Consider the following 576,716-nt stretch of genomic DNA (forward strand, 5'->3'; position numbering starts at 1 on the left):
ATAACGTATGGAAAGATTGACTCTGGGAAGGACTGAGTAACCATGCACTCTCTTTCTGAATCAAAGGCTCCAGAAAGTGCAACAGACATCTTCAGAAGACTGAGTGATATCTAAAACAGATGTGGTTTTGTGAGCAGTGATGGCCTATAGCCTAAGGCCAGCTTATTTTAATACAGTGAATTAATGTTTTCCTTCCCTAAACCGACGTTAGACAGGGAGCTTAAAGATGCAAATCTGGGCTGTCTTCGTTTTTAAAAAACTTTAAAAATAAAAGTAGAAATAGGCCATTCGGCCCCTCACGCTTGTTCTGCCTTTCAACAAGGTCACAGCTGATCTCCACCTCGACACCATGGGGTGGCACAGTGGCGCAGCTGGTAGTGCCGCTGTCTCACAGCACTAGAGACCCAGGTTCGATCCCAACCTCGGGTGCTGTCGACTTGGATGTTGACAAGTTCCGTGAACATTTATCCAGGTCAGTGAAGATTTTCCATTACACTCCTATATGGAAAGGCTTAAGGGTGTCACTCACTGGAGAATACCCAGTCTCTGGTCTTGTTAAGTTTCTGGTCATAGAGTCATAGATCTATACAGCACAGAAACAGGCCCTTCGGCCCAACTCATCCATGCCGACCAAAATGCCTACCTGAGCTAGTCCCATTTGCCCGTGTTTGGCCCATATCCCTCCAAACCTTTCCTATTCATGTACCTGTCCAAATGTTTTTTAAATGTTGCAGTTGTCCCCACCTCTACCACTTCCTCTGGCAGCTCGTTCCACACCCACCACCCTCTGTGTGAAAAACAGAGTCTCCTTTAAATCTCTCCCCTCTCACCTTAAACCCATGCCCTCCAGTTTTAGATTCTCTTGCCCTGGGAAAAAGACTGCACCATCCACCTTATCCAAGCCCCTCATGGTTTTATAAACCTCTGTAAGGTCACCCCTCAGCATCCCTCACTCCAGGGGAAAAGGAAACAGCCTATCCTATTTCTCCTTCTAACTCAAGCCCTCTTGTCCTGGTAACATCCTCGTGAATCTTTTCTGCACCCTTACCAGCAACATCGTCCTTCCTCTAGCTCGGCGACCGAAACTGCACATAATATTCCAAGCGTGGTCTCACCAGTGTTTTGTACAGTTGTAACATGACATCTCAACTCTTGTACTCAATGCCATAGAGCACAGAACAGTACAACACAACAGATGTTGTGCCAAATTAATTAAAACTAGTAATTAAACGCCTAACTAAACAAGTCCCTTCTGCCTACACAAGGTCCATCTCCCTCCATTCTCTGCACATGCCTCTCTAAGAGCCTCTTAAACACCCCTGTCGTATCTGCCTCCGCCAGGCACGTTCCAGGCACCTGCCACTCTCTGTGTAAAAAACTTGTCCTGCACATCTCCTTTGAACTTACCCCCTCTCACCTTAAATGTATGTCCTCTAGTATTAGATATCTTGACCCTGGGAAAAAGATTCTGGTTGTCTACCCTATCTGTGTCTAAGGATTAAGAGTTAAGATGGTGGTGTGGAGATGTTTGGGAAGATTTCTTTCACTCACTCTTTGGACATGGGGCATTTACTATCCATCTTTGATCCACTAGATTGTCTACTCTATCTAGGCCTCCTAATCTATCAGGTCTCCCCTCAGCCTCCGCCACTCCCAAGAAAACAACCCAAGTTTGTCCAACCTCTCCTTATAGCATGTGCACTCTAATCCAGGCAGCATCCTGGCGAACCTCTTCTGCACTGTCTCCAAAGCCTCCACATCCTTTCTGTAATGGGAAGACCATGATCAACGGTGATCCCTTCAGCATATTCATCATGACAGACCTGTCAATTGTCCAATGGAGCTCCCTCAAGTCTCTCTTCTTGGATTTACCTGCTGGAATCTAATCAAGGTCTTAGGTAGTTTACATATAGAATAATTAACTCACTCCTGAGTTACAAACTGGAAGGTAATCAAGAAGTTTGGGTAAAAACCTCTAGAACCAATAGAACCATAGAACCATAGAACAATACAGCACAGAAAACAGGCTATTCGACCCTTCTAGTCTGTGCCGAAACGTTATTCCGCTAGTCCCACTTCCCTGCACCCAGTCCATAACCCTCCAGACCTCTCCCATCCATATAACTATCCAATTTATTCTTAAAGCTTAAGAGTGAGCCTGCATTTACCACGTCAGATGGCAGCTCGTTCCACACTCCCACCACTCTCTGAGTGAAGAAGTTCCCCCTAATGTTCCCCCGAAACCTTTCCCCTTTCACCCTAAAGCCATGTCCTCTCGTACTTATCTCTCCTACTCTAGGTGGAAAGAGCCTACTCGCATTAACTCTGTCTATACCCCTCATAATTTTGGAAATCTCTATCAAATCTCCCCTCATTCTTCTACGCTCCAAGGAATAAAGTCCTAACCTGTTCAATCTTTCCCTGTAACAGCTCCCGAAGACCCGGCAACATTCTAGTAAATCTCCTCTGCACTCTTTCAATCTTACTGATGTCCTTCCTATAGTTAGGTGACCAGAACTGCACACAATAAAGAATAAACAGCTAAACAGTAAAGAATAAACAGCTTTTCACATTGTAATATTTTGATTCAATTTCTCAGTTGAGTTAACCCAGAGCCTCCTGCTAGTGAACTTTCTGTTCATTTCATAGAACGTTTCAAAGTCCTAGGTTGTTTTTGCTTAATAGAGAGAGGCATTGCCAGCGTCATACAATCCAGGTCACTGACGCACAGAGAAATTGGTTGTGAGCTAATTGCAATATCTTTTATCAGAAAAGGTTATTGAGCCTTGAGCAGTCAGTTACTTGAGGGTGAATGGGGCCATAAAAAGATACCAAGAGCTGCAGATGTCAGGAAAGGTGTCACCTCTGTAACGGGCAGTAACTGGGGTCATGCAGGCAGCAAAGCAACAGATCTCCAAAAGTGGAGACAGAAAGAGGGAAAAGATCTTATGAGGATAGGTTGAGTGAGCTCGGGCTTTTCTCTTTGGAGAGAAGGAGGATGAGAGGTGATGATAGAGGTGTACAAGATGATAAGAGGCATAGATCGAGTGGACAGTCAGAGACTTTTTCCCAGGGTGAAAATGGCTAGCACAAGGGGGCATAATTTTAAGGTGATTGGAGGAAGGTATAAGGGGGATGTCAGGGGTAAGTTTTTTACACAGAGAGTGGTGGGTGCGTTGAACGCACTGCCGGCAGAGGTTGTGAGGGCAGGTACATTAGGGACTTTTAAGAGACTCTTAGATAGACACATCAATGATAGAGAAATGGAGGGCTATGTGGGAGGGAAGGGTTAGATAGATCTCAGGGCAGGATAAAATGTCAGCACAACAGTGTGGGCCGAAGGGCCTGTACTGTGCTGTAATGTTCTATGTTCTCTGTTCTAACGCAAAAACAAAACAGAACAAACCAAAATAAAATGCAGCTTTTATGCTGGAGCTGTATCTTTTTATACATCAAGGTGATCTGGAATGTGCTAGCTAAAAGGATGATGGAAACAGATCTGAGAGAAATCTTGTATAGGCCAGGCTCAGTAACGTTAACTGTGAAACTAACAGATCAGTGTTAAAGCCCACTTGGTGCTTTCATGACACAGCCAATCCACACGTGACTCCAGACCCACCAATGGGGTTGACTCCTAACCACCTCCTCAGATCAGGACCAATTATGGATGGACGATAAATGCTGGTGTAGCGTGAATGAATAAGATCTATAAGATTGAAAAGAGACAGCTTTCTAGGCATCAAGGAAAAAGCAGGGAGGTGGCACTGGTCAAGTAGCTCTTTCAAAGTGACACAGGAATGGTGTGCTGATCAACCTCGTGTGTTACAATCTTCAATGGTTTCTGTAGCAACATCTGTCACCTGGTTGGTCAAGGGCAACTCTCGCCTGCAGTTTCCCTTCCAAGCTGCACACCATCCCCATTTGGAAATGTACTGCTGTTCCTTTGGACCTCTCTTTCTCCCTGACAACAGCTTTCCAGCAGTCAGCTCACCTTTCCAAGGGTCATTAAGGATGGGCGAGTAATGTTGGCGCGGCCAGCAATGTACACAACCCGTGAAGGAATTATAAAAAGCCTCTGAGATTTGCAGTTAGCAGCCAGATCACATTGTGCTTGGTTATCTCTCTAATATCAGCACTTAAAGCATTTAGCTGCAGTTTTGGCAAACACCTTTGCTCAACCGTATCATTAAACCAGCAGATTGACGCAGTCATTGGGTGATATGCTGAGCTGGCAACATAATGTAGGCTATACACAACCATGCAATAAATTTATGGGAGCTTCATGAGCAGAGCAATGAAAATCTAGTACTAACTGGAATCTTGAGAGAGTCATATTTATTGCCATTTGATACTTTGTTCTTGAGGTTCAATTCCTCCTTGCAGATGCTTTGTTATGAAGCAGAGTAGGTTAAGGAGAGATTTAATAGAGGCACTTGAAAAGCAAAAGGGATGTTGATAGAGCAGGGGACACACGTTTAAGGGGAATGGCAAAAGGAAGGAGAAGTCATGATCTGGGGCTCAGTGCCCCTAGGGTGATGAAAGCAGTCAACTGGGGCTTTCAAAAGGGAAGTGCAGGGAATCAGAATCAGATTCATTATCACTGACATATGATGTGAAATTCGTTGTTGTGTAGCAAGACATAAAAATTTATAAATTACAGAAATAAATGAAAAGCGCAAAACAAAAAGAAATAACAAGGTAGGGTTCATGGACCGTTCAGAAATCTGATGACAGAGGGGAAGAAGCTGTTCCTGAATCGCTGAGTGTGGGTCTTCAGGCTCCTGTACCTCCTCCCCGATGGCAGTAACGAGAAGAGGGCATGTCCCAGGTGGTGAGGGTCCTTAGTGACGGATGCCGCCTTCTTGAGGCACCGCCTCTTGAAGATGTCCTCGATGGTGGGGAGGGTTGTGCCCGTGATGGAGCTGGCTGAGTCTACAACCCTCTGCAGCCTCTTGAGATCCCGTGCATTGAAGCCTTCAGACCAGGTGGTGATTTACAGGAAAGTAGTTCACAGGGCTGCAGGGAAAGAGGGGTGCACGGACAAAAGAATGGATGGCCTCTCTCTGTAGACACACGAGACTGCAGGTGATGGAATCTAGAGCAAACAACAAACTGCTGGAGGAACTCAGCGGGTCAGGCAGCATCTGTGGAGGGAAAGGGATGGTCGACGTTTCGGGTCGAGACCCTGCATCAGGACTGAGAGTGTAGAGGGGTGACAGTCAGTATAAAGTGGTGAGAGGGACGTGTGGGGAAGGGGCTGGCAGGGTAAAGGTAGAACCAGGTGATGGAGAGATGGAGCCGGGTGGGGAAGGATGGAGGTAGAGACAGAGGCTGGAAGGTGATGTGGAGACACAGGGGGCTGTAGATACTGGAATCTGACAGGTAAGCAGGGTGATGTGGAATCATTTAAGGGAGGGGCAGTGGCAGATGGAATCCGATGGAGAGGATAGCAGATACAGTCGGGTAAGAATGTGGGTGGTGGGAGGATTGACCAAGGCAGGGGAAGGGAATGAAGCTGGGTAACAGGAGGCTGGTGGAGAGGGGCGAGGGGTGTGAGAGAAGCTGAGTGGATCAGATGGAGACAGAACCGACGACGGAAGGTGTGGGTTACCGAAACTGGAAACCCCATCGGGCTGTAGACCACACAGGCAGAATATGAGGGGCTATTCTTCTGGCTTGCGTTTGGCCTCAGCCTGGCAGTGGAGGAGGCACTGCAGGGATCTAGAACACACTGCAGGGATGGGCAGTGGGAACAGATCCAGTCGGGACTTTGAAAGGGAACTGACACGTTTCTCATTTTCCCCTAAGACAGAGAAGGAGGTCGTTTGGTCCACCAATCTTTGTTTCCCAGACGACTGTTCTGAAAGACATTTGGATAAGTACATGGATAGGTGGAGTTTATCGACTGCGTCTGGTGCTCTCGATGTGGCCTCCTCTACATTGGCGAGGCCAAGTACAGACCGGGCGACCCGTTTTGGGAAACACCTGCGTTCCCTCCGTCTGGGAGGTTTAGCGTCACATTGTTTCTCTTACCTTTAAATGACCTTTCCTTACCTTTTAAGAACATAATGAATATGAACAGGAATAGGTCATTCAGCTTCTAGAGCCTGCTCTGCTGTTCAATAAACTCATGGCATCCACTGTCCTGCCTGTTCCCCATACCCTTGGCTCCCTTGTAGACCAAGAATATGTCCTGACCTTGAATATTTCCAGTGGCTCCCGTTCCACAGCTCTCTCAAGTGGCAAACTCCAAAGACTCACAAGGCTCCGAGAGAATAAATTCTAGACGAAGGATCTCAACACGAAGCATCAACTGCCCTTTTCCCCCCACAGATGCAGCCTTACCTGCTGAGCTCGTCCAGCGGATTGTTTTTTGAATAAATTCCTCTCTCATTTCCACCTGAAATTGGTGATCCCCTTATTCTGAAACTATGCCCCCAGTTCTAAATTCCTCCACAAGGAAAACATCTTCCTGTGCAGCCACCCTCAGGGACTTACCACTTCCAATGAGATCACTATTTCAAACTTCAGTGAATGTGGGCCAAATCCTTTCCTCAAAAGTCAACACCTTCAGCCCAGTGGGTCAAGCAGCATCTGGGAATGCAAAATCTGTGTCAGCATTTTAGATCGAGATACCTTACGTCTTTTGCCTCCACAGATGCTGATTGACCCACTGAGTTTTTCCAGTGTTCTGTATTTTTATTCTAGATTCCGAATGTCATTGGGATACAAGAGGAAACCAGAGCACCCAGGAGAAACCCCTGAGTGCAAACCCTGCACAGACAGCACCCGAGGTCAGGATCAAACCCGAGTCCCTGGAGCCAGCAGCACTACCTGCCGCATCACTCTGATAACCTTCCTGTGAATCATGCTGGAACATTTCTGCTTTAGAAGGATGTATTTGTATTTGTTATAAATTAGCAAAGATGAGAGAAAATTCTTGATGTTCCTCAGGTGTGGAAGCAAAAGTATAGAGACTGCAGATGCTGGAATCTGGAGCAAAAAAAATGAGCTGCCCGAGGAACTCAGCGGGTCGGGCAGCATCTGTGGAGGGAAATGGACAGTCGACGTTGCGGGTCAAGACCCTTCATCTGGACTGGAAAGATAGAGGGGAGAGAGCCGGTGTAAAGAGGTGGGGGGAAGAGGTGGAGCAAGAGCCGGCAGGTGATGGGTGGATCCAGGTGAGGAGGAGTTGATTGGCAGTGGAGGAGGGAAGTGTGGAGATGGCGACGGAGACTGGGAGGTGATATGTGGAGGCAACAAAGGGCTGCAGATAATCAAATCTGATTGGAAAGGAAGCATTGAAATTTGTAAGCATAAATAACCAAGGAAAATAAGAGTTCTGTTTGAACAGGAACATAGAATCAAATCAACCATTTTGATCTTAAGCATACACTGGAAAGGTAAAGAAACGAAACAAATCGAATTGTAAATAATGAGGGATATACGTACATGTAAGTAATATAGGGAACAAAGGACAGATTTTTCTCCTTGACTGTTGTTTACAACTTGTTTTGGGAGATAAAGGATCGTGTGAGGACTTTTATCTTCACTTTGTTGGTGCAGTAAGTGCTGCAGATGGATAATTCATTAAGTATCTTTCAGGATAGTGATTGGTTATAACCAGTGCAAAGTGCAATGTATTTATGTTCATAATTGACTCTTTAAGGCACTGGGAAGATACCATAATACTGTCACTGCAAAATCCTCTAAATCTACAAGTAAGACCTGTGCAGCAATGTCAACGTCCTCCCCCAGGTCAACAACCCCAGGACTGAGGTTCTGGTTACACTTAGTTATCTATGTTGGACAGGGCACCTTGTTTGCAGTCCTGATACCTGACCCCTGAAACAGACACTCCAAGCTTTGTCACAGGAGGAGATTACTTGACAGAAAGAAGAAAATATTCAAGGATGTATTCAAAACTCCTCTGAGAAATGCAGCAATCTCACTGAACTATAGGAACCTCTGGCACATGATCAGTCAAAGTCAATCAACACAGGCACACCTCAAGGATGAGTGCTTAGCCCACTGCTCTACTCTCTCTACACCTATGACTGTGTGACCAAGCACAGCTCAAATGCCATCTACAAATTTGCCGATGACACTACTGTTGTCGGTAGAATCTGAGATGGCGAAGAGGAGGCATACAGGAGTGAGATAGATCGGCTGGTTAAGTGGTGTCGCAACAACCTCGCATTCAACGTCATCAAGACCAAGGAATCAATTGTGGACTTCAGGAAGGGGAAGTTGGAGAACACACGCCAGTCCTCGTTGAGGTGAAAGTCCTCAAAAGGGTGAGCAGCTTCAAGTTCCTGGGCGTCAACATCTCAGAGGATCTATCCTGGGCCCAACACATTGTGCAATCATGAAGAAGCCACACCAGGGCTCTACTTTGTTAGGAGTTTGAGGATATTTGGTATGTCACCTGTCACAAACCAGCAACAAAAGAAACACACTGTGCATGATTCAGTGTTAAAAACCATTTTATTAATCACTACTTATGATAATACGTAAAATAAAAGTAAAAATGTTAGTATGTTAGAATTCAAAAATGTTAAACCTCGAACGTTAACCCCAAAACTAAACTCGTCGTGTGTGTGTGTGACAAAGTCCCAAACTCCAAGTTCCGGAATGGTTCTTAAAGTTCAGTTCCGCAAGCCATAAGGTGAAACATGAGCAAGGGCTTCTTCAACAACCACCGTTGTCTGAAGATAAGATGTAGATGTAGAAAAACATAGAGAGAGTACATACGAAATCCAAATGTTCCACGATGGAACCCAAACGACACTTCAGTGTTTACTCGGTAGTGACTTCCTCACCCCAAAAAGCATCCGAACCGTGGTCGTCCACACACAAATACCTGTTTCCTTCTACAGGTCAGCAACAAAGTGAACTCCACCGGATTACTTCCAACTTCCATACATGGATTTCAGTGGCAAACACAGTTATTGTTTCTCATCCATCGATAGAGAAAACAAGCAGGCTGGTGTCTCTCTCCCTTCTCTCTCTCTCCTTCTTCTTCTTCTGACTTCTTCAACAACGTCATTACGTCCTTTATCTTCTATTGACGTAAGCACGCCCCACACACACATACACACACACTCTCTATCTTAAAGGGACTTTCACTGAGTCCGTAACACACCAAGTATTCATACAAGTTTCTATAGATGTACGGTGGAGAGCATTCTGACTGGTTGCATCGCCACCTGGTATGGAGGCTCCAATCCACAGGATCGCAAGGGGCTGCAGAGGGTTGTAGACTCAGCCAGCTCCATCATGGGCACAACCCCCCCCCCCCCCCCCCCCCCCACCATCGAGGACATCTTCAAGAGGCGGTGCCTCAAGAAGGCGGCATCCATCACTAAGGACCCTCACCACCCGGGACATGCCCTATTCTCGTTACTACCATTGGCGAGGAGGTACAGGACCCTGAAGACCCACACTTAGCGATTCAGGAAGAGCTTCTTCCCCTCTGTCATCAGATTTCTGAACAGTCTAAGAACCCATGAACACTACCTCGTTATTACTTTTTTATCACACTATTTATTTATTTTTGTAACTTATAGTAATTTTATCTCTTTGCACTGTACTGCTGCCACAAAACAACAAATTTCATGTCATATAAGTCAGTGATAATAAATCTTATTATGATTCTAATGCTGATTCTGAAGGGGGCATTCCCCATAGTACTAAGGACCTTGAGTCTATGCATTTAGATGACAGTCCTGTGTAAACAGTGGAAGGAGCATACCCTCTCCCAAAGTACTCACCAGGTCCATCCTAATTGCCTCACCTGTGGAAGAATCCATGATTCTCACTTTGGTCTCATCAGTCACCTCAGAACCCGCATAACCAAAGTGAAAGCAAAATATCCTCGACCTGAGGAACTGCCTAAGAAGAAGGAACGTGCAATACCTTGGATCCGACTTGTTCACTCTCAACTCTTCCTTTCGTGTGATATGAAATATCTCAGAAGTACAAGGGCGGCAAAGTCATGGGGAACACTACTGCCTGGAAGTTGTCCTCCAAGCCACATACCATCCCTAATTGGAAATATATCACTGTTCCTTTACTGTCATTGGTTCAAAATCCTGGAACTCCCTCCCCAACAGCAGTAAGGGCTGCAGCAGTTCACGAAGACAGCTCACGGCTCCACCTTCTCAAGCCCAAGCCCCTTGAATGAATAAAACAAAAATTCTGATGTACAGTCGGTCGATCCACTCGATGACCTCTATTGATACCAATTGGAGGAAAATTATATCTATTATGGAGTCAAAGAGCAATACAGCATGGATACAGTCCCTTCGGCCCAACCAGTCCATGCCGACCACGGTGCCCACCCAGCTGGTCCCAATTTCCTGCATTTGGCCCATATCTCTCCAAACCCCACACCTCCATGTACCTATCCAAGTGTTTCTTAAATGATACTGTTGTACCTGCATCAACCACTTCCTCTGGCAGCTCGTTCCATATACTCACCACCCTCTGCGTGAAAAAGTTGCCCCTCAGGTCCCTTTTAAATCTTTCCCCTCTCACCCTAAATCTATGGCCCCTAGTTTTGGACTCCCGTACCCTGGAGAAAAGACCATTACTGTCCACCTTATCTATGCCTTTCATAATTTTAAACATTTCTATAAGGTTGCCCCTTATTCTCCTACGTATTGGCTGAGATTTCATACCTAACAGCCAGAGGAAGTAGCTCACTTGGATTAAATGGTAAACTGAGAGCATGCCAGCCCTTTCCCTCTCAGGTACATATAAAAAATACATTTGTATTATTCTGAAGAGCAAGAGAGCTCTCCCAATGGTCCAAGCCATTATTTAACACCAACGTCATGTAGTCATTATCATATTGATATTTGTGGGAGATTGCTGTGCACAACTTGGCTGTAAAATGCTTTGGGACATCCCAGGGCCGTGAACAACACAATAGAAATACAAACCTTTCATGCTCTTCTATTTATTTTATTGGTACACTTTGCAACACACTACTAGAGAAAAAGTGGAAACTTTGCAGGTTGAGCCTCCAAAATATACAATTTTCTTATATTTCAACCTAGAAAACAAATGTATTTTCTTTCAAGAAATCTGTTACTAAAAAAGTAGTACCTATATGCTTAAATTTGTCAAGTCCCCCTACTCTCAGCCCTCCACCCCTTCCTTCCACTCCATGGGTCTAAGGCTCACTCAATAAAAATTCTTAAATTCTACTCAGCAGTCCAATTTGAAGTGGTTTAGATTGGAAAATGTGTATAAACTCCAATAAAATCACCTCAATAACTTTCCTTTCACAAAACAAATAATTGATAACAAAACTGGCTTCAGATGCCACGCACAAGCATGGCGCCTGCGAGGCATTTAACCCCCCCCCCCCAGCTCTATAATTTTTATGCAAAGTGATATTTTAAGAAAATTAATATGCATTGAAAAATTCCAAATTTCATCATTTATTTCCATATTTTCATGTTTTCTTATTTCACATTTCCTTCTTATTTTTAATTGATTTTGCCTTGCCCCTCATAAAGATGGCGGGCTGCAGCATCACCCTCGGTATCCAAGGTGGTTGCCACGGGTAACGGAGCCAGGGAGCGAGCCAATGAGGGCGTGGCTTATTGGGGGGTGCGCTGCCTGTGAAGGGGACATGTCTGACTCAGGCAGGGCTTGGGAGCTGAATATTCATCAATTTAAGGCTGACTCCTTGCAATATCCCCAGGCTGCTCAGTGCATTAAGGTGAGTATGCATCTTGGAATAAAACTCATATTCTTGCTTTATGCATTTTGAACATTTTATTGTCCAAATTTAAAATGTTAGTGGGGGAGGGGAATCCATTGAGGATGTGCTCACCTTGTCAGCTCCAATTGCAACAGACTCATGTATTTATTAATCTTGTGCATGCACCTTCCTTCATGCATGCACCTTCCTTCATGCATGCACCTTCCTTCTAAAGGACTGTGCTGCTTGGCCATTCTTCTGGTTGAGATGTTAAACCAGAGTGGATGTAAAAGATCCCAGCTATTGTGACTCTGGGAGACTATTTGGAAGAAGAGCAGGATGCGGTTCAGTGGCTTGACATAAGCGTCATTGACAGCACCTCGTCTTACCTGTGACCTGCATTGCCTAGAAGGTCGAGGGTAGCAGGTGAATGGCATTTAGACAAATGGAGGTGCAAGAGATTGCAGATGCTGGAATCTGGAGCGAAAAACAAGATGTGACTGTCCTTTTCTCTCCATAGATGCTGCCTGACCCTCTGACTTCCTCCAGCATCTTGCTTTTTTTTTGCTCTTAGATAGGGAAGGTATAGAAAGGTGCTGTCCCAATGTGGGCAAATGGGATTAGTGTAGCTGGGCATAAATGTCAGCATGGATATGGTGGGCTGAAGGGCCTGTTTCTGTGCTGTATGCCTCTGAATACCACCTCTCCCTGGCTGAAGTGGGGATTTTCTCATAGCTGCAGGAACACTGTGATGAAGTTTGAACAAATATCTCTTCACTCATCATGGTGTTGTTATGGCCCGGCTTCAGTCGATGGATCTAATGTTAGCATTAGATATTTCTTTAAATGCATTCCCTCTAATACTAACTAAAGGTGAGAGGGGGAAAGCTCAAAGGAGATGTGCAGGGTAGGTTTTTTTACATAGCGAGTGGTGAGTGTCTGGAATTTACTGCCAGGACTGGTGGTGGAGGCAGGTACAATGGGGGCGTTTTAAGAGGCTCTCTGATAGGTGCATGTGCAGGCAGAAGGGATTAGGTGTCATTAGCTTAATTACGCACAACATTGTGGGCCAAAGGACCTGTTCCTGTGCTGTACTGTTTTGTGTTCTAATGTCCTTCAAGGGAAGATATTTGCCATTGTTGCTTAGTCTGGCCTAGATGTGACTCTAAACCTGCAGCAATTTAAGAAACATTTGGTTCTTAAATGTCCTCTGAAAAGCCCTTCTGTTGTATTGTAAGTTCCATGTCGTAAGGGAAAAAAATCTGAAGCCTGGATTGTGAGAATAAATATTTGTTTAAAGTGTTTGTTCACTAACTTTAATGATAAATGGCTTTTGATATGAACAATGTTGTAGAATTATAACTTGGGAATTGGTATCAGAAGGAAAGACCTTCCTTAATTGACCCTTGGAAGATGCAGCCCCCTTCTTGAACCACAGTATGTGGCAGGTACAGTGACAGTGATGCGTAGGTAGTTTTGGGATTTTGATCCACTAATGATAAAGGAATGGCTGATAAATTTCCAAGTCAGGATGGTGCTTGGTTGGAGGTGATGGTGTTCCCATTTACCTTGTACCCTTGTCTTTCAGGACGTGAACACTGTCAAAGAAAGCTTTAGCAAGTCGCTGCAGTGCATCCTGTTTTGAAATGGAGATCCTTTACATCCACACTTGTGAATAATTTAATGTGGAGCAAGGTTTTATTTACATACTCTCTCGGTTAGCACCCTCTCCACCTTGCCTCAGCAGTGCAGTTCAGATTATTTCTCTTTTTGTTCAAAGTGAATGTGGTTTAAGCAAGTTGGACTAGCAAGTTAGCTGTGGCCTTGCTAGTCCAATCCTTTGTGTGTGTACACACATCCAACAGACAAATTTGGATGACATATCCACACATTAAGGAGAGTAGCTTTCCACATGAGGGGGCCTGTGATGATTCTTGAGGGACATCAGATCACAGTACATAGCCCTATGCAGTAACTATACAAAGCATGGACTGCCTAGTCTCAGAGACTTCTACACAGTGGTTGAGTTCCATGATGCACATGTCTGAATGACCCTCAATGATCTGTGGTGATGTATTGATGAGTTGGTCAGCAGGTGCTATAGAGACTGCTTCAGAGTGTTCATAAATGACATTGGCTTGCTCAAGATAAGCAAGCATGGCGATGAACCCGTTGTCCTACCTTGTACTCCTGGTTGTGTATGTGAACTCAGAATTCAGGTTCCAACCTTGTAGACAGTGAGCCTCAAATACAACAACAACGGATCATGTGGGTGGACGATTGACTGGAAACATTAACACTGTTTCTCCATAGATGCTGCCTGACTTGCTGAGTTTTTTTTTCTTTTTTTGTTCCAGATCATGGAGTTCATTATGGAAAATGAAATGATTTATTCTGATTGATTCGTTTGATATTGTTGGGCATATGCCATGGTGGCTGTGTAGCATTTGGAATGTCCCAAGGCTATAAGGTGTTCCATGAATAATTGTTTCTGAGAGCCTTTTACTCAGTGTTGTGGATAAAAGCTCCCTCGAGTGACTGATAGATGGAACTGCAGTATTTAATTAAATTGTGTAATGTCCAACAATGTCCAGTGAGATTCTAAATTCTCTCTAGTGAAACCGTGTACTGTCACTCCTCTGTCCCATTGTGAGATTTGTAGATCTTCCCCATCCCATTGAGAGATCCTTGACTGACTTTGGTCTTGAATGTATCTTTTTGTTTTCTCCTTCTCTGTCTTACACACTGACTATTTATACCGCCGACTTTCAGTATATAACCAATACTGGTTATGTTGCTGAACTAGTAATCCAGAGTTTTATTAAAATCCTGCAGTGATAGTATGAGAAAAGAAACTGGAACTTGACCAACCTTCTGAAGCTGATGGGTCATTGCAAAAATCCAGCTGCATTCTAACAACAATTAATCTGTGTTCTGTAAAACTCCAATAACCTGGCACCTGATTGTTTTGAAATCTGATAATCTGGCTAGCTCAATGCAGAATGTGAACCAGGGGTTGAGAGTGCAAGTAGGGTGTGCACCCAGAGCTGGTGTGGGGAGTGGTCTGGTCAATGGGCCATGTGTGTTACTGGAGCCAGGGTTGTGATCTGGAAGACCAGGGATCAGGAACGTGAGTAGGTTTGTGGCTGGAGATGGAATCTGGGGTGTTGGTATCTTTCCCACTCCCCTTATACTCATTGGGTACACTGGAAAATTTCTTGTACTACTGTGCAACATATAAAACAGTGAAATAAAAGTATTTGGCTATTAATGGAATAACATCCAATGGTCTTGGAAATCTCCTGCTCCAGCTCCAATGTCCCAAGGATTCCAGATCATCAGAGTTTTACTATGGCACCTTAACTCTGGTAAAGCATCCTTAGATGTCACATGGGAATGAAATCAGACAGAGGTTGATACCAGGCCACAGATGCACACAATGGGACTGGTGTCCAAAAGCAGGTAGTCAGAGAAATTAGAACTTAAGCAAAGGAAAAGATGGATCAGGTGCACTTATTGTGTTGAAGAGATGACAAAGAATTTGGATTGGGGAGGTGACAAAGAATTTGCATTTCGAACCCAGGAAGTGAAAGGTAAAGGAAATGGAAGATCCTCAAAGGCAAAGTTAGAGAACTGCAGAGACCTGAGCTGCCTGTCTGGAGGAGGTTCCAAAGCTGGGAAGCTAACATCGTGGGTCTATGCTCTGGAATGATCTGTATGCCACACATAAAGTGCCCAGGGCAAATAATAGTTGGCAGTAAGTGTTGGCCTTGCCAATGAATTAATTAAAAAGAAACAACAAGATAGCTTGGTAATCTGAAGAGTGAATGGTTTTGTTTAGACTCTCCACACAGTCCTCAAACAACGTGGCCAGGTGTAGCACCAATACTACTGATCCAGCTCACGTTCTTGATATGGCAGGCTCAATGTTTTCTTCCTGAGTCATACCTTTACATGATTCTCTGGGAGCAGAAATGACCACAGATCAGATGTGGAACTTGGGCTCAATTACTCACTGGAACCACTGTTGTGTTTTGAGCAGATCAGAGCATGACGCTGATCAAAGGAAGCTTTACGTATTCCAGTGGTGAGGAGTATCATGGCGAGTGGAAGGAAGGTAACTCATTCTCTCTACGGTCTGTTACTCTGTGGCTTGCAAAGGGTGACTGAGGCTGCTTATCTCATTGAATGACTTCCTGTTGTCTGTGCTGGGCTCCCATCAACCAAGACACCTCTTTATAGCACATACTTTCAGGCCAATGAGTGTCCTGAGGTTCTACAGAGGTAAAAGGGACAGAGCAACAGTGAAGGCTAGAGGGGGGACTGAAACTATAATGGTCGGGCCTAGTGGAGTTCAGTGTTCTGTCTTAGGGTGGTGAGGAGCCAAGGAGGTAGGAACTTACGGCTGCACAGGTATCCAGAAACGCAAAGGCAATGCAGTGGGCTCTTAGACTAGGGAAAAAAAAACTAATGGAGGCCATGTAGATGATGACAGTGACTTTTATCTGTATGATACCTTTTGGGATGTCCCAAAGGCAATTTAAATGTTGTCATAATATGGGAATCATGAGAACCAATTTGCACACAGCAGGCACTGTAAACAATAATGCAATAATGCCAGATGATCTGTTTGTACTGTAGGATAGGGGATAAATATTGAGGGTATCTGGGACAACTCCCCTATTCTTCTTTGAAATAAGAATTTGCATTCATCTGAGGATGGAATGGGGCCTTTGTTTAACATCTCTGCCTCCTAGCGCCAGTGACCCTGGTTCAGTTCTCTCCACGGAAGCTATCTCTGTGGAGTTTGCACGTTCTTCCTGTGATCAAATGGGTTTCTTCCAGTTTCCTAGACGTCCCAAAGGCATGCAGGTTGGTAGGTTAATTGGCCGCTGTAAATTGCCCCTAGTGAGTAGATTAATGGTAGAATCTGTAGAGAATTGATGAGAATGTAGGGCGAGTAAAATAAGGGGATTGATATGGGATTAGTGTAAATGGGTGGTTGATGGTTGGCCTGGACTTGGTGAAGCGATGGGTCTATTTCGATGTTGTATCTCTCTATGACCATCTCTTCTGAGAATGTAACTTTCCCTTGGGTGCTGCACTGGGAGGGTCAGCCTAGATTTGGTGCTCAGCAGTATGGAATGGGGTTGAACTCCCAATGTTCTGACTCAGCAGTGAGAGTGCAACTACTGAGTCACCAGTGGAATGCAATAGGTAGGAACAGTAACCCAGTGTGTAAAGTACAATAGACGTTATGTAACAGTCCACGTAATTAATGGCATGCCTGAGTGTGATAGCTTTCTGAAGGAAGCAGTTTGAGACCCTCTGAGTGAGGACTGACGAGCTGTGTGATTTCTGCTGGGACCTGTCTGAGGTGGTGAATTTTGGTTTTGCCAGGGGCAATGTTAGTTGGCACTTTTAATGTGGTTATACACCCTAAACCACTTAATGGGAGTGTTTTGATATAAATTTGACACTAAATGAGGTATTGGTTCAGGTGACTAGAAGCTTAGAAAGAGAATCATTGCAGAGAGAGGGGGTAATTCTTTCAGGAGGGCAAGTTCCAGGGATTAGGTCCCGGGCAACTACAGGCATGGTCACTGACAATGGGGAGATAAAAAATCGAGCTTTCACAAGTGACCAGAATTAGAAGATCTTGGAAGGTTGTAGAAGGGGATTTTTTTATTTTACAGGATTAGGGAGAGAAGATGGAGGAACTTGAAACCAAGGCTGAGATTTTTAAAATTGGAATATATCTGTATCAGAGCATACTATGGGTACAATAACAGGGGTTAAGTTACTGGACTAGTATACAGAGGAATTAAACTCAAAACTTAGTATTGGTAAAGGTGACTATGGAAGTACCAGATTGCTGTCAAAATCCATCTGGCCCACTAATCTCCTTCAGGAAAGGAAATCTGCCACCCTTGGCAGACCTGATTAATATGTGACCCCAGACCTACCAAAGGCTTGACTGCTCTCTGAGCTGAGTTGGGAATGAATAATCTGAGTGGGTCACTGGGACTACAAGGCAGAGATACTAAACGAAGGCCCCAATCCATCCTCGGATGCATGTAAATCCTTATTGTGTTATTTCAAAGAAGAATAGGTGAGTTGTCCCAGATACCCTCAATATTTATCCCTTGTCCTACATTATAAACAGATCATCTGGGCATTATTGCATTGCTTCCTGCTGCAACATGGCAGTACAGTTCCAGAAACCCAGGTTAGATCCTGTCCTGGAGTAATACAGCATGGAAACAGGCCCTTCGGCCCAACTCATCCATGCCGACCATGGTGCCCACCGAGCTGCTCCCATTTGCCTGCATTTGGCCCATGTGCCTCTGAGCCCCTCCTATCCATGTACTCATCCAGTCTGTAACACAAAAATGGGATTAATGTAGAATTGGCGTAAATGGGTGAGGACTTGATGGGCTGAAGGGCCTATTACCATGCTGTATCTCACTGACTTCAAATGTGCCATTCTCTGTGCCATGTGTTCAGCAAGCTGAGTGGTGCAACATCGTTCCTGTAGGTCTCCGTATAGGGGAGATGGAGTTTAAAGAATGTACTGCAGCTGGCCCTATACTGTTGGGTGGGATCCCAATCAAGTGGACTGCTTTGTCCCAGATGGTGCTGAGCTTTGAACTGTTGGAGCTGCACTGTTCCTTCCCATTATACTCCTGACCTGAAGTTCTGGTGCAGGACTGGGGGCTGGAGGTAGGAAATTCCTGGGCTCATGGTGTCTCACCCAGTGTTTTGCCATTCTGGTGTGCTTTCTGAAAAGTCATTCTCACCATGACCTTTTTCCTCTATTGTGCCAGGCCGACGACAGGGGATCGGGCAGCTGAGGTTTGCAGACGGCAGCAGCTACGTTGGTCAGTTTGAAAATGGCCTGTTCAGTGGCCGTGGGACACTGACCTTCTCGGATGGCTCAAGGTAAGCAGAGAGTCTGAGCTGCCTGTGTTCCCCACCCACTGCCAGTCCTGCTCCTTTGTGCATCAGGCCTTGGGCAGAAGAGTTGAGCAAAGCCTTTTACTTGCTGACCTCTGACAGAAACGAAAGGGATATCTTGCATTTTTAGGATCTCGGGGTGTACCAAAGCCAATGAAGTTTGGTCACTGCTGTAAATCAATCAAGACAAGAGCTAATATGAATACAACAAGTTCCCTCAAATAGCAATGTGACTTTACTGGATCTTCTCCCTTAGCCAATGTTGTTTGAAGGATAAGTACTGGCTGGAACATTGAGGAAAAATCCCTTGCCCTTCTCAATAGCAGCCATGGGATCTTGCATGGGACAGAGAGAGCCTCGCTTTAATACCTTCTCAGAAAGGTGGGTTAAAATCTAGTGTACACTTCTATATTTATCCTCCCCATAATCATTGGCTACTTGTTCAGTTAGAGATACAGATCTCTGCAACGTTTATGGAGTGATTGTGGTGAGCAGTAAAGATACATTTGAGGGGAAGCTAGACGGGTGCATGAGAGAAGGGTTAGATGGGAGGGGCTCGTGAGCAGAATAATCAAATGCATTTGTTTAAGATGCAATATAAAATGTGCAGATGCTCTGAAGAAACTAAATTTGACATTAAGCCAAAGAAATATTAATACTGGTCGAAGAGGTAGGTTTTAACAAGCATCTTTAGAGGTTTACAAAAATTTAGGGTCTAGACATCTGATGACACAACCACTATTTGAGTATAAACGCATCATGGCTTTGTTGGGTTAACTGGCCTCCTTCTGTGCTGTGATTTCTATGGATTGGGTGAAGGTTGGTGAGTTAGGGGAAGTGTGTGTGAGAGGATGACTGAAGCAAAAATAGCTGACAGTGAAGGGGCACTGATAGAAGTGCTCTCTACCTTGCACACTAAAACTTTGCGGCTTCCATCTCTCTTCAGGTACGAGGGGGAGTTTGTCCAGGGGAAATTTCAAGGAGTTGGGGTTTTCACTCGATGTGATGGGATGAAGTTTGAAGGAGAGTTCAAAAATGGACGTGTGGAAGGATATGGTAAGGGGTAATGTACTTGCATGATCCTGGGTATTCTAAGAAAAGTTTTCATCAGGACTCCGTCTAGCCTAAACTTAGCTAAAGGCAGGCTCTCCCAGCCCAGTCTGACTTCTGTCTTGATCCATTGGAGCCTCGGATGAGTCCAATTCAGCCTATTGCCATTTATTTTTTTTGTAAGCAAGGTCTTGTGGTGTACTGTGATGAACAACTGAATTTTCTGAGAAATGTGTGGTGTTGCCTGTTGACCTTTGTGTGTGCGCAGCAGTGGTGGTGTAGAGGAGTCCTCATCAGTGGAGAATGGGAAACTATAAACTTGATTTGATGGTTGGTTTGCAAAAAGAAAATATTCAAACCATCCTGGAAGCTCAGTTAGCGATGGATTCAAGAGAGGATGAGACTCCAGGTTGGTTGGGCAATTTCTCATGTGCTTCTTGATAACCCTGTAAGACAAGACTCTCGCAGCCAGGATCATGTTGAATAGTGGGGCAGGCTTCAGGGGCCTATTCCTGTTAAGTTCTTGTGCTCTTCTGATATTATGCCCTTTCTTAAGCAAGGTCTTTATTCCTTGGAACATGAGAGAATGAGGGGTGACCTTATAGAAATTTTTTAAAAATGAGGGTCAGATAAGGTGGATGGTAACAGTCTTTTCTCCAGGGTAGGGGAGTCTAAAATTGAGGGGGCATAGATTTAGGGTGAGAGGGGAAAGATCTAAAAGGGACCTGAGGGGCAACTTTTTTTATTCAGAGGGTGGTGGGTATATGGAATGAGCTGCCAGTGTTTGAGGCAGGTACAACAGTATCACATAAGTACATGGAGGGGCTTGAAGGGATTTGGGCCGAACGCAGGAAATTGGGACTAGCTGGATGGGCACTGTGGTCGGCATGAACTCGTTGGGATGAAGGGCCTGTATTGCTCTATGACTCTTTAAGAATCGAAGAGGGAGAACAGATGTTTAGGATAGGGGGGCAAACCCTTGAGATCAAACCAAGCTACTCAGTAGAGAAGTTACTTGCCACTTCTGTGTTGTAAAGGATGGTGAAATGATGGAATTCTCTCTCAAAGCTCATGATGAAGGAATTAACATTGAGGATAGAGGGCTGGCTGGCTAACGGGAAACAAAGTAGGCGTGAATAGGTCTCTTTCTGGTTGACGAGATGTGCCACAGAGATAGACGGGTAAGAAGCAATGTGGTCACAGTCAGATCTTGTTCGCTAGTGAAGTAGGCTCATGGGGCTGGGTGGGCCACTGCTCTAATTTTTGTTTGTAAAAAGTAATATAAATGTTTGTTAATTCTAAATCTGAGATCAGCAGCTTTTTGTTAGCTGAGTTATTAAGGTGTTGGGAATGAATACTGATCACACATGATCATTAGAATGACGGCAGGTTCAAGGCACCGAATGACCTTGTTAAACTGCAAGGTTTTAACCATTAAACCTCGCACCTGTATCTCTGGTCTTAAGTTGGGTGTTTATCTTTTTCTCCCAGGGCTGCTAATGTTCCCTGACGGGTCTCACGGTCACCCAAGAAATGAGGGCATCTTTGAGAACAACAGGTTGTCCAAACGGGAGAAGTGTCAAGCTGTGATTCAGAGAGCGCAGGCAAGTGCAAAAAGTGCACGAGGTCTCTCCCTTTAACTGCTTCTCCACGTGTAATATCTGTTTTATGCTTGCCCTGTCTATGTGGGAGAAAGTAGCAAGACTGGGTTTGAGTTGTGAGTTGTTGAATTCAATCTTGTGGTGATGCTGTGCTCTTTTTTTTTCTTTTTTTCTCCCCCTCTTTCCCATCTTCCCAAACTCGACCGCTAACAGCCCTACCAACCCTGATTAGGATTTGGTGGGCAGCACAAGGCTGTCCGCAGCCGGGAATGGGCAGGGCAGCGTTTGCGTGTGATGACCTCGATTAATTTTGAGCTGCTGTTCTGGGGAAGGTGCCAAGTGAAGACCACACCTTCCTTCCAGTCAGTCGGCAGGTCTGTGTTAGGGTGGTTTGGGGACACAGGTAGGACACGGACCTGAGCACAGTAAATGGTGACAGCCCAGAACTGGAGGGCTGGTGGGTGCGGATCCGGGGTGAGATTTGGCAAAAGGAATATCTCTCTTAAATTCTCCGTGTATTCTGTGCCCATGCTGTATCCAGTACCTGAGCCAATTCACACAAGCCTCTGTCAACTTGACTGAGTTGAACACTGTGCCTGCCTGCTCTGTGGCTTGATCGAATTCCTACCTTCCCCAGAACAAAATTTGAATAAAGTGTGCTCAAAAACATGGCAGGTTTTGATGCCAAAGTCAGTAAGCAGAGGAAACGAGGAGGATTTATTTATACAGCATGTTGTGATTTGGAATTCTCTGTCTGAAAGGCTCAAAGCAGATTAAATAGTGCAATTGGATAAATATTTGAGACTTAAAAGCATCTGCAGAGAAAATGGTGGGTTGAAAAGTATTTACAGGGGTACACGTAAAGAATGGGACTACGACTAGCTCCATTATTCTTGCAGAGAGTAGCACAGACATGACCAAGTTGGGGCCTCCGTACCGAGACCTTTCAGCGATTTCTGTGATGACTCTTTGAAAGGTCCAGTACACCAACCCCTTGCTGCTAACACAGCAGCAGTGTCCTACTGCTCCACTTCGATGGGTTGTATAGATACGTGCAATGTAAGCTTGGGGAAACGGGAAATTGGGGAATAATAGAAATTTGCAGCAGATCTTGGACCTTGTAGGTTATAGCAAATTTATGTTAATCTAAGTATGTTTTGAGTTTAATAAGGGTTTCTGTCACTTATCACCCTTTCGTGCAGTGAATTTTCTATATACACCACACTAAGTAGAAGAATTTCTCCCCAGCTCTCCTCTGTTCCTCCTGCCAATGCCTATAACACTATTCCCCTGTTATTGATCTCCCCACTCTATCAAGGCTTCACAGAATTTTATACACCTTAGCTCAAAACTACCCTTTATCTGCACTGTTCCAGTGAAAGATTGGTGCTTGTGGTTCAGCGTTCTTATTTAAGATTTATCCATTAAACAACTGCCCTCTAAGCAAATCTTTCCAGTGTCTGTCTTCACAAATACCAAACAGGATAATCTGGGCAATAAGGAATGTCAATCAGAGTTCTGGGCTTGGTAGGAAATGTATCCTGGGATTGGTCACCCTTTCAGACCAACTAATAGCTGTTCTGGCATTGACCACTCTTTCCACCTCCCCACCAAGACCCTTTATTTGTAAAGTCATTCAGTTTAATTCTGCACACTTCTGAACTTGCCCTTCGTAACCCCAAATTTCTTCCTGGCGTTTCTAAGCATATCCTACCCATATCTCATTCAGTAACATCTCCTTTGAGGTTTTGGCTTCGTGTGTCTTGCTTTCCCAGGCTCCATCGCCTTTATTTCCCATGTCCAACCTCCCACCCCACCTATCCATAACTTAATAGTTATTTACACAGCCCAGTGCACCTAATCCAGTAGCTGCTTTCTGATCCACCCCACTCTGAAATCTCTGCTGGGAAGTGGGCAAGGATTCCGAGCACAGCACTCCTGGCACAGAGATTCTTCCTCCAATCTGTTTCTCTCCACAGCATCACTACCTGCAGCCCAGCAGAACCGGCCCCTTCCCCTTCCCCACCCCTCTCCATTGTAAAGTTGCCCTTTTGGTTATTTGTTTTACCAGCCATCATGTATTATCTCAGCATTGGAACGATTACCAAGACTTCAATGTCTATTTGGTACATCTGGCTGAGAGTTGGACCCAGCTTGGTGTAAAATCAAAGGTTAGTCTTGCTGTGATCAAGTGTTGCCGTAGGAGTATGTTTTTGATTTGTTGCAGTATTTGAGCAATGCCACAAAGCTTCTGGCTTTTGAGTGAGGCTAAGTATTTCCATTAAAACATGCAGTATTGACAAATAAGAATCATGCTGGCCATTTACCCAGAGGTCAGTAGCCACAGGGAATCACACTGGCTGTTTACGCTACCCCCCCCCCCCCCCCCCACCCCTCCCCTGATGGGGGATACCGGCTGTTCCCGGGTAACGACCGGTTCCCTTTTTGCAGACAGCCATAATCAATTTGTGTATTTTCCAGCACGGACAAAATGGATTTATGGCTGTCTGCAAAAAAGATCACTCGATTATGGTAATCACACCTCCACAGTATTGTAACGAATACCATGAAAAACACAAGACTGATAAAGAACAATTACTAAAAGTGCAGAGAGAGAGGAAACTAGTTCTGCTGTTCATAGGAATGAATGTATGTATCTAGGTCAGACTTGAATTTAATATTATGGGAGCTCATTCAGATGTAGTGGGTGTCCATAAGTTGGGTGTTCGTAACCTGGGAACATCCTGTATTGAGAATCGAGCTGGCAGTTTACCTCCCAGAGATCCATTGAGAATTCACCCGCTCAGGACCCCAGAAGGCATTCAGTTAAAAGGCAAACCTGACAAAACTGGACAGGAGGCCTTCAGTATTGTGTTCTGATAAGACTCCAGCCTGAAACACTAGCTGATGTTTTGCTTTCAGAGGCTGGTTGACTGTATTTCCTGTGTCTGTATGTAATGTAACTGGTCAGCCTTGTCAATAATTTTTCTAAAAATCGCCTTAATTACCAGTAAACCATCACTTGGGCTGCAGGAAGCTGTGCTTTGTGGAGTGATATATCTCCCACGTCATGGGATATTTCTGTAAAGGAGAAGACTTGGGGAGTCTCTTGGTTCGATTTGCACTGTTCTGGATGCTCATAATCTGCACTGCCCCCTCCACACCACTCCCCTCTCCAGCCCATTCACACTCCCATGTTTCATGTGGAGAAAGAATTTGAAACTTAGCTTGCGTTTATTGTCTTTTTGACCTGAGGAGGCAAATTAAGATCAACCACATTTGGTGGGTCTGGATTGCGCTTCAAGCCAGACCTGGTAAAGACAGCACATATCCTTCCCTAATGCCACCAATAAAGCAAATTGGTCTTCACAGCAGTCCAGTAGTTCTGCGGCCATTACAGAGACCAGCTTTTGTTTCCAGATTTATTTAATCACTTAAGAGTTAAACTCAGCAGCTCCTGCGGTGAGATTCAAACTATTGCCTCCTTATCAATAGTTCGGGCCTCTGTAAACTAGTCTACCCAATAACTCATCAATCCTGCTGCAAAAAAAACTCTTCCATTGGAGTGTGGAGCAAGCCTAGGAGTGGCCGTGATTTGAAGGAGAGGAGAATATCCATGGCAATTTAATTTTAAAAGGGATTTGGTTGCCTTAACTATTGGACTACCAACTGGTACTTTGTTTTGCTGGGTGGGGATATGTGCAAGTGAGAGACAAAATTCAGAAAGCACCTTCTCACGAATGTAAATCAGCCAGCGGCAGCTTCTTGAAGCAGGCTTCTTTTAAATGTGAATCTGATAAACTTTGAAATGAGCACAGCGCTTAATTTCAAGTAAGTTTGTTTTTGCTGCTGCTGTGTTTTGTGCCTTTTTTTGTTTTGCCTTTCGATGCAGTGAAGTGTAAAATCTGGGACTGAATGTGTTAGATTAGCTAAATTTCTCCCAGAAAATTTATTTGCAGATGATACGTGAGTGATTTGCAACATAATTTGTGGTGAATGCAGTGTAGGTAGAGTGGACTGGGTAACTTTGGACCTTGGATTCCCAAAGGTCTACACTGGGATTTCTTCACCTCTCCTCTGGGTCTGTTGTTAGCTCATTAGTAGAGATTGATTGGTCTGTTTGGTCAAAAGCTCCACTATTATTGTATCGTGGGGCTATCAAAATGATAGAAGGTACCATTGTAGTAGCCCTAAGAATGACCTATTAATGTAACAGAAAATGGAGCCAGTCAATGGTTATATGATGTTCAGATGACCATCCAAACCTTACTGGCAGAATGTGACTTGAACTCCTTCTGTCCTTTTGTTGACAACATTGGCTGTATGTCTGTTCTTTATTTCTCTTGGCAGATCTTCTGAGCTTGATCCATGCTCTTGTGTTGAATTTGCTGGCCCCAGCTGGTCCAGTCTTGGGGTTCCGCAATTTGTCTCGGTACCTTATTAAATTGGGTAGTTTTTAACCCTTTGTCATTATCCAGTATCCTTTCCACCAGATTTGACTGACTCTCACCACATTCCAATAACCTGACTTTTAATTTTCTTTCCATTTTCATGTGCTCAGTATCTCGCACTTTCCTCGCTCAGTCTTTCACATTCTTTCTCGTACAGACTCTCGCGCTCGCTCTCTCTCCATTTTCATTTTGTGCCCATAACTTCTCACCCCCAACAAGCTAAGTATCTTGTCCTTCCTTCACCTCACAACTTTCTCAGAATTGGGGAAACTTCCCAGTGATTGTGTTGCTGCCATTAATCTGTAACAACCAGCTTGAAATTTTTTTTTTGATATTGTTCTAAAAGGGCTGGATTCCTTTTAATGTTTGAAATTGCTGCTTCAACCCTGGTGTTCCAATGTGATGTAAAACAAGCAGGGAGATTCATTAACCATGACTGTCAAAACTAAATCCAAACTAACTGTCAGTCAAGGTGAAACATGGTGCTTTCTTATTACTTGACTATTTATTTATACACCTTCAGTATCTGTGAAGAGTTGTGAATTTTATTGCACATTTAACTAAAGGGACAATTAAATCATGGAAATGTATTAATGTCACATTCTTACATGGGCTGCCTTTTTTAATAAGTCTTATTTTTCAAGTGCGATTAAATATTTGTTGTGATTACAAACTGGTGTGTTCAAATGATGCAATAAATGTGGGCTCTATTAATGACTATTTTCCTTCTTTTGCCAATCTTTTCCGCATGTGAACTTTGTCCTTCAATAGGTGAGAGATGCTGATTTATTTGAGTTTTTACAATTGGATGAAGCCACCAAAGGTATTGTTGCTAATTTTTTGCTTTCTGCTTCTACACTGCCATCAAACAATTCATGGACATGGACAGTGTGGGTTGGTTTAAAGCCCCCTTCACACTCCCCCTCTAACCCGCTTGAACCTTCAAGGATGCTTGTGATTAAGTGCCACTTCCTGAATCCTTAAACTTTGAGATTGCTGAACGCACTCTGTATTGTAAACAGTCTGACTAGAAACTAGATTTGAGCTGGTTGGTGGCAATGACACATCTAAAGATGATGCTCTGCTCCTTTCCTCTGCATTCCCTCCACCAGAAGTACCAGGTGTTCAAAGATATGCAGAAGCTGTTCACTCAGTCCCAGAGCACATATGATACTGAAGGACTATCACAAAAGCAAAACGTACATCAAAGACCAAATAACCTTACCACCACAAGGATACTAGATGCAACTTTAATCTGAATTCTGCTACATTAACTTTGTCAAGATTAAATACTTCTGAGCAGTAGTACACTGAGATTTTGTCAGGCGAGTTCCACTCCAGTACGATAACTGCAGTTTTGCACCTTATTTCCCCCAAGTCAAACCCAGCAAGTTACCCCAGTGCAGCCTTGGCTGAAATAACTCCCGCACAATGTTGTTTAGTCTTTGTTTGACTTCAGCAATGATACAGCAAGTTTCTTATAAGCAATTGGAAATGAACTTGCTTGACACTCCTGACCAACTTGGGTAGTAAGACCACCATCAATAAACAGCAACTGTTAACAAAATGGCCTTTAAACAAGCACAGAAGACTGAAGATAACATTTAAAAATATTCCTTCCCTTTAATATTTTTTCCAGTTGCCTTATTTCAACACAAAGTAAATCAGAAAAATATTTTCAGTGCATCTGTAAGTGGAGGGGGAGAGAAGGATTTAGGAGAATTTTTATTTGTAAAGGATTGTTGGACTGCAGAACACCTAACCATAAATGCTTGGCAGAATCCATATGGTAGGTGGGAATATTTGATAAATATTTGACACAATTTCAAATGGGCTGCAGAATGAGAGAATGTTTAACGCTTAGAGTGGGTGGGGGGGGGGAGAAGTTTTTATCTATAGGGGGCAGGAATGTAGAATTAGGTCTTTACTTTGTATCACGGCAGCAGTAATGCAGCTGGTGGAGCCCCTGCTTCACAGCACCAGAGACCCGCAATCCATCCTGATCATGGGTCCTGTCTTGGAGTTTGCATGTTCTCCCTGTGACCGTGGGGGTTTCCTCTCACATCCCAAGATTAGTAGGTTAAATCGGCTGCTGTAAATTGACTTGAGTGTGCAGGTGACCTTTTATTCCAGGCACCCCAGCCAGGGGAAACATCATCCCTACACTACTCTATCAAGCTCCTTAGAAATGATGCATGTTTCTGATGAGGTCACTTCCCCGCATACCCCTTTGTAAGTAGACATGCTGTATTGTTTAAATGTCCCAACATCCTTAAGGTAACACCCTCCTCCCGATTCCCAGAAATCAATCCAGTCAACCTAACCATTACTTTTCTATCTAGAGAGCATTTAAAATAGCTCAGACAGTGGGAGTCTGAGGCAGCAGAATAGCTACATTTAAGGGGAAGCTAGATCAATGTTTGAGGAGGACAGGGAAGGTAATAGAAAGCATAATCTCTGCCAGCGATGGGCTGAATGGCCTGTCTCCATGCTGGAATTAAGATGCAATTAAACCAACTGCAACGTGGTCATTTCTCCTCCAATTTGCAAAGTTCAGGGTTGGTGGGAGGAGTGGTTAGGGGCTCGAGGGGAAATGAAGTGCACTTGATTAAGGAATTAGTCCCATTCTTCTCAAGCTAGAAGCGTAATTCTTCCTAAATCTCACGACCTAAGATTGTCGAGGGTCACTGTGGGCAAGGTTACAGCCAGCCGTTGGACGTGAAGTCGCCACGTAACTCCTTCCTCTCTGCTTCCGTCAAGGGTAGTAACGGAGCACGACAGGATCCTCCATGATACCCAAACCATTCCAGCGCTTCCTTCAGGCCTGCAAGGCCAAACTTGCGTGTAATCTACGAGAAATAAGAATGTCTGGTGAGTTGCGTCTCACACCTCGGTAGTGGAATGTCATCTGAAGTCATTGGACTTATTTTTAATGTCTTTTATATCCATTCTTGGGAGGGAAAGGACAGAAATTATTGCACCCATCAGTTTCCTAGAGTCATAGCATGGAAACAGGCCCTTCGGCCCAACTGGTCCATGCTGACCAACATGCCCCATCCAAGCTGGTCCCATTGGCCAACGTTTGGCCCATATCCATCTGAACCTTTCCTATACATGTACCTGTCCAAGTGTCTTTTAAATGTTTTGGTACCTGCCTTAACCACTTCCTCTGGCAGCTCATTTCATGTACATACCACTCTGTGTGTGGGGAGGGGAAATAAAATTGCCCAAGTTCCTTTTAAATCTCTCCCCTCTCACTTTAAACTTATGCCCTCTAGTTCTTGATTTCCCCAGCTCTGGGGGTGGGGGAGGGGGGGAGACTGAGTGCATTCACCCTATCTATGTCCCTCAGGATTTCATACACCTCTGTAAGGTCACCCCTCATCTCCTACACTCCAAGGAATAAAGTCCTAGCCTGTCCAACCTCTCCCCATAACTCAGTCCCCCAAGTCCTGGCAACATTCTCGTAAATCTTCTCTGACATCTTTCCTATAACAAGATGATAAAAACCATATGCAATATTCCAGATGTGGCCTCACCAACGTTCCTTAGTTCCCACTCAGCTGGTGTCATTGACCTGGTTGCTACATATCACGGGTTGGGAAGTGCTGTCAAAGCGTTAGCAAGTTTCTGTCAACGTCACACTGCGGCCACAGTATTGCCAGTAGTGGAGGAAGTGAATGCTTTGTGGTGGTGGCTGACATGTCAGCCAAAGGGAGTGTTTTGTTCTGGAGCTGCTTCTGGTTGCTGGACGTAGGTTCATCCAGGTAAGTGCCTGCTCCTGACGTGCCTGGTGGACGGCAGGAAGGTGTTAGGGTGTCAGGAGGTGATACCTGGCCTCTGCTGACATCGAGATTGTACGTCTGAGCTGATCTTTCCAGTCAGTGAACAGCACTCACTGTTACGCTGCAGTAGATGTTACGCCATCAAGTTCCCACAAGCCACAGTATGATAATGATTGGAGGTTTTGCTTTACTGATGTCAGAGGAGGGATAACTTAACTGGCCAGTAAGAAGAGTTCCCTTGTTTTTTTGTTGAAAGGTACTTCAAGGTCGTTCACACTTTCCTGTGTGAGGGTGGGTTTAATTTGTGCCATGAATTGCAACACCCGCCACATTCTCTCAGTTCTGCACTGAAGAGACGGCTGTTTTCGTTGTGGTAAGGTTTCCGCAGTGAGACAAGAGCCTGCAGTCTTCTGACGCAGAAGAGATTACTGCAGAATGAACCATAAATGGTGTCTAATTTGAAAACACTGGGATGGAAGACTAGTTCGTACTCACTGCTGCATTCGGCTCAATCAGCCGGTAGTGAAGTTCCAGAGCATCTGCCCACTGTCCACCCAGGCACAGCTTTCCCAGGTTGCACAGTGGCTGTCCGAGCACGTTAGCCAATGCACACACACCACCCACAGCACCTGCACAGATGACAAGAAGTTAGAGGTTGGAGAACAAAACTGCATTTGTATAGTGCCGTTCACAACCACAGCACAGCAGGTAGCAGTCAATTGCAGCCAGAATTTTGACTTGCACACCAGTGATGTACAGGACCCCCGCCCCAGCTTACGAACACCTGACGTGTACAGCCCCTACGCACGATCGAGCATTTGGGAGACCGGTGGGACAGATTCCCAACACAGCCATCTTCTGCTGTGTGGGAATTTGATTCATGTTACAAACAGTTCACAGGAATGGAAATGGGCAGTTGATGTTTCAGGTGGAGACCCTTTCGTCTGCACTGAAAGATAGAGGGGAGATGGCCGGCAGCACAGTGAAGGGAAGGGGTTCACCTCTTTACACTGGCTATCTCCCCTTTACTCTTTTAGTTCAGACCTGAAACGTTGACTGTCCATTTCCTACCAACGGATGCTGCCTGAAATACTGAATCAAACCCTAGTCTCCCCTCTCAAGTGAATACAAAATAGGGCAGGGAAGTTTACCCCAGTCTCCCAGTCAACATTTGTCCACCAATTCAACATCAGTTAGGCATAAACAAAGTATCTTTTCATTTAAGACATCTTTATTAGTCACATGTACATCGAAACACTGTGAAATACATCTTTTGCGTAGTGTTCTGGGGGCAGCCCGCAAGTGTCGCCACGCTGCCGGCACCAACACAGCATGCCCGCAACTTCCTAACATGTACGTCTTTGGAATGTGGGAGGAAACCGGAGCACCCGGAGGAAACCCACGCAGACACGGAGAGAATGTACAAACTCCTTACAGGCAGCGGCAGGAATTGACCCCGAGTCGCGGGCGCTGTAATAGTGTTACGCTAACTGCTACACTACTGTGCCTGCCTACACACAGGTTGAATCTCTCTCTAAGTCCAGCATCCTTGGGACTTGACCGGTGCTGGATCACAGAAATTCCCCCGATCATCTTCCTCCAAGCAGGAGAACTGTTCTTTTTAAGTACAGATATTCTCCAGGTCACACGTAGCAGTTCCGAGAATTGTCCCTAACCCAAAAGTTTCCATAAGTTGGAAACACTGTCAGCTGAGATCACAAAAGTTACACTGGTAGGTTAATTAGTTACAGATTTGCACAGATCTTAGTTACTTTTAGATCTTAGTTAGAATTACTTAATTAGCACAGGTCTGTTCTACAGATACAGAAGATGTCTGACCATGGGAGCTGCCAGACCAGAGAGTTCCAACCTGCATTGCCATTGATGGGAGCAAGAGATCAGCTGCAAACCCCAGAGGCACAAAAGTCCAGAGCATGCTCACTTGTGCTGAGTTGACTCTCCATGGAGTCATGTTAGCCTTTAGCACAACCCCAGTCCAATAAAAAATACTCAACTGAACACATCTGCTAAGCTGTGGAGTGACCTATGGTAACTGTCTCAATTATTGGTCTCCACAGTCTGAAACTTATTCCTCAGCCTGAATCACTTTCTGGTCATCTCTCTCACTGGTCTTTGTGGGATCTTGCTATGCATACCTTGGCTCCTGCATTTCTTACATTAAACAGTGACCACAATTGCAACTGTACTATGGACAGCATTGGAGGTGAAAGGCGCTACAGAAATGCAAGTCTTTCCTTCCCCCTGAGGGAAAACCAAACGAGCTGTTTTGTAAAAGGAGCAACACACATTAAATTGGTTTATTATTATCACATGTACTGAGGTACAGGAAAAAGCTTTTGTGACTTTTCAGTAGTACATTGAGGTAGTACAAGGGAAAACAATAACAGAATGCAGAAATAAAGTGTTACAGTTACAGGGAAAGTGCAGTGCAGGCAGACAATAAGATGCAAGGTCATAATGAGGTAGATTGTGAGGTCAAGAATCCATTCAATAGTCTTCTCACAGCAGGATAGAAGCTGTCCTTGAGCCCGGTGGTACGTGCTTTCAGGCTTTTGTATCTTCTGCCTGATGGGAGGGGGGAGAAGAGGGAATGTCCGGGGTGGGTGGGGTCTTTGCTTACGTTGGCTGCTTTACCGAGGCAGCGGGAAGTGTCGACAGAGTCCATGGAGAGTCGGTATCTGTACAAACTGTCTGCTGGAGGAACTCAGTGGGTCGAGCAGCAGCTGTGGGGAGGGGAGAAATTGTTGGTGTTTCAGGTCGAAACCCTGCATCAGGATGGAAAGTGGAGGGGGCGGGAGGTTGGTGAGAAAAAGGCCAGAGGTGATTGGTGGACTGAGGTGGGGGGGGGGGCTATTCAAGGATGACGGGCAGATCGAGCCAGGTAGGGGAGAGTGAGGGGTGGAGTTGGAAGGCATAAAGACCCACTACACTGGTCTTCGTTTCCAACACATTTAACCACTTTTGGAATAAATTAGATTTGATGTGGTTCTCGCAAAAAGCTCACTCCAGAATTACAGCAGGCACAACAGGCTTCATCACCAAGTGAACCTTCACCTGTGATCTTCCAGTGCCCCTCCCCCACTTACCCACTGAGTAGGAGGGAAGGAGGTATCCCGCTGATCCAGCCAACACTTGGAAATTCTGCTTCCTGGTTCTGTGTACAATCAGTGCGATTCTTGTAATCTGAAGAAAGGGGAGTTAACAGATTGCCAGTCACTCAACGAGCTTCAGTGGATGAACAGCATGCAGTAACAAAGTTTTTCACTGTACCTCAGTACATGTGACAATAATAAACCAATTTACCAATTCAGATGTTCTTCATTACTCTGCCCCCTCTCTCTCTGTAGGTTCGATGGTGCTGATTTGCCAGCAGCCCATCCCCAGACAACAGCCCTCCATCCAACCAACAGAAGTCGTCGAGGATCACCTTTGGATCACACGTGCAGACAGCGGGTGTGATTCGGAGAGAGGGAAGGGTGTGATGGGAGTTTGGCGCGGGGGGGGGCAAAATTGGAGCAGCAACTACGACATGGGTGGTTAGTGATCAAAGGACACAGAGTTAGGGACAGGACTTAAAGAAGGACAGACAAGAAGTTTGAAGAAGATTTCCTCCTCTCTTCGACAGGAGTTCTGTGAGACCCTCTCTCACTGCTCCCCCGTGATCTCTGCTGCTCCCCAACTCTTTGCTCGTACTCCACTCCTTCCCTCCACCTCTCTATTACCAACCACCTCCCCTCTGTCTTTCAGTCCAGATGAAGGGTCTTGACCTGAAACATCGACTAGCTGTGCCCCTCCACAGACGCTGCCTGACCCGCTGAGTTCCTCCAGCATATTGTATGTTGGAGCAAACAAGAGTCTACTAGCTAATTGCTGACTCCATTGTGTGTGCCTGACACCAGGCTCCTGAAACACACCCCATTCTCAGCTCTGTCACAGCAGGAGATTACTGGATGGATGGAGGAAGCTAGTTAGGAATATTTTTTAAAGCTTACTTGAAAAGGTGTAACATCCCCACCGACTCATGGGAATCCCCGGCCCATGACTGCTTAGGACGGGGAAAGAGCATTTAAGATGGTATTGAAAACCTGGCATCCGTGCATCAGGAGCACCAGAAGCCCAGTGTAAACAATGGACCTGCTCCCAAACTTTCATCCACCAAACACTCTCTGCTCCACCTGTAGCAGAGTCTGCAGGTTCCGCACTGGCCTCATCAGCCCACTCAGAACCAAGCAGATCGTAAATGAAAACAGAAAATGCTGGTAACACTCAGCAAGTCAGAGAGCATCTGTGGAGAGAGAAACCGTTAATGCTTCAGGTCTGAAACCATCAGAACTGAGAGAGAACTCAGTCTAGGTGTAGGGGAGGGCAATGAGTGGGACAGAGGGAATTTGTTGTAGCTTTTACCAGTAGTGTAGCGGTTAGCGTAACACTATTACAGCGCCAGCGACCTGGGTTCAATTCCCGCCGCTGTCTGCAAGGAGTTTGTCTGCATGGGTTTCCTCCGGGTGCTCCGGTTTCCTCCCACATTCCAAAGACGTACAGGTTAGGAAGCTGTGGGCATGCTATGTTGGCGCCGGAAGTGTGGCGACACTTGCGGGCTGCCCCCAGAACACTCTACGCAGAAGGTGCATTTCACTGTGTGTTTTGATGTACATGTGACTAATAAAGATATCTTTTACACCATTGGTACCCCAAGGTTTAGTGAGTTTGCTCATAGAGGTTGATGCCAATGAAATGGTGATGAAGGATAAGCCACAGCATTAAAGCTAGAGCCAGGCTACTTAAGGCCAATCCCAGGAACTACTCTTCAGACATAATGTAGTGGAAATCTATATTCCCCTGCCCAAGTAGCCATGGAGATTGGTGGGCTGCAGGTGTGAGAAGTTCAGTTAAGAATTTCAAGTGTGAGTGTGAGGTTTTACTCCTCCATAGTCAAAGTCGAGTTTATTGTCATCTGCACAAGTCCATGTGTGCACAGGTGCAATGAAAAACTTACTTGCAGCAGCATCACAGGCACAGAGCATCAGATAAGCAGCATTCACAAGAAAAACATAAATTATGCAAGAGAGGGAAACAAAGGACTGCTGACGCTGGAATCTAGATGAAAAACACTCGGATGCTGGAGGAACTCAGCAGGTCAGGCAGCATCCGTGGAGAAAAGCAGGCGGTCAACGTTTCGGGTCAGGACCCTTCTTCAGGACTGAAGATAGGAAAAGGGGAAGCCCAATATATAGGAGGGAAAAGCAGAGCAGTGATAGGTGGACAAAAGAGGGGAGACGGGGTGGGCACAGGGTAGTGATAGGTAGATTCAGGTGAGAGACAGGGATAGGCTGGTGCGGGGGAGGAGGGGAGAGCAGATCCACTGGTCGATGGGTCACAGGTAAGGAGAGAAAGGAAAAAAAGATTGAAAAAAAGGGGCTAGGAATGGGAAGAAGAGAAGAAGCGTGGTGGGGGGGAGGGGTTTGTGGGGAGTGGGGTGGGAATTACCTAAAGTAGGAGAATTCAGCAAGAAAGAACACAATTAGAACAAAATGGATGGGGAAGTGGAGGGATGGTAAGTTTGCAGATGACACAAAGGTTGGGGGTGTTGTGGGTAGTTTGGAGGGCTGTCAGAGGTTACAGAGGGACATAGATAGGATGCAGAGTTGGGCTGAGAAGTGGCAGATGCAGTTCAACCCAGATAAGTGTGAAGTGGTTCATTTTGGTGGGTCAAATGTGATGGCAGAGTATAGTATTAATGGTAGGACTCTTGGCAGTGTGGAGGATCAGAGGGATCTTGGGGTCCAAGTCCATAGGACGCTCAAAGCAGCTGCACAGGTTGACTCTGTGGTTAAGAAGGCATATGGTGTATTGTCCTTCATCAATCAGGGAATTGAATTTAGGAGCCGAGAGGTATTGTTGCAGCTATATAGGACCCTGGTCAGACCCCACTTGGAGTACTGTGCTCAGTTCTGGTCGCCTCACTACAGGAAGGATGTGGAAGCCATAGAGAGGAGATTTACAAGGATGCTGCCTGGATTGGGGAGCATGCCTTATGAAAGCAGGTTGAGGGAACTCAGCCTTTTCTCCTTGGAGCGACGGAGGATGAGGGGGGACCTGATAGAGGTGTATAAGATGATGAGAGGCATTGATCGGGTAGATAGTCAGAGGCTTTTTCCCAGGGCTGAAATGATTGCCACAAGAGGACATAGGTTTAAGATGCTGGGGAGTAGGTATAGAGGAGATGTCAGGGGTAAGTTTTTTACTCAGAGAGTGGCGAGTGTGTGGAATGGGCTGCCGGCAGCGGTGGTGGAGGCAGATACGATAGGGTCTTTTAAGAGACTTCTGAATAGGTACATGGAGCTGAGAAAAATAGAGGGCTATGGGTCTCCAAGGTAGGGACATGTTCGGCACAGCTTTGTGGGCCGAACGGCCTGAATTGTGCTGTAGGTTTTCTATGTTTCAAAAAAGCTCCTTTGTATTGCAAAGTTGTCAAAGTGGTCCCTGTGTTGCTATACTGAGGTAGTGATCAGGGTTGTGCCGGTTGGTTCAGGAACCGAATGGTTGAAGGGAAGTAGCTGTTCCTGAACCTGGAGGTGTGGGACTTCAGGCTGCTGTACCTCCTGCCCGATGGTAGCTGTGAGAAGATGGCACGGCCCGGATAGTGGGGATATTTGACGATGGATGTTGCCTTCTAGAGGCAGTGCCTCCTGTAGATACTCCTGATGGTGGGGAGGGGTGTGCCCGTGATGCAGTGGATGGAGTGCACTACTCTCTGCAGCTTCTTATGTTCCTGCTGCAACCAGTCAGGATACTTTCAACAGTATATCCGCAGCAGCGTACTGTGTACATAGGGCAGCGTACTGTGTACATAGAGCAGTGTACTGTGTACATAGGGCAGTGTACTGTGGGTTAAGGCAAATAGAAGGAAATAAGATCTAAATCAGGTATAGAGAGTTAGGCTCGAATAGTTCTGAGGCTTAGAGTCAGAGTCAGAGGGATACAGCATGGAATCAGGCCCTTCAGCCCACTGCAGTGCTGAGCAATCACTCATTTATACTCATCCTACCTTAATTCCTTTGTTTTGCCAACATCAAAGCAGCAGAGGCAGCAGAGAGACGATTGCCACTTACATCATTCCCACTGTCCTTTAGCCCAATGATGTTGGGATGGTGGGAGAGTGCCACAATGGCATCCACTGGCAACTCCAAAGCCGTGTTGCCTGGGACACTGTATAACACGACGGGTACGGGCGAGGAATCTGCCACCTGCATTTCAATTAATAGGATCAGGAGTGATTGATCAGAGTCCCTCATTCCCAAACCATAAGACCCACATCAGCACTGAGATGTCTTGTGTTTGCAACTCCCACACCAGCAACTGTAGAGGGCAATGCACAGCAGGCACACCCTGACCTTGACACACCTTACTTCCTCAGGAGGCTAAAGAAATTCAGCATTGACCCTCACCAATTTTTGTAGATACACCCTAGAAAGCATCCTATCCGGATGCATCACGGCTCGGTATGGCAACTGCTCTGCCCGGGACCGCAAGAAACTGCAGGGAGTTGTGAACACAGCCCAGCACATCACGGAAACCAGCCTCCCCTCCATGGACTCTGTCTACACTTTTCGCTGCCTCGATAAAGCAGCCAACATAATCAAAGCCCCCACCCACCCCGGACATTCTCTCTCTTCCCATCTCCCATCGGGCAGAAGATACAAAAGCTTGAAAGCACGTACCGCCAGGCTCAAGGACAGCTTCTATTCCACTGTTATAAGACCATTGAACAGTTTCCTAGTATGATAAGATGGACTCTTGACCTCACATCTACCTTGTCATGGCTTTGCACCTTATTGTCTGCCTGCATTGCACTTTCTCTGTGACTGTGACACTTTATTCTGCATTCTGTTATTGCTTTTCCTCAATGTACTGATGTGATGAAACGATCTGCATGGATGGCATGCAAAACAAAGTTTTTCGCTGTACCACATGTGACAATAATAAACCAATTTAGCAGAGGCAGCTCTCCTCCCCTTCCATGCCCCAACCCCAGGAGAGGCCACTCCCCCAACTCCAGCCGCCCTCTGCTCCTGCCAACAGTCCAAGGAAGGGGAATTAGCCAACGAGATGAGCAATCAGCTGAGCACCACTCTCCTGCCCCCTGCGCCTCGACAAACAGCCGTTACCCGTGTGTAATGGTGAATGAAGGTAGCACTGTTCATCCGACCCCGGTAGAAACACGGAGTGATGACCAGCACCGCATTCGCCCCTGTGTCTGCCATCATCTGCGTCATCGTAACCGTGGCTTCCGTGGCTGTGGGGGGAAAGAAAAGTAAGGCAGGCCTTAGCTGGAGCAACAGGCTCATGTCTATTGACCCCGGACAGAGGCCACAGTTCCTTCATGGTTGTTATAAGAAGAACCAGGTGAACAACTCACTCAGAACCTCCCAAAGCAGGGGGTCTGATGGTTACTCCTTGATCATAGGAGCATGACTGACCCTTATTCTGTGACAGCACAAGAGTAACCATCAGTTACTCTGGGCCATTCTGCTTTAAGCTTTCAGGTCCTGATGGGGGTAGAGCACCTGGTAATATCACGCTCGACAGGAAGGATGTTTCCCTGGCTAAGGAGGCTAGAATCAGGGGATGTTCTCGGAATAAGGGGTGGTCCATATAGGGCCGAGAGGAGGAGATAATTCTTCAGGCAGAGGGTGGCGAATCTGTGGAATTCTCAACCCCAGAGCCCAGGTAAGGTCTCTTTATTAGTCACATGTACATCGAAACACACAGTGAAATGCATCCTTTTGCGTAGAGTGTTCTGGGGGCAGCCTGCAAGTGTTGCCACGTTTCTGGCACTAACGTAGCATGCCCCCAACTTCCTAACCCGTACGTCTTTGGAATGTGGGAAGAAACCGGAGCACCCGGAGGAAACCCACGCAGGCACGGGGAGAACGTACAAACTCCTTACAGACAGCGGCCGCTACACTACTGTGCCTGCCCTTAGAAAATCAGCCATGTTCTTGGTGAATGGTAGAACATACTCAAACGCCAAACAGCCTCTTCTTGCTCCCAGATGATATGTTAAGCTGAGCATTATTCTCGGACAGCAAAGGAGTGCGTCTTGTCCCTCCCTCCCTCTCTCTCTCTCTCACCGTTCACGACCAGGGGTGTGAGGTGCGGTTTAGGATGAGATGTTAGACAGACACCTGCTCTCCTGGGTGAAGGGTCCCATGGCAGTATTTTAAAACAGGGTAGGGGAGTTGTGGGAGTTACCCTGGTACCTTGGGCCAATACTTATCCCTCAACCAACATCATCAAGGTGGAATATCTGTTCCTTATCACAGTGTTGCTATCGGAAGCTAGCTTTGTGCTAGTTCCCATGGTTTCCACGTTATAATAGTGACTACACTTCATTGGAGCAGGAGCTGGCCACTCTGAGATCTTTAGCTGGCCCGTCCCTTTCAGACACTCACCCACATTGGATGCACCTCACTGCATCTCCCTTATTGTCCACCCAATGGGCTACTCACATTCACATCCAGATCCAGCCACCAGAAGCATCTCCTGAGGGAGGACCTGCCTCACCCTGCGGACAGTCTCAACACGCTCCTCGGTGCTCAGGTAGACGAACTCCCCATTGGAGCCCTGCACAACCAACCCTGCAAACGGAAAGGACTTGCACTTACTTAATGCCGCACGTAGTTACAGTCTAGATCTCTCCGCCTAACAGACAATCAGGACCTTCCGAACAAATTGGAGGGAGGATATGTTTCCAGGTCGTGTGGAAGGAGTGGAGGAACAGGATTGATGGGATTTTTCCAGACATTAGTGAACTGGATGAAGGAACTGTGGCCAAGTTTGCAGACGATACCAAGATGGAGGGGCAGGTAGTGTCGCGGAGGCAGGGAGTCTGCAGAAGGACTTGGGCAGGTTAGGAGAGTGGGCAAAGAGGTGGCAGACTGAATACAGCATAGGGAAGTGTGGGGTTACGCACTTTTGCAGGAAGAATAAAAGTGTGGACTATTTTCTAAATGGGGAGAGAATTCTGCAAAGGGACTTGGGAGTCCTAGTTCAGAATTCCCTGAAAGTTAACTTGCAGGTTGAGTCGGTAGTAAGGAAGGCAAATGCAATGTTAGCATTCATTTCGAGAGGACTAGAATATAAAAGCACGGACGTACTGCTGAGGCTTTATAAGGTGTTGGTCAGACTGCATTTGGAACATTGTGAGCAATTTTGGGCCCCGTATCTAAGGAAAGATGTGCTGGCCCCGGAGAGGGTCCAGAGGAGGTTCACAAGAACGAACCCAGGAATGAAAGGCTTAACGTATGAGAAGTATTTGCTGTCTCTGGGCCTGTACTCAATGGAGTTCAGAGGGATGAGGGGGGATCTCATTGAAACCTACCGAATACTGAAAGGCCTGGATAGAGTGGATGTGGAGAGGATGTTTCCATCAGTGGGAGAGTCCAGGATCCCGGGGCACAGCCTCAGAATAAAGGGAGGAATTTCTTCAGCCAGAGGGTGGTGAATCTGTGGAATTCGTTGCCACAGACGGCTGTGGAGGCCAAGTCATTGGGTGCATTTACTGATAGGTTCTTGATCGGTAAGGGGGGTTAAGGGTTACGGGGAGGAGGGAGGAAAATGGGGTTGAGAGAGAGAGAAAAAAGTCAGCCGCGATTGAATGGCGGAGCAGGCTTGATGGGCTGAATGGCCTAATTCTACTCCTGTATCTTATAGATTGTTCTACTAGGAGCCAGCACAGACTCGGGCTGAATGGCCTTCTGTTTTCCCCCCACCCCCACCTCTGCCCCCAACAATTCGTCGAATCTCTCCCATGTACAGCAAAGTGGTGTTGAGCAGATAATCTGCGTTCCAGTGCTGTTGACGAACACTGGGAGAAATCCCCCACTGTTTTTTCCGAAAGAGCTGTTCCATCCACCTGGGATGCAGATGGAGGCCTGTTTTAGTACGTCCGGAGAATGACAACACCCCGGCAGTGATAGTTCCCTCGGCATTGCATCGGAGAATTGGCCTGGACCTTTCGTATTCAAGACTCACGAGCAGGACTTGAACCCACAACCTTCTGTCTCAGCTGCTCACTGAACCACAGCCCGTCATAAAACCGTGGTCAGGCCACAGCTGGAGGACTGCGTGCAGTTCTGGTCGCCACACGGATGTGATACCGCTGGAGATGGTGCAGAGGAGATTCCCAGCACATTGCCTGGATCGGAGTACTTCAGTTATAAGGAGAGACTGGATAGGCTGGGTTTGTTTTCCCTGGAGCACAGAGTGGTGACCTGATGGAGGTGTATAGAATTGAGGGGGGGGTAGATCGGATAGACAGTAAAATCTTTTTCCCATCATGGAAGTCTCTAAATCGAGCGGACATTGGTTTAAGGTAAGAGGTAGGAGGGTTAGAAGGGATCTGAGGGGGATTTTTTCCACAAAGAATGTGTTAGGAATCTGGAACCCCTGGCACGAGGAGGTGGGAGAGACAGAGGTTGTTAAGAAGCATCCAGACAGGAATTGCCAAGGCACAGAAGGCTAGGGACCTAATGTGGGTAGATGGGATCAGTGTTGATAGGTCCTCGAGCCCGGTGGTACGTGTTCTCAGGCTTTTGTATCTTCTGCCCAATGGGAGAGGGGAGAAGAGAGAATGTCCGGGGTGGGAGGGGCACTGATTACATTGGCTGCTTTCCCGTTCTTACAGATGTTTTCGACTGTGTCGGAAAATACACAAAAAGTCACTCGATATGGTAATTGCACCTCCACAGAACTGTAACGAATGGCATCAAAAGTACATAAGAAATGATAAGAAAGAACAATTACTAGAAGTGGAGAGAGAGGGGAAATCTTCGTAGGTATGAACACGTGTACATCAGACATTTTAATTAAATTAAATTATGGGAGCTTGTTTGTATCTACAGGGGTCCAGAGGTCGGGTGTTTATAACCCGCAGAGGTTCTTGTATTTTCAGTGTTTGAACCATAGAACAGTGCAGCAAAATACAGGCCCTTCGGCCCACAATGTTGTGCTGACCTTTAAACCTCACCTAAGACTATCTAACCCCTTCCTCCCACATATCCCTCTATTTTAAATTCCTCCATATGCTTATCTAGAATCTCTTGAATTTGACCAATGTATCTGCCTCCACCACCGCATTCCATGCACCAACCACTCCCTGGGTAAAAAACCTTCCTCTGATATCTCCCTTGAACTTCCCACCCGTTACTTTAAAGCCATGCCCTCTTGTATTGAGCATTGGTGCCCTGGGAAAGAGGCGCTGGCTGTCCACTCTATCTATTCCTCTCAATATTTTGTACACCTCTATCATGTCTCCCCTCATCCTCCTTCTCTCCAAAGAGTAAAGCGAGCTCCCTTAGTCTCTCCTCATAATCCATACTCTCTAAACCAGGCAGCATCCTGGTAAATCTCCTCTGCAACCTTTCCAACGCTTCCACATCCTTCCTATAATGAGGCGACCAGAACTGGACACAGTACTCCAAGTGTGGTCTAACCAGAGTTTTGTAGAGCTGCATCATTACCTTGCGGCTCCTAAACTCGATCCCATGACTTATGAAAGCCAACATCCCATACACTTTCTTAACTACCCTATCCACCTGCGAGGCAACTTTCAGTGATCTGTGGATATGAACCCCCAGATCCCTCTGCTCCTCCACACTGCCCAGAATCCTGCCATTCACTTTGTATTCTGCTGGTTTTATTTCAGATTTTCCGCCTATGCAGTTTTTTGCTTCTCACTGTGACACTGATATCAACATCAGTTTGTGTTGAATTGTAGAATTGTTACAGTATAGAGGAGGCCATTTGGCCCATTATATCTGTGCCAGCTCTCTACCAGATGAAGGTGTTGTTCCTTTAACATATTAAAACGGCCCGAGGCATTTGCTGAGACCATTATCAGGAGACAAAAAGGGAGATATCAGCACAGGTGACAACACTGAGCCTAAGAGAAAGGTTTAAGAGACATCTTGAAAGACAGTGATGCAGAGAAGTCCAGGGAGGGAATTCCAGAGCTTAGGCAGAGCCCTGGCAGATGAACAAGTTGGCAGGTGAGCAGGTCTCCGAGAGTCCTGGACTTGAGCTGGTCATTGAGAAAGGGAGGAACAGAGCAACAAATTTCACGTCATCTAAGTCAGTGATAATAATCTGATTCTGATTCTGAGATGAGCCCTTTGGGACGACTTGAGTGGTAATTTAAGATCACGCCAGAAATTCTATCCCTCTAGCCCCAAGGACATTGTATGTCACACTGTTTATATTAAGCAAGTCCACTGATGGGAAGATCACTCTCGCCGTAAAAGAGACTTAGTGACAAATTAGCCAACAAGGGGTAGGTCAGGAAGGAAGGTTCATCCAGTCCAGGGTACAGGGGACGTGTGTGTAAACACTTATGGAGAAAGCAAAACCAAGGGCTATGGAGCCAGTGACCTACCAATCCATTAATGTGTAACAGGCAGGGGTCGGGACATGGCAGTACGTGGAGACCGTCACATTTCCATCTCTGGCCAGTCACATTGAGTGTAGCCCAGGGCACCACAGTTAGCGTTCTTGGGATCTTTCGACAAAAACCCACAGCCATCCTGTGACCTTAGCTGGACAGGGCGGTCATGGGTGTTCGCAGAATGGTTCTAGCAGAGAGGCCATTTGGCCCATCGAGTCTGTAATAGCTGTATTCAAGAGCAATTCCCTGTAAATTCTTCTCTTCCTGATAATTATCCAGCTCCCAACTGAATGCAACAAATAGAACATAGAACAGTACAGCACAGGAACAGGTCCTTCGGCCCATAGTGTTGTGCCGAACTAATTAAACTAGTAATTAAATGCCCAACTAAACTAATCCCTTCTGCCTACACAATGTTCACATCCCTCCATTTTCTGCACATTCATGTGCCTATCTAAGACCCTCAAATGCCTCTATCATATCTGCCTCCACCACCACCCCGGGCAGCACATTCCAGCTACCCACCACTCTCTGTGTAAAAAAACTTGCCCCGCACATCTCCTTTGAATTTACCCCCTCTCACCTTAAATGCACACCCCCTCATATTAGGATCTGTCTCCACCCTTTCCCCAGGCAGTGTAGTAGAGGATCCAACCACTCACTGGATAAAGGTCTTTCCCTTACGTGACGTCTGGTTCTATGGTCTATCTCTTCTGGTCACCCAGCTGTAGGAAGGACGTCATTAAGCTGGAAAGGGTGCAGAAAAGATTCACCAGGATGTTGCCGGGACTGGAGGGGTTGAGCTATAAGGAGAGGCTGGATGGGCTGGGACTGTTTTCCCTAGAGCGTAGGAGGTTGAGGGGTGACCTTACAGAGGGTTGTAGAATCGTGAGGGGCATGGATAAAGTGAACAGTCATGGTCTTTTTCCCAGGGTAGGGGAGTCCAAAACTAGAGGGCGTAGGTCTAAGGTGAGAGGGGAAAGATTTAAAGAGGACCTGAGGCGAAATTCTTCACACAGAGGGTGGTGGGTGTATGGAACGAGCCACCAGAGGAACTGGTAGAGGCGGGTACAATTACAGTGTTTAAAAGTCATTTGGACTGGTATGCGGATAGGAAAGGTTTAGAAGGATATGGGCCAAGATCAGGTAAATGGGACTAGCTCAGGTAGGCACCTTGGTCAGCATGGACGAGTTGGGCCGAAGGGCCTGTTTCTGTGCTGTATGACCCTGTGACTCTATCATCTCCCCATCCAGCCTACCTCTACCCTTGGAATAACAGATCCCCGCACAAGCTCTCTGTCCCAAGGAGCTCAGTGCCAGCGTCTCCAGTCCCTCCACACAACCAACCTCCTTCACCTCTGGTATCATTCACCTGCACCTTCTCTGGGTGTCTTTCTGGGCACACCCCACACTCAAGTAGCTTGCTGGCACTCCTTTTGGGCCCACACACAAGAGAACCCACCGGAAGGGCTGTGGGAGAAAGGTCGGGGAGTGAGACCAGCTGGAACTCTCTTTCAAAGACCCAATGGGCCGTGATACTGCAGGGGGCATAGCCCTCGAGGAGAATAAATACACAGTGCTGGAGCACGGTACTGGGGAAGTCCGATGATCCGGCATCTGATTGTTCGGAAATCCTGATAATCCGGTGCCTGGTTCTCTCATTAATGCAGAATGTGAGCCAGGGTTCCAGGCCGCAAGCAGATAGTGCATCATGAGCCACAGATCTGGGGTGGGGCTGGGATATGACCCAGAAAACCACATTTCAGGTCGAGACCCTTCATCTGGACTGGAAGATAGAGGGGAGGTAGTCAGTGTAAAGAGGTGGGGGGAAGGGGCGGAGCAAGAGCTGGCAGGTGATGGGTGGATCCAGGTGAGGGGGGGGGGGAATAGGCAGATGGAGGAGGGGAGGGTGGGAACAGCGACAGAGGCCGGGAGGTGACAGAGGGGCTGCAGATGGTGGGATCTGATCGGAGAGGAAGGTGGAGCCTGAAACCAAATAAGGGAGGTGGGGAGGGCAGGTGGGAACAGTGGGGCGGAGGGGACCCAGTGGGAGGGGTGTGTGGGTGATGGGGTGGGTGGAGGAGGGGAAAGGAACAGGGTGATGGGGGGCTGGGGGTGGGTGCAGGAGGGACTGGGGAGATCAGGAGGAGAGGGAAAAGGGACAGAGGGGGATGAAAAACACTCGGATGCTGGAGGAACTCAGCAGGCCAGGCAGCATCCGTGGAGAAAAGCAGGCGGTCAACGTTTCGGGTCAGGACCCTTCTTCAGGACTGAAGATAGGAAAAGGGGAAGCCCCAATATATAGGAGGGAAAAGCAGAGCAGTGATAGGTGGACAGGAGGCAGGGTGGGCACAGGGTGGTGATAGGTAGATGCAGGTAAGAGATAGTGACAGGCAGGTGCGGGAGAGGGGGGCTGGTGGGATGAAATGTGAGGACAAGGGGGACCCTATCCCCGTTGGGTCTGGGAGTGGTGGGGGTGAGAGTGGAGGTGCGGGAAATGGCAGAGATACGGGAGCAGGTTACCGGAAGTTGGAGAATTCAGTGCTCATGCCGTTGGGTTATAGACTGTCCAGGCAGGATATGAGACGCCCCATCCCTTTTCATCACCTCTTTACACTGACTGTCTCCCCTCTATCTTTCAGTCTAGATGAAAGGTCTTGAATTCAAACGTCAACTGTCCATTTCCCCCCACAGACGCTGCTCAACCCGCTCAGTTCCTCCAGCAGATTGTGTGTTGCTCCAGATTCTGGCATCTGCTGTTGTCTCGGTCCTGCATCTACCCAGTGCTCCTGACGATCGGGCCATGAGCTTGGGGCTTAGGCAGCTGAAGGCAGAGCCACCGAGAAGATGAACAAGAGACCAAACCGGGAGGGGAGCAGAGGTCTGAGAGGGTTCCAGGACTGGCTGCAGAGACAGGGCAGCGGGAGCAGAGTGCACACGAGTCAGCAGTGAGGGTTGGGCTGAGGGCAGGAGAGGTTTGAAGGATCTCCCATTGACAGTGGGTGGAAGATGTTCCCCAAGCCCTCAACCTCACCATCAGGGTGGGGGCAGGGTCCAAAAACCAGGGAACATGGGATTTAAACTGATTGGTAGAAGTTTTAGGGAGGAGATGGGGGGGTGGGGGAGGGAATCTTTCACAGAGAGCAGTGGGGTAATTGGTTTATTATTGTGACGTGTACCAGACACAGTGAAAAGCTTTTGTTTGCGTGCCATCCAGACAGATCATTCCGTACATAAGTACATCAAGGTAGTACAAAGGGAAAACAGAATCAGAATAAAGTGTTACAGTTACAGAGGAAGTGCAGTGCAGGCAGACAAATAAAATGCAAGAGCCACAACGAGGTAGATTGGGAGTTTATCTTTATCGTATAAGTGGTCCATTCAAGAGTCTTATAGAAGCTGTCCTTGAGCCTGGTGGTACGTGCTTTCAGGCTTTTGTATCTTCTGCCCAATGGGAGACAGAAGAAGAGAGAATGTCCGGGGTGGGTGGGGTGTTTGATTATGTCGGCTGCTTTCCTGAGGCAGCGGGAAGTGTAGACAGAGTCAATGGAGGGGAGGCTGGTTTCCGTCATGGACTGGGCTGTGTCTACAACCCTCTGCAGTTTCTTGCGGTTTTGGGCAGAGCAGTTGCCATACCAAGCCGCAATATATCCACCCTAAGTGGGAGTTGGAGGCAGGAAATCTCTCCACATTTAATCAGCGCCTGGGTGTACTTGCAGAGCTGGGATGTAGGGTAAGTCTGGGGAACCAGCACAGATAGGATGGACCGAATGGTTTTCTGCATCAAAGAGCATTCTGATTCTGCAAGACTGGTACTGACACGGCACGTGTCCAATCCCAAATCCACCACTACCAAGTATGTGGCAATTAGTGAGTTTTGGTCACCCTGTTATAGGAAAGACGTGGTTAAACTGGAAAGAGCAACAGAGAAGATTTACGAGGATGTTGCCAGGATTAGAGGGTCTGAGTTATAGGGAGAAGTTGGCCAGGCTGGGTCTTTATTCCTTGGAACGTAGGAGAATGAGGGGCAACCTTATAGAGGTGTTTAAAATTATGAGATGCAGAGATAAGGTGGACGGTAACAGTCTTTTCCCCAGGGTAGGGGAGTCCAAAACTAGGGGGCGTAGATTTAGGGTGAGAGGGGAAGGATTTAAAAGGGACCTGAGGGGCAAGAGGGTGGTGAGTGTGTGGAACGAGCTGCCAGAGGGAGTGGGTGAGGCAGGTACAACAGTATCATTTAAAGAAGCACTTGGATGGGTACTTGGCGGGGCTTGGAGGGATATGGGCTGAACGCAGGAAATTGGGACTAGCTGTGTGGGCATAGTGGTCGGCATGGACTGGTTGGGCCGAAGGGCCTGTATCCCTGCTGCATTTCTCTGTGACTCTTGACTACAAATATTGGCTAAGCACAAGTTACCTCTGAAGGGGACCTTGCTCCACTTGTGAACGTTGCTCTCCAGTTGCTGGTAGTCCACCTCTCCCCTCTGGTTGAAGGGGGTGATGATCGGGGGGTAAATGCCAGCCAGGTCCAGCGTAGAGCCAGAGACCCCACTCAGACCCCTCGCCAACACCCACCGCCCCAAACATCTCCAGAGAGAACGTTTGCTCACAAACATTGCCCCAACTCCTCTCCCTCAACCAGCCTCGTCTCCCTTTCGCTGGCCCGGAGTCCCTCCCCCCCTCGCGAATCATTTTCACGAGTTTAACTTTTAAAAAGTTTGGCGAATGTTTGGGACGAAGTTTGGGCGGCGCAATTGCGCCGTCCGGTGGGCTGCGGGGGAAGCGCCGCCTCACACTGCAGGTGGAGAGAGGAGCATCACGACGCTGTGACGTGACTCTGGGAGATGTTACACTGCGTTTCTGTAGCTTTGGAGGCTGAGGAAGCGCCGGGTGTTGAACGAGTGAGTTGCCCTGGTGGAGAACTGGAGCAGACTCAATGGACCGATTGGCCTCTCTTCTGTGCTGCAATCTTTCTATGACAAAACTCATTCAGTGGCACTGTTTATTGGCATTCCCAATGCATTGAATCCAGAACAATTACTCTAAACCACTCAAACACCAACTCTAACCCATCTCAACCCCTAACTTTAACCAATTTGATTTACCAATAGCCTTAACCAGCACTAACTTTATTAACAGCCCCTTACCACTAGACTTAACCAACCCTAACTTTAACCACAACCCTTTATCACTATATTCAACCATACCTCTTGCAATAAAGGCCAACATTACCTTAACCAGCTGTAAACTGGTCCTCAAACCGTTAACCACATTCCTAAACACTAATCCTAAACACAGATCCTAACTACAAACCCTAACGAATGTCTGTTTAACCATAGCCAAAGCCCCAGCCTTGTCACATCCTTTATCACCAACCCCAGCACTAACCCCGAGCATACCGTTGACTACTAACCCACTAGCACCACCTGTCACTGTTACTGGAGGGCAGGGTGTGGGGTTCGGAGACACTGTGAGGTTAACTGCCAGTGGGTGTGATTGTATACAGGGAGGACATGTTGTTGGAATGGCTGGGCAGGTCGGGCAGCGTCTGTGGTGAGGGAGACAAAGTTGATGTCTCAGGTCGACAGGCTTTCCTCAGCACTGCTGAGCTGCCATCTGATGATAGGAAACGGACCAGGAACATAAAATCTGCTCCCCTCTCGCCAGCCCCTGGTCTCAGTGGTTTCAGCAACTTTCTGTTTAGATTTCAGATCTCCTACATCTGCAGTATTTTGCTTTTGGAGGACATACAGAGTCATAGAGAGATACAGCATGGAATCAGACCCTTCAGCCCATCAAGTCAATGCCGGCCATCAACCACCCATTTACACCAATCCTACACCATTTTATTCTCCCCACAGTCTCAACAACTCCCCCCAGATTCTACCCCTCACCCACACTCGAGGGGTAACTTACAATGGCCATTCAAAGACCCCTCCCATCGGGCAGAAGATACAAAAGCCTGAAAGCACATACCACCAGGCTCAGGGACAGCTTCTATCCCGCTGTTATAAGACTCTTGAACAGTTCCCTAGTACGATAAGGTGGACTCTTGACCTCACAATCTACCCCATCGTGGCCCTTGCACCTTATTGTCTGCCTGCACTGCACTTTCTCTGTAACTGTAACACTTTATTCTGCATTCTGTAAGGTCAGGCAGCATCTGCGGAGGGAAGTAAACAGTCGACGTTTTGGGTCGAGACCCTTCATCAGGACTGGAAAGGAAGAGGGCAGAAGCCAGACTAAGAAGGTGGGGGAGGGGGAGGAGCGCACGCAGGCAGGTGACAGGTGAGTCTAGGTGAGAAGGGGAAGGTAGGTAGGTAGGGGGGGGGAGGGGGGAGGTGACAGGTGAAAGAGGCAAAGGGCTGATGAAGAAGGAATCCAGTAGCGGTGGACATTAGACAATGGAATAAAGGAGAATAGGAGGGAGGTACTGGGCAGGTCATGAGCGCAGGGCAGGGGAAAGGGAAGAGGTGAGGGGAATGAGGGAAAACCATAGGAAGGGGAGAGAAGGGGGAGTAAAAGGGGAGGGGTTACCGGGAATGAGAGAAATCGATTCAGTCAGGTTGGAGACGACCAAGGCGGAATATAAGGTGTTGTTCCTCCAACCTGCGTCTGGCCTCAATGTGGCAGCAGAGGAGGCCGTGGATGGACATGTCAGTGTGGGAGTGGGATGTGGGATTGAAGTGGGCGGCCACCGGGAGATCCCGGCTGTTGCGGCAGATGGAGTGAAGGTGCTCGATGAAGTGATCGCCCAATCTGCGTCGGGTCTCACCGACGTACAGGGGGCTGCACCGGGAGCGATTTAGAAGTACCAACCATGCATTTCCCTTTTAAAAACGTGTAGGTTGGAACATGTGCAGCGATTGAGAGCATGTGCAAGACTAGACAATAAAGCAGCCGTGGTACCATTCTATTGAGCAGCAAGGCGTGTGTTTAATCATCAATGGAGACGGAGTGTACACTGTGGAATAAGGACTTGTAGACTCGGGACAGGGTCAGACCTTTAGCAATGAGAGAAGAAATGTCTTCACTACGAGGATTGTTAATGAACAGGATTCTGAGGATGATCAGATGTTGAACGTATTCAGAGCTGAAATGGATCCATTTTGGGCTGCAGCGATATGAATGGAACCAGGTCTCCATTGAGGTAGAGAATCAGTCATAGCAACTCCCTGTGTGCTCACGTCCTCAAGGAAGCTTGAACCAAATTTATGCAACCTCTCTTCACAATTTAATCCATTAAATCATGATAGTATTTTGGTGGATTGACTTTTTATGCACCACTATGTCCTAATGTTAACTCTCAGAAGCCTCACTTGCTCGTTGCAACCATTTGTTCCCCACTGCTGTATAATTATGGAGTCATACAGCATGGAAGCAGGCCCTTCGGCCCATCCAGTGCATGTCGACCATCAACCACCCATTTACACCGACCCCATTTTATTCTCCCCACATTCCCATCAACTTCCCTCCCCCCCAGATTCTACCCCTTACCCTACACACCAGGGGCAATTTACAGTGATCAATTAACCTACCAACTTACATGTCTTGGGGATGTGGGAGGAAACCGGAGCCCCCGGGAGAAACCCACTCAGTCCACAGGGAGAACGTGCAAACTCCACACAGACAGTGCCGGAGGTCGGGATTGAAACCGGGTCCCTGGAGATGTGAGGCAGCGGCTCTACCCACCGCGCCACTGTGTCCCTTGTGCAAATTTCTTTATTACTCTTAAAAGCATTAATTTGTTTCTGTGTCCTCTTAATGCCACACCCCAACAACCTCTCCCGATCTCACAAACCCAGTCAGCAGTGGCTAAACATTTTACAAGGGGCTTCTGTGTTTGGCAGAGTTCAACGCAAATGTAACATGATATGTGAGCTTCGCTCATTGGTGGAAACAAGATTCAGTATACAGTCCAAGTTTTCTGGCTAAGCTGTTCCAGGAACATTCTGCTAGCAAATGTTAGTTCGCGTGAGCAAGGGCGTCTTTAGTTTCAAGTTGCCACTGCTGTACCAGGTCAATCGGAGTCTTCCCCTCCTGAATAAAAGAAACACAGATATCGGTAAGCCTGAGAGACATGTCCACTGGAACACAGGGACAGTAGGAGGCCACTCGGCCCCTCAAAGACATTCCATCATTCAATGCTATGGCTAGTCTGTAGCCTGCATCCACCCATTTTTTCCCCCATTTCCTTCAATACCTCTGGTTAACCAGGGGTACAGTAGCATAGCAGTTATATGATTGTTTTAGAGCTTCAGACCATTAATCCAGAGACGTGAGGTGGAATCCAGCCATGGTAGCTGTGGAATACAAATTGGGAATATAAAGGAAAAGATATTGTCAGTAAATGTTGACCATGAAACTACTGGATTGCCACAGAAATGCAGTTTTATTTCTGCACACTGATCTCCAGCATGGCTCCTGATCGATAGCTCTCTGGAAATGATTCCAGACCCACTAATGTGGTTGACTTTAAACAATCTCCGAAGCTCTGGGGCAACTAGAATAGAACTAAACTAGACTTCTGGACCCAACACATTGAAGAAGGCATGCCAGCAGCTCTACTTCGTTAGGAGTTTGAGGGGATTTAGATAGAGAGATATAGATATTTATTTATTAGTCACATCGAAACACTCAGTGAAATGCATCTTTTTGCATTACTGAGAACGTGCTGGGGGCAGCCCGCAGGTGTCGCCACACTTCCGGCGCCAACATAGCATGCCCACAACTTCCTAACCAGTACGTCTTTGGAATGTGGGAGGAAACCCATGCAGACACACGGAGAGAATGTACAAACTCCTTACAGACAGCAGTGGGAACGTCACCGAAGACTCTTGCAAATTTCGACAGACGTATGGTGGAGAGCATTCTGACTGGTTGCATCACTGCCTGGTATGCAGTCTCCAATGCACAGGACTGCAAGAGGCTGCAGAGGGTTGTAGACTCAGCCAGCTCCATTACGGGCACAACCCTCCCCACCATCGAGGACATCTTCAAGCGGCGATGCCTCAAGAAGGCGGCATCCATCAATAAGGACCCTCACCATCCAGGACATGCCCTCTTCTCGTTACTACCATCGGGGAGGAGGTACAGGAGCCTGAAGACCCACACTCAATGATTCAGGAACAGCTTCTTCCCCTCCGCCATCAGATTTCTGAACGGTCCATGAACCCATGAACACTACCTCGTTATTCCTTTTCTTTGTACTATTTAATTATTTTGTAATTTACAGTAATTTTTAATGTCTTTGCACTGTACTGCTGCCGCAGAACAAATTTCACATCATATAAGCCAGTGATGATAAACCTGATTCTGATTCTGATTCTGAACGAGGGAGGCACAATAAATGCTGCTTTGTCAGTGACAAGCAATCCCCACTAATGAATTAATAGTAAAAATAAAAGTTCCCCTTTTCAGGAAGAAGTTCCAGATCTCAATGTGTAATAATGATTCCTGCTTCACTGAGAGCTCTTGTCTTTAATGTGTCGACAGTGTCCCCATTGTTCGATGTCCCAACAAGTAGAAATAGGTTTGTTCCATCGGCTTGGCAAACGAGTCTGAAATCATCTCTTCCCCTTCGCTCTCCTCATGACTTAGACCAGGGATTGTTCTGATGAACCAACTCTGCCCTTGTCTTGGCTTCACCAGATGTTTCCTGGTCAACTCTTTAAAGTGTAGCCAGGTAGGAAAATGTGCACCGATCTTCATCGAGCAACATTGCACGCTCTGACCTCTGAGTGAAACCTCCATTGGACCTTTCATACATCCCACCAGGTCCACCTCATGCCCCGCAGGTTGTTGGCAGGTGAGACCACCACCTGGCAGAACTGATGCTTCACCACTCCTCATACCAACTCCCGGGACCCTAAGGTTTAGGGGAGGCCGAGGAATGGGCAAGACTTACTTCATTGGCAGTGGTGGGACCATTCGCCAAAAACTGTTGTGGCCAACGTGTCCTCTCTTGGTTCCCACAGTCCACTGAGTGAAATGAAACCTCTCTGAGCCTGTTTTAGCTGGTCTCAGAACTATGGAAACTCAATCCTCCCTTTCCCGTGACATAGCTCGATGTCGGCAAACCCTTTTCCTCTGATTTACACCGACATCTCCGGAGTTCTCAGGGATTCTCCAGTGCATCACGGACACCAGCCTCCCCTCCTTGGACTCTGTCTATACCTCTCACTGCTTTGGTGAAGCAGCCAGCATAATCAAAGACCCCACCCACCCAGGTCATTCTCTCTTCTCCCCTGTCCATCAGACAGAAGATACAGGAGCCTGAGGGCACGTACCACCAGGCTCAAGGACAGCTTCTATCCCACACTGATAAGACTATTGAATGGTTCCCTTATATGATGAGATGGACTCTTGACCTCACGATCTACTTTGTTGAGACCTTGCACCTTATTGTCTACCTGCGCTGCACTTCGTCTGTAGCTGTGACACTTTGTACTGTTATTGTTTTTACCTGTACTACCTCAATGCACTCTGTATTAACTCAATGTAACTGCACTGTGTAATGAATTGACCTGTACGATCGGTATGCAAGACAAGTTTTTCACTGTACCTCGGTACAAGTGACAATAATAAACCAATACCAATACCACTATGTCCATCACTGGGCTCTGAAACTTCTCAGAAATACTTACCATGTTCTTGGTCCTCAAGTCGGCCCCTTGCAAAATGAGCAGTTTGGTTATCTTGTAGCGGCTAAGTCGGACAGCGTCATGCAGTGCAGTGTCCCCCTCCTGCAGGACGGAGCACAAACATCAGTCAGAACCTTCTGCCTCACCTCCTTCCATTCCAGAGCTGGGCTCTTTGTTGCACCTTTACCTCCAGCTGTCGGTGAGCCCTGCTCTGCACACTTCACCCACCGGCTCCCCATCCCGGTCTCTACAGGTTGTTGGCAATGGAAGAGACACGGTTTTTGGATCTCACTGCCACGTGGGGAGGTTGAAGCAGATTTTAAATCACTGCTACCTGTGTTCAGTGAAGGACAGAGGTGGCAAGGCACAGAAAGGAGGGCAGTGTTGGTGGTGGCTAGAGCAAGGCATTAGTTCCAGGTGGGTCAAATCATCTGTTTCTGTGGAATTCTCTGAAACCTCTGATCTATCTTTCATTCTCTCTGTGTGGTTCCCCCTCCGATGAATGATGGTTTCCCTTCTGCTTCTCACTTCCAAAGGTGGTCTCAAATAGAACACAAAGCTCTACATAGAACACAGAACAGTACAGCACAGGAACAGGCCCTTCGGCCCACCATGTCTGGGCTGACCATGATGCCAATTTAAACTAATTTCATCTGCCTGCACATGGTCCACGTCCTTCTGTTCCCAGCCTGTTCTCATGCTGGTCTAAATGCCTCTTAAATGCCTCTATCGTATCTTCTACCACCACCCCTGGCAGCCCGTTCCAGGCACCCACTGCTCTCTGTGTAAAAAAATTGCCCCGCACATCTCCTTTAAACTTTCCCTTCTCATCTTAAAGCTGTACCCTCTAATATTTGACATTTCTACGCTGCGAAAAAGACCCCACCTACCCTATCTACCTCTCTCATAATTTTATAAACTCAGCCTCCGACGCTCCAGAGAAAACAGCCCAAGTTTGTCCAACCTCTCCTTATAGCTCATATACTCCAATCCAGGCAACATCCTGGTGAACTTCCACATCCTTCCTGTAATGGGGCAACCAGAACTGCACACAATACTCCCAATGTGGCCAAACCAAAGTTTTATACAGCTGCAACATGACTTCCTGACTCTTATACTCAATGCCCCGATTGATGAAGGCAAGCGTGCCGTACGCCTTCTTCACCGCCCTATCCACTTGTGTTGCCACGTTCAGGGAGCTATGAACTTGCACCTCAAGATCCCTCTGTACATCTATACTCCTAATAGTCCTGCCATTTACTGTGTACTTTCCTCTTTCATTTGGCCTCCCAAAACGTATCACCTCACACTCAGAAACATGGAAAACCTGCAGCGCATACAGGCCCTTCAGCCCACAAAGTTGTGCCGAACATGTCCCTACCTTAGAGATTACTAGGCTTACCCATAGCCCTCTATTTTTCTAAGCTGCATGTACCTACCCAAACGTCTCTTAAAAGACCCTATCGTATCCGCCTCCACCACTGTTGCCGGCAGCCCATTCCACACACTCACCACTCTCTGAGTAAAAAACTTACCCCTGACATCTCCTCTGTACCTACTCCCCAGCGCCTTAAACCTGTGTCCTCTTGTGGCAACCATTTCAGCCCTGGGGAAAAGCCTCTGACTATCTACCCGATCAATGCCTCTCATCACCTTATACACCTCTATCAGGTCCCCCCTCATCCTCCATCGCTCCAAGGAGAAAAGGCCGAGTTCCCTCAGATGAAACTCCATCCGCCACTTCTCTGCCCAAATTTCCAACTGCTCAAATTTCCAACCTTCCTCACTATCCACAACTCTGCCAACTGTCATCAGCTGCAAACTTACTAATCAGACCACCTACATTTTCATCCAAATCATTAATATAGATATTACAAACAACAGAGGTCCCAGCACTGATCCCTGTGGAACACCACTGGTCACAGACGTCCAGTTAGAAAAACAACCTCTGGCACTTCTCTGACCAAGCCAATTTTGGCCCCAATTGACCAGATCACCGTGGATCGCATGGGACTCCTTTCTCTTTCCAGAGGCACTTTCACCTTCTACTGCTTCATCTTGTTGGGGAAAACCCTTTTCCAAAGAGCCAATGGGAGTGCAGTCATGAGTGAGGTTATTCCCAGCGTCAATGGGTGTTGGGAAACTCTTGGTCAATGGTCGTGGTGACATCACATGGGCAATAGGATTGGAGCCATCATTTGCAGTGGTCATTGGGTCAATGGGAGAGGGATAATCACAGGGTCAATTGGTCATCAGAGGGTCAGCGTGAGCGTATGGATCACTGGATGCTGATCGGAAGTTAGGGACCGACTCGTTGAGCTGCTGGGACTGGTGGACTGTATTACTTCAAAAGCTGAGGTCACCCAATGGCTGCCCTTGCATTGTGGCTCAGATGCTCAGCGCCTTGACCAGCTGATCTTCAGGAGACGCGGCTGGAGGTCTGGGGGGGGGGGTGGTTCTAGGCCAGGTTCAGTGTGGAGAGCAAGCACTGACCAGTGCCAGAGCAGACATCTCTGAAGCTCCCTCTGTCTGAGGGTGGATTGTGAGGCTGCAGCATGTGGAGAGAAGGTTCACTTTACCCGGTCCTTGGCGTTGATATCGATGCCACAGACGATGAGATACTCCACACACTCGACGTGGCCAGTCCGCGTAGCAACGTGTAGCGGAGTACTGAGCAGCTGTAATCCAAGGAATTCCCAATTAAATCGTAGGCACCAAACGAACATCCCACAAGTTTCATCCTCACCAATCCCTACTACAATCATATGGCCGGAGACCATTAGGGCCATTGCGCCTGTGCTAGCTTTTTGGGAAGAGCGATCCATTGGTCCCACTCTCCCCACCCTCCCCCACCTTCCCCACGTCCACTGCTGTTCTTTATCTTTTTGAAGCTTGCTGTTACCTCCTTCCTTTGACCTTACACGTTCCAGGTCCCAAAGCTTCACTGCGTTAGAAGCTCAAAGTCAAAGCCAAAGTCGAGTTTATTGTCATCTGCACAAGTCCATGTGTGCACAGGTGCAATGAAAAACTTACTCACAGGCACATAGCATTAGAGGCACAACATTCACAAGAAAAACATAACTTAAACATAAATTATACATAATTTTTACAAGGAAGAACACAATTAGAACAAAACACATGTAACTGTATGGATAGGAAAGGGCCAAAAGCGGGCAAATGTCTGTCTATGTGTGTCGGGGGGGGGGGGGAGGTGGTCTGTGTCCATCTTGCTGTGCCTCAGGTTCACATCACTACCCTGTGCCCCTCTCCTCTTGCCCCCTTCGTACCTCACCGTCTGTCCGCCTCAGGCTGAGTAACTCCATGACTCAGTGCCCTGGCCCTGGGTCCAAAGACTTACGGCTCTCTGTGTTGAGAAATCTCCCCTCAGCTCGGTGCTGAATCCTGAGCCTCTTGGTCTGGCTCTCCATCGAGAAGCAACAACCTCTCGTCATCCACACTAACAAGCTCAGTACCCTGAGATTACCCCTCACTCTTCTGAAGGCAGATCAAACATCTTCAATCTCGCCTCAGAACTCAAACACCTCTTCGCAGGAATTAATCAAGTAAATTCATTTTGGAGACTCCAAAGCAAGTATACAAAAACACACTCAGACTTTTAGCACATTTAGTTCCAGGCATGCACAGACACACATACACACAGCCACACACACACTCACACACCACACACACATGCACACACACACATACACACGCACACACTCTCTCACACACACTCTCACACACACTCTCACACACACTCTCACACCCACATAGACACACACACATTCACACACTCACACACTCTGTCTCACACACACTCACACACACTATCATACACACACTCACGCACACACACACTCTCACACTCACATAGACACAGACACTCACTCTCACACTCACACACACACAGATACATTCACACTCTCTCTCTTGCTCTCTCTCTCACACACACACACACACACACACACACACACACACACACACACACACACACACACACACAACAACAACAACAAAGGACAGGATCCTGACAGAATGTACACACCTCCTTACCCGACAGTGTCACCCCCAGTAGTGACTGACCACCATAGTGCTGACCTTGGACCTGAAGAACCACCCGTACCCCACTGCCCCGGTCCGTTAGAGACCCGCCAACTCTCACCTTGTCATGGACGTTCACCGAGGCCCCTTTTTCACGCAGAATCTTCAGCACCTCCAGTCTCCCTCCTCGACAGGCCCAGTGAACAGCCGTGCAGTCGAGCTGGAAGGAGAGGTAGGAAGTCAGGAGACCGCTCTGGCACCACTTGGTGGGCTAGCCCCTGGGTGGGAACTAGCCCATCAGCATTGTTGGGTGAAAGCAAAATACTGCAGATGTTGCAAGTCTGAAATAAAAAATGAAACTGCTTGGAACACTCAGCAGGTCAGGCAGCATCTGTGGGGAGAGGAACAGAGTGAACGTTTCAGGTCTGGGACCCTTTGTCAGAACCCACGGCCCCGGACCTGAAACGTTCACTGTTTCTCCCTGAGTATTCCCAGCAATTTCTGTTCTTATTGCATTGTTGTGTGTGTGTGTGTGTGTGTGTGTGTGTGTGTGTGTGTGTGTGTGTGTTGTGTGTGTGTGTGTGCGTGAGTGTGTGTGTGTGTGTGTGAGTGTGTGTGTGTGTGTTGTGTGTGTGTGAGTGTGTGTGTGTGTGTGAGTGTGTGTGTGTGTTGTGTGTGTGTGTGCGTTGTGTGTGTGTGAGTGTGTGGTGTGTGTGTTTCTGTTTGTGTGTATGTGTGTGTTGTGTGTGTGTGTTGTGTGTGTGTGAGTGTGTGTGTGTGAGTGTGTGTGTTGTGTGTGTGTGAGTGTGTGTGTGAGTGTGTGTGTGTGTGAGTGTGTGTGAGTGTGTGTGTGTTGTGTGTGTGAGTGTGTGTGTGTGTGTGTGTGTGAGAGTGTGTGTGTGCGCGTGTGTGTGTGGGGTTGGATCACTATTGAGTCAAGTTTTATAACAGTAACAAGAGACAAAGGGGAAGAGGCCACCCAGAAGAGGATGGGTGGAATTGTCCATCTATTACCCCACCAATGAGATCACTGGGAGCTGGAGTGGGGACAGAATTCTCCTCAGTGCAGAGAACATGCTGTAGAGATGATCAAACCCGTACTAAGTGTCGTAAAGTGATCGGTGAAAGAGCCAGAGGGGACGGGAAGAGAATGGCTGCTTCTGCACTGTGATTCGGAGCACACTGCCTAAAGTGTGGTGGAACAGATGCAATGGGACTGTCCCTGCCCTGGGAGTGTGTGATGGGACGGTGTAGAGGGAGCTTCACTCTGTATCTAACCCGTGCCGTCCCTGCCCTGGGAGTGTGTGATGGGACGGTGTAGAGGGAGCTTCACTCTGTATCTAACCCGTGCCGTCCCTGCCCTGGGAGTGTGTGACGGGACGGTGTAGAGGGAGCTTCACTCTGTATCTAACTGTCCCTGCCCTGGGAGTGTGTGATGGGACGGTGTAGAGGGAGCTTCACTCTGTATCTAACCCGTGCCGTCCCTGCCCTGGGAGTGTGTGACGGGACGGTGTAGAGGGAGCTTCACTCTGTATCTAACTGTCCCTGCCCTGGGAGTGTGTGACGGGACGGTGTAGAGGGAGCTTCACTCTGTATCTAACTGTCCCTGCCCTGGGAGTGTGTGATGGGACGGTGTAGAGGGAGCTTCACTCTGTATCTAACCCGTGCCGTCCCTGCCCTGGGAGTGTGTGACGGGACGGTGTAGAGGGAGCTTCACTCTGTATCTAACTGTCCCTGCCCTGGGAGTGTGTGACAGGACGGTGTAGAGGGAGCTTCACTCTGTATCTAACCCGTGCGGCCCCTGCCCTGGGAGTGTGTGACGGGACAGTGTAGAGGGAGCTTCACTCTGTATCTAACCCGTGCCGTCCCTGCCCTGGGAGTGTGTGACGGGACGGTGTAGAGGGAGTCATGGAATGTCACACTCACCCTGTCCCTGAAGTCAACTGTTGCTCCTCCTTCCAGAAGTTTGATGACTATATCAGTGTGACCTTCTAGTGAGGCCCTATGCAGAGCAGTCCGCTTAAACTGAAGAGAAAATTACACATTATGAGTATACAGTTAGTTAGAGATGCCACACAGCATTGGGGCAATGCATACAACACCTCAGTGTGTAGAGCAGCAGATACTCGACCAACACTGATGGAGCCCGTACCCAGCCAGACCCTGGTCTCAGTAACAATCGTTTTTCAGGTATGTAGCTTTTCATTTCCTCTCCCATGGGATGTGGATTCACTGGCAACGCCAGCATTTATTGCCCATCCCTCATCACCCCTGAGCTGAGGACACTGTTGAACATCAACCCCAGTGGTGGGTCAGGAGTCACATGTGGACCAGACTGGGTAAGGACTGCAGATCGGCGAGGCAGGAAGATGTTTACAACCATCCAGTAGTCGATCAATTACTCAGTTTGCCTTTGGTTTTAAAGTCCAGATTTAGTTAATTATTTGAATTATGGTGGATCTTGAACTCACGTTTAGAATCGATGGTCAAAAACTCTCTCTTCACACTCTCTCTCTCCCTCACTCCCTCCCTCTCTCTCTCTCTCCCTCATACACCTTCTATCTCTTCTCTGTAGGGGTTTCAGGGAGTCAGCCCACCCCACCAATGAGGGGCAGTTGGGGGTTGCTGGTGGGACCTGCTCCAGAGGAGGGGGAATTCAGGCTGTGATGGGGCGGATCCTCCTGCGATCAGCAGAGGTTCACCAGGAGGCTGCATGGATTAGGGGGCATGAGCTACAAGGAGAGGTTGGACAAACTTAGATTGTTTTCTCTGGAGCGTCAGAGGCTGAGGGGAGACCTGAGAGAGGTACAGGAACCTGAAGACCCACAATCAATGATTCACAAATAGCTCCTTCCCCTCCATCAACAGTCCATGAACCCATGAACCCTACCTTGTTATTCCTATTTATTTTTTGTAATTTATAGATTTTATGCCTTGCACTGTTACTACTGCCACAAAACAACAGATTTCACATCATACGTCAGTGATAATAAACCTGATTTTGAGATTATAAGATTATGAGAGGCATAGATAGGGTAGGCAGTCAGAATTTTCTTCCCAGGGTAGAAATGTCAAATACTTGAGGACATGCATTTAAGGTGAGAGGGGGAAAGTTTAATGGAGATGTGCGGGCAAATTTTTTACACAGAGAGAGGTGGGTGCCTGGAACGGGCTGCCAGGGGTGGGCGTGGAGGCAGATACGATAGAGGGGTTTAAGAGGCTGTTAGACAGACACATGAACATTCAGGGAATGGAGAGATATGGATCATGTGCAGGTAGAAAGGATTTAGTTTAATTTGGCATCGTGTTCAGCACAGACATTGTGGGCCGAAGGGCCTGTTCCTGTGCTGTACTGTTCTGTGTTCTATGGTCTGGGAGTGAGGGGGGAGTGAAGCAGCCCCCTATCTGGGCCACCACTGCTGAGTGACTCCCTCACTCCCGGCCCTCAGTGAGGAGGGAGGGGCAGCTGCGTAAGTTAACCACCACACCAGCGCACTCTTCAGAGCGACGCACTGGGCGTGGGGCAGGAGTCACGTGTGGCCCTGCGTCTGGTGCGTGGGACGGGCCCCACTGCTCCACACCGCCACCGAGGCACCCGTGATGATAACCCGGCGGGCCAGCTCGAACGGAACACATCGCTGGCTCACTTGCACCCTGCTCCTCGGTGGGATCTTGCTGTGCCCCAGGGAAGGGGTGAATCGAAACAGGAATGGGATGGGCCGGCGAGTAGGGAGAGCGCCCCCACTCACCTCATCACAGGCGTTGGCGTCTCCACCGTCTGCCAGGTATCTCTCGATGGTTTTGACCTTGCCCTGAACCGCAGAGGTCAGGAACATGGAGACTTCCACTGGACCTTCCTGCAGACACAGAATGATTCTCACCAGGTGCAGCATGACACTGGGACCCCCCTCAAAGTCTTCCTTCCGGATCCTCTACAAATAAAGAACCAGAGTGGCGCAGCAGGTAGAGCCGCTGCCTCACAGCTCCAGAGACCCGGGTTCAATCCTGACCTCGGGCACTGTCTGTGTGGAGTTTGCACGTTCTACCCATGACCGCGTGGGTTCCCCCTGGGTGCTCCGGTTTCCTCCCACATCCCAGAGAATTGCGAGTCGAGGGGTTAATTTGCCACCGTAAATTGTCCCCTAGTGTGTGGGTGAGGGGTAGAACCTGGGGGAGATGGTGGAAATGTGGGGAGAATACAGTGGGGTTAGTGTAGCTGGGTACACAGGAGACGCAAGAGACTGGAATCTGGTGCAACACACAAAACACTGGAGGAACTCAGCGGCTTCTGTGGAGGGAAATGGACAGTGGACGTTTCGGGTCGAGACCCTTCATCTGGACCAGATCCGAAAATGTCCACTCAAAGTGTTCACTGTCAACTTCCCTCCATAGATGCTGCAGCATTCCCTCCAGTGTTTCCGTGTAAATGGGTGGTGTATAGTCAGCATGAGCTGCGTGGGCTGATCCAATGACTCTATTAGGTGGATAGAACATTGGAAAAGCCAACTTGCCTGTTCCCATTTTCCCTCCTTACTTGCATTGGGATTGGGATTGGGATTGTGCCAAGGCTAGGGACCAACACCCACCCAGATCCAGTGCCAGAACTCCCGTCAGCCCATTGCGCTCCGTTGGTCTTGGAAGTGTCAATTAATAATGCTCAGCTCTCTGGACTGAAAGATGGGCTCAGGACCTGATGACGTTGATTTGAATCCCACCCTAGTCTTTAATTCTTTGAGATTCTGTTGTCCTTAAATAAAATGTGATTAGTTTGGGAGGACAAGATAGGAAATGAGGTGGGTTTCTTGGAGGTACACACTGTCTGGACTTAACACTGCAGAGAGTATTCAGCATCCTGATCCATATTGGATTCTCCATCCAATCCTTCCTCCACTGACCTTGGCTTCATCCACTGCAGCTGCAGTGGGCATATTGGGCATTGGGCATATCTCTTACACGATACACTTACAATCTCCTCTGTCTCCTTCTCTGGTTCGGGAGGTGGAACCTTTTTCCTCTCTCTTCTTTTCTTTCGAAGTTCTATTAGATTTTGGATTCCGCCCAGACTGATTATTTCTTGACGCAGATCCCTCGAAGTCTTTCTCACTCTTTCTTCACCCTGAGGCGTCAAACATAAAGGTGAGAGTACACTTGGTTATCAGTTCTGTTTGTTGTTTATGCCTGAGGTTGAAGTATGTGTGGGGCTTATTACGGATGGGAAGGGGTGTGACAGGGGGCACAGAGAGAGAGAGGGGGAGAGAGGGAGAGAGGGAGGGAGAGAGTGGGAGAGAGAGAGAGAGTGGGAGAGAGGGAGGGGGAGAGAGAGGGAGAGGGAGGGAAGGAGTGAGAGAGTGAGAGAGAGGAGAGAGTGGGAGAGAGAGGGGGAGAGAGAGAGAGGGAGAGAGAGGGAGAGGGAGGGAGGGAGGGAGTGAGAGAGAGAGTGGGAGAGAGAGGGAGAAGGAGAGGGAGGGAGAGAGTGAGAGGGAGAGAGAGAGTGGGAGAGAGGGGAGAGGGAGTGTGGGAGAGAGGGGTGGAGAGAGGGAGAGAGGGAGGGAGTGAGAGAGAGTGTGCGAGAGAGAGGAGAGAGAGAGTGGGAGAGAGAGGGAGGAGAGGGAGGGAGAGAGTGAGAGGGAAAGAGAGAGTGGGAGAGAGGGGAGAGGGAGTGTGGGAGAGAGGGGTGAAGAGAGGGAGAGAGGGAGGGGGAGAAAGAGAGGGAGAGAGGGAGGGAGGGGGAGAGTGTGGGAGAGAGAGAGAAGGAGAGGGAGAGAGAGAGTGGGAGAGAGGGGAGAGAGAGTGGGAGAGAGGGGAGAGGGAGTGTGGGAGAGAGGGGTGAAGAGAGAGGGAGAGAGGGAGGGAGAGAGAGAGGGAGAGTGACAGAGAGAGAAAAAGGACAGAGAGAGAGTGGGAGGGAGAGCAATCTGGGAGAGGGAGACAAAGAGTGAGAGACAGACCCTCCCTGTACCGCACCTTCCGACTCCCTCCCTGTCACATACAGACTCTCTCTCTCTCCCTCACACACGCCCCACACGTTAACACGTGCTTTCCCTTCCTCATACACTCTTTCTCCCTCACGTTCTGTCTCTCCCTCATGCCCTCATGCCCCCCTCCCTCCCCTTCACACTTTCTCCCTCTCTCCCTCACACTCACTCTCTTTCCCTCTTTCTTCATGTACACTCTCCCTCACCTTACTGCTCTCCATCCCCCTCACTCTGTTTCTCCCTCTCTCTCCCTCTCCTCTCTCACCCTCTCACCCTCTCTCTCTTTCTCTCCCTCTTTCTCTGTCTGTCTGTCTCTCTCTTTCCTCATACACTTTTTCTTCCTCCCCTCTGTGGACTCCGTCCACACTTCCCGCTGCCTCGGCAAAGCAGCCGGCATAATCAAGGACCCCTCCCACCCCAGACATTCTCCCTTCTCCCCCCTCTCATCAGGCAGTCGATACAAAAGCCTGAAAACACAGACCACTAGTCTCAAGGACAGTTTCTATCCCGCTGTCATCAGACTCGTGAACAAATAGAAGACAGAACATAGAACAGTACAGCACAATACAGGCCCTTCGGCCCACAATGTTGTGCCGACCTTTAAACCACACCTAAGTCTATCTAACCCCATCCTCCCACATATCCCTCTATTTTAAATTCCTCCATATGCTTATCTAACAATCTCTTGAATTTGACCAATGTACCTGCCTCCACCACTACCCCAGGCAGCGCATTCCATGCCCCAACCACTCTCTGGGTAAAAAACCTTCCTCTGATGTCTCCCTTGAACTTCCCACCCATTACTTTAAAGCCATGCCCTCTTGTATTGAGCATTGGCGCCCTGGGAAAGAGGCGTTGGCTGTCCACTCTATCTATTCCTCTTAATATTTTGTACACCTCTATCATGTCTCCCCTCATCCTCCTCCTCTCCAATGAGTAAAGCCCTAGCTCCCTTAGTCTCTCCTCATAATCCATTCTCTCCAAACCTGGCAGCATCCTGGTAAATCTCCTCTGCACCCTTTCCAATGCTTCCACATCCTATAATGAGGTGACTAGAACTGGACACAGTACTCCAAGTGTGGTCTAACCAGAGTTTTATAGAGCTGCATCTCTCTTTGGCCCAACCACTCCATGCCGACCAAGATGCCGTCCCATTTGCCAGCATTTGGGCTATATCCCTCTGAACCTTTCCTATCCATGCACCCGTCCAAGTGTCTGTTAAATGTTGTTAATGTGCCTGCTTCAATCCAGCAAGCATGAAAGACCACTGATGTATTTTCAAGTCAGGATGGTGTGTGACTTGGAAGGGAACCTGCAGGTGGTGGTGTTCCCCTGCACATGCTGCCGATACGATAAAGATGAACTCTTGATCTCCCAATCTACCTCGTCGTGGCTCTAGCACCTTATTGTCTGCCTGCACTGCACTTTCTCTGTAACCGTAACACTATGTTCTGCATTCTGTTCTGTTTTCTTTTGTACTACTTCAATGTACTTACGGAATGATCTGTCTGATGGTATTGGTATTGGTTTATTATTGTCACTTGTACCGAGGTACAGTGAAAAGCTTGTCTTACAAACCGATCATACAGGTCAATTCATTACACAGCGCAGTTACATTGAGTTAGTACAGAGTGCATTGATGTAGTACAGGTAAAAATGGTAACAGTAAAGTGTCACAGCCACAGAGAAAGTGCAGTGCAATAAGATGCAAGGTCACAACAAGGTAGATTGTGAAGTCAGAGTCCATCTCATTGTATAAGGGAACCGTTCAATAGTCTTATCACAGTGGGGTAGAAGCTGTCCTTAAGTCTGGTGGTACGTGCCCTCAGGCTCCTGTATCTTCTACCTGATGGAAGAGGAGAGAAGAGAGAATGATCCGGGTGGGTGGGGTCTTTGATTATGTTGGCTGCTTCACCAAGACAAGGAGGGGAGGCTGGTGTCCGTGATGCACTGGGCTGTGTCCACAACTCTCTGCAGTTTCTGGCGGTCCTGGGCAGAGCAGTTGCCATACCAAGCCATGATGCATCCAGATAGGATGCTTTCTGTGGTGCATTGGTAAAAGTTGGTGAGAGTCAAAGGGGACAAACCCAATTTCTTTAGCCTCCTGAGGAAGTAGAAGTGCTGGTGAGCTTTCTTGGCCGTGGCATCTACGTGATCTGACCAGGACAGGCTGTTGGTGATGTTCAGTCCCAGGAAGTTGAAGCTCTCAACCCTCTCGACCTCAGCACCATTGATGTAGACAGGTGCATGTACACCGCCCCCTTTCCTGAAGTCAATGACCAGCTCTTTTGTTGACATTGAGGGAAAGGTTGTTGTCATTGCAAACACAAGCTTTTGACTGTACTCGTGACAATAATAAACCATTTACCAATAACCAATAAATAGGAGATGGGCTTGCTCTGAGATCTAGCATAGACTCAAAGAATCAAGTGGTGTCACAACAACAAGCTTGCACTCAACGTCAGCAAGACCAAGGAATTAACTGTGGGCTTCAGGAAGGGGAAGTCAGGAGAACACACACCAGTCCTCACTGAGGGGTCAGCGGTGGAAAGGGTGAACAGCTTCAAGTTCCTGGGTGTCAACATCGTGGAGGATCTATCCTGGGCCCAACACATTGATACAAACACGAAGAAGGCATGCCAGCGGTTCTACTTCGTTAGAGAGTTTGAGAAGATTCAGTACATCACCAAAGATTCTTACAAACTTCTACAGATGTACGGTGGAGAGCATTCTGACTGGTTGCATCACCGCCTGGTACGGAGGCTCCAATGTGCAGGATCACGAGAGGCTGCAGAGGGTTGTAGACTCAGCCAGCTCCATCATGGGTACAACCCCCCCCCCCCCCCCCCACCATTGAGGACGTCTTCAAGAGACGGTGCGTCAAGAAAAGGACCCTCACCGTCTGGAACATGCCCTCTTCTCATTACTACCATCGGGGAGGTGGTACAGGAGCCTGAGGACACACACTCAATGATTCAGAAACAGCTTCTTCCCCTCTGCCATCAGGTTTCTGAATGGTCCATGAATCCATGAACACTACCTCGTTATTGCTTTTTATTGGGCTATTTATATATTTTTGTAACTTAAAGTAATTTTATTCCTTTGCTCTGTACTGCTGCCACAAAACAACTTTCACATCATCAAATCGGTGATAATAAACCTGATTCTGATTCTGGTTCTGAGTTTCCTTGTATAACGTGGGAGGTGTGACATTGGGCTGTGGGACATAGAGGTGCTAGACTGAACCAGGCCAACAGCTGCAAACATTACAGGCAGTGCGACTGAAAGCAAAGGTCAGTGGATAAATCTCTGCGACTTACAGCAGCTGTTGAACAAAGCTCACACCGTTATTAAAGCAACAGAACACCCTGCTCTGTGGAGCAGAGGGCATTATGCCATGAACTGATTGCAGTTGTTAGTGTTACCAGCTGATCTCCTGTGACATTCACACTGTGAAGGTGAGGCTAATATTGACTTTGGAGCTGAGTTATTGCTGGAGCCCACACCAGTTGGATCAGGGCCTATTGGCTGGTTGTGACAATTATTTCCCAAATACATTCATCAGACACGATCAGGTGACTTCTCCCTGGTGATGCAGCGAAATATGACCCACATGGTAGCCCTCTACAGCACTTCCTCTTCCTCTGCCTCTTAGTGTCATACAGCACAGAAACAGGCCCTTCAGCCCAACTCATCCATGCCAACCAAATGCCCAACTGAGCCAGTTCCATTTGCCTGCAGCTTGGCCCATATCCCTCTAAACCTTTCCCATCCGTGTACTTGTCCAAGTTCTTCTCCCTCCTTCTCCCCTCAGGCACTCCCTCAGCACTGAGGATGACTTGCTTCCACTTCAGTTCCATGGGATCTGAGCTGGCTGATGAGGCCATTGCTGGATCCGCAAACTCTCCTGTAAGCGGGGCAGGAGGTAGTCAATGGAACGGAGGGGTGGGTAGTTTGGGAGGGGGTCCGCTCCTTCTGCTGTTTACGCAGGGCTTCTGTGTGCTCCAGACACAGAGACTGCAACCTCTCAATCCCATCCCAAATACTCCTTCTGCACCTTCACAAGATCACAAGACAAAGGAGCAGAAGTAGGCCATTCGGCCCATCGAGTCTGCTCCATCACTTCACCATGAGCTAAACTATTCTCCCACCAAGCCCCAACTCCCGGCCTTTTCCCCATATCCCTTCATACCCTGTCTAATTAGATACCTATCAATCTCCTCCTTAAACACCCCCAGTGATCGGATCTCCACAGCTGTATGTGGCGACAACTTCCATAAATCCACGACTCTCTGAGTGGTCATGGGCCAGGATTTCAAGGAAAATTTGGGCACATTCTTGATGTTTTCGTCAGTGATGGAGCTTGGAATAGAGTGAGTGTTTCACGAGTCTGGTGTCAGACATGTGAATGACGCTGTGATGTGACTCGGACCTCAGTGCCGAGGCTGTTGACCTGGGAGAGGGCACTGATGCCGGTTCTCTTGTCCTTCCAGTCGATCTGACAGAGACGGTATTGGCGGTGCCAGGAGGTGCCCGCAGTGGGTAGTCTGGGTGGAAATGGTCACCTCGGAACCCACAGAACCAGAGGAGAAGCAGGTCACCGATCCCAAGGGACTGCTTAGGTAAAGGAAAACAGTCACATGCCTCAGCCTGTGGTGACACTGTGCAATATAATTCACTGTAGTGATAGTGTCACATGACTCACTACAGTGACACAATGTCACATGACTCACTACAGTGACAGTGTCACATGACTCACTCTGGTGACAGTGTCACATGGCCCATTCCAGTGACAGTCACATGACTCATTCCAGTGACAGTGTCACATGACTCACTACAGTGACACCATGACACATGACTCACAATAGTGACAGGGTCACATGACTCACCACAGTGGTGCAGTGTCACATGACTCACCATAGTGACAGGGTCACATAACACTACAGTGGCACAGTGTCACATGACACTATAGTGACAGGGTCACATGATTCACTACAGTGACGCAGGGTCACATGACTCACTATAGTGACAGGATCACATGACTCACTACAGTGTCACACGATTCACTTTTCCGTCGACGGTGCACACTGCAGCCACTGTGTGCCGGTGGTGGAGGGAGGGGTGTCTGGGCTGTGGGCTGCCTTATCATGTTGAGGTTTCGGAGGGACAGGGCTGACGTGTGGAGAATTCCGTCACACTGCGGAATTGTGGATGGGGGAGAGGGCTGGTGAGGCAGGAGCTGGGGGGAGGAGTGACAGACTGATCACATGAGTCATCGTGTTGAATTTGCTTTATGACCCTCATTCCCCAGGGCATGCCTTGGAGCTGTGCCCGAGCAACTGTTACCTTCACCGCCAGGACTCTGCTGCCTTTAGCTGCCTCCCGATACTTCTCCTTTTCCAGATCAGCCGTGTCCATTTCAGTGATCGCCACCTTACAGCCCCGGGATTTCTGCTGAGAACGTGGAGATAAGCAGAGTTTTATCAGCATGTGGAAACATCGACTGCAGTATCCCTCCTCTCTCTCTCATAGAGTCATAGAGAGGTACAGCACAGAAACAGTCCATTCGGCCCATTGCATCCATGCTCTGGGTCAATCAGACTGATGAGATGGTCATGGAGACACAAGAGACACAAGCACGTGCTGGAATCTGGAGCAACACACATGAAGAGTCTTCACCTAAAATGTGGACTGCCCATTTCCCTCCGCAGATACCGCCAGACCCGCTGAGTTCCTCCAGCAGATTGTGTGTTGATGGGAGGGTCAACTAACACAAAGCAGCCTGAAGGATCTGGGTGTCTCTGTTCATGATTCATAAAAGGCTAGTAAGCAGGGCCAATAAGTAATTAGGAAAGGTGAAAGGATGAGACTGTTTACTGCAAGGGAAATGGAATACTACAAGGGGACATTATATATCAGGCATTGCTACGACCATGTCTGGAGCACTCTGTACGTATTCATCCTAAGTGTCGCCACCTTCACCCTCCCCCTACCTGCCTCCACCTACCATCCACCTGCCTCGGTCTCCCAACTCCACCCTCCCACTCGCCTACCTGCCCATCATCCTTCACCCTCCTCGGTCCACCAATCACCTACTGGCCCCTGTCTCACCCCTCCCCCTCTTATACCGACCACCTCCCCTCTCCACTCTCAGTCCTGATGCAGGTCTCGACCCGAAACGTCGACGATTCCTCTCCCTCCCACAGAAGCTGCTCGACCCGCTGAGTTCCTCCAGCAGTTTGTTCGTTGCTCCAGATTCCAACGTCTGCAGTCTCTGGTGTCTCCACAGTATTGCTCTCCTCATCAAAGGCCGTCAATGAGTTGGGAACGGTTCACGGAAGGTTTACTAGATTAATAGGAATGTACTGGCTGTCTTACGGATGGAGAGGCTGAGCTTGTATGTGCTGGTGTTCAGGAGAGGGAGAGGGCGCTTAATTAAAACAGACAAGAAAGTCCTGACAGGAATGTGGAGAGGAAGATTCCTCTTTTGGGATAATCTAGAACAGAGAGGGTCAATGTTTAAAAATAACGGGTTCCTCATGTAAAGCTGAGATGGTGCTTTTTGTCTCTCTCAGGCTGTTGTCAGAATTTGGAACTCTCTTCCTCAAAGAGTCCGAATATTTTAATAGGGCAGCACAGAGGTGCAACAAGTAGGCCGCTGCCTCACAGCCCCAGAGACCCTGGTTCGATCCTGACCTCGGGCACTGTCTGCGTGCAGTTTGCACGTTCTCCCTGTGACCGCGTAGGTTTCCCCCTGGTGCTCCGGTTTCCTCCCACATCCCAAAGACGTGGTGGTAGGTGAATTGGCCGCTGTAAATTACCCCTTAGTAAGTGGCAAAAAGCAGCAAAGGGGAGTTGATGGGTGTGTGTGAGAGACAATAGGTTGCAGAGCTACAGGGGGGATGAAGAGAGGGGAATGGGGTTGGTGTGGCCCTGATAGGCTGAATGGCCTCTTTCCGTGTGGTAACAACAGAGATTCGTGATAAGCAGCAGTGTGAAAGGTTACTGGTGGAAGGTAGCAGTGTAGTCCTGGGGTAGAATCATATCAGCCATGATCTCATTGAATGGTGGAGCAGGTTTGAGGGGCTGAATGGCCTTCTCCGGTCCGAATTCGTTTGTTGCTCTGGTGAACTGGTGAAAGCATCGCTGCACTGGCTGGTTATTGATGTTGGACATTCCAAATCTGAGGAAGAGGGTGTCAGAAAGGAGAGTTTTTTTTCCCTTAAATTGGTAATTGGTTTATTATTGTCACATGTACCGAGGTACAGTGAAAAACTTTGTTTTGCCTGCCATCCAGACAGATCATTTCATTATGTCAGTGCATTGAGGCAGTACAAGGGAAAACAATAACAGAATGCAGAATAAAGTGTTACAGTTACAGAGAAAGTGCAGTGCAGGCAGACAATAAGGTGCAAGGGCCATGACGAGGTAGACTGTGAGGTCAAGAGTCCATCTCATCGTACTACTGAGTTTCTCCAGCAGACTGTTTGTTGTTCCAGATTTCAGCATCTGCAGTCTCTGGTGTCTCCTTGCATTTATGGGATCTTGCTGCGTATGTCAATTGCTTTGTTCCTACATTATAACTGTGACTAAATTCGAAAAGGTACTTAATTGAGCTTGTGAGATATCCTGAGGCAGTAGAAGGTGATACTTAAATGTCTTTTTTTTAAATCAAGAGGTTAATCCTAAAATGTTCCTGTCAAGAAAATTCAACAGGAACAACCTAGAAAAACTTCTCCACAGACGCTGCCTGACCTGCTGAGTGTTTCCAGCATTCTCTGTTTTCATTCCAGATTTCCAGCTTCTACAGTTTTTTTTTGCTTTACAACCCAGGGTTTAATTCCCTCCTGCTGAAAGTGTTTGTGTAACACTCCCCTCTGGAAATGGTTAATATTTAAATGTTTTCACGTAGAGAATAAAAACTACAATGGTTAAGTACGGACTCTGTCTACACTTCTCACTGCCTCGGTAAAGCAGCCAGCATAATCAAAGACCCCCACCCACCCCGGACATTCTCTCTTCTCCCCCCTCCCATCAGGCAGAAGGTACCAAAGCCTGAAAGCACGCACCACCAGGCTCAAGGACAGCTTCTATCCTGCTGTTATAAGACTATTGTGGGGGGAAGGAATGGTGGACGTTTCAGTTCAAAACCCTGCTTAAGGACCAAAACATTGACAATTCTTCTCCCCCCTCAGATACTGCTCAACCCGCTGAGTTCCTCCAGCACTTAGCTTGTTTTCCCAGAAACACAAACCACATAATGATCAGATGATTACAAACCCTTTAATTGAAGGATAAGTATTAACTAAACTGGAAAAATTTGTGAGGAAAGATTCGGTCAGTTTGGAACAGAGGAGGCTTGATTGCAGAGGAGGTGTACAGAATTAGGAGGGGACTAATTAGAACGAATAGGCAGGTCCTGATTCCCTAAGCTGAGGTGTCACTAACCCGGAGATTTATAGCAGGATGTGAGGGGACGTAAGGAAGGATTTTTCTCACCCAGAGGGTGGTGGGGACTGGAACTCAGTCCCTGAAGGAGTGGGAGAGGGAGAAACCCTCCCCACAGTTAAACGGTCCTGGGGTCTGGACTTGTAGAGCTGTTACAGACACAGTGTGGGCAGGTGGGTTTAGACTGGGTAACTCTTTTTTGACCAGCACAGTTACAATGTGCTGAATGGCTCCTTCTGTGTCATAAAACCTTCAATGATTCTCCTGAGAGTATTTCTCTGCTGTTCTTCAAAGTGGGGGCAGCTGAAGGAGCAGAAACGGTCTTAGGTTTAACATCTCAACCATAAGGTGCAGGCAGCACACCATTCCCCCAGTACTGCACACAAGAATCTCGTGCCCCCGGGCCCGCAGTGAGACTTGAACCCACAGCTTTCTGGCAACAATTAAACATCAATCCACAGGTGACATTTGGACAGATCCATGAACTCAGCATAATCTATTGCCCCAGCGACGTAAAGCTCTTAATTTGCAGCTCATAAAACAGGTGCGGGCCATGCCATCTTCTCGCAGCTACCATTGGGCAGGAGGTACAGAAGCCTGAAGTCCCACACCACCAGGTTCAGGAACAGCTACTTCCCTTCAACCATTCGGTTCCTGAACCAACCGGCACAACCCTAATCACTGCAGTTTAGCAACACTATGACCACTTTGATCACTTTGCACTAAAATGGACTTTTTATTTCTTCTAATTGTGTTCTTTCTTGTAAAAATTGTGTTTTATTTCTGTTTAATTTATGTTTTTCTTGTGAATGCTGCTTATCTGATGCTTTGTGCCTGTGATGCTGCTGCAAGTAAGTTTTTCATTGCATCTGTGCACACATGTACATGGAAAATAGAACATAGAACACTACAGCACAGAATGTGTACTTCAGCCCACAATGTTGTGCTGACTTTTATCCTGCCCTAATATCTATCTAACCCTTCCCTCCCAAATGTTAACCCTTCCCTCCCATTTCTCTATCATTGATGTGTCTATCTAAGAGTCCCTTAAAATATCCCTAATGTATCTGCCCTCACAACCTCTGCCAGCAGAGCGTTCGATGCACCCACCACTCTCTGTGTAAAAAACTTACCCCTGACATCCCCCTTATACCTTCCTCCAATCGCCTTAAAATTATGTCCCTCGTGTTAGCCATTTTCACCCTGGGAAAAGGTCTCTGACTGTCCACTCGATCTATGCCTCTTATCATCTTGTGCACCTCTATCAAGCCACCTCTCATCCTCCTTCTCTCTAAAGAGAAAAGCCCTAGCTCGCTCAACCTATCCTCATAAGACATGATCTCCAATCCAGGCAGCATCCTGGTAAATCTCCTCCACACCCTCTCTAAAGCTTCCATGTCCTTCCTATAATGAGGTGACCAGAACTGAAAACAATATTCCAAGTGTGGTCTAACCAAAGTTCTATAGAGCTGCAACATCACCTCGCAGCCCTTGAACTCAATAGCCCAACTAATGAAGGCCAACACACCACACGCCTTCTTAACAACCCTTCCGACCTGTGTGGCAACCTTGAGGGATCTATGGACGCAGACCCCAAGATCTCCCTGTTCCTCCACACTGCTAAGAATCCTGCCATTAACCTTGTAAAATAAACTCGACTTTGACTTTGACTTTGAATTATCCCAAATTCGACACCCAGGAATGGAAACGGTTAGGACCTGCCCCAGAATTAGGTGGCTCTCAATCACATTGCACCTTGAATATCTCTTCAATTCTCCCTTAAATGCTCTCTTATTAAGTCAAGTCGAATCAAGTCCAGTTAGTGCAGCGAGGTACAGGTACAATGAAAAACTTGCTTGCAGTGGCATCACAGGCACGTAGCTACAGACAACACACAGAACATAAGTTATACACAAATTATACCAGTGAAGACAAAAAAATTCCAATTACCCAATTCCTCAGGTCTGTATATTCCCCACCCTCCATTTAATGTCTGAAGCTGCCAAGTTCTTTCCCGAGGATTCTCCAGGTGCTGGATGCTGGTGTACAAGATGATAAGAGGCATAGGTCGAGTGGACAGTCAGAGACTTTTTCCCAGGGCGACAATGGCTAACACGAGGGGACATAATTTTAAGGTGATTGGAGGAAGGTATAAGGGGGATGTCAGGGGTGAGTTTTTTACACAGAGAGTGGTGGGTGCGTGGAACGCACTGCCGGCGGGGGGGGGGGGCAGATACTTTAGGGACATTTAAGAGACTCTTAGATAGCCACATGAATGATAGAGAAATGGGGGCTATGTGGGAGGGAAGGGTTAGATAGACCTTAGAGCAGGATAAAATGTTGGCACAACATTGTGGGCCGAAGGGCCTGTACTGTGCTGTAGTGTTCTATGTTCTATGTTCTATGTTCTATGGAACTCCCGTCAATCCCAGACATAGTTTGGAAATGAGTTTGCCAGTCGCTTGAAGGACCTTGATTACTTGGCTAACAACTAACGCTGCATTTTCTCTAACATGAGCACCTGGGAGCTGTGCTTCCACAGGCTTGGGGAAGGACTACTGATCAAAGGCGGAAAAAAAACGGGATGGATTTGGGAGGAAAAAGGCGCGGAACGGCGGATTCCCACTTTTACCAGGTTTCCTCTACCCTTTCGGCCAAAGTTAGGGGATCGCCAGTTGCAATTTCACTTCCTGTCCGTGGAACTAATTGTGGAATGTTCTTCCCATGTGCTGTTAGGAACATGTTGGGAGAATCCTGGAATGGGTTGGCTGTCTTCTGAAGGAAGGATGGACAGACTGGGCTTGTGTCACTGGAGATTCTGAGAGGGACTGCACTGTAATATACAAGATCCCAAGAGTTTGTGACAGGGTGGATGAGGTGAGAATTTTTCCTCTTGTGGGAGAGTCTAGAATGAGGGGTCACTGTAAAAATAAGGGGTTGCATCTTTATGTCTCGCACTGTACTGCTGCCACAAAACAACAAATTTCATGACATATCATAGAATCATAGAACAGTACAGCACAATACAGGCCCTTCGGCCCACCATGTTGTGCCGACCTTTAAACCTCGCCTAAGACCATCTAACCCCTTCCTCCCACATATCCCTCTATTTTAAATTCCTCCATATGCTTATCTAGCAACCTCTGGAATCTGACCAATGTACCTGCCTCCACCACAACCCCAGGCAGCGCATTCCATGCCCCAACCACTCTCTGGGTAAAAAACCTTCCTCTGATGTCTCCCTTGAACTTCCCACCCATTACTTTAAAGCCATGCCCTTTTGTATTGAGCACTGGTGCCCTGGGAAAGAGGCGATAGCTGTCCACTATCTATTCCTCTATTCCTAATATGTCAGCGACAATAAACCTGATTCTGATTCTGACTCAGAGATGTGGTGACGATTTTCTCTCACAGGGTGGTATTCCGAACTCTTCTCCTCAAAGAGCAATAAAAGCAGAGTCTTTAAAGCAGAGCTCAATACATTAGAGCGGGGTTGAAAGGTCACCGAGGGTAGACAGGGAGGCAGAGATGAGGTTATAACCCAGTCAATTTATTTAACGGTGGGACAGCATGAATGCAGTGGACAGAAGTCATTCAGCTCATCGAGCCTGTCCTCTGTCTGTGGAGGGGGATATCCAATTAGATTCAGTACCATAGAACCATAGAACACTACAGCACTGAAAACAGGCCATTCAGCCCTTCTAGTCTGTGCCAAAACTTTATTCCGCTAATCCCATTGACCTGCACTGTCCATAACCCTCCAGACCTCTCCCGTCCATGTATCTATCCAATTTATTCTTAAAACTTAAGAGTGAGCCCGCATTTACCACGTCAGATGGTCACCCTTCCCCATTACCGTCCAGATGTTTTCCTGCTCGCACGGCTTTCCAGCTGTTTCGGATGCACGTTGAACAATACCTGCTCAGCTCTCTCTAGGCTCTCCTTCCGCTCCACCTGGTCGATCAGCGAGCTGATTTCCACGTCCCCTTCCATGGCTCTTGTTGCCTCGGTCAGAGAGCTGGGGCGGCCGGGTGCTGTGCGCGGGGACAGATCTCCTCTGTGCTGGGCTGCTTTATAGCTGTTGCCTGGGTTGGAGTGTGGAGGAAGGAGGGGCAGGGCTGGGGGGAGCGTGCAGGAGGTGGGGGCGGCGAGGGAGGGGACTCTCCCTGGCCGGTCACACTGACAGACAGGTGGGCTCTGAGAATGGACAATGCCCAGGATGGGATCTGGCACCGACTCCGGTTGGGATTGGGGTTGGAGGGGGAGGGGAGGGTAGCACTACTTTAGCAACCAGCGCAGATGTGCAGGGAATGCAAAGACTTTGAGGTCATTGAACAAGCTGGCTGCCACAGCGAGGTAGTGCGGTCGTGCTCTGAAGGGACACAGAGTCCTTGTAAATCATGGAATAAACCCAGACAGGGAGATGACACTAAGGCAGAGGTATGTGGACTGCGGGTGACTGATGTTCAGGGATCGGAGTGGGAGCAGGAATGTGGAGATTATACTCTAATTTGTGCAGCTCACATCATGTTAAAGAGTCAGCTCTAAACTCTTCACAGCTGCCTGCCAAGGCCTGGAAAGTAATCCTTTATCTTTCCGGGAGATGCAGGGAAAGTCCGCCTTGGGTCAAACGACGAAGGGAATCCAGCAACACACATGATGCTGGAGGTACTCAGCGAGTCGGGCAGCACCTGTGGAGGGAAATGGACAGTCGACGTTTCGGGTCGAGACCCTTCATCAGGGCTGAAAGAGTAGGGCGGAGATGGTCAGTGTAAGGAGGTGCAGCAAGAGCTGGCAGGTGATGGGTGGATCCAGGTGAGGAGGGGTGGTAGGCAGATGGAGGAGGGGAGAGTGGGAACAGTGACAGAGGCCGGGAGGTGACGGGTGGAGGTGACACAGGGCTGCAGATGGTGGGATCTGATAGGAGAGGAAGGTGGGGAGGGCAGAGAGTTGTGGATACAGCTCAGCACATTGCGAGAACCAGCCTCCCCTCCATGGGCTGCCTCAGAAAAGCAGCCAGAATAATCAAAGACCCCACCCGCCCCAGACATTCTCTCTTCTCCCCCCTCCCATAGTATCAACGTGTCTAGGGAGAGGCTGGACAAAGAGGAGGCTATGCCGAGAGATTGAGGTGGGGAAAGATGGGGTGAGTCTAGAGTGGAGGCACTAACACCCCAACATGAACTGGTTGGGCCAAATGGGCTGTTTCTGTGCTGTACATCCCATGTAATTTGCCCATAGTAAAGTGTCCGGAGTGTGGGGGGTAGAATCTGGGGGGAGTTGATGGGAAGGTGGGGATCAGTGTACGTGGGTGTTGATGGTTGGTGTGGACTCAGTGGGCGAAAGGGCATCTTTCTGTGCTGTATGACGACGACTTTTGTTTTGCTGACATTGAGGGAAAGGTTGTCGGTATTTGGAATTGGTTTATTATTGTCACTTGTACCGAGGTACAGTGAAAAACTTGTCTTGCATACCGTTCATACAGATCAATTCATTACACAGTGCATTGAGTTAGTACAGGGTAAAACAATAACAGAATACAGAGTAAAGTGTCACAGCTACAGGGAAGTGCATTGCAGGTAGATAATAAGGTGCAAGGTCACAACAAAGTAGATTGTGAGGTCAAGAGTCCATCTCGTCATATAAGGGAACCGTTCAATAGTCTTATCACAGTGGGGTAGAAGCTGTCCTTGAGCCTGGTGGTACGTGCCCTCAGGCTCCTGTATCTTCTGCCTGATTGGAGAGGAGAGGAGAGAGAATGACCCGGGTGGGTGGGGTCTTTGACTATGCTGGCTGCTTCACCAAGACAGCGAGAGGTATAGACAGAGTCCATGGAGGGGAGGCTGACACCATGTTGTCATGACACCATGTCACTAAGCTCTCTATCTCCTTCCTGTACTCCGACTCATCGTTATTTGAGATACAGCTCACTACAGTGGTATCATCTGCAAACTTGTAGGTGGAGTTAGAGCAGAATCTGTCCACACAGTTGTGAGTGTATAGGGAGTAGAGTCGGGGCTGAGGGTGCAGCCTTGTGGGGCACCAGTGTTGAGGATAATCGTGCTGGAGGTATTGCTGCCTATCCTCACTGACTGCGGTCTGTTGGTCAGAAGTCAGGGATCTAGTTACAAAGGGAAGTGTTGAATCCCGGGTCCAGGAGTTTGGAGGTGAGTTTGTTCGGAATTGATACCTTTGCTGGGGAATGGAGACACTTGAATCACTGGATGGGTGTAGGTGAGGAATTGGTAGGAAATGGTAGAGAACTGATTTACAGGGTGGAAGCAGAAACACATTACAGTACGTTTCTTGTGTTTGTTTGGCAAATATTAGTGTGAAATTCTTACACAGAAGCTGTGTTTCTAAAGGAGACACCAGAGATGGCAGATGCCAGAATCTGGAGCAACACACAATCTGCTGCAAGAACTCAGCAGGTTGAGCAGCGTCTGTGGGGGGAAGGAATTGTCGAAACCCTGCATCGGGATCGAGTGGAGGGAGGAGATGGCCGGAATAACGAGGAGAGGGGGAGTGTTGAGACAGGAGTCCAAGGTGATTGGAGGACTGAGGAGGGGTGTGAGATCACAGACTAAAGCACAGATCGCCACCACAGTTTGACCCAATTACGGCTAATTCTAAAGGAATTCTGGAACAGGGAGATCTGAGGGGAGTATGTGCATGACAAGACCAGGAAAATGCCGGAAACACTCGGCAGGACAGGCAGTGTCTTTGGAGAGAGAAGCAGAGTTAGTGATTCAGGTCAAAGACCCTTCATCAGAACTGGGAAAGAGAGAAAACATTTCTTCACTTGTCTGTCTCTCTCTCCACGGATGCTGTCTGACCCGTTGGGCGTTCCTAGCATTCTCTGTCTTTATTTCAGGTTTGCAGCATCTGCAGTTTTTGATTTTCATTTGTGGTGTTTGGTGCAGAGATTGATGAGCGGTTTGAGAAAATGCTTAAAGAAGCAGACAGAATCCCGGCTTCATCAACAGAGGCAGAGAGAACAAGAACGGGGAAGTCCTGGTGAACACTGTTTCTGACACAGTTGGATTATTGTATCCTGGTCCAGATGCCAGACTTTAGAAAAGATGTGAAGGGCTTAGATCAGGTGCAGAAGAGATCTACATGAATGAATCCAGGGATGAGTGACATTTGTTATATGGATAGACCAGAGAAGCTGGGGTTGTGCTTCACCAAGGATGTTGCGAGGGATCTGATAGACAAACGACTGGGTCTAGAGTAGATAGAGAGGAGCAACATACAAAACGCTTGAGGACCTTAGCGGGTCAGGCAGCATCTATGGACGGAAGTGGACAGTCAACATTTTGGGTCAAGACCCTTCATCTGGACTCGACTCGAAATGTCGACTGTCCACAGATGCTTCCTGACCCGCTGAGTCCCTCCAGCTTTTTGTGTGTTGCTCCAGATCCCAGCGTCTGCCGTCTCTGGTGTGTCTCAAGATAGAGCGGAACGGTTCCCATTGGCGGAGAGGGCAAGAACCAGGGGCATGGCAGGAAGTTGGAGAAAGAACCGGAAGGTGAAAAACAGGGTCAGGCTTGGGGTAGCAGTGGAGGCAGATTCAACTGTAGGGTTCAAAAGGGAGCTGGATAACTATCTGAAAGGGAAGAGTTTGCAAAGGGGGGGGAGAAAACAGGGGAATGAGACGAGTTTGATTTGGACAAGTTGGTTTAGGATGTACCAGAACGGTGCAGCAAACAATGCTGGAGGAACGGGCAAAGAGCTGGAGGAACTCAGCAGGTCAGGTGGCATCGATGGAGGGGAGTGGACGGTTGACATTGCGGGACACCCCGCAGGTCGAGCAGCATCTGTGGGAGGAAAGAAACTGTCGACGTTTCGGGGGTCGAAACCCTGCTGCGTTGACAATTTCTTCCACACCCCCCCCACCCCACAGACGCCGCTCGACCTGAGTTCCTCCGGCAGATTGTGTGTCGCTCCAGATTCCAGGGTCTGCAGTCTCTGGTGCCTCCATTGTACCGGAGTGGTATCAGGGGTGCAGATTTCAGTTGGGCTGACGTCCACACCGTAACTTTACCGATGCACCATAGAAAGCATCCTATATGGATGTATCATAGCTTGGTACGGCAACTGCTCTGCCCAGGACCGCAAGAAACTGCAGAGAGTTGTGGACACAGCCCAGTGCATCACGGACACCAGCCTCCCCTCCTTGGACTCTGTCTTTACCTCTCGTTATCTTGGTGAAGCAGCCAGCATAATAAAAGACCCCACCCACCCCGGGTCATTCTCTCTTCTCCCCTCTCCCATCGGGTAGAAGATACAGGAGCCTGAGGGCACGTACCACCAGACTTAAGGACAGCTTCTACCCCACTGTGATAAGACTATTGAACGGTTCCTTTATACAATGAGATGGACTCTGACCTCACGATCTACCTTGTTGTGACCTTGCACCTTATTTCACTGCACTTCCTCTGTAGCTGTGACACTTTACTCTGTACTGTTATTATTACCTGTACTACATCAATGCACTCTGTACTGACTCAATGTAACTGCACTGTGTAATGAATTGACCTGTACGATCGGTGTGCAAGACAAGTTTTTCACTGTACCTCGGTACAAGTGACAATAATAAACCAATACCAAATAAATCATTAGTTTGGGTTGCATTTTGGGTCGTGTATTTTTGTAAATAAATCATGAGTTTGAGTTGCATTTTGGGTCATGTATTTTTGTAAATAAATCATGAGTTTGAGTTGCATTTTGGGTCGTGTATTTTTGTAAATAAATCAACAGTTTGGGTCGCATTTTGGGTCGTGTATTTTTGTAAATAAATCATTAGTTTGAGTTGCATTTTGAAACACAGCAATCTCCAGCCAACAGTAATGACAACGATGCAAACTCCTGCAGTGAGGAAATCCCATCATTTTGGATAGATATTGGTCGAGGGGCCAACACTGGGCAGGGCAGGGCAGGGCAGGGCAGGGCAGGGCTGGGCAGAGCTGGGCAGGGCAGGGCTGGGCAGGGCTGGGCAGGGCAGGGCAGGGCAGGGCAGGGCTGGGCTGGGCAGAGCTGGGCAGGGCAGGGCTGGGCAGGGCAGGGCTGGGCTGGTCAGGGCGGGGCGGGGCTGGGCGGGGCGGGGCTGGGCAGGGCAGGGCTGGGCAGGGCAGGGCTGGGCTGGGCTGGGCAGGGCAGGGCAGGGCAGGGCAGGGCTGGGCTGGGCAGAGCTGGGCTGGGCAGAGCTGGGCAGGGCAGGGCAGGGCTGGGCTGGGCAGGGCAGGGCTGGGCAGGGCAGGGCTGGGCTGAACAGTGCAGGGCAGGGCTGGGCAGGGCATTGGGGGGGAAAGTCACTGAGCGCTGCCTCTGCCCCGCCTTCAATCGACCTTGCTGCAAGTGAGCAGCAGCTGGGTCCTCCCGGCCAGCAGGGAGGCGCCGTGGCGCAGGCCGGCCGGGAGGGAGGGGAGGTGGGGAGACGCGCCGCTCTTGGCTTGGCGGACGGTCCCCATGATGGCGGCGCCCTGGGCTTCGCGGAGCGGGCTTCAGCAGGGTGGGGGAAATGATCGCGTTTACCGACCGGGGCGGCAGAGAGAGAGGCGCCGGGGGATGCAACCGGCTCAATGCAGCCCCGCCGGGGGGTGGCGGCGGCCAGAGGGCAGCAGCGAAGCGCTGATGTTGCAATTGGGGGGGGGGAGCTGCAGCCCTGTCCCGGGAGGGGTAGGAGCAGGGGGCCGGACGGGGACCTGCCGCTCCGGCCACCCTCTGCAACCGGTTAGTGCCGCAAAAACCGAGTTTGCAACTTTAATGCAACATTTGCCACTGCGTGCATTCTCTGTTCGAAGATTTCCACCTGTTTTGAGCCAGCAGTGGGTCTTTCTTTCCTGTTGCGAAGTTGGTGGCTTGTTACGTGCGGGGGTAGTTTTGGAAAGGAGGGATTTCTCCACACGTTGGTAAATTGGCCACATGTACCGAGGAACAGTGAGACACTTGTCTGGCCTGCTGTTGTGCATTACAACAGTTCATTGAGGTAGTACAGGGGAAGACAATGTAGAATAAAGTGTTGCACTTACAGAGAAAGTGCACTGCTTGTCACTTGTACCGAGGTCCAGTGAAAAACTTGCCTTGCATACCGATCGTACAGGTCAATTCATTACACAGTGCAGTTACATTGAGTTAGTACAGAGTGCATTGATGTAGTACAGGTTAAAAACAATAACAGTACAGAGTAAAGTGTCACATCTACAGAGAAAGTGCAGTGCAATAAGGTGCAAGGTCACAACAAGGTAGATAGTGAAGTCAGAGTCCATCTCATCGTATAAGGGAACCATTCAATAGTCTTATCACAGTGGGGTAGAAGCTGTCCTTAACCCTGGTGGTACGTGCCCTCAGGCTCCTGTACCTTCTACCCGATGGAAGAGGAGAGAAGAGAGAATGTCCCGGGTGGGTGGGGTCTTTGATTATGCTGGCTGCTTCACCAAGACAGCGAGAGGTAAAGACAGAGTCCGAGGAGGGGAGGCTGGTGTCCGTGATGCGCTGGGCTGTGTCTCCTTCTCCCCTCCTTATTCACAGACCTTTCCTCTCATCCTTTCCCCAACCCCTCTCCATTCTTTTATTGTTTGGATGCAAGGTTGCCAACCTGAAACATTAATTCTATTTCTCCATAGATGCTGCCTGACTTGTGGAATATCCCCACGGTTACTGGGCTTTGTTTCAGAATCCCAGCATCTGTGGTGGTTTGCTTTTGTCTGGGACAAGGTGGATAAGAGGTTGGTTTGCGTATTCTGCCCTTGGTTGAACCGATGCCTGACCAGATGGAAGTTGATGGGCACCCGTTGGCACCAGTGAATGAGATCAGTATCGTCTGTGAGGCAGCAGAAGCTGCAAGTTCCCGTGATGGAAGCGACTCCTCATCCGATCCGGCAGTGGCACAAGGCGAGGAGGGTCAGGGAGTCGCCACAGTGGACAGTCAGATGGAGGCCAACCCTTCGCGTGAAGACAACCAGGCTCCAGAATCTGGGCCAGACGCTGCCCACGCCACCTGTTCCTCCCTGCCACATGTTTCGGAGGGAACAGCTTCTGGGAGTGGTCAGATCACTGGAGCACCAGTAGCTGCCACCGCTCAAAGACTGGAAGTGGCAAAAGGTAAAGATAGTGGACAGAATTCCGAGCTAAATTCTGTGAGACATGCTGGGATACATGTATGTGAGACATCTCTGGCAACCAGCTATATGTGTGCAGTTCATTAAGATGGCAGGACAGGTTGAGAAATAGGTTAAAGGAGCAAATGGGATCCTGCTGTGTACAAACAGAGAGAACAGAGCAAGAAAGTTCTGGTCGCCTCATTACAGGAACGCTGTGAAGGCTTTGGAGAAGGCGCAGAAAAGGTTCACCAGGATGCTGCCTGGATTAGAGGGTGTGAGCTATAAGGAGAGGTTGGGCAAACTAGGGTTGTGTTCTCTGGAGTGTCAGAGGCTGAGGTTTATAAAATCATGAGAGACATAGATAGGGTAGACAGAGTCTTTTTGCCAGGGTAGAAATGTCAAATATTAGAGGGTATAGCTTTAAGGTGAGAGGGGGGGGAGGTTTAAAGGAGATGTGTGGGGCAGGTTTGTTACACAGAGAGTGGTGGGTGCCTGGAAGGTGCTGCCAGGGGTGGTGGAGGAGGCAGGTACGATAGAGGTGTTTAAGAAGCTTTTAGATAGACACATGAATATGGAGGGATATGGATCATGTGCAGGCAGAAGGGATTAGTTTAATTTGTCAGCATGATAGGCACAGACATTGTGAGCCGAAGGGCCTGTTCAATGGAAGTTACGATGAAGCTTTATAAAACACTGGTTTGGCCACAGTTGGAGTGTTGGGTCCCAGTCTGGGCTTCACACTTCGGGAAACGCATGAATGGGAGTGAGTGTGGTGGGTGCCTGGAATGTGCTGCCGGGGGTGGAGGCAGATACGATAGGAGCATTTATGAGGCTTTTAGATAGGTTCATGGATGTGCAGAGAATGGAGGGATGTGGACCTTGTGTAGGCAGAAGGGACTAGTTTAATTAAGCATTTAATTACTAGTTTAATTAGTTTGGCTCAACATTGGGCTGTCGGGCCTGTTCCTGTGCTGTGCTGTTCTGTGTTTTAGAGAGAGGGTGCAGAGGAGATTTATCAAAGGTACGTTATTGGCTGTAAGTCCATAAGGGGCGACCTGAAGTTATGAAAGGTGCCAAAGGTCATTTCTAAAGTTATATTTCTGTGTTCCCTCTATGTTCCTGGAAGAGCAGGTGAAGTGGATGACTTCCTGATGCTGGTTTAACCTTGAGAGTACCTTGGGGTAATGGCAAAGGGACCTTGTACAGTGGAGGAGATGCCAGCGTCGTTGGGTGTGAGTTTCTCCTGTGGAGGTTGGGACCACATCGCTGGGGTCTGCTTGCAGAGACTGTGTGGGACCTACTGATGAGGTCTGTCCTCTCTCCCTGCCCACAGAGAGCTGGGACCTCCTGGAAACAGCGCAGGTACTGAGTGAGATCGCCGCGCCTCTCTTGCCAAAGAGCAGCCCGCTAGAAGCTGACAGGCAGGTGGAACCCTTCGCCGAGGTGTCTGACCCTCACGTCCTGGTCTTGTCGACAGTGCAGCAGGAGCACACGGAGCTTCAGGTGCCCGAGGAGGTGATACTGGAGCTGCCCAACGGCATCAAGATGTACGGAAAGGACCTTGCGGGCATCACCGAGCTCCTGCATCCCACCCAGGTACGGGGGAAGTGTGGGCTGGGTGGAATGTCCCATCCATGGTGCCCAATGAGCAGGTCTTTCCCAATCCCAACTCATGTTGACAATTGCTTAAAGGTCTGCAGGATGTTTGCCAGTGAGCTGAAGGAACTACACATAGCTAGTTCAGAGAGGTGGGTTTTCAGAATCAGGTTTATTATCACTGACACGTCGTGAAATTTGTTGTTTTGCGGCAGCAGTACAGTGCAAGACATAAAATTACAAAATAAATAAATAGTGCAAAAGGGGAATAACAAGGTAGCGTTCAGAAATCTGATGGCGGAGGGGGAGAAGCTGTTCCTGAATCATTGAGTGTGGGTCTTCAGGCTCCTGTACCTCCTCCCCGATGGTAGTAAGGAGAAGAGGGCATGTCCCGGGTGGTGAGGGTCCTTAGTGATGGGCACCGCCTTCTTGAGGCACCGCCTCTTCAGGATGTCCTCGATGGTGGGGAGGGTTGTGCCCGTGATGGAGCTGGCTGAGTCTACAACCCTCTGCAGCCTCTTGTGATCCTGCACATTGGAGCCTCCAGACCAGGCTGTGATGTAACCAGTCAGAATGTTCTCCACTGTACATCTGTAGAAATTTGTAAGTCTTTGGTGACATACCAAATCTCCTCAAACTCCTAATGAAGTAGAGCTGCTGGGGTGCCTTCTTCATGATTGCATCAGTGTTGGGCCCAGGATAGATCCTCTGAGATGTTGATGCCCAGGAACTTGAAGCTGCTCACCCTTTCCACTGCTGACCCCTCAGTGAGGACTGGTGTGTGTTCTCCCGACTTCCCCTCCCTGAAGTCCACAGTCAGTTCCTTGGTCTTGCTGATGTTGAGTGTGAGGTTGTTGTTGCGACACCACTCAACCAGCCGATCTATCTCACTCCTGTACACCACCTCGTCGCCACCTGAGATTCTGCCAACAACAGTAGTGTCATTGGCGAATTTATAGATGGCCTTTGAGCTGTGCTTAGCCACACAGTCATGAGTGTAGAGAGAGTAGAGCAGTGGGCTAAGCACACATCCTTGAGGTGCGCCTGTGTTGCTTGACAGTGAGGAGGAGATGTTATCACCGATCCGCACTGACTGTGGTCTCCCGATAAGGAAGTCGCGGATCCAGTTGCAGAGGGAGGTACAGAGGCCCAGGTTTTGAAGCTTGTTGATTAGTACTGAGGGGATGATGGTGTTGAACGCTGAGCTTTAATCAATAAACAGCAGCCTGACGTATATTTTGCTGTTGTCTAGGTGCTCCAACACCAAGTGCAGAGCCAGTGAGATTGCGTCCCCTGTTGACCTGTTGTGTTTTAAACAGGAGGGAGTGAAGAGGCAGGTTTAGGGAAGGACTCGCAAACTGTGGGTCTGGGATAAGGAGGGGCCTGGGTCATCGTCATCGAGCAGAGAGACCTACCCCGCATATCTCCTTTGCACTTACCTACTCTCACCTTAAATGCATGCCCTCTCAGACATTTCATTGAGTAATACAGCATGGTAAGAGGCCCTTCGGCCCAACTGGTCCATTCCGGCCACAGCATCCTCCCTACTAGTCCCAGTTGCCCGCGTTTGGCCCATAGCCCTCCAAGTCCCTCCCCTCCATGTATCTATCCAAATGCCTCTTAAATGTTGCAGTTGTACCCACCCTGACCACTTCTTCTGGCAGCTCACTCCAGGTACTCACTACCCTCTGTGCAAAGAAGTTACCTCTCAGGTCTCTTTCAAATCTCTCCGCTGTTGTATCTGTGCCCTCTGGCTATGGACTCCCCAGCCCTAGGGAAGAGATTCTGACTGCCTACCCTATCTATGCCTCTCATAATTTTATAAACCTGTCAGGTCTCCCCTCAGCCTCTGCTCCAAGTTTGCCCAACCTCTCCTTATAGCACATGCCCTCTAATCCAGGCAGCATCCTGGTAAACCTCTTCTGTACCTTCTCCAAAGCCTCCGCATCCTTCCTGCAATGGGGCGACCAGAATTGAACCCAATACCCCAGATGTGGCCTAACTAGAATTTTACAAAGTTGCAACGTAACTTCCTGACTCTTGAACTCAGTGCAATACGCAAATAGCAGCTCCCATCTTCAGAAAGGAGCAGAGTCAACCCTTGTTCAGAAGGATGGTGGAGTTCCTGTCCAAGCAGTTACCAGCGGGTGTGAGGAGCGATTGTTCCTGGGATATCAGTCTTGGATCAACTGAATCTTCATTATCACCTTCTGGTTATTCAAAATCCGAGTCAAAGTTGAGTTTATTGTCATCTGCACAGGTGCAATGAAAAACTTACTTGCAGCAGCATCACAGGCACAGAGCATCAGATGAGCAACATTCACAAGAAAAACATAAACATAAATTATACGCAAGTTTTATGAGAGAGAACACAATTAGAACAAAAAAAAATGTCCATTTTAATGCAAAGTGATCAAAGTGGTCACAGTGTTGCTAAACTGTAGTGATTAGGGTTGTGCCGGTTGGTTCAAGAACCGAATGGTTGAAGGAAAGTAGCTGTTCCTGAACCTGGTGGTGTGGGACTTCAGGCTTCTGTACCTCCTGCCTGATGGGAGCTGTGAGAAGATGGCACGGCCTGGATGGTGGGGATCTTTGATGATGGATGTTGCCTTCTTGAGGCAGTGCCTCCTGTAGATACTCCTGATGGTGCGGAGGGATGTGCCTGTGATGTATTCGGCTGAGTCCACTACTCTCTGCAGCTTCTTACATTCCTGCACATTCAAATTGCTGTACCAGACCATAATGCAAACAATCAGGACACTTCAAAAGTACACCTCTAGAAGTATGTTAGAGAGTCCAGTGACCAACTAAACCTACTTAACCTCCTAACAAAGTAAAGATGCTAGTGCACCTTTCTTGTGATTGCATCTGTTTGCTGGGATTGCATTTATTCAGCTGGGCAGAGGCAATCCTGTGGCAGAATCTAAAGGATCATCTGTCAAAAATATAATTCATAGATTATATAATTGTCCTGCTCTGGGAGTGTGTGATGGGACAGTGTAGAGGGAGCTTCACTCTGTATCTAACCCGTGCTGTCCCTGCCCTGGGAGTGTGTGATGGGACGGTGTAGGGGGAGCTTCACTCTGTATCTAACCCGTGCTTTCCCTGCCCTGGGAGCGTGTGATGGGATGGTGTAGAGGGAGCTTCACTCTGTGGATAATCTGAGCATTTGGGAAATGTTGTACACCCTCGGATAGTGACGTTCCTCATCTTGGCGAAAGTCAGTTTACAGTGCTGAGCGATGACTTTATTTTGGGAGTGTGACCTTTCACTCCCCAGGTCCTGCTGCAGACCGGTCCTCGGAAGTTCACCTTGGCCACGGCTGACGCACTGCTCTCGGCAGGGTCTCTCGTCTTCGCCGTATCCCAGGAAACGAGCCAGGAGGAGCCTCTGGTGAAGCAACCAGGTGAGTCTGCCCCGTCACCGTCGCTGCCAACACCCGGCTGAGCCTGCGGACCTCCTCGGCCACGATTCCTGGAATGTGTTTCTTTAAACAGATCCGGAAGTGGAAGGGAAGTTGTACAGGTGCTACCTCTGCAGTTTGACCTTCAATCGTCGTGGCAACTATGTCCGACATAAGAAGATCCACATGGTCAACACTGAGGTTGGTAGATTTTCAGACCTTCCCATCACCAAAGCCATCTGTACCTGTCCTGTAAGGTACAACATAGAACAGGCCCTTCGGCCCACCACGTCTGTGCCGATCATGATGCCAAATTCAACTAATCCCATCTGCCGGCACGTGATCCATATCTCCCTCCGTTCCCTGGCTGTTCATGTGTCTGTTTAAATGCTCCTTAAACGCCACAGTCGTGTCTTCCACCCCCACCCCTGGCAGCCCGTTCCAGGCACCCACCGCGCTCTGCGTAAAAAAAAAACACTTACTCCGCACATCTCCTTTAAACTTTCCCCCTCTCAGCTTAAAGCTATGTCTTCCAGTATTTGACATTTCTACCCTGGGAAAAAGACTGTCTCTCATAATTTTATAAACCTCTATCAGGTCTCCCCTCAGCCTCCGACACTTCAGAGAAAACCCAAGTTTGTCCAACCTCTCCTTATAGCTCATGCTCTTTAATCCAGGCAGCATCCTGGTGAACCTCTTCTGCACCCTCTCCAAAGCCTCCACATCCTTCCTGTAATGGGGCGACCAGAACTGCACACAATACTCCAAATGTGGCCTATCCAAAGTTTTTATACAGCTGCAACATGCCTTCCTGACTCTTATACGCAATGCCCTGGTTGAAGAAGGTAAGCATGCCGTAGACCTTCTTTACCACCCTATGTACTTGTCTTGCCACATGCATGGAGGTATGGACTTGGACCCCAAGATGCCTCTGCACATTAATTCTCTTCAGGGTCCTGCCATTTACTGTACACTTTCCCCTTACATTTGATCTTCCAAAGTTCAACGCTTCACAGTTGCCTGGATTAGAGTCCGTCTGTTATTTCTCCGCCCATATCTGCAACTGATCGGCGTCCTGCTGTATCCTTGGTGGAGCTATGGATAGAGAAGGTTGCCAATTATTTACGTTGTTCGCAAGCTTACTTTTCAGCCCATCTACATTTTCGTCCGAGTCATTTTTGTAGATCACCTGTGTCTCCGTAACTTCATGTCCGACTTCTGATCTCCAACCCTGACCCCTTGTATTATCTTCAGTGTTGTCCATAAATGGCCTTGCCTTCAGCTCCCTGGGCCCCAAGCTCTGGAGTTTCCTCCTTAAACCTCTCCACCACTCTCTCCTTTAATCACAGAACCACAGTCTAGTGTAAATGGGTGCTCGACGGTTGACACAGAGTGCTGTTGACTCTGACCTGGGTTATGGGATTAATCGCCATAACCTTTTTTTTCGGCTGTAATGGACTCAAAGGCCAGATGGACCCTCTTTGACTGAACTTTCCTTCTAAGAATAATCCTTTTCCTCCTGAATAAGGAAAGTAACCAGTCAGGAGGTAATCCAGTGACCCAGATAGGTTTTAGTGAGGATCTGGTAATTTTTGTGATCATTGTTACTGATGCTGGCTTTAATTTCAGATTTATTTAATTAGTCATTGAGTCATAAAATCTTAGAGAGATTCAGCATGGGAAAAGGCGAGCTTGCACTGACCATCAACCACCCATGTACACCAATCCAACATTAATTTCATATTTACTCTCCCCACATTGCCATCAACTCCAGATCCTACCCCTCACCTGCACATTAGGGACAATATACAGCGGCCAATTAACCTACCAACCTGCAAACTGCTGGAAGAATTCAGCAGGTCGAGCAGCATCAGAAACCCTGCATCGGGACCCGAAATGTCGACAGTTCCTCCCCCCCCACACACACCCAGATGCTGCTCGACCTGCTGAGTTCCTCCAGCAGATGGTTTGTGGCTGCAGATTCCAGCATCTGCAGTCTCTGGCCTCTCCAACCCACCAACCCGCACGTCTTTTGGATGTGGGAGGAAACCGGAGCGGTTGGGGGGTGAACCCACGTGGTCACAGGGAGAACGTGCGAACTCCACACAGGTGGAGGTCGGAATCGAACCTGGTCGCTGGAGCTGTGAGACAGTGGTTTTACCTGCTGCACCACTGTGCTGTCCTTAGATTAATCAAAGTCAACTCTTTCCCAGCAGCGATGGAGGGATTTGATCTCATGTCTCTGGATCAATGGACCAGATCCTTGGTAGCTGGTTCACTTACTCATATCCTGATCAGGCACCGATGACCACAGACATTTCATTGTCTGTAGCACTGGGTGACTGGGACCAGTGGGGACAGACTGTGGTCTGGGAGAGTCTGCTGTTGTGTTGAGCATCCTTTATTGCTAGTGAAGGTGTTCAAGAGGCTTTTAGACACATGAATATGCAGGGAATGGAGGGAAGGCAGAAGGGATAAGTCCGAAGACGTACGGGTTAGGAAGTTGTGGGCGTGCTATGTTGGCGCCGGAAGCGTGGCGACACTTGCGGGCTGCCCCCAGAACACTCTACGCAAAAAGATGCATTTCACTGTGTGTTTCGATGTACATGTGACTAATAAAGATATCTTAATTACATAGATTAGGGCATAGGTGGGGTGAATATACTCAGTCTTTTTCCCAGGGGTGGGGAAATCAAGAACTAGAGGTCGTAGGTTGAAGGTGAGAGGGGAGAGATTTAATAAGCTCCTCCCATTACCCTCTTCTGACCCCAATTCTTGCCCCAGTTCCAACCCCTGCTGGGTCTTCACCGTCCCCCTGACCCATCCTCTCTTCTCTCCTCTTCCATCGGGTAGAAGATACAGGAGCCTGAGGGCACGTACCACCAGACTTAAGGACAGCTTCTACCCCACTGTGATAAGACTATTGAACGGTTCCCTTGTACGATGAGATGGACTCTGACCTCACGATCTACCTTGGTGTGACCTTGCACCTTATTGCACTGCACTTTCTCTGTCACTGTGACACTTTACTCTGTACTGTTATTGTTTTTACCTGCACTACATCAATGCACTCTGTACTGACTCAATGTAACTGCACTGTGTAATGAATTGACCTGTACGATCGGTGTGTAAGACAAGTTTTTCACTGTACCTCGGTACAGGTGACAATAATAAACCAATACCAATGCCTTCTCCTCTCTGATGCTGAGCAGTCAGTCCCCAGCAGAGGCCTCACCTTTGTGCCCGCTCCTCAACAAGTTCGGTACCAGCCATGACGTGGAGCTCTTCTTCCGGTGCCTCCACCTCCATACCTACTGCTTTGGCAAGGAGTCCTCACCCCCCCCTCTGATGAGCCCTTCTCACGTCCCCAACACTCCCCTTCCTCTTGGACACCCACTTTGGGCCTTTTACCCTCCCTCAACCTTATCATCACCAGTCGCCGCTGTGACATCAACCACAACTCTTGTGTCTCCAGGATTTAATAGGGACCTGAGGGGCAACTTCGTCCATCCAGAGGGTGGTGAGTATATGGAACGAGCTGCCAGAGGAAGTGGTTGAGGCAGGTACATTAACAACATTTAAAAGGCACTTGGACAGGTCCATGGATAGGAAAGGTTTAGAGGGATATGGGCCAAATGGGACTAGCTTGGATGGGCATCTTGGTCGGCATGGACCAGATGGGCCGAAGGGCCTGTTTCTGTGCTGTGTGACTCTCTGACTCTAGTTTGGTATGTGCTCGGCACAGCGTGGGCTGAAGGGCCTGTTTCCGTGCCGTTCTATTCTGTTCTAATGCTGTCTCCTCACCTTTCCCCCACATTTCTGGTGCAGGATGACACCAGGTACAAGTGCCCCCAGTGTGACCGCCAGTTCATTCAGCACTGTGACCTGCGGAGACATGCGCACGTCCACACGGGAACGCAGCCCCACAAGTGTGACCTGTGCGGCAAGGCCTTCCTCAGGGCAAGGTAAGGGGACGGTTCACGCCTACCATCTCATTTCGTCGGTCACCCAGCCCCTCCCCCAACCTCCATTCCATCCAGCAGTTTGCCTCTTAAGTTGTACTCTGCTTTGTATTTTCAGTGACCTGGTGGTTCACAAGCGATTTCACACCAAGGATCGCCCTTTTCAGTGCAGCCAGTGCCAGAAATCCTTCTTCCAGTCCGGTGAGTAAAACCAGGGCCCCCTCATCTGACTAGATCCCAGCCTGTAACCCACTCCTGGGGATCTGTTATCCTGTATATAAACCCCTGAACCCCTGGATTAGATCCCAGCCTGTAACCCACTCCTGGCTAACTGTCCTGATGTTTGTTTGGGACTATCAGTGTTCCAAAGTCATGAAGCATTTCCATAAATATAAATCTACTGCCTGAAATCAACTTTACGTAATACAAACAGTACTTCAGTGTGACTCAGAAGAGAATATCCAGTTATTTTAATGTGAAGAATGCCTGTTATGTTAAAGAGTCACAAGCCTTGTTTCAGCCTTGACTTTAGTAATGTGACACGTGTGCTGCTTGTGAACATCACTGTGCTCTGAGCTGGCATCATCCAAAATGCATTGACACAACTACCAAACTCTGCTGAAAGTTTTGAGCTTGTGGACCGCACACAATATTAGGATCAGATCTGGTGTGACTCCTTTCAATTGAATATCCTCCGAATTATTGGTGGAATGGGCTGAAATGTGCCAGTGTGTCAGACTTCCTGTTGGGGACTAGGTGATCACCGTTCTTTCCTGTGCTTGAGATTTGCGAGGACGCTGACGGGACTGGGAAATTTTAGCTTTGAGGAAAGATTGGTGAAGCCGCCGTTGTTTTCCTTGGAGCAGAGGACCCTGTGCGGCAACGAAGTTGAAGTGTAGAGAATTATGAGGGCCTAGATAGTAAATAGAAATGACCTAATTGGACTGGTTTATTATTGTCACATATACCGAGATACAATGAAAAGCTTTTGTCTTGTATGTCAGCCAGACACATCATTCCATACATAAGTACATCGAGGTAATATAAAGAAAAATAGAATGCAGAGTATAGTGTTACAGTTTCAGAGAAAGTGCAGTGCAGGTAGACGATAAGGTGCAAGGGCTACGGTGAGGTAGATTGGAGATCGAGTTCATCTTTTATCATATGAGAGGTCCATTGAAGAGTCTGCTAACAGCGGGATAGAAGCCTTCCTTGGGCCTAGTGGTAAGTCTTTCAAACTTTTGTATCTTTTGCCCGATGGGAGAGGGGAGAAGGGAGTGGAGAGGTCAAAAACCATTGAATTGTGGATTTAAAGTAACTGGTAGAAGATTTTGAAGGGGGAATGATTTAAAAACTTTTTCCTCTAGAGAGTGTTGAGGTCTGGAACCCACTGCCTGAAGGCTTGGGAGAGGCAGAAACCCTCCCCACAGTTAAACATGACTGGGATGTAGACTCCTGACCGGCAGGCTGACAGACCCAATGTGTTAGGTGGGGGTAGACTGGGGAGTTCTAATGGTTGGTATTGGTTTATTATTGTCACTTGTATCGAAGTACAGTGAAAAACTTGTCTTGCAAACCGATTGTACAGGTCAATTCATTACACAGTGCAGTTACATTGGGTTAGTACAGAGTGTATTGATGTAGAACAGGTAAAAACAATAACAGGACAGAGTAAAGTGTCACAGCTACAGAGAGAGTGCAGTGCAATAAGGTACAAGGTCACAACAAGGTAAATCGTGAGGTCGTAGTCCATCTCATTGTATAAGGGAACCGTTCAATAGTCTTATCACAGTGGGGTAGAAGCTGTCCTTAAGCCTGGTGGTACGTGCCCTCAGGCTCCTGTATCTTCTACCCGATGGAAGAGGAGAGAAGAGAGAATGTCCTGGGTGGGTGGGGTTTTTGATTATGCTGGCTGCTTTGCCAAGACAGCGAGAGGTAAAGACAAGAGTCCAAGGAGGGGAGGCTGGTGTCTGTGATGCGCTGGGCTGTGTCCACAACTCTCTGCAGTTTCCTGCAGTCCTGGGCAGAGCAGTTGCTGTACCAAGCTGTGATACATCCAGATAGGATGCTTTCTATGGAATGGAACCTCATACAAAGGAAGATGCTTGTGGCTGTTGGAGGTCAAACATCCAAGCCCTGGTGTTCCTCTGGTCAGTGTCCAAGTTCCAACCACCTTCAGCTGCCTCATCAGTGACCTTCCTGCCATAAGGTCAGAATTGGGGATGTCCACTGATGATTGAACAATGTTCAATTCCAGTTCAGGGCTACATTCCCAGTGTAGGAAGGTGGGGATAGGCTGGGAGCTCCTTTTAAACTATCGCAGAAACAATGGACCGAATGGTGGTGTCCAGTGTCGTGGATGTTCATGATTCTCTTCCTTATGATCTTCTGAATGTTACTTGGCACCTTGTCAGCCCATGCCTTAATGTTGTGCTGGTCTTGCTACACACAGACACAGGGGGTTGCTTCATTTGCTGAGGAGCTGTGAATGGAGTTGAACAGTGGACATTCCCAATTCTGACCTTATGATCGCAGGAAGGTCACTGATGAGGCAGCTGAAGGTGGTTGGAACTTGGACACTGACCAGAGGAACTCCAGGGCTCGGATGATTGACCTCCAACAGCCACAACCATCTCCCTTTGTATGAGGTTCCATTCCAATCATTGGAACTCCCCAGTCTACCCCCACTTTCCACACTGGATCTGGAGGCCTGCCGGTCAAAAGTCCACATCCCAGTCATGTTTAACTATGGGGAGGGTGTCTGCCACTCCCACCCCCTCAGGCAGTGAGATCCAGACCCACCTCCCTCTGGGCAAAAACATTTCTATTCGTTTCCCCATTCTAGTCCTTCTACCAGTTACTTTACATCCATGACTCCTGGTTTTTGACCTCTCTGCTGGGGATAATTAGGTCATGTCTATTTACTGTCTAAGCCCTCAGTTTGAAGCCCACTGACCAGTTTTACCAGGGCACCAATGCCAGATTCTAGTCTCTGTTTTATCTTCACTGAATTCCTCCCCTAGAAAATGCCAAATCTTGTTGTCCTCTTCTCGTTACTACCATCGGGGAGGAGGTACAGGAGCCTGAAGACCCACACTCCATGATTCAGGAACAGCTTCTTCCCCTCCGCCATCAGATTTCTAAACAGTCCATGAACACTACCCCATTATTCCTTTTTTGCACTATTGATTTATTTTGTAATTTATAGTAATTTTATGTCTTTTGTGCCGCACAGCTGCTGCAAAACAACCAATTTCACAACATGAAGTCAGTGATAATAAATCTGATTCTGATCTAAGCTCCTGCAGGTGCCTCAAGCGATCTCCCTGGTGAGGCTGCAGCTTGTGCCTGATTTTACACAGTTCTTCCACACTATTTATGTGTGTTATGGAACAGAGGGACCTCGGAGTACAAGTGCAAAGTTCACTGAAAGCGGCGTCACAGGTAGACAGGGTGGTGAAGAAGGCATTTGGCACGCTGGCCTTCAGTCAGGGCACTGAGTATGGGAGTTGGGACATTATATTGCAGTTGTACAAGATGTTGGTGAGGCTGCACTTGGGAGTATTGTGTATAGTTTTGGTCACCCTGTTATAGGAAGGATGTTATTAAACTGGAAGTACTGCAGAAGAGATTTACCAGGATGTTTCCTGGACCTGAGTTATAAGGAAAGGTTGCATAGACGAGGACTTTATTCCCTGGAGTGTAGATCCTTTATTCCAAGCAGTGATTTACTCCACAGGTGACCTAAGGCGGCACATGAGAAACATCCACATGACCAATGCCCGGATGTTGAGCTGTGGCCACTGTAAGAAGAAGTACACTAAGGAGGCAACGCTGCTCCATCACATCCAGACCGTGCACCAGGACATCTTGTTACAGACCTTGAAGGAACAGGGGCAACACAGCAGGTATGCTGCCAAAAATGGAGGCAATGTAAACCCTGTCCATTCCACACCTTCAGTCACCCTTAGAGTGACTGGCTCACCCACCCAGAGCTAAGTGCATGGTTGCCCTGCCAGGTAATCTCTTTTATGTGAAGGATGGGATGCTGAGAACTCCCCTGCTCTTTGGAAGTAGGGTTTGCAGGCTCCAGCAAGAGCAGGAGTTTAATGTCTTAAGGATGGTCCCTCTCTCAGTGCAGCTGGGAGTGTTGTCCTCCATTTTATGGTGAAGTAGGACTTGAACCCACAGTCTGACACAGAGGGCGAGTTCCCTGCTGCTGAGTCATGGCTGCTGGTCTTAAAACGTGCAGAGGGTAATCTCATTTTTGACAACCCTTTATGTAATTTTGTGCTGCTGTTGATTGCTGTGTCTATCACTCTTGACTGCAGTGAGATTATGGTGTCGGAGGCCGGAAGTGTAGCCGAGGAGGAGAGGTCATTGAGCACCTACAGGCTGGAACACACAGGGACGGGCTCTATAATCCCAGGTATGGATGAGTGTTGCGGATTTGCCGGGCTGATGCCGCTTGGGTGGCTGGGTTCACTGGCAATCTGCGTAAGTGAGTACGATCCCAGGTTTGATTCCCCTGGATGCTCCTAGTAAGCAGGTTTAATTGGGCTTGGCATAGAAGATGGCACAGGACCTTCTGTGGATGCTGAAACATCTTCCATCCCCTCCAATCATTCCCCAATTTGGATCTGTCATGTTGGGGGCTTTTAGTGCCTTAATCTAGAAGTTGATTCTTCCCCAAACCCTTCTTGCTGGGGAGGACACATTGGCAGTGGCTCGACACTCAGCACTAATGCCTCACTGGTCAAGCGACCTGGGTTCAATCACAACCTCTGGTGCTCTTTGCGGAGTTTGCCTGTTCTCCCTCTGGGTTTCTCCTGGGTGCTCCTAAGGACATGCAGGTTGGTAGGTTAATTGGCCACTGTAAATTGCCCCTGGCGTACAGGTGTGGTCAAATCCAAGTGGAGTTGATGGGAATGGGTTGGATTAGTAAAAATGGGTTCTGATGATTGGAATGGATGCAGTGTGCATTATTAATGCAAGCTCAGTGTAGGCATATGTTTACATCCTGTAACATTGCCCGTTGTGTAGGGAAAGGAAGAACAAATCATTGATCACGTTAGAAATCATGGAGACGCGAGATTCTGCAGATGTCATGAAACTCTTCAGAGCCAATAACGTATTTGAAGTATGCTAGCATTGCTGTGAATGCAGTGTAGCATTCAGAGTAAATAACTTCTGTTCTGTGGGGGAATGAATTGGGTATCATCCATTCAATGCTAAGCATTGCCTCTTTTCCACAGCACCGCTGATTGATCCAGCTGCATGTGAGGAGACTGCTTTGGAGAAGGCACATGGCTCACAGTACAGTGAGCTCCATCCTTCTGTCTCAGGTCAACACTTGGAAACTACAATCCCAGACAGTACAAGAGAACAAACACAAGCTCTCCTTGGCTGCAGTGGCTCAGGCCCAAGCCTTGTGTTGATAGATATGCATCCTACAGCAACCACGCAGGAGAGACCACATCACCCAGACTGTCCAACAGTGAAATGAAGCAACCTGGCTGTTATTTTCATTTTGCCAGAACACGGTCCATTTTCAAAAAAAAGGCTTAACAAGATATTCCAAAGATGAGATACTGTTTAAATTTGCAGTTGTAGTAAAAGCACCTGGAAAGTATGACCCAGGAAAGCTAGTCTTTAAATTATACCAATGCTGCCACAGAAATATTTCCAGGGCTAGTGCGGCATTGTCACATAATACAGCTACACCTGTATATTCCACTGGAGGAGGAGCCCAAGCTGATGGATGATTTAATTTAAAATCTCTGCCTCTGAGTTTTCCTTACTCAGCACCAGTTTACTGTTGCTGATGTTGTGCATCCCTCCTGCTCTTTAATGCTCAGGTCCTGGGGAAAGGTTTTACTTTGTATTTTACTTGTAGTTTAGGAAGTGAGGCAGCTTTAATGAGCATGACTGTGCCACAGCCAGATTTATTTTCTAGTTTAGTGGTGGTGGTGGTGGTCAAAGGAATAAATAGGGGCTAGGCAATTGGTGTGAATGTTTTACCTTGCCTCAGGGTCATGCTTGGAGGAATCTTAAAGCCCAGGGAGTGATCTTACTTTAACTTCAGCACAGCATGGAGGTGCTTTTGTTTTAAATTCAAGCTATCAGTCCAGATATGTACACCATTCCCTTGGATGGAGGACTTGAACTGGTTCTGCCATTTACTTAATCTAAAATAATGCAGACCAGAACTATCAGAATATGGGTTGTGCACCTGAAGATAAATGTTAAACAGGGGATGTGTCTGGCTCTCCATCCACCTCCTACTGGGAATGACAGTATAAAACTTTGAGAGATTAGTAGTACATGGATAGCTCACTGCTACTAGTTACACAAGTGACAAATAAAACATCTGTTCTCCCTGGTGCCGCTGTGTACATAGCCCACAGCTGGTAAGAGCAGGAAGATGTCACTATAGCACAGACTCAAGCATTTAGATTCGACAGGGTGAAAATACTAATGCAGAGGTGAAGAATGGTGCAGTCACTGACATTATGTAGCACAACAGTAGGAGACAAAGCTATGCTGAAACATGTTCAAGAAATCTCATTCTTTCTATAAAATGGGTTCACTGCTGAAGACTCTTCCCAGTGTGACACCTGATGATGTTGGAGTGTAGGCAATGTTTCTCACCAACACCTAAGAGAGGGGAGGGGAGTAAGCTCCCAGGAATCTCTTGCATCCTAAGGGACAGATAGGGTCTTGTTTCAACATCTTAGCCAAATAGCCAGCTGTCAAACAACAAGGATGGAAGACCTGAAGACAGAAGCTTGCAAAGTCTGTGAAGATTGTTGTCACAGTACTTTCTCCCTGTCTCTCGATTTAGTCATCCAAATCCTCCCATGTTCCAGTGGGATTGTTTATTTAGCTAACATATTGGTTATAGTACTTTGGCAATTGGTGTGACTACCAGTGACTGATCTACAACCTGCGCTCCAATTTGCTGCCCCCAGGTTACTCAACCAATGTTTCAAACCCTTGACCTCTACCACCAGGGGGAACAAGCCCACAGGTTCCGCCTCAGTCCTTGTTAGTCTCTAAATCCTGGAACACGCAGCTGAAAGTAGGAATTTCACCAGAAGGGCTCCAGGGTAAGCACAGATGTGGGCAAGTAATACTGACAGCACTGGCTGTGCTCATGACTACATGTGAACAAGAGCTACCCTGCCCACTTGCAATGATTTACTGTGTTTAGATGTCAAATGCCACATGCAGGCTTGGTTGTGCTTTCACCAGCCTTATATACTCTCACCAGCAGGAGTCCCCATCTTACACTCAGGACCAAGCAACTTGGATCATCCAGATACCAACCCCAACCACTGAACATTTCCGTCAAGTGTAAGACACACCATGCGAGATTTGCAATTGTTATGATTCAGGCTTTAGGATAAGCATTAAAAAAAACACACTTGCAAATCACTGTAACCATTTTATAAATGTACATATTATAAAGAGCTTGTACAGATATAGAATTACTTTGATTAGGAGGAAAAATAAACTTGTATTCTGAAAACAATTCTGCTCCAAGAAGCTAAATATACACAAACGTCATCCAATATTTTACACACATCACATAATCAGACTCACAGAAGACCGAAATGCAGAATTCTGTATTGTGTAAACAGCACAAGTCACTGGGAGATGCTCCACCAGTCTTTAACAGAATTAAATGCAATTTTTATAACAGTTGCCATATTTTGTTTGGGGTGGTGTACAATGGCATTTCACTGCTCCAGGATTCAGCATTGAACTTTTAGACTGCCCAAGCCTCTCCCTCTGTCTCTGAGGAATCTTGAGTTGTAGGATCTCATTTAGATTAAATAGAAAGAGTTTTTGCTTCTGTTCCCTTCACCTAAAAAGGCAGATGTGCTCAGTTGAGTCATAACTGGATACCCTTTACCATGTCAGATTTGGGGGTGTGGGGGGGGGGGTGTGGGGGGAGATATATAATTAATGTCTGGCAGTGAAGCAACGTTCTCTCAAACTATGACCAAGTCTGCAAGATAACCTCTGGTTAAGTGCATTAATTCAGGAGCTGGTCCCAGCAGTTGTTGGACAGCTGCTAGAATATTTGCTTTGATATACTATAATCACTGTGTGTTCAATCTGCAGATATACGAGGAAGTGGGCAAAATGTTGGGAATAGAGGGGTTAAAATCAACCTGGTGTCATTTCTCAGAATGCACTAGACCATTCCTCACACCCATGTTAGTAGTGGGTAGCATGTGACCTGGAAGTGACCCAATACACATTTTTAATCAACACAAAATATTAAGTATAATGCACAAATATATACATTAAATTTATGACAGAAAGGGGAGAGAAACTGGTGTGGCCCGAGACACAGTTTTGGGGCTACTGTTTCCAATTTATTGTAATCATTTAGATTTCTGCACATTTTGAATTTGCTTTGATGACAGAACTAATGTTTCACCTTCAATCTAATCCCCACAGACACTTCGACCTGCTGAAGTGGTCAACTTCTGTTTGTTTCAAATTTGCAGTGCCTGCAGAATTTTTGTTTTAATTAAGACAGAGACACAAGAGACTGCAGACACTGGAATCTGGAGCAACATACAATCTGCTGGAGGATCTCAGCAGGTTGAGCAGCATCTGTGGGGAGGGAGAGAAAGGAATTGCTGACATCTTGGGTTGAAATCCTGCATCAGGACTGAGTGCGGAGGGGGAAGATAGCCGGCGTAAAAAGAGAAGGGGGAGGGGTGAGAGATGCCAGTAGGTGGTTGGTGGATCAAGAAGGGGGTGAAGGATGATGGACAGAAGGAGCCAGGTAGAAGAGGGATAGAGGTGGTGTTGGCAAACAGAGGCAGGTGGGTGATAAATGGAGGCAGGTTTAAAAAAAATGGCACCAGGTTGGGGGGGGGGGGGAAGGTTAGGGTGGAGACAGAGGCTGGAGGGTGATGAGCTGGAACACGAGGGTGCCACTGCTGGAATCTGATCAATAAGGAATGTGATAATGGGAATCATTAGGGGAGAGCTGAGGGGCAAATGGATCTAGATTGGGGGGGGGGGGGGGGGGGGGGATGGGAAGAATTAAATCCAGTGGGTAAAATGTGTAGGGAGGTGGATGGAACCTGGAAGGGAAGGGGGTATGCAAATAGATAACGGGGGGCTGTATGGGGAAAGGGAACAAAATGGGGAAGACTGCAGGTGGACTGGAACAGGAGGGGAGGGGTGGAAAAATATTAAGGGCGGGTTACTTGAAATTGGGAAATTTAAAGTTCATACCAGTTTTTTTTTTATTATTAGCTATACAAGTAGGTCAGATTTACCGGTGTACTGTCAGCAAGACAATCCAATGTGTGAAGTGGATCAGCAAACTTCTGAGAGCTGACCTCAGGGAATGTGAAGTTGAGAAACTTGGGACTTCAACTATCTCAAGGAAGGAGCCAGGTGCCAGACAGGAGCATGCTTGTAATAAGCAAAGACTTCAAAAAGATGAAATTCATCAAGATTGATCTTAAAACCAGGATGAGAATGTTGAAAGGAAAAGTAATTGCAATAAGAACTGCACATGTTGGAACTTCAAAACAAAATAAACCTGATGAGTTCTGGCATTGTTTTTGGAAATGGACACCTCTTTCCCGTGTGGATAGGCAAGATTTTCTCTCTCTCCACCCCCCCCCCCCCCCCCCCCCCCCCCAAGTTATTTCCTTTTGAAGATGGGGGGAAAAAATACAGGATGTGGTACTTGTAAAGACAAGCAACCTTCAAGTACCTTGAACAAATAAGCCTGCTCAGAGAAGGGTCTGGATAGAGTTGTCAACACGTTTACATCCTGGACTGACAGCCAGTACTGTTGAGCCAGGTTCTTACACTGACAAACATATTTTGCAGCAGGATTCCCTCAAAGACCCAAATGGAAAGGTCAATGCTAATTGCAGCACTCCTCACCGCTCTCCCAGTTGTGACAGGTGGTCAGGTGTTGGCTGGAAATTGAGCCTCAGTGCCAGTGGTGAGGTCTTCCACAATGTACCACTGCAGGCCACCATGCAAGCCCAGAGACACAGCCATTCTGCCAGAATTGGAGCTCTCAGAAGATGGCAAGAATGCACAACTGATCAGTCAGCACGTGGAAAAAATAAAACCATAATGTTTCTGGTTTTAAACGCCATCAGGATTGAAAAATAAGGACTGAACAAATCGAAGGAATAGATAGTGGACAGCCAGCGCCTCTTTCCCAGGGCACCAATGCTCAATACAAGAGGGCATGGCTTTAAAGTAATGGGTGGGAAGTTCAAGGGAGATATCAGAGGGAGGTTTTTTTTTACCCAGAGAGTGGTTGGGGCATGGAATGCACTGCCTGGGGTGGTGGTGGAGGCAGGTACATTGGTCAAATTCAAGAGATTGCTAGATAGGCATACAGAGGAATATAAAATAGAGGGATATGGGGGAGCTAGAGGTTAGATAGTCTTAGGTGAGATTTCAAGGTCAGCACAACATTGTGGGCTGAAGGGCCTGTATTATGCTGTACTGTTCTATGGAAAAGGAACAACAAGGACAAGAGGGAATTCCTTTATCAGGTTCTTTGGATCATTGGCATCACCAAACCTCTTCAACAGATCCTCTCCCTACCTTCCATCCATTCAGTCCGATGCACAAAAGGTAGATTTCAGTTACAGCCCAAGAGTCAGTTGGCGGCAGTCCTAGACATGAAGCACAAGCAACTCCATAATCCATTTCTTACTCATCCACTAGCTTCTCACATTTGAACCTTGCAGGTGCAGGGGTTTAGAAAGGACTGGGGTCTGACCTGCAACTTATCCCAAACAACAGTTCCATTAGTATCTGCAGGCTTGTATGCAGATTGAAAAGGAAACCTTGGTTAAAAGGTTGGTATGCGAGCACGTGGAGATAGGAAGCTTGGATGTTCATGTCTCGGAGGTCTTTGCATGCTTCAGTTTCCACACCCAAATAGGAATCAGTCTGTGGTAGTTTGGTTACATTATTTCAACATATTAGACAAAAAAAAAACTTGAATCTTGCTGAGTTTGCACCGGTATGGTACTTCTAAAGAAAAATGGAAGCACAGTTCTATTTGAAACTGATTGGTGTAATTAATGCATGAAACAAGGAAATTTTTGGTGCTTAGCTAGGCCCTTGCATGCCTGCAGCATAAACAAACTTGATTAACCACTGCACAAGTAAAGCCAATTTAAAACAGTTGTAGTACACTTTGTCTATAAAGCCTCAATATGCTACTACAGAGCAGCCTTTAAAAGGTCTCCACTGCAAGTACCCTGATCAAAAGGACCACAGTGAAATGGATGGCAAATCAGCCAGAATTATTGCCCTTTTTTTTTGTAAGAGGGGTGGAGCAAAAGTCAAAGCAGGAAAGGGGCAGGGGACGGGGTGGGAACTTGAGTGATAGGGGTGCAAGAAAGAAGTGTGGGGGTGGGACGGGGAAAAAACAAGGCGGCAAGGAGACGAAGAGGAGGAAAGTGGTAGAGGAGAGCAAGAGAAATCACCTTCATTTACATCAAAAGTATTCATCAGCTGGCCAGAGTAAAAAGGTATATTAAATACGACTCCTATTTTTGGCCTCCACTGCAGCTAACTGATGAACAAAGCAACCAAAGTAGACCACTGTACATATTCCAATGCACTCCAACTCCAGCTTTCCCCTCACGTCCACCATGTGCAGAGCCCTTAAGTTCTTCTTGTACAAGATAATATAGTCATGTTTCTTGCATATGGATTTATTTTTTTTAACCTAATAATTAAATAGCAGCTACCTCGTTGACTATAACCTGTACCACAAAGTCCTTCTGGATTTTTGTTTCCTGCAGTCGCATCTTGTCAGTGAGCAGTCTTCCTGAGAAGAACCAGCGCTGCTGAGAGGGTTCAATGCCTTCCTCTGTGTGCAGCTGCCGCTTTAGCTGCCCGATCGTGTCCGCCATGCTGGTATTCAGTTTGACGTCCTTCCCAGTGGACAGGCGCACCTTGAGCTGGAACTCTCGCTTGGTGTGAGCCGGGGGATCGGGTACATCAGTCGCCTCCTCGTCGCACTTCTCCGTGATGAGGTTTAGAGGCGGTGCCAGGCAGTAAACGGGAAGCTGATATCTGTTGCCAAGCTCATCGTAACATTCTGTTAAAGAACCTGAAGTGGGATTATAGGAAATAAGTATTTTCAGTGAGGTGGCTTCACATTCAACTCCAACTTTCCACTCAGTGTACACCAGGCTCGAAGCAAAATTCCCACTCTGGCCCATTTATTCAGTCTCAATAACTCTCACTTGCACTGACGTTTTTATTAGCAGTGTTGCTGTCACCAGGCCTTTAAAATTCATTAGCTCTGACAGTTGATAGTGAGCATAATGGGTAATAGGATATGTTTCTTAAGCATGCCACTGGTTTTGAATAACAGCGTTCCTGTCAAAGGACTTTTCCCTATCTTACTTCAGGCAAGCCATACTGCCCCCATCCCCACTTTCTTGGTTACTGCCTGCCCACAGGTGACACACTCCCTCCTATGAATACATTCACTTTTCAGCAGATAGTTCCCCTGCCCAAATTTTTCTTCTGTTGAGTTTTGACTATGAAGTTGGTTGTTTTATTCACTGTCTAACAGGCACTGGAATTGACATGGACAGAGGTTGATTTGAATTGGTCAGTGATCCTTCAGCAGCCTTGGCTTATTATTTTGCTTCTAGGCCAAAAGCCGATAAAGACCAAATAAGACCCCCTCCATTTGCCTGGTTGGTAAAGCTTTAATGTGACACTGGATAGAATGTTTATTCACCAAGTTATCTCAGCAAGTTCAAACAAGGTTTATGCAAATACCATTTTAAAAATAATAAACATCACAACTTTGAATAGTTGAGGCAACCAGCACCATTCATTTTACTTTAAAATTAGAGGTGGACCATTCAGGGATGCTAGATTGATATCCATTTGCCCAGCAAGTCAGACCAATTCCATCTCCTTCACATCACTGTATCAGCTCACTATTCTTGAAACTGTCATCTGCGTCTGTTGTCTCCAGCCTCGACTATTCTAGTGATCCTGACCAACCCGTCAGCTTCCATTCAACTCTGCTGCCTTTATCCCAACTTGCACCAAGGTTTGGGGACACAAGAGACTGCAATAGGAAAGATGCCATTAAGCTGGAAAGAGTGCAGAGGAGATTTACGAGGATGTTGCTGGGACTCAAGGGGCTGAGTTATGGAGAGAGGTTGGGCAGGTTGGGACATTTCCCCCCCCCCCCCCCCCCCCCCCCCCCCCCCACCATTGGAGCATTGGAGAATGAGGGGGTGATCTTATGGAGGTGTACAAAATCATGAAGGGCATAGAAAGGGTGAATGCGCAGTTTCCTGGGGTTGGGGAATCAAAAACTAGAGGGCATAGGTTAAAGGAGAGAGGGTAGAAATTTAATAGGAACCTGAGGGGCAACTTTTCCACCCAGAGAGTGGTCAGTATATGGAATGAGCTGCCAGAGGAAGTGTTAAGGCAGGTACATTAGCAACATTTTAAAAAAAGGTACTTGGACAGGGACATGAATAGGGAAGGTTTAGAGGGATATGGGCCATCATAGGCAAATGGGACTAGCTTAGATGGGTTGGCATGGAGCAGTTGGGCTGAAGGGCCTGTTTCTGTGCTATGCAACTATGAGATGCTGGAGGAACTCAGCAGGTCAGTTAGCATCTATGGGAGGGAATTGGAAACGTTGATTGTCCATTTCCCTCCATAGATGCTGCCTGACCCACTGAGTTCCTCCAGCATCTCGTGTGTTGCACCAAGATTTGCTCGTCTATAACTCAGGTTTGTTAACCAATGTTGGCTCCAGATCTAAAAATTATTCTAGTTCCAAGTTCCACTCTTGCCTTGCCCATGCCTTTTCTGTACCTCCTTCTGCATCCTGATTCACTTTAATATTTAATTATGCAGCCAGATGTCAAATTCTGGTTGCCAATGCTCCTGTGAAATCTGTTTTACTCACCCACAACTAGATGTACGTACGTCAAGATGGATGCAAGAAAGTCCTTCAGACCATATAAAGAAAGGAGTCTCCCCCAGCATTCTAGCCAACATTAGCCCCTCAACTAACATCACTGAAACGGATCTATTGTATTTTCACTTTCTGTTCATATTGCAGTGTGGTGGGCCAATTAGCTACCACAATAGTTTATAGAAAATGCATGGGCAAGGCAAGAGTGGAACTTGGAACTAGAATAATTTTTAGATCAAAAGTTTACAAAAGTTTGAGAAAACATCACACAAACAGCAAATTCTTTCTTAGCATTTGAAGGTGGTTTTGGGAGAAACTCTGGGAGGATATGCCACAACAGATTACATTTGCAGAAGCCCAATGCAAGTAGCTGTTAATCAAAATTAAATTCATACCAAAGAACCAAATTAATCCATATTACCAAATCACCAAACAGCATGTGCTCTGCAGACTACAGCATTATTTAATCTCAACTCTGAATAAAAGCTGGCAATGCTGGTCACGTAAACCCAGAGCAAGGCTAAAAACCAATATACTACCTTGATCTTCCTTGTGTAAAATAGTCATATAAATATAAACTTACATTTTCTAAATGGGAGCACTGTTAAGCCACATGCATGTTATTGTATAATGTTTGTTCTTGGGTACATTAATGATGACCTGAGTATTCCTGGTCATTTGTGTAAGCCATGGCTCCACATACCAACTGGTAGTGGTGGTCCAACTCTGGATTTTTCCCACCTATACCCATCCAGTTCTATGGCAAAGGCAGCAATGACTGCAAGGGACTTGAGTAAAGTGGTCCTCAAGGGTTCAGAGGCTATACCACTTACAGCTTGGCACCAGTGAAATGATGTTGGACATTAGTGCTGGAGTGTCACCCTAGATTACTTGGTTTTGGTATTGGTTTATTATTGTCACTTGTACCAAGGTACAGTGAAAAACTTGTCTTGCAAACTGATCGTACAGGTCAATTCATTACACAGTGCAGTTACATTGAGTCAGTACAGAGTGCATTGATGTAGTGCAGGTAAAAACAATAACAGGACAGAGTAAAGTGTCACAGCTACAGAGAAAGTGCAGTGCAATAAGGTGCAAGGTCACAACAAGGTAGATCGTGAGGTCATAGTCCATCTCATCGTATAAGGGAACCGTTCAATACTTCCAAAGTTATGAGGCTCAAAATGCAACCCAGTTTTGGTGGATCAACATCTTCAAGCTAAGTGTTCTGCTGCGAGCTTTTCCGATGTTGGACTGCTTAGAGGCATAGGATTTCCAAAACCAGAGAGTTCTTTTGGTAATGGATGATTAAGAATGACCAAATGATGAGGGGAGACAGAGTGGGAGTGGATACTCTTGACAGGACAAGAATAAATTCTGGTCTGACTAAAGATACATTCTGAAGATGCGTGGGAGTAGAATTTGAGTTTTGTGACCAATGAATCATTGTGGCATTCCCCCATCCTGTTTGCTTGACATACTATTTTAACCTCATATGTTATTTATAACCATAGAACAATACAGCACAATACAGGCCCTTTGGACCATCATGTTGTGCCAACCTTAAACCACGCCTAAGACTACCTAACCCCTTCCTCCCACATATCCCCTTATTTTAAATTCCTCCATTTGCTTATCTAACAATGTCTTGAACTTGACCAATGTATATGCCTCCACCACTACCCCAGACAGTGCATTCCATGCCCCAACCACTCTCCGGGTGAAAAACCTCCCTCTGATATCTCCCTTGAACTTCCCACCCATTACTTTAAAGCCATGCCCTCTTGTACTGAGCATTGGTGCCCTGGGAAAGAGGCACTGGCTATCTATTCCTCTTATATTTTGTATACCTCTATCAAGTCTCCTCTCATCCTCCTTCTCTCCAAAGAGTAAAGCCCTAGCTCCCTTAGCCTCTCCTCATAATCCATGTTCTCCAATCCAGGCAGCATCCTGGTAAATCTCCTCTGCACCCTTTCCAACGCTTCCACATCCTTCCTATAATGAGGCAACTAGAACTGGACACAGTACTCCAAGTGTGGTCTAACCAGAGTTTTGTAGAGCTGCATCATTACCTTGCGGCTCTTAAACTCTATCCCACGACTTATTAAAGCCAACATCCATAAGCTTTAACTACCCTATCCACCTGTGAGGCAACTTTCAGGGATCTGTGGATATGAACCCCCAGATCCCTCTGCTCCTCCACACTACCCAGAATCCTGCCATTAACCTTGTACTCCACCTTGGAGTTTGTCCTTCCAAAGTGTACCACCTCACTTCTCCAGAATGAACTCGATCTGCCACTTCTCAGCCCAGCTCTGCATCCTATCAATATCCCTCTGCAAGCTTTGACAGTCCTTCACACTAGCCACAACACCACCAACCTTTGTGTTATCTGCGAACTTGCTAACCCACTCTTCTACCCCCAATATGTACCCCCAACAGTATGTTTTACTGAAATTACGAATGGCTTTGCATTCCTAGAAATGTCACTCTCAAGAGAACAGTTCTGCCTTGGCCAATGTGGAGATACTGCTCACACTTGACCTCGTAGCTAGCCTTGTAGTCATTTACCAACGAACCTTCCTGAATGTGATTCAGTGGAAACCAAAGAGTACATCAGGTGGTGTGTGAATTTGGTTAGTCAATTAGTGGCAGAAATGGCAACCCCTTTACGCTTTATGGAGTTTCTCCTTCCTTGCCCCAGTCACTAAACTCCAAAATCTAACAAGCAAAAACAGAAGAAATGCCATAGTGAGCCATTGCATTAAGCCTGGTGTAAAAATCCAAATTGTACACTCAGTTGCATTTTCTACCAAAGTATTCCAGTCTCTTTACGATGAGACACATTCCCCGACTCTTTCCCCGCAAGCCTACGTCACTCATTTTTTTTTTTACTTTGCAAGCTATTACCAAAAAATTCCAACAGTTTAAGAAATTCCATACCTCAAGGGATTCCAACAGTGGTACTATTAAAAAGGAATTATCTCCAGACTTTCCCCCTGCTTCTGCATCTGGGTACCTGGCAATTAATTGCAACATCTTGAAGCCAAGTCCGACTCACTTTCATACAAAGATTCCTCCAATAATGGTATTGGGGTTGTAGGGGGATTGGAGGGCTTCTGAGGAAGTAACAGTTTTTTAAAAAAAAAATAATGTGAGAATCATGAGATTAGAGGCTGGTGCAGGAAAACAACTGGTGTAAAGATTAACCAGCACATGAGCCATTGCCCTAGGCCCATTTTCATTTCTACGAACAGGAGAAGAAAATAGAACCAAGAGCACGAGATACTAGATTAGACCTAGTACGTTTACTAGACTGCTAAATTAATATAGGACTCAGGCCTCTCACAGACCACAAATAAAATAATCTCCAGCACTGTGGACAACATTTCTGAGGTGACGCAGACAATCTCCAGTTTGAAGTCCTTTGTTTGTCACATTAAGAACAAAATTTACAGCAATTTGGGAACAGTCATGAGGAGGGTCAAAGTTTCTCTGCCTTGCAAGCATTGGAACAGGAGAAAACAAAACAGATGGCACACCAACACTAGGCAGTAATTACAGTATGACAAAGCTAAATGGGCAGGTTCCATTACAAGTGTGTGTATATGGATGCAGAATGAAAAACAACAGGAAGCACATTAAGATTAGACTATTATATTACATACAAAAACAAGAATCAGGAGCATAGCTGCACCACTCAGCCCCTCTGCCATTTAACAAGATCAGAGCCGATCTGACTGCAACCTCGTCTCCACATTCCTGTGGCCGTGTCAACTTTTCATGGCTTGCTTATTAAGTATCTATCGACCTCCGCTTAAGAATATTAAAAGCCTGCTTCTACCACCCTTTGAGAAAGAGTTCCAAAGACTCTATACCCTCAGATCCTGATGCTATTGTTAACTCTTCACTTTGTATACCTTGAAGAAACTAATTAACCTCAGCCTAATGTGAAACTTGTGTAAACCATTAAGTTGATAAGATCTCTCATACTTAGTTAAGGCTTAGCCAATTGTCTGTTCTTAAAGCAGCCATTTCCTCACTAGGGATTGTGCAAGATCCTGCCACTACACAGGGCCTTGTACTGATCCACTTGTATCATATTTGTCACAAGTCCCTACCTGGCTCAGAGCAAGTTTTGCCTATAGTACAGATTACATTACAGAAAACTACACAAAACACTTGCACAAAACACTGCCTCAAATATCATAAAATAAAATCAGAAGGAAAAGGAGTACAGAAATTTAACATGATGCCAGCAGGCTAAAGATACACCCCAACTCAATAAATCCATTAGTGCAAAAGCTCTCAACAGCTTTGAGCAATAAACTAATCAGCTGATCAATAAAATGGACATTCCTGGGAAATCACCCCCAAAACACATTACTAAGTTTTTAAAAAAAAATTGAACTTAAAAACAAAACGGGAAATAAAGATCGTTTTGCAAATGCATAAAGTACAGAAATGAAGTTAAACATACAAAGATTAGGAAGGAAAGTGGTCTGACAGGAACCCCACCAGTCTGCACACTCAAATGTAATTTAAATAGATCAGCTGTGTGCCTTTTATCTATTTCAGAACTTGAAGCACCAAAGCGTTGGCTCCCAGTGGCAAGCTCAGAGAATGTGACATTGGATGGTAATTAGCCAGACTGGTTTTTGTCTTAAGCAGTCTACTCAGTCATCTGCAATGTGATTGCAAATTACTTTGTCACTAATGCCCAGTTTGGGTTTTGCCAGGACCACACCGCCCCAGACCTTTTCATAGCCTTGGTCCAAACGTGGACCCAAGAGCTCAACTCCAGGGGTGAGACGAGAGTGATGTACTTAACATCGAGGCAGCAACTGAATGAGTATGGTATCAAGGCACACTGGTAGAACTGAAATCAACAAAGGGAAAACCCTTCAGTGGGCATCAAACCTTTCTATAAAGAGAGATGATTGGGGTTGGAAGTGGTCAGTAATCTCAGCCCCTGGTCATTGCTGCAGGAGTTCCTCAGGGCAGTATCCTAGGCCCAATCACCTTCAGCTGCTTTAATGACTTTCTTTCCTTTGAAAGGTCTGAACTGGGGGACATTCAATTCTATTGACAGCTCCTCAAGCAAATGAAACAACCCTTGCTTCTGTGCAGTGAAAACCAACAACATTCACAGACCATTAAGTGGCAAGTAACATTTTCATCACTGCAGCGTCAGGTAATGGCCATCTCCAATAAGAGTCCAACTACCCTCGATCTTCACCACTGCAGAGTCTCCCCATCTTTAATATCCTGGGATTTGCCATTGACTGGAAATTCAAAGGGTCCAGTCATGAAATTACAGTGGGAAAAATAGCAGGGAAGAGGCTAGATATCCTCCAGCCAGTAATCTCTTGACACCCTTTCCACCATTGACAAAGCACAAGTCAGGAGTGCCATTCCACGCATGGGTGAGAGCACCTCCAACAACAAGCAGCTTGATGGCATCCAGGACAAAAGCAGCCTGCTTCATTGGCATCTCAACCACCTCCCTGAACATTCACTCCCTCCGTCACTGAAACAGAGGCAGCAGTGTATAAACTGTATTGCAGTTACTCATCCAGGCTACTCAGACAGCAACCAAGTCCAAGATTTGTACCGAAGGACAAGGGCAGTAGCACACCCCCAGCTACATGTTTTAATATACCAATATACAAAAAGACAGAAAAGTCAAAATGTTTTATTTTGAAGGTAGTGAGCTCTGGAACTCTCCTCCTCAAAGGGCAGTGGAAGCCCAGCCTTTCAAAATTTTAAGACAAAAGTAGATAGATACATGATAATGAAGGGGGCTGAGAGTTTCCCATGGGATATACCAGAATGGAGATTTGAGGCCAAACTCAGATCAGCCCTGATCTTATTAAATAGTGGAGCAGGCTTGAAGGTCAGAGTGGTCTACTTCTGTGCCTTAATTGCATGTTTATGCTTCACCAAATCACTAGCAAATCCACAGTAAATAACAAGTACGCTTTTCTCTCCCAAGTATGGATAATTAAAAGTCAAGGAGGAAGCTGGCATTCACAGTGGAAGGTCTATGTCAAGATAACTACCTGGTGCCACTTAGCACTTAGTTCCCAAAAGCTGTACGTTTCGTCAGGAATATAGAACCCACGTATATTTTCTCATAAGCAGTCCCTCAGTCAAAGATGCCTTGCTCCCACTCCAGTTCTGTGATAATGAGATGACTCTAAAAGCCACAACAGGTCCTGCAGACTGCCACAGAATGTGCTTGATGGGGTGAACTGGTGATAGTTTGGGAGCTGGTGCATATTTTTTTTTGATAAGCTATTCATGCTGGGCTCCTTGACAAATGGACTTGTGGTTGTTAATGTCATTCTGAATGCTCCTCCAGTTTGAGCAGCCATGAACCAGGGGTTCCCACAACTCAGTTTCACCCCCCACCCCCAGAGGCTTTGTGAATATCTTTGAATCGCTCCCTCTGTCCACTGGCAAATCTCTTACCATGGAGTTCAATATGCAAACACGACCAGGACCCATATCAGGGGATAACTGCGTGCTAAAAATAAAGTGCAAGGCATTCCCAATCCGAGTTTGGGAAAGTTCTGGTGTTCACTTAAGACATATGCCTCAATGTGTTCAACATCAATACTGCACTTGCCAGTGTGAATTGTTTTATACATCATTGTGACAAAGCACATCATAGAACAGTACAGCACAATACAGGCCCTTCGGCCCACAATGTTGTGCTGACCTTTAAACCTTGCCTAAGACTATCTAACCCCTACCTCCCACATATCCCTCTATTTTAAATTCCTCCATACGCCTATCTAGTAATCTCTTGAAATTGAACAATGTACCTGCCTCCACCACTGCCCCAGGCAGCGCATTCCATGCCCCAACCACTCTCTGGGTAAAAAACCTCCCTCTGATATCTCCCTTGAACTTCCCACCCATTACTTTAAAGCCATGCCCTCTTGTATTGAGCATAAGTGCCCTGGGAAAGAGGCACTGGCTGTCTACTCTATCTATTCCTCTTAATATTTTGTACACCTCTCTATCTGTAGAATCAGTAATACAGGAGGCAGGATAAAGAACAAGAAAATAGCAGCAGTAGACCACCAGGCTTAAGACTGCTCCACCATTCAATATGATTACACTGGTCTCAACTCTTCTTCTCATGATGCCAGGGTTGCGTAGGATAGGAGTCAGTGTGTTGAACGATTCTTTGGTAAAATTACTCAAGAGTGGCCTTCTCTTATTATCAAGGAACAACACACAAAGGAGCTGCAGGAACTCAGTGGGTCAGGCAGCATCTATGGAGGGACAGTCGCCATTTCGGGTTGGGACCCTTCGTAAGGACTGCTATCTATTATCAAAGAATCCTGGTTGGGAAGTGTTACATTGAAAGCCAAGGTTAATCACCAATGTGAAGCAGAAACAGGAGAATAACTTTTTTTTTGATTAATGACCTCAGAACGAAGTGTAGAAGCAAGATCCTTGCTCCTTATCTAATGTTACTAACGCTGAGCATATTTCTGGAAGCTTCAAATTATCTCATGCACTCCTGTCCTGTCAAACTTCTCTACCTCTCTGTAATCTCTTTACAATGTACTCACGAAAATAATGGAAAAGGCAGCATTTGTTTTTAAAGCGATCTTGTTATTATTTGTCCTCTGGCCCAAAAACTCAAGGGAAATCCTGAAAGGATAATATCCTTATCTCAATTTACTTGCTGTCCCTAGATATGAGAACAAAGAAACAGGGAAAAAACAGATGTTTGCAAAATTAACATGCCAAAAGAACTAAATTTTGAATTCTGTTGTCACTTAGGTACACAGCTAGTTAAATTGTAGAGATATGTGCAAAGCAGCTGTTAACAATTTCTTCTTGCTTGATAAAACTTGCAAGACTAAAGAGAAAAAAAGAGGTGATTTAACTGCTGTTTACTTTGTGGCCTGGATGCATACTGCAACTTCAGCAGGAATGCACTCAAATTTCTCAAGTGAGGAAAGCATTACAGACTAGGATTGACAATTATAATAACCAGCTTTATGTTAAAGCTTGTGTTTTACACTAATCTACAAAAGCAATGACAAAAGCTAGGAATCACCCGTTTCTTAATTCCAGCAGACACCAAAATATTCTGAAGCAGATGTCAAGCAACATGGTTGGATGAACTGCTTGCAAAATATTACTAAATACTTGTAGGACCCACTTTCCAACACACAATTCTTCACTCACACATTTTCTTGTCCAGATCAGAGCTAAATACTTGAATTTTACCTATTCCACACAGTGCTCATGCACAAAGTAGTACATTAGGACACCCACTCCATGTTATGGACAAGGGGTTTCATTACCCTATTTGCATAGGTAAATAATGCCAAGCCAGAATTCAAGCCAAAATTCAGTGCATTCCAGAGGACAGTCAACAAATCAGCCTCTGACAGCAATGGGCAAGATATGTCGAGTGTCAAAACTAGACTGAGCCTGCAAATAAACAAGGCTATTGATATGACAGCCGTGGATACATCTGAAATCTATTCCTTGGGATACATGGAGTCGATGGGCAAGTGGGACAGGAAACACCTTGTGGAATTTTGGAACTACTACATAGAATGCAGAGCAGAGAGACATGCGTTGATCAGCCTGTGTTGGAAACAGTTCAGAGAGCAATACCTGGACTGTCTCATTAAAAAAAGATTGGACAGCAAAGGCTCTGATTTGCCAGAGACGGATCTTAATAAAAGCAAGACCCAATCTTGACAAGTGGATGTGGAGAGTACATTTCCAGAATCCGGGGGAGGGGGTCACTGTTTAAAAATAAGATGTCACCCGTAGAAGAGACAGTTGAGGAGCAATTTCCCGCCACCCCCCACAGGGGTCATTAGCCTTTGCAACTCTTCCTCAAAGAGTGGTGGAAACCAGTCTTTAAATATTTTTTAAGGTAGAGATAATTGGATTCTTTATAAACAAGGGGGTGGGAGGTTACTACGGGTGGACAGGAATGCAGAGCTGTGGTAACAAGTAAATTAGTTGTGATTTTCTTCAATGGAAGATTAAGGGGCTACGTGACCTCTTCGATTCTCATACGCAGCTTAATGCTGTGTTTATGGTCCACGTAAGCCACCTCTCGCTCCAACCATCTACATAGCCTTATATTATTTCCCCTTAAGAACTTGCGAGGTGATGTTTCAGTGGTGGGAGAATTGGAACAGATTTTGACTGAGGGAGCAGCTAGGACAGCAGACAAAAAGAAATTCAATATTGGCAAGAACTCGGGAAGCTTCCTGACAATTCTGGGGGTTTCACTGGATATGGTGCAGATAATGGATCTGAAATCAGGCTGCACAGTTCACTGGTGTGCTTACCATGTGGCAAGATGATGCTGGCACCGTCTACAATAGCCTGGGCCAGTTCGAGATCATTGCATTCAATGGCATAGGCAGCTGCCTTAAGGGCATCCCAGATTTCTTTGCGACCCTCGAAAGCAGGTGCTGTATCCCAAAATTCGTCCCTCTTGCTCCTCAGCTGGCCATCGGTCATGGGATAATCACTCTTCCATTTTGGTCTCTCCTTTTTCAGAGGCTCATTACGACCTGAAAAGAAGAAACATTCTAAATCAGCAATAAAAAAAGCATGGGGCAAACTCAGTGGCAAGAAAAATACTTCATTCAAGTTTCTATGAAAAACAGTGTCAGGTCACTCACATTAAATCTTGGTAACCAAGTAAAACCAAGTCTTCCATTCTAGGAACAATAATCTTTTGTGTATTCAATATGGTCACTAACCAGTTCACACTAAGTTACGTCTTTGAAGCAGGACAGACTTGTATATTTAGCATTGTTTTGGAAAGATCATAAAACATAGGAGCAGAAGTAGGCCATTCGATTATGGCTGATTTATTCTTCCCTCTCAGCCCCATTATCCTGCCTTCTCCAAGGGTGATAACACATGTATATTGAATGGCTACTTCCCTGGATGTCCAAGAGACATCCATTTGTGTAAAAGGTGAATTGATCTCCAAAGCATTAGGCAGGAAACAGATAAACTTGGAGCAAGAGCCGGCTAACTGAACATCTGCCATTCAACAAAATCACAACTGATTCTCTCGTAACCTCAGCTCTGCATCCTCGCCTACTTGCTGTATCCTTTCACTCTTTTGCTTATAAGAATCCATCTATCCCTGCCTCTCTTCCTCAAACAGCAGCAAGAGTTCCAAAGATGTGGGAGAGAAAACAAAAAAAATCAGCCTCATCTATCTTAATTTAGCAATTCCTTATTTTTAAGCCAGTGACACCTGGTTCCATCTGCTTTTGATATCCACCGTCAAGAACCTTCAGAATAATTTGCATTTCAATCAAATCCTCTGCCAATTTTTCAAATCCTCTGCCAATTTTCCAAACCCAAAAGAATCTAGCTCGTCCAACATCTACTTTTCTTCAAAAGTCAATCCACCCATTTCAGCTATTAGCTAAGTAAACCTTCTCTGAACTATCTCCAATGCATTAATATTCTTCCTTAAATAAGACCAAGACTGATACTCCATGTACTAAGCCCCAATATAACTAATGTATAACCTGTTATTGTACACAATTCCCTTTGCAATAAATGATAACATTCTTTTACCTTTCTTAATTTCTTGTAAAAGACTTGCTGTGCCTGCACATTTGTCATGGTCAAGGATACCCAGATTTCTATGTTTCCAGACTCTGCAATCTCTCATGGTTTAGATGCAATATTTTACCTCAGTTTCACATTTTCCCTCATTATACTTCTCTGTACAGATATCTGTCTACTCACTAAACCCATCTAAATCTTTTTATACTCATGTCCTCTTCACAACTTATTTTCTTATTTTGGTTTCATTGCAAATTTAGTGACTAGATGTTCAATGCCTTCATTCACATTATTTATGGAAATGAAAAGTTGAGGATCCAGCGCCGAGCTCAGCAGCACACTGCATGTTAAATTGGTTTATTATTGTCACATATACTGAGGTACAGTGAAAAACGTTTTGTATGCTATCCACACAGATCATTTCATCACATCAGTGCATCAAGGTAGTACAAGGGAAAACAATAACAGAATGCAGAATAAAGTGTTACAGTTACAGAGAAAGTGCAGTACAGGTAGACAATAAGGTGCAAGGCCATGATGAGGTAGACTGTGAGGTCAAGAGTCCTGCTTCGTACCAGGGGACCCTTCAATAGTCTTTTAACAATGGGATAGAAGCTGTCCTTGTGCCCGATGATACGTGCTTTCAGGCTTTTGTATCTTCTGTCCAATGGGAGGGGGGAGAAGAGAGAATGTCTGGGGTAGGTGGGGTCTTTGATCATGTTGGCTGCTTTACTGAGGAGTGAGAAGTGCAGACAAAGTTTATGGAGGGGAGGCTGGTTTCTGTGATGTGCTCAACTCTCTGCAGTTTCTTGCAGTCTTGGGCAGAACAGTTGCCACACCAAGCTGTGATGCATCTGGATAGGATGCTTTCTATGGTGCATCTATAAAAATTGGCGAGGGTCCACAGGGACATGCTGAATTTCTTTAGTGTCCTGAGGAAGTAGAGGTGCTGGTGAGCTTTTCTTTAGAAACCAGAAAAAGACCCTTTGAAGCCTGTTTGTTACCAGCCAAACTTGATTGCAAGGCAATATGTTATCTCCTATACCATGTGCTTTTTTCTGCAATGACCTTGGGTAGCACCTTATCAAATTCCATCTGGAAATCTAAACATGGATGGAAATACTAAAAAAAAATTGAAATTTCAGGCAGGCAAGCAGGGTGCAGCTGCTGATTTGGGGAAGTGTGCCAACATACTTGTGTCATGCTGAAATATCTACAGCCAGGTTGACTTAGAACAATGTGTTGAAATGGTCATTAAGGAAGGTAAATAAGCAGATCAAGAAACCTTTGAAAACCTATGCTCATTGAAAAGTGGCCAGTATATTAATACACATGAATGGAGTGTGCTGTGCAAGACCTTCAGAGCTGAGAGCACAGTGTTGCTGCAACAGAAGAGCAGCTGCAATGTCATTACTACTTAGTCAAGAATCCTATTTAAGGCACTGCCCTATTTTGTGGCCTTCAGGCATTTTTGAAATGATTGTTGGGAGGCTTGCCAGGGAACTCCCTAGTTCTATGAAGGAGACATCTGATCCTTACAACTGAAACATAAATCTGAGTGATCATCTTGCAAGAGTGGACTGTGGGTGACAAAACAAACGGCCTGGAACAAAGTGACTTGTGAAAAGCTTACAAACATCTCATCTTCCAGCTTGGCACACTGCAGCACTCAGGACTTAACACTGGACCCAGAAGTTTCATTTAACCAGCCTTTCCGGTATGTAGCAGATGTGCCCGTTTCTGATTAAAGGTCATCAAATGAAGCCGTGACCACCCCTCTCTAAATAGATGCCCGCTAACCTGCAGAGATCATTTTTACTTCTGCTGTAGCAGGGTGGAAAACAATGATAGACAGTGGGGGAAGGTGGGCAGGCTAGATAGCAAGATGTTCAGAATATGCAAAAGGACAGAAGGCTGTTGTGATGCAACTAACTTGCATTCTCTCTTGCTGGAATCAGAATCAGGTTTATTATCACTGACACATGTCGTGAAATTTATTGTTTTGTGGCAGCAGTACAGCGCAAGACAAAGACATAAAAATTACTATGTTACATAAATAGTGCAAAAGAGGAATAACAAGGTCTGGGTCTTCAGGCTCCTGTACCTCCTCCCTGATGGTAGTAATGTGAAGAGGGCGTGTCCTGGGTGATGAGGGTCCTCAATGACAGATGTCACCTTCTTGAGGCACTGCCTTCTTGAATATGTCCTCAATGGTGGGGAGGGTTGTGCCCGTGATGAAGCTAAGTCTACAGCCCTCACATCATTGCCATGAATAGGAGGTGATAAATTGGTGGCTTTTTAAGTGATGAAGAGGGGGAAAGAGGGTGGAAATCACAGAAATTTGACCAGATGGCAAACTTCAAGCAGCATTTAAAAATCACCCAGTGAAACAGTGCCCTCATACACAGCTTTCTAAAGCACTGACTGAAATTCAACTCTCCTCCAGCTTCTCTTCTGATCCTACAACAGCAATCTTGAGTCCTGACATGCTGATCTATTGTTGATATGCTCCCTCAAAATGAATTCTACAATTTTGAATAGATCTCTGCATTATGGACTTTTATTGATAAACTTTCAAACAGATAGAAGTGCCTTTAAGTCTGTGCTTATCAAACTCCTTGATCTTTCTAAAATCCAAACAGGTCACTTTGATGCATTTTTTTTCCTAGAGAAAAGTGCACTAGCCTGTTCAGTCAATGCTGATGGTCATTAAACTCTCATATTTACATTGCAACTTTTGCATTGTCACTGTATCCTTTTTAAATGTGGATGTCAAAGATGCCTACAATAACAAATGATTCTAATCACTTCAATCCTTTAACTTGCGGCAGACCACAAGAAATTGCGGAGTAGTGGACACAGCTCAGTCCACCATGAAAACTTGAATCACTTAGTTTTATCCATCTAGAAATAAACCACAAGTGGCTATTTACTTTCAAAATGACCTTGTGTTGCTACTTTGTGATGCATTTCTGCATTGCCAGATCTTTGTAATTGATCCAGACTATTATCCAAGTACGCAACCTCGTTCTTTCAATCAAGATGAAACACTCCGCACTAAGCTACATTGAAATTTGCCAGTTCAAAGGCTATTCTGAATCTTATGTATTTTCTATTTTGTCAGAATCCACATTTGGTTTGACTCTACCTCATTTTTTAAACCTGAAAATTGATTCCAAATTTGTTGAAGAGCAAAATACATCAACTGTGCTGCATCATCCTGACCTATTCTTCAACATTCCAAGAAGTCAGTTGGTCAATCTCTCCTTTTGATACACATGCTATATTTTTGCTTTCAAGAGTAAGTATCTTTCTTTTGGATAAAATATTACCTTTTTGCCCCTATCTATTGTTGGAAGCTTTTGTCACATTTATAAGCAGAAAGGAATACATATGCAATTCTGAACTCTAAAATCAGCTGCTATTATGAACAAGTTGCGCGTTCAGGTATCTTTGCATAAATGCATGTACCAGTGACATAGAACCATAGAACAATACAGGCCCTTTGGCCCACCATGTTGTGCCGACCTTTAAACCACACCTAAGACGATCTAATCCCTTCCTCCCACATATCCCACTATTTTAAATTCCTCCATATGCTTATCTAATTAATCTCTTGAACTTGACCAATGTACCTGCCTCCACCACTACCCCAGGCAGCGCATTCCATGCTCCAACCACTCTCTGGGTGAAAAACCTCCCTTGAACTTCCCACCCGTTACTTTAAAGCCATGCCCTCTTGTATTGAGCATTGGTGCCCTGGGAAAGAGGCGCTGGCTGTCCACTCTATCTATTCCTCTTAATATTTTGTATACCTCTATCATGTCTCCCCTCATCCTCCTTCTCTCCAAAGAGTAAAGCCCTAGCTCCCTTAGTCTCTCCTCATAATCCATACTCTCCAAACCAGGCAGCATCCTGGTAAATCTCCTCTGCACCCTTTCCAACGCTTCCACATCCTTCCTATAATGAGGCGACCAGAACTGGACACAGTACTCCAAGTGTGGTCTAACCAGAGTTTTGTAGAGCTGCATCATTACCTCGTGGCTCTTAAACTCAATCCCATGACTTATGAAAACTAACATCCCATAAGCTTTCTTAACTACCTTATCCACCTGTGAGGCAACTTTCACATCCTCATGTTAATTTCTACTTGTCCAAAGGTTGTACAGCAGTGAGGAGCAGCAGTCAGTAACATCACCACCAGATTGTCCTGGTCCAATCATGTCGACACCATGGACAAGAAAGCACACCAGCACCTCTACTTCCTCAGAAGGCCAAGGAAATTCAGCATGTCCCTGTTGACCCTCAAATTTTAACAGAAGCACCTTATCCAGAAAGCATCCTATCTGGATGCACTACAGCTTGGTTTGGCAACTGCTCTGCCCAAGATCACAAGAAATTGCAGAGAGTTGTGGACATAGCTCGGGCCATCTCCCCTCCATGGACTGTCTACACTTCTCATTGGCTCAGAAAAGCAGCCATCATAATCAAGGACCCCTCCCACCCCAGGCATTCTCTTCTCTCCCTTCCATCAGAAAGATACAAAAGCCTTAAAGCATGCACCACCAGGCTCAAGGACAGCTTCTATCTCACTGTTTTAAGACTTCTGAACGAACCTCTTATACGATAAAGATGGACTCCTGACTTCACAATCTACCTCGTCTTTGCCTTGCACCTTGTCTGCCTGCACAACACTTTCTCTGTAACTGTAACACTATATTCTGTAACTGCTTTTCCCTTGTATGACCTCAATGTACTTTATTATGCCATCCATACAGATCATTTCAAAACACAAGTTTTTCCAACAAATCTCAGTACGTGACATTAGTAAACCATTTACCAGGTGATACATTTACACCCAAGACTTATTAAATGTGTTCCCTGTTACTGGTCAGAAGTATAGCAAGACCCGTTTCCAAGCGCATTGCCTAGGCTCCCATTTTACAATATACCTTGAGGTTCCTACTGGTATTGGTTTACTCTTGTCACTTATACCGAGGTACAGTGAAAAACTTGCCTTGCATACCCTTTGTACAGATCAATTCATTACACAGTGCATTGAGGTAGCACAGGGTAAAAACAATAACAGAATACAGAGTAAAGTGTCACAGCTACAGGAAAGTGCACTGCAGGTAGATTGAGAGGTCAAGAGTCCATCTCATCGTACAGGGGAACCATTCAATAGTCTTATCAGTGGGATAGCAGCTGTCCTCGAGCCTGGTGGTATGTGCCCTCAGGCTCCTGTATCTTCTCTTATGAAACCTGTAATAGTGTAAGAACATGACTGTTAAAGTTATCAGACCAAATGCTGCCCAAGTTGAAATGTGCCCAGCTGTAAGTAAATATTTGCAGGAAAAATGAGAGCAAGAGCTTGTGTGCGTCAGGGAAAGTCAGGAAAAGCATTAGTGAAGTACCATTTAAAAAAAGATTCTAAATAAACTGGTGTAAATAGACTTTCAATAAAACTCATTGATATATAAATAAAAAGCAGAAAATACAAAACAACATTTTATTGCTGGCTTGCATGGAAGCTATGACAAATTTCTTAGGCATTCAGCATTATACTGGCAGTAAACATAATTTTGGGTGTGTTCAGTGTACATATACACATGAATTGACATTCAGAACTACCAGGACTATGTTGGTATGAGAAACCAAAGCTTCTGATATAGATTATCCTCAATTTATTTAGTCATTAAATAGCTTTCCAACTCAATGTATCCCTTTCCTAAATAAAAATCTTTATACTATTTTGCACACTTAACCAACCCAAGTTTCTCAATAACCAAAAATAAATTTAGCCAAAGGAGTTCATTACATTCCCATCCTGCTTCAGGTAATGCCATGCTTTCTGGCCATGAAATGAGAATCAGCCTCCACCACATTTCTGCTGCTGTAACCAGTTCAAAGCCAAGAAACAATAATCACTACATGGACTTCTTTCACTCTGGAGAACCAAACCTGCGACATACCCTTCAAGAAATCAAGGCACCAATCCATGACCAGTTCAGCTAATCCAATAAATTGAAAGATTAAAAAGCCTACACTAATTTACAGCATCTAACAATTGAATGGACTAATCATCAATAAATTGAAATTTAACTGCACTACAAAACACTACTGAAGAAAACAATTGAGAGTAAATCTTGGATAATCTGCTATCTGATTCTTTGGAAGTTAATGATTTTGCATCTAGCTCACCAAATGACATACGCTGTACTCCACTCAGTGGAGTTCTGGTTCTCCTGCTTCCGTTCCACTCATTAGGGCACAGTTCTCGTGCTCCCTCTCCAACTCACCGGGTTCTTGAGAGAAATTATAATACTGTGCAACATCTAAAAAAAAGTGAATCCAAAGTGTGTTGGCACCAATCAAGTCCTGTTACTGTAAATTCTGCATAGATGTAGTGTATACCAAGTCAAAAAGCAAGCGTATCTTTTTACCAAAGCAAAAGCAGTGGGAAATTATCCAAACTAGATTAGACAATGAGAAGCCTCTGAGCATGCAATCGAACAATTATGGTGGATTTGCCCAACTAGCTAAAAATAGTACCAGAAACTTTAAAACCCTGTTAGATGTAAAACTAGTCTATACAATTAATATATTGAGGATACTGATAAAAATTAAGAGGACATACAAATGGATAGAAATAATCATGTGGTAGAAATTGCAATGTGATGTACTTTGGCTGGAAAAACGAGAGACAACACATTATCGGGTACAATCCTAAAGGGGATGCAAGAATGGAGAGATCTTGGGTCTTTGTAGCTGGCAGGGTTGGTTGAGAAGGTGATTATGCACATAGGATTCTAGCCTTCATAGAGGTGGAGTACAAAATTGAGAAAGGGATGATAAAACACCAGCTTAACCATTTTTGCAGTAGTGCATGCAATTCTGGTCACCCCATTTTGAGGATGTGAAGGCCTTGGAGAGTGTGCAGAGACATCAATGAATGATTACAACACACAAGATGCCATTTGGCCCATTGTTTCTGTGACAGCTCTTTACCAGAACAGCTCTTTACCAGAACAGCTCTCCACACTCCAGGCCCTTCTCAGTAGCCTCACAAAATTTTTCTTACTAGGTATTTATCAAAATTCTGTCTTGAACGCCACAGTGAAACTAACCTCCACTATAACTACAAGCAATGCATTCTAGATTCAACCCACATGCTGCTTATACCATCACTTCCATTTTATACCAGTGACCTCTAATTCTTGACCTAGCTGAAACAGCCCCCCACTATCCACTGCCTAGACCCCTCATTGTTTTATATACTTTATCAGGTCTTCCCTTGGGCTCTTTTCCCAAACAGCACAGTCTCAGCCTCTCCAATCTTGTCTTGGTAACTGCAGTCCCTCATCTCAGGAATCATTCTTGTAAGTCTCCACAGACCCTCCACATCCTTACTGTGAAGCATCCAGAACTGAATACTTCAGTCAATGGCAAGCAGCTGTTTTATAGGTTCCGTGCAACATCCTTGCAACAACAGAAGGACCTGGGGGTATGGACGTGAAAGTCATTGAAAGTGGCAGGATAGGTTGAAAAAGCAGGTAATAAGGGATACAAAATTCTGAACTTCAATAGAGGTATAGAACTCTATGGTCCCAAATTTTGTATCCCTCACTTTCAATGACTTGCATGCCCATACCCCCACATCCTTCTGTTGCTGCACCTTTTTTAGCTACTGGCTCTAAAGGCTACCGTCTCTCTTCGTGCTTATTACCAAAATGCATCACCTCATGTCTCTGCAATAAACTTCATCTGCCAGCATATTTATATCCTGCTGCAATTTATCACCACCCTTTTCGCAGTTCATAATATTGCCAAGTTCTGTGTCATCCTCAAATTTAGAAACTGTGGCTTGTACCTGCAAAGGCCCTCAAAACTGATCCCTGGAGAACTTGATTATACTCTTTCATCCAGTCTGAAAAATAACCATTCACCATAACCCTGTTGCCTGTTGGCCAACTTTGTAACCATTCTTACAAAGTCCCTTTTAAGCCATGAGTTGAACTTGTTGAAGCACAGGCAAGTCCATGTACACCAGATAGTTGCATTACACCCATCAACTCCATCATCTCAAAGTTCTATTCAATTGTTTAAACACAATGCGCCTTCAAATCTGTGCTGCCTTAATTAATCCATTTTCCTCCAGGTAACGATTAATCCTGTCCTGGATCAATGTTTCTAATAATTCTTCTACCATCAAGGTTAAACTGACTGGCCTGTATTTGCTCAGGCTTTTCATTATTCCCCTTTCGAACAAGAAGAATGTTTGCCAGTCTCCAGGCCTCTGGGACCGCTAGATATGTAAAGAGCACTAAAAGATGATCAGCACCTCTGCAGTTTTGACCCAAAATTCTCTCAAAATTCTAGAATGTATCAGAAACGTGGAAAAACTACAGCACAATTCAGGCCCTTCAGCCCACAAAGCTGTGCCGAACATGTCCCTACCCTAGAAATTACTAGGCTTACCCACAGCCCTCTATTTTTCTCAGCTCCATGAACCTATCCAACAGTCTCTTAAAAGACCCTATTGTATCCGCCTCCACCACCATTGCCGGCAGCCCATTCCACGCACTCACCACTGAGTAAAAAACTTACCCCACTTACCTACTTTAAGTTCATCCATCCTTTTTAAGTATCACCATGCTATCAATTTTTAAAATATCTAATGACTCAACCATCTCCTCCACTATTCCTTTGGAAGCATCCTCTTCCCTGGCGAGGAAGGATTCAAAGCAGTCAATTAATACCTGCCTTCGGCAAAAAAGTGCAGGTATTCATTTTTGTCATTAAAAGACACTACTCCATGTACTATCCTTTTACTATTTGTATGCTTATAGAATACTTTGACTCCCACTTGTATTGAGAGCTAATCTTTTCTCACAAATTCTTTATCTCACTTATTTTAGTTTTTAATTCCCTCCATTTCTTTTGTAATCATCCTGGTTCTTGTTGGCACTTACAACTCTACATTTGACAATAAGCAGCCTCTATGCTATATTTTCCATCATCCAGGGAGTTCTGGATTTGCTTTTATTCCTTTTGTGCTTCGTGGAAATGTGCCTCAACTGTAATTGAACCATCTCTTCCTTACAGGCAGCCCACTGTCTGCTACAGTTTTGCTAGTTTTCTTCCAAATAATTTTTACTTTGGATTGCTCGTCCTCCTTTTCTATAGATCACCTAAGTCTTCTCTAAATGTTTCCCTACTGATAATTGGCACATTTGATCCACCTCACTCTCCAGAAGCAGATTCAGTAATGCCTCCCTGTTGGACCAGAAACATACTGCTTCAGTAAATTATTCTGCACAGATTTTAGATACTTTTCACCCTACGCTACTCCAATGTAAACTGAGATAGAAATAAAAAGTTCCCCACTGTAACCACCCTATAGCTTGAGCACTACTCTCATCTCCATGAATATTTCTCCTTTATGTCCCTCCCACTTGTTAGTGATCTACAAAACACACCTGGCAATGTGTTTTTTCTACTGTTCTTTTAAGCTTTAACCAAACAGATTCTGTTTGACTCCTCCGCACCACTATTGCGTAAGAACACAAGAAAAAAAGGGAAGCCATTTAACATGATCATGGCTGATCTGTCACAGGCTTCAACTCCTTTTGTGCCAGTTCCCCACAGCCCTTAATTCCCTGATTGTTCAGAAAACTTATTTCCTCTTTAAATACCTCCAGTGATCTAGCTGCCACCATCCTCCAGAATTCCAGAGATTCACCACCCTCTGCATGAGGAAATCCCTTGGCACCTCAGTTTTAAGTGACCATGTCCTCTCATTCAAAACTCTTTCACAAGTAAAAATGTCTCAATATCTACCCTCTCATGCCCCCTTAGGATTATGTTCCATTGAAATAGCCTCTCATTTTTCTGAACTCCAAAGAACACATCTAGCTTCTTTAGTCATTAGTGACAGGTCAACCCTTCCATCCCAGAGATCTCTTGTGGATTGCTGGTACTTATCTGGATGTATCACGGCTTGGTAAGGCAACTGCTCTGCCCAAGACCGCAAGAAGCTGCAGAGAGTTGTGGATGCAGCCCAGTGCATCACAGACACCAGCCTCCCCTCTTTGGACTTTGTCTTTACCTCTCGTTGTCTTGGTGAAGCAGCCAGCATAATCAAAGACCCCACCAACCCAGGACATTCTCCTCTCTCCTCTTCCATCAGGTAGAAGATACAGGAACCTGAGGGCACGTACCACCAGACTTAAGGACAGCTTCTACCCCACTGTGATAAGACTATTGAACAGTTCTCTTATACAATGAGATGGACTCTGATCTCACGATCTACCTTGTTGTGCCTTTGCACCTTATTGTACTGTACTTTCTCTGTAGCTGTGACACTTTACTCTGTACTGTTACTGTTTTTACCTGTACTACATCAATGCACTCTGTACTAACTCAATGTAACTGCACTGTGTAATGAATTGACCTGTATGATTGGTTTGTAAGACAAGCTTTTCACTGTACCTCGGTACAAGTGACAATAATAAACCAAAACCAATAGCCTGAGGGCACACACCACCAGCCTTAAGGACAGCTTCTATCCCACTGATAAAACTGTTGAACTGTTCCCTTATACGATGAGGTGGTCTACCTTGTTATGACCTTGCACCTTATTGTCTACCTGCAATACACTTCCCTGTAGTTGTGACACTTTACTCTGTATTCTGTATTGTTTTACCCTGTACTACCTCAATGCACTGTGTAATGAATTGACCTGTATGATCGGTATGCAAGACAAGTTTTTCCACTGTACCTCAGTACAAGTGACAATAATAAACCAATACAACCTTCCTTAAATAATGTTCATAATTGGCTCATCAACACCCAGTATATTTGAAACAATACTTCCCCATTTCTAAATTCAAACCCCTTTGCAATAAAGGCTAATACTTCCTTTCTTGCACATTTGCATTTCATGCACAGGAACAAGTTGATCCGTCGGCACTTCACATACTTGCAATCTCTATTTAAAATGACAGACAGCCCTTTAATCCTTTTGACAAAAATTTGTAATGTCTCACTTTCACTGGGGAGCATTTTTTCCCTACCTATTATTGGGCCATCAAACTTTGGTATTTTACACTCTGCCCATTCCTCCAAGTCATCATGACCAACCATTCTGGTAGTATTTTCCTTCTCAAATACCTTCCCACTCAAACTCATTTACTTGCTGAATATCCTCTCAGCCAAAACAATCCCAAATCCTCAGGAATATAAAGGCCTTTCCCTAGCCAAGTATTCATCTGCTTTATCTTACCATTTCCATACTAATAATCTTATGTGGCACCAATCACCACCCAGATATACTACCTAGAATAGTTCTAGAGAGCACATATTAACAGGGTTGGAGATTACTCTTTAGAGCAGGAAAAGTTGAAAGATGCAAGAGATGTTCAAAATAATGAAGGCTCTGGACAGAGTCAGAGAGCAATTGTGGAGGGGTTGAGAACCAGAAGTTATAACTGACAAATGAGCCAAAAGATAAAATGAATTTTTAAAAAAAATATAACCTAGCACGGTAGTGTAGTGGTTAGCGTAACACGATTACAGCGCCAGCCATCTGGGTTCAATTCTGCCGCCACCTGTAGGGAGTTTGTATGTTCTCTCCGTATCTGTGTGGGTTTCCTCCGTGCTCCGGTTTCCTTCCATATTCCAAAGATGTACTGGTTAGGAGATGTGGGCATGCTTTGTTGGTGCCAGAAGCATGACAACACTTGTGGGCTGCCCCCAGCACATTCTCAGTAACTCAAAAAGACGCATTTCACTGTGTTTCAACGTACATGTGACTAATAAATATCTTATATAGTTAACATCTAGAAGGCCTTGCCTAACAAAGCTTTTAAAATGTTCAGTACATTGGAAAAAATGCAGAGCTATAGGGATAGGGCTGGTGATTTTATTGCTCACTCTCAGCAAAAGTTTGCATGGATTCCTTGCTTTGGAGACAAAACTAAATGAAACTACTCTAAGCATGGACTCCATTCTGGGATAGAATTAAATAATCAACACCCTTTAATTTTTCAGACATTTGGACCAGGCAAGTCAGCTGGCAACTCAGCCAGTGAATTAATGAGGAAAACAGATTCTAAGAAAGTGACCACATCACACAAGTACTTCCAATTGGCTATCAACCACTGTAGCAAAGACAGACAAATTATGGCAGCAAAATGAACCTTAAGTTTTATGAGCAAGACTGAACAGTTTGTGTGTTTCACCAAGGACAGAAACTAAATCATGGAAGTTGGTGATTTAAAATTGAAACTAAGCTATGGTTGCCTTTAAGAAAAGATCTTTTCACTGTTGAAGGAAGATCTAAAGAACAAATTACTAAACTGTTTCTAGTTGTAGAACAAGACAGCACAGTTCAGGCCCTTCAGCCCATGATGTTGTGTCAATATTTTATCCTGCTCCAAGATCTATTTAACCCTTCCCTCCCACATAGCCCTCCATTTTTTTAAAAAATCATTCACGTGGCAAGAGTCTCTTAAATGTCCCCAATGTATCAGCCTCCCACAACCTCTGCCAGCAGTGCGTTTCACACACCCACCACTCTGTAAAAGAAAACTTTCCTTTGACATTCCGCCTATACCTTCCTCCAATCACCTTAAAATTATGCCCCCTCATGTTAGCCATTTTCGCCCTGGGAAAAAGTCTCTGACTGTCCACTCAATCTATGCCTCTTATCTTGTACACCTCTATCAAGTCACCGCTCATCCTCTTCCTCTCCAAAGAGAGGAGCCCTAGCTCACTCAACCTATCCTCATAAGACATGCTCTCCAATCCAGGCAGCATCCTGGTAAATCTCCTCTGCACCCTCTCTAAAGCTTCCACATCCTTCCTATAATGAGGCGACCAGAAATGAACACAATACTCCAAGTGTGGTCTAACCAGAGTTCTGTAGAGCTGCAACATTACCTCGCAGCTCTTGAACTCGATACCCCAACTAATGAAGGCAACACACCATTCATCTTCTTAACAACCCTATCAACCTCTGGAGCAACCTTGAGGGATCTATGGACGTGAACCCCAAGATCCCTCTGTTCCTCCATACTGCTGAGTCCTGCCATTAACCTTGTATTGTGCCTTCAAATTTGATCTTCCAAAGTGTATCACTTCACTTTTCTGGGTTGAACTCCACCTGCCACTTCTCAGCCCAGGTCTGCATACTATCAATGTCCTGCTGTCACCTACAGTAACCTTCTACACTATCCACACCACCACCAACCTTCATGTTATCTGCAAACTTACTAACCTACCCTTCCACATCCTCATCCAAGTCATTTTATAAAAATCAAAGAGCAGGGGTCCCAGAACAGATCCCTTCAGAACATCACTGGTCACAGATCTCAAGGCAGAATATGCTGCATTTACAACCATCCTGTCTTCTATGGGCAAGCCAATTAAATCCACACAGCCAACCTTCCCTGGATCTCATGCCTCCCGACTTTCTGAATGAGCCTTCCATGAACCACCTTATCAAACCCCTTACTAAAATCCATGTACACCACATCCACTGCTCTACCTTCAATGAGCTTTGTCACATCCTCAAATTCAATTAGGGTCATGGCATGATCTGCCCCTCACAAAGCCATGCTGACTGTCCCTAATCAGCTTATGCTTCTCCAAATGCCCATAAATCCTTTCTCTAAGGATCTTCTCCAGTAATTTGCCCACCACTGAACAGAGACTCACAAGCCTGTAATTCCCTGGGTTATCCCTACTCCCTTTCTTGAAGAGGAACAACATTTGCCACCCTCCAATCAAGTGGCACTCCTCCTGTGGCCAGTGAGGACGCAAAGATCATCACCAAAGGCGCAGCAATCTCTTCCTCACTTCTCGTAATAAATAACCTTAGATATATCCCGTCCGGCCCCGGTGACTTAATGTTTTTCAGAAGTTCCAGCACATCCTTTCTCCTCACATCAACATGCTCAAATGTATCAGCCTGTTGTATGCCATCCTCACAAACATCAAGGTCTCTCTCACTGGTGAATAATGAAGCAAAGTACAGGAAGTCCGACTTACGAACGTCCGTACTTACGAACCGACCTTCGTGGTCCCCGGGCCAAGTGCGCATGTGCAGCTGCGATCCCCAGGCCAAGTGCGCATGCGTGGATACTGTTCCGAGTTACACACACCAAAAAAAAAATCAGGTTACGAACAGTCTCAAAAACGGAACTCGTTCGTAACCCGGGGACTTCCTGTATTCATTTAAATAAAACATTTGTTATTAAGTAACTGAAACAGAATATAGGATTTAGCGTTCAAGATAGGAAATATGAGAATCTAACCCAGATTCACACGTGGGTCTATTTAGTATACTGACTGCTCTCCTTACTATATGCATGGTCATGGGGGAAAGTGTTTACTGGCTACACTACAACACCTATCAGGATCAAAAAAAATAAACAAATGGTGAGAGAAAGGGCAGGGAAGTGGAAATGTGGTGCACAGGCACAATGCTTTTATTATTTGGTTTCTAATGCAAATACATACACGTGGTCAGTGCAGTCCATAGAAGCCGAAAAGGAACCTGATTTTTTCAAATTACATTTTGCAGAGGAACACACAAAATGCTGGAAAACTCAGCGGGTCAGGCAGCATCTATGGAGGGAAATAAACAACCGATGTTTCAGGACTGTCCTGATGAAGGGTCTCAACCCGGAATATCTTTATCTGTACACTGTCGGTTCCCCAGATCTCCCAATACTTATAATTATGGACACTATCAAGAGTTCTTTCATTCCATTTCCTGTATGAACAGATAAAAACTACCATAGTAATTGGCAGCTTTTAACACTGTCTGCATTTCACAAGGTGAACAAAGTCATTTCCGCTTCTGCAATAATGACTTAAAGTGGCTAAATGATCAGTGTGTCTGGATTAGATTATAGAAGCCACAGGAGTATATTTAGTGCCCACAAAGGAATTTAAAACCTTGCTCTGTATTTCCATTCTATCAGCAGTTTCTTAAGATGATGGGGGGGGGGGGGGGGGGTCAGACTTTGCAGAGAAGGAAGCTGCCAGATTAATGTGTGGGGGTGTTAACTGCAAGCAGAGAAACTTGGGAGAAATGCAGGAAATATGCTCAAAGCTGGACAGTTGCTTTTGCTGGTTTTGACATTTGTTGTCTGAACTCATGAGTACAACTAGTTAGATAAGATTTCTTTAATAGTCACATGTACATCGAAACACAGTGAAATGCATCTTTTGCGTAGAGTGTTCTGGGGGGCAGCCCACAAGTGTCGCCACACTTCCGGCGCCAACATAGCATGCCCACAACTTCCTAACCCGTACGTCTTTGGAATGTGGGAGGAAACCAGAGCACCCGGAGGAAACCCACACAGACACGGGGAGAATGTACAAACTCCTTACAGAGAGCAGCTGGAATTGAACCCAGGTCACTGGCGCTGTAATAGCATTACGTTAACCACTACACTACCGTGCCTGAACAAGGTGGTGGAAAAATGTTGACTGCTTGCTGAACATTCAAACAAGCTGAGACAGGCTCCATGTCCCCTCAAACCTGCTCTGCCGATCAATATATATTCGATGATTCAGCAGCTACAAAATCACAATTCCCGGAGAACAATTTCCTTCCCATAGTTGGCTTAAATGTGCAATCCTTATTCTGACATTGCACTCCCTAAACCCCCTATAAGGGACCATCCTTTCAACCTCTGCCCTTTAAAACCCCTTTGGAATCTCATGTCAATAAGATCACCTTTTATTCTTCTCAACTATAATTAGTAAAGGCCAGACCTCCTCAACCATTCATAAGGCAACACCTTCGCTCCCACAAAACAATTTAGTGAATCTTTCCCGAACTTGTTCCAATACAGGATTTCCCCTCCTTGAACAAGGAGACAAACTATACACAGGAATGGTCTCACCAACAATTTGTACAGCTGCAGTAAAACTCTTCTATTTCCAATAAAGGCCAACGCTCCATTTGTTTTAATCTATGTTCAGTGTGGGGAAGTTGAAAACTGGAAGACAGATTTAAGGTGAGAGGGGAAAGATTTAGAAACCTGAGGGGCAAGATTTCCACCCCTACCTACAACAAAGAGGGTGGTGGGTGTATGAAACAATGGGTACCAGAATGGGTACAATTACAACATTTAAAAAAAACGTTCAGACAGGTACATCGATAGGGAAGGTTGAGATTGATATGGGCCAAATGCAGGCAAATGGGACTAGCTCAGGGGCACGTCATGGTCGGCATGGACAAGTTGGGCCGAAGGGCCTGCTTCCGTGCTGTACAACTATGAACCAGCCCACAAGATTTTCTTGCACAGCAACATCACACTTCCTCTCCACGTAAATATTCTACTTTTGTATTCTTTCTACCAAAGTTGGAAACTTTCCTTCCCCCACACCAACCCCCCCCACCCCAAAATCATACTTACTCCATGTACCAAATCTATTTAACAAACACACACTACTTTTATCTACAATTTTTCAGACTCAATGCCCTCCTCACATTTACTTCTCAGCTATCTTTGAATCTTCAGCAAGTTTGTCTACAATACACTTGGTTCCTTCATGCACGTCATTAAGAAAAAGTTTAAAGACAAAATGACAAAAATGACCAAGTACCAGTCACAATTCCCTCAAAAATGAAACTCAAAGCTGACTATTTTAGCAAAATGATCCAAGTAACAACTTTTGGGAAAAGGTAAAAGACCAGCGTAGCGGTTAGCGTAACGCTTTTACAGCGCCAGCGATCGGGGTTCGATTCCCGTCACTGCCTGTAAGGAGTTTGTACGTTCTCCCGTGCCTGCGTGGGTTTCCTCCAGGTGCTCCGGTTTCCTCCCACATTCCAAAGACGTACGGGTAGGTTAATTTGGGTTTAAAATGGGTGGCGCGGACTCGTTGGGCCGGAAGGTCCTGTTACCACGCTGTAAATAAAATTTTAAAATTTAATAAATTGTCCATATATGGCCCCACTAACATTTCTCCTGGTCATCTTTCTTTCTTCTGCTGAATCAGTTTGATTTGTCTCGCTCAGTAGCACTCTTTGGCATTAGAAACTTTGTTAAATTAACATTCTAGATAAAATCTTACATCCTATTAGAATTTTGAAAGCTTACCTCAAAAAAAACTTCAACTTCCTCAAACTTTTCATGGATTACAAGTTAGTGCTCATCTCTCAATTCTGAATGTTTACTATCAGTCAAATCTGTTGCAGCATTGGACAAAATGAAAAGTAAATTCAGAAAGTGAGGCAAGGTTAGAAGCCAAAGAAAGAATGCAGACACTCTTCTTCATGATTTCTGAAGTCCATAAATTCTTGAGTCAGAGCCAGCACTAGCAAGAGAATATCATGTTTACACAAGCAGTTCCATTATGAAGGTGGACCCATTTTACTTTTTGAAAAGAAAAGCAAAAACCCATCAAGATTTGTAATATATTAATGACATTAACAGTTCCTACAACTTTTTGGAGCGTCTTGGTTTAAATATTAACAAGAGCTCAAATTTTCTTGCTTTGTCCTGTATAGCCCAGGTTTAGATGTAGTTAATATTCTCTGATAGCAACACAATGCATCAAAAATCCCATTTTGATTCAATCATTGTCACTATCTTCCCTTTAACGAAAACATCTGCCTTTTCCACCACCACACAATTGTCACTTTGTTGCCGTTTCTGGTAACTTTTCAAGTGTGCACTCACAACTAACTCAGGTGGCTTAACTCAAAATAACTGGATTGTACCAAATTCCTCAACCAGGTTGTCAACTCTAACTTAAGAAACTTTGGAGAGGATACATTGATGCTATAGGGTTGTACATGTAAATGACTGCTCATCTGGTTATCACTCCCCTACAAAACTAATAATTATGTGCCCACGTATAATAGCACAACAGAAACTTAATGGATGCAACTATTCCCCCCTTTTAGAGATTTCAGAAAGCTCTACATAAATTTCTTTTAGCATTTTTTCTACTTTCACTTATCTGAGGAACTAAATTTCAAAAAGATACACCTCTCTCCTCATTTACACAATCATCCAATGTCGCCGTGGCTATCCCTCGAGGTAGAGGATGATGGACTTCGTTCCATTGATCTATTTATGGGCTCAAGTGGCTTACGAGTCCAATCTTGGCTAGAAGTAGCCCACAGAGCGAAGATGCCTGTGCGTGTATTTGTTTAACGTGTACTTAATGTTGCACTACAAAAAGCACAGGATGCTTCACAAAATCAATCAACTGATTCCAATGGCATGGAAACCATGACTATTGGAGCTGATGGATTTGTGGCAGCCTTCATAGCCACTGAGTTCGAAGTAACTTCGTCCGTCTGTTCCACTATTGAGGTCCTGGTTGGATTGTTCTTTGTCAGGGAGCTCACCATCGAACTTACCGCCATGCGTGACCCTACCAGGAGCATAGCTCCAGATGGCATCGCTCTCAGGATCTCAGGACCACACAAGCTTCTCCACCACGACAAGGTGACAATGCATGGAGATGTACATCCAATGTACACCTCCAACAACAGAACCGAAGTTCAAAACCCGAAGCTGGTCTCAATACTTGAGACTGAGGCCACCAAACTTATATAAAAGTCATTTTGATCATCTTTTCCCTGATGTCCTTCCTCACTTGACCTCCATAAGGAAGTCCCAAGACATTCTTCTCTGCACTAAAATGTTCAACCTCAGGACAACATTTTTACTGGGCTGACATATGGAAGAAAAACTCAAAAGCACACACCACTGATAAAAATAGTACAAAGTACATATTTAGCATTAGCAGTATTTTAATTTCAATGCACATACTCAATAAAACTAGTGAAGGTTAAACAAAACTTGAATAAACTGGTTTAACAAGTCTTTAAACTAGTTACTTTTATGGTTCAAGATATGCAGATATCAAAGCAGAAAGTTCTTAAGACTTGCATTTACAGGTTATTGATGCAATGATCTAATCCAGCTAAATTAATCAGTTGTACTCTCCACTTGTTTTGGCTTCAGGTTTCAAAGTATTAAAACATAGACCATTATAACAGCCATGTGGAGGGAAGGGTGAGGAAAAGAATTGCATTGTACAGGAAGTCCCCGGGTTACGAACGAGTTCCGTTTTTGAGACTGTTCGTAACCCAATTTTGTCTGTAACTCAGAACAGTGTCCGTGCATGCGCACTTGGCCCGGGGTTGGGCCAAATAAGGTGTACCGCCGCCGTGGTAGGATCGGGGGCTGAGTCCGCTTACGAACCAAAGGTCGTTAAGACCACGAAGATCTGTTCGTATGTACGGCATTCGTAAGTCGGGGACTTCCTGTACTTGTCAGAGCAAATGGCATTAACTAGCTGAGACATCACAACTATTCAGACTAGGCTCTTCTCAAGAGATGTGGGCTGGGAATTTCCATTGATTCATAAACATTTCTCCAAACAAAGGAAGTATTTTGCAGAAAAACCTGCACAGTGAATATTCAAAGTGATACAGACAGTGAATAAGGATCAAAGAGTACATAATGGGACCACACCCATCAGCTGAAAAGCTTGTTAGAAGACTGAAATCTGGGAAGCTTTCCATCTGAGATTTTATTCACGATATTTTATACACTACATGTAAAATTTTCACAAAATATTTAGGAATAAGTACACCCTTTGGTTACTTTCCTCCAATTGAACAATTAATTAGCAACAATTTTAATAGAGTACGAGCAGCAGCAAGGACATAGGGCACAAATTAGCTGTCAAAAAACTGTCAGGCTGCCGTTTATTGATTACAGCTCAGCGTTCAACACCATCATCCCCTCAGTACTAATCAACAAGCTACAAAACCTGGGCCTCTGTATCTCCCTCTGCAACTGGATCCTTAACTTCCTTATTGGGCAACTACAGTCAGTATGGATTGGTAATAACATCTCTTCCTCCTTGACAATCAACACAGGCGCACATTAAGGATGCGTGCTTAGCCCACTGCTCTACTCTCTCTACACTCATGACTGTGTGGCTAAGCACAGCTCAAATGCCATCTATAAATTCACAGATGACATCACTGTTACAGGAGTGAGATAGGCTGGTTGAGTGGTGTTGCAACAACCTTGCACTCAATGTCAGCAAGACCAAGGGATTAACTGATTGTGGACTTCAGGAAGGGGAAATTGGGAGAACACACACCAGTCCTCATTGAGGGGTCAGTGGTGGAAAGGGTGAGCCGCTTCAAGTTCTCAGAGGATCTATCTTGGGCCCAACACAATGATGTAAACACAAAGGCAGCATGCCAGTGGCTCTACTTAATTCAGAGGTTGAGATTTAGTCTGTTGCCAAAGACACTTGCAAATTTTTGCAGAAGTACAGTGGAGAGTATTCTGACTGGTTGCATCATCACCTGACATGGAGGATCCCTCAAGAAGGTGGCATCCATCATTATGGACCCTCACCATCCAGGACATGCCCTCTTCACGTTACTACCATCGGGGAGGAGGTACAAGAGCCTGAAAACCCACAATCAATGTTTTAGAAACAGCTTCTCTTCTGCCATCAGATTTCTGAACAATCCATGACTACCACCTCGTTATTCCTCTTTTACACTAGTTTTGTAACAGTATTTTTTTAATGTCTTGCACTGTATTGCTGCCGCAAAACGACAAATTGTGATAATAAACCCGATTCTGATCTGTGCAAGAATGTAGAACAATCAGGCCATTTTAACCATTACAGCAGCAATCAGTGCCAGCTGTCTTCTACTCTTAAGTTGTGATCAAGGATACTTTGAGTTCTTCGATTAGCAACATAATCCTAGCAGTCTGCAACTCATGTTATTGATCAAGCTGTAGTAAGGATGCAAAGTAATCGTACATCTCAAACTTCAACCTCCGCTAGATTTAGAACATAATGAGAGCAGCCTCAAGCAGCAAACCATGGGTAACTGCTATAATAAGAACTTTTCAGGTTGAAGACACTTCATCAGAATGTCTGTGTGCAATCATTGTTTGTGAGAGCAAAGTCAATTTGCTCAGGAAAAAAAACAGGAAACTGAGTTTAAGACAAACTACAGAAAATTCTTATATAAGTGAGGCAAATACGATAGAAAACATGGAATGAAAGATAGTATGCACAAAATCATGGGAATCATTACATGCCAACTCCAGCATTCTCCATAGATCTTGAAGATATAGCAAAAGGAATGTTTGCAGGGAGCAAGGATTGGGAGCTTGTATTACTTCATAATTAAAACATTAAAAAAAATTATACATTTATAATTTGCACCCCAAAACAGAAAAAAAAACACTGGCCATGTCTTTAACTGGCTCAGTCACAATGAATTTTGAACCAGAGGTGAGAATAGTTAATATTAATTAATACTTCTCAATAAATTATCAGTTTGAACACCAAGACTCAGCACTAGAGGCAGATGACTGAAGTTCATCTTGGATTTTCTCCAAATTATTTCCAATTTAAAGAAACTATGATTCAGAAGAGCTGCTCAAAAGATAACAAAATAAACTTAACATTTTTTCTAGGAATTATGTACAATTTGGGTGAACTGGAGCTAGGTTGAAATCAAACTATTCTCTTGAAAGAGGATGGAAGATAATCTAACACCTTGCCTGGCCCAGACAATCCACTAAAGCTGCTACAAATCAGTCTCATCTGCACTTTAATTTCTGATGAGCTGTTTTGCAAGTGCTTTTTTTTTTAAGTAATCTTCAATCTGAAACCAAACACCAAGAAACACAAATACTTCAGATAAATATAAATTTTGTTGCTGTAAGGTTATAAAGGTGCACATATCTACAATTCACAGATGAACAGAAAAGATTGTGATGCTATTCCAACAGAGGTTTTATGTTGCACTTGCACTAGTTGGTGAGGCCACACTTGGAGTACTGCGTACAGTTTTGGTCACCCTGTCATAGGAAAGAAGTGGTTAAACTGGAACGAGTGCAGAAAAGATTTACCAGGATATTGTCAGCACTAGAGGGCCTGTTATAGGGAGAGGTTGGCCAGGATAGGGCTTTATTCCTTCAAGTGTAGGAGAATGAAGGGTGACCCGAAAGAGGTTTATAAAATCATGGGGGGCATAGATAATGTGGATGGTAGCAGTCTTTTCCCCCAGGGTAGGCAAGTCCAAAACTAGGGGGCATAGGTTTAGGGTGAGAGGGGATTTAAAAAGAGAACTGAGGGGCAACTTTTTCCACACAGGGAATGGTGAGCATATGGAACAAGCTGCCAGAGGAAGTGGTTGAGGCAGGTACAATAGTAACATTTAAGCAGCACTTGTATCAGTACGTACAGGGGCGGGGCTTAGAGGGATATGGGCCGAATGCAGGAAATTGGGACACATGGGTGGGCACCATGGTCAGCACAGACTTGTTGGGCCAAAGGGTCTGTATCCATGCTCTATTGCTCTGAGGTCTAAAGTGAGGATTTCTGTAATCAAGGGGATCAATACTTACACTTCAACTGAGGTAACAACAGATCGTCACACAATGCTCTGTGGATGACTATGTACAAATAGGCTGCAGTGTTTTCATTACAACGACCACACTGCAAGAGTACTCCACTCTCTCTGAAGTGCTTTGGGATGTTCTGAAAGGAATCTGAAAAAGGTACAATATAGATGCACTCGTTCTTTCAAGAAAATAGTTGACATTCCCACTTGAACAGTAGTTATTGGTCATGGGGTTATTTCCAGACAAACAGGAAATTCAATCTCAATATATGTCAGTTGTTTCAAAGTACACAAGTCAGAGCCCATAATGTGTTACACCTACTTTGCTGCCAAATTTTCCTTATGTTGATACCGAAACCACATGAGAACAAAAGGCAGGCTTACAAAATATATAAAGGTCACTTTCATGAAAGCGATTTATAGCACAGTGATTTAACACTTCAGTGACCTGGAGATGTACTAAAAATGGGAAATCAGGGATTATTAGCATTGCCCAAATTCATGTTATGCCAACTATGAAATTTTAGTATCAAATATTTCAAACCTAAATCTTATGTTCAAGCATTTATGGGAAACCTAAAGAGACAACTTGAATTCTTGCCACTTTCCATGATACCGTATTGTTCCTAGGAGACCTTCCCCGCCCCCCAAGTGGCCACTCCCAGCCTTCCACTATGGAAAGCAAAAATTCACCCTTATTGCACTGCACTTTGTGACCTTGCACCTTATTGCACTGCACTTTCTCTGTAGCTGTGACACTTTACTCTGTACTGTTATTGTTTTTACCTGTACTACATCAATGCACTCTGTACTAACTTAATGTAACTGCACTGTGTAATCAAATTGACCTGTACGATAGGTATGCAAGACAAGTTTTTCCACTGTACCTTGGTACAAATGACAATAAACCAATACCTGGAGACATTGCTGGCAATACCAGCACTAATTGTTCATCCTTAATTGTCTCAGAACTGAGGTAGCTCAGAGTCAATCACAGAGTAACATACGCCAGATTGGACTAAGGCAGATTCTTTACCTTCTGAAGGGTATTTATGACAATCCAGTAATTATGAGACATGCTATAATTGCACATTTCTGAATTTAGATTCCCCAAACTGTACAGTGGGATTTCAACTTCTCTCTGAATCAATTATCCCAAACCTTGGCTGTCGTTTCTGTAACCTAAACACTTTGCTACCAAACCCTTTTCTTCACCAACTGGCTGTTAAGTCATAAATCAGAAAACTACTGGTTGATAATGCAGTCCTTTAAGTTTCTGGCAAATGTGTCATTCAACTGGTTGTCTCCAAACTACTTAATCAACTATGCTTCAAGCTGTGCAGATTAATGAACTACTTCTGAACTGAGCAGTTAAATGGAAACATCTGTCTTTTAGAGCAGTACTGGATCTAGTTTTCATTAATGAAGTCTTGGAACAGACACATTATATTTCATTGATGTAATACATCAACTTGGAAAACTTATTAGCTACAAAATACTCAGGTTAACTGTAATTTAGCAATCTTGTTTTTCCATTGTTTGTAAAACTGAAGCTGGAACAAAATGAAACCATTAAAATGATTTCCTAGCACTTCAAGATCAATAATTAAATTTCTTAGTTTGAATGCGAAATCAAGACACAGAAGGAAGCTATTCAGCCAGTGACAAAGATAACTGTCCAGCACCACGTCGACTACTAAAGATTATGGGGCTCTTCAACTGCATGCCCAAGCACTACTAAAATGTAGTGAGGGTTTCTGTCTCTTACCTTTCCTGGCAAAGAGTTCCAGGCACTTACCATGCAGTTGGTGGAAAGAAACCAGATGCAGGACATTAGGTGAAGGAAAATGACTATTTTGCTGAAATGATTCTGAAAGCAGAATTATAGCCAGTCTTTATCACTGTGTCCATCAAATGGACAGAGTTCCGTGCATTTACTCTTCCAAAGGCAAGGAGTGTCGATTTGAAATCACAGTACAGTTTCACAGTTTGCAGAATCAGCCACAAACCTGTCACAATAGCCCATGACTGTTGATGTTTGACTGAAAGTTGATGCAAGTTACTAACGAGAGTTCAAGTGACTAAAATAATTTAATTTCCAAAAAGCTTTAAAAGCACTCCAGAACTAAACCAAAAATAAAAGTTGAAGTAAACTACTCGTTACTGGCATTTTGGTTAATTTCTCAAACCAGCAAATCCTATACCTAGCTCCACATCTCAATGGCTAAATTAATTTGGTTACCAACTTAATCTCTGTACCTACCAGCAATTGAATTTAGACTTTCCTGAAGAACAATTAAAACAGAGTTTGTGATACTCACCAAGTCAAGCAGTATCTTTGGAGAGGGAAACGGTTAGCTTTTCAGGTCATTGATAGATTCTGCCTGACCTGTTGAGCACCACTCATTTTTTGTTCTTATTTCAGATTCAAGCATCTGCAGGTTTTTGCTTTTGAACATCGGGGAATATTCTCTGTCCAAACAGAGGAAATTTTGGAGAGAGAACATTCATCAGGACTTGATTTGGTTCAAGATACTGGTGGTGAAATAGCACTTTGAAATCACTACTTGAACTGGTAGCCTAACCTATTGCTTGATACGCAATACATATAATGACTCCATCAACCTCATTGCCAAGTCACATTTAAACAGCTGATTGACTAAAAGAACAGCTTGATCGATATGCAATTTCTACTATAGCACATTAAAAACTCATCTCAGTACAGCCAGGAGCATGGGTTATTTTCTTCAGCTGTGTAACAATCACTTGGATAAAGCTAGACAGATGAGATCATAAGGAAAAGCTTTGCTGGTAAGCCAAATATTATGTACAACCCTACAAGCTACAATAGCTTAAAGCATCATCTTTTCCTTCTCAAACGTTCCAGAGAAATAAAGGATCAAAAGAACCCAATTGGTAAATTTGGCTTGAAATTAGTTTAAATCAGCCGCTTCTCTGCCAATTATTTTGCTTATGATAATAACAAAATTCTCTTCAGATACACAAACTTTTCACTCATAAGGGTAGTCCAAAGCAATTCATGCAGAAATAGGAATTTACTTTGAAGTATACTTTGTTGTCTGCTCAAAACTGCCAGTCAAATGAAGAGCAAGAGGTCACAAATGATAAAATGTCATGGAGAAGAACAGGAAATGATCCAGAGGGCTAGATAATGCTAGCCTTAACACTGCTTCTCCAGATATCAAGTAGTATAGGTTTGTTATTCTTTTAACAAATCCCTGGTTAGATTGCACTTTGAGTACTGCAAGCAGTTCCTGAAATTCACCTTAGGAATAATATATTGGCCTTTGAGGGAGCACAGCATAGCCTTCCCAAAATAACACCTGTACACCAAGAAATTTCAGAATTATAGATTTCTTTACAGCACAGGAGTCTGTTTGACCTATACCGCCCATAGCAGTTCAATGGAAAAAGCAGTCCACTAGCTTTGCTTTCTCATCTCTCCACAGCCCTGTGAATTCTTCCTTTCAAATCGTTATGTAGCTCCATTTTGAAAGGTACAATTGAATCTGCTTCTACTATACATAACAGTATTTTTCAGATCCAAACCACACTGCACAAAATAATTTATTCCCCATCACTTTTGTTTTGTTTGCCAATCATCTTCATTGCAGGTCCCATTATTTTTGACCCCTCATGTGGTGAGACCAGTTTCTCGATATCAACACTTATCTCGGGAGAGCAACTCCAGCTTTACAAAAAAAAAACAAAGTGCTGGAAATGAGGCGCTGAACACACCAGTTGCTGCAAATCTGAAACAGAAGAGAATGGTGTCCAGACATGGTTTGTGGAGAGAGAAAACCAATTTGATGTCATAGGTGGATGATCTTACGTTAGAACTGGCCAGTGTTGGCAAGAGCAGGAGAGACTGATTATCTGAAATCAATGAAGTCAATATCAAATCCAGATGACTGTAACATGCCTAGACAGAAGGCAAGATGTGCTCCTCAGGCTTTTACATTGTGTTTCGTCGTAATAGTGTAGGAGGACAGACAGGTCAGACTAGTAGTGGGATGGAGAATTAGTGTTAGGTGACTGGAAGCCCAGAAGTCACCCTTACAACACTTTGTTCTTCTGTTACATCTGTAAGTACTCAGGTCAGGCAGCAACCGTGGAGAGAGAAAGTCAAAAATTTCCAATTCTGATGAATGATCAATGACGTGAAATGTTAAGAAAACAACTGTCTTAAGCTCCAACGACCAGCTTCTCTGGCTTATCCATAAAGTTCCTCATTCCTGAAATAGTTTCAGCAAAGTCTCTTTTGTACCGTCTCCAAAGTGTTTACATCTTTCCTAACATGTGGCATCCAATTCTTCACTTGTGACAGGGCCAGCATTTAATGAAGGTTCATCGTGACTTCCTTGGTCTATTTATAAAGTCCAGGACCCTGACTCAGGATACAGGGTAGTTATTTCAGACTGAGATGAAGAAAACCTCTTCGCTCACTTGTGGTGAATCTTTGGAATTCTCTACCCCAGAGACTGTGGGGGCTCAGTCACGGAGTTCATTCAATAGAAAGTGATAGATTTCTCAACATTAAGAGAATCCAAGGTTACGGGGATAGGACAAGAAAATAACAGGTAGAAGATCAGCTCTGATCTTAATGAATGCCTAAGCAGAGTATGATCAAAGGGCCAGATGGCCTACGCATCCTAATTCTTGTATTCTTAACCACCCTCTCCCAAACAACTACAGTGTAATCAGTGTTGACCTTAATAGTGGGAAATTATTTTTCCAATTGAAGGCATGGGATTTTCCCCTTCCAACAGGCAGTTGAGGATCTTGGGGTCTCACGTGAAAAGGCAGTAGCTCCAATTAGGTACAAACCCTTAGTAGGGTATAGAAATGTTACCTGAGATTTCACTCTCAAATCTTGGCGTGTTGCTTCAACTTATATGACCTCCTGTCTCAGTTGAGTTTGTTACCATTGAGCTAAAGAGTTTTTGTAGCCAAATGGACTGCACTAATTATCATCCTGGGAATGACAACTGGCAAGTCTTGCATTCAAAGCAAAAATTATTTGTAAAAGAATGCATCAAACTCTAGGCAATGTACTATGCTGTAGCACAAATCAGAGGGCAAGAAAGCTCAAAGCACTGGGAAAATTGATTTAATCTACTGAAACAAAGAACATGTAGACATACGTCACTTTAAGTAGTACCTGCAAACTTGTTCAAATGCTCAACTTAAAATGTTCTCCCCTCTTCCCACCCCCCACCAAAAGGAGGAAAATGACCATGCAAATGTTTGTTAAAGGTTGATTGTCCAATTTTTTGTGATAAACTGTTCATTACATTTTGTCTCCTTTTCCTGACCTCACCAACTACCACACAGATTTTATATCGACACTTGAAAGATAAATCCAGAAATGTGATGGGGAGGAATATGTACAAGATGAATTCTTATTTTACCTATTATCAAAACTATTCTCAGGTTGATATCAAGCCCGTTGATGGCAGGTAGTATAATCACTGCAAATAAAAATCCCCCACACAGCACACTTTTCACTGATTGGCTGGGATGAGTGGAGACAAACCCTAAATATTCCATATTGAAGAAACAGCTCATTTAAAACAAAATCAAAATCATTCTCCCCACCCCCCAAGTTATTCCTCTGGTATTTTCCACATTCATTTAGTGACCTGAACATAAAAGGGTTGGTGGATGTTGGTTGCACAGAAGGTACAAGTTTGATTATTTTCCTGGTTCAAATTTTACAGTCAAATTCTGGGTACAATAGCGCAGTCACACACCATGATTTTACATGAAAAATATTTGCACCATTTTATTACAATTTATGGGATTTTGTTTCACAAGGATAACCGGTTTCACTCATCTCTAGTTTTTGCAATGAATGAAACATGCACAACAATAACGTTGAATAGAAACTACAACCATTGGACCATAGGGTGCCCCACTGACTCATGCAGTTGGCAGAGTGAATCCAGGCTCTTTTATGATTTTGCTTTGTCCGCCCACCTGCCTGCCTGTCCCCATACATCTGCCCCCGTCCGTATCTGTCTGTGTTGGGGGGGGGGGGGGGGGGGGGGGAGAGAAGAAGAGGGGTAAAGAGACATATTGCCCATTTCCCTTCAGGAAATTTATGGTCCTTTATGGCCCATTCTGCCCATTTCTCATTCATGCTGACATACAACCACCTTCAGTTTCAACCTACTTCTCTCACTGTGCCAGAGCTCCCTGGATGCTGGTTAGAGAGCAAGTTGAAACAAAGGAGTTTTCATATTCTAGTATTTTGAGACAAAAAAATAAGGAAATACTAGAAACACTAAGCACGCCAGTCAGTGCCTGCAGAGAATGAAAGTTAACATTTTACATCCATGTAAAATGTTAACTGTTTTACGTTAATCAGAACTTTACCAATAGTTGTTGACAAAACAAACCAAGGTTTCTCACAGTAACATTTGACTAGTGATCATCAGAACACCAGTTATAGAACACAGAACAGTATAGCACAGTATGGGCCCTTCGGTCCACCATCTTGTTCCGACCTTATCCACATTCTAACTATCCCCCTCTCTACTTCACCTCCCATAACCCTCTATTTTTCTTTCATCCATGTGCCTAAGAGCCTCTCAAATTACCCTATTGTATCAGCCCCTACCAACACCTTCTTCCACCCCCCCCCCCCCAAACCCGCAGTGCATTCCAGGCACCCATCACTGAAAAAACCTACTTCTGACATCCCCCCCCTGAACTTTCCTCCATGCACCCTAAATGGGTGACCTCTAGTATTGGCCATTACTGCCCTGGGGAAAAGATGCTGGCTGCCCACTGTCTATGCCTCTCAATCTTACATACATCTATCATGTCTCTTCTCATCCTCCATCTCTCCAAGGAGAAAAGCCAGAACTTGCTCAGCCTCTCCTTACAAGACATGTTCTCCAATTCAGGCAGCATTCTTGTAAATCTCCTCTGCACCCTTTCCCACGTCCTTCCTGTGAACACAATATTCCAGGTGTGGTCTAACCAGGGTCTTAAGGCTAGAGTGCAACTTGCTGCAAGGGAAACAAGAAATATGGTGCCTTTCAGAACCTCAATTTCATAAGTTCTTGTGAATTAGGAGCAGGAGTAGGCCATTCAAAATCATGGCTGATCTGATTAGGATCCAACTATCACAGTAACTTTTTACCCCCTTGCTTAAAATTACTCAAAGACTCCACTACCACTGCCCTTTGAGGATGAGAATCCTGAAGACTCAGCCCACAGGGGAAAAATAAATTAGCTCACCCATTTTAAATAGGTGATACCCCCTTGTTTTTAAAAACAATGACTCTCTAGTTCCAGATCATCTGATCAGAGGAAACATCCTCTTTGCATCCACCCTGTCAAGACCCAAAGGAATGTATGCAATTCATTTGCATCCTCTCACTTTTAAAATCCAGCAGATACAAGCACAGCCTGCCCAATCTTTCCACACAAGACAGCTTGCCTTTTGCATCAAAAGGCTGGTATTATTGCTTAATATAGAAATCAATTTGTGCATTTCATAAGTCTGGAGATGATGCTTCAGATAAAACCCAGAGAGTGGTTGGGGCATGGAATGTACTGCCTGGGGCAGTGGTGGAGGCAGGTACATGGGTCAAATTCAAGAGACTACCAGATAAGCATAGGGAGGAATTTAAAATAGAGGGATATGTGGGAGGAAGGGGTTAGATAGTCTTAGGTGAGGTTTCAAGGTCAGCACAACATTGTGGGCCGAAGGGCCTGTATTGTGCTGCACTGTTCTATGTTATGATTGCTGGTCAATGCATTGCGAAATTTTCCTCATGGAATCTCATTTCTTTGTTTAATGCTTCATCCAAGACAGCCAGTCCATCTTGTATTGCTTTGCAATATCTAACCCTGATTACGTGCTCAAAAGCAGGAAGTATTAAATCCATAATCAGAGGCAATAATACTAGCAGATCCAATACAGCAATGCTTTTACCCCCCAAACTGCAAGACAATATTATACTTTTTCTAAATAACTGATGTGTTCAACTTATCACATCAATAAACATATCACTATGTCCTATTAAATAGGAGGACAAAAAGCAGGATATCAGAATCAGATTTACTATCACTGACTTTTGCAGCAGCAGTACAGTGCAAAGACAAAATTACTATAAATTATAAAAATAGTGTAAACAAAAAGGAACAACAAGGTAGTGTTCATGGACTGTTCAGAAATCTGACGGCAGAGGGGAAGAAGCTGTTTCTGAATTGTGTGGGTCTTCAGGCTCCTGTGCCTCCTCCCCGATGGTGGTAATACATCACAGATGCTTAGTGATGGATGCCACCTTCTTGAGGTACTGCCTCTTGAAGATGTCCTCGATGGTGGGGATGGTTGTACCCGTGATGGAGTTGACAGAGTCTACAACCCTCTGCAGCCTCTTGCAATCCTGTGCATTAGAGCCTCCATTCCAGCCAGAATGCTCTCCACAGTACATTTGTAGATGCTTGGTGACAAACCAAATCTCCTCAAACTTCTTAGAAAGTGCTGGCGTGCCTTCTTCACGATTGCATCAGTGTTGGGCCCAGGATAGATCCTCCATGACGTTAACACCCAGTAACTTGAAGCTGCTCACTGTTTCCACCACAGACTCCTCAATGAGGACTGGCGTGTGTTCTTCCAACTTCCCCTTCCTGAAGTCAGCAATCAATTTCTTGATGTTGAGCGAGGTTGTTCTTGTGACACCACTCAATCAGCTGATCTATCTCACTCTGTATGCCTCTTCATTGTCCTCTGAGATTCTACCAGCAACAGTAGTGTCATCGGTGAATTTATAGATGGCGTTTGAGCTGTGCTTAGCCACAGTCATGACTGTAGAGAAGGGCAAGTAGTGGGCAAAGCATGCATCCTTGAGATGCATCTGTGTTGATTGTTGGTATGAATTAGAACTCCAGGTTCCTAGGTACTATAGAGGAATATCATCTGATAATAGAGGCCTCCACCAGTACTGGACAGGTGCAGCTGTTGTGCCTGAAATACAACTTTGCACCGAAAGAAGGAAGAACTTGCAACTGAAGTGAGGGTGTCAATCAGAAGTACACAAGAATGCTTCAGCTGTTCTGTCAACAGCTCTCAGCACAGAATTAAACACTCAATTACAGAATTATACACTTAGTCACCAACTCAGGATAAGATTCACAAAGTGATAATTGAAAATATCCCGAATCCATTACCAAGATGTCCTTTGCTTTGTCCAGGAACCCAAACACACCTTTCAGGTGACTTAGCAATTTACTTGTCTCCCTTTCAATTTAGTACATAGCACTCTGTGCTCAAACAGTCGTCCCTACATTGGAAACACCCATTGTAGATCGAGCAGAACACCTCTTCATTCCACAAACATGACCCGATGTCTGCACTTTAATTTTCCATCCCAGTACCATCTTCAACCTTCCATACTGCTTCAAAGCAGCTCAAAATAAAATGGAGGAACTGAACCTCATTTTTCAACTTGGCATATTACAGAAACAATGAATTCAACAATTTCAGACAGTCTCACATTTTCATCTCTCAGTTGATTTCATTTCCGACTTTACCACGTTCTATTGAAAGATCATTTTTCAGAAAAACAAACTGTTCCTCTATTCACAGATACAGCCTGACCTAATGAGTACTTCCAGCAATTTCTATTTTTAGTTACATATGCTCTTGCAGTCCTTGTTTAAAATGTACCAATTAACCTTGCACTTGAGCAGCTGCTTACTTTCCCCTTCAATCTCAGGACTTCTCTTATAAAGTGACAATCTCACTGGCAACTCCAAAATCCCTAGAATACACAGACCCAGAATTGCATGCAAGACCACCAATGGAAAATCACCCAAGACAGAGTACAAATTTAGCTCCACAATATTGGTATAATGAACGAGCTTTGAACGAAGTCTGATAATAGCCACCAAATATTTAAAACAATCCATCCTCAAAAATCATCCAGGCTCAGGAATTAACCAAATTTAAACACTGCCATTCTAATTCTCAGATCCAACACACAAATTCAGGTTTTTTTTTTGTGCATGCACGGTAATCATGCAAGTAGGGGTGTCCAATAATTTGAAGTGGATGGACCAAGAACAAAGCCAAAGGAAATTAAGTAATACACACCATCCCTGGACTATAAGTGCCTGACTTACTGACACCCCTACATACGAGCTCAAAATTATTAAATTCAAATGTCTGACAAACCCATACTTCCTTCTTACAAAGAGCAGTACTAGTTTCCTCTCCGCATTTTTAGTAATTGTTCTTTCTTACCAGTTTTATGTTTGATCCCATTCATTACAGGAGGTCTGGTTCCGTATCAGGTGACTTGTGTATTTTCTGACTTGTAGACCAAAATCAAATAAAGGACAACTGAAATTGGGACCAGTTTGTTACCTGGGCACAACTTATATTGGGAAAATAGGGGGTGTCAAGTCTCAGTGGAGGAGCTTTTTACCTGCTTCTCCTCTGCATAATTCTCAGTAAAAGCAGCTATAACAAAGACCAAATGCCACATTTCTCAGAAATCACTGCATTAACCATGAGTATTATTCCTACAGATTTGATTTTTAACAAATTTGAGTTGTCAGCAGAAAACAAAACCTTAAATAATTCTAATTCAACTCGAATTCATATTTGCTGCAGTGGATTTATGAACATTTAGGATTATGTTGCAACTTCTTGCACAAGGATGTTTCAATGGATTATTCCTACAAGTCTAGGAAGGATGCAGCAATCCCTGATGGGAAATTTGATTCTAGGGAACCAGTCAAGGGTAGATGTTACTTTGCAATTGGAGAGAAGCACAAAAGTCACACAACATAAATCAGCTCCACCAACTGAAGACAAAACAAGTCGGAATGGAGTGTGGGTTAAACCAAAGGACAGAAATCAAATCAAGTTCTTGCCTTAAAATGAGTTTCTGGTTATATGCTACTTGTGATCAACACCAAAGTCTAATGTACAGCCAGGTGTGTGCACAGTATACTCAATCTCCATTCCAAATCTATTTATGATGACAACATCAGTTGCACCTGGAAATTCATACAAGTCACAGTCATTTATTCCATTAAAACCTCATTGGAAAAACATTCAGATGTTTACACAGACAGAAATCTCTAATTACACTGTTCAAACATAATTCAAACCTAGTATTAGCCAGCGTCTGCAGAATTTCAGGCACCACCCTGGCTCCCTTTAGAGTCAAGCATGTCTGCTGAATATGGATTTCACTGGAGCAGAAAATTAATTTCCAGAGTCCAAATTGAGAAGAGACTTTTAATCATTTGAGGGATCGAAACACTTCCGACACTTATGCCCCTACAAGACAAGTAGATAATCACAGAAAATAATTCATTTTATCATCACTATGATAAATGTGGTAGGTCAAATTTGCTTCGTTCAATTCACAACAATCACCAGGCATAGCCTTTTCCCGTCAAAGACAATTCAGGTCAGTCATTATGGAAATGGAATGGGTCATGACATGGCATTGGAAATGTGAACAGGAGTCTTAGTTGCAAGTGCAAGTTTTAAAGAACCACTATTCACATTGTGCATTTAGAACAAATTGTTGAACAGCATCCCATGATATTTCATTGTTGAAATCAAACAAATGGTGCTAAACTAAAAGAGATGTTGGGAGTAGTGACCAGAAGACAAGGCTTCAGAAGAAAATGGATGAGTAGACAAGTTTAGAAGGGAAATTTCAGACAGCTTAAAGAATAGTAATCATTGGCCAAAGTGCAATCAATCAGTAGGACATTTAGTCTACATGTTCCTTCCTAAGGTACATCCATGCAGACTGATCTACAACAGTTCACCCGAAACCTCCAATTGACTGGTGTTCATTGTTGAATCTATCGGGAAGGCTGTTGGTTGGTGAGTGAAGAGAAAGTGATCTTAGGACTGGCAATGGGAAAGAAACAAAAGTGACTTATTTATAATAGATAGAGAATTCATGTAAAAGGATGTACTCTGAATTAAGTACCACCTGGTGGGTGCTGATTGGAGAGACAAGCTCACAGAACAATGCACGCTGACAACAGTGCAGGCTAGTGGAAATTCAGACCAGCTGAAGTTTGAAGATAGGTGAAAAACACTGATGCTGGAGGAACTCAGCAGGCCAGGCAGCATCTGTGGAGAAAAGCAGGTGGTCAATGTTTCAGGTCAGGACCCTTCTTCAGGACTGAAGATAGGAAAAAGGGAAGCCCAATATACAGGAGGGAAAAGCAGAGCAGTGACAAATGGACAAAAGAGGGGAGGTGGGGTGGGCACAAGGTGGTCTTGGGTAGATGCAGGTTAGAGATAGTGATAGGCAGATGTGGGGGAGGAGGGGAGATCAGATCCACCAGGGGAATGGGTCAAAAGGTAAAGAGGAAAAAAACAGTTTAGCAAAAAGAGAGATAGAGTAGGAAAGGGAAGAAAAGCAGCATGGTTTGGGGGGGGGGGAGGGTGTGTGGGATGTGGGGATTACTTCAAGTGGAAGAATCCAATGTTTCTCTAGTATTTATAGAAGATAGGATGGGAAACCAGGCAGGAAAGCACTGAAGGAAACAATGGCATGCATCAGGGTTTCAATTGTGGCTGGGCAAAAGTTGGGACAGACGTGAAGTTAGAATCACAGAATCTTAGAACAAATACAGCAGAGGATGCAGCGATTTGGCCATTAAGCTTAAACCAGGTTGAATGGCCCAAAGGAGTGGTGTATTACTTTAAGTCTCGTTCTGAAAAATTAAAGATTAAATCATAGCTATGACTTGCTGATCAGGTCAAAGTTAAAATCCTGCGACAACATTCAGAAAGAATAAAATTCTACCAGTGTTGCTGTTAACACGCCTCATGAACAATACCAAAAAACCATAACTGATTTATCAACTCAGTGCAGAAGTACCAGCATGTTTCCCTACCTAATATTCACATTCCAAATTAATAGTGCATTCACAAAGCACCTACCCGGAGATAATTCTGATGCGAAAGGCTTTATGAATGCAGGACTTTAAAGTTTGCTGATGAAACACACAACAAATAAACACAAAATACTGGTATCATCAGTTCCAATAGGTCATTTTGAATGCTACCTTGAGAGAGGCAGCCTTAAGCTGGCACTATTTACTTGCACGGCACAGAGATAAATGTTTGCGATGAAGAGTGAACTCTGTACATACAGCATGACAAATAAAAATCAGCAGCCAGCACCTAAACCAGGCCAATACTGCCTGGAGAGACTTGGATTGTCTTTATAAAAACCGGATGTTAAATTAGTTTCTCCTCCAAACCATTGGTGTCCTTAACATGCTCAAGCATGGCTTTGATAAATAACAAAACTAATTCTATGGTATACATAGGTATCTGTTTAACCACATCTTGGAATTCTGCTCTTCTGCAATTGTCATCGACTTGACATGCCTCAAACCTTTCACCAAGGTCGGCTTACATCCAATCAAATGCTACTTCTCCATTCTCAATTACGGAACCATCGTGTGTGCTTTTAAAGTTGATGCATCTTCCCTTCTCCTGACTGATAGTCAGTCAATCTCATATCCAAGATTTGGTTACATTTAGAAGCCAAACATTACAGCAAAAGTACATCACTGCAGGATAGTTTAATTTTCTCATGTACTTCATTGTCCTTCTTGCCATCACAAGGTCAAGAGGGGGCAGTTCACTGATGATTCTATAGTCCTTAGAATTAGTCACACAACTCGTAGAGCTGTTGCCTCACAGCTCCAGTGATTCAGGTTTAATCCCGACCTTTGGTGTTGTCTCAGTGGAAAGTGCATATCCTGCCTGTGACCATTTGGGTGCTCTGGTTTCCTCCAACATCCCAAAAAATGTTGGAGTTGGTAGGTTAATTGCCTGTAATATGTATGTGAGTGGTAGAATCTGAGGGGATTTGATGGGAGCATGGGGAGTATAAAATGTGATTTGTGTAGCGAGGTGCTTGATTGGTAGTTTGTACTTGGTGGGCCAAAGAGTCTATTCATGCATTGTATGAATATGGTTCTTAAAAAGCAGTCCATGCTTATCAACAGTCAGAGCTGGATAACATCTGAAACTTGGGTAAACAAGTACAGATTATGTGCTTTACACTTATTACAACAGAATGGCCTGCCATGTCCTTTTGACTTCGATGGAGAACTTTACGTTGTTGACATAATTGAAATTTTGAGGGTCCCGTGAACATAACAGTAGAAACAGCCACCATTTTGTCTACATTACCAGACCCAAAGATTATGGCCAGATTATTCATTAAGAAAACTTAGACTTGGATAATAACGAATTGACTTATGATCAGTAGTGGGTTACCACTTGTACAAAACCACAAGACATGGTAAATTAAAATGCCAATAATGATCAAAAACATTAACTATGGGATTGAGGTCTTTGGAATTGCTAAGGAGAGAAGAAATAAAAACCTTTCGCATTATTCCCTACCCAACAAATTTTTCCTTGAAGAGTTGTTATTCCAGAAGCGTCACCTGCACAGAAGCATCATTCATCATAAACCAGAGGGACTTCTGGAAAATTAAGAGAGCCTCACACAATAGAGCTTAACTTTTCCATTCACTTATTTTTATATTTTCTCATACATGTCCTTGATCAACTGATCACGAAGGCTTTATAAAAACATGAAATAAAAGCAAAAAGATGCGGGGAACACTCAGGTCGGGGAACACTCAGGTCGGGGAACACTCAATGAAGAGAGAAATGTTAATGTTTCAGGTACAGGACCCTTCATCACTGCTCTTTAACAGACAAATTAAGTCACACGTCTCACTCCGATTCCTTTTGTTCCACCAAACCCTGCCCCCGACCTTCTTTGCTCCCTTTGGCTTGTTCTCTTTCTCCCAGTTATGAAGGGACCCAGCATTGAAGTGTTATGTTTCTCTTCTCATACACAGATCTTCCCCAGCTTATGAATACCTGACCTATGTACAGCCTGTACAGAAGAAAAAGTGATTGGGAGACTGGCAGGATGGATTTGCCTGTTGCTGTGGGGCTGCAGGCAACTGTTCTTGATGCTGGCTGGAATTTTGCAACATGGAAACCAAGAATACATTCTAGTTAACACATTGATGTCCATTTTGAGAATCCTCCCTGGAGAGGCAACTTCCAGGCCAGTAGCAGTGTCCTTTAAAAGACTGCCAATAGCATTTAAAATCTTGTCTGCAGTAAAATCTTTTAAAAGAATATTATCAGCCTGAGATAGGCTGGGACTAAATTGGTTAATATCAGCTTTAAGAACTGCAGAACAAGATTTAAAATTCTTCTCCATATTAACTAATCCTAAAGGGACAAACCACCTCTGCTGGCGTCTTCTGCCACATGGGAACTCAATTCGTGGCAGCATTTCCAACTTGCAAACTGTTTGGGTTTCGAACAGTTTCAGGAATGGAACCCTACTGTAACCTGGGGAGGATCTGCATACCACCTGACCTGCTGAGTGTTTCCAGCATCTCAATATTTTTCTAAATGCATGTTTATTCAATTTCTTATAGCTGGAAAGATAGAAGCCAATTGTATAACAAATCTCGTATGCCTTCTGGATTAAATAAATGGAAACAGACACCTGGGGAATTTTGCCCGACTTTGCTGAATTAGTGTGGCTTAGAATCACAGCAGTCAGAGCCCATTGGGTAATTGCTACTTATTTTAGAAACACGACTATCACTGTGAAACAAAATACTCATCAGTAGTCTTATGAAAGCTAATCTCTCTCATTCTGCCAGCTGGTTACATTAAAAAGGCTTCCTTGGAGAAAAGTAGTTGGAGGATAACATGACTATGTACTTAACAGAAAATAAGTAAATGTTATCACTGCAATTTTCTTTAAGCTGAAATTTGTGTGAACCAGACATCTATTAACTTTGTAGCAATGAAACTGCCCAAAGTGTAGTGATACAGGAAAATTACTATCTGCCATTAGTCACATATTCAAAAAAACTGTCCACCTGTCAGGGTCAGCCATACTCAAAAGACAAAAAGCACAGTTCTACTGAATTATCTATCTTTGTCAAATAAGTCATATATGCATTTGTTAGAATCCACTCAATATTCATAATTAAAGCATTATTGATTGTTTTTAAATAAAGGTTCAATCCTGTGTGAGTGGGCTTATTAACAGAACATTCGATGGCCATGTATCTGTAGCCAACCACATTCCTTGTGTAGCTTTAACATTTATTTAGTTAGAGAAATGCATATCTGATTTATTAAAACTCAGACTAAATTGTTGTACTGCATAGCCAATTGTATTTCATCACTAATTTAAGAACTATTTGTATAATAGTCTATTAAATGCAGTTAGCAAATTTAAGAATTCCTTTGCAACTGGTTTACTCCAAATACATTACTCCAAAAGTCAAAGTTAAAATGCATCACCAAGTTTCTATCCAAACTATGGAGGCAACATTGCTTGTTCACAGTAAAGACTAAACCTTCACTGGATATCCCGCTGTTTTATGACTACTGAATGGTCCCTTAGTACAATAAAATGACTAGACCTCTCAATCTACCTCGCACCTTATTGTCTGCCTGCACTCTCTCTGGAACTGTAACACTTTATTCTGCATTCTATTATTGCTTTCCCTTGTACTACTTCAATGCACAGTTGTAATGAGCACATCTGCAATGGATGGCATGCAAAGTTTTTCCACTGTACCCCAGTACATGTGACAATAATAAACCAATTTACCTAGAAATGTACCCACATACACCTACCAGAGATTAGAAGAAAAATTGTAAAGGGGGAAGCATTGAAATGAAAGTATCTAACAGCAAACATCTCAAATTGAGCAAATTAGTTGCATATTGTTTAATTTATTGAGATCACTTTAACAGGACAAATACACAAATCGGTAATCTAAAAAGAATTGTTACTTCAAGCCATATTCCCAAGTCTCCCTACTTCTCCCCCAATTGGGGAAGGTGGGGAGATAATAGATGTGGGAAAATGAGCAGAGCATAAAATCGACGCCAGCCCCACTGGAGAAATTAAAGCTGTGTTCACCCAACCCCAGCCATTTGCCGCACTCTCCCAGGTTCGTTCGTTGTAACACCACACTAGCAATCCACTGTTCAGAAATCAAACATACACACCAGATAAAACAAAAGGCATTTAACCAAAAAAATCTATGCCCAAACCATCATGGTGGTTCCATCTATTAAGGTTCTTTGTAGAAGGCAAATGTCAAATATGCAAAACGCTGCTATAAAATCAGGTGCATTAACAAGAGATCCACCCAGCAAGAGATGTGCAGGGTGATAGATCCAATAAAATCATTTAACTGATATCACATTTAACAGATCTTTCCAACTAGTCCTACATTAACAGAATGCTTCCACATATGAAACATGGCTCGAGACTAAATCAACAAATGTGAGATATGTGCACCCAAAGTGAAATAGATGACATTAATCCAGTTCCCTTGTTTCACTGGTTGAATAATCGATAGCCTGTCAAGGAAGCATTAACCGGATGCCACTTATTTTCTTAGCTAATATCCATTACAATGCATTATTTAATCCACCAAATCTAATAGTATGTACTTTTGTCTTCTGAAAGGATTGCAAGTTTTATTTTAAGCTAAAAAAAGACTAAGATATTACGAAACATGAAAGGACAGCAACACTCTCTGGCATTCAAATACTCAATGTTTATTGACAGAAAGATAACCAAAACTGGTCAGGTCAACCATTCATGTGAATTCATCTACCTTTAGCTTAGAGGTAATTTGGCTCCAAGAATTGAGAGCTGAACCCTCACACCAGAATTTGAATGTACAGCCTAAGCAGATTCTTTCATGGAGCAAAGGGCAGATGTACCCCTTGTGCTAATGTTTGTTCAGAAAAATGCAAGATTCTATGCTACTCTTCTACCAGCATTCTAACCAATGGTCATTCCTCAACCCATACGACAAAGTTATCATTTATCTGCTATTGTGGAACTTTATATATTGCCCACATCCTTGGTCTGCACTTCAAGAGCAATTAATAGATTGCGAATTGCGTGGTCATGTCTTCACAAAATGGAAAGTACCGTCCCCAACTCAGTAACAATCGAGTATCGTAGAACTTTTTACCAATGTAAATATACTGAAGATTTGAGGAAACAGTTATAACTGATGTTATTAATGAAACAAGCCCAACTGACACCACTTGCAGAATATGCACAAAGAATAAAATTAGTAAATGCTGAATAAAAGCAAATAAAAACAATAAATTTACAATGATTAAACCTCTCAAAGCAAGATTTGAATGTAGTTTACCATAGGGGTTGTGAACAGCCTCATATGCAAGTTTATTCTACAGAACTTTAACCCCAATGGAACAGCATTGAAGACCAAACACTATGCATGTGCCAACAAGTTAAACATCCTTTGGTATTCCAAGGCACCAAAGTAAAACTTGAATTGCACAGAAGACGTTCTCACAGCAAATGGTCAACCACAAGCAGTACTTAGGAACTCAATGACAGCTACAAGTTAAACTTGTTACTCTGGATTAAAATAAGCATTTAATAAAAATAAATTGCACAGTAAAATATAATTCATGAAAAGAGTTCCAGATGAAATGATTTGGTCATCATCTCTCACAACAATGGCTTGATCAAGGTTTTTCAAGCACCTTGAACACAGTAAAATATAGCTGTAATCACATGAAGTAATAACAAACTCAATCATCCTCAACCAAAGACTTAAGTTTCTGCATCCTTCCTTTGTGCACTAAAGTGCACTGGTAAAGTGGTTTCAATACACTATAGACCAATACAGGCAACCTCGGCCTTACAGCCATTCAGGTGATGGAAGTTCACTCTTACAGAACTCTCAATTCATTACGCAAGATAGAATAAAATTCACTCGCATGGAATTTGTGTAGGGAAAAAGGGTAAGTAAGCCAAATTTATTTTTCTTTATTCGTGTTTCTTCACAGATGTGCTAATAATGTGGCTTTGCATTATGGAAAATCTCAATATGGATCATTTTCTAGGAAAGCAAACTCCCTCCTTAATGCCTGTAAATGATAAATTAGTGGTAGCATGTAAGAATTGGGTTTAAAAGCAGAACATCTGTAAATGAGGAGCTTCCCATTTGGCTCATTGCACCAGTCAAAAAGCTCCTAGATTTCTGCACTGTCCCACAGCCCCGTAGTTATAGTTCAAGTAAACAAAGTACTGTGTAAATGTCAGAGCCAAAAAGGTAAGAGCATGGAAATGGGCCCTTCAGCTCACCAAAAGCAAACTATCATCTACCCATTTACACTAATCATAAATCATACAACACCCTTTCAAGCATTAGAATGTAAAGAGGAGTAAGCCATTTGGCCTCTTCTGACTGGTCCACCATTCATTAAGATCACATCTGATCTGTTAACTCAGCAACACACTGCATCACTTACCCCACATCCATCAATTCCCTTAATATCTAAAAATCGCAGTCATACTTAACAACTGAGCCTCCAGAGACTCCAAAAAAATACTCTCAAATTCTTGGATGGAGACCTTCCAAATATAATTAGATAGTATTCAGGTGGAGTGGTGGTGATACTGGAAAAGGAATCCACCTGGAATTCTTTAAACGAGTTCACGGAGAAGGTACAAGCCAATGACTGGATGAAATTATTTAAATTACAATGGAGAGAAACTAATTAACTAATTCCCCTGCACCCCCCCCCCAACCAAACCCACCTCTCTCCCACCCGCCCCCCGCCCCCCCCACAAAATCCAGTGCTGTAAACAGGTTAACTGACTCATTTTCTGTGAATTCAAATGAGTGGAAACAAAAATGAGAATTCTGATGACAAGATTTTCCCCAAGGAGCACTTGACCACAAAGGATTAAATGAATTGTACTCCAACTTTCTTCTTTTCTGATTCCAGTTAATGGTATTTCATATTGCTTCCAAGAAAAAGCCATTATATGTACTGATACTTCAGCTCCACTTTTACTTCTTGAGCTGTTCCCAATAGCAAAGTTCGAGGTCCAAACTTGCCAAGAAAATCCTACCTTTTCAATTAAGCTTTAGGCTACTTAACCCCTCTCCTAGCATTCATCTTTCTAATATAGTTCTAACTGTGCATTTTTCAATTGCAACAAAATTAGTTTTTTTTTATAAACGGACTTGGTCACTACTGACAAGGCCAGCATTTGTTGCTCGTCTCCAGTTAGCCCTCAAAAAGATGGCGACAAGCAAGAAGCTTGTTAGGACATTTCAGAGGCAGTTTTTGTTTTAAAAAGAAAGGATAATCTACAGGGTGAGTCCATAAAGGCCAGATAATGCAAGGACGGCAGGTATCCTCCCCTGAAGCAGTGAGCCGGATGTGCTTTTTAATAACTTGTAGTTTTTCATCATTTTGAATTAGTTATGCAAATTCTAGATTTTCAACTGGATTCCAGAGATGAACTCTGGTCTTTGGACTGTTAACCCAGGTCTTTATTCAGGTAATTTAAGCACATACCATCACAATATTCTTATAATATTATCATAAATAAAATTTTAGTGCAGCAGTAAAGTATACTCTTCTGAAATTAACTTAAACTGTAGGAGGGGTTCTAATGAAGGGTCTTCAACCTGAAATGTTAAATCTGTTTCCCTTCACAGATACAGCCCAATTTGCTGAATATTTCCAACATTTGTTTTCATTATATGCAAGGGTCTTTGCTCTGTGCCTAATCCACATTAAACCTAACAATAAGAGAACAAATGGTGACTCTTGGCACAGTATGTGTAGGAGTTTGAAGCTCCATTTCTGAAGCCACCCAATTTACTGACACAGTAAAGATCCAAATGTAAAAAAAACCCTCTTTAAATACTAGATATCACTTTCCTTCATTTTTTATTATTGGCAGAAGAACTCAGATGAACTTTAAAAATTAGTTTCACCAATGGTGCTTCAGTTATACACCTGGAACCAAAGCATTCCTAATTATACAGAGTGCCAAGTATCAGTAGTGTTCTTCTCCAAACATGAGGGGGTAAAATAAAAGACACGGGGAAGTTGCTCAATGCTTCACTTAAATAATTGTTATTTTGGTAACCAAATCATAACTTTCATAAATCTATTGGCTCAAAAAGTATAACAAATCATACTGATACACATGCAAAGTCAGAGTTTAGCCTTGCTAGTTATAGATACACTTACTGTGATATAGGTCCCATGGCAGATCCGAGCAGAGAAATCCCATTAGTTCCATTTCCCCTGCCTTATTTCCCTGCCCCCTTACAACCTATTCTCATTTATACCCATCAACTTCCATTATGATTATTGTGTCACTACCCCCAGGGGTGATTTACAGTAGCCAATTAAAAAGGTACAAAATCTTAAATGTTGTTGCCATGGAAACTGGCTGTACAATCTGAGCCAGACTGCAGCAGCAATTTTTGCATAAAAACACCAAGTCATAATTAGTGCTCATCTGCATGCCTGGGCATCCTTCAAAGGATGATTTATCCTTATTGTATGTAATAACTCGTGCATGCTGGAGGGCTGCAACTTGCACCACACTGTAATTAATTCACTGTACATCACTGTGAACATATCTACTTGAGGTAGTCTCCCGTCAAGGATGACTTGCTTCCACTCCTGTTAAGGACTGGGAAATACCCATGTGTATATTTAACATGAAGAGGGCATTTCACCAGTTACCACGTAGACTTGACAGAGCACGTCTTGGTCCAATGAAAAGGGGGATCCAAGTTGACTGAAGACAAGGCAATGCTGAACAGGCACAATCCCTCTTCCTTGGCACTCCTGCTTCCCAGATCCCCTTGACCCGTTTTCTTTGCCAGTCTCTCAACCACTTGGTCCAGCTCTCCTTTGCTCGCTCTCAATTCCCCAAGCTCTCCCATCAGCCCTGCCACACTGTCCAGCTGCCGGCCACTTGACCTTTCCACTCATCCCAACTGGTACCACTTGCCCTCTTCAGCTCTGCCACCAAATCCAGAGGACATGGTGCCTAGCCAGGACCACTTCAAACCTAGGGAGAACCTTCAGCTGCCTGCTCTGGTGTCAGCAGATTATAACCTCCCAGTGTTCTGCAGACAAGCTGATGGGCTCAATATTTTCCCAAATGATGGACGTGAATTCTCAGCCGCCACAGTAAAGGTAACATGATATCTAATGAAACCTGAAAATGATGGAAATACTTAGGTCAAGCAGCATCTGTGGAGATGAAAATAAAACCAGCATTTCCTAGTTCTGATGAAAGATCATTAAACCTTAAAAGTTGCAAATTCAAACATGCACTTAATTTGCTGGGAAGGAGAGGGCTGCAGAGAAAAGGAATGGGTGGAGACCAAGAGACCAGAAAGATGGTGGTCCCAGCTGAGAAAGAGGTCAGGGTTTCTTAAAAGCACCTGATCTGTCTGCTAGAAATATTCATGTTTGATTTTTTAAATTTTTCCTAGTTCTGATGAAAGGTCATTGACCTTTAACGTTATTTTCTCTTCACAGATGCTGTCTGATCTGCTGAGTATCTCCAGCACTTTCTGGTTTCCAGCCCGTTGTTTTTCCTAGTTTTTTTCCCAATATTTACTCTACAAGGATCACCAACATTCAGCTCTTTGACTTGATAATCACATACAAACCAAGTTGTCACAATCTAGTGATTGGCCAAGTGGGTTAGTTGAAATGAAGGAACCCCAAACTACCAGCTGTACTGATCCGCACCTGGAATATTGTGTGCATTCTGTTTGCCATATTATGGGCAGGATATGATTAAGCTAGAGGATATAGAAAAGGTTCACAAGGATGGGCTTAGTTATAAGGAGAAAGTGGACAGGCTGGGACTTTTCCCTGGAGTGGAGACTGAGGGATGACTATCTATGAGGGGCATAGACAAGATGAATGGTCAGTCTTTTTCCCAGTGTAGGGATCTAAAACTAGAGGAGATTGGTTATAGGGGAGAAAGGAAAGATTGAAATAAGGACTGAGAGGCAAACCTTTGGTGGGTATATGGAATGAACTGCCTGAGGAAGCAGTAGAGTCAGATACACTAACGACGTTTGAAAGGCATTTAGCTATGTTCACGGGAAGGAAAGGTTTGGAGGGATATGGCCCAAATGCAGTCAAATGGTCAGCATGGACAAGTTGGGCTGAAGGGCCAGATTCCGTGTTTTGTCATTATCAGCAAGTTCAACCATGTTTAATTTAGTGTAATAACACCAAACCACCTACACCAATTGAAGCAATGCAGCTATAGGAATATGGACATCCTTTTGCAGTGTAAGTTTGTCTGAGCCATCATGCCAGCTTACCAACAGTTTCGTATTTATACAACAAACATATTACAAGCATAGCAGTTACTCACTCTACATCAATCCAGAGGTTCCAAAAATTCCATGTCAAGTTTACGATCTTAACTATTGTTTTTTCATACTCCCTGAAGTCAATTAATTGTATCTTTGCAGTTCGCATGAATAGGTGTGGCATCTGCCCAAGAGCAATGTATGACACAGATGAGGAAGGTTTTAAATAAATTTACAAGCTTCCTTCCATTAGTATTTCAGCAAGGGCAGAAACAGGTGCACCAATTTTGCACCTCTCGCATTAAAAAGAGAATTTAAAAGCACTGATACATTACCACTGTTTACTTTCAATCTAATTTCCACTGGTGTGTTATGGCACATTCAATCATTGAATTGTACCAAATCTGTCTACTGCCAGCACTATGTTGCTGCAGTATATACTACCTACAGTTCACCAATTGAGCAAGCTTACAGCAACAATGCCTCCCTACCATTAATGACATGAAAAACAAATGTACGGAAACACTGGAAGATCTCTTCCTTAGTTACAACTTTTACTGGCCATATTGCCACTTTCAATCCTGGAATACCTACCCAATACCAACACCCCCAGAAGTGCTGCAGCACATCAAATGACCCATCCTCAACCACCATTCAGGCAAAGTGAGATGGGCTATAATGTGGCCATCACCACAGATGTTCTTCCCAAAATTTAACAGGAAATACAAAGGTGTTAAATGAATGTCTCTCAGACAATGCCTTCCCTCACCATGGACAGCACCTAGTCTCTGTTCAACTATTTGCCATAGATATCTTATTAGTCACATCTACATCGAAACACAGTGAAATGCATCTCGTGTAGTGTTTTAGGTGCAGCCTGCAGGTGTCACCACACTTCTGGTGCCAACATAGCATACCCACAATTTCCTAACCTGCATGTCTTTGGAACGTGGGAGGAAACCAGAGCACCCGGAGGAAACCTACACAGACACAGGGAGAACGTACAAACTCCTTACAGACAGTGGCCGGATTCGAACCTGCATCGCTGGCACTGTAAAGCATTACGCTAATTGCTACACTATGGGAGGACAAGAACTACAAATACATGAAGGTATATTATGCCACATTGCTCAGAGAAAGATCTGTGGTCACGTGGGGAAAATTCTTAAGGATTAGCCAGACATTCTCTGGTCTAAGTATTCTATAGTAAGAATCACATTTTTGTGCAGTTGTAGCGGCTAGCGTCACACTACAAAATGAAGACAGTCGCTGGTTTGAAATCAGAAGTCGAATGAACCACAGGGGCACGGTGCGCCTTTAATATCCCAAAACTTCCCGTGCTACAGCTCCCACGCTGACGTCACGCACAGGTCACCTGACCTTCCCGCGCGTGGGCTTTCCTAGCCCGACAATGGGGAAGGAGGGTGGCACCGCGCCATCTTGGATCGGGGCCTCCGACGACTTCAGCGATGTCGGGGGCTGGTGCAGTAAGTCGCTACACGGTATTATTTCATGTATAATGCTTCTTCCCTCTATCACTAGTCCTTTATACTAATTAGAGCTGCTGGAAAGCAAACTAATTATTGAATGATATAATAACATAGGCACTGTCAGGAGCCAGACTGGTTAAACTATGATTTTTGGTTGAATCTTTTAGCTGAAAGAGATATTTATTGGAGGCATGGACTGAACCACAGCAAAAAAACAAGTATAATAAGATGAAGTACAATCAGAATTATACTGGATTAATGTGCATCCTGAACAGTTCAATTAAGACAACCTCAGCCGGCTTATCTAATGACGACTTAGAATGCATTCTCGATCCATTAGTACAGGGAGGAAAAGCTACTTAATTGAAATTACCCTATTTCAGCATATATAGAAGTTCCATAACTGAACTGCATTTCAAACCAGTTAAGCATAGCTACTGCTTTCCATTTCCATCTGGAAAGACCAAGTCATGCAGTGAGGTTGGATTCCACTAGTGACAACAATCCTTTATGCTGTCAAATAGCCATACTTTGTAGTATAGCAGGTAGAGACTACAGCAACCCATCCAGTCCTAACCTTGCTTTCACCCAACCTTAGCTAGCACACATTTTTCAAACTGATTCCTAATATTTTCTCAGCAGAATCAGGTTGGAATTTAAGTCCACTATATTAGACATACAGGATTCATGTTCTGCCTTTTTGCTGAGTCAAATGAGAGTCAGCAGAGATAAGGAATCTGTGTATTTACTTTTGATCTAATGCAGAAAGAACTGGCTGACCTGATAAACCATCAGCAAAATTAACTTCTAAACTTCAGCTTATTTTCATTGTGATGATATAAATTGAGAATAGAGTTTCCATAGCTGAGTTTACAACCCAGTATTTGATTAAAATTACATTTAATAAATATAATGAGAGGAAGAATCTCTTTGTGTGCAAGAAATTACCTTGTACAAAATTGGCCCTCATTTAATTTTGTAATGCCCTTAGAAATGTTACCTTGTCTGAACAGAACCCCACCAAACCCTGCAAGAAATCTGTCATCTCACATTATTGCATATTACCATTACATCTATTTATCTGCCTTTACACTACATTCCTTCAAACTAATTTCTCGGGTTACTTTGAAAGTATGATAAAAAACATGCATGGTTCTGAGTAATTTGTCAACCTTCAAATTAGAGGAGGCAGTAAGAATTTTGACTGGTGAGTGCTTGGTTTCTTTCATTCAGATTTTTAGCTTCATGCAAATAGTGGAAAGTGGGGAGAAATATCACTGCTAATAGACACACTGCTTCACAGCTCCAGTGATCCGGGTTCAATCCTGACCTTTGGTGCTGCGTGCAGTTTGCACATTCTCCCTGTGACTGAATGGGTTTCCTTTGGGTGTTCTGGTTTTCTCCCACATACTAAAGATATGCAGGTTGGTGGGTTAATTAGAATCTAGGGGAAGTTGGTTCAATATGGGGGAGAATAGAATGGGTTTGGGTAGGATTACTGTAAAAATGGGTGGTTGATGCAGACTCTGTGGGCTTCAGGGCCTGTTTCCACCCGACATCTCTCCATTACTTTAGTGCATCTCTTGATTTATGTATGAAGATAAATCACCAACTCATTTATTTTAAGTGGAGTTGGTTGAAAAAAAAATTGGAAGAATTCCCTACCTTTCTCTGAATGATGTTGTATCCAGCAGACTAACCAGACAGGACCAAGCCAAACCTAAATTTAATATGGTGTTCCAAGGACAGTGTCCCATTATGACGGCAATCCTATAGTACTGCACCTTAGACTGCATGCAACCATCCGAGTCATACTGACAATATCAATAATCCCAAATTGCGGGAGTAAGTGTCGCAATTAATATTAATACGATTCTCTAAGATTCAAATTCCATTTAATGCGACCTCAACATACATTGACAGGTCTGATACACCAAATCAGATGAGCGCAAGGCAAATCTAATGGGGGATTTGGGGAAGAAGGGAATAGGGTGGGATGTCAAACTTTTTTGGAAATGAGCAAGAAAATATCAAAGCAAGCAGTAAAAATACAAGATTGGAAATGGAAAAGGATAATGTGTCTCCGTTATAAACAAGCAATTAAGAATTTAATGAATAATAAAGTGGAAGACTTGTCAAATAAGAAATTTGATACATCTTCACAGTTGAGAACAAGGTCAAAATACAGCTGGTGTAAAGTGAACAGAGAAATTGAATTTATAAACATGTTAATAGTGAAAATAATGTGAGTTGAGAGACCAGTTACTTCCCTCAGGTTATTAAAATAAATGCAACTTGTTTTTTTCCTAATAACTTCAGCAGCTGCTGCTCCATTGTTTGCAGGTCTAACTCCTGGAATTCCCTGTGCAAAATCATTGTTGAAGTAACTTCACTAGAAGGACTGCAGCAGTTCAACGAGGTGGCTCACCATCACCTCCAAGTGCAATTCAGGATGAGTAATAAAATGCTGGCCTTGCAAATCAAAGAATAACACTGAGGGAACCAAATGTAAGCTTGCTAATTAATCAAAGCCAGGTAGGAAAAACCAAATCACAAAATTACAATGGATGCATTAAGCAAGTGGGTCATAACATGATAGATGAGTGATAATGTGGAGACATTAACTTTTGTAGAAAAATAAAGTAAAATACTTCAGGTACATTGAAGAATTTGGAACTGGAGGGAACCACGAAACAGTGGCACAGCTAATAGTCCCACAGCTTTAGTGACCCATGTTCAATCCTGACCTCGGGTGTTGTCTGGGTGGAGTTCAACTATAACTGGGTGGACTTCCACTGGGTATTCTGGTTTCTTCCCACATCCCAAAGACTTGTGGGTTGGTAGATTTATTGGTTAGAAAATGGGAGGGTGGGATAAAAGGAAAACTTTCTATTTGGGAGATGTGAAGTGATGTTCTCCATTGAGTGGCACTGGTGCCTCGGCATTTTTTTGCCAGACACACAATGCCCAAGGTGAAGAGATGGAGTTATAAATCCAAGTTTTCAGAAGACACAGTAAATGAAGGTAAGAAGGAATTTAGCATTAACAGACTAAACGTGCGCTGAAAATTGCAGCAGTAAGCTCAATGTGGATGCATGAAGTAATAAACCCATTTTTATCCAAGGAGGACAAATCAGATTATATTCATGATGAGGAGAAAACAAAACCTAATCACTATTCAAGAAGATGAATTACGAAATGGAGGAAGTAATGCTTCAGTTATGCAGTGCTATTGCCATCTGGATTGGATGCATATCAAGAAATATATATTTTAGGAAAATAGCATAGATTTACTGGAATACCAAAGTTAAAATTGTCAAATTAGACAACAGGTTGCATAAACTTGGTCTGTATTCACTGGAGAACAGGCGAGGGGGATCTAACCAAATCAAATGCACAGATTACAATTACCATTTTCATTGGTAAACGAAGGATGGTCTTAAAATTAGAACTTATCTATTTATGTCCAAGAGTAGAAATGTGGTGACTCTCTTCACAGGCTGCTATGGATGTTGGGTCACTTGGAAACTTCGTGCTGGACATTGACAAGTTTTTGTTGGGATTCAAGAGAGACTGAGTGGACTAGCCCTGTATTCTCCAGAGTTTAGAAAAATAAGAGATTTCATTGAAACCTACAAAATTCTTACAGGGCTCAAAAGGATAGATATTTTTTCTGGCTGAGGAGTCTAGAACCAGTACAAAGGATAAGCCAATTAACCACATATTTAAGATTACAATTTCCCACATTATTAGATGTATTGATATGTGGAGCAGCAAGTCATATAGCCTCTAAACACCTGATTTTCCAATTATTACATACTGCAATATGGTGGTGTGTAGAACTTTCCTGATAAATAGTCTGAAAAAATTTAATAGTTACAAAAATGAGTCTTGTTCAAGAGTAAGGAGAGTATTTTAACAACAGGGGCAAGCACAAGTGTTATTGAGAGAAGGGGACGGAGGGTGGGGTTGGGGGTGGAAAGGAGGAGTGAAAAATGAATTAAAAATGTACAAGAAACATGCCACAAAAATAGAATTGAAGGAAAAACAGCTTCGCTGAATGACAAATGAAAAAAGGATAATGGGCAGGTACTCAAACTGGGTCTTGCAAGGACCTCTGTCAATCCAACAACGAAACATATTAGATCAGGCACAGAAAGTGTATTCAAATCTGTAACACACTAAATGACAGACTGAACTGTAAAAAGGGCACATGTATTAGCAAATTGAGCAAAGGTGCTGAACTTGTGAATCAATTTCATGTCAGAAAACACAAGATCATTCACTGCAGACCTGAAACAGAGTGATAGAAGTCCAAAGGGCCTTGGGGCTACACACACATCAAAATGTTATGAATAGGTACAGAAAATAATCACAAAAGGTTATGGAATGATGATCCTGTGTCTTGGACTCAGGAACACCAAGGGCCATCTCATAGCCGAACAAGTGCAGTTGCAGAGAAACAGAACATGACTGGAAATCTGAAGAGAACAACGGAAAAACCCTGCGGGTGGGGCAGCATCTGTGGAGATAGAAAATCCTGTGAAAGTCGAGCCGCGCTGTAATAAAGCAGACAACAGCAGAACCAAGGAGCGTACAATTAATGCTTTATTATTTAGTGCTAGCGGGAGTGAGGGATACAGAGAAAGAGTAAACAGTGTAACCCGAGCTCTGTACTGATCCCCACTCAGATTTACACATTAGTGTCCCTCCTTTTATACTTAATCTAAAGGAGCCTGCGTGGGAAATTGCATATACTAGGGCAGTTGCTTACAGCAAATTTTTAACAAAACAAGATATGCCTTAAGCACTTCTTTGTTTCTCACCAGCAACTGCACATCTTGCAGTCATAACTATAGTCACACCATGGTTGAAGCAATAATAGCTGCACACCGTTAACCCTTACATTTCCAGTTACCTTTTACAAACCAAGTTAAGCTGAATATCCTTGCATCCAAACTGACCAGTTCAGACATAATTAGGAAAGGCTGGCCGTTTGAAACTATATTCCATATAGAATTGAGGGCTGCAACATGCTGAGACAGAAGATGAAATGCTCTTCCTAGAGCCTTTGCTGGATAATGCAGGAGACCAAGAGGTGAGAGCAGGACTGGGATACATAATTAAAGTGACAGGCAACTGGAGGCCTAGGGTCAGCCTTGCAGACCAAATAGAAGTATTCTGCAAAGCAGCCACTCAGTCTTGAGCCGAGCTCCTCCGATGTTTAGGAATCATATTTTGAGCACCAAGTGCAAATCATCAAATCGGAAGAAATGCAAAGTGAATTGCTTCTTCACCTGGAAGGTTTGTTTGGATCTCTGGATGACAAAAAGGAATAGTGCAGAACCATCAGCGTTGTATCTCCTGAAGTCACGTGAGGGAATGTTGTTTGAGGGGGGTGGGGGGACACAGTTGGTGGAGATGGAAGAGTGAACTAGGGACTGGCAAAGGGAGTTGTCCCATTGGAATACTGGAAGAGTAAGGGAGAACAATGTGTGTCAGGTGGTGGAATCCCCTTCAAGATGGTAGAAATCAGGAAATGTTCCATTGAATGTGGCAGCTACTGGGGTAGAAGTGAGGGCAGTGAAGCCGATCCTGGCTCTGACTTGGAAGAGAAAGGGTGAGAGCAGAACTGCGGGAGACAGAAAAACTTGGCAGCCCAGTCAACTCTGATGGAGTGCAAACCACAATTAAGGAAATCTTAAAAGCACTGGTGTGGGAAGTCTTGATAGATACAATAAAAGCAAAAGGAACTGAGAGAATGGAGTCATTACTAACGGGGGGGGGGGGGGAGAAAGAAAGGGAGGCATAATCGAGATAGTTCTAGGAGTCTATAGGTTTATAATAAATTCATTTTCCAGTTATGGACAATGATGCAGCAAAAAAAAATGAAGAGGAGTGAACAGGCATGGAGGTTACAAGGAAACACAACGGGATTACATTGCTGATAGCTGGCATGGCATTCTTGTGTTGTATCATGTTTCAGAACAGGCCAATTCTGAAGGAAGAAAATCTAATTTTAATTCAGTTTTTCTCTGTCCACAGATGCTGCCTGATTCAAATTTCCAGTAACTTTGTTTTTGTTCTAGAACCATAGGACACTACAGCACAGAAAACAGGCCATTCGGCCCTTCTAGTCTGTGCCGAAACTTTATTCCACTAGTCCCATTGACCTACACCCAGTCCATAACCCTCCAGACCTCACCCGTCTCTCTCTCAAGTTCCACTTTGTTCTTCATTCTGCTCATTCACCTGAATTCATCTGCTCCAAAAATAAAGTGTAGCTTGGTCAATCTGTCTCCTATCTTGTTGCAGTCATTCCTCGTGTTTGCTCCTGCCCCTCATCCACCACTCTGCAACTCAAAACATACTTGCTTACCTTCTTTTCCAGCTTTGATCCCAGATTTAATGACTTTTCTTGATAACTGCTTCCCTTTCTACAGATGGCTCCTGATTTGAGTACTTCAGCACATTGTTTTTATTCACAGCATCTTTTTTTAATTTCCAATTAGAGTTTTACAGGTTTCCCCACAGGTGGCCATTCTTTGCACATTAAAGAGTGGATATCGAGCTGTTCAACTGTGGTGACATCACAGCCCAGCCACATCTAATCCTTAACTGAGGTCCACACTGAACAGCGGATGGTGCTGGAAAATACAATTTTCAGTAATGAGTATCGTGCTTCAGCTTACACTAACTAGGGGATCTGTTATTTCAGCTAAGATCAACTTAATCACAGCAGGCCAGAGATTAAATTGGGAATATTCTTGACATTTACATTTTTAAAGTAAAGTTACTGCCACCAACAAATCCAGCTGTACAAGATGCAAGAGCAGCTTACTGTACCCAAAGGAAAAGCTAATTTTAATGGCCCAGGCTGTGTGTTCAGAATCAATAGTGCATGCCGACCTCAAAAGATCAAATGATATCTGCTCTGTGGATGTCACCATTGCCAACATTAGTTTCTGTCAAGTTATTACTTTTCGGGGATTTCTGGAGTACAACAGTGATGTAATCAAACATACTAAACATCGAACCAAAATAATCTTATTTTGTACATTTCTTGTTTTAAGTAAAGTTATCAAGATTTTATATGCAGCAAGAGGCAGACAATGAACTTAAATAGGAAGAGTTGTCAGATTTCCTCCATTAAAATAATGCTATAGATAGCCACAATATTATTTTCGCTGTTAGTTCTGGGTCAATAACTCTTTAGACACAAATACAATGCTTGTAATTTCACAACAAACAAGTCTTACATCCAGGGCTGCTAGAACATTGCTGATCAAACCCAGCTAAAGTTAACATTAATAGTTATGACTCTGTTGATAAGGAGCCAAGGGTTTTCAAAAAAAAATCAATTCAGCTTTTAAGTTGTTTGCATAAACAGCAACACTGAGTCACTACTTTAGGCTTTTTATGTTCAATTAACCACTTCCTCACGATTAAAGGACCCGCAGGATAATTTATATTTGGTTTGTCAAGTCAACATTAGAGCCCAGCTTGGCTCCAATTAGTCTGACATTACCAACATCACACTAAAAATGATAACTGAAATGCAGAAAACAAAATTAGTCTATAGGAAATTGAGAGACAAGAGCAAAAAAAGTAACAATTCAGTTAGAAATTAATGACAAGTTTAATACCAGATTTAGCATTAATAGAGAAAGCCTAAAAGACACTGAAGATTCCATTGCAAGAACATCACAACAGTTATTACTGCAGGTTACTTTTGTAGAATTGAGAACGTTGTCCTCTTATTTTGTTAGATATTTCCAACAATCACTGTAATTTATAAATATTAATTAAGGGAATAAAATTCATCTTAAATACTTTTAAGTAGTTATCCTTTAATGATGCACTTATAACAGTGCCCTGATAGAAATTTATAAGAGGTATAGATTGGGTATACAGTCCGAATCTTTCTCCACAGTAGAAATGTCAAGTACTAGAGGACATGCATTTAAAGTGAGAGGGGGAAGTTTAAAGGAGATGTGTGGGGCAAGTTTTATTTTTAGAAAAGAGTCGTAGGTGTGTGGAATGGGCCGCCATGGCGAGTGGTGGAGGTGAATATAAAAGGCTGTTAGAGACATGAATATGTAGGGAATGGAGGGATACGGATCACGTAAAGGCAGAAGAGATTTTGTTTAGCACAGACACCGTGGATTCGAAGGGCCTGTTGCTGTGCTGTTCTATAACCGCCGGGACCCCTCACCCTTGCCACTGGGACATGGAGTGGCTACTTCAACAAATTCCAAGGGGGTACCATGTGCTAGAAAAAAAACAGGAATTGCAACAGGTGCAATTGCATCTCAAATCCAACAGCCCATTATAACTTCCACAACTGCCAAACCTCTGTCAAGACCAACCCTGACAAACTAACCTGGTGCCCATGCATTCCAGCTAAATTGAACAAATCAGCTGAAAATGGATGGAGGTTTTGTTGGAAAATTAAGTTACCAGCCTTCATATGCACAAAAAAAAATCAGATAGCATCACTAAGAATTCAAGTCACCAGCATTTTTTAATAACCATATGTAAATATTTTACAGAAGTAAAACACTCCTGAAATTGCATGGATATGATAACACCGGTCAAATATCATGTATAATATATCAGCTCAAGAGCAAATTAATCTCAAAAATCTGAACTATTTAGGTATTCCTTTCAATAAAGTGGTACTGAGATTGTGAAAGGAACTATACAAATTTAATATGTTGTGACATTGGCACAGTGTTTAAACCATGGTAAGGCAGTATCATGACAATTCTAAGAGCTTGAGGGACAGCAGGTAGTACAGTCAATGTGGGACATGGTTTGAACTTATTCACAACAGCACATTGTCATCTCTGCCAAGGCCAAAGAGACAATTGTGACTGTCCAACTTGAAACTGGTTGAAAGGTGTCCTGTAGCACCATGGCCAGTTAAATCCCGGTCGACTGACTGCACACAGAAATCACGTGGTACTGATTGTGTTTGTGCTAATCATTCTTCCTGCCAATGACTAAGGAAAATTTGAAGGGGTTTGAAAGGGTGGACTATACTTCTCAAAATAGAAGTGCTGGTGGATGACTCTATAACTTAAAGTTCTCATTTCTGTCTGGAAGCTTGAGACAATTTTTTTTTTAATTGGTTATAGCTTAGACAGGAACAATATTGAAATATGCATTCTTGTGTGTTCCTGAAATCCAATCACCCATGACTGCAGTGCTTGACAGTAATATTTTAACAGCTATTAGATTAGTGGAGTCCTAATACAGTCAAGAGTACAGAGAAGACCAAAAAGGTAGTCAGATCCATATACAAGAATTCCAATTCTTTCACTTTGCAGCCATTCCTTGATCTACAATATTCCCTTCTCCCACCTCATTTTATCAACTGCTCATCTAATTTCCTTTCCCTCTTTGAGAATCACAAACTTGATTTAGCACAGCATCACCATTTATTTGCTGCCAGCAGGTGGGATACCAAGCTTGATAGGAACTAACTACAGAGCGTGGTTTAGAAGTGGCACCAACATAATCCATTTGGTTTTGAATGCACAGTTCTTAGCAGCTGATCAGGAGATTAATATTAATATTCTTTCCAAGAAGGAAACAGCAAAGCAAAATGCTCCTATGCAACTTCTGAAACATTCAGACCAAAGCAAATTTTGAAACTTAAAACATTTAAGGCAAGGAAAAGTGGCAATGTGGAGGAGTTATGGGGGAGAATGAGACAGTAGAGTCAGAGCCACAGCCACAGACAGTTACACCACAGAAAGCAGCCTGCACTTTGCAAGGCCCATATAACGGATCTCTTACGTAACTGAACAGCAAATGAACTAGTCTAACTGTAATTCCATTTATTAATTGGAGAATTTTCCAATGTACACATTGTTTCATTCAGTATAAAATCTTCTAAAGTTGCCGTAAATGAAGTACCACCAAATGAAGTCTGCTTATGCATATATAAATATAGCATAGCCTACACTAAAAAAAACATTGCCTGTATTTATTTCAAGGCTAAGCTATATAATTACAGCATCTCGCAACTATAATTAATGAGGCTGTCTATGGCTTACATATTTAGAATTATATGCAGTGACATATTTTAAACTTGTAACAGCGCTAATAGACTCATTACTTCAGAAAAATCTCTGCTGTTTGCCCAGTCTGTACAGTATGGTACAGCTGCAGTACTCTGCAACACTCATGAAGGAACAGAATCAAACCACACATACATCATTGCCATGCATGCGAAGCCCACTGTAAGTACCCCGATGTGCAGAAGTCTAGAGTTAATTGCTAAACTAGGATAGAACAGTTAGGTAGGGCCTTGGTTCAGCATTTTGATGCAAATTTGGTGCATAAATCGGGTAGAAGAGCATTGCTGTTAACAACAGATAACAGCACTGGATGAATAGTACAAAGTCCAAACCTAATGATTCAAGAGACAACTTCAAATTTCATCATGAAAGCTGGGAATTTAAATCAATTAAATGAATTTGGATTTAGCTGGAACAATTGTAACCATGAAACTACAGTTATAAAAACTCATTTGCTTTACAGTACTTTAAAGGAAATGTAACTTACCCCCCCTCCCATCTAGCCCATGTGACTCCAAACCAATTGCAGTGCAGTGACAACTATTCTATGAAATGGCATAAATAGAATTGTTCCAGGGAGTGCCCATTATCCCATGACCAGTGGCTCAAGAATTACTCACCAGCATCTTTGCAAATTAGGAGTGGGCAATGGGCGCTCGTCTCACACATGCAAAGAAGTTATTCATGCAGTTCTTATGCTCCATTGTGGATGGAGATGCATCCTGACAGAATGTTCCTCACACATGCAGTGACCATTGTAATTATTTAAATGTAATTTATGTTTCAGGATAAACAATCATAGACCATAAATATATAAAGAGGAACAGTTTCTCTATTGGAGTAAACCTAACCAATACTGACCTCAAAATGTAAACAGCTGTACTTGACTTAATTTTAAAAGACCATGATAAACCATGCATAAGTGACCAAGCTGCATTAAATACTAACTTTGAAAAACTAAATCTACCGATGTGCTTCAAAGGCCAATAACATTGCTCTATATCAAATTAAAAAAGGACTTTGCAGGCTATTGAAAATGATTGAAAAATATTAGTAGGAACATTGCTAATATTCACAACACTTAAGCTGATCACATTATTCCAGATACACCGAGTAGTGAAAAGACTTCAATTTAACTTATTGCAAACAGAATATCACACTCCAACTCCTGCAGTCACTTAAAAATTTAATAGTCATTCGGGCTTTTGAAGCCTATTTGCTCACCAGGAAACAGAGTTCTAGGATTTTCTTGTTTGAATATATTATTTAGCAGAGGCCAAACAGTGCAACAAAGGTTGAATGCATACAAAAGATAAAGCATTCTGATAACAGATTTCCTGCTATGACAAGATTTATGAACCTGTCTCTGCCCACCTGAAAACCAATATGGCTTCAAGGAAGCAAAACAAACCCTTGGTGATAAATGTTTTATTTACACATGGAAGGTCAAGGAGGAAAATATCTCAATAAATTACGCAATTAATTTATTCCACTTAAATTCACTTGACCTATCAGAATGGCTACAATAAAATCTCACAGACCCACCCTCAAGGAAATTACAATCCCAAAATATCCACAAAGATAAAAATGATATATATCGAGGTCCATCTACCATTTACAGAAACACCAGCAAGGACGTAGTTCACAAAAGCAGACAGTAAATAGCTTTAAACAATTTTAATTAAACTGATTTCTTTTAAATCGATAAAGGTACCATTTGGATCCAGTAAATACCTCGGTACAAGCGACAATAATAAACCAACACAATTATACTAACTTCAGAGTTAACACTATACTGGCGGAGGTGGGCGACGTAACTAGAACAAACCGATTGACAATACTGGAAGGGGAATGATGAGGAGGTGGGGCGGGGGAAGACATTGAGCCTTTAATCTACAGACAAGTATATCCTGCCCTACTGTAATCATTTTACAACATAGCTGCTCTTTTCTTTGCTGCCTTACCTGCTTTCCTACCATTGCCACTCCGTCTCCCCGAGCGATGATGTTGCTGCTGCTGCTGCTGTTGCCGCCGTCGGGTCCCCACGCAGCCTCCCATCAATGACGCCCTTGGGCAACCCCCCTCCTCCTCCTCCTCCTCCTCCTCCTCCCCCCCGCCGGTGCGTCTCACCCAGTCCCAGCAACCCGCCTGAACTCTGGCAGAAACTCACCGCTAGCCCCCCCGCCCTTCATTGACTGGGTCTGAAAACAACCCCACTCTCCCACAAAAACTACAACTCCCGGGGAATCGCCCCGTCGCCCGAAGGTGAGAAGTCCCAGGGGTGGCGGGACGCCCCTCCCCCCACCACCCTCCCGGTACCAGCCGTAACCAGGGGCAACCACCTGCCCCCCCCTCACCTGCCAGTGAGGGGACTACGGTCAAACACCTCCGCCTCTCATTCCCCTTGGCCAATCCCGTCGCCCCGCTGACTTTTAGAGAGGACGGTTCCCCCCCCCTCCACCGCCGGCACCTCTCCCCCGCTGACTCCCGGCCGCACTCAACAACCTGCCTCCACCTGGCACCTGAGCGACGCCACCACCCGCCGAACGGCGCCTGCGCCGGACTCAGCCCGCACGGGGCATTCTGGGTAACCCTGCCTCTTCGCCCCGCCCCCTCGACGTCATCGCACCTGAAGCGCGGATTGCCGCGCCTGCGCGTGGCCCAGGGGAGGCGGGGCTTTCCCACGTGTGGGCGGGGCTTTCCTACGTGTATGCATCCTCCGCTTCCGTAGCAACCGGACGCTTCTTGTTGCCCGGGTGTAAATTTTAAGACCGGGAAACTTGGTAAATTGGTTTATTTTGTCACATGTACTGAGATCGGTATTGGTTTATTATTGTCACTTGTACCGAGGTACAGTGAAAAACTTGTCTTGCAAACCGATCGTACAGGTCAATTCATTACACAGTGCAGTTACATTGAGTCAGTACAGGTAAAAACAATAACAGTACAGAGTAAAGTGTCACAACTGCAGAGAAAGTGCAGTGCAATAAGGCACATTCGCTCCTGGAGGTCGGAAGATCGCTAGCCCTGTAAGAAGATTTAAAAGAACATTATTAGTAATAGTTAGTGACATAGAGTTTAATTTTAAAAGAGTAAAACGATTAATGAGTAGCTCTGTAGAGAGCAGCTTGCAACGTGTCGCCACGCTGATACGGTAAAAAAACTGCCATCCAGACAGATCATTTCATTACAACACTATATTGGTGTTGGTTTTTTATTGTCACTTGTATCGAGGTACAGTGAAAAAATTGTCTTGCATACTGTTCGTACAGATCAATTCATTACACAGTGCATTGAGGTGGTACAGGGTAAAAACAATAACAGAATACAGAATAGTGCCACAGCTGCAGGGAAGAGCATTGTAGTACAAGGGAAAACATCAACAGAATGCAGAATATAGTGTTACAATTACAGAGAAAGTGCAGTGAAGGCAGACAAATAAAGTGTAAGGCCATAACAAGGTAGACTGTGAAGTCAAGAGTCCATCTTACGGTTCAATATTCTTATAACAGCGGGATATAAGCTGTCCTTGAGCTCGTCTCATCTTTCGACATTCAGCTGCGGAAAGAATACTATTTGTTAACAAAAAGACCTACTTAGTAAGAAATCTGTGGTTTATCTGTGGGAAAGTAGATAAAACAGGGCATTAAAGCAAGCTTAAAGCCAACCCTCATCCCCCAGCCAGATCCATACCACGTGACCCACGCGGTCTCACTGCGCCTGCGCGCCAAGGAGGCGGAGGGACTTTTGAAGATGGCGGCCGACCTGAGCGTGGTGGGTCTGGTGGAGGAGTTTGTGGTCGGGCAACACGATGGGCCGGCGAAGGATTTGGCATCAGGTAGGAGAAGGGTGGGGATGTAGCAGCGGGAGCGTACGGGTTCCTCAGCGAATGTCGGCGGCGAGCGGAGGTGGTGGGTGAAGAAGCGCTATCTGCACTAGGCCCTGTCTCCCTGGTAACGGCTGCCGGGACCAGGCTGTGCTCTCGGTCACTGAGGTCTCCGTCAGCCCCACCTCACCCCCCCTCGGAAAGTTCACTGTGTGCTCCACCTAACCCGCGCCTCCCGACTCAAACCCCCTGAAGCAGCTCGATCTTGTTCCCGTTTGTGTGGGGCATGAGGACGATGCTGATGGACAACCCTAGCTAACCCCAATTCTTGCCCATTCCTAATTGCTTTTCAGAATCGATCACAGCCTTGGGTCTATAGCCAGATATAAGCTGGGTATGGATGGCAGATTTCTTTCCCTGAAGCTAGATGAGTTTTTACAATAATCTGACAGTTTTACTGTCATTGTTTTTATTCCAAATTTATTTACCCTGTTGTGGAATTTGAACTTGTATTGGCTGAATAATCATCCAGAGTTCCGTCTACTTATTCAGTATGATAAACATAATGTGACTGTAGTGCATTTTGCTGGGTGATCCATTTTCCACGTATTGGCTTTAGTAGTGAGGCCTGGCTTTTTTTTAAAAGCCTCGCTGTTAGGTAAATACAAATGAGGATTTCAGGATAAACTTCAGTTGAAAGTTGCTATTATTAATATAGGAACAAAAACATTGTCCATTTCCTGGCCTTGGAATATTTTGGAAAGTTTTGCCTTGTGTTTATATTGGTACACCAAATAGAAATGTGGAGTATTTTGTTAAGTGATGAGATATTGAACACATTCTACTCCACTACCCAATTACTATTGGGTAGTGGGGTAGAATGTTCATATGTTGCTGCAGCATGCAGGTGCTGCAAGTGATTAGTATGTACATCAGTTGCAAAATGCAAGTGTAGTAAATGAAGTGGTAAACATTGTGTTACTCTTTATTCCAGGAAGAGTTGAATGCAGGAGTAAAGAAGTCTTGGTACAATTGTGTAGGGACTTGGTGCAACTGCACCTGGAATATTGTGTATGGTTTTTATCTCCTTGCCTAAGAATGGATGTATTACACCAAAGATTTGCTATACTGGTGCCACAGATGGTGCATTTGTCACATAAGGAGAGATTGAGTAGATTACGCTTATATGGAGTTCAGAAGGATGAGAGGAGATACTGAAAATTTAAAAAAAATTAATAAAAGCTGTTTCGCTGGCTGAGGAGTTCAGAACTAGGAGGCCACAGTTTTAAAATAATAAGCTGCTTAGGACTGAGATGAGGAATTTCTTATTCGGAGAGTGGTAACCTTTGGAATTCTCTACTTTGAAACCTCGATAGATTTTCTGAATGTTGAGGGAATCGAGGGTTATGGAGATGGTGCTGAGGTAGATCACCAGCCAGGATCTTAATGGTGGCAGAGGCTCAAAGCGCTGCTTGGTCTCCTTCTGCTTCGATGTCATATCTTAAAGCAGTAAGTGCCAGGGATGTTCGTGAGTAGGTCATTCAAAGCTGCTCTGCCTTTCAGTACAATCATGGTTGATCCTCTATCTCATACAAATCAACACCATTTCCTGTACCTCTTGATGCATTTAGTGTCTAAAACAAAATCCATCAATCTCTTGAATATTTTCAGTAATTTGGCCTCCACAGCCTTCAGTGATTTAAAAATTCCACATGTTTGCCGTCCTATGAGAGAAGACATTTCTTCTCATTTGCATACTAAGAGATGCCCCCTCGCTCTGGACCACCCATCCAGCTCCCCATAAAACCAGGGGAAATATCCAACTTGACAAGACTATTATAATATTCTATGTCTCAGTGAAATCTTTCATTGTTATGAACTCCAGTAGAGGCCTAGTTGACCCTATCTTTCCTCATATGATCTCACCATTCCAGGAATCGGTCTGGTCAATCTTCATTGCACTCCCTTTGTGTTATGCTTTCTTGGGTAAGGTGACCAAAACTTTGGTATTTTCCAAGTGTTATGTTCTCACATTCTTTCTAATGGATTCTAACTTTTTGTTCCCATAATGTCAGGCTAACTGGACTATAGCTCCTTGATTTCTCCCTCCTTTTTTGAAATAGTAAAATAAGGTTACATTTGGTACTCTCTAATCTGTAGGAACTTTTCTGTAATCTATACATGACAGACAATGAATGCATCCGCTTTCTGCATGGCTATCTCTTTTAAAACTCTGGAGACTTATTAACCATCAGTTAAATTTCTTCTGCACTGTTTTTAACTAATACTAATTTCCTTTAATTCCTCCATGTCATAAGTTGAATTTTACATGGTAGTATTCTGAGTACAGAGAAGGATGTAAAGAGGCTTCAAAAGGATGTAGACGAGCTAAGTGAGTGGGCGAAAACATGGTAGGTGAAATGTAATGTGGCAAAATAAGAGGTCATCCACTTTGATCTACAAAACAAAAATGCAGAGTATTTGTTTTGAAATGTTGAGAGATTGGGTAGTGTTGATATTAAAAAGGGACCTATGTGTGCTTGAAAGCCAAGAAGCAAGTGCAAAAGTTATGCTAGCATTTATTATGACAGGACTTGAATGGAAAAATAAGCAAAGCTTAGCATGAGCATATTGTGCCTGGTTGAAACCACGCCTCGATTATTGTGTACACTTTTGGTCTCCCTGCCTAGAGGAGTACAGCAAAGATTCACTAGATAGGTTCCAGTAATGGTGGGTTTGCTATGTGAGGGAACGCTAAATAGATTAAGCCTTGGTATTCTCTGGAGTTTAGACGAATGAGAGGGGATCTTGCAAAACTTTTACAGGGCTTGACGTGGATGTAGGATAGCTGTTTCTCTAGTGATGAGTCTGGAATCAGGGGCCTTGGGTCTCAGAATAAGGAGTAGGTTGTTTAGGGCCGAGATGACGAGAAATTTCTTCATGCAAAAGATGCTGAATCTTTGGAGTTCTCTACCACAGCGGGCTGTAGAGGCTCAGACAAATGGAGATTGATAGATTTGTGGATATTAAGAGAATAAAGGAATATGAGGATAGTGCAGGGAAACGGCACAGGTAAGTTTAGTCCAGAGCTTGATGGACAGGGAATAAGCACGCAGGCTGGATGGCTCACTTTTGCTCTAATTCCTTATGTTGTCATGAAAGGTGGCATTTGTGGCCATGCAGCTTGTCCTCTCTCCTGATGCTCAGGTTTCTTGTGTTGGTCTTAATCTTGTGAACTTCTAAGAGTGTGATTTGTCTGATATTATGAATTTCAACTTAATGGTCGATTTGGGATGCATTTATTTTCCAAATTAAAAGATGCTAAGTTGGTAATTTTATATCTGAACTGTAGATATTTATGAGACATGCAAGTTGTTATTTGGCTTATTGCATTCAAGCTGTCTGTGCTCTTTTGTATAAACTGACTCCTCAGATCTCAGTCCATAGCCTTGCAAAAAAGCAAAGTTTATAATTTCCCTTTTAATTCATTTTTTCTTCACTTTCTTCTATAATTCATGTATAATATTTGTTCTGAGTGTTTTCTGAAACTACTTGCCTCTGATGCTGCTACAAGCAAGTTTTTCATTGTACCCGTACCTCACCGTACTTATTGACTTTTGCCAATTAAGTTGCATCTTATGTCTTCTAGTTATTAATCCGTCTTCTCAGGAAGTAGATTCTTCCTGTTCACACTGTCTGGTCCTCTCTTCATTTTATAACTTAACTTAAATATCCCCGTGGTCTTTTTTGTTCGAGTAAACAACTACAGTTTGCCCATTCTCCCCTATAATTAAAGTTATACAGATCTGTTAAACTGCTCAGGTGAATCTCTCAAGTGCAATGGCATCCTCCTTGTAATGTGATCACCACAACTGCGCATTGCTTAGCAATGCTCAAACTGTGAAAGCATGAACCTCCTGCTCTTGTATCCCTACTGTTATCAATAAAGGTAAAACTCCCAAATGCCACTTGTTATCTACCTGTCCTGTGAACCAAGATTCTCCCTGTTGCTCAGTACTTCCTAGTAGTTTACTGTTTCTCATGCATTCCTTTATCTTATTTGCCTACCTCAAATCCGATACCTTCAGGACAGAATTGCACTTGTAATTTTGAGCCTGCCAACCAATTTTTACTGGAGTAAAATAGAATGATGATCCCTTCTCCAGAGAATCCAGTACTCAAGAACAACCACTTGGATTATGACTGCTTTCATTGGAACCATAACCTATATGAGTTCTATGCTTAATGTAATTTTGCTGTAATTGTTTCTGTAACAATACTAAAATTAATATAAAAAGATAGAACTTGCCATAGTGTAAGATTTATATTGGTGTTTTTTTTTATCTACTTTGTAGTAATTGGAAAAAATATCAAGTATGCAAGCAGTGAATTTCTTTGGTTGGTTGGTAATCTTGGTTGGTTAATCTGTCTTCTCAGGAAGTAGATTCTTCCTGTTCGCACTGTCTGGTCCTCTCTTCATTTTATAACTTAATTTAAATATCCCCGTGGTCTTTTTTGTTCAAGTAAACAACCACAGTTTGCCCATTCTCCCCTATAATTAAAGTTATACAGATCTGTTAAACTGCACAATACTCACCCAACAATGATAAACAAATTACAGTTTGCTATTGTTAAAATGTAGTCTGCAACATTAAATCCTAATGTTCTGTACAAAAAAATAAAGCTATGAAAGAGTTGGATGTTATAAAGAGATAGTATGTAATAGAGTTTTGTTAAATTGGTTAGATATACCCAGCACTTTTGTAAACGTGCAATTATGATTGTATGCTCCACATTTACAGGTGTGAGTATTGCATTGGCCATGATTTCAGTTCTCCACATCCAACCAAAAATAAGCAAGTTGGAAGGGCAGTTAATTCTAATGTTTCACATGAGCATTAATTAAAATTGATGGTTGAAACTTGGCACTTCTGATCACAGTACAGACAGTGGAACTGAGTAGAGGTGGGGCCTTCTATGTGCTTCACTGGATTGTTGCAGAGAACAGTAATGCTGTATTGATTTGAAAATTATGGATTTACTTGTGATGTTATTGCTGAGAATTTATGGTACAGTAACACTGCCTTACTTGCACTAATGGTTTGTTCATTAGAACAGAGTCAAATTCCAGCAGCCCAGAGCTGGTTACATTTCTTGATCTTGCACTGATAAATTTTAGAATTGTGTGGAGTGTCACATCAATAAAATGTATTCTGATACTTAACGATGTTTGCTAGGTGGAGAAAGTTAGACCCTTTTTCTATGCCTTTGTTGTCAAAAATTGATCAGTGTAGGATATAACTCTGTTTTTGTGGGGGGTGGGGGTGGTTACTTAGTTTACTATTGAAGCAACAACCCTTTTAAACACCAAGTCTTCTGATGGTGTTCTTGGAGCTGCACACTGCTGAATAAGCATGGGCAAGTTGGGCCGAAAGACCTGTTGTTGTGTTGTATGACTCGATGCTCCTTGTGTGAATGTCATCTGAATGTGGAGGAGGAGTAATTTCACTCCTCTTAAATCCATGCATTTGCAATTTACATCAATGTTAACTCTGCTGGGTGATATGATCCTTCTTAACTCAGTGGACTGAGGTGATTTTGCTGCACTTTTGTCATGATGACACGAGGGTCATTGACTTGCATAGTGAGACTGTGAGCACTTACGTACATTGGATCTCCTGAAGGTGCAGGTTCAGTGGGAGAATCTCCTACACGAACAGTGATTTGTAAAAGTTGCTAGTTGTATAAGGTACATCAGTTAGTCGGGAATCGTTATCCTTTTACTTTAGTTGCTCTTCACTATATGCAGTTGGACATGCAGAAAACCAATTGTCCATGAAAACGTGGGTTGACAGGTCTGCTGCTGCGTCGATATCTCGTATTGTTTCCACCGACTGAAGGCAACTATTACATGATAATTACTTCTCTACTACAACAGTAGATGCCATTAGGCCTCATACCCAATATCAAATCAAAAGACGGCACTGTAGATAAGCTGCTTTTCTTTGGCAGGCATGGAGAAAGAGAGTGGGTGGAAAGGCTGAGCGATGAATTTCAGAGGGATTTATAAATGAGGATGAGGATTTTTACCCACTGTCATTAAATAAAAGTCACAGTTTTGTTTAACTCACCCAACAATGATAAACAAATTACAGTTTGCTATTGTTAAAATGTAGTTTGCAACATTAAATCCTAATGTTCTGTACAAAAAAAAATAAAGCTATCAAAGAGCTGGATGTTATAAAGAGATAGTATGTAATAGAGTTTCGGTAAGTTGGTTAGATATACCCAGTACTTTTGTAAACGTGCAATTATGATTGTATGCTCCACATTTACAGGTGTGAGTATTGCATTGGCCATGATTTCAGTTCACTTTAATCAAAGATGCAGCTTTTGCCACAAACCCACTTCCTTCCTGAATGGAAAAGAAGAACAAATTTGCATATACATAGCACTTTAACATCTTCAAGCTCATTCCCACTCGCCTCCCATTAGATCTATACATATTGTAACTATTATATCTCTGAAAACAAATGCAGTAGCTGATAAACTTGTGGTGCTGGTCGGTGAACATTAGCTTGCACAGCAGAAGAACTCCTTGGGCTTGAAGTAGTGTAGCAGATGTTTTGTGCAACTAAGCACGGCAACATGTGATATTAATGGAACAGTGAAGTGTTAAAGCTGGCCTGTCTTGTTCATCTTGGCTTGAGGCTTCAACCCACAACTATCTGCTGTCAGTGAAGAAAGGTTGCTGTTAACTACCAATAGAAAGTTAAATTAACTTCTTTTATTCTTCACTCATTTTATTGTAGAAAGGTAGGAGTCTAGACTGAGTTGATGCTGTAGCATATGAAGCAGAAACACACACACACAGCCTCTGTGGGGAGAAAAAGCAATTTTTCAGCATCCTGTTCTTGATCATGCAGTTCTGAATCCCATCCTGGCTAATCAGATCGAGGTCCCCTTTATTCTGACTCTGAAATAAGATTCAAATATTCTTAATTAGTTTCCCAGTAGGCAACTTGCCATTTCCCTTCCACCAACCTCTCTCTCCCTTGCCCCACCCTAAATTCGAAACCTACATCTGAATTAGCATTTTCTACAAGACTGATATATTTAAAGAAAGCTGAATGAACCCTAGCCCAAATTTGTCATTGAACTGGCAATTCTTTGCCTAGTTTGGGCACAGTACAGCATATTTACATTGATTTTAGAAGGATCATCCCCATTCCTGTTTTGAGGATTAGATGCTGTGTGTGGATTACATGCTGTCTATGTGGAGACTAAGCAGGTGTAGGCATTGAATAGGTGACCTTTCGTTCTCTTTCTCACAGTTGTGATGGAAGGGGAGTCCTGACCGATGAGGGAGTAGATAATGTAGAGTCCTCTTCCGAATGAAAAAACATGATGCTGGAGGAAGTCAGCAGGCCTCTTCCATTTCCACTTGGTCTGTCACAATGAGTGTTTAGCTTCTGATAAGGTATCCTGAGTGAGGCGGTCAGGTGCTGATGTGGAAGGTGGCATAACTGTATAAGCATATAAGCATAACCTTGAGTTTTCATTTCCTTTTTGGCCTTCGCTTGTTGCAAGTTGTAGTACATGTTTCGAATGGAAATCGCCCATGCTAGGGTGGCAAGCTCTAATTCTACCACCCCTCTTCTTTCTCCTTCCTCCCCCCCCACCCCAACCTCAGCAGCAAGGCTAAAGTTCCACTCATGACAGAAGGGTGTATAGTGGCATGACTTGTTTATGCAATCATAAATCAGCATAAAATATAGTTGAAATATGTATATTTAAAATGGCATAAAATTTGTTTTTATGCCCCAGTTCAAAGACTTTAGTTATCTCTCTTGAACATTGTATGTAGTTTTGTCTCTCTGTGTGAACTTCCACAGGAGATCAAAGTACATTGTAGTGTGGTGGCTAGTACTATACATCCACAAACCTAACACCACAGTTACTATATAAAAAGCATGGCTAGTAATTGTGGCCTATTTTGAAAGTTAAATGTTATGTAATCAGTTATAATAAGAACTTGCTATGTAAACCGTTTCCTGTAATGCTGTGCTTGCTGACTCTGGCTGCTGCTTCACACTAACAGCACTGCTCTGAACAATCTGCAATGCTATAAGAGTGCCTGATCCTTGACTCAATTATGCTGTAGCCCATCAATGTCAATTGAGATGTGTGCTGTTGGAGAACAGTTAATGCGAATAAACTGTGGCAATGAATTGCACCATTTGGTGTTTCTTCAATTTTGCATTTTCCCGGAATTTAAAAACTGGGAAGTACTAGAAATACATAGAAGGTCTGTTGGTACTTGGAAAGAAAGTATCAGTTGATTCATATGGGGATGGTAAGAACATTTCCTGCATTCTTCACATTTTATATTAAAATCAAAGGAATTCTGCAAGGGAGTATAATGAGTAAATTAATTCGCGGCTCTAATATTGTTGAAGAATTGGGAGTCTGGTACATACTATGAAATATTAACTGTATTCTGTTTTCCTCCAGGTGTCATCGATGGGAAGTGCACTGCACTGGAAATTGTAGAAGCATTAGGGTAATGCAAACATCATTCATTTTTCAGTACCTGAATGAGCCTTTTCATAGTTTGGGAATGGTGGAGCCATGTTTAGATCGTAGTCCCCAATTACACTGAAATAAAAACCAGAAAATGCTGGCAAAAGTCAGCAGATCGGACAGCATCTTTGGAGAGTGCAGAGTTAATATTTCAGATCAATGACTTTTCACAGGAATTTGGACAAAAGTCATTTTCATTTTTAGAAAAACTATTGTTTAATGCCGAACTACATTTGGTTGATTTTATTTTTCAACGAATCAAGTGTTGATGTTGGCTATTATTACTTGAGTGTTGAATTTTCACTGTATACTGAGCAAAAAAGGGCATTCAATCAATGTTAGATTAGAAATGTACAAATATATGGGTAAATATGTACAGAGGAACCATAGAACCGTGGAACAGTACAGCACAATAAGGCCCTTCGGCCCACCATGTTGTACCGACCTTTAAACCATGCTTAAGACTATCTAACCCCTTCCTCTCACATATCCCCCTATTTTAAATTCCTTTACGTGCTTATCTAACAATCTCTTGAACTTGACTAATGTACCTGCCTCCACCACTGCCCCAGGCAGCGCATTCCATGCACCAACCACTCTCTGGGTGAAAAACCTTCCTCTGATATCTCCCTTGAACTTCCCACCCATCACTTTAAAGCCATGCCCTCTTGTATTGAGCATTGGTGCCTTGGGAAAGAGGCGCTGGCTGTCTACTCTATCTATTCCTCTTATTATTTTGTATACCTCTTATCATGGGATAGAGGTATACAAAAGTAGGCCATTCATTCTTCAGTCTGTTCTTCTGCTCAGGGCTGATCTATACCTCAGTTTATTGGCTCTTGTTGCAGGCCAACTGATCCCCTTATCCAGCAAAACTCTGTTGGTCTTCATCTTGGAAAATTTCAATTGCCAGCTCTTGCAACCTTTTGGGGAGCAAGTTTCAGATTAATTGATTTCATTCCCAAGTAACCCAGCTCTAATCTTAAGGTTATAATCACATCGTTCTTGATTTCTCCCAGAGGAAATTATCTATCAGGTCAAATCCCTTGTAACATTTGAAATACTTTGATTAGCTTGCCTTTCAATTACATGCTTTATAGCAGTCCATTTGGAACTGAAATGAGGGGGAATTTCTTCACTCAGAACATGGTGAGCTCACATAGCCATAGAGGTTTAGTCATTGATTGAATTCAAATTGCAGGTTGCTAGATTTCTGGAATCAAACAATATGGAAAAAGAGCCAGAAAATGGTATTGAGAGAGAAGATCAGCTATGATCTTATTGAATGGAGGAACATGCTCAACAGGCCATGCCTGTGACTGTTCCTATCTTTTGTGTTATGTTCCAGTGCTTGCTGTTGTCAAGTGCATGCTGCATCTGTGTTGTTTGGGATAAGATTGGGTTTGTGTATGGTACTTTTCTGCTGTTATTATGTAGGTTCACATTACCATTTGGATGAAGTAAGATTGCTATCTGAGGAACTATTTCAGAAAGAGTATGCTTCTTTAGGAAAGGTTGGGAAGAAAAGTGTCATAAACCTGAGGTATTTTGTAGGCTTGTATTTATCTCATACTTATTATGTCAGTGGTGATTGCACATTGTTATATAATTGGACTAGTACATCAACTGGATGCATTCTAATTGTATTCCTGTACCTTTTAATTGGTAGAGCAAGTTTAACAAATCCTGAGCCACGAACGAGAGGTCGAGGGGTGCACCTCCTGTCTCAGGTTCTTTTGCTGTCTTATTCTTCCCTCAACCAAAAAGAAGGTAAGAGGTTGTTTCCCTTACAAGTTGGGAAAATGCTAAATGACATGTTTTCAAACTTGAGATACAATATTAAGATACCATACAACTTTGGCTGGCATGGGGAAGGCAGGACAATTGTTCTTTCTTGTGCCCTAAGCAGCTCAAGCCCTGGAATGAAATTTACTAACTACAACTTATGATTAACACTGTTCTTATCTTGTGGCTGTATCTAAAGTTTTAAGGTTTATTAACCACTATCTGTTATTTAGATGTAAGGGTAGAATTGTTTGTCAAGGTTCTGGGAAAGCATTTAGCAATTTGGAAGTTGAGAACTATATTCCCACGATGTGAAATTGAAATGTGAACTTGCAGACTAATTAGTTGAAAAACTGAAAGCAAATCTTCCAAAATGAAGTTACCCAAACTAGTTCAGTCATGTCCTGTAGCCTCTATCCAGATTCCATAGGATTCCAGTGGCCATACGATGATTGACTCTCAGTACTCACTGGAAGTCATTACCACTCAGATGTGCTCTCTTGGGGGGGGGGGCTAAAAATAGGAAATTGCAGCCCTGCCAGTTTCATCCACACCTCTTGAAACACAATTATGAAACTAAAATTATGACTTAAAATTTACTTCTTTTTCAGTGGAGGTACTTGTTATCTTTTATATTGATCGACTGAAGGATCATCACTTTATTACACCTTATGTACTGCAAGGATTGAAAGCCCTGGTAAGGATTTTTTTTCAATGTTTTGTGTTCAGTAAAGTGAAGATCATTATTGCTTCATTTTTATCCAATTTTTCCCCACTAATTATTAGAAATAGACTTCCCAGATCACATCCAGCTCAAGTTAGAATGAGATTAGTTTTCTGTTCCCTTGCTTCAACCAAGCCTCTTAGCCACAACCTCATGGCCCAGGTGCACTGTGGTGATAAGTCTAATGCTGTGGTGAGATACATTTCTGCAGCAAAAAAACAAGGAGAAAAATGTGTTTAAATGTGCTCTGGTGCTGGTCGGTGATCTCTGGATGAAACCTTCAGCACTGTTTCTGAAAGTTTATTTGTGCATTTCAATGTACTTGAAACAGTTTGTTGGTTTTGGGGGTATGAAGTGTTTTGTGTATGCAAATGTAAATTTTTTTTAAACAGTTTTGCTTAAAATGACATGATTAGCACAGAGGCCGTACACATTAAAAATGTAGCAATAGTTGCTATGCAAGATCCTCTGTGGACCACGTCAAGAATGGTGTGTAATGCCTAGAGGGCACTGTCCTATCAAGTCTTGAGCAGGGGTCAAAAACTTAATATTCAAGTTCAAACACAGCATTCTGAGGACATGCTGCACCACAAAGTAATGAAAAGAGAGAGAATTAGTTGCAGAGTAAAAGTATTCATGGCTATGAGGAGACACTAGACTGCAGATGCTTGAAGTATGGAGCAACACGCAAAGGAGCTGGAGGAACTCGGCGGGTTAGGCAGCATCTACGGAGAGATGGGCAGTCGACATTTCGGGTCGAGACCCTTCATCTTCCTTGCCTGCCTATCACCCCCCTCACCTGGCTCCATCTATTGCCTGCCAGCTCTTGCTCTACCCCTTGGAGGGATCTTTTTATACTGGCTATCTCCCCTCTTTCTTTCTAGACCTGATGAAGAGTCTCAACCCAAAATGTCAACTGTCCATCTTCCTCCATAGATGCTGCCTGATCCGCTGATTTCCTCCAGCTCCTTTGTGTAATGGATATGAGGAATTAATTAGCACAGTTTTACAGCAGAAAGAGATTATTCCTTTATTTCTCCCTTCAGGAGCACAGTGTGTAGCAAAAATAAACCAAGGAAAGGTTAAGATGATCCATTGACAATAAAGAAATTAGAAATTTAAAGATGACTTAATTAGAGTAGAGAAGACTACGAAGGAAATTAGCAGAATTGAAACTTGCTGGGTGAAGGGGTCAAATGTTGAAAGCAAGTTCGTATGAGGAAATTGGCAGTAAAGAGTATAATAGTTCTGGAACAAGTTAGCACGGAAGGAAATTGATGTACACTGTAAATGAGGTATATCACAACAGCATAAACTTTGGAAGGGTAAAATGAGGGATTTAACTTTGCAAGTTCTGGTGATGGGTAATCTTCGCAATATGTGGACCAGGATCCTCCTCATTTTGAGGCTTTGATGCCTTTACAAACTAAGCGCACCCCCCCCCCCCCCCCCCCAATGTTGAAATGTGTGATTCCTTCCTACAGAGAAAGTGCCATTTAACTTTCAGACATAAAGGAATTTGTATGAAGAGCTTTTGCGTCACTTGCGCTTCCCTTCCCATCATTAAAATGTTTTCATTTGCATATACAAACAACAAAGCCAAATTGTGATTCCAGTCTACAAAAATTCATTGTTTGCAATGACAGCTCTTGCTGAGTCACAATGAATGATGGATAAGTTGTGGATCTGAGTGCACTCTGTTAACGCCTTTGTGTTCACTCTGTTAGATACAAGCCAATGTCTGTGAAATGCCTCACAAGAAGCTACTCATTGACTTGGAAGTTTGAAATTTACAGCTTCCGATTCCCCTCTGATTTGATTTCATTTTACATGTAGCGCCAATTACCTGGGTTTGCCTATTTCTATGAACAGGTTTGTAACACAAAGTCTAGATTGACTTCAAATATGGGGAAAAAATGTTCCAACACTATTCAGTGCTCTGGCTATGAAGTGCTTTGATTAACTCAACACCATGAAGCGAAATATAATGCACACTGGCTATGGGTCACTTTTTTATTAATTAGAAGCAGAATTTCTGGCTGAGTTTAGTTCTTTTTTTCCATCTTGTATGGAGATTGGAAATCAACTTATCCTATTTCTCCATTTCCATGTCCTTCGCCACTGCTGAGATTCATTAGCATCATGTATGTAAGGGACCACCATTTCTTACAACCCTGCCTTTTGGGTGAATGTGAGTGTTATTGACAGGACAATTATTAATTGACCATTCTGATAGTGTGTGAACCTAATTCAAAAGATAGTTAAGAGCCAATCACATAGCTGCATCTATAGGAACAGTAGCTTTCCTATCCTAAAGGCAGGAGTGAATTGTAGTGGTTTTTACGTTAATTTGATAGTTTCATGAGCATTGTTACTCATTAATTCCAGGTTTATTTAGTCAACCGAATTTAAATTTCCAAACTGCTGTGGTGGGCTTTGAACTTGTCTCCAAATTCGTCATCTGGCCCTCTGAATCAATAATCCAATTACACAACCGTTTTGCTTCATATCCTACAGCCTTTCTTCAGTTAGTTGTTGCTGCAAGCCTAATATTTAAAAAAAAATTGGCACAAGGTATCCTACTGTTGGATGAGCACCAACTGCATCATTGACATCAATGGAGGGCTATGTAAGTTTAACTGTCTTCTGTCCAGTCTTGGCGCCTTGAATAATTTCCTTATCTCCATCCTTAGAGCATGAGTTCCGTTTTGCCAGAAGGGTTAGCCGTGGCGGTTTTGAAGGCATTGTTCCAGGAACTACATGTTCAGGTAAGTGTCAGAAAATCCTGCAAAACCCAAATACTGCTGATGAGAGAAAACCCAGATTAATATTTCTAGGTCAAGGCCTTCAGAACCCCTGCTGGGTTGAAGAACCTTTCTCTTAAATATAAAGTTTGGAGGGGTTTTTTTAATTACTGATTTTTTTTTTAGCATGTGGATTTTCTCCAAACATTGTTTTTTCATATATACCAGAACCAGAATGATTTTGTTCTATAAGTCATGTCTATTGGACCATTGAAGATCTTTAATATGATGAGAAGTGATTTGTGTGAGGTATTATAGGCCTTTGTTATGGAGTTGAGTGGAGGCTCTGATATCTATGTCGGGTACAGGATGGAGACATTGGAGACGAGTGTGGTGTATTTAACACATGCTTTTCTTTCCTCCTTTAGTCTCTATTGCAGTCTGATAGGCAGTCAGTATACAGCATAATCACCAATTTCATGGACACCAGAGAGCAAGGTAAATGTTTTAAATTCCCATTTCATTTGACATTTCCTTTAAAGGAACTGAGTAAAATAGAGGGCTATAGGTAAGCCTAGTAATTTCTAGGGTAGGGACATGTTCAGCACAGCTTTGTGGGCCGAAGGGCCTGAATTGTGCTGTAATTGTTCTCTGTTCTATGAAAATCAAAATTTATGGAGAACAGGCAGAAAAGTAGAGCTGAGGCCAAGAGGAGATCCATTATGGAGACACAAGAGACGGCAAATGCTGGAATCTGGAGCAACAAACAATCTGCTGGAGGAACTCAGCGGGTCGAGCAGCATCTGTGGAGGGAAATGGACAGTTGACGTCTCGGGTTGGCACCCTCCATCTCGACAGATGAAGGGTCTCAGCCTGAAATGTTGACCGTCTATTTCCCTCCACAGATGCTGTCTGACCCGATGAAATCGTCTAGCATTTTGTTTGTTGCAAGAGATTCATCATCTTGTCGAGTGACAAAGCAAACTGAAGGGGTTATTTGTCACCTATGTTCCTTAGTAAAGTAATTTTTTTTACAGTACACTGTTTTGCATATGTGTCCAAGTAGATATATCGAAGTAAAATAAACTCTCCCTCCCATATTCTTTCCCTCCCCCCGGTTAAAGCAACCAGCCTTTTAATAAAAGATTTCTTGTCACTATAACTTTAGCTGATTTGTCTTTTGGAAGACCTCAAGCCTGTATTGTCACTCATTTGGACCTCAACCTCTGTTACTTCATTTTCCTCAATAATCTTTCAGAGAAGTATCTGTTTTCATTTTTTTTAAAATGTCAGTTGCCCCTCAACATCCAGAACCCTCAGTGAGCAAGTTTCTTTGCATAAAAATTATTTCATCATTTTATTCCTAAAAGGCCTGAATCGAGTTCAAGGAATCTGTCTCTTTTTGCCAGATTTTTCCCACTACAGGGAATAGTTTCTCTGTATCTACTCCTTCATTATTTAAAGCTTGTTAATATCACCTCATCAAAGAATGAACCCTAATTTATCTTAGATCTTCAACCCTGATGTGATTCTAGTGAATTTGGAATGTACCAACTCTCAACAAAAAATGCACTTGCCGTAGGCCAAAAGCAGAAAGCAATTCCCGAGCTATGGTTTAACCAGTTCTTCATACAAATAATTCTCCAGACAAATCAGCTATAACTTCCTTTTGTACTTCTGCAATAGTTTTTAGTTATGTACTTGGGTGGGCACCAAAATTCCTGTTGGATCTTGTGCAGTTCCTGGTTTCTTGCCACTAAGAAAATATTCTGATTTTGGTTTTGATCAGATCCAACACTTCATGACGTTGAAATCCAATTTGCCTTAATTTTCCCAGGTTGGCTCTAGATTAACTTTATCCATTTTGTAACCACCTTTTGCTATCTGCAAATCTTAATATACTCCATAGCTGGTGATTGGAAATGGAGTGTAGAACCAGGACCCTGGTGAGCCGTGTGCCAAATTGTCAGAATTTCAGAATAGTTAGATAGTGGGTTATTGGATTTTTACTGCGTAACTCCTCTTAATGTTGAAAATCTGAGATCTGGAGCCAGGTCTGTATAAGAGTGTAGACACAGGTGACTGCAGGTTCTGGAATCTGGTGCAACACACAATATGCTGGAGAAACTCAGCAGGCCAGGCAGCATCTGCGGAGACAAACGGAGAGTTGACATTTCTGGACTCTGTCCAGATGAAGGGTCTCAACCTGAAATGTCGACTGTCCATTTCCCTCCACAGATGCTGCCTGACCCACTGAGTTACTCCAGCTTTGTGTGTTGCTATATAGGAGTGTCTTCAACTGGTTTATTAATGATTTTTAGGGAAGAATTGTTCTGGGCTGTTGATGACTCCAGTCACTTGCATGTAGCTAACATCTTAACTAATACAAATTTTGGTTTGTGTATGATTTTTTTTTTCCCCACAACCACAGTGATTTCTTCTTAGCCACTTTTTTTTATATCCTCCATTTTGGTGTCCCTTCAGGGTTCAATAGTGAGCTGTGAACTGTATTTCTTAGGGACTTTTGCACAGTGTAACACTATTTCTTACTCTGGGCTTAGAGCTAAAAGGTTTGGGAGCTGATTTCACATATGGCTTTATTCAAGCGATGGATGGAGAGAAGGACCCAAGGAATTTACTACTGGCCTTTCAGATCTCCAGAGACCTCATCGTTAATGACTTTGACCTTGGTAGGTATATATAGGGGTAAATCATACCTTTGCTTGCACTGTTCAATACAAGTTATGTGTGCAACTCAAAATTAAGTCATTTCAGATTCACAATCATTTTAGTATTGGGGTGGTTCACTGTCAAGCAGGCTATCAAAGCTGCTGTTTGGGAGCTTGAGTTGTCTCTGAGACAGGTGTAGCTTCTGTTTTAATTCCCCTCTCCTACCCCTCTCTCAGGACATCATTGTGTTAATCTCTGAATTGGTAGGCATGCACCATGGTGTAGAACTGAGCCATGCAAATGAGAGTTCACAGGATCCATGATAGGTGATTTCAGCTGTTGCAATGGGATGTTGCTGGAGTTGGTTTTATTTTTGTATCTTGAATAGGGGTATCAGAGAAAGGATGAATGAGGATTCTTGCTCCTGGGAGATAAGCAAAATGACCCATTTAAGATGTGGCTTTTTACTAAAGATAAGATAAATGCATTAGATGTGTCTGTATGGTTAAATAACCCGACATGAACTAAACTCAAGCAAGAAGAGTGGCCATTTGAGCTTGTTTCTTTTTAAAGTATGATTTTTCACTATATGCACCTTTCGTGACCTTAAGGCACCCAAATTCATTTTGAAGCCGTGAACTACTTTTAAAGCATAGTCACAATGGTGATGCAGGAAACACTGCCCCAATAAATGCTGCCATTCTCAACACTGGGGGTGTGAAGATATGTTGTTTTTAAATTCTTGGATAATCTATGAAAACCTTTAAAACAAAACTGCAGGTGCTGGAAATCTAAAACGGAAACAGAAAATGTTGGAAGTACTCAGCAGGTCAGTCTGTATCTGTAGAAAGAGAAACAGTGAGTCGGAGTTTTAGTCCAGTTTCAGGTCTGAGACCTTTCCTCAGAATGTTTTTGTATTAGTTTTGTCTTGAGTCATCTGTCTGGTGCATATTATATAGAATTAAGTTATGAATAGGTGCAATTTATTGAGTTGCTGTATGTTTTAGTTTGTCTCTGCATAGCCATTTGGCTGCAGTATGTGCTATTTATAGAATGCACTGCAGTTATTTGCCTAAGCTAATCTGATATTACCTCTCAAATTTGCAACATCTGCCACCAAGTAGGACAAGGGCAGCATGGCTCACTACCACCTTTGCAAGGTCACATAGGGAAGTGCAATACGTGGTGCTCTTGCAAATGGCACCTGAAAAATAAATTAAAATTAAAAAAAAAACATTTATTGCTATCTTCCTATTTTCAGGGGTCTTTGTGGAGGAGCTCTTTGAAGTCACTTCATGCTATTTTCCAGTTGATTTTACACCAGTAAGTCAATATTTTTGTTGTTGTTCTAAAAAAAAGTTAAATGAACAGAGATTGTGGGAACCAGCAAATTATGTTACTTTGTTTTGTTAAGAAAAAAATTGTTATTAAAGGACAGTAGATTTCTGGCAGAACTTCATCCTATTTGATGAATATTAGGTTACGTATGATGCTTGTGTTGTAGTTCCAATAATAAGTAAAGAGAGAACTCTTTCATGCCAATAGTCAAGGTATAGTGAAGAGTCTGGCCAATGGGTAGTTTCATGGAGTGACCTTTTCAAGTTTGCACTTCCTTTCCATCATTTTTGAACGTTTGTGTATACATGTACACGGTCAAGTGTCAAACCTTGGGAGAAGGGGAGACAAAAGTGGGGCCTTTGAGCCTTGGAACCCTATTAAGACATGAATTGGTGGCTTGTAGTGGACTCCAGATTTCAGCACCATGTTGCAGAAGGGAAAAAAGGTGTTACATTTCTTTTGAAGTTTAAAGGGAGCAGTAGTTCTAAATTTTGAGCAAAAGAAAGTCATAAAATAGAACGAATTTGAAAGGGTGGTGTTTGGGGTGTGGTGGGGGGGGTGGGGAAGTGGTGGGGCTAGTGAATAAATTATTGAAGTGAGATGGTCCCTGTTGCATGGAATCTCAAGGAACCAGCTGGAAGAAAAGATGAACTCGACTGGGGGATGTTTAAGTGGGTTGCATTGCACATTACTATTTTAAAAACTGACTTCACTCTTGTCTATTTGCAGCCTCCGAATGACCCACACGGAATATCTCATTACGATCTAGTGCTGAGCCTGAGGTCTGTTCTTACTGCCACGCCTCGGTTTGCAGAGGTATCTCCAGAGATGTAGTACCTTGGCTTTGATGCATCTCTTCTGTGGAGGTGTAAACATTGGTGACCAGCATGTGAACTCTTCAATTACTACTTTGGCTTTACCTATTATTGAAATTGTACAGCACAGAAGGACTTTCTGTCCAATGTGGCTCTGCTAGCCCTTTGAAAGAGTTACACTATTGTTGCTCCTGAGATCTTTCCCTAAGTTGCTGTAGATTTTCCTTTTCAATTATCTATCCAAATCCTTTCTGAAGTTACTATTGGATTGACTTCCTTCACCCTATCATATTTCCATATAATGCAGAAGTAGTCAATTTTAGACCACCGAGTATTTCTCAGCTCACAAAGACTCTCAGCTCTGTATCCTATTCTCCTCACATTCCCATCACTCTTCCTAGACTCACACACTAAGGGCAGTTTAGTGGCCAATTAACCTACCAATCCGTACGTCCTTGAGATGTGGGAGGAAACCAGAGCACCCTGAGGAAACCATTGCAGTCTCAGAGAGAATGCAAACAATAAAACTACACTCCAAGGTATTAATAATTCCAGGAGGGAAAGAAAAAATAGTCAAAAAACATAAATTGGTGAAGTGCTCCCTTCTCTTAATGTCACAACCAGGCGGAGATATTGCATGGTGTTGCAAACCAAGCTCACCTCTCCCTTCCTCGTCTCACCCTTTCAGCATTTCCCTCCTTCAGAGGAGAAAATCTGTATTTAACTGGCCTGAATGTGATTCCAGACCCATCAATGTGGTTAACACTAAACTCTCTACTCAGTTCTGTGGTAGTTAGGGTTGGACAATAATTGCTGTCAGTCCCAACAATATCCACGTCCTGCGTGTGAATAAATTTTAAAAAGAGGCCCCATTCATAAGGTCATGGCTTTTGTGATCTTGGCCTCAACCCACTTGAATTCTGCTATTGTCCAAAAATTTTCAATGTCTAGTTTGAATATATTTAGTGACACCCTCCACAGCTCTCTGAAGCAGAAAATTCCTATGAGTTTACTTGTCTTAATTTAGTTTTGTACCATTTTCTGTCAATTTGTTCCTTGCATACAGTTCCTATTGCCACTTCTAGTGGAGAAGCTGGATTCAGATGTTCAGAGCTCAAAGGTGGACTCCCTTCAGACTCTGGTAAGTGAGAAGCTCAGTTACTGACATTTTACAGGTGGATTTCCTGTGGCATTGCACATCTGGTACTCTGAATCTGGGCTGTGATATTTGGTTATTAACCAGGTTTATCCCTTTCTGACTGCTGTTCTAAATGAGTAAATCAGGATAGCTTCAACTACATTTGAACCTACGTGGGATGGTGGCTCCAATTGCGGAAGCCAGTAGTTTCAGTTAAACCTCTGGCTTTGCATTTTGACCATGTGTTTCATGTTGCTTTAAAGATGCAAATGACCTTTCATTCCAGACAGGAAGCCAGCAAAGGAGGGCACTAGAATATGGCCATAGCGAAGTGAGACAAAAATAGAGGTCAGAGTTATAAAGGAATGGATCAAAAATATGTTGCTGGAGGAATTCAGTGGGTCAGACAGCAACTGGTCCAGTCTAGAAAAAGGGTTTCAACCTGAAAAGTTGACTGTCCATTTCTCTCCACATGCTGCCTGACCCTCTGAATCCCTCCAGTAGCTTTTTTTTTGCTCCAGATTCCAGCATCTGCAGTGTCTTGTGTCTCTAAAGGAATGGAGTCTGTCTGTATAATGAAGGTACACCTGAAAGGAAGGTGAAGCCTAGATGCCCTGGATTGTGAGCTACCTGTAGAAAAGTAATTGCTGATGTAATGTTTCTGCTAGAGATGGGCTCTGGCAGAGTATGTACCTCCATCTCTTTCTCTCTGGTGGTATAGTGATTTGTGTGTTAGGGCAAGGTTATTGAATCCATAACCTTGATGTAACTCCTACCTTTTTAGTTTTGGTACCATAATTGACCTCTCCAGCTGCTCATGTATTCCCTTATCAATGTAGGACTCCTTTATTAAAATGGTTGACAAAGAGACTTGGTGGTTGGGGAGGATTATTTCTGCTCTACGGTATATTATTCCAAGGAGTTTTTAAGTGGGGGCAAGCACTTCTGTACAGTATGAAGTGGGGCACCTGCTGGAATGAAAAAGTGGTTAGATTGCTGGAAGGAATCTTGTCATGAGCAAAGTTCATAGTTTAGTCATTCTTGTATTTACCCGGTCTGTCTTTGGTGCACTGTAGCTGTAGGTTGCATCGTCGTAACTCAACGAGACTTCTTCAGCAGTACCTCCCAAGCCAGCTAGGAAAAATGGCAATGGGTGTGCTGGACTACTATTTGTAAGCCTTGTATACCATTCTTGTAATTGTTCCCTCACTGTTGCTACTTCAAAATTTCACCACTTCCATCATGTGGTCTAGATGAAGGCCACCTCTACCAGGGAACCATGGGATGGACAATAAATGTGGTCATACTTGTGACCTTAGCATCCCAAGAATCAGTAAAGATCTTTCATCCTGTGTTCTCTGTCCTTTGTAGACTGCATGCTGCAAAGATTATAGGAAGAAGGATCTGAAAGAATTCCTACCAGCTCTTTGGCATTCCATACGGAGAGAGGTAAGGAAAAGAATACCACCTTTCGGCATTTACTTATGGCCTGGTAAGATGTCAGCTTTGACATAGTGCCCTTGCGTTTTAATCAGAGACTAAAGGTGCAAACCTCTCTCCCAAGGCTGTAGCTTAGTGACCAAGAGGCCATAGCACTTGTGAATTGCTGAGGGATAGGGAGGTGCATTTTGTATTTTGTCCCTAAACTGAGCTGCTTTCCTGAGGCCTTTGCATTTATGAAGATATTTAAAAAGATAGAAGCAGAGATAATAGGCAGGCACGGTAGTGTAGTGGTTAGCATAACGCTATTGCAGCACCAGTGACCTGGGTTCAATTCCCGCCACTGTCTGTAAGGTGTTTATATGTTCTCCCCGTGTCTGCATGTGTTTCCTCCAGGTGCTCCGATTCCCTCCCACATTCCAAAGACGTACGGGTTAGGAAGTTGTGGGCATGCTATGCTGGCGCCGGAAGCGTGGTGACACTTGCGGGCTACCCCCAGAACACTCTATGCAAAAAGATGCATTTCACTGTGTGTTTTGATGTACATGTGACTAATAAAGATATCTTAATATTTCTAATTGTGGCTGAGACCAAAACTGGGTGTCACTAATATCAGATAGTCACTAATAAATCCATGTAGGATTTCAGGAGAAATTTGAGTGACTAGATTGTTTAACTCGCTACTTATAGTGCCACAAATGTAAATCTCAAGGGAGATACGATCATAGCACAGGAAAAAGGCAGAGAGAGTAGTGGATGAAGAGAGCTCTGGGAGGTTCATGTGGAGCAAAAGCACAGACGGGGGGACTTGTTGGGCCAGTGACCAAATTAACTAGTCAGCAATAACTTGTTTATTGTTTCGTGGGAAATATTATCTGCAGGGCTGCTCTTGCTTGTACAGGAAACTATCCAGGTTTCCTGTGTGAATTTTCTGGATAACAGTTAGGGAGGGCAATTTCCTTTGATGGAGAGGGCTCAGATTAATAGTTCCAAGTAGTAAATGCCATCGAACCATTTAACCTGTTGGTGTATGTTACACCAAATGAGAAACTCATTTTATTCTACTTAGGTCTTTCAGACAGCAGTTGAAAAAGTTGAGACTGAAGGTCTTGCTGCTCTCCAAGCAATTGCGACAGCCCTGTCCAAGTCGGTCATTGATTCGGATGCGGAGGATAGCCTGGATACTTTCCTTAGCAATGTTTTAGAAGGTGGGCACAAGATGACATGCTATGACTGGAGTAATCCATTTCATTCATTCATGCTGTACAGTAGAGTTGTATCTTGAAATCTGTCTCCTTTCCGTCTTCTTTCAGACTGCAAACATCACCTTTGTGAACCGGACATGAAACTTGTTTGGCCGAGTGCCAAACTTCTTCAGGCAGCTGCAAGTGCTTCCTACAGAGCGTGGTACAAGATTACCAGCTGCATCTTCCCTCTGCTACTGGAGCAATTCAACAAGCATAAACAGGTAAAGGGGGGAAGAACTGTATTGTCAACAGGCTGGAGTCTGTGTTTAAGGAAGAAATAGTTTGGTGACATGAGATTAAATGACCAGTTATCATGGTTTGGGGAACCTGTAGACATCGCATTTGGATTTTCAGAAGGAGCCACATCAGGCTGGTGCACAAGAATGCTTGGTATTTTGTTGGAGTGGATTGAAGATTAACTATCACATAGAAGACGGAGTTGGAATAAATGTTTTTTTTCCAGGTTAGAAGGATGTAACTAGTGAAATGTCCAAAGGATCAGTTCTTGGCCATTGATTATTTGCAATTTATATCTGTGACCTGGAGAATAGGGCAGAGTGTAAAGTGTCCCGGTTTGCCGATGACATGAAAATAAGTGGAGGGCGTGTTGCATTGAGGATGTTAGGGCTTTGCAATGGAATGTAGATAAGTTGAGTGAGTGGATGAAAAATTGGTCAATGGAGTTTAATGTGGGAAAGTGTGTGGTTATGTGGGAATATGTGTTGGTATCTAAAGGCAAACTGTTACCTTATAGTAAGGTTGCAGATGACCAAAGTACAGAGGGATCAAGGTGTTCTTGTGTACAAATTAGCAGGCAGGTGCAGCAAGTGGTGAGGAAGGCAAATGACATAGTGGCTTTTATTGCAAGAGGGTTGGAATTGAGTAGTAGGGAAGCATTGTTACAATTGTACAGTGTACTGCTGATACCACACCTGGGGTACTTTGCACAGTTTTGATGCCCTTGTTTAAGAAAGGATATACTGGCGTTGGAGGCAGTCCTAAAGAGATTCATAAGGCAGAGAGGATTGTCTTATCGTGAGTGGCTAAAGAAATTAGATCTATATTCCTTGGAGTTTAGAAGAAAGAGGGATAGTCTTATTGAAAGATACAATACATGGGGGGCATAAGAGAATAGATTAAGATGTTTCTACGTGGGATAACCTCAAATGGGGTATAAGATTAGGAAGCAATCATTTAAAATTGTGGTGTGTGGGGACTACTACTTGGAGACTGTAGTGAATCTATGGCATTCTTTACCCAAATGGTGGTAGAGGCTAGATCATTAAGGATAAAGATGAATTTTTGAACGAGCAGGCAACTGTGCAATGGGGAACTGGCATAAAAAGTTGAGGCCTGGGGCAGATCAACTGCGATCATACTGAATGGGCAGGTTTGAGGGGCAGAGTGACCTACTCTTGCTCCTATTATCTTATGTTTTTGTTTCTTCCTTGGGGTCAGTAATGCCACATGTTGAGGTCTCCAGGCCTCGGGTATGTGATCTGGACATAGTCCAAAAGCAATACTTAATAAAATGTGGGGTTTTTTTTTTAGGAGGTCGGGTTGAACCAAGTTCTTGATGACCCTTAAAATGTATATTTTTTTCTATTTGTTGTTCCCTGACCGTATTCAGCCCTTCACCAAAATATCAGATTGACTTTTTGCTGTAGTGTCTGGGATATTGCAGATCTTGCAGTATTTTCACTTGACGTTATATCACAGTAGTTGATCTGTATGTCAAAGTAATTCTATGTATATGAGCACTTAAAGGATGATCTTCAGCTGCCCTTTTGTCTTTGCCGTCACCCCACCCCCCCCCCCCAACCCTTTGATGGGTTATTAACAGTAGAAATTACTCCTATTGATTTCAAGGATCCCACATTCAGTGAATACATACTGGAAGTAGCATTAACTAGACAGCATCGTCGACCATGCCAATGAAGCCTTCTGCCATTGAACAACCTCACAAATCTCTGGGGTCGTGCAGCTGAAGAAGATGGCCTTTACGTAACCTGACACTCAGTTGTCATCTTGGGCTTTTCGTGGGGCTTTGGAAATGTAGTCAGTCTCTGCCACCCTTTCACAGATCATTCTTGTTGAGGACTTTGCTGTGCTTTTTGGGTGGATGTTGAGGATCCTGTAGCATTGTGCAAAGAAGAGCAGATGAATAGAAGTGTCCCAGGTAACTTTTTTCTTCAGCAGCATCTGCCCTTTCATCTCCATGCTGTCTTTGGTGCTGCCACAGAATGGTTAACAGATTTGCTTAGATGACAGACACAGTGATTCACTGGCATAGTGTGAAAGCCGTTCAGATGACATTCTGAAGCGCTGCAAGCAAGGATAGTTAATGAAACTAATGGTGCAATGTTTGTTTTCTTTTGCAGAGTAGCCAGCGTTGGACTATCTTGGGAATCCTAAAGGTTTTCATTAAACTTACTGACAATTGGAGCAGGGATGAGGAAGGTGGGTTGGATTTTGTTCAAACCAGAGTTTCACAGCTGACTGGGTGCACATGTGGTGTCTGTGGAGTGTAGGGTTGCGTTCTTTCACTGGTCTACAAGGTGTGCTTCCAGGAATGTGATTGTTAATGGAATCGGCACAAAGGGAGGTATCGTTCCAGCATTACATACAAGGAAATGTGTTACTGACAGCACTGTTGTGATGCAAACAAGCTCGAAGCTGTTTACCACATACAAATCTCTGGGCTTGTGTGAGCTGTGCAGTCAAACGGGGTGGGGGGAGGGGGGAAGAGCAGCTTCCATTGCAACCAACAGGAGATGATGAGACGGCTGGAGGATCTGGGCAGTCTCTCAACTTGTGGAGTATTTGTTGCCAATTTCTAGCAATGGCCTGCACCCTCTTTGCTAGCCCTGAGCTCCACATCTTAGTGCTGATTGGTTGCACTGCTCACCATGAGTTGCCCAAAACCAACTCTCACAGAAAGCCACTTTCTTGGAGTTCTGGGTCAATTCAATGCTGGGCAAGTGCCAGTAGAGTGCAGGGATTTGTCACGGGTCCCCTACGCAACAGTCGGGAGGGCAGAGGCTTGGGTCAAGTTTCTGGCGCAGCAATTTGAAGTGCAAGTTCATTTTTAAGGGAAGTGGGTATGTTCCTGTGTGTGTTCGGACAGGAGGACTAACGTCATTTGCATCTAACTGCCGCTTCAATCCATGCTGGGTCTCAATACGACCTGAAACGTCAATGATTCCCTTCCCACCCCCCCCCCCTCCCCCCCCCACACAGATGCTGCTGCACACACTGAGTTCCTCCAGTGGATTGTTTGTTGCTTCAGATTCCAGCATCTGCAGTCCCTTGTGTCTGCCACATTAACCTGTTTGCTCTTGGAGAGATGTTCTTCTCTGCTACTGAAAACTTGATTTATTTCTTTCCCAGTTTCAGGATCTGAAACATTAACTCTGCTTTGCTTTCCACAGATGCTGTCTGATCTGTTCAATATTTCCAGCAGTTTTTATTTTTATTTCCAATTTCCTCCAGTTTTGACTGTAATGCAGATCGTTGTTGCTGGCTGCAAGGAGGGGCAGTGTGGGTGGATGTAGAGGTACCTCGTGAGGAAGAGCAGAAATGTGGAGATTGGAGTAACAATGAGGAGCTTAGGGAAATTAAGCTGTTATAGGAGCTTAAGTAGTGCATTCAGTACAGTTGCAATGATTGTTTGACCATTGAGTGTGTTCCCAGCTCACAACCAGCATCACTAGAGGTAACTCTGCCTAAAGACCAAAGGTTAAGGAATAACATGGAGCAAACAAAACCCTGAACTTTATATTCATACCTCTCTTATAAACAAAAGAATATTAATGTTTGTTTTTCTCATAGAAATCCTATTGGGTAAATGTGTGCTGTACTGGAGGCTGCTGTGGTAATGTCCTTTGGGAATAATTGTCACAGAGCAAAGTCTGTCCCTTTCTGGTTGCGTCCCAGAATCAACTATAACAAGACAACTTGAATTCTCACAATGAGCTTGTCCTGTGGGAGAATAGTTTTCTAAAAGTATTTTGAAAAATACTATGATCCTGCCAATTGTTCTATTCATTTTGTACTAAGGTTTTAAAAGTGTAAGGAACTGTCCGTGCAATTTTTTAAAATCTTTGTGTACAAATCCCTCCTTGGCCACACCGTTTGTGATTTGATTCACTCCTTCCTGGATGAGCTATCAGCTGCCTTATGCTTTTGAGCTGTGGAACTCTCTCACTGCCTCTCTCCTTTAAGACTTCTTTGTCAAAGGTCTTTTGCTCATTTGTCCTAATATTTCCTTTTGTGGTTCTGTGTCAATTTTTGTTTGCTTGTTCCAAGAAAGTACCTTGGTAAGTTTTCAAAAGTAGATGACATTGCATGTTGGTATTGGTTTATTATTGTCACGTGTACCAAGATACAGTGAAAAGCTTTTGTGTACCATCCAGGCAGCTCATGCCATGCATAAGTACATCAAGGTAGTAAATAGAAAACAATGCAGAGTATAGTGTTGCAGCTGCAGAAAAAGTGCAGAGCAGGTCAACGAATAAAGTGCAAGAACCACCTTGAGGTAGATTGGGAGATCAAGAATCCTATGTAGCAGAGGGTAGTGGACAAGCATGGCTTCAAATCAATATTTTGTTTTTCTTTAATTCAGTTTGTCTTTGTTATTTTTCCCTCCTTGCAGATGAGAATCCCCTCTGTGCCTTTAAGGATCAGCTCTGTGGCCTGGTATTCTCTGCACTGACCGACTCCAGTGCCCAGTTACAGACAGTGGGGACCAGCACTTTGGCAGTTTTGGGATCGCAGCAAGGTTTAGATTCTTGCACTTTTTATTATCAGTATTTTTCCCATATTTTCTGAATGAGCTCCGTCAGCACACATGCTCTGTAACTTCAGGCAACCTGTGAGTGGCTGCCTGGCATCTCGCTCTTTGTGTACCTTCATAGATTTCTCTCCTGCCCTAGGTTTGCTGTCACCTTCTGACATCGAATTAAGTGTAGATCATTTGAACAGACTGATCCTTCAGGAAGACGACCCACAAGTATGGTGAGTGTATTTGGTTGGTTGTGCATCAAGAAAAGCTCTGCACTCTTTGTTCCCTGGTGAAATCTTTCGAGTGACTAGTTACTGGCAAATGGAAATATCTGGAATGAAATCAAATGTTGGAAGTATTTAGCAGGTCAAGTAGCATCTGTGGTGAGAGAAACAGTTTGTGTTTCAGGTCAATATGTTTCATTAGCAAAAGGTCCCTAACCTGTATTGGTAACTCTTTCTCTCCATATGGATGCTGACTGACCTGCTGAGTATTGCCAGTGTTTTGTGTTGAGACAGACTTCCAGCATTAGCAATGATTTGCTTTTGGGTCTTTGCCTTAAGAAATATTTAGAATGCTGCTGAGGTAGTGTACTCGTTCTGTTCTATATGGTAAGATTCACGTAGAGGTGTGGAGATTCTGAAGGAAGGATGGGCATCTGATGGAATTATAGTTTGGAAAAGATGGCATGAAGCTGGAGAAATATCCTTGTATTGATCTCAGTCAGTGTAACTTTGGAGTTCTTGCTATCAGCCTCAGGACCTGAGAGTTTGAGAAAGAATTAACTGCCACGGTGTCTAGACCTGTTCCCTCCTGCAGCTGGTGTTAATATTAACTGAGGACAGACTGAGCTATGCATTCTCCTGTATTTCTGTATGGTGGGCGGGGAGGTGGGGGAGGAATTGTTGACATTTAGGGTCGAGACCCTGCAGTAGTCCTGATGCAGAGTCTTTCTTTTTCAATCTTTTTATTAGTTTTCAAATTAATACAGATTAATATATAACATCAATGTTTGTACATGTAATACAGAGATCAGGAGAACAATCATGGCATAGATAATCATAAAGAACAATAAAATATATTTAAAAAAAATCAGTAATCCCACGATCTCCTAGTAAATATAATATAAAAGAAAGGAAAGAAAAAGATTTTTGTGCGTGTGTGTGTCTGTCTATATATATCAAACCAAACTAAACAGAAAAATTTCAAAAAAGAAAAAAAAAGAGTGGACTGAAATTTCTCAGTAAAAACAGAGCAATATTATGTCGTCAACTCTGTTCTTTTAAATTAGAAAGTTATTGAAAGGGGATCTATATCATGTGAAAGTATTGGATAAATGGACTCCAAATATCTTCAAATTTAAGTGAAGGATCAACAGTACCACTCCTAATTTTTTCCAAGTTTAAACATGATATAGTTTGAGAGAACCATTGAAAAGTAGTGGGGGTATTGGATCCTTCCATTTAAGCAAAATGGATCGTTTGGCCATTAATGTAACAAAGGCAATCATACGGTTAGCGGAAGCAGATAAATGGCCAGACTCTATCCTTGGTAATCCAAAAATTGCAGTGATGGGGTAAGGTTGTAAATCAATATTCAATACAGTTGAAATAATGTTAAAAATGTCTTTCCAATATTTTTACAAACTGGTGCAGAGTCTTGACCCAAAATGTTGACAATTCCAACTACCTCCCCCCCCCCCCCCCCGCCCCACAGATGCTGCTCAACCTGCTGAGGTCTTCCAGCAGTTTGTTTTTGCTCCATGTTCCAGCATCTGCTATCTCTTGTGTTTCTACTGTACTTGCTCCCTTGCATGCTCTGGTAATTGAATAGAATCTTGATGGCATCCTCACAACTCATGACCGAATAATTGCTGTTTGTTATTAGTTGTCTGTCCTAGTACCATTTTATGCTGGCTGAAATATCTGATCACACTTCTGTGTGGTGCCTTGGGACATTTTGCTTTGTTGTAGATACTATAAAAATGTTGATCTTTTGTTTAACCCTTCTCTCCTCAGTGCTGCAGCGTTGGAAGCCTCTACTACCATATCTGCAATCCACCCCTCTGCCTTCATCAGCCAAATGGTTCCAGCGTTGACAAGAGAGTTGAGCACTGGTATATTTCACCACTATTTCATATTTCATAATAAGGATTGAGCATTGTGTAAATTCCACAAAGGCATAGTAAGCTTATGGGATGCGAAGAGACCATTAGATCAAACGAGATTCACCAAGGCCCTTGCCATTGATTTGGATCACGTTGCACAGGACGACTTCCCCTCCATAGTCATTCCAAATTATTTATTTGGATCCACTGTTTTTTCCACTTGGTGAAAGAGAAGGGAGAATGAGTGCAAGAGTCTTTTTCTAAATGAAGCTTGTGTCGAGTTGCATTTTGAAAATTTCTGTTGTATTTGCTGCTTCCACTCAGACAGGGTGCTGTTTTGTTTCTGGAGTTTGCCGTGTTTTCTTAAAACCTTTAAATTTGACTCTGCTGGTTACTTAGGCCCTCTTGCTTTTGGAAATGTTCTGTTGCTTATCAGTGTCAAAACCCCTCTTTTCCCCACCCCCTGCCCACCCCATCATTTGAAATGTTTCCTTAATTTTTCTCTATTCTAAAGAAAGCAATCCCAACTTATCTTCAGACTACTTTATTTGGAATAAAAATTGTCCTAATTAAAAATTATTCCAATGTTTTCCTTTCTCTTGAAAGCATGTTGAGAAAAGCCCCAGATATATTTGGGTTAACCCTTTGTTAGTGGCCAACTTTAGCATAGTTCTTTGCCAGGTGACTGGGTAACAGCACTAACCCCATGCAGTGTTTCATCTTCTGCCCAACTTCATTGTGGTTACAGCGATTGCCAACAGTAGGCTGGCTTTGCCAGGAGTTCTTTAAACAAAATGGCAGCTTTACAAGCCATTTGCACCCTCTGGGTGGCTTGCCATGTTAATTTGATGCATGGGGAAGGATGCTGTAGGCATAATTTCTAGGGTAGATATGTCTGCACCTGCAAATTCATCATTTTCAGAGCAATCTCCTATCTGAAATATGTTCAAGGCAAATAATACACAGGTTGAACACAAAACTGAAGAGCATTCAAAAATTCCCTATTGTTTTTGTGTTCAATACAAAATCTCCCCCATTCTCGTCTATCAAACATTCCCAGGTCAGATACAGCACATAATGGATGCACAACTGACGTTTCATCAGTGTTGTCCCATGTTTCAATTCTATATTAGATATAAAATCAAGCTCTCTTGTGCTTTCTTATCACATAAGTTAGATTCGACAATGTAGAAATGGTGGTACTTCCCTATTACTACATTGGCACCACAAGGTGACGAACCTTGCACTGTAGCTCCCAATAAACCACCTTTGTTTATTGTCTAAAATATGCCTCTCATGAAGTGACTTTTGACCTACTGCTTACACCAGTTACCCATTGGTTCCCTGAGGGAATGAGACTGCCATTGTAGATGCAATTGTAAAAAGCCTCCATAAGTGTATATTTGACTTTTGGATATAGCGTTTGAGGGAAAACTTAACCTTGAATACTTCAGTAATAGATGCTTTGATATTACAGAGCCTGTGGAAGTGAAGGACAACATGGTACCACCTGTACAGTCTGGAAACATTTTGCATCAGCGCCCTATCCAGGCTCTGGCCGCTATCTCCACTCATCCCAGTATAGTACAGAAAACTGTACCAGTCCTGCTGAAGTATCTGACTGATTTACAGAAAGGTGAGTCTGGAGGACCATTCTTATCACAGGTAGCGATGGAGTAAGTTTCAAGTGCTTGGCGGAGTTGTTGGAAGTCTGAGAACTTTGTTCAAATGAAAGCTCTTAGTTATTCTCTCTTTGAACTCTAATCAGTGAATCATTACCAAAGCTGGCAGGATTTTCTCAGCCACAAGGAAGTTTGTAAAAACCTTCTCTCATTTGGGAATTGACATTGGGTCAGGGTGTGGGAGGGTGTGGGAACGTGTGTAACGTGGCAGGATTGCCAGAAGAGCAGGGCTGCACGGAGAAGGCATGTTAGAGGCTGGTTAGCAGTCGGTTAATGATAACAGTGGGTAAAAACAATGAACCTAGTTCTAAAAATGAAGTAATTTGGGAGGCTAGGAGGGAGATATTGTATACCGTGGCAATGAATGATCTGTTTTGCCTCCTCACTCCTGCAGTGGGAGAGCACTTTAAGATTTGGGGAGAAGGGAGAGATTATCTTGTGACCTACTGGTGCAAGATTTGCAAGTTCTGGCTCAAAGGCATTGTAAATTTGAAATCCTCCTCAGCCAGGTAATGGGACATCTAATGCTGGCGTCTTCTCTTGCAGAGAGTGCAGACTCTAAGAGCAAAGTAGCCATCCTGACCTGTCAGAGCCTGCAGTTCGTGGCGGAACAATGCAAGGATACCAGAGAGAGTAGCCAGTATTTTCACCAAACAGTCATTCCGTGCCTGCTGGGGCTGGCAGTCCAAGCATCAATCCAAGGTAAGCATCATCTCCAGCCACATACCAATTAGTAGTGTGAAGCATCTCGTTCAACACTCTTCTGGACGAGAGAAGGGACCATTTACTTTCCAGATGTAAGTGTTCCACTCATCTCTGATATTGTACCAAGTATTAAAGCTCCAATTAAATATGCAGTATGTTTCTGGAGCAAAAACACAAAGTACCGGAGGAATTCAGCAGGTTGAGCAGCATCTGTGGAGGCAAAGTGATGGTTGCTGTTTTGGGTCTAGACCCTGCATCAATTCTGATGCGTCAACCATCCCTTTGCCTCCACAGATGCTGTCAACCTGTTGAGTTCTCCTAGCAGTTATTTGCTCCAGATTCTGGCATCTGCACTCTCTTGTGTCTGCAGCATGTTTCTCATTGTTTCCATTGGTACAGGAGGAGACTAATCAATGTACTGGCTTTCTGACAGAGTTATCCTCTTCAATCTTGAATAAATAATTGAAAATAAAACATTTATTCGGTTTCCTTTCAAAGGCATTGTTTATCCAGAGGATGTCCATTTCCCGGGGGTCATTGAACCTGGCTGTTGTGCATGCACCAAAGTTAACACTTTCCTCATCAGTCCCAAACAACCTGCTAGACGAACTCATAACTGTCGATGTTTCAGGTCGAAACCCTGCATCAGTATCTACGCACCTCAATTTTAAACGACTGCCTCCTAATCTTGTAACCATGTCCCATCCACCACTTATTCTTCTAACCTCCAAAGAATACGGATCTAATTTCTTCAGTCACTCGCAGTAGGAAATCTCTCTCAGCCCAGGAATGAGCCCGGTGAATCTCTTTTGGACTGTCTCCAGTGTTAGTATCTTCTTTCTTAAATAAGGGATTAAAACTATGCACAGACCTCCAGGTGTATCTTCATCAGTGCCCTGTACAATTGTGACAATACTTGTCAATTTCTAAACACTTTTACAATAAAGGCCAATATGCTATTTACCTTCCTAACCACTTGCTGCACCTGCCTGCTGACTTTTTGTGATTGTGCACAGGACAACATAGATCACTCTGTACTTTGCTCTGCCTTTTGATTCCTCCTACCAAAGTGCATCCTCGCACTTCCCCACATTAACTCCCATTTGCCGACTTTTCACCCACTCAAGCTGAGTCACTGACTGTGTGAATTGAACTTTAGCTCCCTTATTTTTCTGCCTTGCCTCAGTCTTAAATGATGCATGCTGACTGATAAGGCAGCACTCTGGTATGTGCCAGAAGTGGCTCTTTCACCCTCCACAGAGTACTTTGATTGTAGCAACAGTGCAGAATTGCAGGGCCAAATGGACCACAGAAATAAATCTAAATCATCACTCAGCCAGTTTCTCTTTTTTCCCCCATTCTCTTTTACCTCCACTGTCACTAGAAAGTTTCTCTACTGGTGGGAGCACCTTGGACAAGTGGTTATGATGCTAAGGTTGTGGCCAGGGTATTTGGGGCAGAAATTAAGCAATGCTTCCTCATGCGAAAGTTGGTGAAGTGTGGAATTCTTTCCCACAGAAAGCAACTGACACTGGGGCTCAGTTGATATTTATTTTCTGCCAGCCAATGATATTGATGATTCAATGCAAAGGTGGAGAAATGGAGTTAAGTTGTAGATCTGTCTTGATCCCATTGAATGGTTTCACATGATTGGTAGGGGTGCTGAATGCCTTCCTCCTGTCTCTCCTTCCACCACCCCCCCACCCCCCGAGCCCATAGGTTGTGAGTGAGCCCTGGAGGTGTACTGGAACCCTGTGTCCCACTCACGCCATTCATGCAAAGGCAGATGGCCTCTCCCTGATCCTCAGGGGTTGTCACTGGTAAGGAAGTGGGTACCCCAGAGACCTGACTGGGTTATAGGGTGGTGTGCTGAGTGAGGATCTGGGCTGGAAGGGGAGCTGAAGGGAATACACTTGGCAAAGGAGTGAAATAAAATGCTAAATGCTGGGGGTACTCAACAGGTCAGGTAACACGTATGGAGAGCAACAGGGTTAACGTTTCAGGTCAATGCCCTTTCATCGGAGCTAAAAAGTTTCCTAACTTTCTCTCCCCTAATGAAAAGTAAACTAACCTGACAAGTTAACTTTTTAGTATCCACAGTTGCTGCCTGACCTGCTGAGTGTTTCAGATACTTTCTGTTATTATTTCAGAATTGTAGGATCTACAATCATTTGTATTTGAACAAAGCAGTAGATTTGTTGCTCGGATAATTTATGTACTTGGTCGCATCTTCAGAGTAACGAGGAGAAAGCTTAAACATTAAGTTCTCTCTGAAGCACAGACTGATCAATAACTTGACTCCCACCCAAATGAATTAATGGCTCATTGATGTGCCTGAATCTGGCTTTCATCCCAGAGTACACTTCCCCAGCATTTATTATTCTGTAATAACAAATTAGCCATGGGGATATTAACAGTGAGCACATAATCCCAGCAGGTGCTCCCAAGCAGCACTATCAGACTTGCTTTCGGTGATGCACTACACTTTGGATTTTCCTATTTCAAAATACTTAGGTTTAATTCTGAGCTCTTGTTGTTAATAATATCCTATCATGACAAGACTGAAGAAATGTCAACTTTATTCATTTTTTTTGAAGCCTCTGCTGTAGGATGTGGCTCCGAAGTCCCACTTGGGATCCTGTGTGAAGAAAAGGTAATCACAGCGTTGGGGACTGTGATCAGCACTGCCTACAGTCACAGACAAACAGAGTAAGTTGTCACTATTTCTACACTCAGGTTTGATGGACAGGTAAATACAATCGGCCCACCCTACCCTATAATGGCTGATGCCTCAAACTTTCTCAGTTCCTCTCCCTACCCCATCCCCTTCTCCTTCTCCTTGCTGTCTGTAATCACCTAGGAGAGGTGAAAAGACTATGGTTCAGTAAAAAAAAATATTCTGAAGATAATTCATCTGAGTCCCTTCAGTGACTGAAACCAGTCCAATACATGTGGGTCAGTTACTGTCTGTAAAGCTGTTACCTCTGTCTGAAATTATTTTTGCCCCAAATGAAAACTTGGTCAAAAACACTTTCTAGATAAATGAACATCAATTGTAGGTTTGTAACAGCTGTTGTTTCTCAAACCCTTTTTTCTGTTGGTGAAACTCTCAAGCTTGACCAAACAAACAAGATATTCAGCATCTGTTGGATGCTGACAATCTCGTGGTAGCATATGAAGAAGGGCAGCTCGTTTGCTCAGTGGCCTGGCCAATTTTTCACCAAACAGCTGGTTTGCTGTTTGATTTGGACGTAGTGATGGCAAAGGAAATGTATTATAATTCCAAGTAAGGATAGTGGGCAACTTGGAGGGGGTTTTGCAGATGGTGGTGGTTCTGTGTGTCTGCTGCTTTTGTACTCCTAGTGTTTGGGAGGAGTCATTGTGACTTGCTGTAGTGCATTTTGTTGAGGCTATGTATTGTGTGGTGGAGGAAGAGTGTTCATGATTGGGTGCCATTTGAACGGGCTGCTTTGTGCTGGATGATACTAGGTTTCTAGAGTGTTGTTGGGTTTTGTGGGGTTAGATGTTGAGCTGCATGACCTCTTACTCCAGTCCAATACTGAGTGAGTGTTCAGTTAGAGGTTCCTGTATGAAAGAAGAAATGTTAAATTTGAGATACCAACTTTGCTGTTGGGTGGATGTGAGATCCCATTGACCCTACCTCAAGGAGGTTCTGACCATAGTTATCCATAACTGAAACACATGATGTCATTACTAATCTTGCTCTCTGTTGAATTTCCTACATCGTAACAGTAGCTGCACTTTGAAATGACTTTAGTTGTCTGAAGCAGTTTATTATGTCTTGTGATTATCACGTCCTTTTCTTTTTTAATTGTTACTGAATCTTAAGCCATTTCTTCCAGGTTCTGAAAATCACTCCAAATGCAAAACAATTTTTGGTCATTAGTTCCTCGGTAGTCTGCACACCTCAATATTTCCTTCAGTTCCTCCTTTACAGGAACACCCTTACATTACCTCTTAATCCAGCTTCAGTGTCATTCTGTGGTGACTTATTCCACGAGCCTGTTAACCTTTTGGGTGACAAGTACCTCTAAATTTCTTTAACCTGTGTCCCCTGGAAGGTTGAACCCTCAGTGCAATGAAGGGATTGCCTATTTAAATTCATTAGTTCCCTTCCACATGTTGAGAAAGTATGGTGAAATCTCTGCCTGCGATATGAGGATGCTGGAATCATCCTGTTTGCAGGAGATGATGAGACCGCAGCTGTTGGCTGGTTACCACGGTTGATTTAAAGAAGGTGAAAACAAAATCATTCAACTTTCCCTCTTCTCTGCGTCCTTGAAGATGCTTACAGCTCACTACAAATCAGAAAATTCTAGATTGAGTCCTTGGACTCGGACTTGCTGGAATACAGCAAGAAGTGGTTCTGTGTACAAGTTAAGTTACGCTGAGACAGAGGAAAAGGAATAGGGAATAATATGACTTCTTGTCATTACTCTCTGTGAACCTGAACTTATCCAAAACTTTGCCTTTATCCTAACTCGTACCAAGTCTTGTTCACCCATTATCCCTTCTGTTTTCGGATCTACATTTGACTCCTACTCCTGTTACGTCACAATTTTTACAAGTTATCCTCCTCCTATTAAAATCTCTCCATATTCCTACCTCTTATCTCTCTCTCCCTAACCACTCCTGCCCTGACATAGTTTCATCTTTCCAGCTCTGGACTCTTCTCCACCCCACCACACTTCTTTTGCCTTTTTATTGTCTGGACTTTTAGCTTCAGAACTTGTTTTCCCTCCTTCCAGACCTCACTAAGCTTCCCCTCTCTTCTGTTCTTTGCAACTTTTGTATCTAACTTTTGTTCACTTGAATGTCTCCTTTACTGGCTTGATATCCATTTTTGGCCATTTTATACTCTTCAGGCACCTTGGAACATGTCCTGTTAATGTAGATGTATAAAGGCACCCAGTTCCTGACCCAATTCAATCTGTTTGCTCTGCCTTGCTAAAAATGCACCTGTTCAAATGTCAAAGTGGCACAGGATAGAGTGCTGCACTGTTCCACCCATTTTTCCCACTCCCCTTCCCTCCCATCACCTTGCACTCACTCACAATCAAACGTTCTTGCCAGAGGGTTGACTGTGCCACTTGTACTAGTGGTCGAGCAGGCGTTTGCATTGTCTTTCCAGATTAAGTGTGGTGCGATCAGTGACCCATTTTGCATTTCCTATAAACAATAGGAGGAAGGTACCAGCATGGTTTGCAGTCATTGTACACCTGCATTTTTGTTTTACAGAAAGAATGACGTGTTGAAACTAGGCTTTAAAACAGCCTGTTCCTTTCCAGTCCCTTCCCTCCAGCAGAAACTATTATTCTCTACTTCCTGCCCCTCAGTTTTGTAGAAGCTGCAGCTTCCTCCTCTTGGAACTCTCTTACGCACTGGCTGTCTCATCAGTAGCTGGGTGTAGTCCCATCAGCAGCATGTTCCCCAATCTCTAACCCACAGACCTGGTTTTGCATCAGATTGTCACTGATTGGTACAGCACTGCAGGACATCATGTGGCCCATTATGCCTTGACTGATTCTATGAAAGCTGATCCAGACCACCTCTGTCCCATGCTCTTTCCCCATAGTCCTACAAATTAATAGTTTCAAATCTCTTTTTAAAAGTTATTAGTGAATATGCTTCCATCACTTTTTCACCCACACTGTTCTAGGTTACAATTTGCTGCATCTTTTTTTTAAAGCAATTCTTCTCCCTGTGCTCCCTATTCTGGTGGTGTTGATCCTCTTCCATTTATCAGTTCACAGGATGTGAAAACTTTGTTCAGCCGTGGCAATTTTGGAATCTGAATTTAGTTTTTAAAATAACTGTCAGTAGACATGAAAATGTCAATGTCATTAAATTCCAGTTAGTTCCCTTAAGGGAAGGAAATTTATCATTTTTAACTAATTGAGCTTGCAGGCAACCCCAGTCTCATCCTGACATTGCTGACTTTTAACTGCACTGAAAAGTCCTGGTGAACTATGTTGAACTACTAATGTCAGCTCGAGCAACGTACAAGGTGTTGGAGGAACTCAGCAGGTCAGGCAGCATCTATGGAGGGAAAGGGACAGTCGACATTTTTGGTTGAGACCCTTCATCTGGACTGCTGAAGGGATGATGAAGGGTCCAGTTGAAGGATCACGACCCAAAATATCGACTCTCCATTTCCCTCCACAGATGCTGCCTGACCCGCTGAGTTCATCTGGTATTTTGTGTGTTGCTCCAGGTTCCAGCATCTGTAGTCTCTCGTGCTTCCATGATGTCAGCTTGAGATGGCTCAACAACCACCACCTCTGGGTGAGCAGAACTTAGCAATAAATATCAGCCTTGCTATTCATGTTCATGTCCCAGTGGTGAATCTTTTTTAAAGAAAACCATAACCATTTTTTCACACTGATTTTGAGCATTCTGTCATTCAGTGGTTGCATTATTGTTTTTGACATAACACATGCTTTTCCTTTCTTGCCCGACACCACTTTAGGCTGGTTTCCAGAACAATCTCGCAGGTTGTTGCCTTGTTCCTTGATGGGAATAACTCCTTCCTGCCTGAAGATAACGTTCCTGGAAAGTTCCACCCTTTTCATGTGAGTACTTCCTGACTTTTCTTGTTAATTACATGGAATCACGAAGAGGCTAGTTAGCCCTTCATGTGGTCTCCAGCCCCACTTGTTCATCTTTGATCCATATCTGTGATGCATTTACCAAATAAAATGTACCAATTTCAGTTTTGAAAATGTTGTTTGTCCCTCACCTCTTACATCCTTTTTTTTGGAGAATATGACTTCCATTTTCACTGCCCTTTGTACAAGGACATAGGGAGCAGGATAGCCCTCCACGGCTATCCAGGGGAGAGAATTCCAAAGGTGACGAAATTAGTCCTCGCCCCAGCCCTAAATAGCCGACCTTTTACTCTGAAATGGTGTCCCCTGTTTCTAGTTCCTCAGTCAGGAGAAACATTCTCTCTAGAGTCTGTCCTGTCCTTAACAATTTGTTAAGTTTCAATGAGATGGCCTCTCAATCTTCTAAACTTGATAACACAGTGCTGGTCCTCCTACAGCAATCCTGCCAGGCATGCAACCAGGGATTCCCTTCATGACTGCACTCCCTGTATGGTAGGTGCATCCTTTCTCAAGGAAGGAGATCAAAACTGTATGCAACGCTCCAAGTGCGTTCTTGCCAAGTCGTTATACAGTTGCAATAAGACTACCACAATCAAACCTCCTCCTTATAGAGGCTAACATTACCAGTTGTCCTTGCCTACTGCACCTACATGTTGGCTTTCAATGACACGTTTACAAGCACACCTAGGTTCCTTTGAATATCACCACTACCTAATCTCTCATCATTAAAAATATTCTGTTTTTTCTGTTTTGTGCACCAAAGTAGATGAACATGTATATTCCATCTGCTACCTCACCCCTCACTTAGCTTGTCCATATCCCCCGAAACCCCTCTGCATCAATTACATCAACCCCATCAAGTTTAGGATTGTGATCAATTCCCTACTGCCTTCAGCCTGCCAACCTGAGATGAATCCCTCTATTTCCACCCTTTGCTTCCTGTCCATCAGCCAAATCTTAGTATGTTCTGTATGCTCTAACATTGTTGACCAGCCTATGTGGGACTTTATTAAAAGTCTTCCAAAAAATCTAAGTACACCACATCCACTGGTTTCCCCCTTTCACTATTCTGTAGTCATACCCTCAGTGAATTCCAGTACACCTAGAATTCTAGGCTCTAAAAATGAAAATAACTTCCATGTACTGCACTCCCCTACAAGTGGAGATAGGTAGTTAAACTGTGAGACTTTAAACATTTAAAAACAGTAGATCAGCTCCACTCAATAAGATCACGGCTAATCCTGCACCCTGTCCAATTTCTCACGAGAGTCCTTTAGTATCCAAAGGTCTTTCAATTTTAGGCCTGAGTGCACATAACTGAAGATCCTCAGTCCCATTACTGTCCCAGTACATCCAATATAGTTAGCTTTTCTGATGGCAAGGTGCCACATCAAAAGTGATTGCAGAAAATAAGAGTTCGTTGGCAGGGATAGAAGGTTGTTTCTTATTAGCCAGCTGGAGAGCAGCATTCATGGATCTTTTTCTGATTGGCAAGAAGTAATGAGTGATGCATCAAAGGGATTGGCATTGGGAGCCTCCACATTTTACCATTTGTGTGAATGATCTGGATGAAAGTATGGTTGTTACATCTGCTGATGACAGAAAGTTAGGCAGAAAGGTAAGTGGTGGTGAGAACCTAAAGGAGGCTAGGAAATGATGTACGTGGATTAAGCAAGTGGGCAAAGATTTGACAAATGGAGTGTATTGTGGGAATATGTGAAATTATCCATTGCAGTAGGAAAAATAATAAAGGATCATATTATCTAAATGATAGATTGAGGAGCTCTGAGGTATTGGTTTATTATTGTCACTTGTACCGAGGTACAGTGGAAAAACTTGTCTTGCAAACCAATCGTACAGGTCAATTCGTTACACAGTGCAGTTACATTGAGTCAGTACAGAGTGCATTGAGGTAGTACAGGTAAAAACAATAACAGTACAGAGTAAAGTGTCACAGCTACAGAGAAAGTGCAGTGCAATAAGGTGCAAGGTCACAACAAGGTAGATCATGAGGTCAGAGTCCATCTCATTGTATAAGGGGACCGTTCAATAGTCTTATCACAGTGGGGTAGAAGCTGTCCTTAAGTCTGGTGGTACGTGCCCTCAGGCACCTGTATCTTCTACCTGATGGAAGAGGAGAGAAGAGAGAATGTCCCGGGTGGGTGGGGTCTTTGTCTTTACCTCTTGCTGTCTTGATGCAGCAGTCAGCATAACCAGAGTCCAAGGAGGGGAGGCTGGTGTCCGTGATGCGCTGGGCTGTGTCCACAACTCTCTGCAGTTTCTTGCAGTCCTGGGCAGAGCAGTTGCCTCACGGCTTGGTACGGCAACTGCTCTGCCCAGGACCGTGAGAAACTGCAGAGAGTACAGAGGGATCTGGGTGTGCTGCTGCATGATTTGCAAAAGGCCAGCATGCAAGTAATCAGAAAAGCTGAAATTGGTTTATTAAGAAAAGAATTGAATACAAAAGCAGAGCTTACACTTCACTTATAGAGGGTATTGATGAGACTGCATTTGGACTACTGTATACAGTATTATTTGAGGAGGAATGTAAATGCATTGGAAAGGTTTGTTAGCCTGATACCAGGAATGGCTGGATTGTCCTAAGAGGAATGGTTGGACAGATTAAGCTGCTATCAAGTTTAGTAGAGTAAGAGGTGACAATTTGAATCCTATGAAAATCCTGAGGATTTTTCAAAGGGTGGATGTGAGAGTATGTTTCTGTCTGTGAGAAAATATGCAATGAGGGGTCACTATTTAAAAATAAGGGATTGGCCGAGGACAGATGGAGTGTTTTTTTTTCCCTCTCAGATGATCATGAGCATTTAGAACTCTGCTCTTTAAAGGAAGGTGGAAGTGATATCTTTGAATATTTTTAAGGCAGTGTAGAAATATTTGATAAGCAAAACTGTGGGTAGACAGGAATGCAGGGTTGAGTTTACAGTCAGATTAGTTATAATTTTATTAAATGGCATCCCAGGCTTGAGAAGTTCTATGGCCTTCTCTTATGTTTGTAGAGAATTTTAAAGATTCACAACCCACTGCACTGCTAAGCCTCTGATCATTAAGGTAACACAAGTGCAGCTAGTGGAACCTCTCCTCATAATTAAACTCTTTCACATCCCTCAGAAGTATTTGTGGCCCTTACTTCAGTGCAGTGCCCAAACTGGAACATGCACTACTCCATAAAGAGTCTGACTTGGGCTCAACAATTAAAACCTGACTTTATATTCCAGCCCCTTGGAATAAAAGCTATTCCTTACTGTGCAGTGGAGATAAATGGGAATTTACTTCCAGGTTTTGAAGAAACATCTTTGAACAGAAACTGCTTGAACTCACTGGGGTAAACATGCCCTGATAGAAGTATATGAGAGGCATAGGTAGGGTGGTTGTCGGTCTTTCTCCCAGGGTGGAAATGTCAAATACTGAAGGGCATAGGTTTAAGGTAAGAGAGGGAAAGTTTGAAGCGAGTTCTTTACACAGAGTGGTGGGTGCCTGGAAGGTGCTGTCAGGGGAGGTGTGGAAACAGACATGATAGCAACATTTAAGAGGCATTTACATAGACATGAATAAGCAGGGAATGGAGGGATGTAGACCATGTGCAGGCAGATGGGATTGGTGTAAATTGGCATCATGGTTGGTACAGACATCGTGAGCTGAAATGTCTGTTCCTGTTCCAAACTGTTCCATGTCTGAATCATTATCTGGTTTGCAGCACCACTCTGAGGTGTTTCTAGGTACTGTAAGTGATGCTGAATTCAGATTCTCACATCTCACTCAATAAACTGCTCTCAGCTCTCTCAAGTGAAGGCCAAAGCAATGGTTTGGGATGTGACCACTTTATGACTAAGATGAAGGGAAATTTTATCTCAGAGTTGTAAAAATTTCAATTTTTCCATCTTAGGGGTCCAAATGTTCAGTGTATTAATTTGTGAGATCATTAAACTTGCATTCTTAGAGAACTAGAGTCATGGGGATGGTGCAGGTAAAATATAAGGTCAGCTTTTGGAAGGCAATGAAGGTTCAACCTTGACTCTTGCTGAACTATACTAACCAGAAAGCTGTGGATTTGAACTTCATTCTGTACCAGGTCAGCTAATTGGAGTTGGAATATTGGTGGGAGTTGGGTTAGAGAAAAGTGGGGAGAAGTAACATCCAGGGCCACTGACCGGACTAGAGCATTTGGTATTCAGCGGCAGGATTTAAGTTCATTCTGTCACCATAAAAATCATCAAATTCAGAATGCTTCCCTGTACTCTGGTGTAATAATTTCTTTCCTTACAGACTCCCAACCCTCCCTGGCCACAGACTCAGTTAGTTGCACTTCTGCAGGCGGCTGTTTGCTCTTTGCCAAAGAATGTGAGTATTGCTTTGACTTGACCACATACCTTAATTCCAGTTAATAAAATGTCCTGCTTGGAGCTGGCTTATCTTATTGCTTCGCATCTCCTGAGCCAACAGTTGGAATGCAGTTCTGATCATGGAGGCTAAGGTGAACACGGGTCTCTGTCGTAAATTGTTTGTTGGATGGCAGTGATTTGGTATGACCTTAGAGTATGTGTGTTGGTCAGTGTGGGAAATGGAAATATTACGTCGGTGCCATACATCTGAGGTTTGTTTCTGAAAACATTGAGGGAGCTTTAATTTGTATCTAACCCGTGCTGTCCCTGTCCTGGGAGTGTGTGACGGGACAGTGTAGAGGGAGCTTCACTCTGTATCTAACCCGTGCTGCCCCTGCCCTGGGAGTGTGTGATGGGACAGTGTAGAGGGAGCTTCACTCTGTATCTAACCCGTGCTGCCCCTGCCCTGGGAGTGTGTGATGGGATAGTGTAGAGGGAGCTTCACTCTGTATCTAACCCGTGCGGTCCCTGTCCTGGGAGTGTGTGATGGGACGGTGTAGAGGGAGCTTCACTCTGTATCTAACCCGTGCTGTCCCTGCCCTGGGAGTGTGTGATGGGATAGTGTAGAGGGAGCTTCACTTGATATGAAGGGTCCAGTGTTCAGATGAAGGGGCGTGAACCTGATACGTTAACTGGTTTGTCTTTCCACAGATGTTGTTTGACTGGCTGAGTTCTTCCAGCATTTATTTTTGTTTACTCTGTGTACCCAACCCCTGCTGCCTCTGCCCAGGAAATATTTGTTGGGACAGTTTCGAGGGAGTTTTTCTTTGCAACCAGACCAGGCTGTACCTGGGAGTACGGTCATCCAACACTTTGGCCCACTGGGTCCGCACTGACCATCAAGCATCCATTTATTAATCCTATTTCTTCATTTTCCTCATCTTCCTGTCAACTTACCACCCCCCCCCCAGATCCTACCATTCACCTACACATTTACAGTGGCTAATTAACCTTGGGATGTGGGAGGAAACAGAAGCACCCAGGGGAAACCCATGTGGTCACAGGGAGAATGTGTAAACTCCACACAAACAGTGGCCAAAGTTAGCATTGAGCTGTGAGGCAGAGGCACAGCAGGGTAGTGTGGAGCAGATTTGTGCATGTTGACTTGGCTGTTCCTGGTGTGCCGAGTGACTGCTGGGGATGCAAACATGGTGACGTTTCTTATCCCATTGCTGATTCTCCTCCCTTTAATAATATCAAGGGATCGGTCAGAGGAAAAAGTCTGAATAAAATCTAGTAACTCAAATTACTGATGATCAAGTTACTGAAACTCTGGTGCATCTCGTGTATTGCAGGTGGTGGTGCCTCAACAAGAGAGGTTGTTGGCACACCTGATGGAGCTGTGTTCTTCCAGCAACCACCGATTCACTTATACTTCTGCTGCCAAATGTGTTGCGGGTCTTATCAACAAGTACCCAGCAGGTGAGGAGGCAATTGGTCTGGTCACTGATCTCTTTTCAGATTGATTGCCAGATGCTCTGGTCCAAACCAACCCATTCTTCATCCTTGAACCAAGAATGCAATATTTATAAAGCCTAGTTATTTGTCAGAAAGATAGAGGGGGCACCAATTGAATCATCCAATTGCAACAACATCTTTGTTTTAACCCTGCTTTTGGGATGGTGATGACCTGAAACCCCTTTGGTTTTATTGGGGTTTTGGTACATGCAGGCACGTCCTAATCACCATTGTACCACAATAAGTCCCCAAATTCAGGTTAGCAATGGAGACTACCTGTGTCAACTGGCTTGCTGTATTACCCTATCTTCAGGGGAGCATCTGCAGCAATGAAAATAAGCACAGTCTTGCTGATAAATGGAGGATAGCAGAAAGGTGTGGCTGGTGAAAGTTGGATGGGGAGGAAGGGTGGCCTAGGCAGGTAAACGTCAAGGGGGCTCTGTTATGTAGGATGGTGAAGCTGGGTGCTAAAATTTGTGCTGTGCTTGTGACTCATTCTCTTGTAGGTGAACAGTTGGATTCCGTTTTGCAAGATGTGCTGAAGAAGATGGACTGTGAGCTGCAGAGGAACGGTGGTGATTGTTCACAGTCTGCTAGCAGGACACGAATTTTCACCTTGTTGCTATGGGTAAGGGAATCGTGCAGAATGGTAACTAGGATAGACGAATGCACCAAAATACCTTGCAACCAGCAAAATACTTTCCAAAGAGGAGGCCAAATGTGTGCAGAGCAAAATCCCACCAAAAGGAATCTGATGATGCCCAACGGCTTGGCTGTTTTTAAGTGATCTTAGGTCGAGTGAAATACTCGCACGTAGGGAAGAACTGTCCAGCTCCTGTTCAGAGGTCCAGGAGATGTTTTGTGTCTATCTGAGCGGGAATAATAGATCGTGATTTAAGTCTCATCTGAAGACTCCCTTCCACCTCCCCCCGCCCCCCCCCCGATGTTCTGCAGGGATGATTGCCCTCCATCTGCTGTAGTCTCTGGGTGCATCTTAAACCTCTGACCTTCTGACTTGAGAGGTGGATATCACTCGGTGAAACACAACTTGTATTTGGTTAGTGAATGCAACCAGGCTGAGGGTGCAGGTCTCTGCATTCTCGGGTTAACTGGGGGAGGGGAGGAAGCGGCCAGGGTTCCTGCTCATCCTCTCCAATGGGACAGGCTTCTGATTTCCCCCAGAGAACTGCAAGGCCCTGAAGAGCTGTACCAGAACTCTCAGTGGATATAAAATCTTTATCCGCTGCACTTTTAAAATCCAAGGTGAGAGTTAGTAGGTGGTTGGGACAGCCATGTTGGATCAAATGGTGTTCTCTGAGCCGATGATTCTGTTTCACCTCTTGTTTGAATGTGCAGGCCCATCAATGCCCCACACTGATCATCTGCCGTACAGAAACGGTGCATGTAAGCTACTGCTTCATCTTCCCTGTTCTAAACTTGAGTCACTTTGAAGAACAAATGTATAGTTAATACTGACAAATTATTAGTGCATCATGCAGTTTCCATTGGGTGCAAGTTGCCTTCTAATGTATAACCCATGTTCTGGTTTTATTTCATTTCCTCAGTTAACAAAATCCCTCGTACTGCGATATCATCCTTTGGCTGCCACACTGACTGACAAGGTAAGAGGGAGCTTCTCAAAGTTGGGCTAGACTGCGTAATACTTGAGGTGAAACCTTTGTGCTTACTGGCCTCTCCTTTGAACGGACATGATTCTTGTTTCTCTTCACCACTTGCCCCTTGATCCAGCTGATGGAGCTACTGACCGACCCTGACCTGGGAACGGAGGCTGCAGACGGATTCTCCCTGTTGGTGAGCGACTCCACAGACGTCCTGAACAAATCCACTCACGCTGATGTGCGCCTCATGTACCGACAGCGGTTCTTCACCGAGAACGTACCCAAGTTGGTTCAGGGTTTCCATGCGGCTGGCAAAGGTGAGGCTCCAGTCACAGCGGGACAGGTATTCTCAAACTGTAAGGACAGGAAGGAAAAGCAGGCTAACTAGCTGCAAATGGGGCTAGCTTGATGGGCAAACAGGGCTAGGTTGGTGGGCCCCATGGTCAGCTTGGACCAGTTGGGCTGAAGGGCCTGTTTCCATGCTGTATTACTCTATGACTAACAGTCACTTAGGTCCCATTTGCTGTATCAGTGCAGCTGTATGCAGGTCAGACACTCGCACAGTGTCCAGGGAGTCAAAGGATAGGTAGGAGTGTCCCATACTGTATCCTGGGACTCTGGCAGTATATGGCCCACTTGTACCCCATGGAATTTGAATTGTACTCAGTATGTGACTGAGTATTCTTCAGTAGAAGGCAAGGTTTTTACGTATCTTTGGAACTTGTTTCCATTCATTTTTTTGGGGGGGGGGGGCACGGCTATTGTTGCAAGGCCAGGCTTTGTTGCCATGGGGTCTGGAGATGGAGGTTTGAGCCGAATTATGCTGCGTGAAATGATGTGGGTCTGGGGCTGTTACTGGCTGGGTTGGAGGGGCGTGAGAAACCAATCCCCTATCTGCGACTAATTGGTCCCTTCTGGATGTATTGATGATGGCTCAGAGGCACCTGCCTGGATCTTGGCACTGGTAAGCTGTGGAATTGATATGTTCAATCTAATGCTCCCATGGGCCTTGGTTTGTTACAGATAACAAGTCGAACTACCTGAAGGCACTATCTCACGTGCTGAACAGTCTACCCAAGCAAGTACTACTGACAGAGCTCCCGTCGGTCAGTACAGACATGATGCTGTTCTAGAACATGGATGTGATGCTACCATCAGTTGTCTGTGGTTATGCGCTGCTTGTCTATTATTTGAACTTCTTTCTTGTTCCTCCTCTCCACCACCTCCACCCTCTTCTACATCGAAGAACGATAGATAGCATGTTGACCATTTGACAAATGTTCGGACCTCCTGAATGCACATTTGGAATGTAGTCCACAGGTTATTGTGAGGACAACCAGCGCCCAATCTGGGCAGTGGGTTTATGCACTCCCAACAATCTAGATTTCTCACACACACTGCTTCTCCGTGACTTGCCTGTAGGATTAGAAAAGACTGTTCATGGTACATAAAAGCAGAATCCTTTAATATTAACAACATCAGACTATTGAGATCTAACAGGACCATAGAGTCAAGCTTTAAGTGTAATTTCTGACCTATATCCCAAAGTCAGAAGTCTTGGATTTGATTGTTTAATGTTCAAAGATTCCATGCATCCAAAATTTTGTATATTCACCAAATACTCTGCTCTGGGAAATGTAACGGTTAATACTGGTTAAATCTGCATCTTCTTCTCCAACAGCAGTGGCTGAACTCTATCCCACCCCTAGTCTATGGATGTTAGTTTCTCTGCTCCTTCTTGCGTAGTTGGCAGTGGTTTAGATCAGGCAGGCATGTGTGATTGGAGGAGCTTTGGATATAATGGCTATGTGTAGTTGGTGCTGTGTGTGCGTGGGGTAGATCCTCGACTGCCACTGGCCATGACCTGGTGGGCCTGTGAGATTGGAGCTCACCTCGGATGGATACGTGTGTGTTGGCACTGGAACCTCGGTTTGTCATGTGCTTACTTTGAGCATTGTTTCTTTGCTTTCCTCAGTTACTGACCTTGTTGTTGGAGGCCTTGTCCTGCCCAGACCAGGTGGTCCAGTTGTCCACTCTCGGTTGCCTACACCCTCTGTTGCTGGAAGCCCCACAGATCATGAGTTTGCACATAGAGACCTTGGTGAACAAGCTGCTCAATCTGACTACTAGTCCTGCTATGGTATGTATCGAGAACTGGACTGGGGTGACCTCGATCAAATATTTTGTTCTTTGGCAAGAACTTGAACTCTTCCAATCTTGTTCTTGATGCCTCCCCACTTTATCCAGAGAATCCTCAAGGGTACAGGCGCTTTCCTTTGTAAATCATTTTTCAGATACCCAAAACCTGTCATTCACACATGATTCTGGATTGCATTGTGACTGGTTTTTCTTTTTGCCTTGACTACAGCAGACTGGGTTTATATTTTGCAAAGAACAGTATAAAGCTCTGTGTGCACATCTGGGGGCCGTTGCTGGTCTGGATGAGATCGCAGAGACTTGGTTTCTGGGCTAAGAGTGGATCAAGACCCCGAATGCCAGATGGGAGTTTCAACTGATGTCTGCATTGGGGATTTAACCTTCCAAACCATGCTCACAGAATCAAACACTGGGCCTTTCAGTCTAGTGTGCTGTGTTGGTTCTTTGTAAGAGCTCTCCTATCAATCCTGCTTCCATATTGCCTTGCATCTACTTCCAAATTTCTTCTGGCAGATTCCTTTTGAATCTGATCCCTCTGCCGCTTCAAGCAGCAGACTCTCGATCGTGGCAAGTTCATGTGAATATTATTCACTTCCGGCATTTATCAGGAATCTGTGAAAATATTCCATTTTCTGTTTTAACGGTCAGCTGAGCTTCTCCTCGTTGTCGGATCTGGTTATTTTCGAATCCGTTGGTTCTGTCAGGAGTCCAAGAATGAGTTGAAAACAACTTGGTGCTTCACAAAGTTTTATTGGAGAAGTTTAAAACAAAGAAACAGTCACAGAGCACATGGCACAAGCTTTACTACTGGGAGATGAGCTGAGAAAAGGAACTAAAGATGAGCTAGGGCTGGGGGGCAGTGGGGGGGGGGGGGGGGTTGGAAAGAGAGCAAGTGAGAGATTAACAAAAAAACACCTTTTATACCTGAGATAAGAGGTACTCCTTAGCTAACAATAGTCCAATCAGGAAACCTATTAGATACCTGTGGCCAAACCAACCAATGAGAAAACACGTATTCACCTGATGGACAAACCAATAAGCTAGGAAGTGGCCATTCCTTGTGTAACCCCTTGAGATGTATTAAACACTATACATGTTAAAGAACTATTTAAAACAGTCGAATCCAACAATGTTCACCATGAGTCGACGTTCTATGGGTGGGATTGTGGAAAGGATTGCCTGCTTACACTGGTTTGTCTCTGTTTTAATTGCAGAAAGTTCGTATTGCCTCCTTGCAATGTATGCACGCACTGACTAAACTGCCCGCACACGTGGTAAGACCTGTACATTTAGTCATGTGTTACTTTACCTATCAGTCTTGCGTTGACTTGGATTGGGCTTTATACAAGTTGGGAGTGAGACCTCAAACTCTCTTCTATGTAGCTGAAGCAAACTGTCTTCTCTAACACAAGCTTAATCCTTTTAATGTTAATTCTCAGTTGGATCACCCCATTATAATTACGATAAGATTTCTTTATTAGTCACATGTACATTGAAACACACAGTGAAATGCATCTTTTGTGTAAAATGTCTTGGGGGCAGCCCGCAAGTGTCGCCATGCTTCTGGCGCCAACATAGCATGCCCACAACTTCCTAACCCATATGTCTTTGGAATGCGGGAGGAAACCGGAACACCCGGAGGAGACCCGTGCAGACACGGGGAGAACGTACAAACTCCTTACAGATGGCAGCTGAATTTGAACCCGGGTCGCTGGCGCTGTAAAGTGTTACGCTAACCGCTACACTACCGTGCCTGCCCACACTGTTTTTGTGGACAAGTAGAGTGACACCAAAACTGCATCTGCAAAGGTTTCATCCATTCTTGTCGAATTGTAATGTATTTCCTTAAAGCATAGATGAGCACATTTGCCATGGCACCTGACTGCTGTCAAAGAGAGCAGTGCCTCATTGCGTTCCTGTGGGGAAGATGGGCTTGTACTTAACCGTTACTTTTAAACATATCTTGCCTTCCCTCTACAGATCCTTCCACACAAAGCCCGGGTGATCCAAGCCCTGGCCAAACCCTTGGATGACAAGAAGCGGCTGGTGAGGAAGGAGGCAGTCGCAGCTCGGGGAGAATGGTACGTGGGGAAAGTGAAACCCGTCTCGGGAACACCAGTCCACTTACCGAGGGTGGGAGGGCAGAATTGGGTAGGGAATAGCTGAATGATACAAAGCAGGTCCCCCCACTGCTCTGTGGCATCCTGGGCCAGAGTTAGGAACCTCTGTAGGCAAAGGATAGTAGAAGTTTTCTTTCTTTTTCAATCTTTTTTATTAGTTTTCAAATTAATGCAGATTAATGTATCAATGTTTATACATGTAATACAAAGAGATCAGGGGAACAATCATGACATGGATAATCATAAAGAACAATAGAGTATAAAAAAAATCTGTAGATCCAACGATCTGTTAGTGAATGAATATAATATAAAAGAAAAATATTTATTATAAAATATAAAAGAAAGAACAAAAAAATCCCCAAAACAATGAGAAAAATTATAAACAATATATCAAACCAAACTAAGCATAAAAAAAATCTTTAAAAACTGGACTAAAATTTCTCAGTAGAAACAGAGCAATATTATGTCGTCAACTCCGTTCCTCTAAATTGAAAGGTTATTACAAAGGGGATCTACATCATGTGAAAATATTGAATAAATGGACTCCAAATATCTTCAAATTTAAGCGAAGGATCAACAGTACCAGTCCTAATTTTTTCCAAGTTTAAACATGATATAGTTTGTGAGAACCATTGAAAAGTAGTAGGGGGTATTGGATCCTTCCATTTTAAGCAAAATGGATCATTTGGCCATTAATGTAACAAAGGCAATCATACGGTTAGCGGAGGCAGATAAATGGCCAGATTCTATCCTTGGTAAACCAAAAATTGCAGTGATAGGATGAGGTTGTAAATCAATCTTCAATACATTTGAAATAATGTTAAAAATATCTTTTCAATATTTTTCCAAAAGAGGACAGGACCAAAACATATGTGTCAAAGAAGCCACATTTGATTCACATCTGTCACATACAGGATTTATATGGTTATAAAAATGAGCTAGCTTATCTTTTGACATATGGGTCCTGTGAACTACCTTAAACTGTATCAACGAATGTCTGGCACACATTGAAGATGTATTAACTAAATGAAGAATTTTCTTCCAAGTCTCTAGGTAAAGATGTCTGGAGTTCACTCCCATTCATTCTTAATTTTGTCCAGTGGTTCTGAATGAATTTTCATAATTAAATCATAAATTATTGCTATCAAGCCCTTCTGACAAGGATTAAAATCAAAAATTTTTTCTGTAATTTCAGTTTTGTAAGGTGTGGGAAAAGAGGGTATAGTAGCTTTTAAAAAATTTCTAATTTGCAAATATCGAAAAAAGTGTGATCTAGGCAAATTGTATTTGATAGACAATTGTTCAAAAGATGAAAAACAGTTATCAATGAATAAATCACGAAAACCGACTATTCCCTTTTCCATATGGAAAAAGCTGAGTCAGCTCTGGATGAATGAAAGAAAAAATTAGATTGAATGGGACTTGATAGATTAACTTTATTCAGTCCAAAAATTTTACGAAATTGAAACCATATTCATTAACAATTGGGTTATTCGTATGTTTACTTAATTTGCTAAGTGCAAAAGGGAGTGGAGCTCCTAAAATAGAAACTAATGAAAATTCAAGTACTGATTGGGACTCAAGGTGTACCCATTTGGGACATTGAATTACATCTGAATCTTGTATCCAAAAAATTAAATATCTAATATTGATTGCCCAATAATATAATCTAAAGTTAGGCAAGGCCATACCACCATCCTTTTTTTAGTTTTTGTAAATATTTCTTACTTAACCTTGGGTTTTTATTCTGCCAAATATATGAGAGAATTTTAGAATCAATAGTGTCAAAAAAAGATTTTGGAAGAAGTTTTCTAACTTGCATCCAAGATTGATAGACTTCTGCTAACCAAAGGTTGAAGTTGGATACCTAGGATGTGGGCAACATACACAAAATGCTGGAGGAACTCAGCAGGTCAGGCAGCATCTGTGGAGGGAAATAAACAGTTGACTTTTCAGGTCAAGAACTTTCATCAGGACTGATTCATGGGATTTGGGGTATGGATCAGCCATGATGTCATTAAATGGAGGAATAGAAGGGGCTACTTAACCTTAATCTGGTGTCAGTCGGAGCATTGCAATGGGCCACCTAAACTAACTTGCCAGGAAGGATGCAATGAAATGACTTTCCTTAAACCACTCCCAACCCCTTGTCCCTGGAGTACTAGAACACTGTGACCACTAAATCTTGGCTATGGATTCGCCCATTTTCCTACCAAATGTGGGTTGGGCTAAATTGGGACAGGTCAGGAGCTGAGCCTATGATGTGTCTATGTGTGCACTGTAGCTTCACACTGCCTTATCCAGCAGATTCCTGGATGGAAGATCTGCCCAGCAGGTGATCCCCACAGGGTGGGGCCATCCTTAAAGTGTGGCGTTGTGGGGCAGGGAAAACCAGCCAGCCCATCAAGCCTGCTGCATGCCCCATGATAACTGCAGCATCACAACCAGATACCTCCTGCTCACCGTCCTTCCCCACAGCCATCTAATGCCCTTGGGAGACGCAAAACAATCAGAAACAAACCAGGGCCTATAAGGAAAAATCTGGAGGCATGGGCAGGGGGGAATGCCTCTTCATTCCTCAGTCAATTGAAACCAGTCCACTGCATCAGATTGGTCTTATCTGTAAAGACGTGCCTTTGTAAAGGCAGAGAGATGGCGATAATGATGATTGGAATTGAAAATGTGACTGGAGGCTCCACCAATGAGTGAAAGATCCCTGGAGATTTGTGGTTTCTCAGGCCAGCATGGTTGGTGTGGAGTCTGTGGTGCTGACAGCTGAACCAGGACTGGCAAACTGCAAATGACCTTGGTCTTGTTGGACTTGATATGGATGCAGTCAGCCAGCATCTGCAGCCGTAGTGAGTTGTTGAGAGAGGACTGGTCATTAGAAAGATGGCACTAATGGGCCTGACTGATGCTCTCTATTATCCAGCCACTTGCCCACAATCACTGTCTGAGTTTCCAGGGTCAATGTGTCCAAGTAAATCCATCCAAAAAAGCACATTTCAGATCACATTTCTGGGGTCTCAAGGAGACGGGAAGGTTTTGGCAGCTGCTTTGAGCACCCAGAAGGGAAAATTAGGTTATTTAATAGGACTTTCCCAACAATAGGATTGCTCTTAATTATCTATGTGTAACAGAGTTAATTGTCCACTTTCTTTCCCTTCCTAAGATGATCGTGGGCTTTGTTTCAGGTTTCTCTTGGGGAGCCCGGGCAGTTGATGTTCACCCAGAGCAGCTGACCTGAGGAAGCAGACAATCAGCTGAAGCCCAGCCTTTTCCGTACGTTTACAGCCCAGTGACCTGTTCAAACAACGTTCCAAACCACAGAAAACGCAGGAAAATTCAAACCATCTCTGACGGCGACTTGCGGCTGAGGTGGAGACTGAAACGATGAAGAGATTGCACCTTGACGCTTAACGGATTTTTGCTAAACGTATAAAGAAGCACATTCCACACTGCACCCATGGGGCCTCGATGCCCAATGTGATAACCCACCCCTGTAGGATGTAACAAAGCAAACTGACCAACTCTGAGCAAATCACTTGAATTATTCTAGCAATTGAGTAAGGACCGTGTGGGAGAGAAGCCAGCAAATAGAGGGCAGCGCAGCATCAAATACCATCGCCTATTCACAGCTGATGGACAATTCCACTCCTGAGCTGCACTGGGAATGACTGTGCCCAACTGCAGGAACCCCAGGAGTGTAAACCAGATTAAGAGGTTTGAATAATTTATATTTAGAATCCTGGATACCTGGGAGTGAGTTACGGGCTAGAATCAAAGCGAAGGGTTCCATTGTTTTTATATTTAGAATAGTAGATTCATATGAGTAAGAGAGACTGGAATTTAAATGCAAATTACAGCCATGAACTGAGTTGTTTTAACTACACCTCCTGTGATGATGATCATGAAGAGTCAGATGTAATACACAAGGTGTTGCTGCTTGGTTGAAGTTGTTTTGTGTGTGTTGATACTCTTTAAGACTGCAAGGTTTAATTGCAGTAAGCAAGTGTGGTTTGAGGTCTGAGCAGGCAGAGTTTGTGCTGGGCAGAAAGTTTGACACGTCCTATGTTTAAGCTTTGAGCTATAAATTACCAGAATGAAATACCATTTGGGCTACTTAATGACAAGGCTATAGCCTGCCAGAGCAGAGATGATTGGGTAATTTGCCTGTCTAGCAGGGCTGCAGATGGCTGTGGTTGATACTGGATTTGTTGACAGCCCCATAGCCAGCCAGAGTGGATTTGATTATTAAAAAGTACAAGCCATATACAAGACTTGCCTTAAGCAACCTCCAGTCATCCATCTGACACATGAGCATGTGGTCAGAGAGACCAGTGTGTGCGTTTTTCTTTCCTTTGTGGCCTGTCCACCAGGAGAGAAGGTTGTGCCGCGTGACCAGACCTGCGGATTCCTCGCCCCGTGCTAGCGGGTCAGGAACCCTTGGGTTTGGTGACGTGGATGTGCTGCCTTGCCTGCTGTATCTTCGCCCTGCCAGGAATCCTTACAGGTGCAGATGGTGAAGGCAATAATTGAGATTAAAAGCACAGATTTCTAGAAATACTCAGCAGGGTCAAGCAGCATCTGCAGAGAGAGAAAAGCATTTAATATTTCAGATGGATAACTTTTCATTGGAAGATATGAAGAAAGCTATTAACCCTGAAATGTGAGCTCGGTTCCTCTTTCCACTGATCCTTCCTGACCTGAATAGCTATAGCATTTTCAGCATCTATTTCAAATTTCCAGCATCAACAGTTTTTTGTGCTTTTCACAGTCATTGGGATGTTGGTCTTTCTGCTAACGTTTGCTCCGAGTTGCTGAAACAACCCAGGCAGCCTCTGGTCCATACTGAAGCGGCTGGCTCTGTCTAGAACTCCAACGTGGTCACAATCATTGGCTTCACGGGGTTCCTCACACATCAGTGTCAGATATTCAATGAGAATTGATTTGGAGAAAAGTACTTTGTGGAGATAAAACATACAAAATTGATGGTAGCATTGTGTAGAGGGATTGAAACCCTGGATGGATATTAGGCAGCATATAGATTAGATAAAGAAATGATTCCAAGAATAATAACCATGTACTGTCGTGTAGGAGTACCTGCTGAATCACTGTTTCATGGGTATCCTCTGGTCTGGTCACTCGTGAGCGCTGGAATTGCTTCTATCTCACTAGTGACCCATAACAAGCTCACTTTCCCATCACTGCATGTTACTGCCCTCCGATACTCCTGAACTTCCAACTTGTATGTTGCTGTCCTGCACATTTGTGCAGTGTGTTACTCACTTTTTGGGAGCTGGGTTCAGCAGCAAGGCTGGCATTTATTGTCTGTCTGTCCCAAACTGCCCTGGAGAAGATGCTGGTGAGCTCCCACCGTGAACCACTGCAGTCGTCTGGTGAAGGTGCCCCTGCAGTGCTTTTTGGGGAGGCAGTTCCAGGATTTAGACCCAGTGACAGTATGGGACCAGAGCTACAATTCCAAATCAGAGCAATGAGTGATTCGGAGGGGGGCATGGTGGTGGTACTCACGTACACCTGAATCCCTTGTAGAGGTGGCAGGTTTGGGAGGTGTCAGAGTACCCTTGGCAAGTAACTGCAGTGCACTTCGTAGCTGATGCACACTGCAGCCATGGTGCACTAGTGTTGCAAGAAACAAATGTTCAGGGGTGCCAATCAAGCAAGCTGATGTATCCTCAACAGTGAGCTTCTAGAGTTAGAGCTGCACTTATCCAGGTAAGTGGAGAGCAAACCAACACACTCCTGACATGTGCCTTGTTGGCAGTGGAGAGTTCTTTGGGTGCCAGGAGGTGAATCACTTGCTATTGGTTCTCATCGCCACAATATTTGTGTCTGGAACCATTGGGTTTCTCATCGGTGGTGACCCCCAGAATGATGTTAGTGTGATGGTCAGCACTGGTAATGCCATGGAATGTCAATGGCTTTGGGTGGTTTGTCTCTTGTTGAAGATGGTCATTGCTTAGCACTCTGTGGAATAAATGTATCAGCCCAAACCTGATTGTTGCGTGTGCCTTGCTCCATGAAGGCATGGGCTGCTTCATTTATTGATGAGATGTGAACATAGAACATAACAGCACAGTACAGGCCCTTCGGCCCACAATGTTGTGCTGACATTTTATCCCGCCCTGAGATCTATCTAACCCTTCCCTCCCACATAGCCCTCCATTTCTCTATCATTCATGTGTCTATCTAAGAGTCTCTTAAATGTCCCTATATATATATATATATAGAGAGAGAGAGAGAGAGAGAGAGAGAGATAGATATAAAAAGCTTACCCCTGACATCCCCTTCTATCTTCCTCCAATCGCCTTAAAATTATGTCCCCTCATGTTAGCCATTGTCATCCTGGGAAAAAGTCTCTGACTGTCCACTCAATCTATGCCTCTTATCATCTTGTACACCTCTATCAAGTCACCTCTCATCCTCCTCCTCTCCAAAGAGAAAAGCCCCAGCTCACTCAACCTATCCTCATAAGACATGCTCTCCAATCCAGGCAGCATCCTGGTAAATCTCCTCTGCACCCTTCCTAAAGCTTCCACATCCTTCCTATAATGAGGCAAAAGGGATTGAACATTGTGACCTCTGACTAAATGGAAGGAAGGTCATTGGTCACTTCCTGCATTGATGTACTGGGGCTAGGCTGTGACCACCAATGTGTGTGCTGGGAGGTGGGAATTATCCTTTAGTACATTTACCTCTAAGACCTTGCTCCCTGCTTCTGAAACTTCCTTTGATTTCCTGCACACATTTCTCCAGCAACCAGTTACTGTTCATGACCAGCTTTTTTTAAAACCCAGGGCTACAAAGGGGAAATGCTGTGGTGCTGGAAATCCAAAATTAAAAACAAAGTGCTAGAAACACTCAGCAGGTTGGGCTGCATCCGTGGAGGGAGACATGGAGTTAGTTTCAGCTGCATTGCTGTTCATCAGACCTGGAACAGCTTTGCATTAGGTTTGAAGCAAATACAGGCAGGTGGGGCGGGAGAGATGAAATCATAAGGACTGATAGCACAAAACTGCAGTGGGTGGTCATGGAACAAGTGAGGAAACCTGATGGGGTTGGAAAAAGTTTACTGATTTAAAATCTGCAATTGTTGAAGCCAAGATTTTGTCTCAAGGACGTAATTAAAAGTTAAGGTGCTGTCCTATGGGTAGGTACCAGTGGGATTCAGAATGAGTGGGCTAGAGAATCAGAGCAGCAGGCAACCAGAAGCTCAGGGTCGTGCTTGCCACGTGAACAGAGGTGCTGTGCAAAGCTGTCGCTCAGTCTGTGTTTCCTCTTCCCAATGTAGAGGGACTGTATCGTGGACATTGAAAAGCAAAATAAGTTGAACATAGCATTTGAAAATAAGAACAACATCCTGGAAATGTGATGTTTTAATACACTCAGCCAAATCGGGCATCACCTGTGGAGTGGGAAACTGTTAGTATTTCAGGTCAATAGCTTTCATCAGAACCCATCTGCAGAATGCTTCCTGATCTGCTGCCTACTTCCACTACTGTTTTTGTTATGGAACGTACTGCGATCATTACCTGGAAGGGTGACGGCAGGGAGGAGGTAAAAGGGCAAATAGAAATGTAACATCTGCCCAGGAAGGTGTGTTGGGATGATCCAGGAATGGATCAATGTGTTGTAGAGCATAGCTACATAAAGTCCTTCCTCCATGGGATCAGAGGTACAGCCAGTTGCCTTTTTGGAGAGGTTTTTGATTTGCTGCAAAGACCTGCTCTTAACCATCCCAAATGTAAACGTCTATGCAACAGCCACCATTTTTCACTGTTCCTTAACTCTTCCTGTGCATACTGTCTTCCATTGCAACTTTAGGTGAAATTGCAATTAATTGCAGCTCTACTCCCAAGTTTCACTCTCCGTTGCTTGTACCCTTCAGACCATTGGGCAAAGTGTTCCCGAGGCCGCTGGTGGTCTGTACTTTTAGTGGTCTGCTGGCTTGCAGCAGCTAAGGTTGTGCCCAAGGAAGGATTCCTTACTGTCTGCTCTTAATCCTCAGTTACTGCTGCAGGGAGGGCTCCTTGCTCAACACTGTTTCTTGCTCCAAGGTTTGACTGCTACAATTATAGGATGCTCTGTGCTCAGAGCTGCTTTTCCACAGAACAAAGGAGGTGGTGAGAGTGACAAATGAGAATTAACTGGGTTCCAGCTAACTAGTTTACAAAGTGTGTGTGATTTGCAGTTGTCTGGACAACTAATGTAAATTTAACTTCCAACTGGAGGAATAATTAACACTCTGAAAATTAAGGGTTCCCCTTACAAAGGTTGTACTTTAATAAAGACTGCCAGTGTTAAACTCTTCGTCAATCAGTTGTGTTGTTCCATCGTGAGAGTGTGCTATTAGCATGTGGGCTTCCCAGTGTTAATAGTATTAACTTGCTTTGTTTATTTACTGTCTTTCATGAACCGGCCTTTCCAACCACTGAAGTACATTTGAAACATGGTCAAGCAGCAGTGTGATATTGACCAGAACTGTATGCAGCAGCATTGATTTGAAATGGGGCCAGGACCTTTCCCATCCACCCGAAAGGTTTAAAATGCCTTTCAGGAGATATCGGTGTTGCTACTATAATCCTCAGTATAAGACTCAGTGTCAACTTAAGTTTTATCTCTAGTCTTTGGCAATGGGGCATGACCCACAAACTGTTTAGTGGGTAGGACTCCTGTCAAACAACTGGCCCAGGTATAGACTACACCACTGAGTGGTGATGTTGTGCCTCAATTGTCATTCCATACTTGAGCAAATTTGTGAAACAGTTGAAGACCAAGTTTAATGTAATACATTAAGTAAGCACTTCTGCCTGACATTAAAGGGACTTAACAGCTGAACAGGCTGTGCAGATGGGCTGGGAGAATGCTCTTTGTAAACTGGCAACTTTTAAATCTCTCAAGTTTGCCACATCCTTCTTGTGACTTTCCACATCAAAACAGGAGGACTAGCTGCAACCATTATGTGTAGCTTGTCCAACAAAGCAGGGAAATAATCACACAACATCTGGACAAATCAATGATAAAACTTTTATTTGTAAGAGCTTGTGCTCCAGTACACCTAGATTCACCTGTGTTTAAAGGTGGGAGTTTTGCAATTGTTGAAGGTACAGTGAGTGGCTGAAGTCACAAGGACTGTATTGGAACTACAGTAAAAATTGGACCAAAGTGGAAATTTAAGAACGAACACTGGATTGAAATTCTGTGTTTTCCCAGTACCTGCAACTCATCCCAGACATTACGTATGAGGTTTGTACTACATGGTTCCAAGAAGGGTATTTAACTCAGGCTATTGGGAGGTAAGTCAGCATTCAGCTTCTGCCTGGATTCTCACCTTAAGCAGGTAAAAGCTCAACCAGGCTGGGTGAATAATAACCCAGAGTACCTTGTTGACTGAAAGCACCTGGGCTATCCCAAGCTCAATATAGAAATACAATTCTTTAAAAATGGAGATGTACATTTGTGGTAGACTAACATACCTCAAGGGCCAGTTTCAAATTATACCCCTGCTCGAGTACCTGGTTCAGAAGGGTTAAGGGGCTGGGTAACTACAAACCTCAGTGCCCCGAGGAGATGGGAGTGTACTCTGGCCCCAGTCCTTGTAGTCTAATCCACACACTTCCAATTGCTTATGGTCCATTGTGGAACTGAGTACTTGTCCACAGGATAATGCAAAAAATCAGCCTCTGTTGTTGCCTCTTGAATTCAATCCCTGTCAAGCACAGATACCCACTCCCTTTGGTGGAAGGAAGAACAACTTACCAAGGACTCAAAAAGCAACAGAGTAACTTTAAAGTACCACTTGTAGAAAACTAACAACCACACCAATGAGGCAAAATGACAATGTTTACAGCAATATTCATTAAACGATAAATTCAACAACAGCCAAAGATCAATCAATCATAAAGGAGATGATTCTCCCTTCTTCCAATTCCAGCCGGGCGATACCTACAAACTGTTGCACCCCCCCCCCCCCCCCCCGCAACACACGCAGGAACTCTCAGCCTGCTGATGTCTGGGGGCAGAGCTGTGTTGAGGTGGGTGAAGATCGCATCAGTCAGTCACCTACCATTTACTAGGTGTAATGAAAGCCTTCACCTACAAAATTGGGAAGCAAACAATTAGTAGCCACACGCACTGTGGTATATTATTTCTCCCATTTGAAATAAATAAGGTCTTAAGTCAAATTCAACCAAATGTAAATAGATTTCTCTCCCCACCACTATGAACGATAATGGGTTTGGTCCATTGATTTTTTTTTCTTCCCCAAAGGTGAGGTGCAGCCTGTTTAAACCCAGCGATTCCCAGGACCCCTCAGGAGTTCGTCCCAGCAAGATTTCACTTTTCTGCATCCGTTTCACAGCACCTCAGGGAAGGAAGTCAGCTTTTTACTGTTGGGAGTTTACAGCTTTTCAATAAAATGGGGCCTCATTTTGCCTGAACGCCCTTAAGTTTACAAAAAAAAATACTCCCTGATAACTCCCAACCAGTGAAGCACAGCTTCCTGGTGTGAGCATAAGCAGTGATCAAATACTGTGGTCTTTTATTGCTTCATTGAGCTTGTGACTGTTGCCTTTGAATGCAAGGAGCACTGACCAATCACTGGATAGTTTTCAAAGTTCAACAGTTGCTTCACTCTCCTCAGCCAGGATGGGCAGGTAAGTCCTCAGTCCCTGTATTTCACATCCCCTTCCTGCTGAGAACAACGATCTCTGCTCTAGTACCCTCATCAAATCGCCAATATTGTCTTGTCAACACTGAAGGCTGCAGGCAGTGTCCATGTCATGCCGTCTCCATAAGGCAGGTGAGAGGAAGGGAGCAGCAAACGAGTAATCCAGTGGCTGAAACACAGGAGGATGCTCATGAGTACAACTGTCACTTCTTCACCAAGCAAGGAAACAGCAGAGTGATTATAGCTGATCGCCCATGTCCACCCTCCCTCGGGATGTACTCTCTCCATGGTCTGCAACTTTAACGGATTTCTAAAACACTTTACCTCTGTTTTTCTATTCCGAGAAACATTTTCAAGTTGTTCAGTTTGCCTGCGTGATAGGGATTTCGGAAAACCTGTTCAGAAAGGAGGAGAACGTAAAAATCCCGCATAAAACGTATCATAGACAGCAAGAGCTCAGCTTCCATTGTAGTAACAACAGTCAACGGGGTGACCAGTGGACACGGGTTGTGACTATACAGCGAGAATAGCTCTGTGACCTGTTTAAGAGATTTACATACTTATAAATATCATTTCCATCAAAATATGTACAAAATTCAGATCTAGGACACACTCCAGCCCGTGGTGCCCACCAGTCCCAGGAGGCCTTCAGAGAGCCAGTGGACACCACATGCTCCCTCTCCTGGGACACTCAGGCAGGGACGTATCCTCAGAAGAGGGGCAGACAGTTGCCTTTGGCAGAACTCCAAGAGAGGACAAAGCCCTGATCGGTTTGCAAGACAAGTTTTTCCATTGTACCTCTGTACAAGTGACAATAGTAAACCAATACCAAATCCACAGCCTAGTGCAGAGACACAAAACATTCTGCAGATGCTGGAATCTAGATGAAAAACACTATGATGCTGGAGGAACTCATCAGGCAAGGCAGCATCCATGGAGAAGGTCTTGAAAAAGGGTCTTGACCCGAAACGTTGACCACCTGCTTTTCTTCACGGATGCTGCCTGGTCTGCTGAGTTCCTCCAGCATCATGAGAGTAGAAGGGTGAGGTGTAGAATCTGGACCTGTGACCTCACACCCACACCTCGGGACCTCTCGAGCTGCCGATCCCTCAGCACGCCCTTCTCTTTGTACATGTGTCACAGGGCCAGGCCCTCGAAGGCTCGACCCAGACTGGACTCCAAGCCGAACACCTTCCTCTCCAGGAGCCGATCTTGGACCCCTACCTCTTGCTCGAGCCCTTCGCATACTCCTGACACAAGTTCCACCCTCACCAGGTGGTGGTCTGAGCACAACACTGGCTGCATGGAGGCCACCAAGGCACAGGAGACGTATGCCTGTGAAACATACAGACGGTCAATTCGGGACCCTCTCTAAACTTCCAGGTGAAGGGGCTGGAGTCGGGATGGAGAGTTCGCCAAATCCGCCAAGTCAAGGGAACTGACCAGGCCTCTCAACCTCTCCACTGGGACAGTGATCCTTCTCCGAGAGTACAGTTGAAATCTCTTCCCCCGCCCAACCCCACCAAGGATGACGCGCTCGCTGGTATTGGCAGAGCTCTAGGGAGCTCTTCTTAAAAGATGTGTGTGGAGCATACATGTCCACAGAAAGCAACAGCAGACCATCCAGAATCATGGCGAGGTAGAGCAAGTGGCCTGGAATAAGCTCGCTTGAGCCCCCCCCCCCCAAATCTCTGGCTGACAAGTTGGGGCCAACAAGACATCCACTCCACTGGAAATCAAAGTGAGGTGACTCACATAGACACCTCTCACCACTCCAGGAGCCACAACAGACAAGGTGTCACCACAGATCCCTCAGACCACACAACTCCAGACCTCAGCTAATGCATCACAGGCTCGGTTCCTGCTCTGACAACCTACCCGTCCTTTCTGCTGCTGCCTCTGCCGTTCTTTCTTGTTGATGTGCCTCTCGATGCTGGTCTCCCCACAGAGGATGAGGACTGTGTGCCATAGGGTGAGACCACTGAGGGCGAGGGCTACTGAGCTGGTGGGAGAGACGGGGACACATTAACAACACAACAGATTGGAGCCCACTCCTTCCCATACACCCAGAATCTTTTAACCGTGCACACACGGGGGGTGGCAAAGGAGGCACTGGCCGTTTACACTGACCTGGTGCCCAATCAGATTCTGGAAACATCCCACACTCATTGCAACTTTTGAGTGCAGTTAACTTTCTTATTCAAAGCTGCAATTTTGAGCTAAGATCCTGCCGTGGGTGTGTGCGAGGGGAATAACAAGAGGAGACCACTGACCTGCAGAGGACCCACAGATAAATGATACACTTGTGGAAAGCCCTTTCTCGGAACGATATGGTGGGAGCTGCAGTGGCCATCTGCAAGAGAGAGGGAAAAGACGATCATCGGGCATTCGAGGAAACCCACACTTCACCTGTACGTCGAACTGACTCCTGTTACCAAGGATTTCCTTTGTTCAGAGGCAAATCAAACAAAACCGCGAGTTCCAGGTTTCTCGCCACACACTGGAGAGAGCGCAAGAGGGGACAGAGGAAAGGAGGGAAGAGGAGAGACATGACAACGGGGAGCACGGCCAACGCTGAGCGGAAATCACCATTTCCACAGTTCTCCAACTCTTCGATGGTTCAGAAGAGAACTCTGAGTCAAGGTTTCTTGCTGGGTCTGGAAGGGTTCAATAGATTGGAACCAGGCCATCCAACTCGAGCCTTGGAGGTCCCCAACTATGCTTCAGATTGGGTGTACATTCTAATAAAATACTTGAGGTCAAGCTGGACCCAGTCCTTAGAGCATGGAAACAGGCCCTTCGGCCCATTATATCCATACCGACCATCAACTACCCATCTGCACTAATCCCTTTCACCAGCACTTGGTCTATAGACGTCTATATCTTGGCAATTCAAGTGTGTCACTAGATACTAAATCAGAGTCTCTGCCTCCACCACCCCCTCGGGCATCAAGTTCCAGATTCCAACCACCCTCTGGGTGAAAAAATTCCTCCTCGTACCCCATTCAAATTTCTTACCCTAAACCTATGCCATTCAGTTTTAGACAACCCTACTGCAGAAAATGTTCCCTACAATCTACCTTATCTATGGACCTCTGTCAGGCTCCCCCCTCTGCTGCAAGGAAAACAACCCCAGCCTATCCAGTTTCTCCTCATGGGAAAACGCTCCACCTCAGGCAACAAACATCCCGGCAGATCTCCCCTGCACCGTCCCCAGGGCCACCACGTGTGGGGTGGGGAGCAGACTGTACACAGGACTCCAGCTGTGGACTGATCAATGTGTTATGGTGCATCAGTGTTGAGGGAGCTTTACTCTGTCCTCCAACTTCCCTGCTCTTTTATATTTGATGTCTTGGCTAATGAGGCCAAATATCCCATCTGTCTTCTTCACCACCTGATCTACCTGTGCTGCCTCCTTCTGGGGTCTTTGGATTCTACATCAAGTTCACTCTCTTCCTCAATACTCACTGGGCCCCACCATTCATTGTGTATAATTCTATCCTTACTAGTCCTCTCAAAGTACATCACTTCACACTTACAGGATTAAATTACTATGGTACCCAGGTCAGTATGATTTTCTAAGTTAAATAAATAGCTTGAGTTGAGATGCTCGGGTACATTAATTTGATGTTTCATCCTAACATTGTTGGTCCTTCACCATTACCTGGTCCAAACCCTGGAACTCCCTCCCCAACAGCACTGTGGGAGCACCTTCACCAGAGGGACTGCAGCGGTTCAAGGCAGCACCTCACCCCCACCTTCTCAAGGGGCTATTGGGGATGGACTTGGGACAGGGTTATAGTGAGAGGTTGGACAGGCTAGGATTTTATTCCTTGGAGTGTAGGAGAATGAGGGGTGATCTTACAGAGGTGTATAAAATCACAAGGGGCATAGATAGGGTGATATTTTTTTCCTCTTTTTCCCAGGGTTGGGGAATCAAGAACTAGAGGACATAGGTTTAAGGTGAGAGGGGAAAGATTTAATAGGAAACTTTTTCATTCAGAGTGGTCAGTATATGGAATGAGCTGCCAGAGAAAGTAGTCGAGGCAGGTACAATAACAACACTTAAGACATTTGGACAGGTACATGGATAGGAGAGGTTTAGAGGGATATCGGCCAAATGTGGGACAAGCTTAGATGGTCAGCATGGGTGAGTTGGGCCAAAGGGCCTGTTTCCACGCTGTATGACTCCAATAAACACTGGCCTTGTCACCGACACCCAGATCCCAAACAATGATAAAAGAAAAATTCGACTCCCGTTTAAAGTGAAGCTTTAACACAGACTGAGGAAGGTGAGGAGAGGTGGGAGAAGTCAAGACTGGATCACCAGGGCCCAGTAGCCCATTTCAGTACTGAACACCCCTCCTACAGGAGATCCCAGTACAGGAATCACTCACATGTATCGCCTGTACCCAGACCACTCACTCACGTTGATGGTGAGATAAGCATCCACAAACAGCTCCCTGCTGCTCACGCTGCAGTAGACACAGCCCAGTGTCATAAACAGGCAGAAAGAGAAGAAGTACCGGTGATTGAAGTGACCCACGCAGTTATTCAGCCAGGCTGTGCCACGAATCAAGGAGGCAATACTGAAGAAAGCTCAATGCCCAGATCCCATCAATTCCAACCCCCACCCCCCAAACCAGCTCCACTGATGCACAAGTATTTCCAAGGTCAGCCTTGTGCATTACCATCTCTGCCCTGGGAGTGTGTGACGGGACAGTGTAGAGGGAGCTTCACTCTGTATCTAACCCGTGCAGTCCCTGCCCTGGGCGTGTGTGATGGGACGGTGTAGAGGGAGCTTTACTCTGTATCTAAACTGCGCACCGTCCCTGCCCTGGGAGTGTGTGACAGGACAGCGTAGAGGGAGCTTCACTCTGTATCTAACCTGTGCTGTAAATGTTGTCTGGCTTCCCGAGACTGATCATTTTGACCAACTAACTTCTTTTGATCTGAATTAAAATCATGTACAAAGAGGCAATGAAATAAAGGATACGACAGTGATGGTCCATCTTCAAGATACATCTGAAAAAGAGAGTGCTAATTAAGGCCTGTTGTAGAAATAAAAGTCCGGTGTCAGTACAATCAACTTGAAACTGTCAGGCCGTAAACACCCTCTGGTTCCTCACTGTCCTGTGGGGAAGGAGACCTCCTGTCCTTGCCCTGTCCAGCTCTGTGACTCCAGTCCCTCTGATGCAAACCAGGGAGACAGTCCGCTGGCAGTGAACGAGGAGGCATCTCACCACCGGGGAGACCAGACTGACCCCATCAAAGAGAGCATTTCAGGGATAGCAGTGTACACAATCCACACACTGCTACCTTGTCCACATCGGGTGAGATGAAGGCAGCCTGTTGGCTGATCCACACCCCTCAACTCCAACCAGCAACCTCCCCCTCAACACCTCAGTGGTCAACACCCTCCCCCCAACCCCCCAGTCTGATGGCAGCCCACCCCCAGTCCTGCCCGCTGCTCCTGGTTCCCAGCAGGAACTGGATGTGGACAAACACGGCCGATAAATTCCCCCTCTTCCCAGCAGATCAGCAGCGAAATTGGGATCCACAAATGGCAATGGGCACCGTCCATCCAACCAACCAGCAGGATGCTGCTGGCCCCTCCACCTCGGCTTGTTTCCTGCTCATCTCAAAGCTCCTCAGTTTTAAGATTTCTTTATTAGTCACACGTACATTGAAACACTCAGTGAAATGCACCTTTTCGGTCGAGTGTTCTGGGGGTGGGCCACAAGTGTCGCCACGCTTCCGGCGCTAACATAGCACGCCCACAACTTCCTAACCCATACGTCTTTGGAATGTGGGAGGAAACCCACGCAGACACGGAGAGAATGCACAAACTCCTTACAGACAGCGGCTGGAATTATACCCGGGTTGCTGGCGCTGTAATAGCGTTATGCTAACCGCTACACTACCATGCTTGCCCCTTTCTCAATTTATCCAAATCCCTTTGGACTGTTCCTTTTGAATCAGTTCCCATCACCCTTTCAGGCAGCATGTTCCAGATCGCGATACCTCACCACATAACTCTCACCTCTGCCTCTGGGCCTCAAACTTGTCTCCTCTGGTCATTGATCTTCCCCCCCACCCACCATTGGAAATGTTGTCCTTACACACCCTGGTCAGCTTCCCCGCCACCGATCTGCTACAAGAGAACGTCACCGGCTCTTCCACACAAAGCCAACAATTGGGACCAGGAAGGTCCAGCGCAAGATTGAAACCCTGTCCGGTTTGTGGCCAGCAAGTTACTGGGCGAGAGGCCTTGTGTACAGCGGAGGTGTTGGGGTAACCAGCTGGGAGTCACATGGTCACTTCTCAAATTGTGAACACCTACACCCCCACACACTGCCCCAAATATACACACACACAATCTGCCGCATTCACACACACGCACAGCCCTATGACTGCCCCATATACACACACACGCAGCCTCACTGCTGTGTTGTACACGCGTACACAAACACACGGCCCAGTGGTCCCTTCACCTCCCACCACACCCAGGGAAGTTGCCCCTCGCCCCAGGACCTCTCTCACCGGTTACATATGCTGCAGTGATGGGTACGAGGAGGCTTGGGATTAATACACTTCCTGCAGATGGAAACCATTGGAATGTCATTTTTACCCTGCAAGAACAAAGAGAAACCGTTTCAAACGTGCAGGTACAATGTCAGTCAGAAACAGTAAAATTCCCTCCACACACTCCCAGGGCAGGGGCAGCACGGGTTAGATACAGAGTGAAGCTCCCTCTACACCGTCCCATCACACACTCCCAGGGCAGGGGCAGCACGGGTTAGATACAGAGTGAAGCTCCCTCTACACCGTCCCATCACACACTCCCAGGGCAGGGGCAGCACGGGTTAGATACAGAGTGAAGCTCCCTCTACACCGTCCCATCACACACTCCCAGGGCAGGGGCAGCACGGGTTAGATACAGAGTGAAGCTCCCTCTACACCGTCCCATCACATACTCCCAGGGCAGGGGCAGCACGGGTTAGATACAGAGTAAAGCTCCCTCTGGCCTTGCCTCGAGCCACCGCCCCTCCCTCCCCCGCCGTGCCTTGAGCTTCCCTCCCTCCACCAGGGGTTGTCCTCACCGCCTACGCCCCAGGGGCCTTGCCTTTGAAGCGGAGAGGACGTACCTCAGTCGGGTGCCCAGGGAGAGTCCGCACCGCCTTGTAGTAGTGAAAGACTATCTGCATCAGGTTCCAGTGTCCGTAGCAGAGGTGCCAGGCAACCCAGCCTGCTGGGTAGGTGCTCAGGATGACAGGCAGGACACAGATGTAGACAATCAACACGATGGTGGTGGTCAAGGTGATCACCAGGACCACAAAGACCTGGAGGGAGAAGGGGGAGACGGGCGGTGAATCAGGAGAGCAGGGGTGAGGTGGAACGACTTCCTGTCCGCCCGTCACCTCCAGGGGCTGGGCAGACGGTTAGATGGTCACCTGAGACGAAGCTTCATTGCAGGTCAGAGGCAGGTCGAGTGTCAGGGAGCAGGTCTGTAACCCCCAGCTACAGGACACGTCAGGAGGGCAATGGAGCACCCTCCACCTGTCTCGATGAGTGCAGCTGGAATACTTGAAGCTCGATACGATCCAGGCAGGGCAGCCCTCCTGACGGGCACTCCATCCACCAGCCGATACACTCATCTACCTCTAACGGTGGCCGCCGTGGGTGGAGTTGACAAATTCCTCCGTGGTTACTCGCCCAGGCCACACCGACAGCACCTCCCAAACCCACCACTGGTGGAGGGGTGGGGGCCAAGGGCAGCAGGTGAACAGGGACCCCAACCCCTGCACGTCACGCACACCATCCCGACTTGGAAACGTATCATGGTTCCTTCACCGTCAGCGGGATTCCCTCCCCAACAGCGCCAGGAGGACTCTGATAGGGTTCTTGACCAGTAAGGCTGTCAAAGGTTACGGGGAGAAGGCAGGAGAAGGGGGTTGAGAGGGAAAAGTAAATCAGCTATGATCGAATGGCAGAGCAGACTCAATGGGCCGAATGGCCTAATTCTGCTCCCATGTCTTATAGAACAGTGCAGCACAATACATGCCCTTCGGCCTACAATGCTGTGCTGACCTTTAAACCTCACCTAAGACTATCTAACCCCTTCCTCCCACATATCCCTCTATTTTAAATTCCTCCAAATGCTTATCTAGTAATCTCTTGAATTTGACCAATGTACCTGCCTCCACCACCACCCCAGGCAGCGCATTCCACGCCCCAACCACTCTCTGGGTAAAAAACCTCCTTCTGATGAACTTCCCACCCGTTACTTTAAAGCCATGTCCTCTTGTATGGAGCATTGGTGCCCTGGGAAGAGGCGCTGGCTGTCCACTCTATCTATTCCTCTTAATATTTTGTACACCTCTATCATGTCTCCCCTCATACTCCTTCTCTCCAAAGAGTAAAGCCCTAGCTCCTTTAGTTTCTCCTCATAATCCATACTCTCCAAACCAGGCAGCATCCTGGTAAATCTCCTCTGCACCCTTTCCAACACCTCCACATCCTTCCTATAATGAGGCGACCAGAACTGGACACAGTACTCTAAGAGTTGTCTAACCAGAGTTTGATAGAGCTGCATCATTACCTCGCGGCTCTTAAACTTGATCCCTCGACTTATGAAAGCTAACATCCCATACGCTTTCTTAACTACCCTATCCACCTGTGAGGCAACTTTCAGTGATCTGTGGATATGGACCCCCAGATCCCTCTGCTCCTCCACACTGCCCAGAATCCTGCCATTGACTTTGCAGAAGAAGGACTTATGGGTTTTCATCCCTTCAAAGAGGCATCTCTTCCCCCCCTTCCCAAGGGCCGTTAGCGGAGGCTAATAGATGCAGGTCCTGCAACAGGGTAGGAAAGGAGAGAGAGGTGGTGCTCACCATACCAAACCACCGGGTCACGTGGTCCACCAGCCAGTAAATGGGTTCGAACAGGGAGTCGAGGACCACGTCACTGTTGGTGAAGGAGTTGTAGATCAGGGAGCTGGCGCACAGCTTGCTGTAGCTCCAGTAGGTGCCGGCGTGCCGGAGGAACCTGGCTCGCCGCCTGCGGCCCAGGCGGAAGCACCTCAGGAGCAGACGCATCGTGGCACAGACACAGCGCGGTCGCTTCTTCATTGGACGGCAGGGCGTGCCGGTGAGCAGGGCGCTCCGCACATCACAGGTCGCCCCTCTGGGTCGGGCTCCTCACTTCAAACAAAGATCAGAAGTCAAAGTTAGATACATACGTGAAAATCAGTTCAACATCCAGTCCAGTCCAAGCGTAGGACATGGAACAGTACAGCACAGGAACAGGCCCTTCAGCCCACAATGTCTGTGCTGAACACAATGCCGAATTAAACTAAATCCCTTCTGCCTGCACATGATCCATATCCTCCATTCCCTGCATATTCATGTGTCTGTCTCACAGCCTCTTAAACGTCACTGTTGTATCTGCTTCCACCACCTCCCCTGGCAGCCCGTTCCAGGCCACTCTCTGTGTAAAAAATTTCTCCATTAAGCTTTCCCCCTCTCACCTTAAAGCTAGGCCCTCTAGTATTTAACACTTCTACTCTGGGAAAAAGATTCTGAATATCTACCCTATCTATGCCTCTCATAATTTTATAAACTTCTATCAGGTCTCCCCTCAGCCTCTGACACTCCAGAGAAAGCAACCCAAGTTTGTCCAACACAAGATGCTGGAGGAACTCAGCAGGTCAGGCAGCATCTGTGGAGGGAAATGGACAGTTGATGTTTCATGAATGTTGCTCCAGATTCCAGCATCTGCAGTCTCTTGTGTCTCCAAGTTTGTCCAACCTCTCCTTTTCGCTCATACCCTCTAATCCAGGCATCATCCTGGTGAACCTCTTCTGTACCCTCTCCAAAGCCTCTGCATCCTTCCCGTAATGAGGCAGCCAGAAATGCACACAATACTCCAAGTGCAGCCTAACCAACGTTTTATACAGCTGCAGCGAATTCACTTACTGTTAGGTGCTCTGTAGATCGTACCACGTGGTGACTCCACTGATAGTGACAAGGGGCCAGAGTAGCCTGGCATTTCTTGGTAGCAACACTGCACCCCCCTCCTGAGTATCGGAGAACCAGCCTGTCAGTCCTGGTAATGCCAAGTGAGGCGTCTGCAACAAGAAGAGTTCTTAACTTAGTTATTCCCGTCAGCGTTCACACCAGGCAGACAGATGCAGAGTTTGGTTAAACTCAGAGGGTGGACACAGGTTAAAGGCAGAGGAATTAGCCCCATTCCCAGCCAGGGCGGCAAGGCTTTCTCAGGAGGCAATTCAACCACAGAGGCATCACAACAGGAGACAATCGCAACTGCCTTCAATGTGTGTGGTACACACAATCCCCCAAGCACAGTCCCTTTCTGCCTGCCCGTGATGACATGCAATCACCACTCATTATTGGCGCGCACACACACTCATACAGGCAGTCTTCCCTCCCCGTGAGCACTAACAGGAACCAATGGACACCCCGTGCCCTCTGCAGCGTGCACCAATGTAAATCCTCAGCTTACTTTCACTCCCCTCGCCGAGACTCCCCTGCCACACACACCTCCCTGCCAGTGGCTTCTGAAACCCCAGCCTGGAGTCACCCACCACTCGACCTCGGCTTCCCGTCTGGGTGTCGGACTCTCCGACGGGGCTCGTCCCGACACAAGTCACCAGATACCCAGTCAGAGCTGGACACACTCAAACCCACCGACTCGCCTCCGATTTGGAGACCCTTGGAGTTCTGAAATCAGTCTTCGGAAGAGGTGGCAGTGGGGATTAGAGCTCAGGGACAAACTGCCCACTGCCTTCTGAGGAAAAGCTCTGAAACCGAGAGATCTTATACCCCGAGCCAGTTACACCTTGAGAAGATCAGTTAAACTTAATCTGTTAATTATTAAAGTCAAAGTAATAAAGACTAATTACTTATTTAATTCATAGTGAAACCTAAGCCACTGACTCAAGGCCAGATTTTTATCAGCATTGTACAAATCGAACGTACAGGGTTGGCTTCAGAGAAACAAGCACACGTGTCTGCTCCCACTGCCATTCTGGAGCACATTGAAGTTCAGTTCCAGAGACACAAAGCTGGAGATCCTTCACTCACAGGTACCAGAGCTGCAGCTGTTCTGCAGGAAAGCAGCACCTGACGTGTGTATGACAGAGAAGAGGAAAGGACACGCGTGAAGCATTAACACCAGCGTGGGCCACAAGGATTTCTCTCTCTATTGTTAATTAACCCACTGCAGTGATGGAAACTTTATTCCTCTGGGGGGGGAAAATAAAGGGAATTCATCAAAGTTTCATGAAGATCAGGTTTCCCAGACCCCCATTAAGGTGACCAACATTCGTCAAAGGGTGAGTCTCCTGTGATCTCCGCTCCCAATGGTGTGGGAGCTAGCTGCAATGAGGCTTGGTTTGCTTTGCTGATTTGACATGAAACCTTCATTGGTCATCATACTAAACCACTCAGGGGAAATCAGTGTTACTGTCAAAGCACTTATTACCCAGCCCTAATTGACCTCAGCAGTTGTTATGTTTTGAACCACTTCTGCTGAAGATGTTGCCACAGTGTGGATGGGGAGGGAGCTCCAGGATTTAGATCCAGAAAGGGTGAAGGACCGGCGATAGGTTTCCAAGTCAGGATGGTGTGTGAGGTGGACGGATAAATCCATCTGGAACCAACTACGTTTGATACCGAGTGGTCTGTCCTGTTTCTGTCACCCGTTGCTCTCTGCGCGCCTGATCCAGATGCAGAGTGCCTCTGAACCTTGTACCAGGCGGGGTCAGTGGTGGCAGATGTTTGGTGGAGTACTGCTGGGGCTCTGCCCCTGCCATATCCACCAAAGCCATTCATAGAGGGCAGATTCAGGGCTGAGCTGCGATTCCCATTAGAGCCGCCAGGGGTAATTAAGTGTTGCATATTTCTCAGAGAAGTGAAAAAACTTAAAACAATTTTAAAAATAGAACTGAAGTGGATTGAAAACACAAATAATCAAAACTATTTTAGAAATGAGTGCTTCCTAATCAACTGGCCCAACACAGTGAAGCATCAAGCAATGATTCCCAAAATAGTCACCCAGTTTGGACTGTGTTATGGAGAGGGGTTGGGCAGGCTGGGACTTGTTTTACTGGAGCGTAGGAGACCGAGGGGTGATCTTATAGAGGTGTATAAAATTACGAGGGGCGTAGATAGAGTGAATGCGCACAGTCTTTTTCCCAAGGAAGGGGAACGAAAAACTAGAGGGTATGGGTTTAAGGTGTGAGGTGAAAGATTTAAAAGGGACTCAAGGGACAACTTTTTCACGCAGTATATGGAATGAGCTGCCAGAGGAAGTGGTTGAGGCAGGTACCTGGATTGGAAAGGTTCAGAGGGATATGGGTCAAACAAAGGCAAATGGCAATCTTGGTCGGCATGGACCAGTTGGGCCGAAGGGCCTGTTTCTGTTCTGTATGACTCTCTGGCTCTAATGCAATCCAGGAGGCCAGCAACTGATCACAGTAACTTCTACAACTCTGCTTTTCTAGTACTAGATTAAACCGAGTCTCAGCGTCTCAAACAGCTACTGCAGCCCAGGAGAATTCCCTCCAACGTCTGCTGAATCGGTTGCTCAGCAGCAATTAAAAGACGACATGTTGCTGCGGCTTTGGAGTCACACTTAGACCAGACAGGGCAAGAGCAAGACAGATCCTTCCCCAAAGGAGAACATGGAAAGAGTTCTTACAATCTTCAAAATATACTTGAATGAAAAGCAAGCAAACTGACTTGGAATTTTTCTGGGATTTCAATCCAGATTTCTAGATCAACAAACGATCTGCTGGAGGAACTCAGCGGGTCGAGCAGCATCTGTGGGAGGAAAGGAATTGTCGCCGTTCAGGTCGAAACCCTGCAGCAGGATTTCTAATGACTGGTTCAGTGAGTTAATCACCCTGTTGGTGCCCTCATTTGGAGGAGAGAGTTCACCAGGGGTTCCCTGCACTAAGATCAGAGTGTGAGAGAGCTGATGGAGGTTTGAGTTCGACTGCCAGCCTTCGACTACATGTGGACACCGGACAGTGGGGCCTTTGTGCGTGAGCATTGCTGCCCAAACAGTGCGTGAAAAGCTGGAACTTCCCCTCGAAAGGATGGTGGGAGATGCCGAGTGAAAAGGCCAAGGTGGCCACAGCTTTATGGGGGAGCCAGGGGATTGAGATCGAAGGCAGGAGGATGGGTGCTAACCAGCCACGACCTGATTAAAAGGCACAACAGGCTGCTTGGTGAATTGTATACACCACATTAATTCACAATATCTATGGCCCTTCCTTCCCCTAACACTGGCCCTGTGGAGCAGGTAGCTCTGTTCCACAAGAGCAGAAGTAGTAATTGGCTCGAGATTCCTTCAAACCTTCAGAAGGGATTAATTTAGTTAGGCATTTAACTACTAGTTTAATTAGTTTGGCACAACATCGTGGGCCGAAGGGCCTGTTCCTGTGCTGTACTGTTCTATGTTCAAGCTATCCTGCTGTTTACTAAGATCATGGCCGATCTGATTTCAGCCTTGGCTCCTCTTCCCTGCCCGTTCCCCTTCCCTACCCACCTGCCGAGTGTTTCCAGCATTTTCTGTTTTTGCTTTAAATTTCCCCAGTCACCTCTTCAAACGCAGAGGGGAAATAGACCATCCCACGGTCTCAGTATCAATCACTCTCCAGTGAGCCCGGCTGTGTGCGGAGACAGAATTGACCCTATTGTCCTTTATGGTTAAACGCATACATTTTTGTACCACCTTCCACAGCCTCTCGACATCCCAAAGCATTTTACAGCCAACAAAACCCTCAAGTGTAGCCGTTGCTGTTGGAAATGTGGCAGCTAGATTAGACACAGCAAGATCCCACAATGAGACGGCGATCTTGATATCCATCTCCAGGCCCCTTTGGTCAAGGAACAGGTCACCACGGGGACCTCTACAGTTCCTCAAAACGCTGCCATGGAATCGGCGTCTGACTGACGGAGCCTCTTCATCTGAAAAACAGTTGAATGACAGACACCATGGCCAAGAAAGCACACCAGCGCCTCTACTTCGTCAGAAGGCTAAGAAATTTGGCACGTCCCCACTGACCCACCAATTTTTACAGATGTACCACAGGAAGCATCCTATTCGGATGCTTCACGGCTTAGTACGGCACTGCTCTGTCCGTGACGGCAAGAAACTGCAGAGAGTTGTGGACACAGCTCAGCACATCACGGAAACCAGCCTCCCCTCCACGGACTCTGTCTACACCTCACTGCCTTGGAAATGCAACCAACGTAATCAAAGACCCCACCCACCCCGGACTTTCTCTCTTCTCACCGCTCCTATCAGACAGGAGGTACAAAAGCCTGAAAGCACGTACCACCAGGCTCAAGGACAGCTTCTATCCCGCTGTTATAAAACTGTTATTGAACAGACCTCTTGTACGATAAGGTGGACTCTTGACCTCACAATCTACCTTGTTATGGCCTTGCATCTTATTGTCTGCCTGCACTGCATTTTCTCTGTAACTGTAACACTTTATTCTGCATTCTGTTATTGCTTTTCCCTGTCTACCTTGACGTACTGATGTGGTGACATGATCTGTCTGGTCGGCATGCAAAACAAAGTTTTTCATTGTACCTTGGTACATGTGATAATAATAAACCAATTACTAATTAATGCGTTGCCTGTAAGGGAAGTGAAGGCAGATTCAACTGGAACTTTCAAAAGTAAATGAGATTTTAAAAAATTGAAGGGGAAAAAATTCAGGACGAGGGGAAAGAGTGGTGCGGTGGTATTAGTTGGAGAAATATACAAAAGATCCAACATAATCATGATGGTCTGAACAGTTACCTGTTCCGTCCCAACTGATCATTCTCTGAGTTTTGAAGCAGAGGTTAAAACCCGCTTAACTCAGCATCACATTTAATTTTGAGAAGCACTAAGACTGAATCCAAACATCTCATTCAGCCTAATCTCCTGAGACAGTAAAATAAATGGTAAATCTTTGTATTGACAATAACAGAGGGAATGAAACCAGATGGAGAATGAAGCTTCTGCCGTGGAAATGAAACACTATGGTTGTGTTACTGGACCCTGATCCAAAGATATTAAATTCAAGTAATTAAATCTGCTGGAATTTAATTAATAAAAAACAAGCTTGTGCTGATAACAGTAATCATGAAACTACCGGATTGTCGCAAAACTCGTTAATTCACGAATCAAAGGGAACTTTTCGACTTGGAAGCGGAGACCATTTGTCTTCAATCACAACGTGAATCCTTCTTGGAAAACCATGAACAGAAACCCCAATCTCCTACTCTAAACCCTTAACGTGCCCGAACATGGTCTGAATCCCTCCATTCCCTGTTCATGTGTCTGACTAAATGACTCTTAGATGTTGATGTCATGTCTGCCTCCACCACCTCCCCGGCAGCACATTTCAGGCACCCACCACCCTCTCCTTTACACTTTCACCCCTTTCACCTTTATGCTACGCCCTCTAGTATTTGATATTTCTACTCTGGGGAAAAAGACTGACTGTCTACCCTATCTATACCTCTTATAATTTTACATACTTCCATCAGGTCTCCCCTCAGCCTCCAATGCTCCAGAGAAAACAACCCAAGTCTGTTCAACCTCTCCTTACAGCTAATACTCTCCAATCCAGGGAACATCCTGCTGAACTTCTGCACCTTGTCCAAAGCCTCCACAGTCTTCCTGCAATGGGCCGACTGGAAAGGCACACAATACTCCAAATATGGCCTGACCAAAGTCTTACACAGCTGCAACTTGACTTCCCAGCATTTCTACTCATTGTCCCAACCGATAGAGCCAAGCATGCCGTATGCCTTCTTTATGAACCTATCCACTTGCACTGCCGCTTTCAGAGAGCTATGGATGCATCCCAAGATCCCTCTGTATCTCAGTGCTCTGAAGGGTTCTGCCATTTACCGCATACTTTCCTCTTACATTTAACCTCCTAGGGCAGGCACGGTAGTGTCACGGTTAGCGTAACGCTATTACAGCGACCCAGGTTCAATTCCGGCCAATGTCTGTAAGGAGTTTGTACGTTCTCCCCGTGTCTGCGTGCGTTTCCTCCGGGTGCTCTGGCTTCCTCCCACATTCCAAAGATGTACAGGTTAGTAAGTTGTGGGCATGCTATGTTGGCGCCAGAAGCGTGGTGACACTTGTGGGCTGCCCCCAGAGCATTCTACGCAAAAGATGCATTTCACTGTGTGTTTCGATGTATATGTGTACATGTGACTAATAAATATATCTTATCTAAACTGCAACACCCCACGTCCAGATTAAACTCCATCTGCCATTTCTCTGCCCAAATTTCCAACCCATCTATATCCTGCTGTATCCTTCCTCACTATCTGCAACTCCTCCAACTTCTGTGTTGTCCACAAACTTGCCAATTGGCCCAATCATACAGAGAAACAACTGGAGCCATTTCTGGTCAGTACACTTTATGGACTACGTAAAGGTCCCAGAGAGGAGGCAGATGGCAAACCCTGGAGCGAGTCCAGGGATGAGAGATTTCAGCTGCAGTGTTAAGACTGAAGCTCAGAGCAAAGAAGATCGAGAAAACTTGACAGAGGTGGACAAGATGATGACTGGATGAGAGGGAATAGTCATAAGAGTTATACAGCACAGGAACAGGCCCAACTCATGCATGCTGACAAGTTAGTCCCATTTGGCACATATCCCTCTAAAACCTTCCTATCCATGTACCTGTCCAAATGTTACTTAAACGTTGTGATTGTACCCGCCTCTACCATTTCACCAGGCAGCTAATTCCACATACCCACCACCCTGTGTGAAAAGGTTCCTCCTCAAGTCCCTTTTAAATCTTCCACCTCACACCTTAAACCCACACCCTCTAGTTTCAGACTCACCTACCTGGGGAAATGACTGTGACCATCCACTTTATCTGTGCCCCTCATGATTTTACAAACTTCTATGTCACCCCTCAGCCTCCAACACTCCAGGGAAAAAAGCCCCAGCCTATCTGGTCTCTCCTTAAGCTCTCCAGTCCCAGTAACATCCTTGAGAATCTTTTCTGCACCCACTTCAACTTAAGTACATCCTTCCTATCGGTAAGTGGCCAGAACAGCAGACAGTGCTCCAAGTGTGGCCTCACTAACATCTTGTACAGTTGTAACACGACATCCCAACTCTTGTACTCAATGCCTTGACAGATGAAGGCAAGCACGCCAAACGCCTTCACCACCACCCTGTCTGTCACCACTTTCAGGGAATTATGAACTTGTACTCCTAGGTCTCTCAGTTCTACAGTGCCCTCCTGGGCCCTGCCATTTACTGTGCAAGCCCTGCCCAGGTTTAGTTTGCCAAAATGCAACATTTACACTTGTCCAAGATAAATCCCATAACTTGGCCCACTTTGCCAGATGATCTATATTCTGCTCTAATCGTAGATAACCTTCTACACTGTCCACTATACCACTAATTTTGCAAACTTACCAACCATGCCATCTGCATTCTCAACCAAATCAATAATATGACAAACAACATTGGACCCAGAACCAACTCCTGATCGCACAGTTGGTCACAGTCCTCCAGCCTGAAAAACAACCCTCCAGGGGTTGGGTCGATGGGGAGAGAGAAGCCGCGGTATAATCTCACACCTGGCTGCCACCACATTTACTCTCACCAGTGGTCTGATGACCTCCCTGTGGTCACCCCCTACCAGCTGCCGCCACCTCACGTCAAGCCCAGCTGAAGCAACAAGGCCAGGGCGCTCCAACTGCCCCCTCCTGCACCCTCTCTGACTCCAACCACCAAGCTCATTTTGAATCCAGTTGGCTAGCTCACTCTGGATCCCTTGTGATCTCACCTTCCGGACCAGCCTAATATGCAAAGGCCTCACTGAAGTCCATGTAGACAACATCCACTACCCTGCCCTCATCGATCCTCTTGGTCGTATCTTCAAAAAATCTCATTCGTGAGACACAAGTTCCCACATAGCCATGCTGACTATTCTTAATCAGTCCTTGCCTTAACAAATACAGGGGAGGGGGATGGGGGTGGGGGGGGAATGACGGGGGAGGATGACAGGGGTGGGGAGGATAGGGGGAGGGGATCAGAAGGAGAATGGGCAGACAGAGAGTAGGAGGGGGGAGGGAGGGTGACAATGGGGTGGGGATGCAGGCCGGAGAGGGGGAGAGGGGCAAAGGGAGGATGGGGTGAGGGAGGATGGGGTGAGGGAGGGTGCAGGGAAGGGGTAGAGGGAGGAGGATGGGGAGGGAGGGAGGGTGGAGGGAAGGGGCGGAGGATGGGCATGAGGGGAGGGAGAGGGGGAAGGGGAGGGAGAGGGGGAAGGGGAGGGAGAGGGGGAAGGGGAGGGGAGGGGGAAGGGGAGGGGAGGGGGAAGGGGAGGGGAGGGGAGGGGGAAGGGGAGGGGAGGGGAGGGGAGGGGAGGGGGAGGGGAGGGGAGGGGGGAGGGGAGGGGAGGGGGGAGGGGGGAGGAGAGGATGGGGAAGGGGAGGGGGAAGGGGAAGGGGAGGGGGAGGGGGAAGGGGACGGGGAAGGGGAAGGGGAGGGGGAAGGGGAGGGGGAAGGGGAGGGGGAAGGGGAGGGGGAGGGGGAAGGGGAGGGGGAAGGGGAGGGGGAGGGGGAAGGGGAGGGGGAGGGGGAAGGGGAGGGGGAGGGGGAAGGGGAGGGGGAGGGGGAGAGGAGAGGGGAGGATGGGGAAGGGGAGAGGGGAGGATGGGGAAGGGGAGGGGGAGGGGGGGGAGGGGGGAGGGGGAGGGGGGGGAGGGGGGGGGAGGGGGGAGGGGGAGGGGGGGGAGGGGGGAGGGGGAGGGGGGGAGGGGGGAGGGGGAGGGGGGGGAGGGGGGGGAGGGGGGAGGGGGGGGAGGGGGGGGAGGGGGGAGGGGGGGGAAGGGGGGGAGGGGGGAGGGGGGGGAAGGGGGGGAGGGGGGGGGAGGGGGGAGGGGGGGGAGGGGGGGGAGGGGGAGGGGGGGGAGGGGGGAGGGGGGGAGGGGGAGGGGGGGGAAGGGGGGGAGGGGGAGGGGGGGGAGGGGGAGGGGGGAGGGGGGAGGGGAGAGGGGGGAGGATGGGGAAGGGGATGGGGAAGGGGAGGGGAGAGGGGGGAGGGGAGAGGGGAGAGGGGGGAGGAGGGGAGGGGGGGAGGGGGGAGGGGGGGAGGAGGGGAGGGGGGGAGGGGGGAGGGGGGGAGGGGGGAGGGGAGAGGAGGGGGGGAGGGGAGGGGGGGAGGGGAGGGGGGAGAGGAGAGGGGGGAGGGGAGGGGAGAGGAGAGGGGGGAGGGGAGAGGAGAGGGGGGAGGGGAGAGGGGAGGGGGGAGGGGAGAGGGGGGAGGGGAGAGGATGGGGAAGGGGATGGGGAAGGGGAGGGGGAAGGGGAGGGGAGAGGGGGAAGGGGAGGGGAGAGGGGGGAGGGGAGAGGGGGGAGGAGGGGAGGGGGGAGGGGGGAGGGGAGGGGGGAGGGGGGAGGGGAGGGGGGAGGGGAGGGGGGAGAGGAAGGGGGAGGGGAGGGGGAGAGGGGAGGGGGGGAGGGGAGGGGGGGAGGGGGAGGGGAGGGGGGAGGGGGGGAGGAGGGGGGAGGGGGGAGAGGGGGGAGGAGGGGAGGGGGGAGGGGAGGGGGGAGGGGAGGGGGGGAGGGGAGGGGGGAGGGGGGGAGGAGGGGGGAGGGGAGGGGGGAGGGGAGGGGGGGAGGAAGGGGGAGGGGAGGGGGAGAGGGGAGGGGAGGGGGAGGGGAGGGGGGGAGGGGGGGAGGAGGGGGGAGGGGGGGAGGAGGGGGGAGGGGGGAGGGGGGAGGGGGGGGACCGGCCGCCGCCACACACCTGCTCCCGCCGACGCCTCCCGCCTCACATCAGCCCAGCTGAAGCAACAAAGACCGGGCGCCCCAACTGCGCCTGCGCGACCGCCCCGCCACGCCGCAGCCCGCCCCGGCGCACTCTGGGAGCTGTAGTTCGGGTGATGTCAGCGGACGGAAACCTGCGGCGTTCTCACCCGACCTGGAACTACAGGTCCCATCATGCTTTTCTCCCATTCATACTGCAAGGCATGAGGAATCGCTGGGAGGAATACTCGATTCGCGTGTCCACAAAGGCAGCAGTATTGAGGCGGCAGCACCGGGCTCCTGTTAATCACCTATTGTCGGTTTGCACGCCACCCATCACAGTTAATGCACTTCCAGCGGGGTCTTTGCAAAGCGTTTACAATGCAGAATAGGCCACTGTCAATTATTGGTCCACATTAAGTACAACTTGGCCAAGTCAACATAAAATATTGATATTGGTTTATTATTGTCACTTGTACCGAGGTACAGTGAAAAACTTGTCTTGCAAACCGATCGTACAGGTCAATTCATTACACAGCGCAGTTACATTGGGTTAGTACAGAGTGCATTGATGTAGTACAGGTAAAAACAGTAACAGTACAAAGTGTCACAGCTACAGAGAAAGTGCAGTGCAATAAGGTGCAAGGTCACAACAAGGTAGATGGTGAGGTCAGAGTCCATTCCATTGTATAAGGGAACTGTTCAATAGTCTTATCACAGTGGGGTAGGTGCTGTCCTTAAGTCTGGTGGTACGTGCCCTCAGGCTCCTGTATCTTCTACCCGATGGGAGAGAAGAGAGAATGACCCGGGTGGGTGGGTGGGGTCTATGCTGGCTGCTACACCAAGACAACGAGAGGTAAAGACAGATTCTGAGGCTTTGAAATAATTAGAACTGGACGTAGTGGTCAAGGCTTTGAAATAATTAGAACTGGACGTAGTGGTCAAGGACCAAGGCTTTGACTTCTAATCGTCCAGTTCTAATCGTCGACAAGACCTGAGGTGGCCTTTAGATACTCTAAAATTATTTGCTGCTGAGATCCAAATAGTTGGATGTTTTCCTGAAGGGTCCCATTTTATATGTGGTTTCATGAATGTGCCAGTGGGGGTCAGAGCCAGTAGGTATTAAGTCTTACAGGAGCCAATACCGGGAGAATTGTGTTTCAGTGAGAGTCAATGTCAGGAAGTCTGTGTATCACTGAGAGTCAATACTAGAAGAACTGTACTGCAGTAAGAGATGGTACGCAAGGAACTGAATCCCAATGAGTGTTGATAGCCCAATGTAGGCCTACAATCTGAAGCTCAGATCACTAAGCAAGGCCTCCATAGGAACTGGAAGTCAAGCTGAATCTTGGCAAAGATCAGAGAAAGGGGAGCAGTAGAGGAAAGATTTGCTATGTTCATGGTCAGACCAGGTAAGGTCAGATTTCTTTCCTTGAAGAACATTAGTTGATTTTTAAATTTAATATTTTCATGGTCACCATGACTAGGGCTAGCTTGTTATTTTAGAATTATTTAATTATTTGAATTTATATTCTCTGCTGTTGTGGGATTCAAACCCTTATCTCTGGGTCATGCCTCTGGATGTTATTCCCTTAACCACTAAGCTACTGTGCCTCTCAAGTGTGTCACAATGAATCTGTTGGGATTAATGGGTTCCCTCTGGAAGCTCTGCTCACTAGAGATTTGCGATCAAAGAATGTACTGTTACACATTCATTTTGGATTAGGTTTGAATAAGAACAGAGATGAAGTGAAGAAGGTCTCTTAGGAAGTTTAGGGCCCCCAACAATTACACAGCCTGTTACTCTATTCACAGAACATCCCAAAATATTTTACAATCAACACCAACTTTACAACTATGGGGTGAGGGAGATGAAGGTTTTCGATTCCCACATTTCTCCTGATCAGGGTCATGACAAGCAAATACTGTCGCAGATACAAGTATGTGCAAGATCTGAAGGAGTATGTGCCTTGGCTATGTTCTGTCTCCTGCTGACACTGACAAAAGCTTAGTAGCAGAACATGGTGCCAAAGTGTGATAAGAGGTAGATACACAGAGAAAGATAACTTGCAAGTGACACATTTGGAAAAAGGTAAAGAATTGTAGTAAAGTAAAATATTTATTTATTTATTTTTAAAAAAGTAGAAGAATTGTAACTTTACTTAGTATCCTGAGAATAAAAGATGATATTTGCCCTGGCATCAGTTCCCAACTGGCCTGGGTCCTGCAGTTTGTACATCTGGCTCCAGGAGTCATCTGTCCATTGATGCCATCTGAATACAAACTGCATTCATTAGAAGGCTCCTCCGCAATATGTTGTTGGTGACTGGCCTCAGGTGTGGAGGAATTCTGGCTGCACTCGAGCTACTTTACGGAACTCTTTCCCATGTGATTTGGGACACTGCATCTCACACCAGCTGATGGGGACCATCTGTGCACCTAACAAAAGGAAAAACAATATTTTAAAATAGATGGGTACGGGGCTGTAAACTCATTTACATCTTTTTTGCCTCATTTACAAGATGTGGGTGCAGCCACAAAGCACAACATCACTGTTCCTCAGGAACCTTCGCCACCGTAGCTATTGGGATATGCTTTTGGCGTGTCTGCCTTCCCCTCTCCTTTGGTCTGTTCACGGATTAAATAATTTCTGAAACATAAATATGCCCGAGGTGGTGGCTGGGGATGGAGTGGAAAAGAAAAAAATCTGATTGCCAACAGTCCGATTCCAGCTGGGGACAGCTTTGGGAATGTATTTAAGAGTTTTAGAGTCTTTGGAAAAGGAGAAAGTACATAGACCCAAGTAGTCTCTTTCCAAAGATAAACACTTGTCTACCCATTCACCATACTTTCCAGTCCCATCCATCTCCACTAGCAACCCCCAAAACAACCCACCAAGCCTCTTCACTTAATCTGGTTTATGACCTGCTTGCCGCCACCTACCCACTAAACCAGCTCTCTCCTTGAACAGATTCCCCAGAACTAATTTCTTCAAGGAAGTCAGCTTCCACATAATCAACAAGACCCTGTGCATCATTTGTTCTCCCACTAATAAATCCCACTGGATTATACAACAATCACCCAGACATCACAACATTAGCAACATTTTACACAGACAAGGAAGCTTAAAATAAACTGTTCTCTAAAATAAACTGAGTGGGCCGAGCAACATCTTTGGAGGCAAATGGATGTTCATCAGGACTGTTTTCTGCAGTCTCTTGTGTCTCTTGATAAAGGAGCATAACTGTTCATTTAATGGCTAACATCATTTCACCCAATTACAGACATTCGCTTTGCCCTGCCCACTGCCTTCTTCCACCTTCATGGCTACTTACACTAATTTGCTTTCTCTCCGAGTTCTGATGATGGAACTTCAACTGAAACACCAACCATTTCTCTTTCCAAAGATGCTGCCTGACCTGCTGAGATTTTCCAGCATTATCCATTTTTATGCCACATTAACTTCTTTAATTGCCGTAGACCCATAGAGCACAGATACAGGCCTTTCAGCCCACCATGTCCATGCTGACCATCGAGTACCCATTTATATTAATCCCATTTACCAGCATTTGGTCCACAGCTTTCCACATCTTGGTACTTTAAATGCTTATTTAGATACTTAAATGTTGTGAGAGTCTCTGCCTCCACCACCCCCTCAGGCAGTGCATTCCAGATTCCAAACACCCTCAGAGGAAAAATTTCTTTCTCAAATTCACTCTAAACCTCTTAGCTGTTAACCTAAACATTTGCCCTCTAGTTTTAGACATTCCTACTATCTATCCTACCTCAGCCCCACAGAATTCTGTATACCTTAATCAGCCCCCCCCCCCCCCCCCCCCAGCTTCCTCCACTCCAAGGAAAACAAACCCAACAGATCCATCTAAATCCAGGCTCTCCCAGTAGCTGGAACACTCCATCCCAGCCAACACCTTGGTGAATCTCCCCTTCACCACCCTCTCCAGTACAATTACATCGCTCCTATTGTTAGGGACAGTACTCCAGCTGGGACCCAACAATGTTTTATAAAATTGTAGCATAATCTCCCTGCTCTTATACTCTATGTTATGGCTAATGAAGGCAAGTATTCCATATGCCTTTTTCACACTTTATCTGCCTGTACTGCCATTTTCAAGGATCCACGGTTCACTAAATTCCCTCTGTTCCTCAATATTCCTAGGCCCCGACCATCGTCTTTAAAACTTCGATTGGATCATCCTTTAATTTTCAGTTCATGATGGAATAGAAGCCAGTCTGTCCAACTTGCCCTCAAATTAGAGGTTTGTTGGACTTTAGCATTGGAAACATTCAAGGTGAGAGAGCACCAGGACATCCTCACCTGCCTCACTGTGTGCGACAACCACTCCTAGTTCATTCTCTGCTGTCGTCAACAGGTAGTTGGACTGAGCGTCACCCAGGGAGATCCGGGAGCACATGTTAAGGATAAAACTGGAAGTCTGATAGTTTAATCATCAGAGGATCAGCAACACAAGTTACAGGGTATGGTTGTGGTTATGGTACTGAATCAACCATCTGGAGACACATTAAAATCCAACTGCAAACGGTAGTTGGGGAATTTAACCTCAGCTAGTCAAATGAATTCCCAACAAAAAGCTAGCATCAGTAGTAGTCAGCATCAAACTACTGGATTGTTGTAAAAGCCCATCTGGTTTACCACTGTCCTTTATACGGAAAACCTTCTGTCCCTATTCAGATGGGCTCTCTGTGATCCAGGCCCACAGCAACAAAACAAGCCAGTCAGTTGTCCCCTGGATTTGGTACATCAGCTCACCATCTCCTCCTCATAGCTCAGATCGATGCGTCAGTGGGCCCTCCACTAGAATAACACATTCACTGATTTCAATCCTAATCTTCATCTTGCCCAGAGAGGGAGAGAAAAAGCATGCTTTTTATTTTAGAACTCTTCCTCCTCCTCAGTTTTCCCCACTGCAGGTCTCCCATTGACCAGTTTACCAGATGTCTGCAGAAAGCAATTTTTTTCTTGTGTGACAACAGGTGTTGGTAAGATAGTCAACAGCAGGGGCATCACAACTGAGCCAAACCTCCACACGTGCTGTTGCCAAGTGTGTTGAAGTGGGAACCCAAGCCCCAAGTGGCTTTTCTGATCATGGGGCTGATAATGTACCATGGTGAACCAGCAGGCATTACTGAATGGGGAGTGGAAACTGGGTGCTGCTGCGCCTGGATAAAGTCACGGAGCCAAAAAGGGAACTTCGTCTCTGCTTCTGATTTCAGCGCTGGATGCCTGTACGCCTGATTCAACATTCTCACAAGCGGGGAATGAAGAACTTCCTGGAACTCTCTACATGGAGACATCGCGCTCAATACAGAAGAACAATGATCTGTCTCTTTTCATTTCACAACCAGTTTGCATACAACCCTTTATTGTGCAGGTACATGACTGTTTTGTAGCAAGGCTTGACCACTTTTGTTTTTACACTGCAATATCCCAAGATTCAAAACAAGATGAACAACCAGTTGTCAGGAAGAATTGGTTGAAGAAGGAACATCAGCCAAGCCAGAAGATTACCCTGCTCTTCCTTGAATATTACCTTGGAGTTCTTAACAATAGCACAGTTGTCTCATCCAGGCAATGCCACCTCGAGCAACACAATACTGCAGAAGTACAGCAAAACTTCACCTTGTGCACAACTACAGCAGGTAATGGGCAAGGATAATGGAACATTGTGCCCAATTTCAATGGGGTCAGAGTACAGAAGTAGGGAAGCCTTTCTGCAACTTCAGAAGGCACTAGTGAGACCACAGTTAGAGTACGGTAAACAATTTTGGTTCCCCTTTCAAAGAAAAAGCATCATTGGAAGTGGTTTACTGGGATGATCTCAGATATGGAGGGACTGTCCTATGAGAAAAGGATATAAGGGTCTCTACTTGTTGGGAGTTTGGAGAATAAGAGGCAATCTTATTGAAGTGCAAGATAGTTATGGGTCTCAACATAGTAAACGTTAAGAGACTTGCTCACATGGGAGAGTTCAGAACCAGAGGGTATGGTCGTGGTATAAAGAGATTAAGACTGTGGTTAAGACTGCGATAAGAAAGAATTTCTCCTCTCAAAGGGTTGAGCGTCTTTCTCACCACAGAGTCGTGGGATTAAAGCCCTTGGGTATAGATAAAGCTGAGATAGATGGGTTTCTGATCAAAAAGAAAATCAAGGGTCATGGGGAAAGAGCAGGACTTGAGGAATATTCTGAGGATGTATGAATAATCAGATTTAAACTGTAAAGGATACCACTTTTGCTAAAACAATGTCGCCAGGTCTGAAGCATTTGTAGACCTCGATCTGCAGGAGAGAAGCAGAAAATTTTTTAGTAATCATGCAACAGTAGCAAGTTCAATATCATCAGGACATCCCACAGTGCTCCACAGCAGATAAAAGTATCTTGTTGATGCACAAGCACTTGGGGATGCATAATGGCAAATGGTGTTTACTTTGGAAAACATGCCAGGTAATTTGTTTGCTGCAGACTCCACAAGTATATGAGATAAATGACAAGCTAAGCCTGCTCCAGTGATACTGGCTGGGGATAAACATTATCCAGAACACAACAATTTCCCTTTCGTTACCACCTGAACACAGCACAAACTTCCAAGCTGTTTCACAGGAGAGCTCACAAATCAAACAAAATCTGACGCATGAGGAAATATTATGCCAGATGACCAAATTCTTGACCAAAGCAGTTTTAAAGCATCTTAAGGGAGAAGAGGTAGAAAGACTAAGACTTTAGAGAAGGAATTCCAAATCGTATGGCTTTTGCATCTGAAGACATGGCCAAGAATGGTGAATAAAATTTTTAGAATCAGAATCAGGTTTATTATTTGTTGTTTTGTGGCTGCAGTACAATGCAAGACATAAAAATTACTATAAGTTACAAAAATAAATAAATAGTGGAAAAGAGGAATAATGAGGTAGTGTTCATGGGTTCATGGATCGTTCAAAAATCTGATGGTGGGGGGGAAGAAGCTGTTCCTGAAACCTTGAGTGTGGGTCTTCAGGCTCCTGTACCTCCTCCCTGATGGTAGTAGCATGAAGAGGGCATGTCCCGGATGGTGAGGGTCCTTAATGACGGATGCTGCCTTCTGGAGAGTTTGGGGATGATCAGGAGGGCAGAATTAGATTCCTGAGAGTTATAGGACTGGAAGAGACTGCAGTTATGTGGAAGCGTGAGAACACTGAGCGAATTAAAAGATAGGATGAGAATTTTCAAAGCATCGCCTTGCTTAACTGGCAGCCAATGTAGGTCAGTGAAAAGTGAGATGAATGAACAGGACTTGCATACAGTGAGCAGTGAAGGACTGTTCTTCAAATAACATTACGGTATTTTTAATTCTGAGTACCTCCCATTACATAAAAGCACAGAATGCTGGACACATTTAGCAAGTCAGACAACATTTTGTGGAGAGAGAAACAGTTAACATTTCGAGTTGATGACTCATCAGCAAAATTTTTTAAACTCCTTTTAGTGAGCCCACAGTATCTTGGTCGATAAAAGGTCAGCTGAAACTTTAACACTGTCTCTCTCTCTCTCTCTCTCCACAGTTGCTGTCTGACCTGCTGAGCATCCCCTGAATTTTCTGTTTTTATTTCAGGTTTCTAACATCTGCAGTTTTCTTTTTCATCTCTTCTGATTTTTCTTTTTAGTTTCCCTCACTAAAATCAATCGATTTAGGGGCAGAAACTGGGGTGGGTGGAAGGATAACACTGCACGTGGAGATAACCAAACTCACAAGAGAAGGTGCATACCTTGTCCTTTTCTGTTGCTCGGATGTCTTCTCTCCTGTGAAAAATAACAGAACATTACAATACCTGACCGAGTCCACATTCCCAACAAATGCTACCCTGTATTTGAATTGTCAAACATTTCATTTTGTGGTATTTATGTTTTAAAGTAGCACTATATGTTTGCCTTGGTTCTTATAATTCTGCTAAAAGTAAAAATTCAAAGATAATGCTGATGTAAGCAAAACTGTCCAAGGCCAAATGAACATTGCAATGTAGCTTCAATTTTATATTGTGTTTAGGGAATATTGTGAATACTGTTAAGCAGGCCAAGTAAGTGGGTCATGAGCACAGCCCAAAGGCTGTGTCTCTGTTCAGTTAGCTTGCTCTCTTTGAGGATCCAGCTCCAGATCCTTTCAAACGTCTGCCCGAGCCAAGCAAACATCGGAGAAGTTTACGTATCCTGGTAGCAACACTGCATAACCTGACACCAAAAAACTGAATGCTGGAAGAACTCAAGCAGGTTAGTTAGAATCTGTGGAGGCAAAAAGGTGTAAGTTGACATTTTAGGACAAGACCCTGCATCAGGACCTCATCCTGGTACAGGGTCTTGATTTGAAACATCGACTCACACCTTTTACATCCACAGATGCTGATTGACCTGCTGAGTTCTTCCAGCGTTCAGTTTCTTTGTTCCAGATTCCAGCATCTGCAGTGTCTTTTGTCTTCATAATCTGACACCATCTTTACTTGATGCCCATTCGCCCTACCATTGGGGGAGGGGAAATGTCCTGGAGCAGGAATCTTGAGTGACTTCCACTCCCAACCCAGAGAAATTCTAATGGCATCCTCATTTAATTTCTTCATGACACAGTGTATTAACATAGGAAGAGACAAGACTGTTGGGAACAAGTGGGTACTGGAATACATGCACAACAGTGAAGAATGATTGCAAAATAGTGCACAAATCTGCTGTCATACAACTACATCTTCTCAGGATAGGAATTGTTTTATAGACCAGATTCAGACCTTGTGGGGTTGAATGAATGGTGGGGAGGGGAGAGGGTTGTGGATTTACTGCTGAATGATAAGTGCAGTGCATCCGTGAACTGAGCAGGTTATTACAATTGGAATGTGAAGGGGATCTGAAGGGAAAACGCAGGGACACAGCAGGCACAGTGTGCGAAACATGGGGAATCCATTATATGAATAGACTGTGAGGAAATGTAAAACAGATTATAGACAAATAACATTAACTCATTTTCTCCCTGCTAGAACAGGAAAACTACACAGCCAGTTGGCTCATTAACATTACCTGATAGTTCCTCTGAAAGCCCCTTTCAGTGGAGTAGATCGTACATATAAAATGTGAACTTTAGCAAATCGTGGGTTAATACTAGTAACCTGACAACAAAAGCAAAAAATATCCATTAACATTTATAACAGGTATACTTAGTTACATTTTGCAATGATTTATTGATTGTAACAGCAGTGCATAAAATAGTAGGGTTTATTTTTTCCAGAGGGATAGAATTTGTGACCATCCACCAAATGTCTTAAGAGGAAAGGTTGAGCGAGCTCGGACTTTTCTCTTTGGAGCGACACAGGATGAGAGGCAACTTTATAGAAGTGTATAAAATTACGAGGGGCATAGGGGCATAAAGTGGATAGCCAGCACCTTTTCGCCAGAGCAGCAATGGCCAATACCAGAGGACATCAGAGGAGGAAAGTTTAGAGTTTAGGGAAGTTGACAGAGGTAGGGTTTTTTTAAAATACACAGAGAGTGCCTGTAACGCACTGCCAGGGGTGGTGGTAGAGGCTGATACAACAGGGACATTTAAAAGACTCTTAGATAGGCACATGCATTTAAGAACAAGGGAGGGTTATGGGCTGTGTAGGAAGGAAGGGTTACATTGATCAGCACAACATCGTGGGCCATAGGGCCCGTACTGTGCTGTACTGTCTTGTTTTATAAAGTGATGGATTTCTCCTGTGATGGGCACAAAGCAAAGCTTGTGAGTTGGCCTCAGAGCAAAAGGTAGTGCACAGTGTGCTTCTTGCCACAGTCGCAGGTCTCATGAACTGTTGGAGCACCCCACTTTATCATATTGATTCTTAACCAGCCAATTAGGAGCTTCCTCAGTTTTAGAGGACTCTCAACTGGTCCATTTCTCCACTATAGCAGTGAAAGTTGAGAAGTACAGAAGATATGCTGAACTTATAGTGAAACGTTAGGCCATACAGTGTACAGCTGACATATTATAAACAGGATATAAAGGCATTGGGGAGAGTGCAATAACAATTTACATGGATGGCACCAGAATTGAAAGGTTATATCCATCAGGAGAGCTGAATAGGTCTCTTTTCTCTTGATCTTTTGACGGGTTCTAAAATGGCACAAGGGTTTGATAGATGAAGGACTGTTGTCCATTTGTGGAGCAGAGTAACATGCAATAGTCACCAAATAAGCAACTCAGAAGGAGCTTTGTTACCTGAAGAGCAGTGATAAAGTGGAACCTACTACTGCAGGAAGTAATTGACACAAAAGGTACAGCTGCATTTAAAAGACGGGTGCAAGAGGAGTGCATTAGGCAGAAGGGAATAATGGCTTACACTGGTAGAACTGGAGGAGAAAGGAGTACACTTGAATGGAGTTAAAACTCTGGCATGGCTTTTACAGTATATTTTGTGCAATTCAATGAAATGTGAAGACTCGGTAACAGAAAGTGATTCAGATAAGTGGAAAAGTGGGTGTGTGAAGAGAGGGAGAGCCAGGGTGAAATTAAATATTTCTGCGGCGGGGACTGTTTGGTATAAAATTTCAAATCTGAGATATGAAACACCAGTATCTGGATGACTGGCCATCATGCTAGATTTTAGATACCAGATAACACAGGCAGTTCTGAGACAGCGTCAGTCAGTGGCATGTAATGATATGTTTGCAATTAATCTCGTGCCAAGTAATTAAGGTTTTTACAGTCAGAGATATTAGTGTCATTGGCAATGCTGGCATTTAATGTCCAATCCTCTAGACTTGAGCAGATGGCGGTGAACCTCCTTGTACTACTGCAGTTTTATGGTGGTGATGTCATTACTATCAGATAGTAACTCATAAAATTCTGTCCCAGGAACAATATTGATGCAGTAATCGGTCTCCAAGTTAGGACAGTGTGCAACTTGGAGGGAAATGAATATCTGAGAGTTAACAAGTTCAGCAAGTAATTAGGAAGCAAACAGCAGGTTGACCTTCATAGCAAAGGAATTTGAGTACAAGAGCAGATGTGTCTTACTGAAATTAAAGGGCCCTGGAATATTGTGTACAGGTCTGGTCCCTCCCCTCATGGATGGTATACTTGCAACAGACAGAGTACAACAAAGGTTCACCACATTGCTTCCTGATTTAGCAGGCTTATCCAACGTGGAGAGATTAAGCAGTGTGGACTTACACTTTCTAGAGTTTAGGCTGCAAAGTGATCTTATTGAAATGGGGTTAGTTGCCTCCAAATTGTGGTGCTGGGAATGAATGAGTAGGAATATTCAGACCTTTCTGACTTTCTCATGAACAGCCAGCTGATGTTAGCAACACCTTATTTATCTATCCATCTCAAGGTACAGAATCATGCTTTTGGACCATTGTGCTAGCTCCTTGAAAGGGATCTCCAACAATCCACTTTCCAACCTTTTCTCCATAGATCTCCAAATTTTACCTTGTCATGTACCGATCCAATTGCCTTTCAAAAATACTCAATCTGTACCTACCACCCTTTTAAACATTACATCCAAATCACAACAACAAAATTCCTAGCAACAAATAACCTGCTGGAAGACCTCAGCGGGTCGAGCAGCATCTGTGGGAGGGAAGGAATTGTCTGTGTTTCGGGTTGAAACCCTGCATCCTTTCCTCCAACAGATGCTGCTCAACCCGCTGAGTTCCTCCGGCAAATCATTTGTTGCTCCAGATTCCAGCATCTGCAGTCTCGTGCCAACAAAATTTCCATCTCTCCCTCACCGCCTTTGGTTACTGACTTTTCTAACAGTAGACACAGTTGATGTGTGTTTACTCCATCACAAGTTCTGCAAAGACAATAATATTAGAAAATAAAGCAATGGTTCTATAAACTGCACAGGGAAGAATTGAAACGGTCTTACCTTACATGTTACAACAACACCAACTTCTGGCAGGAGCTGGGGCTCTGTGTCCCGAACCACTGATATGACAGGCACCTACAAATACCAGCTTGGAATTAGTGCAATTACAACACAGACCATTTGACCCAACTGGTCTGTACCCAGCTGTCCGTGTCTATATATGCTTCTCATCTTTTCTTCCTCATGGATAGGAATATTTAGAGGGATATGGGTCAAATGCGGGAAAATGGGACTGCTTAGATGGGCATCTTGGTCAACATGGATGAGTTGGGCCAAAGGGCCCATTTCTGTGCTATATTACTCTGATTCATTTGTCTATTCAGTTTGTCTTTCTTCATTTCAACTACTGTATGGTAACAAATCCCAGACACTGACCAATCTGTGGGTAAAGAAGTCTCTCCTGATTTCCTGCCAGATTTATTTGCAACCAACTTGTAATGAAACCTGCTTACCACTGCTCAGTCACTGGCACAAAGAAGTGGAAACAGCCGGCAATGTCAGCTGTGAATGTCGTCCAGTGAACACTCCCTCTGGTGCTCTCACAAGTGAAGGTCAGGGAGATGTATTTTGTACATTTATTCATTCACAAGATCAACGACCAGGCCTCATTTATCACCCAGCTCAAACTGCCCCAAATTGAATGGGTTACTTGGCCATTTCAGAGGTCTGTTAGGAGTCAACCACATTAGTGGGTCTGGAGAGGCGTAGAAGCCAGGTGGGGCAGGAGGAGCAGATTTCCTTCCCCAAGGGACATTGGAGAATCAGAGAGGTGTTATGACCATCCGGTAAGCTTTACAATCACCATTACTGATGCCAGGTTTTTTTAAAAATTCCAGATTCATCTCATTACTTGAATTTAAACTCCCCACTGCCTGGCCAGTTTTGAACAGGTCTCCAGATTAATAGTCCAGGGTCAACCTCCATGCAAGTGTGCCCAGTACTTGGCGGAACAAGGAGAAAAATATAAACAAAAATGAAAAGAAAAATTAATCAGGCTCATTGCAAACTTTCTGTACAACTGACTTTCACAATATTCATTTCAAGGGAAACTTTCAAACTCAGTAGTAGGCCTGGGGTAGGAGTTCTTCATGATTTCCTATCCTACATGAAATGGACATATTCCATCCCTTATTCTACTATATCAAGCATAAGAACTTTGGCTACTGCTGAACATGTTTATACACTTAGTGCAACACTGAGTTCTGTATTTTCTTTGTCCAACTCAGTTTTGCACTAATTTTGTATTCTGTATCTACCATTTTTTGCACTATTTGTGCTTGCAAAATTTTTCTGTCTGTGTTTATTGTATGTCCTCTGTTCTATGTATGTCCCCTGTTGTGAGAGTCTGGGGGGAAACGACATTTCGTTCCTCCATGTGTTTTACAGCACGTGGGTAAATCACAATAAAGTATAACTTGAACTGGTGTTTATATTACACTTTTATGGTCTCCAGGTAACCAACAGGGCTTTACAACCAAAGAACTTTTAAGGTGGAATTATTATTGTGACTTAGATAATGTACACTTTGTTCAGGTAATCTGTTTCTCAGTGATGGTTGTGAGATAAATATTGGCCAAGACAACGGGGAAAAACTCCAGCACTCTGCTTGAGAATAATGTACTGGGATGGTATCCATCTACATGACAGGGCAGTCAAGTTCCAATTTAATGTCTGATCTGAGAGGACACTTTCCAAAGGTAATAAACTTAAATGCCAGCAAGGATTATGCAACTGAATCTCTTGATCAGGGTTTTAATCTATATCCTGACAGATGCAAGATAGTTAATGGAGACGTTAAGTACTCAAGCTCCTGGATATTCTGCATTCTGCTATTGTTTTTCCTTTTGTACTACCCTGATGTACTTCTGTTTGGAATGAACTGTCTGGATGACATGCAAAACAAAGCTTTTCACTATATCTCAGTGCATGTCAGAATCAGATTTATTATCACTGGCTTATACAATGTGAAATTTGTTGTTTTATGGCAGCAGGACGGTGCAAAAACATTAAAAACTATAAATTACAAAATAAATAAATAATGTAAAACACAAGGAACAATGAGGTAGTGTTCACGGACTGTTTATTCAGAAATCTGATGGCGGAGGGGAAGAAGCTGTTTCTGAATCATTGTGTAGGTCTTCAGGCTCCTGTACCTCCTCCCCAATGGTAGTAACGAGAAGAGGGCATGTCCTGGATAGTTAGGGTTCTTAGTGATGGGTGCCACCGCCTTGAGGCACTGCCTCTTGAAGATATCCTCGATGGTGGGGAGGGTTGTGCCCGTGATGGAGCTGTCTGAATCTACAACCTTCTGCAACCTCTTGCGATCCTGTGCATTGGAGTCACCATACCAGGCTGTGATGCAACCAGTCAGAATGCTCTCCACTGTACATCTATAGATATTTCCCAAGTGTCTTTGGTGACATACCAAATCTCCTCAAACTCCCAATGAAGTAGAGCCACTGGTGTGCCTTCTTCATGATTGCATCAATGTGTTGGGCCTAAGATAGATCCTCTGCGGTATTGATGCCCAGGAACTTGAAGCTGCTCACCCTTTCCACAGCTGACCCCTTAATGAGGACTGGTGTGTGTTCTCCCGACTTCCCCTTCCTGAAATCCATAATCAATTCCTTGGTCTTGATAATGTTGGGTGCGAGGTGGTTGTTGCGACACCACTCAACCAGCTGATCTATTTCACTCCCATATGTCTCCTCGTTGCCATCTTTTACCAACAACAGTGGTGTCATCTGTGAATTTACAAATGGCATTTCAGCTATGCTTAGCCACACAATCATAGAGGTAGAGAGAGTAGAGCAGTGGGTTAAGCATGCATCTTTGAGGTGTGCCTGTGTTGATTGTCAGCCAGGAGGCGATGTTATCACCGATCCGTACTGACTGTGATCTCCCGATGAGGAAGTCGAGGATCCAGTTGCAGAGGGAGGTACAGAGGCCCAGATTTAGAAGCTTGTTGATTAGTACTGAGGGAATTATGGTATCGAAGGCTGAGCTGTTAATCAATTAACAGCAGCCTGACATATATCTTGCTGTTGTCTAGGTGCTCCAGAGTGCGATTACATCCGCTGTAAACCTGTTGTGGAGGTAGGCGAATTGTAGCAGGTCCAGGTCCTTGCTCAGGCAGGAGTTAATTTTTGCTATAATCAACCTCTCCAAGCACTTCATTACAGTAGACATGAGTGCTACTGGTCGATAGTTGTTGAGGTAGCTCACCCTGCTCTTCTTGGGCACCGGTATGATTGCTGCCCTTTTGAAGCAGGTGGGAACCATAAACCGCAGCAGTGAGAGGTTGAAGATGTCCCTGAACACTCCAGCCAGTGACAACGATAAACCAATTACCAATACGGTTATTAATAAATGAAGTGTACCAAAGCCACTAAAATTGGCACTGGGTGAAGAAAGTGCTCTTCCCCAAGATTCACCTGCCAGGAGACCTTCCCTCTGGTTTTACTGCAAAAATAAAGGGACTGAGCCAAAAGGAAACAGAACGTAACCAGCATTCATTCAGAGCCCATTTCAACGACACTTTGCCTCACTTACCATTCCATTATCATTTCTCTTCATCACATATCCAGCTAAAGATGCAAAAATGTATCCATGCCTGGAGTATGTGCCATCACCAGGAGTGCTGTCCTCTATGCTGCACAGCCTCTCTCCTGTAAGCAAACAACACATGAGAGTACACACATTAATACATAAATTGAAAGGCATGTTTATGGCTGCAAGAATCCAAGATTCTTGCAGCCATAAACGATGCTGTATTCTTGGTTTATGTATCCAAGAATACAGCATCGTTTATGGCTGCAAGAATCCAAAAGCACTTTAACTCTCGCCAGCCCTAGATCACGTTCACCCACACCCACACCCCCACCCTACCCCCAGATCAGGCGCTCCCCCTCTCCCTCCCCCTAGCTCAGACGCACCCCCTCCCAACCCCCACCACAGCGGCTGGCCCATGAAACCGCCGGCCCGGACCCCAGAGCCCAAGCCCAGACCCCCCGACGCCTCCGGGTGCCATTTACCTGGGATACAAAGCTTCACAGGCGCCATCGCAGCTTCGCGGAGCCTCCGATGCCGCGTCCCGATTGGCTGATGCACAAGAAAAGGAAGATGATTGGTTACAGCCAGTGTGCGTACGGTGGCCGCGGGAGGACATGACGCGGGCACAGTTCCTGCCCTCACTGCTGCTGTGGCCACCCACTGGTCGTACGGGGTCGGTGCAAGCGATCGGGGTCTCTCCTGACACACAGCCCTCTGGTGTGGAAGTTCATATCCTCCTCCCACTCTTTGTGCTTCAAAAAGCACAGCACATGTATGGTTAAACCACTGGTCCATCTCTTCAATTTATTTCTCAAAATTTTGATGTTAAATATCAGGAATTTCAAAAAAAAGATACTGGAATGGTACACTCCAAGCTTTAACCATTACGAAGATTCAAGCCTTTTTTTTAAAGCAATGAACAGTCACTGTCAAATTTGGCGAGAAGTTCTGACCATCTGCCCTATCTATACCTCTCATAATGTTATACACCCTTCAGCCTCCTTCAGCCCATGGAAAACAAATCCAGCCTATCCAATCTCTCCCCATAACTAAAGTCATCTAATCCAATGGATTTCTTTCTGTTAAAATATTAATCCAATTGTTTTGAAAATTCTTAAAACTTCTTGAAGAAGGTTCAGAACAGTTACTTACTTTACTTGCTGCAGATCCAGTCTGACAGCTATGTTATTTAAACCTGGCCAGCTTGATCGGTGCTGGTACTACCATGCTACTCTTGATGATGGACGTTAAAGTCCCCCAAACAGAATACATTTGGGGGCATTTTTGTCCAGAACTGCTTTTCCTGGTTCCTGAAATAGCAAATCTGTCACTCAAGGAGAGATCAAGCAAGCTAGACCTCTATTCTCCAGAGTTTGGAAGGATGAAATGTGATTGAAACACATACAACTCTGAGGGGTCAATAGAGTAGATCAGAGGCACAGTTTCCACAGTTTTCCCAGTTGTGGAGTCTCGAATTTAGGATTGCAGTCTCAAATTAAGGCATTGACCAATTAGGACTGAAATAAGGAGAATATTTTTCACTCAAAGTGTGAATCAATGGATTTCCCTACCTGAGATGGCTGTGGAGACTCAGCTGTTAACTGGACTCAGAACTAAGTGACAGATTTCCAGATATTAGAGGAATCAAAGGGCAGGAACGGTAGTGTAGCGGTTAGCGTAACACTTTACAGCGCCAGCGACCCAGGTTCAATTCCAGCCGCTGTCTGTAAGGAGTTTGTATGTTCTCCCAGTGTCTGCGTGGGTTTCCTCCGGGTTCCTCCCACATTCCAAAGACCTACAGGTTAGGAGCTGTGGGCATGCTACATTGGCACTGGAAGCGTGGCGACACTTGCGGGCTGCCCCCAGAACACTCTACGCAAAAAGATGCATTTCGCTGTGTGTTTCGATGTACATGTGACTAATAAAGATATCTTATCTTATATGAAATAGGGTAGGAAAACTGCTTTGGATTGAAGGATCAACAGGAATATTCAATGGCTAAGCTCGTTCGAGGGACGATCGGCAACACTCCTGTTCCTGTTTCTTAGGCTCTTATGTCTAACCGTTCTTACTATAAATTCTCTCCCTACCTATTTTGATTTTTTTCCCTCCTCTTTGTTCATCATAGCCACATTTTCCTTTCCACATCTTTCATTTTCTTCTCCACCTCATTTGCCATTTGTACTTACTCTACTGAAGATCCTTTTCTTTCAACTTTCCCTTCACTTCCCTTTTACCTATCATTTTATTTCCCTTTCCTTCCCCTCAATCCTCATCTTCTCACACTTCCTCTTTCCTTTCTCCAGGTTTGCTTTGTCAATTTAAAACCAAATCTTCTCATCCCACTCAATTGTACTTAGCTCATTATTTGTTTTGCAATTTATCTTTTCTAGCTGTGTCACCTTACTTCTTTTTAATTACTTCTCCCAGTGATGTCTCACTTACTTGAACTAATCAATAAGACCTTGGCAACATTTTAATTACTTACTGATGCAAGCTTATATGAATTACTGCAAGTATCTGCACTTTTTCTCCTCAGCACCACACTCCTACTCAGAACATTTTCTCATCTGAAGACTACACTGGATTCACTTCAAGATGTTTCTGTGCAATTATCTATAATTCAATGGTATTATCATCTTTGAATCATCACTGATCAGGAACCAAATAGGACCATCCACGTAAATATTGCACCAATGAAAACCAGTCTGCTGTGTATTCTGCAGAAAGTGAATTACCTATTGACACAGCCAAACCCTGTCACTGGCTGCATAGCAAAAATTAGTGATATTCTGAAACAACCTTTTTTTGGCTGCTTCCACCCATCACCCAGCTGCCCCTGTCTCCCTACTCCACCCATCCCCCTCCCCCATGTCATCCTTCACCCTTCCTCAGTCTACCTATCACCTACTGGCCCTTGTCTCACCCCACACCTCTCCTCTTTTATACTGGCTATCTTCACTCTCAGTCCTGATGCAGGTTCTTGATCTAACAATTCCTTCCCACTGCCATCCCCTTCGCCTCCCCCCCCCCCCCCCCAAAAGATGTTGTCTGACCTGCTGAGTTCTTCCAGCAGTTTGCTCTTTGCTCCAGATTCCAGCATCTGCAGTTATCCCAAACACTCATCCTCCAATTTGTGCAGTCATGGGCCAGGATTCACACGAGTCAGTGGGGATGTTGCATTTGGAGCAGAGGAGACATGGATTGAAAGGATAGAACAGTAGAACAGTGAGCAGCTGATACAGCTGCTGCCTCACAGTTCCAGTGAACCGGACCTCCAGTCTCTATGTGGAATTTGCACATTCTCTCTGTAACTGTGTGGACTTTTCTTTCGGGTGCTCTGATTTCATCCCACGTCCCATAGACTTGTGATTTGGCAGGTTAATTGGCCCTAGGTTAGTGTTAGGCTCTGTTGGGTGAGTGGGTTAGCTGATGGGAGGCCTAAACACCCAAGGGGCCACCCTGGTGAGAGCTAACAACAGAAGTGAAGTTATCAAGGACAGAGAGGCAAATAGCACCCATTGGAAGGGACTTTTCAAATTACTCATGAGTTGTGTCATGAGCAGTTTTAACTCCATTCCATAGCAATACCAGTCCAATCTCAACATCACCCCTGACTGACAAGAAGCCATATTCAAATGACAAACAACAAGGCTTCGGGAGTTGATGGCATCCCAGCTTAAATTATAAAATGGGGAGGAAAATCAAACACAAATCTGCAACTTTCTCTCACATCTGGTAAGAGAAGGGCAGACCAGAGGTCCCTAGAGATGCTGTAACAATGACCATCTTTCAAGAAAGGAGACAAATTTCATTGTGGTAACCATAGAGAAGTGTCAACTACAGAGAAAGTGATCACCAGGGTCCTCCTCAACAGTCTCTTCCCAATGGCTGAAGAGCTGCTCTCCAAATCATATCTAGAAGCATAGTGGACATGTTCACTGTTGGACGTCCAAAATAGATGTGTTGAGCAGCACAAATCAATATACATGGCCTTTTGTGACCCCAAAAACATCATTGACTGCATGAATTGAGAAGATTTGAACCACCTTTCTCAAATTTGATTACGAACAACTGACAAACAGCAGAACACAATTTAGGACAAAGTTGTCACTCAATTAATGCCAAATCTTTGACTACACAAGTCCTTCCCAGGTTACAAACAGTGACTTGTGTACAGCCCATGCATACAAACAAGAATTTGGGAGACAAGCAGGATTAATTTGATGACGGCTGCAGACATCTTCTGCCAATTGGGAACTCAGTTTGCAGCCACATTTCCAACTTGTGAACTGTCTGCGTTACAGAAAAAGGAAAAGTGAATTAATGCCGGTCATTTTTAGAGCAAATTTGGAGGCTAAAGTCAGAGAGATGACAAGAATATATTTGCCTTGGAGGCAGTGCAGATTCTCCAAGTTCATTCTAGGGTTAAGTATATTGAGTTCACAGGAAAGATAAAGATTAATCTATATTATCAGATTATAGAGGAATGAGAGGTGATGTCATTGCAATGTACATGATTTTGAGAAGGATTGTGGAGATTAATGCTGGAAGATTGTGCGTCAAGCTGGAGAATCTGGAACTTGGGGGAAACAGTATCCGAATAAGGAGTCAACTGTTTAGGACTGATGTGAGAATTTTCCCTTCGCTTACCAGTACAGCACATCTTTGAAATTCTATGCAGAGAGCCATGGATGCACAACCGAAATCAACAGATTTTTGTACACCAGGGAATGAAGGGATGGGGGGAAAAGGACAGGTAGAGAATCAGCCTTGGAGACACAAGAACATGAGTAGGGGTCACCAGTGGGGGGTGAGGACTCCTTGCCAAAGAAATAGGCATGGAGGTGGAGGCGATGGAAGAAGAACTCAATGTCATGGCAGGGTTTTGACCCAAAAAGTCCACAATTCCTTTCCTCCCACAGACGCTGCTCAACCTGCTGAGTTCCTCAGGCAGATTGTTTGTTGCTAGAGAATAAATTCAATTACTATTGAATGGTCCCCTAATACAATAAGATGGACTCTTGACCTCACAATCTACCTCATTATGGCCTTGCACCGCACTTTCTCTGTAACACTATTCTGCACTCTTATTGTTTTCCCTTGTTCTACCTCAATGCACTATTGTAGTGAAATGATCAGTATACATGGCAGGCAAAACAACGTCTTTCACTGTATCTCTGTACATGTGACAATAATAAACCAATTTACCATTTTATTTCATCAGCCAGATAGCAGAGGGGCTAGATGGCTAATATTTCTTAGTATGTGACAATAAACTAATCTGAGTCTGTAGGTCCTTAAAACAACAAGTTGATTTTAAAATTCCCATCCCTTGATGGCCTCAGCCTGACAAATCTCTGTAGCCTCCCCCAATCCAGTAACCCCCTTGGGTTTCTGACTCCTCCAACTTCTGGCTTCTGGATGAAATCACTGCACCATTGATGGCTGTGATTTCAGCCAAACAAGTCCTCAAACTCTTGACTCTCTCCCCTCCCCTCCCGCCCATGCTTTGGTCTTTGGTATTGGTTTATTATTGTCACTTGTACTGAGGTATAGTGAAAAACTTGCCTTGCATACCAATCGTACAGGTCAATTCAGATCAGATCTTTATTCAGATCAGATCTTTATTAGTCACATGTACATCAAAACACACAGTGAAATACATCTTTTGCGTAGTGATCTTGGTGGGCAGCCCACAAGTGTTGCCATGCTTCCAGAGCCAACATAGCACGCCCACAACTTCCTAACCTGTACGTCTTTGGAATGTGGGAGGAAACCCATGCAGACATGGGGAGAATGTACAAACTCCTTACAGGCAGTGGCCGGATTTGAACCCGGGTCACTGGCGCTGTAAAGCATTGTGCTAATCACTATGCTACCGTGCCTGCCAATTCATTACACAGTGCAGTTACATTGAGTTAGTACAGAGTGCATTGAGGTAGTACAGGGTAAAAACAATAACAGTACAGAGTAAAGTGTCACAGCTACAGAGAAAGTGCAGTGCAATAAGGTACAAGGTCACAACAAAGTAGATGGTGAGGTCAGAGTCCATCTCATCATATAAGGGAACCGTTCAATAGTCTTATCACAGTGGGGTAGGTGCTGTCCTTAAGTCTGGTGGTACGTGCCCTCAGGCTCCTGTATCTTCTACCTGATGGGGGAGAAGAGCATGACCCGGGTTGATGGGGTCTTTGATGATGCTGGCTGCTACACCAAGGCAGCCAGAGATAAAGTCCAAGGGAGGGAGGCTGGTGTCCTCACGGTGGGTCACCTTCCTGCGCGGTGACGTCACGCGGGGGGGGGGCGGGAGGGCGCGCGTGGCGAGCACGGGCGCGCCCCCCCCCACCAACCCCGGAGCGCGCGCGCACGCGCTCAGCACCTGGTCGGGCGCGGGGCGCGCGCACGTAACGCGCGTCGCCCCCATCGCCCCTCCCCCTTCCCACGGCCGCCGTGTTGTTGTTGTTGACGACGACGGCGATGGCGGCGGCGGCGGAGGGGGTTGGACGCTTACAGAACAGTTGACGCCCCCCCCCCCCTCCTCCTCCAACCCTTCTTCCCCCCCCCCACCACCACCAGATACGACCCCGTCAGAAGATGGCCAGCCCGTGTCACGGTCAACAATGCTCGACGGAAAGGCGTGGCTTTCGGCAGGACACTTGGAGGCGCGAAGTTATCCGCCGTGTAGGTGAGCCTCACTTCTTCTCCGTGCGGCTCCCTCTCCGGGAGTTGGGGGGGGGGGGGAGGGGGTGAGGGCTGAGGGGGGGGGCGGTTTAAAGGGGCAGAACTCCCCCCCCCCCCGCCCCACAGCTTATACTGCGCTCGTCTCTCCAATAAAATACCTCAGAAGCGGCCGCCCGCCACCACAACACACAGCCGTGCCCTTCCTCGTCAGGTATTATCGATCACCGCCCCGTTAAACACATGTTTTACCTCAGGTTTCTCGACATTTCTCAGTCGGGGATATTCCCTTTCTCGACGGCGGTTCTTGTTTTGATTTTATCCCTCGCTTTTTTCCCCCCTCCCCGTTAAATCCGTTTGCTTTGCGTCGGTTTTATGAAGTAAACCGTTAACTTTTTCGAAATATAAACGGAGGAGGCGGCGCGAAGCGCAGCGCCGAACCTTCCAGTCGGCGCGCATGCGCGCGGCTGTGAAGCGCCGCCGGGCATCATGGGAGTTGTAGTCTCTGTCCTGCCGCCCCTTCCTCCCCCCAACTCCCCATCACCATCACCTTCCTTTCTTTCCGGACCCCACTGTGTCCCTTGCCCGTTGGCTTTATTTTTGCAGCCTTCGGCATTGGTGGTTGTTTCTCCCACCCCCGCCCCCGTTCCCCTCCCCTCTTGCTGTAGTCCTGTCTTTGAAAGGAAATGGTGCGCGTTGACTTGCCTTGTGGAAACTGCTGCAGATTTCAGATGAAGCACCGCAACATGCAAAGAGATGTTGTGATGGTATTGTGCCACATTTAAGGTTACTCGCTTTTTAACCTGGAAGTGATTTCCATGATGGATATTTGCCATGATCATTTATCTTCTGCGGCTGTACTCTTATTGCCCTTGTGTTATCAGTTACGTTTCGGCGATGGGAGCTATGAAAGGAGTTTAATTCGATATCTGATCTTACCCACGCTTTATCCACTCTAAATCTTGATTTGTATTCTGCAAGATTACTGAGAAACTATATTGATGGGAGGTGGGGTGTTGATGGAAAGATATTCATAATAGCATATAATCCTCTTTTAATGTAATGCACTGTGTAAAACTTGTAAAGAAGAAAAGTGACTGGGTATCTAAAGTGTATGAATGTAAAATATCTTTAGTTGCTTTTTAGGATAAACTACTTTTGAATTACAGTAACCTGTTTATGTAGGCAATGTGATGGGAGCATAGTGGAGAGCACATTTTTAAAAAAAAACAAGCTATCTGTCACAAGTATCCCAACAGTCCTTGTCTTTTCCTTGATCTCTTTGAAAGCATAACATGATAGAATTCTTTGTGACGATGCAAAGTAATGTAGTTGAATGTAAAGCTAGGGTGCAAAATTTAAACAAAGGAAACTTTGATGGTATGAGGGATGAGTTGGCTATGCTAGTTGGGGTGCTTCAATAAGAAAAAACTTGGTAGTAGATGAATAATGGCTAACATTTTTAAGGAACGACCACATTCTCACATTGCTACTCCACTGTGAAGTTATCCAATCCTGCCTGGCATAAAAATATAAATGGAAAAGTGACTCAACTGTGGCTAACAAAAGAAGTTAAGGTTAGTCTTGGATTTAAAGAGGAGTCTATATAAGATTGTCACACAGTAGAAAACTTGAGAATTGGGAGCAGTCTGGGGTACTCCAAAAATAGAGTACGAGAGTAAACTTGCAGGGCACATTAAATGAACTGTAAAAGTTTCTACAAATATATAAAAAGAAAAAGATTGGTGAAGTCACGTAGTCAGAAATGGGCAGATTTATAAAGGGGAACAAAGCAATTAAGCAAATACTTTGGTTCCATTCTCATAGAGGAGGACATAAGTAACTTTCTTGTAATGTTAGAGAATTGAGAATCTAATGGTGAGGAAAAGAAGGAAATTAAAACTTAGTAAGAAAATAATGCTGGGGAAATTAATGGCATTGAAAGCCAATAAATCCTCGGGGCCTGATAATTTGTAACCCAAAGGAGATAGCTGTGGTCGTATTGGATGCATCTGTTACCATTTCCCAGAATTCTATGAATTATAAAACATTGACCATGGATTGGTAGCAAACGTAATGCCACTATATAAGGAGGGAGGGAGAAAACCAGAAACCTCAGGCATCAATAGTGGGGATAATGCTAGATGCTATTGTAAAGAATGAGTTAGCAGGACACTTATAAGGACAAAATCAACTTGTATTTTTGGAAAGGAAATCATGTTTGACAGTCCTGCTGAAGTTCTTTTGAGGATGTAACTAGCAGAAGAGAAAACTATTGGATGTGTTTATACTTGGATTTTCATAAACCCTTTGATAAAGTCCCACGTAAAAGGTTAGCTCATGGTATTAGTAGGAAATATATCGGCATGGATTGAAAGTTAGTTGATAAACAGAAAATAAAGAAAAGGAATAAATACTTCTTTTGGGGTGGCAAGTAGTAATCAGTGGGGTCATTATGTGGGCCTTGGTTATTTATACTATATTATCAATGATTTTGATGAGGGAACAAAATGTAATTGTTTGAATTTTACTGTCAATACTAAATTAAGTGGGATTGTGAGGAAGTACATGGCAACTTTAGCATAAATGGCAGATGCAGTAAAATGTGCTTAAATTAAAAGGAGGCAATTATTTCAGTAGTGTTACGCATGGAAGTGTTGACATACAAGAGACATGGATGTTATTGTACTCCAGTTACTAAAAGCAAACTGCAGGTGCGATGAGCAAATAAGAAGGCAAATGATACATTGGATGAGGGAATGCAGGACCTTGGTGCAACTGCCCCTGGTGCATTGCATGTAGTTTTGGTCTCCTTTTCTAAGAAAGCATATTTGCCTTTGGAGGAATGTAGCAAAGGTTCACCAGATTGATTCCTGGGATAGTGGGACTGCCTCGTAAGGAGAGATTTAGATCAACTAGATATGTATTCACTAGAATTTAGAAGAGTAAGTGGGGATTCAATTGAAACGTGCAACGTTCTGACAGAGCTAGACAGACTGGATGTGATGCATGTAAAGTGTTGGGTAATGTTGACATAACAGGCATCAAGGGATATGGGGAGAGTGCTGGAATATGATAGAGATAGATTATTAGCCATGATCATGTTGAATGGTGGGAAAGGGTCAAAGAGCTACCTTCTGCTATTTTCCTGTGTTTCTATAAGATTAACTTGATTATTCAGCACACTTTCTTTTTGTGATATCACTGTCTAACTTTGAAAATAATTTTTCTGACAGTAGCATACATCATCTGATAGGCTATTGAAGACAATTTACTTATAGTTACGTGACAAGTACATTACTCTAAGTGGCATGAATATCAGAAATCTCCATGCAAATGTGTACACATTAATTTTATTACTAAAACAGCATGAGTTGACAATACACCCATAAGTAGGAAATACTCTGGTTTGCTAGTGAACTTTTGCAGAATGATTGTTATTTTCAGTGCAAATTTTGCAACCTCTGCAGAATCATTGTTCTTTTCAGTGCAGTTGTTATTTTGGCTAATTTTTATCTTTCAATCAGACCTCAAGTCTAAGTTTGGTGCTCTGTGTAGGCAACACCTATTTTCCACCTTCCAATATAGCCATTTTCCCTGAAGGTGCTGGCTGTTGTAATGATTTTAAATTCATGAGAGCTTCTAAATCTTTTGTCCATTGCCAAAAGAAAATCATTTTTCAATGTGAGCGTACTGTGCAAGTGTTAATAAATATTCAGCCATGAAGACTATCATAGTTGAACTATACTTTTGTACTTTATCTATACATTGACACAGTACAGGAGTCAAACTTTGGCTGTTTATTACTTTACCAGCACAAGCGCATTTGTTATGCTTCAGTTGTCAGTATAGTTCAGGAATTAAAAGTGGGGCATTCTGGTTTTGTCATAATTCTTGAGTAATTGAGAAAGGCGTTACAGATTTACAGATTTGTTAAATATAAGATGTATATAATGCCCCTCTTAGTTTGCTATCCAAAATTCTCTGATTGTTTATAATTCACTGTGAATTTTGTTTTGCGAAATTGGTTAAAAAGCTGAACTTGTCTACCACCTGGTTGCCAAGGACCTATGAGATTGCTGGACCTTGTGCAACCTAATCTGGTCACGTGGGTAGGTGAGAAAAAGCCATGAAACCACTGAGGAAACAATTGACAATTGTGACTCAGTTCTTTAAATGCTATTAATGTCTTTGTTATTCAAATTTAATTTTCCTTTTAAATATGAGGAATATAAAGGACACAGGAAAGAAGTTAAACAAGAAATTACTAGGGCTAAAAGTGGCCATGAAATACCTCTGGCAAGTAGGGTTCCTAAGGCATTTTATACATGTATTTGGGGCAAGAGGGTAGCTAGGGAAAGGATAGGTCCACTCAAGGACAAAAGAGGAGATATTAGTGCGTTGAGCCAGAGGAAGTGGGTGAGGTCACTAACGAATACATCGCATCAGTACTCACCAAGGAGAAGGACATGGATGATGGTGAGACTAGGGAAGGGTATGTTGATATTCTGCAGCTTGTAGAGATTAAGAAGGTGTTGGGTGCTTTGATTAGGAGTAAGATGGATAGGTCCCCAAGGCCTGTGGAATCTTATCTCGGGTTACTCAAGGAAGCAGGGGAGGAGATTTCTGGGGCCTTGACGTGTATCCTCTTTAGTCACGTGCAAGATGCCAGACGACTGGAGAAGAGCCAATGTTATTTATTTCAGATGAGCAATAGGGACACACTGGGAAATAATAGGCTATTGAGCTTTGCATAAGTGATGAAATTACTGGAGAAGATTCTTGGGGACAGAATTAACTTGCATTTGGAAAAGCATGGACTTATTAGGGATAGTCAGCAGGATTTATGTGGGGGAAGTCCTGTCTCTCGAATCTGATTGAGTTTTTTGAGGCAATGCCAAAGATGATTGAGGATAGGGAAGTGGATGTTGTCTTCGTGGACTTCAGTAAAGCATTTGACAAGGTCCCTCATGATAGGCTGCTCTAGCAGATTAAGTTGCATGGGATCCACGATAAGTTGGTAAATTGGATCCAAATTGGCTTGGTCGTAGAAGACAGGGAAGTGGTAGAGGGGTGTTTCTCTGACTGGAGGTCTGTGTTCATTAGTATACCGCAAGGATCAGTGCTGGGACCTCTTGTTTGTAATATATATTTGGATGAAAATGTAGGTAAGTCTTATTAGTAAGCTTGCAGCTGATGTAAGTTGGAGTTGTGGAGTGAGGAAGGTTGTCAAAGGATACAGCAGTTGGAAATTTGGATGAGGAATGGCAGATGAAGCTTCATCTGGGCAAGTGTGAGGTCAGATAAGAGGAAACTATACAGTAAATGGTAGGACCCTTAGGAGTATTGATATACAGAGTAATCTTGGGGTTCAAGTCTATAGGTCCCAGAAAATGGCAACGCAAGTGAATAAGGTGGTAAGGAGAGCGTACGGCATACTTGCCTTCATCGGTGAGGCATTGAGCATAAAATCATGTTGCAGCTGTACAGGCCTCATTTGGAGTATTGTGTGCAGTTCTGGTCTCTACACTAGAGAAAGGATGTGATGGCTTTGTAGAGGGTGCAGAAGTGGTTCACCAGGATGTTGCCTGGATTGGAGGACTTCAATTATGGAGAGAGACTGCATTGGCTGAGCTTGTTTTCCCTGGAGAATCAGAGGCTGAGGGAAGTATATAAAATTATGAGAGGCGTGGATAGGGTAGATAAGAGTCTTTTTTCCTAGGTTGGAAAATGTCAAATACTAGAAGGCGTAGGTTTAAGGTGAGAGGGGGAAAGTTTAAAGGAGATTTGCAAGGCAATTTTTGTTTTACAAAGAGAAAGGTTGATGCCTGGAACACGTGACCAAGGGAGGTGGTAGAAGCAGATACAGTAGCAACGATTAAGAGGAATTTACACAGTCACATGAACAGGCAGGGAATGGAAGGATATTGATCATGTGCAGGCAGATGGGATTAGTTAAATTGGCATCATGGTCGGCACAAAGGGCCTGTTCCTGTGCTGTACTGCCCTATGTTCTACGTTTATATGTAACTTGTAAATCAAATTACTCACAAAACAGCACTACTAAATAACTGAAACATCGCATAATAACAAAAACTAAAAGTCATCTTATGTTTGCTTTCTTTGTAGCTGTAAAATCCCCATTGAAGTGAATGGGCTTGTGGATCCTGGAGTGGGATCTTGAGCAAAGTCCCCAATGCAACCATTGGAGAAATCAGCACATTTGTCCTCCTGCTGATGGAGCCCATGCTGAGCCCAGTGGCACAGCGCATTGACTGATTCCGTCAGCAAATTTGGTAATGCTGTGCTTTGTGATGTGTGGGACCTGCTGACATTTGAGGGTAAACGGCAGCAGTTCCAAGGAAATGTCGCCACTTCTTGACAAGCTTCAGCCCTAGTGTTTGATCACAACTTCCCCTTGTATGCTGTTATTTTGGCTACATAGTTTAACAGTCTATTTGCAGTAGCAGTATTTATTGATAGTACATTGGGCAAATTTGGTTTTGCTTTTATTTAGCTCAGATTTTTCAATCTGGAAAATTGCAGGCTTGGGAGTATAAGAAACAAATTATGCCTCTTGTGTGTTGTCTATGAAGATTATTTCCTTTCAGTTTTGACCCTGTGCTGTTACACCATTCGTGGACAATCTGACAGACACCTTTTCCATGCAATTTATCCCTCTCTGTTTCTCTGCAGTTGTTTTCAGAATCAGATTTATTATTACTGACATATGTAGCGAAATTTGTTGTTTTGCAGCAGCAGTACAGTGCAAGATGTAAAAATTACTCTCAAAAATAAATAAATAGTGCAAAAGAGGAATAATGAGGTAGTGTTCATGGACTATTCAGAAATCTGATGGTGGAGAGGAAGAAGCTGTTCCTAAAACGTTGAGTGTGTGTCTTCAGGCTCCTGTACCTCCTCCCCGATGGTAGTAACGTGAAGAGGGCTTGTCCTGGATGGTGAAGGTCCTTAATGATGATTTACTTATATTATGGAACTCATTTTGTGATTTTTTCTTTTCCATTTCCTTAACTACCTTGCCACTAGTTTTGCGAACCCCTGGCGAACTTTTGATCATTCCTTGATGATTGCTTTTTTTTACTGCATGGATAACCTTGTAGGCTCAGGAGCCATACTATGGCCTGCTTGAAAACTACAGTGTAGTTTTAAAAAGTTGCAACTCTTGATTCAATTGACTTATTACTGCAAGTTCAGTTTGCTGGTTGCGAATTGAATTTGTCTCCTAACATGTTATTAGGTTTTTATTCAAGTAGAAGAGGACTAAAAATTGCATGTTTACTCATTTACAACTGGCACTTGAACCCAAGGACTACAGTATTAGAATTACTGGAGTTATTGTTTATGATATAAGGAATACAAATAACTTGAAATAAGTGATGTGTATCTATACTGAAGGATCAATAATTACAACTGTATTTTGTGTCGTAATAAACTGTCAGATGACCAGGATTTCATGTATCAGATGTATAATATGGAATAAAAATATGAACATTATCAACATTGAATTAGTTGAGTACCAATATTTGCTTATTAAATTGGTATTATAGCTGAGATCAGATAATATAGATCAGATTGGAAAATTGGGTGCAGTGTTGGCAGATGAAATTTAATCCTGACAAGTGCGAGGTGATGCATTTTGGGAAGTCCTACAGGGGTAGGAAGTGTATAGTAAGTGGTAGGGCACTGAGGAATGTTGATGAATGGAGGGACCTTCGGATTCAAGAGCATAGTTCGCTGAAAGTAGCAACACAGGATGGCGAAGTAGGCATATGGCATGCTTTCCTTCATAGGTTGGGGCATAGAATATAAAAGTTTGGATGTTATGTTGCAATTTTGCAAAAGATGGGTTAGACTGCACTTGGATTATTGTGTGCAGTTCTGGTTGCTACACTGTAGGAAGGATGTAGTTGTGCTGCAGAGAGTGCAGAGGAGATTCACCAGGATGATAATGAAATGACTTTAGTTATGGAGAGAGATTGTATCGACTGGGCTTATTTTCCCTGGAGCAAAGGAGGCTGAGGAATTACCTGATAGAAGTACATTAAATTATAAGAGGCAAAGATAAAATAAATAATCAGTCTTTTTCCAATGGAAGTGGTATTAAAAACAAAAGGCATAGGTTTAAGGTGAAGGGAAGGAGTTTTAAAGGAGATTTGAGTTTGATATCTGGAATGCATTGCCAGAGGAGGTGGTCAAATTGGGCACAATTGCTACATTTAAGAGACATTTAGATAGGTACTTAAATAGGCAAGCCATAGAAGAATACAGATCTAATGCAGGCAAATGGGATTTGTGTAGATGGGCAAAAAGGTTGGCATGGATGTGATGGGCCAAATGGCCTATTTCTGTGCTGTACAACTCTGAGATCTTGGCACATAACTTAAGAAGTAGAAGCAGGATTGGGCTTTGAAGTTCAATAAGATCACGGCTGATCCTATGCCTTTCCTAACATGTCACCATGTTCCCAGATTCTCTTATGGCCAAAAATATTTCTATCTCAATATTGGATGTTCTCCACAACTGAGCTTTATCAGCCCTCTGAGCTGGAGGGTTCCAATAATTTACAACCCTTTACATAATAAAAAAAATTCTCCTCTTCTCAATCATAAATGTCCATCCCTCTATTCTGTGAATACATCCCCTTGTTCTGGACTCCTCGGCTAGAAGATATAGCCTTTTAGATGCTGAAACATTCAAAATTCTGAAGCAAATTGACAGATCACCTCTCATTCTTTTAAACTCCATTGAGTAACAGCCAATGTTTCTCAATCACTTTTGTAAGACAATCCCTTAGCTCAGATATCATTCTTGTAAGTCTCAGCTGCACCAATGAGAGAGATACAAGGCCAGTATACAGTATCTGTCATTGGTCATAGATCATTCGGTCACTATGCATTGTTTCTTCCTGCACACCCAAATCCATCTGTGCATGAACATTTAATAGTTTCATGCCATTTAATTTTTTTTTCTTATTCTTCCTAGTAAAATGTACAGTCTAAGATACTCTCACTTTCTTGCCCACTGATTTGTCATTTTGTTTTGTTCTCGTAATTTACTCTCCATTCTAGTTTGATGTCTCATTAAATTTTGATACATAACAATCCCTCTTTTCATCTGTCATGATGAAGCTCAGTTGAAGGATGAGTATGTGCACAATGTCTGATACTTTGTTGTCTATCATAGGTTTCGGTTAGTTTACAGTAGTTGTTTAAGCAACCCTGGCATCTATCACAGTACACAGGACTTGAACAAATTCTACTTGCACAGTATGAGGAGAGTCGTATTAGTGGCTTAGCAACTGGCTGTACTAATTTTTCTGAGGATATAATCAATCGGGGAACAAAAATTGATGACCAGTAGATACAGAATATAGATTTTTCAAAACTCATTTGTGAGGGTGTTACATAAAAGATTATTACATAAAACAGGAGCCCATGTTGTTGAAGGTAACTTACTGTCATGGAGGGTGAGGTGATACATTTTGGAAGATTGAATGGACAGAAAACTAAGTTAGAAATTAACAGAACACTTTGAGGTTGATATGCCAGTGTGCTTTATATGCCAGGGTGCCTTAGGGGATCAGTATTCACCCTTAGTCAGAATTTACATAAATGACAGATGGAAAGAGGATGTAAAGTAGTTGAGTTTCTTGATGATTCAAAGCTAGATGGGAAGGTCAGTCTGATCAGGGCATGAAGGTGACAGATGGAGTATGATGTCACAGAGTGATACAGCACAGAAACGGGCCCTTTGATCCACCATGTCCATGCTCATTCTCACTAATGTGACAGTGTGTACTTTGGTTGGGGAAAACTAGAAAAGCTGAGTAATTTTTAATTGGTGAGAAAATGGTAAATAATTTTGTACAGAATTGGTGTGCAGGTTCAAGAGACACACAAAGTAACGTGCAGGTATAGCAAGCAACTAGAAAGGTAAATAGTATAATTGGCCTTCATTACAACAAGTTTGTAGTACAAAAATAAGGAAGCCTTATTGAGATTATACAAAAGCTTTGCTCACTTGATCTCTATTCCTTTGGAAGGAAGCAGTGGTCTTGGAGTCATTGCAATGTAGATTTACGAGGTTGACATAAGATGACATATTTGACCTATGAAGTTTAGAAGAGTGAAAGGTAATCCCATTTAAGGCATATATGATTCTGAACGGGTTTGTTAGAATTTTTGCTTAGCAGCTTTTTGTTCTTAGTGCAGAGTTGAGAACAAAAGGGCATAGTCTTACAATAACGATTGGCCATTAGGATTGGGATGAGAATTTTTTTAATGCAGTGGCTTATAAATCTTTAGCACGTCCCCTTTGACAGTCACCAACTTTTATCGATGCACCATAGAAAGCATCCTATCTGGATGCATTCACGGCTTGGTGTGTCAACTGCTCTGCCTGATACTGCAAGGAACTGCAGAGAGTTGTGGACACAGCCCAGCACATCAGGAGACCAGCCTCCCCTCCATGGACTCTTGTCTATACCTCTTGCTGCCTTGGTGAAGCAGCCGGCATAATCAAAGACCCCACCCACCCAGGTCATTCTCTCTTCACCCTCTCCCATCAGGCAGAAGATGCAGGAGCCTGAGGGCACATACTACCAGGCTCAAGGACAGCTTCTATCCCACTATTGAACGGTTCCCTTCTACGATGAGATGGACCCTTGACCTCACAATGTACCTTTTTATGACCTTGCACCTTATTGTCTACCTGCACTGCACTTTCTCTGTAGTTGTGACACTATTCTGTTATTGTTTCCTGTACTACCTCAATGCACTGTGTAATGAATTAATCTGCATGAACGGTATGCAAGACAAGTTTTTCCACTGTACCTCGGTACAAGTGACAATAATTGAACCAACACCAATAGTGGTCTTTGGAAAATACTTGAAGCTGAAATTAGTAAGATTTTTGGATGCTACAGGGATATAGTGATTGGATGGGAATTGGATGAGGTATGAGGTTAGTCATCATTTTATTGAACTTATGAGTGGCCTTAGACAGTCGATTGCCAATCCCTGCTTCTGTCTTTAATGTTCATATGGCTTAGATAAAGCCGGTATCATGCGGTTTTGCTTAGAAGATCTATGTGCATAAAGCAGGTAAATCTTCCTTTCCCAAAAATATAGTAAGTGATCTAATTTGACACAAACGTAGAAATATTTAGGAATATATTAAATCTGATATTGCACCGGTGATTTATAAAGGATTGGGCAGTTTCAGTTGCCTGATTGTTGATGACGATATGATGAAGAAAATAGTTGTTTGTCTGCATCTACTGGAACCTGAGTAATTACATCAAGCACTGGCAGGTTAAGTAAAGCATGGTTAAATGTACAGTGAAGCTTTGTTATATTTAAAGAATCATTATCGATTCTGTCTGCCAACCATATTTTTTTTTAATGTACAGCAAAGGATCAACAATGATTGTTTTGTGAAGTTATTTTCCGGCTGAATCCTGTTTCTTAAAGATATTAATGATGACATCTTTAAACTGCCAACATTTATTATGTTTGTAAATATACTGAGTGGTGCTATTTATCACATTCCAGTGACGGTAATGAATATTATAGTACAAGTTGTTAGATTTATAATTCTGAAATTAACACCTACTATTTCAGCTCCTGTAGGTTGTTGCCAGGACGATTCTGTTTGTACTCACGTTGTCGTAATTGTTTTTCCATAAGGGTTTGAAAGCATTTTGGAAGGGCTGTTTGGACCTAGACTTCTAAAAGATATCAGCCTATTTGAAGGTAAACATTTTTAATTATAACAACCTCACCTGAAAAAAATCAGATGGAAATCACAGGGTTTTGTTTTGAACAAATTAGAAAAGAGAAATAGAAGAGAATATTTCTCGTGTTGTTCCACAGATTTGTATTTTGGAGGTGGGAGAGCAAGGAATATCTTCCGACTCAAGCTAAATATTCTGTAAACTAATTATCAGCCACAGTGCATGTATGCTATCTACTACAATGGAAAATTGGGTAATGAGAATCCTTAATATTTAGACTCGGTTGAGCATTGAGCAAGGCATAGGCATGAAGGCAAATACAATACAAAAAAGCAAAGTAATTTTGTTAATGAAGTTAATAAGCAAGTGGACTTTCCTGTAAAGTTCATTTTGCAAAAATCCTCCTGGAAGATGGATAATTGGAGGGTCTTCTATAAGTAGATTTTGCCTTAAACAGTTTCACAAATTATAAAATTGATTTTTCACTTTTGTGCTTTATTCTGAGAAAGGTATCTAGTTTTTGCTCACCTTGGCCAGATAGGTTACTGATTATTTCTCTGACTTTGGCAAAGGTGACTAAGACGTTGTGGAAAGGAACTCAAAGGAAAATATTAAACTTCCCAGCTAGATTCCAAAGACAACAGTAACTGCAGATAACATAAGCTGTAGATGAGCCTCTGATTTTTCTTAGCGTAAATGAAATGAGGCGATGTATTTATCTATTTTGGTTTTGATGTGTTAGTGTGATGTTCATTTTGCAAAATTCTTGGTGAAAAGTTATTAGTTTTTACAAACAACTCGCGTTGGTTGTTAATGTATATTTTAGTTTAAAGAGAAAAAATAATTTGTCTTTTTAGACATAAGTCGCAAGCATTGTGGATCTCAGTGGCCATATTGGAAAGGGATCTTTCTTTCATTTGTTGTTACTGATCGCGACTCTGCATCATCAAATTAATAAAAGGTGGGCACGAAGGGAATGTCCAGAGATTTTTTTTTAAATGTTTCCTTTTTTAAAAAAAAGTGGCAGAAGTGGTATTAGGCTTGCCTGATAATGGCTTTCATTTTAACTTTAAAAATTCTGCTGACTTAATATTTGAATATACATTGTTGTGCATGCATTTTAATTTTAGTTACCACACCTCTTTTGAGTTGTCTATTATTAACCAGTCTTTACATTAATACATATAGTTAGTAATTTCTAATACTTGGATTCCTTTTATCAACAAAATAGTGAAATATGTTAATGATAGAAGTGAGATGATTCATTCCAAGTGCCCTGTTTCACCCTAACTTGATAAGATGCTGCATAAAGTCCTCATTAATTTGATACAACATTGTGCTGCAGTCCAAATTCCGTGGTAGATTCTCTGCTGCTCGCTGTTTATGGCGTTTCTAGCACCTTGATTATCAGTTGGTGATGAATTAAGGAAAGTATGTTGGTGTGGCATACATTGCCTCCTCTCTGGTTTCATTATAGTGAAAATGAGTAGTCTCAGTAACTGTTCATTATACCTTTCTTGCTCTTTGTTTTAAAACAAATATTGGATTGAGATATGTAGCTTCCTAAAATATCAAATGTGCTAGGAATATTTGATTTACTGTGCATTTTGGTAAGTACTTTGCCTTGGCTACAATGTACTGCAATTCCTAACAGTAATTCAGTATCTCATTGTGCTTTTGGAAGTAGGTTGAAATTTAGAGTGTGATTTATTATCAGACCACTTGCATTTAATGCTCCTTGAATGAAAAAGAGCATTGATGGAAGGCTTAAATCCTATTGTACGTTGCATTACAAGACAACAAAAATGTTGGCTTGGCATTACCTGTATGAAAAGCAAAGGAAGAATGGAAGAATAAAGTGTGTTTGTACACTTAAGAGGAAATTTTTTTTAAAAACTGCATCAATTCTGTTTTACTTGTAAGCAATCTTGTATGTCTCATTTGCAGCAAACAAATGAATTACTCCTTTTGCTCTAGAAGGAGGGAATCTTGGAAGTATTGCCAAGTGTACCTCTGGTTGACTAAAATGTTGAATGATCTGTCATAATAGAGGTTGCTATTTGACAGATCATTCATTTTCCTAAATGAAGAATAGATTGGTTGTGGAGTGGCATGGGAGAGTGGAGAGTTGACAAAAACACGTCTAAAATCTGTCTTGTGCTAGGCTAAAATTATTGTTGAATTCCACAGATTGTGAGCCTACAGGTGTTTCTGACTGGTCATTTGATGAAAATTTGTCTCTTTTGTTGCTTGAGAAGAGAAAAACTGAAGGTAAGCAGTTTGAAATACTAACATTTACTATTTAATTTTGGTGACTGGTTGGTACACCTGGTTAGAACTAAAATATATTGTTTATTTATCGGGTTGAGTACATTTTTTTGGTACAAATTGTGATTTTTTTTTCCCCCCAACGTTGAGTTTATTGTCATCTGCACAAGTCCATGTGTGCACAGGTGCAATGAAAAACTTACTTGCAGCAGCATCACAGGCACATAGCATCAGATAAGCAGCATTCACAAGAAAAACATAAATAATACATCTTTAAAAGAGAGAACACAATTAGAACAAAGAAAACAGTCCATTTTAGTGCAAAATGGTTTTTTAGCATGTTCGTTATTTCTTCCCTTACTTTCTTTCAGGCCAGCACCAATGTTGCTCTTGATTAGTTGTCACAAGGTCTACAAAGATTGCTTGGCGCTAATTAAAAGGCAGATCAATTCATCGTGTGCCGCTCATCCAGTTTGCAATTCAGTAGAAGTAATTATACTTGACTACCTCGCTTAACACTCAGGATGTGTTCCCAAGAATGAGAAGATTAAGAGTGGTACCAGAATATAATTTGCTGCTCTGCCCTCCCTATCTCTATAGTGACAACCTCAGCGGTGATTGAACTTGTCACTATTGAGAAAGCTCTAGGTTGGGAAGAGCTATGCACCCAAACAGAGGTGTAGACAACAGCTTCTATCACATATAACAGGGGCTGCTAAGAGAGATTGTAGGATCAGGCTAGACTGTCAACACTTGAGAAGGTGCTACCAGTCCCCAGCAGTGGTCTGTACTTGCAATGCTGACCAGAGTGCAGCTCTGACCCTACTATTTCAATGCTACACCAGATACCCCAGCTGCACTCAGCAACAGTCTCTCCACACTAAACTGTTAATTCATCGCCGTGGGATTGCAAAATTCCCAGCACAAACTCTGCATGCAGTTCAAGCAAATGTCTCTTTAACATCTTACTGCAACATGTATGATATTGTTGTGTAAATGGTTCTTTACAGTCTTAAGGATCAAGGACTCTGGACACAAGCTTTGGATATCAAAACTAGTTTAATCACAAAGGCAAACGCAGGGATAGAATGGATGGGAACAAACACACACTCACATACACGCAGGAGACTGTGAACATGCGGGGGGGGGCAGCATCACAACTAAGATATGATATACACACACACCCACCCACGCACAGATAGTCACAAGCACAATAACAAAGTACAGCTTCGGGATATAATACTTCAATGCTTGACCCACACTAGCATTGGCTCTAAGACTGCCTGGAATCAGTGAAATGCTCCCAAACCACATGGTGATGCACTCTTACCAGTGATCTCTGCAGCATTGTCTCACTACTCCTGGGGTCGTCAAAAGAGGAAGGGCTAGGGGATTACAGCCCTCTTTATGGTGCTAGGAGGCTAAGTGGAGCCTCACTGTTGTGATTTAAACGAGCAAATGGCATGGGGCTCAAAGACAAAGGCACCTGCCACAACCAATGGTCGGGCAAGTTCAGAGTGGTCGGGCAAGTTCAGAGACAAAAGGTACTTTCACACCTGAGGGATGGGTGGAGCCGCACCTTGATTGACAGTGGTATAATTTCCGATCCGAGGAGCAATGCCGTCCTCCGGTCAGCAGGGGTCAGTGTTGTTACTGTCACGCCACAGCCATGTGGATTTCTCACAACAGACATGCCACCTAGAAGCTGAATAATTGTAAGGAACTTGGAATTCACCTTCCTCTTAACTGCAGCCATCGATAATGTTAGATTTTTCTTTTGACTGCTCGTTGTTTTTCTTCCTGATGGTGGTAGGTCTCTGTAACACTTTGTGGCCCTTAACGTATAGTTTCTGTTATCTGACAACTGTAAGTTACAAATTGCAATGGTGAAGAAGTGGTCACTCGTGTACATGCAATCCAAAGTAAACCGTCCCAGCCATTCTTATAATGACAGACGACATTCCAATTTTGCCTACAGTAAAAGCCTTCATTTTCTTTTGACTTGAAGGTCTCGTGTAGTATTTCTAAATCGTTTTCTTTTACTTTAGATTTCCAACATTCGCAGTCTTTTATTTTTGCCAGATCTCCTGAAACTAGATATCAGAGATAAAAAAATGTATGAAAACATTGTTTTCCATCACACAGACAGGATATCCTGATTTGGCTAGCATTGCTATAAAGGCTTTTTTTTGTTTACCATCTCACTAGATTTTGATGAGAATCTCAGGAACAATCAACATAATTTTTCAGTAAAGTCGCTTCTATATCTGCCTCTTATTTATGTTTAGTCCTACAAATATTAAAGAATTAATCTCAAATAGGTACATAAAGTATTTTAAAATTATATATTGACCTGCACACAGTAAATAGTTTGGTGGTGTATAATCTACCTTTAAAACATCCAAGCTAGTTTGAGGTTATTTTTGCCACATTCTTCTCTTTAGCTTTTTTTTTAGAAATTAAGTGTTTTGAATACTTCCTGAAGGAAGAATCTTATTTAACCAGTGATAATTCATTTATATGGTTTGCCCCCCCTCTTTCCTTCATTGAGGAAATAGGAATGAAACAAGCTAGTAACAAAGCTCTACTTGATAAAGCTTAAGCATGTGTGCAGACTCTGTTTCAATTCTGTTTTCTGTGTCACTTATTTGTTGAGTTTCTTTGTGTTTTTTTGTTTAATATCTGCTTTTGTGGTCTCCTCTCATTCTTTCTGGTACACTGCCTCATTCCTGCAGTTAATTAATAGCTTCTAAGTTTATATATTATCAATTGATAGTTCGGCTTGAATGTGAAGAAAGACTCATCGCATGAGTTGAATGCTATGGCTATTTTTTATGCTTGTTGAACTGTAGGATTGATGAACCAATTATTCCTTTTCTAATGGGAAATATGTAATAGAGTTTCCTGTTTCGTGAAGCAATTTAAGTAAATTCACTGTGATACATCTTGCATGTGTCTTGCGGTATCTGTTAATTACGATTAGAACATTGTGGGTATGAAATTAGTTTGTATCAAATTCTTTGGGCACTGTGAGAGCTTTTATAGAGTTCAACATGGTATTTACAGTTACATGATTCATGTTTTATTACATATGCATTCAGATTGTTGGTAAGTGAATGATAAACTGAGCAGTGTCTGGGAGGCGCACTTAATGCGGAGTGGGATTTAAAGATGCTGTGGTGCACCTGTCTAAGAATTGCAACTGACTTCAGGCAGTACAGGTTAGCTTTAAGTGTGCTAGCTAATTATGACACTTTCCTCTTGCAGAAGCGTTCAGCTAGTCAATAATGCAGCACGCACTGATTGATACTTTTATATTAGTAAGCTGCATAAAGATATTGTGCTGTCTTTGCACTGAAAGGCCATGTGTCAATTGTGCACTGTAGCCACGTGCTTCTTTTGGGAGTGTCATCAAATTTAGCCTGCAATATTTGCATTAGCCTCTTGTTTGGAAAGTTCTTCAACTAAGAACAAAATGAATAGATGAAATGAAAATTCTTCTTGTTTTAAATTTGAAAGTTGGGATTTTAAATTCATTTATTCTTTGAATATACAATATTGCTTTTTGCTTATAGTTCATTTCCTGAGTTTGCAGATATTGTAATTCATAATGTGCAAATATTTTTAACAGCCTTTACAAAGAACTGTGAGTAAACTCTTTCCTTAGGATAAACAGAATTTGGTGATCAGTTACACTGAGTGACTGATCTTGTGGAATGAATACAGAACATGGACCATAGAAATTCAATATTTGTGGTTGTACCTTGCAAGCTGTCAATATCTTGTTGGAGGACTCGTGGCAATAATACCTCCACCTTTCACTCGTGCAACTCTGAAAATTGCCCACCAGCTTCTATTGACGGTGTAGAATTTATTCATTCTATATTACCAGCTGCAAGCAACAGTACTTGCTGTCAATGTTGAAGTGGGCAGTTACTAATAAATACAAAAAGTAAAATACTACAGATGCTGAACCACTTTAAATAAAAAACACTGCCTGACCTGCTGAGTGTTTTTCAGTCTATTTCTAGAGAACTTGAGTTATTGTGCGTCACTCTACCTTAGTATGTCACAGAACCCTTTCTCCCTGTGCTACCATGACAACGGAATAATAGCAAATTGGGATTATCAGTGATTGGCATTATCATCATAGTACTCCAAAGGTTACTGCTGTATCATTACATCATTCTCATAACACATCCTATTCCAAATTTGAGAGGTTTTTTTTTAATTTTAATGGATTACAAAATAAACAAAAATTCATCAGGAACTTCAGTCTGAATAAATAGAACTTAAAACTTCAATCAGATTTTCTGACTGGTGTAATAATAAATATTGTGTCTTTTTGGTCTCCAGCTTTTTGTTTATTAATATGCTGTGGTGCGGACATAATGGGTTGAATGACTGCCTTCTGTGAAGCAACCATTCTATGATTCAATGAATATGAGTGAAGTGAATTTTATTGTATCATTAACAATTGCTTTAGATAATTTGTATTCCTGCTTATTTAATCTAGAGAATCTAGTGTACAGTTTGCTCTTTTAATTTTATGGTTGTATTTTCAGTAAAAGCATTAAACTATGTAGTACATTAGTTTGTTTTTTGAAAGAAGAACCAAAAACTATGCACAAACATGCAACTTGTGTACCTAGTAATTTGTAATATTCACTTAGTGAATTTGTAGTGCTCCCTCCTTTGCAATTCTAATTGAATGTTTTTTTTTAACAGGAACATTCACTTGTTCTTGAACAACCAAAATTAGAAGTTGGGGAAGAGAAATTGTCCAGACAGGAACAGACCAAAATCAACCCCTTAGGGAGACGAGCAGAAGAATTTCTCAATGCTGTACTTCAGAAAAGAGGTAAATCATTCCAATAGCTATTATTGTGAACTATATTCCTTCCTGTGAAAGGGATACTTTAGAAGCTACATCCTATACTGTTTTTGTTTCTATATTTTAGAACATAGAACAGTATAGAACAGAACAGGCCCTTCGGCCCACAATGTTGTGCCGACATAGCTATTCCCTCCTACTTACAGGAATGCCCATATCCCTCTATTTTTCCTCTTATTCATGTGCCCATCCAAGCCCCCTTAAAGCCCCCAATGAATTTGCCCTCCACCACCCTATCAGGGCAACGCATTCCAGGCATCCACGGCTCTCTCAGTGGGGGAGGAAAAAAAAACATATCCCTCGCGTCTGTTCTGAACCTACCCCCTCTTGCCTTAAATGCAAGTTTCTAAGTACTTTACAAAGTAATTGAATATGCTTTTAGGAAGTTTTTTCCAGTTTTAATTTTCACATGTTATATCTTGTCTGAATCTTGTAAGCAGACACTTGTCAGGAATAAATGATTGTTAAAGTGGATGTGAGAAGGGTTAACTATCCATATGGTTAACTATCCATATCGTTATGGACAACTATGCAGCCTCTGTCAGAGGTGATCACTACGTCCTCTTGAGACACATCCAGCTAGCTTACTAGGTTTCATTCTTTCTGGTCATGGCCATAGAATCACTTGCATTGGCTTCTTTTCATTCACTTTTATCTTTCGTATTCCCTGAGATTCTAGCCTTACGGTAGCGTAGCAGTTAGTGAGACGCTATTACAGCGCCAGCAATCAGGGCTCGATTCCCGTCGCTGTCTGTAAGGAGTTTGTACATTCTCCCGTGTCTGCGTGGGTTTCCTCCAGGTGCTCCGGTTTCCTCCCACATTCCAAAGACGTATGGGTAGGTTAATTTGGGTTTTAAAAAAATGGGCGACGTGGACTCATTGGGCCGGAAGGGCCTGTTACCACGCTGTAAATAAAAAAAATTTAAAAAAATTAATTCTTTCCTATTACTCATCCTTTTGCTGCTGCATGGTAAATGATTCAAAAATACAGTATCATTTTCTGTACCAGCAACAGGCAACTCTTTGTCCTCACTGCTCTTTGATGCCTCCATTGTATTTAAATTATTGCTCTACTTGTGCAACATCCAGTAGCAGTGAGCAACAATTTGCTTTAGTGCCTACTGCAACCTCAGTTCCCTCTTCGTGGTAATGGCTAGAAAATGAACAAATTGTTTGCAATCTTGATGCAAAATTTGATCAAGTGATGGATCACATATCCACTTTATGAACACTTCTACCCTTGCCCTACTCTACCCCTGCCTTAGTTTGTCTGCTGCTGAAATTATTATTCAGCTCTTGGTAGCCTTTAAACAGTCCTCATTCTATCTATTCTAACATTTAAGTCATCCAAGGTCCATTGGGTTTGGCTATCTTTGACCTCTAAGGACTGTAATCCTTTTTGTGTTCAATGCATTCAGATTTTTAATGTTATTGTAGAGTTCATGGTTTTGCTAGATGCATATTGTGGGGGTAATGCCAGTATTGATTTGGCACTTTTGACTGCTGGATTTATCAATGAAGATGTTTGTGAAGCTTGAAGCCTGAATATTGCTAGTTGTCAGTTTGGTTCACCATCATTGTCTTCTTCTTAGGCAGACAGTTAGGATCAGTGACAGAGTGGAAGTAAGCCAGTTTTGTGGGTTCTGTGGTTCCGAATGAAGCCAATGTGGGAACCACGGACTCTTCCACAGATGAGGCAGGTGGTGGCCAATGGGGTGGGTGAGTGGGTAGTTTGTGAGATGGTCCACTCTACTCTGTGTGATCCCAAGGTTTTTAATACCATTCTAAATGCTTCTCCTCCGCTTTGAGTCGTCATGAGCCAGAAATTTCCATGAGCCAATGTGGATGTTGTATTGCTTCAAGGAGGGTTTGGGAACATCCTTGAATCTTTTCCTCCTTTGGTCTGCTAATTTCTTTCTGTGACTGTTTTTCAGAAAGAGTTCCATTTGAGAGTATGATGTCATGCACGTGAGCAAAGTGACCTGCCCAGTGTAGAGAACTGAGTCCATTAGGGTCTCGATCCTGCAGGTGTTGGCTCAGGAGAGGACCTTGATGTCGGGTCATTTCTTCTTTCATTGAAATTGGAGTATTTTTATGGAGACAGCATTGGTGGAATTTTTCCAGTGCCTTGAGATGCCTGCTGTAGGTAATCCAGATCTCAGAAGCATGTGGAAGGCAGGGATCCCTGCTGCCTGGTAGACAGAGTTTTGTGCCAGGTCAGAGGTCCTTTTCCTCAATTGACCAAAGGTTGTGGTCATGTATTGAAGGTGCTGGTGAATTTCATCACTGACACCTCCCTTCACCGAAAGGTGGCTCCTGAGTATGGAAAGTGATCCATGTTTTCCAGGGTGAATGTTATTGTTGGAAGGAAGTTTGGTGCAGCAGGGGCAGGTTGGGAAGGGGCCTTTTATCTTGCAGATGTTGAGGGAAAGGCCCATCCTCTAGTATGCTTCAGTGAAAGCTTCAACAAAGGCTTGGAGATTGGTTTCCTATACTGCAGCTCAATTATTGAGGGTATAGAACCATAGAACCATACAGCACAAAACAGGCCCTTCGGCCCACCGTGTCGTGCCGTCCATCAGACCACCCTCACACTACCTAACCCCTTCCTCCTGCATATCCCTCTATCTCACTTTCCTCCATATGCCTATCCAACAAGCTCTTGAACCTGTTCAATGTATCTGCCCCCACCACCACCCCAGGCAGTGCATTCCATGCACCAACCACTCTGGGTGAAAAACCTCCCTCTGACATCTCCCCTGAACCTCCCACCCATAACCTTAAAGCCATGACCTCTCGTCTTGAGCATTGGTGCCCTGGGAAGGAGGCGCTGACTGTCTACTCTATCTATTCCTCTCAATATTTTATTTACCTCTATCATGTCTCCTCTCATCCTCCTCCTTTCCAGTGAATAAAGCCCTAGCACCTTAAGCCTCTCCTCATATTCAATACCCTCCAATCCAGGCAGCATCCTGGTAAATCTCCTCTGCACCCTCTCCAATGCCTCCACATCCTTCCTATAATGAGGCGACCAGAACTGAACACAGTACTCTAAATGTGGCCTAACTAGAGTTTTGTAAAGCTGCATCATAACCTCGAGGCTCTTAAACTCAATCCCACGACTTATAAAAGCCAACATCCCATTGGCCTTCTTAACTGCTCTTTCCACCTGTGAGGCAACTTTCAACGAACTGTGAATATGAACCCCCAGATCCCTCTGCTCCTCCACACTGCCAAGTACCTTGCCGTTTACCCTGTACTCTGCCCTGGAGTTTGTCCTTCCAAAGTGTACCACCTCACACTTCTCCGGATTGAACTCCATCTGCCACTTGTCAGCCCAGCTCTGCATCCTATCAATATCCCTCTGTAAGCTCCGACAGCCCTCCACACTATCCACAACACTGCCTATCTTAGTGTCGTCCGCAAACTTACTAACCCAGCCCTCCACCCCCTCATCTAAGTCATCTATAAATATCACAAAAAGTAGAGGTCCCAGAACCGATCCCTGCAGGACACCACTAGTCACTGCCTTCCAATCCGAGGGCACTCCTTCTACCACAACCCTCTGCTTTCTACATGCAAGCCAATTCCTAATCCACACAGCCAAGCTTCCTTGGATCCCTCGGCCTCTGACCTTCTGAAGAAGCCTACCATGAGGAACCTTATCAAATGCCTTACTAAAATCCATGTAAACCACATCCACCACACTGCCCTCATCAATCTTCCTGGTCACCTCCTCAAAGAACTTCCCTTCACAAAGCCATGCTAGCTGTCCCTAATCAGTCCATGATTCTCTAGGTGTTCATAAATCCTATCCCTTAGAATCCTTTCTAACAGCTTACCCACCACAGACGTGAGACTCACCGGTCTATAATTCCCTGGCCTATCCCTATTACCTTTTTTGAACAAGGGGACCACATTCGCAATCCTCCAATCCTCTGGCACCACCCCCGTAGACAACGAGGACTCAAAGATCCTTACCAGCGGTTCAGCAATCTCCTCCCTAGCCTCTCGAAGCAGCCTGGGGAAAATCCCGTCAGGCCCCGGAGATTTATCTGTCTTAATATTATTTAACAACTTCAACACATCCTCTCTCTTGATATCAACAACCTCAAGAACATTACCCCTACCAGCACTCCCTTCCGCATCATCAAGACCCCTCTCCCTGGTGAATACCGAAGAGAAGTACTCATTGAGAACTTCTCCCACTTCCGCCGCCTCCAGGCAAATTCTCCCACTATAGTAGGATTTCAAGTGGTAGGACTCTGGATGATGATTTTATCCTTATGTTATGATTATTTTGCAAAATCCTCAGTAGCTCCTGTTGATCATACATGATCCAAGTTTGCCATTAAATATCTGATTAAAGATTATTGTAGTGTTGAAAGGGTGTTCCATCAGGAGGACGTGATGAACATAAGTACTCAATACCAACCAGCCTATTGCTAATACACAGAGTGGCCACATTGGTAAGTGCACAAAAGCTGAGTAAAGTTCAGATTTTGGTGAGAGTGGGAATTTTGTGCAGAGGAGTAGGTGTTTTATTTTATTTTGGCTCCAATGTAGGGTGATTCATTCAACATTTCAAAGTTTTGTCCAGGGTTTAGAACAAAGTACAATTTAGTGTGTATAAATGCAAGAAAGACCAGCATCTTAGGAAAGAGAGGAGTCAAGAAGTCCTCTTTAAGAATAATACGTTAAATGAAAGGAAAGGACCTCAAGGGTTATAATCTTGAGATTAATATCTGAACCATGAGGAAATTGACATAGGGATAAGGAGATCGGCGAAGGCAAGCAGATGGCTGAAGAAACAGTGTTCAAGTGGTTTCACATCATGGGATTCTAGCACAAGCACCTCCATACAACAGCTCTACCTAAATTGCATTAAGACTAAGATCCAGGCAAAAATGGTGGTAAAGATGGCTGTAAGGATTATAGCATAGTATTACCTGGACTACTAAGGGTTAAACCACAAGGAGAGATTAGCATTGTATTCCATGGAATTTCAAATTTTTAAGGTATTGAACGGAACTTAAAGTGAAACTACTTTTGCTGGATTGGGAGTTCAGTACATAGTCTAAAAATTAGAACCGGACCTTTCGGATTAAAATTTAAAACTTCTACATGTACAGTAAAACTCTGATAATCTGCTATTTGACTGGAAATCCCGATAGTTCAGCATCTGGCTAACCTGGGTGCTGATTCTCATACTCTTTCCTCTCACCAGGGCACCGGTTCTCTTGCTTTCTTGAAGCTTATTGGAAAATTTATTATTCTATTGTATGCCATCTAAAAATAGTGAATTAAAAGTATGATGGAGTGTTGATAAAACAACATCTGGTTGTCCAGAAAATCTTGTTGGTATGGCATTGCCAAAGTTTCAAGTGTGTTTAGATTAATGGAGATTACTGCACATAGAATTTTTTTAACAATGTGTATTAAAGGGCAAGAGTAGGTACATTTATTTAGATCCTTAATTTTATTGAATAGTGGAGCAGGCCAGTAGGAGGGAAATGGTTTCGGTGATCTGTTGTTTCAATGCTTATCTTAGTGCTTCACCTCCGTACATTGTTTCTGGCTTTGTTGACATTGGCAGGTGTTTTTTTTCTCATATAGCTCAGTAAATTTGTAATGTGCTCAGAAAACAAATGAAGACAGTTTCTCATTTCATTTTGGTGAACTATTTCATTCCGTATTTTTCCTTGCCTTAGGATCCAGCTGACAGGAAGATTTAATAAGCAATAAACTGACATGCTATGACAGTATATTTATTTTTAAGTAGTAATGCTCACATACTTTAATCAGAGTTGTGCTAAACTCTGATATAAACTATATTCCCAGGCAATGGTTCCTTTTCCTGTCTCTGGGAGGAATTACTTTTTTTAAAGGTTAAGCCAAGTAAAAGATTAAAATATCTTTTTTTATGTGTGGCTGGTTTAACAAGTGTTTAAAACTAGAGGGCATAGGTTTAAGATGAGAGGGAGGAGAATTAAAGGGGATCTGAGGGGAAAGTTCTTGTGTTGGTATCTGGAATGAGCTGCCAAAGGATATGGTGGAGGCAGGAACAGTAACAAAATTTAAGAGGCGTCTAGACAGATACTTGCATGAGCAGGGCATAGAAGGATATGGAATTAATGCAGGCAAGTGGAATTAGTATAGATAGGCATGGTGCAGCATAGAAGTGGTGGGCCGAGGGGCCTGTTTCTATTGCTATACAACTCTCATTATATGACTAACTATTGCTTTTAGCTGTCTCTGCAGTAAGCTCTTTTATTTTTAAATCTTGGGTACTTTAGCATTAAAGAAGTCGAAGAGAACTACAGCTCTTTGCCTCCACCTGTGTAAAATTTGCTGTATATTTCATACAAACTGAGTACCATTTGCTTTTCTTGCCTTTGCAGATAATCTGTGGGTTGTCGACCCCACTATTCCTTTAGTGGCTCGTGAGATTATGCATCGAATGATCAGGGAGTTTGCTGCTGAATATACCTCAAAAACTAGCACTTCTCAGGACTCTATTGTACTCTCCAGCACCAAGGACCAAAGTACATCTAAAACACCTGTGCTCGGTGCCAGTGCTCTAAATCCTGTTTTAAGCAAGTTGCTTATGGCTGATCAAGATAGACCATTGGACCTAACCGTAAAAAAGTACAGCTCTGAATCAGACAATCAAGGTAAGTCAAAGTTAGTTTTTTAACTGTAATTCAATAAAAATGCTGAAAAACTTATTGGTTCTGTTAACAAAAGTAGAGAGCAAATTTCTTTCAGATCAAATCATTAGCAGTCAGGCTATCAATCCAGAGTGTTGGCTCTGTTTCTTTCTCCACCTATGCGGCCTGACTCGCAGAGTAGAGGTTTTGTTTTTATTTGATTCCAATATCCACAGTATTTCACTTGTACATTTTGTACTAGAGCTTCAATTGTGTGTGTGTGTGTGTGTGTGTGTGTATATTTTTTTTTCACTCTCACTCTTGTATGTAGGCGATGCTTGCATTTGTATGTGCTCAGAGGCTGAGCTCCAAGCCATTGTAAACACCTCCACAGCAGTGTAAAAGAGGATGGGCGTTGTACTCAACCTCCACAAGTCAATGATCCTCTCCTAACCGGTCCCTGTTGCCCACACTGCCCTCTGACAATAAAAATTCATGGCAACACCCTGGAAAACATGGACAATTTCACATACCTGACAATCCATCTTTCAGTAAAGGCAGACATCGATGATTCATAGCATCTACGTGGCATTTGATCAATTCAGGAAAAGGGTATTTTGAAGGTCAAAATGTTCGACTTAGTACAAAACTGTTGGTCTACCAGGCTGAAGTGATTCCTGCTTTCCTATATGTTCCTGAGACCTGTACCACCTATGTCAGACATTTCAAGGCACTGAAGTAAAAATCCACCAAGACTGTCGCTGCAGAATCCTCCAAATTCACTGGAAGGATAAAGCAAACCAGCGTTCGTGTCCTCTGGGCCAATGTCCCCAGCTTTGAGGTCATAGTTAAACTCTGTCAGTCAGGCTACATCGTTCACATGTCTGATACCAGATTCCTGAGACAGACGTTCTGTTCGGAGCTCTGTCATGGGAAGAAATGACAGAGAAAGGATTCAAGGAGGTGATCAAAGCCACTTTGATGAAATGGAATATCCTGGCTGACCCCTGGGAATATTTGGCTCAAGATCACAGCATCTGGTGTGGCATTGAGAACCTTTTGGGAGCACTTGGAGGCCATGAGGACGGGTGGAAGGAGCAGAACTCACAATGTACTCATCTGCTAGCCAACAGGCCACCACCTGCCTCAGCTGTGGAAGAGTCTGCAGTTCCCATATTGGCCTCATTCACCACCAGAACCTACAAAACCGGAGTAGGAACAGCTTATCTTTGATCCTGAGGGAATGCCCAAGAGATTTGAGTGTGTTACTGTATGCACATATTCATGCATATGTGTATATATGTAATATTTTCTATAGTTTACTATAGTTTCTTTGATGGGGATATTGGAGTGTAGTGATTTTGTTAGTCTAGTTCAAAACATGCTCTGGTTTGCAATGCATTCAGTGTTTTTTTTTGATGACTGACATTTGGGAGGTGCACAAGTTTATTGTCCTAGGTTCTAACATAATGTCAAGTGTCACGAACCAGCAACAAAAGAAACACACTGAGCATGATTCAGTGTTAAAAACTATTTTATTAATCACTACTTATGATAATACGTAAAATAAAAGTAAAAATGTTAGTATGTTAGAATTCAAAAATGTTAAACCTTGAACGTTAACCCCAAAACTAAACTCTTCGTGTGTGTGTGTGACAAAGTCCAAAACTCCCAGTTCCGGAATGGTTCTTAAAGTTCAGTTCCGCAAGCCATAAGGTGAAACATGAGCAAGGGCTTCTTCAACAACCACCGTTGTCTGAAGATAAGACGTAGATGTAGAGAACATAGGGAGAGTAGATACGAAATCCAAATGTTCCACGATGGAACCCCAAACGACACTTCAGTATTTACTCGGTAGTGACTTCCTCACCCCGAAAAGCATCCGAATCGTGGTCGTCCACACACAAATACCTGTTTCCTTCTATAGGTCAGCAACAAAGTGAACTCCACCGGATTACTTCCAACTTCCATACATGGATTTCAGTGGCAAACACAGTTATTGTTTCTCATCCATCGATAGAGAAAACAAGCAGGCTGGTGTCTCTCTCCCTTCTCTCTCTCTCTCTCCTTCTTCTTCTGACTTCTTCAACAACGTCATTACGTCCTTTATCTTCTATTGACGTAAGCACGCCCCACACACACATACACACACTCTCTATCTTAAAGGGACTTTCACTGAGTCCATAACACCTCCCACCTAAAAAAAATTTTTCCCAAGAAAAATTCAACCGCGCATACAGTTAGTAATGTTAATAATTATCATGCTACACAACTACAGACTATCAGATTAGTACAGATACACGTTTCCCATTTAACATCGGGAAAGACAATCAGCAATCACGTTGAGGGAGGTCACTGAAAAAAAAAAAAAAAAAAAAAAATTTTGTCACGAACCAGCAACAAAAGAAACACACTGAGCATGATTCAGTGTTAAAAACTATTTTATTAATCACTACTTATGATAATACGTAAAATAAAAGTAAAAATGTTAGTATGTTAGAATTCAAAAATGTTAAACCTTGAACGTTAACCCCAAAACTAAACTCTTCGTGTGTGTGTGTGTGACAAAGTCCAAAACTCCCAGTTCCGGAATGGTTCTTAAAGTTCAGTTCCGCAAGCCATAAGGTGAAACATGAGCAAGGGCTTCTTCAACAACCACCGTTGTCTGAAGATAAGACGTAGATGTAGAGAACATAGGGAGAGTAGATACGAAATCCAAATGTTCCACGATGGAACCCCAAACGACACTTCAGTATTTACTCGGTAGTGACTTCCTCACCCCGAAAAGCATCCGAATCATGGTCGTCCACACACAAATACCTGTTTCCTTCTATAGGTCAGCAACAAAGTGAACTCCACCGGATTACTTCCAACTTCCATACATGGATTTCAGTGGCAAACACAGTTATTGTTTCTCATCCATCGATAGAGAAAACAAGCAGGCTGGTGTCTCTCTCCCTTCTCTCTCTCTCTCTCCTTCTTCTTCTGACTTCTTCAACAACGTCATTACGTCCTTTATCTTCTATTGACGTAAGCACGCCCCACACACACATACACACACTCTCTATCTTAAAGGGACTTTCACTGAGTCCATAACACCTCCCACCTAAAAAAAATTTTTCCCAAGAAAAATTCAACCGCGCATACAGTTAGTAATGTTAATAATTATCATGCTACACAACTACAGACTATCAGATTAGTACAGATACACGTTTCCCATTTAACATCGGGAAAGACAATCAGCAATCACATTATCTTTGCCTTTAATGTGAGTTATCCTGAGATCAAACTCTTGCAAAATTAAACTCCAGTTTAACAGCCTTCTGTTCTTGTTTTTGACTCGGCTCAGAAACACCAGTGGGTTATGATCTGTATATACAGTCAATGGTTTCTGAGCGGTGCAAACATATACACTGAAATGTTGCAAGGCTAAAACAAGCGACAGTAATTCTTTCTCTATGGTGGAATAATTCTTTTGATGCTCATTAAATTTCTTTGAAAAGTAAGCTACAGGATGGTCAATATCATCAAGGTCACCCTTCTGCAACAACACAGCTCCTGCAGCTTCATCACTGGCATCTACTGCTAATGAAAATGGCTTTTCAAAGTCAGGTGTTTTGAGCACAGGATGGTAGCATAAAATGGCTTTCAGCTTCTCAAATGCTTCTTGACAAGAATCTGTCCAAACAAACTTTACTCCCTTCTTCAGAAGATTAGTTAGGGGAAGAGCAATATCAGCAAAATTTTTACAAAATTTTCGATAATATCCAACCATTCCCAAAAATCTTCTAACAGTCCTCGTACCTGTGGGAATAGGGAACTCAGATATCGCTTGAACTTTTGCCTGAACAGGAGCTTGCTTGCCTTGATCTACAACATACCCAAGATACGTCACAGTGGCACGGCCAAATTCACTTTTAGCCAAGTTAACTGTAAGGTTAGCCTTGGAAAGTCTTTCAAACAACCTTTCTAACGCAGAGATGTGATCTTCCCAAGTATCATTCCCAGTCACTAAGTCGTCAATGTAGGCATCTGTATGTTTTAACCCATGAATCACTGAATTAATCATTCTTTGAAATGTTGCCGGAGCATTTTTCATTCCAAATGGTAAAACATTGTATTCATACAATCCAGAAGGGGTTACAAAGGCTGAAATTTCCCTTCCTCTATCTGTTAATGGAACACACCAGTACCCTTTTAATAGGTCAATCTTTGTAAGAAATTTTGCCTTTCCCACTCTGTCTATGCAATCATCCACCCTAGGAATAGGGTAAGCATCTGACTTTGTTACAGCATTCACTTTCCTGTAATCTGTGCAAAATCTAACAGTTCCATCAGGTTTAGGTACAATAACACAGGGCGAACTCCAATTTGAAGTAGAATGTCTAATAATATCATTTTCCAACATGTATTTTATTTCCTGATCAACAGGTTTACTTTTTTCCACATTCATTCGATATGGGTGTTGTTTGATTGGTTTTGCATCCCCAACATCATGGGTAATTATCGATGTTCTGTTTGGAACATCTGGGAACAGATTTTTAAATTTTAAAATTAATTCTCTCATCTGTTGTTTTTGTAAAACTTGTAAATGGTCCAACTTCGTTTCAAGGTTCTCCAGGATATTTTGGTTTTTTTAGTTTCGATGGAACAATATTTGGTCTAAATTGGCCTTCCTCAACATCAACATCAGGCATTCTAGAAACAACCTTTACACCATCCACCAAGGCCACAACTGAATCCCTCTCATAATAAGGTTTTAGCATATTTACATGACAGAGTTGTGTTTTCTGGCGTCTATCTGGTGTTTTGATTGTATATATTAAATCAGTCACTCGAGATTCAATAGCATAGGGTCCAGAAAAACGAGATTGCAATGGATTATTTTGGCTAGGGAAAAATACCAACACCTTTTGCCCCACTGCGAATGTCCTAGGCCGAGCACGTCTATCAAAATATGTCTTCATTCTTATCTGGCTGGTTTTCAAATTCTCTCTCGCTAGCTAGCAGACTCTTTCCAACCGAGTTTTAAATTTTTGGACATGGGGAGATCTCCATTTCCTCATTAACACTCCATTTTTGACATAGTATCCAACTGGCACTTTTTCAATCTCCTCACATGAGAGAACTTTTTCTTTCAATTCTGTCAACTCAGGATCCTTTGTCTGTTCCACCATAAAATCCTTCCTCGACAAAGACAAATCTTTAAATTCAGGCTCACTATAAGGATGTTGATCCTCCAGTGAAGACAGAAAAGTCTCAGATAAGGCATCATAATTTTCTTCCTGTTTAGGACTGTCACAAGGAACCACATCAGACTGCATCGGACTGTCTGTCTTCACTGGAGGATCAACATCCTTATAGTGAGCCTGAATTTAAAGATTTGTCTTTGTCGAGGAAGGATTTTATGGTGGAACAGACAAAGGATCCTGAGTTGACAGAATTGAAAGAAAAAGTTCTCTCATGTGAGGAGATTGAAAAAGTGCCAGTTGGATACTATGTCAAAAATGGAGTGTTAATGAGGAAATGGAGATCTCCCCATGTCCAAAAATTTAAAACTCGGTTGGAGAGAGTCTGCTAGCTAGCGAGAGAGAATTTGAAAACCAGCCAGATAAGAATGAAGACATATTTTGATAGACGTGCTCGGCCTAGGACATTCGCAGTGGGGCAAAAGGTGTTGGTATTTTTCCCTAGCCAAAATAATCCATTGCAATCTCGTTTTTCTGGACCCTATGCTATTGAATCTCGAGTGACTGATTTAATATATACAATCAAAACACCAGATAGACGCCAGAAAACACAACTCTGTCATGTAAATATGCTAAAACCTTATTATGAGAGGGATTCAGTTGTGGCCTTGGTGGATGGTGTAAAGGTTGTTTCTAGAATGCCTGATGTTGATGTTGAGGAAGGCCAATTTAGACCAAATATTGTTCCATCGAAACTAAAAAACCAAAATATCCTGGAGAACCTTGAAACGAAGTTGGACCATTTACAAGTTTTACAAAAACAACAGATGAGAGAATTAATTTTAAAATTTAAAAATCTGTTCCCAGATGTTCCAAACAGAACATCGATAATTACCCATGATGTTGGGGATGCAAAACCAATCAAACAACACCCATATCGAATGAATGTGGAAAAAAGTAAACCTGTTGATCAGGAAATAAAATACATGTTGGAAAATGATATTATTAGACATTCTACTTCAAATTGGAGTTCGCCCTGTGTTATTGTACCTAAACCTGATGGAACTGTTAGATTTTGCACAGATTACAGGAAAGTGAATGCTGTAACAAAGTCAGATGCTTACCCTATTCCTAGGGTGGATGATTGCATAGACAGAGTGGGAAAGGCAAAATTTCTTACAAAGATTGACCTATTAAAAGGGTACTGGTGTGTTCCATTAACAGATAGAGGAAGGGAAATTTCAGCCTTTGTAACCCCTTCTGGATTGTATGAATTCTGCCTTCCTCATAAATCGCGTTATCAGACTGCATCGGACTGTCTGTCTTGGCTAATTCTCTAGCTCGAGTCACCGCACATGATGGGTAAACATCTGGATCATTCTCAGACTCATCAATCCTTGGTTTGGTCGTTAACCGTACCACAGGAACAATTTCTCCATCTGCAAGGTCATTTCCCAATAACAAAGAAACTCCTTCCACTGGCAAACTAGGTCTTATCCCTATCTCGACTGGTCCTTCTACGAACTTTGACTTTAAAATCACCCTGTGTAAAGGGACAGACATGGTCTCACCTGTAACGCCTTGTACTAGATTTACCTCACCAGTGTCACTTTCTTCACCAAAATTTAAAACACTGTCCAGCAAGAGAGATTGACTAGCCCCAGTAACTCTAAGAATTTTCACTGGCACCTGGGGTGACTCATCATTCAGTGAAACAAAACCCTCTGATAGATAAGAACGGAATTCCTTTCTCACCTCCACCAACTTTTCAGCCTTTACCTCTTGCAAGGACTGATCTTTAACAGCATCTCCTAAACCTTTTTGATTTTTAATTGCCTGAAAGCAAGCATTGGGCACAGCTTCCTTCCTTTTCTTCAAAAGGGCACAATTAGATATCACATGGCCAGGTTTCTTACAGTAATAACAAGTACGCTCAACAGGTTTCTCCAGCCCTGGCTTCTTTTCATCCTTTCCTTTTTGATTACCTCCTAATTTAATCTCTGGTTTCCCTGGATTGTCTTTGTAACTCTTTTGAAAGGTTTTAGGTTGTCCCCATTTGGATTTATGGGTTAAAGCATAATCATCTGCCAACCTAGCAGTTTCTTGTAAAGTTTCCACTGCCTTTTCATTTAAATATGTTGTTAATTCAGCTGGAACACATCTTTTAAAGTCTTCCACCAGTATCAATTCTGTCAATTTATCAAAATCCCCATCTATATTTTTAGCCATGTACCATCGTTCAAAACATATTCTCTTTCCATTGGCAAATTCCATATAAGTCTGATCTGCAGATTTCCTCAAGTCTCTGAATTTTTGTCTATAAGCCTCAGGGACCAATTCATAGGCCTTCAATATAGCTTGTTTTACCTTGGTATAATCAGCTGCATCCTCAACAGACAAAGCAGAATAAGCTTTTTGAGCTTTACCTTTAATCACACTCTGTACCATAAGAGCCCATCCTTTCCTTGGCCAGTTTGAACTCACAGCAACCTTTTCAAAATGTTGGAAATACTGATCAACCTGATCTTCTTCAAACGGAGGGACTAATCGAACCTCCCTGCTGGCTGAAAAACCATCATCAGAATCAGACTCCGAACTCCTACGCTTCATTTGTAACTCATGCTGCCTCTGTTTTTCCTTCTCCTCTGCCTCAAACTTTAAACCGAATTAGTTCCCGTTTCCGCCTCTAACTTCATCCCGAGTTATCTCTCGTTCGGCCTCTAATTTCTTTTGTTCGGCCTCTAATCTCTTTTCCTCTCGTTCAGCTTCTATCTTTAACTGGGTTTGCTCTCGTTCGGCCTCTAATCTCTTTTGCTCTCGTTCAGCTTCTAATTTATTTTGTTCTCGTTCAGCCTCTATCTTTGCCAGCTGCACCTGTGCCTCAGAAATTGCTATTTCACTGCCAGGAAACTGTTTTAACACTTCCTTCTCAAACACCTTCTTTTCCACATAATGGCCAGCTATCAATCTCTGAATATCTGCCTTTCTCATAGACTGCTTTACTTCTGTAAGGTTTAGCCTTGTAGCAATCTTTATCAAATCATCCTTTTTCGCCACCTCCAATCCCTTTTGGGTTGGTGTCTCCAAAAATGCCTTAATATCCATTGCTGCTGGTTTCCACACACACAAGCCAATTAAAAAGAATTTATCAGACCTCCCTCAAAAATCTTTGGATTGAATCTCGAACAAATCTCGTCAATCTGGGGTACAATCCCAGACGACACTCGTTAACCTTGGGAACTATCCCGGACGAGCCCCCAATTTTGTCACGAACCAGCAACAAAAGAAACACACTGAGCATGATTCAGTGTTAAAAACTATTTTATTAATCACTACTTATGATAATACGTAAAACAAAAGTAAAAATGTTAGTATGTTAGAATTCAAAAATGTTAAACCTTGAACGTTAACCCCAAAACTAAACTCTTCGTGTGTGTGTGTGACAAAGTCCAAAACTCCCAGTTCCGGAATGGTTCTTAAAGTTCAGTTCCGCAAGCCATAAGGTGAAACATGAGCAAGGGCTTCTTCAACAACCACCGTTGTCTGAAGATAAGACGTAGATGTAGAGAACATAGGGAGAGTAGATACGAAATCCAAATGTTCCACGATGGAACCCCAAACGACACTTCAGTATTTACTCGGTAGTGACTTCCTCACCCCGAAAAGCATCCGAATCGTGGTCGTCCACACACAAATACCTGTTTCCTTCTATAGGTCAGCAACAAAGTGAACTCCACCGGATTACTTCCAACTTCCATACATGGATTTCAGTGGCAAACACAGTTATTGTTTCTCATCCATCGATAGAGAAAACAAGCAGGCTGGTGTCTCTCTCCCTTCTCTCTCTCTCTCTCCTTCTTCTTCTGACTTCTTCAACAACGTCATTACGTCCTTTATCTTCTATTGACGTAAGCACGCCCCACACACACATACACACACTCTCTATCTTAAAGGGACTTTCACTGAGTCCATAACACAAGGATGTTGTTATAAATTTCAGGATATATATAAAAAAAATAGAATAAGTTTTGATTGGAGACTGTGGTTTTCAAATTGAAGTGTTAAAATTATGTGCAAACTTTTACTCTTAAAACTGCCCTTCCCCTCATTTATTTCAAAAACAAAGGCTTAATTTTCCCGTCTGGAACTTGATGGGTGGTTTCAATGTCCCTCATTAAATCCCCTATCCTTCATGGAAGTTTAAGACGAATTGCAGCTCATATTTGTTTATCAGGTCAGTAAAGAAATAGTGGCAGATATTCAAACAGCTGGTCTATAATGCTCAGCAGGAGCTTATCCCAATCAAAAAGAGGGATTCCATGAGAAAGATGCACAATCCCTGGTTAACAAAGGAGGTAAGGGATAATGTTAAAATGAAATCTAGGTATATAAAGTGGCAAAGGCTAGTGGTAGATCAGATAACTGGGAAGTTTTTATGATCCAGCAGCAGAAGACAAGAAAAAACACAAGAAGGGAGAAAATGAATCTTGAGAGAGAGCTTGCATGTACTATAAAAACAAACAGTACAAGTGTCTATGGATCTATAAATAGGAAGAGGGCAGCTGAAGTAAATTTTGGGCCTCTAGAGAACGAGGCTGGTGAATTAATAACAAGTGACAGTTACGTTGAATAACTTTTGTATCAGTCTTTGCCATGGAAGATATTGCTAACATCCCTAATATATCATATGACCTAATTTAAAATAACATGGTAGAACTAAGAAAAATCCCAATTGCAAAGGATGAAGTATTGGAGAAATGCGGGGGGGACTGAAGGCAGACAAGTCACTCGGACCCAATGGACTGCATGCTAGGGTTTTAAAGGAAGTGGCTGCAGAGATGATGGGCCATTGGTTGAAATTTTTCGTAACTTGCTAAATTCCAATGTGACTCCCCTGTTCAAAAACAAAAGGAGAAAAGCAGAGAACTGCAAGCCAGTTAGATTAACAGCTATTATTGACAAGATGATAGATTCAATAATTAGAGAGGAAATAGCTAATCATTCAGGAAAGCTGAATATAATTAAACCAATTCAACAGAGTTTTATGAAAGGTAAATCATGTTTGATAAATTGGCTTCAATTCTTTGAGGATGTAACAGTGGAGTTGATAAAGAGCAAATTGTAGGTGTAGTGTAAAAAAAGGCACTTAACAAGATACCACATAGGAGTGCATAAATTTAAAAGCCTCTGGTATTGGAGAAAGTGTCAGAATGGATTGAAAACTGGCCATCTCGCAGAAAACAGAATAAACTGGACATGCCCTCTTACTAGCATTGGGGAGGAGGTACAGGAGCCTGAAGACCCACACTCAATGATTCAGGACTGACTTCTTCCCCTCCAACATCAGATTCCTAAACAGTCCATGAACACTACCTCATTATTCGGTTTTTTTTTGCACTATTTATTTATTTTGTGATTTATAGTAATTTTTATGGCTTTGCACTGTACTGTTGCTGAAAAAACAACAAACTCCACATCATCAGAGACACAAGATTCTGCAGGTGCTGGAATCTTGGAGTAACACACACAAAATGCTGGAGGAACTCAGCAGGTCAGGCAGCATCCACGGAGGGAAATAAACAGTTGATATTTTGGGTCGAGACCCTTCATCAGGACATATTTCATGTTATATGTTAGTGATAATAAACCTGATTCTGAAATGGGTCCTTTTCAGACTAGGAGGAGGTAACTAGTGGAGTACAGCAGGGATCAATTCTTGGCCCTTAATGGTTGATTATTTGCATTAATGAAATGGAGGATTGAACATTGTAAGGTTTTCAAATTTGCCGCTAATACGAAAATAGGTGGAAGGGCACATTGTGATCAGCATACTGTGATTCTGCAACGGGATATAATTGAATGAGTGGGCAAAAGTGGCAAATGGAGTTTAATGTGGGGGAAATGTGAGGTCATGCACTTTGGTAAGAGAAATCAAAAGGCAGATTATTATCTTAATGGAGAAGGGCTGAAAGTGAATGAAATACAGTGGGATCTAGATGTTCTAGTACATGAATCATAAATAGCAGTTGGGTCCAACAAGTAGTTAAGAAGGCAAACGGCAAAGGGGTTGGAGTTTAAAAATAAGGATGTTTTGTTGTAATTGTACAGGGTGTTAGCGAGGCCTCACCTGGAATACAGGAAGTCCCCGACTTACGAACACCTGTACATACGAACCGACCTTCGTGGTCTTAACGACCTTCGGTTCGTGAGCGAGCCCTGCCCCCGATCCTACCACGGTGGCGGTACACCTTCTTTGGCCCAACCCCAGGCCAAGTGCGCATGTGCGGGCACTGTTCCGAGTTGCAGATAAAAATCAAGTTACGAACAGTCTCAGAAACGGAACTCGTTCGTAACCCAGGGACTTCCTGTACTGTGAACAGTCTTGGTTCTCTTACCTTAAAAATAACAACATAGTAACATTGTAGGCAATCCAAAGGAAATTCACCAGGCACCTAGGATGAGAAGGTTGTCCTACCAGGTGAGATGAAATAGTTTGGGCCTGTATTCCTTGGAGTTTAGAAGAATGAGAGGTGACCTTATTCAAACACACAAGATCTTAAGGGGACTTGACAGGGTAATTGTTGGCATGTTTCCACTAGCGGGAGAGTCTCGAACAAGGGGATGTAATTACCAGATAAGGGGCTGGTCACTTTTAACGGAAGTATGCAGAAATTTCTTCTTGCAGAGAGTGGTAAACCTGTAGAATTCTCTGTCTCTGGAGAGTAGTGGAAGCTGGCTCATTAGACGTATTTAAAGTGGAGGTGGATAAATACAGACTGAGGAATAGAGGGGTATGGAGAAATGGCACAGAAGAGGAGTTGAGGCCAGCATAGATAATTTATGATCATATTAAGTTGTGGACCAGGCTTGAAGGGCCTGATGTCCAACTCCTCCTCCATTTTTTTTTATGTTCTTGGTACACTTCTTACAATATACTTATAAATCTCTTGGAGCAAGTGAGTGATTTCAATGTTTATTTGATAAGTAGTGTATAACTATGCAATATAGACAAGGAAAGTTATTAGCTTGAAGCATGAATTTCAAATTGCTTTTTCAATTTGAGACCAGGCACCGTTTTATAAAAGAGATTTTTGTGACTGAAAGTAATAATTCACGCATGATGGCAATTCAGGACTTTTGCTCTTTGCATGGTAATGTAGACAACAGGCAGATTTGGTCACAGCCCATACCCAGCAGATATTACTTAAAAGATGACAAGGTCAGAGTAGCTGTTAGTGGCGAACCTTCAGTTTTTAACTCTGACCCACGTGGCAGCACCATGTGGATATAAATGCTGTCACCTCAGTGGACCAGAACAAGCCCTATCCATGATGCAGCTGAAAAAAATCTTGACAGCTGGCTAAGCTACAATTCCTGGATATAGCAATTGGACATGTTCAAGAACATTCAACTTTATTTTTAAAAAAATAACTTTTTCTATGAATTATTAAAAACTAAATGACAAACCTGAACACTTCGGAACTCAAGGATATTTAACTAAACATTTTACATTAATTTGCTTAAAATAGTGATTTGTTTAAAATTAACCCTGGTTCCTTGCAGCCATTTTAACCCGTTCAAACACTCCAGCATCAGAGCACAATAATGGAAAGACTAGCAAAGAGTGTCCAAAAGGTTTAGGATTTCTGCGTTTGCACATGCATACACTGGAGTCCCAAACCTGGTGACACATAGCTTCTGGCAATGACAGCAATTCCCCACAAAATTTGAGTCAGTATAGGATAAGATATCTTTATTAGTCACTTGTACATTGAAACACACAGTGAAATGCATCTATTGCGTAGAGTGTTCTGGGGGCAGCCCGCAAGTGTCACCACGCTTTTGGCGCCAACATAGCATGCCCACAACTTCCTAACCTGTACGTCTTTGGAATGTGGGAGGAAACCAGAGCACCCAGAGGAAACCCACGCAGACATGGGGAGAACGTATAAACTCCTTACAGACAGCAGCTGGAATTGAACCCGGGTCACTGGCGCTGTAATAGCGTTATACTAACCGCTACACTACTGTGCTGCAGTATGTGCCATTCTCTGAACTATGGATGCATTCATCATCATAAGATGACTCTATTTTGTTCTAATATTGTACCTGTGCGATGTTTAAACTTTTTATTAACGTAAAGGCAGCATATCATGATGCAGAAATATTACTTTGCTGTTGAAGTAGACCTATTGTGTGATTTTTTTTTTTGCCTTGATTGGGCATGATATTCACCATGTTGAAACTTCCACTCTCCTCCAGCAGTGTAATGTAAGATAGATTATTGACCTGAAGCATTAACTTGATTTCTCCTTTCTCCCTGCTATCTGACCTATTTCCAGCATTTTCTGTTTTTTCTTATTTCCAGGCTCCACAATTTTCTTACTTTACAGTTAACCTTCAATCAGATTATTTTAATTAATGAAGAGATTGAAAGGTTACATACTCGTCCATTAGTAAAGTAAACATGAAGCAAATACTGAAAATATATTAAGACAGTAAAACTGATGATTCACTGTCTGTTCGGAAAATGTACTTTTAAGCATCTGATTCACCGGGTGCTGATCCCGTGCTCCCTTTAAATGCACTGGGTTCATCACTGCTTAACAAAAGTGAATCAAAAGTATGGGGGAGTTTTATTGGAATGACACCTAATTGTCTGGAAAATCTGCCAGTCTGGTACCAGCAAAGTTCCGAGCATGCAAGGATACAGTGGGATATCGATCAGTTGTAGGTATGGGTGGAGAAATGGCAGATAGTTTAACCCAGCCAAATGTGATGTGTTGCACTTTGGAAGATCAAATGTAAAGGGACAGTACACTGTTAATGGCAAGACCCTCAACAGTGTTGATATACAGAGGGATCTTGTGGTCCAAGTCCATAGCTGCCTGAAGTTTGACAGGGTGGTAAAGAAGGTGTATGTCAAGTGTCGGGAAGTTATGTTGCAGCTTTATAAAACTCTAGTTAGGCCACATCTGGAGTACTGCATTCAATTCTGGTTGCCCCATTACAGGAAGGATGTGGCACCTTTGGAGAGAGTGCAGAAGAGGTTTACCAGGATGCTGCCTGGATTAGAGGGCATGTGCTATAAGGAGAGATTGGACAAACCTGGGTTGTTTTCTCTGGAGCGGCAGAGGCTGAGGGGAGACCTGATAGAGGTTTATAAGATTATGAGAAGCATAGATAGAGTGGACAGCTGGTACCTTTTTCCCCAGGGTTGAAATGTCTAATACCAGAGGGCATGCATTTAAAGTGGGGGGTGGGGTAAATTCAAAGGAGATGTGTGGGGCAAGTTTTTTCACACAGAGGGTGGTGAATGCCTGGAATGTGCTGCCAGGGGTGGTGATGGAGGCAAATGTGATAGAGGCATTCAAGAGGCTCTAAGATAGGCACATGAATGTGCAGGAAATGAAGGGATATAGATATTGTGTAGGCAGGAGGGATTAGTTTAGTTGGGCATTTGATTACTAATTTAATTAGTTTGACACAACATTGTGGGCTAAAGGGCCTGTTCCTGTGCTGTGCTGTTCTATGCTTTGTTAACAGAGTGGTAGTATCAACTGATACTACAAATACTCAGTATTTGAGTTTCTGAAATACTTGTGTTTGTTGTCTGGAATTTTCCATCTTTAAGTTTTGGAATAAAAAAGGGTATCTGGAGTAAATTTCTGGTTGATCCAACTTGAGTATTTGAATCTGAAATGAACAATTTTCAACATGATCTCTTCCCATCTATAATTGTGACACCATTATGAAGGATAAGTGTACTTGGTGCTGTGGGTAGCTATGGACAAGAGCATTTACCAGGAGTGCTACCCTACGCCTTTAGTATTTATTTCCACTCTGTCAGATACACTGTTTTTATGCAGAGTGTTATGGGAACCTATGTGAATGTTGTTGAAGATGGAATGGAGGTTTGAGAATTCCAGGAACATTGTCATTTGAACTTGATTTGTATTTTGAAAGCATATTGGGTAGAAGAGGCTTAGACTAGTGTAATGTTTTTTGCATTCTCGGGATGTCCCATGTGCTTAACAGCTACATAAATCAAAAATCATATCTGTAGTACTGTAGGTAATTTGGTCTTTCTGTTTCAAAGATACCACAGAGAAAAAGGTTGAGGGATTTATCCCAGAAGACTGAGAGAAAATATGTTGGCAATGTATAACATTAATGCACAACTTTATTGTATAATGTATAATATTATGGAAGATTTGGACAAATGGAATCTAAGTCATCTCTTCTACTATGTACACATTTTAAGGGTAAGGCTCATACTTACAAAATAAGAAAGTCAAAAGAATATAGGAAACACAGATGGTAATTTATTGCACTAACCAGGGATGCTAGGTATGTGGGATAGATTGTTGCCGTTTTTGGTGGACAAATGAACCTTGGTGTGCTTTTGAGAAAAAGCTAGGAAGGTTCTCATTAAGGTTATTGCAGTAAAGGATTACAGTGGATGGGTAACCTAGATTTAAAGTTTGTGGTGACTGAAATTTTCTACATTGGATGTATTCAGAAGTTGAAAGAGAAATTCCAGAGTGTAATGCAGAAATAAAACCAAACTATATATAAAAAAAAATTCTAGCAATAACAGCTTCCATTTATATAGCACCTTTTACATAATTAGCCATCCCAAGGTGCTTCATGGGGTTTGTCAGACAAGATTTGATTCCTAGCCAGATAAGGAGAGACAAGAACAGTGATCAAACCCTTGGTGAAAGAGGCGAGTTTCAGAGTGTCTCAAAGGATGTTTGACAGTAGGAAGGAAAAGAAATTTAGGGAGGCAATTTCAGAACTTTGCTTTCAGCTGCTGTTGGTGGAAAATCAACATTGTGGGGCTGAGGTTGAAGGGATGGGGATTAGCTCAGAGATTGGGAGGGAATAGGACATGAGGGACTTGAACTCCAGGATGAAAATGTAACACAAAAATGGAAAATGCTGGAATCATTCGGCAAGTCGGGCAGTATCTATGTGTGAAAAGCGAAACAGAGTTAACATATTGGATTGAAAACCATCAGAACTGGGAAAGAGAAAAAAAGGTTAATTTTAAGTTGTGGACAAGGTGGGAGGGAGAGCAGGGGATGGATGGGACAAATGGAATATCTATGGTTGGTTGAGGCTCGGGTTGCTGTGGGGATGAGTTGTTAATGGAGACGGTTATTGGACTGTGATAAACAGGTGTAATGTGTTGCAAGTAACAAGTCAGTGTGCTCAAGTGTTAAGGAGTAGGAGAAAGTACTGAGCCAATATCACAGACTGATGACCTGCTGCAAAATTAGCCAGTTCTGATATAGTCAGTGAAAGCAAGTTATCAGAAGTTGGAGAAAGCGATAATATATCTGAATGGCTGCAATATCTTCATAGGGAAGATGAGGTGCTGTTCCTCAAGCTTACATTGGGCCTTGTTATGATAGAGTTATGTTATGAAGGCCACTGGCAGATGGATCAGAGTGGGGGTAGAATGGAAAATTAAAGAGAGTCAGTTTGGGAGTGCCTAACTCAAGGTTAAAACTCCAGAATGTCAGCAATAGATCTCGTTCTTACAAATGGCTCCATCGTTGTCAGATGGAGTTTGCTAGTTCAGAAAAGAAATCAAACTACAGGAAGTTTAATCTGGGAGTAGTCCTTCCAGTGCTTTGTTATTTTCAGAAAGACAATGAACTGCAGATGCTGAAACAAAACAAAACTGCTAGAGGAACTCAGCAGGTCAAGCAACATCTGTGGAGGGGGAAGGGAATTGTCAACACTTGGGATCAAGACATTGGGTCCTGATGCAGGGTCTCAACTCAGTGTTGACAATTCTTTTCCCCCCTCAGATGCTGCTCAACCTGAGTTCCTCCAGCAGTTTGTTTATCGCTTCCTTACTTTCAGCCTGTTAGCATTAAATTGTGTGACTTGTAATGTGGGTAACTTAGTTTGGTGTTCATTTGCACCAAAGGGAGTTAGCTTATTATCCCTGGTTAATTTTATTTTCGTAGCATTTTAGGTTGGTATACTTCTGGGGAAAAAAATGTGCGCACAACCAACAAATCTATCACTTTGGGGTTATTGATGCGTGTTTCTTTATCCAGATGGAGTGCTTGATCTGTCTACTAAGAAGAGTCCTTGTGCTGGCAATGTTTCTGCAAGCAAGTTTCTGGATTGCTCCTCTTCTGCTGTTTTAGCCAAAGGGTAAGCATGAAGACTGTCTGAAACTGCTTTTACCCTTTAAGTAGTTCACCTGTTTAAATACAGAAATTCTGGGTGTTCCTTTGTCCTCCAATTATTTTTAAGGGATTTTCCCTTTGACTTCAACAATGCAATAATTGCAACGTTATTTTGGGTAACTTTTCACCTTGGGGCATTTTATTAATTCCATTTATATGATATTGTTTCTTATGGCTCAGTCCTCAATTAAAGTTTTCCTTATTTACATTAATTTTTTAGGATTTTTTTACCTGATGTTTTCAGAGTTTTCTTCAAAGTCATATACCAAAATTTAGGTTGTTTTGTTGACATTATTTCAGCATTTATGTAGTATAAAAAAAGAGTCGATGACCCTGATATATGATGAATGGGAGGGGAGTGGAAGTGGAAATGCAATGTCTGCCTTTTGTTTGGTGTGTTTGGCCAAGCCAATGCTGCCTTTGTACAGTACAGTGCTATCTCTACAGAGTTTCATAAATTACATAAGGCCCCCATACCATGTTTTTACTGGTCGTGAACCTCATGATATGCAAATATATACCTGTTTTCATAACCATGCAGAATTTGGACCTGGAAAAACAAAACAAAACCTCATTTATTTTGTTGTTTTTTATGAAATGTATTGAAATAACTTCTTTAGATGCAGGTGGTGATGATTTTGGTTGTATGGAAAATGATCTAGAAATTTACCTCTAAGCAGAATGAACAACAGATATCTCTGGAGAATAGAGCCTGGAATTAAATTATGACTTTTGAAACTGAGTGATTAGGGTTGTCCACTCAAAGTATTCTGGAGTTACTGGAGATCAAATATTACTGTCCTGGACACTGTTATGAACAGGAGATTGGGAATAATTGTTAGGGATGTAAAGCTGAGATGAGGAAGTATGATTCGATGTGGGGATGGTGGGAGAAGCAGTTAGGAATATTGATAGAAGAGGGGGAAAAAAAAACAGGGCACCAACATTTCCAAGAGAATTGAAGAGCAGTAGTAACGTGGTAAATGGAATTGGTCCCAATAGAAAAGCAGCCATTTAAGTCACTTTGTTAAATAGTGAATAAACCCAGGATTCTTACTAGAAGAACCAAGTAGGAAGGAAAGTTTTTGAGGGTGATCATATCATGGGATACTTTGCCATGAGTGGCTATTCAGACATGTCATTTTAAAAGAGTGGATGTATTCTATGAAGAATAAATATCGAAGTATCTTGGGAGGGAATATGGTTATAGGAGTGACCATGGGTTCTAGGAGTCAAATGGTTACCTCTTGTGCTGAAATTTCTCTGAAGAGTAACTCCTCTCTTTGAGTCCGGGTCAGGGGAGTAGTTTAGAATGAGATGCTGTGAGAAATACGCTCAACATTGCGCCTTCTGCCCTCCTATCTGATTTGTCAGTTGGGATTGTATTGGTTCATGCCAGTCAGTTTTCAAATGGTGCCTGAGTATAGATTTGTGCTGACTGAGGATACCAATTCAGAGTTGAACCTTCAAGCTGTACTAGTGCAACGGGAGATATGAAGAAAGGTTTAGTACTGATGATGAATGTTATGTGAATAGAATAGCACCTGTTCAAACCTCCTGGAATGTTTCCAAGCAGAGCTGGGAACCCTACTGTGGCTGGAATACATGCCTGACTAAGGGGCTTGTTCACTTTAATATTAAAATTTAGGTCCTGTGACATAAAGATAAGATACAGATGGGTGGATTGTGCACTGTTCCATCTCCACAATTTTAGCCCGCAGACCAACTGAATACAAGTTCTAGAGTAAATTTTTTAACTTTGAGCTTGTGTGCTGCACTGAGTTTCATTAAAACAAATGGGCTGAGATGCAGGACCTTGTGTGAAAAGGCCTTCTCTTTTTCTCCACTCCAGCACCCCAAATACCCTATCAGTTTCTTAGCTTGGGTTAGAAGCAGAAAATGCTGGAAATGCCAAGCAGGTCAGGCAGCATCTATGGAAAGAGAAATAAAGTTAGTGTTTCATTTTGAAGACTCCTCATCAGACCTTCTCCTGTTAGCCTGGATTTTGACAAGGTCATCTGATATTGCATCGACTCATCATAGGTAGGTTGCCCGACATGCACTGTTTCTTCCCAAGCCCAATGTTATTAAGACCCACTCTCTGATCGGGCCAGGTCTCCGAATATGACTAACTACAGTTGGTGTCCCTATTGGGTTACTTCATTTTTAAGAACACTACAGCTTTTATTTAAAAAGTAAAATTTTGAATGGCTGTTGTGGACCCTTTCCGATGGTCGTAATTCAGTATCGTATCACAGTACATGTATTTTGTATGGTTGTGAATAGTTCAGATAATTACTGCTATAATTTTAGAGACAGGAAGGTTTTGTGTTCATTTGCTAGTCAATGTTGTTGAATGATCATGATAGGACAACAGTAAAAGGACCTGAAATTGACTAGTATCTATAAGCTGTGAAGCTGTCCCTCTTGCTCATTCCTATTCCCTGTGGGGGGGAGGAGGGGAAGAGAAGAGGAATTACTGGTGTAGCTTCAATTCTTAAAATATATATAACAAATATTTAATTGCACTTGATGCCATGACAACATTTCATATTCTCTTCTGATCACCCACTTCCTCAAAAATAATAATTGGCAATTTTTTCTACATTACAATAATGATCAAAAGTACTTCACTGGCTGTGAAGTGATTGGACATGTCCTGATTCTGTAAAAGATATTCTCTGAATGCAAGTTCTTTCTTTTAGGATTAAAAGCTAATCTTTGAATTCCGCAAAATGGGTCAACCAAACAAGTGGTTACGTGCAGTGTATTCTGAAGAATATGGGCAATTCTTATGTAATAGTGCCTATCTTTATTTCTAGAACTAGCCATTTATGACCTTAATGACCTTATCCTTTTAATTTAGGGCCAAATAATTAATTTTGTGTTTTGGAGCATTTCCCATTTGGTTTCAAGTGTCATGTTTCCTTCCAGAGTACATTTTCTCATAGGATTAGTACTTGGCAAAATTGAACTACAGTAATTTACAGAGGTTCCTAATGAACACTGCCCTGTTCAACATTGCAAGACAGTAATATTGTACTCTGGAAAGGACCAGTTATTTGAAAGCTGATTTTTTTTTTGTTTGTACATGAACCTGATCTCTACTGCTTCCCTCGTATTTCTTTGTTGACATAATATCCTCCTTCCACCCTTTCGAAAACTGGTTTTCCCAGCTGCTGCATGGTTCAGTGTTACTTTTACAAGATTACAACACCAGTTATAGAAGAAGTGAAAATGCATGATTATGTCAGTTATAAATCCACAATAAGGAAACTAACTTAAGACTAATTATGGGTCCCTGTACTTGTTGTTTACCAGCATGCTGAAGATATTCAGTGGAATTGTATATGCAAGTGATGGCCATCTTCAGCTGTACAGTTTCCACTTGATTACTTACTGAATAGAGTGGATTTCATTTTTTTTAATCAATCTTGCTTATGAAAAAGATCTTTAGGTAAATACTTAGAGTTCACAATATTCTTTAGATGAGACTTGAATCTGAGGACCAATCAACGTATCAGGTGAATATTAAAAGCTCTCATGGGAAAACTTGAAGGAGAATATGCAAATGTCGTTACCAAGATTTATACAGAAAAAAGGAATCAAAAATAATTATTCCAGTTGTTCATCTCATTTTGTCTTGTGGGTTATTGCTAGCATAGTTTTATAACTGCATTTGTTTGCTCTACGAATATTCTGGCAAAAGCTTTGAGAATCGCTGATTTGTAAAGACAGAATATTAATGCATATACTAGTTGTACTAAAACAGAGTACTTATTTGAGTTGTCACTTTTTTAATATAAGGAAGTCATTTTTCTTTTAATTTTCTTTTCAAAGCTTCCATGTCCCAGATAGAAACCAGTAATAAACAATATTAAAATGTGTGATGTTTATAGATTTAACTAAACTGAAAAAAATACCTTTTTGCCAATTAATTTGGTCGTGAACCTTGTATTTCTGTAATAAATCGCTACAATTATGTGGTGATCTCAAACTTCGTGTGGTCAGTGCAGTTGATCAGTGTGTCCACTTGTGTTCATGTGACGTTGGATTGACAAACTGAATTTTAAGGCACTTATTTTGTGAAACTCTAATTTGGTAAAATGCATTCTTTGTAGATTTTCTGTGAGCAAATGAAATAGAAAATACAGTTTGGAGAAGCATTTAAGTGTAGAAATTCTGGCTTTTTTAAATTTACCCTCTCTTTAAAAAAAAATATATATAAAAGTTTCTTGTAACAAGTGTCTAAGAATATACACTTAATTTTGTAAGACTTCTGAAGATGATATGGGAGTTGCACAAAGTCCCTATTTCTGAAAGAATTGTGCACTCTCAGTAGCACTGTTTTTAGAATTTTAATCCTATGAAGTCATCCTTTTTTAATATGCTGCAACTTTGCACAAACGCTCACTGTTAAGCCTGTCTGTATTTGAACTGGATAAGAGATTTACCAGTACAACAGTACATTAGATATGCTCTCATCTTGTTATTTACCCTGGAAGATGTGTATTTTAATTAAAATTATGGGAATGAATCTTACAAGAGGCAAGTCCCAGTGCTTATACTGTTAATTCTGTCTTCCATTGCCCAGCAGATTTGCAGGTTGAACTTTTAACAAAGGATTGTGTGTTGGGAAACTGACTGACTGACTGCATTGGATATAATGCTGATTTTACATTCCACTCTATTTTATTCTCTGAAGTCGAGAGTCAATAATATTGAGTGGGATATAAAATCGACAATCCATCCAACTCCACAGGTCTCCTGCAAGGTGAATTAGAATAAAGTGACCTCCATAAGTTCAGATAAACCTCTGTATGTGAGTCAGTTGCCAAAGAATGGGACAATTCAATTAACAGTATAAATTCTCAGAAATATTCACTGATGGAGAAGGTTTGAAACAAAAATTAAAAAAAATGTCAGTGTAAATGTAGGTCTGTTATTTTGATGCAAGGCAATTTGCCAGCTTGGTTATGATTAACTATTGTGATTTCATTTAAAACAATGTGAACAAGAAAGGGAGGCATGGTTTCCTTGTGTTTTGCCTATTGATGTGATATTCTGGAACTCTATTTTGGTGGATTTCAAATTAAGCCTATTAGTGTACATGTATAAAAGCTTTCAAGTCCAGATGAAAAACACAACTACAGATCTAATCCTTTTGACACATTGATTAAATATGGTGGTAATGGTGGTTACAGTGGAAACCTATTTAAAGCATTTGGGATTAACTGTGATTTCCTTCCCCTCCACTACAGCACTACACCGACCACCACAACCATCTCCCTCGCCATGTGCATCATAGAGGGAAATTTGTATTCTGGAGCAATAGTGTTGTTCCAACAGCAGCATTAGTAGGTGGGCTACCATCAATTTGGTTTTACCTCAACAAGTTAACTTATCTGCAATATTTTGCTCCCCCTATTTACGTTGCTTCCCAACAATCAGTAGATTGCTCGAGAATTTTGACACAAAACTACTAAGATATATGGTTCGTTCATTATATTTCTGTGCTTCACATTCAGTTGGCTGAATGTGGTGATGAATGTGCTTGCAAAATGTTTGAATGTCATTAAATTGAAACGTTAAATTATAATGTTACATCAGAAAGTCTGAAAATGTACTGGCCCCATATGTTAAAGTGTGAAAACATTCAAATTAGTAGGATTCTACAGAAACCTTGTACTGATGTCACACTTCCTAACCACATTTTTATTGCTGGCATCTGTTGCTATAATTATGGAACAGAACAATAACCTTCAGGTTGAAAACTGATACCAGTCACAAATTTTGCTTGGGTTCCAAAACTCGCTATTTGTGGCTACTAAGTGCAAATTTGTTTAAATGCAGCATGAGAATCTGACTGGTAGGCACTACATGTAGCTTGTTAGAACAACTGCATGCTCTTCAGACCAGTTACATATCAAACTGTCACTCATCTATTTCTAACTTATTGGTCTCAATCCAGTGGACCATTGTTAATTTAGAGCTCCCACTTGTGCTGTGCTTGTAAATATAAATAAGTGTTCTTGCAAATATAAATAACTTAACTTTTTGCTATTCAAACAACAATTAAATCTAATTGTATGACCTTTGCGAGCGTTGTCCAATCTCTTAAATGTCCTGAACAGTTTTAATCTGCTCAATTTTAATTTTTTTAGCTCTTTACAGAGTTTTCTGCGATCACCTTGGGAATATTTAAACATATTCATTGTAAATTAATTCTCTCTGATGTATCATACTCAGCTGTCAAAAGATGATATTGAGATTCTACAGCATGATTGATTGAACTTTGCATGAAAATAGAAAGGACCGAGTTATTGAATTCGCTCTGTTAATAAGCCATTGAGTAACTGAAACTCTCAAAAATATTTGGTTGATTCCTGTAGGGTAATCTTAAGCTTGTTCACCAGATAGGAAGTCCATGGAATCTGCTGGATTGTTGGCTTTACAGCTCTTGTAGTGTCTACTGACTTCATTGGGGAATAAAGACCAGTAATACATAAAACCAGGATTCTACCCAATTCCATGGGTTCTGGGGAGGTGAAGTCATTAAGTTAACACTTCTCTTTTAATATACGAGTCCTCTTAAGCTGAAGTAACCGACGACATAGCCCAATTTTTGTCAGTATTTGTACTAGAATTTGGTACTCAAATTCATTTTGTATAGTGGACCTGGGAAGTAGGCAATTCACCCAATTATGAGGACCAGCACCACAGGATTTCTTTGAACAAGGGCCTTTGTAAGAAAAAGCAAGGTTCTATTGTATTGATATTTACAGTACAATTGTTTACTATATCAGGCAGTACAGGGCATCTCCCTTCCACACCCACCACCCCTCCCCCCCAACTCCCCCCAAGCATTGTATCACCTTCCCCAGCTCGTTCACTGCATAGCATCGGAGAACCCATCGTAACCAAGCGTTCCCACACAGTGGCATCGATTAGGCACGCTTGTCAATTTAATAAAGTCTCCAGAGTACTATAGTATTGCTAGCTTCTCTTGTTTAATTTCTGTGTCATTGATAAATGTTCAGCAACACTAATCAACTACCTTTGGTGGCATCAGAATACCTTGTTTTTGTGGATATGTCGCTATCACAGATCGTGGTTGAGATTTAGAGTAGTGGAAGGAGCTAGTTATCTGGTTGATTTGTACACAAGCAAAGTCTTGGTCTACTGGTTAAGTGAAAGTTCTTCATGGGCCATGTGGGCCACCAATTGTGCGATTCTTGTCTCCAAATTATGAAGAGGCATTTAAGTCAAAGGTTCCCATTCTTGATGCCTATTGTGGCCCTGGCTGAAAATGTTTGTTTGAACATTGGCTGAGGATACTATTGGGCTTGAATATAATGATCCCAATAGTTGATGAACCACCACCTTGCATCACCATCCTAATTTTTGTGGAGAATTGGTCTTGAGGAAAGCATCCAATAGCTTCTAGCGATTTCGGGAATGCTTTAACAAAAGAAGAGAATAATACAAAATAAACAGAATAGTTGAGTAATACTTTCACTAACACATTAGAATCAACAGGAATGCATTTTCCATTCACTGACACTAATTCATAATCCTGGAGGTCTACAATGAATTCCCTAATTTACGTAGTTTGATTTTCAACAAAACGGGTTTGTTTGCTGAGATTATCTGAAAAAGTTTCATTTTCTGTTTTTCTATTTATGACAATGCCTTGCATGCTTCAATTTGCACAACATGAACTGACTGCACCGTGATTACTTGCTTCCCTGAAGTTATTATATAAATGTTCAGTTTCTGATATTTCTTCTATTTGTTTGAAATTGATTTGGGACTGAGCTTACTTATTCTAGTTTTCATTTGTTTATGTGCTTGTGCCCAGCTTTGTTGATTGGACTGTGTTTATGTTGTAATGGTGAGATCGTGTAATATAAAACTGCAGCAAAAAATGTACTTTCTAAGTTTTGGATCGGTAGATCAATGTTATCATGGTCTTTCGTGAGTTTGTATGGAAACTGGCTAATATACATAGAATTCCTAAACTGAATTTAGTTTCCTAAGGGACTATTTTCATGGAAAACTTGCTTTTGCATTTTGAGGAGAAAGAGCAGCAAGTTATTGCCTTTTATTTTAGTCTAAATCTTTCACTTCAAGACTCTGCAGGAAAAATGGCTCACTCCTCTGACCTAGTCAAATCTAATTTACAATGGGTTCTTGATTGTAACATAATCAAGGTAGAATGGTATCAAGTGAATGGGATTTCAACTGCCAGAGAGCCCCCATAAACAGTGTAAAGAATCTATGGGCTCAGACAGTATCTTTCATGAAGCCAGCCTTACAAAACTGATAGAACACAACTGTCTTTGCTCAATGCTTAATTAGTCAACAAAAGAAATGAAATGTCTTCTCCAGCACTGGACTAGATAGAACATGAGAAGTTATGATTTGAAACCAACAAAAATCAAAAACATCAAATGTTGTGGATAGATCACACATTGTGTACTCTCCCCTTTAGGTTACCAAGGGACAAGACGAGAGCTGTGGGGTTGTTCCCTAATGTTATGGAGAGTATCAGAAAAAGCAGGAGGACTTTGGCTTTAGTCTTGAAAGGAGCTTTCCAAATGTCCAGAAAGATATATTAAGTAGGATGGAACCAGAAGCTCAGACCATAATTTTAAATTGTTACTAAGGTCAGACTTGCATATGGTATTTTGGGATAGCAACCAGGACATTGTGATTTCAAGTAATCTATCATCAAATCATGGAAGGAATGGTGGAGCTGATTCATTTGGGAACCACTTTGGCTAAAGGAAAGCTTGTACCTCACTAGGTGGAAGAACTTGTCTTGGTCTCATTCATGAGAATGAATGTGTTCTGGAAGTTGTGTAATAATCCAGAATGAAATATTTAGCTGGAGTCCATGGTAAGAAAGAGTATCCTGATAAGACGGTTGTTAGATTTTGCCTACCAATTTAACAAACGTAATTAGTGAAATGTAAGACTTTTTACTATATAGACCTAAAAAAAAGTGAAGATAATTGATAATGTATTCATTAGCTCACTAATTATTTCCCTGAACTGATTGCCTGAAATCATTAGGCACATTTCTGTCTGCCAGCTGTGAGAAGTCAGAGAAGTTTCTTTTGTAAGCTTTGAGCAAGGTAACCTGTAATTGAGTACAGTTTGATACTCAAAGGTATTAAGGTGTCTAGAGCTATCTGTCCTAGATTGCAATCATGCAACTGTTACATGGTGGAGTGATCTTCCCAATATATCTAACCCATGCTTGAATTTGTATGTTTTATTATTCATATGAAGCATAAGGGCATCATTGCTCATGCCAGCACATATTGCCCATCATAATTGACCTTGAAGGTGGTGGCGGTGATGATGACATTGAATCACTGCGATTCTTCTAGTGAAGAGAGTCCCGTAGTATTGTTAGGTAGGAAGTTCTAAGGATTTGGGTCCAGAGACAATGAAGGAATACTACTATACTTCCAGATCAAGATGATATTGTGACTTGGATCTAATCGGGATCTTTTCCCTTTCCTTCATTATACAATTATGAGGACTCTGCTAAGTCAGTATTTTAATATCTTTACCACAAATTGGATCAGTTGTGATCAAACATGCATTATTGTAAACTCTATACCTGAAAATGTCCCCATTAATGTTCAACAATTATAATGCATTTTTAATTATTTATGTGAAAAAGTCTGATATTTCTTCAATGTTGTTGATATATTGAAGTTGTGAGCCAAAGAAGTTAAGCATTTCTAAATTCTATTAAGGATAAAAGTATCAAAAATTATGGTTTTGGCATAATATGCAAGCCAGATCAGGTAAGTAAAAATTATTTGGTTAATGATCAGCAATTTTGAAATGTTACATTTAGCTATGATGGAGGTGTTCAAAACAATGAAGGCTTTTGCTGGAGTCAATGAGGAGAAAATATTTCTAACGGCATGTGGGTTAGAAACCAAAGGATGCAGATTCAAGGTAATTGGCAAAGAATTAGATGAGAAAGGAACTTTTTATGCAGCAAGTTATGATCTGAAATGTGCCACCTGAAAGGGTTGTGTCAGCAGATAATAGCCGTAGTAACTTTGTGGATGAATATTTGTGAGGCAGTGAAGAGGCAGCAGGGGATTGGGATTAATTTGGCTAATGAAGTAAATATTCAGGCCACGTAGACCAGTGAAGTGCTAGTTTAGGTCCAGGTATGCACCAATTAATTTGATCCCAGCTGGGTGGAAATACGGCTGCTAGAATTGACTTGGAGGGAAGATTACAGGCGTGATTCTACTCTGTGTATCTACCCAGTGGCCCTCGATGGAAAGTCTACTTGTGTGAATGAGAACAGAATGAACTGATTTGTAACCATATAATTTTACAATATAGCAGGCATGGTCCTGGTCCTCTGGTATTCCCCTTTGGCCCTGCAAATATTCCCTTTTCAAAGATCTGTGAAAGGATTAATGTCAGGAAGTAACTTCGGCAAGCACAATAAAATTATTGATAGCTTTCCGGTTGGATTAATCAGAATAGTAATTTTAAGTTGATTTAATTATTGAAAAATTAGTGCAAAATTTGGTGAAAGGGTTTGTTAAAATGTTTTAATATATTATGACATTGGTGAATCTGCATCATTTGGCTAACTCTTTTATTACTTGTTTACAGGTAATGTCACCTTTGTAGAGTGATAATACATGATAAGTTGTAATGGGGAGTAAAGCTCCTGTTTATAGAATAGTTGCACAAGTCAGTTCAACAGAAATTACTTCACTGTTTTTAAAAACATTGACTGCTGTTTACAGCTGTAGTTGTTTTGTATCTTCAGGGAACCTTTGATTTCAGCCCTCATTTTAAGTTATTTCAGAATGTTGGTGAATATTTTCTAAACATTTTATAAATAATTATTCAAATAAAACTAGAATTGATGCAGAAGATGAGGTTATTAAAATCCATAGATTCATAGTGATGTTACCCGAGCAAGCTCTTCTAATAAAGGAGTGACCCCATCCATCCCTTCCTGCCTGTGCAAGTCCTGCTCACCTGAGTTTCCTTCCATCCAATCCTAGGCGTCCTGGGAGAAGCGGCCAGCAGCAATTGGACTGCGAATCGCAAAGTATTGAAGGGGCACTTCCAAAGTCGCTAAGAAGCTTTCAGACCGTGACACAGGACGGTTATGGATCTTCTGTTATTCTCAAAATACCAGTGACTCGATCAGCCCAAAAGGGTGAGGAACCTATAAACAGGAATGAGGCATCATCCACATCCAATTTAGGACCAACAGCTCAGCACCGTGGACAGCACTTAGTTCTAGCCAGAGAGGCCCCTTGGGCCAAACCACATTATGAATTCAATCTGGAGCATGCCAGTTTCAGGGGAAATGATGCGCGTACCGATGCCAAGGAACTTTCTTCACGCCAAGTTGCATTTCAGAGAGGATCAGTTCAGACAAAACATGATGCAAAGAAAGACCAAGGCTGCTCAGCTTCTGTGGATTTGAAGATACCACAGGTTCGAGGAATGGATCTCACTTGTGGAACCAATGTCACAAATCATTATACGTGTAGCCCATTGCTCATGAATTCACAGATTGAAAGCGCGCTTCACAGGAAACTCAGAGTGATCCTTCCGAAGCAGAATTTGTGGCACAGGAAAGGGGTGGTGAGTTTGAGTGATGGAGGACATGATTCCTGGGACTCGTTTGTGGATCAGCCAACCTCCAGCAAGCAGCAGGGCACACCTGAGCAAGAAGGTGACTCGAAACAGCCCAGAAAAAAGCGAGGACGCTATCGACAATATAACAATGAAATCCTTGAAGAAGCAATCACTGTGGTGATGAATGGGAAGATGAGCGTCTCAAAAGCCCAGAGTACTTACGGAATCCCACATAGTACCCTGGAATATAAAGTGAAAGAGAGGCTGGGTACTTTGAAAAACCCCCCGAAGAAGAAGTTGAAACTCATCAGTGCTGAGCCCCAAGAGGTGGATGATGAGCTGGAACACAGTCCTAGCAATTCAAAAGCTGAGTAGGGTTTTGTATTGGTGCTAATACTTTTTGGTATCTGGGTGAGCACTAGCATTAGCACAGCAACAATTTAAAAAAACACAATGGTGGGGCTGAAGTGGGGGGGGGGGAATGGGATAAGCTCTTTTGCTATTGAGAAATCTGAAGTAAAAATGGAAAATGCTAGAATGACTAAGTTCTGATGAAAAATCATCAACCCAAAATATTAACCTTTTCTTTGTGAATGCTGTCTGACCTCCTGAGTATTTTTGGCATTTACTACTTTATTTACAGCAAATAGAAAAGGTTTAAATGTAATCTCTAACTAACTACTGTTTGTGCATCTTTTGCACAAAGGGGTATGAACCGTATGTAAATCAAATTTCTGAACCTACAAAAAGTAGCAGTAAAAAAAAAGGTGAATAGCGCTATCAATAGGATCGCCACGATACATGTAGCTTTCTATGAAATATAGTTGATAAATTGACTGTTGGTAACCTACAATGCAGGCCAGGAACTTTTCATTGTGTTGGTGTTTCCCGCTCTCCATCAGTATAAGAAATGCAGCTGACGTGAAACTGATGGGTTTATACTCTGGGTGCTCCCATCCCAGCAGAGAAACGAGAATACTTTTACCAAACTATTCTCTGTCCCTTTAAATTTAAATTGCGGAATTTGTTATATTAAAGCAGTCAATGTTTTGAATTTCAAAATATTGAAAAATTAAGAATTGGATTTACACTTTCCAAATGTTTTTGAAGTCTGATTATAGAAATACAATAATGTACAATATAGGAAAATGTCCTTTTGAGTTTTGGTTGTTTTAAACATGCAGCGAGATTTATAAACTGGAGTGGAGTAGAAAGATCCAATCTTAGGCAAGTGCTGGCAATACCTCTTGGTTTTCGGCACCCTAAAATAACTAAAAGAAAAGGCACAGGATCCGTAATCTCATCATTTGCCTTTTGATCTCCAACCTCCTGCTCGGGCGAAATCTAACCAGAAGGATGGTGAGCTAACAACGTGCTGGAAATGAATCACATTGACACCAGTTATTGAGCTGATTGTATCTATTTCTTGGGTAACATCCATTCCCATCTCTGCCCCCACCGTTCTAACTAAAATGAAACAGGCACATGCAGCAGCTTCTAACCTTCCTCACAAGCAGCAGATTGACGACTGCAATAACCAGTCGGCGAGTGGCACTCTGCGCTGAACCAATCGGGGCAAGCGCAGGCGGGACGTCCGAGGTCCCTTTCACCAAGGCTTGTGGACTCCTGGGATGTTACTGTAGTTGTATCTTTTTTTTGGGGGAAAATGCCTTTTGATAAATTTCCCTAAATGGAGTTCAAAGGCAATGGAGTCATTGTGAACTGGAAATCATCTGTATGAAATGTAAGTTGATTATAATGAGTAAATAGGCTCAAGAAAGAGTCTGCTTATTTTTACTGTTGTCTTGCTATTTTGACCCACATTTTTAAAAAAAAATAGACGTGCTCATTCCCCTAGTCCTAGAAATCATTTATTTGAGAACTCCTAGCAAATTGAGATGAATTAATGGAGCGGTAAGGAGGTGAAATCAGAAGCTTGCCTGTAGATAATAAAAGGACGTTTTGTTATGGCTGCGCTTTTATTTGATATCATTGGAAACAGGCCTAGTTAAGAGGCAACGAGGAGCAGAGCTCCTGAAAATCCACAAGAGGTTGTACCTCTGCACGGTCAACCCGACCCCATCCGTCCTCCATCCCGCTCTTCTTCCTTCAGCCCCCCCTCCCAAGTTCACGTTAATCGCCAAATGTTCGAGCCTCGTTAACCTGCTAGTGTTAGTTTGAAAATACTGTTTCAATGTGGTTAAGCAATAAATATTGAGATCCCAACCTTCACCCAACACTTCCTGTTTAACAATTACTGCAAAATTAGGCTTACTAGCTCAATGTGAGCAAAGAGGAGCCTTATTTTAATGATGTTTAATTAATCATCGTGAAAAATTTGCTGCAACAGAATCTCTAGACTTGAAAATATTTCTTAAGGATGAAATTTAGATTTCTCACAATATTGGCCCTTTGCATGCAAATTGTTATCAAGTTTGGAGCATTAAAATATACAGCAACATCTTTACAGTGAATACTAACTCATTTTGTAGAATTTGTCATTGTAAGACATTCTGAAGTTGGCATTGCATTTGGCAATGTTCTGTGGAGCTGCTAACTGATTGGTAAGTTTCAAAGTTATGGTATCAATTTTAAAATGTCTTCTATCAGTTCAAGTTTGATAAATTTCTTAGGTTTGCATATGAAAGGACTAGATTTGATTTTTAAGTATCAGGACTTAATGGCCTTCTACCCCACAAGGGCACAGTTGTGGCATGTACAGTTAATCTGGTAACTCTTGATTATTTAACTGGATTGATCTGAAGATGGCATATCACTTTCCCCATCTCCACCATCTGGTTCTCGGAGGATTAGAAAGGGTGTGCAGCTGTAATGTTGTGGCTTTTTAAAACTGTGCAGGAGCTAAAATGTACGTATCTAATCCCAAAAATTGGCCACCTTACTTTCTATCTTTGAGTGGCAGATAATATTTTAAAAGTAATTATTATACTCCAAATTGGGGAATATAAAACTCATGTAAGATGAAAAACCATTATGTCAGTATAACTGCAGGACTAAGGATCAGGAGTGTTCATGAGATTGGCAAACAATTTATTTTGGATTTTTTTATTATTAAGAGCTTTTTTAAAAAAAAACAAATCTGAAAACCTGTCTCAAAATTTTAAAATAACTTGATAGAAAATTGGGAAACAATAGTAGGAAAAATTGAGACTGTGTAAGCTTTGCAGTTGAAAGTTGTTTTAAATTGAATTGTATCCCTGGCGCAATTTAAAGGTGTACCCTTTGCATTGGATTGGATACAAAATTAAGAAGAGAATTACTGAGCAATGTGAAGACAATGATTGTTAAATGAGTGTACTTGGATAATATTTAGACACTGGACAAAACTGAAAATTATTTGCTTTGTCTTGTTGAGAAATAAAATCCGTAGTTTTATGCTCTGGTTATGCATGCTCTCGATGTTAGAGTCAAGGTGCTATCAAGTGTAAACATGGTCAGTGCGGTGGTAGAGTATGGCATCGGAGGGGTGGGATTCGGGCTCCCTTGCCTGTCCCATCCCTCAGTTTTATCTGGTTTGTTTTTAGGTATATTAAAATGTTGTAGTTAATCACTTCCTCTCACAAAGAAAGGAGGAAATAAAATCTAAGTTGCATTTATTGTTGGATTGCTGTTGTGAACATGAAGAGCTATGTTTCAGGGGCTTGCCCTTATAGGAGGTAACATCACAAGAAGAGAGAAGAGCCAAGGGAATTTTGAGGGGGGAAAAACGTATTGTGTGAACCTAGGGCCAGGTATTGGTCTTTTTCTGAAATTCCCCTTGCTGTTTTACTAAAAGCATTGGTTTTGTTATGCTTTTACTCTCACAGTACAAAAGAATGCAATTACCATTGGGACATTTGGCACCGTTTTGGAGCATTAGTGCTCCTTAACATAGGAAGCCAACAGATGGGGGGGGTGGTGGGGAGCGTGGGGGGAGGAACGGAAGGAGAAGAGGAGAAGGTCTTTTGGTCTTTTAGTTGTTCAGGTAGAGACATTAATCTGAGTTCTAGACAGAATGACCATTTCAGAATGAATCTGTTGCCACGGTGGTGCATCAGTGCTGTGCCCTCACTGTTGCAGTATCGCAGGTTCAATCCTGTTTTTTGTTTTTGAATTGTTCATTTTTTTCCCCAAAGGTACTTCATTGCAGTTTGCATATTTTTCCCATGATTGCTGCAGGGGTTTCCCAAAGCTGTGCTGGTATGTTAAATGGCCGCTGTATATTACCCCTTGTGTAGGTGGGAGTCAGGAAGTTCAGAGAGGTTCTGATGGACATCTGTGAGAGAATGTGTTTCAGGGAAATAGGGGAATGGAACTAATGGGATTTCTCTGAGAGCCAGGATAAAACTTAATGGACTGAATGGTCTCCAATATCATAACGAAAGTGTGAAATAATATTAAATTCTCAGTCTGGAATTGTTTTAATGAATAATGTTTTATCTTAGATGTTTTATGATTGCCTTTCATTGTCACTGTCACCAACCTACATACTTGCGTGTTGATTCATTTTTTGGTAGTAAGATTTTGTTAATTGAGACTATTTTTCTTATAATTATTCATTTAGAAATTGATGACATTTTCAACCGCTGTCATAGAGTTATACAGCATGGAAACAGGCCCTTCTGCCCAACTCGTCCATGCCGACCAAGATGTGAGCTAGTCGGAGCTGAGCTAGTCCCATTTGCCTACATTTGGCCTTTATCCCCCTAAACCTTTCTTGTACATATTCCAGTCTAAATGTCTTTTAAGCACTGTAATTGTACTCGCCTCTACATTTTCCTCTCTCAGCTCATTCCACATACCCACCACCCTCTGTGAAGTTTTCCCTCGTGTCCCTTTTAAATCTTTCCCCTCTCACCTTAAACCCCTGCCCTCTAGATTTAGACTCCCCTACCCCGGGATAAAAAAAACTGTGACAATCCACATTATCGCTGCCCCCATGATTTGATACATCTCTTCATCCTCCTACGCTCTGGGAAAAATCCCAGATTATCCTTGTTTACCAAACTCTCCTGTACCAGTAACATCCTCATGAATCTTTTCTGCACTCATTCCAGCTTAGTGACATCCTTCCTATAGCTGGGCGACCAGAACTGTGCACTATATTCCAAGTGTGCTCTCACCAACATGTACAGTTGTAACATCCCAACTCCTGTTGTCAAAGCCCTGACCAATGAAGGCAAGTGTGCCAAATACCCCTTCACCACCCTGTCTACCTATGTCGCCACTTTCAGGGAAATGCACCTGTATCTCTAGGTCTCTGTTCCACCACTCTCCAGAGCCTTACGATTAACTGTGCGAGTCCTGCCCTGGTTTAACTTACCAAAATGCAACACCTTCCTATGTATATGAAGAACAGATCGGTGTCACAGATCCTTGGAAGAAGTACTACTGCAGGACAGGAAGTTAGTGCAAGGGTGTTCCTTCCCTGGAGCATCAAATATACCGCTTATCCATTTTGGATTACCAGGTGACATCATTAAATTTAATTCAGCCGACTAAATATTGAGCAGCATGGATACCTCCTGACCCAAAACACTCTCACCACTTTGGGAATGTCTAGTGCCATTAAACCAAAGAGTTAGCTCAAAAATTATGCTGTACAAAATTACATTGTGTTAAATGTTAAAATACCTCACAAAGTTGCTGAATACATTGCTGTACATAGGCCTTATCATAAAGTGGTCTGGGATCTTTTATTTTTTCCATGTCTCCACAGGTGTCATATAAATCTATAGAAAATGTTCCAATGCATGGGATAGTGGCTTATTTTGCTGTTAAATCATTGTGCAACGTGGTTGAATAATTTTTCTGTCTAGCATAGCTTTGTATTCTTTTATATAACAGCACGGAAGATGGCCGGTTGGGTTCATGCTGGCTCCTGGGGAGCAATCCCAGTGGTTATGTTCCCCTCTCCTTATTTCCCTACACCCCTGCAACTACTCTCACACATACCCATCAACTCCCCCTTTGCCATTAACTTGCTCCAATGAATAATTTACAGTAGCCAGTTAACCTACCAGCACATCCTTGATGTAGGAGAAAACTGAAGCACCCAGGCAATCATAGAGAGAATGTGCAAACCCTGTGCAGATGGCACCCAGGGTCGGGACCAATCAGGGTCCCTGGAGCAGTGAGGAAGCAGCACAACCTGCTGTGCCATCGTACCTCCCTGTTGACGAGTAAGGAATGGTCCTTTAATCAAAGCAGCATATTTTGACAAACGTTTTTGCCTTCATGAATTATTAATTATCAACTTGTCTCTTGACTAGATATAGCTGCTGTTGATACAAAGAAATTGATACTACAGGTTTATTTAAATTTTTATTCCAGACATGTATTAAGCAAAACTGAAGGCCTTATTTGATAAGTTGCCCTTACTGAGGGGGGAAAAATATTCATCTAATTATACCGGCCTTTAGTGTTAGAAATTATATGCCATGAAGTATAAACGTGGCAATTTTGTCAGTGGCAGCTGAGCCAATTGTGCATCGGAGAGTGGTAGGTCTTGGACACACAGCTTGATCCCTCCATTCTCTGAGTTTACGTTCTTGGTTACAGTAAAATATTAGTTTCATAGGCAATCAAAGAAGTTGACAAAGGAACTGGCACTCTGGAAATCACTTTATTTAATGACTGAGTAATAAGGAATACAGTATTTCTGCTGAAATGGCAGCTCTGTTTTTAAATCTCTAATTTTTCCAAGAAGGTTTTTACAAATGCATTTCATTTATTTTTCTTGAAAGAAGGGACTTAAACAAGTGAAATATTCCTTAAAGTGTAATCTGTTTCTTTCAGCTGCACCCAAGTTAGTGCATCATGGAGCTTGGATTACTCAGTGTTTCACACCTTGTTTAATTATTGGTGTTGCACCTTAACCTCATTGTCGTACTTTCGTTCTCAATGTCAGTTTCAAAATATAATGGAGGTTTCTTAACTGAAAACCATATTAAAAATTACTTTTGTTAATGTATGTATATTTAATAGGAAAGACACCATAATGCTCCCCGAATTTGGAAATGTATAAACTGACAAATGCATAAAGGGCAGAATGATGCTTCAAAGTTGCAGGTTCTGACCGATGTCCTTTTAGGGCTCAGATTCAGTCTTAAAAATATCTTCATGTGCAACAGTGAAATGCTGCAGCCATTCAAGCAACCAGAGAGCTCTAATTAATTTAACCTGTGTTTGATGTAAATAAGGTGTTAAAGTGGAATTGTTTTTTATTTACCAGAAGCACAGATAATTGTGATTTTAAAATGAATGGTTGTATTAGACATTTGAATATGCCTTGCCTGAATTTTCTTAGTCCGTGTTTCAAAATTATAAATTGTAATCACAACTGCATATTTTTAAATGTCTAAATTATCGATACTTGTTTCCCTACATTTTAATAATTTGAAGTAAGACAAGAATAGGCACACATCCAGAATCTGACATTCAATTACTAAGGCCTGCATGTGATCTTGTTGGACCAGATGTTTGCCTCAGTTAACCAAGTGCATTGAAGTTCTGTCACATGATGTGACTGCCTTAAAAACATGGAATTTTACATCTGTAGGAATCATTAAAGTTAAACATTTCTTCAGCTTCTAAAGGCAAGAGGTTGTGGTTCATGTTAACAAATATACTCTGTTGGGGGTGTTTTTGAATGAAAAGAAAAGAATGCTAGTGCTCACCTAGGACATAGCTCGTGACAGTGAAATGGCTGATGATATTATGCTGTGTTTGTACTGCAATTGTCTTAAGACTTCATATCTAATTATGCACAACTTCACTACTGTAATAATTAATATGAGACTTTGCCATTTTATCAGAAGCCTTGCAGCCTTATTTATTAAGATTCATAAGCTTTGGTATATTGCAGGATCCATTTACTGTAGGTGTTTCTGTTTGTGTTTTATTACTGCTTTTTCACTTCCATTGTTAAAATACTAATTTTCTCATGAATTACTTGCAGAACTGCTTGGTTCCAATAATGTAATTCTGTATGAACTCACCAGAAAAGATTTCTTGTATCAATGGGTTTTGAAAATCACAGAACTCTTGAGCAGCTTACACTATTATGTAATTGCTAGCTATTTTTGAATAAGCTATCTGAGAAGAAGAGATTAACTTGAGGGAAAATGATTTGTATTTCTTTCATAGAAGAAATGTGAAGCAATCTCCCAAATTTTTCATATCCACTTCTCTGTGACTTCAGGGGGAAAAAACGTTGGCATTTGAAGTGAGATCTTGTTTAATGTAAAATTTAACTGATTGTGACCAGCTTCTTATTTATTTATTTATTTGTATTTATTTATTCTAAAGCAACATGAAGTGTCTAACTTGCTATATTTTGTATTTGTTAAAATGTTCAATTTCCATTCTATTTGGAATACAGCTATAATATTTAATGGAGAGGTTTAACTATTAACCTACAACCAAAAATTATTTGAGCCATGCGTTGGAGCCATGCTGTTTTCTTAATGTTTGAATGAAAAACATTTAAGTCATTTTATCAACTGGTCTTTAGACTGTAACATTTGGCAACTTAAGAGCTGTATTCACAGAAACATGGCCCTTGCTCAATCCATTTTGCTAAATTTTGGGTTGTTTCTGTGCTTGCATTTGCAAGTTTGAAACCAGAATATTTTCTGTTAGGATGCTTTTTATGAGTTTACATGAATAACATAATGTTACAAATACTGCTCTAACGTTGCTTAAAATGACCAGGCACACCATCCTTTAATAGAAATGAAGTCTACTCTAAGACAAACATTAAAAAAAACACAAAAGTTTGCCCTTGTTTGGGGGGGTTTGGAATCTGTGAACTACCTAATTGGATACAATTTTGATATAGTGAAAATTTATAATAATTCTGTTCACAAACAAAAATGAGAATCTTCACTACTAGAAAATTAAGAATGGCATCAGTAATAAGTAGTAATTGGAGGACATCATGTTGTGATGCACCATGTAGGTGAATCAGCCACATTACTTGGGCATCTTCAGTCATGTAATTTGTTAGAATTATGGAAAAAAGCATTAAGTGCATGAAAGTCCTTTTATGAACTAAGTTTAGATGAGCTTCATGCAATTCCTAGTCAGCAAAGACCCACACTATTAAAATGCACGTAATTTGATACTAAATGACAATCTCATTAAGTTGGCCAGAGGGAAATGAAGAGATATCTGTTGTTAGGTGTTCCGGGTATCGGGTTGTTTTATTGTAAGGCAGAATATAATGAGCTCTAGTTTGTAGCTAGTAATATGGTATATGTGGTATGCTTAATGCCATCATTGAGTGCTTCAGATGGAAAGAATTCCATTCTACAACACTAATGTCTCCTCTATCTTGCTATATGCATAAAAGGAAAGCAGTAATGTTTTGTTACAAATGCTAGCTAAAATGACATTTGTTACCTGTGTCATAATCTAGTGTAGTATCTCAGAAATCCATAACAAAGGAGTAATATCTCACAATGGCATTTATATAGGATCTTCTAACACCCGAAAAACATCTCAACATACTTTACAGAAGGAGAATTTTTAAAAAAAATTTAATTATCTGGAGCTACAATTCCAGAAACATCCAGCAAGACAAGCAGCATCCACTGGGAGAGAAAGCGAACCTATGTTTCAGGTGAAGGACTCTTCATGTGTATCAGACCTGAAACATGAACTCTTTCCAGTGTTTTCTGTTTTTTGTGCTAAAATTACTTCTGGAGAGGAGTGAGTGAAAAGCGTACTTTGAACCTGAAATGGAAAAATGTTATTGAAGTAGGGTATATATCAAACTCCATTCTGATGCAAGTGCTGCTGTAGTTCCTCCATCAGTGAATAGGAGCATAGGCTTAAAGCCCCTAAAGGAGGTTAGTTGCTTCTGCTGTCATTGCTGAGGGAGAACGAGTACATTGCTGAGGGAGAAACCAAACAATTTCCCACCTTCATCAAAAAGAACGCTTTTAGTGAATGAACCCAGTTATCCCTTTGGTATGGGTCAGTTCTGAGACCTCTTGATATTTCGCATTCCATTCTTTCTCCTGATGTATACAACATCCAATTTTATTCCAAATGCTTATTTAGTTAAAATTGTAAATAGTAGGCATCAGCTTCTTGGAAAGTGCTACCTTTTGTAGTGCGCATCCATAAATTTAATTTAAATCATTGCAGTTGATCATTAACGATATTGAAACAGACTCTAAATTTAATATTCCAATCTCGCATTTTTAAAATTATCAACCCATTTATGCATTTTTCCTCCAAACTTGCAATACATTTAGATCATTGAATGTAATCTTGACTTCAGCTGTGTTTATCTGATTTTCTAATCCAGGTAATAGGTTGCCATGGAAACTATGACCAAGATATTAAAGAGATGTGTCAGGTCAGGGGCAACATACCTCATTTGTGAAACAAATTAGATGTGTGACAGCACAACGCAAGTGTAAAAATCAGGGCAGTTTTGGTCACAGCAACTGCATTTAAAACAATTTGGCAAACCATACCACCCTCTTAAATATTGGGGACTTGTTTTTATTAGTTATAGATTACGGCGCCTGTTTCTGTTGGAATCCTATTTTATTTAACTTCACGTAGAGAAAATAAATATTCTGTAATATATTAGAGAAAAGATTGAAGTAGACAAAATTGTATGCAGCAGACGTCCAATTGCATCACCATCATTATTTTTGCTCATCACACAGTTCTTGAGGTTAATTTGAAGTGAAGTTGATTCACTATTTTTATCCAGAATGGTGTGCCTAGCCTTTCAAAATACTGTTACTGTGTTAACATTCTTGCCTTTTTCAAAAAAAAAGGATGATATCATTTTAAAATCTAAATCTATTTCAAAATATTTATGGTAGGTTGAAGTTTATAATATGTTTCTATATGTATAAATAGAGCAGTGACTTGTAACAGTGCGGTATTTTTAAAATATGAACACGTATCTCTGTTTCAATAACCATCTACTATATTTCTCTGCTCTATTCCCTACAATAAGTAACACATTAACTCTTATTACTTTCTAATTTATTCATCTTTTGCTGTCATACAGGTGTTTTTTAATTTTAGAAGAAGTCTTTCCCCCTTCAGGCAAATTTGTAACACACAGATCTTTTAATATCATAATTTACATGTGTCTATGTTGTCACTACGCTTATTTATTGTGTTGGTACCAACAAGCTTAGGAAATTTGGTATTTAGTGGATTGTCCTGCTGTGCCAGTGCACACAATATAATTCTTCATCTCGATCACCAGTGATGGCACAGCAGCCATTAGAATTTAGTATTCCATAATTCTGAAGGCTCTTTAAAAATGCAGCTCAATTTTGAGAACACTGAATTTCTTGTTGCGTTCAGAATATTTGTCATGTTAGTGAACGTAATACAGTTGTTTCTTGCTGCCACCATCTTTTATTGATATCCTAGCGACAGTGCTGCATCTGAGTCATCTTGTGTGTAATTGTATTTGATCTTTTATTGTAAGCCTGAAATTGTTCATAAATTGATATTGAAGCCACTTTATCATTGCTCTGCATTTCAGTTAAAGTATCAAAGTTAGAACGGCACTTTTTTTTGACTACTACTCCTTTCTTTTTGGTTAGATCAGAGGGTAGGAACTTTGAGCAGTCAAACCATTTAGCGCTCTATCACAGAGTATAGTAAACATTACTGCAAATTGCTTACCTTTTTGTCATGCACAAAATCTATGTTGGAAAGTAGCATTTGTGTAAAATTATTTCTGTAATACTAAGATTCAGTGGACAATGACTGATTTCCCATGCACTATTAATTTGATCAAGGCCAATAGGGAAAATTGAGTTATGCAAGTAATCAGCAGTTAACTTGCAGCTAAACCAGAAAATGATAACGGGGTGTATGTGTGTTGAGGTAGAGGGCACTGGGATGGCATAGAAGTTGAACTCCAGATTTGGTACAGCTTAGCTACTGATAGCAAGTGTTGAGTTGAGGTATTTTGAACTAAAAACTATTGTTTTTAATTTGATTATGGTGGTTATAATGAGCATTTTGGACCCAGTTTATAGTTTAGCATAATTGAATCTGCAATGATGATGACAGCTGCTTCAGAGATTTTAAGAATATCTGGCTTCAGTATTGACTGTGAACATGTCAGGTTGGTCAGAATAATTTGTCCATTTATTAGAGCTGTACATACTTCTGGTTTCAAAGCAGAAAATCTATTGAAGCATTTCAATTGTGTTTTATCCAAGGTTATAACTGCCACTAGTTTCCAGTTCTATGGTGTGTGCAATATATTAATGATGTAACATTTCTCAGTATTACATTTTAAAATGCATCTACTAATTCAGATATTCTCCATAGAGTGGCAAACAGTAAAAAGGTGTGCTATTCTCAAGCTAGGGGGAAAATATTGACAGAATGGTAGGTTTTGTTTCTTTTTGATGTGTGTATCATGTATGCATTGATTGGTTTCATAAGCAGCTTGAAACTCAGGTATTTTTCTCACCATTTTCTCCATCAGTTTGTCTACTCTGTAGCTTTCCCAGAAGAATCTTTATTCATGCAAAAGCCTTGACCATGAACTTTGACAAGCAGTTAGCAGTGGCTGTCAACTCAGCAGAGCCTGATACTTCCTTCACTGAAATAAAGCCCAAAAATCAATCTTAGCAACCTTAACTGAGAAGTTTTAATTTGACCTTGGTTTTCTGCAACTTTTTTTGAATTGGTTAAGGTTGTTGGTTCTTATTGTAGTAAGAAATGAATGGAGCCATGTGTGAAAAGAGTATGTTTAAAAATATAGAATTTTTAAATTCCCCAGTTGCTTTCTTACAATCCTGCTGCCTTCATGTAGTTTCCTTCATTCTGCTGCTTTGTTCAGTACTTGTTGAGGTTCCTTCTTCAGCCACAAATGCCTATTTCACTTTAAGACATGAAAATTTTGGAGAGACATGGCTAATCTTTTCTTTATAATAAAATGACATTTTATGACAACATGTTAGGGAAAAAGAGAAGATAATAAACACTGCTATCTGCGATTAAATACCAATATCTGCAATTTGTACCTTGTTATTATTCCTAACAACAGATGAGATGAGATTGTGTCAGTGCCAGAAGTCAAGATGCAAGTTGTATTGTGTGACTCCTCATTACATGTTCTAATGATACCACTTGTTAGCTAAGTAGTTAATCCAAACAAATGGAGATATGTCCCATTGTAAAGGCAGGCTCTGTTGATTGCAGACAGTTTCCAGTGATGTCACTAACTTGTCACAATTACAGTATCCCTACAAAATACAAAAGATATATTTCACAAAAATTACATTGGTTTGTGTGGGACTACGATGAACACACACAGAACGTGTAAAGTAACCGTTTTAAAATGATGGAGTGAGATGGAAGAGCTGCATGACCTATCACCACCTGCATGGACATCAAAGAAACAAACCCTATTTGATTTGGTAACTGTTATTTCAGTTGTGGAAGCATGTATATTGTTTTCATGTTAACTGCAAGAAGAATAAGTGACTTTTTAAAAAAAACACCTAATACAGTTTTTGGAAAAAAAACCCTCAGGGACATTTGACACACTACTTCAACCATTTACTTAGTGCAGGTACTTTAAACTAGATGATTAAATGTTGCCACATATTTGTTGGTGAATGTTGATTTTTACTCGGTTTAACAAAACTTGATCTGCCAAGCTGAAGCTGCATTTTTTCTACATTGTGCCTCTGACATTTTATAGTGGCATTCTGTCTCCACAATTGTATATATCTGTACAGACTTCTTGGGCTCTGTTTTCTGAACAAACCATATTTCAAAAGTGCTGTTTACAATTTTAATATGTTTGTAGAAATTCTACTCTACAGTTGCCAATTTTTGTAGTTGGGGCTTAAGGGACAAACAATGTCAAAGGAGATAACTCATCTCATCAAGTGTGCTGGTTAAGGGCTCCTCTGATAATCCACTGTGATCCAATTTCCCTGCCCTTTAATATTTTGCTGCTTCAAGTATCTTTCAAATTCCTTCTAGTAACTGATTTTTGCTTTAATTAATAAGAGAAAATCATTTAGTAACTTGAATGATGACCTTCCTTCACACCTTTTTGTTGCTTTTAGGACTCTGTAAATTTGTCCACCATGTACTAAATTATCAGCCAATACAAATAATAGTTTAAATTTAAATCTATTATTTTGCTTGTAGTTTGTACTAGTTCCTCCCCCTTTCAATTCAGTTTGAGTGAACTTGCTCCTGGTGTTCTTTATACATGGTATTATTTTAGAAAATCTCTGTTGTTAACACACCACAATACAAAGCAGTACCAAGCAATATAAAGCTGTGTTGCAATGAACAAGGAACCTGAGATTTGCAAGCAGTCTTTAGGGTGAATGGCTCTGTAGGTAGAATCAATGATCCTCGTATTGCAAATTTCAAAACTCTGATTTTTGTTTTCTGTCTTTTTTAAACCCACCGCTCCCCCCCCCCCCCAACCAACCCCCAATCCTTCCACCAGGGTCACTATAGGTGCACCTTTTAACAGTTTTTAAATCCACCTTATAAAATAGGCAAGGAATTGATGCAGTAGTAGCACACATTATTTGGCTTTGTATCTCTTCAAAAAGGTCTTGTATCAATTTTGTCAATCCCAAAAATATCTGAACTATTATGGTTGCTTACTGATTTTTAAATCGTATTTCTTGAGGTTAATGACCCTGAAATTCGTCATTCCTGCCTTGTCCAGCATAATGCTGTAAGTATAATGACTTGTGCTTGCTAATTAGTTTAATACTTGAATTGGTCCAGTAGTTTTGAAGCTCGAGTCTGGTACAGTGACTTTATTTATTTGCCCTTCATTCTTCAGATAGCAGTGGTCAGGAGATGTGTTGATTGGATTTCCATGTTACACATTAATTTTCGTGAATCACATATCAAAATATTGAGCAAGTCATGTTGCTATTTTAGAAGTCAGAGCATTATCCTGCTCATTATATCATATGTAAATTATCTTGTGTCCCTTCCTCTGTTCAATACAAAGTAACTTGATTAAAGTTTCTGAAATGTTTCACTCCATTAGCATAGAAATATGTTTTACTCTGTCTTGCAGACTTGGTGTCTGCGGGCAATGGCAATCACTTGCAGGAAATTCACTGTCAGTTTTAGTTGCGAAGTAAATATTTAAAAAGTTGGGAATCTGATGTAAAAGCTACATGAGTTTGGTAATTTTCTGGAGGAACCAAAATGGCGGCTAACTCAGACGGTGCTCTACACCCAAACTTGTGGCCCCATCAAAAATGGCAACAAAGCTCTCACACTCGTGTTGATCAGTATCAAATATGCTGTTAATGTCTTAAATAAACTACTTTTATTATCGAAAGCAGATTACCTCAGTCCCACATTTCAGGAATGTTTACTAGTTTTGGCTGCAATTCAGTGCAAATTGAGCTGCTAACAAGTTGAGTTGGGAATGTGTGTGTGTATGTGATGTTAAGCCCTCCCTTAGTAACCTGGATATTGATTTATTGCAAGGGTTTCCTTTAACGTTTTACTAAGGATCATAATCTTGGGCAGTGACTTTCTTAAAGTCTCTCCCTCTTTGTATGTATCCTGGGTTGGCCATGAGATACAGAAGTAGGCTTATGATTTAAAGTCCAGTGGCATGGAGCCACAATTCTGCTGAGGTGCGCACATGACCACAAATGGCTCCAGCTGGGGTCTGATCAGTACTATCTTAAAAGTTCCCATGCTGCCCCACTCGCAAACTAACTCAACTTCTCCAATTCAGGTAATGTTCAAAAGAACGGGTGCCCATTTGGTCTGTTTGACCTCGTACAGTTTACAGCCTGACAAAGGTGTATAATTTTGAAAGCTTATTTTGCAGTCGTTTATAAATGTATCTCTTAAATCTTTGTCCATTTATTATCAATGTCTTGTACAGCTGTTGCGGCACTTATTTTTTTGCACTATTAATTGATTTGTTAAAAATGCAAATTAATTTCAACTGGAATATAAAATACCCCATGTCTTACTATAAGTGACCAGTAATTTTAGATCTTTTTGTAATTTGTGTCGTTGTTTGTCTTGTAAAGTATGTTGGAAAACAGATTCTGTCTCCGTGCATGTGGAGATTTTTGATTGTTATTACAAGAGTTTTAACAAGTTAACAAAAAAAAAGTTCTAACTGTATTGTGTTTGCAGTATTCGCTGGTTGCTAGGCTCAGTTTCAGTACGAAAACACTATTCTTCTAATAAATTTTGTTTGTTAAATTTTATGCTGTCTGTTTAAATTTTTGATCCTCAGAACTGAATTTGTATATCCTCTTGAACATTTTGTTCTCACTCTCACCATAGCACAATGTTTTGGCACTCTTCCCACTGAAGTTGAACTTTGAAGCAGTTCATTTGCATATGAAACCCTCATCCCTGAATTTGACTTTCAATGAAGTTTATTTTGGAGATGTATAACATGGCACCAGGAGAAGCATAAAATGTCTGCATATGCAAATTATAAAGCTGTGTCGTTCAGGCTCTGGTAACCATTAATGTTCAAGGCAATAAGTATTAAAACTCAGGATAGTTTGGATTCTTAATGCCAGCTTCAAAATTCAACAATATTAAAATACAGTGGTGGTTCATATCTCCTGCCTTTTTGGTTTTCCATGACTTAATGTCAGAATAAAGTTATCGTCTCTTGGGTCGTTTAATTCATTGTAAGTATTGCAGAAAGAGAAGTTCCTTGGATATGTTGCCAAAAATCTTGTGTGCTGTCAGTCAGAAGATTTTATTAACTGAACGTTAGATTAATTTTAACTTTATAAAGTTATTGTGTGTTTCTCAGCATATATATGACAATCTTGAGACATATTCTACGTTGTTGATACTTCTTAACTTACAAAACCTGTTCCCACCCCTCCATCCCCAATTGCTCCCATGAATGACAACTACCACTTAAATGCCCTAGTTCTACCCAGCTCCATGCAGTACCAAGTCTGATAGGACATTTAATAATTTAACTGCCTTTTTCATCATTCAAATATTGATAGTATGCAAAATGTATAGACACAAGAGGCTGTAGGTGCTGGAGTAACAAGCAATCTGCTGGAGAAACTGGTTCAAGCAGAATCTGTCGGTGGGGAAGGAATTGTCCTGATGCAGGGTTTTGACCCGTTCCTTTCCTTCCACAGATGCTGCGCGACCTGCTGAGTTCCTCCAGCAGATTGTTTTTCTCGCAATTCATAATTTTCTTTAAATGACAACTACACATTTTGTTTATATAAAAAAAACAAAGTACTTCTATGGAATGCAATTTGTTTACACACACATTTACTATATATTTACTAATTCATGGTTTATGTCCATTTTTTTTAAAGCCATTGAGAGTGGAGCGATTAAGCATTTTGTGAAATAGTCATATTTCTTCCCATATGCTTTGGGTAAAACATTAAACTGGTGCTCTTCTTTCCCTCTTTATGAAGGTGTTGCTCATGGTGCATTATAGCATGGATAGCTAGCGACAACATTGTAAAGTAAGCAAAGTAATAACGATGTAATTTAAGATGTGTTTACTCCTGTTGGGAGTCACATTTCCTGGTGGTAGCAGAAGAATAATGGCTGCCTTTAATAGCAAGTCAGCATCATTGGTATTATTTTTTCCAGCATGTCCCCATAGTACAAAAGTTTTATGTTTCTGGCTGTGTGTATTTGAGAAGAGGGTGGGGGGTTGGGGGGGGGAGGTGATGCTAGGGCAGCTACTCCTTTAATCTCAGAGAATGCACACCAGAAAGACCCAGTTGAGAATACAGTTTGGACCAACTGCATGTATGCAGGATCTGTGCCCTCACAAATTTAGAGCAACCATACGCCTATGCATTTACCTGCTACTGCATCTATCTTGTATTAAGATGGGAGATTTCAGCCAGAAGGTTTAGAATATGCAGTTAAGTCTGAAATGGTTGGTATTAAGAAATGAGCCCACTGGAATTGAATAAGTAATACTATTTCATCAAAGTCATCACAGGTAGCATTTTATAAGCAGTTTGTATAAACTATTTTACATTTGCAATGTCATTTCTTAACAAGTGAGTATTCTTGACAGAAACTTGTCCTTTTAGAAAATACCCATATCTTTGTCACACGCTAATCCAAGGTGAATCATCTTAAAATTTATGGGCCTTGAAAGCATAGTAACCTCTACAACACAGCACAGAGCATTAGCAAAAAAAAATTCAAGACCCAATAAATTGTATTATTATGTTTTCTAAAATAATTTTGTTCTTGGGAGCTGGTGACACTGGTAAGGATATGTTTATTGTTTATTCCGTTGTGGCCCATAGAAGTTGCTATTATCCCTGTGTTGATGTTCCCACGGTGGTGCAGGGAATTCTGAGATGCACAGATGATGAATGAACTGAAATATATGTATATTTATGGTGTGGCGTTACTTGATGGTTGCTTTGAGGCAATGCTGTCATATTAACTTTGAGTTGCAGTTTGTAGATAGTGGTAGTGGAAAGATAGATATTGAATCCACCAGCAGGGGCACTGGTCAAACAAAGTGCTCTGTTCCACATAGCATGTTGCTTTGTGTTGCTGTAGCTCCACACTCCTGATTTTTGAACTTGTAAATAGTGTAAGACTTTTGTAAATAGTGCAGTGCTCTTATGTCTTATGACTTATAAGACAATTTTGAAACTTGGACCCACCTTGGTGAAATTTGGGCACAGACTTTTTTAGGAAAAAAAGTCAAGGCTGACACTCCTGGTACAGTACCGAGAAAAGTTGGATTGTTAGAGGAGCCGGCCGGCCTTTAGACAAAATGGAATTGGGCGCATATTTAGCTTCCCAGGTGGACACAGGTTCCTGGTACCCTGCCTCAATCAGTACCATTAAAATAGACTATGTGGCTTGTATCACACTACAGTTACTGGGATCTTGCTGTTTGCAAATTGGCTACACAATGTTTCCCCACATTGCAATACCTCAGAAAGTACTTCATTGTCTTTGAAGCAGTTTGGGATATCCTGAGGCCATGAAAGGTGCAGCTTTAAATGTAGATGTTAATTAGGGACCACAATCTTATCTGAAATTGGGTAATCTGGTGTAAACTATCAATGAAACCTCTGACCTCTCCACCAACTGAATTGCTAAAGCCGTTTTAAACACAGTTTTGTTTTCTGTGTACAATATAGTGACAGCCCATCCAAAAATGGTGTGTTGGCTGTGAACTGCTTTTAGCCATTAAAAATATAAAAGGTAACAAATATTTTTGGTAAATGCAAATATTGATTGGAATATTACAATTTCTGGATCATTCAACTATTCACTGCTTATACTTAAGCCATGTAAAATAATGCTCATGTTTCTTTTTGATAGTAAATATTTTCATCTTCCATTATCTGAAGTCTTAGCATTTGTATATTTCTAATTGCAGACAAGATTAAGTACCATACAAGGTGTTAACTTGTGCTCGGCTCAATGAATGCTGCAGTCTGTGCTCTCAGATTTAAGTGAACAGCACTTACAACTAGGAGCATGAAAGAGTCTGTCATGTTTAATTCATTGCTTTGTTCCAAAACAAACTAGGAGTGCAGCCAGGTGAAGGGACCCTGTTCTTCTCCCCATGTGTAAACGAGCTTAAGCTTCTAGAGCCAGTGTCACTGTGGACTGTGAGTTAGTGACTGCTGAATGTATGTAGGATTAAGGACACCAAGTTCCATGCCAGGAGCATGCCTGTTTTTATTTTTTTGTCCTTAGCTAGCCCACACTCCAACCCACACCATTGCATAGGACATTTCAACAGTGCTGCAGAGCAACTTCCCCATGTGCACTATAGAATGGGTGAGTCGTGCAGGTAAATGGGGTACAATACAATGTCGAAGCATGCGTAAGAGAATGTATATATTGTGGTTTTACATCCAATCAGTAAGCAAAATGTACTCTTCCATGTTCTAAAGTCTTCATCACAAAACCCAGCTTGTTGCTTATTGATGTTTATGGTTCTTGCATAATGGCTTGGCATATCATATGTTACAGTCAGTTCAATTTTTAATCATACGTGTGAGGCACCTCAGAGTCTGAAAGCAAAAGCGTGGATGCCATAGAAGCCTTGTGCTGCAGTCACTGATCCTAACTGGATGGGAGTCTGATTGGACCACTTGCACCAGTACTGCTGGTTTGCGGCAGGCTTCTGGTACTTTTTGCCGTACCGCAACGTGTATTGGAAAGTGATTGTGGTCTTTGACCGCAGCAGGGCAAGCTTGGGTTGATCTGGCTGACCTGGCATTCTAGTGCATGTGCTCCCATATAAACAAGTGATGTAAGTAAATGTTCAATGTATTCCAGTTAATTGTGTGTATTGGATACAGGATAAAGGTTTGATTTTTATTGTCCAAAAGTCAAGAATTCTTTTTCAGAATTTATATTGGCCTTTTTTTTTGTGCAGACTGAGCTGGCACTTCTGGTACCTTGTGATTGGTTCCCCTGTCTGGTGTCAAGGGAAACATTCCCCCAATGCCCACTTTAAGGAAGGCTACCTAATCTTTTTTTGGAGTGTGAGGGAGGCTGCAATGTTACGCACACTCATTTTTACACTCAGCTGTGGCCCATTTCCCTCTGTAGCTTTGTTCCCTCCTTTACAGCAATAATCTCCGGCCCTGCATCCCTCCAGCTGCTGCACATTCTTTCAGTTCTGGACTCTTTCACATCCTCAATCTGCATCACTCCTTCACTGGTGGCTGTGCTTTCAGTTTGGAATTGCCCCTCCCACCCTTTCAGAGGCAATTAAAAGCCTTTACAATTGGAAAAACAAGACACTTTGAAATAATTAAAAACATCAAACTGAAATAAAATGATTAAAAAGAAACTGCTTACCTTCCTCTTTCCCTGCTAATCTCTAGTTTTATTATTACCATTACAATTGATTTACTCTCCAGTCTTGTGACTGGTCTGCCATGTAGGAACTGACAGAGCTCCCCACGATAATGCTGGGATTTTCCAGCAAGACTTGGGTCTTGCCTTGTACTCAATATAGAATATTGAGATGGAGCTCAATGACAAATGTGGTATTGTCTTTATTCAGTACATCTTGAACTTCCATGTTTATCAAAACATGGACAGAAGCAGAGTCCTAAACAACAGCCTCACCAACCCCCCTGCCATCAGCATTTGCACTGTTGTCTCTTTGTGGTTCAGTATTATATGGTGACAGTTGCATTAAAGATGTACAGATCAAATGCAGGTAAATAGGACTAGTATAGATATGTACATTGGTTGGCATGGACATGGTGAGTGAAGGGCCTGTTTTTGTGCTGTACAACCCCCATTCTGTTTAATCAAGTTGTGTTATCTGGTGATGTAAATATGCTTTGGGTGCAGAGAATTCTCCTGATGTCCTGGCCAGGGAAATGGCTATTGAGAAGTTTGCCCAAGTTCCCCCTTCCATCAATGGTACTGTAGTGCCCCATGATTTTGATAGCTCAGTTTGCAGCATTTAAACTTTCTATACCTGTCCAAGGTTATTGCAACCAATCACACATATTTAGGTGTTTGAATTTTGGAGAGTCTGTGGTTGGGAATTTTCTGTTTGGAATTGTTCTGTCTCCCATGAAGGACCTGAGGCTCTCACTCCCAATTTTTCACAGAAATTGCTAGCTGGTTGTATTTCCTCTACTAAATGCATTCCTGAACAATTAAAGGGATCCTCTTAGAGTAAAGTGACTTGCATTTGAAAACTATTTTAAAGTTTTAGAAGCTCTGCCCTTCATAATTCCAAAGTTAAAAGGTCCCAAGCTCACACTAACATCTGATTTGCCTCTGTAATGCTATACCTGTTGTACAGTAACTCTTTGTACAATGTACTGTCGTTTTCTTAATTTGCATGCAGTTTTGTATTTTTGTCTTCATACCACTATGAATATGTTCACTGTTTACTCCAGATAACAAATTTCATCCAGTGAATTGAATGGTACAGTACATTGTATTATTGTACTTTTCTGAGATAAGGGCACGATTTTAATTGGATCAGAGATGATGGAAGCTCCTAGTTGTAATGTCATGAATTTAACAATTACTTTCTGCTTTTTTTTAAAATATAGTCGCATTTGTCCTTTACCTAATTCCTCCCACTAATCATACCCTTTTTTTTCATGGAGTCCTGACTAACATTTTACCTTCGTTTAACCTCTTCTAACCCACAACATCTCCTTCTCCTCCTCCTTTTAAGCTGACCTTAAAATCGACCTCTGTGACCAGGCTTCTTGTCATCTGTCCCAATGTCCTTTTGTGGGTAAGTGTCACATTTTCAATAGTGCGCCAGTGAAGACCTTTTGAGATGTTTGCTGTGTCAAAGATGTTGCATAAAAGTGTTAATACTGTGAAGAGTTTTGAAATTCCTTCAACTGATCTGAGAGATAGCATTGGTTTATAAAGGGAATTAAAGGAGCTTGGGACAGCAAGAAATTTCACAATAATAAACCTCTGACACAGCCACAAATTGTGTAGTAATTAAAATCAGAGACCCACAAGAGGGCTCTGTTTAGAGAAATGTAAATGTTTGTTTTTATTGCTCTTCTGTGGCATGTGAGCATTTATTCCCAGTTTCTAACTGTGCCTTGAGGTGGTGAATCAATGCAATCTATGTGATGCTCCTCCACTGTGTTGCACAGTTCCATGATTTTGACCTGGTTACATTACAGGGTCAACAGTATGTTTCCAAGTCAGAATGTTGTGACACTTGGAAGGTACTTGCAGGTTGTACTTGCCCACACCTTTGTTAACCTTATCTTTCTAGATGGTAAAAGTCACAGCTTTGGGAGGTGTTGTTGAAAAAGCCTTGGCAAGTTGCTAGAGTGCATCTTATAGATTGGTACACTGAGTACAGTTTTATTCATTCAGTGGATGTGGGCATCTCTGGGAAGACCAGCATTTAATATCCATAATCTACTGCCCTTGTCCTTCCAAGTAGGGATGGGTGATTTACCTGAGAAGTAGAAGCTGGAGTTGGTTATTTGGCCCTTGTGTATGACCCACCATTAAGTAAGGTCATGGTTGATCTTTAGCCTCAGTGCCACTTTCCAGCATGAATTCCTTATCCCTTGATTCTCTTAATATCCAAGAATCTATGGATCAGTTTTGTAATGATAATTCTATTGTTAAAGGGAGTTGGACTGACTGATGTTCACTACCTGCACCTGTGACATGAATACTATTTGCTGCTTACTAGAACAAACCTGAATATTGTCCGTGTGGCATGTGCTGCTTCAGGATTCAGAATGGTCCCATTTCAGAATGCTCCCACTTCTGGATTTATGGAGCAGCTAAAGATGGTCCTAGAACAATACACTGAGGAACCAGTCATTTTGGTCTTGAAATGACTGACCCAGCAATTACAAATGCCCTGCTTTATGTTATGTATGATTTTAGACAATGGGGAGTTCTCAGTTTAATTACCACAGACTTCAAGTTTTAATAAGGTTTAGTAAGGTTCCTTGATGTCGTACTTGGTCGGTTGCTACCTTGACGTCTAGGGCAGTCAGTCATGCTCACCTCGTCACAAGATTTTGGTTGGATTACTATCTGAAGAGACGTGCAAATTGAATCTTCCTCAATCCACAGACTGGCTCAGGCACCCACCTTTCCTACAAGTGGACTTTTACTTGACTAAGATATTCTGATTTGAGAGGATAAACTACTTATTGTTCTTGTTAATTGAAGTGTTGAAAACAATTGCAGTTAAATCAACTGAGGTTAGCACTAGCTAAGACTCCGTAAATCAAGAGATTCCTTTGAATAGCTACAGCAAGGAAATGTTCAAGCCTCTGGTGTCTTGTATATTGCAGTGTATTTATCCAAGGGGCTTGGAACTCCATTGATTGTGAAAGTTACCCATTCTGGGGGAGGAGGTGGGGGGGGGGGGGGGGTACTGAGGAGGAGGAGTAGTTACTCGTTAGCAGTAATAGTATCTACCCACTGCCACTTTGCTCCTTTTCTGAAGATGAGCCTTGGGGCTTCCAAAATGCTTTGGAGAGACAAAGTACTAAATGAACTGCAGATGTTGTAGAAACATAGTGGCCAAATTCATGCACAGCAAGATTTTGCATTCTATGATGTGAGTTTGTTTATAGTTTGGTGGTGTTGGCTGATGGATTGTTCAGGGCACTGAGATGAACAACCTTGCTCTTTGAATAGTGAATTCTTTAAACAGTGGGGTTTTCACATCCACCAAGATACTTTGCCCTCTGCTCCAGTGTAGTGTGTAACAGCTACCATCCAGTAGCTTGAGCAAATATCCACCCAAGGGAGCAGCTATTCAGCCTCAAGGGAGGCATTGTGATCCAGCTCAGCCTTTCTCTCATCCGGCTCTATCTTGTGTCCTTGTTGGAATCCTTGGTGGTGAGTCATTAGTACTTAAAACTCTGTCTGATTTTTGCCAGACACCTTCCCCAACCCCTCATCTCCCACTTGAAAAACACCTGCTGAGATTTCGGTCCCATTCTAAGAAACTTTTCTTATAAAAAAAACCTGCCTGATCAAGCTTTCTGTTGCCTGTCTTAAATGGACACTGTGTCACAGAAGTTGTACAAAATTGTCCCAGTTGTGTAACATGAATCATTTTACTGGGTTAAAGGCATCCTGGTAATATTATCTATTGTTACAGTTTCCCAAACACTGCCAGGGCTGACATCAATTTTCACTTTATCAGAGTGGAAATCTAAGGTGATTCATGTCATTTGGCTCCTTGCTTGCTTTTGACAATACCTTGGCTGCTTTCACACAGCATCACAGGAAGAGACCAGGGGTTGAAGACCAAAAGCTTTGCTTAGAGAAGTTGAGGGAAGGGATTCCAAGGGAATATGAATTCATGAACCCACTCCAGTCCCACAACTCCAGGATCCCTTTGCTCTATTCGTGACCTTGTCTTTGTTCTGGACTTTATTTGCTACCCCATCCAGCGGCAGGTTCTAAGCTCTGGAATTTCCTTTATGAACTTAGTTGTTTATTTAAGATATCTATCAGTCACATGTACATCGAAACACACAGTGAAATGCATCTTCTGCATAGAGTGTTCTGGGGGCAGCCCGCAAGTGTCGCCATGCTTCCAGTGCCAACATAGCATGCCCACAACTTCCTAACCCGTACGTCTTTGGAATGTGGGAGGAAACCAGAGCACCCAGAGGAAACCCACACAGATACGGGGAGAATGTACAAACTCCTTACAGACAGTGGCCGGAATTGAACCCGGGTCACTGGCGCTATAATAGCATTACGCTAACTGCTAACCTCTTCCCTCGTTAATACATTGCAAAACATAACCTTTGATCATGCATCGCAGTGTTTCCTTACTTAGCTCTGCATCAAAGTTTGTTTGACATTTCACTCATGAAGAGCCTTGATATGGGTTACCATGTTAAAGAGGCTATGGGGACATGATGTGTTGCTGAGGAGAAGGTGCTCCTACCATTGGTGGGAGAATGACTGGGTTGGGAATGGATGAGGCCCGAGGAATGAAGAATTCCATGCTGAGAAGCGTAGGGGATTGCTCAAGCAAAATATGGTAGAACAAAATGAGGAGGGGGTAGTGGTGGGAGACGTTCAATAGGTTCTTGGAGCAGGTCAGAGGTTGTGTGACTAGGCTGCTCTCTGGGATGCCTATATTGGGAATTTACTGTAAAAAGTTCATCCGCCAAGGATTACGGTTTCTGCTAAACATGTTTAATGCGAGAATGTTGGAAATGGGAAGTAGCCAGCTTTTGACGAGCTTCCCATTAAAGAGAGAGGAAGCTGTTACCTTTAAGGCCCACCACCACCCCCACATCCCCTTTATTATCCAGGCTGCCTATTGTTTGGCTTAACCTTGGAGATGAGTTTTAAAAGTCAGCTACTCTTTCAGGACAGGCTGGGCAGAAAGCAAGATCAAGAATGCTCAAGCTGTGATAGCCCACTGTTTCTCTTTGATGGGCAGTAGGCTGGGAAAGCAAATTTGGCTGAGTTGACATCTGATATGCTCAGTAAAGATGGAGACTGACAGTAAGAAAACCCTAGTGTTTGAACTAAAGAGAGAGCGGCAGAATGCAAAGTGTTTCAAATGGAACAGTGAAGAAGACTACAAGCTTGTTTTTCTTGATTTTTTTCCCCTGCTCTACTGGGCTTTTAGAAGCAACAGAATTAGAAATTGTGTAGCCTAATTTGCAAGAAGGGAGGCCAGATTATACCAGGCCTACATTAATGTGCGACTGCAGATGTTTCTAAAGGGATTATGTCCAAAGAAGTGGGTCAGGGAAGTCAGTTACCGAATGGTTCCTGATCCCTTGGGGAAATGCAGAAAATAAGTCTGAATGCATCTTATCAGTCGCTGGGTATTACATCTGCTTTTGATATTTCCTCAGTCTGTTATGCCTGTGGGTGTGTGCTAATGAATAACTTCAGCAGTTGGAACACCTTTGCTTTAGCTGACCGTATTTGGGGAGGGGGTCCTGAGTGCCAGTATTTGTGAGAATGGTGTTGGGTTTCCAAGAGCCACGCTGAGATTCTTTGGAGATTGAGCCCTTTGCCTTGTCTGTTCTCCTCACTGTTGCTGTCTGATCAGCGAGTGTTCCAAGCAGCTATTCTTTTTGTGGTTGGGGTATTTGTCCCAAAGAGTGTGTCAGTATTAGAACATTACAGCACAGTAATGCCAACATTTTATCCTGCTGTAAGATCTATCTAACCCTTCCTTCCCACATAGCCCTCCATTTGTCTATCATTCATGTGTCTATCTAAGAGTCTCTTAAGTGTCACTCTTTGCAGCTTTGCAGACCCACAACAGCATGGTGACCACTACACTACTATGATCACTTTGCACTAAAATGGACTTTTTTAAAATTCTAATTGTGTTCTTTCTTGTTAAAATTGTATAACTTGTGTTTAATTTGTTTTTCTTGTGAATGCTGCTTATATGATGCTATGTACCTGTGATGCTGCTGCAAGTAAGGTTTTCATTGCACCTGTGCATATGACAATAAACAAAAATTTGATTTTGGTTGACTCTTAAAAGCCCTCTGAAATGGCTCAGCAAGCCAACCAGCTCAGCGGTAAGTCGGGATGGACAACAAACACTGGCCTTGTCAATGAACTGCACATAAGTAATAACATCTTCTCATTGTCAGCAAAGTGCAAGAGCACAAACTTGCTTTTTGTCATCAAAGCACTTCCATGGATCCGGATACCGCTTAATGTGACTCAGTGAAGTTTTGTTTGATTGTGCTCTTATGAAGCACCTTGGGCTACTTTGCTTTGTTAAAGGTACCTTATGGAGGCAAGTTTGTTGTGTTGCCCCTGTCACTGCCATGGCTGGGTCACTAATAGCTTTTCAGAAGAAAACAATTGCAATTCTTTTCACCCAGCTCCTTATTTGAATATAGCAAAGTAAGAGCTGTGTTAACATAAGAGCCTTCAACATAAGAGCACTTTGCAGATTGATGCTGAGCTAGGAAGGGGGAGATCAGGTGAGGTGGGGAGTAGCTGAGGGAAATGATTCCAGAGAATGGAATCCAGGAGGCCATCACTGTAACCTCCTCCAGCTCAACAATTCTCTGTGACTGTTGCATGCCTCTAATTCTGTACTGGCAGGGTTTATGTGACTTATTATCTCATTACATGGGTTGGTATTGAATTTTATTTGATAATGCATCTGTGCTGAGTCCTTGGGCTGATTGCTGCATGAAGGCCACTGCGTAGATTACTCCTGCTCTGAAGGAATTTTGTGACTCATTCGCTAATCCTGCAATTCAAATCATCAAATGTATCTTCTTTGCAATGGACTGGCACTCTTGGTAACCCAGAATGAGATCTGTCACTTAAGCTGGAGTAGTTGTACTGACATAGTCTCTCGCTTGGTCACTAGAATCTCAGTAAACCACACCACACCCTTCCCACTCCCTCACTGTCTCCAAAGTTTAGACTGCTTATTCAACATTGCTATATGAACAGGAATTTCTTAAGAAATAGAAGAGTAGGCCACGACTTCCTGAGCCTGTTTTTGCCATTCAGAATAATCATAGCTGATCTGATCTTGGTGTCAGCTCCATTTTCCTTTCCTTGACTCACTCATGGTCCAGAAATTCATCTCGGCCTTGAATGTAGTCGACGATTCAACTGTGCATCTCGCTGGGTAGTGAAAAATTTCCGTCCCATCTCCAACTAAAATGGGTGACCCTTTTATTATTTCCTGCAACTGAGTGCTGCAAAGATTGAAGTCACTGTCTTTGAGTCCCGACACTGATTCCATTTCCTAACCACTGCTTCCTTCCCTCTCCTTGCCATCTGTTGAAAATTGATCCAGGCTGTTTAGATTGTTGGTGCGACATTTGCCACTAATAAACATTCAATCACACGTCTATGCTATTATTACATAAATACATTTACCATCGCTTGACTCTTCTGCCTCATCTGGTCTGCTGAAAACCCCTTCCCAGGCTTTTGTTACTTTTTAGACGTGACCAGGAGAAGATTAGAATGGTTGGCCTCCCTCCTCAATTTGAGGTGATCCAAAATTCTACAGCCTTTGTTCCAACTATGTCCCATTCACTTTTTGCCCCAGGCATGTTGATCAGTATCAGCTGCCAGTTAGCAGTGTCTCACTTTTAAAATTTGCATTTTATTTATTAAACTCTGATCAGCTTCAGTTCCATACCTCCATTCACTCCAATCTCCACCAGCTCCACGACTCTCCGAGTTCTCTGCCGATTCTGACCTCTTGGTTGTCCCCAGTGTTAATCACTCCACCAATGACAGTTGTGCCTTCAGCTGTTGAGTGCTTAAGCTCTGGAATTCTCTCTCTAAGTCCTCTGCTTCCTTGCCTCTGTTTTTCTTTTAAAACCCACCTTAAAATAGATTTTTGATCAAGCTTTAGGTCATTGGCCCTAATTTTTCCCTTGATGATGTCAGATATGGTGGCACATTGGGATGATTTTGCCACATTAAAGGGGCAATGTAAAGTAAGCTGTTGTTTAAGAACATAACATAATGCCGTGGGCCATGAGGGTTTTGCCATTTTGATTTTTGTCCATCCAAACTTGGGTTGTGTTGGAATGAGTGTTACACATCCAAATCTGCTGATTTATAGATTCAGCTGTGAAATGAATTTATCTGAGGTTGCTGGCAGTGCCAGATTTTTTTTTTCCCCTGTACCTAATTGTCCCTGCAAAGCAGAGGGAGCGAAGAATCACTGGTGTGTTTGGAGTCAAACTGAGCGATGAAGGCAGATCTCCTTCCCTGTAAAGCTTTAGTGTACCAGATGGGTTTTTACAATAATCTGATAGCATCAGCAATGTGAGCATGGAACTGGGTTATTAATTCCAGATTTATCAATTATTTGAATTAAATGCCCCCGCTTTCTTGGTGAGATTTGAACTCTGGCATCTGGATGCCAATCCAGTAACTTTTGAGATGTAATCCAGAGACCTTCCCAGTACAGTGTTATTCAATATCATAAGGAAGAATTTGGTTTACTTTAAAAAGAGAGCCATCCATTTCTGCTTCACCTTCTGTCCTTGGCTAAGGAGGTACTTTGGAAATGCAGTCAGTGTTGTAATGCAGGAAACATGGAAGCCCATTCATGAATATCAAAAGCTCACTGTGGTCATGAATTATTTCTCTATGTGGGCATTGTGTTGGCATGGCCAGCATTTACTGCCCTTGAGTTAGTGGTGATGGTACCCTTTCTCAAATCACTGCCCTCCTCCTTGTGATATAGATGAAGGGCTGAGTATCAGACATGATACTGGTAGGAACTCAGCTGCTTATGAGGCAAAACAGTGCATTTGTTGATGATTTACCATTCGGGGGATTGTGGCTGATCTTTATCCTGCACATTCCTTGATCTCTCGCCAGTGTAAATCTTTCACTGTCAGTCTTGTTTGCTGCAATTGTCTCCTATCCTTGTGACCTTTACTGTGCCTCCAGTTTCAGTTATTGGTATTAAGAGACCATGTTGTCCTGTTTAGGGGTTCTGCACCAGTTAGACCATAGACCTTACTGAACCACCAGACGTACAGCACAAGCCAGTGTCTAGGATACCTCCATACCGTGCACTAGCTTCTTCATTATTTCAAATGATGATTGGCACAACTAACTTCAAGAACTAAGAACCTGTTGAACTGACACAAGGAAGCTTGCATCATTAAATGTCATTGAAGAAAGTAAAATTATAATTCCTATTTTAAGCCTTAACACCAAGAAGTTTCATAGAAGCAGGTGTTTTCTTTGATTGACTCTTTAGTGTAAATAGACACTGAAGTAGAATGTGTTGAGAGTAATAACAAGTGTGTTATTGGTTGTGGCAACCAATGTAGTGAGATAATTGGGTAAAATGGCATTTGTCTTGTTCATTTAAAATGTGTAAATGTCCCTTTTCTCTTTTTGTTTTTTGTAGTGACAGCAATATACCAAGTCAAGAGGTGCAACTCAGTAAAGAACCCCAGGGGTCCCTGGACCAGTTTATGGCCAAGCTGTGCAGACATCACCAGAAACAATTCATGAGTGTGCTCAGTCACATGCACAGTGAAGCGGGTCCTGAGTCGGAGTCAGTGGAGCATGAGGACATGGCTGCCTCCAGCCCAGCTCCCCAGCAACAGCAGGCCAAAAATGCCGGAGACCCATTGAGGAGCAGAGCCACCTTCCAGTCATGCCCTTCCTTTAATCGAGCGACTTCAATCCAGAGTGACTTGAACTGTGAGAATGGCACGGAGGGCAAAGAGGCTCCTGGTGAGGGTCCTCATGTAATGGGAAGTGAGGTCTGTGGTGCTACTTCTGCTGAATCACCAGCAGCCTTGGGTGGCTGTAGTGGTGGGACTCTCATCAAAAACAGCACTGTTGGGGCAAGGTCCTCCTCTAAAGGTATGTTTACAAATAACTGCAGCAAAACGGGAAACTTGGAAGCTTTGCAAAAAGAAACTGTGAATCGGAAGTTGATCAGCAACTCGCTGTTGGGTCTGTCCTCCAGCGACTGTGCACTCATTAGTACTGCTAACCGAATAGAAGGAGTAAGTTCTTGCAACCAGAAGAACAAAATAGAGAGTACAGTCACCGCCAAAGGTCAGAAGGAGACTCTCCGAGCTCTCCCCATGCAGTTACTGAACCTGAGAAAGAACTTGATTAAAAGTCAGAATGGTCCACAGAGCGGTTCTGGAGCAGGCTCGGACCACAAAGCAATTAAACGTGTGCTGGTTCATGGGGGGCCGCAAGAAAGTGCCACTGCCACCAAAAGGACTGTCAAGGGTAATCATGTGCTTCCAACAGCTGCAAGCGCCAAAGACTGCTGGGTTTTCTCCAAGTCCCGTCCTGGTGGGCGGGGCGCCAATGGGCGCCTGAGGTTAAAGGTGCAGTCTCCTCCCACCAAGACGGCCAGAAAGAGCACCAGGGTGACAGTTCCGCGGGCGCGCTCTTCCGTGTCAACTGTGTGCCAATATGTGAACGAGCACGACAACCAGTGCGACATTGTTTACATCAGCAAGCCGATCACGGAATGCCGCTTCGACACCCAGAGGTCCTGGTCTTCCACGAGAAAGACGGCGAGGAAAAGTACCCGCGGGCATCTCTGCAATGAAGAATATTGGGAGCTAAAGACAGTTCGCACTTCAGCCAGGAACCCAGTAATGGAAGCAAGGAAGGAGAGCCTTGCGTCTTTTGTTCCCAACCCGCCTGCCCCAGTGACCCCGAAGCCAGTGCTTTCTCTGCCTGTTAGTGTGCCTGTTGTTGGTATTCCGGTGACAGTTGGCACTGGTATTCATGGGGCAAAGGGGCAAGAGAAAACACTGCCGAAGCAAAACTTAGTTCAGGAGCTCGAGGAGAATCTAAGCTTTAATTGCTCAGCAAACTGTGCAGAGAAGGTCATCAATGTAAGTCAGGCCTGCCAGTTGCAGGAGGCCAATGCATCTTCCATGAATGGCAATGACCCAGAAGGGGAACAGAAGAGGCCCTCTGGCCAGGTTAACAGTCCCAGCTCCGAAAACTGTCCAGCATCAATCAGGGGTGCGCAGGTTCCAAACGTACACAGGAGCAAATGTACCACTGTACAGGCTGATTCCCGAGAACAGGGCAAAAGCTTGCTGGCTGCTCGCCCAAGTGTTGAGCCACTTGGCAAGCTACTGGAGGAATGCAGGAGCACTGAACAGAGCCTGTCTGGACTGGAACAGTTAGTTAAGGAAAGAGATGAGATGAAGGGTAATTCATCAGCAAAGGACAGGAGCTCTTTAAACCACTTAGAGCCCAGTCTGAATAATGGGAATCAAGACCCTTCTGTGTCTTATTTAGATAATGTTGGAATCAGTCCTGTTAACAGTATTGAGATTAACCTTCCTCAAAACCAATGCAGCAAGCAGAACAACAACAGCAGTGAATTATTAAATGGTGACTTGGGGGAGTTGAGCCATGGTCTCTGCAAGCCAATGGTGGAATCCCAACAACCTGAACATTCAAACAAATCAGTTGAAAATGTTGATAAGGTAAAGGTAGAAAAATTGTTGACTGAGAAAGACTACTCCAAAGGATCGGGGATTACGTTATGTCTTCCACCTAAATCAGTCGCTTGTTCTGTCATGCCCAAAAGCGATTTGCATCCACAGCCAGCTTCCATACACGAAGGCAAAAGCAGGTGCAGTGATCCAGGACAGTCCACCCTGGAGGTGGTGGAAGGACAAGGAACTGGTGGTATTGAATGCCCTGTGCCAGTGAGCAATCTGTGTTTGAGAGGGAGGAAGCCAGAAGACCTTGATGCGAATGTACCTGACCACAAGAGGAAAGAAGACATTAGGGCCATGAGATCTCTCCAGCATGGTAGGAATATCAGCCCCATCAAAGAGGAGACGTCTATTCCACCAGCTTCAGAAAAGAGAAAACAACGTAAAAGGTTGATGCCTGCTCCTTCTGACAGATGCTTAAGGAGTCAACAATCACAGCCGCAGACTGTGGTCAATGTCGGCAATGTTAAAGAGGAGCCCATGGTTAGTGCTGATGGCTTACTAGTCCCTTGTCTCAGTGTGAAATTCCCGAGGAATCAAGGTGAGAAGGGATACAGAAGGGAAGTGTGCATCAGCAGAGTGACATCTGTTCAATTTCCAGTGGACTGCTTCAACAAAACCCTTTTACAAAGCATTATTGACCCCGAGAGCAAGGTCGACGAATCCCTTGCTACCACTTCCATGAAAGATGTTAGCAAAATGAGAAAGCCAGCAGTTAAGCAGGTTGCCTCTCAAGCTCCAGGAGAGGAGCCTGAGAGCTCGGAAGATGAAGAATTGATTACTGACAGTTTTGTACGTGAGAAAACACTCCTCAAACAAGGTAGAATTCTCGAGGTCTGTGTGGATGTAAAATCGGCTGAAGAGAGGCAAGTTTCCTTTTCCATTCAAAATGCTGGAACCACTCAAGTTTCAGAGTCATCCAGTGGCTCCGTGGATGATGTATCTACTTCAAGCCAACAGCAGTCAGGTTCACGAAAGATAGATGCCCATAAGGAAAGCGCAAAGCGGGCAAGTGGTGGCCTTGCGAAGAGAGTGACCAATTTTGGGTCTTCACATCAAACGACAAAGGGAGTGATTGCAAAAGTGTCACCAGGGGACAAGAAGATTGGTGTTGGGTCACGTGACTTGAGATGCTTAAATACGTCCGTCACTGAGTCTGAAACAAGAGTGCTGGAAGAGGACACTGAATGCACAACTAGAAAGTTGCCCACCGAAGTTATCCAAGAGGATGAAGAGTCTGAGCCATCTGGCGTGAACGATGCCGATGCTACTGAAGTGAGCCGACCAAAATTTTTGGATTGGTGCTCGGAGGATGAAAACCAGGAGCTAATCACCACCTTGAACGCCAAATATGAGAGTCTTCACAAAGCATGGATTCAGCTGGAGAAGGAAGGGCCGGTGATTCAAAAAGCCAAATCCAAGACCGATCGTCTCAAGGAAATTTGGAAAAGCAGGAAGAGGGCGCGCAAAGTCAGAGGATTGTATGACCACAAAATATCTCCAGTGCAGAAACTCTTTGTGGCCAACTTCAACTTGGCCAACATTTGCAAGTGGTTCATGGAGACGACCGAGACCAAATCTCTAGTGATTGTCAAGAACGTCAGCGCCAGGAATCCGCTGGAAGCCATGAAAGCCAAGACCTTCCTGCAGAAGAGCTCCATGGCTGGTCTTTTTCCCAGTCCGCAAGCTGAGCGGCTAAAGAAACACCTGAAAAAGTTCGCCATGGCCTCGCCTGCTCGAAACAACTCGAAGACCCGGGCGCTGCTAGATAGTGTGCGGAGGATGAGCTTGATGGGAGGAGAGCGAGCTAGGCAGCAGCAGGACTTACTGCCAGACGCTGGAGGTGGCCTGTCCCCCAGGGACCTCTTCCTGGCCAAAGGGCCAGATGGCCAAGAGGAAGGGGCTGGTCCCCCTTCAAGTAGGATGGCGCCCCAACTCTCCAAACACTTGGGGCTGAAAAAACCCGTCAGTGCTTGGATCCTGAGGAAGTACTCTAACATGATGGGCAAACTCCACAAATTTCAGCACGGGAAAGAGCAAGCTGGGCGAAAACACACAGGCAAGCACAAGAGTGTTTGCATGAATCCCCTGGTCTCACCCAAGCTGACCTCGCAGACCCAGTTAGACTCTCCCAGGAACCCTCTGCCTGCCGCCCCGAGGAGACCCGAGGAGAGCAAAGGGAAGCGGAAAGGACCCAGGGATGCTCCCATCAAGGAACCTCGCTTGGCGCGGGCAAAGACCTCCAAGTCCGAGGCCATATCTCCTGCACTTCCGTCCAAGTCCACACCCAAGCAGTTCCCAGCCAGCCGGAAACCCAAAGCTGACGGCAGCTCCAGCAAGCCACCAGCTCCCAAGAAGGCTGGCGGTGGTGGAAAATCCAGCAGTCTGCCCACAAAGACCTTCCCGAAAAGCACAGAGAAGAGGTCCCCCAGTACCGGACTGAAAATCGTTCCGAGGTCCAAGAACAGGTCCCGTACTCGAGATAGGGTCAGAGGCACAAAGGTCAATGCCAAGAAAAAGAGCAGTGTGGGCAAGGAGCGACAGACAAAACAGGCTCAGAGGAAGGCAGTGTCCCCAGCCAAGGCCAAACAGCGGGACAAGACAGGCACCAAAATTAGAAACAAAGCAGCCATCCCAGCCAAGCACAGGCCAAAGTGTGACGTCTCATCAGAGGCTAAGCACAAAAGAAACGAAAACTAAGTGAGAAGGGCGACCCAGTTCCCAACAAGCGCAAGCGGACAGATGCAAAATGACACGTTTGCCCGCAGGACTCACTGTAAATTATTGTGTCCTTAACAACAAAAGAAAAACAGTCGACCTCAGAAAGCATTAATTGATGAAGCTGCTTTTATAATCTTGAGGCGAGCCTTTGAAATCGCAGAGGAAAGAACTCGACTGTGATCCTAATTTTATTTTTCTAAGCACGTAAGCAGATGTCTTGTAAAGAAAATACAGGGAGCTCCCCCCTCCTACCCCCCCCCAACTGTGAATAGAGTTTTTATACTGTGCTATAAATGGTATTGTTTTCTTTTGCCTGTTTGATTTGATTTTTTTATATATATATATAAAAAAAAATATTGGCCTGGCTTAGACTGATGTGAGAGCTGTAAACGCAAATTGAAAAGAACAGTGCCTTATTTAAATAATGAGAGGAGTGATCTTTTTGCGTGTGTGTTTCTGAGATTAAAGGCTTGCATTGACAATGGAGACTTGCTCTGTACTTGTTGCAACTCCACCTGGGGTCTATAGAAAGCTTAGCTGCTAATAGAACGGCCATTCGGAGGTCATTCAGTCCATCGTGCCTGTGCTTACTCTTTGTAAGAGCTCTCCCTTCTGGACAATCCCCACGTCCCCGTCGCAAATGTTCCCCTTCGAGTATTTAACCAACTCTCTTTTGAAAGTTATCAACTTTCCTTCACTTCTGGGTAGTGCATTCCAGATTGCATCTTGTTATGGCCTTTTAATTAAAAACACAAGCAATTCTAGCAGCTCTGCTCCTTTCCTCTGCTCACCCCAGTTCTTTTTCTGCCCATAGAAAAATTCTGTTCTCTTTCTCTGTCTTTCACAATTTTGATTGCCCCCCACCCCACCTTCATTTAAGTCTCCCTGCTGTTAGGAGAATAACCTTAGTCTCTCATATAAAGTAAAATTTATAGCAAAAGTAGATAAAGCATCTTAGGGTTAAATCACACAATGAGTCACCAACTGGAGAAGGCCAGATAGGCTAGAAGTGCCTGGCACCCTTCTTCCAAACTGTTGTTCCTGAGACATCTGCCTGTTGGTCCCTGTTTCCCCCCAACTAGTTCTAACCTCATCCTCCCTGTAAAGCTGCTATTGCTTCACCGCTCCAACTGAACCATCTTGAGAAACGGGTTACTACTAAACCAGCTTGGCTTGTCGTTCCAAAGGGTCACAAGAAATTTGTGTGAAGATTGGCAGGCTGTCCTCTACTGTGGATTGCTCAACACTACTCCAATTTCTCAATGTTTGTAGGGTCAGTGAGAGTTTGTGGAGTCATACAGCATGGAAACAGGCCCTTTGGCCCAACTTGTCCATGGTGCCCACCAGACTAGTCACATTTGCTCACGTTTGGCCCATATCGCCCTGAACCTCTCCTATCCTTGTACCTGTCCACGTACCTTTCTAAATGTTGTTATTGTACCTGCTTCAACCACTTCCTCTGGCAGCTCATTCCATATGGCCATGTTCTTCCTTTCCCCGGCCTTTCATTTGATGTGTTGTTCTTGCATTTTGCTTCCACACTGCTCCTCAGGGTCCATCCAGCATCCCATTTGTAGGAAGTCACTGTGGTCTTTATTACCTACACCTCATCCACTGCTTCAGAGGCTGGAAAGCCTCAATTTTTGGTATCTTTCCTCTAGTGTTTGGCATCATTCTGCCCCATCTCTCTACATCTTTCTCTGGCGAAACCCACTACAAGGTGAGGACGCAGCATGGCTCTGTCCCTTTTAAGCCTGGTTAATTGGCCACTATAAATTGCTTGTAGCGTGTAGATGAGTGGTAGAATCTGAGGGGAGTTGATGGGAATGTGGGGAGACTAAAAATAGGATTAATGTAAATGGGTGTTTTGTAGTCAGGACAGACTAGGTGGGCCAAAGCGTCTGCTTCCGTTCTGTGTAGCTCTGTGATTAGTTACATGGCACTGTTTATTGCTGTGTATATTTGACTTTATGATTGCTTTGCCTGAACAAAAGCAGACAGATTGCCAGAGTTCTGACCCTCCCTGTATACATTTTTGGGGTACAGAACAAGGGAGTTCATCCCATTTGTACAGTGGCTGGCTCATTAAAAGAACTCCCCAGTTAGTCCTCCCACTTCCCACTATTTTCAGTCACCCTACAAATACTTCCCCTTTTCAAAGTGTGCTTAATTTTATTTTGACTTTTACTATTGAATCTGTTTTGAACCTCCTCATCACTATTCATCCTCGTCTCTCTGTGTATTGATGAACCGATTTTAGAACGACACTTGTTCCTGTAATGTAGGCAGCCAGGAGATCAGATATAGCGGTGATCTCCAGGTCACCCTTCCCATATTCAGACTTTGGTTGCTGAAGGAATGGTGCACCAGGTTTTACAGTAGCCTGGTATCCACTCATAAACCCGACCCCTTGGGGCAGTACAGATCACGTGAGCAGAGGTTTTGTTCCTGTAATTCAATTAGAATCATAGCTAATTTGATCAGTCTTGCTGTAATGTTGCGATAAAGAGCTTGGTTTATAGGATTGCTGTGGATTTTAATTGGAGATTGATTACCTCAGCACTTCACAGCATTGGTTTCCTGCCAAGCTTTGCCCAGAAGGATGGTGATCCAGGTTACCATGACTTTTTCCCCTCATTTTGGGATCAATTGCATCCTTTTCCTGCCTCCCCAGGCCTCAGTGGGAAGGTCAAGGCTCCTGCCTCCATGTCCCCTCGCCCCCTTCTTATGTCTCGTTTCTTCCACTGCACAAGCTCTTCTATTCCATCCCACCCCTCCTCAATCCTATCTGAGGCTTAACCGTTCCTACTGTAAGGGATAGATAGCACTATGTTAGCTCAGGTGGAAGTGCTTTTCCAGAAATTCCTGACAGCAGCTGACTTGAACTAGCACTTCAGAAAATGGCATCCAAACCAGCTTCCAGCACTTGGAAACCTTGTCTAGGCTCTGCCTAGTGCCTTTGCTGAACCATTCATGTTGGAAGCCCCAGCAGAACAGTAACTCCCAGGCATCTTCCACATGCAAGTTGTATCCCTTTGTTGGTGTGTGTTGTAAATCAGAAGGAGCCAGTAAGTCCCTCCATTGGTCCAGGTGATCAGTTGAACCCATCTACTCACCTTGGTTCTTTACCTAAAACTGACAAAATTCCATCCACACTGCCCTTTACATGAATAAAATTTTACAGAATCAGAGAATGATTGCAGCACAGAGGAGGCCACGTACCATCTTTTGTTTCTCCTTCCTCTTTCTTTGCCGGCCCCTGAGCTCCACTGACCTCTCCCGCCTCATAAGAAATAGTGGCAGGAGAAGGCCATCTGGTCCTTTGATCCTGCTCTGCCATTCATTAAGATTGTGGCTAATCTTGTACCTCAGCACCACTTTCCAGCAATTCCTTAACATTCAAAGGAAAAGAGATTGATACATTTGCCAACTCCTTCTGGAAGTCCCTTCACATATGTTTATTCTGCCAATGTTGTTGCTTGGACCAACATTGTGAAGTGAACAGAAAGTGAGTTGTTATCTCTCTGTTCACTTCAGTCCCACTCCCTCCCCATCACCATACAGCACAGAAGGAGAGCGTTTGGTCCATCATGTCTATGCTGGCTCTTTGGAAGAACTATTCAATTCATCTCCCTCTTTCTCAGTAGCCCAGTACATTTTTCTTTATGGAAAGGTAAATGAACAATCCCGGGGACTGAAGATGGTTGCGTGATGCTTGAAGTGGGAATGTAGCCTAGGAGCCTTGTAGGATTTCAGCCTTATTCCTGAAACAGAGTACAGAGAGTTGTACTTTGCATCTAACCTTGTACCCAAGCTGATCTTAGGTTTTTTTTTTGCATTCAGGTTTCTGTGCTGTAGCTGGCTGGTACAAGCTTGTGGCTGACACGTGGGGCAACCTATCCCATTCCAATTCAGCCTGACCTTGATGAGGATCACTTCTTAAAGCACAGTTGCAAAATGATGACAGGAAGAAGGCTGGCATGTTGCTGGTTTACCTCCCTGGTATGGAGCATGTCCAATATGTAAAACAACAAAGATATTAAAAAAAATCTGAGAATAGAAGAAACTATGGGAAGGAGAGTTGCAACAACCTTTTGGGCACAGGGTCCATACTTCTGAGCATAAGAGGTGGGAATGGGAGTAGCCTTTATGCTCCTTGAACCTGCTCACCATTCAGTTCAATCTGATTCTGAAATCCACTCTTACCAATTATGTTATGTCCATAAACTACAGATCTCTGCCTTGAGTGAGCCTCCATAATCTTATGGGTAAAGAGTTCTGAGCTTCACAAGACAGTTGTCCTCTCAATTTACAAATGACCAATCCTTAACACCATGCCTCCAATTCTAAATTCTCCAGCCTGGGAAAGCAGCCTCTCCGTATCCATCTGTTAACTCCTCTCAAAAAGAATCCACGATGTGAACTTGAATTTTCTCTCAAAGCATCATGGATGGGACTTGAGGACAGGTAGCATACAAGGTTATGAACAAAATAATGGGCCTGAACGCTGTTGTTCTTTCAAAGAACCAGCACAGACTTTACAGGTTGAATGGTGCCTTTTTGCGGTTAGGCAGCTCTTTGGTTTTCTTATTATTTACGTACTGTGTTGCTGGTAATCCCCAACTGTCCTTGAGATGGTGGTAGTGAGCCACTATCTTGAACCACTGCAGTCCATGAAGTGAAGGTGCTCACAGGCTAAGGTAGTGAGTTGCAGGAATTAAAATTTTCTTTCCCAGCATTCAAATACTTCTGTCGCCTCATCCCCGGAAATCTTCACATTCTACAGTCCTGTGCTATCCTGCTCTGTTGAATGTAAGAGGATTTAATTACCCCACCATTAGCAGCCATGCTTTTTAATTGGCAGGGACTTTACTTCTGGGATTTCACCCTCTCCCTCCCCCCACCAAAGATCTCTTGCTCTTTAGGTGTTTTTTAATTTTAAAAAAAAAAGCTACCTCTTTGAACAAGCCTATAGTCATCTGCCCAAGTATTGCGATTTGAAATCAGCTTTATATTTGATAAAACTGTCAATCCTTGGGATGTTTTTGGTATGTAAAAGCACTGTAGGAGTAGAAATTGTATTTGTTGTAGTGATTGGTGGGACGTTGTATCAGAGCAGGGAGGGCTGACTGTACCTTGTAGTGGTTGGTGGGACGTTGTATCAAAGCAGAGGGGGCTGACCTTACCTTGCTAGAAAAGGTGTGGAAGTAGAGTTTGCAACTTGCATAAAATCTCATTGAATTATGGTACCAAAGGAAATCCAAACAAAATGTGGGAATACTTAGTGTCAGGGAAGAGGAAAGGATAGCTTGGTACTCCCATCATTGGGACTGGATCTGCCCAGTGGCTGACTAACCTGCAAGGTATTATCTGCATAGATTGCAACATTTGTACACAGAAATGGTCTATTTGAGCCAACCAATCCATGCCAGGATTTTTGCTCCACTTGAGATTTCTGCTTTTTAACTGACAGCAGCATAACTCTCTCTCCTCCTTTCTCATTTGCTCATCTAGCTTTCCTTCAAATGCAACTACCCAGTTAGCCTCAACCACACCTGCTGAAAATAAGTTCACATTTTCATCGCCCTCCAGGGAAAGATTTTTTTCAGGATCCCCTATTGCATTTCTTTGTGACTATCTTACTCTGTATTTGAATATTTTAGTATAACTGGTAACTGAGAAAGTATCCCCAAATATTTTTTCCCCCTCACTGGTGAAGCTTCATGTTGGCATTTTTTTTTTAATAATCTCAGCCATGAATATTGGTTTAAGAATGTAGCTTTCAAAATGTGGATGCAGTCAATAATCGGCGCACGAGTCACATTTCTTTGTGGAAGTAGAACAGAATACCTTGTTCTATAGAGTAACTGGGTGACTTGGTGATGGTACAGGGTTGGGATGATGCTGGCAAGTTTGGTAGGGAATCTGGACCAGTAAAAATAAGAGCAGAAATAGATGGCTTTGTGTGAGAATTGATCACAGTCAATACCACTTTGGTTACAATTTATCACAAACTTGTGCCAAGAAATGACAGCTAAAGCAACACCCAAACTGTAAGAAAATTAAAAATCAACAGTGTCAAGCCCTACTCTGTTCTGTCCTCTGGTTCTGCTCTTCCTGAATGAGGGGAGGAGATGGAACGGCTCTTGAATTGAGATGTATCCATGTTGTAGGGTTTGATGGGAAGGACGTTGAAGGTAGTCCTGATGCAACGCATTTCCACGGCTGCTTCAGACCTTGGTGATCACTGACCTGATGATTAGGCAATAAAACTTGCACCATTGGAACAATCAGATGCCATTGTCCTTGCTGTTCCTTGCTCCTATGTACGAGCAATATTTTAAAACTGTACTGAATGTTGTAGTATTAAATACTCATGCCCAGCAATCTTTTGATCTGGATTCTGGCTCTAGGTGGCAGTCTGAGACCTTACGGTGAGACCAAATCCACCTTAGATTGTGGAGTGACTCAAAGTTAATGACGCAGTGGACACCGTAGTCTTATGAGCCTCAGAGAGATCTGTATTCTTCCTGTTTATCCATGTTTAATCACACTGCCCCGGTGGCTATCCCTGCAACTGGCAATGCTATAATCCCTCAAATTCCCTGCCCAGACAACTGTCTCCCATACTTCCATCCTCCCCTACTTTCACTTAAGAGGCTTCTTAAAACTTTAGGTGCGGCTTGATTAAATTTTCCCTCTAAAGCAGATTGGGACATCTCGCCAGGTTAGAAGCACTACATAAATCTAGCACTGTTGTGTTACTATCTGGGGCAACTGTCCAGCATGCAACAAAACCCACTGCATGAATTATAAAACAATACAATAACTCTAACTGCAGCTCTCCATTTTCAAAGGAAATTAGGTTGTGTGGTAACACTTATAGAGACATGACAATTAAAAGTCTTTTATGCAATGGATATTTCAAATAGGGGTAGACCTGGTGTAGATGCACTAGATTGTAGTTAGAGAGGTTAGATTTGGTAAGATGGAAGGCTGTTTCCATCTTTTTCCCACCTGAGCCATTTACCATTGCTTCCCGTTCTCGCTGACTTAAATCACCAGTCCGTAAGGCTTTGTCAACTGTCACTTTAATTCTCCGTCCCACTCCTGCCTCCTACCTTGCCCAACATAAGCTGAAGGAGCAGCAGCTCACTTTCCCTCTGGGCATGTTGGGACTTAATATTCATTTTAATTATTTCGGTACACTTTTTACTCTCCACAGATGTGGCTGCACCTATCATTTCTAGTTTGATTTTTTTTCCATTAGTCTCCAACAGGTACTTAAACTGATTCTTACCTTGACAACTTGGGTCTGTACCCCATCACTGACATTTCCGCTGTCCTTTCCAATCATCCCTTGCTCTGCAACTTGGTTCCTCGCTTTTCCAATTCCAATGAAGGGTCCTTGTCCTGAAATGTCAACAGGCTTTCTCGCCCGACAGATGCTGCTTGACCTGCTGTGTATTTCCAGCAATGTCTGTTTTCCTCTACATTGGCTCCCACTCTGTGATGCACCATTTAGAATTTTCACTTGTGTGTTTAAATCCTGTGGTCTTGGAGCTTCCATCCCCTGTAGCATTTCCCCCCCAGTATGTCCTTTCCTTGCCTTTCCTCTCCACTAATGCTCCTCCCTTCAGTACCTTGGCAGTAAGTGGAAACTCATCCAAAGCTCACTACCCCTGCTCTAAGGTCTTTTCCTGGCTCACTACCAAATCTTACCCATTTACCTTCCTGTGCAACACCTTGGATCTCCCACTGTGTCAGAGTGCCCTCTATAAGGACATTTATTCTCTCTTGAACCAGGATCCAGCACACCTGTGAAAATGGGGTGGTGTTCAGCAGGTCTCTGGCAGTGTGGTTCCAGCCCAGGGTGGCAGGACTGCAGAGGTGGGGTAGATGTGGAGAGGACACTAAAGGGCACCTGCCTGAAATCATTAAAGTCAATATTAAGTCCTGAGGGCTGCACTGTGCCCTAACAAGATGAGGTGCTGTGCTAGGGCTTCATTTGCAGAAACCCTAAGAGACTAGAGACAGAGAGGTCAGATTGGGGCAGATGTGACACTCGTACATTAACCACATCGACCCGCTCATCCTCCCACTGATCACTGCTGCTGGGGTGGATTGGGAGCTCAGGGTCATAGGCAGTGTAGTGTCCCAATCCAAGAATAAGAAGTAGGAGCAGGAGTTGGTTATTTGGACCCTCAAATCTATTCTGTCAGTCAGAAAGATCATGGCTGATCTGATCTTGCCCTCTGCTCCACTCCTCTGCCTGGTCCTGAGAACCTTTTGACTCTTGTGTAGACTAAAAACCAATATCTCTCGGCCTTCTGCTTTGTAGGACATGCCATGCTGTAGCATTTTCTGTGGACATTTTGACCTCCAACTTTGTTTTAAATAATTGGTTATTGCAGTGCAGGACTATCTCAATATCTCGATCTGGGAAACAGCACTTGTCAGCTACTAGGTTCATCCCCTCTGCCAGAACATCTGTTGACTAAGGGAAGGTTATTCCAACAAGGAATCCACGACATGTGCACAGCAGAACATTAGGGCAGGATCCTAACCCTTCCATGAAGTGATCAATCTTAGGCTCACTCATCCTTGAAAGTGGAGCACTAAAGTGGGCAGTACAGCACAGATAGCACAGATTCAGACTAAGATTGCCCGGTGCACACTAAGTTCCCATGTCCATTTCCCAGAATCTTTGCAAGGAATTGAGGGTCCAGCTCCCTCATCCCCTCCCTTTACCTTCCAGTGTTGCTGAGACAGAGTGGGAAACATTGGCCAAGGTTCCCCCTCTCTACCCAATGCGGGTGGGTTTCTGGAGAATGCACTTGGGAAGTAGACTGACAGAAGTCGGAATGAAGTCAGCTGTGGCTACAAGGGCACTGGTATATGCTGTTTAGACTCGGAGCTGGGTCGTAAAGGAAACAGATGCTCCCAGAAGGGATGAGAGAATAATGAAGCAGATTGCAGGTTCCTTCTGCAGCTGCAGCAATGCTGAGGTTCAGGCATTCAAATCTTTCTTCTATAATGTTATTATGTTCTCCCTCCCTCCCATTTCCTTTCTCTAATTCCTCTGCTCATGTTGCCCTTATTCTGCTGTCGAAGCAGGCTTAATCCCAGCTATAGTGGGATCAAGCCTGGTGTTGAGTTAGTTGGTCTTCTCAATGCCCACTAGCTGAGGAGGGACCTGGAGCCACAACAATCGGCCTTATGGAAGTGGAGAATCCACCGAGTCTCTTCTGAAGAACAGACATCAGTGTGGGCAATACCTGTGGATGGAAGGAGTTGGCTCACCCTGACCCCACTTCCCCACTTTGTTGCACCCACCTGCCAGTGCCCACAGTCCAGTTTCATACATGTCTGTTATCCAAAGTTTACAGCACAAGAAAAGGCCATTCAGCCCAATGCCACAGAAATCTCTACTGCTCACCATATCAAACATTTGCTATGTTCCTTAAATCCATGTGCTTATTTAACTTAAGTTTATTTGTTCTCATCCAATCAATGGGATAATGAATTCTACATTTTAAACTGTTCACCGATAAAGATGTTTTTCCTGAATTCCTTACTGAATTGATTAACAAACATCTTAAAGGTATGGCCCCTCCTTATTCCCCCACAATTCTTTCTACCCTATCGATTCCTGGTCAAATTTTGAAGACCACCTTACGCCCTCTATTTACCAGTGCCCCATCCGCTTCAGTATTACTGATAGTCACAACACCTGGGTTTTGGTGTCATTTATCATTCCTGCAGATCTTTTATATTTCCTGCACCTTCCCCTCTGCTTGTGTGTCCTTTTTGCAGTGTAGTGACCAGAGCTGACCACCACGTAACCTCTCCAACTGCAGACTGTGCCTACAGAGAGTTGGGGAGAAGCTAAACATGGAGGACCTTCACTGCACAGAATTGTTTGTACTGGTCCTTAATTTCATTGCCTCCCTTTATTCAGCAGCCATATCCAAAAATATTACATGAAAAATGTTTAATGAAAATATAAATGCATAATTTTTGGAAACTGCTGACAGTTGAGGGCTGGAACAGGTGATTGGTATAACTTGGGAGTCAGATTCACTGACCAGCGCTGGGGGAGATGAGAAGTCTTTACAGGCAACTTGTTGCAAATAAAACCTTTAGAAACTCATCAGATTAAAAACCAGATTTCTCTCCTCTGATCCTGTAAACTCAGTGCGCCTTTTGTTCGTAGGCAAGCTGGAAAATGGATAATTGCAACTCTAAAAATACCCAACATCTTATTCATTTCCTTTTCAATGATGATACCTGACAAATACAGAAAAGCAATAGTCCTGGGTTATGGAAGATGGATGGACTTGCATTGACATAGTGCCTTTTCACAATCACCCACCTAGTGTACTTTTTGAGATGTAGCCATTTGTTCTAATTGTGGCAGCCAATTGCCATAGAGCAGGTCCTCATGAACCGAAACCAATGATGTCCAGGTAATCTAGTAATGTCAACTGGGGATGATATCTGCTGTTCATGGAGGTAGCATCAAGGGATTCTTTTATACCCTGAGAGGGCAGACAGGGCCTCGGTTTAGCATCTCATTCAACAGAGTGCTTGCTTGAAGGGGCAGCACTCCCTCAGTCCTGCACTGGATTGTTGTCTGGATTGGGATTGAACCCACAGCCTTCTCACTTCAAGATGAGAGTGCCATCAACTGAGCCCATCACAGTGAGTAGGGCTTTATTCATCCAGACATCCCGTAATGCAGCTGATCTTTCCAAGGTGTTCATATTGATAATAAATGCAGTACTTTTTTTTAACGTCCATGTACAATAATCATTTGAAGATTCTAAAATTAATTCAATCAGGTGAAGTTAACATGAAGAGTTGGCAAAATCCCAATCACTCACTCCATAATGCCTGTCAATATTTGTTCTGAGGAAACCTTAGTATTGCATGATTTTAAAAAGATGTTTTAAAAAATATTCAAAGAAAGCTGCTTTTGTTTCTGTAAATAGTGTTATTTATGCTAAACAGTTTAGATTTTATAATTTAAAACTAAACAGAAGTTGTACCAATGCAAGACAGGGCAAGGAGGAGGTTTAAACAGTAAATTCAGGGTCTGTTGGGGTAATGCGATTGTGCAGAAAGGAGAGACTTTAAAGAGGTTTTAATCAAGCCAGTGTGATAACTGAACCTCCACCACCTCAGTGAGTGTTGTTGCTGCAGATGCAATAGTGCGTCAGACAGTTGGAGCGAGAGGAATTGTGTGTACACTGGTCTGCCCAGTATCGGTCATAAGGTCAGACCATCCTTGGAGCCCACGTAGAGAGACGTACAAGCCTCCAAGCCAGCCATTGATTGTGGGTCTCTACAATACATGATGTTAATGAAACCTCTGCTTTTTATTCAAAAGTCAGATGGCCAGTAAATGATGTGTGGATGTATAGATATATCTGTGTATGTGTGTGGTGATCTATAAAAGTACATTTAAGAAATTAATTTTATTTTAGCAGTATATTTGGTAATAAGGAGTGCTCAGGCCTTTGGTACTGTAGAGTCAAAGGAGACTTTTTTAAACAATGTAAGTTTGATGGTTATAACTTCGGTTTTCTGGATGATCCCTGTGACCAAAGGCTGAAGTTTACTTGAATTTCACCAAATCTGAATTCTTGATATGGAGTTGAAAATACTTGTGGTATATCTGGTTGGCTTCAGTGTCACCGCTTCTGGTGTCACAGGCCATCCCTTTGCCAGTGGGGCTGAGACAAGAGGGTATTAGTTTATCAGGGAATGCAACCAACCTTAACCCCTCCCACCCCTTCCCTACAGGACAGTGAGGTTTGGTTGCAATGAATGGCTCGCTGTGGTAAGACCAACCTAATCAGCTCACAAGGTCCATGCATGACCCGTGAACACACTCCACCTCACCCCTTACTCCCACTATGGACAGTAAATCTATATTTGTGTAAAGCAAAATCCTCACAACATGTACCGTTTGATGCATGGTCCACAGCGCACCATTAGAATTCAAAGAAAAACGTTTATTTATAAAATATGTGGATTATATGATCTTGTATAAAACTGTAATTCATACTTTGCTTTAAATTATCAGTGGCAAGTTGGATGTTCATTTAATGTGTGCCCCTCTCCATCTGCAGCTTTCTCCTTTCTCTGTCTCTCTCTCCCCACCCCATCCCATTCTCCTGCCTCCTCCCCGTCTCTTTTTTCCCCTCATCACTCCTTTTCTTCTCCCCTCTCCACCACCTCCCCCTCGATCCTGCTTTCTGTTCCCTCCCTCCCACTCTTTCCCCACCCTCTCCCGACCCATCCACTGCTCTTTTTCTGTTTAATTACAGTGTGTTAGGTTTATATTGCAACCGGTGTTCTTCTGTTACAGCCTCTTCATCCAAGACCCCTTCACTGGGGTAATAGGGGAATAGGTGCTAACACTCTGTGAACCAAGTTTCCTATTTTAATTTTCCAGTCTCTCCCAGAATTGAGTTGGTATTTTTTTTTCTAATTCTTATTTGTGTTTCTCTGTTTCAGCGTCAGCAGCAATCATGCTGTGCTTATTCTGACTTGTTCCCTAATGTGTGTATTTTATTAAACTTATTAAAATATTACTTGGATATTTCCCCCCTCCCGTGTCTTTCTTGCAAGTGCCAAGACGCAGAGGTGCTACAGAAAAAAGCAGAGCCTACGAAGGAAGCTGACATGTCCAAAGTTAAAGAATTTGCATTTCTTTAGCGTCTGTGGCAACCTCTGGATGTCCCAAAGAGCCCATAAGGCTTTGGAGTGCGTTCACAAATGAACAAACGAGGCGGCCAGTTTGCACACAGCAAGCTCCCACCAAGAGCAATGAGATTATGGCCAGATAATGTTATAGAGTTTATAGATTAATGGATAAATAATTGGCAGCAGGATGTGCTCTTTGATTTGTTTAATGTTTTATTCCTGGAAGGGGTGTGGACGTCAGTGGCAATGCCAGCATTTATTGTCTAACCCTAATTGCCCCTGAATTGGAGGCAGATTCATTGAGTCTCGGCCAGATTGGGCAGCAATGGCAGATTTCCTTCCCCGATCTGAGTGGAAGATGGTTGCATATAAGTTATAGGCATAAACTGGCAGTGTGTGGTTATCAGGCTTAATTGACCCAGTGACTGGGAGCGGTTAAATTATTGGACCAGAATCCAGAGACGTGGGCTATTGAACCATGAACAGGAGCTCAAATCCCACCAGAGCAGTGGATGCTTACATTTAATTACTAAACAAATCTGGTTTAATCAGCTGGAATCAATTATGGCAACCATGGATAACTTGCAAAACTAATGTCCTTCAGGGAAGAGAACTTGTTGGTATTTTACAACAATCCAGCAGCTTCATAGTCACCTATACTGAAACAAAAATTAGTGGGAAGACTCGGCAGGTCAGGCAGTGTTCCAGGTCATCCACAGATGCTGCTTGACCTGCAGGGTGTTCGTCGCAGTTTCTGCTTTTTGTTTCATATCTCCATCACCTGCTGTTTTGCAGTTTAATTCCAGATTTATTTAAATACTTGGCAGCCATACTTGCAGGGTCAATGGCCCGTGCTATTCACAGTTAGCGCAGAAACAGACCCTTCGGCCCAACTTGTCCATACCAACCAACTTGTCCATACCAACCAAGTTGCCCAGCCAAGCTAGTCCCATCTGTCTGTGTTTGGCCCATATCCCTCAACCTTTCCTATTCATCTACCTGTACAAATGTCTTTAAAGGTTGTAATTGCACCCACCTCTACCACTTCCTCTGGCAGCTCGTTCCATATACCCACCACCCTCTCTGTGGGAAAAACTTGTCCCTCAGGTCTCCTTTAAATCTCTCTACCCTTGCCTTAAACCTTTGCCCCCATCCTGGGAAAGAGAATGCAACTATTCATCTTATCTCTGCCCCTTCATGATTTTATAAGGTCACCCCTCAGCCTCCTTCGCTCCCGGGAAAACAGTCCCAGTCCATCCAGTCTCTCCTTGTAACTCAAGCCCTCCAGTCCCGGCAAGATCTTGGTGAACCTTTTCTGCGCTCTCTCAAGCTTAATCACATCCCTTCTGTAGTGCGGCAACCAGAACTGCACAACAATGCTCCAAGTGCGGCCTCCCCAACGTTTTGTATGTCAGTCCAATAACATAACCGCAATGCTCCCACACCCAAGCAACCGTGGCAGCATCTGCATCTGCCAGAGGGGTCGTTCTGCATCATCCTATCCAAAAATTGGCATCTTCAGTAGGGCAACACTCCCCCAGTACTGCGCTGGTGTGTCAGCTTGGATTTCCGTGCTTCCGTTTCTGCTTTGGGACTTGGACCCACAGCCTCCTGAGTCAGGAGCCAGAGCATTATCAGCTGAAGCAGAGCTAATAACCAGAGGGTAATAGCAGGTACAGCAGCACGGTGGTTAAGGTATTGTACAAGCCATCAAAGTTCCTGACCATTGCTCCTGCGATGTGAGTTTCTGTCCTACTAGCTGCACAAATTGTTGAACTAATAAATAAAATCTGGAATTAAATCCTCGGTGTTTATGCTGCACAGCTCCCACAACCTGGATTCAATCCTGACCTCTGGTGCTGTCCATGTGGAGTTTATACGTTCTCCCTGTGACCCAGTGTGTTCCCAAACTTGTCCGGGTTGCTAGGTGAACTGGGCCTATTGTGTGACTGAGTGGAAGGAGAATCGGGTGGAGCAGATGGGCATGAGGGGAAGTATTTTACGGGGAAGTGTGGGGTGATAGGAATCCTCGTGAGCTGGTATGGACTCGATGGGCTGAATGGCCTCCAATGTCATGTGACATATGAGGAAAAATAAGCTGGGCTCAGTAACCAACCACAAAACTACTGGACTGTTGTAAAAACCAGATTCACTAATGTCCTTCAGAGAAGGAAATCTGCTCTCCTTACCCAGTCTGGACGACGTTTGACTCCAGACCCACCAATGGCAGCTCTTAACTGCCCCCACTGTTCAGAGACAATTAGGGGCGGACAATAAATGTTAGCGAGGTCCAGCAAAGTCCACGTCCTGTGAGCAAATAAAATATAAACAATAAGTGGGATTAACTGAAGAGTTTATATGACACAGAGGTATTTTTTGGAATGATGCCAAGGTGGTAAGGAAGTTTTAGAAAACCCTTACAGGAGAGGAGTAGCTGATCAAAATGATTAAGTCTGGGGTTGACTCTACTCCCATTAACAGAGCAGAAAGAGAACACATGTTATCAGAAAGTGAGTTGGGTCTCATATTCTCGAAGCACAGCAGCCTCAAGTCTTGGGACAACTTGGCTCTCAGAGAGATAAGACTTCAGCCTTTCAGGAGCTGTACTGATGGAATTGAGGGTGTTGAGAGATATTAAACCTCAGACACTTCACCCTGATTAAGTGTCTGTAATTGATCTTGTGAAACCACTTGAACAGCAGAAGAGTTATCTCAGCGTGCTGGTCGATATTTCTTCCTTGTTCAAACAGAAGCTCAGATTGTCTGTCCAAATATCTCATTGGGACTGTGCTGTGCATTTGGCTACATTTCACTGGTTGTGGGAAACACTGAGGAAGCCCCCAGGATGTATGTTTCACTTCCTTTGTCCACCAGCCAAACATTGGGTCCAGACACACGTGCCGTGCATAGTTGGATGGTGGGGTGAAGTAAATTGTTGTACTCTCGACTCTGGATTAGCAGAAGTCAGGGATATAAAAGAAATCCCACCCTGACAACTAAGAAATTTTGAATCAGTTAATTAAATAAAGCTGGAATGAATAATTGAATTGACAGGATTGTCTAAAAAGTCCTGTGTAGTTCACTAATGTTCTTTCGGGAAAGAAACATTCCATCCTTATCTGGTCTGCCTCACAGGTTGGCTGTTTAGTGCCCTTTGGAATGACCCAACAAGCCACTTCGTTCAGGGTAGTTAAGGAGGGGGAATAACTGCTAACTTTGCCAGCAGGGTTGCCAATGCTAGGGACATACTGCATTTCAATAGAAAATTTGCAAGTCAGTAAACCTGTAAGAGTTCTTTCCACCCGTACTCAAAGATCAAGAGTTGCCAAATGCTGCAAAATGTACTAAGAATTACCCTTGGCTAACGCAGCTGAGTTCTGCTGATTCTTATTGGTCAGAGGAACTTTGGGTGAAGTATTAAGATATTATCCGAGCCTTGTATTACAACACCGGCAGCTCTATCAGTGATGGCTACAAAACTTGAACAAGTGAGACTCAAGAGACGGCTGATGCTGGAATCTGGAGCAACAAACAATCTGCTGGAGGAACTCAGCAGGTCGAGCAGCACCTGTGGTGGGGGGAAGGAATTAGAACATAGAACACTAAAGCACAGTACAGGCCCTTCGGCCCACAGTGTTGTGCTGACATTTTATCCTGCTCTAAGATCTATCTAGCCCTTCCCTCCCACATAGCCTCCATTTTTCTATCATTCATATGGTTGTCTCTTAAATGTCCCTAATGTATCGGCCCCCACAACCTCTGCAGGCAGTGCATTCCACGCACCCACCACTCTCTATGTAAAAAAAACTTACCCCTTACCCCTGACATCTCCCTTATTATCTTCCTCCGATCCCCTTAAAATGATGCCCCCTCGTGTTAGCTATTTTCGTCCTGGGAAAAAGTCTCTTGACTGGCCACTCGATCTATGCCTCTTATCATCTTGTACACCTCTATCAAGTCTCCTCTCATCCTCCTTCTCTCCAAAGAGAAAAGCCTGAGCTCGCTCAACCTATCCTCATAAGTCATAAGAATTGTCAACATTGTCGGGTCGAAACCCTGCATCAGGACTGAGAGTGGAGGGGGGAGATGGCCGGTATCACGACGAGAAATATAAAGAGGAAAAAGAGGTTTCTTCTTTTTTATACCAGCCATCAGCCCTCTCCACTCTCAGTTCTGATGCAGGGTTTTTGACCCAAAACAATTCCTTTTCCCTCACAGGTGCTGCTCGACCTGCTGAGTTCCTCCAGCAGATTGTTTGTTGCTGAAAGTAAAAAAAATATTGACTGGATTGGGAACCAGGAATCGTACCCAATTGTCACCCTTGATCATTTCCCCCCAGAGAGACCAACCCAATTCAGCACAGACTAGGGATTGGACCCCCAGTCATTGGGCTGACTGACTGAGTCTCGGCAATGATTGTGATGGCATCGAATCCATTCCTCCTTTTGTTCTCACGCCTCTCCCTTTCTTCAAACTAGATGAGTTTTCGAAAACAAATAGTGGAACAAGGAAAAAAAATCAACCAATCAAATTTTTAGTTCACAAGCCATTCAGTTTTATGTCTTGGATCCACATGTTGGTCTAACGTCTGCAGTTATAGAGGTTGGTCTAACGTCTGCAGTTATAGAGGTTGGTCTAACGTCTGCAGTTACAGAGGTGGGTCTAACGTCTGCAGTTACAGAGGTTGGTCTAACGTCTGCAGTTATAGAGGTTGGTCTAACGTCTGCAGTTATAGAGGTTGGTCTAACGTCTGCAGTTATAGAGGTTGGTCTAACATCTACAGTTATAGAGGTTGGTCTAACGTCTGCAGTTACAGAGGTTAGTCTAACGTCTGCAGTTACAGAGGTTGGTCTAACATCCGTAATTATAGAGGTTGGTCTAACGTCTGCAGTTACAGAGGTTGGTCTAACGTCTGCAGTTACAGAGGTTAGTCTAACATCTGCAGTTACAGAGGTTGGTCTAACCTGCATTTATAGAGGTTAGTCTAACATCTGCAGTTACAGAGGTTGGTCTAACGTCTGCAGTTACAGAGGTTGGTCTAATGTCTGCAGTTACAGAGGTTGGTCTAACGTCTGCAGTTAGAGGTTGGTCTAACGTCTGCAGTTACAGAGGTTGGTCTAACGTCTGCAGTTACAGAGGTTGGTCTAACGTCTGCAGTTAGAGGTTGGTCTAACGTCTGCAGTTACAGAGGTTGGTCTAACATCTGCAGTTACAGAGGTTGGTCTAACATCTGCATTTACAGAGGTGGGTCTAACGTCTGCAGTTATAGAAGTTGGTCTAATGTCTGCAGTTATAGAGGTGGGTCTAACGTCTGCAGTTATAGAGGTGGGTCTAACATCTGCCGTTATAGAGGTTGGTCTAACATCTGCCATTATAGAGGTCAAAGCTTAGAGCTAACACAGTGACAGTTTCGAATAAAATCCACACATGCTATGAATATTCTTACCCTCACCATTCAGGCTGTTTTGAAATAGGCAGATCCTTCAAACATTTTTATTTTTGAAGGTTGTGGGAAGTGGGGGTGTGTTCTGGTCTGCATGGTCGGGCGGGGGGGGTAGCGTGGGGAGTTAATTTGCCTCCCCGTCTCTTTCCATCTGCCTGTCTCCCATATATCTGCCTGTCTCTTCCTTTCTGTTCTCTGCGGGCAGTTTTACCTTCAGGGAAGTGCTGAACAACAACAACTTTTATGTATGTAATACCTTTAATGTGGCAGTTGGAACATTAGCAAAACAAGTTACAATCCCAAGGCAAGGAAACGTTGGGGCAGGTGACCAAGTCTGTGGTAAGGAGGTAACACTTAAGGGAGCTTCTAGAGAGATAAAACACATTTCCTTTCCAGTTTCTGTGTCCGTGTGTGCTTTTTTCAGTCTTTCTCCCTTCCCAGTCCATGCCTTTCCTCTCCTTAATCCATTAACCATCTTGCAGATAAGGAACTGCAAGATGGGCTGCTATCCCTGAACTCTCAGCCAATACTTGTCTATTTGGCAAACCGCATTGCTGTTTGTGGGAGTGTGCTCTTGGTAAATTGGCTGCTGCATTTCCTACATTACCCAGTTGTGGTGGGATTTGAACTCATGTTTCTGGGTCAATAGTCCTGGGGTAGAGGTGATTGGGTAATTCTTGTCAATTATTATGCACAGAGTGACTGAGATTGATTTTATGCCCATAACTTGTAACCATCTTCTACTCATTGCACTTTTAGGAGAAATTATCTTTGTTTTTATTATTACAACAGAGAATACTCATCGAAAGTGTAGTGTCGAAGACTGGTGACGGATACAGCGTGACATAGATCAGCTGCAGATGTGGGCAGAGAAATGGCAGATGGAGTTTAACCCAGATAAATGTGAGGTGTTGCATCTTGGTAGGACTAATGTCAAGAGGCAGTACACACTTAACAGCAAGACCCTTAACAGTGTTGAAGAGCAGAGAGACCTTGGGGTGCAAGTCCATGACTCATTGAAAGTGGCTACACAGGTAGACAGGGTGGTTAAGAAGGCTTATGGAATGCTTGCATTGATTAATCAAGGTATTGAGTACAGGAGTCAAGAGGTTATGATGCATCTCTATAGAACCTCTGGTTTGGTCACATTTAGAGTATTGCGTGCAGTTCTGGTCACCTCACTATAGGAAGGACGTGAGGCTTTAGAGAGGGTGCAGAGGAGGTTTACTAGGATGCTGCCTGGATTAGAGGGCATGTGCTGTCAGGAGAGGCCTGGACAAACTTGGGCTCTTTTCTCTGGAGCGGCAGAGGCTGAGGGGTGATCTGTTGGAAGTGTATAAAATTATGAGGGGCATAGATAGGGTGGACAAGCAATATCTTTTTTCCATTGTCGAGCGATCCAATACCAGAGGGGCATGCATTTAAGGTGAGAGGGGGGTAGGTTCAGAACAGACGTGAGGGGTACGTTTTTTACTGAGAGTGGTGGATGCCTGGAATGTGTTGCCTGATAGGGTGGTGAAGGCAAACTCATTGGGGGTTTTAAGAGGGGCTTGGATGGGCACATGAATGAGAGGAAAATAGAGGGATACAGGCATTCTGTAGGTAGGAAGGAATAGCTATGTTGGTACAACATTGTGGGCCGAAGGGCCTGTTCTGTGCTCTACTGTTCTACGTTCTCTATGTTCTATGAAAAGCAACTAATCCAGGGGATGTGAAAGCTTTATCTTTGCTACCGGGAGAGAAAAGCACAGGAGTTCTCCACAGTCTCTTGGGATAATGATTGTTCCTCAACTAACCACCCCAGCCCCTTCCACCCACCACTAAAAAAACATAGTAATTGGTCACTATCCATAGTAATACAGCACAGAAGCAGGCCCTTCATCCCAACTCGTCCATGCTGACCGAGATGCCCATCTAAACTAGTCCCATCTAGCCGTGTTTGACCCATATCCCTCTAAATCTTTCCTATCCATGGACCTGTTCAAGTGTCTTTTAAATCTCTGTGGTTTATGGGGACATGCTGTGGGGTAAACTGGCTATCACATGTCCTACATTACAACACTGACTGCCATTCAAATCGTAGCGTAGCAGTTAGCGTAACACTATTACAGCACCAGCGATCGGGATTCAATTCCGGCCGCTGTCCGTAAGGAGTTTGTACGTTCTCCCTGTGACTGCGTGGGTTTCCTCCGGGTGCTCCAGTTTCCTCCCACATTCCAAAGACGTACGGGTAGGTTAACATGGGATTAAAATGGGCGGCATGGACTCGTTGGGCCAGAAGGGTCTGTTACTGTGCTGTAAATAAAGTTTAAAAAATTTTAAAACTTTAAACTTACATCCCATTCACAGGATGTAGACATCATTGACTATGCTGGACTTTATTGTCTATTCCCAACTGTTCCTCTGTCAACCACCTTGCTGGGTTTAAACATACATATAGACCAGACTGGGTAAAGAGGGCAGTTCTTCCTTCCTGCAGAAAGTTAGTCTTATCAACAATACATGGTTAGTAATATTTTTATTCAATGTAAGTTCCTCAGCTGCCACTGTGGGATTTGAACTCTTCTCCACAGATTTTAGACCACAGGATATAGGAGCAGAATTGGGCCATTCGGCCCATCAAGTCTGCTCTGCCATTCAGTCTTGGCTGACTTTTTTTCAAGCCTGTTCTCCTGCCTTCTCCCCATAACCCTTAACCCCCTTACCAATCAAGAACCTGTCAATCTCTGCCTTAAATACACCCAATGACTTGGCCTCCACAGCCCTCTGTGGTAAGGATTCCACAGATTCACCACCCTCTGGCCAAAGAAATTCCTCCTCATCTCAGTTCTAAGGGGACGTCCCTTTATTCTGAGGCTGTGCCCTCAGATCCTAGAGTCTCCCACTGATGGAAACATCCTCTCCACGTCCGCTCTATCCAGGCCTTTCAGTATTCGGTAGATTTCAACGAGATCTCCATCGAGTACATTTAACCGCTCCCATGTGACAGCTGCCAACTCTTACTGGAGGCTGTCATCACATGGCCTCCGATCCCTTCCAGACTCCCTCCATTGGTCACTTGAACCACAGTGTCCTGCCTTCTCAGAGCCAATCAAAATGACAGCAGATTCTCTGTAACCTGATTGCATGACTCCTGGCCATCAGCCATGCAACCTGCTTTCCCCATCTAAGAATATTATTTATCATAAATAAAATGTTCAAAGAATTGCTTGAAAAAAAGACATAATTTATTATTGGCCCCATGATTTCTTTCGCCGGGAAGCTCACAGCACTGTCGAGAAGGTTAGTCACTAATTGCTGCAGATTTCAAGACATTCCTGGACAACTCCTGAAGAGGATTCTCTCCACTGGGTGTGGATACCCTGGGAACCGGCTTCTCTCCTGTACTTTACCACAGTGAACCCCAGCAGCACATCTGAACGTGGTGTGAAAGATTAAACCATCAAAGCGTTCTTTCCAGCAAAATTGGAAGGAACACCCGTACCCCAGAGCTCATCAATCTGACACGTTAACCCTGCTTCTCTCACTACACAGGGTACCTGACCTGTAGTGTATTTCTGATTTAAAGCTGTATCCCAGGATCGGGCAGTGAGATCACTCACAGCAGCTCCCATTACATCCCAGGCCCTAACGATCAGTAACTCAGCCATCCAGAGAGCACTGGAGAGAGCATTTTTATTTATATTCTTCACTGACAGACTTTGAGGGTAAGGTTAGCTTGCTTTGACTGTTTTTAAATTATATTTTATTTTATATTATAACCATACAGCAAAACTGGGTAGCCAAGCATCTTACTGTCAAAGAAAACCTTCTAATAGCTCTCTACATCGTTCCATCAAATAATGAGGGCCTTACTCTGCATCTAACTCATGCTGGCCCTGCCCTGGGAGTGTGTGATGGGACGGTGTAGGGGGAGCTTCACTCTGTATCTAACCCGTGCTGTCCCTGCCCTGGGAGTGTGGGATGGGACGGTGTAGAGGGAACTTCACTCTGAATCTAACCCGTGCTGTCCCTTGCCCTGGGACAATGTACAGGGCGTTCACTCTGTATCTAACTGATGTTGTCCCTGCCCTGGGAGTGTGTGATGGGACAGTGTAGAGGGAGCTTCACTCTGTATCTAACCCGTGCTGCCCCTACCCTGGGAGTGTGTGATGGGACGGTGTAGAGGGAGCTTCACTCTGTATCTAACCCGTGCTGCCCCTGCCCTGGGAGTGTGGGATGGGACGGTGTAGAGGGAACTTCACTCTGAATCTAACCCGTGCTGTCCTTGCCCTGGGACAATGTACAGGGCGTTCACTCTGTATCTAACTGATGTTGTCCCTGCCCTGGGAGTGTGTGATGGGACAGTGTAGAGGGAGCTTCACTCTGTATCTAACCCGTGCTGCCCCTACCCTGGGAGTGTGTGATGGGACGGTGTAGAGGGAGCTTCACTCTGTATCTAACCCGTGCCATCCCTGCCCTGGGAGTGTGTGATGGGACGGTGTAGAGGGAGCTTCACTCTGTATCTAACCCTGTGCTGCCCCTACCCTGGGAGTGTGTGATGGGACGGTGTAGAGGGAGCTTCACTCTGTATCTAACCCGTGCCATCCCTGCCCTGGGAGTGTGTGATGGGACGGTGTAGAGGGAGCTTCACTCTGTATCTAACCCGTGCTGCCCCTACCCTGGGAGTGTGTGATGGGACAGTGTAGAGGGAGCTTCTACATATGGCAGTGAAGGAATCCAGCCCTGCAACACTTGGTGAGTCAATTAATTGATATCAATGAACATTTGACAGTGAGGAAGGTGGGTTGAGTTTCCACTTGTGTCTTGGAGCGAGATGATAAACTGCCCGAGCTCTGACCTCACACAGTGTGAGGTCCCCTTACCCTGCCTGTGCTGTGTACCCCCACACAACCCACAACAGCCTTCACCTCATCCAAGGCACTGATCCAATTCACATAGGTGCAATGGGCAGGCAGCTCTGTGAGCACCCGCAGGGCTGGCTCAGTTTCACGGCTACAACCTCCAGAGATCTTGGGTGATACAGGCAAATGTGAAAACAGCAAATGGAATGACTGAAAATACACTGGGCAGGCCTAGGTACACAGTGAGCACTCTCTGCACAGTGCCATTACACAGTCAAAGTTCCCTCTACACCGTCCCATCACACACTCCCAGGGCAGGACAGCACGGGTTAGATACAGAGTGAAGCTCCCTCTACACTGTCCCTGCAAACATTGGAACAACCATGGATTGGAGAGGAGGGCCGGATCACTGACTCTCTGTTTTATTATGGGATTCTTCAAAGTAAGTTCTGTTTTATATCAAAGGATTCTCCCCAGGGCTGGGCAGGGAGAGGGTTAGTGCTTGTTTGGCAAGCTCATTCCCTGGAGAGTTACCACGAGCCCCCTCCTCCCCATCCGTCACACCCTCCCTGTTACACTGACCATTCGGACCCCTCCACAAAGATGAAAGTGAGACAAGATACAGAAGCGTCAGCTGAACCCGGCCCCTCCGTCACAACCCAGCTCCCTGCCCTCCTCCCCATTCAGGGCCCACCTCCCACTACACCTGTTGGCACTTTCCAGATCTGTTGATGTAACACGATAGGTTTGTTCTTCCCCACTAATGTACAGTTCTACCCCTGCGCCAGGAGAAATTTGTTGCCTTTTATTGTTGCTGTTTGAAACAAGTCTTATACAAATACGCCACCGTCCTTTTGAGTTGCTCTGTCGCTGCATGTGGGTGGGTGGGTTTGTTTCGATATACAACGGGCGCTCAGTGCTGGACAGACCTACGGGCACTGTGCGCAGCCACACCTGACGCTTTTCCTCCACTTCCTCTGTGAAGGACGAGCCGTCACTGCACTCAAAGGCATAATTTCGCCGCTTGACCTTCAGCGATACGCAGCAGCCCCGTCCCTGGCACGACCCTTGGCACTCCACCCAGGATACCTGCCGGGTGCTCTGGCAGATGGTGTAGCCCCTCTGTAGCTGGTAATAATCCCGGATGGGCACCCCTCGACACTCCGCCTCTGCATTGGATGGTCGGGGGGGTGGGGGTAGGGGGTGGGATGGGTTGGGGTGGGTGGTGGGGTGGAGGAGGAAAGGGGAGAGACAAAGAGAATTGATCAGCGCTGGGTGCTGCTCATGGAATGCTGGGGGGTGGGGTTGGGGGGAACTTCCCCGAATGAGTGTGTGCCCACTCACCTCCTCAGGACCTTCTCAGTGATCACCAGGGGCATAGTGGCAGAGTGGTTAAGCCACTGGACTGGCGTCCATTGAGCCTCAGACGTGAGTTCAAATCCCACTAAGGAAACGTGGCATGTTCTGATTCAATCTCAAATAATTTGATAACCATAGCTTTAACTTAATCTTGATTGGAATTAAAAACTATAGACCGTGTGCAGGCAGATGGGATTAGTTCACTCATGTCCTTCAGGTGAAGAAATCTGCCTTCCTTCCCCAGTCAGGTCTATCTGTGACTCCTGTTGTATACACAGCAATAAGGTTGTCTCATAACTGCTAGCCACCTCCCTCAGTTCAGGAATAATTGGGGATGGACAACAAATGTTGTAAGGATGGCTATTAATCCCATGAATTAATCTCAACAGTTGTAGGCTCAGGAGAGCAAGAAACTGCAGAGAGTTGAGGACACAGCCCAGCGCATCACGGACACCAGCCTCCCCTCCTTGGACTCTGTCTTTACCTCTCGCTGTCTTGGCGAAGCAGCCAGCATAATCAAAGACCCCACCCACCCGGGTTCATTCTCTCTTCTCTCCCATCAGGTTAGAAGATACAGGAGCCTGAGGGCACGTACCACCAGGCTTCAGGATAGCTTCTGTGATAAGACTGTTGAATGGTTCCCTTATACAATGAGACGGACTCTGACCTTGCACCTTATTGTCTACCTGCACTGCACTTTCTCTGTAGCTGTGACACTTTACTCTGTACTGTTATTGTTTTTACCTGTACTACCTCAATGCACTCTGTACCAACTCAATGTAACTGCACTGTGTAATGAATTGATCTGTATGATCGGTTTGCAAGACAAGTTTTTCACTGTACCTCGGTACGTGACAACAATGAACCAATACCAATACCAAAATGTGACAATCAATTTGGAAACAGGACAGTGACAGCTCCACAAACAGCAACGTGACATCTATCAGATACCAATTTGTAGTGACGTTGGTTGAGGGATTAGCCAGGACACGGAGGATGACTCCCCTATCAGTTTCTAAAATACTTTTACTTCCAGGAGGTTCAGTTTAACATCTCACCCAAGAGTAATGGGGATCGGACGGGAATGGGACTGAGTTAGAAGATCAGCCCTGATGTTTAAAGGCAGTGCAAAGCACCTGTTTATGTTTCCCATTATCCACTCCACAGTACTGGTCAGACCCCAGCCCTCCTCTCCCACTCTCTAATGTAAGGAGTCTTTTACTCATACAGGATGGGAGGTGGAGAGTGAAGTGTTCTCTCACCTCCCCCCACATACATCTCAAAGCTGAGCTCAAAATTGAGGATAGGTTGAGCGAGCTCGGGCTTTTCTCTTGGAGCAAAGGAGGATGAGAGGTGACTTGATAGAGGTGTACAAGATGATAAGAGGCATAGATCGAGTGGACAGTCAGAGTCTTTTTCCCAGGGCGACAATGGACTAACGTTGAGGGGGCATAATTTTAAGGTGACAGGAGGAAGGTATAAGGGGGATGTCAGGGGTAAGTTCTTTACACAGAGAGTGATGGGTGTGTGGAACGCACTGCCGGCAGAGGTTGTGGGGGCAGGTACATTAGGGATATTTAAGAGGACTCTTAGATAGACGCATGAATGATAGAGAAATGGAGGGCTATGTGGGAGGGAAGGGTTAGATAGATCTTAGAGCAGGATACAATATAGGCACAACATTGTGGGCCGAAGGGCCTGTACTGTGCTGTAGTGTTCTATGTTCTATGTTCTAAAATTATCCTATGTCTGATCTCCTGGAAGGCAGCACAGTGGTGCAGCGGGTAGAGCCACTGCCCCACAGCGCCAGAGACCCGGGTTCGATCCTGACCTCAGGCGCTGTCTGTGTGTGGAGTTCACACGTTCTCCCTGTGACCGCGTGGGTTTCCCCGGGTACTCCAGTTTCCCAAAGGTGTGCGGGTCAGTGTGTTAATTAACGCCGTAAGTTGCTCCTAGAGTGTTGGTGGGGGTAGAATCTTGGGAAAGCTGACAGGAATGTGGGGATTAATGTAGGATTGGTGGTAAATGGGGTGGTTAACGGTCGGGACGAACTCAATGGGCCAAAAGGCCTTTTTTGTGCTTTTTCTATGACTCTAGGCCTCAAGATCCAGGGGGCCACTAATTTAAAATGTAATTGCTCGGGGGATTAGATGGGAGAGGAGGGAAAATGTTTTCCTCCAGGTGGGATTTGGAACTCACAGCTGAAGGGGAGGGAGAGGCAGACACCTCCCCACAGATAAACTGTGACTCCTGTTGTACACACAGCATTGAGGTTGCCTCTTAACTGCTCCCCACCTCTCTCAGTTCAGGAGTAATTGGGGATGGACAATAAATGTTGTAAGGATGGCTATTAATCCCGTGAATTAATAAAGATCTCAAGTGTCAACAGTTGTAGGAAATGTGACAAAATCAATTTGGAAACAGGGCAGTGACAGCCTACAATAAATGGGACACCAGATAAATGGGACAAGAACTTGAAAAGCTGTGATCTGCAGGGCTACAGGGTGTGGGAAGGTGGGGTTAGGCTGGGGAGCTTTTTTTTCAATGTTATTGAAAGATATTGCCTTCACCATGGCCTGTTTTGCATAGTTTCTTCATTTCATGGTATAAGATCTCATCACAATGGAGGTTAAACAGCTCCCCTGACTCCAGCTTAGAATACCAGCTGTACTTGACTTCAAGAGTGGCCAGAGAGATTGAAACTTGAAGTTTTCACACAGAAAGGACTGATTAGATGTAATCGGTATGACTTTGTTTGTGGGAGATCATGTCTCACAAGTTTCATCTGTGTTTTTTGAGGAGGTTCAGGAACAGCTCAAGGACAGCTTCTATCCCGCTGTTAGTAGACTATTGAATGGTCCCCTAGTACAATACGATGGACTTGATCTCACAATCTACCTTGTCATGGCCTTGCACCTTACTGTCTACCTGCACTGCACTTTCTCTGTAACCGTAACACTTTATTCTGCATTCTGTATTGCTTTCCCTTGTATGACCTTGATGCACTGATGTGGTGAAATGATCTGTATGGATGGCATGCAAAACAAAGTTTTTCATTGTACCTCAGACATGTGACAATAACATGATGAGGCAGGGTTGTAGATGTTACATGGCCTTTGACATGGTAGGTTGATTCAGAAGGTTAGATCACATAGGACTCAGGGCAATAAAAAAAATCAGAATAAGAAACATTTTGGGAAGTTAAACCATGCCAGGACATACACAGTGAATGGCAGGGCCTTGGGCAGTGTTACTGAACAGCAAGACCTAGGGGTATAAGTACATAGTTCTCTAAAAGTGGCAACACAGGTAGGTAGGGTGTGAAGGAAGCGCATGGAATGCTTGCCTTCATCAGCCGACGCACTGAGTATAGGAATTGGGACGTCATGTTACAGATATACAAATCGTTGGTTAGGTTGCACTTGGGTTATGTGTGATTCTGGTTGCCCTGCTATGGGAAGGATGTGATTAAGCTAGAGAGGGTGCAGAAAAAATTCGTAGGAATATGAATCTGGTCTGGGGAGAGTGGACTGTTTTTCCCTGGAGTGGAGGAGGCTGAGGGATGATGTTATACAGGTTTATCAAATCATGAGGGGCATGGGGCATATATAGGGGAGACAGTCTTTTTCCCAGGGTAGGGGAGTCCAGAGGGCATAGGTTTTAAGTTGAGAGGGAGAAGATTTAAAGGGAATCTGAGGGACAAGTTCTTCACACACAGGGTGGTGTATATACAGAATGGGCTGCCAGAGGAAGTGGTTGAGGTAGGTATATTAACAACATTTAAAAGACATCTGGACAGGTACATGGATAGGAAAGGTTTAGAAGGATATGGGCCAAATGAATAAATGGAATTAGTGCAGATATGTTTCTCGGTCAATATCGACGAGTTGGAGCGATGGGCCTGTTTCCATCTGTATAATTCTATGAATCTATAAAGAACCCATTTACTGGTGAGTATTTTGAGGGCAGGGTTGAAATCCCCGATGTCCTATCAAGTCCTTGAGACCCTATACTGTCCACCATTTCTTTCACTCCAGTACCGGTGACCTGAGTCTCAAGCTCTGGATTCCCACCCAGGTCCTCCTGTGCCTTCTCCCCTGACCACAGTTGCCAAGCCTGACCGGTTGTGGTTCCACAAGGGTTTTTGTTCACACGGCCTCTAAATTCAACCCTCCGCACCCATCACCGCTTTCCCGTAACATCCACTCTCATGACCCATATCCAACTGCAAAGCCAACAGTCCTTTTGTTACACAGTGAGATTGTTTTCCTGCCTTGACTTCTAAAATGAGTCAACATCTCCTGTACACATATTCCTGGGATAGGACGTTTCTGGCAAAGCAACACGTAATTCCACTTGCTCATTCCATTTGGAGGGGCACTGCAGAGAGGGTGCTCCCACCGTGCTGATAAAGGGTCGTTGACTTGAAACTTCTCTCCCCACAGATGCTGGTTGACCCGCTGTTTTTCTCCAGAATTTTCTGTTTTTCTTTCAGATTTCCAGCATCTGCCGATTTTTTGATGAAGGGATTAGGGAGTTCACTCATACGGATCCAATGACAATGAAGAAACAGCACTAGATATCTACGTCAGCACGATGTGCAGAGAGGAAAGTAGCATAAAAATATTCATCTTGTCAGATGGCACAGTGTAGAGGGAGCTTTGTATCTAACCCGTGCCGTCCCTGCCCTGGGAGTGTGTGATGGGACGGTGTAGAGGGAGCTTCACTCTGTATCTAACCCGTGCGGTCCCTGCCCTGGGAGTGTGTGATGGGACGGTGTAGAGGGAGCTTCACTCTGTATCTAACCCGTGCGGTCCCTGCCCTGGGAGTGTGTGATGGGACGGTGTAGAGGGAGCTTCACTCTGTATCTAACCCGTGCGGTCCCTGCCCTAGGAGTGTGTGATGGGACGGTGTAGAGGGAGCTTCACTCTGTATCTAACCCGTGCCGTCCCTGCCCTGGGAGTGTGTGATGGGACGGTGTAGAAGGAGCTTTACAGCTTTACCCATGGCTGCTCCTTCTCTATCAGATATTCACTGAAATAAAAAATATACTTAGTGTCACTCTAAAATTACAAAAGAATTGTTGGGGGAATGACTGTAAATCACTGTACTCATTTATTGTTACGTTATTGGAGCCAGGACACAGCAGAGAGGAGAGACATCTCAGCTGCCTCGACTCTGCTGAAACACCAGCCGTTCACATGAATAATCTGTGTGCTAAGCACAATGGCCCAGGACACAGGAGATCTCACAGATAGAGGCAGACTGCCCTCACCAAGCCTTCCAACTTGTGCAGGTCGGCTGCTTTGTCACAGCATCTGCAAGAGGCCATTCGGCCCATCACACCTGTTCCAACGTTCAATTAGACCTTGGCTGATTCATACCTTAGCTCCTTTTATCTGCCTTTGCCTTGCATCCCTTAAACCACAGAATCAAAGAACGTTTCGAGCTCAAGAGGAGGCCAGTTGGCCCATTGAGTAATGCTGGCTCCTGGTTGAGCAATCCCGTTGGTTCCATTCCCCCTTGACCCTCCTCCCAGCTCTCTCGTGCATCTCTCCTACAGACAGTGATGTTCTGGGAGAGTTTGATGGCCTGAAATTTGATGATTTTCCTCACATTTCCTTGTACCTTTTGGTCAAACTTTCAAATCATGAGTTTCAACCTTCTCTGCTCCGAGGTGAACATTTCCAGCTCTTCCAAACTGGAGCTGGAACCTTTTAACCTGGGACTGCTCCAGTAAATCTCTCTACACTCTGGGACCCTCACATTGTTCCTGAAGTGTGGTGAACCAGACTGGACAGTCCTCCAGCTGTGGTCTGACCAACATCTTGTACCAAGACCTAAACCAGGCCTCTTGTGCTCAGCTTTGGAAACCCCAAAGCATCTGCCTGAGAGGTGAGGTGGGTTCCTGGTTTCTATCCTCTGTGAGACTGGCGCTCCCTCAGCTTTGCACTTTGAACAGTGCGTCATTTCCTTTTGTGCTGCATCTTTGAAAATGTGATACTCTTTCAGTATTGCCTCTCTGACAGTGCAGTACTCCCTCAGTGCTGCCCCTTCCACAGTGTGACACTCCCTCAGTACCACCCTTCCCACAGTGCAGCAGTCCCTCAGTACCGCCCGTCCCACAGTGTGACCCTCCCTCAGTACTGCCCCTCCCACAATGTGACCCTCCCTCAGTACCGCCCGTCCCACAGTGTGACCCTCCCTCATTACTGCCTTATGATAGCAACGTTTAAGGGGCATTTGGACAGACGCTTGCATAGGCAGGGAATAGAGGGATATGGACCATGTGCAGGCAGATGTACAGTTTAAATAGGCAATGTGGTCAGCACAGACATTGCGGGCTGAAGGGCCTGTTCTGTGCTGTACTGTTCTATGTTCTATTAGCACTGCAAAAGTCGTTCTTTGGTATGCTGCAGTCTTCTTAGAAAGTAACTCTAAGATAGGTGGTATCATAGACTGTGAAGAAGTTTATCCAAAATTACAGGGGGATCTTGATCAGCTGGGTAAGTGGGCCGAGGAACGGCAGATGGAGTTTAATTCAGATAAGTACAAGGTGGTACATTTTGGAAAGTAGGACTTTCACAGTGAATGGTAGGGCCCTGGGGAGTGTTGTAGAACAGAAGGACTTTGGAGTTCAGGTACATGGTTTCCTGAAAGTGGAGTCACAGGTAGGCAGGGTTTTGGGTGCTGGCCTTCATCAGTCAGGACATTGAGTATAGAAATTAGGATGCTTTGTTGCAGTTGTACAAGGCATTGCACTTGGAGTATTGTGTTCAGTTTTGGTCGCCCTGCGATAGGAAAGATTAAACTGGAAAGAGTGCAGAAAATATTTACAAGGATGTTGCCAGGACTTGAGGGACTGAATTATAGGGAGGGGTTGAGCAGGCGAGGACTTTATTCGTTGGAGCGTAGGAGAATGAGGGGTGATCTTATAGAGGTGTATAAAACCATGAGGGGCATAGATAGGGTGAATGCACTCAGTCTTTTTCCCAGGGTTGGGGAATCAAGAACTAGAGGGCACAGGTTTAAGGTGAGAGGGGAAAGATTTAATAGGAACCTGAGGAGCAACTTTTTTACTCAGAGGGTGGTCCGTATATGGAACGAGCTGCCAGAGGAGGCGGATAAGGCGGGTACAATAACAAAATTTAAAAGACAGGGACACGAATAGGAAAGGTTTAGAGGGATATGGGCCAAACACAAGCAAAAGGGACTAGCTTAGATGGGCATCTTGGTCAGCATGGACCAGTTGGGCCGAAGGGCCTGTATTACTCTGTGACTCTACGAAAGCTAATTTTCCGTATCATCTTTCAAAAAGGCATTATTGATCAGAGATGATATTGCACATTATGTCAATACAACACACCTGATCCTCCAGGGCTGCGTCGATAAACTAGGGTGGCATAGATACTGCAACACAAGCACCTTGCAGCCCTCCAGCCTGTCCCGGGTGCCGGTCTGAGCCCTTACCTTGGTCACAGAGATCGCCCGTGAAGCCGCTCTCGCACTCACACCTCGCCTCGCCCAGCTCCGAGATCTGACACCGGCCCCGTTGACATGGGAGCTTCTTGCAGGGGTTGAACAGCTCGTCCTGCTGGTTACACAGCCCTCCCCTGTGCCCCGCGTCACACTCACAGCGGTAGGTCACCGCGTCCAGTGGCACGCATCTCCCGTGCACGCACCTGCCACACAGGAGGACACGCAGTTAGCTGAGGGACATTGTGGAGGGAGCTTCACTCTGTATCTAACCCGTGCTGCCCCTGCCCTGGGAGTGTGTGATGGGACGGTGTAGAGGGAGCTTCACTCTGTATCTAACCCGTGTGGTCCCTGCCCTGGGAGTGTGTGATGGGACGGTGTAGAGGGAGCTTCACTTTGTATCTAACCTGTCCCTGCTCAGAAGGTGAACACCTGCGATCTCTGCATCCATACACCTCATTCTGAGGACTACACATGAATTGGGAATTTTAAGACCATGAGATATAGGAGCAGAATTAGGCCATTTGGCCCATCGAGTGTCCTCCTCCATTCAATCATGCCTGATGTTTTCCCCCCTTCTCCTCGTAACCCTTAAACCCCTATCAATCTCTGCGTTAAATATACCCAACGACTTGGCCTCCACAGCCCTCTGTGGCAACGAATTCCATAGATTCACCTCCCTCTGGCTGAAGAAATTCCTCCTCATCTCAGTTCTAAAGGGACTTCCCTTTCTTCTGAGGCTGTGCCCTTGGATCCCAGACTCTCCCACTGATGGAAACATCCTCTCCACTCTATCCAGGCCATTCAGTATCCGGTAGGTTTGAATGAGATCCCCCCCTCATCCTTCCGAACTAGAGACCCAGAAACAACTTTCTTATTGTTTAAGGTCAAGGTTGGCAACGTGGCCAAAATGATCACAGGAAGAGCCAAACATGTTGCTGTGTTCCCTTCCTATGGGAATCTGATATGGAATGGGCAAAATATCTTCTTGGTGGGCTGTAAGAGTCTCCCAGTTCTGGGCTGTGATGCACACACTCAGGGCATTAGTTCACCACACTGCAGTCACCACAGATAAGGTGTACATTTAGAGGGATATGGAACAAACACGGGCAAATGGGACTAGCTTAGATGTGCACCTCAGTCAGCATGGACCAGTTGGGCTGAAGGGCCTGTTTCCCTGCTGTATGACTCTATGACTCACTTGTGCCCCCGGCAGGGATCTCCCCCTGGCTGGTCACACCAAGGTCCCACCCAGCCAGGCTCGCAGTGACAGATGGGCTTGGAGTCCGCTCGGGGCTGACAGATGCCGTGGAGGCAGATGATCTTCCTGCAGGGCTCACACCCAGGGACAACGCCTGCCTTCCTCTGGGTCTTGGTGAAGTCCTGCAGCTCGTTGTTGATGTACAGGTTCTGGATGCAGCCATGGAAGCTCGAGCTGTTCTGCACCTGCCAGAGGCGGAAGGCGGCTGAATTCACGTCGACGGGCATCCCTGCGAGACAGGAAGAGGGCACCATCAGGGAGGGCACCAGCTGGGGCTTCCTGGGACACTGGTCTGCACTGAGGCAAAGGTGGTAGACAGAGATGGAGGGCAGGGAGGGGGTGAGGCAGGGAGGGGGTGAGCAGGGGGTGCAGGGGAAGGGGAAGGGAGAGAGAGGGGGCAGGGAGGAGCAGGGGAGGGGGGCTAGGGAGAGAGAGGGGCAGGGAGAGGAGGCAGACAGAGGGGGGCAGGGCGGGGCATAGGGGAGAGAGAGGGCATGGAGGTGGGCAGGTAGAGGGTGAAGGGAGGGGGCGGCCAGGGGGTGAAGCAGAGAGAGGGGGAGAGAAAGGAGGTAGGGAGAGCAGGTAGGGAGGGGTGCAGGGAAAAGGTTCAGGCAGGGAGAGGGGGCAGGGAGTGGGGAGGACAAGAGACTGCAGGGAGGAGGGAGGAGGTGCAGGGTCCAAGGTAAAGGAGTGGGGGCGGGGTGGGGGGGAGATGGAGAGCGCGGGGAGCAGGTTGAGGCAGAGAGAGGGGCAGGGAATGTGGTGAGTGAGGCAGGGGAAGGGGTGCAGGGAATGCGATGAGGTGAGGGAGCAGGAGAAGCGAGTGAATACAGGGAGCGGGGGTATGGAGGGGGGAGGGGGAGGCGGAGGAGGGGGTGGTGGAGGTGAGTTGGGGAAGGCGAGGTGGTGGAGGGGTGTGGAGGAGGGTGAGTTAGGGGAGGGTGAGGCGGAGGAGGGGTGTGGGGGAGGGTGTGGAGGAGGACGAGGTGGAGGAGCTGGGGTTGAGCCGGCTGCCCTTGGCCCCTCTCAGCATTACCTCCGATGTACAGGGGCGTCTCGCGGTTCTGTGTGGACTGTTTGACAGAACTCTCCATGCTCTTGGGAGCTCCCCCGTCGATGGAGAGATTGACCATCTGGTCCAAGGTCAGGATTTCCACCGTGTGGAACTGGCCGTCATTGATGGTCTCCAGGCTGCGGACACACAGAAACAGAGTGAGTGACCGATGTTTCTCACTCTCCCACAAATGAATGAACAAGTGGGTTAACGGTCGGGGCTGTAGATTGAGAATGATTGGCACAGGTCCAGAGTGGTACTGAGGAGAAGTTCATTCACTGGAAAGTCAGTGGGATCTGAGAAACATCCTGAACCGGCAGTGGGTGTTGATTCTATAAAGAATTAGGTAAGAATGAGGGAAAAAAGTTACATTGGCTGAGGAGTGGTAAATGGCTTTCAATTCAAATGAGTGTGAGATGTTGTATTTGGGAAGTCAAAAGGGTACGACTTATACAGTGAATGGTCAGGCCCTGGGGGTGTTGTGGAACAGAGGGACCTAGGAATACAAGCACATAGTTCGCTGAAAGCAACATCATAGGTAGACAGGGTGGTGAAGAAGGTGTTTGTCATATGAGCCTTCATCAGTTAGGGCACTGAGTATGGGAGTTGGGAAGTTTTGTTGGTGAGACCACACTTGGAGTATTGTGTTCAGTTTTGGTCGCCCTGTTATAGGAAAGACATCATCAAACTGGAAAGAGCGCAGAGAAGATTTACGAGGATGCTGCCAGGACTCAAGGCCCTGAGTTATAGGGAGAGGTCGGCCAGGCTAGGACTTTATTCCTTGGAATGTAGGAGGTTGAGAGATGACCTTCTTGAGGTGTATAAATTCACGAGGGGTATAAATAGGGTGAATGCACACGTAGTCTTTTCCCCAGGGAACTAAAAACTAGAGGGCATAGGTTTAAGGTGAGAGGGGAAAGATTTATAAGAGACCTGAGGGGCAACTTTTTCACACAGAGGGTGGTGGATATATGGAATGAGCTGCCAGAGGAAGTGGTTGAGGCGGGTACAACAACATTTAAAAGACAGATGGATAAGTACATGGATAGGAAGGGTTTAGAGGGATATGGGCCAAACGCAGCTAACTGGGACCAGCTTGGTGAGCACCATGGTCAGCATGGGTGAGTTGGGCTGAAGGGCCTGTTTCCGTGCTGTATTACTCTATGACTGTAATTCTAAAGGTTGAGTATAGTGATGCATTGCTCCCAAGTAGAGGGAGGTTGTTGTGGGCTACCTGGTCAATCAAACGGCTGGCTGGATTGCTGTTAGTAACAGAGACTGATTTAATGAGCATTTTTTTGGTGTGAGACTATTCTCCACTCACTGCATGTGCCTGCAGAAATGTCCCTGCTTGAAGATGTTGCTGTAGTGTCTGCTTAAATAGGTTCTATTTTTTTTTGCAGTAAATCCGCTTTTCTTGCTCTTGGCTGTGAGCTTGGTCCCCACTCTGCTTCCTACATATTGGCTGGCACAGTGCCGAGAGTCATCGGTAGCTTGATCTGACAAGTTTCCAGAAGGCCTGGAACCAAGCTTGCCTGGTCTTTCAAAGAGCCAGCATGGGGACAGCAGGCCAAATGGTCTCCCCCCTAGCTCCTTGTTGGGGCACATCCTGAGGACGAGCTTGGAGGCGATGCAGAGGAGGTCTCCAAGCACAGTATCAGGCAGGAGGGGTTTCAGTTATCGGAAACTATGAGAAGGTTTAGCCGAAAGGAAAGATTGAAAAGGCTGAGCTATTTTCTTTTGAACTGAGAACTGTGAGCATTTGTTCCTTTGTATTCTCAATCTCTACTGCTCTCATCTCACAGATTATGTACCCTTTTCCCTCTAACTGCCCCCCATTGGATGACATCTACAACTTATCCCCAAGGCAACCCTGACCTCACCCTGTCGGAGATGGTTTCTTTACCCCATCCCTCCTCTACTCTCCCTTCAACTTAAAATTAACTTGTTTTCTCTTTTCCAGTTCTGGCGAAGGATCTCCAACCTGAAACGTTGACCCTGTTTTTCTCTCTCTACAGATGCTGACTGACCTGCTGAGTGTTTCCAGAGTTTTGGGCGCTTGTTTCCCTTGCTCCTCCACTGGATACAGAACACTTGTTGGAGATGGTGGGTCAGTTGACGAGTGCACGTCCCAGTAAGGAACTGCGATGCCTTCTGCAGACTACTTGCACCCACTGCCAAGGTTAAGCTATCAGGTTGCTTGTAGTGTGGGGATGTGGAAGGGGTTGGCAGTGACGAGGAGGAGAAGGAGCAGGAGACAGGGAAAAGGAAGGCAGCTGATTGGACTATCCTTGGGATCGTAATGGCCGCAAGCTCTCTTGGCCTCACCGGCGTTACCTGTAGATGGCGGAGCTGGGGTCACTCCCCGGATCATAGCTGACGCGCACACGGCCTTGGTAAAGCTCAACTGCAATGTGATCGTTGTCTCCGTTGTACAGTAAGATCCCATTATCTTCTGCAGTGGAGACCTGAGGGGAGAAAAGTCACCTGCATATTATTAGCAATCTCGCAAAGGGTGCACACCTCTTGTCCAAGTACTTCATTTCGTCTTGCTCCAGCTTACGCCTTTCGAAAGTGAACATGGAACCTGGTCCCATCGCCCTTTGGGACAGTGTGCCCAGATCACAGCTATCTGCATAAAACTTGACCTCCAGTTCCTTCACTCCATGTCCTCTGTTCACTGACCCATCCTGCCACTGGATACTATCCTCTTATCTCCTCCCTCATTTTTGTATGTAAAGTTCTCAACCCTCCCCGCTCTGAGGAGAGGGACCCTTGATCCAATCTCTCCACACTACCCAGGGGTTGGCTAAGTAGAAGCATGATCCCCACATTAGTAATCACCTGAGAAAGGGCACTGGGTTACAGACATACACATGTACACGTGAGCCCCTCCAAGTGCTGGGAACTCCAAATTCCAGCAAGCATCTCATGACCAAGACCCTCATCCCAGGGACGATTGTGGGATGCTCCGTCCCACTCCTGCTGAGGTCCTGACATTTCCTAACACGTGTGGCCAAAATCCATCTGCCTAGGCCTCATTTCCTCCAGCAGTTTGTTTAGGCACAGTAGTGTAGCAGTTAGCGTAACGTTATTACAGCACCAGTGACCCGGGTTCAATTCCAGCCGCTGTCTGTAAGGGGTTTGTACGTTCTCCCCGTGTCTGCGTGGGTTTCCTCCGGTGCTCCGGTTTCCTCCTACATTCCAAAGACGTACGGGTTAGGAAGTTGTGGGCGTGCTATGTTGGTGCCAGAAGTGTGGTGACACTTGCGGGCTGCCCCCAGAACACTCTACACAAAAAGATGCATTTCACTGTGTGTTTCGATGTACATGTGACTAATAAAGAAACCTTATTGCTCCAGATTCCAGCGTCTGAAGGTCCCTTTTTGTGGATTTGTTTCCAAATGTGTTTTTTTTGCAATAATGTCTTGATTTGCACAACCTTTTTCTTCATTGTCTTGTACAATTTATGGATAAAAATATTCTGTATGTTGTCCGAATCTACGTACCTGTGATGCTGCTGCAAGCAAGTTTTTCCGTGTACCTGCACCTCACCGCACTTGTGCACATGAGAATAACCTTGACTTGGACTTGTGTTCCTGAGCTTTGGAATTCCCTCTCTAAACCTCTCCCCTTCTTATGACCCTCCCTCAAACACACGAAGATTCTGGCCACCTGTCTAAGTAGCTCTTTCCATATTCAGTGGAGACTTTACACAAAATATTCCCCAGAAACATCTCAGAAACCTTTTTCTTTACTCTAAAAATGCAAACCATGACTGGCCCTGGAGTGTGATGCAGGTTACCTGCAGAGAGATGTTTGCCTGGGGCCAGTTCTTCAGCTCAGTGATCTGGAGGTACGAGTCCCGATCCACAAAGTTGACGCTGACCAGCTTGTCGCACCGTGCCCCTCCGAAACCAGGGAGACACTGGCACAGGGCACTGTCACTCACACACTGCCCGCCGTTGAGGCAATCCTGCGGTTGGCACTGGACAGGGTCGGGGATGTGAGAGAGGGGAGCTCACAGAAGCGACCACTGGGTGGAGACAGAGAGACACAGCCAGAAATAGAAGACAATGTACGAAAGCGAGAAGCAGATTAAACACACACCACACTGCCGCTAATTAACGCTCAGACCTCTCTGTAACCACAGACAGCAACCAAACAGTATTCGTGGTTGACCTATAACTGCAAACAACGCATCGCCTCACAGCACCAGAGACCCGGTTCGATCCTGACCTCTGCCCCTGTCTCTGTGTGGAGTTTGCACGTTCTCCCTGTGACCGCGTGGGTTTCCCCCGGGTGCTCCGGTTTCCTCCCACATCCCAAACTCAGCAGGTTAACTGGTGGCTGTAATTAGAATTATGAGCTATAAGGAGAGGTTGGGCAAACTTGCAGCATTCGAGGCTGAGGAGAGACCTGTTAGAAGTGTGTAGGATTATGGGAGGCATAGATAGGCGCGGGGGGACAGAGTCTTCTCTCCAGGGTAGAGATGTCTAATACTGGAGGTCATGTATTTAAAGTGAGAGGGGGAAAGTTTAAAGGTGATGTGCGGGGCAAGTTTTTTACACAGAGAGTGGTGGGTGCCTGGAACGGGCTGCCAGGGGTGGTGGTGAAGGCAGATACGATAGAGGTGTTTAAAAGGCTGTTAGACAGACACATGGATACGCAGGGAATGGAGAGATATGGACCATGTGCAGGCAGAAAAGATTTAGTTTGGCATCGTGTTCGGCACAGAGTCAGTGGGCCAAAGGGCCTGTTCCTGTGCTGTACTGTTCTGCGTTCTAATTACCCCGTGTGTGTAGGTGGAGGCCAGGGGAATCTGGGGGTGGGGGGGGGGAATTGATAGGCAGCTGATGGGGTTAGCTTACAGGGAAATAAGTGGGGAGTGGGAGTGACGGGATTGCTCTGAGAACCAGCATAGTCCCAATGGGCCAAATGGCCTCCTTCTCCATTGCAAGGAAAAAATGATCTTTGAGAAATAAACAAATTATACAATGCTCTTGATTAAAATACTCATCTGTATGCTTAAATCCCCTTCGTGGTCCCTTGCCTACCTTTCTTTATCAGGATCAATGAACTCTCATCCATTCTGACCTGCTTTGTTTCTCTCCACAGACGCTGCATGACCTGCTGAATATTTTCAGCAACCGTTTAACTTCTTGTTCATGCTGCCTGAATTGGCAGTTTAATAAATTAACTGCTGTACAACAAAACCCTTCAGGGACAGGAGACTGAGACAAAAACAGGATATGCCAGAAATGCTCAGCAGGTCGGGCAGCATCAGAGAATAGAGAACCAACGGCAATGTCCAAACTTCTTGTCAGACTAATGGGGAGCAGGAACCCTTTGAGTCTTGGCCAGTTGCATGGTCCCTGGTAGCCAGTGCTATGGACATAGAGGTTCAGCTTGAGAACCTCTCGGTGGTGAGCACCTTGGTTGCTCATTGGGACAAGTGGAATGTTCTCGGTGTGTGAGCCAGATATTGAGGGGCTATTCAATGGGAGGGGTAATAATTCGGAGCAGGAGACCCCGGCTGAGGTGTCCGTCCGCAACACTGATGCACGGAGTGTGTCAGTCCGGGATGGGCTGATGAATCAAAGGTTGACGATAGTTACTATCTCACTAATGCCTGTAGTCTCACAGTGTCTGCACTCTTCTCCCTTTGAGGATCAATCGTGGCTCAGTGAGGTGCCCCCCCCCCTCGTCTCCGAGTCACCTTCAACAGGGGTGCAGCACTGCCAGAGGTGCCGTTCTTTGGAGGTGTCGAACCACAGAGAGGTGAGAAGAAGCCTTGAGCAAAGCTCTGAAGATGAGCAAAGGACTTTTCCCCGGTCAGTCTAGCCCATCGTTAACCTTCGCTCAACTGCACTGAAACAGGTTGTCTGACATTTGTCATGTTGTTGTCTGTGGGATCATGCTATGCAAAACTAGAACACAGAACAGGCCCCTCATCTCATGATGTCTGTGCTGAACACAATGCTGAATTAAACTAAATTGATCCATATCCCTGCACATTCATGTGTCTGTCTAACAGCCTCTTAAACCCCTCTATCGTATCTACCTCCACCACCACCCCTGGCAGCCCGTTCCAGGCACCCACCACTCTCTGTGTAAAAAACTTGCCCCGCACATGTCCTTTAAACTTTCCCCCTCTCACCTCAAAGCTACATTCTCTAATCTTTGACATTTCTATTTTGTGAAAGAGACTGTCTACTCTATCTGTGCCTCTCATAGTTCTATAAACTTCTATCAGGTCTCCCCTCAGCCGCTGATGTTCCGGAGAAAACAACCCAAGTTTGTCCAACCTCCCCTTATGGCTAACACTCTCTAATCCACGCAGCATCCTGGTGAACCTCCTACGCACCCTCTCGAAAGCCTCCACACCCTTCCTGTGGCTGTTGAATTTGGACTGTTACAACAGTGACCACACTCTGTAAAATCTCTCCTTGCCTGAATGGTGCTTTGGAATCTGTATGGTGATGGATATTACAGGATCTTTCCCACTGTTTAGTCCCCATGTGTTGTGGAGTGACAGTGTAAGGCTGAAGCAGGTCTGTGAACTGCCGAAGTCACGACCACCACTCACCTGTAACCCTCCGAGCACAAACATGTGTAACCATCGACTGTATCCACACACACGCCGTTCCCCTGACACTTGTGGTCCTGGCAGTTGTCAATGGCAACGCTGCAATTCTCTCCCACGTACCCAGAAATGCACTCACACCTAAAAGTCACAGCACAGGGATTACATCAGGAGACTTGGATCGGGATAGTCAGGGCACAGAGGCATAATGCCCAACGAAGCTCACACCTGCAGTTTTGTACCCAGCTCCCTCCACACTGTCCCATCGCACACGCCCAGGGCAGGGACTGCATGGGTTAGATACAGAGTGAAGCTCCCTCTACACTGTCCCATCACACACTCCCAGGGCAGGGACTGCATGGGTTAGATACAGAGTGAAGCTCCCTCTACACTGTCCCATCACACACTCCCAGGGTTAGATTCAGAGAAAAGCTCCCTTCATTGTGTCTGCAGTTTATTGATTTTCAGGATCTTCAATGATCACCATCAACCAACCAGTTCAATCTGTAGTTTATGAACATTTGACCCCTTCTCTCCTGACCCTGAAATCTCAGTTCAGTCACTCTGAGCTGCTCAGAATGTGGTGACTCCAGTACTTGACCCACCTTGGCCCTTCTGTGGTCATTATGCACTTGGCGGTCTCCTGGCATGGGTTTAATTCGGGGGCACAATAGTCCACTGGTTCCTCGCACAGAACTCCTGCAACCACAGTAGAGAACAAGCTCAGTGATACGGCCACACACAGCACCTATAAACGCCGGCGGACCAGAAGCTGCCCGACCTCCGTGAGTGACACGCTAGCCCCTTGTCTGAAGGTCACGGGTTCGAACCCAGTCCTCAGGGCTACAACGCAAATACCCATTGACCTCCAAGCCCTGCCTCCCTTGGCAGTGGTCACTGCTTTCAGGAGGGGAAGAGGGATTAAGGGATGAGGGAGAGCCACCTGCCATCGTATGTGAGGATGGGAATTGAGTCTAGAGTTTAGTGCATGTTGAAAGGATCTGATCCAAATCCATTCACTACCTCTAGGGTAAAATACACGGGATTCTGCTAATTCTTAATTAACACTGGGGTGCTGGTGTCGGTGATGCATGTCGTATAATTACAGTAATTAGCAAGTTGCAGTTTTCTTTGCCAAACCTCTAATCAGTTCAGAGTACAGTGTTCCAAGTGCAGCAGGGATCGCACTGAGCAACAGCCTGACATTAGTAGGGACTGCTGGTCCCTCTCGAATACTCCAATCTGAGACCTCTGCTGTACTGATCCTCAAGGATAGCATCTCATCGCTTCCTGGCTCTGAGCCCCAAACATCCTGCCCTTTCCTTCCACTCTGTGAGTCTGGCTTCCAGGCACATAATCCCTGGCACTCCTCGTCCCCTCTCCACTGGGTCATACAGCCCTTTGGCCCAACTGGTCCATGCCAACCAAGATGCCCATCCAAGCGAGTCCCATTTGCCTGCATTTGGCCCATATTTCTCTAAACCTTTCCTATCCATGTACCTGTCCAAGTACCTTTTAAATGTTGTTATTGTACCTGCCTCTACCACTCCTCTGGCAGCTCGTTCCATATACCCGCCACCCTCTGGGTGAAAAAGTTGCCCCTCAGGTTCCTGTTAAATCTCTCCCCTCTCACCTTAAATCTACGCCCTCTGATTCTTGATTCCCCAACCCTGGGAAAAAGACTGAGTGCATTCACCCTATCTCTGCCGCTCATGATTTTATACACCTCTATAAATCACCTCTCATTTTCCAACGCTCCATTGTAAAAAGTCCCAACCTGCTCAACGTCTCCATAACCGACTACCTCGAGTCCCGGTAACGTCCTCGTAAATCTCCTCTGCACTCTTTCCAGCTTAGTGGCATCTTTCCTACAGCAGGGTGACCAAAACTGAACACAATGCTCCAAATGCGGCCTCGCCAACGTCCGGTACACCTCAACTTCTGACCGTACATTCTACAGCCTTTCAGCTACAACAATAAATTTCAGATGATCCATTTGACCTCACTTTGGACCTCACAAGGTATTTAAAAAAAATGTAGCATTTGGTTTTAATTTTTTTCTCCCCCTCTCGTATTTAAGATTTCATCCATCTCCTCCAGACACACTTTCATTCCCAACCAGCCTCCCCTCCAAGGACTCTGTCTACACTTCCCGCTGTCTCGGTAAAGCAGCCAGCATAATCAAAGACCCCACCCACCTGGACATTCTCTCTTCTACCCACCCCCCCCCCCCCATCAGGCAGAAGATACAAAAACCTGAGAACACGTACCACCAGACTCAAGGATAGCTTCTGTCCCACTATCAGGCTCTTGAACGGACCTCTCACATGCTAAAAGATGAAATCTTGATCTCCCAATCTACCTCACTGTGGCCCTTGCACCTTATTGTCTGCCTGCACTGCACTTTCTCTGTAACCGTAACGCTATATTCTGCATTCAGTTTTCTTTTACTACCTGGATGTAGTTATGTTTGGAATGATCTGTCTGGATGGCACGCCAACAAAGTTTTTCACTGTATCTTGGTACATGTGACAACAATACCCCCTTCCAGATCAGTTCAGTCCTGAACAAGAGTCTCAACCCAAAACATCAACTATCCATTTCCCTCCACAGATGCTGTCTGACCCATTGAGTTCCTCCAGCATCTCGTGTGTTGCTCCAATACCCCCTTTACCTGATACCACCACCACTAGAACCGCTCGATCTCTCCTCTCCACCAGATCTCCCCATTTTGTTTCCACACACTTCCGTTCTCTGCAACTTAAAATTTGTCTCATTTCCAACTTGAAGTGAGCAGCTTCAAGTTCCTGGGTGTCAACATCTCAGAGGATCTATCCTGGGCCCAACACACTGATGCAATCATGAAGAAGGCACGCCAGCGACTCTACTTCATTAGGAGTTTGAGGAAATTTGGCATGTCACCAAAGACCCTTGCAAATTTCTACAGATGTACAGTGGAGAACATTCTGATTGGTTGCATCACCGCCTGGTATGGAGGCTCCAGTGCACAGGATCGCAAGAGGCTGCAGAGGGTTGTAGACTCAGCCAGCTCCATCAGGGGCACAACCCTCCCCACCATCGAGGACATCTTCAAGACGTTGTGCCTCCAGAAGGCGGCATCCATCATTAAGGACCCTCACCATCCGGGACGTGCCCTCTTCTCATTACTACCATTGGGGAGGAGGTACAGGATCCTGAAGACCTACACTCAACGATTCAGGAACAGCTTCTTCCCTCTGCCATCAGATTTCTGAACGGTCCATGAACCCATGAACACTGCCTCGTTATTCCTCTTTTGCACTATTTATTTATTTTTGAAACTTATAGTAATGTTTATGTCTTTATGTCTTGCACTGTATTACTGCAGAACAACAAATTTCACGACATGTGTCAGTGATAATAAACCTGATTCTGATTCTGACCTCGGGCGCTGTCTGTGTGGAGTTTGCACGTTCTCCCTGTGACAACGTGGATTTTCCCTGGGTGCTCCGGTTTCCTCCCACATCCCAAAGATGTGCGGGCCGGTGGGTTAATTGGATGTTGTAAATTGTCTACACTGTGTTGGAATGCGGGGAGAATAAAATGGGATCAGTGTAAATAGCTTGTTGATGGTCGGCATGGATTCAATGGGCCGAAGGGCCAGTTTCCGCACGGTATCTCTCTACTCCTACTGTGACAACACTTCAAAAGTACTGGCTGTAAGGCAGGGGATATCCCACACCTTTTCCTGTAATCTCTCCTTCCTCCCCCCTCCCCCTCCCTGCCTCAGGGAGCCTTACTGTGTGGGTACATCTCACCTCTGTGAGACGGTGGACACAGGCAGGTGTAGTTATTAACTCCATCCAGGCATGTGGCACTGTTCTTGCAGGAACTCTCCACACAATCATCGACGTTGATGGTGCAGGTGTTCCCCAGGAAGCCCTCTGGGCAGGTACACCTGTTGGAGGCAAAACTGCAATCAGTTCCAACACACACTCACTAAACAGCTGGCAACAGGATTCACAGCGGGACATCCTGATGAATCTTTTCACACCTTGCTAGTTCCTGGGCTGAGCTGTTCTGAATAAGTTAAACAGTCCAAGTCTCAGTCAGTCTTGACAGTGCAGTACTGAGGGAGGGTCACACTGTGGGAGGGGTGGTACTGAGGAGTCTGTTTCTGTGTGTGTGTGTGTGTGTGTGTGTGTTTGTGTGTGTGTGTGTGTGTGTGTGTGTGTGTGTGTGTGTCTCAGGCACAGCCAGGCTGCCCTGTTGATGGGACAGGGAGTTGTGCTCAGTACCTGACTGTACAGGTGTGGCATTGACACCCACCCCCCCCTGTGCACTGTGATGGACTGAGCGTCTGCTGAGAGTGAGCACTGAGTGAGCCTCGGACTGTGGGAGGGGCCTACAGTGGGTACGGGAGGGGTTGGGTAGGGTACCGGTGACAAACAGTTCCCATCTCCACACCTCCAGCCAAACACAATCCAGGGAGAGAACTGGAAAGTCTGGAGAGAGATTTCAGTGAGTGAGACAGCTGGGAGGTCAGGGTCCATTTACACAGCGGATCAGACTTCCTCATCCATTAGAGAATGGAATCTGATCTTCCTGCTTATTTACACAAGAAATTGTGTAAGATTTCTGCTTGGTACGTCAACTGCTCTGCCCGAGACCACAAAAAACTGCAGAGAGTTGTGAACACAGCCCAGTCCATCACGGAAACCAGCCTCCTCTCCATGGACTCTGTCTACATTTCCTGCTGCCTCGGGAAAGCAGCCGACATAATCAAAGACCCTACCCACCCCGGACATTCTCTCTTCTCCCCTGTCCCATCAGGTAGAAGATACAAAATCTTGGAAACATGTACCACCAGGCTCAAGGACAGCTTCTATCAAATTCTTGAACAGACCTCTCATACGTTAAAAGATGAACTCTTGATCTCCCAACCTACCTCATCATGGTCCTTGCACCTTATTGTCTGCCTGCACTGCACTTTCTCTGTAGCTGTAACAATACATTCTGCATTCTGTTTTTTTTTCTTTTGTACTACCTCGAAGTACTGTGTGGAATGATCTGTATGGATGGCACGCAGACAATAGCTTTTCACTGTATCTCAGTACATGTGACAATAATAAACCAATTATGCATCTCCACAGCCCCACCACAGCAGCACTGACTCTACCACACTGGTTCACAGCAGGGTGAAGAGTTCGAATTCCAGCCACCACATCTTCCATTTCCCACATCCATGTCTCCGTCACCTCCGGAGGCAACTGTTCCAACTCGACCACTGGTGGCGGGAGGGAGGTGGTGGCATGATTCTAGGGTCTCAGAACCCTTGCAGCTGAATTCGCAGATGGGGCAATGGGGACAGAGAGCGATTGGATGTGGAAGTCACTGACAAGGCCAGCATTTATCGTCCATCCATACCTCGACCTGACTGGCTTACTAGAGTGTTTATGAGAATGTTGCCAGGACTTGAGGGCCTGTGTTATAGGGAGAGGTTGGGCAGGCTGGGATTTTATTCCTTGGAGCATTGGAGACTGAGTAGCGACCTTATAGAGGTGTATAAAATCATGAGGGGTATCGGTAGGGTGACACACAGTCTTTTCCCAAGGTTGGGGAATCAAAAACTAGAGGGCAAAGGTTTAAAGGTGAGAGTGGAAAGATTTAAAAGGAACCTGAGGGGCAACTTCTTTACACAGAGGGTGGTCTGTACATGGAACGAGTTGCCAGAAGAAGTTGTTGAGGAACGCTTAAAAGACATTTGGATAAGTACATGGATAGGAAGGGTTTCAAGGGATATGGGTCAAACACTGGCAAATGTGACGTCATAGATGAGTTGGGCCGAAGGGCCTGTTTCCATACTGTATTACTTTATGACTAGAGCACTCAAAAGTCAGCCACATTAGGACATAGAACAGTACGTCAGAGGAGCAGACCCTTCGGCCCATCATGTCTGTGCTGACCATGATGTTAACTTAAACTGCACATTTGCCTGCACATGGTCTATATCCCACAATTCGCTGCCTGTTCACCTGTCCGTCTAAATGCCTCTTAAACATTACTATCGTATCTGCCTCCACCACCTCCCCTGCAGCCTGTTCCAGGCCCCCACCACTCTCTGTATAAAAAAACTTTCCTCATAAATCTCCTTTACACTTTCGCCCTCTCACCTTAAAGCTATGCCCTCTAGTATTTGACATTTCCATCCAGGAAAAAATTCTGACTACCTACCCTATCTATGCCTCTCATAATTTTATAAACCTCTATCAGGTCTCCCCTCAGCCTCTGACACTCCAGGGAAAACAACCCAAGTTTGTCCAACTTCTCCTTCTGGCTAAATGCCCTCTAATCCAGGCAACATTCTGGGGAACATTAGAGTCCAATGTAGGGCAGACCCAGTAAGGACGGCAGATTTCCTCCCTACGAGGGTGTAAGTGAACCAGAAGGGTTTTTACAACAATCTGGTAAGTTTATTATGGTCAATAATGATGCATTTGATACTTGTAACCAGGAAGAAGGTGTGCCAGCATCTTTACTTTCTTAGAAGTTTTAGGAGATTCAGCATGTCGTTGAAGGTTCTGACAAACTTCTACAGATGTACAGTGGAAAGCATTCTGACTGGTTGCATCACAGCCTGGTGTGGGAAGTCCATCCACAGGAACACAAGAGGCTGCAGAGAGAGGTGGGACTCAGCCAGCTCCATCACGGGTACAGCTCTCCCCACCGTCAAGGAACATCGACAAGAGGCAGAGTCTCGGGAAGGTGACATCCATCATCGGGGACTCTCCACCATCCGGGCCGTGCCCTCTTCTCGATGCTGCCATCAGGCAGGGGGTCCAGGAGCCCGAAGACCCCACGCCTCACGGTTCAACAACAGCTTCTTCCCCACTGCCCTCAGGGTCTTGAACCCACCTGAAAAACCCTCACACTATCTCGGACAATATTTTCCTCAACTTGCACTAATGTTGTTATGTTATTTTTGTTTATTTTGTCATGTATATTATGGATAATTTATGTTAATTTGTTTGTGTAATGTATGTTTGTCACGTCCGTACTGTACCGTGCTGTTAACTTTCATGACATTTATACCCTGGGTACGTCTGCCCACGACATAAACTTGAACTTGGTGAGAGAGTGAAGCTCAGGTGAGCTGAGGTTTCCAGGGGTTACAAGATGAGAGGTATGGGCCTCAGAGGTCAGGGGTGCTCAAAGGCACCATGACTGGGGTGGGGGTGGGGGTGCAGGATTGATTGGGAACCGGACAAGGTGTGGACAGACAACGCTGGAAGCAATTTAACCCTTCTCACCAGAAGGCACCAGAATCTCCCTCCTTCACGTGGCATGTCCCTCCGTTCTCACAGGGGCCACTGATACAGCCATTGATTGGAGATTCGCATCGTTTACCCTGGAAGTGTTAAAGAAGCAATTAAGTTAATTTTTGTTGGAACAGACCAGTTAATGCTGGGAGCAGGGTCAGGCAGCCTCTGCAAAAGAGAGAAACGTTTCACATTGACAAACTTTCGTTGCAAACTGGGAAAAATTATAGAGATAAAAAAAAGTTGCAGGGACACAGGGGTGGGGCATAGATAAGAGGAGGGGATGTTGGTGAATGGCTGGGAACCTGCACTGAGTGACACCACTGGCAGTGTCTGCAGAGAGGGAGGTAAAGGCAGGTGACTAACAGGAGCTGTGACTGTGAGAGGTGCATAGAAGAGGGCACGAATTAGATCTGAAATACAAGTGAAAAACTGAATTCAGGAATGTGAGCTGCAGGTTGGTTATGAGAAATGGTTTAATTCACTGCTGGGTCTGGAATGTTGTAACGAACCCAATCGGAATTTGGTCCTGGAGTTTACACTGAAATTGGTAGAAATTTGGAAACTCCTGCCTGCAGATGACAATGAAATCTAATCATTGGGACCAAGGCGGTCTATATACAGGGTAACAGATACCAGGGGTCAGGTACAAGAGTGGAATCTAATCAATGGGTCTGAGGGTTTATATATAGGATAACAGATCCCCAGGAGTGGGTTACAGGCTGGGATCTAATCCAAGGGTTCACTGGTTTATATATAGGATAGCAGATACCAAGGAGTAAGATACATGTGGAACCTAAATGAAAGGGTTGGGTTTTATATACAGAATAACTGCAGTGTGTTATGGGCTGGAATGTCATGGGGTTTGGGGTTATGCCCAGAATAACTGCAGTGTGTTACGGGCCGGAATGTAATGGGGTTTGGGGTTATGCCCAGAATAACTGCAGTGTGTTACGGGCCGGAATGTAATGGGGTTTGGGGTTATACCCAGAATAACTGCAGTGTGTTACGGGCCAGAATGTAATGGGGTTTGGGGTTATACCCAGAATAACTGCAGTGTGTTATGGGCCGGAATGTAATGGAGGTCTTTGAGATGCTGGTGGGATGCTTTTACCTGATAACCATACGGGCAGCTGCACCTATAATAATCCAGGGGATCATCCTGGCAGGTTCCGTGGTTGAGGCAGGGGTTGGACAGGCAGGGGCTGCACTTCGCCAGGATACTCAGCTCCGTCGGACCTGTGTAGAATAAAGGGTGAACTGTCACACTGACACTCAACCCATGGGCTCTCCGCTGCTGAAACTGGTTACAGACCTGCTAACCTTACGACCTTGAGTCAGAGAGTCATACAGCACAGAAACAGGCCCTTCGGCCCAACTGGTCCATGCTGACCAAGGTTCCCATCTAAGCCAGTCCCACTTGCCAGCCTGCGAAGCCTGCGTCCTTCTAATGAACAGTAAAGTGGCAACGTTTGTAAGACTACAGAGAAAGGGGCCAGGGATGGAACTAGGGAGTTGGAACCAAGAGCCAGCATGGATCTGATGGGCCAAATGGCCTCCTTCTGTGCCATAACCATTCTATGATTCCATCCAACCAGGTCCAATACGGATCCCTCATTCTTTTGTACAGGGATTCCTGCCTAGACACCAGGAGGACAGTGGGAATTTTTTTATTTTTACATTTTAGTTTCATTATCTTAATTATAGTTTTAATGTCTTTTTAATAATTCTTAGTTATTTTTAAATTAACAAATTATTTTAAGCAATATTTATAATTTTTAAATGTCTGTTATATCAGACATATTTGAAAACTTTTACAAAGCCTTGTTAGGGTGTTCTAGCACTTAACTGGAGCCTAACTATGACTTTGGGAATAGTAGGACAACAGCAATTTCCATCTGGACGGTAAAGACACTTACGTTAGACTATTGTTTATTGACTACAGCTCTGCCTTCAATACTATAATTCCAAGCAAACATCACCAGACTCCGAGATCTGGGACTCAACACCTCCCTCTGTTACTGGATCCTTGACTTTCTGACCAACAGACCACAAACAAACAGGCAGCAACACCTCCGGCACGATTATTCTCAACACTGGTGCCCCACAAGGCTGCGTCCTCAGCCCTCTACTCTACTTCCTATATACTCATGACTGCGTGGCCAGATTCTGCTCTAACTCCATCTACAAGTTTGCAGATGATACCACTGTAGTGAGCTGAATCTCAAATAACGATGAGTCGGAGTACAAGAAGGAGATTAGAGAGCTTAGTGACATGGTGTCATGACACGACCTTTCCCTCAATGTCAGCAAAACAAAAGAGTTGGTCATTGACTTCAGGAAGGGGGGGTGGTGTACATGCACCTGCCTACATCAACAGTGCTGAGGTCGAGAGGGTTGAGAGCTTCAGGTTCCTAGGAGTGAACACCACCAATAGCCTGCCCTGGTCAAATCACGTAGACGCCACAGCCAAGAAAGCTCACCAGCGCCTCTACTTCCTCAGGAGGCTAAAGAAATTTGACATTTACCAATTTTTATCAATGCATCATTGAAAACATCCTATCTGGATGCATCACGGCTTGGCATGGCAACTGCTCTGCCGAGGACCGCAAGAAACTGTAGAGAGTTGTGGACGAAGGTCAGCGTGTCACGGAAACCAGCCTCCCCTCCATGGACTCTGTCTATACCTCTCGCTGCCTTGGTGAAGCAGCCAGCATAATCAAAGACCCCACCAACCCGGGTCATTCTCCCCTCTCCCATCAGGCAGAAAATACAGGAGCCTGAGGGCACGTACCACCAGGCTCAAGGACAGCTTCTATCCCATTGTGATAAGACTATTGAATGGTTCCCTTATGCAATGAGATAGACTCTTGACCTCACAATCTACCTTGTTGTGACATTGCACTTATTGTCTACCTGCAATGCATTCCCTGTAGCTGTGATACTTTACTCTGTACCGTTATTGTTTACCTGTACTACCTCAATGCACTCTGTACTAACTCAATGTATCTGTACTGTGTAATGAATTGACCTGTACGATCGTTATGCAAGACAAGTTTTTTTTACTGTACCTCAGTACAACCAATACTAATACCATGCATCCATACAAGTTGAGCATGGGTGTGAGAAAAGCTAGGATGTGTGTGGGGGTGGCACTAGTCATGTGTAATAATGTGTCCTATGTTATAATATCTACAGAGACAAGATACGAATATAGAATCTACTTTGTTAGGAGTTTGAGGAAATTTGGTATGTCACCAAAGACTCTTACAAATTTCTACAGATGTACGGTGGAGAGCATTCTGACTGGTTGCATCACCGCCTGGTATGGAGGCTCCAATGTGCAGGATCGAAAGAGGCTGCAGAGGGTTGTAGACTCAGCCAGCTCCATCACGGGCACAACCCTCCCCACCATCGAGGACATCTTCAAGAGGCGGTGCCTCAAGAAGGCGGCATCCACCACTAAGGACCCTCACCACCCGGAACATGCCCTCTTCTCGGTACTACCATCGGGGAGGAGGTACAGGAGCCTGAAGACCCACACTCAACGATTCAGGAACAGCTTCTTCCCCTCCGCCATCAGATTTCTGAACAGTCCATGAACCCGTGGACACTATTTATCTATTTGTAATTTACAGTAATTTTATGTCTTTGCACTGTACCGCTGCCACAAAAACAACACATTTCTCGACATATGTCAGTGATAATAAACCTGATTCTGATTCTGAAAATCAGCGGCCTTCCTGGCTTCCTGTCTCTCTCCCATTTAATCCAGGACTTTTTTAAAAAATATCCACTTATGGAATGCGTACATCACCGTTGGTCGCTTCTCGAGTCACCACATGGACCAGAACAGCTAAGATGGAAATGTTCCTTCTCTGAAGGACAGTTGTAAGCCAAGCAGACTTTTTCCAACAAACTAGCAATGTCACAGTTTCATTACTGATACTAGCTTTCAAAAAAAGATGAAATATGAAAATATAATAATTCTTCAATTCAATTCCCCAGCTGCTACAGTGAAAATTGCACCATGTATTTATTTTTGTAATTTACAGATTTTTACGTCTTGCACTGTCCTGCTGCCGCAAAACAACAAGTTTCACATCATATGTCAGTGATCTAAACCTGATTCTGATTCTGGGCCTCTGATACGATAAAGGCAAACTCTTGATCTCTCAGTCTACCTCGTCGTGGCCCTTGCACTTTGTCTACCTGCACTGCACTATATTCTGTATTCTGTTTTCCCTTTGTACTACCTTGATGTACTTATGTATGGAATGATCTGTCTGGATGGCAGGCAAAACAAAGCTTTTCACTGTATCTCGGTACATGTGACAATAATAAACCAATTACCAGTTGGTAATTTGGGCAGGGTAAACAAACAGATATTCTGGACTACTGGATGTTACTCATATTAGTGACCAAACACACGTTCATTTCCCTTTATTTTACATTACACAGTGATATAACTTCCCAGTTAAAGGCAGCAGGAACCATACAAGCATTTCAGACCCCAGCTCCAGCACAAACCCACCCACATTCCTGACTCCTGGTGCTCTGGACACCAAATACAGTCTGCAGTCTGGACCCTGACTCTGGCCGTTCACCCGTCTTATAATCCAGACCCCTGGCCCCCATTCCGCGTTGATGAGGGTGCCAGATGCCAGATTATCAGGATCTCTGAGCTTTGGGATGTCGGATTATCGGAGTTTTACTGTCCTTACCTTGGCACTCAAACTTCTTGGCTGGAGTTGTCAAGAGGAGTTTGCCCTCCATGTCTCCTGGCCCAGCACAGCGAGCAATGCCAGGCTCTTTGTACCCAGTCTTGACCCAGTCGGACAGCCAACGGAGGTTACAGTCACAGTACAGTGGGTTAGCTCCAATGGCACTGAGAGAGAGAGAGAGTCAGGAAGACTTTATCTTACAAGTGAGACTCAAGAAACTGCAGATGCTGGAATCTGGAGCAACAAACAAGATGCTGGGGGAACTCAGTGGGTCAGGCAGCGTCTGTGGGGAAAAGGGATGGTTAACATTTTGGGTCGAGACCCTTCATCCTCGACCCGAAACATCGACCATCCTCTGCCTCCACAGATGCTGCCTGACCCACTGAGTTCCACTAGCAGCTCGTTTTTTTGATCTTTACCTTACAATCCTCCATGTGTACAAGTTACAAGGAAGCCCGTCCAATCAGCTCAGCCCTATGCGTTTACTTGTGAGAGTCGTGGGTTCAAGTCTCATTCAAGAGACTCAAATACAGAACCCGGGCTGACATCTCAGGATGTTAGGAAGGGGAAGTCGGGAGAACACACACCAGTCCTCACTGAGGGGTCAGCGGTGGAAAGGCTGAGGGAAAGGCTTCGTTCCTGGGCGTCAACATCTCAGTAGATCTTTCCTGGGCCCAACACATTAATGCAATCATGAAGAAAGCTCACCAGTGGCTCTACTTCGTTAGGAGTTTGAGGCGATTCAGTACATCACCAAAGACTCTTACAAATTTCTATAGATGTATGGTGGAGAGCATTCTGACTGGTTGCATCACCGCCTGGTGTGGAGTCTCCAACGTGCAGGATCGAAAGAGGCTGCAGAGAGTTGTAGACTCAGCCAGCTCCATCACAGGCACAACCTTCCCCACCATCGAGGGCATCTTCAAGAGGCGGTGCCTCAAGAAGGTGGCATCCATCACTAAGGATCCTCACCATCCGGGACATGACCTCTTCTCGTTGCTACCATCGAGGTACAGGAGCCTGAAGACCCACACTCAATGATTCAGGAACAGTTTCTTCCCCTCCGCCATTGGATTTCTCAATGGTCCCACGAACCCATGAACACTACCTTGTTATTCCTTTTTTTTGCACTATTATTCATTTTTGTAATTTATAGATTTTATGACTTTGCACTGTAATGCTGCCGCAAAACAACAAATTTCACGTCATATGTCAGTGATAATAAATCTGATTCTGATTCTGGTGTAGTACTGAGGGAGTGCTGCAGTGCTGAAGGTGGGTTATTAAAATGGTGACCACGCCTGACCTCTCAGGTGGACATCAGCGATTCCACAACAGCAGGCAAATACTCCCTAGTGTCCTGGCCAATTAGTTATCCCACAACCAAACCTCATTAAAAAAAAACAGAAAATGCTGGAAACACCCAGCAGGTCAGGCAGCGTCTGTGGAGAGAGAAACAGAGTTAATGTTTCAGGTTTCCAGCATCTCTGCAGGATTTTGATCATTAAAAATGTGTTTATCTGGTTACGTCCTCCTTTAGGGCTGCTTGGCAACTGGGATTTGTAGTTCCGTCACCACACTTCCAAAATACTTCACTGGATATTTGGCACTTAGAGATTCTGAGCTTGGGAAATACATCATAATATACGGGATGTACAGTAGAGAAGTAGGCCATTCCGCCCATTGAGTCCGTGCTGGCGTTTATGCTCCACTGGAGCCTCCCCCCATCTTCGCCCATCCCAATCACTCAGCATGACCCTCTGCTCCCTCCTCTGCTTGTCCAGTCTCCCCTTAAATACGTTAACTTATCCACCCCCACCCTTCCCTGTGGGAGGGAACGCCACATTCTCACCGGAGTTTCTCCAGAATTCCCTGTCGGATTTCTTGCAGGCTCTCTGATACTGATGGCTTCTGGTTACCCTCTTCCCCACAAGCGGAGATGTTCTTGCTACATCCGCTCCATCAACACCCTTCGGCACTTTACACCCCACCCCCCCCCCCACTGGGTCTCCCCTCAGCCTTTGTCTCCCAGGAGAAAAGTGACCCAGGCTGTTCATTGTACTTTCTTTCTTGAGAATCTAAAAAAAACTGCAGATGCTCGAAATCTGAAAAAAAAACAGAAAATGCTGGAAACACCCAGCAGGTCAGGCAGCGTCTGTGGAGAGAGAAACAGAGTTAATGTTTCAGGTCCAGAACTGGGAAAGAGAGAAAACAAATTAGACTTCGGTAGCAGAGAAGGTGTTGGGTAGAACAAAGGAAATATCTTGGATAGGGTGAGACCAGATGACTTAACGTGGCAGTTAATATCAGATTAAGCCTTTTTCACTTTGCAATGTGTTGCTGATGGTAAGGCCGACTAAAAAGGAAAAAGAACATTGCCCGGATTAGAGGGTATGAGCTATAAGGAAAGGTTGGACAAACGTGGGTTGTTTTCTCTGGAATGTCAGAGGCTGAAGGGAGACCTGATAGGAGTTTATAAGATTATGGGAGGCGTAGATAGAGTAGACAGTGTTACGGACTCAGTGAAAGTCCCTTTAAGATAGACAGTGTGTGTGTATGTGTGTGTGGGGCGTGCTTACGTCAATAGAAGATAAAGGACGTAATGACGTTGTTGAAGAAGTTAGAAGAAGAAGGAGAGAGAGAGAGAGAAGGGAGAGAGACACCAGCCTGCTTGTTTCCTCTATCGATGGATGAGAAACAATAACTGTGTTTGCTACTGAAATCCATGTATGGAAGTTGGAAGTAATCCGGTGGAGTTCACTTTGTTGCTGACCTGTAGAAGGAAACAGGTATTTGTGTGTGGACGACCACGGTTCGGATGCTTTTCGGGGTGAGGAAGTCACTACTGAGTAAACACTGAAGTGTTGTTTGGGTTCCATCGTGGAACATTTGGATTTCGTATTTACTCTCTCTATGTTTCTCTACATCTACGTCTTATCTTCAGACAACGGTGGTTGTTGAAGAAGCCCTTGCTCATGTTTCACCTTATGGCTTGCGGAACTGAACTTTAAGAACCATTCAGGAACTGGGAGTTTTGGACTTTGTCACACACACACACGAAGAGTTTAGTTTTGGGGTTAACGTTCAAGGTTTAACATTTTTGAATTCTAACATGCTAACATTTTTACTTTTATTTTATGTATTATCATAAGTAGTGATTAATAAAATAGTTTTTAACACTGAATCATGCTCAGTGTGTTTCTTTTGTTGCTGGTTCGTGACAACAGTCAGAATCTTTTTCCCAGGATAGAAATGTCAAATACCAGAGGACATACATTTAAGGTGAGAGAGGGGAAAGTTTAAAGGAGATGTGCGGGGCAGGTTCTTTACACAGAGAGTGGTGGGTGCCTGGAACAGGCTGCCAGGGGTGGTGGTGGAGGCAGATACGATAGAGGTGTTTAAGAGGCTGTTAGACATACACATGAATATGCAGAGAATGGAGAGATATGGATCATGTGCAGGCAGAAGGGATTAGTTTAATTTGGCACCGTGTTCAGCACAGACATCGTGGGCTGAAGGGTCTATTTCTGTGCTGGAGTGTTCTATGTTCAAAAAATGAGCCAAACTCATGTCCAGCAGAAATGGCCATTCCATTAAAGATGGAATGAAAGAGTGAGCTACCTCGTCGGAGAATTTGATACTGGGTCTGGGAGGCCGCAACACGCCCAGATGGAAGATGGTGTTGTTCCTCAAGCCTGCGTTGGGCCTCGTTTTAACTGCACAGGAGGCCACAGACAGGTCAGAGTCAACCTCCCCCCACTAAACCAGGGAAGTCAACTAACCTCAGGGCCGTCCAAGTGAGAACAGTTCCTGGTACAGACCAGATATCAGTTCTAGGAGTTTCTGACCCATCTAGGTTATGTGTTGATTGGATAAACATGAGAAGCTTTGTTCAATTTAATGTGCAGTGAGTATTTCTTTCACTTACAGGTGAGAGAGAGAAGCCACATCCGCAAAGATTCCTTTGGGAAGAGTGGAGATATCATTTCCGTGCAGGGACCTGTGTGGGAAAAGGCAGAGGTAGGTTCAGGAGGAAATGATAATGACCACGTTGATATTCAGCACTAACTGGCGATCGAAACATGAATGTAATTTAAGCTTAAAATCCCAGCGAATCGGATCATTGCTCGCACGCTCCCATTGGTCCACGGTCAACCAACTCAACCCCTTTCACAAAAAGCAAAATACTGCAGCCGTTGAAAATCTGAAATAAAAACTGAGAATGCTTGAAGTACTCAGCAGGTCAGACAGCGTCTGTGGAGAGGGAAAGAGGGAAAGCGTTTCAGGCCAATAACCATTCATCAGTACCGAGAAATCAAGCATGTTTTATGCTGTGGAGAAGGGGGAGGGTGGAGAGAACAAGGGGATGTCTGTGATTGGGTGGAATCCACTTTTTAACTTTACTCAGTTCTGATGAAAGGTCATTGACTTTGAAGCATTAACAGTTTCTCTCTTCACGGACGCTGCCTGACTTGCTGAGTGTTTCTAGCAGTCTCTGTTTTATTCTTCTCATGCACTTCTTTTTCATTTGCTTAACACTCTTCCTATTTACTCCCAATACATATGAACTTAATTAGCAAACCCTTCCCAATCACTGTCTATGACGCCAGTTGAGGAAAAGAGTATTTGAAGATGAAGACTTCAGACCTGGGACAAAGCTCATGGCTGACGGGGTATCACTTGCCCCCTGTGCCTCTGTAAGCTGAACCACCTACAGCAGTCACGTCAGTGGAATATCCCACTGATACCGTCTCTGCAAAATCCTCCAAACTCACTGGAAGGAGAAATGGACCGACATCAATGTCATCTGCCGGGCCAACCATCCCCACTATCGAGGCTCAAGTTACACTCAATTGGGCTTTGGATGGACAGCCCACGTCATTCCCATGTCCGACACTGACCGGTTGCATCAGGGTCTGGTACGGCAGTTCAAATGCGCAGGAACGTAAGAAGCCGCGAGAGAGGAGTGGAATCTGCCCGATACATCACGGGCACATCCCTCCCCACCATCAGGAGTATCTACAGGAGGCGCTGGCCTCAAGACGGCAACGTCCACCATCAAAGATCCCCACCACCTGGGCCGTTGCCGTCTTCTCACAGCTTCCCATCGGGCAGGAGGTTACAGAAGCCTGAAGTCCCCACACCACCAGGTTCAGGAACAGCTCCTTCCCTTCAACCATTCGGTTCTTGAACCAACCTGCACAACCCTAATCACTACCTCAGTACAGCAACACTGGGACCACTTTGATCACTTTGCACTAAAATGGACTCTTTTTATTCTAATTGTGTACTTTCTTGTAAAAATTGTGCATAATTTAGGTTTAATTTATGTTTTTCTTGTGGATGCTGCTTATCTGATGCTATGTGCCTGTGATGCTGCAGCAAGTAAGGTTTTCATTGCACCCGTGCACATGTCGACTTGCGCAGATGACAATAAACTTGACTTTGATTTTGACCAGACACCTGAAACAATTCTCCAATTTCACATAACCTGTTCCCCTCTGCCCCTTTTCTTCCCCCGATCTCCCCAGTCCCTCCTACACCCACCCCACCACACCCCCCATCACCCTATTTCTTTCCCCTCGTCCACCCCCTCCATCTGCCCGTCACCCACACACCCCTCCCACCGGGTCCCCTCCCCCCCCCTCACTGTTCCCACCTGCCCTCCCCACCTCCCTCCTGTGATTCCAGGCTCCACCTTCCTCTCCTGTCAAATCCCACCCTCTGCAGCCCCTCTGTCACCATCCACCTCTCACCTCCCGGCCTCCGTCTGTCTATCCTCACCTAGTGCTTGCCAGCTCTTGCTCCACCCCTCCCCCTCACTTCCCCTCTAATGTTCAGTCCAGATGAAGGATCTCGACCTGAAATACTGACCGTCCATTTCCCTCCACAGACGCTGCCTGGCCTGCTGAGTTCCTCCAGCAGATTGTTTGTTGATCCAGCATCTGCAGTCTCTTGTGTCTCCTGAAACAGGCACTCGATTCTGACCTCTGCCGTGGGGTGAGATTGCAAGGCGGATCAAGGAAAAGGCTCAGGGATGTGCTCAGAGCCTCCTTGAGAAAATGGAACATTCCCACCGACTCCTGGGAATCTATGGGATTCCAATACTTTCCAATGTACTCGCTCTGCAGAGTACTTCAGATTCCAGTTTAATATGTTCCCAGATGATCTATTTTGATTGACATCGAGCTCATTAGGTAAGTCAACTTATTCCAATTGGCAATATTTGAGAAATGTGATCTCCTCGCTCAAGGGAACCCTTCTTGCTTTAAATCATCTAACAGAATGATTCATAGGCAGGGAGATGGATGTTTGCAAACTCCCCGCTGCTGCAGAGTCTCTATTTTTTAACATCCCACTGACTCTCCTCTTCCCACTGAGCTTTGTTACCTATCCAGATAACAAGTAGGCTATTCCACTGCAGATTGATCCAAACCTGTCCCTCCCTATCTAACCCTCTTGAGATCTCTGACCTCTTGTGGAACTCCTGAGTTTAATGCTGAGCTTTGAAATTCCCTCCCTAAACTTCCCTGCTTTTCCTCGTCCTTTACAAAGCTCAAAGTCAAAGTCATGTTTATTGTCAGATGCACAGGTCCATGTGTGCACAGGTGCAATGTAAAACTTACTTGCAGCAGCTTCACAGGCACAGAGCATCAGATAAGCAGCATTCACAGGAAAAACATAAATTAAACATAAACTATGCACAATTTTTACACAAAAGAACACAATTAGAACAAAAAAAAGTCTATTTTAGTGCAAAGTAATCAAAGTGATCACAGTGTTGCTAAACCGTAGTGATTAGGGTTGTGCCGGTTGGTTCAAGAACCGAATGGTTGAAGGGAAGTAGCTGTTCCTGAACCTGGTGGTGTGGGACTTCAGGCTTCTGTACCTCCTGCCCAATGGTAGCCCTGGGAAAATGGCATGGCCCAGATGGTGGGGATCTTTGATGATGGATGCTTCCAAAAACCTACCTATTTCATCAGGCTTTTGATCACCCGTACTCATATCGCTGTGTGTGGCTCAGTATCACACTTTGGGGTTTTTAATTTGTTCATTTTTTTGAGGATTTGGGAATTGTTGCCATGGCCGGCATTTATAGACCATCCATAACTGCCCTTGAGAAGGTGGGTGTGAACCACTTTCTAGAACTTTCTGATTGCACATTTCCAATGGTGTGGACTTGGAGGGGAACCTGCAACGAGATGGTGTTCTCCTGAGCCTGCCATTGTTGGTGGTAGATGCGGTGGGTGTGAGAGGAGCTGTCGGGTGAGTAACTGCAGTGCATTTTGTAGACGGTGCACACTGCAACCACTGTGCGCTGGTGGTGGAGGGAGTGAAGGTTCAGGGTGGTGGATGGGGTGCCGATCAATTAGTGGATGCTGTTGAGATTCTTGAGTGGTGTTGGAGCTGCATTCATCCAAGGCAAGTGGAAAGTATCCCCTCACATTCTTGACTTGCCTTGAAGAAGTGCAGGTTGGAAGGCTGATTGTGAATTGATTCTAATTTGTAGGTGAGCGGTTGGGATCTGGGGGAGTCGATGGGAATGTGGGGAAAGTAAAATGGGATTAGTGTACATGGGTGCTTGACAGACAGCATGGAATTAGTGGGCCGAAGGGCCTGTTCCTGTGCTGTATGACTCTAAGGAATCTCCTGTGGCTCTCAATCTTCTGCCTGTCTGTTTTTGATGTGTGTGTTCTCTCTTTCCCATTCTCTTCCTCATTCTCTCTCTCTCTCCCCCTTCCTCCCCTCTTTCTCTCTCTCCCCCTCTCTGCCCCTTTTTCTCTCTATCTCATCCCCCTCTTTCTCTCATTTTCTCCTCTTTCTCTCACTCTCTTTCTCCCCCTCTTTCTCTCACTCTCTCTCTCCCTTTCTCTCACTCTCTCTCCCCCTCTTTCTCAGTCTCTCTCTCCCCCCCTCTCTATCTCCTTCTCTCTCTCTCCCTATCCCCTCTTTCTCTCTCCTCTTTTTCTCTCCTCTTTCTCACCATCTTCTGCCTGCCTGTCTGTTTTTGAGTGTTCTTTCTCTCTCTTTCTCATTCCTGAAGTCCAGCAGCCAGTCATTTGCCTCAAGCTCTGCTCCTCAATGTGACCCAGGCCACTGGTATTCACAGCACAGGTCTGAGCCGGTGTTGAAGGTGTACGAGAAGATCCTCCCAACCTTCTCCTCTTCCCCCCCCCCCTCCATCCCCCTGCTAAAGCCTCCTATTCCTCCTCCCTCATGTATTTACTGCTTCCCCTCAAACACAGCTAAGCTGTTAGCCTAAACAGTCTCATCAGTCAGGGCATTGAGCATAGAAGTTGGGATGTTATGTTGCAGTGTACAATTTGCTGGAGATGCCTCATTTGGAATTTTGTGCTCAATTTTGGTCACCCTGCTATAGGCAAGATGCCATTACGCTGGAAAGAGTGCGGAGGAGGTTTGCGAGGATGTTGCCGGGACTTGAGGGACTGAGTTATGGAGAGAGGGTGAGCAGGTTGGGACTTTTTTCATTGGAGCGTAGGGGAATGAGGGGTGATCTTATAGAGGTGTATAAAATCATGAGGGGCTCAGACAGGGTAAATGCACACAGTCTTTTTCCCAGGACTGGGGAATCAAGAACTAGGGGGGCATAGGTTTAAGGTGAGAGGGGAGAGATTTAATAGGAACCTGAGGGGTTTTCACCCAGAGGGTGGTCAGTATATGGAACGAGCTGCCAGAGGAAGTGGTTGAGGCAGGTACATTGACAACACTTAAAAGGTACTTGGACAAGCGCATAGGTAGGAAAGGTTTAGAGGGATATGGGCCAAATACAGGCAAATGGGATTAGTTTAGATGGGAATCTTGATCGGCATGGACGAATTGGGCCGAAGGGCCTGTTTCCATGCTGTATGACTCTGTGACTCTATGACACACCAGCACATTCTGCACTCAGGTAACAAAATTTCACCTAACTTCACAATCAGATTGTTTGTAATTCATTTATTTTTCTGGTCCTAATTGCCCCTGAGATAAGTGGCTTATTCACCCATTTCAGGGGTATTTAAGTATCAGCTTTACTGGTGGGTCCGGAGTCACATACATCCCAATCCGGGTAAAGACAGCAGATTTATTCCCCTGAAGGACATTAGTGGCTGGTGGTTTTGTGTCATCAATACTCAGACTCAGACTTCCTTTTAAGCACTAGATCAGTAACTGAATTTAAACTTCAGAGCTGCCTTGATGGGATTTGAACTGTTGGTCTAGGCCTTGGGATTACTAGACACAAGAGACTGCAGATGCTGGAAATCTGGAGCAAGTCACACAAGTGCTGGAGGAACTCAGCAGGTCAGGCAGAGTCTGTGGAGGGCAATGAACAGTCGACGATTTGGGCCCAGACCCTTCATCAGGACTGATGCTGTTTGACCTGCTGAGTTCCTCCAACATTTTGGGTGTGTTGTTTGGGATGATTAGTTTAGTTGGTTAACGCTGCACAACCATCATTTAGTGATTGTATGGCCCCCTAGTTCCAGTCTCCCGCACTGGTGGGAACATCCTTTGTACAAATGTCCTGTCAAATCTTTTTTTCATTCCAAAGATCTCTGTCATAGAACATAGAACGTAGGAACATAGTCAGGGGGCATTTTTCTTCTCTTGGGACGAGAGGGACCCAGCCTGTTCAACCCTTCTTGATAGTTTTATCTCCCTGGACTTGGACTGGAGGGCTTGAGTTATCAGGAGAGATTGGATAGGCTGGGTCTGTCTTCCCTGGAGCGAAGGAGGCTGAGGGGTGACCTGATGGAGGTGTACAAAATTATGAGAGGCATAGACAGGGTAGGAAGCCTGTTTCCCATGGTAGGGGTGTCTAAAAACTAGAGGGCAGGGATTTAAGTAACAGGGAGGAGGGTTTAAAAGGCAATCTGAGGGGTAAATGTTTCACACGAGAGTAGTTGGTATCTGGAATGAGCTGCCAGAAGAGGTGGTGGAGGTGGGAACATCGAACATAGAACATTACAGCACAGTACAGGCCCTTCAGCCCACAATGTTGTGTCGACATTTTATCCTGCTCTAAGATCTATCTAACCCTTCCCTCCCACATAGCCCCCTATTTCTCTATCATTCATGTGACTATCTAAGAGTCTCCTAAATGTCCCTAATGTATCTGCCCCCACAACCTCTGCCGGCAGTGTGTTCCACGCACCACCACCACTCTCTGTGTAAAAACTTACCTCTGACATCCCCTTATACCTTCCTCCAGTCACCTTAAAATTATGCCCCCTCATGTTAGCCATTGTCACCCTGGGAAAATGTCTCTGACTGTCCGCTCGATCTATGCCTCTTATCATCTTCTACACCTCTATCAAGTCACCTCTCATCCTCCTCCTCTCCAAAGAGAAAAGCCCCAGCTCACTCAACCTATCCTCATAAGACATGCTCTCCAATCCAGGCAGCATCCTGGTAAATCTCCTCTGCAGCACCCTCTCTAAAGCTTCCACATCCTTTCTATAATGAGGCGACCAAGACTGACACAATACTCCAAGTGTGGTCTAACCAGAGTTCTGTAGAGCTGCAACATCACCTGCAGCTCTTGAAATCAATACCTCGACTAATGAAGGCCAATGCACCATATGCCTTCTTAACAACCCTATCGACCTTGCGTGGCAACCTTTAGGGATCTATGGACGTGGACCCCAAGATCCCTCTGTTCTTCCCTCATGAGGAAACACCTTCTCCACATTTGCCCTGTCACCACCCCTTGGGGTCTCACTGCTGTGCCTGAACAGTGTCTCTCACTGTTCAGATCAACGTGCTGGCAATCTCACTGGGGAGGGGTTTGGGTGTTGTTGGTCGTTGCGTGAGTTGGACGCTGGGAAAGGTGCGTAAGGGAATGACAGAGACAACTTTTGAGGGGCATCTGAACAGGTACTTGAATGAGCAGGGCACAGAGGGAGACACCAGAGGCTGCAGATGCTGGAATCTGGAGCAACACACAATCTGCTGGAGGAACCCATCGGGTCGAGCAGCATCTGCGGGGAGGGGAAAAAGGAACTGTCAACGTTTTGGGTCGAAACCCTGCGTCAGGACTGAGAGTGGAGAGGGGCGATGGCCGGTATCACGAGGAGAAGGGGAGGGGTGAGACAGGAGCCCGAGGTGCTTGGTGGACTGAGGAGGGGTGAAAGGTGACAGGCAGCTTACACCAGGTAGGGGAGGGGAAGGGGATGGAGATGGGAGAGAGGCAGGTGGTTGATAGATGGAGACAGACCATAAGACAAAGGAGCAGAAGTCGGCCATTCGGCCCATCAAGTCTGCTCCGCCATTCTATCGTGAGCTGATCCATTCTCCCATTTAGCCCCACTACCCCCCCCCCGCCTTCTCACCATAACCTTTGATGCCCTGGCTACTCAGACACCTATCAATCTCTGCCTTAAATACACCCAATGACTTTGCCTCCACAGCCGCCCGTGGCAACACAGTCCACAGATTCACCGCTCTCTGGCTAAAGAAATTTCTCCGCATCTCTGTTCTGAATGGGCGCCCTTCAATCCTGAAGTCGTGCCCTCTTGTACTAGACTCCCCTACCATGGAAAACAACTTCGCCATATCTACTCTGTCTGGGCCCTTTAACATTCGAAATATTTCTATGAGGTCCCCCTCATTCTTCTGAACTCCAAGGAGCACAGCCCTAGAGCCGTCAAACGTTCCTCATATGTTAACCCTTCATTCTGGTGAATCTTCTCTGAACCCTCTCCAACGTCAGCACATCCTTTCTTAAATAGCAGCCCAAAACTGCACACAGTACTCCAAGTGAGGTCTCACCAATGCCTTATAGAGCCTCAACATCACACCCCTGCACTTTTTCCTACTCCTCTAGAAATTAATGCCAACATTGCACTCGCCTTCATCACCACCGACTCACTGGAGGTTAACTTTTAGGGTATCCTGCACGACCAACAGAGAAATGAAGGCATAGAGGGATATGGAATTAATGCAGGCGTGGGATTAGTATAGATAGGGACGTGGTCAGCATAGACAGACTGGGCCGAAGGGCCTGTTTCCATGCTGTACAGCTCTCTGACCCTACGACTACTGGTTCTGGGAGGTTCCTCGCACATAGCTTTTATTTCTTGTTCACTTTCTAAGTACCCTTTTTGTGGTAATGAATATTCTACATCCACTTTCGAATGCCAATTTCACAGGCTCTGTGCTTCACCCAGTGAGGGAGCAGGACTGTAATTAGGAAACTATCTAGTGGCAGGGTTCCCAGCAGGTTGTCAGGTGACATTGCTCTAGGGAGCTAATGAAAGCTCTGGCCTGTTAAATAATCTGCCAGCTTGTCACTGAATTCGAGGCCCCCCCACAGCTGATGAAACCATTCGAGGTCCAGCAGGTCAGCGCCAACAGCATGAGGGAGCGTCTCCGAAAAGTCGAATCATGGAGGTGAGGAAAAAGAACCAGAACACGTCTTCATAAAGACTTTCTTGTTTCTTTTATGTAGAAATATTAAATGCTTTGTGACACAAGGATAGAGAAGGGGTGAGAGCGAGAATTGCAGAAAGATTAATTAAACTACGGAACAGGAAGAGATGCAGTGTGTGTGTGTGTGTGTGTGTGTGTGTGTGTGTGTGTGTGTGTGTGTGTGTGTGTGTGTGTGTGTGTGTGTGTGTGTGTGTGTGTGTCTGTGTGTCTGTGTGAGGGAGGGGGAGAGAAAGGGAGAGAGAGATAGAGAAAGAGAGAAAACACACAAATTTAAAACAGAGGCAGAAGATGGAGAGTCACAGGAGACAGATGTGTTGGGGAAAAAGGGCAGTCTTAAAGCAAGCAGAAGAACTGGGATTAATGGACTGATTCTGACAGAGGAAAAGGGAAAAGTGTAGGGGAGAACAGCGTAGCGGTTAGCGTAACGCTATTACAGCGCCAGCGACCCGGGTTCAATTCCCGCCACTGTCTGTAAGGAGTTTGTACGTTCTCCCCGTGTCTGCATGGGTTTCCTCCGGGTGCTCCGGTTTCCTCTCACATTCCAAAGACGTACGGGTTAGGAAGTTGTGGGCGTGCTATGTTGGCGCCGGAAGCGTGACGACACTTGCGGGCTGCCCCCAGAACACTCTACGCAAAAAGATGCATTTCACTGTGTGTTTCGATGTACATGTAACTAATAAAGATATCTTATCTAGAAATTGGTCCACACTGTCAGGAAAAATGGTCTGGCATAGTTGTAAATGACATTAATGTTACATTAACCAATTTTGCCCATATTTCAGGGAGAGATACCACCAGCCATTAATATGAAATGGTCATTTTGCCGTGAGGTTTTTGCGTCCCCTTATGCACTTTTCCCAGCGTCCAACTCACGCAAAGACCAACAACACCCAAACCCCTCTCCAGTGAGATTTGCGAGCATGTTGACCTGAACAGTGAGAGACACTGTTCAGGCACAGCTGTGGGATCCCAAGGGGTGGTGACAGGGTGAATGTGGAAAATGAGGGAGAATCTCGAACCAGAGGTCACTGTTTAATAAGAGGGGGCATCTTAAAACAGAGATGAGGTTGAAAGGTGTTCTCTCAGAGGGTCGTGAATGTGCCCGATTGGTTCAGGGGGCATCCAGGGATGGACAATAAATGCTGGCATTTCCAGTGACGTCCACATCCCATGGCTGGGTAAGTAAGAGCCCTCGGCTTTGTGTCGAAGGTTGGTGGAAGCAGTATAGAGGCACAAGAGGCTGCAAGGGATGTCGGAATCTGGAGCAACACACAAAGCACTGGAGGAGCTCAGCGGGTCAGGCAGCATCTGTGGAGGGAGATGGACAGTCGACGTTTTGTGGTGAGACCCTTCATCTGGACTGGAAAGGGAGGATGTATAAAGAGGTGGCCCCCATCACCCTATGTCCTTCCCCTCCCCCACACTCCTCATCTGCCCATATCCCCACACACTCCTCCCACCGGTTCCCCCCCTCCACCTCCCTTCCCTTATTCCACGCTCCACTGTCCTCTCCTATCAGATTCCATCTTCTTCAGCCTTTTGCCACTTTCACCTCTCACCTCCCAGCTTCTGACATCATTTGCCTCTCACCCCCCTCACCTGGATCCACCCATCACCAGCCAGCTCTTCCCCCACCCCTTCGCTCCACCTCTTTACACCGGCTCTCTCCCCTCTATCTTTCCAGTCCAGATGAAGGGTCTCCACCTGAGACGTCGACTGTCGATTCCCCTCCACGGATGCTGCCCGACCCGCTGAGTTCCTCCGGTGTGAGTTGGTGGAAGCAGAGTCATTGAAGGCAGAGGCTGAGGTAGATGAGCACATGATCAGCAAGGGGTTAACAGCAGGTATTCGGTCAGGTCAGCTATTAACTGGTAGAGCAGGATCAAGGGCTGAGTTCTGCCAACTCCTGCTCCTAATTTGTTCGTTCACAACTGACCCTGAAGGTGCAAACAGAACGTTATTTAAAGGGCCAACCTCTCGAAACCTGCAATCGCAGCCAGACACTTGCAGTGTGCTCTGCATGGATACATCCAACCCTGCAGAACACTTGCATGCAACACCCGCCATTGTGACAACACAGCCTGACTGCCTGCGGCCATCTGTCCAGATCTAAAGGTCTTCTCCGTGGGTGACATGTTGCACTGGGGGTCGGGGATGCAAAAGATGGATCCCAGGTCTCGCTCTCTCTCAGCTTCCTCACTGCTCCCTCACTGCAGGACCATCCCAGCCCACGTCTGCCAGATGCGGGGCTTGTCTGAGAGGGCGCTGATCGCTGCCGCACTGGAGAAGTTCTCGACATTGTCTGCTCCACCATCTCCTGTTCCATTAAACCCACAGCAGCAGGCAGAGCGAGCACGGGCATTTACCTGCATCGTAGACTTCACCAAGGTCATCAGAGAGGGAGCTCCCAGCACAGAGATAAGCAGGTAGAAAGAGATAAGGAAAAAGAGCTAGAGAGAGAGAGAGAGAGAGATGTACGGACAAAAGATGGAGGGAGAATGAAGGAACAAAAGCAGGTAGAAATAGAAGACAGATGAGGGACTGGAGGTGAAGCAGAGGGTTTAAAGTCTTTCCTGGTCACGTACTAAGTGCACAATGTTGTTCCAGATGTGTGTGCTGTTCTGATGAAAAATACTGAAACTCAGCAGGCCAGGCAGCATCCGTAGAGAAAAGCAAGTGGTCAATGTTTCGGGGCAGGACCCTTCCTCAGCACTGAAGGTGGGAAAAGGGGAAGCCCGATATATAGGAGGGAAAAGCAGAGCAGTGATAGGTGATAGGTGGCCTCCCCTACATTGGCGAGACCAAACGCAGACTAGGTGGCCGATTCGCAGAACACCCACACTCCGTCCGTAACCGTGACCTGCATCTCCCTGTTGCCGGTCGCTTCAACTCCCCCTCCCACACTATCATTGATACGTCAGTCCTCGGCCTCCTCCACTGCCAGGAGAATTCCAAGCGTAAACTGGAGGAACAGCACCTCATTTTCCATCTTGGAACCTTGCAGCCTGACGCATGAACATTGAATACTGCCACTTTAATCCCCTCAACCCCACTACCCTCCCACCCCAAAACTGTGCCTCTTCTTCCATTTCCGAGCCATTTCTCTCTCAAAACCTTCTCCCCATGTTTTTACCCTTTAGTCTACATCAGTGATGATGAAAATCATCCTCCATTATTTGCACTAAACATACAAAACAGCCTTCAATGGAACTGAACAGCACACAGAGAAATAAAGGACTGCAGACGCTGGAATCTAGATGAAAAACACTCGATGCTGGAGGGACTCAGCAGGCCGGGCAGCATCCTTTTCTCTACCCTTTTTCCCCCGGTGGATCTGCTCTCCCCTCCTCCCCCACACCTGCCCATCACCATCTCTTACCTGCATCTACCTATCACCACCCTGTGCCCACCCCGCCTCCCCTCTTTTGTCCACCTATCACTGCTCTGCTTTTCCCTCCTATATATTGGGCTTCCCCTTTTCCTATCTTCAGTCCTGAAGAAGGGTACTGACCCGAAATGTTGACCACCTGCTTTTCTCCACGGATGCTGCCTGGTCTAAAGGGTAAAAACATGGGGAGAAGGTTTGAGAGAGAAGTAGACAGAGTGAGAGATAGTGAAAGAGAGACAGAGAGAAAGGAGGACTGGGAGAGAGAGAGAGTTTGGGCCAGAGAAAACATAGAGACAGACAGATAGAGAGAGAGAGAGAGAGTGAGACAGAGAAAGACAGAGAATGAGAAAGAGACAAACACAGAGTGAGAGAGGGAAAGACCTCGAGAGTTAGACAGTTGAAGACGGTCATCAACAGTGCAGCGATTAGAGGAGGAGATGGAGACAGACTAGGGGCAGGGAAGAGAAGGTTGAAAAAAAGGGTTAAAGAAGGAGAGAGGGGCAAGGTTAGGGGAAGGAGTGAATCAGGGCAAGAGGAAAAGGCAAAGACAGATATGGAGAGAGAGAGGCTGACAGGCATGAGGAGAGCGACGGAGATGGAGAGAGAGAGAAAGAAAGAGAGAGCTTGAAAGGAGACAGGGACAGGAAATCATGGAGAGAAAAATGGAGAGAGTTCAGGGAAGAAGATGGAGAGAGAGGGAGGGTGATAGACAGAGATAGATAGAGAGAGGATGGATTGAAGGATATTGGGTCTAAGATAGTGAGGCAGACAACAATGTGGCACTGACTGTGGTCCCAGATGCTCCCTGGTCTATGTTATTGAATTGAGAGATTGGAGTGGACTCACTTGCAATGCCCTCCATGGTCGAATAGTGGAGCTGCCCTCACTGGCTAAGCTCAGCTACTTGGGCAAGGAATGGATAGAGAGTAGCAGCCACCTGGCTCCGTACTCGGGGATGATTCAGGGGAGTGTGGAACAAAAGGTTGAAAACCACAGGCACTAGAACCTAGAATGGACGGAACAGCCAATTTAGAGACGTCCTCTTGCCCTGACCCCTGGTCACTGCTCATCCTCCCGGTCACTCAGACCCAGTGAAACATTACAAGTCGGGAGACTGTGTTTTAGACAGGCAATTAGTTTCCGTCACTGCTATCTCGCCATCTCTCCTCTCCAACACAGCAGGCTGTCCTGACACTCAGACACAGGCAGCTCTGGCTGGTGATCAGTGTGAGGGCAGAGACTTGCTGTGTGGAGCCCTCATCTGTTTATTTATTTTTTCTCCTGCAGATCCTCACCCCCCTCACCCCCTCTAACCCTTCTCCCCACTAAGGTGTGTGCTGTTGGTTTGAGCAGTAAACCCTCGCCCTGTGATATTTCTGCGTGGGTCAGGTTCTGCTTCTCACAAGGACGTAAGAAATAGGAGCAGGAGTCGACCACTTGGCCTTTTGAGACTGAGCCACCACTCAGCAAGATCTTTTATTACCTCAGCGCCATTTTCCTGCATTATCCCCTGGATTCCCTTAATATCCAGAGATCGATGGATTCTCAAGGACAAGGCTCAAGGACAGCTTCTATCCCGCTGTTATAAGACCCTTGAACAGACCTCTTGTGCAATGAAGATAAACTCTTGATCTCCCAATCTACCTCATTGTGGCCCTTGCACTTTATTTGTCTACCTGCACTGCACTTTCCCTGTAACTGTAACAATATATTCTGAATTCTGTTTTTTTCCCCTTTTGTACTACCTGGATGTACTTATGTACGGAATGATCTGTCTGGATGGCACGCAGACAAAAGCTTTTCACTGTATCTCAGTACATGTGACAATGATAAACCAATTACCAATAGATCTCTAAATGAACTCAGTGAGTGGGCCTTCACATCCCTCAGCCTCTGGGTGAATTTCTCCTCACCTCAGTTCTACCCCTTATTCCAACCTCTATTATTGGACTCCTCATTTGGTAATGTAGCGGTTAGTGTGACTCTAATACAGCGCCAGCGACCCTGGTTCAATTCCCGTCGCTGTCTGTAAGGAGTTTGTACTTCTCCATGTGACTGCGTGGTTTTCCTCCGGGTGCTCCGGTTTCCTCCCACATTCCCTAAGACATACGGGTTCGGAAGTTGTGGGCATGTTATGTTGGCGCCGGAAGCGCAGCGACACTTGCGGGCTGCCCCCAGAACACTCTACACAAAAGATGCATTTCACTGTGTGTTTTGATGTACATGTGACTAATAAAGAAATCTTAATCTCATTCAAGTGTAGTACCTTCCATTAGCTACCTTGTCAAGAGTTTGCCAATGAGGTAATCTCCCATTCTTCTAGAGTAGGGGCCTAGTTTACCTAATCCCTCTTTATATGAGAGACCCACCATCCCAGAAGCTCATCTGCTGCACTCCCTCTACAGCAGGTACGTCAGTTTTAGATACGGGGATCGAGATTGTACACAATACTCCGGATGTGGTCTCACCAAGTCCCTATATAACTGCAGTAGGACATTTCTACTCTCTTATCCAAATCCTCTAACATTGAAAGCCAACATACCATTTGCCCTCCTGTCTGCTACACCCTCACATTAGTTTACTGAAAGCTTCCCCTCCCTCTCCCCCACCCGGCTCCATCTGCTCATTATTTCTCACCATACCTGGTTGGACCTATCACCCACCAGTCCCTGTCTCACCGCTGCCTCTCGCCTCTCTACACTGCCCCCTTGGTCCTGATGCAGAGTCTCGACCTGAAACATCAACTAGCCTTCTGCCTCCACAGATGCTGCTCGACCTGCTGAGTTCCTCCAGCAAATTGTTTGTTGCTCCAGATTCCAGCATCTGCAGTCTCTTGTGGCCCTATTTTACGACACAAAGGTCTCACTGAACATTAACATTTCCCAACCTCTCTTCATTTAAAAAAAAATCCAATAATTCTACTAAAGTGGACAACCTCAAATTTTTTCAACACTGTACTCCTGCTTTTGCTTCGGTTGTGTCTTGTCAACAACTAAGGTAGCATCCAAAACAAAAACCATCCAAGGCACCTTACGGAAGCATAAACCAGAATAAAACTGGTGCTGAGCTACAGGTGGAGATATTCCATCAGCTGACCAAACCTTTGCTCAGAGGGTCACGTCATGAGCAGAGGGTAGAGGAAAGGTTCAGGGAGAGATCTCATCTTAATCCGCTTTTATAATGTATGTGGCTACTTACGATAAATCAGTGCGTTAAAAACAGTCTTCAAGGATGAAGCAATGAAAACAGGGGGATGGACAAGGGTCAGAGGTAGAGGCAGGAGGTGCAGAGTTTGGGAGAGGTGAAGATGTGCGGGGGATTCGGAAACAAGACTGAGAACTTTAAAACTGAGGTGTTGGCAGGTAGGGAGCCAATGTTGGCTTGTGAAGACAGAGCCACTTCCCACCTCTTGTTGGAGTGGCCATTCTTCATGTCCAAACCTGGCAGTGGGTCCAGGTCTGCTACTTGAACATGGAGGGCATCACTAGTCCAACCACGTACACACAGACACAAACATGCACACATATAGAAACACATAAAATCTCTCCACAAACAAACATACACAGAGAAAACAAACATACATGCACATACACACATACATTTATCGTACATTCACAAAACTACATACAAACATATAGGCCCACAAACATACAAACATATACACAAAGAGACAAACATGCATATATACACAATTCTACATACAATGTACATATACGCAAATATAAAGACAGCACAAATAAACATGCAAACACACATACAATCTACAATAAACATAAACACACATACAAAACAACAAACACAAACATACAAGAACACGCACACTTACATACAACAAACACAACACACACCTTCACCAGAAGAGAGACGAGGAGACACCAGAGACGGCAGACACTGGAATCCAGAGCAACAAACAATCTGCTGGAGGAACTCAGCAGGTCGAGCAGCATCTTTGGGGTGACTGATGGAGGCTTTCGACCTGAAATATCGACAGTTCCTTTCCTGTCGCAGATTCTGCTCGACCCACTGAGTTCCTCCAGCTGACTGTTTGTTGAGAGAGATGGGGAATAGCGCTAGAGTCCTGCCTTCTATAAGCCAACTGCACCCAGACCAGAGAATGTACCAGGGACCACTGGTCAGTAGCACATTATCTGCTCCTCTATCTCCATCGAGCTGTGGTGGAGCTGGACTGAAGCCCCCACCGTCGCTGGACTTGTTCCTCCACACCCTTTGGACGTTCACCGTGAAGCCTTGACACCCAGGGCTGGCTACCGTGCTCCAGCCGAGGGCTGACCACTGATAGTGTGCGTGAAGCTGTGACTGTGCTGATCGGGACTTACAGGAGCCGGAGAGAGCGGAGACCTTGGAACGCTGAGGCAGGGATGCAGCGTAAGGAATTGTAACTGAGAATCCTGGGAAAAGAGATGGGGAGGGAAAAAAAATGACAAGTTAGGAAACTGGAAAATAAAACATAGCCTCATTGTCACTTTGTAAGTTGTCATAGAGACATTCAGCAGGGAAACAGGCCCTTCGGCCCATCGAGTCCATTGCTGACCATCAAAAATGCTAATCCTACATCAATCCCATTTTATTCTCCCCACATTCCCATCAACTCCCCCCAGATTCTACCCCTCACCCACACACTGGGGGTAGTTTACAGCGGCCAACTAACCCACCGATCCGCACGTCCTTGGGATGTGGGAGGAAACCGGAGCACCCGGGGGAAACCCACACGACCACAGGGAGAACGTGCAAACTCCACACAGACAGCGTCGGAGGCCAGGATCGGACCCAGGTCACTGGAACTACTCCACTAGCTGTGCTACTGTGTCACCATTATAAAGTAGGTTGTAAATTCTCTCAAGTCGAAGTTCCTGTTTCTCTGCTCTGTTGCTGACCACCTCCCCCCGCCCCCCCCCCCCCCCCCCCCCGCTCAATCTGTGGCTCTAACACAACGAGTTGCATTCTCACCTCCGAATCAGATCGTAAGATTAGGCCCCATCTCTAGAGACACCAGAGGCTGGAATCTGGAGCAATACACAATCTGCTGGATGAACTCAGCGGGCTGACGCTGTGTTCGTTGCTCCACCTCTGAGACCTGCGCCTACAGCCCAGGCTGACATCTGAACTACTGAAGGACTGCTGGCCTGTCGAGGTGCTGACTCTTAGGTGAGACTTTATAAACCAATTCCCTGCTTGCTTTTACAGTACTGTGTTACCCCTATGTTATGGTAGTTTGGGTAATGGAAATTCACCCTTATGGAATTCACAAGTCATTGCCAAAAAATTTGAGATACTAACTAAAAATTCTCTCTTATCTTGCGCCCAACACATTGATGCAATCACGAAGAAGGCACGCCAGTGGCTCTACTTTGTTAGGAGTTTGAGGAGATTTGGTCTGTCACCAAAGACTCTTGCAAATTTCTACAGAGCATTCTGACTGGTTGTATCACCGCCTGGTACGGAGGCTCTAATGCGCAGGATTGAAAGAGGCTGCAGAGGGTTGTAGACTCAGCCAGCTCCATCACGGGCACAACCCTCCCCGCCACTGAGGACATCTTCAAGAGGCGGTGCCTCAAGTAGGCGGCATCCATCACTAAGGACCCTCACCATCCGGGACATGCCCTCTTCTCATTACTACCATCGGGGAGGAGGTACAGGAGCCTGAAGACCCACATTCAATGATTCAGGAACAGCTTCTTCCCCTCCGCCGTCAGATTTGCATGAATAATCCATGAACCCATGAACACTGCCTCATTATTCCTCTTTTACACTATTTATTTATTTTTGTAACTTATAGTAATCTTTATGTCTTTATGTCTTGCGCTGTACTGCTGCCGCAAAGCAACAAATTTCACGACATATGTCAGTGATGCTTCTGATTCTGATTCTGAATTTATGTGAGGGAACTTACTCAATAAAAACAAAATGCAAAAGAAGCAACAAATTTCATCAATTTTTGTCAAGGGTTTGCGTTATGAGAAATTGGAATACGGATGGTTTTCTAGGAACACAATCCCTCCGTATCGCGGGGTATACTGTACCAGGTAAATGATGCCATGGTTCAGCTTCAAGGAGCAGGGTTTGTTCTTGATGTAAGACCCTAAGGATAGTGGTATCAGTAGTTTCAGCAGTCACCGGGTACACCACATTTGATGCAATATTTAAGGTCGTCATTAAGATCCCCAAATCTGTAACATAGATCACCCGACGGTGTTTGAGAGGAAAGCGGGGGGACTCCTGAATACTGAGGCAGTGGTCACATTCTCTACTAGTATCAGCTGTGGCTCAAGAAATTGTGTTTTACGTTTCTTTATCTGTTATTTCTAAAAAAATATTGAATAGGAGAAATATTTGACCAGGTGAGACAGTTGTATGGCAGGAATTCATGTGATACAACCTTCAGAAATGCATCCAAGCAGAGTGAGCAACTTGGGGTCTGGGAGCAGTTACTTCAGTATATCTTTAAACATGGAAGATGGTGTTTTCTCTGTGTGTGTGTGTGTGTGTGTGTGTGTCTGCTTTTATATTGTGATCCTATTGGACAGTAAAGTCAGGTGGTGTGCCTGCTTCAGGTAATGCAACAATTTCACAGACATTCAAGAGCTTGGAGACTCAACACACAAAAAAAGAACTAATCTGTAAATAAACCTCCAGCTTCTCTGGAATATATACTTGCTGAATCTCAACACACTCTGAAGACGTTACAGTTCTCTATGTGGTGTCTGTACAGTCTGGGGTGGGGGGAGGAGTACAGGCAACTTACAGTGTGGTCAGCTGGCTCATGTTGATGAAAGACATATTGGTCAAGGAGCTGATCCGATTGTTGCTCATGTCCCTGGTGATGGAAGAACAAGACGATCAGCGTTGGTGACGGGAAAACATGAGAGAGCAAACCTCATTGTGCTTGGTGACAAACAAGGTGCAGGGACCAAACTCCCACCTCTGAACACACCTCAGACCATAGTGATTCAACTAGCATCTAAAAGATGGATGGGTCCCTTGAGGATGAAATAAAGACCAAATCTCTTGCTCTCTGGTCCCAGACAAAAATATAAGCAGGCACTGCAGTCGTGGTGCTGAGGGAGGTCCCAGGTACTCTTGCAGACAGGTGGAAAGATCCCATGGCATTATTGAATGTGAAGGGATTTCTCCAAATGCTCTGGGCCAAGCTTCATCACTAATTGTGGAAGCTTGTTGTGCATACACCGGCCACCATGCTTCCCACATTACAACAAACCTAGCTCCCGAGGAGCACTGATTGCCCACTGATATGAAAAGCACGATGATGCTGGGGGAACTCAGCAGGCCAGGCAGCATCCGTGGAGAAAAGCAGGCGGTCAACGTTTCGGGTCAGGACCCTTCTTCAGGACTGAAGATAGGAAAAGGGGAAGCCCGATATATAGGAAGGAAAAGCAGAGCAGCAATAGGTGGACAAAAGAGGGGAGGCGGGGTGGGCACAGGGTGGTGATAGGTAGATGCAGGTAAGAGATGGTGACGGGCAGGTGCGGGGGAGGAGGGGAGAACAGATCCACCGGGGGATGGGTCAAAGGGAAGGAGAGAGGGAAAAAAGGTTGGAAATAAGAGGCTCGGAAAGGGAAGAAGATAAGAAGCCTGGCGGGGGGAAGGTGAGGAAGGGATGTGGGGATTACTTAAGGTGGGAGAATTCGATGTTCATGCCGTTTGGCTGCAAGGTTCCGAGACGGAAACCTTTTGTTTCTCTGGCCACTGATATATTCAACTTATTTTCCTTTAATGGCACCAGGGAGCAAGGTTTGTCCTTCACCCCTTGGAATGAGAGAGAAAGTCCCCTCCCTCTCCCACCCCACTCCCTCCGAGCTCCCGAACGTGCCTGCTCCCAGTGAGGGAACAAGAGCCACTGTGTTCATCCGGGTGCTCCTTGGGTAGACAAGGAGGAGATCCCAATTCACCTCATTTCCCAGCTCCGTGTCCACGTCAGGCCATGGAGATCTGGGCTCTACTTACTGTTTCCTCTGGAACTCCCGAGGAGCTAGTATTTTCCCAGGGCCCCTGATTGGGTGGGATGTAAAATGGGTCAATATGCATCAATTTGAATCTTTACTGTCCCTGGAAGGTACACCAAATCTCTCCGACCCACGCTGGCCCCACCAAGATACCTACACAAGTTGGAGATGCTTAAAGGTGTAGAGTACGCTGGGAACTGCAGTGAACTGGTTACCATCCAAGTAGCTGGAAAGTAAAGGGAGATAAGATAAGATCAGATCTTTATTAGTCACATGTACATCGAAACACACAGTGAAATACATCTTTTGTGTAGTGATTTTGGGGGGCAGCCCGCAAGTGTCGCCACGCTTCCGGCGCCAACATAGCATGCCCACAGCTTCCTAACCTGTAGGTCTTTGGAATGTGGGAGGAAACCGGAGCACCCGGAGGAAACCCATGCAGACACAGGGAGAACGTACAAACTCCTTACAGACAGTGGCCGGATTTGAACCCGGGTCGCTGGCACTGTAAAGCATTACGCTAACCACTATGCTGGTGGAATTTCATGAAGAGCCCTTCATTTAATTACAAAGGGACCTCGGACGCACTGGTTGACACAAGCACAATTGCCCAGCTGGTCCTGAACCTACAGCCTTGCCCAGTTACCGTGGCCATTCTGAGTTCTCACCTTCTCCCCTCCCTTGGTTTGTATTCACCCAAAACTCCGCTTCATTTATTCTCGGCTGTGCCAAGTCCTGTGTACATTCCCCCCTCCCCTCCCCTGAGCTCACTGACATTCACCCAATCCTGGTCCAAATAACCAGGAACAAAATTATCATCCTTGGATCCAGTACATCCCATGGACTCCCCTTCCTACCATCATACAGCAGCTGTGCCCCTACAGCCCTCCCCATCACTGTAACCCCCTCCCTCCCCTACACCACTCCCCGTCTCTGTAAACCCCTCCCCAGCCCCTAGATCCCTCCCTGTCCGTAACCCCCTCCCCAGCCCCTACACCCCTCCTTGTATGTAACCCCCTCCCTCCCCTACACCCCTCCCCGTCTCTGTAACCCCCTCCCCAGCCCCTACACCCCTCCCTGTCTGTAACCCCCTCCCTCCCCTACACCCCTCCCTCTCTGTAACCTCCTCCAGCCCCTACAGCCCTCCATGTGTCTGTAACCCCCTCCAGCCCCTATACCCCTCCCCGTCTGTGACCCCCTCCGGCCCCGACACCCCTCCCCGTCTCTGTAACCACCTCCCTCCCCTACACCCCTCCCCGTCTCTGTAACCCCCTCCAGCCCCTACACCCCTCCCTGTGTGTAACCCCCCCTCCAGCCCCTACACCCCTCCCTGTGTCTGTGATCCCCTCCAGCCCCTACACCTCTCCCTGTGTCTGTGACCCCCTCCAGCCCCTACAACCCTCCCTATGTCTGTAACCCCCTCCAGCCCCTACACCCCTCCCTGTGTCTGTAACCCCCTCCAGCCCCTACACCCCTCCCTGTGTCTGTAACCCCCTCCAGCCCCTACACCCCTCCCCATCTCTGTAACCCCCTCCGGCCTGTATGCCACTCCTGAATTTACTATTGTTCTAAAGCACAGCGATGGTATAAAACAAGGCAGGAATTCACTGGAGTGTCAGTAAACAAGGGTTAACGCTGGTCCGCTAAGGAAACAAGGGTTTGGTAAAATCCTTGAACTGCTCTCTCAGCCTCTCCATTGTTTCTCCTTTGCTCAGCTCTCTCCCTGCCCTGACACCGCAGGACTGGTGAATGTGTTCCGGGAAGGGGCTGTCTGATTACTGTGGGAATGTGTTATTGAGGATCCTGGGCACAAGAGCCATCGAGAATCCAGCCGCCATGCCTGACGCCCCCACTCACAGCTCGGTGACGTTCCTCGGAATGCCGTTGGGCAGGGTCTTCAGGTGTTTGTTGCTGCAGCGGACAACAGACTCCAGGCAGGTGCACTCAGCGGGGCACTGGGGACGGGGGACACAGCTGCTCTCCTCCGAACCTGCAGCAGAGACCAAAGCATCACGTCACTGTGTGTCTAACCCCACTGTCCCTGCCCTGGGAGTGTGTGATGGGACGGTGTAGAGGGAGCTTCACTCTGTATCTAACCCGTGCCGTCCCTGCCCTGGGAGTGTGTGATGGGACGGTGTAGAAGGAATTATTTGGTTTGTTTCTTAATAACTTTATCTAATGCACCAAAAACACTTATATGAAAATGTTGATACAAGAGGTTCTGCGGATGCTGGAATCTGTGGAATTTGTGTCTGTTAAATGAAAATGTTGCCACCTGGGTCGAGGTGTACGCCAAACCCCGCAGTGTCTGCTGGTCCAGGAAGGTCTCCAGTGAGCCAAACGGCCCCAGGTTTGGTGTCGAGTTCTGTCCCTGTACCGGGAGTGTGTGATAGCACCTTGTGGTTCTGTTCCACAACTCTAACACCCTTCACTCCACCGAACACAGAGCAGGAAACAGCTTCATTTATTCAAAACTAAAGCAGCTGTGTGCCTTTGAAGACACAGGAGATTGCAGATGCCGGAATCTGGAGCTTATCTGGAATCTGGAGTATGTGTGTGAGTCAGTACTTGTGAGTGAGTGTGTGTGAGTGAGTGTATGTGAGTATGTGTGTCTGTTTGTGAGTGTGTGTGTGAGCATGTGTTGGTCTGTGTGTGTGTCTGCGTGTGTGGGTCTGTGTGTGTGTCTGTGTGTGTGAGTCTGTGTGTGTGGGTCCATGTGGGTCTGTGTGTGTGAGTCTGTGTGGGTCTGGTGTGTGTGTCTGTGTGTGTGGATCTGTGTGGGTCTGCGTGTGTGTGTCTGTGTGGGTCTGCATGTGGGTCCGCGTGTGTGGGTCTGCGTGTGTGGGTCTGCATGTGTCGGTCTGCGTGTGTGGGTCCGTGTGTGTGGGTCTGCGTGTGTGGGTCTGTGTGTGTCGGTCTGTGTGTGTAGGTCTGCGTGTGTGGGTCTGTGTGTTGGTCTGTGTGTGTGGGTCCGCGTGTGTGGGTCCGCGTGTGTGGGTCTGCGTGTGTGGGTCCGTGTGTGTGGGTCTGCGTGTGTGGGTCTGCGTGTGTGGGTCTGTGTGTCTCTGAGTTACCTTCGTCACAGCGGAAGTCCTGGTAGGCCACATCCTGCAGTGGGATCTCCCTCAGGAAGTCGGGCTTGTGGCAGCGAGGGTTTCCACTCACTATCTTCCTCTTCCTCAGCCACTCTCCCAGCCAGGCCAGTTGGCAGTTACAGTTGAATGAATTTGCGAGGAGGTTGCTGGAATCAGTGCACCAGGACAGAACAGTTTATCTCTATGTGGGTAACATTCTGTTTACAATCCAGCCTAAATCACAGGTGGTCTGTGTTCATTTGTGTCTGTCTCATGTGTGTATGTGTATATATGTGTGTGTGTATGTGAGTGTGAGTGAACTTGGATGGTTTTGTGTGTGTCTGTGTGTGTGTGTGTGTGAATGGATGGTTTTGTGTGTGCGTGTGTGTGCGTGCATGTGTGTGTGTGTGCGTGCGTGTGTGTGTGTGTCTGTGTGTGTGAATGGATGGTTTTGTGTGTGTGTGTGTGTGTGTGTGTGTGTGTGTGTGTGTGTGTGTGTGTGTGTGTGTGTGCGTGTGAACTTTAATATTGTGATCTTATTGGACAGCAGAGTTAGGTGGTGTACCTGCTTCTCAGATAAGGCAACAATTTCACAGACATTCAGACTTATACCAAGAGCTTATAGACTCAATGTAGAAAAGAAGTGTACTATTTTGTAAATAAACCTCCACCTTTTCTGGATATACATATACTTGCAGAACATTTGTGTGTATATGGGTATGTTCGTGTTTATCTGTCTTTGCTTGTGTGTGTGTTTTTGTTTATAGGTGAGTAGTGTGAGTGTGTCTGTGGGTCTGTACTTGTGAGCTTGTGTGGTTGTGTGGGTGTTGTGGGTATGTGTGTGGATATGTAATTTGTGTATTATGTGTTTGTGTGTGTGGGTATGTGTGTATTTATTGGTTTGTGTGTGGGAATGTGTGTGGTGTTGATGTGTGCTTGTATGTGTGTGCTTTTGTTTGTGTGTGGATCTGAGTTTGTAAGTGTGTGTGTGTTGTGGGCATGTGTGTGGATAGGCAAATTTGTGCATTATGTGTCTGTGCGGTATGTATGTGGTTGTTGGTTTGTGCGCGTGTGTGTGTGTGTGTGTGTGTGTGTGTGTGTGTGTGTGTGTGTGTGTGTGCTTTTGCTTGTGTGTGGATCTGTGATGTGCATGTGACTGTGTGGTACATGGCTCGTGGACACATGGAATATGTGCCAATGTGCATGTTTATGAAATGTTGTATCTGCTAGTGATACAGTTGCTGACTAGCTTTCACAGGTGAATGGTAAGCACTGAGTCCACCCACAGGAAGTGTGTGTTCTGGTGTCAATTTTCAAATGCAGCTGTCTTCTGTGACCCCCATCTCGCCATCTCCATGCCGGATCCACTTACACTCTTCCTTTTCAAACACTCATCTTAATCCGTTTTTATATTACATGTGGCTACTTATGATAAATCAGTGTATGTTGCAGTGACCCTCCATGTGATAAAACCTTGAGGTGACCCTGATCTACACTCAAATAGTCTTTCCCAACCAGCCCTTGGGTGTAATTTTTGAAACCTCTTTGTCCCGGATTGTTATTGCTCGCTGCATTTTCAGGGAAATAGCCTCTCCCTCCTCCTGTCCTGGCCGATGGTCACTGTCTCTCTTTCACTGATCTAATAACCTTCCTGGTAATGGAATGCCTGGAATTACACAGCTGTGGTCTGCACAGAGTTTTGGACTAATTCATCTTCACTGTCTGTAATCCAGGAACAATTCTCTCTGATACAACTGGGCTGGAGGTCAGAGATGTGTGGGGCAGCTGTTAGACAGCTGCCCAGTACTGGTATCAGGTTGGTTCGAGGAATCATCTGTAGACATGGATGTGTGTGCGTTTGTGGTTATAGAACATGCATTTGAAGTAAGCTTGAATTCTTTATCCCAGAGGTCGTGCAGACTAAATCAATGGACTTAAAGACGAAGGAGATACATTTCTGAAAGATTGGGGAATTAAGAGCCATGTAGAACTGGGATAGAGGAGGGGATGAAGCCAATCGATTAAATCAGTCTTGCTCCTGTTGAACAGTGGGATAGGTTTGAGGGGCTGGGTGGCCTACTCCTGCTCCAATTGTCGTGTCCTTGTGCAGTTGGGGTGAGTATTTTGGATACATTAAAGGTTAGGTCTATACGTGGTGGGGGGGGGGGGGGGGAGGAATAAAAAGTTAGACAGATTATGTGGAGCTAAAACGTTGGTATTTTTCCTCTGTTTGAACGTGACAGCATTGGTCCAATGGAATGACTTGCTGGAGCTCTCCACGGGCACCCACATTGTTGGACCAGGGTCCACATAAAGTCTGCACCAGTAAGGATGGCTGATTTCCTCCCCTGTAGGGTATGGACAGGTTTTTAGAACAATCCAGTAACTTCTATGGTCTTCGTTCCTCCGCCTATCTGACGTTGCTCTAAATTCCAGATCATGACTTAAATTGAAATTCCACAGTAGGTGGGATTTGAACTCTGGTCATCCACACAGCTGGATTATTAGTCTGGAAATTAAACACCACCATAGGGGTAAAAGCCGCCTTCTGTGCTGCAGTGTCCATGTAAATATGTGTAACGTGCATGCAGGTATCAATGGTGCTGAGGTCAAGAGGGTTGAGAGCTTCAAGTTCCTCGGAGTAAACATCACCAATAGCTTGTCCTGATCCAACCACCCAGATGCCACAGCCAAGAAGGCTCACCGGCACCTCTACTTCCTCAGGAGGCTAAGGAAATTCAGCATGTCCCCATTGACCCTCACCAATTTTTACAGATGCACCATAGAAGGCATCCTATCTGGATGCATCATGGCTTGTTATGGCAACTGCTCTGCCTGTGACCGCAAAAAACTGCAGAAAGTTGAGGACACAGCTCAGCGCATCACGGAAACCAGCCTCCCCTCTGTCTACAATTCTCGCTGCCTTGGAAAAGTAGCCGACATAATCAAAGACCCCACCCATCCAGGACATTCTCTCTTCTCCCCCCTTCCATCAGGCAGAAGATACAAAAGCTTGAAAACATGTACCACCAGGCTCAAGGACAGCTTCTATCCCGCTGTTATAAGACTTTTATATGCTAAGGATGAACTTTTGACCTTCCAATCTACCTCGTCATGGCCCTTGCACCTTATTGTCTGCCTGCACTGCACTTTCTCTGTAACTGTGACACTTTATTCTGCATTCTGTTATTGTTTTCATCTTTGTACTACCTCAATGCACCGATGTTTTGAATGGATGGCATGCAAAACTAGGATTTTCAGTGTACTTGGTGAATTGGTTTATTATTGTCATATATACCAAAGTACAGTGAAAAACTTTGTTTTGCATGCCATCCATACAGATCATTTCATAACATCAGTATACTGAGGTAGTACAAGGGAAAACAATAACAGAATGCAGAATAAAGTGTTTCAGATACAGACAAAGTACAGTGCAGGCAGACAATAAGGTGCAAGGTCACAACAAGGTCATGCCATCTTCTCACAGCTCCCATCGGGCAGGAGGTACAGAAGCCTGAAGTCCCACACCACCAGGTTCAGGAACAGCTACTTCCCTTCAACCGTTCGGTTCTTGAACCAACCTGCACAACCCTAATCACTACCTCAGCAACAGAACACTACTGACCACCTCGTGGACTTGTCTCTGATTGTGGTTTGTTATTGGACTAATGTCTTGTTTTTTTCTCTTCACTGTCTTGTATAATTTTAGGTACAATTTATGTTCTGTGTGTTGTCTGTACCTAGGTGCCTGTGATGCTGCTGCAAGCAAGTTTTTCATTGTACCTGTACCTCACCGTACTTGTGCACATGTCAATAAACTCGACTGGACTTGAGTAAGGAGCAGGCAGTTTCGGACTGAGAGGAGAAGTTGTTTCTTCACCCAGGGGGTGGTGAATCTCTGGAATTGTCTGCCCTAGTGTGGGCTCAGTCACTGAGATCATTTAAAACAAAGATCAATACATTTCTGAATGTTAAGGGAATCAAGAGATATGGGGACTGTTGTCTTGAGGTGGAAATCAGCCATGATCTTGATGAATAGTGCAACAGGCTCAAAAGGCCGGATGATCTAATTCTGCTCCTTTCTCCTTAAACTCAGGTGAGGTGTCAACTCCAGTGGATGTGCAAGATCCCATTCTTAAAAGGGCAGAGAAACTCTTCATTTTAACCTGCATCCTAAACAGATTATCTGGTTGCTAGCATATTGCACCTTCTAGGAGCTTCCCATCCATATATTGGCCGCCTTTTATTTCCGACATTCACTTTCTACATTGTACTTGATTGGCTGAATATACTCACAGAGTAGACAGTGAGTGCAGGGTGTCAAAGGCTGCTGGTGTGATGGTGGCGATCTGGTTGTCATACAGTGAGAGGAGGCGAACAGCATTTAGTCCGGTGAAGCTGTCGTTGTGAATGCAGGTGATGCGGTTATTCCTCAGCATCCTGGGGGAAAGAAGGAACAATGAGTTCTTGAGAAACACCCAACCCTGGTTTGTTGTTGACTGATGTTTGAAAGAGAGACATTTGTATAAGGAGGAGGCATCTCAGTATATAGGAAGACTGTGGTTGGACTGGAGAGAGTGCAGAGCAGATTCATCAGGGCATTGCCTGGATTGGAGGACTTCAGTTATGGGAAGAGACTGGGCTTGTTTTCCCTGGAATGAAGGAGGCTGAGGGGTGACCTGACAGAGGTGTATAAGATTATCGGAGGAATCATTCAGAAAGTCAGGAGGCACGGGATCCGGGGAAACTTGGCTGTGCGGATTCAGAATTGGCTCGCCCATAGAAGACAGAGGGTGGTGGTAGATGGAGCGTATTCTACCTGGAGGTCGGTGACCAGTGGTGTTCCGCAGGGATCTGTTCTGGGACCCCTGCTCTTTGTGATTTTTATAAATGACTTGGATGGGGATGTGGAAGGGTGGGTTAGTAAGTTTGCTGATGATACAAAGGCTGGTGGTGTTGTGGATAGTGTAGAAGGTTGCTGCAGATTACAACAGGATATTGATAGAATGCAGACCTGGGCTGAGAAGTGGCAGATGGAGTTCAACTTGTGTGAAGTGATACACTTTGGAAGATCGAATTTGAAGGCAGAATACAAGGTTAATGGCAGGACTCTTAGCAGTGTGGAGGAACAGAGGGATCTTGGGGTCCATATCCATAGGCCCCTCAAGGTTGCCGCGCAGGTCAAAAGGATTGTTAAAAAGGCGTATGCACTGTTGGCCTTCATTAGTCAGGGTATTGAGTTCAAGAGCCGCGAAGTAATGTTGCAGCTCTATAGAACTCTGGTTAGACCACACTTGGAGTATTGTGTTCAGTTCTGGTCGTCTCATTATAGGAAGGATGTGGAAGCTTTAGAGAGGGTGCAGAGGAGATTTACCAGGATGTTGCCTGGATTGGAGAGCATGTCTTATGAGGATAGGTTGAGTGAGCTCGGGCTTTTCTCTGTGGAGAGAAGGAGGATGAGAGGTGACTTGATAGAGGTGCACAAGATGATTAGAGGCATCGATCGAGTGGACAGTCAGACACTTTTTCCCAGGGCGACAATGGCTAACATGAAGGGACATAATTTTAAGGTGATTGGAAGAAGGTAACAGAGGTAAGTTTTTTACACAGAGAGAGGTGGGTGCATGGAACACACTGCCAGCAGAGGTTGTGGGGGCAGATACATTAAGGACATTTAAGAGACTCTTAGACACATGGATGATAGAAAAATATGGGGCTATGTGGGAGGGAAGGGTTAGATAGATCTTAGAGCAGGATAAAATGTCGGCACAACATTGTGGGCCCAAGGGCCTGCACTGTGCTGTAGTGTTGTATGTTCTATGTTCTATGTATAGATAGGGTAGATAATCAGAATCTTTTTCCCATGGTAGCGTTATCAAAAATAAGAGGGCATAGGTTTAGGGTGAAAGGAGGGAGTCCAGATGAAGGGTCTCGACCTGAAACGTCAACTGTCGAGTTCCCTCCACAGATGCTGCCTGACCCGCTGAGTTCCTCCAGCACCTTGTGTGTTTCTCCAATAGATGGTGTAGGTAGGGCATGTGCTTCTCTGTAGTGGATCTTACGGCTTCTACTGAGCATGTTGGGGATGGAACACAGTCTCCCTGAAATCTCCTTTTGTCCCAGTGTATATCTATCTGCTCTTAATACATCAATTTTCTTTCTTTGTGAGTTCTCTTATTGAGACTGCGATTACCAACTGTGGACTGACCTCCAGATGTGCCTCACAATTTCCAACCAATAACAGGCGTGTAGCTATTGCTCCCTACTTGGGAACCTTTGTGTCCTGTGCTTTCTTTGTTTCTGATTCTGGCTGCCTGCAGTGAAGCCTCCCTAAAGGAAAAGTCGAACAATTTTCAATCTCTAGTAATGAGCAGAAGCTCTCGAGGGAAACCAGAACTGTACCAGGTTACGATATTGACTTTTCCTGTAATTCACTCTGATTCGACAACCAATATTCCTTCAAGTTGTACTTCCTAAAATCAATATATTGTCAAGGCCTTGTGTCATCTTTAAAGAATAATAAAGCAACAGGACAAGAGATTGATTTTGAAAAAAATCACAGCTGCTTGTGTGTGCTACATTTATAAATTTATCCAACCATTCATATGAAAGTCTTATATCGGATGGATTCACCATATCAGACAATGTCATACCTGAATCCTGTGGGGCTTTGGTACTTAATCAGTGAAATATAGCCTGTTAAATATACATTTAACAGCAAGATGGCCCCACCAACAGTACGCCACAGATTGTCCTTCAGACGTGAACATCACCAACAGCCTGTCCTGGTCAAATCACGTAGATGCCACGGCCAAGAAAGCTCACCAGTGGCTCTACTTCCTTAGGAGGCTAAAGAAATTTGGTTTTTCCCCTTTGACTCTCACCAACTTTTACCGATGCACCATAGACAGCATCCTATCTGGATGTATCACAGCTTGGTACGGCGACTGCTCTGCCCAGGATCGCAAGAAACTGCAGAGAGTTGTGGACACAGCCCAGCGCATCACGGACACCAGCCTCCCCTCCTTGGACTCTGTCTTTACCTCTCACTGTCTTGGTGAAGCAGCCAGCATAATCAAAGACCCCACCCACCCGGGTCATTCTCTCTTCTCCCCTCTCCCATCAGGCAGAAGATACAGGAGCCTGAGGGCACGTACCACCAAGCGCAAGGACAGCTTCTACCCCACTGTGATAAGACTATTGAACAGTTCCCTTATAGGATGAAATGGACTATGACCTCAGGATCTACCTTGTTGTGACCTTGCACCTTATTGCACTGCACTTTCTCTGTAGCTGTGACACTTTACTCTGTACTGTTATTGTTTTTACCTGTACTACCTCAATGCACTCTGTACTAACTCAATGGAACTGCACTGTGTAATGAATTGACCTGTACGATCGGTTTGCAAGACAAGTTTTTCACTGTACCTCGGTACAAGTGACAATAGTAAACCAATACCAATGCCAATATCAAGATGTGGATGACAGCCATTAGTCTCTGAATGACCTTGGACTTCACGAACTATCAATTAGCCTTTGATTGACTTCATTTTGGTCAGTGGGTGCAAGGGCATGCCATCACCTTCAAGCCACAGAGGACAGGTGACGCACTGGTTCAATATAAATTCCACGCCATCTTTTCTAGAAAACAACTAGTAATGGGAAATAAATGCTGCCCTTGACAGTGATGCACGCATCCCAAAAATTCATAAATTGTGCCCAGTTAGCAATCACCTCCAAAGACACCAGTCAATTCACAATTAGACCTGGTGATAGTAAAGGAAAAATTTGGTTTAAAACTAAGTTGCAGGGGAATACAATGCGTAAGGCATGACAGAATATACTCGTCACATCTCCTGAGCTGGTTTGAGCACTACCACAGGAGGCAAGTGGTAGAAGCAGATGCAGAGAACAACATAGAACATTAAACAGTACAACACAGGAAAATGTCCCTTTGGCCCACAATGCTGTCCCAAACTAATTAAACTAGTAATTACATACCTAACTAAACTAATCCCTTCAGCCTACACAAGGTCCATACCCCTCCATTCTCTGCACATTCATGTGCCTATCTAAGAGCCTTTTAAACGCACCTATCGTATCTGCCTCCACCACCACCCCCGGCAGCACATTCCAGGCACCCACCACTCCCTGTCTAAAAAAAATTTGCCCTGCACATCTCCTTTGAACTTACACCCTCTCACCTTAAATGCATGCCCTCTAGTATTAAACATTTCAACCCTGGGAAAAAGATACTGACTGTCCACTCTATCTGTGCCTCTCATAATTTTATAAACTTCCATCAGGTCTCCCCTCAGCCTCTGCCCCTCCAGAGGAAACAACCCAAGTTTGTCCAACCTCTCCTTATAGCTCATACCCTCTAATCCAGGCAGCATCCTGGTGAACCTCTTCTGCACACTCTCCATGGCCTCTGATATGATCATGGTGTTTCAGAGGCTGTTAGATACACACATGAATATGGAGGGATATGGATCATGTGCAGGCAGAAGGGACTTAGTTTAATTTGGCATTGCGTTGGGAATAGACATCGTGGGCTGAAGGGCCTGTTCCTGTACTGCACTGTTCTGTTCTATGTTCATAAGCACAGTCAAATCTGGAAGCTTGTGTGAACTTACTAGCAAGCATTGATTAAACTATTACAATGTAATTGATTTAACTATTACAATGTGAACCACTCTGTTTCTGTTCAGCTATGGTTGGTTCTGCCTCCAAGAGAACTGAGCATAAAAATCCATGCTAACCACCCAGGGAAGGGGTCAGAGTTAGACGCAACATTAACCCAAGCCCTCCCTGCTCTGTGAAGTGGATGGAAAGGACCCTGTGGTACCGACTGGACCGGCACTTACAGTGTTCTTAATCCATCTAGGCCTCTAAACATCCCACTTCTGATGGAATCGAGCTGATTGGCCGTGAGATGCAGCTCGGAGACGGACGAAGCTCCTTCAAATGTCCCGTCTTCAATCTCTGCAATCTTGTTGTTGCTCAGGTTTCTGGAAACAAACAGAGAAAGGTCTGAGATCAGAGGAGTGAATCAAGTGCACGTGTGTGGGTCTGTGTGCGTGTGTGTGTCTGCGTCTGCGTGTGTGTGTGTGTGTGTGTGTGTGTGTGTGTGTGTGTGTGTGTGTGTGTGTGTCTGCGTGTTTGTGTGTCTGCGTGTGTGCATTACCCTATGAGCACATTGGGAACACACCAAAGCCCGGTGTGAACAGTGCAAGGAGTGAACCATCTCCCCAACCACCCACCTGTCCCATCACCCACCTCTGCCCCCACCCTCCCATCTGTGGAAGAGCCTGTAGGTCCCACATTGACCTCATCAGTCACCTCCTCAGAACCCACAGAACAGGAGTGGAAGCAAGTCACCCTCAATCCCACAGGATGCCCAAGATAGTTTTAAATTGTACCTGAGTGACTGTGTGAATCTGTGCATTAGCATGTGAGACTTGATATGTGTGTATATTAATGTATATATGTTGAAGTGCCTGGGCATGTTGTGTGTCTGCGTGTGTGTGTGTGTGTGTGTGTGTGTGTGTGTGTGTGTGTGTGTGTGTGTGTGTGTGTGTGTGTGTGTGTGTGTGTGTGTGTATGACAGCTAGTCAGCTAAGGAGGATATGTGTTTGTTAATATATTAAGACCACAGGAGCAACAACGGTGACCATCACTTGCTGTGTATTTACTAATCAGAAATGTGTTAATTAACATCCAGACTTCCCGTGGTTTACATGTTGTTGGTGGCTATTAGCCGAACACCAAGATCGAACAGCTCGGATGCAGCACTTGGAATTATTCTGGTATTCATAATCAACATCGTTACTGGACTCACAGGAACAGAGTAAAATTTATCATTTACTCAGTAAGTGGTACAGGAAAGCATGCCATGTGTGGTGGTTACTTTGCTGGACTAGTAGCCAGAGTTCTGCACCATTGATCCAGACGTGAGTTGAAATCCCACCACAATAGCTGGGGAATTTAAATTCAAGTAATTAAATAAACATGAAATTTTGAAAAAAAGCTGGTGTCAGTAGCCATAAATCTACCGAATGCTGTAAGAACCTATCTGGTTTACTAATACCAAGACCCACCAATGTGGTGGGTTTTCAACAGCATCCTCAGTTGAGGGGCAACTGGGGTGGACAAGAAATGCTGCCATTGCCAGTGACGTTTACACATCAACAAATAACTAAATAAATGAGAAAAATTTGGTTATTCATGGTGCAACCTTTGAGAACATCAGCTTTCTCCCTCGCTTTCAATTAACCAGGTTCTCCAGCACTGAAACACCCACCCTGAACATACCTGCTTCTAGAATTTTGTTCCTCCAAGGAAGAAACCAATTCCTAATGAAACTTTTTCCACTATCCTATCGAACAGTGCATTCCAAATCCCTTCTGTTTGCCTATCACCATCAATCTGTACCCTCTGGTCACCCACCACTCCACCCCACCCTCCCACCCGGCTGGTACTCAGTATTTATTCTTGCTTAAAGAGATCTCTGCCAAATCTCCTTCTAGCCTCCTCTAGAAGGAGGGAGGCTAGAAGGAGATTTGGCAGAGATCTCTTTCTCTGAGGCTAGAAGGAGATTTGGCAGAGATCTCTTTCTCTGAGGCTAGAAGGAGATTTGGCAGAGATCTCTTTCTCTGAGGCTAGAAGGAGATTTGGCAGAGATCTCTTTCTCTGAGGCTAGAAGGAGATTTGGCAGAGATCTCTTTCTCTGAGGCTAGAAGGAGATTTGGCAGAAATCTCTTCTGCACCCTCTGATTGTGGAAGGGAGCCTCGAGGGAGGAACTTCACCCATGTTGGGTGATGGCGAGTGTCAGGATCTTCAGGAGAGGCGGGTGGGGAAACTGAAGTGAGAGGAGAGAGAAACATACCAATACTAATAAACCAATACCAATCCACTCACATTTTTCTCAACTGCGGAAGCTTCTGAAAGAGACCAGTAGATTCCAAAAGCGAAATGTCGTTGTTGATCAGACGTCTGTGGAACGAGAAATCATCATAATTGTAAAACCAGAGACGGCAAATGTTGGAATCTGGATCAAGAAACAATCTGCTGGAGGAATTCAGTGGGTCGGGCAGCATCTGTTGGGGGGAAAGGAATTGTCGACACCCCAGGTCAAAACGCTGCGTCAGGACTGAGAGTGGAGAGGGGAGATGGCCAGTACAACGAGGAGAAGGGGGGGTGGTGAGACAGGAGCCCGAGGTGATCGGTGGACTGGGGAGGGGTGTAAGATGACGGGCAGGTTGCACCAGGTAGGGGAGGGGAGCAGGGGTGGAGCTGGGAGACGGTGGCAGGTGAATGATAGACGGAGGCAGACAGAGAGAGAGAAGAAAAAGGGGTAAAAAAAAAACCAGATGGAACAAGGTGGGGAGGGGAGTGTAAAGATAGGAGACAGCCGCTGGAGGGGGATAAGCAGGAACACAAAGAGCTACCAGTGCTGGATTCAGATAAGCAAAATAGGTGAGAATGGGAGCCATTAGGGGAGAGGTGTATGGCAGGTGGACCCAGATGAGGGGTGGTGGTGGGTGGGGGAGGGACCTGTCTATGAAGTAAGAAAATAGAGGGCTGATGAAGCCCGGTAGGGGGGCAGGAGGGTGAAGGTGGGGATAAAGGCTGGAGGGTGATAAGCAGGGACACATAGACTACAAGTGCTGGAATCTGACGAGTGAGGGAGATGATCATGGGAACCATTTAGGAAGAGATGACATTCACTCAGGAACTCTTTCCCTAAGCCCATGGGTAAATTATTATTTAAGCTGGAATTCTGCCAGGGAAAATTTGAAGCAGTCACGGTATACTTGCTCAAAGACATCGGTCGAGGAGAACAAAGTCACAGGAAGCGTTCCAACGATTGTACAATTTTGTGCCTTGGGTTAAATTCATCTGTCAGTGAGCCTTATTCAAGGGAGAAAACAGAGGCAGAAGATTCCGGCTGCAGTATTTGTTCTAACTTCCTGTGACCTGGGCTGCCACAGTTCTCGCATTGCAAGGTGCAAGCCTGCTTTAAAATATATAAGGAATGGGCTTTCCCCAGAAACCATGGAAATCCCCAAAAATCGAGATTAAGCAATAAATAGAGGATCCAGGATATCCATGGGTAATTCCCAGCCTTAACTATGGGCAGAGTTGGCAGCATCAGCTCTGGCTCAGTTTGGTAGAAGCCTTGACCCTGTGGCAAGACTACTCCCAATGATTGACCATTTATTATTCGGTGCTTTGGGGTGTCGGAGAGGGGAGAGGAGAGGCCAGTATGGTGCATGACATCTATGTGCAAGTCTGCCGCCTTGTCGACTCACAGCTCCATGGTTGACTGTGGGATGAACTCCGGAACCTTGGTCAGCTTCTGGTTGGAACAGTCCACCACGTTAGACTCACAACGGCACTTTGGTGGACAGACCATGTGCCTGTTACACTCACTCCCCAGCCGTTGGTCCTCCGTACCTGCCGGAGTAAATGAAACACAGCGGACAACAGGTCATAGAATCATAGAGTCACACAGCACGGAAACAGGCCCTTCGGCCTAACTGGTCCATGCCGACCAAGATTCCCATCTAAGCCAGTCCCACTTGCCCGCATTTGGCCCATATCCCTCTAATCCTTTCCTAGCCATTTGCCTGCCCAAGGACCTTTCAAACATTCTTAATGTACCTGCCTCAACCACTTCCTCTGGCAGCTCGTTCCATATACTGACCACTCTCTGGGTGAAAAAGTTGCCTCCCAGGTTCCTATTAAATCTCTCCCCTTCCCTCATCTGGTTCTGGGTCCACCTGCCATACACCTCTCCCCTAATGGTTCCCATTCTCACCTATTTCGCTTATCTGAATCTAGCACTGGTAGCTCTTTGTGTTCCCGCTTATCTCCCTCCAGCAGCTGTCTCCAACCTTCACCCTCCCCTCACCACCTCGCTCCATCTGCTTTTTTTACCCCTTTTCCTCTCTGCCTCTGTCTATCATTCACCTGCCACCATCTCTCAACTCCACCCCTGCTCCCCTCCCCTAACTGGTGCAACCTGCCCGTCATCTTACACCCCTCGTCAGTCCACCAATCGCCTTGGGTTCCTGTCTCATCCCTCGCCTTCTCCTCTTTACACTAGCCATCTCCCGTCTCCACTCTCAGTCCTGACGCAATTCCTTTCCCTCCACAGATGCTGCCTGACCCGCTGAGTTCCTCCAGCAGATTGTTGCTCCAGATTCTTACCTTCATATTCCCTCTTTATAATTATCCTTTACTGATTTCTAAATTTCTACTTCTTGTAAAAATTGTGTATAATTTATGTTTAATTTATGTTTTTCTTGTGAATGCTGCTTATCTGATGCTCTGTGCCTGTGATGCTGCTGCAAGTAAGTTTTTCATTGCACCTGTGCACACATGTACTCGTGCATCTGACAATAAACTCGACTTGATTTGACTTGACACTTCCCAATCCTCTGGCCTGCAACCAATTCTTGCAAATTGCATTCGTTTTCAATCTGACACCACCCTTCACCTTCTTGCTTCACCAGGGATGATGCAGCCTCCCCGCAGAGACCTTCTTCTTCACTGGCAGTATACCTTGGCTGAGATTCATGAAATGTCTCCTACTGCAGATCCACCTAGTTATGCTTTAATCTGTTTTCCCAGTCTACTTTGGGCAACTCCAACCTTATACCTTTCCTGATGAGTTTATTTAAAATTAGGGCACTAGTTTCAACCAGGAAGGGAGTGGGGAGAGAAGGGGGGAAGTGTAGAGGGAATAGACTAAAGCCAATTGTCCAGCTGTGTAAGAATGGAAAGAAGTTCTCCCAGAGGACTGTAACTACCGAAAGCCAAGTAATCATCCCAACACTCCAAAATACCACCGTGACGATTGTCAATCTAATCCCAGTGTAAATATCATGCCCTTGAAATGATTAATTGGTGATGTGTTCAGTGGAGCATCTAGTCTGAATGGAACAGATTTTCATCATTTCTTACACACTCGATCATCGACGCTCATCAATAACAGAGGACAACATACACATCAACTGATGGAGACCCTGTTGACAGCTGATCTATTACAGGGACCACTGAAGGGAAGGCGAGGTCAATGGCAGACACAGGTCGCCCAGTGAGAGGTGAAAACTACTATCGTTGCTTGTTAGTCTGAGCCCAGAACTGAACACTACCCTTGGCTGATTCTTGTGCTGACAAAGTCACAGATATTGAAAAGAGAAAAGCAGCAAGTGAGAGGTAGGCGGAGGGGGGGGGGGGGGGGGGGGGAGGGGGAAAATGCGGTTAAAATAGGAAGAGAGAGTTCATAGTTTCACTTTATATGATTATACTAAAGGGACCTACACGCTAACCTGTACTATCCCTGCCCAAGGAGCATTTGATGGCACAGTGTAAATGGAGCTTCACTCTGTATATAACCCTTGCTATCCCTGCCATGGGTTAGACACAGAGTAAAGCTCCCCCTGTAGTCTCCCATCACACACTCCCAGGGCAGGGACGGCACGGGTTAGATACAGAGTGAAGCTCCCTCTACACCGTCCCATCACACACTCCCAGGGCAGGGACAGCACGGGTTAGATACACAGTAAAGCTCCCTCTACACCGTCCCATCACACACTCCCAGGGCAGGGACAACACGGGTTAGATATAAAGCTATGGAAATGCAAATATCTTCTTTCTGCTTTAGAATTCCAGCCACTGACGGAGACAGAGATGGGGGATGCTTCTGTCATTGAAAACACGGTCCTCACACACCGACCAAATTCAGAACAACATTGCTTGTGCCCTGAGCCACTCACAATCAGCCCAGCAAGGGTGTACATTACAAGTTCCACATACAGATAACTTTGTTCATGCTGAGAGGGCCTTACCTGGAATGAAATACTGTTCCTTTGCTATGGAGGGAAAGAAACAGACAAGCATTACACAGGAACGGTGTACAAAGGCACCGAGATAACATTCTACCAAAAAGAAAACTCTGAACCGTGAAGCTCATGGGGTGGGGCGGTGTGGTAGTGTAGCAGTTAGCACGATGCTATTACAGCGCCAGCGATCGTGTTCGATTCCCGTCGCTGTCTGTAAGGGGTTTGTACGTTCTCCCGTGTCTGCATGGGTTTCCTCCGGGTGCTCCGGTTTCCTCCCACGTTCTAAAGAAGTACAGGTAGGTTAATATGGGGGTTTAAAATGGGCGGCGCGGACACATTGGGCTGAAAGGGCCTGTTACCACGCTGAAAATAAAATTTAAAAAATTAAAGAAAGCTGAATTAAACTGGAGAGAGGTTTGTAGAACTACTTCTGGTCTCTGAGTATTTCTGTGTTGCTCTGAGGAAGTGGACACCTTTGGAATGGGTGGGACGGGGTGGATGGTTACCTGGGAATGGATCCAAAGGTAACATCCTTTGACCCTTCCTGAGAGACCATTCCATGAGTTCAGGGTGCAACTACTCACAGACACCCTCTGACCTCTCTGCAAATCAGGTTAGCACCGTCTGGTACTGACAAAAAGAAACACAAAGGAAGTTTTTTGCACAGAGAGGTGGGTGCCTGGAACGTGCTGCCAGGGGTGCTGGTGGAGGCAGATACAATGGTGGAGTTTAAGAACGTAGAACATAGAACATTACAGCACAGTACAGGCCCTTCGGCCCACAATGTTGTGCTGACATTTTATCCTGCTCTAAGATCTATCTAACCCTTCCCTCCCACATAGCCCCCTATTTTTCTATCATTCATGTGTCTATCTAAGAGTCTCTTAAATGTCCCTAATGTACCTGCCCCCACAACCTCTGCCGGCAGTGCGTTCCACAAACCCACCACTCTCTGTGTAAAAAAACTTACCCCTGCCTTCCCCCTTATACCTTCCTCCAATCACCTTAAAATTATGTCCCCTCGTGTTAGCCATTGTCGCCCTGGGAAAAAGTCTCTGACTGTCCACTCGATCTGTGCCTCTGATCAACTTGTACACCTCTATCAAGTCACGTCTCATCCTCCTTCTCTCCAAAGAGAAAAGCCCGAGCTCGCTCAACCTATCCTCATAAGACATGCTCTCCAATCCAGGCAGCATCCTGGTAAATCTCCTCTGCACCCTCTCTAAAGCTTCCACATCCTTCCTGTAATGAGGCGATCAGAACTGAACACAACACACTTGGTGCTCTAACCAGATTTCTATAGAGCTGCAACATCACCTCGCGGCTCTTGAACTCAATACCCCGACTAATGAAGGCCAACAGTCCATACGCCTTCTTAACAACCCTGTTGACCTGCGGGGCATCCTTGAGGGATCTATGGACGTGGACCCCAAGATCCCTCTCTTCCTCCACACTGCTAAGAGTCCTACCATTAACCCTGCATTTTGCCTTTGAATTCGATCTCCCAAAGTGTATCACTTCACACTTGTCCGGGTTGAAGTAAGGAGCTCTTAGACAGGCACATGAATGTACAGAGAATTGAGGGATATGGATCACATGCAAGCAGAAGGGATTATTTTAATTAGAAATCATTAGCTTAATTAGTTTGGCATAACATTGTGGGCTGAAGGGCCTGTTCCTGTGCTGTACTGTTCTATCTTCTATGTTCTATTGGACATAAGAGACATGTGATCTGTCTGCTTCTCAAACAATGCAACAGCTTCACAGACATTCAGCGTACAGCACCAGCTCAGAGGCTTAGCGCATGTTTGTTTTGTCAGTGAACCTCTACCTCTTGCTTTCACCATGCATTCTGAAGACATTACAATACCTGAGCACCGGAACTTCTTGCTTTTGATCTGCCCAATCCTCTTGTTTGCCAAGCGGCGTGGGCTCGCACAGCGTGCTCCGCTGGTCTCGATGGGATTGGAGCGGAGGTAGTCGGCCAGCCATTTGAGGTGGCAGTCACAGATGAATGGATTCTGGGCCAAGTGCCTGGTGTTATGGAAGAGAAGCAAGACAAGGAAATTATTGGAGACGCAAGTGACTCAGATGCTGAAACCTGGAGCAACCCTATCGACCTGTACGGCAACCTTGAGGGATCTGTGGATGTGGACCCCAAGATCCCTCTTTTCCTCCACACTGCTAAGAGTCCTGCCATTAACCTTGAATTCTGCCTTCAAATTCGATCTTCCAAAGTGTATCACTTCACACTTTTCCGGGTTGAACTCCATCTGCCACTTCTCAGCCCAGGTCTGCATTCTATCAATGTCCTGTTGTAATCTACAGCAACTTTCTACACTATCCACACCACCACCAACCTCTGTGTCATCAGCAAACTTACTAACCCACCCTTCCACATCCTCATCCAAGTCATTTACAAAAATCTCAAAGAGAATAAAAATCACAGAGGAGCAGGATTTGGCGATTCCACCCCCCACACCACCCCCCCCCCCCCACCACCGACCCTCCTCTGCCATTCAATGATATTATGGTTGACCTAACCACGACCTCAACTTCAATTTCTTACCCGTTCTCCCTTACCCCATGAGGTTTATAAAATGAGGGGAGGCATAGAGTGGGAACTTTCCCTCCTTATCGGAGGGGAAAAATACTAGAGGACCTAGATTTAGGTAAGGGGAAGAGATTTAGAGGGGATCTGAGGGGGACCTATTTCACCCAGAGTGCTGAGTGTCTGGAAATCACTGCCTGAGAGAGTGGTGGAAGCAGAGTCATAGAACATAGAACAGTACGGCACAATGTTGTGCAGAACTAATTGAGCTAATGACACCTAACCCCTTCTGCCTGCACATGATCCATACCCCTCCATTCTCTGCATGCTCATGTGTCTATCTAAGAGCATCTTCGGTGCCTCTATTGCACCTGCCTCCACCACCACCCCAGCACCCATTGCTCTCTGTGTAAAAAACCTGCTCAGCACATCTCCTTTGAACTTTCCCCCTCTCACCTGAAGACATTTTGACCCTGGGGATAAAGACACCAGCTGTCTACTCTATCTATGCCTCTCATAATGTTAGAATGACAGCATTTAGAGGTGGCTAAATGAGCACTTGAATCCCCCAAGTGCTCATTTAGCCACCTCTAAGATGGGATTAATATGGATGGGTGCCCACTGGTCAGTGTGGGCCGAATGGTCTGTTTCCGTGCTGCATGACTCTCTAACCTTCAGCTCACTAATAGACTAAGAATCTGTCTCTACCTTGAAGATATGTAATGACTCAACCTCCACAGCTGTCTTGACCATCTGAGAGGAGAAACCCCCCTTATTCTGAACTATGCCCCATCAGGTCTAGACTCCCTCACCAGAGGAAACATCTTCTCAGCATCCACCATGTCAATCCCTCTCACAATCTGATCTGTTTATTTCACTCTTCTGAACAATAATCAGCACAGACCCAGGCTGTATGACTTTACCTCATGAACCCCCTCTGCAATGTAAGTACATCCCTCCTTAAATATGGAGACCAAAACTGCACACGTACTTCAGTGTGATCTCACCAACATCGTACACAGTCATGGCAAGATGTCCCTACTTTTATAAAAACAGAGGATGCTGGAAACACTCAGCAGGTCAGGTAGCATCTGTGGAGGGAGAAACACAGTCAACATCCCTTCATCAGAACAGACCTGAAACGTCGACTGCTTCTCTCTCCACAGATGCTGCCTGACCTGCTAAGATCTGTCAGTACTTTCTGATTTTGTTTCAGATTTCCAGCCTCTGCAGTTTTTTTGATTTTTAGATTTTGTCCCTACTTTTTGCACCATCGACCTCTGAAGGCCAAGGTTCCATTGAAATTTCAAAGAAATTTGGTATGTCCCCGTTGACCCTCACCAACTTTTATCAATGCACCATAGAAAGCATCCTATCCGGATGCATCATGGCTTGGTACGGCAACTGCTCTGCCCAGGACCGCAAGAAACTGCAGAGAGTTGTGGACACAGCTCAGCGCATCATGGAAACCAGCCTCCCCTCCATGGACTCTGTTTATACTTCTTACTGCCTCAGTAAAGCAGCCAACATAATCAAAGACCCCTCCCACCCTGGACATTCTCTCTTTTCCCCCCTCCCACTGGGCAGAAGATACAAAAGCCTGAAAACACGTACCACTAGGCTCAAGGACAGCTTCTATCCCGGTGTTAGAAGACTGTTGGATGGTCCCCTAGTACAATAAGATGGACTCTTGACCTCACAATCTACCTTGTCATGGCCCTTGCACCTTATTGTCTGCCTGCACTGCACTTTCCCTGTAACCGTAACATTTTATTCTGCATTCTGTTATTGTTTTCCCTTGTACTGCCTCGATGCACTGATGTAATGAAATGATCTGTATGGATGGCAGGCAAAACAGCTTTTCACTGTACCTCAGTACAGGTGAGAATAATAAACCAATTTACCGATTTATTGATCACTGCTGGCTGTAGTCACTTCACCTACATCCCAGTGTTCCATGTTTCCCGCACAAGGACCTCCAGCTCCCTTTCTATCAGCATTCTGCTATCTCTGTCCATTTGGACAACATTCTGCTTTTCTATTCTCCCTATAAGACTGTGTAATCGTGGTTTAGTAGTGACTCTCCTCTGTGTATGACCCATGGTTCTGTACTCACCCGCAGCTGAAATATCTAGCCAGCGGCTGATGGCACGAACATCGAATTCTCAAACCTCCATTGACCACCCCCCCCTCTGTCCCTTTCTCCCCCTTTTTTTTTCCCTCTCCTCCTGATCCACCCACCCCCATCAATCCTGTCTCTTTCCCCTCCCCCACCCTCTGCATCTGCCCATCACCCACACGCCCCTCCCACCGGTTCCCCTCCCCACCTCCCTCCCACGCTCCACTGTCCCGTCCTATCAGATTCCGTCTTCTTCAGCCCTTTGTCACTTCTACCTATCACCTCCCAGATTCTGACATCATTCCCACTCTCACCTCCTCCCCACCCCACCCCCCCAATCACCTGCCTATCACCCCCTTCACCTGGATCCACCTGCCAGCTCTTGCTCCACCCCTTCCTTCCACCTTTGGTTATCTGGCCATCTCCCCGTTATTATTCCAGTCCAGGTGAAGGGTCTCGACCCGAAACGTCGACTGTCCATTTCCTTCCACAGATGCTGCCCGACCCGCTGAGTTCCTCCAGCATTTTGTGTGTTGCTCCAGGTCCCAGCATCCACCGTCTCTCCTGTCCCCTATAGTGTCAAACTCCTTTTGCAATTGTAAAGACTTAAGTAAAAAATGTCTACAGATGCCTTACAATCTGTGAAGGGTGATGAAGTACTTACAGCGTCTGGATGGCACGGAGTGAGTTGAAGGTTCCCTTGGCCAGTGTCTGGATCTTGTTGTCGTACAGTGAGAGGAGGCTGAGGTTCTGGAGATCCTGGAAGGTGTCCGCTCGAATGCAGTTGATCTTATTTGCATTCAACAGCCTAAAGAGCAGAGGAGGTAACATTATCAGCTGGGCTTGGATGGGCCAAGCCTACATAGGAACATAGAAGGCCATTCAGCCCTTCCAGTCTGTTGTGATGTTCATGCGATCATGGCTGGTCCTCTGTATCCCGGTCAGAGGAGACAGGGAGAGGGCTGTTCAGAACGACATAAGAACATAAGAAAATAGGAGCAGGAGGAGGCCATTTGGTCCCTCTGTCCTTCCCTGCCATTCAATATGATCATGGCTGATCTGTCCCAGGCCTCACTCCTCCAGTTCCCCATCGACCTCAGTTTCCTACCACTTTCAATATTCCCAATGACCCAACCTCCACAATTCTGAGGTAGAGAAAGTAAGAGATTCACTGAATCTAGACTGCTCGAAGATATTTCTACGCATCTCATATTTAAATCACAGGCCTCTTGAAACTGTGTCCCCGTGTTCGTGACTCTCCCACCAGTGAAAGCATCTCCACATCTACCCTGTCAAGCCCTCTTAGGATCTTATATGTTTCAATAAGGTCACCCCTTATTCTTCTAAACTCCAAGGAGTACAGAGTCAATCTGTCCAGCCTCTCTTGACAGGATAACCATCTCATCCTGGGAATTAGCCTTTGGATGCCTCCAATGTTACTGTATCCTTTTTTAGGTAAGGGGACCAAAACTATTCCCAATACTCCAGGTGTGTCCTCACCAACACTCTGTGCAATTGCAACAAAACTTTCCGAATTCTAAACTACAATCCCTTTGGAATGGACCAACCACTTTACAATGGCCTATGGCCTGTGCTAAAGCCTCAGGGAACTCAACCTGCCCTTGGCAGAAGAGTGATTAAGTTGCTGGGTTCGAGGCCTGAATGATCTGCCCTAAGTTGAGGTAATCAATTAAACTAGAACTAGAGTTCATAGGTTTAAGGTGAGACAGGAAAGATTTAAGAGGAACTTGAGGGGCAATGTTTTTTACACAAACAGCAGTATCTATGTAGAATGAGCTGCCAGAGGAAGTGGTTGAGGCAAGCACAAAGACAGTTGGACAGGTACATGGATAGGAAAGGTTTAGAAGGTTATGGGCCAAATGCTGGCAAATGGGACTAACTTGGACGGGGCATCTTGGTCGTCATGGACCAGTTGGGTCAAAGGGCCTGTTTCCATGCTGTATGATTCTATGACTCTAAAATCTGGAACAAAATCTGAATTTTAGTAGTGGTGACCATGAAACAATGAGATTGTTAAAAACTTCACCAGGCTCATTAATGTCCTTTGGGGAAGGAGATCTATTGTCATTCCACGACTTCGGACCCATCAATGGAATTGGCTTTTACTGCCCTCTGATATGGTCTAGGTAGCAGCTCAGGACAAGGTCCAATGACGACGGTGATCAGGGAAAGAGTTAGTGACCACTCCCCCTCCACATTTACTGGGTGCTGAAACCCCCATAAGCACTGGGTCAGAAGCCCCTCGACACAACCCAAAGAATTCATCCTGTTTCCCAAAATGGTGACATTTTTCGCCGTGCCGGTTTGAAGAGGCCAAACACTCACAGGAGTTGAAGAGCGTAGAGTCCGTCAAACACGCCTTTCGGAAGCTCATTGATTTTGTTTCCGTACAGGACCCTGCAAACAGAGGAGATAAAGGAACTTCAAAGGCAGGAACAGGACAACAGGAAAGTTCTCATTGGTGGGTCAGAGTGGAGAGAGTTAGCAGCTTCAAATTCCTGGGCGTTAACATCTCAGATGACCTGTCCTGGGCCCAACGCATAGATACAATTACAAAGAAGGCACACCAGCACGTCTACTTTCTGAGAAGCTTAAGGAGATTTGGCATGTCACCAAATACTCTAATAAACTTCTACTGATGCACTGTTGTAAGTATCCTGACTGGTTACATCATGACCTGGTACAGCAATTCGAATTCGAACCTGCAGAGAGTAGTGGACACAGACCGGTCCATCACTGGCACTGCCCTCCCCACCTTTGACAGCATCTACAGGAAGCCCTGCCTCAAGAAGGTAGCATCTATCATCGAGGATCCCCACCATCCAAGTCATGCCCTCTTCTCGCTGCTACCCTCAGGCAGGAGGTACAGAAGCCTGAAGTCCCACACCACCAGGTTCAGGAACAGCTACTTTCCTACAACCATCAGGTTATTGAACCGACCTGCACAACCCTAACCCCACCTCAGCAACAGAACACTACGGACCACCTCTTGCACTACCGTGGACTTGTCTCTGATTGTGCCTTTGTTTTTTTGCACTAAGGTCTTGCTTTTGCACACTTTTATTCTCTCTCTCCTCACTGTTGTACAATTTATGTATAATTTATACTTGGTGTCTGTACCTATGTGCCTGTGATGCTGCTGCAAGCAAGTTTTTCATTGTACCTGTACCTCACCGTATTTGTGCACATGACAATAAACTCGGACTTGGATGTACCTGTTGGGGTGGGGATATTTTCCAAGGGCACAACCTCTCTTTACCCTACTGCCAGAATATATTGTAGTCATGTTGTGGTAACAAAGGGATCCTGGTCCCTTGCAAGGTGGAGATGTCCTCCTTGTAAGAATAGTGGGTGGTACCAGCCCATATATGCATCAATGGGGATTGAACAACAGGACAATTGGCTGAAAATGTCTCCAGCTGAACCGTCCTAATGAATACTCACAGAGAGTTGAGAGATCGCAGTCCTTGGAAGGCATCGGGAGCAACCTCAGCAATCTGGTTGTTGCTGAGGTCTCTAAAAAACAAAGGAAAAGCCATCAGGATTAACACTTCTTTGTATCAAATCTTCCTTCCCAGAGTGTGGAACGGCCCAGCATTTATTGTCCAAGTGTGTTTTATAGCTTGAGCAACGTTTGCTTAGCTAACCAACCAAGTGGTATTAAACCATTTTAATGTGATTTGTAACCTTTTAAAACCTATTCTGTATTGTGGTGAACCCTTTATGTTCAACTGACTATTGAACTGACTATTTTTCTCTAGGAAAGACCAATGCAGATTTTTCCAATTTTGTTAATTCATTCACTTAGTTACAAAATGAGGCTACTTGGCCCATCTAGTCCATGCCAGCTCCTAGCCCAGCCATCCCATTGGTCTCCTCACCCCTCTCTTTATAACCCTGTAATGCATTCTCTCCCACATGCCCACCAACTCCCTGTTAGTCTTTTGCCACTTACCAACACTAGGGGCTACTTTCAACAGCTGATTAACCTACCAACCCATCTTTCGGATGTGGGAGAGAATTGGAGAAGCCGGGGAAAACCCATGTGGTCACAGGGCGAATGTGCAAACTACACACAGGCAAGACCCGAGGTCAGGATCAAACTCCAGTCCCTGGAGCTGGGAGGCAGCAGAGCGAACTGTGCTCCTCTGTCTGCCATGATTGTGTTTCAAGAGGGCAGATGTAGAGAGGGTGTTTCCACTCCCATGTAAGAAACAGGAGCAAGAGTAGGCCATTGGGCCCCTCAAGCCTGTTCTACCACTCAATAAGATCATGGCTAGTCTGACCTTGGCCTCAGCTCCACTTTCCTTGCGGTTCCCCACAACCCTTGATTCCTCTACGGACCAAAATCTCAGCCTTGACTATATTCAGTGACTCCCCATCCACTGTTATCTGGGGGAGAGAATGTTAGAGCCTTATCTCCCTCTCAGACAAAAAATCCTTGTTAGCCCCTTATTCTGAAACTATGTCACCTGGTTCTAGATACCCCCACTATGAGGAACACACCCCCAGCATCCACCGTGTCAATGCCCCTCAGAATCTTAGACATATCAAAGGCCACACTTTGACCCTCACCAACTTTTATCGATGCACCATAGAAAGCATCCTATCCGGATGCATCATGGCTTGGTACGGCAACTGCTCTGCCCGTGACCGCAAGAAACTGCAGAGAGTTGTGGACACAGCTCAGCATATCACGGAAACCAGCCTCCCCTCCATAGACTTTGTCTACACTTCTCGCTGCCTCGGTAAAGCAGCCAACATAATCAAAGACCCCACCCACCCTGGACATTCTCTCTTATCCCCCCTCCCAACAGGCAGAAGATAGAAAAGCCTGAAAGCACGTGCCACCAGGCTCAAGGACAGCTTCTATCCTGCTGTTATCAGGCTATTGAATGGTCCCCTAGTATGATAAAATGGACTCTTGACTTCACAATCTGCCTCGTTAAGCCCTTGCACTTTATTGTCTGCCTGCACTGCACTTTCTCTGTAACTGTAACACTTTGGTATGCATTATGTTATTGTTATCTCAATGAACTATTGTAATGAAATGATCTGTATGAACGGTATGCCAGACAAGTTTTTCACTGTACCTCAGTACAAGTGACAATAATAAACTAATTTACCAGTTTACCTCTCATTCTTCTGACGTCAACTGCATTCTTTCTAATGCTATCACATCCTTCCTATAGTGTGGTGACCAGAACTGTACACAATACTCCAAGTACGGCCTGACCAATGGTTTGTACATCTACAACATGACCTCCCAACTCAATGCCTTAGTCTATGAAGGCAAGCATGCTGAAAGCATTCTTTATTACCACACGTGTCTCCAATGAGCACAGGCCTAACCTTCTCAACCTAACCATTCATTAACCCCTTCATCCCAAGCGTATAATACAGGAGAAACGAGGTGGTGTGAATATGGATCTGACCACAACCTGGGGTGACTGAGGTGAACACCAGAGATATGTTCAAGGGATGTTGAACATAGGAATGAGGGAGAAAGGGTTATGTGATGAGAGGGGAAGAGTGCGAGAGGATTGCCAAGGAGTTCTTGGCAAAGCGTCATAGCATCATACACCACGGAAACAGGCCCTTTGGCCCACTGAGTCTGTGCCGACCATCAACAGCCCACTTACACCCGTCCTACACGAATCCCATTTTATTCTCCGCACATTCCCATCAACTCCCCCTGGATTCTCCCACTCACTTACACATCAGGGGCAATTTACAGCGACCAATTAACCTACTGAACCTCACGTCTTTGAGATGTGGGAGGAAACCGGAGCACCCGGGATTAAACCCACGCAGTCACAGTGAGAACGTGCGGACTCCTTATAGACAGCGCCGGAGGTCAGGATTGAACCCAGGTCGCTGGAGCTGTGAGGCAGCAGCTCTACCCACTGTGCCTGTGTGCTGCAATGGGATGGGTAAATGTGCAAAAGGCCTTCTCTAATGTAACAGATGGTAAAGCGAGGAGGGGAAGGCAGCAGAACTCAAACCCTGGCTATTGTCAATTAATTTTACATGAGGTATAAAATATTTGTGAGGGAGATTAAATTCACACGGACCATTGGCTCGTATCGCTGTACACTCTACCTGAGTGAGGTACCCAGGTAAAGCCACTTCAAAAACCTAGCCCTGACTAACTCCTCAAAGATAAACTGTTATGACACCCAAACTCACTAAGAATCAACCAAAAAAAACTGCATGCTTGTCCCTTGGGTTGGATTTGTTGCTGGTTGTTTGCATTGGGCACGGGCTCTTGGGAGAGGAGTTGGGGGTACAGATATTGAGGTGTTAAAGACTTCCCTTCTGCTGCTTTTAACCTAACAGATGGCAGATCAAGGGGAGGGAGTCACCAATCTGTGGCTCCTGTCCATTAATTTTACATGGTGTATAAGATATTCATGAGGGAGATTAGGTTCATTTGAGGAAGAAGATGTCTAGCACAGGTTGTAGGTTCGACTTTTCAGCCTTTTGACCTGACAGATATTACAGAGGAACTTGAGCGATACAAAGCCCTGGTTTAAATGTTACTGGACCACATCATTTCTAGGTACTGCTTTCTAGAGAGATTATATTTTTCTTGGAAGGAGTGGGGAAAATATTTGCCAGAATGTTAGCTACATTTGATAATGAGGAGAGGTGCCGTGCCTGGGAATATGAAAGGCAAAAGAATGATTGGAATGAGGTTTGTGGGATTTTGAAAAGAAATGTTTTTTTAAAATTCTGCATTATAGGGGAGGACAGGACGAAGGAACAGCAGGTTAATGGCAGGCAATCCAGGGAAATACTGGCTGAGAGAAGCATGGTTCTATTTCCTCCAAGAACCATGGAATCATACAGCTCAGAAGTGGTCCCTTCACTGAGTCTATGCTGACCATAGAACATAGAACAGTACAGCACAGGAACAGGCCCTTTGGCCCACAATGTCTGTGCTGAACATGATGCCGAATTAAATGAGATCTCTTTTCATGATCCATATTCCATATTCCCTGCATATTCATGCGTTTATCTAACAGCCTCTTAAACGCCTCTATCGTATCTGCCTCCACCACCACCCCTGGCAGCACATCCCAGGCACCCACCGCTCTCTGTGTCTTGCCCCGCTCATCTCCATTAAACTTTCCCCCTCTCACCTTAAAGCTATACCTTCTGGTATTTTACATTTCTACCCTGGGTAAAAGATTCTGACTGTCGATCTTATCGATGCCTCTCATAATTTTATAATCAGGTCTCCCCTCAGCCTCCGCTGCTCCAGAGAAAACAACCCAAGTTTTTCCAACCTTTCCTTGTAGCTCACACCCTCTAATCCAGGCAGCCTCTTCTGCACCCTCTCCAAAGCCTCCATATCCTTCCTGTAATGGGGCGACCAGAACTGCACACAATACTCTAAGTGCGGCCTAACCAAAGTTTTATACAGTTTCAATACGAATTCCGCACTCTTATACTCAATGCCCCGACTGATGAAGGCAAGTATGTCGTATGCCTTCTTTACCGCCCTATGTACTTACTTGCCATCAAACACAATAGTGACCATTTCCAGTTGAATTTCCACCCACTGGAAAATCGGACCCTTGATACGACTCTTTCTGGCACAACTAGTGATTTCCTGCCATCATTTATGCCACCCTCTGCCTGACTGACAGGGGTCAGAGCAACAGCGTGCAACCCACCAGGTCCATTTACAACTCCAAGTGAAGAAAAGAGCAAACCCCACAATAGGTTGGCCAGGAGATGTGGATTAAAGTGTCCCGGCTGGGGCATCGATGTGTTTCCACCTGTGCCTGCCTGCCTGGGTTTATAACCCTCTGTGTATTTTACACATCACTGATGGGTCTCACTGGGCACTTGCACACTGCACAGAGACTGGCTCTGAACTCTGCGGAGCGCTGGGCCCATGGGTCCCAGCAGTTGGGGGCCACTTGTAGCAGTGGACTTGCTCTGGGGAGGTGGGGTAGGTGTGATGTCCTCTCCCCTGCATCGTCCCCTCACCCCTCACCTCCATGGCAGCCTTCTGTGCTGCTGCTTTTGTCAGGGGTATGTGAAGTAGCTCACAGCCAGATCGACACAGGTTCGAGGGGTCGACTGGCCTGCCCCAGCTCCCAATTCATACCTGGAACTGACTGGGTCTCTTTTTTCTTGGGGAAAGACTCAGGAGTGACCTAACAGGACATAGAACTTGGAACAGTACAGCATAGGAAGAGGCCCTTCAGCCCACAATGTCTGTGCTGACCATGATGCCCAATTAAACTCTTCTGCCTGCACATGATCCATATCCCTCCATTCTCTGTCTGTTCATGTGTCTATCTAACGGCCTCCTAAACATCCCTATCGTATCTGCTCCCACCACCTCTCCTGGCAGCCCGTTCCAGGCACCCACCACTGTCTGTGTAAAAAAACCCGCTCTGCATATCTGCCTTTCCCCCTCTCACCTTAAAGCTATGTCCTCTAATAGTTGACATTTCTGCCCTGGGAAAGAGACACTGATCTATGCCTCTCATAATTTTGTACACTTTTATCAGGTCTCCCCTCAGCCTCTGATGCTTCAGAGAAAACAACCCAAGTCTGTCCAACCTCTCCTTATAGCACATACCCCCTAATCCAGGCAGCATCCTGGTGAACCTCATCTGCACCCTCTCCAAAACCTCCACATCCTGTAATGGGGTGACCAGAACTGAACACAAGTGCGGCCGAACCAATAGTACTTGGATAAATTGAATGCAAAGAGGACACTTTCATTTGTGGGGAGGAGGGTAACCAGAGGCCGTCAGTATCATAGAGTGGGCAAGATTCCAGAGAAACTCCTTTCCCCAGAGAGCGGTGAGATTGTGGAGCTCACTCCCACAGGGAGGAGCCGAGGTGGATCGCATCAATGCATACAAGAAGAAGAGGAAGAAGCAGAGAAGGGAACAGAGAGTCACGTGCTCGACTGAGATGGGCAAAGACGTGAAGAGGCTCCAGTGGAGCATAAATACCAGCATTGATTGCTTGGGCCTGTTTCTGTCTCATTCAATCCCATGCAGTCTTCTAAAGGACTGAGAGAGAGATCAGACAACCATGTTTGGTTACAATATGATTTGAGAAAACCCAGATACTCAGTGATGTGAATAAAAGAGGAAGAGAGGGAAATTAGTTTCAAGAAAGGTTTCAATGTTCTGCAGAGTGTTTGAAATCTCCAAAGGGAACGTTTTAGGCCTGTGGTACGCAAATCACCATAGTAACGAGTGCTTGAGTGGAAATTTCAGTCCATTTTCCTTATCTCTCTATCTCTTGCTCTTTCTATTTATCATTTATCTGGCTTTTGCAGCTGAAAATTTAATGACCAGGTCTTTAAGAACAAAATAATCTCATCAACCCTGAGTTCAGCTCAGGATACTGACAAATAATTCATCTCCGAGCAGGGCATGAGTGTGTTCCTTCAACAACGACAATCAGCATTTAAGCAGTACCTGTAACATATGACCACATCTTCAGAGAGCATGTGCAGGCATACATTGATACTGAGTGACATAAGGATGGGCCAGTGTAAATACCACTGTCTCGCTCTATATCTAACCCGTGCTGCCCCTGCCCTGGGAGTGTGTGATGGGACAGTGGAGAGGGAGCTTCACTCTGTATCTAACCCGTGCCGTCCCTGCCCTGGGAGTGTGTGATGGGACAGTGGAGAGGGAGCTTCACTCTGTATCTAACCCGTGCCGTCCCTGCCCTGCGAGTGTGTGATGGGACAGTGTAGAGGGAGCTTCACTCTGTATCTAAACCGTGCTGCCCCTGCCCTGGGAGTGTGTGATGTGGGATACAACCAACAAAGGGAAAAAAATATGACATCACTGACCCCACAATACAGACCTCTCCAACTTCTCTGGAAGACAGTAGACAACCCTCGACCAAAACTGCACAGACACTGGATGATGTGGCCGCCTACTCCACAAGTGGAGATTATCTGTATGATCAAAAGTGTGATTGTAGCCCTGAGTCATAGACCCTGGATCCTGCACATCGCACAGCCCTGTGAGATCTGTGGTGGGAAGCACCTCCTCTTTTCACTTGGATATTGTGGAGGCAACTGAGTGAATTGAGAAGCCATATTCATGAAGCTAAGGCTTTTTATGTCACACAGTAGGAAGACAATGTTTTTGAGATGAGCAGACAACTATTGATAATAAATGAAATGAAAGGTATAAAAATATGAATCAGGAACAGGAGAAGGCCACTCGGCCCTTTGACTCTGTTCTGCTCTTCCATGAGATCATGAGCGTTTGATGCCTCTGGGCCTGTAGTCGATGGAGTTCAGAAGGATGAGAGGGGATCTCGTTGAAACCTACCAGATACTGAAAGGCCTGGATAGAGTGGACGTGGAGAGCATGTTTCCATCAGTGGGAGAGTCTAGGACCGGAGGGCACAGCCTCAGAATAAAGGGATGTCCCTTTAGAACTGAAATGAGGAGGAATTTCTTCAGCCAGAGGGTGGAGAATCTGCGGAATTCATTGCCACAGAGGGCGGTGGAGGCCAAGTCATTGGGTGTATTTAAGGCAGAGATTGATAGGATCGGTAAGGGGGTTAAGGGTTACAGGGAGAAGGCAGGAGAATGGGGTTGAAAAAAGAAATCAGCCATGATTGAATGGCAGAGCAGACTCGATGGGCTGAATGGCCTAATTCTGCTCCTGTATCTTATGGTCTTATGGCCACAAGTCACCATTCCCATCTACCCCTGGAAACCTTTCACCCACTTCCTTATCCGCCTCTCCTTCAGAAATTCTGCATTCTGTTTTCTTTTTACTACCTCGATGTAATTATGTATGGAATGATCTGTCTGGATGGCACGCAGACAAAGTTTTTCACTGTACCTTGGTACATGCGACAATAATAAACCAATACCAATATCAATACCAAAATATTAAAAGCCTCAGCTTCCACCGTTCTTTGAGGAAGAGAGTTCCAGAGACTCGTGACCCTCTGGGGGAAATAATTGCATCATCTCGACCTTAAAATGGGTGACACACACAAAATGCTGGAGGAACTCAGCAGGTCAGGCAGCATCTGTGGAGGGAAATAAACAGATGACCTTTTGAGCTGAGACCCTTCACCAGGACTGGAAAGGAAGAGGGCAGAAGCCAGAATAAGAAGGTGGGGGGAGGGGGAGGAGCACACGCAGGCAGGGGAGAGGTGGGACGGACGCTGCCTGACTTGCTGAGTACCCAGCACTTTTTTTGTGTGCAGCTCCACATACTTCCAGCAGCTGCAGAATTTCTTGTGTGTCTTTGTTTTTAAACAGTGACCCCCTGATTCTCAGTCCTCCCACAAGTGGAAACATCCTCTCCACATCCGCCCAGACCTCAGGATCTTACATGTTTCAATCAAGTTGCCTCTCACTTGGATGAAAGCCCAGCCTGTCCAACCTGTCCCCAGAAGAAAACCCACCCTCTCCGAACTGTAGTTACATCTTCCCTTAAATAAGGAGACCGGTCCTGTGGACAGTACTCCAGATGTGGTCTCACCACTGCCCTATACCCCACGTGTGGGAGATTTCCCACATTGCATCATTGGCTACCTCAGAACCCACAGATCAGAAGTAGAAGTAATTTAATTTTTAATTTTATTTACAGTGTGGTAACAGGCCCTTCCGGCCCAACGAGTCCGCGCCGCCCATTTTAAACCCAAATTAACCTACCCGTACGTCTTTGGAATGTGGGAGGAAACCGGAGCACCCGGAGGAAACCCACGCAGACACGGGAGAAAGTACAAACTCCTTACAGACAGTGACAGGAATCAAACCCCGATCGCTGGCGCTGTAATATCGTCGAGGCTAACCGCTACGCTACTGTGCCGTCACCCTCGATCCTGTGGGGCTGCCTAAGAAGAGGAAGAGGGGGCAGGCACAGTAGTGTAGCGGTTAGCGTAACACTATTACAGCGCCAGTGACCCGGGTTCAATTCCCGCCGCTGTCTGTAAGGAGTTGGTACGTTCTCCCCGTGTTTGCGTGGGTTTCCTCCGGATGCTCCGGTTTCCTCCCACATTCCAAAGACGTACGGGTTAGGAAGTCGTGGGCGTGCTATGTTGGCGCCGGAAGCGTGGCGACACTTGCGGGCTGCCCCCAGAACACTCTACACAAAAGATGCATTTCACTGTGTGTTTCGATGTACATGTGACTAATAAAGAAATCTTAAGAAGGACATAACTGAAGCATAACCTCCCTACTTTGCGGTTTGACTCCCCCAGCAACAAGCAATACCATCCAATGAAAGTGTACTTACATCCGCCGCAGCTTCTTGTAAGTGGTAAAAGTCCCCGGTGGAACCGACTTGATTCCATTCTGCTCGAGTCGTCTGAAAAGGAAATGAAATAGGACAGTGAGGATGATTTGAAGCAGGAGGCCATGTACCATGTTAGCAAGCAAAGGGAATTCTGAGATGCTTGAGCAGCCTGTCACACTATACTTCACGGTCATAGAGTCATGCGGCATGGAAACAGGTCTTTTGGCACAACTGGTCCATGCCGACCAAGGTGCCTATTTACGATGATGCCATTTGCCTTCATTGGGCCCATATCCCTCTCAACCTTTCCTATCCATGTATCTGTCCAATTTACTTTTAACTACTGTACCTGTGTCTACCACTTCCTCTGGCAGCTCGTTCCATATGCTCACCAACCTCTGTGTGAAAAAGTTGCCCCTCAGATCCTCTTTAATATTCCCCTCTCACCCATGTCCTCTGGTTTTAGACTCCCCTACCCTGGGAAAAAGTCTGCGACCATCCACCTTATCTGTGCCCCTCATGATTTTATAAACCTCTTGCAGGTCACCCCTCAGCCTCCTTCGCTCCGGGGAAAACAATCCCAGCCCATCCGGTCTCTCATCATATCTCAAGCCCTCCAGAACTGGAAACATCCTTGTGAATCTTTTATGCCCCCTCTGCAGATTAATACATCCTTACAATAGTGTGGGGACCAGAATGCCTTAAAATGATTATATAGATATATTGTAAAACCTGCACTTGGGAGTTTTTCATAGCACTGTATTTCAAGTTTGTGTGTTAATTTTTGAGTCATTACCACACAATCAATTTGGTGAAAGTAGTTTCACCAAGTCTTCAAATTCTATAGCCTGAAAGGTAGTCATTGGTCCATTGTACCTGGATGTGCTTTTAACTCTTAAAAAAGCACAGAAAGTTATACCACAGTCCATTGAGTTCATTCCAACCAAGCAGTGGGTCTAGGCTTCTTGTCAAAGCTCACATTTTGGCCCCGTAGACTGTAACACATCAGGTGTTCATCTGAACACACCCTGCCCTCGAGATGGCTTGTGACAAGGACACGCATTAGATGACGATATTCTGTTTGGAGTGTTGCCAGGGAAATTAGTGCATGTTTTTCAAAGCAGTGCCCATTGTCACAGGACAGCCATGGTCCAACGGTGCTACTGTGGGCTACAATCCAACCAGCTAAGCCCCAATTCTTACCTCTTCTCCACAGAATCACAGGACATAGAGAAAGCCACTTAGCCAATTGAGTCTAAGAGTCATAGAGCAATACAGCACAGATACAGGCCCTTCGGCCCAACCAGTCCATGCCGACCAAGGTGCCCACCCGGCTAGTCCCAATTTCTGGCATTCAGCACATATCCCTCCAAGCCCTGACCCTCCATGTACCTATCCAAGTGCTTCTTAAATGATACTATTGTACCTGCCTCACCCACTTCCTCTGGCAGTTGGTTCCATACACTCACCGCCCTCTGCGTGAAAAAGTTACCCCTCAGGTCCCTTTTAAATCTTTCCCCTGTAAGCTGGTTTTCAGAGCAATTCTGTTCCCCCACTAACCCTCCCTATAATCGATTAATAGAACACAGAACAGTGCAGCACAGGAACAGGCCCTTCGGCCAACAATGCTGTGCCGAACCAATTACATTAGTAATAAAATGCCCAACTGAACTAATCCCTTCTGCCTGCACAATGTCCATATCCGACCATTTCCCTCACATTCATGTGCCTGTCTAACAGCTTCTTGAATGCCCCAGTCGTACCCGCCTCCACCACCACCCCAGGCAGTGCATTCCAGGCACCTGCCACACTCTGTGTGAAAAACTTGCCCAGCACATCTCCTTTGAACTTAACCCCTCTCACCTTAAATGCATGCCCTCTGGTATTAGACATTTCAACCCTGGGGAAAAGATACTGGCTGTCTACTCTATTTATGCCTCTCATTAATCTTATAAACCTCTATCAGGTCTCCCCTCAGCCTCTGCCACTCCAGAGAGAACAACCCAAATTTGTCCAACCTCTCCTCATAGTGCGTGCCCTTTAATCCAGGCAGCATCTCGGTAAACCTCTTCTGCACCCTCTCCAAAGCCTCCACATCCTTCCTATAATGGGACGACCAGAACTGAATGCAATAATCCAGATGTGGCCTAACTAAAGCTTTATAAAGCTGCAGCATAACTTCCTGACTCTTGAACTCAGTGCCTCAACTAATGAAGGCAAGCGTGCCATATGCCTTCTTTACCGTCCTATCAACCTGTGTAGCCACTTTCAGGGAGCCCAAGATCCCACTGCTCATCCACACTGTTAAGGGTCCTGCCACTAACAATGCACTGTCCCTTTACATTTGATCTCCCAAGGTGCAACACTTCACATTTGGCCGGGTCGAACTCCACCTGCCATTTCTCTGCCCATATCTGCAACTGATCTGTATCCCGCTGTATCCTTCGCCAGTTTTCTACACTATCCACAACACCACCAATCTTCATATCATCTGCAAACTTACTAACCCACCCACGTACATTTTCATCCAGGTCATTTATGTACATCACAAACAGCAGATGTCCCAGTACGGATCCCTGAGGAACACCATTAGTCACAGACCTCCAGCTAGAATGAGTTCCATTGACTACTACCTTCTGTCTTCTACGGGCAAGCCAGTTCTGAATCCAAACAGCCAACTTACCATGGATCCCATGCATCTTAATCTTCTGGATAAGCCTCCCATGAAGGACCTTGTCAAACACCTCACTAAAAGCCATGTAGACGACAGCTCCCTTCATCAATCACCCTCGTCACCTTGTCAAAAAAGTGAGGCATGACTTGCCCCACACAAAGCCATGCTGACTGTCCCTAATTAGGCCATGGTTTTCCAAATGCTCATAAATCCTATCCCTAAGAATCCTCTCCAGTAACTTCCCTACACTGACGTGAGACTCACCGGTCTATAGTTATCAGGATTATCCCTGCTTCCTTTCTTGAATAATGGAACAACATTAGCTACTTGCCAGTCCTCCAGGAATTTGCCTGTGGCTAGAGAGGACACGAAGATCTTGGTCAAGGCCCCAGCAATCTCATCTCTTGCCTCTCTCAATAACCTGGGGTATATCCCATCAGGCCCTGGGGACTCCTTAATGCTCTTTAAGTGACCCAACACTATGTCCTCCTTTATCATATCAGCACGCTCCACACTGATCTCCCCGTCCTCCACATCCTTCTCCTTGGTAAATACTGATGCAAAGTACTCATTAAGGACCTCACCCACATCCTCCGCTTCCAAGACATGTTCCCTCCTTCATCCTTGAGCGGTCCTACCCTCTCCCTAGTTGTCCTCTTGCTCTTGATGTATGTGTATAGAATGCCTTGGGATTCTCTTTAATCCTACTTGCCAAGGACTTTTCATGACCCCTCCAGGCTTTCCTAATTCCCTACTTGAGTTCCCTTCTGGCTTCTTTATAATCCTCAAGTGCTCTGTTTGATCCCAGCTTCCTAAACTTGATATACTCTTCCTGTTTCTTCTTGACTAAATTCACCCACCTCTCTCGACATCCAAGGTTCTCTTACCTTTCCATCTCCGTCCTTCCTTCTTATTCTCCCCACATTCCCATCAACAGCCCCCAGATTCTACCCCTCACCTACACATGAGGGGCAATTTACAGCAGTCAATTAGCCGACTGATCTGCACGTCTTTGGGATGTGGGAGGAAACCAGTCACAGGGAGAACCTGCAAACTCCACACAGACAGAATTGGTCAGGATTGAACCGGGATCACTGGAGTTGCTATTCAGTGGCTTTACCAGCTGTGCTCTTCCCACCAATCTCACCCTCTGTCTTGATACCATCGGTCTATCCCCCCCCACCCCCCGCCCTCCTGCACCACCCATGAACTCCATGACTGTCTGGCTCTTGAACTTGAGGCACATCCCACTCTAGCTCCCCCTCACACGCTTGCCTTCATCGGTCGGGGCATTGAGGATAAAAGTAAGGAAGTCATATTGCAGCTGTATAAAACTTTGGTTCAGCTGCACTTGGAGTATTGCGTGCAATTCTGGTCGCCCCATTACGGGAAGGATGTGGAGGCTTTGGAAAAGGTGCAGAAGAGGTTCACCAGGATGTTGCCTGGATTAGAAGCTTGGGTTGTTTTCTCTGGAACATCAGAGGCTGAGGGGAGACCTGATATAAGTTTATAACATTATGAGAGACATTGAGAGGGTAGACAGTCAGATGCTTTTTCCCAGGCTAGAAATGTCAAGTGCTTGGGGACTTGCATTTAACGTGAGAGGGGGAAAGTTAAAGGGAGATGTGCAGAGCAAGTTTTTTACACAGAGAGTGGTGGGTGCCTGGAACGGGCTGCTAGGGTTGGTGGTGGAAGCAGGTACAACAGTGGTGTTTAAGAGGCTGTTAGAATATGCAGGGCATGGAGGGGTATGGATCATGTGCAGGCAGAAGAGAATTAGTTTAATTCAGCACCGTGTTCAGCACAGACAATGTGGGCTGAAGGGCCTGTTCCTGTGCTGTACTGTTCTAGGTTCTATGTTCTTAATGGCCCAACTGAACAAAGGAACAGACTTAGCTCAGCTTAACATCTCAGGAAATGCAGAGCTCCCTTGGCACTGCACGAAGTGTACAGTTGGGACAAGTCTTGGCTGGGAGGCTGGAGCCCACAGCTTATCGCTGCGCCCACTGAGCATCAGCCTGTATTCTGATTTTTCAAACAGCAACAGGATGTTGGGTAAAAAGCATAAAGTTTAAGTTGTCTGACATGTAAACAAGGATTAATGCACTGTTGGGTAACTGGGCACCAATTAAATTTGTGCAATGGCTCCATTCACAATTAAATAGATATTTTACTCTTGTTTTCTTAATCATTTTCTTCATTATTGCAACTGGTTGAAAGGACCATAGCACTTGAAACATTGAGAGAAAAAGCAAGAAGCTTTACTCTGTATCTAACCCGTACTGTCCCTGCCCTGGGAGTGTGTGATGGGACGGTGTAGAGGGAGCTTCACTCTGTATCTAACCCGTGCCGTCCCTGCCCTGGGAGTGTGTGATGGGACGGTGTAGATCCTGCATCCATACCATTTTATTTTGCCAGGATAGTGTAGAGGAAGCTTTACTTTGCATCTAATCCGTTTCGGTAAAATTGCAGCATTTAATGGCTCTGACATCAACATAAAAATCACCAAGAATAAGAAAGAGATGTGTAAGAGGATTACATAGAATTCTGCTAAATTCTGGGGTTTTAATCTTAAGAGCTTTTCCCAGGAGTAAACATGAACTTTTAAATATATAATCCTATTTCATGGACAAAAGTTTCCTTTAATTAGCCCATTGTTGAGCTTACTGCTTTGTATCCCTGTGAGACGAGTACCCTTCACCATTTGATGCTCCTGTGTGAAATCTGCAGTCTTGTTAAGCACTTATTTCTTCACTAATTTTCTTTGTAGGTTTTGTCTCCTCTTGTGAGGGTTCTGACTTTAGCTAGAGGCTCACTCCTATCTGCCTTGGCCTCACACCAAGACAGGCGAGGCTTTGTATGGATATAGGTGGGTACATCTGTCAGTGTTGGTATGGGTAAGCAGGTGGCCACAGGTTGTTATACGTGCACAGATGAGTTTTTGAATAAAGGTGTTTATGTAGATACAGGTGAGCAGGTGGGAACAGGTTGGTGTAAATATATATAGAAAAGGTTTACAAGGATGTTGCCAGGATTAGAGGGCCTGAGTTATAGGGAGAAGTTGGCCAGGCTAGGTCTTTATTCCTTGGAATTGGGGAATTGGAATTGGTTTGTTATTGTCACGTACCGAGGTACAGTGAAAAAATTGTCTTGCATACCGTTGATACAGATCAATTCATTACAGAGTGCATTGAGGTAGTACAGGGTAAAACAATACAGAATGCAGAGTAAAGTGTCACAGCTACAGATGAAGTGCAGTGCAGGTAGACAATAAGGTGCAAGGTCATAACGAGGTAGATTGTGGGGTCAAGAGTCCATTTTATCGTACTAGGGAACTGTTCAATAGTCTTAACAGTGGGATAGAAGCTGTCCTTGAACCTGGTGGTACATGCTTTCAGGCTCTTGTATCTTCTGCTGGATGGGAGGGGGGAGAAGCCAGAATGTCCTGGGTGGGTGAGGTCTTTGATTATGCTGGCTGCTTTACCGAGGCAGTGAGAGGTATAGGCAAGAGTCCATGGAGAGGAGGCTGGTTTCTGTGATGTGCTGAGCTGTGTCCACAACTCTCTGCAGTTTCTTGCGGTTTTGGGCAGAGCAGTTGCCATACCAAGCCGTGATACATCCAGATAGGATGCTTTCTATGGTACATCGATAAACGTTGGTGAGTATCAAAGGGGACAAATTTCTTTAGCCTCCTGAGGAAGTAGAGGTGCCAGTAAGCTTTCTTGGCCGTGGTGTCTATGTGGTCGGACCAGGACAGGCTATTGGTGAAGTTCACTCCTAGGAACTTGAAGCTCTCAAACCCCTTGACCTCAGCACCACTGATGTAGACAGGTGCATGTACACCGCCCCCTTTCCTGAAGTCAATGACCAGCCCTTTCGTTTTGCTGACATTGAGGGAAAGGTTGTTGTTATGACACCATGTCACTAAGCTCTCTATCTCCTTCCTGTACTCCGACTCATCATTATTTGAGATACAGCCCACAACGGTGGTATCATCTGCAAACTTGTAGATGGAGTTAGAGCAGACATAGGAGAATGATGGAAAACAATAGTATTAGTTAAGGAGCACTTGGATAGGTACATGGAAGGGCGGGGCTTAGAGGGATATGGGCCGAACTCAGAAAATTAGGACTAGCTGGGTGTGCACCGTGGTTGGCATGGACTGGTTGGGCTGAAGGGCCTGTATCTGTGCTGTATTTCTCTGTGACTCTATGACTCGATGTATATATACAGATGGGTATTTGAGTACAGATATTTGGTGGGTACAGTTCGGTACAGGACATAGAACAGTGCAGCACAGGAACAGGCCCTTCAGCCCACGATGTCTGTGTCGAACATGATACCAAATTAAACTAATCCCTTCATATCCATCCATTTCATGCATTTTCATGTGCTACCTAACAGCCTCTTAAACACCTCTATTGTATCTGCCTCCACTACCACCCCTGGCAGCCCGTTCCAGGCACCCACCACTCTCTGTGTAAAAAACTTGCCCAGCACATCTCCTTTAAACTTTTCCCCTCTCACCTTAAATGCGTGTCCTCTAGTATTTGACGTTTCACCCTGGGAAAAACACTCTGACTGTTTACCCTATCTATGCCTCTCATAATTTTATAAACATGGTTATGTGGTTCTAGGTTAGTTTGTGCACAGAATGGCACATGTGTTTACAGGTATTGGCGTGAAAGCGAGTAGAGGTGATTATGTGGATTTGCAATGTAGATGGACACAGTTGGGCATGAAGTTTTAGGTAGGTACATTGGTCAGTATGCAGTGGCTGTATTACTTGACTAGTAACAAGGGCTCCAGTCCCACCCCACAGTTTTAAAACACTGGAAATAAAGACCTGGCATAGAGTTACTGTTGGCTTGTTGCTGGGAAAAATACAATGGACTTTACTCCTAGAGTCAGAGGGTTATACAGCACAGAAACAGGCCTTTTGGCCCACCAAGCCCATGCTATCAAGTACCTATCTGTATTAATCCTATTTACAAGCACTTGGTCCTTAGTATTCCATGCCTTGGCAATCATCTAAATACTTCTTAAATACTGGCTCCACCACTCAACCAGAGTGTTCCTGGATTCTGGCTGAGAAAATTCTTCCTCAGATTCCCTCTAAATCTCTTCACCCTTACCCTATGTCCTCTAGTTTTGGAGAAAAGCTTCCTACTAAGTTGTTTATTTCCCCCATAGTTGTGGATACCTCCATCAGATCCCCCCTTTGCTCCAAGGGAAACAAACCCAGCCTATCCGGTCTCTCCTTGTGACTGAATCGCTCCATCCCTGGCAACATCCCGGTGAAGACACAAGAAACTGCAGAGGCTGGAAGCTGGAGCAACAACCAGCCTGGTGAAACTCCTCTGCACCCTCTCCAGCGCAATCACATCCTTTGCGTCGTGTGGCAACTGGAAATGCACACGGTACTCCAGCTGTGGCCCAACCAGTGTTTGACTGATGTCCTTCAGAGCAGGACACCTGATGTCCTCATGCATAACTCCAGGGCTACACCAACAGGGACCCTGACAGGTCGTCACATGTTTGAAAGCAGGGTGGTCAGGGGTGGACCACAGGTACCAGCCACACCAGCAAACCCACATACTCAGAGCTCAGCACCAAGCGTGAATATTGGCAGTATGGTGTAGCGGTTAGTGTAACACTATTACAGCGCCAGTGACCCGGGTTCAATTCCCGCCACTGTCTGTAAGGAGCTTGTATGTTCTCCCCGTGTCTGCGTGGGTTTCCTCTGGCTGCTCCTGTTTCCTTGCACATTCCAAAGACATACGGGTTAGGAAGTTGTGGGCATGCTATGTTGGCGCTGGAAGCGTGGTGACACTTGCGGGCTGCCCCCAGAACACTCTACGCAAAAGATGCACTTCACTGTGTGTTTCAATGTAAATGTGACTAATAAAGAAATCTTATCTTATCTAGGTAGGATAGGCCTGGGTGCAACAGATACTGGATGATAACAGGTGCTGGAAATGATTATTTTAATTACAATTACAAATAATCTATACTTTTGACTTCACATGATGGTGGTCAATAGGGTTAGGATTCATAAAAAGAGGCACCAGGTTCAAAAGCTGGGAGATTATATTGAATCTGTACCAAACACTGGTTAGACCACAGCTGGAGGATTGTGTCCAATATGGTCACTACCTTTGGAAGGATGTAAAGTCCTAGATTGGATGCAGAAGAGATTGGGTCTGGGGATATCAGCCACAAGGTTGGACTTGGGTGGTTCTCCTTGGAACAAGGACATCTAAAAGAAGACTAGACGCGGGTGGACAAGATCGCAATGGGTTTTGACAGAATGGATAAAGGGAAGGTGTTCCCATCAGTGGATGGTTTAAGGACTGGATTTACATTGAATGTGGGTCATGAAGAAAACTTCTTACATCGAAAGTGGCTATGGAAGTCATTACCTGTAGGGGCTGGAAACAGAATTAATCAGAACTGAATCGGCACTTGGGAGAAAATAATTTGCTGGAATATTGGGATAGAGCAGAGCGATGGGCCAAAGGTCCTTTGGGGGTGCTGTGATGATCTTATAGGGCAGTAGCCAAGCCTAACCAAACTCTGTCTGCTTGTGTACCCTACCAAAGTCAGTGGGAAAGATAACCAGGGCTGCCGATTTGGTATTCACCCTGAACAAAGCCACCGCACCCCCCACCTCTCCTGGCAAGTGTCATTGCAGCAGTCTCTGCCGAGAGACTCCTCCGCCTGTATCAGTTGGGATCTATACCATCCACAGACAGAGCTTGGTTGCTTACTTTGATATCACCTGTATTAGTTTAGATCTACCTCAGCAATAATATAGTTTAGTAGTTTACTTTATGTTAGATTAGGTCTATACTAAATAATAGAGATTAATAGTTTAATTTAGGGTACACTGCAATTGTTTAGATCTTTTTACCAACAACCATATAGTTTAATAGTTTAGTGTATTCCATATTAATTTAGATCTATCCCAGCAATAATATAGTTTAATTTAGTGTCTTCCACATTAGTTGATATCCATACCAAATATACTACAGCGCTTTTGATAGTGAAAGCTCACAGGCCACCTCATAGTAATTATCACAAAGCAAATTTTGGCAGTGAGCTTCAGAATGCAACATCACTTCATGATAGCAAAATGCTTCCAAACCTGAGCTTGGCCACAGGGGCACTCTGAACCGACCTTAGTGACCTTCAGTTGAAAGGCAAAGAACACTTGTTATTGGTCACTATTCAGGTAATTCTGTGGTTAAGTTTGTGTGTGTGTGTGTGTGTGTGTGTGTGTGTGTGTGTGTGTGTGTGTGTCTGTGTGTCTGTGTGTGCGTCTGTGTGTCCGTGTCTGTGGGTGTGGGTGGGTGTGGGTGTCTATCTGACAGGACAAGGCTTCAACACTGGCACTCACTGTCGAATAGCACGTTGATGTGCGATCAGATGGTTATGTGTGACCCTCAACTCAGGCGTGCTGGTGGGCTGTTTGATGGGAGAAAGGCAGGAAATTTCCTGGACCGCTTGGCACTTTGCGGAAAGGAGTGGGGGGGACGCCAATCATGACTTCATTGCACTTTCCTCAATTATATCCAACCACAAGGGATTGGAAACATGTGTGAGCCCATGCATTCACTCAGAGAGGAAGCCCAGGCTCTCACCAATATGAGAAGCAGATGCACTGGGAACGGTCTCTGGTGGAAGAGGGCTGAGATCGGTGACGGTAATCACTGCGCTGAGGTTGTCAATAGAAACCACCCGTCCGCAGGACCAATTAAAGCCAGCCCCAACTCGCGGCTGAGAGTGAAGACAGGACGCTTGGGCCACCTGCTCACAATAACTAGCAGACCAAACAATATCATAATGGTTCCGAGCTGGTCTCATGCAGAGGCCACCTGCACTAAGTGTCCACTGACAATCAGCCCCGACTCTGTACTAATGACCTAAACCCCCAGATTGTGCATCTCCATAACGACAGAGAAACATGCAGCGCAACAGTAGACCCCGCAGACTGGTTTAATTTGGCGTGCGCCGCGACCTCGGTTACGGCTCAGTGGGTAGCCATTAACTCAGAAGGTCATGGGGTCCAAGACTTAAGACTCCAGAGGAGCGCGCTGCACTGTGGGAGGTGTTACCTTCCAGAGCAGAGGCTAAACCAAGGGCCCTGGTGTGGGGGTGTAAAGGATTCCACAGTCACTATTTTTGAAAAAGAGCAGGGGAAGTTCTCACTGGCGCCCTGGTCAAAGGAGGCCCCTACAACCGGTGGACTGATCACTTGCCTCAGTGGTGTTTGTGGGAGCTTGTTGTGCACAAATTGGTTGCTGGGAGCTTTGAGAAAAATGCCTTCCTTTAAAGTAATTCAGGAATTCCTGAGAATGAAATTCAAGCTATTTCTCCTTTTTATACTTGCACTAAAAACAAAGGATAGAATAGAACATACAACAGTACAGCACAGGAACAGGCCCTTCAGCCCACCATGTCTGTGCCGAACATGATACCGTTAAACTAAATGTCTTGCGCCTGTACATGATCCATATCCCTCCATTTCCTGCATATTTGTGTGTCTAACAGCCTTTCAGACACCACTATCATATCTGCCTCCACCACCACCACCCCTGGCAGCCCGTTCCAGGCACCCACCACCCTCTGTGTAAAAAACTTGCCCCACACATCTTTGAACTTTCCCCCTCTCACCTCCAATGCATGTCCTCTAGTATTAGACATTTCTACCCTGGGAAACAGATTCTGACTGTCTACTCTATCTATGCCTCTCATAATGTTATAAACTTCTGTCAGGTTTCCCCTCAACCTCTTACGCTCCAGAGAAAACAACCCAAGTTTGTCCAGTGTCCCTCATAGCTCATAAACTCTAATCCAGGCAACATCCTGGTGAACCTCTTCTGCACCCTTTCGAAAGCCTCCACATCCTTCCTGTAATGGGGTGACCAGAATTGCACACAGTACTCCACATGTGGCTCCACCAAAGTTTTATTTATTCTCCCTCTTACGCAATGATGTAGCGCTGCAGACTGCTGGAAACACAGAATGCCTGAAATTCACACACTCCAACAACATGGACTGGGTGGAGATACTGAGGACAATCCATGGAACCTGCATCCTGCTGGAAAAGTTTTTTATCTATAATTTTCCATGATTGATGCAATCATGAAGAAGGCACACCAGTGGCTTTACTTCATTAGGAGTTTGAGGAGATTTGGTATGTCACCAAAGACACTTGCAAATTTCTACAGATGTACGGTGGAGAGCATTCTGACTGGTTGTCTCACCACCTGGAATGGAGGCTCCAATGTGCAGGATTGAAAGAGGCTGCAGGGGGTTGTAGACTCAGCCAGCTCCATCACGGGCACAACCCTCCCCACCATCGAGGACATCTTCAAGAGGCGATGCCTCAAGAAGGCGGCATTCATCACTAAGGACCCTCACCATCCGGGACATGCCCTCTTCCCGTTACAATCATCGGGGAGGAGGGACAGGAGCCTGAAGACCCACACTCAACGATTCAGGATCAGCTTCTTCCCCTCCGCCGTCAGATTTCTGAACAGTTCATGAACCCATGAACACTACCTCGTTATTCCTCTTTTACACTATTTATTTATTTTTGTAACTTATGGTAATTTTTATGTCTTTGCACTGTACTGCTGCTGCAAAACAACAAATTTTATGACATATGTCAGTGATAATAAACCTGATTCTGATTCTGAAAAGTTGGGGTGGGAAGGGTCACGTTTCCTGCGGCAGTGAGATGGTGACAAATGAGGAACTTGGAACCTTGTGCCTTGGCAACTAAAGCATTCAGGATTTGATTGACAAAGGAGAGAGACTTGCATTTCTATGGCACCTTTCACATCCCTTTCAAATGTTCTGATGAAGGAAACATGGCAGCTAGTTTGTGCAGAGAGAGTTCCCACAAACAGCATTGAGATATTGACAAATAATGTGTCAGGGGGCACAATCATTGACATCACTGACCAAATATTGGATAAAAGGGCTGATTGACATTCAGATGTGGTGGGAAGTGAGTGCTCCTTCCGATAAACGTGAGGGGTGAAGGGATTAGGTGAAGGAGAGACTTGAGGAGACTTAGTCATAGAGCAATAGAGCATGGATACAGGCCCTTCGGCCCAACCAGTCCATGCCTACCATGACGTCCACCCAGCTAGTCCCAATTTCTTGCATGCGGCCCATATCCCTCCAAGACCTGACCCTCCAAGTGCTTCTTAAATGACACTGTTGTACCTGCCTCAACCACTTCCTCTGGCAGCTCGTTCCATACACTCACCACCCTCTGTGTGAAACAGTTGCCCCTCAGGTCCCTTTTAAATTGTTCCCCTCTCACCCTAAATCTATGCCCCCTAGTTTTGGACTCCCCTACCCTGGGGAAAGGACTGTTACCGTCCACCTTATCTCTGCCTCTCATCATTTTAAACATTTCTATAAGGTCGCCCCTCATTCTCCTATGCTCCAAGGAATAAAGACCCAGCCTGGCCAACCTCTCCATGTAACTCAGGCTCTCTAGTCCTGGCAACATCCTCGTAAATTTTCTCTGCGCTCTTTCCAGTTTAACCGCATCCTTCCTATAACAGGGCGACCAAAACTGTACCCAGTACTCCAAGCGCGGCCTCACCAATGACTTATACAACTGCAACATAATGTCCCAACTCCTGCACTCAGTGCCCCTGACTGATGAAGGGCAGCGTGCTAAACGCCCTTTTCACCACCCTGTCTACCTGTGACACTGCTTTCAATGAACTATATACTCCTAGACTTGGGCTAGAGGGAAGCTGTTGACGGACAGGAGGAACAGGGTGTGGCAAAAGCATGTGTGCTTTTGTGTGTGTGTGTGTGTGTGTGTGTGTGTGTGTGTGTGTGTGTGTGTGTGTGTGTGTGTGTGTGTGTGTGTGTGTGTGTGTGTGGTCGGAGTGTGTTTGTGTGTGGTAAACAAAGCAAGGTCTGGGAGTGGGTGTTGAATGTTGAAGGTAGAATTAGTTGGGTAGTGGGTTCAGGGATCGGGGGTTGGTTGGAGATCTGGGACATAGAGAGAAGGCGGGTGGGTGTGGTTTGTTTAAGATGGGTAGGTGGGTTCAGGGATCGGGGGTTGGATGGGGGTGGGTTCAGGGATCGGGGGTTGGATGGGGTTGGGGAATAAGGAGTAAAAGTAGGTTGAGCTTTGAAACGGTGCAAGTTGCTGGACCTGTTGCTCCTTTTCTCTGCTAATCTGTTGTTCCCTTCCACAGAAATCTGACCTGTTGATTCTCCACCCCAACAAGGTACTTCACCTGAGTTGCAACATAATGCCCAGCGTCAGTGAATGACTGCACCCAACAACGCAGGAACACTTCTGTTATCGTGTCCAACAAAAGACTTTTCATTGACAGTCATTCAAAGGAAAAGATTTCTCGTGTGTAAGTTCAACTTCCTGCCTTAAGGCTCTATGTGAGAAGTTTCTTCACCCAGAGGATCATGAATCTTTAGAATTCTCTAACCAACAGAGTGGAGTACAATGAAGGCATATCTTTTTCCCTCTCCATTTTTCTCTCACCTTATCTGTTTCTGTCACCAAACAGTTGCTGTCTGTCAACTCCATTGCTCCCCTCTCCCTCCTGGTTTCATCTGCCCATCATTTCCCACCTCACCTGGATCCACCTATCACCTGCCAGCCCCTCTCTCTCACCCCTCCCTCTCACATCTTTATACCGGCCATCACCCCTCTAACACTCTCAGTCCTGATGCAGGGTCTCGACCTGAAATGTCTCCCCTCCGTCTGCCTCCACAGATGCTGCCTGACCCATAGTTTACTGTTTGCTGAGGACAGAATATATCCCAGATAGATCATTTTGTTTTGGATATTAAGGGAATTCAAGGGGTCTGGGGTTAGTGCAGGAATGTCATCAAGTCATAAAGTTATGAAGCACAGAAACAGGCCCTTCGGCCTAACTCGTCCATGCTGACCGAGACGTCTATCTGAGCTAGCACCATGTGGACCTGAGGTCACGATCTTATTGAAAAATAGCTGACATAAGGGGTTACTCTTGCTATTTCTTATGATCTTATTTTCTTACATTAATTGATCTCTCTTTCTCTTCCATAATGACAGAGGGAGGCCATTCAGTCCATTGTGTCTGTGCTAGCTCCCAGCAGAGCAATCCCATTTGTCCCACTCGCCCCTCCTTATTTCCCTTCAGCTTACTCTCACACATGCCCCATCAATCCCCCCCCCCAACTATTTCCCTTGCCACCCATCTCAGCTTGGGCCAATTACAGCAGCCAATGAATCTACCAGCACTTCTTTGGGATGTGGGAAGAAACCAGAATGCCCAGGGGAAACCCGCAGTGCCATGGGCAGAATGTTTTATCTTGTTTCTGTGATGTGCAATATTTACCTTTCTCCTTTCCCTCTTTGGTATTTCCAACACCAGTTGCTCCAGAACTTCACAAGGGTATCCACAAAATGAGAAGGGTATGTCATGGCCCCCAACTCACTCCCGGGGCTCTGTTATTCTATATATAAAACCCCCCAAGCCCCTGGATTAGATTCCAGCCTGTAACTCACTCCAGAGTATGGGCAGGCACGGTAGTGTAGCGGTTAGCGTAACACTATTACAGCGCCAGTAACCCTGGCTCAATTCGGGCCGCTGTCTGTAAGGAGTTTGTACATTCCTCCCGTGTCTGCGTGGGTTTCCTCCGGGTGCTCTGGTTTCCTCCCACATTCCAAAGACGTACGGGTTAGGAAGTTGTGGGCGTGCTACGTTGGCGCCGGAAGCGTGGCGACACTTGTGGGCTGCCCCCAGAACACTCTACGCAAAAGATTTATTTCACTGTGTATTTTGATGTACATGTGACTAATAAAGAAATCTTATTCTAATATACACCCTCACCAAACCCTTCAGTTAGATCCCAGCTTGTAGCTCACTGAAAGATATCAGTGCTCTACAAATAAAACCCTGAACCACTTGATTAGATTCAAGCCCGTAGCTCCAGTATCTGGTTTTCTGTACATAAATCCCACCGCCCAAATCCTCTCGATAATATTCCAGCCTGTAACTCACTCCTGGGTATTTGATATTCTATATGTAAATCACAAATTAGATTCTAGCCCCAAACTCACCCCCAGGAATCTCTTAGTTTTACCTCATTGAATCCCTGGATTAGATTCCAGCCTGTAACTCCCTCCTGGGTAATTGTTATCCTGTACATTACTTTGCTGATGACTAATGCAGCAGGTACAATTGATGCCTCCAGCATTTGTGGCTCATTACAGTCTTTATATAAACAAACTATGTAAAGGCCCGGAGTGCTAACTGGATCCATACGAGACCAGTCTTTATTGGATCCATATTTCTGGATTTGTCCTCTATGTTTAATGAAAGAAAATCCTGGAAAGGAATCTGTCAGGAACCTACACATTTTAAATTGAAAATAAATTTTCAAAATTGCACACTTCCTTTTTTTCTGCCTGGATCCTCGCCGGACGGTCTGGGAAAATATCTCTCTGCAGTTCTACAGTCCTGTTTATCTGCTGTAGAAGGTGAAACCTCTTTCCTGTCACTTTCTGGTTTGTTTTCTCCTCTGGAGCCTGATACCAGACAGGGGGCTCAGAGGTGGAGCCTGATACCGGACAGGGGGCTCAGAGGTGCATACTCCCACTTCAGGTTCTCAGCCAAGCCTACCTCCACTGCACAGCCTCTGCCCACCTCAACTCTCCCCAACCTCACCTAACTTGAGGTGGACAAGCATTCTCTAGATTACACACTGATGCTATAACACACACATGGTGTAGCACACTCATAGAGTCAAAGACCAATACAGCACAGAAACAGGTCCTTTGACCCAACTGGTCCATGCTGACCAAGATTCCCATCTAAGCCAGTCCCATTTGCCTGCGTTTGGCCCTAAACTTTTCCTAGCCATGTACCTGTCCAAGTGTCTTTTAAAAGTTGTTATTGTACCTGCCTTAACCACTTCCTCTGGCAGCTTGTTCCATATACGTGCCGCCCTCTGTGTGAAGAAGTTACCCCTCAGGTCCCTTTTAAATCTTTCCCCTCTCACCTTAAGCCTATGCCCTCTAATTTTTGATTCCCTCTCCCTGGGAAAAAGACTGTGTGCCTTCACTCTATCGATGCCCCTCATGATTTTATACACCTCTACAAGGTCTTCACAATATAACGTGCCCGCTGTATCTCATTGTTCACACTACCACCCCCTTCCCTTGCCATTCCAACCCCTCAATGTTTCACACCTACACACTGCCACACCCTACAGTGTAGCACACTCACCGTTCCACCCCCCTCAACGTCTCACAGCCACACACTGCCAGATCCTTCACTGTAACTCACGCTCACCGTGGCACACCCTCACTCTATGAGGTTAGTGAGTTGGTTTAAACCTTCCAAAATTCCCTACATTTGGGGAAGGTTCCATTAATTTGGCAAATAGCATATGTAACCCCTTTACTCAAGAAGGAAGGGAAGCAGAAAGCGGGAAACTACAGGCCTGATGACCTGATGATCATGGCAGATCATCAGGTCATCAGGCAAAGTCAACATGGCTTTGTGATAGGGAGATTGTGCTTTGACTAATTTATTGCAGTTGTTTTAAGAAATCGCAGTGGATATAGGAGAACTGGTGGTTGTGCTATACTTAGACTTTCAGAAGGCATTTGACAAGATTTAATATCAGAGGTTATTGCAGAGAGACATGTCACCTCCAGGAGATAACAAATTGGTGTGGATGGAAGATTGGCTAGTTAACAGGAAATAGAAGGTAGGCACAAAAAGATCTGTTTTTCCTGGTTGGCAAGATGGAATGAAAGGTGTGCCACAGAGAATGGTGTCGGAGAGACAGAAGTGATTCTGTAGATGCTGGAAATCTGGAGCAAAACACGAAATGCTGGAGGAACTCAGCGGGTCGGGCAGCATCGATAGAGGGAAATGAACAGTTGACGTTTCGGGCCGAGACCCTTCATCAGGACTCAACTAACTATGAAACTAACAGAATTCTATCGTTTGCTGTGAGGGGGATTGAATACAAAATGTGTACCGTTCTGGTCACCCCATTACAGGAAGGGTGTGGAGGCTTTGGAGAGGGTGCAGAAGAGGTTCACCAGGATGCTGCTCGGGTTAGAGGGTATGAGCTATGAGGAGAGGTTGGACAAACTTGGGTTGTTCTCTCTGGAGCGGCGGAGGCCAGGGTAGAAGTGTCAAGGACATGAATTTAAGGTGAGAGGAGGAAAGTTTAAAGGGGATACAGCTTGTGGGACAAGTTTTTTACACAGAGAGTGGTGGGTGCCTGGAACGGGCTGCCAGGGGTGGTGGAGGCAGTTAAAGAGGCTGTTAGGTAGACAAGTGAATATTCAGGGAATAGTGGGAGATGGATCACATGCAGGCAGAACGGATTTGGTTTAATTTCATATCATGTTCAGCACAGACATGGTGGGCTGAAGGGCCTGTTCCTGTGCTGTACTGTTCTATGTTCTATATGTTCTAAAAGTAGGGAGGTTAGGCTTCAGTTATATAGAGCATTGTTGAGGCCACATCTGGAGTACTCTGTACAGTATTGGTCTCAAGGATCTTCAGGTGTTGGAAGCATTTCACAGAAGGTTTACAAGACTAATATCTGAAAAAGACAGGTTGTCTTATGAGGAAAGGTTTCCACGGGCTGAGCTGGGGCTTAGAAGAGCGAATGGAGACTGGATAGAAACATCTAAGATCTTGGCAGGGAGGGGCTAAAGAGGATATTTCGTCTTGTGGGAGAATCTAAAACAAGAGATCACTGTTTAAAAATAAGGGGTCATCCATTTAAGACAGAGAAGAGGTGAAACTCTTCCTCTCAAAAGATCGTGAGCCTTTGTAACTCTTCCCCAAACGCCAGTGGAAGCAGAGTCTTTGAATATGTTTAAGCCAGAGGTAGGTAGGTACATAGAGCATTGAACAGTACAGCACAGGAACAGGCCCTTCGGCCCACAATGCCTGTGCCGAACATGATGCCAAATTAAACTAAATTTCTTCAGCCTGCACATGATCCATATCCCTCCACATCCCTGCATGTTCATGTGTCTATCTAAAAAGCCTCTTAAACACCTCTATTGTATCTGCCTCCACCACCACCCCTGGCAGCCCGTTCCAGGGACCCACCCCTCTCCGTGTAAAAAACGTGCCCCACACATCCCCTTTAAACTTTCCCCCCTCTCAGATATAAATTCATGACCTCTAGTACTTGAATGATAAGGCAATGGGGAATAGAGGTTAACAGGGCAGGGGAATGTGGATGTTACGATCAGATTGGCCATATTTTCATTCTATGATAGAATGAGCTCGAGGGGATGAATGGCCTACTCCTGCTCCTAGTTTCTGTTCAGATGCTCGTCATGCCCACTGTATCACACACCCCCTGTTCATCACCTTCCTATACTCATACATAACACATAGCCCAGAGCCAGCTAACGGTCCATGTTCCCCTGCCCTGTTAACATCTACCCACCATTGCCTTATCATTCAAGTACTAGAGGCCATGCATTTAAGGCGAGAGGGGGAGGGTTTAAAGGAAATGTGTGGGGCAAGTTTTTTAACACAGAGGGTGGTGGGTGCCTGGAACGGGCTGCCAGGGGTGGTGGTGGAAGCAGATACGGTAGTGGCATACTGTAGGAGCCAGCTCCCAACCTCTCTGCTGTAATGATGTGAGATTTCCAAACACACACAGCCTGACAAAGAGAGTCTGCAGGATTTGGCTGCTTTACAAGCTTTCACATTAGCATTTGCAGCAGCCCTCTCAAATCCACAGCGTCACTTCAGACGTATGCCTCACAGCAGTAACCAACCCCACTCCTTGTGGTCGTAGAGGAATTAGTTCTGCCTGATTAACGAATACTAATTATTTGTTGTTCTGTTAAAACATGCTGTCAATTGTACTTTGTCTTCACTGCTCTGTTTAAAGTGTAGAGCGGATATGAGACTGGTAATTAAGCATGCCTCATCTGAAGGAGAATTGGATTGGGGAAGGACTAAGATGAAACCAGCTCCCTCACAGTCCCATGACACAATAGCAGTGCAGTCGATTCATCGTGGAAATCACTGAGGCTATAATAGAGGCGTAAGGCAAGATAAAGTTTTGTGAACCAGGGCTCCACAGTCTCCCTCCCGAGCATGGTACACTTACCTGAGGAACAGAACGAGGCCATTCAGCCCTTCAAGTCTGCTCCACCATTCAGTGAGATTGGATTGGTCTGTGGTCTACCTCCATCCACCTCCCTACCATGCACAGAGGCACCTTTGGAAATCTATTATCGGTGGACTCCCGCACCTGTCTTATGAGGATAGGTTGAGTGAGCTCGGGCTTTTCTCTTTGGAGAGAAGGAGGATGAGAGGGGACTTGATAGAGGTGCACAAGATGATAAGACGCAGAGGTTGAGTGGACAGTCAGAGACTTTTTCCCAGGGCGACAATGGCTAACGCAAGGGGACATAATTTTAAGGTGATTGGAGGAAGGTATAAGGGGGATGTCAGGGATAAGTTTTTTACACAGAGAGTGGTGGGTGTGTGGAACACACTGCCGGCAGAGGTTGTGGAGGCAGATACATTAGGGACATTTAAGAGACTCTTAGATAGACACATGAATGATAAATGGGGAGCTATGTGGGAGAAAAGGGTTAGATAGATCTTAGAGCAGGATAAAATGTCGCCACAACATTGTGGGCCAAAGGGCCTGTACTGTGCTGTAGTGTTCTATGTTCTATGTTCCCCAACCCTCTGCATTTCTTGACCTGAATGGCCTGGCTCTGAATTTCAGGTCTTACCACCTTGTTTTGTGTTTCTCTGTAGGTCTAAAATCCTAAAAGACCCAATCATATCACCCCTTAACCTTATCCATTCCAGGAAGCACAGGTTTAGTTTATCTACCTTTAACCCTTGGAGTTCTGGTAACATCCTGGTGAACCTGTACTGCATTCCTATCAATTCTCGGGAATGGTGGACAGAATTGTACGCACTCCCCCAGTAATTGGGAGGTTGACTTGTATCTTCTTTCTAGAGAAGATTGTGAGAGGCTTTGACAGGGTAAAGAAGAAGAGTTTTCTTCTGCAGGAGGACCAGAACTGGGAGTTATAAACATTTGTTCAACAAACAATCTGCTGGAGGAATTCAGCGGGTCGAACAGCATCTGTGGGGGGGAAGGAATTGTCAACGTTTCGGGTTAAAACCCTGCATCAGGACTGAAAGTGGAGAGGGGAGATGGCCAGTATAACGAGGGGAGGGGGAGTGGTGAGACAGGAGGTGATCAGTGGACTGAGGAGGGTTTTTTTCCCTTTCTCCTCTCTGTCTGCCTCCGTCTATCATTCACCTGCCACCGTCTCCCAACTCCACCCCCGCTCCCCTCCCCTACCTGGTACCACCTGCCCGTCATCTCACACCCCTCCCCAGTCCACCAATCACGTCGGGCTCCTGTCTCACCCCTCCCCTTCTCCTCATTATACCGGCCTTCTCCCCTCTCCACTCTCAGTCCCGATGCAGGGTTTAAACCTGAAATGTCCTTCCCCCCCCCATAGACGCTGCTCGACCCACCGAGTTCCTCCAGCATTTTGTATGTTGTTCCAGATTCCAGTATCTGCAATCTCCTGCGTCTCCATAAACATTTGCTTCTTCTGTTGCTGGTGCACAATAGCTGCAGGTTGTACCAGCTACAAAACCATCTGAAAGGCAGCACCTTAATAAGGATCAAGCCAGTGGCATCAACCTGGATTGTATGCATTGTCTCTGAAATGGAACTTGAACCAGCAGCTGTTTGGTTCACAGATGAGAGATCGCCATTCATTGACCGTGGACAAGGGGCCAACAACTCTAGACAGAGCACACACTCGATCAGATAACCTGTCTGTTAGGGCTTCTTGAGGCTGCAACTATATGGAGATATGGGCGCACCAGTGATGTGGTGTGTTTGGATTTTCAAAAGGCCTTTGCTAAGGTGACACACAAGAGGTTATTAAAAGACTAGAGTGCATAGTATTGGGGATAACTTACTGGGATGGTTTGAGGTTTGGTTAGTGGACTTCAAACAGATGGTCAAAATGGATAAATGGATCATTTTTGGGTTGGGAGGCTCTGACTAATAGGGATCAAGGCTGGAGCCCCAGCTGTTCACATGATACAGTTGAAGGGACCAAGTTTAACATATCCAAGTTTGGCGGTAATATGAAGCTGGCTGGCAGTGTAGGCTGTGAAGAGGATGCAGGTGTATGTATACAGGTTAAGTGAAGGGATAAGCTCGTAGTAAATGGAATATAATTTTGAAGGATGTGAGGTCATCCACTTTGGCACAAAATATAGAAGAGTATATTCTTTTAATGGTGAGAGATTGGAAGGCGTTGGCATAGGGAGGCATAGACAGGGTGGACAGCCGAATCTTTTTCTCAAGGCAGAAATGTCAAATACTGGAGGGCATAGCGCTAAGACAGGAGAGGGAAAGCTTAAAGGGGATGTTCGAGGCAAGTATTTTACATGGAGAGTGGTGGGTGCCTGGAACGTGTTGCCAGGGGTGGCAGGGGAACCAGATATGATAGTGGCGTTCAAGAGGCTTTTAGATAGGCAGGTGAACATGCAGGAAATGGAGGGATATGGATGATATGGATCATGTGCCGGCAGAAGAAACTTAGTTTAATTTGGCACCGTGTTCAGCACAGACATTGTGGGCTGAAGGGCCTGTTCCTGTCCTGTACTGTTCTATGTTGTACATTGGTGTTCAGAGGAACTCAGGTGCCATTGTACATGAATCACTGGAAGTTAGCATGAAGGCAGACAAATTGTGTGTTGGCCTTAACTGCAAGAAGATTTGAGTACATGAGTCAGAGAGTCATACAGCACAGAAACAGGCTCTTCGGCCTATCATGTCCATGCCAACCATTAAGCACCCACCTATACTAGTCCTTACTATACCAGCACTTGGTCCATAATCTTCCATACCTAGTAAGAGTAAAGAGTGAAGATGTCCCCACCATCGAGGACATCTTCAAGAGGTGGTGCCTCAAGAAGGCGGCATCCATCACTGAGGACCCTCACCATCCGGGACAAGCCCTCTTCTCGTTACTACCATCGGGGAGGAGGTACAGGAGCCTGAAGACCCACACTCAATGATTGAGGAACAGCTTCTTCCCCTCTGCCATCAGATTTCTGAATGGTCCATGAACCCATGAACACTACCTTGTTATTCCTCTTTTGCACTATTTATTTATTTATTGGTGACTTACAGTAATTTTTACGTCTTGCACTGTACTGCTGCCGCAAAACAACACATTTCATGCCATATGTCAGTGATAATAAACCTGACTCTGATCCTAAAGACATCTAACTGCAGTTATATAGATTCCTTGTGAGACACCACCTGGACTATTGTGTACAGGTCTGGCATCCCTATCCGAGGAAGGATAGACTGGTGATTAAGAGAATGGTACATTCACCAGATCGATTCCTGCACAGGCAAGTTTGATGTATGAAGGGAAATTAAGCACACTGGGCCAGTACTCCCTGAGTTTAGAAGAATGAGAGGTGATTGAAATGTACAAAATTCTTGCGGAGCTTGACAAGGTATGGTAGGGCTCTGGTGAATGGTGGCGCCCTGGGGAGTGTTATGGAACAGAGGGACCTAGGAGTGCAAGTGCATAGTTTGCCGAAAGCAGTGTCACAGGTAGATAGGGTGGTGACGAAGGCATTTAACACACTGGTTCATCAGTCAGTGTGTTGAGTATAGGAGTTGGGAAGTTATTTTGCTGTTATATCAGATGTTGGTGAGGCTGCACTTGGAGTATTGTGCACAGTTTTGGACATCCTGTTATAGGAAAGATCTTATTAAACTAGAAAGAGTGCAGACGAGATTTACCAAGATGTTGCCTGGACTTGGGGGCCTGAGTTACAAGGAGAGGTTGCTCAGACTAGGACTTTATTCCCTAGAAAGTAGGAGATTGAGGGGTGAGCTGATCGAGGTGTATAAGATCATGAGGGGCATAGACAGGGTGAAAGCACATCGTCTTTCTCCCAGGGAGGGGGTGCTAAAAACAAGAGGGCATAGGTTTAAGATCAGAGGCAAGAGATTTAAAAGGGACATCAGGGCAGCTTCTTCACGCAAAGGGTGGTGCGTATTTGGAATGAGCTGCCAGAAATTAGCAACGTTTAAAGGCCAGCTACATGGATAGGAGAGGTTTAGAGGGCTGTGGCCAAATGCAGGGACCAGCTCACTGGGCAACACAGTCAGCATGGACCATTTGGGCCGAAGGTCCTGTTTCCATGCTGTATGACTCTATGACTTTAAGGTAGATAAGGGGATGATGTTTCGTCATTGAGATGTCTACAACCAGGGGTCACATTTTCAAAATTCGTGGTCAACCATGCAGGACTGAGGTCTCCCTAACTAGAGGCTGGGGAATGTTACAATCTTCTGCCCAAGATGCAGGGGAAGCTCAGTCACTGAGCATGTTCAGGTGGAGATCCAGAGGTTTTTAGATTTTAAAGGAATCAAGGGTTATGGGATTGGTGCAGGGAAATAGCACTGAGGTAAGACAATAGCCAGGATCTTATTGGATAGTAGATCAGGCATTAGGGGCTGAATGTCCACTGGAATGTGCCCATAAGACGGAGGTTCCCACGGCAGGTGGGCTGGATACCTGGGGACTCAGGACCGCCCTCCGCCAGGGGTCCCTCCGTTGGGTACTCACATTTCGGTTACGGTCTCAGGCAGGTTGGCTGGGATGGCGGTCAGACCCTTCCCGCGGCAGTCGACGATACTGTTGCTGCAGGTACACATGGCGGGGCAAGATCCCGAGGCCAGGCCACACGACTGGGACCGAGAGCTGTCCGACTGACCTGTGAGCACGAGGAGGTAGAAGGTTTAACTGCGGCAAAGCTGAATGAGAGAAAACCCCCACATACTGTACATGTGGCATCTGTCGCGGTAGCCTCCCCTCCGTGGACTCTGTCTACACTTCCTGCTGCCTTGGGAAAGCAGCCAACATAATCAGTACCCCTCCCACCCCAGTCATTCTCTCCTCTCCCCCCTCCCATCGAGCAGAAGATACAAAAGCCTGAGAACACATACCACCAGGCTCAAGGACAGCTTCTATCCTGCTGTTATCAGACTCTTGAACGGAGCTCTCATACACTAAAAGCTGCAGATCTCCCAATCTACCTCGTCATGGCCCTTGCACTTTATTTGCCTACCTGCACTGCACTTTCTCTGTAAATGTAATACCATATTCTACATTCTGTTTTCCTTTTGTACTACCTTGATATACTTATGTATGGAATGATCTGTCTGGATGGCAGGCACACAAACGTGACAATAGTGAACCAGTTACTAATTACCAATACAATTTGCATTGATATATCCTCTTCAACATCCTGAGTGAGTTTTGGAGGAGAAAAGAATTTGACCAAGCCACATCAGGAGACCCAATGAGGCAACTTCCATATGATATAGGAGGGAATTTGGCCCATTGAGTCAATACCAGCTCACAGAGCAATCCCATTCCCCAACTAATTGTCCCTGTAATCTATTCTCCCCACATTCCCATCAACTCCCCCCAGATCCTACCCCTCACCCACACACTGGGGACAATTTACAGCAGCCAATTAACCTACCAACCTGCACATCTTTCGGATGTGGGAGGAAACCCTCAGGATCACAGGGAGAACGTGCAAACTCCACACAGACAGTGACAGAGGTCAGCATTGAACCTGTGTCTCTGGAACTGTGAGGCAGTGGCTCTACGAGCTTCACCACTGAGCCAGATATGGAACTCAGCTCCACTAAGCAAGGGAGCGCCACCCCAAACCCTCCATTCTCATTCCAACACCCTGACCCTCTCAGAAAACGCAGAGAGTTGTGGACACAGCCCAGTCCATGGACTCTGTCCACACTTCCCGCTACCTTGGGAAAGCAACCAACATAATCAAAGACCCCCTCCCACCCCGATCATTCTCTCTTCTCCCCCCTTCCAACGGGCACAAGACACAAAAGCTTAAAAACTTGTACGACCAGGCTCAAGGACAGCTTTTATCCCACTATTATAAGACTCTTGAAGGGACATCTTGTACGATAAGATGGACTCTTGATCCCCCAAACTACCTTGTTATGGCGTTGCACCTTATTGTCTGCCTGAACTGCACTTCCTCTGTAACTGTAACACTATATCCTGCATTCTGTTCTTGCTTTTCTACCTCGATGTACTTATATTTGGAATGATCTGTCTGGATGGCATGCAAAACAAAAGTTTTTCACTGTACCTCAGTACATGTGACAATAATAAGCTAGTTACCTATTATCAACACTCGCGACCCTGACCCACACTGACCCACCCTCCAAATCCACTGACCCTCCCCACCCCTCCCCTCTGACCAATCCTGACCCACCCTCCACAACCTACTGACCCTCCCCCTTCCCTCTGACCCACCCTGACCCACCCTCCACAACCCAACGTCCCTCCCCACCACCCTCCACCTCTCTGACCCACCCTCCACACCCTGACCCTCCCCACCCCTCCCCTCTCTGACCCACCCCGACCCACCCTCCACAACCCACCGTCCCTCCCCACCACCCTCCCCCTCCCCCTAAACCCCTTGCCTCCAGGACTCACCCAGGCAGGTGAACTCATGCTTCTGTACTTCGGCCACGTTGAGGCCGCGGAGGTGCGCAGGGGCGGCGCACTGCGTGAAGAGGCCGATCTGCGGACGCTGACGCAGCCACTGGGAGAGCCAGGACAGGCGGCAGTCGCAGAGCAGGTGGTTGGAGTGCAGGCGACTGAGAAACAGGAACACAAAGACTCCGCTGAGGCTCCGCCCCACCGACCAGGCCACAGCAAGATCCCGCAACCCGCCAGCCCCGGAAAAATGTCCCAGAAAATGTCAGGGAGGCCAGATTAGACTGCCAAGCTTCACTCTGTATCTAACCCGTGCTGCCCCTGCCCTGGGAGTGTGTGATGGGACGGTGCAGAGGGAGCTTCACTCTGTATCTAACCCGTGCGGTCCCTGCCCTGGGAGTGTGTGATGGGACGGTGCAGAGGGAGCTTCACTCTGTATCTAACCCGTGCCGTCCCTGCCCTGGGAGTGTGTGATGGGACGGTGCAGAGGGAGCTTCACTCTGTATCTAACCCGTGCCGTCCCTGCCCTGGGAGTGTGTGATGGGACGGCATGTGCTGAAATGGAAAATATTCAGCTTTGCTAATGCAGCTCCATATGGAAAATGAACCACAAAGTTGAAGGGAAATGTGTAAGAGGAAACCAGAATGCAGATGTTCAGCTGTGATTGAGTTTGAAGCTCTCTCACCCCTGAGCCATGGGAAGTTCAAGGTTCAAACCCAGCTCCAGAGGATGAAGCACAAAACTGCAGGCTGACATTACCAGTGCTGTATGGAGGAGTCTGAGAGCTGGACTGGGGGAAGTGCAGCTTCTCAGTGAGAGATTAAACCAAGGACCTGTCTGTTCACTCTCCATGGATGTAAAGTAATCCCAAACCAACATTTCAAAGGTGAACAGAGGAGTTCAGCCTGGTGTCCTGACCAATATTTATTCCACAGATCAGGCAGTGTGTCAGGAATGAGAAACAGTTAACAGGTGCACACAGTCTGTTTCCCAGGGTTGGGGAATCAAAAACATAGGTTTAGGGTGCAAGAGGAGGGATTTTAATAGTAACCTGAGGGGCAACCTTTTTACCCAGGGGGTGGTCAGTATATGGAGCGAGCCAGTTGAGGTGGGTACATTGACAACATTTAAAAGACACTTGGACAGGTACATGGATAGGAAAGGTTTAGAGGGACATGGGCCAAAGGTGAGCAAATGGGACAAGATTAGGTAGGAATCTTGGTCAGCATGGACTAATTGGGCCAAAGAGCCTGTTTCTGTGCTGTATGACTTTATGACTCTAATTCAAACTTTTAACTACAGTGCAGTGAAACACAAATGTGTCATCAAATAGCACAGAAGGAGACCATTTGGTCCATTGAGCTTGTGCTATCTCCTGGCGGAGCAGTGCTATCAACTGTCTTTCCCCAGAGCCTGGTGAATGATTGTTCTCGGGTAGAATAAGCCTTTTGATATTCTGGAGTTGCCTGATCTGGGGAAGGTACTGGTTCCTCTTTGGTTGCATTATGGTCTGGTACATCAGTTCAAATGCTCAGAAGCTGCAGAGAGTAGTGGACTCTGCCCAATACATCACGGGCTCATCCCTCCCCACCATCGGGAGTATCTACAGGAGGCGCTGCCTCAAGAAGGCAACGTCCATCATCAAAGATCCCCACCATCCGGGCCATGCCATCTTCTCGCAGCTACCATCGGGCAGGAGGTACAGCAGCCTGAAGTCCCACACCACCAGGTTCATGAACAGCTACTTCCCTTCAACCATTCGGTTCTTGAACCAACCTGCACAACCCTAATCACTACCTCAGTACAGCAACACTGGGACCACTTTGATCACTTTGCACTACAATGGACTGCTTTTTTTTGTTCTAATTGTGTTCTTTCTTGTAAAAATTGTATATAATTTATGCTTAATTTATGTTTTCCTTGTGAATGCGGCTTATCTGATGCTCTGTGCCCGTGATGCTGCTGCAAGTAAGTTTTTCATTGCACCTGTGCACACACGTACTTGTGCAGATGACAATAAACTCGACTTGACTTGAATTTGGTTAGTGAGGATGTAAGGGTGTGTGTGTGTGTGTGTGTGTGTGTGTGTGTGTGTGTGTGTGTGTGTGTGTGTGTGTGTGTGTGTGTGTGTGTGTGTGTGTGTGTGTGTGTGTGTGTGTGTGTGTGTGTACACACCTCTCGCAATTCATGGCATTTTTATAGATCAAGAATCCCAGGCATTGGAGGAGGGGTTGGGGGGGAAGGGAAGAGTCAAGCAACACATCGACTCTGGAGAGAACAGTGAACCAAATTACAAGACGGGAAAATCAATATGATATGATGAGGTCAGCTTTCTAACCTATTCATGCAATCCCTCAGGCAAAGCTCTAAAGTAATTACCCATCTCCAGTGTGGGACATCCTCCCGCATTGTCAATACCTCAAGGTCAATTTACTGCTTTCAGCAAAGCATGTCGCTACGTGAGACTTTTCTTAACGATCGAGGAATCAAGGTGAGAGGTCAAGTCACACAGTGCAGGACAGCATCGGAAATAAGAAATGAAGGGTGATACAGCAGTCGTGATTAAATGCTGCCAAGCTTCAGTATTTTAAAGCAGGATTGTAAAGTAGTGGGAGCTCTACAGTCCCCAGCACGTTGGGGCAAGGAGGAACCATTGGGATGACCGTGCATTGCAATGGTGTTGGGATGTGAGGGGTCGCCAGGAAGGGGAAAATGTGTAGGATGGGGTTTCAGAGCTAATGCAGCACAGATCACACAGAAGTCAGAGCTCTTGCCTCACAGCTCCAGGGAACCACGCAGTCACAGGGAGAACGTGCAAACTCCACACAGACAGCACCGGACGTCAGGATCAAACCTGGGTCACTGGAGCTGTGAGGCAGCTGTACTAACTGCTGTACCACAGTGCAGTCTGAACAGTTGCCAGCAGTGTCTATGTCCTGAAAAATGAATAAATAAAAAAATAGGTTCCTAGAAACTGAGGAACAGGAGAATATTTAGTATCTCCATTTGCCATTCAGACCTGCAACCTAACTCTATTCGCCCATCCCTTAGATCTACAACCTAACTTTATGCACTCACCATCACTTAGACCTACAACCTAACTTAATCACCTCCCATCACTTGATCTACAAGCTAACTTTACTCACCATTGCTTCATATTCCTTCACACAGTTGGTCAACAAAACATTATCAATCTGAGGTATAAAATGACCAGTCATCAGCTGCTCAGTGTGGAAGGTAGTTCCAAATTTCTCTTTGCTAACACTTACAAGGCCTGGTTTTAACTTTAAGTCAATGACTTGGAGTTCTAAACTTCCGAACTGATTGGAGATTTTTTTTTCCTGATCACCTTATTCATTCTGCTATACATTGAAAACTTTAAGTTTATAAATTCCAATAAATGCAACCTTCATTTGTAAATTTGCTCCTTGCAATTTAACCAAGGGAATCGAGAGCCTGGACTTATTGACCTTTCTCAGCACAGCAAAAGTCCCTTCCGCCATCGAGTCTGAGCTGAGCGACAAACACCACTTACACTAATCCTACACTAATCCCATTTCATTCTCCCCACATTTCCATCAACTCCCCCTGATTCTACCCCTCACCCACAGACTGGGTGCAATTTACAGCAGCCACTTAACCTACCAATCTGCACATCTTTGGGATGTGGGAGGAAACCGGAGCACCTGGAGGAAACCCACACACCCGGTCACTGGCGCTGTGAGGCAGCAGCTCTACCAGCTATGCCACTGTTCTATGCATACCTCCTTCCCCTCAACTCTCCCTGCTCTTGGCAATTCACAAGCAAGAATCCATCCTTAACAGTGGTGGTCTCTGAGTGTCTCCTCCTGAGAGTTGAGTGTAAAAGACCCAGTAGTGGGGGAGCGCTGCACTGTTGGACGAAATATCTGCTCTTTCAAGTAAATTTAAACGATCACACAGCACTGGACTGCAGAAGAGTGAGAGGGTTAAGCCAAATGTTGAGGCCAGTATTTATCTTCCCTCTCAACAGCAGATAATTGGGCTGTTATATTCAGGAACAGCTTCTTCCCCTCTGCCATCAGATTTCTGAACAGTCCATGAACCCATGAACACTAGGTCGTTATTCCTTTTTTTTAGCACTATTAACTTTTTTTGTATTTTATAGTAATTTTATGCCTTTGCACTGTCCTGCTGCCACAAAGCAACAGATTTCACATCATCTAAGTCAGTGATAATAAATCTAATTACGAAATCTGAAATCTTATATCATTATGCCTATAGAACTTGCTGTGTGCAAATTGCTTGCTGTGCGCAATGACTCAAAGAAAGCACTTTATTTGTTGTAAAGCTCATTGGGATGTCCCAAGACTGTGAAGGATGCTGTAGGAATTCTCTCTTTTTTTCTTTGTTGCCACAGCAATCTCTTATGGTTACTGAGTGGAACCCAAACCCGGGTTAACCTACAACGCTTAGAGAGCCCCCAGTCCTGTACTTACAAGGTGCGAAGCGTCGGCATGTGGTTGAAGCTGGAGACCGGGATACTGGTGATGTTGTTATTATTCAGAGTCCTGGAAAAAACACAGCAAAAAGTCGGTAATGAACTTTCTAACTGTTTCATGTTCTCCTGTCAATTTTCTCCCTCTGCCTCTCCTCTTGTTGGGGATTCAGTAAAACAAAATACTGGAGACTGCAGATGCTGGAATCTGGAGCAACACACACGAAGCTGGAGGAACTCAGTGGGTCGGGCAGCATCTGTGGAGGGAAATGGAGAGTCGACATTTCAAGTCAAGACCTTTCATCTGGGCTGCCCAGATAAAAGGTCAAGGCTTGAAACGTCAACTGTCCATTTCCCTCCATAAACAAAATACTGGGGATGCTAAATATTTGGAAATAAAATCAGAAAATGCTGTTCAGGGAGCTTCTGTAGAGAGAGGGAGAGAGTTAATGTTTTAGGTCAAACTACTGATGAAATTAGGATATTGGTAATTGGTTTATTATTGTCACATGTACCGAGGTACAGTGAAAAACTTTGTTTTGCCTGCCATCCACACAGATTATTCCATTACAACATGCAGTGTGGTAGTACAAGGGAAAACAATAACAGAATGCAGAATAAAGTGTTAGAGAGAAAGTGCGGTGCAGGCAGACAATAAGGTTCAAGGCCATAACGAGGTAGATTGTGAGGTCAAGAGTCCACCTTATCGTACTAGGGGACAGTTCAATAGTCTTATAACAGCGGGATAGAAGCTGTCCTTGAGCCTGGTGGTACGTGCTTTCAGGCTTCTGATTCTTCTTTCCAAGGGGAGGGGAGAGAAGAGAGAATGTCTGGGGTGAGTGGGGTCGTTGATTATGTTGGCTGCTTTACCGAGGCAGCGAGAAGTGTGTGTAAGCAGTGTTTCTTTCTCCATGGGAGCAGCATTTTCTGCTTTCATAAAGAACATAAGAAATAGAAATCTGAGTAGATTATTGAACTGGAGACACAAGAGATTCCGCAGATGCCGGAATCTGGAGCAATACACAAACTGCTGGAGGAACAGGCAGCATCTGTGGAGGGAAATGGACAGTCAACGTTTCAGGTCGAGACCCTTCATAGGTTATTCAACTCCCCACTCCTGCTCCATCAGTGAATAAGATCATGGCTGATCTTTTACCTCATTACCACCTTCCCCCTGTAACTCCTTATCCCTTATTTCCCTTAATGTACAAACTCTATCAGTTTCTGTCTTGAACGTACTCAGTGACTGGATTTCCACATGGGTTGAGAATTCCAAAACTTCATCATCTCCTGGATGAATAAATTTCTACTCATCTCCGTCCTGAGTGGCCAACTGCTTATTTTGGGACAGTGACCCAAATATCCCATCTGTGCGAAACATCATCTCAACATCTACCCTGTCATGCCCCATAAAAACTTTGCATGCTTCAATGAGATCACTTCAAAACTCTAGAGGATACAGGTAGAGTTTTGATAATCTCTCTTCATGGGACAATACCACCTTCCAGGAATCAATTCCAGTGACCCTTCACAGCACTCCCTTTATCACAAGTACATTCACTCTTAGGTAAGATATCTTTATTAGTCACATGTACATCGAAACACACAGTGAAATACATCTTTTGTGTAGAGTGTTCTGGGGGCAGCCCACAAGTGTCGCCACGCTTCCGGCACCAACATAGCACGCCCACAACTTCCTAACCCATATGTCTTTGGAATGTGGGAGGAAACCGGCGCACCCGGAGGAAACACATGCAGGCACAGCGAGAACGTACAAGCTCCTTACAAACAGCGGCCGGATTTGAACCCGGGTCGCTGGTGCTGTAAAGCGTTACGCTAACCGCTACACTACCAAGACCAGAACTGCATACTATATTCCAGGTGCAGTCTTGCTGGAGGTTGCTACATAATTTTAGTAAGACATCTTTACTCCTGTACTCAAATCCTCTTGCAATAAAATACAACTTATCACTTGCCTTCCTAACTGCTTGCTTTATCTGAACATTAAATATGAGGACTCCTGGATCCCTCTGAGCACCAATTCTTTTATTACAGTTCCACAGACCCTTGGTCCACCATCAGAAGTGACCTGGTTGGGCTCCTTGATGAAGAGAAAGCTGAAGTTGATTGTCTCCTCACCCACACCCAATGTTCAGCAATGGGCTGCAATATTCTCTCATACTTCCAATATTGTTTTATAGCATGGCAGGCAGTTCAGCCCATCGAGTCGATGCCAGCTCTGGGGTCCCATTCCCCCACTTAGTTCCCTGTAATCTCTTTTCATGCACATTCTACAGGGTACGTTTGAGGAATGCTGCAATCCTTTGGTGAGGGGTGATTGGATCGGGGAAGGAAACGTTTGCCAGGTCCATCACAGCACACCTGAGGTGCAGAGTAAACCAACACAGCATTCTCAACCTTCCTGGGGTGCTGTGACATTTCCAGCAATTAAATGCAAAATCCCAGGGCGGCAATTGCAAGCAACAATGGGAACGACATAATGGAGCAACCAATTGCACATTTCTATTTATTTTCTTTGAATGCTTTCATTCAGTAAAAAAACTAATTTAATAAGATTCTTGAACCAAACGGCAAAACCCTACTCACTACAGTTTGGCAACACTATGACCACTTTGATCGATTTGAACTAAAATAGACTTTTTTTGTTCTAATTGTGTTCTTTCTTGTAAAAATTGTGTATAATTTATGTTTAATTTCTGTTTTTCTTGTGAATACAGCTTATCTGATGCTATGTGCCTGTGATGCTGCTGCAAGTAAGTTTTTCATTGCACCTGTGCATCCAGAACACTCTGGATGTATTTCACTGTGTGTTTCGATGTACATGTGACTAATAAAGATATCTTGTCTTACACATGTACTTGTGCATATGACAATAAACTTGACTTTGACAATATTGGAGAAGGGAGAAGCTGGAACAGGTTGAGTGGCTGTGGAGACAGTTTAGGGAGGGAGATTATAATATTAATAGACTATGTTTGTTCCCAGCAGAGTAGTCACTTCACTTGCATCTGTCCTCACACTTCCTGTGAACTATTTTCCCTCACATGCACACCAACTCCTCCATCAAACCCTTCCACCGTCATTCACTTGCCATCATCTACACTAAGAGTAATTAAAGCCAATTAATTAACCTGCACGTCCTTGGGATGCAGGAGGAAACTGGAGCACCCGGGGGAAACCCACACGGTCATAGGGAGAACGTGCAAACTCCACACACACACAGCACCGGAGGTCGGGATTGAACCCGGGACTCTGGAGCTGTGAGGCAATAGAATTACCTGCCGCACCTCTGTGCCATCTTGTGATTAATTCTCCAGGTATATGCCCGACCAGAGCTGGCAACCATCCTTGACAATGAGCTTCATCCTCTGACCCATTGTTCCATTTCCCATTTTAAAATTCAGGCGGTCCCTGGGTTATGTAAGGGTTCCGTTTTTGAGAACTGCCTGTTTGCTAATTTCTCTGTAAGTCAGAAATGTCCATTTTCTATAGTGAACCATATTGTATCACTCTACATACACTTACTATAATTCCTTCATTTGATTGAATATTCACCCTAACACCACTTATAACTAAACTAATGGAATAAATATTGTATCCAGTCAATAATGAATACCACAATACATTTTATTATTATCATTACTTTTGTGAAAAATGCTTTAAAAATGCATGGAAGAATTTGCATAAAGTCCGATTTCTGTAAGGCAGGCTGTTGTTAACTGGGGAGCCCCTGTACCTTGTGGCCCACCTGAAGAAGGACAACTTGGTCCTCAGGGTCACAGGTCCCGGATCGAGATGAAGAGTAATTTTCTCACCCAGAGGGCAGTGAACCTTTGGGATTCTCCACCCTAGGTGGCTCGGTCACTGAGCATGCTCAGGAAGGAGATCGACCGTTAGGTATTGAAAGAATCAAGGGATTTAGGGTTAGTGCTGAAAAGGGATGCTGATGTGTTGAATGGCAGAGCAGGTACGAGGAGCTAAATGACCCAATTCTACTTCGAGTTCTTATGTTTTGTATAAGAGTCCATGAGACACCAGTTGAAAACCTATGGGTCTCTACTGCCGTAGAAAAGCATCAACTTGCCAAGGCATCCCCAATCTACTATTGCTTGCATCCCCCTCTTTCCTGCCTTCTCCACTGGCTTCCTGGAAGAATCAGCTCACCGGGAGCACCCTTGCCCCCTGATTCAGAAGATCGTAAACTCAAGTCCCATTTCAGCACAAAAACCTGAACTGACACTCCACTGCCCTACCGAGGGAGTGCCACATTGCCTTCATTTGAACGAGGGCAGGAAAATGAATCACCATCTGCTCTCTCGGGTAGCGATCCAAATTCCCTTGGCACTATTCCAAAGAACACCGGGGAATCCTCCCTGGTGCCCTGGTCCATTTTGATCCTTCAAACATCATGATAGTGCATACGACCTGCTGCCTATTACATAGCCGTATGAGAGAGCCTCGTTGGACATAAGCTGGTTGTTGCATTTCCTACATAATGATATTGACAACATCGCTAAGGCGTTTCATTGGCTGTAAGACCGGAAGCTGTGGCGGGCATGATAATTATAGGAGGCTTCCTATCCTTTCTTTCCCTTCTCTTGATCATCACTGCACATTGTTAGTACTGATAGACACTCAAGCTGCAGTGGTACAGCAGCTGTGTTATCTGCCCATCACCCACACGCTCCCCCCACTGTTCCCATCTGCCCTCCCCACCTCCCTCCCTCGACTCCATGCTCCACCTTAAGATCCCACCCTCTGTCACCTCCACCTATCACCTCCCAGTTTCTGTCGCTGTTCCCGCTCTCCCCTCCCCCATCTGCCTATCGCCCTGCCCCTCTCACCTGGATCCGCCTATCACCTATATCTTGCTCCACCCCTTCCCCCCACCATTTTACACCGGCTCTCTCCCCTCTATCTTCCAGTCCAGATGAAGGGTCTCGATCCGAAACGTTGACTGTCCATTTCCCTCCACAGATGCTGCCTGACCAGCTGAGTTCCTCCAGCATCTTGTACGTTGCTCCAGATTCCAGCATCTGCAGTCCCTTGTGTCTTCTCTGTGTTATCTTAGACTCCGGGGAATATGATCCGGAGATCCGTAAGAGAACAACTGCCCATTTCTACCAGGGAACTTCAACAGGGAACTCTCATTGGAGGAGGGGTTGGGTGAGCAACACCATCTCCCTGGGTTTGGACGGCAGGACAGCTGCGAGAGGAACTCAGCCACAGACTTTCCCATTGTGCCAGAGGAGTTCCCGGCTGTGCTCCTGGTCTTTCTCCGGATGGGACCCATGGGTAACCCAACAAGGTGAACCAACAGTGCAGACCAATGAAATGAGAAGGACTTACAGAACCTCCAGGTTCCTCAGTGCTCGGAACGCCCCTTCCTCGATGCAGGTAATTTGATTCTTGTCCAGCTGCCTGTATGAGTAAATAGAGAGAGTTAAATGACCCTAGTTATACAATTATAATGTTTAAAAGACATTTGGACAGGTACATGGATAGAAACGATAGAGGGATATGGGCCAAATGCAGGCAAATAGGACTAGCTTGAATTGACATCTTGGTCAGCATGGATGAGTTGGGCCGAAGGGCCTGTCTCTGTGCTGTATGACTCTAGGACTCTATGACTCCAATACTGACAGAACCATTGGCAGAGAGATTACAAAGCTCCAGGCAACAGTTGTCTTCCCTGTAAGATATCTCTGCCGGTTCCTAACCCTCTGCCCAAGAGTAATGTTATGAAAGTGTCTTTACACCACTGTGTCTTACTTCAGGTCGGACATTACAAATCCCCCTTTGTCCCATATTTTGCCCCGACCGTCACTCTTTAATACCGCCTCTTCACTTCACCTGACACACAGAGAGCAGGGAGAGAGAGTCAGAAAAGTAGCAGAGGCTGGGAAAGATGGCAGGCTGGGTAAACAACAAGGGGTGGTGGATAGAATGGGAATGGCAAGCAGAGTGGGAGATGGAGACGGGATGGGGAGAGGGAGAATCGGAATCAGGTTTATTATCACTGACATACGACGTGAAATTTGTTGTACAGTGCAAAGACATAAAAATCCATAAATCACGACAATAAATAAAATGGTGGAAAAGAGGAATAACGAGGTTCATGGGTTCATGGACCGTTCAGAAATCTGAGGGCAGAAAGTGGGATGGAAAAGATAGACTGAGATTGGAAGAAAGTGACGGTCTGGATGACACACTAAGATATATCGGGGATTAGAGCAGAGGGAGGGAGTCAGGGAGGCAACTACAGAGGCTGATTAAATATATACAGTCAGAACAGAAAGAGAGAAGGGCAGGGACGGAGTGCTGGTGGAAAACGTGAAGGAGAAGGAGAGAAAAGAAGAAAAGAAGATAAACGCTAGGTAAACAAGGCACAGAACAAAGTACAATATCTCTCACATGAGGTGAAAGCTGATTATTTGAAATCACTCATCGATTGAAACCTCCCCCCTCACTCACAGCTGAGGCAGTGATTGCACTGGGAGCAGGATTAATTTTTAGGCCAACCACTGCTTTTTTCTCCGGAGGAAGATTTTGAGGAAAGACATTGATTTTGTTGTGTGTTGGGACTGGTGTGGGAGACCCATGTTGGCTTGGTGACTGTCCAGGCATAAGAACAGCCTTTGGCACCACCTGGTACTCACAAGTTCTTGATGTCTGTTGCTCCACGGAATGCCTTCCTGGGAATAGCCTGGATGAAATTCTCACTCAGATCCCTGTGGAAATATTGGATTTCACATTACACTGAGGTACATAAGGAATTAGAGATCCCATTGAAACATATAAGTCACAGTCTCAGAATAAAGGGTCAGCCACTCAGGATCGAGATGAGGAGAAAGTTCTTCACTCAGAGGGTGACAACCCTTTGGAATTTTCTACTCCGGAGGACTGTAGAAGACACTGAGTACATAGAACGTAGAACAGTACAGCGCAGGAACAGGCCCTTCGGCCCACAATGTTGTGCCAAACTAATTAAACTAGTTAAATGCCTAACTAAACTAATCACTTCTGCCTACACAATGTCCATATCTCTCCATTCCCTGCACATTCATGCGCCTATCTAAGAGCTTCAAACACCTCTCTCGTATCTGCCACCACCACCACCCCTGGCAGTGCATTCCAGGCACCCACCACTCTCTGTGTAAAAACAAAACCTGCCCCGCACATCTCCTTTGAACTTACCTTCTCCTAGCTTAAATGCATGCCCTCTAGTATTAGACATTTCGACCCCGGGGAGAAAGATACCGGCTGTCTATCTATGCCCCTCCTAATCTTATAAACTTCTATTGGGTCTCCCCTCAGCCTCCAAAACTCCAGAGAAAACAACACAAGTTTGTCCGAATATGTTCAAGATTATCAGATTTTTAGACATTAAGGGACTCAAAATGCAGGAAAGTGGCACTGAGGTAAAAGATTAATCATGAATTTATTGAATGGTGGAGGCATAGGAAGGGCTGAGTGGCCTATTACTGCTTCTAATGTCCTTTTTCCAACAGAGTAATGACGCAAGAGGAAGGAAGGGCCTGGAAGCTGGGATATTTTCCAGAAGGACAATTGCAGAGAAATATTGAATCGATGCAGAAAGCTTTGTGGTGAAGGGGGAGCAGAGGGACGCTGGTGGGGAATGTAGAAGTGAATCAAAGGGTATGGGGTTAGTGCAGGAGAGCAATGCTGAGTTAAGAGATCAGACATGGTCTCACCGTGTGTTGGAACAGGGACCAGGGCTGAGTGGCTTATTTTCCCTTCAGTTCCTTATGACCTTATCTTCTCCAACAATGTCAGTAACACACATCGTTCATGGTCAAGCATCCATTGTGTCACTGTTAATTCTCAGAACCGTATTGATCGGATGGTAAATTGTGCAGATCAATCGCAGATAGAATCTAATCCTGGTAACTGTAAGGTGATGCATTTTGTGAGGTCTAACGAGGATAGGGACATACGCCGTGAACAGCAGAGGCCTGGGGAGTATTGAGGAAGAGAAGGACCTGTCCAAAGTGGCAGCACAGATCGATAAGGTGGTGAAGAAGGGACACAAGTTGCTGGCCTTCATTAACCAGGACACGGATAAGAGCAGGGAGGTTAGGGTACAATGTAGACCAGTGGTTAGGCCACTGTGCGCTGTTCTGGTCTCCACACTGATTCCACTGGAGAAGATGCAGAGGAGGTTCACAGAATGTTGCCTGGGATGGAGTGTTCCAGTTATGAGGAGAGACTGGACATGCTGGACTTGTTTTCCTTGGAGCGGAGGAGGCTGAGGGGGGACCTGATAAGGATGTGGATGGGATAGATAGAAACTTTTCCATTCCCAGAGCACCAAAGACTGGCCTGTGAACTATAAGGGTGAGGGGGGGGGGTGTAAATGAATGAAGAGTGGGATATGGGTGGTGGGGGGAGGAACTTTTTTCCCTCAAGAGTCAATAGGGTTTTAGGAGACACCAGAGACGGCAGATGCTGGAACCTGGAGCAACACACAATCTGCTGGAGGAACCCAGCGGGTCGAGCAGTGTCTGTGGAGGGAAAGGAAGGGTGCAGGGCTTTGACCCAAAACATTGACAACTCCTTTCCCCCCATAGATGCTGCTCAACCCAGTAAGTTCCTCCAGCAGATTGTTTTTTATATTTTTAGATTGGGAGAGGTTGAGGGAGACAGGTTGAGAAACAAAAGACTGCAGATGCTGGAATCTAGATGAAAAACACGATGATGCTGGAGGAACTCAGCAGGAAAGAAAAGCAGAAAAGCTTTTCTCCGTGGATGTTGTCTGGCCTGCTGAGTTCCTCCAGCATCAGTGTTTTTAATCAAGGTACAGTGATAAACTTTGTTTTGCAAGCTATCCATACAGATCACTTCAAAACGTGAGTACATTGAGGTAGTACAAAGGGACCAGCCTCCCCTCCTTGGACTCTTTACCTCTCGTTGTCTTGATGAAGCAGCCAGCATAATCAGAGACCCCACCCACCCGGGTCATTCTCTCTTCTCTCCTCTTCCATCAGGTAGAAGATACAGGAGCCTGAGGGCACGTACCACCAGACTTAAGGACAGCTTCTACCCCACTGTGATAAGACTATTGAACAGTTCCCTTATACAATGAGATGGACTCTGACCTCACGATCTACCTTGTTGTGACCTTGCACCTTATTGCACTGCACTTTCTCTGTAGCTATGACACTTTGTACTGTTATTGTTTTTGCCTGCACTACATCAATGCACTCTGTACTAACTCAATGTAACTGCACTGTGTAATGAATTGACCTGTACGATCGGTGTGCAAGACAAGTTTTTCACTGTACCTCGGTACAAGTGACAATAATAAACCAATACCAATACCAGAATGTAGAATGAAGTGTTACAGTTACAGAAAAAGTGCAGTGCAGGTAGACAATAAGGTGCAAGGGCCGTGTTGAAGTAGATCGTGAGATCAAGAGTTCATTTTTAATGTACAAGAGGTCCATTCAAGAGTCTTATAACAGTGGGATAGAGACAGCTTGAGACAGCTCCCTTAGCCTTTTCCATCCTGAGTAATAGTCAAGATCACAAATGGGCTGAATAGACTCCTTGTGCATCATAAGTCATCATGACCCCAGTTTAATGAGTCTCTCTGTGAAATCCATATAAATTGATTCTATGCATTTCCAAAGCCGTGCTGAAGGAGAGGTTGTTTGTGTACATGAGGGGGAGAGGAATGCTCTAAAGGTTGGACGAGGAGGCGTGAGAGGAGGCTGCTGTGGATCATAGATGCGGCAGAGTTTGGATTAGTTCAGTGGATCAAGCTAATCTCCGCAGCAGCCTCAGATGGTGTTAAGCCTCACTTCCTGTTTTACAAGGTGTGCTTTGCTCTCTCCTCAGGTAGTCTTGACAGCTGCAACATTTGTTCCTCTCTCGTTAACAGCTACCCTCACTTCCAACACACGGCTGCTCCACAGAAACCCAGCTTCTCTCCGGCTGGGAAGGAGGTCATTGTCTCTGACTGATGCAGGTGGGTCTGAGCCACCCACTGTGTGGCCGGAGATGCCCACACTGCTCAGATCCACCTCCATTCTCCCTGGGACACCCCCTGAAGACGTGAGCGGCGCTAAGGAAATGCAAGTGATTTCTTTGGCTTCAGTCCCAAAATAATACCCACTTAAAGACAGCAGCATCGCGCAATGTTCTCATCCGCCCCAATTATTCCACAGATTAAGAAATGGAGATACGGTTGTTAATATGGGTAAATCTGCAGTGGAAATGCAGAGGAAAGTTCTAGAACATGAAGACTGGTCTTACATTAGCCAGAGCAGAAGCAAAAGGTTCAGTTGTTTATTGAGTGTGTAATGTATATTATCAGTGAGGCTAATTGTTATATGACATTGGGGCCCCTGGGGTGTCCAGTTATCTTTAACCCTCTGTGATCCAAGGCTGTCCACTAGATGCTACTTTATGCAATGCTTTGTCAAGTGACAGGTCCAGCAATCAGTGACCAGGGTCATTTCTGGGCTTGGGTATCAATGGTTCAAGGAAGGGCTTATAGAAATAAGGTTGCTTTAGGAACAGTACAGCACAGGAACAGGCCCTTCAGCCTACAGTGCTGTCATTAAACACCTAACTAAACTAATCCCTTCTGCCTACACAAGGTCCACATCCCTCCATTCTCTGCATATTCATGAGCCTATCTAAGAGCCTCTTAATGCCTCCATCGTATCTGCCTCCACCACCACCCTTGGCAGCACATTGCAGGCACCCACCACTCTCTGTGTAAAAAACCTGCCCCAGACATCTCTTTTCAACTTATCCCTTCTCACCTTAAATGCATGCCTTCTAGCATATGACCCTGCGAAAAAGATACTGGCTGTCTACTCTATCTGTGCCTCTCATAATCTTATAAACTCCTATCAGGTCTCCCCTCAACCTCTGATGCTCCAGAGAAAACAACCCAAGTTTGTCCAACCTCTCCTTATAGCACCTGCCCTCTAATCCACGCAGCATCCTGGTGAACCTCTTCTGCACCCTCTCCAAAGCCTCCACATCCTTCCTGTAATGGGGCGACCAGAATTGAACACAATACTCCAGATGCAGCCTAACCAGAGTTTTATAAAGTTTAGTGAGGGATATTCCCAAGCCCTCCTTGGGAAAGTGTAACATCCACACTGATTTGGTAATTGGTAATTGATTTATTATTTTCAGATGTACTGAGATACATTGAAAAGCTTTTGTTTGCATGCCAACTAGACAGATCATTCCATCGAGATAGTAAAAAAGGAAATCAGAATGCAGAGTATAGTGTTACAGTGTAGAGGAAGTGCAGTGCAGGTAGACAAGTAAATTGCAAAGGCCTCAACGATGTAGTCTGAGGGAATCTCTGGCACCTGACTACTCAAAATGGCGAAGGAGCATTTGGGAAGGTGCAGAGAACCATGTCCATTCATTGGGAGCCCAGAGTAAAGGGCAGAAACAGCCCAACCCGTCAAACACATCCTGTCCCTCCTGTGGCAGAGCCTGTAGGTCCCACGGTGGTCTCCTCGGCCACCTCAGAACCAGGGTGGAAATAGATCATCCTCGATGGTGAGGGACCACCTAAGAAAAAGTAATAGACTGCAAGAAGAAATCAATAAGATGTGGATGGGCTGGTAAAATGGGCTGACTTAATGCAGTACAGAGAGGCATGAGGGGATACACTGTTGCACAAACAAGGAGAGAAAATATAGGGTAATTGGCACAGACCCAAAGGGTATTCAGGGAGAGAAGGACCTGGGTGTACATGTACATAAATACTTGAAGTTGGAAGGGCATGTTGAGAGTGTGGTTAGGACAGCCTACAAGATCCTGGGATTCACGACAGGGAGATTACATCGAGCAAAAAACAAACTACTGGAGGAATTCATCACACTTGCACCTTATTGTCTGCCTGCACTGCACTTTCTCTGTAACTGCAACACTATATTCTGCATTCTGACTTCTTTTACAACCTCGATGTACTTATATATGAATGATCTGTCTGGATGGCGCGCAAACAAAAGCTTTTCACTCTATCTCTGCACATCTGACAATAATAAACCAATTACCAATGGGTCAAGCAGCATCTGTGGAGGAAAAGGGATCGATGACGTTTTGGGTCGAGACCCAGGATCTACACAGATGCTGCCTGACCCGCTGAGTTCCTCCAGCATCTTGTTATTGATTCAGATTCCAGCATCTGCAGTCTCATGTGTCTTGAGATTACGTTGAGATTGTAAAAAACTCAGGTCAGGCCACAACTGGAGGACGGTGTCCAGTCTTGTCATCAGACTTGAGGAAGGATGTGAAGGTCCCAGAGAGGAGAAAGGGTGCAGAGGAGGTTTACTGGAAAGGTTCCAGGGATTTCATTCTGGAGAAGCCAGGGATGTTGTCCTTGAAGCAAATAAGGTTGAGAAGAGAACATCTTTGGCCTCACCTGTATGAAATTCTTGGAGCATAGGAGACTGAGGGGTGACCTTCTAGAGGTGTACAAAATCATGACGGTATAGATAGGGTGAATCCACTCAGGGCTGGGAAATCAAGAACTAGAGTGTAGGGGTTTAAGGTGAGAGGGGAGAGATTTAAAGTGGACCTGAGGGGCAACTTTTTCACCCAGAGGGTGGTCAGTATATGGAATGAGCTGCCAGAGGAAGTGGTTGAGGAGGGTACATTAACAACATTTAAAAAACATTTGGACAGGTACATGGATAGGAAAGGTTTAAAGGGATACGGGTCAAACTTGGGCAAATGGGACTAACTTAGATGGGCATCTTGGTCGGCATGGACGAGTTGGCCCGAAGGGCCTGTTTCCGTGCTGAATGACTCTGATTGACTGAAGCCTGAGCGGTAAAAAGGAAGAGCGTTGATAAGAGAAATGAACAGGATCAAAGGGATAGGAAGTGAAAGAGTCTGAGAGGGAAAGATCAGGACGGAGGTGCAGAAACCGAGGGAGGGGAGACAAGAGAATTGCGAGATGGAGAGGCAGCGGAGTGAGAGGTGAAGCGGCAAGAACCGAGCCAGAGGGAGAGAGAAGAGTAAAATGGAGAGACTGAAACAGAGCAAGACAAGCAAAGAAACCTTTCCCTGGGCAGTGGGCGTGTTGGGCTCTGAGGTCAATTGCTTGTTGCAGACTGACAGCCCAACCTGGGAACCTGGCACCCTCTTCAGTTTGATGTGAGAGTTGCCTGTATCACGGGAGGCATCAGGAGCCTTCTGTATCCTATCTGATAGAGTGGCTGGGAAAGATCCCATGGGCTCTAGTTGGCAGTAGACCAGGGAAGTTCACTCACCTCCTGGGACAGGGGACCACTGGCTCACACAAGGGCTACGCAAATCCAGAGCTTTCTCCCTTGGAACGCTCTTGAGGCTGTGGAGTCGACTGGATATTTCAGACCTAAGACTGAAAGATTTCCACTTGGGTAGGTGATTAAGGGGCATGGGGCCAAGGTGGATAATTAATGTTAGAGCACAGATCAGCCGCGATCTAGGTGAATGGCAGAACAGGTTTCTCCCGTTGCCTCGGATCTCAGTAGCTGTAGATTGCTTCGGGATTGTCTTGCAGATATGAAAGTTGGCACGAAAGTGCAAGGCCTTCGATTCTGCACCGCCTCCTGTCTTGTGTTTCATTGACTCTTGTTAACTTTTTTTCTCTCTGTCTCATTCCTTCCCACAACACTAGCCTCTCTGTTGAGGGATAGCTTCTCTCCCCAACTCACCCTCTCTGTTCCCTGTGTTCCTCCTCCTTCTGTCTCTCTCTGTATAATCTGCCTCTCCTCCCATGTTTCACCTTCTGTACTTCCACCTCGCTCTGTTTTCATCTCTACGTTAAATACTAGAGGGCATAGGTTTACGGTGAAAGGGGGAACGTTTAAAGGAGATGTGCGGGGCAGGTTATTTTACACAGAGAGTGGTGGGTGCCTGGAACGGGCTGCCAGGGGTGATGGTGAGGCAGATACAGCAGCAACTTTAAGAGAGACACGTGAACAGGCAGGGAATGGAGGGATTCAGACCGCGTGCAGGCAGATGGGATTAGTTTAAATTGGCATCATGGTCAGTGCAGACATGGTGGGCTGAAGGGCCTGTTCCTGTGCTGTACTGCTCTATGTTCTATGTTCCATATTCTATAATTCCATGTTCCATGTTCCATCTTTTATGTTCTATTTTCCATGTTCTATGTTCCATTTTCATGTTCTGTTTCATGTTCTATGTTTCACTTTCCATGTTCCATATTCTATAATTCTATGTTCCATGTTATGTTCCATGTTCCATGTCTTAGGTTCTATGTTCCATGTTCTATAATTCTATGTTCCATGTTTTATGTCTGTTACATGTTCTGATCTGTTCCATTTTCTATGTTCTATATTCTATATTCTGTTCCATGTTCTATGTTCTAGGTTTCTATGTTCCATGTTCTGTTCTATATTCTGTTTCAGGTTCCATGTTCTATGTTCCACATTCCATGTTCCACGTTCTATATTCTATGTTCCATGTTCTATGATCATCTAGATCCTTATGTCTCTATTTCTCTCTCCATCTTTTATGCTCCGCACTTCCCTGTCTCAGTTTCTATTTCTCCCTTATTTTATTTCCATCTTCATCTGTCACCATTCCTCTCTCTCCATCTTTCTTTCCCTCCCCATCTCTCTCTCTCTCTCTCTCTCTCTCTCTCTCTCTCTCTCTCTCTCTCTCTCTCTCTCTCTCTCTCTCTCTCTCTCTCTCTCTCTCTCTCTCTCTCTCTCTCTCTCTCCCTATTTCGATCTCTCTCGGCCTCGGCCCTGCCTGTTTACGCTGCTGAGTTCCACAGAGGTCACAGCCCTTGGAGGACAAAGGCGTACAGCTGCCGACCCCCTCCCCTGACACACAACAAGCCCCCTCCCCTACCCCCAGTGTTGATGGAGTGGAGTGAGCAGCTGTTGTGCTCCAATATCAGCTATGTTCAACTTATTGTCGACTGTGAAACTTGATCAACTTAAACAAAACATGCAGAAAACAGTTTTACAGTGCTAAACAGGTCGAGTAGATTAACTCTTTGGGTTGTCCGGCTGTCTCAGGGTCAAGGAGCCAATAAAGTCACTCGAAATTTAACAATATGTCTAAACCTCAGTTCCTCCATGTCCCTCATCTGATTGGCTGGCCACTAACTGGAGAGGTACCAGCATCACCGTCAAGGAGGGGGGGTGGGGTAGGGATCAGTCAGGGACAAATGGACAGAGAGGGAGGGTAGGCAAGGGACGAGTTATAAATGGGTAGAGTGTGGGACACTCAAGAAATGGGTGGGATTTGCAGAGCAGACTCTGTACAGGTGGCATTCCAGATCAGTTTCTGGATGAACACGTTGCAGACTCATGCAAGTCAGTGGCGCAGCAGGTAGAGCTGCTGCCACACACCTCCAGAGACCTGGGTTCGATCCCGACCTCCAGCGCTGTCTGTGTGTGGAGTTTGCACCTCCTCCCTGTAACCGCGTGGGTTTTCCCCCTGGATGCTCCAGTTTCCTCCCACATCCCAAAGAGGTTAATTGGCCACTGTAAATTGTCCCTTGTGTGTGGGTGAGGGGTAAAATCTGGGGAGAGTTGGTGGGAATGTGGGGAGAAAAAAATGGAGAGGGGTAGGATTGATGTAAAAATGGGTGGTGGTGGTCAGTACGGACCTGCTGGGCTGAAGGGCCTGTTTCCGTGCTGTACCTCTCCTTGACTCTATGAAGTCAGGAGAAAGCACACAGGAAGTGAAGTGCTCCAGAAGAAAAAAAAAACTAAGCTACACATCACCCCTGACAACTGAGGGTTCATACCTGGCGGAGAGAGGGTGGAGGGGCGAGGTGGGGGGAGGTTTAATGTCTCTTTGCTTTCTGTTGGAAACAAAGGTCCAAAGGCAAATAGATTCAGACCACCCAGATCCGCCTTCTGAGCCTAGGTCGACTGGTGGATGGAATGTGGGTGAAATGACCAAGACATCAATAGGTGAAGTGGGCAGAAGGCAGACAAATGGATTTCCACACCGGCAGGTAGGAGATGGTTGAATATGAATGGAAAAATGATTAAAACTGAATACTTTCTAAACAGAGAATTGTTGGGGCGCTGAAGGTCCAAGAGGTGGTGGGGCTGGGGTTGGGCCATGCAGATGGGTGATCCCTGAGCATTTTTAGCCCTGCCCTGGGAGTGTGTGATGGGACAGTGTAGAGGGAGCTTCACTCTGTATCTAGCCCGTGCCGTCCCTGCCCTGGGAGTGTGTGATATGACAGTCAGTGCTCAAAGTTTCCCTTTAGCCCTCACAATGAGTCCATTGTGACCACAACCTGTGGATCTTTCTCCATTCACAAACCTCTTTGGGCTACGTCTCTAAGCCGTGGGTCAGTGGGTGACTACCCTGCATCTGAATCAGAAGGTTGCTGGTTCAACTCCCTCCCTGGAGACGAATTCCGAGTTGCCTCTGACATGTAAGTGGAGTGAAAGACCACCAGAGGTGTCACTTCACCTATCACCCCCTCTCTCCACCCCAGCCCTGGGTCATCGGTGACCCTTTTGGATCAGGTGCCTCCTATCTCGCAAGGGTTGCTGATGGTATGATCACCTCCTTTGGAACGGCCAGCAGCCAGCGGAGAGCAATGGAGCTGGGTGACTTCAGTTACAGCTGAGATGTCAGATGTAGGAGGTGGTGAAAGATTGAGTGAGATGATGCAGGTGGTGGTGCCTGAGCCCTGTGCTGTTACTGGCTGCTGTTCAGGAGCCCAATCACACAGACACCACAGGGTTACGATCACACGCTCACGTTCTCCTGTGAAACAGAGGGCACCACAGGCAGTATGGCACAGGACTGTGTGCCAATCAGATGCTGCAATGAATGCATCACCCTTCTCCCACCTAACTCTTATTTCTTAGTCACTTCCTTCCAGTGGCTTGAAGAATTTAAGATGGAGGTAGATAGGCAGAGTTGTTAAGTTTTTGTAGAGCTGTGAGCACAGCCCAGTCTATCACACAAACTCTACACTTCCGGCTCCCTCGGGAAAGCAGCCAACACAATCAAGGACCCCTCCCACCCTGTTCATTTTCTCATCCCTCCCCCTCCAATTGGCAGAAGATATAAAAGCTTGAGAACACGTACTGCCAGGTTCAAGGGCAGCTTCTATCCTGCTGTTTAGAGACTCTTGAATGGGCTCCTTATACAATAAAGATGGACTCTTGATCTCACAGTCTACCTCATCGTGGCCCTTCCACCTTATTTGGCTACCTGCACTGCACTTTCTCTGTAACTGTAACACCATATTCTGCATTCAGTTTTCTTTTACTACCTGGATGTATTTATGTTTGGAATGATCTGTCTGGACGGCACGCAAACAAAAGCTTTTCGTGGTATCTCAGTACGTGTGGCAATAATAAACCAATTACCAATTAAATTACGAATAAATATTGGAATAATCAGGGAGATGGCACAGAAGAGGAGTTGAGGCCAGCATGGATCAGCTATGATCATATTGAATGGCAGGCAGGCTCGAGGCCTACTCCTGCTCCCGAAAGGGTGGTGGAGGCAAATTCATTGGGGGCTTTTAAGAGGGGCTTGGATGGGCACATGAATGAGAGGAAAATGGAGGGATATGGGTATTCTGTAGGTAGGAGAGATTAGCTATGTCAGCACAACATTGTGGGCCGAAGGGCCTGTTCTGTGCTGTACTGTTCTATGTTCTATGTTATGTAAAGTGTCACATAGATACAAATAGGTGCCATTGCCCATCAAGTTTGTTACTTGATGGGACGGACTGGTTTATTATTGTCACGTGTACCGAGATACAGTGACAAGCTTTTGTTTGCGTGCCACTCAGACAGATCAATCTGTACATAGAACATCGAACACTACAGCACAGTACAGGCCCTTCGGCCCACAATGTTGTGCCGACATTTTATCCTGCTCTAAGATCTATCTAACCCTTCCCTCCCACCTAGCTCCCCATTTCTCTATCATTCATGTGTCTATCTAAGAGTCTCTTAAATGTCCCTAATGTACATAAGTACATTGAGGTAGTAAAAGAAAACTGAATGCAGAATAAAGTGTCACAGTTACCAAGAAAGTGCAGTGCAGGCAGACAAATAGACTGCAAGGGCCATGACGAGGTAGATTGAGAGATCAAGAGTTTATCGTATGGGACGTCCATTTAAGAGTCTGATAACAGTGGGATAGAAGCTGTCCTTGAGCCTGGTGGTGCATGTTCTCGAGTTTTTGTATCTTCTGCCCAATGGGAGGGGCCAGAAGGGAGAGTAACCGGGGTGGGAGGGGTCTTTGATTATGTCCCTTTAGAGCGGAGAAGAATTTTTCACTGCCCATTTTTCTTCTCAACTCTCAACCCCAATTTATTCTGCCAAGAGCTTTTTTTTTACAAAATAAGGCCATTAGCAAAGCTGAGGAGAATGAAGGGCCTGGGCAGGATCATGATCAGACACCAACAACCTTGGGTGGGAGGATTATGGGTCCGGGGGGCAACAGGTTGGAGGGAATGCAATGAGTCTTTACTTCGAGCTGGTAAGAACCCTCAGTAAGGGTGTGAAGTGGAGCAGTTGAAGACGATGAGGTGAATTCTGAGCAAGATGTGAAATTGGATTATGAAAAAGAACGCATGTAAAAATACTGAGAGATTGAAGACCAGGGAGTGAGAGGCAGGGGTCTGGGGAGTGAGACACAATGAGAACAAGAAACACATTGCTGGAGGAACTCAACAGGTCGAGCAGTATCTGTGGAGGAAATGAAACGGTCGACGTTTCAGGTCGAGACTCTGCGTCAGGACTACTGATCTCGACCGGAAACATCTCCCGTCCCTCTGCCTCCACAGGTGCTGCTCGACCTGCTGAGTTCCTCCAGCAGTTTGGTTTTTGCTCCAGTTTACAGCATCTGCAGTCTCTTGTGTCTCCAGATAATGAGAGGCTCGGGAGAAGGGAGTGAGAGACAGGAGACTGGTGAGCAAGGTCATTGGAGACTGCAGAGAGAGCGAGGTAGGGGACCAGAGTGCGAGATGGGAAATTGGGAGGATCAGGGACTGGACAACAGTGACTGATCACAGGGAATGGACATTGGGAACTGAGATATCAAAGACTGGAAGGTGAGTGACTGGAAGCTGAGGAGAGGGAGACTGGAGACCAGTGAATGAGGGATTAGAGACCGAGGGTGAGAGATTAGAGGATGGTAAACAAAAGACTGGAGAGTAGCAGCGCGAGGGCTCACGGAGTGAGAGATGTGAGAGATTGGAGACTGGGGAGTGGGAGGTTTTAGATCAGATGATAAAAGCCTTGCTACCTCAACCCCCATTGCACCCACACACACACACACCACCCACACACACCCACGCACACACACCCACACACACACACACACACACACACACACCACACACACTACGCACACACACACACACACACGCACCACACACACTACGCACACACACCACACACACACACCACACATACACACACCACACACACCACACACACACCACACTCACACCCACACCCACACACACACACCACACACACCACCCACACACACCCACACACACACACACCACACACACACACACACCACACATACACACACCACACACACCACACACACACCACACTCACACCACACACACCACACACACACACACCTGCCACCCTTCTCTCTACTCCAGTCTCTCTCATCCCCGTCTTTCGACCACTCTCAGTTCTCTACATCTCCATTGCCCATGGGGACGATGAGCCTCTCTACCATATTCCTCCTGTCGAACGTTTGCATTTTACTCAGCCCCTTCACTTCCCTCCTGTCCTGTTGTCCATCTCCATTTCCTGCTTGCAGTCAGTATCCCTCCCTCAGTCCTTCTCCGGGACTGATCTCACCTCATTCAGGACAAACAACTCTCTTTGGCCCTGCCACCTTCGTACCTCTCACTGTACCAGTCCCCGTCTCCCTCTCCAATCACTCTCATTATATCTCTCTCACTATTGCTCACTGTCCCTTCCTCAGCATCTCTCTGTCCCTTTCTCTCCATCACTGCTCGAGGCTTCATCTGTCCCTACCTTATCACCATCTCTTTGCTAAAACCTCACCTTATCAACATTCCTTTATCACTACCTCTTTAATCCTCCATCTCTCCCCTCCCCCTCTGCCTCCTCTGTTCGATCCCTATTCCTCTGCCAGCACCTCTCCACTTTCCCCCTGTCCATCTATTCCATCCTGCTTCCATTTCCCAGCATCTCTGTGATCCGTGGTCAACAACTTCCACTGCCTCTGATTATCCCTCTTAGCCCTTTCTTCCTCCCTCACTCTGCCTGGTCCCTCTCGGCCTGTCCTTCTCTGCATGTCTCTGCCTCTCACTCTCTACCTCTCTCTCCTCTTCCATCGGGTAGAAGATACAGGAGCCTGAGGGCACGTACCACCAGGCTTAAGGACAGCACCTACCCCACTGTGATAAGACTATTGAACGGTTCCCTTATACAATGAGATGGACTCTGACCTCACCATCTACCTTGTTGTGACCTTGCACCTTATTGCACTGTACTTTCTCTGTAGCTGTGACACTTTACTCTGTACTGTTATTGTTTTTACCCTGTACTACCTCAATGCACTCTGTACTAACTCAATGTAACTGCACTGTGTAATGAATTGACCTGTACGATCGGTTTGCAAGACAAGGTTTTCACTGTACCTCGGTACAAGTGACAATAATAAACCAATACCAATACCTGCCTCTTCCTGACTCTCTCTCTGCCTTTCTCCCTCTCTTTCTCTCTACCTGCCTGTGTCTGCCTCTGTCTCTGCTTTTCTCTCTCTCTTTCTGTCTCTCTGCCTGTTTCTCCACCTGCCTCTCTCTGCTTCTCTCCGCCTGCCTCTCTCCACCTCTCTCCGCCTCTCTCTCTCTCTTTGCCCATTTCTCTCTGTGCATCTCTGTCTCCTGTCCCACTTTACATCCCTCTCTCTCTCTCTCTCTCTCTCTCTCTCTCTCTCACACACACACTCAGTGCCTCTTTCTCTCTCTCTGATGATAAATACAGTTGGCACACTCGGGCGAGACACTTGACTGCCTGAACTAAAACCCACAAGTCCTTGGAGACTGTGGTTTATGGCAGAAGAGAAAAACGTCAGTGCTCCAGTGCTAATGACTCGGCTGAGTGCCTTTGCTTTCAGTTGCTTGTTCAATGTTTCAGTAGTTATTTCCACAAGTAAAGAACAAAGGCTATAAAATGATATATCGGAACCATTATAGAACAGTAACATTCTCATTAAGCAAACAAATGGCTAGCCAAGGTTCAGCCCGTGAGGATTATTGATCAAATATCGATCACATTCCATTTCATTTCCTACCAAGTAGAATGTGCTGAGGGTTTCGCCTGACCAATTTTTCTTAATTACTCACAGTAGATTCACGAGGATGTTACCAGGACTGGAGGGCTTGGGTTATAAGCAGAGACTGGACAGGCTGGGACTGTTTTCCCTGGAGGGAAAGAGGCTGAGGGTGACCTTATAGAGGTTTATCAAATCATGGGGCGCGTGGATAAGGTGGACGGTGCAGTCTTGTTCCCTAGGGTAGGGAAACCGAAAACTACAGGGCATAGGTTTAAGGTGAGAGGAGGAAGATTTTAAAGGGGGCCAGAGGGGCAAAGTTTTTCCATACAGAGGGTGGTGGGTATGTGGGACGAGCTGCCAGAGGAAGTGGTAGAGGCGGGTACAGTTAAAACATTCGAAAGACATTACATGGATAAGAAAGGTTCAGAGGAATAGACCATAAGACCATAAGACAAAGGAGCAGAAGTTGGCCATTCGGCCCATCGAGTTTGCTCCGCCATTCTATCATGAGCTGATCCATTCTCCCATTTAGCCCCACTCCCCCGCCTTCTCACCATAACCTTTGATGCCCTGGCTACTCAGATACCTATCAATCTCTGCCTTAAATACACCCAATGACTTTGCCTCCACAGCCGCCCGTGGCAACACATTCCACAGATTCACCGCCCTCTGGCTAAAGAAATTTCTCCGCATCTCTGTTCTGAATGGGCGCCCTTCAATCCTGAAGTCGTGCCCTCTTGTACTAGACTCCCCTACCATGGGAAACAACTTTGCCACAGCTACTCTCCAGGCCTTTTAACATTAGAAATGTTTCTATGAAGTCCCCCCTCATTCTTCTGAATTCCAAGGAATACAGCCCAAGAGCCGTCAAACGTTCCTCATGTGTTAATGAGGAATAGGTATGGATATGGGTCAAATGCAGGCAAATGGGAATAACTCAGACAAGCATCCTGGTCGGCATGGACGAGTTGGGCCAAAGGGCCTGTTTCCGCGCTGTATGTCTCTGACTCTATGACTCTAGATCTGCAGCACACTGGATGGACAGCAAGGCTCCCGCTTGTACAACACCATTTCACTTGCTCAGAAGGATCTCCAAAGGTTTTTTTGTGTGCAGTCCACTAATTTCAAACAAAGTTGGTGGTTGTTGTTACCTGGCCAAACACAGTGGTCATTTGTACAGAGTAAGACCCCCCCAAACAATAATGGAATGAAAGACAGGGCGACTTTATTTCATGGACTTGTTCCATCCTGCTCTCGATTGTCTGCAGGAAGACAGTGGGTCTGATTCAGTGGAAGGTCCGAGGTATATTAGCAGCTGATCTCCCATTTCTCCACAGTCCTCCACCCCAAGTGTACAAGTTAGAAGCAGGAGTAAGCCACTCGGCCCCTCTATCCGGTCCCGCCATTCAACATGCTCATGGTTGGTCTCAACTACGCACTCTCATCCGCCTCGGTCACCTTTAACCTCCTCGCTTATCGGGAATCTGTCGACCTCACCCTTAAAGATCCTACTTCCACCTCCCTCTGAGGAAAGGAGGTCCAAAGATTCACGACACTGGGGCACAGAGGGACGGAGGGAGGGGGAAGGGGAGAGAGGGAGAGGAGAGGAGGGAGAAAAGGGGAGGTAGGAGTGAGAGAGAAAGGAGGGGAGGGAGGGAGGGAGGGAGGGGGAGATGAGACAAATGGGAAGAGAGTGGGGAAGGAGAGGAGGGGAGGGGAGGAAATGGAGGGAGGGGAGTGGAGAAGGAGAGGAGGGAGGAGAGGAAGGAGAGGAGTGGAGGGAGATATGAGGGAAGGGAGGGAGGGGAAAAAGGGAATGAAGGGAGAGAGAGGGGAGTGGAGGGGAGGAGAGTGGAGGGGAGGAGGGAGGGAGACATGAGGGAAGGAAGGGAGGGGGAGTAAAGGGGAGGGGAGAGGAGGGAGAGATGAAGGGGAAGGAGAGGAATGGAGGGGAGGAGGGGATGGAGGGGAGACATGAGGGGGAGGGAATGGAGGGTGAGAAGATGAGGGAGCAGAGGCAGATGAGGGAGGGGAGGGGCCATGTTCCTGGGCAGCAGGGGACCTTTACCTGTCTCTCTGCTCTGCAGTGTCCTGTCAGGGGGTTGAACAGCAGGCTGTCCCGGGACGGACTACACCCACTAACATGCCCTGCCACCTGTGGGAGGCCCAGGACTCTCTTCAGCTGTCCCAGCTCTCAGTGGTTCACGTTTGAGGGGTTTAAAGCAATCCTTTCCCACTTGTCCCACTTAAGCTCACCTTCTAGAGTTTCCGCCTGAGCTCTGGCTGCGTGGCTGTCATTCAACACTCCGCATGTGTCGCTCCCGGCCCCCGGACCCAGTCCGCAGGGAGGCAGCATCCAGCAGCAGCTCCGGCTCCTGGCACCGTCTGACAGCTGCTGCCAGCTGTGCAGGGCCTGACGTGGAGACGGGGTATCCTGAGGCACTGTGAGCAGAGGTGTACCCACAGATTCAGCCCCAAGACACATACACACACACACACACACACACACACACACACACACACACACACACACACACACACACACACATACACAGATGGACAGACAGACGGATGGACAGACAGACAGACACACACACACACACGCACGGGCACATACGCACAGACATACACACACACACACATACACACACACACAGATGGACAGACAGACAGACAGATGGATGGACAGACAGACACACACACACACACACACACACACACACACGGACAGACACACACACAGGGGCACATATGCACAGACATACACACACACACACACACACACACACAGACGGACAGGCAGACAGACAGACGGATGGACAGACAGACAGACAGACGCACGCACACACACACACACACACACACAGACGGACAGACAGACGGATGGACAGACAGACAGACAGATACACACACACGGACAGACACACACACACACACACGTGTATGTAGAGAAACAAAGGACTGCAGATGCTGGAATCTAGATGAAAGACACGATGATGCTGGAGGAACTCAGCAGGCCAGGCAGCATCTGTGGAGAAGGTCCTGACTAAGGGTCCTAACCCGAAACGTTGACCGCTTGCTTTTCTCCACAGATGCTGCCTGGCCTGCTGAGTTCCTCCAGCATCGGCGTGTTTTTCATGTGTTGTAGAGAGAGACACACATTGTCACAAATACTCAGCATGACACACGCTCACTCACTACACTCACATCTATGTGTACATGCAGCTACACTCCCTGTTGTACACACGCAAACCCAATGACACCCTCACACACACTCTGAGAGCACTTCATCTTGTGTAAAGCCCTTTGGGCATTGCAAGGTCATAGAAGGTGCTGGTTAATGCAGATCCCCTCTGTAGTACACACGAGCACAGGCAGGGTCAAGCCCACAGTAAACTAAACTCAACATCTTGAGCAGATGATGCATAAAACACAGCGACACCGTGAACTATATTATAGCACAGGAATGAGTGTGATCACAGCAGGGGGGTCAAGAGGGAAAGAGAGAGAGAGAGAGAGAGAGAGGGAGAAGTGTCAGTGTGTGAGGGAGAGTTACTGTGAGAGGGAGTCAGTGTATGAGGGTCAGTGTGTGAGGGAGGGTCAGTGTGTGAAGGTCAGTGTCTGAGGGTCAGTGTCTGACGGTCAGTATCTGAGGGAGAGTCAGTGTCTGAGGGTCAGTGTCTGAGGGAGAGTCAGTCTGAGAGTCAGTGTGAGAGGGTCAGTGTGAGAGGGTCAGTGTGTGAGGGTCGGTGTTTGAGGGCGAGTCAGTCTGAAGGTCAGTGTGAGAGGGTCAGTGTGAGAGGGTCAGTGTGTGATGGTCTAAGTACATTTCTGTTCCTAAAGATCATAACAGAACCAAAATCAAAAATACTGAACCCAATGGAAATCTGAAATAAAGACAGAAACACCAGCAGGTTACTGAGCTGAAGTTCTTCTCCACAGACGCTGCTCAGTGTTTCCAGCACATTTTTCTCTCTTACTTCATTGGTTTTATGACACACCAACCACTTCAAGATCAAGTTCACCAAAATCACCTATTTAACAGGAGCAGAATTCAAGTTCTCAAACTCTCCTGGTGGGATTTCATGGAATCACAGAAAGATTTTGACAGAGAATGAGGCTATTTGGCCCATCTTGTCAATGCTGGTTGGAAAAGAGCTCCCTGGCCTCAGCTTCCAGCACTGAGTGCAAAACCCTTTGAGTAATATCTCATCATCCACATCCCAGCACTGTTTAAATGTAGGGAGAATGTTTCTGTTCTCCTACGCTTTCCGGCAGTGAGCTCCAAACCCCACCTTCTGGGGGAAAATAATTTTCTTTGTCACCCTCTAATCTTTTTACCAATTGCTTTAATTCTCTGCCCCCTGGGTTTAAGGGAAAAAGATCCTTCTGATTTACTCTGTGTAGACCACATAATTTAATACTCCTCAATTAAGTCTCCCCTCTGCCTGCTTGTCTCCAAAGAGAATAACGGCTCCTATCCAATCTTTCCGCGTGGCTAATGGTTCCCAATCCTGGAGAAATCTCTGCTAATCTCCTCTGCACCTCCTCAAGGGCAATCGCATCTTCCCTGTAATATATAGGCATCCATGTTCCTATAACCACTCCTCTATGGTACCAGAGTCTACCAGGGACTAATCGCCAGATAATGTTAGGTTTTGGTTTGAAATGCTTCCAGCATACTGGGGGGAGAATGAGTTAAGTGAAAGGTTCTGCAGTTTAAGAACCTGAGTGGTCTTGATCTGATGGATGTGGAAAGGATGTCTCCTCTTGTGGGAAACACTACAATTAGTGGTAACTGTTTTAATATCAGGGATTGCCCTTTTAAGAAAGAGATGACTTTTGCATCTCTCAGTTGAAACTCTCTTCCACAGTAAATGGCTGATTCTTTGAACATTTTTAAGGCTGAGGTCAATGAATTCTTGATGAGTGAAAGGTGGGAGGTGGGAATTGAGATTACAATCAGGCCAGCCAAGATCCTGTAGCATGGTAAAGCAGCCACGGGAGCCAAATGGCCTACTCCTGCTCCTGATTTGTAAAGGATTGAGTACATGTCATTACGGTGAATTTTACAGCACAGGACCCTCAGTAGGATAAGTTAAGATAAGATTTCTTTATTAATCTCATGTACATTGAAACACACAGTGAAATGCATCTTTTGTGTAGAATGTTCTGGGGGCAGCCCGCAAGTGTCGCCACGCTTCCGGCACCAACATAGCATGCCCACAACTTCCTAACCTGTACATCTTTGGAATGTGGGAGGAAACCGGAGCACCCGGAGGAAACCCACGCAGACACGGGGGGAACGTACAACCTCCTTACAGACAGCGGCCGGAATTGAACCGGGGTCGCTGGCGCTGTAATAGTGTCGTGCTAACTGCTAGGTGTCTGTGCTCCTTCTACTTGCTCTCCTCCCAATCCTTGCTATTTCTTTTTCCCTCGTTAATGAAATAAAATCTTGCATTTCTGTAGCAACCTCAGACAACTTGAGTACTTCAGAAATGCACTCATTGTTGCGAGGCAGGAAGTGGCGCAGACAGCATGTGCTCAGCAAGCTCCTGCAGATCAGAAGGACATGATGACCATGTTTTGTTGATGCTTTCGAAATCTTGCGTCGTCTGAGGTAACAGATGGTCATCCTAAAGGGCAGCACTTCCTCAGCACTACACTGCCATGTCGACCAAGATTTTACTTAGGAAGGCAAACCAGGGTAGTACTTCCATGGTGAACGGTCAGGCACTGGGGACTGTTGTGGAACAGAGCGACCGAGGAGCACAAGTAAATGGTGAAGCTGGTGTCACGGGTAGACAGGGTGGTGAAGAAGGCTTTGACCACGCTGGCCTTCATCAGTCAGGGCACTGAGTACAGAAGTTGGGAGGTTATGTTGCAGTTATACAAGATGTTGGTGAGGCTGCATTTGGAATATTGTGTTCAGTTTTGGTCACCTTGCATAGGAAAGATGCCATTAAGCTGGAGAGGGTGCAGAGGAGATTTAGAAGATGTTGCTGGGACTAGAGGGACTGAGTTATGGAGAGAGGTTGAGCAGGCTGGGACTTTATTCCTTGGAGTGTAGGAGGATGAGGGGTGATCTTATAGAGATGCATAAAATCATGGTGGGCATTGATAGGGTGAATGCACACTGTCTTTTTCCCAGGGTTGGGGAATCAAGAACTAGAGGGCATAGGTTTAAGTTGAGAGGAGAGAGATTTAATAGGAACCTAAGGGGCAACTTTATCACCCAGAGGGTGGTGAGTATATGGAATGAGCTGCCAGAGGAGGCAGTTGAGGCAGGTACATTAACAGCATTTAAAAGACATTTGGACAAGTACATGGACAGGAACAGCTTAGAGGGATATGGGCCAAACACCTTACAGTGCCAGCGACCCCTGTTCAATTCTGGCTGCCGTCTGGAAGGAGTTTGTACGTTCTCCCCGTGTGTCTGCGTGGATTTCCTCTGGGTGCTCCGGTTTCCTCCCATATTCCAAAGACGTATGGGTTAGGAAGTTGTGGGCATGCTATGTTGGCGCCGGAAGCGTGGCGACACTCGCGGGCTGCCCCCAGAACACTCTACGCAAAAGATGCATTTCACTGTGTGTTTCGATGTACATGTGACTAATAAAGAAATCTTATCATATCTTAAATGGGACTAGTTTAGATGGGAATCTTGATCAGGATGGACTGGTTGGGCCGAAGGGCCTGTTTCCGTGATGTATGACTCTGTGACCCTATGACTACACCACCATGTTGAGCAAAATCTTTACACTCAAATCTGGAGTGCATTTGAACCTACAACCAGGAGCAAGAGTGTTACTCATTGTACCATAGCCAATGCATTAGACTTACTCAAATTCCCTGAACATATACCCACTATTAACTCAGCTCCTCTGCATAAGTAATAAAGTTCACACTCTGAGTAAATCTGTTACCATTTGGCCTTGAATTAATACAATTATAAATTACATGGATAGTTATTTTACTATGCCACACACTCTATTACATTGCAAGTTGCTTGGCAATATTAATACACATTCATCAATGACTTTGTTGAACAGACATAGTGTCCAAGAGGGAGATTAATGAGGATTCAGATTAATGAGGGACTACTGGAGCACAGATCAGAGAATAAGGAAGTCAATTGGTTCTAATTAGGGGTAAGTATTTAATTATTGCAGACGAGATATGTGATTTCTCATCACATGTGCACCTGACTTTGGGGGAGTGAATCACATGAGGTGTGCAGGCCAATCGCCAGGAGAGAAAGAGACATCCTGTAAAGGACAAAGAGAGTCACAAATCAAGAGTGAAGGATCGAGAGGGAGGGGAAAGAAGCGACCAAGGGGAAGGGAAAAAATTTAAGTAAGGCAGAGAGAGCCAGGGGCAAGGACAGGTAGCGGTTAGCGTAACGCTATTACAGCGCCAGCGACCCAGGTTCAATTCCGGCCACTGTCTGTAAGGAGTTTGTACGTTCTCCCCATGTCTGCTTGGGTTTCCTCCGGGTGCTCCGGTTTCCTCCCACATTCCAAAGACGTACAGGTTAGAAAGCTGTTGGCGTGCTATGTTGGCGCCGGAAGCATGGCGACACTTGAGGGTTGTCCCCAGAACACTCTACGCAAAAGATGCATTTCACTGTGTGTTTCAATGTACATGTGACTAATAAAGATATCTTATCTTATATATTAAAAAAATGGGATAGAAGATTGGGAGAGAGGGACTGATTGAAAGATACCCATCTTGGGAGAGTACAGGCTAGAGCATATAGTTACATGCTGGGGTGTTGTAACTATATCCCTGAGCCTTCGGAAATACCTTTCCATTGTAACCCTATGGATACGGATGGATGGACAGGGCTAAGGGAGACAGATCCTCACAGTTTCCAATGTATTGCTAATAGCAAAAACCTTGGATTTATATGGTAGCTTTCAAATAGCAAAAACATTCACCACAGGAGCAATTGTGAAATGAAACATGATAACAGAACACATTAGGAGATATTATTGATATTGGCATTGGTATTGGTTTGTTATTGTCACTTGTACCGAGGTGCAGTGAAAAACTTTTCTTGCATAGTGTTCGTACAGATCAATTCATTACACAGTGCAGACAGTTGACTAGAAGACTGGCCAAAGAGGTTGGTCCTAGAGAGAAGTGGAGAGGTTGAGTCCTTTAGAGTAGAAGTGTTTTGTTTCCAACTTAGTTATTCTGCTAATAATCCATGTGTTTCCCTTTATTTAAGCATTCAACCCTATTTAAAGTCTTCCCGCTATTAACACACAACTACTCAGTGTCCCATGACATTGTGCACAGATTATGGAGAATGATTAGAATAGTTCAGGTCCAGTGGTCGATGATAATGGTCTAGTGACGTAACTACTAGAGCTGCTGCCTCACAGCTCCAGTGACCCGGGAGTTCCTGTGTGGAGTTTACACGTTCTCCCTGTGACCACGTGGGTTTTCCTCAGGTGCTCTGGTTTCCTGCCACATCCAAAAGACTTGCGGGTTGGTGGGTTAATTGGCCGCTTGTAAATTGCCCCTAGTGTGTGGGTGAGGGGTAGAAGCTGGGGGGAGTTGATGGAAATGCAGTGAGAATTAGTTGCAGGGAAAATTAGTGGGGAATGGAATTGTTCAGTGAGCTGATAAGCCAACATGGCTTCTTTCTCTGTCTTAAAGAAAAATCTAAAGAAAAGATAATTGTTTAGGTGAGGTTCCTTTCTCTCTATCTCTCAGTGCTCTGTCTTCCACTGGGCAGGTATCAGTGCTGAAGATTTCATGTCTGGTGAAGAGGGAGGGGTTCAAGTTTTACTCTACGGGTACACTGTTACAATGCGGTCTCATAATTTACTTGTTCCGGGGGTGAGGCTGAGAATTCGCTGAGGGAATTCATTTGTATGCTGCTATCCGGGAGGTGACAGCCCTCATCATCCCACCAGCCCCTTCCCCCACCTGCTGGCTTAGCCCACGGCAGGCACAGTAGGAGCCCGGGGTTGATATCACCACCTCAGTGAAAATCTGTCTCGCAATGTCTGGTGGGTAGTCTAGTTCCCTAATGTCCTTTGGGAAAGAATCTCACATGGTCTGGCTTCCCAGAGAGTCATAGACAAATCATCGATGGAGTATACTAACATTTGCTCTTATAGAATGGCTTACCACATTGAAATATCCCAAAGAACTTCACACTGCATAATACTTTTTCAATCATAGAGTCATACAGAACAGAAGTGGGCCCTTCAACACACCACGTCCGTGCAGACCATTTTGCCCAGCTACACTAATCCCATTTGCCCACATTGGTATTGGTATTGGTTTATTATTGTCACTTGTACCGAGGTACAGTGAAAAACTTGTCTTACAAACCGATCGTACAGGTCAATTCATTACACAGTGAAGTTACATTGAGTCAGTACAGAGTGCATTGACGTAGTACAGGTAAAAACAATAACAGTACAGAGTAAAGTGTCACAGCTACAGAGAAAGTGCAGTTCAGGTAGACAATAAGGTGCAAGGTCACAACAAGGTAGATCGTGAGATCAAGAGTCCATCTCATCGTATGCCTGTGTGCAGTTTCTTGTGGTCCTGGGCAGAGCAGTTAGGACCGTGTCCTTCTGTGCTTGCCTATTTCTGTCTAAATACCTCTTAAACATATCCAATTCCACCCCTTCCTCTGGCAGCATGTTCCAGGTGTCAACCACCCTCTGTGTAAAAACCTCTCCCATCACATCCCCTTTCAGACTCCTTCCTCTCACCTTAAACCGATGCCCCCTTGTTTTTGTTGCCCCTACCCTGGGAAATCTGCCATCCTTACCCCGACCTGTCTCATCCGCTTGGGGGCAATTAGGGATGGGCAATAAATGCTGGCATTAGCACCAATGGTCTCCAGATGAATAAAGTGCTTGGGCATCAATTACTATTCCATTTACACACAGGAAGCCCCCAACTCCCACAAATGTCAACTTGGCAACAACCTGATGTTTTTATTAAAGGAATTCCACATTTGGGATATTGTGAGCAATTTTGGGCCCCATATCTAAGATGTGCTGGCCCTGGAGAGGGTCCAGAGGAGGTTCACAAGAATGATCCCGGGAATGAAAGGTTCAACGTATGAGGAGCATTTGATGTCTCTGGGCCTGTAACTCGATGGAGTTCAGAAGGATGAGGGGGGATCTCATTGAAACCTACTGGATACTGAAAGGCCCGGATAGAGTGGACGTGGAGAGGATGTTTCCATCAGTGGGAGAGTCCAGGATCCGAGGGCACAGCCTCAGAATAAAGGGACGTCCCTTTAAATCTGAGATGAGGAGGGATTTGTTCAGCCAGAGGGTGGTGAATCTGTGGAATTCGTTGCCACAGACGGCTGTGGAGGCCAAGTCATGGTGTGCATTTAAGACAGAGATTGATTGATAAGGGGGTTAAGGGTTACAGGGAGAAGGCGAGAGGATGGGGCGGAAAAAAGAAATCAGCCATGATTGAACGGCGGAGCAGACTCAATGGGCCGAATGGCCTAATTCTGCTCCTATTTCTTATGGTCTTGTAGGATTTTGGTTAAGGGATAAGTGTGAGCCAAGACACTGAAGAGAGCTCCCTCGCTAAGTCTTTCTAAGATTGCCCTGGGTCTTTTAGGATTTTAAGATATCTTTATCAGTCACATGTACATCGAAACACACAGTGAAATGCATCTTTTGCGTAGAGTGTTCTGGGGGCAGCCCTCAAGTGTCACCACGCCTCCGGCACCAACATAGCAGGTCCACAACTTCCTAACCCGTACGTCTTTGGAATGTGGGAGGTAACTGGAGCACCCGGAGGAAACCCACACAGACACACAGGGAGAACGTACAAACTCCTAACAGACAGTGGCCGGAATTGAACCCAGGTCACTGGCGCTGTAATAGCGTTACACTAACCATTACCTTATTATGCCTGCCTGGTTGAATCTTAACTCTGCAGATTAACAGCGATGAAGAATAAATGCTCATGAGAAAGAAATAAAAAAGGTTAAACATCCACCTGCCCCGAGCCCAGTGTGGTAGGGAGCTCCAAATCTGGCACCCTCACTGCTCCTGACATAACTGGGACAGTTCAATCTTTCAACCAATGACAAAGGCGTCATCTCTGGGACGGAGTGGGAAATCCAGGACTTTTTCCCCAGTAGACCCTCACCCCCGCCCCCCATCAGGGACGCCCAGCAAGTATGAAGCCAGTCAGCCTCCAGTCTGACAAGAGGCTCCTCACCCAAGGAAGCAGAGCTCCCAGCGGCCAAGAGCTTTCCTCCAAATCACAGGCTGTTTCATGGGAACTTCATGGGAAATGAAGCCTTAAGGTTAGTGTACGTCACAGTCACGCGTAATTAAAGAAAGAAAGGCAATTGTTTGCTGTTGGTGCCATTTACAGCTGTCCTCCAACTGACCTCAGCTCCTATAGTTAGAACTGCTGATATCCATCACTCTGCATCAGAGGTCATGCCTTCAACTGCCGTGTCCCATTCTTGGGAATTATCATCTTCACCCTCCTCCTTTAAGAAACACCTTAAAATGTTCTTCCTTAGAACATTTTTGCATATTATACAGAGCAACAGTTATTGTCCATTCCAATGTGCCCCGGGGAACTTGCTGGTGACCCTCCCATTTGAGTCCGTGGACTATACTCCGTCATTGCCAGTTGGTATGACTAAGTGGTTTACTGGGCAGTTAGGAGTCAACCGATTTGGTGTGGGGATTGCAGGCACATCCTCGTGAGTGATGGCACCCAAGAATATTTGTCTATTGCTAATCCTCTCCTTGGTCTGCAATATTACACCTCACTTCCAAAAACTCCATGCTGGAGTGGAGCAAACCTACAGAACTAATGGGGAATTGCTCATCCTGTATCACCTCTGTTCCAGAATCACATCACTACAACCTCGGTCGTCCAGTAGACCTTGTTTGTTTCTGTGCAATCTCAGAGGCCAAGTCTTCATTGATTCCTACACTGAAGTGTACTGGTAATTGGTGATTACCCTGGACCACCCACCCCGGGCATTCTCTCTTCTCCCCCCTCCTATCGGGCAGAAGATACAAAAGCCTGAAAGCACGTACCACCAGGCCAAGGGACAGCTGTTATAGTACGACAAGATGGACTCTTGACCTCACAATCTGCCTCGTTATGGCCTTGCACCTTATTGTCTGCCTGCACCGCACTTTCTCTGTAACTGTAACACTTCATTCTGCATTCTGTATTGTTTTACCCTGTACTACCTCAATGCACTGTGTAATGAATTGATCTGTATGAACGGTATGCAAGACAAGTTTTTCACTGTACCTTAGTACATGTGGCAATAATAAACCAATGTACCAATTTAATTGGTTTATTATTGTCACTTGTACCAGGATACGGTGAAAAACTTTGTTTTGCATGCCATCCAGACAGATGATTTCATCACATCAATACATTAAGGTAGTACAAGGGAAAAGCAATAACAGAATACAGAATATCATGTTACATTTACAGCGAAAGTGCAGTGCAGGCAGACAATAAGGTGCAAGGCCATGACAAGGTAGAATGCGAGGTCAAGAGTCCATTTTATTGTACAAGAGGTTGGAGGATGGGCCTTGTGCTAAATATCTGGAAGTCAAGCCTTCCTCAATAACATGCTCCCTGTCCTCATAGAGATTAAGAGGAAGGTGAGACTCTGGACAACACAATCCACTTTCTATACCCTGGGAGCCATCTATCACTGAAGGCAGACATTGACAATGAGGTTCACGGCCACCTCAATAAGACGGCACGGGCCAGTAGAGCCACTGACTCATAGCTCCAGCATCCCAGGTTCTATCCTGATGTCCCATGCTGCCTGTGTGGAGTTTACACGTTGTCCCTGTGACCGCATGTGTCTCCCCCGGTGCTCAGGTTTCCTCCCACATCCGCGGGTTGGTAGGTTAATTGGCCGCTGTAAATTAGGCGTGAGAAGCTGGCTGCAGACACAGTCCATGCGTCAGAAATTCCTCACCTTTTCCTCCTGCCTTCTTGGTTGGCTCATAGGTATTGAGTAGACGTGTCCCTTGCTGTTACAAACCTTCCTGTCACTTTGAATCAGAAGAATTCTGATGCTTCCTGAAATAACTTCTACTGTGCGCCAGTAATTGTTCCAGCGGAGAACTTGTCTGAACCCACGTGTTCAATGGAGACACATTAGTGCTTTTTTTTCAGGCATTTAGACAGACAGGGACAAACAAGCAGGGAATAGAGGGATATAGACCACGATGGGAATAGAGGGGTACAGCACAAACATGATGGGCTGAAAGGCCTGTTCCTGTGCTGTACTGTTCTATGTTTCCCTGTAAATCACTTATAATGGGCATCAAGTGACCTTCCACGAAGCAGAGTTCCACAAAGCAAAGCAAATACGTCATCAGCTCAATGCACCAGGCTTATTATTGCCAACACACTTTTAAAAAGGACAATGTTACACAGTGAATTTGTTGCAAGGAAAATAGTTTGGCTACAGCAAGTAATTATGATCAGAAAAGCACAGGGAATTCATTTGAGGCTTTCATAAAATATAGTACATTAATCCGGCACACTCAGGGCTTTAGTGGCTATGGACTGGCTGATGTTCTGGGCTATTGATATTATTCTGATTAACACACCAAAACTCTTTTAATTCACATTTTTTAGAAATGTTCTACAGTTGTATAATAAATAATCCAGTGAACCCGGTGAGTTTAAAGGGGAGTGCAGGAATTGGGCCTCCAGTGAGTTTAAAGGGAGCGTGGGAAACAGGACCGGTTATGTCAAAGTGAGTGCAGGATCAGGGGTGGTGTATCAGACGGAGAACAGAGACCAAGGGCCTGGTGTGTTCAAGGGAGCGCAGGAAATGGGCCCCGGTGTGTTAGTGTGGGAACTGGGGCCCCAGTGTGTTCAAGGGAACGTGGGAACCAACACCCTAGTGTGTTGGAGGGAGCGTGGGACCCAAGGCCCCACTGTAAAACAAGAAGATATAGGAGCAGAATTAGGCCATTCGGCCCATCGAGTCTGCTCTGCCATTCAATCATGGCTGATTTTTTTTCAACCCCATTCTCCTGCCTTCTCCCCGTAACCCTTAGCCCCCTTACCAATCAAGAACCAGTCAATCTCTGCCTTAAATACACCCAATGACTTGGCCTCCACAGCCGTCCGTGGCAACGAATTCCACAGATCCACCGCCCCCTGGCTGAAGAAATTCCTCCTCACCTCAGTTTTAAAGGGACGTCCCTTTATTCTGAGACTGTGCCCTCAGATCCTAGACTCTCCTACTGATGGAAACATCCTCTCCACATCCACTCTATCCAGGCCTTTCAGTATCTGGTAGGTTTCAATGAGATCCCCCCTCATCCTTCCTGAACTCCATCGAGTGCAGGCCCAGAGACATCAAACACTCCTCGTACGTTGAACCTTTCATTCCTTGGATCGTGGGAACTCGGACCCAGTGTGCTTGATGCTGAACTGTCAGAATTTCCAAACACTGGTGCAGCAGATCATCTTAGTTTTTACTGTAACTAGGTGAGTACTGGAGCAGGTAAAAAGTTACCGGGTTGTGGGCAAAGGGCCAGGAGACAGAGAAATGAGAAGAAAAAGAGACAGAAGTGGACAATTTGGCCTCTGGTGCCTGCTCCTCTGCTCAGTGAGATCATGGCCAATCTTCTGCCTCAGTGACACTTTCCTGCACTAATCCCATCGTCCTTGATTCCCTTAATATCCCAAAACCCACCAATCTCTGAAATTCTCTGACAAAGTGATGCCTCAAGTGGCATGACCTAAATAGACCCCCAGAGGGTTGTAATGAGTTTATGATTCTATAAGAGGAAAGGCTTACGTAGCACACTTCACAGCATATCCAGTGTGACTTAAATATTTTTCGGAAGTGTGGCCTCTGTTGCGATTTAGGAAACAGAGCAGCCCAGTTTGTGTACAGCAAGCTCCCACAAACAGTAATGTAATAATCAGTTACCAATATTGATCGAGATGTAAGTATTGGCCAGGACACTGGGGAGAACTGTTCTGTTCTCCCACAGAGCTATGTGACCTTTTACATTCACTGAGAGAGCAGACAGCCTCAATTTAACATTGACTCTGGAAAGGCAGTACCTGATACACTGCAGCACTCCCTGACTGCTACACTGGACCATCAGCATTACATAAGGCTTGATTCCAGTGGGCGGGACTTATGTACAAGCAGGTGAATTAGGAACAGGAGTAGGCCATTCAGTCCCTCGGGAATGCACCACCATTTAAAGATATAGAGTCATAGGGTCATACAGCAAGGAAACAGGCCCTTCGGCCCAAAACGTCCATGCCGACCAAGATGCAATCTAAGCTAGTCCCATTTGCCCGTGTTTGGCCCATATCTCTTTCCCATCCATGTAGCTGTCCAACTGTCTTTTATGGTTGTATCATAGGTGACCTCAGTTCTGCATTCCCGTCTAACCCGCTAACCTCTCATTTCCTTGCTTATCAAATCTATCTACCTCCACCTTAAGAATATTCAATGACTCTGCTTCCACCCTCCTTTGTGGAAAAGAATTCCAAGGACTCACAACCTTCTGAGAACAAATGTTTGCCTCATCTCCATCTTAAATGGGTGCAACCTTACTTAGAAACCATCCTATCCAGATGCATCAGGGCTTGGTACGGCAGCTGCCCTGCCCAGGACCGCAAGAAACTGCAGAGAGTTGTGGACACAGCCCAGCACATCACGGACACCAGCCTCCCCTCCGTGGACTCCCGTCTTCACCTCTCGCTGCCTCTGGAAAGCAGCCAACATAATCAAGGACCCCTCCCACCCCGGACATTCTCTCTTCTCCCCCCTTCCAACAGGCAGAAGATGCAAAAGCCTGAGGACATGTACCACCTGGCTCAATGACAGCTTCTAACCCACTGTTACAAGACTCTTGAATGAGCCTCTTATATGAAATAGAACTCCTGATCTTTCAAACTACCTCATCGTGGCCCTTGCACCTTATCTGTCTACTTGTACTGCACTTTCTCTGTATCTGTAACACTATATTCTGAATTCTGTTTTCTTTTCCTTCTGTACTACCTCGATGTATGGAATGATCTGTCTGAATGGCACGCAAACGAAAGCCTTTCACTGTATCTTGGTACATGTGACAATCATAAACCAATACCAATTACCAAATCAGTGTGGATGTTACTCTTTCCCAAGGAGGGATGGGGAATATCCTTCTATAAGCTTCATAAAACTCTGGTTAGGCCACATCTAGAGTATTGCGATCCCATCTCTCCATGGTGACTGTTCACTCCTTTTCTTATCAGGATCCATCTACTGCTTTAAAAATATTCATAGACTCTTCATCCACTACTCCTTGAGGAAAAGAGTTCCAAAAACTCACCACCCTCTGAGAGAAAAAAATACAGTCCCATCTCCATCTTAAAGTAGCGACCCCCTAATTTTTAAAGATCCTAGATTCTCCCACAGAAGGGAGAATCTAGACTTCTCCTCACTACATCCCATCAAGACCCCTTAGTTCAATCACATGCTTCATTCAAGTCCTCTCTAAACTCCAGTGGATACAACTGTAGTCTGCTTCACCTTTAATCATAGACAACCTGCCCATTCCAGGTTTTTGTCCAGTAAAGCTTCTCTGAACTGCTTCCAACACATTGACATCCTTCCTTCAATAAGAAGACCAACACTGATGTACTCCAGATGTGGTATCACCAATGCCCTACACAACTGTAACATAACCTCCCTACTTTAGTATTTAACCCCCGCTCACAATATGTGATAACATTCTGTTAGCTTTCCTGATTGCTTGCTATACCCGCATACTAGCCTTTTGTAGATCGGAATCAGAATCAGGTTTATTATCACTGACATATGATGTGAAATTTGTTGTTTTGTGGCAGCAGTACAGTGCAAGACATAAAAATCTATAAATTACAAAAACAATAAATAGCGCAATAAAAAGGAAAAGGTTCATGGACCGTTCAGAAATCTGATGGCAGAGGGGAAGAAGCTGTTCGTGAATTGTTGAGTGTGGGTCTTCAGGCTCCTGTACCTCCTCCCCGATGGTAGTAATAAGAGGGCATGTCCTGGATGGTGAGGGTCCTTAGTGATGATGCTGCCTTCTTAAGGCACCGCCTCTTAAAGATGCCCTCAATGGTAGGGAAGGTTGTGTCCGTGATGGAGCTGAATCATCCACTATGACACCTAGATCCCTCTGTATCTCACACCTCTGCAATCCCTCACCATTTAGATAACATTCCTTTTTTTAAAATTCTTTTCCACCAAAACAAAGAATTTCACATTTTCCCACATTATGCATCATTTGCTAGATCTTTGCCCACTCATTTAGCCCACCATATCCCTTTGTAGACTCCCTATGTCCCTCTACACAACCTACTTTCCACTTTTGTGCCATCAGAAATCTTATCTTCAGTATTTAAGTAATTTATAAATCTGAGGTATTTTTAAAAGGATGGGGAAGATGTTAAAAGAAATGCAAATTTTTCTGTTTTTGAATAAACATGGAGATGTCAGTGAACCTGGATAGGTGCTCGTATCAGTGCACATTTTGTTAACGGTGGCACACATCTGCCACTAGGTCTCGAATTTGATTTCAAGGAATTTTCAGGAGTTTGGGGAAGGTGTAGGCATGTTTTATTGTTGGTTTGCTTTGATGTCTCTTGACCTGCACATCAGTGAGCACTGTCAACTCATGAATAACCACCCAGCTGTGCTTCCATTCCATCTTTTGAGCAAGAGAGTAAATTCAGGCCCTCAGCGAGCTCTCGAAGGAACAGCAAACTAATTGGAAGAAGGGCAGTGTCTTGGCTAATATTTATCACAAGCGATGTTGCCAATATCTGGTGTGGGAAGGGAAATCACTGCAGCGACTGGAAATCGGAAATAACACTAAATCCATCAAAGCGAGGACCAGCCATGTGTTATCAACAGTGTAATTACCAGCAACGCCAGCCTAACTCTACGTGACGAATCAATGAGAGAGAAAGTAAGATGGATAGGCTGAGGTAGTGGTTGAGAGGTAGATTTTAAATAAGTTTAAGGCTTGAATTTTTATGAAAATCATAAAAACTGTAGATGCTGGAAATCTGAAGCAGAAAATGCTCGAAACACTCAGCAGGTCAGGCAGCGTCAGTGGAGTTAATGCTTCAGATTGATGACCTTTCATTAGTACTGGTTAGTAACGTTAACTCTGTTTCTCTCTCCACAGATGCTGCTTGACCGGCTGAGCATTTCCAGTCATTTTCTGCTTTTCTTTCTGCCCCAAAATGGCTGCAGAATGGGAACATAATGTCAGACGAGGAAAAAGGAGAGCTTTGTTTTAGAGTCACATAGCACAGAAACAGGCCCTTTGGCCCAACTCGTCCATGCCAACCAAGCTGCCTACCTGAGCTAGGCCCATTTGCCTGCGTTTGGCCCATATCCCTCTAAATCTTTCCTATTCATGCACTTATCCGAATATCTTTTAAATGTTGTTATTGTACCTGCCTCAACCACTTCCTCTGGCAGCTCGTTCCATATACTCACCACCCTCTGTGTGAAAAACTTGGTCCCTTTAAATCTTTCCCCTCGCACCTCTAGTTTTAGACCCCCCTACCCTGGAAAGAAGACCTTATCTCTGCCCCTCATGATTTTATAAATCTCCTTCGCTCCGGGGAAAACAGCCCCAGCCCATCCAGCCTCTCCCTACAACTCAAGCCCTCCAGTTCCAGCAACATCCTCGTGAATCTTTCCTGCACCCTTTCCAGCTAAATGACATTGTTCTTAATCTCGTGTGTTAAATTCTTCTGAGATGGAAGGTGCTACATTAAAGTTTGGTGGAAGCAGATTCAAGAATAATTTTCCGGGAAGGATTGATGGGGTAAAATTAGACCAATTGGAAATAAATTGGAGAGCTACACCAAAAAGCCAGCACAGGTATGATGGGCTGATTGGCCTCCTTTTATGTTGTAAAGCTTTGTCCGTGATTGGCTGCGAGTGTTTTTGGACATCTGAGTTTGTGCAATACAGATTTTATTCCTCTTAGAGCTCCGTTTCATCTTTGTGCAGTGTGTCGTGTCTCTATGAATGTCAAAAGATCTCCACAGATGATATATTATTCAGTGAGACTTAGCTGCTGGGAGCTGGGCCCAGAAAATTAACATTCTTTACGTGAGCATCTCAGCTAGCAGCATCTTTGAAATTCCAATAGACCTCTACCTGATGTTCCCTCCTGCAGCTTTGGGAAGGTCAACACTGAGACAGCAATCCATCAAAGGGAGGGCCGGGCATGTGTTCTCAACAGTGTAATTACTAGTAATACCAGCCTAATGCGATGTGAGAGATCAGTGATGGAGATAGTAAAATGGATAGGCTGTGGGAGAGAGTGAAAGGTAGATTTTAAATAAATCAAAAGCTTGAATTTTTATGAAAAATCGTAAAAACTTTAGGTGCTGAAAATCTGAAGCACAGGCAGAAAATGTTGGAGAAACACTCAGCAGGCCAGGAGAGAGAACCTGACGACTGGTGCAACAGGTGTACTTCTTTACTTCGGTAAATGCGGAGGGGAGGGGTAGCCAATCTATGCACAGCAAGATCCCACAATTGTCTGACGATAACCGGTTAATCAGCTTGGGTTGTTGTTAAAATAAAACACTCAGTGGGTCGAGCAGTGTCCATGGAGAGAGGTGCAGAGTTAATGCTGAAAACTGATGCAGCGTCTGTACTTTGTTAAACATGGAGGGGAGAGGTAGCCAGTCTGTGCACAGCAAGATCCCAAAGATAGAGTTCAACCCAGAAACATGTGAAGTGATACACTTCGGGAGATCGAATTTGAAGGCAGAATACAAGGTTAATTGCAGGATTTTTAGCAGTGTGGAGGAACAGAGGGATCTTGGGGTCCATGTCCATAGATCCCTCAAGGTTGCCACACAGGTCGATAGGGTTGTTAAAAGGGCGTATGGTGTGTTGGCCTTCATTAGTCAGGGTATTAGGTTCAAGAGCCGTGAGCTAATGTTGCAGCTCTGTAGAACTCTGGTTAGACCACACTTGGAGTATTGTATTCTGTTCTGGTCGCCTCATTATAGGAAGGATGTGGAAGCTTTAGAGAGGGTACAGAGGAGATTTACCAGGATGCTGCCTGGATTGGAGAGCATGTCTTATGAGGATAGGTTGAGCGAGCTCGGGCTTTTCTCTTTGGAGAGAAGATGAGAGGTGACTTGATAGAGGTGTACAAGATGATAAGAGGCATAGATCGAGTGGACAGTCAGAGACTTTTTCCCAGGGCGAAAATGGCTAACACAAGGGGACATAATTTTAAGGTGATTGGAGGAAGATATAAGGAGGATGTCAGAGATAAGTTCTTTACACAGAGAGTGGTGGGTGTGTGGAACGCACTGCCGGCAGAGGTTGTGGGGGCAGATACATTAGGGACATTTAAGAGACTCTTAGGCAGCCACATGAATGATAGAGAAATGGAGGGCTATGTGGGAGGAAAGGGTTAGATAGATCTTAGAGCAGGATTAAATGTCGGCACAACATCGTGGGCTGAAGGGCCTGCACTGTGCTGTAACGTTCTATGTTCTATAACCAATTAATCAGCTTGAGGTGTTTTAACCTCCCATGCTCTTGTCTGAAATGACTGGCAGGTCTGGAAGCCACATCCAGGTGGGTGATGGAAGGGGAAACTCTCACCACGCCGTGACCTACAGGGCTATGGGCGGAGAGTTGGGAAATGGGACCTTCCCTCGTTATGGACATGCGGGAGGGTAACCTCAGCTTGTTCACACCCTCGGGCTGTGGGTTTACTCCAGCACAGCATGGAGTAGCACTGAGGGAATGCAGCAGTGCCAGGGAGCCTGCCTTCGAGACAAGCCTTAACCCGAGGCCCTCTTTATCCCCTTAGCCAGAGGGTAAGAGCCAGCATCAAAGAGAGTAGGGGTGGAGGTGGGGATGAGAGAAGGGGGCAGAACACTCCCCAATTCCCTCCCCAATTCTCCTCCCAACATCTATCCCTCAACCAACTTCCTCAAACCATCATGTTGGACTTGCTACATTACAACAGCTGCAACCTTTCATTGGCTGCAGAGGACCTGATGATGTCATGACTCTGGATGGCGCAGTGGTGTAGCAGGTAGAGCCGCTGCCTCACAGCGCCAGAGACCTGGGTTCGATCCTGACCTCGGGCGCTGTCTGTGTGGAGTTTGCACGTTCTCCCTGAGACTGCATTTGTTTCTCCAGACTACTCACAGTTTCTTCCCACCTCCCAAAGATGTGCGGGCTGGTAGGTTAATCAGCAACTGTAACTTGCCCCTAGTGTGTAGGTGAGGGGTAGAATCTGGGGGGGGGGGGGGGTTGATGGGAATGTGGGGAGAATAAAATGGGATCAATGTAATTGGTAATTACTTAGAACACTACAGCACAGAGCAGGCCCTTCGGCCCACAATGTTGTGCCGACATAGCTATTCCCTCCTGCCTACAGAATGCCCATATCCCTCTATTTTCCTCTCATTCATGTGCCCATCCAAGCCCCTCTCAAATGCCCCCAATGAATTTGCCTCCACCACCTATCAGGCAACATATTCCAGGTACCCACCACTCTCTCAGTAAAAAATGTACTCGTCACATCTGTTCTGAACCTACCCCCTTCACCTTAAGCATATGCCTCTGGTATTGGATCGCTCAATAATGGGATAAAGATATTGCTTGTCCACCCTATCTATGCCCCTCATAATTTTATACACTTCCAACAGATCACCCCTCAGCCTCCACCGCCCCAGAGAAAAAAGCCCAAGTTTGTCCAGCCTCTCCTGACAGCACATGCCCAGGTAGTATCCTAGTAAACCTCCTCTGCACCCTCTCTAAAGCCTCGACATCCTTTCTATAGTGAGGTGACCAGAATTGCACACAATACTCTAAATGTGGCCTAACCAGAGTTCTATAGAGATGCATCTAACTTCTTGACTCCTGTACTCAATACCTTGATTAATAAATGCAAGCATTCCATAAGCCTTCTTAACCACCCTACCTGTGTAGCCACTTTCAATGAGCCATAGACTTGCACCCAAGGTCTCTCTGCTCTTCAACACTGTTAAGGGTCTTGCCCTTAAGAGTGTACTGCCTCTTGACATTAGTCCCACCAAGGTGCAAGACCTCACGTTTATCTGGGTTAAACTCCATCTGCCATTTCTCTGCCCACATCTGCAGCTGATCTATGTCACGCTGTATCCATCGCTATTGTTTACTATTGTCATACGTACTGAGATACAGTGGAAAGCTTTTGTTTGCATCCCATCCAGAAATATCATTCCCTACATTATTGCATCAAGGTAGTACAAAAGAAAAAAAAACAGAATGCAGAATAAAGTGTTACAGTTACAGAGAAAGTGCAGTGCAGGCAGACAATAAGGTGCAAGGGCCATGACAAGGTAGATTGGGAGATCAAGAGTTCATCTTTATCGTATAAGAGGTCTGTTCGATAGACTGATAACAGCGGGCTAGAAGCTGTCCTTGAGCCTGGTGCTATGTGCTCTCAGGCTTTTGTATCTTCTGCCCGATGGGAGGGGGGAGAAGAGAGAATGTCCAGGGTGGATGTATTAGTATAAATGGTTGGTTGATGGTCAGCATGGATTTGGTGGGCCAAAGGGCCTGTTTCAGTGCTGACTCTCCCTACGACTCTATAACTCTAATTGCAGGTCTTCCTTCTGTGCTGAAGTGGGAGACAGGAGGGAAAGAAATGCAGATGAAATAAGACGAGTTGTTGCAGAGATAAATAATAGATCAGTGGGCTTGGTGTTTGAAAAGGGAAAATACCTGTCCAGGGAGCAGAGGATGGGTCTGGGTCTAGCCGATCATCCCCATCAATAATTCATCCTGCATGTCAGAGGGGAATGTTTGTGACTTAAACGGACATAAATTTTGAATAGGTTCCTAATGGCAGTGATTCTGGATAAGCTCTCGGGCTCTCCTAGTGTTGGGAGCGAGGGGCAGTGCAGGTTTTGCGGGAAGAGGAAGCAATGGTGTGAGACTGAGAGAAGTGAAGGAGGCAGAGAGAGACAGGGAAGGAGACCGAGAGGAGAGAAAGAGGGAGAAAGGGGAGAGGGAGGAGAACACAATCGTGGCAAAGCTGGATTTAGAAGGCAAAATGGATAAATAAAGGAGAATGAGCAGATCCTGGGGTTGGGGAGAGGGAGAGAAAGAACACAGAACAGGGAGTGACTGAGTCTCTGTTTGGCTACTGCCACTGAATAACAGAGCACTGACTGCAAGTAGAACCTAGATCTGTCACAATGTCACACAAAGAGCAAGATCATGGAGCACCCAAATGCAGAACACCGGAACAAGACTGGAGTCGGGATGCTTCCTCGGTACCAAATGCAGAACAGTGAACATAAGGAACCTTGCCTCGGGACTCTGAGACAGAGTCCCGACACAAAAACAGGGCTTTCTAGGAGAAACAGCAAAACTAGGACTGCTCTAAAGTTAACAGCTCTGAGCAGCTGGGAGACAAAGCATACCCAAAGATAGACCAATAAACTAGCAACCAGTGTTTGTGAAACCAGGGTTCTTATACTAGTCTCCTGATGGAACTCAGGTGTGTGTCATCAGGCAAATAGTAGTGCATGGAAACCATGTGCTGCACAACAAGGCCCCATCAATGGGGATAAGGGGCAGAATCTAGGACCAGCACTTGGAACCATGACAGGATCTTACTGACTTGTACATTCAGTGTCCAAACTCTTGGGATAAACACACTTAGCCCCATTAACAAAATGAAAATAGTTTCCGAAACTATAACGTTTGCCAACAGCAGAAAAGATATCCCCCCCTAACCCTCGATGCTCCTGGGCTAGGAGGTCAGGAGAAACATCAACCAGGGTTCCAGCCACCACCAACTATCGAGACAGAGCAGGTAAATGGGGCGCGTGTGAGATCCGGGTGAATAGTGTGTGGTATAATGCCCATTCTGCTGGACACTGAATGGGCATTTGGCATGAACCAATGGACAAAAGGAAGTCAAATAATTTGAGGAGAGAGGGTGGAAAATAGGAAGGCAGAAATAATTGATCAATCTATGATACATTAAAAATATTATGTTTCGTGCACCAGTTCCCACCATAAATTTCTCTGTTAAATGAAATACAAATCACACTGTAAACACAGCTTCCCACCAGTGACAGTTTGATGGTGTCTCAGTTGCAACAATCAGCCCTCAATCTACATCAAGAAGAGCTTCCAGCCAACTCACTCATACTCTCTCTCCAGCAACGTGGTCAACTAGAGGAGACAGCCCATGGGTCAACAGTCCCAGTCCCAACACTACAATGTTGGACGAGTCTTTTGGATGAGAATTCAAACTACAGACCAATCAGCTTAACCTCAGTGCTGGGAAGATACGAGAAACTATAATCAGGAACAGAGCTAGCAGTCACTTGGACTCGTGTAGATCTATTCGAGACTGTTAGTGTGGATTTGTTCAAGGTACCCCGACTTTGAAGAGGTGTTCCTCCTCTCTCCAACGGGAGTTCTGTGAGACCCTTTCTCACCGCTCCCCTCCCCTACCTGACACTTACCTGCGTGTCATCTCACACCCCTCAGTCCACCAATCACCTCGGACTCCTCTGTCTCACCACTCCCCGTCTCCTCGTGGTATCGGCCACCTCCCCTCTCCACTCACAGTCCTGATGCAGAATTTCAGCCTGAAACATTGACAACTCCTTTCCTCCCACAGATGCTGCTCGACCCACTGAGTTCCTCCAGCAGATTGTTTGTTGCCGTGATCCAGTAAACCAAGGCACAGGCTGCACTCTCAGGCGGATGTAAAAGATTCCATGAGACTATTTCTAGGAACAGCAGAGGAGATCTCCCCAGTGCCCTACAGTCAATATTTATGCCCCAACAACATCCTGAGAATAGATTATCAGGTGATTACTCTCCTTTCCTCCATTACCTCACAGCGTGGGGTGTCCTGTGTTTGTGGGGGGACCTACTGGCTTCCTCTACCTTTCTAAAAACAAACAGAGGAATGATAGTTTTCAAACAGGGGAATGAATTCAAGTACAAGTTTGCAGGTGATACTACCGTTGTAGGCCGTATCTCAAACAGCGATGAGTCGGAGTACAGGAAGGAGATAGAGAGCTTAGTGAAATGGTGTCATAAGAACAACCTTTCCCTCAATGTCAACAAAACAAAAGAGCTGGTCATTGACCAGGAAAGGGGGTAGTGTACATGCACCTGTCTACATCAATGGTGCTGAGGTTGAGAGGGTTGAGAGCTTCAACTTCCTGGGAGTGCACATCTCCAACAGCCTGTCCTGGTCAAATCACGTAGATGCCACGACCAAGAAAGCTCACCAGCGCCTCTACTTCCTCAGGAGGCTAAAGAAATTTGGTTTGTCACCTTTGACTCTCACCAACTTTTATCGATGCACCACAGAAAGCATCCTATCTGGATGTATCACGGCTTGGTACAGCAACTGCTCTGCCCAGGACCGCAAGAAACTGCAGAGAGCTGTGGACACAGCCCAGTGCATCACAGACACCAGCCTCCCCTCCTTGGACTCTGTCTTTACCTCTCGCTGTCTTGGTGAAGCAGCCAGCATAATCAAAGACCCCACCCATCCAGGTCATTCTCTCTTCTCTCCTCTTCCATCGGGTAGAAGATACAGGAGCCTGAGGGCACGTACCACCAGACTTAAGGACAGCTTCTACCCCACTGTGATAAGACTATTGAACGGTTCCCTTATATGATGAGATGGACTCTGACCTCACGATCGACCTTGTTGTGACCTTGCACCTTATTGCACTGCACTTTCTCTGTAGCTGTGACACTTTGTACTGTTATTGTTTTTACCCTGTACTACATCAGTGCACTCTGTACTAACTCAATGTAACCGCACTGTGCAATGAATTGACCTGTACGATCGGTTTGTAAGACAAGCTTTTCACTGTACCTCGGTACAAGTGACAATAATAAACCAATACCAATACCACTCCCCAAACCTCTCACAGCCAATGACAACCCTCGCTCTTTACTCCCTGAGCACAACGGAATATTTGCATCATTTGGAGTAAAAGCTGAAAAAGGAAATGAAAAGTGGCTCCAACGAAACTTGCAACAAAGTCAGTCATAGAGCACTACAGCACAGAAACAGGCCCTTCAGCCCATCTAGTCCATGCCAACCTGATCTTCTGCCTAGTCCCATCTACTTGCACCTGGACCGTATCCCTCCAAACCCCTCCCATCCACGTACCTATCCAAACTTCTCTTAAATGTTACAGTTGAACCTGTGTCTACCACCTGTGCTGGCAGAGTTGGAGGTTTTGCTACACTTGGTTCCCAGTTATTTTCACATACAGGCAAAGACCTCAGATAGCAGAGTCATAGAATACTACAGCACAGTACAGGCCCTTCAACCCACAATATCGTGCCAACATTTGGTATTGATATTGGTTTATTATTGTCAAGTACCGAGGTACAGTGAAAAACTTGTCTTACAAACCGATGGGCCGAATGGCCTACTTCTGCTCCCTTTTCTTGTGATCTTGTGATCGTACAGATCAATTCATTACACAGTGCAGTTACATTGAGTTAGTACAGAGTGCATTGATGTAGTACAGGTAAAAACAATAACAGTATAGAGTAAAGTGTCACAGCTACAGAGAAAGTGCAGTGCAATAAGGTGCAAAGTCACAACAAGGTAGATCGTGAGGTCAGAGTCCATTTCAATAGTCTTATCACAGTGGGGTAGAAGCTGTCCTTAAGTCTGGTGGTACGTGCCCTCAGGCTCCTGTATCTTCTACCCGAGGGAAGAGGAGAGAAGAGAGAATGTCCCGAATGGATGGGGTCTTTGATTATGCCGGCTGCTACACCAAGACAACGAGAGGTGAAGAGTCCAAGGAGGGGAGGTGGTGTCTGTGATGCGCTGGGCTGTGTCCACAATTCTCTGCAGTTTCCTGCGGTGCTGGGCAGAGCAGTTGCCGTACCAAGCCGTGATACATCCAGATAGGATGCTTCCTATAGTGCATCGGTAAAAGTTGGTGAGAGTCAAAGGTGACAAACCGAATTTCTTTAGCCTCCTGAGGAGGTAGAGGTGCTGGTGAGCTTTCTTGGCCATGGCATCTACGTGATTTGACCAGGACAGGCTGTTGGTGATGTGCACTCCCAGGAAGTTGAAGCTCTCAACCCTCTCGACTGCAGCACCATTGATGTAGACAGGTGCATGTACACTACCCCCTTTCCTGAAGTCAATGACCAGCTCTTTTGTTTTGTTGACATTGAGGGAAAGGTTGTTCTTATGACACCATTTCACTAAGCTCTCTATCTCCTTCCTGTACTCTGACTCATCGCTATTTGAGATACGGCCTACAACAGTGGTATCATCTGCAAACTTGTAGATGGAGTTAGAGCAGAATCTGGCCACACAGTCATGAATGTATAGGGAGTAGAGTAGAGGGCTGAGGATGCAGCCTTGTGGGGCACCAGTGTTGAGAATATCCTGCTCTAAGATCTATCTAACACGTCCCTCCCACATAGCCCCCTATTTTTTTAATCATTCATGTAGCTATCTAAGAGTCTCTTAAATGTCCCTAATGTATCTGTCCCCACAACCTCTGCAGGCAGTGCGTTCCACGCACCCACTACTCTCTGTGTAAAAAACTTACCCCTGACATCCCCCTTATATCTTCCTCCAATCACTTTAAAATCATGTCCCCTCATGTTAGCCATTGTCGCTACCTCAACGGCATAGCGCTAAAGAGCATCAGTGGATTCCCAGGAATTCCACTCCTGGAATTCAGGCAGCAAGTGGCTTGAGATTCACTGTGGGTCAGCCCATGGCTTGCCAGGATATCTGGGACATCCGACCTTGAGAACGACAGACCTGTAACCATCACCCAGATGCTTCCAACCTCTGGAAGGTCAGTGTCAACAGTGCAGCCTTACTGCTCCCTCACTGAGGTTATGAACCAGAGCCCATGAGATCAGTCTGCATTGAGGCTGGATTGTGGGAACACCCGACTATTGGATATGGACCCACAGGCACTAGGAGACCTTGTCAGGGTTGGGACAAATGTAGAACTGAGCAGCTCAGTTAGGCAATGGTCACCATGGATGAGTTGGGCTAAAGGGCCTCTTTCCCCGCTGCATAGCTCTAAGACGATAATAATGGAGGCTGAGGAGAGATTAAGTTGAGGTGTGTAAAATTATGAGAGGCCTGGTCAGAGCAAGCAGGAAGGACCTATCTCCCTGAGCAGAGAGGGCAGTAACCAGGGGCTCCTGGACTTAAACTAGAAGGCAGAAAGAACTGAGGAGATTTGAAGAAACGTTGTAAGATTGCGGGCTTCTGGAACTCACTGCCTGAAAGAGTGGTGGAGACAAAATCCATCGCCACATTTCATCAGCAGCCTTAGCACACCACAGACACAACCGCTCTCAGGGCAGGTACTTGAGCACTGACTGGTAGGTAATGGTAAATTGGTACACTGGTTTATGCAGGTATGGTAGTGTAGCGGTTAGCATAACACTATTACAGCACCAGCAACCCAAGTTCAATTCCGGCCGCTGTCTGTAAGGAGTTTGCACGTTCTCCCCGTGTCTGCGTGGGTTTCCTCCGAGTGCTCCGGTTTCCTCCCACATTCCAAAGACGTACGGGTTAGGAAGTTGTGGACATGCTATGTTGGCGCCGGAAACGTGGTGACACTTGCGGGCTGCCCCCAGAACAATCTACGCAAAAGGTGCATTTCACTGTGTGTTATGATGCACATATGTGACCAATAAAGATATCTTATCTTACATGTACCGAGCTACAGTGAAAAACTTTGTTTTGCATGCCATCCATACAGATCATTACATTACAACAGTGCATTGAGGTAGCACAAGGGAAAACAATAACAGAATGCAGAATAAAGTGTTACAGCTACAGAGAAAGTGCAGTGCAGGCAGACAATAAGGTGCAAGGTCATAACGAGGTAGACTTTGAGGTCAAGTCATCTTATCGTACTAAGGAACCGTTCAATAGTCTCATAACAGCCTGTGGCGGGGGGGGAGGTGAGATTGTGACATGGAGTGCAAGAGTTTAATGGTGCAGAGACCAACATCTCCCGAGAATCATGGACAGTGGCTCCAGATGACCCCAAACCTCCGGGAAGATCAGATCACAGACGGAGGGGTCTGTCATTCAACTTATACCTCAGGGTATAGAAATAATCATTAGAGGACATGAACTTTTAAATTTTAAATTTTTTAAATTTTTAAATTAAATTTAAATTTTTAAAATTTTTTATTTACAGTGTGGTAACAGGCCCTTTTGGCCCAACGAGTCTGCACCGCCCATTTTAAACCCCTATATTAACCTACCCATATGTCTTTAGAATGTGGGAGGAAACCGGAGCACCCAGAGGAAACCCACACAGACATGGGAGAACGTACAAACTCCTTACAGACAGCGACGGGAATCGAACCCCGATCGCTGGCGCTGTAATAGCGTCGCGCTAACCGCTACGCTACCGTGCCAACACATAAAAATGATATCAAGTCAAACAGCACAGAAGCAGATTCTCAGCCTCCATGTCCAAGCCAACCATCTGTACTGTCTATATTAAGAAAGCTTATGGGATGTTAGTTAGCATTCATAAGTCGTGGGATCGAGTTTAAGAACCGAGAGGTAATGATGCAGCTCAGCAAAACTCTGGTTAGACCACACTTGGAGTACTGTGTCCAGTTCTGGTCGCCTCATTATAGGAAGGATGTGGAAGCGTTGGAAAGGGTGCAGAGGAGATTTACCAGGATGCTGCCTGGTTTAGAGCGTAGGCATTATGAGGAGAGAATAAGGGAGCTAGGGCTTTACTCTTTGGAGAGGAGGAGGATGAGGGGAGACATGATAGAGGTGTACAAAATATTAAGAGGAATAGATAGAGTGGACAGCCAGCATCTCTTTCCCAGGGCACCCATGCTCAATACAAGAGGGCATGGCTTTAAAGTAATGGGTGGGAAGTTCAAGGGAGATATCAGGGGAAGGTTTTTTACCCAGACAGTGGTTGGGGCATGGAATGCGCTGCCTGGGGTGGTGGTGGAGGCAGATACATTGGTCAAATTCAAGAGGTTGTTAGATGACCATATGAAGGAATTTAAAATAGAGGGATATGTGGGAGGAAGGGGTGAGATAGTCTGAGGTGAGGTTTAAAGGTCGGCACAACATTGTGGGCTGAAGGGCCTGTATTGGGCTGTACTGTTCTATGATTCTATGATATCACATTTCCCCGCAATTGGTCTGAAGCCTACAACACCTCAGTCATGCAAGTGCTCATCCAGGTGCTTCTTAAGTGTTGAGAGAGTCTCTGCCTCCACCACCCCCTCTGGCAGTGCATTCCAGATTCCAACCGCCCCCTGGGAGAAAACATTCTTCCTCAGATCCCCAAAAATTAGCAGGGTTTTGACCCGAAACATCGACAGCTCCTTCCGTCCCTCGACCCACTGAGTTCCTCCAGCGGATGGTTTGTCGCTCCAGATTGTGTCCCCAAAATTTCTTTCTCAGATCACCTGGGATACTTTAAAGTACACAGGTTCAGAGAGTCATACAGCACAGCAACAGGTCCTTCAGCCCACAATGTCCTTGCTGACCTTTTTGCCCATCTATACTAATCCCATTTGCCCACGTTCGGACCATATACTCCTATGCCTTGCCTATTCGAGTGTCTGTCTTAATGTCGCTGAAATGTAGCAATTGTATCTGATTCCCCCGCCTCCTCTGGCAGTGAGTTGCAGATATCAACCACTCTATCCACAGATTTCCTGTCATTAATGACGTTGACCATAACTTGTGAACTTTTGATCCAATTTTTGCCCTTAAATAAGTAATGTGTGCTGTACACACTGATGATGTCACCTAAGGATGAGTTACTGTTCGGGCAACTTGCTAAAGGTCAGGAATTCACCAGGAAGAGTATGCAAACCCCCCAAAATATTCCCAAAACCAGGAATCATAGAGTAACACAGCACGGAGACAGGCACTTTGGTCCAACTCATCCATGTCAACCATGGTGCCCATCAAGCTAGTCCCATTACCTCATGATCTACCTTGTTGTGACCTTGCACCTTATTGCACTGCACTTTCTCTGTAGCTGTGACACTTTACTCTGTACTGTTATTGTTTTTACCTGTACCACCTCAATGGACTCTGTACTGACTCAATGTAACTGCACTGTGTAATGAATTGACCTGTACGATCGGTTTGCAAGACGAGTTTTTCACTGTACCTCGGTACAAGTGCCAATAATGAACCAATACCAATATGTTTATTAGTCACATGTACATCAAAACACATAGTGAAATACATCATTTTACATAGTTTTCTGGGGGCAGCCCGCAAGTGTCGCCATGTTTCCGGCACCAACATAGCATGCCCACAACTTCCTAACCCGTACATCTTTGGAATGTGGGAGGAAACCGGAGCACCTGGAGGAAACCCACGCAGACACGGGGAGAACGTACAAACTCCTTACAGACAGTGGCCGGATTTGAACCTGGGTCGCTGGCGCTGTAAAGCATTACGCTAACTGCTACACCACCGCGCTTGCCCGCGTTTGGCCCATATCCCTCTAAACCTTTCCTGTCCATGTAAATGTCTTTTAAATGTCATTATTGTGCCTGCCTCAACCACTTCCTCTGGCAGTTCATTCCATAAACCCACCACCCTCTGCATGAAGAAGTTGCCCCTTTTAATTCTTTCCCCTCTCACCTTAAACCTATGCCCCCTAATTTTTAGTTTCCCTTCCCTGGGAAAGAAAATGTGTGTGCTTCCCTATCTATGCCCTCAAGGTTTTATACATGAGGTGCACACTACTAAACAACAGGGACGTGGATGTTCTCTAATCTAGTTTCTCAGATTGGGGTCCCTCATTGGCATCCACTCTGCTGAAGGGGCAGGAGGGCGAACATGCGCCAGTCGACGTTGGTGGATCGGCAGCGGAGAGGGTCAGGAGAGGGTCTGGGTGTTAACATATCGAATGACCTGTCCTGGGCCCATCACATAGATGCAATCACAAGAAGGTTAACGAGCTTTGGCATTTCACCGAACACTCTAACAAAGTTCTACAGATGTACTGTTGAAAGTATCCTGACTGGTTGCATCACGGTCTGGTACGGCAATTCGAATGCACAGGAATGTAAGAAGCTGCAGAGAGTAGTGGACTCAGCCCAATACATCACGGGCACATCCCTCCCCACCATCCATAGTATCTGCAGGAGGTGCTGCCTCAAGACGGCAACATCTATCATCAAGGATCCTCACCATCCATCTTCTCATAGCTACCATCGGGCAGGAGGTACAGAAGCCTGAAGTCCCACACCACCAGGTTCAGGAACAGCTACTTCCCTTCAACCATTCGGTTCTTGAACCAACCTGCACAACCCTAATCACTACCTCAGTATAGCAACACTGGGACCACTTTGCACTACAAGGAAATTTGTTTTTTTTTGTTTTAATTGAGTTCTTTCTTGTATAATTTTGTATAATTTATATTTAATTTATGTTTTCCTTGTGGATGTTGTGTCTCTGATGCTCTGTGCCTGTGATGCAGCTGCAAGTAAGTTTTTCATTGGACCTGTGCGTACATGTACTTGTGCAGATGACAATAAACGCAACTTTGACTGACCTTGATTTACATTATACATTTTTTTTTACCTTTGATTCGATTTCTTCTCACAGCAAGATTCGGCTGAGTTATCTTGGCCTTTCTCTGGGCCGAGCTTGGCGCCCAGACACTGGCGCACTCGGGGCAGACTGAGACCCGTTGTCTGCCGTGTCTTGTCTGGTGTTCGCTCCGTGGTTGCCGAGAGACAGGAGGCATCCAGACAGATGCCTGCGTGCTTGGAATGGCCAGGGGCTCTGGGAAGTCAGCGTGCAAGCGAGGCCTTGTGAGGCAGACAATAAGATCGCAGGTGCTACGGGAACAGCTTGTGTGTACGTGTGGTGTGTGGCGATGGAAACCAATAAGATGGTGTCAATATTAGCAAGGGCAGTGTCAATATTGGCCGACGAGATCACTTAAGGACTCAGCGCCCAGGCAAACAGGCACATTCAGTGTCTAGAGACTGGCTATTCTTATCCTCTGCAAGACTTTAGCTCAGTCAAGACATTACTCAGAGAGTCATAGTGAGATACAGCATAGACACAGTCCCTTCAGCCCACTCGCTTCATCTCCCAACACGACGTCAGTGACTCCACTTGATAAGCTGGCTGGTGGCGATCCCCTGCTACCCTAATTCTTCGTGGTAGAGTTGTGGGCTTGGAGGTGCAGTGGATTCTGTAAGCGGTCCACACCGCAGTCACAGTACACTGGTGGTGGAGGGAGAGAATGTTTTGGGTAGTGGAAGGGTGCCGATCATGTGGGCTGTTTTGCCTTGGATGGTGTCAAACATCTATCGTGCTATTGGAGCTGTATCCATCCAGAAAAATGGAAACTGTTCTATCACAGTCCAGGTTTAAAGTAGAAAGGCCTGGGGGTGCCAGAAGGATGCCCAGCCTCTGTTGAGGAACTCAGCGGGTTGAGCAGCATCTGTGGGAGGAAAGGAATCGTTGACATTTGGGGTGCAGGGTTTCGATCTGACACATCGACGATTCCTTCCCCTCCCTCACGGATGCTGCTCGACCCGCTGAGTACCTGCAGCAGAATGTTTGTTGCTCCAGATTCCAGCATCTGCAGTCTCCTGTGTTTCCACAGTATTTACGTGGCTGGTCCAGTTGAGTGCCAGTCAATGGCGAGCCCTCAGGATGTTGATGGTGAGGGGACTCATCATTTCTTCACCATCACTGACTTGGAATTTTGGAACTCACTACACCTTCTCTGTGGGAGGAGGATGTTGTCTTGGTGAAGCAGCCGGCATAATCAAAGACCCCACCCACCCGGGAAATTCTCTCTTCACTCCCTTTCCATTGGGCAGAAGATACAGGAGCCCGAGGGCACGTACCACCAGACTTAAGGGCAGCTTCTACCCCACTGTGATAAGACTATTGAATGGTTCCCTTATACAATGAGATGGAATCTGACCTCATGATCTATCTTGTTGTGACCTTGCACCTTATTGCACTGCACTTTCTCTGTAGCTGTGACACTTTACTCTGTACTGTTAGTGTTTTTACCTGTACTACATCAATGCACTCTGTACTAACTCAATGTAACTGCACTGTGTAATGAATTGACCTGTACAATCGGTTTGTAAGACAAGCTTTTCACTGTACCTCGGTACAAGTGACAATAATAAACCAATACCAATACAAAAGGCATTCATGGAGACAACTCACCCTGACCTTTTGGAGGAGTAACCATTGCCAATTTTCCGATCTTCCCAGCTATGTCCGAATTCAATGAATAAATATTAAAAAGGAAACAAATTCTCAAGCTCAGATACATTGCTTATTAAAATTGCATTTGGTGCTCTATGAGGATGCTCCATGAGGTGCTCTATGGGATAACCTTTCCAAACATCCAGCACAATTCCTTCCTCACCCCTCCAGCAGGAATTGGTGGTAATTGGTTTATTATTGTCACATGTTTCGAGATACAGTGCAAAGCTTTTGTTTGCATGCCATCCAGACAGATCATTCCGTACATTTGTACATCGAGGTAGTACAAAAGGAAAAGAGAATGCAGAACATAGTGTTACAGTTACAGAGCAAGTGCAGTGCAGGCAGACAATTAAGGTGCAAGGGCCATGGCGAGGTAGATTGGGAGATCAAAAGTTATACAAGAGGTCCATTCAAGAGTCTGATAGTCACTGCCACCCAAGACACCAAGCTCTCCCAACACCACTCAGCTGAGATCAGCTGTATCAACAATGGATCTGCGTTTGAACCTCAGACCATCCATCTGTAGGGCATCACCATGCAGAGAGTTTTATTAAGGGGCCAAAGCTCACTATTTATTTTGGTGGGATATTTTGTTTAAAAAGAATATCGTCCCAAGAGCTCCCAGTTATTTCAGGATGTCTCAAAGCAGTTCACAGCCACTGAATTATACAGCTCAAATGCAGCAACTAATTAGTACACACAAAGATTTTACAAACAGCAGCCTGGTAAATCTCCAGATAGTTTGTTTGCTCGATAATAGCTGAGATACAAATACAGAACATCACTGAGAACTCTCCTGTTATCTCTCATCTCCACCTCTGACACTACTGCACTCCTCAGTACTCTCTGAAGGTGAACTTGAAACTACTGGAAGAAGTGGTGTAAACCTCACACTTGTTGGTCCATTTGTCTGACTTTCTTCAGAATATTGCCGTCGGATCTTCTACCCTGAGAAGTCCAACATATTCTGGTGTAACATCCTAGTGTAATTGTTGGCTGCACTAACAGTGTAGTACTCCCTCAGTACCGCACTGGAGCATTATCATCTATCTTTGGAGACACAAGAGACTGCAGATACTGCAATCTGGAGCAACAAATAAACTACTGGAGAAACTCAGCGGGTCGGGCAGCATCCGTGGATGGAAATGGACAGTCGATGTTTCGGGTCGAGACCCTTCATCTGGACAGATTATGTCTTTGCCTTCAAGCCTATACAGTGGGACTTGAACCTTCTGACTTAGAATTAAGCACAGCACCCATCGAATCCAACCTGATTCAGTATGCAATGGACTTTGTTATAATTTTGCAGAGAATTTAACGAAGACTATTTAGTGGAACATTTGCAGTGATCTGAGGATAGATCCAGTGGGTAATTGGGTAGATCTTAGACAGCAGTAGTGCAAGCACAAAAAGCTAGATGGGCTCCTCCTGTGCTCCTTCAGAGCTGGTGGTCGATTTCACCTTGCCCGCTGTCTCGACGGACGGCTCATCTTAGACCCTCTTCTTGTTAAATCCCTCTGAGGACTCACACAGGCTGACAAATGACAGAGGCAGTCCCTCTCTCACCCAGCTCATTGTGCCGCCTTTATCGGCCCTGAATCCCCGGGCTCCGGTCTCCCAGGTGACACTTCAAGGTCCCAGTTGCCTGGCAACCGCCGACAATGGATCCTGGGAAAGCACATGTGCCCGAGTGAAAGGGCTGCCCTTTACATTCACAGCTCCTGGATTCTGTGCAGCTTAAGTCGGGGAGGGGTTAGCCGTCGCTTAATGAAGAGGCGATGGAGGAAATGAGAAAATTCTTGCAATTAAAAGCCCAAGTTTGTTCTGTCAACTGATTAGCACAATGCAATGCAAACTGTCTCCCAGATACAACCACCCCCCCCTTCCCATCTCAAACCCCATTAACCCCTAACAGTACAGACAGTGCCTGAGGTTCATTTATCCCTTGGGTTTCACAGCGTAATGCAAAATAAAGATAGAATTTACAGCCTAGAAAATGGGCCGTGCAACTTAGATGATCCACATTATCATCAGGGTCGATATAAGCCTGTTCCCAACCCAACAACACAGGCTTCCATTTCTTTCTGCCTTGTGTAGTCTCTGACGAAACACATCTCCGTTATTCACCTCAACTGCAGGAGTGAGCTCCGCATTCTCAACCATCTCTTGATAAGGTGGCTTCAGTTACATTGGGGAATGGTGAGATCACATCTGGAACACAGCACAGGCCTCTTTATTGAAGGAAAGACGTTAATGCGTTGGAAGCAATTCACAGAACGTTTACTGGTCTAATGATTGAATAGGTGATGGGTTGTCTCATGAGGAAGGGTTGGACAGACAAGGCTGGTATCTGCTGGGGTCTAGAAGGGAGAGAGGGGCACTCATTGAAACGTATGAGATCCTGAGAGTCCTGACAACATGTGAAGGGGATGATATTGCCCAGGAGGGTGGCTCAGTGACACAGCAGCTAGTGCTACCTCACGGATCCAGTAACCCGGGTTCAATCCTGACCTCGGGTACTGTCTTTGTGGGGTTTGCACGTTCTCCCTGTGACCTTGTGGGTTCCCCCCCCCCGGGCGCTCCGGGTTCCTCCCACATCCCAAAGACGCGCAGATCAGTGGGTTAGTTGGCCGCTGTAAATTACCACCAGTATGTGGGTGAGGGGTAGAATCTGGGGGGTGTTGATGGGAATGTGAATACGTTTTTCTCTCTCAGAGGGTTGTGAACCTTTGGAACTCCCGTCCTCAAGGTCTGATGGAGGCAGAGAATATGAATATTGAGGTAGATACATTCTTGATATGCAATGGATGAAAGATTACAGGGGGCAGGTGGGAATGCGGAGTCGGGTTTGCAGTCAAACTAGCCATGATCTCACTGAATGGCAGGACAGGCAGGAGGGGCCAAATGGCCCACTCCTGCTCCTAGTTTGTATGTTGTTTTATCAACTTTCTCCATATTCCATGTTATTAGTGGCTACCTGATATTCCAGCACCAATCCTTGGTTTTTCCCATATCTTCACAACTACCCTATCAAACCTTTACATAATTTTAATAACTTCCATCGTGACCCTCAGCTATTAACTTTTCTAGAGAAACAGTCCCAACCTTTTAGAAAGTCAAATCAAGGTAGGACTTTCACAGTAAATAGTAGGACCCTGGGGAAGTGCTGTAGAACAGAGGGACCTTCAAGTTCAGGTACATGATTCTCTGAAAGTGGAATCACAGGTATACAGGGTGGTGAAGAAGGCTTCTGGCACGCTGGCCTTCATCAGTCAGGGCATTGGGTATAAAAGTTGGGAGGTTATGGTGCGGTTATACAGGACACTGGTGAGGCCGCACTTGGAGTATTGTGTTCAATGTTGGTCACCCTGCTGTAGGAAAGATGTTATTAAACTGGAAGGAGTGTAGAAAAGATTTACAAGGATGTTTCCAGGACTCAAGGGACTGTATTATAAGGAGACACTGGACAGGCTGGGACTTTTTTCCTTGGAGCGTAGGAGACTGAGAGATGATCTTATAGAGGTTATAAAATCATATAAATCCTTTTTCTCAGGATTGGGGGAATCAAGAGGGCACAGGTTTAAGGTGAGAGGGGGAAGATTTAGTAGTTACTTGAGGGGCAACTTTTTACACAAAGGGTAGTATCTGTGCGGAATGAGCTGCCAAAGGAAGTGGTTGAGGCAGGTACATTAACAACTTGTAAAAGACAGTTGGACAGGTACATGGATAGGAAAGGTTGAGAAAGTTATGGGCCAAATACAGGCAAATGGGACTAGACTGGATGGGGCATCTTGGTCGGCATTAACCAGTTGGGCCGAAGGGCCTGTTTCTGTGCTGTATGACTCTATATAGAGTTTGTACGTTCTCCCCGTGTCTGCGTGGGTTTCCTCTAGGTGCTCTGGTTTCCTCCCACATTCCAAAGACGTACGGGTTAGGAAGTTGTGGGCATGCTATGTTGGCGCCGGAAGCGTGGCGACACTTGCGGGCTGCCCCCAGAACACTCTACGCAAAAGATGCACTTCACTGCGTGTTTCGATGTACACGTGACTAATAAAGATATCTTATCTTATAAGCCGCTTAATCTTTCTCAGCTCTATGGCCTCAGCGCTAAACTGACCCTCCTCAATTTGTTTGGACTTTCTCCTGTGCCTCCAGAGCCGTATAGTAACATGGAGACCAAGTGTAATCTTTGGAAGCTAGCAATTCATAAGGATGCCCAGAAAACGACACTCGGGACTGCTGCCGTGTTCAGACAATGAACCTGAGGGGAATCGATGGGTGTGTGGGAGAGAATAAAGTGCAGAGGTACAAGGAAATAAAGAGAGGGGGAATGGAACTGACAGGATAGCAGGATTGGGAGTTGGCACAGATGGGCCAAATGGCCTTCTGTGTCACAGTAATAAAGTCCAGTGGGCTGCAATCATGCCTTTGAGCGGGTAGTGGGTTCGAGGCCCTCTCCAGAGAATTGAGTACCATGATCTAGTTTACTGCTTTGGTACAGTGCTGAGGAAATGCTGAACTGGCACAGAGGCTCCAATGCACAGGATCGCAAGAGGCTGCAGAGGGTTGTAGGCTCAGCCAGCTCCATCACGGGCACAACCCTCCCTGCCATCAAGGGCATCTTCCAGCAGCAGTGCCTCAAGAAGGTGGCATCCACCACTAAGGACCCTCACTATCCGGGACACGCTCTCTTCTCATTACTACCATCGGGGAGGAGGTACAGGAGCCTGAAGACCTACAAATTTCACGACAGATAAGTTAATGATAATAAATCTGATTCTGATTCTGATCCTGTTCTTTCGATGAGAGGTTACTCTGTGATCCTGTTACTCCAAACCCTTTTAAAAGGTTTAGAAGGTTATGGGCCAAACGCGGGCAAATGGGACTAGCTTGGATGGGCACCTTGGTTGGTATGGATGAGTTGGGCCGAAGAGCCTGTTTCCATGCTGTATGACTCTGTCACCTACCTACCCTCGAGAAAAAAATAAAAGATCCCGCAGCATTATTTTGTGGAAAAGCAGGGCTATCAGAATGGTTACAGAACCAAAGGAGGCCATTCAACCCATTGAGTTGAAAAAACAACCAAGATGCTGGAGGAACTCAGCAGGCCAGGCAGCATCCGTGGAGAAAAGCAGGCGGTCAACGTTTCGGGTCAGGACCCTTCTTCAGGACTGAAGATAGGAAAAGGGGAAGCCCGATATACAGGAGGGAAAAGCAGAGCAGCGATAGGTGGACAAAAGAGGGGAGGCGGGGTGGGCACAGGGTGGTGATAGGTAGATGCAGGTAAGAGACAGTGACAGGCAGGTGCAGGGGAGGAGGGGAGAGCAGATCTACTGGAGGATGGGTCAAAGGTATGGAGGCAGGCGGCATGGGGGGAGGGGAGGAGAGGAAAAGGAAGACAGAAAAATATTAACAAGGAGAAAGAGAGATAGGGTAGTAAAGAAAAGAAGAGAGGCCTGGTTGGGGGGGGGTGGTTGGGGGGGTTGTTTACTTAAAGTGGGAGAACTCGATGTTCATGCCGTTAGGCTTTGCGCTTGGAATTCTCCCGGCAGTGGAGGAGGCCGAGGACTGACATATCGGTGATAGTGTGGGAGGGGGAGTTGAAGTGACCGGCAACGGGGAGATGCAGATCGCGGTTACGGACGGAGCGCAGGTGTTCTGCGAAACGGTCGCCTAGTCTGCGTTTGGTCTCACCGATGTAGGGGAGGCCACCCTTGGAGCACCGAATGCAGTCGATAATATTAGGGGAGGTGCAGATGAATCTCCGCCTCACCTGAAAAGACCGTTTGGGTCCCTGGATGGAGGTGATGGAGGTGGTGTAGGGGCAGGTGTTGCACCTATGGCGGGGGCAGTGGAAAGTCCCCGGGGTGGGAGCAGAATGGGTGGGGAGGGAGGAGTGAACTAGGGAATTTCGGAGAGAGTGATCCCTGCGTGGTGTTCGGTGGTGGGGTCCCACTGGAGATGGCAGAAGCAGCAGAGAATGATGTGTTGGATACATAGGCTGGTGGGATGAAACGCCAGGACAAGAGGGACCCTCTCCCTGTTGGGTCTGCGAGGGGTGAGGGTGAGAGCAGAGGTGCAGGAAATGGCAGAGATGTGGGTGCGAGCTCTCTCGACCACAGTAGAGAGAGACTCCTCTCCCAACCCATAGAATTCATACTAGCCCATTAGAACAATCCAAACATGGACTCACTTCCTACAGATGCTGCCCTGCCTGCTTAGTTTTACCAGGATGTTCCATCTCCTGCTTTTTCTCCTGCCTTCTAGACAAGTCCCACCAGATGCCATCGTCTGCAGCCCTTTGTAACCTCCATCTACCACCTCCCAACCTCTGTTGCTCTCTCCACCCTTCCCTCCCCCACCTGACTCCATCTGCCAATTAACCCCTCCTCACCTGGACCCACCCATCACCTGCCAGCTCTTGCTTCACCTCTTCCCCTCACCTCTTTATGCTGGCTATCTCCTCTCTATCTTTCAGTCCAGATGAAGGGTCTCTGAAACATCAACTGTCCATTTCCCTCCACAGATGCTCCCTGACCTGCTGAGTTCCTCCAGCTCTTGTTTTGTGCTGCAGATTCCAGCATCTGTAGTGTCTTGTGGCTCCTTTTCAGTTCATCGCATTAGCCTAATAGTTTAATGTGCTGATAACTGTTCCCATTAAGCCAACTCATCCTATCACAGACACAGCTTTCATTCTACACATCCTCCCTCGCCTCTACCCTCCTACAGCAACCCAACTTACATCTCTCTTTCCCAGTTCTGATGGAGGGTTGCAGCCCCAAAACTATAAGTATTTCTCTCTCCACAGATGCTGCCTGACCTGCTGAGGTTTTCTAGCATTTTCTGTTTTTGTTTCAGATTCCCAGCATTTGCAGTTTTGATTTCCCTCAAATAGTAATGTGATAAGGGCTGGAAAATCTAGATAGTTATAGTCATAGAGCATGGAAAACAGGCCCTTTGGCCCAACTCGTCCATGCCGACCAAGTTGCCTACCTGAGCTAGTTCCACTTGCCTATGTCTGGCCCATATCCCCGCTAAACCCTTCCTGTCCTTGTACCTGTCCAAATGTCTTTTAAACATCGTAATTGTACTCATCTCTACCACTTCCTCTGGCAGCTCGTTCCATACGCCCACCAGTACTCCAAATGTGGCCTTACCAATCTTTTGTACAGCTGTACTCCCTGTATTCAATACCCCGACTGATGAAGGCAAGTGTTTCAAATGCCTTCTTCACCACCCTGTCTACCTGTGTCACCACTTTCAGGGAACTGTGTACCTTGCTCTGTTTTACAGCACTTCAGGACCCTACCATTTGCTGTGTAAGTCCTGTCCTGATTTGACTTACCAAAATGCAGCCCTTCGCATTTATCTGATAGATGCAAGTTGTGTCTTAGCTAAGGATTGGAAGCGAATGGATTTTAAGGAGTGAGCTAAAGGAGGTGGATATATTTGGGGAGGGAACTCCAGAACTTAGGACACAGCCAGAGGAAGGCACAGCTGCCAGTGCGGAGCGCCTTGGGATGTCTAGCCATAGAAATGGCCCTTGGCTTTGAAGGATACAAGTTTGGCAGGCACAGTAGTGTAGCGGTTGGTGTAATGCTATTACAGCGCCAGCGACCCGTGTTCAATTCCCGCCGCTGTCTGTAAGGACTTTGTACGTTCTCCCCATGTCTGCGTGGGTTTCCTCCAGATGCTCCGGTTTCTTCCCACATTCCAAAGACGTACAGGTTAGGAAGTTGTGGGCGTGCTATGTTGGCGCCAGAAGCATAGCGACACTTGCGGGCTGCCCCCAGAACACTCTATGCAAAAGATGCATTTCACTGTGTGTTTCGATGTACATGTGACTAATAAAGAGATCTTGTCTTATAAGGCAGTTCAGAGTGTGAATGAGACAAATGGCCTTGTTATATGGTGGAGGAACTAAATCTGCTGGAAGAATTCAGTGGGTTGAGCATCATCTGTGGGAGGAAAGGAAATGTTGATATTTTGGATCAAAACCCTGCATCGGGACTTGTTAGTATGTGGACTGACTCCAAGATCAGGCCACGCTAAACCTCTACAATTCCCTGGCAGGGTCACAGTCAGCGTACCCAGTCAGGTCTGGGGACCACAGTTTAGGAAGGATATCCTGGAGAGGGTAATGAGGATGTTTACCATAATACCAGGGATGAGGGAGTTCAACCTATCACAGATCTTTCTCTCCACCCACCTCCCCCCAATCCCACCCACACTTCCTCTACATCTTAGTACGACAACCCACTTCCAAACAGCACCATAGATCCACCTTCACCAGAAGGACTCCAGCTCACCACTGCCTTCTCAGAGGCAATTAGGGATGAGTGATAATTGCTGGCCTTGTCAGTAACACCCAGATTCCCAAAGGCATATTAAAAAATCATTTTACCTATAACTTTTGATGGGAGATGATTGACCTG

General features: G+C 44.9%; 10 protein-coding genes across 16 annotated transcripts in view; 4 read left to right on the forward strand and 6 right to left on the reverse strand.

Annotated features, from left to right (window-relative positions):
- The first annotated feature begins 11,629 nt into the window (after nt 1–11,629).
- On the forward strand, nt 11,630–26,464 carry morn4 (MORN repeat containing 4). Its single transcript, XM_052027817.1, has 5 exons — nt 11,630–11,734; nt 15,759–15,833; nt 18,544–18,658; nt 19,620–19,729; nt 21,215–26,464. Exons 2-5 carry the CDS (start codon nt 15,767–15,769, stop codon nt 21,361–21,363), a joined length of 441 nt encoding a protein of 146 aa, XP_051883777.1. The 5' UTR covers nt 11,630–11,734; nt 15,759–15,766; the 3' UTR covers nt 21,364–26,464.
- Nucleotides 26,465–27,011: 547 nt separating this feature from the next.
- Nucleotides 27,012–47,698, reverse strand: hoga1 (4-hydroxy-2-oxoglutarate aldolase 1). The gene is made up of 7 exons (XM_052027814.1): nt 47,443–47,698; nt 39,094–39,222; nt 37,750–37,877; nt 36,694–36,828; nt 32,668–32,764; nt 30,056–30,189; nt 27,012–28,624 (listed from the first exon to the last, which is right to left on the reverse strand). Exons 1-7 carry the CDS (start codon nt 47,639–47,641, stop codon nt 28,475–28,477), a joined length of 972 nt encoding a protein of 323 aa, XP_051883774.1. The 5' UTR covers nt 47,642–47,698; the 3' UTR covers nt 27,012–28,474.
- A 2,274-nt stretch (nt 47,699–49,972) lies between these two features.
- ankrd2 (ankyrin repeat domain 2 (stretch responsive muscle)) lies at nt 49,973–81,605 on the reverse strand. The gene is made up of 10 exons (XM_052027676.1): nt 81,483–81,605; nt 76,051–76,329; nt 69,031–69,138; nt 62,676–62,825; nt 61,459–61,566; nt 59,636–59,734; nt 57,831–57,929; nt 56,248–56,346; nt 53,672–53,770; nt 49,973–51,065 (listed from the first exon to the last, which is right to left on the reverse strand). The coding sequence occupies exons 1-10, from the start codon at nt 81,603–81,605 to the stop codon at nt 50,991–50,993; spliced, it is 1,239 nt and encodes a 412-aa protein (XP_051883636.1). The 3' UTR covers nt 49,973–50,990.
- LOC127576359 (zinc finger protein 546-like) lies at nt 81,574–101,258 on the forward strand. Of its 2 annotated transcripts, none has more exons than XM_052026858.1 (10): nt 81,574–81,646; nt 82,761–83,238; nt 84,571–84,833; nt 88,113–88,239; nt 88,331–88,437; nt 92,065–92,201; nt 92,317–92,399; nt 95,938–96,106; nt 96,530–96,627; nt 97,454–101,258. In XM_052026858.1, exons 2-10 carry the CDS (start codon nt 82,896–82,898, stop codon nt 97,702–97,704), a joined length of 1,578 nt encoding a protein of 525 aa, XP_051882818.1. In that variant the 5' UTR covers nt 81,574–81,646; nt 82,761–82,895; the 3' UTR covers nt 97,705–101,258. The 2 variants fall into 2 exon arrangements, with proteins under 2 accessions (XP_051882818.1, XP_051882819.1); XM_052026859.1 differs by lacking the exon at nt 81,574–81,646 and adding an exon at nt 81,833–81,867.
- ubtd1b (ubiquitin domain containing 1b) lies at nt 99,633–176,211 on the reverse strand. Of its 2 annotated transcripts, none has more exons than XM_052026861.1 (3): nt 176,006–176,211; nt 115,527–115,754; nt 99,633–104,334 (listed from the first exon to the last, which is right to left on the reverse strand). In XM_052026861.1, exons 1-3 carry the CDS (start codon nt 176,097–176,099, stop codon nt 103,955–103,957), a joined length of 702 nt encoding a protein of 233 aa, XP_051882821.1. In that variant the 5' UTR covers nt 176,100–176,211; the 3' UTR covers nt 99,633–103,954. The 2 variants fall into 2 exon arrangements, with proteins under 2 accessions (XP_051882821.1, XP_051882822.1); XM_052026862.1 differs by lacking the exon at nt 176,006–176,211 and adding an exon at nt 130,852–130,908.
- Nucleotides 176,212–176,240: 29 nt separating this feature from the next.
- On the forward strand, nt 176,241–236,318 carry mms19 (MMS19 homolog, cytosolic iron-sulfur assembly component). Its single transcript, XM_052026857.1, has 32 exons — nt 176,241–176,306; nt 177,723–177,879; nt 186,382–186,430; nt 188,120–188,220; nt 188,847–188,932; nt 191,653–191,727; nt 192,132–192,201; nt 194,265–194,393; nt 195,635–195,696; nt 196,441–196,527; nt 197,593–197,667; nt 199,036–199,113; nt 200,174–200,312; nt 200,418–200,572; nt 202,733–202,811; nt 205,006–205,131; nt 205,286–205,367; nt 207,153–207,250; nt 208,719–208,877; nt 209,470–209,625; nt 212,226–212,337; nt 216,119–216,221; nt 220,539–220,613; nt 221,950–222,076; nt 222,619–222,740; nt 223,678–223,734; nt 223,862–224,048; nt 224,755–224,837; nt 225,707–225,871; nt 227,103–227,162; nt 227,869–227,969; nt 231,203–236,318. The coding sequence occupies exons 2-32, from the start codon at nt 177,795–177,797 to the stop codon at nt 231,228–231,230; spliced, it is 3,111 nt and encodes a 1,036-aa protein (XP_051882817.1). The 5' UTR covers nt 176,241–176,306; nt 177,723–177,794; the 3' UTR covers nt 231,231–236,318.
- A 724-nt stretch (nt 236,319–237,042) lies between these two features.
- On the reverse strand, nt 237,043–258,597 carry zdhhc16b (zinc finger DHHC-type palmitoyltransferase 16b). 4 transcript variants are annotated; one of them, XM_052027365.1, is made up of 12 exons: nt 258,521–258,565; nt 252,277–252,698; nt 248,679–248,830; nt 247,596–247,904; nt 245,847–246,041; nt 245,242–245,330; nt 243,695–243,723; nt 243,128–243,261; nt 240,972–241,051; nt 240,577–240,700; nt 239,023–239,093; nt 237,043–238,867 (listed from the first exon to the last, which is right to left on the reverse strand). In XM_052027365.1, exons 4-12 carry the CDS (start codon nt 247,830–247,832, stop codon nt 238,756–238,758), a joined length of 1,071 nt encoding a protein of 356 aa, XP_051883325.1. In that variant the 5' UTR covers nt 247,833–247,904; nt 248,679–248,830; nt 252,277–252,698; nt 258,521–258,565; the 3' UTR covers nt 237,043–238,755. The 4 variants fall into 4 exon arrangements, with proteins under 4 accessions (XP_051883325.1, XP_051883324.1, XP_051883328.1 ...); XM_052027364.1 differs by lacking the exon at nt 252,277–252,698 and having other exon boundaries at nt 258,521–258,597; XM_052027368.1 differs by lacking the exons at nt 252,277–252,698; nt 258,521–258,565 and adding an exon at nt 251,466–251,551.
- A 409-nt stretch (nt 258,598–259,006) lies between these two features.
- exosc1 (exosome component 1) lies at nt 259,007–281,101 on the reverse strand. Of its 2 annotated transcripts, none has more exons than XM_052027529.1 (9): nt 280,907–281,101; nt 274,456–274,522; nt 273,974–274,089; nt 270,422–270,496; nt 267,588–267,676; nt 266,297–266,330; nt 264,785–264,835; nt 262,856–262,940; nt 259,007–260,958 (listed from the first exon to the last, which is right to left on the reverse strand). In XM_052027529.1, the coding sequence occupies exons 2-9, from the start codon at nt 274,481–274,483 to the stop codon at nt 260,852–260,854; spliced, it is 585 nt and encodes a 194-aa protein (XP_051883489.1). In that variant the 5' UTR covers nt 274,484–274,522; nt 280,907–281,101; the 3' UTR covers nt 259,007–260,851. The 2 variants fall into 2 exon arrangements, with proteins under 2 accessions (XP_051883489.1, XP_051883490.1); XM_052027530.1 differs by having other exon boundaries at nt 280,816–281,101.
- LOC127576871 (uncharacterized) lies at nt 280,565–383,154 on the forward strand. Its single transcript, XM_052027677.1, is given in 10 exon segments — nt 280,565–280,661; nt 292,363–292,428; nt 293,267–293,370; nt 294,600–294,680; nt 299,406–299,538; nt 305,973–306,245; nt 323,488–323,587; nt 334,686–335,642; nt 365,645–370,408; nt 370,411–383,154. Coding segments are annotated over 7 exon segments (6,345 nt in total). The 5' UTR covers nt 280,565–280,661; nt 292,363–292,428; nt 293,267–293,370; nt 294,600–294,635; the 3' UTR covers nt 370,484–383,154.
- An 11,093-nt stretch (nt 383,155–394,247) lies between these two features.
- slit1a (slit homolog 1a (Drosophila)) overlaps nt 394,248–576,716 on the reverse strand; it is a 215,902-nt gene continuing 33,433 nt past the window's right edge. Inside the window, 35 exon segments of the mRNA XM_052027527.1 lie at nt 394,248–394,417; nt 394,419–394,621; nt 402,282–402,493; nt 403,489–403,777; nt 404,585–404,739; nt 406,940–407,070; nt 408,408–408,614; nt 408,617–408,638; nt 411,192–411,329; nt 411,794–411,887; nt 414,986–415,125; nt 418,478–418,575; nt 419,601–419,725; nt 423,211–423,374; nt 427,139–427,210; nt 443,368–443,439; nt 445,794–445,865; nt 447,170–447,238; nt 448,870–449,002; nt 450,087–450,253; nt 454,383–454,526; nt 458,954–459,097; nt 461,008–461,082; nt 462,402–462,546; nt 464,946–464,969; nt 466,810–466,973; nt 470,274–470,417; nt 471,956–472,027; nt 473,075–473,146; nt 481,891–481,962; nt 506,259–506,406; nt 508,176–508,339; nt 512,658–512,729; nt 518,027–518,098; nt 519,337–519,408. Of these exon segments, the coding sequence (XP_051883487.1) occupies nt 394,382–394,417; nt 394,419–394,621; nt 402,282–402,493; nt 403,489–403,777; nt 404,585–404,739; nt 406,940–407,070; nt 408,408–408,614; nt 408,617–408,638; nt 411,192–411,329; nt 411,794–411,887; nt 414,986–415,125; nt 418,478–418,575; nt 419,601–419,725; nt 423,211–423,374; nt 427,139–427,210; nt 443,368–443,439; nt 445,794–445,865; nt 447,170–447,238; nt 448,870–449,002; nt 450,087–450,253; nt 454,383–454,526; nt 458,954–459,097; nt 461,008–461,082; nt 462,402–462,546; nt 464,946–464,969; nt 466,810–466,973; nt 470,274–470,417; nt 471,956–472,027; nt 473,075–473,146; nt 481,891–481,962; nt 506,259–506,406; nt 508,176–508,339; nt 512,658–512,729; nt 518,027–518,098; nt 519,337–519,408 (4,183 nt within the window). The 3' untranslated portion in view covers nt 394,248–394,381.

This window comes from Pristis pectinata, chromosome 12 (genome assembly GCF_009764475.1).
Source record: "Pristis pectinata isolate sPriPec2 chromosome 12, sPriPec2.1.pri, whole genome shotgun sequence".
NCBI lineage: Eukaryota > Metazoa > Chordata > Chondrichthyes > Rhinopristiformes > Pristidae > Pristis > Pristis pectinata.

Coding starts and splice junctions, on each gene's coding strand:
- morn4 (XM_052027817.1), top strand. CDS start 15,767: ATGACGCTGATCAAAGGAAGCTTTACGTATTCCAGTGGTGAGGAGTAT. Junction 15,834..18,543: donor TCATGGCGAGTGGAAGGAAG/GTAACTCATTCT, acceptor CTATTGTGCCAG/GCCGACGACAGGGGATCGGG. Junction 18,659..19,619: donor ACCTTCTCGGATGGCTCAAG/GTAAGCAGAGAG, acceptor ATCTCTCTTCAG/GTACGAGGGGGAGTTTGTCC.
- hoga1 (XM_052027814.1), bottom strand. CDS start 47,641: ATGTTTGTGAGCAAACGTTCTCTCTGGAGATGTTTGGGGCGGTGGGTG. Junction 30,190..32,667: donor CCTTCCCTCCTACTCAGTGG/GTAAGTGGGGGA, acceptor TCATCTGTGCAG/GTGCTGTGGGTGGTGTGTGT. Junction 28,625..30,055: donor TGATTGAGCCGAATGCAGCA/GTGAGTACGAAC, acceptor TATTTCTCGTAG/ATTACACGCAAGTTTGGCCT.
- ankrd2 (XM_052027676.1), bottom strand. CDS start 81,605: ATGGGGACCGTCCGCCAAGCCAAGAGCGGCGCGTCTCCCCACCTCCCC. Junction 62,826..69,030: donor GCAGAGTCCTGGCGGTGAAG/GTAACAGTTGCT, acceptor TTGACGCCTCAG/GGTGAAGAAAGAGTGAGAAA. Junction 61,567..62,675: donor AGAAGGAGACAGAGGAGATT/GTAAGTGTATCG, acceptor CTGTGTCTGCAG/GAAGGTCCAGTGGAAGTCTC.
- LOC127576359 (XM_052026858.1), top strand. CDS start 82,896: ATGCCTGACCAGATGGAAGTTGATGGGCACCCGTTGGCACCAGTGAAT. Junction 96,107..96,529: donor GAACAGGGGCAACACAGCAG/GTATGCTGCCAA, acceptor TCTTGACTGCAG/TGAGATTATGGTGTCGGAGG. Junction 96,628..97,453: donor GACGGGCTCTATAATCCCAG/GTATGGATGAGT, acceptor TCTTTTCCACAG/CACCGCTGATTGATCCAGCT.
- ubtd1b (XM_052026861.1), bottom strand. CDS start 176,099: ATGGGAGGCTGCGTGGGGACCCGACGGCGGCAACAGCAGCAGCAGCAG. Junction 115,755..176,005: donor TGGCAATGGTAGGAAAGCAG/GTAAGGCAGCAA, acceptor TCTTCTTTTCAG/GTCGTAATGAGCCTCTGAAA. Junction 104,335..115,526: donor CAGCATCATCTTGCCACATG/GTAAGCACACCA, acceptor ATCCCACTTCAG/GTTCTTTAACAGAATGTTAC.
- mms19 (XM_052026857.1), top strand. CDS start 177,795: ATGGCGGCCGACCTGAGCGTGGTGGGTCTGGTGGAGGAGTTTGTGGTC. Junction 192,202..194,264: donor CATGGACACCAGAGAGCAAG/GTAAATGTTTTA, acceptor CTCTGGGCTTAG/AGCTAAAAGGTTTGGGAGCT. Junction 207,251..208,718: donor GACAAGAGAGTTGAGCACTG/GTATATTTCACC, acceptor TTGATATTACAG/AGCCTGTGGAAGTGAAGGAC.
- zdhhc16b (XM_052027364.1), bottom strand. CDS start 247,832: ATGAAGAAGCGACCGCGCTGTGTCTGTGCCACGATGCGTCTGCTCCTG. Junction 241,052..243,127: donor ATGCTTATCTCACCATCAAC/GTGAGTGAGTGG, acceptor TCTCTCTTGCAG/ATGGCCACTGCAGCTCCCAC. Junction 238,868..239,022: donor CTCGGAATAGAAAAACAGAG/GTAAAGTGTTTT, acceptor CCTGTGTTTCAG/CCACTGGATTACTCGTTTGC.
- exosc1 (XM_052027529.1), bottom strand. CDS start 274,483: ATGGCGCCTGTGAAGCTTTGTATCCCAG. Junction 267,677..270,421: donor GTGTTGTTGTAACATGTAAG/GTAAGACCGTTT, acceptor TTTTGTTGTCAG/GTTACTAGTATTAACCCACG. Junction 266,331..267,587: donor GCTTTCAGAGGAACTATCAG/GTAATGTTAATG, acceptor TATTTTTCACAG/GAGAGAAGACATCCGAGCAA.